This window comes from Cadophora gregata (genome assembly GCF_030347475.1).
Source record: "Cadophora gregata isolate MNR1 chromosome Unknown scaffold_2, whole genome shotgun sequence".
Classification (NCBI taxonomy): Eukaryota; Fungi; Ascomycota; class Leotiomycetes; order Helotiales; family Ploettnerulaceae; genus Cadophora; species Cadophora gregata.
The window spans coordinates 866611-1342040 of NW_026695925.1; the positions used below are offsets into that span (position 1 = coordinate 866611).

A 475430-nucleotide genomic window follows, 5' to 3' on the forward strand; every position below is an offset into this window, starting at 1 on the left:
TTAGTCGAATAATAAGCGGCGACTATTAAGAAAGCTATAGAAGCTATATATAAGCTCTATACTATATAAAAAGTTAATAATATATTAGCTACCTGAAATAGCCCCGGAACTACTTATATTTATAATCTTCGGATTAATAATAAGGTACTTATCTAAAGGGAGAAATCTAAGAAGTAAGAAGGACCTTATAATTTCTTAGAAAGGAATAATAAGGATTATAAGATTAATATAAAGAATAATAGAACGCGGATATTCTATTCTATCTCTATTCGATTATTTACTATAGATAGCTCTAGTATTAAGTAAAGAAAAGAAAAATTATTAGAGGATACTTAACGCCAGGAATAATAAACTTAGAAGATATCTGAATTAGTACTAAAACTTATCTATATTAAGATCCTATTTATAGAGCAGATTAACAGACTACTAATAATTAATAACGATTATAATACTAAGATATATATAGTATATAATACTAAGGTATTCTTAATAGAGAAAGAGATAAGAGATTAAGAGCTTTCTATCTAGCTATAATTAGAGAATAAGATTATAACCCTGGGACTACTATTCTAAAGATCTTATTAAGTAGAATATAAAGCTCTTATTAAAAGAGGTATTTTTATCCTTATCTATAAAGATAACCCTAGGGTAAAAGGCTAATATATCTTTAAGTTTAAAATAGTAGACGAAGTTAAGAGTAAAGAGATAGTAAGCTTATACGAGAAATTTAAGCTTATTATTTAATACTTTAATAATAAGAGTAAACGAGAGATTTTAACTTAATTACTAATAATCTAACAGATTAGTTAAAGACTTATTATATACCTAGCTATAGCACTTAGCTATTCAGAATATATCCGGAATAACCTCGAATTAAAGCTAGTAATACGGGATATTACTTAGGTATATACCTAAGTAGTAATAAAGCTTCTTTATAAGATATTTATATAGCTACTAGAAGAGATTACTAATAAGTTTCTACTTAGAATAATATTTATAGTAGTACTTCTATTATATAGTATACCTAAGTCTGGAAACTACTAGTTTAATATATACTATAAGTATTATATAAGGAGCTTTTAAATAGAAACGTTAACTTATAACTAGTGCCTCTTAGTAAGTACTAAAGGAACTAATAAGTTCAGAATCATAAGGATATAAATAGATAATACTCTTATTCTAAGAGATAAGATATTCCTAGTAAAGGAAATAGAAGCGATTAATTAAGCCGGATTTATAATTAAGTTAATATAAGTCTTAAACCGATCTGAATTACTAATATTTAATAGGTATACTATTTATATAAAAGAGAGTAGCTTTTATATATCTTAGAAGAGTTAAGGTATAAGGCTTAAATAAGTTAATATTACTAAGGGAGATTATAAGAAAGCTTATATAAAGTAATAAGCTCACGGAGCCTACCTTATAACGATTTATTAGCCGGAAGCTATATTTAACCTATTAGTAGTAGTATAGCACTAGAATCTAATACTTAATAATATTAAAGCCCTGAATCTATATCTTAAGTAGTAGATAGAGAACTTAAGAAGAAGTCTATAGTATATTCTTATAGACCTAAGTTCTATAAAGATCTACGCCTTTATTAATAGATCGTTTATAAATAATAAAGACCTTAGCTCTTAGATTAGTTTTATACTAGTAATTAGAACTAAATCGAAGGAGTTTTAGAGGTTCTCTTTTTCTAGTAATCTAATATATATAAGTTTTATAAAATATAAGAGAGTTACTCGAGTAGTACTTACTTCGGAATTATATACTATAGTAGTAGGGATTAATATATTAATATCTCTAGTAACTACAGTTAATATAGTAACTAATAAGCTAGGCCTCCTAAGGCTTCCTACTATAGTTTATACTAATTCTTTATCTCTTTATAAATATATTATTAAACTTAGTACTATAAAAGAGAAACATTTAATAATTAATATTATAGCAATTCGTTAATTATATAAGTGTAAGGAACTAATAGAGATATAATAGATCAATAGAGTAAGTGACCCTGCTAATACTATAATAAAGGCTAGTCTAAATAAAGCTCTCTAAGAGTTTATTAATACTAACTAGTTAATAGTAAAGGTAAAGGAATAAGTAGAGAGATTAGATAGGGTCGATTCGGACCTATAGTAGAGGCGTTCTAATATATTCGCTTATTTTTCTTATATTAATTTCCTTATAACTCTTTTTTATTACTTATTTATTTCTTTATAATTAAGTAAGACATTATAATAGGAATAACTTTTATTTTAAGATAATTACTCTCTGATTTAAAGCGCTAATAAGTAGCTTTATAATAATACTCTAATAGGGACTAATTACTAGTTTCACTATAGAGAGCTACTCTCGTATAAAAGTATAGAGAAGATACTACTATAAAGAACTAACTACGAAACTAATCTAAAATAAGGCTAGAAACTCCTTATCTCTACGCGCTATTCTCTTTAAGACTACTATTAGTAGTTTCTCCCTCTCCTTAAGGAAGAGAAAGCAGAGAGGTTAGGTTAAGTACTAGAATACTATTACTACCCTCTTCTGCCCTAGAGGGCTAATTAACTATAATAAAGCTAAAAGAGTAAGTACTTAAGCTACTTCTATTACTAGAACTACTAGGACTATTAACTAAATTCTCCTCTGAACTACCTTCGGGAGTCCTCTAAGTACTTATCCTTATATAATACTTTAATAGACCCGGATTATCTAGTAGAGTCTTCCGCTTCCCTAATATAGTTCCTAACTTCTATAGTACTATAAGTATCACTTATAATATAGAGTATTAGATTATATCTTATAGAGGGAGATAAGGGGAGTTAGTTAAGGAAAGGGAAATACTTATAGTATTCTATTTTATAATTCCAGCTATCTTATTACGTATAATATAGACCTCTGCTAATACAACTTCTACAGCTAATAGTATATCCTTTAGTATATTAGCCTTAGTAATAGAGATAACGTTCTAAAGGGTAGTGCTAGCTTTAAGAAGGTTAGCTATATCTCTACTAGTAAGGGTATTAGTGAAGGTATAATACTTAATAGCTATATATACTAGGATCTACTTCTATTAGTTATAGAGAATTATTATTAGAGAAGTTATAAAAGGGACTTAGATTAAGAGATACTTATAAGTTCGTATTTATTCTTATTCTTAGTATAATACTAGTATTTTAAGCTTACGGAACTCTAGAATTTATATAGTTTTAGATTACTCTTCTTCTAATAATCGACGTATCTATAGTACTATATATAGAACGTAGCCGGGAAAGTACCGGGAGAGCAGAGAATTAGCACTAATTAGTATTAGTAAAGAGCTCTACTATTATACTAGCTCTTAGAATAAGATATATTTACTTTTAAATTACTTAAATTATTTAATATCTTTTAAAGAAATCTCTAGGTTAATAAGAATCTCTAAGGTAAATACTATTAATTCTAAACTTATAATTATTATTATTATTATTATTTAATAGAGGAAAGAAAAAGTTTTAAAGAGGAGGTTATCTTTATATAAATAGACGTATATGATTCAGGCTTAATTCGGATATAATACGATATTATTTACTATTATCGCTTAGCTATTACTATTGTTTTCTACTTCTATATTATTAACTACTACTAGACGGAATATTAACTCTCTAACTCCCTAGAACCTTATATTAACTTAATAATAATATTATTTAATTCTCTACGAGTTTATACGTGTTCTTTATATTCCGAGATGTAGTTTAGTTATAGATTACGATTTATTTATATCCTTATATAATAGGAGAGGTACTTTCAGATAATAACTAGAGATATTCTAGCTACTAATATATATAGGTCAGATGTTCGTTACTTTATTATATCTTTAGTTCTTATTATTATATTTACGTTCTCTCTTTTATTTCTTTTATAGTTATTAGAAACCTTTTATTTCTAAAAGAAGTTTTACTAGCGTTAGTCCGTAGACTTTTACTATAGAAATATAAGGAGAAATCAAGGGGTATAAGTAATCCTAGTTAGGAGATAGACCCCTTTCGAATACAAACCGAGGGTTATTTAGGAGGTAGTATATATTCTGACTTATAGATACTCTTTATAATATATACTTTTAAATACCTTTAAACTGAACCTTGGATTTTAATATATATCGATATATACTTATTATTTATTTACTAGTACAATACTAATATCTATATAAAGAGATAACTAGAATTACTAAGTAAAACCTTATAAGTATTTCCTTCTTTTTAACTAATTCTCTTTACTTCTCTTTATTAGTTGTAATCTAACAGCTTATATTATAAGATATTCTTATAGCTTTATAACACTAAGAACTATTAATAAAAAGCAGAAGGCTTTACTAGATAGTCTAGCTATTATAAAGTACCTTAAGCTAAGGATAAGTACTTATTATAATAGTATAATAAAGATTTATTAGTAACTATAATATAAAGTAAAAAAGATAGTGAAAAAAAGAGGTTTTTAAAAAGCTTTAAAAACAAGTAGAAGAGATATAGCTACTAGTAAACTAGGCTAGTCTTAGGTTTACTATATAACTCTAGCCTTATAGCCTTATAACGTTAGTCTTATCCTTATAACTAACTTCTTATAATTAATTTATGACATTACCTCTTCTTTAAAAAAAGGCTTATTAATAGCAAGGACTTCTCTGTCACCTTTAGCCTCTCCGATGCTTTCGACGTCGAATACTATATGGCTAGGGAAGACGAGCTCTAGAAAATACACTCACAGATGATGGCTCCCGTCGAGTAGTTGTTCTGCAAGGGCTAGGGGGAATCGGGAAGACACAACTCAGTATTGTATATGCGAAACGGCACAAGGACGATTATTCGGCAATATTTTGGCTGAACATCAAAGACGAGGATTCTGTGAAGCAGAGCTTTGCTAAGCTGGCTAAGCAGATATCAAGAGAACACCCGCTGGCTATCCCCGATAGCAATCAGGAAACGAACCAGAACCTAGACAAACTGGTTGAGTTTGTTAAGGCATAGCTGAGTTTGCCTAACAACACACGATGGCTGATGATTTACGATAACTACGATACTCCTAAATCATCCGGCTGTAAAGTAGAGATATTTAGAGTGTATGATAATTCTATTACTTCGGGGGGATTTCTAGCTTTATATAACTACGCTTTATTTTCTAATTCGGTATAGTATTAAGCTAGCTTTTATTACTTTTAAAACCCGGAAAGTTCTAAAAGTTCTAGCTTATAAAACTAGTAGGTTCTTAAAATAAGAAAAAAACCTTCTAGCTTTTAAAACACCGGAATTTACTTTATAAAGTTTCTTAGCTTTTAAAACACTAGAATTTGTGACGCTTGCCCTATAGAAGGCCGGTATCACGTAGTAATAGCGGTCTTATATATTAATAATATCAAGTGAAGGTAATTAAGATTCTCTTAGAATCTATAACTAAGTAAAAAGAAGGTAAAGAAGATAAAGGGGTAATATATAAAAGGTTAAGAGAGGTAATCTTGCTTAGCTTAGGTTATACTATCCTAATTAGGAATAGTAAACCGAGCTATAGAAATACCTCTGAATCGTTATGGAATTTACCTTATAGCTTTTAAAATACTAACTATTATATATTCCAAAATAAAGCGTAGAACTATACTAAGAATATCTAACTTTAATAGCCCTTTATAAGATATATATATATTTATTATATTTTATCTTAAGGTTTTTTATTTTAAATTTAAAGCTGATATAAATCATAATTGTTTATTATTATTTAATCCTTTTATAAAGCTATCGGCTAATTGGATATTAGTATTTATATATAATAAGCTTAGTTTATTATTAGTTATTTTATTTCTTATAAAGTGATATCTTATATTAATATATTTACTTTTTTTCTAAAATTCAGGGTTATTAGCTAATTTTAAAGCTGATTTACTATCAGTTAATAGTTTAGGTATATTCAAGTCTTTTTTATATATTACTTTATTAAAGTAATCTATTAAGTTATTTAAGTATATTATTTTTTTAATAGCTTTTTTAAAAGCTATATATTTAGCTTTATAACTTAATAAAGCTACTATCTTTTTTAATATACTAGACTAGCTTATAATACAGTTGTTTATAAAGTATATATATCTGCTAGTACTTTTTCGACTATTAATATCACCTTTTTAATCTGCGTCTATATAGCCTAATAGTTCTAGAAAAGTTTTATTATTGTAAATATAGTAAGTTTCTAAATATGGATATTTATTAAGATACTTTTATATTCGGTCTAGTGCTTTAAAATGTAATAAATCAAGATAAGATATATATCTAGTATATTAACTAGTAGCGTAGCTTATATCAGGTCTAGTTTTAGTTAATAAGTGTATTAGAGAACCTATTTGTTATTAATATAATTATAAATCGTCTTTATTAGCTATATTAGTAGCTTTTTGTAATTTTACCTCTAGTTTTACTAGTGTATTTATAAGGTTTAACTGTTTTTTATTAAATCTCTCTAGTAAAGTATTAAGGTATTTATTTTGATTAATATATATAGATTGTTAATTATAGTCTAATTTAATTTCTATACTAAGGAATTAGTGTACTTCGCTTATATATTCTATTTTTATAGTTTTAGTTAATTCTTGTACTATTGTTTTTATCTTATTATTATCTGGGCCTATAAATATTAAGTTGTCTACGTAATAGATTATAAATATCTTTAATATATTATAGATAAATATAGCTTTGTTATATAGTAAAGGTTTAAAACCTAGTTTTATAAGTAAGCTTAATAAGTATTTATACTATAAGCGAGAGGATTACTTTAATCTGTATAGAGCTTTATTTAATTTACAATAGAGTTTATTATTATTATTATTATTATTATTATTATTATTATTATTATTATTATTATTATTATTATTATTATTATTATTATTATTATTATTATTATTATTATTATTATTATTATTATTATTATTATTATTATTATTATTATTATTATTATTATTATTATTATTATTATTATTATTATTATTATTATTATTATTATTATTATTATTATTATTATTATTATTATTATTTATTTTCTAGTTCTTTTATATTTATCTTTATATTATAGTAAGGTAGTGTAGTTCAGGGTTAGAAGATAATTAGCCTGTTTTAAAAGTTATATAAGTAGGCGTAATAGTGCGTAGTAAATATATTATCTTCTCTCTCTTACTTTTACTACTTGTTTAGTTAGTAGTCTTTTATACCTCTGCTTACTATACACTTTAATAGTACTACCCTACTCCTTTATAATATATAACTCGGAAGTATTAGCTTTAGATTCTTTTATAAATTGATTATCTAGTATTTTTTTATCTCTAACTTATAGTGCCTTTTTATCTGTAATATTATATACTTTATATATAAGATAATTAAATCCGATTATATAGCTTTATTTGCTTTTAGTTCTAGTTTTGTAATATAGTTCTTTTTTATCTTATAAAAGTATATAAAGCTAAAGGTTTTAATATAGTCGACATTAGGTTTTTTATTAAATCTTATATTAGTAAAAAGATCTAGCTCTAGGTAGCCGTTAGCTAACTGCTATAGGCGCTATTTTTACTATTTTAGCCTAAGTTACATATTAATTAATTTAACAGCTAGCGACCCTTAAGGCTATATATAGTAATTTAAATTGATAATCTAGGCGCTTAAGGCGACTAAGGCGCTATAGGTGCTTATAAGCCTAATTAAGACTAGTGTATAAAATAAAAGTAGATCCGATTTTTTAATATTATATAAGATATATTAGTAAGCTTAAAAGACTTAATAATATTAAAAATACTAAAGGTACTTATAAGGGTATACCTTATAAGGTAGTATTATTAGGCTTATATCGCTTGATTAGGTAAGGCAGCGACTTACCTCTATATAGAATTTACTCGAATTGAATTATAAGTACACTAGTAAATTTTTAGTGTAGATATTCATAGTATTAGAGGCTTAGCGAGACTAGTTTTAAGGACGTGCGTAGAAAGTATATATCTTTTGTTATATAGTAGTAAAGCAGGCTTTTATTTAGTAGAGGGCTTACTCGATTAAGTAGAAGTTATAGTATTAAAAGATATATTTAAAAGAATATTATCTCTTAGAATTAGAAGCTAAGAGTATATTATATATATATAGTACACTTACTAAGTATATATTAAACTTAGGATAGACTTATATAGCGTTAGTATTTAATATACTCTTATAGTATATTTAAATCTATAAGAGCTTACTATTAAATATACTAAATATAAGGTTAAGTCTAATATAGTAAGTATTCTATATAGTAATTATACTTCTTAGATAAGTATAGTAGTAACTATTCTATATTTAGTCGCTTATATACTTAGTAATAAAAAAATTATAGTTATATATAATAGTAGACGCATTTAGAGGTAAGGTATTACCTAATCGAGTAAGTTTATAAATAAATAAAATCTAAATATTAGGACGCGCTTTAAAGCTATATATAGTATAATTAAACTAAATAAATATATAGAGATCTAATTATAGGATTCTTAAAAGAAATTATTTTAGTATCTAAATCTAAGTAATATATATATATTTTATATATAAAGTATTATTAAATTAGAGTAAAGCTCTATAGCTATTATATAGTATTTGTTATATTATAAGTATACTAGTTAGCTAGATTAAGTAATCTAGTTAGTAATTCACTTATAAGTTAAGTAATCGTAATTATACTATACGCTTATATATATATATAAATATAGTTTTCTTTTTATAACCTTATAATTTTAAGCTTATTATATACTATATACTTACGCTTATATTCTATCTCTACTTTTCTTTTCTTTTCTTTTTTTATTACTTATTTCTAATACTTTTTTAAGTAATTAATCCTTTTATTATATTATTATACCTTATTAACTTACTCTTAAATCTGCTAAGAAGAAGTTTATATTAAAAAACCCTTTTACTAAGTGTTCTCTTACTATTTCCGCTTTAACTAAAAGACCTAGAGAGTATTTAACTTATTAGTAAAAAATTCTAGCGCCGGGTGCACGTGCTACCCGCTATTTTCGCTATTTCCGCCGTTCGACGGCCTCTTACGCTTAAAGCGGCCTTAAAATATAAGAGGCCGCTATACGTCGGCCTAAAAAATAAGAGGCTGCCTTATACGCCTTAGGCGCTCTTTATAAGACCTACTTTTATATATAAACTAGACCTAATTAGGAAAGATATAAAATTTTTAATTAGAATTAAAAATTAAAAGTTAAGTTTATTTTTAGATTTTAAACTAACTAAAAACAGTTAGACTAGCGTAGATTTTAACTAAGAATTTAAAAAGACCTGTACTTTCTATGTATATCCTTAAAACTAGTCTTACTAAGCCTTTAACGCTATAAATATCTACGCTAAAAAATCGCTAATAAGCTTATAATTCGATTCAGGTAAATTCTATATAAGAGTGAGTCGCCGCCTTGCCTAATCAGGTGATATAAGCCTAATAATACCCCCTTATAAGGTATACCTTTATAAGCACCTTTAATATCCTTAGGATTAGTATTATTAAGCTTTCTAAGCTTACTAATATATCTTATATAATAAATAAAAAATCGGACCTACTTTTATTTTATACGCTAGTCCTAATTAGGCTTATAAGCACCTATAGCATCGAAGGCGCCTAGGGCGCTAAGGGCGCCGGCTAAAATTACTATATATAGCCTTAGGGGTTACTAGCTGTTAAATTAATTAATATATAACTTAGGCTAAAAATCGCGAAAATAGTACCTTTAGCGGCCAGCCGGCGGCTACCTGGAGCCAGATCTTTTTACTAATACTAATTAAGTAAGTAATTTATATTTTATCTTTATTCTTTAATATTTATTTCTTTATATAATTATTATTAGTAGAGATATATATTTCTTAAATATATATAGAGTTTACTTTAGCTAACTTATATATAGAAAGCTAATAAAAAGCGTAAGGATTCTATTTCTAATAAAGAGGTTATTATATAATTAGATAAAGAGAATAATAATAAGCTCTTTACTTAGTTCCTATAACTACTAGTGCTATAAAGACAGGACGTTATAGGGAGTATTACCTTATATACTAATTAATAGTATATAAAGATAAAGGTTATCTCTTAAGAATCTAAAGCTATAGAAAGGAAAAAGGCTTAGAAGCTCCTAAAGTTATATACTCTAGAAAAAAGGCTAGCTAAAGCACTTCCTAAAGAGAATAGCTATAGCTAAGCTAGCTAGAGGTAAAAGGAAGGTCTTTATACTCTATATATTATATAATATTATATTATCTCCTTATTTAAAAAAAGCTTATCCTTAAGTATCTATTTAATACCTTATTATTATTTAACTTATTATAATTATTAATACTATCTTCCTAAGCTTTTATCTATTTTAAGAGCGTAACTAAGAAGCTAGCTTACTTAGGATATTATAAGTGGAATTCACAGAGCTTATAAAATATATATTTAAAGTTAAATACTAGGTACTATATAAGGTTAATATATTTGTTTAACTAAGAGACTTTATATAATAAGTTATTATATTATTTCTAATAAGCTAGTATAGTTTTAACTTCTTATTTATTATCACTTATTATGTTAATAGGTAGCGAGAGTTATTAGACTTATCTTAAGAGTAAGTTATTTAAGTACTAGTATAGCTTATTAAAGAGAAAGATATTATAGATTTTTATACTTAATAGGATTTTCAGCTTATATAAGTTCTATACTTTTTCTAAGACTTTAAAAGGGCTATTAATAGAGTTATCTAACTTATAGGAAAGCTGAAGTATCTTATAATACTATATATTAAGCTATATATAATTACTTATATTAAAGTTTATAGCGCGATAGGATTTATTATAAGCTTTAGATATATAGTCTTAGGCTTAAAGTAAATAAGATTTTATTATATCTTACGCCTTTTAATAGTATAAGGTATATTTTATAGCTTAATAAGTATTTAGCTTATCTATTAGTAAAACTAAGTCTAAGAAGTTAATTTTCTAATTCTATATAGTTTAAGAAATATAACTATAGACTACTTTATAAGGGAATAAGCTACTAAGAGAGTTATATAATAATATAAGTTAAGTATAATCTAAATTAATAAGAATTCAGACTAGTTATCTTAATAGTAGCTAATAAAAAGCTAGAGGCGTTACTATAAGTACTAGTTATATATTTTAGTCTAGCTATCTATCTATAAGTAATTAGCTATTAATAGCTTATATTAAGTACTTAAGATTAAGTTAAATTATTTCTAAAAGATAGAAATAAACTAAGGCTCTTTATTCGAAGTTATACTAAGTAGAGCTCTGAAATATCTATAGATATAGTAAATATATAATATAATAAGCTTCTAAGAGTTAATACTTTTCTAATAAAAGATAGAAATAACTTATTTACTAAACTTATTAATAATAATAAATATATTATTATAACTATACTTATCTAAAGAGAATAAGTAAAAGTCTATAGTTATATACTTCTAAGAGTATATAAGTATTAGTAAAAAATAAAGAAAGCTAAGCTTCTTATCTTTAAGAACTTATATTTAATAGTAAATATAATAATTTATATAATAGTATTATATAGTAGTTAATATATTATATTACTAATATTAAGCTAATAGTAGTTATAATATTTTTTAAGTATTAAAGTATATTATCTCGATTCTATTATATACTTTTTAAATAAGAAAAGTCTAAAAGTAGTTTATATTAAGTATAATAAAGTAGCTATTATAAAGAAGAAGGTCTTTTTTTATAATAAGCTTACTTAAAGTATTAAAGAGAGCTTACTTTTATAAAGCTTAAAGGGAAGTAATAGCTCTATTTACTTTAAGGACTTAGTAAACTATAGAAATAAGTAAAAAGAAGCTTATAATATCTAAAGAGAAGATTATAATATTAGTAAGCTATATAAGATATAAGTTTACTATTAAGAGGTTAGAGTTAACTTAGTTATATTAAAAAAGCTATTATAAGCGCTAGCCTCTTTTAATAGTATTTTATATATCTAGTTCCTTACTTTACTATAAGAGAGTATCTATAAGAAAGTTTTATATACTTAAATAGTAAGTAATTATAAAGTTATAGTTAGTAAGTAACTTAGCTTAGTAAGCTTATTTAGTATTTAGCTATTTTAAAGTTATAAAGTATTTAAGAGCTTTATAATCTATTACTATATAAATCTATTAAAGGGAGCTAGCGAGCTTTATATACTAGTAACTAAAGAAGCGAATAATAATAAGTATCTTTTTATTATAAATAGTATAGTTAAGTTTAGCTAAAAGTATAATCTTAGAAAAAAAAGTAATATAAAACTAGTTCTTAATATATTATTAAGAAAGTATACTTATAATTATATTATTACTTATATTTATCTTAAGAAAGTAAAGTAAGTCTTACTTATAGTATTAAAAGAGAAATATACTAATTAAAGTATACTTAAAGTAGTTTAAAGTAGTTTAATAGTTTATAAAAAAGATAAAAAAAATATTATTCTTTATTAATTAAATAAAAGGTTTTATTATAATTCTATAGTCTTAAATAAAGTATCTATAGAAATTATAAAAGTAAAAGAAGGATTATATACCTTTTATAATCTAAAGATATTACTATTAATAAATAATAGTAACTTTCTTTAAGTTTATTTTAAGATTAGAAGTAGAAATAATAAAGCTTAAGTATTTTATATAAATAATATTAAACTTACTTTTCTTTAAGTCTACTTAGAAGCTAGTATTAGTAAGCTTTTTTAAGACTCTCTTTATATAAGAGTAATACTTAATAAGGTTATTTAAATAGATAAGAATATTATCTAAGTATATAATATAAAAGTTATTAAAGTAATTAAAAAGTATATTATTTATATAGCACTAATATATAGTAGAGCTATTTATAAGGCTAAAAAAGAGAACCTTATACTTATATACTTTATATTAAGTATAGAAAGTAATATATTCTTTAAAAGCTAAGTCTATTTAAATATAATAGAAAGCTTATTAAATATCTAGCTTTATAAAGATCTTAGTACTTAAAATATAAGTAAGAGTCTTATTAATAAGAAGTAGAAAGTATTAGTTTTTTTAAGTAAAGGAATTTAGTACTTTAAAGTTAATATATAAGTAAAAAGAGCTATTAGCTTTTTAAATAAAAAGAATAAATATAATAAAAGAAAACTAAGAGAGCTTAATAAAGCTTTTATTTAAATTATCTTTAATATACTTCTTAATAGCCTTAAGCTTATTACTAGATATCTTATATAAAAAGGAATACTTAAAGCCTTTTTTACTTTCTCTTTTAAGCTTAATTTTATAATTATATAAGTAATATAAAAAGAGAAAGTTACTTTCTAACTTAAAGAAAATATATATATATATATTTTATATATTCCGCGGGAATAGAAAGCTCTAAATCTAATTTTAGTAACTATTAAGTAACTTATAGTAATATTTAATAATAAAAAGTAAAGTTAATAGTTAACTTAGAGATAATAGTAATATATTAATCTTATAGAGTTAAGTTCTTAAGTAAGGAGTTTATTTTATATAAAATAGCTATAAAGACTTTATTATTTAATTTATATTTATATATTATATAAAATATAGCTATACTTATAAGATATACTTTTAAATTAACTAATCGTAAGCTATTAGTAATACTATCTTTATATTAACTAGTACTATTATAAAGGAAATATCTTAGTTAAGAGAAGAATAAGGCTTTTATAAATATAGGAATAGTATTAGTTAGCTCTTACTATAACGCTGCGTAGTATATAGAGTATAAAGATTACTTTTTTACCTCTAGCTAGCTTAGCTATAGCTATAACGCTGCGTAGTATATAGAGTATAAAGATTACTTTTTTACCTCTAGCTAGCTTAGCTATAGCTATAGCTATCCTCTTTAGGAAGTGCCTTAGCTAGCTCCTTTTCTAAAGTATATAGCTTTAAGAGCCTTTAAGCCTCTCTTTTTTCTATAACTTTAGATTCTTAAGAGATAACTTTTATCTTTATATTCTATTAATTAATATATAAGGTAGTACTTTATATAATATCTTATCTTTATAATACTAATAGTTATATTATTTAAAGCTCTTTTTTCTATATCTAAGAAGATAATAAATATCTCTCTTTTAAATTCCTTTATAATATATTATTATAAGATATAGTATTATAATATTTAAGTATAAGTTAATATAAAGAAAGCTTATATTAAGCTTAGCTTAAAGAATAATATCCTCTTTACTTATACTAATCTTAACTTCTCTTTATTTAATTCTATTAGCTTTCTTAAACTCTTTTATTATAACTTAAGCTTTAAAAAAGATAATACTCTTTTTAAAAAAGTATAAAAGCGAAAGATAAAGCTTTTTAGTAAAACGCAAAAGAATAAGCTAATAAATATATTACTAAGAGTAGTAATATAGTATACTTAAGACTTCTTAAAGAAGTAATATAGCTCTATATAAAAGCGTAAGTTTATAAGAATAGTATAACTCCTTTCTCTTCTCTTATTATTAAGATTAAATATCTATAAGTTAAAATAGTAAATATATAAGTATAATATAAAGCTAAATTATATTACTTCTATAAGAATAGCTTATATTAAGCTCGCTCTATTACTTTTAAGTCTCTAGACTCTTATATTAATAGCTTTCTTATAAATTAAACTTCTATAGAGATATTACTTACCTTTAGTAGCTTCTCTTAAATATTAGTTATTATATATATTAAAAAGATCTCTAATTTTTAGAATCGATTATCTAATAGAGTTAAATATAACTTAAGGTTATAAGAAGCTTAAATATAAGATACCTTTTAATACTAGGCTTTATACTTTATAGACGCTAATTATAAGAAGAATTAGCTATTAAACTAGACTAAAGGTATAGCTAGAACTTACTTCGAGCTTATATTTCTAGAGCTAACTTTTAATAATAATAATACTCTAATAGAAGCTAAAGATCTTATTAAAGAAGTAATCTCTTTTCTCTTAAACTTTTATAAATAATAGATTATATAAGATAACTATAATCTACTTATTATAAAGCTATCTATAAGCTTTTAGGAATTCTACTACTAATTTTAAATACTAGCTTAAATTACTAGAATATTTAATAAGATTATCTTATAAATAAATCTTTAAGATAAGCTTTTACTTAGATTATATTATTAACTATACTTAGAATATAAGTATTATAGTACTCTTAAAGAGTAAGTAGTAGCTATTTAAGCTAAAGATTAAAGATAGATAACTAAATAAACTATTTATACTATATAATATAAAGCCTTAGCTAGAGCTATTAAATCTTTAAGACTTTTAACTTAATCTACTATAATAGATATTACTTCTTACTAAGTAGACTTAAATTCACTTATTATTCTCTTTTAACCTTATACTTTCCTTATATATACTAAAATACTATATACTTTAACTCTCTTAGCTTCTCTTTAATACTTTATATTATATACTTAATATATAATAACTTTAGCTATAAATACTATTAATATAAAGACCTTAAATTCTAAGAAAAGCTCTAGTAATAATAAGGAAGTATATAAAGATACTATAGCTAAACTACCTCTTAAGCTTATTACTTAAAAAAAAGAATAAGCTTAAGTAAAAGCTTTTTCTTAAGTCTTATATAAGATATATAATATTTAGACTTAATAAAGCTTCTTAGAGGTAAATCTCTTATTATTATAATAACTCTCTCTTAGAATAACTTATTATACTAATTACTAGTACTTCTTAACTCTAAAGCTAATAAATATTATTTTATTAATTCTTCTTTTCTTAAGTTTCTTTCTTTTTTCCTTAAACCTTTACTTTATTATCTACTAACTCTTATCTTAGTTAAGAGATATAATAGTACTTCTAATAAAGTAATTTCCTATTATATTATATTAAATCTAATTATAAATAAGTATCTATAGATTTATACTTCTTTTTTAATTACTTATTTAAGAAACTATAGAGTTATCCTTAGATAAGAATAGCTAGCTTAATATAAAGTTCTTATAGACGCTTTATAAAGACGATTATACTAGCCCTAGGACTACTTACTTATAGTCTCATATAGTTATAATATTTAAATACGAGATTTATAGTATTAGCGAGTTTAATAATAATACTAATAAAATATTAACTATTAGGACTAGAAATTAAATAAGTATTAAAGCACTTAATAATAATAGACTATTATTAGTTCCCTTACTATTATTAATATTCTAGTAGCTTCTTAGTTAAATTCTTATATAGAATAGAAAGAATAGCCTTTAATATTAATAAAGCTTCTATTAAATTCTTTATAAAATAAGAAAAAGATAGATAATATATTCTCTACTTCTATAAAAAATAGTTATAATAAACCTTTCCTTTTATAAGTACTATACTATTACTTTTATAATTTAGCTTTAAGCTTAGGTAAGTTATATAAGTTAAAAAGAAGAAAGATTAAAAAAAGAAAAGATACTTTTATATACCCTTTAAAGAAAGTAATTATTAATTCTCTCTCTCTAGCTTCTTCTAGGAATTATATCTTTTCTAGGAATATATCTATAGATTATATTACTTTACTTATAGCTTTCCTTTTAGATTTAAATATATTAAATATAGCTCTCTTAAAGTTAATATCTATAAATTATATCTCTTCTCTTATAGCTTCCTTTCGCTAAATATAGTAAGAGCTAACTAATACTATTCTTACACCTATATTTATAAAAGCCTTATTCTCCTCTTAAATAAGATATTCCTCTAATAATTATACTAGTTAATACAGAGATAGTATTACTAATATATTATAAGGTATATTATAATCAGTCGGTTTAAAAGTATATATTATAAGCGTAGCTATATTCTATATAATATATAAATATAAATCAGATAATAAAGTCTTTATAGCTACTTTATATAAAATAAACTCCTTACTTAAAAGCTTAACTCTATAAGATTAATATACTACTATTATCTCTAAGTTAACTATTAACCTCACTTCTTATTATTAAATACTACTATAAGTTACTTAATAGTTATTAGAATTAGATTTAAAGCCTTTTATTCCTACAGAATATATAGAATATACTTATATATTTTTAAAGTTAAAAAGTAACTTTCTCTTATTATATTACTTATATAATTATAAAATTAAGCTTAAAGGAGAAAATAAGAAAAGCTTTAAGTATTTCTTTTTATATAAGATATCTAGTAATAAGCTTAAGGCTATTAAGAAATATATTATAAATAATTTAAATAAAGGCTTTATTAAGCTCTCTTAGTCTTCTTTTACTACTTCTATACTCTTTATTTAAAAAGCTAATAGCTTCTTATACTTATATATTAACTTTAAAGTCCTAAATTCCTTTACTTAAAAAGACTAATACTCTTTACCTTTTATTAATAAGACTCTTACTTATATCTTAAGTACTAAGATCTTTATAAAGCTAGATATTTAATAAACTTTCTATTAAATTTAAATAAACTTAGTTTCTAAAGAATATATTATCTTTTATACTTAATATAAAGTATATAAGTATAAAATTCTTCTTTTTAGCCTTATAAATAGCTTTATTATATACTAGCGCTATATAAATAATATACTCTTTAGTTATTTTAATAACTTTTATATTATATACTTAGATAATATTCTTATTTATTTAAATAACCTTACTAAGTATTACTTTTATATAAAAAGAGATCTAAAAAAGCTTATTAATATTAGCTTCTAAGTAAATCTAAAGAAAAGTAAGTTTAATATTACTTATATAAAGTACTTAAGCTTTATTATTTCTACTTCTAATCTTAAAGTAAATCTTAAGAAAGTCGCTATTATTTATTAATAGTAATACTCTTAAACTATAAAAAGTATATAATCTTTCTTTAGCTTTTATAACTTCTACTAATACTTTATTTAAAAATATAGAATTATAATAAAGCCTCTTATTTAACTAATAAAGAATAATATTTCTTTTATCTTTTCTATAGACTATTAAATTACTTTTAACTATCTTAAGTATATTTTAATTAATATAATTCTTCTTTAATACTATAAGTAAGACTTACTTTACTTTATTAAGATAAATATAAGTAATAATATAATTATAAATATACTTTCTTAATAATATAATAAGAACTAGTTCCTTATTACTTTTTTTTTAAAGATTATACTTTTAGCTAAGCTTAATTATACTATTTATAATAAAAAAATACTTACTATTATTCACTTTTTTAGCTACTAGTATATAAAGCTTATTAGCTTCTTTTAATAGATTTATATAGTAATAGATTATAAAGCTCTTAAATACTTTATAATCTTAAAATAGCTAAATACTTAATAAGCTTATTAGACTAAGCTACTTACTAATTATAACTTTATAATTACTTATTATCTAAGTATAAAAAACTCTTTTATAAATACTCTCTCTTAGTAAAGTAAAGAACTAAATATATAAAATACTACTAAAAGAAGTTAGTACTTATAATAGCTTCTTTAATATAATTAAGTTAACTTTTATTTTTTAATAATAAACTTATATCTTATATAGCTTACTAATACTATAGTTTTCTCTTTAGATATTATAAGTTTTTCTTTACTTATCTCTATAGTTTACTAAGTTCTTAAAGTAAATAAAGCTATTACTTCCTTTTAAGCTTTATAAAAGTAAGCTCTCTCTAACGCTTTAAGTAAGCTTACTATAGAAAAAGACTTTCTTCTTTATAATAATCGCTTTATTATACTTAATATAAACTACCTTTAGACTTTTCTTATTTAAAAAGTATATAATAAAATCGAGATAATATACTTTAGCGCTTAAAAGATACTATAACTACTATTAGTCTAATATTAGTAATATAGTATATTAACTATAATATAGTATTATTATATAAATTACTATACTTACTATTAAATATAAGTCCTTAGAGATAAGAAGCTTAGCTTTCTTTATCTCTTACTAGTACTTACACGCTTCTAAGAATATATAACTATAGACTTTTACTTATTCCTTCTAGATAAATATAACTATAATAATATACTTATTATTATTAATAAGTTTAGTAAATAAGCTATTTCTATCTTTTACTAAAAAAGTATTAACTCTTAGAAGCTTACTATATTATATATTTACTATATCTATAAGTATTTTAGAGTCCTACTTAGTATAACCTTAGATAGAGAGCCTTAGTTTATTTCTATCTTTTAGAAGTAATTTAACTTAATCCTAAGCTCTTAATATAAGCTATTAATAGCTAACTACTTATAAATAGATGGCTAGACTAAAATATATAACTAGTACTTATAAAGACGCTTTCGACTTTTTATTAGCTACTACTAAGATAACTAGTCTGAATTCTTACTAATTAAAGACTATACTTAACTTATATTATCTTATAACTCTCTTAGTAAGCTATCCTTCTACGAAGTAATCTATAATTATACTCCTTAAATTATATAGAATTAGAAAATCGACTTTTTAGACTTAGCTTCACTAATAGATAAGCTAAATACCTATTAAGTTATAGAATATACCTTACGCTATTAAAAGATATAAAATATAGTAAAATCTCACTTACTCTAGGCCTAAGACTATATATCTAAAGCTTATAATAAATCTTATTATATTATAGACTTTAATATAAGCGACTTTATATAGCTTAATACGCAGTACTATAATATACTCCGGCCTTCCTATAAGTTAGATAACCCTACTAATAGCCTCTTTAAAGTCTTAGAAAAGTTATATAACTTATATAAGCTAAAAATCCTATTAAGTATAAAAATCTATAATATCTTTCCTTCTAATAAGCTATATTAATATCTAAATAACTTATTCTTAGGATAAGTCTAATAACTCTCGCTGCTTATTAATATAATAAGTGATAATAAATAGGAAGTTAAAACTATACTAGCCTATTAAAAGTAATATAATAACCTATTATATAAAGTCTTATAGTTAAATAAAGATATTAACTTTATATAGTACTTAGTATTTAACTTTAAATATATACCTTATAAGCTCTGCGAATTCCACTTATAGTATCCCGAGTAAGCTAGCTTCTTAGCTGCACTCTTAAAGTAAATAAAAGCTTAGGAAAATAGTATTAATAACTATAATAAGTTAGATAATAATAAGGAATTAAATAGATACTTAAGAATAAGCTTTTTTCAGATAAGGGGATAATATAATACCGTATAGTATATAAAGTATAGAGATTACTCTTTTACTTTTAGCTAGCTTAGCTATAGCTATAGCTATTCTCTTTAGGAAGTACCTTAGTTAGCTCCTTTTCTAAAGTATATAGCTTTAAGAGCTTCTAGGCTTTTTTTCCTTCTATAGCTTTAGATTTTTAAGAGATAATCTTTATTTTTATATTCTATTAATTAGTATATAAGGCAGTACTCTACGTGATATCCTATCTTTATAGCACTAGTAGTTACACTTACTATATTTAGCGAAAAGAAGCTGTAAGAGAAGAGGTATAATTTATAGATATATTTATAGAAAAAATATAATTCTTAGAAAGAGTAAGAGAAGAAGGATTAATTATTACTTCTTTTAAGAAGTATATAAAAGCGTCTTTACTCTTCTTAACTTTCTTTCTTTATTACTTACTCGGGCTTAAAGCTAAACTATAAGAGTAGTAATATAATACTTATAGAAAGGAAAGTTTATTATAGCTATTTTCTATAAAAGTAAAGAATAGATTATTTATCTTTTCCTTATTTTATAGAGAATTTAATAAAAGCTCTCTTAGTATTAAAAGCTATTCTTTCTATTTTATATAAGAATTTAACTAAGAAGCTACTAGAATATTAATAATAATAGAAGAATTAATAGTAGTCTATTATTATTAAGTACTCTAATACTTATCTAATTTCTAATCTTAGTAATTAGTATCTTACTAATATAACTATTAAGCTTATTAGTAGTATAAATCTTATATTCGAATATTATAGCTATAAGAGACTATAGATAAGTAGTCCTAAGGCTAGTATAATCGTCTTTATAAAGCGTCTATAAGAACTTTATATTAAGCTAGCTATTCTTATCTAAGAATAACTCTATAGTTTCTTAAATAAGTAATTAAAAAAGAAGTATAAGTTTATAGATACTTATTTATAATTAAGTTTAATATAGTATAATAAGAAATTACTTTACTTGAAGTACTATTATATTTTTTAATTAAGATAGGAGTTAATAGATAATAAAGTAAAAGTTTAAAGAAAAAAAAAGACTTAAGAAAAAAAGAATTAATAAAATAATATCTATTAGCTCTAGAGTTAAGAAGTATTAGTAATTAGTATAATAAGCTATTTTAAGAAAGAGTTATTATAATAGTAAGAGATTTACTTCTAAGGAGCTTTATTAAGTTTAAATATTATATATCTTCTATAAGATCTGAGAAAGAGCTTTTACTTAAGCTTATTCTTTTCTCTAAGTAGTAAGCTTAAGGAGTAATTTAACTATAATATCTTTATATATTTCCTTATTATTACTAGAGCTTTTATTAGAATATAAGGTCTTTATATTAATAGTATTTATAGCTAAAGTAGCTATATATTAAGTATATAATATAAAGTATTAAGAGAGAGCTAAGAGAGTTGAAGTATATAGTATTTTAATATATATAAAAAAAGTATAAAGTAAAGAGGATATAATAAGTGAATTCGAATTAACTTAGTAAGAGGTAGTATTTACTATAATAAATCGAGTTAAAGGTTTTAAAGTTTTAATAGCTTTAGCTAAGGCTTTATATTATATAGTATAAATAATTTATTTAGCTATCTATCTTTAGTTCTTAGCTTAAATAGCTATTACTTACTCTCTAAGAGTACTATAGTACTTATATTCTAAGTATAGTTAGTAATATAATCTAAGTAAAAGCTTATCTTAAAGATTTATTTATAAGATAATCTTATTAAATATTCTAGTAATTTAAGCTAATATTTAAAATTAGTAGTAGAATTCCTAAAAGCTTATAGATAGCTTTATAATAAGTAGATTATAGTTATCTTATATAATCTATTACTTATAAGAGTTTAAAAGGAAAAAGACTACTTTCTTAATAAGATCTTTAGTTTTTACTAAAGTATTATTATTATTAAAAGTCGACTCTAGAAATATAAACTTAAGGTAAGTTCTTATTATACCTTTAGTTTAGTTTAGTAGCTAATTCTTCTTATAATTAGTATTTATAAAATAAGAGGCTTACTATTAAAAGGTATTTTATATTTAAGCTTCTTATAACCTTAAGCAATATTTAACTTTATTAGTAAGTAGATTCTAGAAGTTAGAGATCTTTTTAATATATATAGTAACTAATATTTAAAAGAAGCTACTAAAAGTAAGTAATATCTTTATAAAAGTTTAGTTTATAAAAGAGCTATTAATATAAGAATCTAAAGGCTCGAAAGTAATAAAGTAAGCTCGATATAAGCTATTCTTATAGAAGTAATATAATTTAGTTTTATATTATACTTATATATTTATTACTTTAACTTATAGATATTTAATCTTAGTAGTAAAGGAAGAGAAGAGAGTTATACTATTCTTATAAGCTTATACTTTTATATAAAGCTATATTATTTCTTTAAGAAGTCTTAAGTATACTATATTACTACTCTTAGTAACTAGTTTATTAGCTTATTTCTTTATATCTTACTAAGGTATCTTACTCTTCGCCTTTAAGCTCTTTAAAAAGAGTATTATCTTTTTTAAAGCTTAAGTTATAATAGAAAAGTTTAAAAGAGCTAAAGGAATTAAAAGGAAAAAAGTTAAAGTTAATATAAGTAAAAAGGATATTATTTTTTAAGTTAAGCTTAATATAAGCTTTCTTTATAGTAACTTATATTTAAATATTATAGTATTATACCTTATAGTAATATATTATAAAGGAATTTAGAAGAAAGATATTTATTATTTTTTTAAATATAAAAAAAAAGCTTTAGATAATATAACTATTAATATTATAAAAATAAGATATTATAAGAAATACTACTTTATATACTAATTAATAGTATATAAAGATAAAAGTTATCTCTTAAGAATCTAAAGCTATAAAAGAGAGAGAGGCTTAAAAGCTTCTAAAGCTATATACTCTAGAAAAGGAGCTAGCTAAGGCACTTTCTAAAGGGGATAGCTATAGCCGAGCTAGCTAAGAGCAAAAAGAAGGTCTCTACACTTTATATACTACGCCGCGTCACAGTTCCCTCTTACTCTTACTTTATCTTTATATTTTAGTTCTCCTTAGAATAAGCTTAGTAAAGCTAATAATAATACTAATAATAAGGATAAGAATAATAATAAGCTTTCGTCTTCTTCTAAGATTATATCTTATACTTATACTTATTTATCTACTCTTTTATTAAATTATTTATATTATCTTTCTTTTATTAATAATCTCTTACTAATTATTATATCTAAGTTTAGTAAGCTAAAGAGAACTACTACTACTTTAGAGTCCTCTTATAAGTCTATAATTACTCTTACTCCTATTAAGCTTCTAATAAAATCTGAGTTATATAAGAAGACTAATCTTATAAAGAGAATTAAAAGTAAGTAATTATTCTAGTTACTTCTTAAATAATTATTTCTTAGAATCTATATTATTAATATATATTAATAATACTTATAAGAAATAAGTTTACTCGCTTATACTTTAAATATATCTAGTCTACACTCTCTAGTAAAGGCGATAAAAGTTACTATTATACTAATACTACTTTAAGTAGTAATCGCTATTATAATTATATATCTAGCTATATATACGCTTCTATAATTAATATAATTACTTCTATTACTATATATCTAATTACTACTATTAATAAAAATAATAAGACTATAAGTTAAACTCTTCTTAGAGTTTAAGATCTTATAACTAATATATAATAAGACTAAGGATAATACTATTAGGCTTTATAAGTTACTTTTAAGACTAAGTATCTTAAGAAGTATAAGAAGAATAATAATCTATTTAGTAAGATCTTAATATATTCTAGATATCTTTTTTATAAGTATAAGAAGGATAATAATAATAATAATAGATTTAGTAGATTTATTAAAATATTTATATTAGATCAGAAGTATATTATAAATACTTTTAATACTCTCGCGTCTTTATTAACTAGTAGATAGCTAAGCTTATATAAGCTAGATTATAGATTTCCTTAGTTTTTACTAGATCTTTTCTTTACTTTATAAGATTTATACTAGATCTTTACTTTAGTTTATATAATTTATAATAGATCTCTATACTAGATTAATAGATTTTTACTAGATTTCTATTAAGCTTTAAGTAGATTTACTTAAGCTTATAATAGAATTAAGTAGATCTTTTAGTATTTTAAAAGAAAAATACTTATTTTATTTAAAGTATAAATAAAAGGTTTATATAACTCCTTTAAACTATAGCTTAAAATAACTATAATTAAAACTCTTCTATTATTAATATATAATCCTTAAAGTTAAGAAGAGCTCTAAAGTACTTAAACTTCTAGTAAGATAAATTCTTTATAAGCTTATTAGTAAGTATATTAGTAGTTAGAATATAAGTTACTTTAAATAATCTATAAGTATACTCTTATTTTAATTATATATTTTAAATATCTATATAATAAAGTTTTATTATAATTCTTTTATCCTTACTTATAACTAGCTTAATTATCTGTTAATTATTATAAAAGATCTCTTATATCTTACTAATTTTAAGTACTAGATCTCTAAAGAACTACTATAAAGCTATTATTTCTTTACTTATATAATCTAATAAAAGTAATTTAGCTTCTATTATTAAAGTAGTTACTAGAGCTTATAGACTTACTTTTTTAAATCACTAGACTACTAAATATTATAATTATATATCTTTATAATAAGTATCGCGTTTTTATATTATTAGTAAAAGATATATTAGACACGTATATAAGAGAGCTTTTATACTTTCTACTATATATAATACCTAGGAAATATATTCTAAAGAGGTAATATATAAGCTAATAAATAGTAGTAAAATACTTAAGTCCTAAGTTTATTATAAACCTTAAGAATATAGTAGTAGTAAAAGCTATATTTAGTCTTATAATAATTATTATATATAAGACTAAGCTTATATACTCTTAAAATACTTTAATCTACTTCTTAGTAGCTTATCTTAAATACTTTTAAAGATTAATAAGTAGAAGTAATATACTTAAGTGTAATAATCTAGTATTTACTTGCTATAAATATAAAAAGCTATAGTTAATCTCTAGTAATTAAGAGATAAGTATATTATATAAATAAGAAGATAGTTACTAAGTATTAAAAATACTATTTAAAGTTAAGTATAAAGCTCTTATCTAATAATAAATATACTAATCTTATATAAAACTTTTATTCTTATAAATCTCTTAGATATTAGATTTATAGATCCTTTGATCTTTTCTTTTATTATAAGATTTAAGGATCTAAAGATCTATTATATAATATTAAGTTACTAGAGCTAATACTCTTAATTATAGTACTTAAATTATATAATATATATAGCTATTATAATACTATAAAATCCTAAGAGAAGAGTTCTCTTAGAAGCTTTTACTTTCTAAAAGACTTCTTCTAAGAGTAAGTATCTTCTTAAGCTTATAATCTCTTAGCCTCTTTTACCTAAGAGCTCTTAAGCACTTAAGGGAATCCCTTTAAAAGCGCTAAGCTCCTAAGTAGTTTATAATATTAAGTACTTTTTATTTACTAACTTAAACTTATAAGTAATCTTCTTAATATATTAGTTATAAATAAAAGTAATTATCTTACGCTTTCTATCTTATATTATCTTAATTCTAAAGAATTACTAAATATCTTTAAGATTGTATATATTATATACCTTCTTTAGCTTATTAATAATCTACTTATTAAGTAAATAATTATTATAGTAGTAAAGTACTTAGATATTATTTATATAAAATAAGATAAGTACTTTATACTTCTTATTTATAAATATATAAAGTTTTTCTAAGTATAGAAAGAGCTTTAGATCTATTAAAGTATTACTAATATATTTATACTAAAAGTATAGTAAGTCTCTTATTTTATAGAGAGCTTAATTAACTTATAATATAAATCTAAGCTTTTAGAATATAAGAGAGAACTAATAGTATATAGTTTTACTATTAATATCTCTAAAAGTATTAATAAAAGTATTAATAAAAGTATTAATTATATTAAAGCACTTGATTTCTAAGTTAAATTTTACTATAAGTGCTATAGCTATATAAAATAGCTTTACTAAGAGTATACTTATATATATTAATATAATTGTATTCTTATTCTAAAGATCTTTATAAATAATAATATAAGATTAATATTTACTTATATATCTATTATTATCTACTTTATACTTAAATACTTATATTAAAAGAATAAGTAAGCTTATTAGCTTAGAGTTATATACTTCTAGCTTTTAATATCTATATTTATTTATATTTCTTATCTTTGAGTATATATTTTAGATAAACTATTCTTTTATTAGATAATCTTTAAGATCTATCTATTACTTTAGCTTTAGTAATAAATTTTAAACTTTAACTTTAGGAAATAGGATCTTCTTATATAATACTAGATAACTTATTTAAATTACTATTATAACTATTAAGTATACTATTTATATTATATATTTAAGCTCTTCTTACTTTTTAATTATCTCATACTTATTAAGTATAAAAGTAATAAGAAGCTAATTTAGCTTATATAATAGATCTATATATATACTTTTAAAAAGATTACTCTTAAGATTTAAGTTACTTTTAATATTTAAGTTACTCTTATATATTTCTTAAAAGATAATATTAAGTATTATAAATATTTCTTCTCTTCTCTCTCTTTTATACTTTTATCTAGCTCTTATATTACTTCTAGTATTTAGACTTAGTAGAATATTATTTAGTAAGCTCTTAATATACTCTTATATATATATATTAGCTCTTAATATTCTTATTATTCTAGCTTATAGTTATTCTCTTAGTACTCTTACTATAGCTAATACTAATATAAGTTCTTCTATTATTATTAGAAGTAGTTTAATTAAGATTTATATCTTAATTCTTATTAAATAAAATAGATTCTTTACTTAATCTTATAATATACTTATTTCTAGATCTATAAGTTACTTATACTTACTTTAGCTTAATTCCTTAAGATTCTATTTTATACTTAAAGTAAGTTCTAAATTAGATATACTTATTAGTAATTACTTATTATCTTTCTAATTACTAGATATATATTTTAATTTAGAAATATCTTTTAGAGTTAGAAGTTTAATTATAGTACTTAGATTTCTAATATAATCTTTTACTTTTAAGTTCTAAATCTTACTACTAATAATTATAAATTAAGCTTACTCTAAGAGCTTATAAAAATTAAGTAGAATCCTTTTATTTAATATAGCTATATGTTTAGTTTATATATTACTATAAATACTCTTTATATTACTTAAGATATATTTTATCTACTTATCTTCTTATAAGAGCTTAGTAAGCGATTAAGCTTCCTAAATAAAGATCTTTACTTTTTTTTAAAAAAAAAGATATAAAAGCTTTTTTTATTAAAGTAAATATTCTATATAATAATAATAATACGATTAAGCTATAATACTTAGATATTATAGATATTAGAGGCGTAGAAACTTATAAGGTAGCTTATATATATATATATATATTAACTTTAAATACTCTTTTTTCTTTTCTAAGTACGTATTCTACTATTAGTAGATATACTTTATATTTATATATATAGATTCTATTCTAGTTAAGTTTAAAATTTATAATTATATAAGCTATAATTATAGGATTATACTACTAGAAGTAGTTATAAAACTATTAGTTACTAACTTTAAGTAATAATCTTTAATTTTACGCTCTATTAAAGTACTTATTATAAAAGTAGATACTTACTAAAGCGTATTCTAATCTAAGTTCTTTAAAGAGATTTATAGATAATCGTATTTTTACTACTTATATAATTACCTCTTAGCTAGCTTATTCTATTATATTATTTAGTTTATATATAGTAGTAAGAAAAAGCTTAAGCTTAATACTAAGCTTATCTACTTATATCTTATACCTTATAAATCCTTAAATTATAATAACTACTTTCTTTTAATTATACTTGAATTTATAGATTAAGAGCTTAAACTAAGTATATATCTAATTCTTAAAGCTTTCGATACTTTTAAATACTTTATTATAAGATTTTAATTAAAGTATATAGCTAATAAGTAATCCGCTATACTTATATTTAAGTACTAAGAGCTAAAAGTAGTTTCTAAAGTATTCTAAGAAGTTAAATAGATCCTAACTAATCTTCTAGAATAGCTTTACTAATCTTTACTTTAATAAATAGTAAGATATAACTTAAGTAGTATATATAAGTATATAATACTTATACTTTAAGTATCTTATAGTATTAGTTATTCTTACTTATCTTAAAGCTCTTACTAGCTTTTAAAAAGTATCTGAACCTAAGTATCTTAATTATAAATACTATACTATTTTTAAATTTATATAGGATTTACTATAATTATAAGATAAGTAGAATACTCGATTCCTTAGATAATTTACACTTATAAATACTATAATACTAGCTTTACTAAATAAGATCTTATAGAAGTTAGAAAAGTAGTTTAAACGCTTATTATATTTAAAGAATATAAGATTAAGTTTATAAATAAGTAATTAGACTACTAGATAATCTCTTATAAGTTAATTATTATCGCGCTATCTAAGTATATAATTTATTCTATAGTATTATAAGCTTATATTCTAAAGATAAGCTTCTGAAATAATATTTATATAGAATCTCTTAATTATAGCTATATTTATAAGCGTAAGATTAAAGGTATTCCTATTTATTCTAATAAGTATATTTCTAAGTATATAAGTACTATATCTAATAATTAATAACTAGAAGCTTCTATACTCTATAGTATTATATAGATCCGCTTTTATAAATAAGCTTAGTTCTAATAAGGAGCTATTATTAATAAGATTAGTAGCTTTATAGTTATCTAGAAAAGTACTTACTAATAAAGAGTAATACTTATAAGCTTCTTAAGTAAAGTAGACTTTAAGCTAAAATACTTAGTTTAAGTCTAGGAGTATAATAATATAATTATTACTAAGCTATCTTTCTCTCTTATTTATTAGATTTCTAAAGAAAAATCTCTTTAGCTTATTTAAAGATTCGCTTAATTCTTATTTATAAAATACTTTTAATTTCTAGTAAAAGTAATAGATTAGTACTTCTTCTAAACTTTACTTTAATTAGCTTCTAGTATTTACTTATAAAGTACTTATAAATCTCCTTTAGCTTCTTCTTACTTAGGTTTAGTTTATATTTACTAGTATTAGTAAAGAGCTTTCTATATACTACTAACTAAAGCTTATTATAATCTTTAAAAGCTTACTTATATATTCTATCTTAAAAGTATAAGTACTTTTTCTTAAATACTTAATCTACTCTATTATTAGATTCTAAAGTAAGAGAACTTTATTTTTTATTACTTTTTTCTTTAAAAGTAGCGAAATAACTATATCTCTTACTTTTATTACTTATAAACTTATAATACTATATATTAACTTCTTTTATATAAAAGAGTTATATAAACTATAAAAGAGTATATAACTACTCTTTTCTAAGATTATTAGCTTCTTTAAATTAGAGGTAATACTTATAAGATTATATATAATTAAAGTTACTTATAACGATTAGGAAATCTATAATCTTAAGCGTTTTATCTATATTTAAAATATAATATAAGATACTCTTATATATAAGCTCTTAGTAAGATATAATCTAAGTCCTAAATTTAAGCTTAACTTCTTTTACTAACTTAAGTAATAATTAGTATTTACTTCTAATTAAGGTTTAGATAGTACTATTTATCTGATTTAAAATAGATTTAAGTAATTAAAAGAGTACTTAGATATTAAAGCTCTTATTAGTAATAATTTTTATACTTATAATCTTAAAGTACTACTTAGCTATTATCTTCTTAATTTATTTATAAAGCTTTTAGTACTAAGTTATTTAAAATTACTAGATCTTAGTATTTATCTTCTATAGCTTCTACTTAGCTTTTACTATTACTTTATAATCTAAAGCTTTTATTAATATAACTTATATTAAAGCTTTTAAAATAACTTAAAGAGAGCTAGAGCTCTTACTTAAAGAGCTCTATAGAGTTCTTAAACTTTACATTACTACTTAACTTATAAGCTCTATTTTATACTTAGTATAAGAGATTTTATATAATTCTATCTTACGAGCTATTATATTAGCTATAATTTACTTTATAATTAAAAGGAGCTTATTAAGGATTTAAGTAAGAGAGAGAGTATTTAAAGCTTCTAAATTAATATAAAGCTAGAGTCTTAGAATATTTATACTTAGTATCAAGTACTTTATCTAAGTAAAGAAATCTTCTAGTTTTAAGTATATAGTATTAGTATTAAGTAATTATCTAGATCTTAAATCTATTAAGAAAGTAGATATAATTATAGAAGAGTTATAAGGATTTAAGAATTAAAGAGTAATCAAGAGGTTCTAGTTAAAAGCTTAATTAAAGTAATAAAACTATATATATACTAAGTACTTAAGAGATAAATATAGCTCTTAACTATTATATAATCGTAAAGTAAGCTTTTATTTAATAGAGAGCTTACTCAATTAAGTAGAAGTTATAATATTAAAAGATATATTTAAAAGAATATTATTCCCTAGAATTAGAGGCTAAAAGTATACTATATATATATAGTATACTTACTAAGTATACACTAAACCTAGGATAGGCTTACACGGCGTTAGTATTCGATATATATATAATTATTATAAAGCTATAATTAAAGTATAAGGTAGCTATCGTGCACCTGGCGCACCTAAGGCACTCTTTAAAGTACTCTAGCTAACTAAAGGCTACTTATATAACTAGAACTCCTAGAGCTTCCCTTTCATAAGAGAGCCTTAGAATACCTTAATAAATCAAGACTTTTATACTACTTAAAGCTTCTCCCTATAGTGCGCGATAGCAAGGGATTCGAGCTAATAAGCCAATCCGCTTTCTTAGTTACCTTCTAATAATAGTAACATATGAGACATTTAGCACAGACAAAAAAGGTTAGATTAACTCCTCTTGTACGAAGTAATAGTAAAAGTGGCTATAGAAGGTTCGAGAGAGTCTCAGAGCCTTACTCGAGGCTAAATAATAGCTGTTTTATTAGATAGACACCTCTAGAAGCTATATACAAAAAGCCTAGTTTTTAGTACTTCAAACGTTTATTTAGAGGGGGGGATAGTACCAAGTAGATTCTCTCACATAATTAGGCTGACCCTAGTCGAACGATTAGGCGTAGACCTTTATTAAAGCTTTATATGATAAAGATAAGGTAGGGGTTGTTTTTACTAAATACTTTGTCGCTAGAGTAATAAGTGTTATTGCCGGGGGGTGCTTCTCTAAGGGCCTGTTTAGCTTAGAAGTAACACTTAGAAAGTAATACTAAAGCTTAAAATAATAAAATTATTACTTCTGTTACTTTAAAAAATAATAAATAAGTAATAATTCTGTTTAGTTTGATTTTATTACTTCTAGAAATATCTGTTATTTCTGTTAACTTTAGTTTTTTATTATAAATAATACTAAAAGCCGAAATCACGTTAAAAATATCACTTTATTATCTTATATTTAAGTTAGCTAAGTCTTAAAGCTTAACTATTAGTATCGTATCGGTAAATAAATAATAAGTATATATCGATATATATTAAAATCCAAGGTTTAGTTTAAAGGTATTTAAAAGTGTATATTATAAAGAGTATCTAAGGGTTAGAATATATACTACCTCCCGAATAACTCTTAGTTCGTATTCGAAAAGAGTCTACTCTTTAACTAGGATTACTTATATCTTCTAATTACCTTTTATATTTCTATAATATAAGTTTATAGATTAATACTAGTAAAACTTCTTTTAGAAATAAAAGGTTTCTAATAATTATAAAAGGAATAAAATAAAGAATATAGATATAGTAAAAGGAACTAAAGATATAATAAAGTAATAAATATCTGACTTATATATATTAGTAATTAGAATATCTCTAGTTATTATCTGAAAGTACTTCTTCTATTAAGTAAGGATATAAACAAATCGTAATTTACTACTAAATAATATCTTAAAATATAAAGAATATATATAAACTTATAAAGAATTAAATAATATTATTATTAAGTTAATATAAGGTTCTAAGAAGTCGGAGAGTTAATATTCTATCTAGTAGTAGTTAATAATATAGAGGTAGAAAATAATAGTAATAGTTAAGTAATAATAATAAATAATATTATATTATATCTGAATTAGGCCCGAATTAGGTATATCTATCTATATAAAGATAACCTCCTTTTAGAAACCTTCTCTTTTCTCTATTAAATAATAATTATAATAATAACTATAAGTTTAGAATTAATAGTATTTACCTTAGAGATTCTTATTAACTAAGAGATTTATTTAAAAGATATTAAATAAATTAAGTAATTTAAGAGTAAATATATCTTATTCTAAGAGCTAGTATAATAGTAAAGCTCTTTACTAATACTAATTAATAATAATTCCCTGCTCTCCCGGTACTCTCTTAGTTATATTTTATATATAGTACTATAGATATATTAATTATTAGAAGAAAGATAACTTAAAGTTATATAAATATCCGAGTTCTATAAGCTTAGAATACTAGTATTATACTAAGAATAAGAATAAATATAAACTTATAAGTATCTCTTCTCTGAATTACTTCTATAACTCCTTTAAAAATAATCCTTTATAATTAATAGAAGTAGATCCTAGTATATATAGCTACTAAATATTATACTTTTACTAATAGAGATAAAGCTATCTTTAAAAAAGCTAGTACTACTCTCTAGAATATTATTACTATTATTAATACTCTTATACTAAAAGATATACTATTAGCTATAGAAATTATATTAATAAAGATATATATTATATTTAAGAAGATAGCTAGAATCGTAGAATAAAATATTATAAGTATTTTCTTTTCTTTAACTAAATCTCTTTACTTTCTTTTATAAGATATAATCTAATAGCTTATATTATAAGAGATACTTATAGTACTATAGTAGTTAGAAATTATAAATAGGAAATAGAAGGCTCTATTAAAGAGTCCGGATCTATTGAAGTATTATAAGGAGATAAGTACTTATAATACTTCTAAAAGTAATTTAAAAGAGAATTTAACTAGTAATCTTAGTAGTTCTAGTTCCGGCTCTAGTTCTAGTAGTAGTTCTAGCTTAAGTAGTAACTTTTCTAGCTTTATAGTAATTAATTAGCCTCTTAAAGTAAAGGAAAGTAGTAATAGTACTATAATACTTAATCCGACTTCTCTGCTTTCTCTTCCTTAAGAGGAAAGAGAAACTACTAATAGTAGTTTTAAAGAGAATAGCGCGTAGAAGTAAGAGGGTTCTAGCTTTATTTTAGATTAGTTTTATAATTAATTCTTTATAATAGCACTTTCTCTATACTTTTATATAGAAGTAGCTCTTTATAGTAAAACTAGTAATTAGTCTCTATTAGAGTATTATTATAAGACTACTTATTAGTACTTTAAATTAAAAGATAATTATCTTAAAATAAAAGTTATTTCTATTACTATATCTTACTTAATTATAAAGAAATAAATAAGTAATAAAAGAGAGTTATAAGGAAATTAATATAGGAAAAATAAGTAAATATATTAAAATATCTCTACTATAAGTCTGAATTAACTCTAATTAACTTTTCTATTTATCTTTCTACTTTTACTATTAACTAGTTAGTATTAATAAACTCTTAAAGAGCTTTATTTAGATTAGCTTTTATTATAGTATTAGTAGGGTTACTTACTTTCTTAATCTATTATATCTCTATTAGTTTTCTACACTTATATAATTAATAAATTACTATAATATTAATTATTAAACGCTTCTTCTTTATAGTACTAAGTTTAATAATATATTTATAAAAAGATAGAGAATTAGTATAAACTATAGTAGGAAGTCTTAGGAAGCTTAGCTTATTAGTTACTATATTAACTATAGTTGCTAGAGATATTAATATATTAATTATTACTACTATAGTATATAATTCTAAAGTAAGTACTACTTAAGTAACTCTTTTATACTTTATAAAACTTATATATATTAAGTTACTAAATAGAGAGAAACCTTAAAACTCCTTTAGTTCAGTTCTAATTACTAGTATAAAACTAATCTAAGAGCTAAAGTCTTTATTATTTATAAAAGATCTATTAATAAAAGCGTAGATCTTTATAGAACTTAAGTTTATAAGAATATACTATAAACCTCTCTCTTAGTTCTTTATTTATTACTTAAGACGTAGATTTAAAGCTTTAATATTATTAAGTATTAGGTTTTAGTATTATACTACTACTAATAAGTTAAATATAGCTTCTAGCTAATAGATTATTATAAGGTAAGCTTTATAAGCTTATTACTTTTTATAAGCTTTCTTATAATCTCTCTTAGTAATATTAATTTAATTCAGCCTTATACCTTAACTCTTCTAAGATATATAGAAGTTACTCTTTTCTATATAGATAGTATACTTATTAAATATTAGTGATTCAGATTAGTTTAGGACTTATATTAGCTTAGTTATAAAGCTAACTTAATTAATTACCTCTTATTCCCTTACTAGGAATATCTTATCTCTTAGAATAAAAGTATTATCTATTTATATTCTTATAATTCCGAACTCGTTAGTTCCTTTAGTATTTACTAAGAAGTATAAGTTATAAGTTAACGTTTCTATTTAAAAGCTCCTTATATAACATTTATAATATATATTAAACTAGTAGTTTCTAGATTTAAGTATATTATATAATAGATATACTATTATAAATATTATTCTAAGTAGAAACTTATTACATTAGCAAATATATTTAGCTTTATATAGTGGCCGTTTAACCGCCGCCGGCGCCTTTTCAGCTATTTCAGCTAAAGTTGTATATCAATTAATTTAATAGCTAGTGACCCCTAAGGCCGTATATAGTAATTTTAGCCGGCGCCCCTAGCGCCCTAGGCGCCTTTGACGCTATAGGTGCTTATAAGCTTAATTAAGACTAGCGTATAAAATAAAAGTGGGTCTGATTTTTTTTATTATATAAGGTATATTAGTAAGCTTAGAAGTCTTAATAATACTAAGAATACTAAGGATATTAGAGATATTAAGAGTACTTATAAGAGTAGATCTTATAAGAGAGTATTATTAGGCTTATATCACCCGATTAGGCAAGGCGGCGACTTACTCTTGTATAGAATTTACCTGAAACGAATTATAAGCTTATTAGCGATTTTTTAGCGTGGATATTCATAGTGTTAAAGGCTTAGCGAGACTAGTTTTAAGGACGTGCGTAGAAAGTATAAGTCTTTTTAAATTCTCAGTTAAAATCCACGCTAGTCTAACTGTTTTTAGTTAGTTTAAAATCTAAAAATAAACTTAACTTTTAATTTTTAATTCTAATTAAAAATATTAGATCTTTCCTAATTAGGTCTAGCTTATATATAAAAGTAGGTCTTATAAAGAGCGCCTAGAGCGTATAAGGCGGCCTTTTATTATTTAAGGCCGATGTATAATAGCCTCTTATATTTTAAGGCGCCTTAAGCGTAAAAAGCGACTATTCGGCGAAAATAGTGAAAATAGCGGGTGGCACGTGCACCCGGCGTCAGAATTTTTTACTGATGTAGCTATATAAATATCTTATAAAGAAGCTTTATTACTACCTAAGTATAAGCTTAAGTGATATCCTATATTACTAGCTTCGATTTAAAGTTATTCTAGATATATTCCGGATAACTAAGTATTATAACTAAGTATATAATAAGTCTTTAACTAATCTATTAGATTATTAGTAATTAAGTTAAGATCTCCTATTAACTCTTATTATTAAAGTATTAAATAATAAGCTTAGATTTCTTATATAAGCTTATTATTTCTTTACTTTTAACTTTGTCTACTATTCTAGACTTAAAGATATATTAGCCTTTTACCCTAGGGTTATCTTTATAGATAAGGATAAAAATATCTCTTTTAATAAGAGCTTTATATTTTACTTAATAGGATCTTTAAAATAGTAATCCTAAGGTTATAATCTTATTCTCTAATTATAGCTTAATAAAAAGCTCTTAATCTCTTATCTCTTTCTTTATTAAGAACACCTTAGTATTATATATTATATATATCTTAGTATTATAATTATTATTAATTATTAATAATCCGTTAATCTATTCTATAAATAGGATCTTAATATAAATAAGTTTTAGTACTAATTCAGATATCTTCTAAGTTAGCTATTCTTAATATTAAGTATCTTTTAGTAACTTTTCTTTCTATAGCTTAATACTAAAGTTTTTTATAGTAGATAGTTAAATAAAAGTAGAATAAAATATATATATTCTATTATTTCTTATATTAATCTTATAATCTTTATTATTTATTTATAAGAAATTATAAGGTCTTTTCTATTTCTTAGATTTCTTCTTTTAAATAAGAACCTTATTATTAATCCGAAGATTATAAATATAAGTAGTTCCGAGGCTATTTTAAGTAGCTAATATATTATTAACTTTATATATAGCGTAGAGCTTATATATAGCTTTTATAGCTTTCTTAATAGTAGCTACCTATTATTCGACTAATAAATTAAGAAGATCTAATTTTATTATCTTAGAGTATACGCTAAAGACTAGTAATATAAGAACTAAGTTATTAGGTCTAGCTATATTATTTATAGCTTTAATAGCTATTTATAAGTATTTCTTAGTATTAAGATCTTTATATTCTTCTATAATAATTTTATAAGTATAATAGAGTAAATAGTAATATCTCTTTACTTTACTAATAAAATAATATACCTCTACTAGAATAAATTTAAAGATAGTTCTAACTAACTTAAGTAAGCTCTAAAACCCTTTAGAGTTAAAGTTCATTCTATAGTTATAAATTATAAAGTTAGGTAGTTTTAAATATATATTAATCTATATAGCTTTAAATATATTAAATATAGATTAAACAGATACTAAACTAAACTCTTTTTAAAGCTATCTTACTATCTTAAATATTATTACCTTATTAACTATATAGAGAGTATACTAATTACTAAATATTATAATATTAATATAGACTATATAATTAAAATTAATATTATTATAGAATCTGAATTAGAACTAATATAAAGCATCTATATGCTTCTAGTAGTATTTATATATCTCCTTTACCTATTATATAATATCGGAATCTAATATATAACTTACTTAGTCTAAAAAATATTATAAATATTATACTAATAAGTACTTAAATCACTTATAGAGTCTACGAATCTTTATTTCCGTAAGGTAGTAAGCTAATATATCTCTATCTAAATACTCTAATAATTAGTAATATTAATCTAAAAGAAGCTATATATACTTACTTTTCTAGATAATTAAGTACTTAATATCCTCTTAAACTAAGGTATTAATAAGATTATTATAGTAGATCCTTAGCTAGTCGAGCTATTAAAAGTATATTAAGAATAATATATTAGTATCTATAATTATAAATTCTATCTATTTAATAAGGGTATTAATTATAATAGTTCTTAATATAACTCTTATACTAGCTCTAAATTAGATCTAATAATATCCTGCCTCTCTTTTATTAAATATAACTTTCCGAATTTATTATAAAGCTTATAACTAGTTAAGACCGCTTATATTTCTCTTTAATACTTTAGTATTAATTAAAAAACCTTAAAAAACTATCTTAGATTATTAAGTAATAAAAGCTTCTATTATTATCTTAAGCTTAAGTTACTTAATTATACTCTAAAGGATATAAATAGCTTTACGCTTCTTAAAGTACTAAAGAACTTACCTTATATTATACTTTATTTCTGATATATAGAATATAGTAATAAAGTATACTACTTTATTTTTATCTTTTATATATTAGTTTTAATATTATTAGAATAGTTATTATTATTTTCTATTAAAGTATTAGAATTATCTCTTTTATTATCTTTACTAAGTCCTCTAAACTAGTTCTAATTAAGCTCTAAATCTAATTCCTCTTCTTTAAAGTATATTATATATACTTTATAAGACTTTTCTATAAGCTTAATACTTTTAGTTTTTTATTCTATAAAATACCTTACTTTTAAAGCTACTTATTCTTAGTCAAAGTAATAGCTACTATAGTAGTTTATTTTCTTATAAATAATATAACTTATATAGCTTAATAAAGCTTTAAATCTATCTTCTTCTTTATTTCTTAAAAAGAACTTTATCTTTTAGTTTAAGTAATAAGTATTATTATCTATAATATATACTTAAGACTAATTCAGATTATTCTTAAAGTATCTCTTAGATCTAGATCCGGAATCTTATATAGTTTTTATACTTATAGCCGCTTAAAAGCTATTTATTAATATAAGGAATATTAGAGGTAACTTAAATAGAGCTATTTTAAATAAGAGATTCCTTAAAAATTTTTATACTAGCTTATTATATAATATCTTATTATTTTATATACTATTATCCTTAAGACTTAATTAGATACTTTATAGCTCTCTTATAAAGCTTTCTAATTATATTAAAGCTAATTTACTTTTCTAAAGTAACTTATTCTAAAATATAGAAAAAGTTATATTAAATTATTAACTTAAGTATTAATTAGCTTTCTTCTTTATCTTATGGTTATTATAAGTAGCTTATACTAGCTTATTAAATAAGTACCTCTTATTCTAGAGGTACTAATAGTAGTATAATAAAGCTCTATCCTAAAGTATAGATAGAAATACCTTATACTATAGTATAAATTCTACTAATATCTATTAATAAAGATTAGTGAAGATATAGAGCTTCTTATTAAGATAATCTCTAGCTCTATTATATTAGAGCTCCTTAATATATATCTTACTAAGGCTTACTAGTAATTTTACTTATTCTAGAGAGATTAGTTTTATAATATACTAACTTAGCTAAATAAGCTCTAAATATAAACTATTTTAGCTAAGTACTTAAAAAAGAAGTAATATCTTATCTCTTAAGTATATTATAAGAGCTAAATTAAGATCTAGTAAACTATTATCCCTTAGTCTCTATACTAGAGGCTAATTAGTATACTATCTCTCTAGTCTTATTAGAAATAATTCCTCTCTTTTAATATTAATAAAAGAAGAGGCTCTATAGAGATTTTCACTTTCTATAGAGAGTTTAATATATAAAAGTCCTTAGGAGCTTAGATACTAAAATAAAACTTAATCTTTTAAGAGATTACTTATTTATATCTTCCCTTAGTTATTCTAATACCTTATTTCTATATTATTAAGAGCTATAATCTCTATAGATAAAGATAATATATTAAGCGAGTTCTAATAAAGTATTTATTATATTTAATTCTTTTCTTAATTATAATTCCGGATCTTTTCTAAAAAAGAGCTAAATAATAAGTCTAGTAATAGCTTAGTTTCTTATCTATCTAGCTAAGTATTCTTTTACACTTAAACTACTATTACTAAAGTATTAGTAATATATAGTCCTTTCTAACGTTAAACATAGACTTAGTTCTTTAAGAAGTAATCTTATAGCTCCTATTATTAATTATTCGTTAACTTCTTAAAATCCTTTATTATCTAATCTAGAAAGTACTTCTAAAAGTCCTAAAATAATATCTTCTCTTAGATACTTTTTCTTATAGAATAATCTATAAATCCTTAAACTAGACTCTTAATATTAGCCTTTATAAGACCTACTAAAAGTACTCTAAGAGCTAGCGTTCTATCTTATATTAAAGCTCCGCTACTTCTAACTTCTACTTTAAGTTATTTCATAACTTAGTCTATTAAAGTTACTATTATATTAAGAGCGATTTATAAGTATTCCGGAGGTATCCTTTATATTTTAGAAATATCTAATTAAATAGCTCTAGAGATATCTTAATAACTATTATAAAGTAGCTATTATTCTTTAATAGTATAGAACTTACTCTACTTATTAATAAGAGTTCATTAGTTACTTTATAAAGCTTACTTTACTTATTAATAAGAGCTTACTAATATATATTTAGCGTTTTATCTTAAGAGTTAACTCTATTATATTTAACTTATCTATTTTATAATATAAAGTAACTACTAATTAGTATTAGTATTATACTAGTAAATAAATAATAAGTATATATTAATATATATTAAAATCTAAGGTTTAGTTTAAAGGTATTTAAAAGTATATATTATAAAAAGTATCTAAGAGTTAAAATATATACTACCTCCCGAATAACCCCCGGTTTATATCTGAAAGGAGTCCACCTCTTAACTAGGATTACTTATACCCTCTAATTACCTCTTATATTTCTATAGTATAAGTCTACGGACTAATATTAACTAAAGGATATTTTTTTCTCAAATTAAATATAACTTATTAACTAAAGTATTTAAAAAATAATCTGTTTAATATAAATAATTTAAAAGGTATTAATTAAAATGTATATCTAAGAAAGTTTTTAATAATACGTAAATTATAAGATTTACGATTATATTAAAAAAAAGTAAGAAAGTATCTTAAAACTTTAGTAGTTACTTTTCTAAAAGTAAGTTTATACTACTTTATTAAGGTACTTACTATAAGGCCCTTAGGAGCCTCTCTAGCGCACTCTTCTAGTATATAGTCGACTAGAACTAGCGCCCTTTAAAATCGGTATTAGTACCTTAATAATACGACTTAATTTCTATTCTTAATCCCTACTAAATTTCAGTAAGATAAAGGAATCTTAGTATTACTTTTATATCTTACTTAAAAATCCGATAAAGCTAGACTATACGTTATCACTTTAGGAAGTGATACGAAGTGTTAGTTCCGAGCTAAACAGGCCCTAACCTGAGTAGGGAGCAATACTCAGAATTTAGAAACGCTATTAGACAATTATCCCTGTTGTTAAAGAACTCTCTAGAAGTCTTGGCACCCTTAATTACCCTGAGTACTATAGTACTAAGTACTCTTTTAGTGCCTAGGCCACCTAAAGGACAGAACCAAGTATGCCCACCTTTCATATTAATCACTACCTGACATCGCTGCCCCATACGATTCAGAAGCTGCCTATAATACTCTCTTATATACTTAGTGTTTAGAGAAAATAAACCCTTACCCTATCTTTATTAGTACGAGCTTTAGTAAGGATAGCTATCTAATTACCTTATTAGAATAAGTCTATTTATAGGGAAGAAACTCCTAGAACTATATATTAGGGTATAGGTTTATTTATCCTAATCATAAGTAAGAATCGATTTGCTCCTAATATGCAAAACGGTAACAGAATGTCTCATCTGAAGCGGGCAAAACATCAACGAGCCAAAGTTTGGATGATAGTCGGGATGACCCGAATAGGAAGCAGGCTTGTTGCATCTATTCTAAGCCGCTGCTGTGGATAGAACCAGGTAGGCGTTGACCAGACAAGAAAGCCAATCACCCAGATGCGAATGAGGCTCCTTCCACTTTTCCGGATTCGTTCTCTTTCGTTCCAACGACACCGGCTGACCAGGGCTTGAAAACCATCTTCTACCGAGATACCGAATGCCTGCAAAGCAAAAAAAACCGGACTGCCTGATTGAGACGGTTCAACACCCATGGCAATATCAGAGATGTAATGAATCAAGCCTGAGATTAGGAACGCCAACCACAGTCGAGTGTACTTTGATAACGCAGTTTTTCGTGGAATTCGGAACACCGAGTCGGCAAGCAGATCTGCATGCCCAGTGAGGACTGCCCGAAGGCATTGATGCCATACTGCACTACAAGATGCGAAATTAGTGATCGGCATTATGATTTTTGGCGCCCGCCGAATACATACCCCCAGAACTGACGGATGCTTGCTACATCGGCAAACGAACCAAACAATGGTGGGCAATCACCTGCAGAGCAACGCAAGCAGATGACACTCAAGAGGGCTCCGCAGTTGTTAATGATGAAGAGAAGCAGGGCAACGCTGACCCAGAACGATGCTGTGGCGATCGTCCGGAACACGTAGTCTTCACAAGTCAAGGTTCGTAGGTCCCATAAGGTTTGTTTCTGGATGCTGAACAGCGCGACATCAGGTACCGGGGCTGACACCATCGCGTCAAGAACCAGATACGCTACGATCGTGGCCGTTGCTCGACGCCATACGAACCCAGCTCGACTCTGCTTCGGTCCGGCGGGTGTGTTCTTGACTATCCACCTCGTGCCAATTCTCCGCAAGTTCCACAGCATCAGAACCACAAGTCGTAATCGGTCTGTTGTCCGAAAGTCAGACTCAGATGCGCGTATACCTAAGATCAGTTCCGACGCGCTAAGGAACTGAATCCAGGTAAGCGGCGCAGCGATTGCCCGCCAGTGGGGGTTCGTGATAAGTTGCAGCCATGAGGAATGCAGCCCTATAGATAGTGCGACCAATACCGTGACGCCGATTACTCGGGCGATTGTCTGTCCTCGTGTTGTGAACAAGATTGTAGCAACGAAGGTAGTTATGATCGCCGATTGCAGCAAAACAAGAACTGCAAATTGGCCATGGAGCCACATTTGGGGGTCCGTAATCTGTGTTGGGCCTGTCTGCTTGCTGGGGACATGAAAGGTTCCGTGGCACTAGGTGGAACGACAAGAGGCGGAATTTATCGTGAGTTTGATGGCGTAGGGAAGGGGATTGGAGACGGGTCTCGTCCAGCACTATATCTATACAGTAAATTGTGGGGCGATTTCGCATACTCAACAATGTTCTTCAAGTATGTCGGCGACTCCAATTGCGAGAGGTTAATACGAGTACGAGCAGCGTGCGGCAAAGTTTAAAGGAAACAATTTATGTGGCCTTTTCGGTTCCTGCTCAGGTTTGACTTTCCAGTCCTACTTTATTCGTACTTCGTCATATTTGACTAACAAACTTGATCTGCAAGGGTGGTACCAGTGTCGTAATGACTTCGATGTGATGATGGACATTGCCCGACAGAGGAGACAATAGACAGGGTATCCCCTTCTTTCCAGTCAGCGCACAAATCAATGACTGTCACTCCACATTTGGTCGACTGATATGGCGATGATGGCATCTTTAGGGACGAGAGTGCCGTCCGAAAGCTGCACGTCGTCTAACACGAGACAATGCATGGAAGCTGGCCGGGAATGTAAGTGGTCTCGATGCATGCAACAAGAAAAGGAGATTCTGTGTTACTTACTGCGGGCTATTGGCTTTCTTTGATGGTGGCGTCAACGAGACGCATTTCGGCGAGTGAAGACTTTGACCAGCCGTGTTGGCATACCGATTCGGCGACTTCCCTTCGTAAAGTATCGGTGATATCCGGATTTAAGGCTATGTCCAACAGCGTCTGTGTGAGGAGATCGGTTGTTGTGTGAATCGCTGCTTGCATAAGGATGAGCTGTCCGATCACTGGGTCGTAATCGCTGCCCTCTTCCTTCTCGTCCTGTGCAAACCACTCAATCACATCGTTCAACACGGGTTCAAGGCGACCTTCAGCTTCCGCGGTCGCCTTTCCCTGTCGTCGTTTATCGATGATGTCGGTGACTATTTGCCGTGCATTGGCGACTTGCTTCCTAAGTGTGCGACACTGTGGCAAAACCCAGTGAACGAAAGGTCGGAGGGTTTCTGGCCACATACGGAGAAGCATTGCTGCAATGTAGGCATTCGTGGTGTAATCCATTGTGATCTTGAGCCAGGCCTTGTTGCGGGCGCCCTCATTCCCGAGGAAGACGTGCGACGACATGCGTGCGATGACCTGGAGTACATGCTCTCTGAGGTGGATCTCATGCCAGTCTGGAAAGGTCTAGGTCAGTTCCACAAATCGTGTAAAGTGGGAATTTTAATTGTCACCTGTCGATTCGGTCAAAACGTCCTGGAGAGCGGCAAGACACTCGCTGGAGACAGAGGCGGTTACCTCATCTGCAAAAGTAGAGTCAGCACTGCCATCGTCTTTTAAATATTCGATGCGTTGACCACGTTGCTTACCTGGGATGTTGGTCAGATGTCTCCTCACAACATCTCTGATGCGATGCGCGTCTGGCGTTCCCTCTCGAAAGCCTTCAAACCCTGAGAATTTCGCGTGAAAGGTCTAACAGGCAATGCATCAGCTTAGTGTCATGTGAATATAGGTAAAAGTGGTGTATTACCCGGTTGATGACTGCTGCAAAGTCCAGTTGAGGATCAGCCCGCAGCTCGCGTGCAAACTTTGCTCGGGAGCACAGTGAGCTCGCCAATAATGTCAGTCATCAGCCGAAAAGGTTTGCCGGTTTCGATTATCTCATAAATCAGACCCTCCTTGGTGATACACTCGCTCACCCCCCCTAACCGAGCTAATTAGAGTGGCTTAAGTAGGGGCGGGCACAAATTCTCACTAGAGGGTCTAAGGGAAAATAGTAGTATTTAAGAGTCCTATAGCAACTTTTAATAAAGGAAATTTATTATCTAATAAGAATATTAAAATAAGTATATTAATACCTTAGAACTATTAGATTTTTATAAATAAAGGCTTATATAAAAGCTTTTATAATTCTTTATCTTTTAAGCTACCTCTTAAGTTATTTAAATTAGTAGTTCCTTTAAACTTTTAAAGTATTCTTAAGAAGTTAATATAAAATATTACTTATTTTTTAAACTTAAAATATATACTTAATAGATTTTTAATCTATAAATATAAGATTATTCTAATTAGGTCTCTTATTAATACCTACTTTATAGCTTATTAATAAGTATTATAATTATAAAGTAATAAAAAGGTTTCTAGTTAAATTAATAAGTTTTCCTTAGAAATATTACTTAATCTTTAATTTTAAAATATATACTTAATAAATTTTTAATTTATAAATATAAGATTATTCTAATTAGGTCTCTTATAGAAGAGTTATAATTATAAAATAATAAAGATATTTCCGGTTAGACTTTTACTAAGTATAAGTAAGAAATTAATACCTTAGTCTTAGTATATATACTTTAATATTAAGGAAATCGATATAAGTAAAAATAAATATGTTAATTAATAGAAAAATAGATTATCTACTATCTATAGTATACTTAAAGTTATATAAATAGTTATATATTAAGTTATTAAAAAGTAACTAAAGAATTAAAGTCGGCTTGAAATTAATCTCTATATAAATCAGTATTATTTTCCTTTAGACGCTTTATAGCTTTTTAAACGTGAATATACTAACTAAGTAGCCTAAAGCAGTTAGATAGGGAGTCCACGTAAAGAAAGCAAGTGAAAGTATTTATCTGAGATAAGGTTTCGATACCTTTGGTTAACTATTTACGCGCGTTGAGCGCAAAGGCAACCTTGACCCTAGTGGATATTAGCTCAAACTATCTGCCTGGGTTAATAAGAGGAATTCTTTGGTCGCGTTTTGTGCGGAGGAATGACTGAATGATGAGAAAACCTAGGAGCGCGACTGCAAGTCCGAATACGCGATGCTGGAGCATCAGATCAAGGAGGCGTTCCATGGTTAATAGTGAGTGCAATTAACGGCGAGAGATAAAGTATAAGAGACATGAGAAGCAGGATAACCGAACATACGGAATATAGACTGAGCTTATAATAGCCGTACTGGGATTTGGCCTTATATAATCCACTCCTTGTTTGAATCCTTTGGGTTTTCATCTTATCTTAGACAAATACCTCGCTTACCTTCTTTATATAAACTCTCTATCTAACTACTTTAGGCTACTTAGTTAGTATATCTACGATTTAAAGGCTATAAAGCGTCTAAGGGAAAATAGTACGGATTTATATAGTAAATAATTTTAAGCTAATAATAATTTCTTAGTTACCTTTTAATAACTTAATATATAATTATTTAAATAACTTTAGGTATATTATAAATAGTAAGTAATCTATTTATTTATTAATTAATATGTTTTTATCTATTTATATTAATTTCCTTAATAATAAAGTATATATACTAAGACTAAAGTATTAATTTCTTACTTATACTTTCTATTTAAACTACTTAGAAACCTTTTTATTAATATATAACTAGAATAAATATTAATAAATATTAATAAGCTATAAACTATTTATCTATAAGAGCTCTAATTAGAATAATTTCATATTTATAAATTAAAAATCTGTTAAGTGCGTATTTTAAAATAAAAGGTTAAGTAATATTTCTAGAAAACCTATTAATTTAATTAGAAATATCTTTACTATTTTATAACTATAATACTTCTTAATAAACTATAAGCTATTTAATAATAATAAGTATATTTTAAGTAATCTTATATTTATAGATTAAAAATCTGTTAAGTATATATTTTAAAATTAAATATTAAGTAATATTTCTTAGGAAAACCTATTAATTTAGCTAGAAACCTTTTTATTATTTAATAACTATAATACTTATTAATAAGCTATAAAGTAAGTATTAGAAAGAGAGCTAATTAGAATAATCTTATATTTATAGATTAAAAATCTATTAGGTATATATTAAATAGTTTAAAAGTAGAGTATATTTCTAAAAAATAAATATAATTACTTTCAAAATACTTTAAAAGTTTAAAAGAACTACTAATCTAAATAACTTAAAAAGTAGCTTAAAAAATAAAGAATTATAAGAGCTTTTAAATAAGCCTTTATTTATATAAATCTGGTATTCTAAAGTATTAATATATCTACTTTAATATTTTTATTAAATAATAACTTTATTTTATTAAAAGTTATTATAAGACTCTTAAATATTATTATTTTTCCTTAGACCTTTTAGTAAGAATTTATACTCGCCTCTACTTAAGCTACTCTAATTAGCTTAATTAAAGGAGGTAAGTGAATATATTACTAAGAAGAGTCTGATTTATAAGATAATTTTTATTATACTTCCTATTTATGATTTAAGCAAGTCTTGATACACTATATTAAGTAAACATATGATTTTACAGAAGCTTATAGTAAAGTAGAGCGTTAGGCTCGGCTTCGCTAGACAGACCTTAATTGTCGGCTTCGCTTATAAGGCCGCTAATCGTTGTCCCTCCTTAGTTAGTAGAAGCGAGAGACTAAAGTAAGCGAAAGGCTAATAAGACTAAATTTTAATTATCTTTGATTTTTTAGCCTTTAAGGTAAAATTCTACTTTTCTAGTTGTAACTTATATTATATAATATTAAAAAACTTAAAAAAGCTTATATAAGAAACTAGCTATATAATACTTATAAATATAATATAAATATAATATAAGTTCTTAGTTATTTTTAAGTAATTAAATTAAATACTACTTAAAATAATAGTTAAAGATTATTTAATAAATAATATAATTAGAACTATAAAAGCTTTTTACTTAAAAACTGTTTTAAACTTTATAAAATATATTAAATAAGTTTTTTTATTAAAAGTGTTTTTATTTCTATTATTAATAATTTATAAATAATATAATAAGTTATTACTCGGCCCTCTGCTTCTGCCGGCCTCCTGCTTCCACTGACTAAGGAGGGACGACGATTAGCGGCCCCGTAAGCGAAGCCGACGATTACTCCTAATATATATTCTACTCTAAACCTTGCCAGTAAACTTCCACCTCCAACAATTAGCACTAGCCTGTCGTGTCACCTGTACCAGCAGATCCGAGCTTGGTTTTTTGACAGAAAGCATATTATTTCGCTCTTGTTGAGGATTCCTCCATACATCCGGCAAAATATCAACCTCAAATGTATACACGAACATAGCAGTGAAAGTCAGCAGCTCGTCCAATGCCAGGTGCCTGCCTGGGCACAGTTCGCTGCCACCCCCGAAGACTCGGTTCGCCGCTGGGTGCACTTTATCCCGTCTAAGGAATCTTTCTGGGTCCAGCTCGTTGGCTGATGGGCCCCATACGGCTGTGTTGGAGTGCATCGCCGTGGCTGGTATCTGTATGATAGCACCCTTCTTGAGCACAAGTCCATCGTCCAGGTGAACGTTGTCGTTTACTAGGGAAGTGCCGATGGAGGAGCTGATATAGCGAAGGACTTCCCGACATGTTGAAACTAGCAGCTGGCACTGCGATCTAAGAGAAGCGGCCTCGACGGTTATCTCTTCTGAGCCAATGGCCGTGACGACCTGCTGGACCTCAAACCTAATCCTGTCCGCCAGGGCTTTATTTGCTGCCAAGAGACTGACGATCCAAAACAGAGCCGGCACTGAGTTGATCACGAACCCAGTGAAGAAGCCAAGAGTGTATCTCGCCTGAAACTCCACGCTCGTATTATGGCGCTGAGTTATTTCATAGAACACTTGGCTCAGCGCAATGGAACCACGGCCAAGACCGACTGGGCCTTTGGGGTCGTGGTCATCGATGAAGGCTTGAACCAATCGCTCAAGAGCCACCACGGCCTTGCGCGCCGTAAGAGATTGGTATGGCAACATCGTGAGCTTTTTGAGGCCGCTCTCCATAGTCCTTGTGGAAAAATTAGCCTCCGGGAACAACGAAGAGGGCCGTTTTCGGGCCAATTACTCACCACAAGCAACTGACCAAGTCTTTAGAGCGGTCGAGTGGATTGCCGCGACCGAAGAGCCCTCTTCCTGTTGCCAGGGTAAACGTCCTCTGCAGCCAGTCTAGAAGGTTCACTTTCTCAGGACATTTTGAAGCAGTGTCGTTCATTATGTCTGCGAGTTCCCGGGAGATACTCCCGTAGATTTCCACCATGGACTCCGTTCCGGCTTCCAAAGCAGCGTGCTCCATCGCTCTGAGATCATGCCGCAGAGAGTCTTTCGCGGTGGCATTTCGCATCAAATCGTCCAAGTCCTCATCATGCATGCCAAAGAACTTGCCGCAGACGACATGGAGAAATGGCAAACTCGCATCAATTTTCTTTCTTTGACGGTTTATCTGGGTGATGAGTTCTGGCGAATTCACTATGTACACCTTTTGCGTGCCGAAAAACGTCGTCAAGATTGGAAGATTGGTCTGTTTCCTATTGTGACTAGTGTCAGCAAGTCATGCAATACAGATTTGGAGAAGTTATCCCCTAAAGTGCGACACGCGCACCTCCCTTAGCTGTGCCGCCTAAAGCGAAGCGCTGGTCAGGGAGAGTTACAAGCGACCTAATAGTCGGTTCCCCTTTTAACCTTCAGAGAGCAAGTGCCTGCAGCTTCACAGAAGGGAACTAACTATTAGTGCTCTGGACAACTGAACTCTGTAGAGTATCGTTTGTTTAATAATAACCTGTAGTGAATGCTATAAAGGTCTTTAGGCTGCGCGGCGAATCGCACTTAAGGGGATATGCACACCTTAAATTCTCGTAGTATGTCACACCTTGAGTAAACAATCTCAACGCTTGGCCCAAGATTGGTATTTTCGATCTCACCACTGGCGGTTCCTGGACGCTGACCCTGCACAGGACAGCCTCAAGACATCGCAGCGCCATCCAGACTAGGAGACTCCATGTGGCAACTCGGGCGAACACTTTGAGGGTGCTCAGAAATTCTTCTGTCGGATTCAGCATCTTCATATAACGCTCGGAGCTGATGCACGCCTTTCGCAAATTACGATGTAGATGGTTCTGGAGGTGCTGCAAGAGTGGCCGTTGTGCGAAGCACCAAACACCATCGAGATCACGGGTCTCTACGAAAATCCGGCCGTCTGGAACCCGCATCGTTTCCACCGGACGAGGCAGGCAGTGGGGGACAAGGACGCAAGCCTCACTCATTCGAGCCCTGAACACTTGGCATGGGGATACTGTATGGTAAGCACGCGTGCCCAGGGCGGTTCTTTGTGGCGCAGGAGGTCAAGGTAGCCCTGGGTCATTTACTGCTAGTAGACTTTCTGCCAGCCCCTGTCGTCTTCGAATATTTCAGAATAGGGTATAGCTGCGACTACAATGCTACAGATCGACGAATATTCGCTATATATAGGTCTAAATCACGATGAAATGTTTGTTTGGACAAATATTTGGATTCGTCCACGATACTCCTTTCGTTTACTATATCTAGCTTAAGCGGCTTCACTTATCCCTTTAATCTTCAAATCTTATATATCTTAGGATAGATCAGATAGGAGCGTGATGTAGTAACCTGACGATCTTTAAACTTGAAAAAACGTGACTAACTGATATACCCTACATGTGGCATTCTTGAGTATTCGAATGTCGTTAGCGCATAAGGTGCGGAAAGTCTCTATTACGAGTGGAAGATTGCGCCGTCGTCCGTAAATACCAAGCCGTTGGAGATTGGGCTTACCCTAGCTGCCGACCCAATGGCCAGGGTCATGGTGCGGAAAGTTCCACAAACTTGCTGAACATCATCGACACGGAGAGTGATAGAATCCATGCATGCTTCTTCGCGAACTATGGATATATTGGAATAGTCTGATGATACTTAGTGTTTGGGGAAAATAAACCCCTACCCTGTCTCTATCAGCACGAGCTTCAGTAAGGACAGCTATCTAATCACCTTATTAGAATAGGTCTATTTATAGGGAAGAAACTCCTAGAACCACACATCAGGGTATGGGTTTATTTATCCCAACCACAAGTACATACTAAAACAGCTCAGCTTGTCAATTCTACCTGGTCCTAGCTCTGTAAGAGTCGTTAAACTAGTATTTGGTAGCCCCACAAAGCCTGGTGTAAACTTTGCATTCTTTAGTACGAATAGACACTCGCTTCTGCTCACTCATATGCATACTCTGCTAGCCACCCTGACAAACAGTCTCGCCAAAGTCTAGGCGCTTGCCACACGACTTCTTTGTTGGAAACAAACCTACAGGGTTTATAGTATTCAGCGTAACCCTGCGCTTACACCAACAATGTATACAAGTAATACCATCCCCCCCTTGAATAAAGGTTAGCGTCTCCAGGTATACTAGGGCTAAATTTTTATATACTTTCTATCTGTGCTAACCTAGAGACGCTAACCTTTATTCAAAGGCGGGGATGGTGGCTGTAGATAACTAGGCTTATAAGTATTGCAAACATGACACCGTTAATTGCGCAGTAATCAACGCCTTAAATCACTTGTGACAACACGTATGCAATTCTTATCGTACCTGTAGCTTTTACGGGCTTGGCTCTAAAGATCACAGTGTTATACGTCCGCCGGACGAGTCGTTCCTCCGAATACAACAGTTCAAGGTTATTATTCGAACGCATTAATCACTACTGCCTCGTTTTCAGCAGCATGGCACTTGGCTTCCCAGACTTCCTTGGATTGTCTCCAACAACATATGCCCTCGGCTCAGGTGTTGCACTCCTACTCGCCATTTTTTCCTGGATACAACAGAAATCACACTTGGTGTTAGATCCTCGCGAGCCACCACTCTTCAATCCGAGGGTTCCAATTATCGGCCATGTACTGCGAATGTGGCGCGATGGAGGCGGCTATTATGTGGACATCCACCGTCGTTTGGGCACAAAAGCCCAGGCCGTGACGCTGAATATCTTGGGCCAGAAGTTCTACGTTCTCTTGTCACCTTCCAATGTCCAAGCAGCTTTTCGAAACAGATACCTCACATCAGAGCGATTCAATATCCAAGCCGCCACCGGTGTGGTTGGTCTCAGTGCCCGGGCGAAGCATGTGCTCGAGCACAGCGATCTGCTTCAGGACTTTTATCGAAATGTGCCACTGGCGCTAGCACCGGAACCGTTGCGGAAAATGACGTCGACGGCACTCAAGACTTTGTCAGCAGATCTCAACGAATTTGCTTGTTGTGGTTATGAGGATGGACAGGAGCCAATAGATCTCTACCGTTTCCTGCGTGACAGGCTCGTGCTGGCTACCACCGATGGGCTTTATGGCATCAAGACGAATCCTGTACGCGCTAAAAGTGAGCTTGTAGAAGACGTCTGGTAAGCCATGTCTTCACTCCTTTCGTCGTCACGATATCAATAAGCTGACCGAACATCATAAAAGGACTTTTGACGAGGCCATGTTCACTCTCTTCTTCAACGTCGCTCCCAAACTCACTGCGCCAGCAGGTCACAAAGCCCGCGGTCGCTTGCAGAAAGTTCTCATCGCATACTTCCGGCAATATCCGGATGAATGGAGCTTCCCAGACGACGCTGCAGAACTCACGCGCATGCGCGCACGTCTTCTGAGGATGTACGGAATGTCTGACATTGACATTGGTAACATGGAAATCGGCATGATTCACGCCGCCGTCTCAAATACCGCGCCGATCCTCTTTTGGATGGTCATCAGCATCTTTGCCAGGCCCAAGGTTCTTGCCAAGCTGCGTGCGGAGGTTGAAAAACTGGTCGAGGTCACTGATGGGACAGCCACCCTACGCGCCTCACAGCTGACAGATCGCAACGTCTGCCCTTACGTGGCGGCTGTGAACCGTGAGGTCATGCGGCTCTGCGACTCTGTGACCGGGACTCGCTTCGTAGATAAGGACGTCACCCTGCCCGACGGTACACTCCTGAAAGCTGGAGCATTAGTCCATATGCCCTCGGCGGTCGGACACAGAATGGCGGACGCCTGGGGACCGCATGATCCCGAAGACTTCATTCCGGAACGGTCGCTCGGCCGCGTTGCCGACAATAGCAACCCGGAAGAAGTCACATTTACAGAACCTTCGTCGCAGAGAAAGGCGTTCTGGCCGTTTGGGGGCGGCAAACATCTCTGCCCAGGTCGGAACTTTGCATTTGCCGAGAACATCACATTTGTTTCGGCGCTGGCTGTCGGCTTCGAAGTGCTAGGTCTTAATGTTGACACGATACCGCGATGTGGCTATGCTAACCTGACCGGGCAGAGCGTGCCGAAACCGAATCAACCTGCCATGGTGACATTTCGACGTAGAAAGAACTGGGATAATGTTACATGGCGGCTGATTGCATGATTCAGAGTTTCTATACGAGTACACATAACACGTAGAGCAGAGTTAATATCACCCGTATCATCACGAGCGAACCTCGGCTTACTGGTAATGTAATTAGTTGAAGTCTTACTTCTTACACATGAAAGTAAATTATGTCTCACCGCCTTGGTTCTGCACATAGTAAATTGCATGTTCTGCCGTGGGCGGTGAGACATAATTTACCTTCGGCACCACCGTAGGTTTCCAGTTACTAATAGTCGGTTTCCCTGTAGAGCGGTGAAGCGAGGCGCTAAGGCTGCCGGGACGACACCAAAGCATTCGAATTTCAGCGTTCTTCGCTTAATTGCAGGGTCTCGCTACAGGTGTTTTTGATACGGCAGTTAAGGGGATATGTTTACTAGGGCCAACTTTTCATACATTTTCTACAGGTTTACTGGGGCTAATTTCTTATACATTTTCTATAGGTTTACTAGGGCCAACTTTTCATACATTTTCTATCTGTGTCAACCTAGAGACGCTAACCTTTATCCAAGTGGGGGATAGTATCATGCAGTAAACCATGTACTCGTAGGCGTTCGACGGGAAAACGGGGTATTGATTACGACCAATATACGCGACCACAATATATATAAAGTCCCTCCGGCGCCTCTACATCGTACCATATTTTCATCAACGACCAAACATCACAAAAGATGAGCATCGAAGAAGGCCCGAAAATCATACAGATGTCGCTTCGGCACACGCCAGCTCAGAAACGGCGCGAGCAAGCTTCTCTTTCCGATCTACCTTCTGACGCCTTGCAACCGAGCAAAGGTACGACCTGGGGGCGATCTGGCAGCAACCGGCCATGGCTGCGATCTTTCCTATCAGCAACGCCACTTTTGCTCGCTCCACTGGCAGCAGTGTCGTTTGAGATTGCTCTTCACCACTTCAATGGGTCGCTGGCGATGGTCCTGACGGCGTACCTAGAGCAAGGGATTCTGCCTGTCTTGTATACATACGGACCACGATGGGATTTGAAAGCTCTAATGGCCTACACCTGCTGGATTGCGCTTCAAGCAGTGCTGTATGTTGGCCTGCCGGGACCGACTCAACAAGGTCAACAGACTCCTGCAGGACATCTTCTCAGCTACCGAGTAAACGGGCTTCGTGCTTGGATTCTCACCTACTCTTTGCTTGCCGTGCTATCGGTAGCAGGAGTAATTGATATAGCGGCTGTGGCGGAAGATTGGACTGGGTGGTTCTTTGCGATGAATCTTTTTGGATTTCTTGCATCAGCGATCGCTTTTGTGAAAGCTTATTTGGCGCCGACTCATCCCGATGATCGCAAGTTTACAGGTAACGTATTCTTTACCAGTGGTTTCAATGGGGTTTGAGAGAGGCAATGCTAATCGATGAAAGCCGTCACTGCCTATGACTTTTACATGGGAATTGAGCTGAACCCAAGGCTCGGCGAGCACTTCGACCTGAAGCTCTTCACCAACGGACGAGCAGGCATGATGACTTGGACTCTGATGTGCGTAGAGCAATATAGGAATGAGTAGAATGAACATTTTGCTGACCAAGTCAAAGAGATATTTCCAACCTTGCTTTACAGTATCGCAATGGGACGCTATCAACAAGCCTGGTCCTGGTCACGATTCTACATAGCATCTATGTTCTTGACTTCTTTGCCAACGAATCTTGGTACCTCCGGACGATAGACATCGCACATGATCATTATGGTTTTTACTTGGCCTGGGGATGTTTTACGTGGCTTCCGACCATGTATACTCTTCAGGCCCAGTATCTTGGGCGGTATCCGACGAGTCCCTCGTCAGCCTACTTGGCCGTCACCTTCTCAATCGGTCTTTTGGGATACTACATTTTCCGGCGCGTCAACGCTCAGAAGGATTTATGTCGAAGAACCAATGGAGACTGTATGATTTGGGGAGAGCCCGCTCGGTTCATCGTGGCGCCGTACAGGACTTCGGATGGGACGCTGCACAAAAGTCTCCTCCTCTGCAGCGGCTGGTGGGGTTTGTCGCGCCACGCGAATTACACTGGAGATCTTTTGCTGAGTTTCTCCATGTGCGCTGTGGTCGGTAAGACCACGCTGCTGGTGTGGTTTTATGCCATCTTCATGACCGGATTGCTGCTCCACAGATGTCTGAGAGACGAGGAACGATGTCAGGCAAAATATGGGTCATCTTGGAAAGAATACTGCCAGAGAGTCCCATGGCGGCTGATTCCGGGTATATGGTAACAATCGACGTTGCAGGTCTCTACTTCCGTGCGCTCAACTTCCACATAATCCTCTGACCTCGTAAGAGCTAGCGGCATTACTCGGCGTACACCTACTACAACACCTTTATTTTTCTCAACCTCCACAACTCTAATTGAGTTCTAGCTTTGAACACTTATAAAAATAGCCTCTCTTGATAGTCCCTCTAATTTTTAGCGTATTGTTACTATTCTATTGTATATAATTATGTCCTTTATCTTACATGTGAGCTGTTTTGTTAAATATCTCTATTTTATCAGATTAACCTTATTTTATAATTGCTATACAACCTCCTTTATATCTTCAATTGAAGTTAGAACTGTTTGAATCTTTGTACTCTCGTTTTTTATCTACTGCTATATATTTTCGATTAGATTAAGGTCAGGAGAAGAAGGTAGCTAATCAAACTATTCCGTGCTCTAATCGCTACACTCGAGCTTTTCCTTTATAAACTTTAGCTCTGTCCTCTATGTATATTATCTCAGCTGAAGGGGGCTATATCTCTCTAGGCTTATAGTTAGCCTTAATTAGTAACGAGAGAATAGGATCGTCTATATTAGAGGTGTTAACGCGTTTTTATAGAGATTTAAATACACGTTGTTGTGTTACGGAATATAGGTTCGCTTAGGTGTACGCCGAGTAATAGCGCGAGCTCTTACCTGGAATTTCTTATAGGGTCGAGTTCACTACCAATGAGTGAATGAATAACTGGACGAGTCCGTTCTACCTTCTATATAAACTGTTAGTACGCAGATGTTATATTATATGCACGGTTTAAGTACCGAAACGGAGGGGTTCCGGTGCTGTTCCGGAGGTGTGTATATATTATATATAGCTATTTTCCTACCTCTATAGTAATATACACTTAATAAAAATTTTGATCTTAATACTTGATTCATTATATCTATCTATAATACCTCAAGAAATTGCAATTGTCCCGGTAATAATGTATACCGACAATTGCTTTAATTCAAAAGCTCTTATTAGAGTACTTAGAACTTAGATTTCAGAAAGGTAATAAAAGGTTATATTCGGTGCGCGAAATGATTTCCCATCGACCTTGAAGGCATGGATGTGGCGTTCTTCATCCATCTGCATCACTGCTTCTGCTAGCCCACATGTCCAAATCTTTGGATGCCTACTGGAATCGAGTTTTAGCGCTTGAAGCAAATTGGACGAGCTATCTCATCCTGGGATCGCTCTGCTTGGTGTGTGGAGCTGCCTATGTAAATGCCCGGATATTTCTAGTTGTCGAAGCGTTTATCAGCATTAGGCAATTGCAAATCGCTGCATATGGTACTCCTGACTGGACACAACTTATACCTCATCTTTGAACTTGGTAAATCCCGGTTCATTGGTGCTGGGGCCAATCAATACACACACTCGTCCATAGGTTTGTCAGGCGAAGCGACCACAGAACAATATTTCCTGATTTTATTGCGGGGGTTAGTAGAAGGATTCATTTTATTCGGAATTGGCAGAGAGTCGAGTACACTGCACATGACTGGTACCGTTTTTATATAGTTGTTTCAGTGGTCTATACTGTCCCAAGAACCTTATCCGAATCTATCTCCAAAGATGATAGTGGCTCATATGATTCCTCCTTGCCTGCGTGAGATCGATCAAATTTTCACTTGGAAGCCAATCTAGGCAATTATTCCGAGTTTATTGGTACAGCAAGATACTTTTCCTTGATTTTAGCGCTAGCGATGACCCTCGTGCCAGCCTGGATTCTCGTGCCATTATGATTCTCATGCTGGTATATGAACTCGCACTAGGAAACATTAGGGACGACCTCGGACAGGGAGGTGGCAGAGGGAGATGTCCAACTTCTTTCCTACGGGTAGGTAGATGACTAGGATAAGATATCCGTGGAATTTGGACTTGACTGCGTGTATTTTAGAAAATTAAGCAGAAGAGTTTGGTCGAAGACGCTGCTGTATGATGGGCGAAGTTAATGGTAAGTAGATGGCCTAATCCCGTTGTTTTAAACAAAGATAATGATAAAAAATGCTGCTAATTTATCTCTCCTCCTACTTTAAAAATATCGAGACATGGAATATTATGGCCTTGGATAGTGAATTGTTCAATGTCCCACGGTGGGTTTGCCGCAAGCCTCATTGATCAGTGGCGGGGTTAACAAAGGGTTGCGGCCCGTGCCGTTCCCATATTTAGAACATAATTCCGCATGTGAGAACAGCAGATATTACTGCTTTCAAGGTCGGAAATCTTGCCGCAATAGACCGGAAGCGGATATGACCTTTGCTGTTCTCTCCTTGCGCTACGTATGTATTTCGTCTTAACACTTACGATCTGTTCCCGTGATGGAGGGAATGACTGTCGGTCAGTTGATCTGTACGTGAACCAACGCCCAGACTAGTAAATAAATAACGCAATATCAGCACCACTCAGCTCTCCGTATTCATAAGCCTTCCTAAGTAGAGTGCATTTCCGTCTTCGAGAGTTCTCTCCCTTGCGATTTCGTCTCAGAGACATGGTTGTTTGAAGAAAGCGAATGTATTTGGGAAGAAGGTGACTTATATAATTAGGGTTAGCTACAGTTCGTATGAGAGGCACATGTCTGTGGCCGAGAGACTCTCAGACTCTGGTTTGGACCTTCTCGGACCCCAAGCATCCTCCATTGTAGGTAGCTGTGCTGCGATCACTCGACTGATCATCCGATTCACCCTCATTATGATGTGACATCCTGGAATGCTTCAGGTATCAGTGCAGGAGAATAGAAGATAATGGAAGCGGCGTGCATATGTTGGGGACGAAATATTAGGTTCAAGCAGACGGATATCGATTTTCTCAAAAGTTTCTTGGCGCTCATAGGAAGAAAGATCAAAGACGGGCGGGCCGGGCGGGCCGGGCGGCCTACAGCAATATTAATAACTAGTATCAATCTTGCAGGGCTAGCCCTTGTAATTTTTCTAGCTTTTACCTAACTCTGGAAAACGCCTCGAATTATTACACTTTAATAATATCTTTATATTATAAGCTATAAGCGCGGACTTAATAATTATATATTTAATTTTATTTATCCTAAAGCTTTTTAAATGCCTTATCTTATTTATAAAGTTATAAGAGGGGACCTAAAAAGTAGGCTTTACAGCTTTACTTTTTAGGCACTACTAAGCCTAAGCTAAGCTAGAGCTAAGGAATCTTAAAAATCTTTAATTTTAGTAGATCGATTATTTCTTAATATATAATATACTATATACTATAGAAAATAATTATAATTATAAGATTAATATCAACCTTTATAGATATCTATTTTTTAAGTAGTTTTAAGTTACTTTAAAAAGGTTAGAAGTAAGTTGAAAAGGCAGATTCTATACTTTTCGTAAAGGTCGCTTAAAATACCGATTAATACTAGTTACTAATATTACTATATAAATATCTCATATAAGTAACTATCATGCACCTGGCGCACCTAAGGCACTTCCTAAGGCGCTCTAGCTAACCAGAGGCTACTTATATAACTAGAACTCCTAGAGCTTCCCTTTATAAGGGAGCTCTAGAATACCTTAATAAATTAAGACTTTTATATTATATAAAGCTCCTTCTTATAGTATATAATAGTTAAGAGCTATATTCGCTTATTTAAGCTATTATATAAGTATATTATATAATATAAGTAGAGTTATAAGTAGTATTAAAAGATACTTATACTACTACTTAAAGAACTCCTTTAAATACTTCTTTAAACTTCCTGAAGTACTCTTAATACTATTAGTTCTATAGAAAGCTTCTCTAATATATTAATATATCTTTAAGATAAGTTAATTAAATATAAGAGCGATACTCTTAATTAAAGAAAGTAATAGCTTTAATAATAGATAACTTTTTAATATTATACTAAACTTAAAGGAATCTAGAGATTTATTAACTTTAATACTAATAATATTAGAAATATTATTAAGTAATAACTGAATTTCCTTAGTATTAATAATTTTATATAAGAAGAGATAAATAGTTGCTTTAGTAAATAAATAGTATTATTAATATAAGCTAACTTAGATTTACTAGTGAAATAGAATACTACTACTACTAAGGAAAGAGAGAGTATAATAGAACTGCTAGTATCTATAAGTAAGCTCTTAAAAGCTAAGTTTAAAGATATTAAAGTACTCTAGGAAGCTTAAATAAGAGAGTACTTAAATAAGCTAGCTAAATAGATAGCGCTTAATAACTATATTCAGAACTTCTTTAATTAAGTAAATAGTACTATTAGCTAATCTATTCTAACTAACGTAATTAATAATAATATAGATAAGGGCGCTATAGGATTATAAGCGCTAATTAAGTCTATTAAGTATAATATAATACCTTTAGATATAGTAATACTAACCTTTATTATTTCGGACTATACTAATATATTTAGCTTACTAATATATTAAGATAAGAAGTCGCGAATTAAACTTTATATATAGTATAAGTTATAGTAAAAGAACTTCTATCTTACGAGAATATATAATATTCCTAATATATAAGGAGTATATAGTAAGCGAGCTTTCTTAAACGTAATATTAGTTTAGTTAGAGACTTAGGCCGCTTAAGTACTTACTAATATTATAAGAGATAATACTTTAAGATATTAATATAGTATAATACTAAAGGAGTATAGTCTAGTGTTTATAGTAAATATAGAAAAGTACTATTAGAATAGAGGTAAAAGAGCTAATAGTTTCTATACTATACTAATACTAAGTAGTCGCTCTAATATAAGAGACTTATAAGACTATTCCGGAAGCTCTTAGAATTACTCTTATTTAAATTAAAGAGATAGAAAGATTAATTACCTCTATAGAATTAAATATTAATACTCTTTAATTAAGTACTAGAAGCTCTAGTTCACTTATAATAGCTTTTAAGCTAATAATATAAGATTCTATTTAAATAATAAGTAAATTAAGAGGATTCGTAAGGTAGCTTAAATACTTAAGTATATAGAACTATACTAAGAGATCTTAAAGAAAGGTTAAGCTATTATCTTAGTTATATAAATTACTAGAAAAAAGTTTAATAAAAATTAAGACTTATTATCTTAGTATACTAAAGGAAAGTACCTTAGAAATATTAATATAGCTACTATTAATTTAAAGCTCTTAGACTTTAAAAAGATATTTAGAATCTATACTATAGACTTTATTAATATCTTTTATATATTATTAGAGAGTACTTTAGTAGATAACTATAGCACTTAATACTTAATAAACTATAAGAGTAAGCTAGTTCTAAGTTCCTTTAAGAGATTAACTAATAATAACTGTATAGAAACTAGAATATAATAAATTCTAATAGTTAGTAAAGAGAAGTAAGTGTTTAAGAACTCCTTAGCTAAGCTAAATAGTTTAAATACTTAAGACTTATTACTTAATAATATTACTATAATCTATAATTTCTATATTAATATTATCTTAAAGGTATTACTAAAAGATATTAGCTTATAGTACTTAAGGAAAGATACTACCTTATAGTATAAGGAAGTTTAAATAAATATAGTTATTAAATAGCTAGTTTAAAAGTTTAACTTAACTTTCTTTAAATATAAGTTTTTCAGATACTCTTATTACTTTTATAACTTAATAACCTTAATATATATACTTATTATAATATACTTAACTCTAAGTTATAACTTAAATAAGTAAAGTTTCTAATTATTATATTAACTACTTAAAGAGTATTTTATAACTCTATAACTATAGTACTTATATACTAGCTATTTAGAAGAAAGTACTTTATAAGCGCTACTTAAAGTAAGGAGAGGCGTATAATTTAATAGAGTATTAAGAATATAGTATAAAGATTACATTATTATATATACTAGAAATATTATATTAAGATAGGAGTTAGAGAATAAAGTAGCTAAGCTATTCTACTAAATTCTCTAAGACTTATTTAATTTTAATATAAGTTATAATAGTACTTACTAGCTACTTATTATTAAGAATAAGTATAATAGAAAGCTTTTTAGTTATATATTACTAAGTAAGTTAGCTAGCTATATTATACTAATCTTAGAGAACTTTAAGCGTTAGATTAAGTATTAATATAAACTATTAGTCTATATTATTTAGTATAATAATAATACCTTAGTTATAGCTATTTAAAGTATATTAAAGTATAAGAAATAGATTATAAGAGAAGAGATAGAAGTAGAGAATCTCTTATTATATACTAAGGAACTTATAAGTAGTACTAAGTATATAAGATAAGAGATTATTAATAAATCTATTAAGATATACGTTTAAGTAAACTTACTAGAGAAGCTTTACTTAGAAGTATATTATATAGTAATTTACCTTTATAATATAAGTCCTTTTATACACTAAGAAATAAGGAGTCCTAACTAAGTACTTTAAAAATAGTTTCAGAACTACTTTTAGTAATATAATTTACTAATAGTAAAGAAACTCTTAATAGACCTAAGACTTAACTAAAGTAGAGTATACGTATATAAGGTATATATATATCTAGTTATAATTAATAAAGAAGCCGGAAAGAGTTATAAAAGCTTTAAAGTCAGCCCTAAGGTATATATTAGATACTTAGTTAGTTATATTACTTTTAACTTATATAGAATCTAAGTACCTTAGCTATACCGTATAGTAATTATATATAATATATAGTTTAATAAGATAACGTTCTATTCCTCTAAGAAAGAGAGGAAAGTTAGCTAACTTACCTTTACTCTAAAGGAGCTTATTAAGAACTTAGAAGAGAATATTATTACTTTAGATATAAAGTATAATATTAGTAATATTACTAATGTAGTTATAATAGAATATATAGCTAAACTAAATAAAGCTATAGTTAAGACTAATATTAGTATTAAGACTACTATACTAGTTACTAAGAAAGTACTAGAACTAATAAATATTACTCTAGTAGAGCTTTTATAAAGCTCAGAGGTAGTACTAGAAGTATAAGAACTAATAGAAGTCAACTCACTAGAGCTTCTTTAGACCTCTAAATTACCCCCTTATAAGAGTCAGACCTTAGGGGTAGAGAGTAATAATATAGTCCTTTATAATAATAATATTACTAATAGTAGTAGAGATCTAATTCTTTATAAGAAGTTAAGTTAAAGCGCCTTAAGAAATACTAAAGCTATAAAGACTAATTATCTCTTACTCTAGTACTAGAGAGATATTATAAGTAGTAATAATACTAGTCTAAGTATTAAGAAGGCGCGCTAACGAATATACTCTTAAGTTATATTACTTAGCTAATAGCTATAAGATTATAAATAATAGGTTACTAAGCTTCTAGAAGCTCCTTCTAAAGTAATAAGAACTAAGTTTCTATAAGTAGCTAGAAATAGCTGCTAATAATAATAAGTAATAAAGCGTAATTAAATCTAAGTAATATAGGAAGCTTAGAAAGAATATAAAAGGCTTACTATATATAGCTATTACTTTATAATAGTAGCTCTAAGATAAGATAGCTACTCGCGTCTCTAAGAGTTTACTACGACCTTCTATAGTAAGACTCTAACGCGAGCTAATAGCTATAATACTATTATACTTTATATAGTAGTTTTAAGTACTATATCAGATATCTGAGTAAAAGTAAGAGCCTCTAACTTATAAAACTAATATTAAAGGAAGCTCTCGAAGCTACTTAAGAACTAAAGAGAGCTAGAGAGTTACTTATATAGCGAGTAGTTTAAAGCTAATATAAAAAGAGAGATATTAAACTTAGAAGCTTAAGATTATTAGAGACTAATTCCTAAGGAAGATATAGCTACCTTACTAATTCCCTTAAAGTAAGTATTTACTTATAAGGTAGATTCTATAAGATAGCTTAAGTATTATAAGTCTTAGATTATAATATAAGGTAATATATAAGATAACTCTATAATATTCTTAACTTATATAACTATACTTATAGTAAGGTTATTCTAAGTTATAATAGTACTAGTAGCTTAATTCGACTTAGAAGTAAAGTAATTTAATATAATTAATACTTTTATTAATATAAAAAGAGATAAGAGAAGCGCTTTAGTCTTATATTTCTCTCTAGAAAGCTAAAAAAGACTAAGAATAATAATAGAAATTAATTAAACGCTTTATAGCTTAAGAGATTTACTTATACTCTAGTATAGCGACTTTACTAAGATACTTAGTAAGCTAGACTTATCTCTACTCGTAAAGGAGCTATATATCTTTATAAACTAGTATAAGATTATTTTTATAGCGTTTTATATTAATAATATTTAAGTCTTATATTATATTAAATATACTAAAGAAGACTAGATAATTATAGATAGACTATATAAAGTATATAAGCTAATAGTCTTAAGAGATATAGAATAGTTCTTAGGAGTATAAGTAGTATAAAATAAGAAAAAGAAAATAATATCTCTCTTATATAATATCTATATTAAGAAAATAGCTTAGAAGTTTAATATAATAGATAAGAAATACCTTAGTATACCTCTCTTATACTACGAGCTAGTTAAGAACTTTAGTATAGTAACTTTTAAGTAAATTAAGGAATATTAAGAGAAAGTTAAGTTAGTATTATATATAGCTATTATACTTTAGCTAGATATTACTTTTATAGCCTCTTAACTATTATATTTCTTAACTAACTTAAGCGCGCTATACTTAGTAGTAATTAATTAAGCTATATAATATTTATTTAGCTTAAGATTCTTAGCTATTATTTATAGTTAGAAAGATAAAGAGATATACTTTCTTATTACTTTAGATATATTATTTACTAATAATACTAAATCGTATTATTCCTCTTAAGGATTTCTTATTATACTATTTAAAGGAGCTATTATTTAAAAAGCCTCTTAATAAGATATTATTACTACCTTAATAACTAAAGCAGAGCTTCTTAGTATAGAATAGATAGCTAAGGAGGTAATAGCGCTTTAAAGGTTCTTTAAAGAGCTAAGGCTTAATATAAGAGCTCTATAAAATATATTCTATAATAATAAATAGATAATTTAGCTAATAGTTAAAAAGAACTAGTGTATCTTAATAAAGCTTTAGTATATTAATATATAGAATATATAGCTATAATAAGAGTATAAAAAGAGGAGTTTTTAAGTGATATATCTCCTAATAAATAATATACTAGCTAATAGCTTAACTAAAAACTTACTAAAGTAGAAGTTTAAAGTATTTATTACTCTCTTAAACTTTTAAGATTTTTAAGCTAATATTAAGAAGCTTACTTAAGCTATATAGTCTATATAAATACTTTCTTTTATTATGTTTCTTTTATTTTATATTTATAGTTCTTAAATACTATTAAAGAGGAGAGAAGAAGTAAAATATAGAACTTAATCTTAAGCTACTACTTTAAGGTTATAAAGCTATATTAAAATAATATAAAGAGTAAAGGACTTAATCCTAAGTTACAACTTCTAGGTTATAAAGCTATATTAATACACTAGCTTAAATTATAATAATAAAGAGGTAATATTCTTAAGCTACTACTTAAAAGTTATAAAGCTTATATTACTTACTAAAGAAGGAGAAGAAAGTTAATTAACTACTAGTTAGTACTAGCTATAATATTAACCTCTACTAAGGTAAAGATATATAAAGCTAAACGCGCTATAAGAGCGATAATAGTAGCTCTTATAGAGCTAGAGCTTATTCTTATAGTACTAAAAATAAGGTAAGAGAGGGGAATAGTAGTCTCTCTACGGAAAGTAAAGGTAGAAGTAGAGATAGTAGCTAATATTAATAGTTAGATAATATCTGAAATCTATAAGATTACTATTATAACTTATAAATAATAGTATAAATTTTATTCTTATTCTTATTCTTATTCTTCTTAGCTTTTAAAGCCTTTTAAATAGTAGCTTAGTAGATTATAAGAGCTTATATATATTATAGAGTTAGCTTCGCTTAATACTTTAATATTAATACCTTAATACTTTATTATTCTAATACTATAATATAAGAAAACACTTATATATATACTCTTTAGGAGGGCCTAGGCTACTAAGTAGCTAGTGAAAAGTTTAGTAGCGCAGATAAGAGTAGTAATATAACTTGATTTATTATTTTTATAATAATAAAAATAGCGCGAAGCTATCTCTTTATTATAATAAGGGTCGCCTAGTGTACCCTATAAATTACTACGAATATAGTAGCTATAAGGTATAGTATAGATAGCTTTTACTATAGTAAAGTAGCAAGTAGGAGTTAATAGTAGTAGTAATAGTAGTAGTAGTAGTAGTAGTAGTAAAGAGGCGGCGGTAAGGGAAGTGTAGTAGCTATAGGCCTATTTTATAAGGTATTAGCGTAGTTCTAACGATTCCTTATAATACTAACTATATTAGAATCTTTAAATAAGTAACTTATAGTCTTCTTCTTTACTATATAAGTAATAGTAAGATTAGAGGCATACGAGGTATAAAAGGTACGAGAGTTTTTAGCTATATTTACTAATATTATATTAAAGTTATTATTTAAGGAAAGAGCGTTTAGAAGAACTTATCTATTTTATATACTTAGAGCTACTAAGCGCTTAAGACCTAACGCTATTAGTTAGTATCAACTCCTATTATAGTTCAAGTAGTATTATTTATACTATTTATATCACTTTACTTACTATTATAAAGCTAAGTAAGAGAGTATATTATACACTTAGCGTACTTAAGGTACTCCCTAAGGCGCTTTAGCTAACTAGAGGCTACTTATATAACTAGAACTCCTAGAGCTTCCCTCTATAAGGGAGCTTTAGAATACCTTAATAAATCAAGACTTTTATACTATATGAAGCTCTACCCTACAGTATATAATAAGAAGGTAAACTTATAAGAGTAGTTAGCTTAGTATTAGGTTAAAGTAGGAGATTACTACGCGAAGTAGCTATAGCTAGGTTAATTGCGTTAAGTTATAAAGCTAGCGAAGAAACTTTAAGTTAAATAATAATAGAGGAGCTTACGAAGTAGCTTTAAATCAAGGAAATATATAAACTTAAAATAATAGTTAGCTTAGTTAAAAAGTAAAGTAAGAGAGTACTTCCCGGAATAGTTATATCTAAGATATTTCTTAGCTTCCTAAGATATTTCTTAGCTTCCTAAGGTATTTCTTATCCTCTCCTTAAGTTATAAAGTTATAAAGCCGGCGAGGTAGCTTTAAATGATAGAGCTAGTAAAGTAGCTTTAAATTAATAGCTTAAGATAGTAGTTAGTTTAATTAATAAGTAGTAAGAGAGAACTTCCTAAGTAAGCTAAGGCTATTAAGTTAGTAGTTTATAGCTTAATAAAGCTAAATAAGAATATTCCTAAGAAGCTTTTACTTTTTCACTTACTTTCTAGTAATATAAAGAGATTATAAGGAAGATAAAGTAGCTTAATATTAATATATAAAGTATAATATCTTTTTATACTACTTTTAGAATATAATAATATAAGGCTTCTAATAGTAGAGTTAACTATTTACTAAAGAGTAGTAAGAGAATTAAGTATTAAAAAAGATCTATTAATACTTTTATCTAATATAAGAGCTTAAGTAGATAAGAAGAAGAACTACTAACTAACTAGCTTAGAAAAGCTAAGTAAAAAAGAGATAAACTAAAAGAAATATAAATTAAAGGAAGAAAGTACTTAGTTTTTTAGAGTTAACTTTATATTAAAGTAAAAGTTAAATCTCTTTAATTATATATAAGGCTAAGGTTTATAATATAAGAGATTATTATAAAGAAAGACTAAGAGCTAGCTTAAAGTTAGCTAAGTTAAAGTACTAAAAGTAAGAGAGCTTACTTATAAATATTCTTAAAGTTAGAGTTAAAATTAGAGTTAAAATTAGAATTAAAGTTAGAGTTAGAGTTAAAGATAATAATAAAGTAAGTACTAAATATATAGGAATACTATTTAGATAATAATAAGAGTAAGAAGGAAAGTAGAATAGAATACTAAAGATTTAAGCTATAGTAGAAAAAAAAGAAAGAAATAGAAGTAGAGATTAACTATAAAGTTAAGGTATTATTAAAAGAAGAAATAAAAGTTAAAGAAAAAGGTAAGGGAGGTTTTTATATAATTATAAAAGTAGTAAAGCTACTACTTTAGCACTAGTAAAGTAGTAAATAACTAAACTTATAACTATAACTTACTAAAGTAAAGATATCTCTAACTTAAAGTAAACTTAGATAAACTACTTATAATACTTAAATCCCTTTATATATAATAATAGAAAACTTATTTATATATACTTATAGTATTTAGCTTTTATTTAATATAAATATTATCTTTTTCTATTATTAGAGTATAGAGTTATTAAATATATAAGATTAGCTTATCTAAGGGAGTTATTTATAAAGTCGCTTTAGCTATAATTATTAAGTTAGCTTTATTTAATAAGTTATTAAATACTTATATACTTTTATGTTATTATAAACTATAAAGTACTACTTATAAAATATCTACTTATATTAAGAAAGCTATATAATACTATTTTCTAGTATATTATACTAGTATAACCTTTAGAATTAATTATTTCAAGTTATTCTATATTTCTTAGTTAAAAAATCATATCTATAGTATATTATATTATAGAGATATTACTATTTTGGCTATTATATATAAACCCTTTACTTCTATCTATACTTTATAACTCTTATATCTACTACCTCTTTTATATTTTCTCTCTTTACTAATTTTCTATATTATTATATTATAAAGAATTCCAGAATTAATTATTTTATATTATTTCGTATCTCTTAGTTAAAAAATTATATCTATAGTATATTATATTATAGAGATATCGCTATTTCAGCTATTATATCTAAAGCTTTTACTTCTATCTATAGCCTTAGCCCTATATTCCTTATATTTACTACTCTTTTAATATTCTCTCTCTACTAAGTTTCTATTATATTATATTATAGAAATTTCTAGAATTAAATATTTCAGTTCTTTTTATATTTTCTAGTTAAAAAGTTATACTTATATTATTCGTTATTATAAAGATATATTATTTTAAAAGTAGTATTTTATATAGCTATTAGCTACGAATTACCTTGTATATTATATCTACTTCTATATTTTAGCTTACTTATACGTAATAGAAATCTACTTAAAAATACTAAAAAAGAATATATATTACTTAGAATTTTAAACTTATTAATAAATCTATCTTATACTTATAAGTAAAGTAAGCTAAGTAAGTAAGCTCGAAATATTAGCTCTTCAACTTTAAGTTTATTTATTATAGTAATATATTAGCTAATTAGTATAGTTACTAAGCTATACTACTAGTTCCTATTATCTTTACTTAAATTATATAACTTTATTTTATATTTAGCTTAAGAAAATTCCTACTACTTTAGCTCTTTACTTCTTATATTATTATATTAATAAAAGATAGTTATATCTTCTATTAGTTTTATACTATCTTATATACTCTTAGTATTCTTTATATATTAAGTTTTTATTCTTTCTTAGATATTATATAGATCTAGCCCTAAGTTCCTACTTACTTACTTAAGTACTATACCTTTATATCTTATCCTTCTCTAAACTTCTTATAACTAATACTATATACGTCTCCTATTATATTACTATATATTAATTACTTCCTATTAGTATTATAACTAATATAGCTTAAGTATAATTTCTAAAGTATAAGTTAAGAAGCGTACTTTAATTATATTTAATTAGACTTACGTACTCCTAGGGTACACTCTAAATCACGTTTAATTAGACTTATATACCCCTAGGGCGCACCTTAAATCACGTTTTACTCCTAGCGCACCCCTTTACGTAAGTGCGTTCTTAATTACACTAAAAATCAATTGCGTATGCGCCTCTGTACTAACGCAGGTATACCTCTGTACCATTCGCCGACTCGCTTCGCCATCGACATCTGATGAGCCACGTGCTGACTGAAGCTAACGGAAATCATCAGCGTGGCGCTGATACAGTACAGCTGTTCCCATAACTAGTTAGAAACCACGGGACCGATTTTCCACCTTTATCCAAATCGTTTCCCCCCCCCTCTCTCTGAGTCGTACCTACTTATATCATAACTACCTTTTAATATAATACCTAGATTTTTAAGAGAATTGAAGATTAATATATTTTAACTTACTTTAATAATTTATTTTACTTTATAGAGTTATATTAATAGACTTAATTTGATTTCCTTAAAACTAGGAGTTTCGGTTTTCTTAGCTTACCTTATACTCAGGCTACCTTAGGCTAACCTTAGGCTACCTCTTAACTTTTAAGCCTTAAATCCTATATAGCTTAATTAATTAATAACTTTATAACTAGATAATTAATTAAAGCTAAGAAACTTATAAGTTAGTTTATTAGTGTTCTAGTGTATTTTTATAAAGTTATAGTATTTTATAATTACGTTTTATAGAGATACAAGTAGCTAGGTTTCTAGAGAGAGGGAGGGAAACGATTTTTAATAAGGGCGGGCGCGCACCCGTGGTTTCTAACTAGTTATAGGAACAGCTGTAATAGGTAGATCGCACCCGAAGATTCCACGTCAGTTTCTATATCCCTGTTATTTACGATGAACCGGGCCAAACATCTACTCACAATGGATAAGACTTACCAGGTGAAGCCACCTTAATTCTGTTTACGATATCTGACTTGGAGCAGAGAGCTATAGCAGTTTTGAATGGAAGACGCCGGGCGTTAAGACCAAGCACCGAGCCTGCAAAGAGCATTCCTGAACTAAGCCGGATGCCCAGTTTGGATGGAGGATCTGACCTGAAGGGAACACCTAGCATAATAGGGATGAAGCACTGGCTAGATGAACTTGGTCACTCGGTATTTAGCAGGCCCATTTCTGGTGCACGCTAATGCTAACAGCAGCAGGCCGCCAGCATTAATAATCTGAATATCATTCACGTCGCTGGGACGAAAGGGAAAGGAAGCACGTGTGCATTCATTGATTCTATTCTGAGAGCCCACGGGAGACGAACTGGGTACCCACAGAAGGTTGGTCTATACACTACACCACATCTCATCTACCCAGAAGAGAGGATTCGCATAAATTTTGAGCCACTCCCCAGAGATCTATTTGCCAAATACATCTTCGAGGTAGACGAACTTTTGTCACGAAGCGGTCCTCATGATTTCGCCAGCAGACCTCGTCATCTTCAATTATTTGCACTCTTGGCCTTCCACACCTTCATAAGTGAAGGTGTTGACGCCGCTATATTTAAGACTCACCATGGGGGTGAGTATGATTCCACGAATGTCATCGAGAAACCTATTATTACCGCCATCACGACACTTGGACTGGATCATGTGAAACAGCTTGGTTCATCGATCGAGAGTATTGCATGGCATAAGGCAGGAATTTTCAAATCTGGAGCTCCTGCCTTTTCGGCGCCCCAAGAAACCACAGCCGCAGAGGTACTGCGCAAACGAGCATCTGATAAAGGCGTCAGTCTCCAATTTGTCGACCCGGATCCTTCTCTCCCTGCCAATATAGTGCAGCTCAAGCCAGATGTTCAACGTACGAATTTCTCAGTGGCTCTTGCTACTGTGCGCTCTTTTCTCGATCAAAAGGTCAATACGAGTCGTTCCCGTTTGAGTTCATCTGATATATTCCAAGGAATAAGCCAATTCTCATGGCAAGGACGGTTTCAACTTGTGATCGACAATCAATTTCAGTGGTTCTTAGATGGCGCGCATAATGAGATGAGTGTTAGCATAGCTGCCGAATGGTTTCTTGAGACATCCAAAATGCAAACGTATGAGACATTTTAGAAACTGTACAACTAGCGCTGATATCTTTAGGATTACCTCTCCTGTTGCTCGAATTCTCATTTTCAGCCTAATCACGGATCAACGAGACGCGGCAGCAGTTTTCGAACGTCTGGCAACGTCACTTGCGGGCAACGGGATACAACACGCTATCTTCACAACGTACGAACGAGGCCAGGAATCTGAATCCACAAATAGTATGCATATTCATCTTGCTTCCTTGGAATTTCCTTTACTGACTCAAACTCAGATCCACAGCCCAAAATCCTGGAGACACCGTCTCAAGACCAACAAGTTTATGCGACAATCTGGAGAAGAGCTCAACCTGATGCGAGCATTGAATTTGAGCCGACTATTCGAGGAGCTCTAGAGCTTGCAAAGAAGATCGGCGAGGACCATGGTAGTATGCAGACTCTAATCACAGGGAGTCAGCACCTGGTTGGCGGTGCTCTTTCTCTTCTCCAAAACACGGAATCCTCGGAAACAGGCAATGAAATAAGGAGAGATGAGTGAAATGCGCAATATTTATTTTTGCTTCTGTTCTACCTTACCTTTTCGGGTAATAGGGCAAAGCACGGGGCAATGTGGAATTGCAACGGTGGCAGGCACTTTTGTGTAAATCACTGAAGGAATCTTGTTATGGCGTATGAAGGGTGGAAGGGTTATATTCTTGGGTTCGTCTACTGGGATGAGGAAAGATATCGACACGATCAGTGTAAAATACAGAGTTGTCCGGTGAAACTAACTTGCAAATTCTAGTTTGGGATAGTTTGAAAGCACGAGGAAATTAATAGTCCGACGTGCATGGCTTAAATCTTGGGAGTTCGTTAGGACTTTTCTAAGAACCGCGCCCTTATGTCCCTCCTTTAAGGCCCAGCAGATCGCCGTCTGGTGGTACATATCCTTTCGTGATATCCAAGTCCTATGGTTCACAAGCAGGTAGATCACCTCTCTGTAGCCTTACTAAGCTGTTTATACTAATAGTATTTTATTTAAAATATCTATAAAGAGTTATATGTACTACTTTTAATTAAGTATCTTACCTTACTAATATCTCTATTTATATCTATATTTTAAATTAGAGGTTTTAGTACTAAAGGAGAATTAAGGTGCTTTTTAAGTTAGGTAATATTATATTAAAAACTAATTTAGTGATATAAATTTATACGTTTTATATATATATTTGTATTAAATTATTACTATCTCTGTTCTAGTACTTATATCTTTAAGATAAATAAGATATAGCTATATAAGTATTTAGTTATTATAACTCTTTTATAGACTAAGCTATTAAAAAGTATAATAAGACAAGCGAAATATATATAAGGTTTACTTCTACTAAGTTAAGAATCTTTAATTACTTATATATATATAGTATTAATTAAAGAGCTACTGCTTCTAATTAATATTATACTAAGATTTATATTATAGTATTATCTTTAATTATAACTTAGAAAGTTATTAAACACTAGCGCTATATAAGCTTGTTTTAGGTTTAATATATACTTTAATAAATATATATATATAATATATTTATAGCTTTTAATTCTAAAGGGAATATTCTTTTAAATATATCTTTTAATACTATAACTTTTATTTAATTAAGTATATTTTTACTAAATAAAAGCTTACTTTACTATTATATAATAGTTAAAAGCTATATCTATCTTTTAACTACTTAGTATATATATAGTTCTATTACTTTAGTTAAGCTTATAATTAGAACCCTTTAATTATTCTTTAACTCTTAAATCCTTATAATTCTTTTATAATTATATTTACTTTTTTAATAAATCTAAAATCTAAATAATTACTTAGTACTAATATTATATACTTAAAACTAAAAGATTTCCTTACTTAAATAAAATACTTAATATTAAATATAAATATTTTAAGATTTTAGTCTTATATTAATTCAAAAGCTTTAAATGCTATCTTTTTTACTTAAATCTTTAATAAGCTCCCTTAAATTATAATATAAATTATAACTAATATAATAACTAATATAATAACTAATATAATAACTAATAAGATAAAATTATATAATATCTCTTATATTAAATATAAATTAGAGCTTATAAGTTAAGTAATAATATAAGATTTAAAAACTCTACTAAGCTCTTTAAATAAGAGCTCTAGCTTCTTTTAATCTATTTTAAGAGCTTTAATATAAGTTATACTAATAAAAGCTTTGAATTATAAAGTAATAGTAAAAGCTAAGTAAAAGCTTTAAAAAATAAATATTAAGATTTAATAACTTTAAATAACTTAATACTAAAAGCTTTATAAGTAGATTTAAAGGATAATAATTAAGTAATACTATAAGATTATAAGTATAAAAGTTATTACTAATAAGAGCTTTAATATTTAATTACTTAACTATATTTTTAATTAAACTTTAATTAAAAGTAAATACTAACTATTACTTAAGTTAATAAAAGAAGCTAAACTTAACTTTAAGACTTAAATTATATTTTACTAAAAGCTTATATATAAAGGTATCTTATATTATATTTTAAATCTTAATAAAATACTTAGTATTATAGATTTCCTAATTATTATAAGTAACTTTAATTATATATAGTCTTATAAGTATTACCTCTAATTTAAAAAAGCTAATAATATTTAAAAAGAGTAACTATATACTTTTTTATAGCTTATATAACTATTCTATATAAAAGAAGTTATAACGCTTATCTTAAAGAAGGCTAATATCATATAATAATAATAGTCTTATATATTAATAATATTAAGTGAAGGTAATTAATATTCTCTTATAATTTATAACTAAAGTAAAAAGAAAGTAAAAAAGATTAAAAGGTAATATATAAAAAGTTAAAAAAGATAATCTTACTAAGCTTAAGTTATATCTTTTTAATTAAAAATAATAAACTAAGCTATTTAAACTATAAAAATACCTCTAAATTGTTATATTACTTCTCTCTTTTAAAAATGCTTATTTTTAAGTATTTATTCATTTCTTTATCTTTATCTAAGTAATTATAATTATTAATACTCTTATTAAAAGCTTTAAGCTAGTAAGCTAAGAGATTCTTTAGTAGGCTAGCTTATATTAAGTTATTAAAGTAGAAGTATAATAGCTTTTATAAGCTATACTTAATATTAGAAGTATTATATTATATTAAATTAATATCTTAGTTTAGCTAAGATACTTAATAAAAGAGGTTTTCTTATAGCTTATAATAAGTAAGTATACCTTTAACTTCTTATTTATTATTTTTAGTAATATTAATAAAAGAAAGTAGTTTAATTACTTAACTAAGTAAAAGGTTATTTAAGTTTATATATAGTTTTACTAAAAGAAATATATTATATATTTTTATATTAATAAGTTACTATATATAATAATATTAGAGGCTTTTTAAGTAACTTAAATTAATTGTTTTTATATTAAAATTATATATAAAAGAAATAAAGGAAGTACTCTTTTAAGTAGTATAAAGCTATAAAACTAAATTAAGTATAAATCGAAAGTAAATAGCTATTCTTATATTATATACCTTTTAGGTATATAATAATAAAAGTGCTACTTCTTATAGTTAGTTACACTAAGCGAGAATAAATAATTAGGCCAACTTATATAAAGTATAAATTAAGTAAATAATCTAAGTAATATAAAGCTACGTATTTTTTCTTTTATAAACTTTAAGCTTATAATAAATTTCTAATTCTCGATCTACTTTTACTAATTAAAATCTTCTAAATAATAATAATAATAATAATAATAATAATAATAATAATAATAATAATAATAATAATAATAATAATAATAATAATAATAATAATAATAATAATAATAATAATAATAATAATAATAATAATAATAATAATAATAATAATAATAATAATAATAATAATAATAATAATAATAATAATAATAATAATAATAATAATAATAATAATAATAATAATAATAATAATAATAATAATAATAATAATAATAATAATAATAATAATAATAATAATAATAATAATAATAATAATAATAATAATAATAATAATAATAATAATAATAATAATACTATTACTACTAAAAGTAATAATAATAGCTTATATTAAGTAACTTATTATTAGTTATATTACTTGTAAGTTTATAAGTAAACCTTTGATCTATATTTAAAGCTTTATAAAACAGTCTTTAATTATAATATAAGCTTTATTAGTCGCTTCTAAAGTTATTTATAAGATTATAGCCTTAGTACTAGCTATTTATACTACTAGAATTACTATTATAATTTCGGCTATAAGTACTTCTAGTTTTACTAAGTTCTTTTTTTAAAGTATTATAAAAGTAACTACTTATTATAGCTATATAAAAAGTACTATATAAAATAGGATTTTAAAAGACTATTCTAATATAGTTAATAACTCTTACTATTTTAAGTACGCTAATAATAACTATAAGTGTGTTATTACTTCTACTAAGATTATTCTAGCTTTTAAAGCCTATTAAGATACTCTTATTAATAGCGCTAGTAAGGTAGTAAGTAAAATTTAGTAATAAACTATAAGCTTTATACTAATAGCTCTTTTAAGACTTAACCTCGCTTTATAGGGCTTTTATTAAAGTAAAAAAGGATTATAATACTATTACTTATAAAAGTAATAAAAGAAAGGATAAGACTAATAAGTAGTTATTTTATAGATTTTTAAAGATATTTACTAATCTAATTACTTTTAGTCGAAGTTAATAAGAATAAAAAAAAGTTAATATATAGTTTTAATACGATTTAAAAGCTTTATTTATAAGTATAAAAGTTAAAAGGAGCTTTAAAAGAACTACTAGTATTAATAGAAGAATAGCTAGCTATAAAGTTAAACGTAAAAAGAAGTTAATAACCGTAAGTACTTATATTAATAAGCTATATATCATTATCAGTAGTACTTTAGCTACTTTAATTAAAAAAGCTACTAGTATCTTATATTAGTAAGCTACTCCTTTTAAGCTTATAAACTTAAAAACCTAAAGTTATTCTTTTAAATTTTAGTTATATTTATAGTTATTAAAAGCTTAAAATTTAAAAGGCTCTAGTTAAATTAATAAATGATTTTTAAATATAAATAAAAATCTAAATACTCTTATAACTTATCTTTTAATTACCTTTTAACTTAAGTACCTTTAAATTAAAAAAAAATTAAACAGTTATATAAGAAACTCGATTTCAAATACTTAATAAAAAAAATAATAAAAAATAAAAAAGAGTATAAATATAAAAGCTGTTTTTAAAATAAACTATTTATTTAAGTTACTTTAGTTAAAAACGTATATCTACTAGATTAATAAAAGTAATAAAAGCCTCGAATTTTTATTAAAAAAGGTTTTTAGTAAGTCTATTTATAAGTATAAAAGTAATAGATAAGTACTTTATATTAAAGCTACTTTATTAGAATTTTTATTATAACTATATATTTTATATATTAACGTAATATAACTTAGTAGAGATACGTTTACTTTCACTAATAATTAGCTAAATTATCTATATATTATTATAAAAAATAATCTAAAGTACTTTTAAATCTAAATATAGCTTTATAAAAAAAACATTAAAAAGCTATTACTTCTTTTATTATTATTTTTACTTTAAGTAACTTAACTTAAGTAGTAAAAATAATAATAATATCTTAATAAGTTTTTTTTTAAAAAATTAAGCCTTTAAATAAGATAATTATATACTTTAAAAAAAGCGTTTTATTTTTAAATTATTGGTAAAAAAACTATCTAAAGCTATAATAAGTTATAAGCTACATAGTTAATAACTATAAACTATAAATAAAAAGCGTATATTAAAAAAATATCGAATCGTCTAATTTATAGCAGCTAAGTACTTTTTAATAGGTTTATTAAAAAGTAGAAAAGCTTAAAAGTTATAAAAGCTATATCTACTTATAGTATAATAATTATATAAAGTACTAATCCGACTTTTTTTAATATTCCTTAATTTCTTTAAAAGTAACTTATTTAAGGTTTTTAAATAGCTTTTTACTATGAAGTAAGATACTTAAGTAACTTTTATTAATTAAGTTAAATTGAAAAGCAACTTTTTAATATTATTATTATATATTAAAGCTACTTTCTTAGCTTTATAGTTTTTAATTATTTAAACCCTTAAAAACTACTTTATCTACTTTCCTTTTATAAGCTTATATATCTTTTTTAAATTATTTATAATTAACTACGCCTCTCGAAGTACTATAATATAATAAAAAACTTAAATATTATTAATATAAAAGACTATAAAAATAGTTCGTTATTTATTAAAGAAAATATAAGGCTTCTTTTTATATAAAAACAACTATAAAGTTTATAAAGTAGTTATAAAATTACTAAATCAAAAAGTAAGTAAATCTCGTAGATTATATAAAGCTTTATTAACTTCTATAAGTATCTTATTTTATTTAAATCTGTTTTAAAAGTAATAGTATACTTAAGTAGTTAAGTTATCTTATTTAGTATTAATAAAAGTATTAACTATATCGAACTAAATCATTTTTAAATCGAATTATATTATAAGCGCTATAGTAGTCTTAAAAAAACAAGCAACTAAGATAGTAGCGTATATTAATAAAATTAATAATTCTAATTATAAATTACTATAAACTACTATTTAAAAGTAATACTTAATTAAGTATCTATTTATATTTACTTTATAAGTAAAAATCTATTTAAAACAAGTTAACTACTTACTTATATATAAGCTTTTAACTACTCTTTAACTATTATATAACTTAAGATTTATAATTTTTATAATAGCTTTAGTTAAAAAGTAACTAGAAAGTCCTTTAAGTACTCGTAGTTACTTTTTACTAACTTTTTAAGTGCTTCTTTTTTTAAGTGACTTACTTTTAAGTATTATAATTAAACGTTATTAAAGCGCGACTTTAAATATTATTAAGTTATTTAAAAACCTTAATAAATACTTTTTTTATTATTAAAAACATTAATAAGCTAGTTTTTATATAATTAAATATAATATAAGTACTTAAAAGAACTAAAAAGTAGTTGAAAAGCTTATATTTAAAAAAAGCTAAGTTAAATTAATACTCTAGCTTTTTAAAAATTAAACTACTTTTTATAAGCTTAAAATGTAATATATAATTAAACTTATTATATTATATACCTTATTTTAAAAGCTACGCCTTTAAGATTATATTAATCTTAAATCCTTTAACTATAGTTACTTCAGTTAATTTAAAATTAACTATATTAAGTTAGCTGCTTTATTAAAAGTCCTTTTAAATAAGTATATACTTTTACTTTTAATTAAGTAACTCGAGGCTCTAGTTTTAATTATATTATCAATAGTTACTTTTATAAAGCTTTTAAAAACTATAAGCTTTATTAACTTAACTAAGTAAATAACTAGTTTATTATTAAATAAAGTACCTATAAAAAGTAAGTAACGTTTAAAATTCTATATTATATATACTTTAAAAGCAGCTATTATATTATTAAATAACTAGAAGTTAATTATTATACTTATAACTTTTATAAAGTAAATAAAATATAATAAAAGATAAGTTAATTATAAAGGTATAAAAATAGAAGAACTTAAAAAAAGGTATATTTAAAAAGCTATTTAAAAATAAGTAGTATTAATTTCGCTTATCTAAAGAAAAGCTAGTAATTTAAAAGACTAAGAGTATCTTTTAACTATATCTATTAGTTTTTATATATAATTAAAAGAAGCTTATATAAAAAGTATTATATATTTCTTTAATATTATTAGTAAAAAGAATAGTTTAGAAGTTACTTTTAATAAAACTATTAAAAGTATAATATAAATAGTAGTAATTAATTAACTTATATTAATAATTTTTGATTTTATATAAGTAAATTCGCTAAGAGCTATTAAAGTTGTTTTCAAAAAAATAAAAGGGAATTTTAAAAGTATCTAATTTACTATTTAAAGTAATATATAAGTTTATATACTTTTTTCTAAAAGAGCTATATTTTACTTAATTAATAAGTATACTAATAATATTATTAATAGTCGGTTCCTCTTTTATAAGGCTATAAGCTCTTACTTATAGTTAGTAAAAGTAAGTATTATATAAAAGTAAGTATTATACTAGAAAAATAAATAGAAACCTTCTAATTTTATAACTACTTAGTAGTTTTTTAAGTTTTAAACTAGTAATATATATTATTTATACTATTAAGTAGTTATTATTAAGTTTTTAGACTTATTATATTAATTATAACTAGAATATTCTACTTTTAAAATCTGATTTTAAGATTTTGATTTTCTTATAAGTATACTAGTAAAATTAAGTAAAAATTAAGAACTTTTCTTAATTTTTACTATTTTACTTATAACTTTTACGCCTTTTAAGATAAACTATTAAAAATATTATAATATTAAAGTTTAAAACTAAGGCTTTTTATAAAACTAATTTTTATTATTATTACTTAAGTATTTATAAATTTATTTAAGTTTTTAGTTCTAGCGTAATACCTACTTTTATATAATACTTACTTTTACTAGCTTTACTTAAGTCTCTAAAGGTTAAAAGAGGAACTAACTATTATAGTTAATTAAAATTAACTACTTTTTCTTTTTTTTAACTATAATGTTTTTTAAAAAACTAATAATTTCTAATTATACTTATTTTAAAGTTATTATTTTTTAAAGTACTTTTAAGAAATTTAAAGTAATTATAAGACTTTTAATTATATTAAGCTTATAAAGCTTAGCTTTAAAATAAGCTACTTTTTATTTTTATATTTATTTTTAAATATTTACTTATTAAAAGTACACTTTTTTTAAAATATTAAAATAAGCTTATTACGCCTTGAAAAGCTTTAAAAGCTTTAATAGTATAAAATCCTGTTTTAATACTTTTATAAGCTTCTAAATAGTTTAATTACTACTATATTTTAGCTTATACTTAGTAGTTATACTTATATAAAAAGAAGTTTCTATATGCTTTTAAACTTACTCTATAGCTGTTTTATATCCTTTTATTTTTTTAGTTTAAACTATATTTAAAACTAAATATTTTATTAAAAGTAACTTAAAGTTATTTAAGATATTCGCTATTAATATTTTAATAGAAATAACTTAAATTAGCTTTACTCTTTTATTTTTTATAAAATTCTTATTTTATTCTACTTATTTTTTAACTAATATAATTACTTCTCTTTTATTATTTTTATTATTAAAAAGCTTTTAAATTATTAGAGGCTTTAGTTAATTATTAAAAAGACTAAAAGTATCTTTTATATTAAAGTTAAGTACTTTTTAAGTTTTATTTGAATAATAAAAGTTTTAAAAAGCTTAAAACTACTTAAACTAAGTGCTTTAGTTATTTTAAAAAACGATTTTAGTTAATATTTAATCTAATATATTAAATTAGTTATTTTCAAGAGCTTAAAGGAAATTAAAAAAATTTTTATTAAAGCTTTTTAAAAAAGATACTTACTTTCAAAGTTAAATTAAAAAAGTAATAGTATAAAAAGTAATAGTAAAAACCTTTTATAATAGGTACTTAAAAGCTTTAACGTCTCACTCTACTATTCCGCTCACTTCCTTATTCCGGCCACCTCACTTAACTCACCGCTAGTTCTTCCTACTTACTTTAATAATTATTAATTCCATTATTCCTTAATAGATTTCTTTAATATTTAGAATATAAATTAATCTTATTATAAAGCCTTAATATACTAAGTATAATATCATATATACACTTAGGGATATAGTAAATAATAAGTTCTTATAGAAGATATCACTTAACTAAAGTATTCTAAGGTCTATACTTTATAACTATAATATAATAACTCTATTATATAAGAAGGCTATAAGTTACTTATAAAGACTCCCTATAATAGTAGAGAATCGTTTAACTAATTAGGTTCTTACTTAAGAGTCTCTTAGCTATAGAGTTATATATATATATAGATTCGGGTTTTTAGAGAGAGACTTCTAGCTTTATAAGGAGACTACTAACTACTTAGGAAACACTAGATAACTTGATTTCTAGTATATAACCCTATTCTAAAGACTAAGAAGTAAATATACGTTAATTCCGTATATATTAATTACGCTTATTCCGAAGTTATATAGCTATAGTTCTAAAAACTAGAGATTCCGGCTATTAAAGCGATTCTAGCTTACTAATAATAGAATATAAACGAAACAGGTATTAGGAAATATATTCGGCTTCGTATAGTAGCCGCCTATCCGCTTACGGCGCGTTTTCAGCTAAAACAGCTAAAGTTATATATTAAAAAATTTAGGGTCTAAAGCCGCGTATATACTAATTTAAAACCGCGACTATAGCGCTAGTAGCGCTTTTAGCGCCTCCCGCGGGTCACGTGATAGAATATTAAAATCCTAGAACTCCCTTAGAGTAGTCTACCTTAATATAAGGTATATACATAGGGTATATTATATATATTTAGAGCTAGGGCTAGAGTAAACTTTACTTAAAAATACTGTATTACTTATAAGTTTTTTATTAGCGTGGAAATTTATAGCGTAAGAGCTTTAGCGAAGCTAGTTTTAAGGCTGTACGTAGAAAAGTATAACTTTTAGTACAGAATTATATTATTCCAGGATCGGAGCTTAGAACCTCTAGCTTAATTCGCTAAATAGTAAACGGCGCACGTACTACCTTACTAAATCCGCTTTTTAGCAGCTTTTAGCGCTAGTGGCTTAGTTAGCTAATCGCCTTAATTCCCGGCGCCTGAATTTTTTACTAATAGGTATTATAAAAGGTTATAGTCTTATTAAGTATATATCTGTAATAGGTAATTCTATATACTTAGCTATAATATATAAGGGAAAATCAGTCTAATAATAGTAGTTTCCGTCTTAATTAGACCTATTCGATTAGTAGTACTTCACTACTACTGAAAATAGGTAGATAACTAATACTATAGCTCTTAAGTAGCTAGAGAAGGTCTTTATCTCTTAAATATAACTACGTGATAATTTAATAAGGCTTCTTATTCTAGACGGCTATAGGAGTTATAAAACTACGAAATTCCTTTAGAAATACCTTAGAAATAATATCTACTTTCTATTTCTACTTATATATATATTATATATTCTATAACTTCTTAATCTAATAGTTTTCTCTATTCTTAAATATTTCTACTAGAAAGAACTTTAAAAGTTAAATTCTCTAATTAATTCTACTCTAATTAATAAGTGTAATTTCCTTATATACTATTATAAGGTATAGTAAGAGAGTTTTACTCTATCTAATATTAAGGCTAAGTAGAGAACTATAAGGTTATAACTGGTATTAGTTATAAAGCTATTAATAAGCTCTTTACTATTAGAAAATAGTAATAAATTAATAGATCTAACTTCTCTAAGGCCTTAAGATATACTAGTATTACTTATAAAGGTTTCTAGTACGTTAATTAAGATATAAACTCTGAAAGCTAGAAAAGAGATCTACTTATAACTATACTTCTTAATAGCTGAGTTATATAACTAACTTTTAATATGTCGTTTACTTTTTAAGAAAGTTTTAAAAGGATTTAATAAGAAAGACTATGAATTAAGGTAAGTAAATATAAGGATTAAAGAGTTAAAGGTATAATTAGAGCGATTAAGACTAAGGAAAAAGAGAAAAGTTTAAATAAGCTTAAATTCTAAGTTTATTATAATATATACTATTAGGGAGGCTTAAATTATAACTAGAGAATACTAAATTATACCTATAGAACCGGAATGATAAGAAGAATTATATTCTATAATATCTAATTAAAAAGATAACGTAATATAGAGTTATTAAGTATTAAATAGGAAATACAGAATATAAGCGAGGTAGCCGGAATAGGGGGGTAGGCGGAATAGTAAGGTGAGACGTTAAGCTTAATTCTAAATAATAAGATATAAATTAAAAAATACTAACTTAATAGTTTTATTATAAGACTTATAACTATTATATATAATAGTATTAAAAGCTTTTTAAATAACTTGAATTAATTATTTTTATATTAAAATTATATATAAGAAATAAAAGAAGTACTTTTTTAAGTAGTATAAAGTTATAAAATCGAATTAAGTATAAAATGAAAATAAATAGCTATTCTTATATTATACAAGTAATTTAAGAATATAAAAGCTTTTAATCTTTTTAATAATATAAAAGAGATTATTAATAAGAAAGTTAAGTTTCTTAAAAAGTCTAAAAGTACTAAAGTAATATATATTAAGCTATACTTAATTATTTAACTTAAAATTTATAAGATAATAAAAGTAATTATAAAAGTAAGCTATATTATATTAGGCTTTAATAAGACTAAATCTTACTATATTTTATATATATATATTATACTATTGTATAATATAATTAATAACTTACTAAGTATTAAGCTTATTAGTTAATATAAAACTATTTAATAAGCTAACTTTCTAGTTCTAATTTATATATAAAGTATAACTATAAACTATTTTAAAAAGTAAGAAGCTTTTAAAAGAGTTATAGAAAAGTATTATCTAAGTATAATTTATTATAAAAAAGAAGTTAGATTAATTATTTTAATAATAAGAAATAAAAGGTTTAAGCTTTTTTTATAGCTACTAGTTATATATCTTTATTTATCTATTTATCTATTTATCTAAAGGTAGTTAATTATAAAGAGTTACTTTTTAGTACTTATAATTTATATAAAAGTATTTTAAAAGTATAATATAAACTATAGTCTTTTATTAAAAGTAATTATAAAAGATACTTTAAAGTATTTATAGATATAATAAAAGTAAAGCTTTATTAGGTCTTAAGTATTTAAAGTCTTCTAATAATAGATAATAATTACTTATCTATTAATTTAGTTAATAAAAATAAGTGTATTATTATAGTTATATTTATCTTTATTAAAGCTATAGTAGTTTATAATAATATATTTTTAAGTTAAAATAAGATAAAAAAAAGCTAGAGAAAGCTAAGTTTTATTCTTAAGAGACTTAAATATATTAAGAAATATAATAGCTATAGTAGTATTACTAAATAGTTAATATTACTTTACACTACTAATACTATAAAAAAGAAAAATTAAAAAGTTTTCTTAATACTAAAGTAAGTAAATTAAATAAAATTATATACTTTTTAAATAAAAAAAGTATAAAAGTAAGAGATATTAAGTATTATAAAGTATCTAGTATAAAATAATAAGTTATATTATAATATAAATTTCTCTAAAGCCTTAGAAATAGCTTACTTTTATAAAACCTAAAAAAAAGAGCTATATAGTTAGTTTTTAGTACTTAATATATTATAAAATATAAAAGAAAGATCTATAATTTTAATATTAAAAACAGAAGCTAAAGACTTATTAAAAATATAAAAGCTATTTCTAATAATTATAAAGTTATAATTAATTAGTAGTTCTACTAATCTAGCTTATTAAGTATTTAATTATTTAGAGATTATAAAGTATTCTAAAGCTTTATAGTCTATAATAACTTATACTTAATATAAAGTGCTTATAAGCTTAACTCTCTGGTTACTAAAGAAGCGTACAATAGTAAGTATCTCTTTATTATAAATAATATAATTAAGCTTTATAAAAAGTATAGTTTTAAAAAAGAAAGTAATAAAAAACTAATCTTTATTATATTATTTAAAAAAAATACTTATAATAATACTATTACTTATATCTATCTCTAGTCTATATAATAAGTTTTATTAGTAGTATTAAAAGAGAGATATAAATATAAAAGTATACTTTAAGTAGTAAAAAGCGTCTTTATATTTATAAGTAAAGCTAAATTATATATTAGTTTTTATAATATAAATAAAAAATCTAGCTTTTATCTTATAATCTTTAATAAAGCGCTATTAGAGGTTATAAACTCTTAAAAAGAATTAAATACTTTTTATAACACTAAAGTAAGTATTATAGGCTTTTATTATTTCAAATAGATATATAGCTTTTAAAGGTTATATAGCTTTTAAGCTTTAGAGCTTTTCTTAAGTTTTAGTTAATATAATATTATCTTTTTACTCTTTATATTTTTAAGTACTTTATAATACTTTAAAACTTCTTTTAAGTAGTATAATAAAAAGAATAACTAAAAAGAGAGATCTACCTAAAGCTTTTTTATTAAGAAACTATAGTATTACTATAGCTAAACCTTAATTAAATACTTACTAATACTACTTGATTAATATAATTAATAAGAAAGGCGATACTTTTTAAAGAAAGGATTAATTTAGATATAAGCTAGCGATTATTTTAATTATAAAAGTAAGAGATTAAGATTTCCTTACTTATTAAACTATTAATAAATACCTTAAAGCTTAATATAACTATAAGCTCTAAAAATAAAAAAAGACTTTAGTTATTAAGTATATAATAATCTAGACTTCTTAGACTTTTTATCTATAAATTTAGAATATATCTATAGTATTAAAAACAAAGATTTAAATCTTATTAATAAAGACTCTCTTTTTCTAATAACTAGCTACTAAGTATAAGTAAAAAGTAAGTAAGGGAATTATAAAACTTACTAATATTATAATACTTTTAAAGCTACTAATACCTCTAAGACTCTTTATAAAAAACTTATAATAACTTATTAATTTATAATAATTCCTTATTATACCTTTACTTTTTATATAATATTTAAGCTATAATTAAAGTATAACTCTAAGAGATTAACTATCTTAAAAAGCTAAACTAAACTATATCTATAAAAATATAAGCTATAAAACGCTAATAAATAGTAGGCTTTTTAAGTTAAAAAGTATATTTTAAAGCTACTCTAATAATAAGTTATACTTTATCTTATACTATAATAGTAGAATAACTAACTAAAAAAGGCCTTTCTTTTAGTTTAAAAAGCTCTTTAGTTTTATTAGAATTAACTAGCCTACCTAGTTATATAGCTAATCTTATTTTAAGATAATTATTAGTATCTTTATACCTAGTAATAATAATTCCTTTTAAATACTTAAGCTACTCTAAAGATTAACTATAAAATAAAACTTCTTTTATATTTATACTACTAAAAGATAACTTACGATTCTAGATCTTTAAAATAAAAGATTATATAATAGTAAAAGAAATAATTAACTCTATTATATAAGCTGCTATAATAAAGGACCATATTTATATAACTATTAAAAAGTATATCTAGTTTATTTGACTTAATAATATACTATAAGTAGTTACTAAGTTTATATACTAACTTTTACTAAAGTAATAGCTATTTTTAAAATATAAGATATAAATATTAGCTATTAAAGTAGATCTTAGAATAATAAATATTTAAATATTTAATAATTAGTTAGTTTAGGATTTTAATAATTTTTTAAAAAGTCTACTTTAAGATGTATTATAATACTATAAACCTTTAATAGTACTATTTCACTACTATAGTAAACTTATATAACTTATCCCCTAATATATTTATAATACTTATAAGAGAATTCTACTAATAACTTACTTTACTATAAAAAAAATAAGTACTTTAAGCTAAAAAGTATTTATATATTATTATAATAGACTAATTATAATAGGTAAGTTATATAAGTAAAGCTAATATTACAAGACTATAAAGCTAGAGTTATATAATAAACCTAGGACTAGCTTAGTTTACTAGTAGCTATATTTCTTCTATTTATTTTTAAGGCTTTTTAAAAACTTTTTCTTTTATTATCTTTTCTACTTTATATTATAGCTACTAATAAATACTTATTATACTATTATATTAAAAAAGACTAACTTTACTTATAAAAGTCCTAATATCTACTTTAGCTAAATTCCTTAAGTATCTTTTTAATATAATTAAGTTATATTTTTAACTCTCTTTTCTTTCTACTTTACTTTTTATACTTTTTTATTTTTTTAAGTATCTTTAAGTATAATTAAGTTATATTTATAACTTAAGTACTACCTTTTACCTTTACTTTTATACTTATACTTTTTTTCAAGTAATTTTAATCTCTTTTAAAAAGTAGATAAAATATAATATAGTATTTTTCTTATAATTAATTTTACTATTTCTTTAATACTAAAAGAAAAAAATCCGCTTTTAACCTTTTCTCCTATTTATATTATATCTTATAAATATAATATAAAAGAAAAGAGTAATACTATTCTTTTAATCTCTTATAATAATATTATATCTCTTACTAAAAATAATCTTTAAAACTAATAAGATTACTTTTAAAAAAAATACTTTACTTTTATACTAATAATTAGAGCTTTAAAAAACTTTAAAAAAACTCTAAAGATAATATAAGTATAAGTTTATTTATAACTAACTAACTTTACTTATTTAAAAAACTAAAACTAATATTTAAAGTCCATATTTAAGTTAAGAGAGAGATATTATACTTATATATATATAAAGTCATACTAGTTAAGATAATAAATAGAACTTTTTATTTTTAAAATAATATACTTTATATTTTTAAGTTAAGTGTAAATTTAGTCTTAGTAAGAAAATTATATAAAAGTAGTTATTATAAAATATTTAATAATAAGAATATTTAGATTACTAAAAGAAATAAAAGAGTTTTAAAAGTAAAGTAATCTTATAGCTTTTATATTATAAAGTATATCTTTAAAGTATTTAATAGTAAGGTAATTAGAACTATTAGAAAAGTTAACTATAGTTAACTTTAAACTTTAAAAGCTTTACTAGCTATCGAACTAGTAAAAGACAACCTAATAAATAATAATATAATAACTAGAAAAAACCTTAAATAATACTTTAAGTACTACTAACAATTTATATACTTTAGACTTAAAAAAAAATCAAAACTTATATAATATAACTATATTAAAAAAAGTAATTAAGATTCTTAAGAATCTAGATATTTATAATATATATACTATTATAAAGATAAAAAACTGAATTTTAAAAGTACTAAGTATATAACTTATTAAAATCTTTAACTTAGTATAATTTAATATCACTAGACTATTTTTAACGTTAATTAAAAGTAATTACTACTTCTTATTAATTATTAATATCTGTTTTTATTAAGATTAAGTAATTATACTAAAAATAAAAAAGATACTTATTAAGCTTTTTATAATTAAAAAGTTAGTATTAAACTATAATTTAATAAGAAAGTTAAATATATAAGATTAAATAATATACTTAAACTACTTAAAGCTACTAATAATTAAAAAACTAAAATTAAAGTACTAGTATAATTAATAACTTTCATATTTTTATATTAAAATAGACTTACTAAATAATTAATTTAGACTATAAAATTTAATATATATATAATACTTAAAAAAGCTTAACTATTACTAAAATTCTAAGATAAAGCTATTAAAGCTAACTTATATATAAAAAACTAAATTACAACTAGACTTATAACTAATAGTATAAAGACTTACCTAATAAAGGCCTTTATAAAAGAAACGCTATTAATTAACTATATTTATAAGTAAGAGAGTAAATACTTTTATTATATAAATAAAAAGGTATTACTTATAAATAAGCGGTATAATAAGTTTATTAATCTTAGTAAGATTAAAGTCTTACTAGAATACTTAGAAAATATAATAAAGTACTTTTAAGTATATTTTTTAAAATATAAATTAATAATTTTATTAAGTTAGATAATTATTAAAAAAAGTAGCTTTAAAAGAATAGTCGACTTAAAGATTTAAAACTCTCTAGTAAAACTATAAAAAACCTTAAATATTACTTTAAATAAAAAAGCTTGTAGTAGACTAGAAGTACTAAAACAAACTAATCTAATAATTAAAGATTAGTAAATAAATCTTATAGTAGTTATTTTTTTATTTACGCTACTAGTAGATATACTAGCTTTTATAAAAACTAATATATTAAACTATAACTTAATACTAAAACTAAAAGTAACCTTAGACTAACTATTAACGACTAAAGTTACTTTAAAAGTTTACTTAAAAGCTGATAATAATATAGACTTAACTTATAATCTTAAACTATAAGTTAAAATAATTACGCCTGACTTTTTAAATAAAATACTAGTAAAACTAAAAGCTATTAATAAAAATTAGTATTATACTAGTAAATAAATAAAAGGTATAGTATAATATATATTAAAATCTAAAGTTTAGTTTAAAGGTATTTAAAAGTATATATTATAAAGAGTATCTAAGAGTTAGAATATATATACTACTTTCTAAATAACTTTCGATTCGTATCTAAAAGTAATCCTTTCTTTAATTAGGATTATTTATTCTTCTTAATTACTTTCTATACTTCTATAGTATAAGTCTATAAATTAATACTAGTAAAACTTCTTTTAGAAATAAAAGGTTTCTAATAATTATAAAAAGAATAAAATAGAGAATATAGATATAATAAAGGGAATTAAAGATATAATAAAGTAATAAATATCTAACTTATATATATTAGTAACTAAAATATCTCTAGTTATTATCTAAAAGTACTTCTCTTATTAAGTAAGGATATAAATAAATTATAATCTATTATTAAATAATATCTTAAAATATAAAGAATATATATAAACTTATAGAGAATTAAATAATAATATTATTAAGTTAATATAAGATTCTAGGAAATTAGAAAGCTAATATTCTATCTAGTAATAATTAATAATATAAAGGTAAAAGATAATAATAATAGTTAAGTAATAATAGTAAATAATATTATATTATATTTAAACTAAGCTTAAATCTAATATACTTATTTATATAAAGATAACTTTTCTCTTAAAAGCTTTCTCTTTTCTTTATTAAATAATAATAATAATAATAACTATAAGTTCAGAATTATTATTATTTACCTTAGAGATTCTTATTAACTATAAGATTTCTTTAAAGAATATTAAATAAATTAAGTAATTTAAAAGTAAATATATCTTATCTTAAGATATAGTATAATAGTAAAGCTCTTTACTAATATAAATCAGTACTAATTCCCTGTTTTTTTAATACTTTTCTAATTACGTTCTATATATAACTATTAAAAGAAGATTAGTAAGAGACTATATAAATTTAAGAGTTCTAGTAGCTCGAAGTACTAGTATTATATTAAGAATAAAAATAAATATAAACTTATAAGTATCTCCTTTCTAAATCTTATCTATAACCTCTTTAATTATAACTCTTAGTTATTAATAAAAGTAAATCCTAGTTTATATAGCTAATAAATATTATACTTTTACTAACGCTCTTACTAGTAAAGACTAGGTTAATATTAAAGAAGCTACTATTACTCTTTAGATTATAATTATTACTAAAGCTCTTATACTAAAGGATATACTATTAGTTATATTAGTTATATTAGTAAAGATATATACTTTATATAAGAAGATAGTTAGAATTATAAAATAAAACACTATAAGTATTTCTCTTTTCTTAATTAGTTCTTCTTACTTCCTTTTATAAGATATAATTTAATAGCTTATATTATAAGAGATTCTTATAATCTTATAATATCTAAGAATTATCAATAAAAAGCGAAAAGTTTTACTAAATAATCTAAGTCTATTAAAGTATTATAAAGAAATAAGTACTTATAAGACTCTTAGAAGTAGTTTAAAGAAGGATCTAGCTAATAGTTATAGCTTAAGTAATAGCTTTATACTAATTAATTAGCTTTTTAAGGAAGAGGAAAGTAATAATAATACTTTAGTACTTAATCTAACCTTTTTACTTTCTTTTCTTTAAGAGAAGAAAGAAGCTATAAGAGTTAATAATCTTAAAGAGAATAATATATAAAAGTAGAGAAGTTCTAGTTTTATTTTAGATTAATTTTACAATTAGTTTTTTATAGTAGCCTTTTCTTTATACTTTTTATATAAGAGTAGCTGTCTATAATAAAACTAGTAATTAGTCTCTATTAAAGTATTATTATAAGGCTAGTTATTAATACTTTAAATTAAAGGGTAGTTATTTTAAAATAAAAGTTATTCTTATTATTATATCTTACTTAATTATAAAGAAATAAATAAGTAATAAAAGAGAGTTATAAGGAAATTAATATAGAAAAAATAAGTGAATATATTAAGATACTTTTATTATAAGTCTAAATTAACCTTAGTAAACTTCTTAACTTACTTTTCTGCTTTTACTATTAATTAATTAGTATTAATAAACTCTTAAAGAGTCTTATTTAAACTAACTTTTATTATAATATTAGTAAAGTTACTTCCTTTATTAATCTATTATATCTCTATTAGTTCTTTATACTTATATAATTAATAGATTACTATAATATTAATTATTAAATACTTCTTTTTTATAATACTAAGCTTTATAATATATTTATAAAGAGATAGAGAATTAATATAAACTATAGTAAGAAGCTTTATAAGACTTAGCTTATTAGTTATTATATTAATTATAGTTACTAGAGATATTAATATATTAATTCTTATTATTATAATATATAATTCTAAAGTAAGTACTACTTAAGTAACTCTTTTATACTTTATAAAACTTATATATATTATATTACATTACTAAATAAAGAAAACCTTTAAAACTCCTTTAATTTAATTCGAATAGCTAGTATAAAACTAATCTAAGAGCTAAGGTCTTTATTCTTTATAAAAGATCTATTAATAAAAGTGTAGATCTTTATAAAATATAAGTTTATAAGAATATACTATAAACCTCTTCTTTAGTTCTTTATTTACTACTTAAGATATAAATTTAAAGCTTTAATATTATTAAGAGTTAAGTTTTAGTATTATACTATTACTAATAAGTTAGATATAGCTTCTAGTTAATAAATTATTATAAAGTAAGCTTTACGAGCTTATTACTTTATATAAATCTTCTTATAGTCTCTTTTAGTAATATTAACTTACTTAAGCTTTACTTCTTAACTCTTCTAAGATATATAAACGCTATCTTCTTTTATACTAATAGTATACTTATTAAATATTAATAATTCAGATTAGTTTAAGACTTATATTAGTTTAGTTATAAATCTAGCTTAATTAATCGCTTCTTATTCTCTTACTAAGAATATCTTATCTCTTAGAATAAAAGTATTATCTATTTATATTCTTACGACTTTAAACTTATTAATTCCTTTAATACTTACTAAGAGATATAAGTTATAAGTTAATATCTTTATCTAAAAGCTCTTTATATAGTACTTATAATATATATTAAACTAATAGTTTCTAGACTTAAGTATATTATATAATAGAAGTATTACTATAAATATTATATTAAGTAGAAACTTATTAGTAATCTCTTCTAATAGCTATATATATATCTTATAAAGAAGCTTTATTATTACTTAAGTATAAGCTTAAGTAATATCTTATATTACTAGCTTTAATTCAGAGCTATTTTAGATATTTTTTAAATAAAAAATATTATATATAGCTAAGTATATAATAAGTCTTTAATTAATTTATTAGATTATTAGTAATTAAATTAAGATCTCTTATTTACTCTTATTATTAAAGTATTAAATAATAAGCTTAGATTTCTTATATAAGCTTACTATCTTTTTACTTTTAATTTTATCTACTATTCTAGACTTAAAGATATACTAGCCTTTTACTTTAAAATTATCTTTATAAATAAGAATAAAAATACTTCTTTTAATAAAGGCTTTATATTCTACTTAATAAGATCTTTAAAATAATAGTCTTAAGGTTATAATCTTACTTTCTAATTATAGCTTAATAAAAAGCTCTTAATATCTTATCTTTTTCTTTATTAAGAATACTTTAGTATTATATATTATATATATCTTAGTATTATAATTATTATTAATTATTAGTAATCTATTAATCTATTTTATAAATAAGATCTTAATATAAATAAGTTTTAATACTAATTCAGATATCTTTTAAATTAGTTATTCTTAATATTAAGTATCCTCTAATAACTTTTCTTTTTATTATTTAATATTAAAGCTATCTATAGTAAATAATTAAATAAAAGTAAAATAAAATATATATATTTTACTATTCCTTATATTAATTTTATAATTCTTATTATTTATTCTTAAGAAACTATAAAATCCTTCTTACTTCTTAGATTTCTTCCTATAGATAAGAACTTTATTATTAATTTAAAAATTATAAATATAAGTAGTTCTAAAGCTATTTTAAGTAGCTAATATATTATAAACTTTATATATAGCTTTTATAGCCTTTTTAATAGTAGCTACTTATTATTTAACTAATAAATTAAAAAGATCTAATTCTATTATCTTAAGGTATATATTAAAAACTAGTAATATAAAGATTAAGCTATTAAGTCTAATTATATTATTTATAGCTTTAGTAGCTATTTATAAGTATTCCTTAATATTAAGGTCTTTATATTCTTTTATAATAATTTTATAAGTATAATAAAGTAAATAGTAATATCTCTTTATCTTATTAATAAAATAATATACTTTTACTAAAATAAGGTTAAGAATAATTCTAATTAACTTAAGTAAAGTTTAAAACTTTTTAGAGTTAAAGTTTATTTTATAGTTATAAATAATAAAGTTAAGTAACTTTAAATATATATTAATTTATATAGCTTTAAATATATTAAATACTAATTAAGTAAATACTAAACTAAAGCTTTTTTAAAGTTATCTTATTACTTTAAATCTTATTACTTTATTAACTATATAAAAAGTACATTAAGTACTAAATATTATAATATTAATATAAACTATATAGTTAAAGTTAATATTATTATAAAATCTAAATCGGAACTAATATAAAGTATTTATATACTTCTAGTAATACTTATATATCTTCTTTACTTATTATATAATATTAAAATCTAGTATATAACTTACTTAGTTTAAAAAATATTATAAATATTATACTAATAAGTATTTTAATTACTTATAAAGTCTATAAATCTCTATTTTTATAAGATAATAAGCTAATATATCTCTATTTAAATACTCTAATAATTAGTAATATTAATCTAAAAGAAGCTATATATACTTACTTTTCCAGATAATTAAGTACTTAATATTCTCTTAGACTAAGGTATTAGTAAAGTTATTATAATAGATCCCTAGCTTATTAAGCTATTAAAAGTATATTAAGAATAGTATATTAGTATCTATAATTATAAATTCTAGCTATTTAATAAGTATATTTAATTATAATAGTTCTTAATATAACTCTTATACTAGCTTTAAATTCGATCTAATAATATCTTATCTCTCTTTTATTAAATATAACTTTCTGAATTTATTATAAAGCTTATAACTAGTTAAGACTACTTATATTTCTCTTTAATACTGTAGTGTTAATTAAAAGACCTTAAAAAACTATCTTAGATTACTAAATTATAAAGGCTTTTATTATTATTTCAAGCTTAAGTTACTTAATTATACTTTAAAAGATATAAATAGCCTTATACTTCTTAAAGTATTAGAAAACTTATCTTATATTATACTTTATTTCTAATATATAAAATATAGTAATAAAGTATATTATTCTATTTTTACTCTTTATATCTACTTTAGTATTATTAGAATAATTATTATTATCATTTATTAAAGTATTAAAATTATCCCCTTTATAATCCTTATTAGTTCCTTTAAATTAGTCTTAATTCAGCTCTAAATCTAATTCCTCTTTTTCAAAGTATACTATATATACTTTATAAGACTTTTTTATAGGCTTAATACTTTTAGCTTTTTATTTTATAAAATACTTTACTTTTAAAGCTACTTATTCTTAGTTAAAATAATAACTATTATAGTAATTTATCTTTTTATAAATAATATGACTTATATAACTTAGAGAAGCTTTAAATCTATTCTCTTATTTATTTCCTAAAGAGAACTTTATCTTTTAATCTAAGTAATAAGTATTACTATTTATAATATATACTTAAGACTAATTTAGATTATTCTTAGAGTATCTCTTAGATCTAGATTCAGAATTTTACATAGTTTTTATACTTATAGTTATATAAAAGCTATTTATTAGCGTAAGGAATATTAAGAGTAGCTTAAATAGAGCTATTTTAAATAAGGGATTCCTTAAAACTCCTTATACTAGCTTATTATATAATATCTTATTATTTTATATACTATTATCCTTAAGACTTAATTAGATACTTTATAGTTCTCTCGCGAAGCTTTCTAACTATATTAAAGCTGATTTACTTCTTTAAAGTAGCTTATTTTAAAATATAAAAAAAGTTATACTAAATTATTAACTTAAGTATTAATTAGCTCTCTTTTTTATTTTATAATTATTATAAGTAGCTTATACTAGCTTATTAAATAAGTACTTCTTATTTTAAAAGTACTAATAGTAATATAATAAGGCTTTATCTTAAAGTATAAATAGAAATACTTTATACTATAATATAAACTCTACTAATACTTATTAATAAAGATTAGTATAAATATAAAGCTTCTTATTAAGATAATCTCTAGTTTCATTATATTAGAGCTCTTTAATATATATCTTACTAAGGCTTATAAGTGATTTTACTTATTCTAAAGAGATTAGTTCTATAATATATTAACTTAGTTAAATAAGCTCTAAATATAACCTATTTTAGCTAAGTACTTAAAAAAGAGGTAATATCTTATCCCTTAGGTATATTATAAGAGCTAAATTAAGATCTAGTAAACTATTATCCCTTAGTCTCTATACTAGAGGCTAATTAATATATTATCTCTCTAGTCCTATTAGAAATAATTCTTCTCTTTTAATATTAATAAAAGAAGAAGCTTTATAAAGATCTTCGCTTTTTATAGAGAGTTTAATATATAAAAGTCCTTAGGAGCTTAGATACTAAAATAAAACTTAGTCTTTTAAGGGATTACTTATTTATATCCTCTCTTAGCTATTATAATACCTTATTTCTATATTGTTAAAAGCTATAATCTCTATAGATAAAAATAATATATTAAGCGAATTTTAATAAAGTATTTATTATACTTAATTTTCTTCTAGATTATAATTCTAAATATTATCTAAAAAAAAGTTTAAATAATAAGTTTAATAATAGCTTAGTTTCTTATCTATTTAGCTAAGTATTCTCTTATACTTAAATTACTACTATATGAGCTTAAGAAACCTATAATCCCTTTTAATATTAAATATAGACTTAATTTCTTAAGAGATAATCTTAAAGCTTTTATTATTACTTACTTATTATCTTCTTAAAATTATCTATTATCTAATTAGGAAAATACTTTTAAAAGTCTTAAAATTATATCTTCTTATAAATACCTTTCCTTATAAAATAATTTATAAATCCTTAAACTAGACTATTAATATTAGCTTTTATAGGACTTACTAAAGATACTCTAAGTACTAGTGTTTTATCTTATATTAAGATCTTACTACTTCTAACTTTTACTTTAAGTTATTTTATAACTTAATTTATTAAAGTTACTATTATATTGAAAGTGATTTATAAGTATTCTAGATATATTTTTAATATTCTAGAAATATCTAACTAAATAGCTCTAGAAATATCTTAATAACTATTAGAGAGTAGCTATTATTCTTTAGTAGTATAGAATTTACTTTACTTAATTTTAATAAGAGTTCTTTAGTTACTTTACGAAGCTTACTCTACTTAGTTTTAATAAGAGCTTACTAATATTAATTTAGTATTATATCTTAAGAGTTAACTCTATTATATTTAACTTATCTATTTCAAGTTTATAATATAAAGTAACTACTAATTAGTATTAGTATTATACTAGTAAATAAATAATAAGTATATATTAATATATATTAAAATTAAAGGTTTAGTTTAAAGGTATTTAAAAGTATATCTTATAAAGAGTATCTAAGGGTTAGAATATATACTACCTCCTAAATAACTCCTAGTTAGTATATAAAAAGAGTCTACCTTCTAACCGGGATTACCTATACCCCCTGATTCCTCTTATATTTCTATAGTAAAGATCTGCGGACTAATATAAATCCTTTTTTAAACCGCTTATAACAGTTATTTAAGTACTTATCTCTACTTTATAACGCTTTTTTATAGTTAGACTATTTAATAAAGCCCTTTATTTTCTATTTACAGTTTTTAGTCGCTATAAAGCTATAAGTATCTCTTATAATATAAGCTATTAGATTATATTTTATAAAAAAAAGTAAAAAAAGTCAGTTAAAAAAGGAAATACTTATAGTATTTTATTTTATAATTCTAGCTATCTTTTTATATATAATATATATATTTTTACTAATATATCTTTTATAGCTAATAATATATTTTTTAGTATAAAAGCTTTAGTAATAAAAATAACATTTATAAAACTAGTACTAGCTTTTTTAAAAAATAGCCTTATTTTTACTAGTAAAAACGTTAGTAGAAGTATAATATTTAATAACCGCGTATATTAAGATCTACTTCTATTAGTAATAAAAAGTTATAATTAAAAAAGTTATAAAAGTAATTTGAATAAAAGATACTTATAAGTTCGTATTTATCTTTATTTTAAATATGATACTGATATTTTAAGCTTTTGAAACTCTAATATTTATATAATTACTTACTACCTTTTTTTTTATAGTTAATATATTTATAATACTATATATAAAACGTAGCTAAAAAAGCACTAGGAAAGTAGGAAATTAATACTAATTTATATTAGTAAAAAGCTTTACTATTATATTATCCTTTAAAATAAGATATATTTACTTTTAAATTACTTAATTTATTTAATATCTTTTAAAAAAATCTCTTAGTTAGTAAGAATCTTTAAAGTAAATAATATCAATTTTAAACTTATAGTTATTATTATTATTATTTAATAAAAAAAAGAAGGTTTTTTAAAAACAGTTATTTTTATATAAATAAATGTATTAGATTTAGGCTTAATTTAAATATAATACGATATTATTTACTATTATTACTTAGCTATTACTATTATCTTTTACTTTTATATTATTAACTACTACTAGGTGAAATATTAACTTTTCGACTTTTTAAAGCTTTATATTAACTTAATAATAATATTATTTGATTTTTTATAAGTTTATATATATTTTTTATATTTTAAGACGTTATTTAATAGTAGATTACGATTTATTTATATCTGTATTTATTAGAAAAAGTACTTTTAAATAATAACTAGATATATTTTAGCTACTAAGTTTTATAAGTTAGATATTTATTACTTAATCATATTTTTAGTTTCTTTTATTATATTTACGTTTTTTATTTTATCTCTTTTATAGTTATTAAAAACCTTTTTATTTTTAAAAAAAAGTTTTACTAGTATTAGTTTATAAACTTATACTATAAAAATATAAAAGGTAATTAAAAAAAGCAGGTAATCTGAGTTAAAAGTAGAACTTTTTTTTAAATATAAACTAGGGTTTATTTAAAAGGTAGTATATATTCTAACTTTTAGACACTTTTTATAATACACACTTTTAAACACCTTTAAATTAAACTTTAGATTTTAACGTATATTAATATACACTTATTATTTGTTTACCGGTACAATACTAATATTTAGTAAGAGCTAGCGTTTAATACTCTATTTAATAGTTAATGCCGCTTCGAGTGACAGTCCCTTGTTAATCTATCTTATATATAATAGGTAGGTACTATAAACGATCACTTACGCTTTAACTTGTCTTCTATCTAAAATTCAACTAGGATATAGAATCCTCTGACATGCATTCTAAGCTCGGGGCACAGGTCCTATTCGCTTGCAAGTTGCAACAGCTCGAAAACCGTTCGCGGAGGGTATCGCTCGTCACCGATGAATGCGGAAGGCAGCGATTATTTATCTACCTCTTTCCTGGTTTTGCCGGGTGGTTCACTTTTACCTTAACTTCAATTGTACAGATAAGTTCTATAATATTCAAATGAAAGCTAGGTAAGTAAGTTCTAAACTACATAATCTTAGAGACATAGCTAATTATTTAATTATTAATAGGTGTATAGACACTATTTAAAAGGGGGAAACTTTTTCAACAAGATAATATCTAGTTCTACTACCTAGGTATACTTATATTATATCACCCAACTTATAGTCTTTCTTATTAAAATTTATATATCTACTTACTAAGTACCGAACTTGAGATGGTGTATATCACGTGGTTCCAATGAGCCGCTAACCAAACCTTACTTTTTTGGCGATACGAGTATCGATGATCCAAACACAAAGCCGCGCCGCCTTGATACAATACTACAACGCAATCAGCAGCCTTTTCCTTGCCAGTTCAATAATAGCCCCGAGGCTTATACACAGACAACAAGCAAGATGAAGCTCGTCAGGTAAGCTTACACCTACCATGGCAACTGGCATAAGCTGAGCTCTTTGCCTCCAAGGCTCTCGCGCAAAGCCTCTGACTGACTGTGCCACTCATGGTAGGTTTCTGATGAAATGTGCCAATGAGACGGTCACAATCGAGCTCAAGAATGGTAGTTCTCGAGTAATTGCATAGTGAGGCCCTGCTAACACATTTGGGAGGCACGATAATCCACGGCACCATTACTTCCGTTTCCCCTCAAATGAATACAGCTCTGCGAACCGTAAAGATGACACAACGTGGTCGTGATCCCATTTCTCTGGACACGATTAACCTGCGAGGCTCGACGATCAGATACTACATCCTCCCCGACTCCTTACCGCTGGATACACTTCTGATCGATGATGCGCCCAAACCCAAGAACAAGGCACGAAAGGAAGTTGCAGACAGAGGGGGCGCCAGAGGCGGAAGAGGTCGTGGAGGTCCAAGAGGCCGGGGAGGATTCAGGGGCGGTCGTGGCAGGGGAGGCGGGAGGGGATTTTAGAATGGGTGCGTTGCTTAGCTGGGTCTGTTGAGGAGATGTTGATGTGGTACACTGGGATGCCGCGATTGCGCCGTATGTCGATTTCCTGGAGGCCATACATGGACGGGAGGGGTTATAGGTTCACTGGCGTTTGTGGATATCAAAACTGAAGGCAATCGACACGCCGAGAATGCTTCTACTGGATTCATTAAAAACCGGTGTCCCTCTCATGTTAATTCTTTGGTACGCCAGATCCTGATAACTTGAAGCTTCTCCCAACCGGCCTTCCTTCCACTGCTTCCAACTGTTTCAGCTGCCCACCCAGGCCCCCACTTTCTGATTCCTTCTTTGACAGTCTCGGGTTTATTTTGAGCACAGAGGAGGATATAAGCGCATCCTCGTGTCCTACATAAGACATCGCCCAAGTTGTCCAGCAGCCGGTGAGTTGTCTCCATACCGTCTAGCCCTCCAGCATAGGATAGAGAAAGTAGCTTCGAGTCGTCGTTATACGTGGCTACCTGGGAAGCACATTCCATTGGCATCTGAGGCAGTTCTGAAGTCGGAACATATGGAGGGTTGAAGATCAAGATGTCAACCTGTTCAGACTTTAAAGCCCGTGTGAGGTCTCCAAGGATATTACCCAAATGGAACCCATGTAACTTTTCCTGCACAACTTTTTCTTTTTGTGCCATCTCTACCGTCTGTCCTGTAGCCTTGCAAGCAAATCGGTTCACGTCTACGCCAAGAGTGATAATATCACTCCGCCCAAATATTGTCTCCGCGTGGGCATTGACAAAAGAGATGACAACCCCAGAACCCGTTCCAATCTCAAGTACCAGTGGCGAGTTAGACGCGCGGATGTTTTCGGTACTTCCGGGCGGAGTTTTGTGGAAACGATCATGTAGGAATGCTTTCTCAGCCTCGCAAGATAACGTGTCGAGCAGCAAGTAAGAATCTTCCGCGGGCTCGTAAATCCTTTCAAATGCCACGTGAGACGTTGATGGAGTTGGAAGCATTGTGACACCCAAAGGTCGATCTTTCACCGAGATTCCGTTGAGATCAGTCCATAGGAGAATCTGAGGGTGCCGATTGTAAGAGGACAATGCACTGTAGTTTCTATGGTTGGAACGAGTTGTTATGTTGGTGCAAAGCTAAGGTGTAGGTGGGCTTACGAAGTTAGTGGAAGCTCATTTCAGGGGTCTCGGGTCCACTGCGTCACGACCAGACCCGGACGACATACAAGCTTGTGGATAGTTATAGCACGTTCCAACTACAACAATTCATATCTACTTTTGAGCCAACAAAAGGAGCATATCCGGCACATGCGTAGACGACAGGATCAAGCCTATTCATGATGAGGTTAGGTCCGCGTTTGTTATTTGCATCGCCTTCAAGTCTGGGTACAACGACAGGTTTCAAGCCTGGGCCTCTGGCTCTGTTACCACCCATTCCGCTGTACAGAAGATTACTACGCACACATCGAAAGCATTTGCCCAGGGACATGCGGCTGCTCGGGGACGAATACGTTAAAAGCGAATTTAGAGCACACAGAAACATTGAAAACCCAGTTCACATTGTATGTTTGAGACGCAGGGTCGTGCTTCCGTCTACGTGGATGACCTGACTCCTACTAGATTGGATTCTTGACGGAATGGCAGATGTATGCGCAAGCGCTGGAGGGTGATGCCTGGATTGGAGAGCGCATGGACCAAGGTAAAATGGACAAAATGAGTGGTATGTGATATTACATGTGCATATATGTCTTTCTGATGTCCTTTTTTCCCAGACCAGCAGCTCGGGCAGATGTATGAACTCATGCAGGCGATACGAAAGAAGGAAATGGAGGATAGTGATTGATTATTTGCAATCCAAGGGTCACATGTCATGCTTAGTACTTCCAACGGAAGTGAGTGTTCGACGGAAGGGAGATGACTTGTATGTTCATGTTACGATTTCGGTCGGAGTTGAAAGAAAACCTCACTGGTGAGTATGGCTATGTTTCGGTACTCGTCAATGTAGAGGAGGGAACGGTTACTCCCTTACTATCGTCGGCTTCTGTGGATGGTATCATCAATCTAGAATGCAACCTAAACAGTCCACGAGTTGTGACATTGAGTCAGTCAGGAATGACTGCATTGGCTAATGAATGGTTCACGAGTTGGGTCATATCCGACAACGGTCACAGGTAGGACTTCTGAGGTTCTCAGACCTAGGTATTGAGTCCAGACGAAAGTGCGAGTAGGGTACTAGCAGTGATGAAATGATCTGAAAGTGCTTGGTATCTTGTGCACCACATGAATGCTTGAAGAACCCAGCGCTAACCTCAAAGGGGGGCGGTGAAGGGCAAACAGGCTGACACGGAACACCGACGGCAGAAGACGGGCCAAATTTGTGAACTATCTGAGTTTCTCCTCATCATCAGAACAGAACAGGACACAACAATACAGCCCAGGTTTCTTGTTCAGACCTTTACAGCATACCGGACGCTATCTTCGCAGTATCTGCTACAACGGCTAGCTCCGGAGGTATCTCTGCCGCAGTAAAATGCCTGAGAAAGTCCATCTCAAATTTGACGACAGTGCAGCGAGCCAGCAAGATACGAGCGTTCCCGTTGACACTCAAAAGACGAAGCAATTGTCTGATATAAATGGAGTGAAGCGCATGAGGGATGGGAGCCCAAAGGTCACAGATTATACCGAGCGAAAAGGAAGACTGAGGCATGCAAAGCCCGACGGAAGCCATATGACCAGCACCGGCACGACACAGGCAGCACATACATCTCTCTCTGGGGCAACCAGGCAAAATGACGACCAAAAATTCTCGGGGAAAGCTACTTTCTCAAATAGCCTGTCTCATGGCTTGAAAATATCTCAACGCCAAAGAAACAGCTCTAGACGCGAGGACATAAATCGCCAAAATGTTCATCGCATCGCTCAGCAGCTCGAAGCTACTCGAAAGCTACTGCCTATATGGCCCAAGAAAGAGGACATTCGAGGGGCTTTACTGAATAACGACGTTTTGCTTCTCAATGGAGAGACGGGTTCTGGAAAGAGTACTCAGGTGCCGCAGTTTCTGTACACGGAGCCTTGGTGTCAGAGGCAAACGGTCCAGATCCAAAAAGACGGAGGAGAGACGGCAGAAGTGTCTGTTGGAGGGGTTATAGCTATCACACAGCCCCGTCGTGTGGCTGCTATGACTCTGGCACGACGCGTTGCGTCTGAGATGGGATCTCCGTTCTCTGGAGGAGTAGGAGAAGTCGGATACGCCGTTCGTTTCGACTCATTTCTACCTAAGGGGATGAAGATAAAGTTCGTGACCGAGGGTATGCTACTGCAAGAGATGCTGCACGACCCTCATCTTCGAAAATATAGCGCGGTCATTGTCGACGAGATACACGAGAGGAGCGTCGATGTGGACCTTATCGCAGGATTTCTCAGGAAGCTTGTTCATGGCGACAAGAAGGGTCGTGGTGGTGTTTCGCTGAAAGTCATTATTATGAGTGCAACTCTTGACCTGGCTCGGATTGAAGCATTTTTTGCAAGACCAACCATCGCACCTCGATACACACCAGGTAACAATCATGATGAAAATTCTTACTCACCATGTGTTAGACGAAGTTAATAGTGATGCAGAGCCAAACCAACCTAAAATATCCGCTGGATCATCCCCATCTTGGGAAGGGCTCAGCAACTCCGACAATGGGATTGGGAACATGGATAGAGTGATCCAAGCTCCCGATAAGGGAATTGCGCTTGGTAAAACCCCGAACTCCAGTATACAGTCAAGTATCAGTGGCACCGTGCCGAAGTCATCTGCTCACCTGTCTCAACCTAAGCACAATGGTGTTGCTGTGGTATATGTTCGTGGAAGACAATATGACGTCGAGATCATATACGAGGGTAAACCAACGCAGGATTATTTGCATACGATTCTGCAGACAGTCCTCCAGCTGCATATGACAGAGCCCCTACCTGGAGATATTCTCGTCTTTCTGACAGGGCAGGACGAAATCGAGTCCCTGCGCACTGCGCTTAGTGATCAAGCAGAGAAAATTGTCAAAACACTCCCTCGGATGAAGATCGTGCCTCTTTATGGCGCCCTACCAGCTGCAGCTCAGCAAGAGGCGTTCGAAAAAGTGAAGGAGAAATTTACGCGTAAAATCGTGCTAGCTACGAACATTGCAGAGACATCTGTTACAGTATCTGGGGTTAGATTTGTCGTTGATTGTGGAAAGTCAAAGGTCAAACAATACCGGCCTCGTCTAGGGATGGAGTCTCTCCTGGCCAAACCAATATCCCGGGTCTCTGCTATCCAGCGAGCTGGCCGTGCTGGTCGTGAGGCGAAAGGGAAATGCTTCAGAATTTACACCGAAGAAGACTACCTTAAACTCGATCAAGACGAGCTCCCAGAAATCCTACGTAGCGATGTAGTAGAGGCCGTGCTGAAGATGAAATCCCGTGGAGTTGGCAATATTTTGGATTTCCCATTAATGGACTCGCCCGATACCATGGCAATTCAAAATGCTCTAAAGCAGCTTCATATAATGGGCGCCGTAGACGACGAAGGCAATATCACAACTGTGGGCAAGAATATAGCAACTTTCCCTCTCCCCGCCACATATGGTCGAGTTCTCATAGCCGCCGCTGAGCCTGGATCTCACATATTACTCGATGTCATTGACATCATATCATGTCTCACCACTGATTCGGAAATATTCAACCAACCCAAGTCTGAGGATGATCAAGAACACATTATCGAAGCACGCAAGGACCTACTGTCACCAGACGGTGATATTATCACCTTCTTGGGGGTCATTGGAAAGTATGCTTCTGTAACTCATACCGACCGACTTGGCTGGTGCAGACAGCGACTTATAGCTCCTCGTGCTATGAAAATGGCACTCCAAATTCGCCAACAGCTCCGTCAGATCTGTCGTCAGCAGAAACTTCTTTCGGAACTCCCACCTACAGATGCAGAACCCTACGAGAAAATTTCTCCCGGAAAGGTTGCTGTTATTCTCAAAACATTCTTGACCGCGTTCGCCCCTAAGACTGCCCTCCTGGCCCCAGATGGAAGCTATATGATGGCCGTTGGAAAAAATCCGATCGCAGTGCATCCATCAAGTGTGCTCTTTGGGCAGAAGAAATCGGAAGCAATTATGTTTCTTGAGCATGTCTTCACTACAAAGAATTACGCCAAAAAAGTAAGCCCAGTCCAAGCTAACTGGATTGAAGAAGCTTTCATGATATAGAGCCTACCGCCTGGCATTTGAGCATCGTCGGCGGAGCGCCGGCTTGTCCCGGTGGCTTTCTCTCCATACTACACCTGTCCGCGGTGGACAAGTTTGTGTTCTCGCTCAGCATAATGAGTCAAGTGTGGTGAGTACACACTCGAGCAGGTTCTGTCTACAAAGGCGTACGACCAAAATCGAAGCTTAAAATTCTAACTCTGATCTCCACGTCTCAATCATCTATCTCCGACGTTCCGCTCCTGTCCAACTCAAGGGTCGTATTAGTACCCTCGGCGTCAAGGGTATCTGTTAGAGGTCTGTTACTATTCGCCCCTCCACACATGTTTTTCCAGCATCTTCTCGATCCTAAAAGTCGCTTTCTCCAATTTTGCCAGCCTTGCCAATGCATCATTGCCCTCCCCATCTTCGTCTTCTTCACTCAACATGTCCATGATGCAATCACCAAACATACCAAATGGCGCCACTGAGTCCCTTCTACTCTTGCCTATCCCGCTTCTACTTTTAGATGTCGCTTCTTGCCCAAACTTTCTTACGAATGCTTCCTCGAAGACATCACTGTCAGGATCGCTTTCATTTGGCGCTTCGCCCTCTATTGACTCGGGGGCCACTACGTCGAAGACCGCCTGTATATCTCCGTGGACAGAGAACCCCCTGGAGAACCCCCGTAAAGTGGGTCGACCTTTCGACTTCGATAATGCTTCATCGTGCCCACCCCCATGCACACTCCAGAGACAACGTCTCTCAACAACGCTGATTACTAATAGCAGAGGTGCATTGATTATTCGAACAGCTGCGACATTGACCTTGTGAAACCATCGAGGGGTAAGAATGTACGTAAGGGGCGTAAGGAGGAATAGCGCCAGAATATTAAACGGTGGTTGATAGGCGAAGATTGCATCTGATTTGACGCCTTCGAGGGTTAGTACTGCTCGTCGAAATTGGATCTCTGCCGTAGCATTAGACACGATTGTCGAAAATGTTGTACTGAGCATGGACACCAGGATCGTAAGGAAAAGTGTATTCCCTAGAAATGCAAAGGCTACCATAAGGACTGGGCCAAGAAGCCAATGGAAATCGACTGATCGCTGTATTCCAGTGCCGTCCAGACCAAACCACACCCACAACATCCATTTCGATATGGTGATTGGCTCGTGTACACCGTTGCTCAGCCCTATGACAGCCGACAAGTCAGTATCTAATTATCTGCAACATTTGGTTGAATTTCATCATCGACTACAAAGGCAGTCATTACGGGGATTGCCTTTGGCAGGGGTAGAGTACATGTCATGGAGAGGAGGAACCCGGCAAAGCACCACTAGAGTCAAGAAATTAAACGATGATGTGTTTCGCAGGATTGGTGTCACCTACGCAGGCTAGAATGGTCAAGACAGTGAAGTTCCTCATCATCGCGCGGAGGGAGACGAAAAGCATGTTTTCGGACATGAGATTGAACGCGAGCCGAGGAATCAATACAGGTGCCCCCAATGCTAAAACATCCATGGCTTGTTGCGCCGGCCCAAACTTCCTTGTTCGCCACTTGTACATTTAGCACCATGAGCTCCGATAACAACTATGGATTCGGGGGTACTTGGAGCGGGGAGATTGCTACTTACACCATGTATACGAAGAACCAAATAAATGCCGAATATTGCCGAGAAAGCTACATCGAGGAAAGACCAAAGATTCTGGGTATATACATTCCAGCCTTTGAAAGGTAAGTCTTGGGCAAGCCCGATTGATGGTGCGACCTACCGTGTTCAAGTATGCTTGCCTGGTTTTTCATTAGCTAGTACGCCTTGGCTACAATGTGCTGCGCTCGCAGACAGGGTTATTAGAGTAGTTTCTATTGTGATGTGAGTCGTGGGTGGAATCGCAATGTTACTCACAATTTGATCAAGGACCCAGCCGAGTGTGTAGATGATGAATGCCAGCTCCACGCCTCGCAATGTACTTGGATCTCTGTTCACCATAACGAACAAGAACAAGAATAAAAGCACAATGAATTGAGCAACTTCTAGGACGTTTCTCGTCCGCGGGACGACGAGACGATATTGATTGAAGACATGTGCTTTACGTGGATTGTACAATTCGATTGGCTTTTGCTTGTAATGGTCTGGTAGTATGTCGATGAAAGATGTTGGCGTATATATCACTCGGCCTTCGTATATCGCGGCCACGACCATTCTTATACGCAATGGGGAGTTAGCAGGTGCCCACTGGGAATGTCCTATAACGTGTCTCAGGCAAGAGTGGTGGAAAATGGAGGAAAGCTTTCGTACTGGCAAGCTGATGACTATGTGGAGAAAATTGGAGTCAGTGCTGTCCTTCAATAATAGACTACGAGAGCCACAGGTGAACAATACGGTCACTTCCGCATATCAGAACAATCTGAGATAGAACCGGACGTGGACTTCACTCACGCTAAGGAATATTTTACTCTCGGAAATAATGGCAATTTCAAGAGCTGGCAGCTTTCGTCTATATCCAGTCCTCGTCTGTATCGCCCATGAAAATTGACTATTCTCGGCCACGATATGGGACGGAGCACCTTGGAACGGGTCAAAGCCTCCAACCAGGATCCGAGAAAGTAGCAACAAGCCTTGTGCACCGTTATTGTCTTCGTGGAAGCGCCTGAGAATCCGATTGGCAAGAAGTTCACAAAGTAAAGCACGAGTGCTGCAAACACTTTGTTGATGTCCCTGTGTCAATTGCTCCCTTTGAAAATGAGTCCTATTTACCAGGAGGCAGTAAACTGTCAATATGATTTTAGCCACGCTCAAAGACCAGGCTGTATGGGCCTGTGGTCATACATGTATGGGGCAGAGAAGTGCATTGGAGTACTGTTGATTTAGAACGGCGCTTTTGGAAAACAGGAACAAACGAAGCTGTTTGGAATAGATCAAGATAATTTTGAACAGTCCAAAGGGTAGCATAACAAAGCGACGCCAATAATGGACTTGGCGATACTGGCATGTGGATATAAAATGTCTGAGGACATACCCATGGAGACATCGTTCAATGCATAGTATCTGTCAACAAGCGGCCGAACAACTGTCAAATTCATTCGTGGATCTCGAAGCTGCTCAATACTGTATGGATCATCTGCCGGACGAGTCAGGATGGTGCCTCGATGAAGTCGAACAGACAGAAAACGCTACCAATCGCTGCAATGACATCTCTTCGTATTCTGGAGAATGATCAGTAGTTGTACCAGCGACGCCAAGCCCATGTCCCGACTAAAACATATATGAGAGGACAGAAATCTTCGAGTACCTATGGATGGTGAAATAAACAGGTAGATCTGCACGCCGGTCTTCTAGACAACTATCCGGAGCACGGTGTAGCGGTAGTAGCCGTTCTGATTCTTGACGACGGAGCTGCTGGCGGGCGAGGCTGAAGGGCCTAGGAAGAGGATCAGGAGAGTCCATAGCGAAAACAATTCGACAATACTAGATTGTCCGTGAAAGAGAAGCTCAAGATAGCATAGACCAGGTCGCTGAAAACAAGAAATGCAAACTGTTTTGCCTAAAGAGCTAAAGTCGCGATAAGCTGGTAAGTTTAGTGGAGGGGTGACTGGTGGCGTCGATAACAGAAGATAAGCCCCCCTAGTAATGTGACGGCTCAGGGTTATTTGTCAAAGCCAGCACTTTACCCAAGGATCATCTTCCCCAGCTTTGACAATTCTACAGAGTAGAGACTGCATGGTCTTGAACGATATCCGACATTCACATACACCAGAAGACCCTCCCCAGGTGACAAAGAGCTCTAAAGCAGTAATTTAATGAAACGGAACCATAGCAGCTTTCCAGATTTGTGTAGAAAAGTCTTTGCCAGTTTCAAAAAACGCAGCCAGTTACTCCATACCAAAGTCTGTAGTACCAAGTCGACCCTGGTAAAGATACCGCGCGGAGAATGGACCCTACTTTGTAGAAGAAATCTATGTGCTCTACTACAATAACACCGGTACATACCATGATGCTGAGCCCATTGGCATCACGCGCCACCCGTGTAGGTTCTAATGGATTCGGTCCAAACGTGCTCTATTCATAGCAATTTGATCGTCGACGCGATCGCTCTGCAGTTATTGGTCAGCTTAGTATCCATTGCAAAGAGGCAGTAGTGACAAAGGCTGCTGACCTTTTGAATGATCACATCGATATGTTTATTCTGCTCATCGACCTCCTTCCCTGTAGCACGGGCCAAGGCATTCAATCTCCCAGCTGCATGGCCGAGCGCATCCAAGTTACTATCAATCTCATTCTCCATTTCATCGTCCTCAGAATCGGCCTCGAATTGATATTTCGACCGTTCTGCAAGGCTGGCTTTGGTTTGAGGAGCACGATAGCCCACATCCCCAGGTTGCAATTCCTTGAAGGCTCTCTCCATACGCTGCTGTGTTCCGAATGCGGCGGCTCGAGTAGCATCCCGCTCTTCGCGTTCCTGGCGATGCTTCTCGATAATCTCCTGATCACGCGTAGCACGACGCGAAGATGCCGTGAATGGGTTTGAGACATGGACAGCGAACATGCTCTTGTTTAGAGTCTTCAACTCCTTTGCCTTCTCCTCCGCTATGCGGTTATGGTTTGCCGCCAGATCCAGGTTTTTCTCGGTGTTATGGATTCGTTCTCCTTGGGCACCAAGTCTGGCCAAAGTTGCCCGACCAGTCTCTTCGGCTTGGGCGGCAATTCTCAGTGCATTGCGGGTAGAAGAAACATCTTCTTGTTTCATAAATTTAATTTGCTGTTTTGTCGCCGCGACGTCTTCCTCCTCCTCCTCCTCCGCCGTCAATTGCCTCTCTTCGCCGTACGCACCATATCCACCCCCTTGACTAGAAGTGCCTGGTTCAGCAGTGTAGCCACCCCCTGGCCGTCCATTACTTGGTGGCGGATTTGTCCTCTGAGCGTATCGGTCTTTGGCCCCCCCGAACAGGGCGTCGCGGTTGTCCTCTGTGGCCGTCGTCTCATTGCTGTTGGTTCGTCCAAGACCCCCATAGCCGCCAGGGCCGTATTTTGATCCGGTATCACCACCAGCTCCATAAATAGGCGCCCCATCATATCGATTGGAGCCATAACCTCTTCCGCTGCCATATTTCTCCGCTGCATATCCACCTGGTGATGGACCATGGTTAACGGCAGGTGTAGGTGCTCCACGAGCAGCCCCAGGGCCACTGGGCAGACCATAATTTTGTCTTGCCTGTTGGTATGGCGATGCTCCCGAAGGCCCTACCGGTCCCATGTTCGCATACTTGTTGTTGTCCTGGGCATAGGGATCAGCGGCTTGTGGTGGTTGAGCATATGGATTTGAGGCTGCAGGGGCAGGAGATGAGTTCTTCGAGGATCGGCTACCGAAGAGAGCAGACCGGCTCGAGTCATCATCTCCATCGCCACCTTTCTTCCCGAAGCCGAACTTCTTCATGATGTGTGATTACTGCCGTTCAGTGGCTGGCTAGGCTGGTGCTGCAGGTTGAATGGCGCTGAGCAAGAAAAGAGTGGGAGGAACGCGAGAAGCAGTTTGACGGTTGGTTTGGCGGTCGCGGTAGATCGATAGTGAGTCAGGGGAAGCGAAGGAAGAGCAAGAAGGCAACCAGAGGGATCGGTAGAAATAGGTTGAATCGCTTTGATGAATTGTTTTGCTTTGCCTCGTGGTAGGTTGTAACAACGTAGACGTCGGAAGCAACAACTGATGTTTCAGCAGGGCACGGCAGGGTGCACGGCAGGGTGCAGCGGCAGGGCTGCGGCTGCACCAATTTTAGAAAATGCAGGCGGACGGGTGGGGCTGCTCGGCTGATCCATGGATGCAGGTGGATTCCTTGAGGTAAGGTACCCATTTACCTTAGAAGTGGCCGATTTTGGCGAGCACACGCCTTGCAATGAAAACCGGTCTCTACGCAGTATCTACCAACTTCTTATGTAGAATTCAAGAAACAAGTTAAAAGAGGAGACAAGCTACTTTTCTAGGATTCTATAAACATCGTGTATTTTAGATACTCATTACCTATAGCTATTAAAATACTGATCTTGCGCGCTAGTTTTGGTGTTTCGCACGTGTGTTACGAACCCCTTGGCGCTACGGTTCAGTTAGCACCTATATGATAATAAAACTATCAGTGGTACTATAGGGGTATTAGTACTAATAAGGGAGCAGTACTATTAATAAGGTAGTACTAGCCAGGGAATAATATAGGACAATCGAGTAGTACTACTATATACTTACGCTTTAGTAGTAATAGTTACCTAGATTATAGTAGATAATAGGTCATATAATAGATCCCTAGATCCCTGGATCCCTTTATAAGAAAACGGATCTAAGGATCTAAGGATCTAGTATTCTAAGGGATCTAAGGCGAATAAAAGTTCTATATAAGATTAGTATATCTACTATTAGATAGAAGCTTTATACTTAACTTTAAATAGTATTCTAATACTTAGTAACTATCTTCTTATCTACGTGATATACCTACCTCTTGATTATTAGAGATTAACTATAGCTTTCTATATTTATAGTAAGTAAATACCGGACTATTACACTTTAAGTACCTTCTTATTAGAGGTACTAACTTATAAAGATAATATATCCTCTATTAAAGGATCATTAAATAACTACTTAGCTTCTACTAAGGTTTTTAACCTAAAGAATATACTTAAGATCACCGCCCTGGATCTCTATAATAGAGACTAATCTAAGCTTAGAGTATATCTTATATAAGTTAAGCTCTATACAGGCTTTAATAGTTACTAGTTCGCTATAGAGACTAATAAAGTTCTTTAAGCTTTATCTTTTCTCTAGGGATCTACTTTTAACTAGATCGAGACTTTCCTCTTAGACTATATTTAGAACTAAACTAAGGATAAGAGAGTCTTTATAGTAATAACTAAGGAATCCTAGAAGATCTTTATAACTTTCGAAAGTTTTAAGTATAGAATTAACCGCGTCTTTAGTGATATTAATTAGAACTATACTACTAAATAGAATATCTAAAACTTAAAGCAAGTCGGGTTAACGACTATATATACTACTACTTTCTAGTAATTCGCGAATTAGATTAGCTAGAATAATAACGCCCTTTAGGTATAGTACTATAAGGGGTTAAAAGACGGAGTAAAAGATAAGATAATAAGATTAGACACGCTTACTAACTTATAAGAACTTATTAAAATAGCTATTAAGATTAATAACTGAAATTATAAGAGGGTACTTAAGAAAAAAAGCTAATACTACTTCGGAATATATATATACTAAGGAAGAGGAAGTAATAATAAGAAACTATTCTACTTTCGGGAAATAGAACTTAATATAATATTCCGGAAGCTAAGTTATTAAGGAAAGCTATATAATAGTAAGCTATCTAAGAAAGTTATAAGCGAGTAATAAGAAAAGAAGCTATACTTTAAGTATAGCCTCCTTAGTTATATAGCTAGCTCTTATCGATAAAAGAAGTTATAGATAGATAAGAAATATGCTAATGTAATAGGACGTGGCTCTTATAATAAACTAATATAATAACTCGCTGTGACATATTAATATATAACTATAGATAAGCTTAAGGAGAATTATATTTATACTTAGTTAGGTGATTCTAATGATAATAAGCGAGATTCCGTGAGTGTTATAGATTCGCTTAAGTAAACTATTATTAGTACGCCCCTTAAGAACTATATATATTAAGATAACAATAGCTCTAAGCTAGATAATAATATAGAGCTAATACTAAGTGATAGCGAGGAGGAGGCCTAGGAACCTGATTAGACTTTAGAACTAGGGCTACCTTAACTTAAACTCTTAGGACTAAGAGTAAGTGAAACTTGGGAAGTTACTTAAAGAGAAGAGAGCTTATACTAGGTTAGCTATAACACTTACTACTAGACTAATATAGCTACCGGGGTTACTTATTAAGAACTAGGCCTTATTAGCTTAAGGGGTCTATTATAAAGGGCAAGGTACGAAGTAGTCTACCGGGACTATAAATATATTAGATAGAGAATAGCCGGCAGCTAGGAAGGACTGACGACTTTTATATAGTACTTACTACTCCAGAATATTATTATTCTTAATACTAGCGCGCTATTAGAGGTAGGCGAGGAATAGGAAATTATAGCTAAGAACCGATATAATAAGATATAGGCCTATATTAATAATAATAGCCGGTACTATTACGAGATATATAACCTAGTAACTTATACTGAACTCGGAATAGGATTTATATATAAAGTCAGCTTAAGCTATAGTAATCGAAAAGTATAGGAGAATATCTTTAACTATAGTATATATTAAGAATATTTCTATATATAGCAACTTACCGCTATTAGAGATAAGTATCTCACGTTAGAAGTAAAAATTAAGGGAGTTAAGCTTTAGGCGATAGTAAACTCTAAGGTATAAAGGAACTTTATATCTCCTATTATTATACTTAAGCACTACCTATTAACTAAAGTAAAGAATAAGGGATACTATCTGGTACTAGCGGATAGTAAGGTTGCCTCTAATAGACTAATTAAGGTCTAGACTACTCTAGTTTATATAAGTATTACCGGATACTCTGAAATAATCTAATTTAATATTATTAGGATTAGAAAGTATAATATTATCTTAGGGTTACTATAGATAGAAAAGTATAATCCTATTATTAATTAGTAGATAGGAAAACTTAAGTTTAGTTATTACTAAGACTACTATTATCTACTGGGAATAGAAGTAGTAAGTATTTAAGAGGTTAGTGCTACTTCTAAGGAAGAACTCGGATACTAAGATAAGAGTCTACTAATAAAGGATATACTATTAGTATATAAGAAGTTTATAGTACTATTTAAGAAGGAATAAGGTATTAAGGCCTTATTAAAACACTAGGACTACGATTATTAGATCGAGTTAGAACTAGGTATTAAACTAATATTCTAATTACTTAGGGAATATTCCGCGATAGACTTAATAATAATTAAATAATATATTAATAAAAACCTAGCGAAAGGATTTATCTAAGAGTTTAAATCTCTATAGGGGAGTAATATCTTATTTATAAAGAAGAAAGATAGAGGATAATAAATATATATTAACTACTATTAATTGAATAATACTATAAAGAAGGATCGTTATATACTACTATTAGCTAAGGAGCTATAAGATAGACTTGTTAGAGCTAAGATTTTCACTTAGCTTAACTTATAAGGAGTGTATAACCTTATTAGGATAGCTAAGGGAGAAGAAGAAAAGATAGTATTTCGTACTTATTTCAGTTATTATAAGTATATAATTATACCCTTTAGCTTAACTAATATACTAGCTATATTTCAGTGTCTAATTAATAATATTTTATAGCCTTACTTAGATATAATATATATATACTATTTAGATAATATACTAGTTTACTCTAAATTAAAGGAGTAATATATAAAAGATATTATAGCTATTCTCTAGAGGCTAGAGAACACTTACTTATTACTTAAACTAGAGAAGTATAACTTCTATATAGATAAGGTTATCTTCTTAGGCTATATAGTTATTACTATAGGATTAGCTATAGATCTTAAAAAGATTAAAGTAATTATTAAGTAGATAAGGCCCCTGAATATTAAGGAAGTATAATTATTCCTTAGGTTTACTAACTTCTATAGGCGATTTATTAAAAACTACTTGAAAATCGCTAAGCTACTCACGGAGTTAACTTATAAGAATAAGGAATTCCACTAGTCTAATAGCGTATAAAAAGCGTTTAAGGTACTTAAAGCGGCTTTTATCGCGGAACTAGTGCTTACTTCCTTTACCCCTGATAAAGAAATATATATAGAGATAGATTCTTCGGATTACACTATTAGAGCTATACTTAGCTAGCTAGGTAAGGACAGAAGATAGTAACTAGTTACTTACTATTCACGGAAACTATTACTAGTAGAACTTAATTATAATATATATAATAAGGAGTTACTAGTAATTATAGATATAATATACGAATAGAAAATCTACTTTAAAGGCGCTACCTACGAGGTATAGATCCTAACGGACTATAAGAATCTTATTTACTTTATAACTACTAAGGAACTAAACTAATAGTAGGTTCGTTAGTACGAAACACTCTTTACTATTAAGCTTCGAATTTCTTATATTAAGAGAATAGAAAATACTTAAGCTAACGCTCTAAGCTAGAAACTAGAGTACCTTATAAATAAAACCTATGAATCCTATACTATACTATAGAAGGATAGCGATTTATTAGTTATTAATAGCTGATAGCTAGCCGCGATAAGATAGCTAGTTGTAAAGAAAATCTAGAAAGGCTACGCTAACGACCTAGTTGTAGCTGAATAGTAATACTAACTAGGTGAAGGGTTCTCTTTTTCCTTAGAAAGAACTCTCTTATTCTAGGGATAAATCTATATACTTACTAAGGATAGGATAAAATTTATTATATACTAGTATAGGCTGCCCGCTTATAAATACCAGGGGGTAGCTAAGATACTATCTAGGCTATCTAGGGAATACTACTTCCTAGGTATAAGGAAGGTAGTTAAAGATATAGTAATATTATATAATATATATATCCGGAATAAGGTTATATACTATACTCTATATAGACTTATAAAGTTACTAATAATACTACCTCGCCTATGGAAATTAATCGCTTTAGATTTTATAGTTAAGCTACTACTCTTGAAAGACCTAATTACAGGAATTATATACGATTTAATCTATATAATAATAGATAAGTTTATAAAGTACGTATATATAGTACTAGTACTTAGGATATAAGACGCGCCTATAATAGCGTAGGTATTTCTTAGGATAATTTTTATAAGCTACGGAATACTAGATAAGATTATCTCAGATAAAGATAAGCTCTTTACCTCGAAGTTCTAGAAAACTCTTATTACGCTCTTAGGGATAAAATAGAAAATATTAACTGTATTCTACTTATAGACTAATATATAGATAGAATAAATTAACTAAATAATAGAGACTTATCTTTAGTGTTATATGAACTATAAATAAGATAACTAGGTACAGTTGCTCCCACTTACTTAGTTTATATATAATAGCGCGGATTAAGAGATTATTAGAGTATTACTATTCTATGTAAATTATAGGTATAATCTCACAGTATATAATCCACTAATAACTAGTTAAGGGACCGCGTAGGAGGCTATATTATAAGCAGATAGGCTTAGGTAGCTCTATAAAGAATTATTAGCTGATATTCTCTTTATTACGTAGAAATCTGCGATCTACTATAATAGAAAGCGTAGTATAGGACTAATACTTAAGGAGAGGGATAAAGTCTACTTACTTAGAAGGAATATTATAACTAAGTAACTAAGTTATAAATTAGATTATAAGAAGCTAGGACTATTTAGGATTACTAAAGTTAAGGGACTAGTTAATTATTAACTAGCTCTACTAAAGATAATAAATATTTACCTAGTATTCTATATATCTCTTCTTAAACTAGTACCGCTAGAAGTACTACCGGCTCCTATTACTAAAATATAACTAATTAATTCGAACGCTGAATATAAGGTAGAGGCTATTCTTAACTATTAGTATTTCTATAGTAAATTAAAATATCTAATTAAATAGAAAGAGTACTTATAATTAGAAAATACTTAGGAACCTAAATCTAACCTCCGCTGCCCTAAGCTTCTATAGGGATTCTATTAAAGAAATCTAAGTTTACTTAGAAAGAAGGGAACCTAAGGTTAGGGGCCGGGCTCTTAAAGAAAGATACTAAGTAGGTATTAAGTTTAAAGGCAGGGAACTAAGAAGTAAGATTATCCTTAATAAGCTTAAGGGGAGGTGTTAGAGGGCGAGTAAGAGTCACGGTTTTTCCTATCTTAAACTAATATATAAGTTATTTAGGAGTGAACTTCTTAATATACCCCGAGGTATTATAATTGTAACGCTTTAAGTGAATATACTCGAAGTATCGTTTCGAAATAGATAAATCTAAGAAGCAGGTATAGGAAAGGCTATAGTAGAAGGAATAAGGCTTTATGAGTTATATAGCACGCTTAATACGAAGCGTGAGCTAGATACTTTATTTTTTCTTTATCTAAGTAATACTCGATTTCTTTATAACACTAGATATAATAAATAAGGAAGATAGTTATTAGTAACTATTGATATTTCTTAAGGTTATACTTAAGCGTGGGGACCACGCTAGGCTAGGAGGGGGATAGTATTATAAACCCCTTAGCGCTATAGTTCAGTTGGTACCTATATAATAATAAAACTATTAGTAGTACTATAGGGGTATTAGTACTAATAAGGGAGTAGTACTATTAATAAGGTAGTACTAGCTAGGGAATAATACAGGATAATCGAGTAGTACTACTATATACTTACACTTTAGTAGTAATAGTTACCTAAATTATAGTAGACGATAAGTTATATAATAGATCCCTAGATCCCTAGATCCCCTTATAAGAAAATAGATCTAAGGATCTAAGGATCTAGTATCCTAAGGGATCTAAGGCGAACGAAGGTTCTATATAAGACTAATATATCTACTATTAGATAAGAGCTTCGTACTTAACTTCAAATAGTATTCTAATACTTAGTAACTATCTTCCTATCTACGTGATACACTTGCCTCTCGATTATCAGAGATCAACTGCAGCCTTCTGTATTTACAGCGAGTAAATACCGGACCGTTACAACGTGCCGCAATCGGCTATCTCCACGCTACCTCCCGTCAGGTAGGTAGGTGAGGTAGGTACCTAGATGGGATTCTCAGTGTACCTACTCGATAGCTTTTATTAAGGACGTCGCTAGGTAATCAAGTTTGGGTGAGACTTTGTTTATTATAGACATTTGTCTCCTAGAAACTTATAATTTACTTTGTGATGATACTTAATTGTTACCTTGCTCCGATATTACTATGTATCTTAGTTTTGAGTCGACGACTTTGGTTATCACGTGAAAAGGGAATCATGAGGTAGGTAGGTAGCTAGTATACTAGCCGGTCCATCTCCTGTTTTACTCGGGGCTCGCGTATAGTCAGGGTAAGTAAGTATTATAAGTAAGTAAAGTATCACGCTTAAAAAATATACCTAAAATCTTAAGATTCTAAGGAGTTTATTCGTAAAAATATACTTAAAAAACTTATAATATAACTAAGAATAACTTAATATATAATATAACTACTAGTGCTATAAAGATAGGACGTTATAAGGAGTACTACCTTATATACTAATTAATAGTATATAAGATAAAGGTTATCTCTTAAGAATCTAAAGCTATAAAAAGAAGAGAGGCTTAGAGGCTCCTAAAGCTATATACTCTAGAAAAGGAACTAGCTAAGGCACTTCCTAAAGGGGATAGCTATAGCTAAGCTAGCTAAGAGTAAAAGGAAAGTCTTTATACTTTATATATTACGTAGTATTATATTACTCCCTTATCTGAAAAAAGCTTATCTTTAAGTATCTATTTAATTCCTTATTATTATCTAACTTATTATAGTTATTAATACTATTTTCCTAAGCTTTTATCTACTTTAAGAGTATAACTAGAGAGCTAGTTTACTTAGGATATTATAAGTAGAATTCACGGAGCTTATAAGGTATATATTTAAAGTTAGATACTAGATACTATATAAAGTTAATATCTTTATTTAACTAAGAGACTCTATATAATAAGTTATTATATTATTTCTAATAAGCTAGTATAGTTTTAACTTCTTATTTATTATTACTTATTATATTAATAAGTAATAAGAGTTATTAGACTTATCCTAAGAGTAAGTTATTTAAGTGCTAGTATAGCTTATTAAAGAGAAAGATATTATAGATTTTTATACTTAATAGGATTTTTAGCTTATATAAGTTATATACTTTTTCTAAGACTTTAAAAGGGCTATTAGTAGAGTTATCTAACTTATAGGAAAGCTAAAGTATCTTATAGTACTATATATTAAGTTATATATAATCGCTTATATTAAAGTCTATAGTATAATAAGATTTATTATAAGCTCTAGATATATAGTCCTAAGCTTAGAGTAAGTAAGATTTTACTATATCTTATACCTTTTAATAATATAAAGTATATTCTATAGCTTAATAAGTATTTAGCTTATCTATTAGTAAAGCTAAGTCTAAGAGGTTAATTTTCTAATTCTATATAATTTAAAAAGTATAACTATAGATTACTTTATAAGGAGATAAACTACTAAGAGAGTTATATAGTAATATAAGTTAAGCGTAGTTTATAATTAATAAGAATTCAGATTAATTATTTTAATAGTAGCTAATAAAAAGCTAGAGATATTATTATAAGTACTAGTTATATATTTTAGTCTAGCTATCTATCTATAAGTAATTAGCTATTAATAGCTTATATTAAGTACTTAAGATTAAGTTAAATTATTTCTAAAAGATAGAAATAAACTAAGGCTCTTTATTCGAAGTTATACTAAGTAGAGCTCTGAAATATCTATAGATATAGTAAATATATAATATAATAAGCTTCTAAGAGTTAATACTTTTCTAATAAAAGATAGAAATAACTTATTTACTAAACTTATTAATAATAATAAATATATTATTATAACTATACTTATCTAAAGAGAATAAGTAAAAGTCTATAGTTATATACTTCTAAGAGTATATAAGTATTAGTAAAAAATAAAGAAAGCTAAGCTTCTTATCTTTAAGAACTTATATTTAATAGTAAATATAATAATTTATATAATAGTATTATATAGTAGTTAATATATTATATTACTAATATTAAGCTAATAGTAGTTATAATATTTTTTAAGTATTAAAGTATATTATCTCGATTCTATTATATACTTTTTAAATAAGAAAAGTCTAAAAGTAGTTTATATTAAGTATAATAAAGTAGCTATTATAAAGAAGAAGGTCTTTTTTTATAATAAGCTTACTTAAAGTATTAAAGAGAGCTTACTTTTATAAAGCTTAAAGGGAAGTAATAGCTCTATTTACTTTAAGGACTTAGTAAACTATAGAAATAAGTAAAAAGAAGCTTATAATATCTAAAGAGAAGATTATAATATTAGTAAGCTATATAAGATATAAGTTTACTATTAAGAGGTTAGAGTTAACTTAGTTATATTAAAAAAGCTATTATAAGCGCTAGCCTCTTTTAATAGTATTTTATATATCTAGTTCCTTACTTTACTATAAGAGAGTATCTATAAGAAAGTTTTATATACTTAAATAGTAAGTAATTATAAAGTTATAGTTAGTAAGTAACTTAGCTTAGTAAGCTTATTTAGTATTTAGCTATTTTAAAGTTATAAAGTATTTAAGAGCTTTATAATCTATTACTATATAAATCTATTAAAGGGAGCTAGCGAGCTTTATATACTAGTAACTAAAGAAGCGAATAATAATAAGTATCTTTTTATTATAAATAGTATAGTTAAGTTTAGCTAAAAGTATAATCTTAGAAAAAAAAGTAATATAAAACTAGTTCTTAATATATTATTAAGAAAGTATACTTATAATTATATTATTACTTATATTTATCTTAAGAAAGTAAAGTAAGTCTTACTTATAGTATTAAAAGAGAAATATACTAATTAAAGTATACTTAAAGTAGTTTAAAGTAGTTTAATAGTTTATAAAAAAGATAAAAAAAATATTATTCTTTATTAATTAAATAAAAGGTTTTATTATAATTCTATAGTCTTAAATAAAGTATCTATAGAAATTATAAAAGTAAAAGAAGGATTATATACCTTTTATAATCTAAAGATATTACTATTAATAAATAATAGTAACTTTCTTTAAGTTTATTTTAAGATTAGAAGTAGAAATAATAAAGCTTAAGTATTTTATATAAATAATATTAAACTTACTTTTCTTTAAGTCTACTTAGAAGCTAGTATTAGTAAGCTTTTTTAAGACTCTCTTTATATAAGAGTAATACTTAATAAGGTTATTTAAATAGATAAGAATATTATCTAAGTATATAATATAAAAGTTATTAAAGTAATTAAAAAGTATATTATTTATATAACACTAATATATAGTAAGACTATTTATAAGGCTAAAGAAAAGAACTTTATATTTATATACTTTATATTAAGTATAGAAAATAGTATATTCTTTAAAGGCTAAGTCTATTTAAATATAATAGAAAGCTTATTAAATATCTAGCTTTATAAAGATCTTAGTACTTAAAATATAAGTAAGAGTCTTATTAATAAGAAATACAAGGTATTAGTCTTTTTAAGTAAAAGAATTCAGTACTTTAAAGTTAATATATAAGTAAAGAAAGCTATTAGCTTTTTAAATAAAAAGAATAAGTATAGTAAAAAAAACTAAGAGAGCTTAATAAAGCCTTTATTTAAATTATCTATAATATACTTCTTAATAGCCTTAAGCTTATTACTAAATATCTTATATAAAAAGAAATACTTAAGGCTTTCTTACTTTCTCCTTTAAGCTTAATTTTATAATTATATAAGTAATATAAAAGAAGAAAATTACTTTTTAACTTAAAGAAGATATATATATATATATTATATATTTCATAAGAATAGAAAGCTCTAAATCTAATTCTAGTAACTATTAAGTAACTTATAGTAATATCTAATAGTAAGAAGTGAAATTAATAATTAACTTCGAGATAATAATAGTATATTAATCTTATAAAGTTAAGTTCTTAAGTAAGAAGTCTATTTTATATAAAATAGCTATAAAGATTTTATTATTCGATTTATATTTATATATTATATAGAATATAGCTATACTTATTATTAGTCCGCAGACCTTTACTATAGAAATATAAGGGGAAATTAAGGGGTATAAGTAATCTCAGTTAGGAGATAGACTCCTTTCAGATATAAACTAGGGGTTATTCAGGAGGTAGTATATATTCTAACTTATAGATACTCTTTATAATATATACTTTTAAACACCTTTGAACTAAACCTTGGATTTTAATATATATTAATATACACTTATTATTTATTTACCGGTACGATACCAACACTTATAGTATATACCTTTAAACCGACTAATTATAAGCTATTAGTAATACTATCTTTATATTAACTAATACTATTATAAAAGAAATATCTTAGTTAAGAGAAAAATAAAGCTTTTATAAATATAGGAATAGTATTAATTAGCTCCTATTATATTTAGTAAAAGAAAGCTATAAGAGAAAAAGCGTGATTTATAGATATATTTATAGAAAAGATATAATTCCTAGAAAGAGTAAGAGAAAGAAGATTAGTTATTACTTTTTTTAAGAGATATATAAAGATATATTTACTTTCTTTAACTTTTCTTCTTTATAACTTACTTAAGCTTAAAGCTAAATTATAAGAGTAGTAGTATAATACTTATAAAAGAGAAAGTCTATTATAACTATCTTTTATAAAAGTAAAGAATAAATTATTTATCTTTTCTTTATTTTATAAAGAATTTAATAAAAGCTCTATTAGTATTAAAAGCTATTTTTTCTATTCTATATAAGAATTAGCTAAGAAACTATTAGAGTGTTAGTAATAATAAGAGAATTAATAGTAGTCTATTATTATTAAGTACTTTAATACTTATTTAATTTCTAGTCTTAATAGTTAGTATCTTATTAGTATTACTATTAAGCTTATTAGTAATATAAATCTTATATTCGAATATTATAGCTATAAGAGATTATAAGTAAGTAGTCTTAAGGCTAGTATAATTATTTTTATAAGGTATTTATAAAAATTCTATATTAAGCTAGCTATTCTTATCTAAAGATAACTCTATAGTGTGGTGGGGTAGTGTGGTTCTGGGTCGGAAGATAGTTGGCCCGTTCCGTAAGGTTATATAGATAGGCGCGACAGCGCGTAACGAATATATTATCTTCTCTCTCCTACTCTTACTACCTGTTTAGTTAGTAGTCCTCTACGTCCCTGCTTACTATACACTTTGACAGCACTACCCCACTTCTTTACAATAGTATCTTAAATAAGTAATTAAAAAAATAGTATAAGTCTATAAATACTTATTTATAATTAAGCTTAATATAATATAATAGGAAATTACTTTATTAAAAGTATTATTATATCTTTTAACTAAGATAAGAGTTAGTAAATAATAAAGTAAAAGTTTAAAGAAAAAGAAAAGAGACTTAAGAAAAGAAGAATTAATAAAATAATATCTATTAGCTCTAAAATTAAGAAGTACTAGTAATTAATATAACAAGCTATTCTAAAAGAGAGTTATTATAATAATAAGAGATTTACCTCTAAGAAACTTTATTAAGTCTAAATATTATATATCTTATATAAGACTTAAGAAAGAGCTTTTACTTAAGCTTATTCTTTTCCTTAAGTAGTAAGCTTAAGAGGTAGTTTAGCTATAATATCTTTATATACTTCCTTATTATTACTAGAGCTTTTATTAGAATATAAGGTTTTTATATTAATAGTATTTATAACTAGAGTAACTATATATTAAGTATATAACATAAAGTATTAAAGAGAAGCTAAAGAAGTCGAAGTATATAGTATTTTAGTACATATAAGGAAGATATAAAGTAAAGAGAGTATAATAAGTGAATTTAAGTTAACTTAATAAGAGGTAGTATCTACTATAATAAATTAAATTAAAAGTCTTAAGGTTCTAATAGCTCTAGCTAAAGCTTTATATTATATAGTATAAATAGTTTATTTAGCTATTTATCTTTAGTTCTTAGCTTAAATAGCTACTACTTACTCTTTAAAAGTACTATAGCACTTATATTCTAAGTATAATTAGTAATATAATCTAAGTAAAAGCTTATCTTAAAAGTTTATTTATAAAATAGTCTTATTAAATATTCTAGTAGTTTAAGCTAGCGTTCGAAATTAGTAGTAGAATTCCTAAAAGCTTATAAATAGCTTTATAATAAGTAAGTTATAATTATCTTATATAGTTTATTACTTATAGGAGTTTAAAAGAAAAGAGACTACTTCCTTAATAAGATCTTTAGCTTCTACTAAAGTACTATTATTATTAAAAGTTAGCTCTAGAAATATAAGCTTAAGGTAAGTTCTTATTATAGTTTTAGTTTAATTTAATAGCTAATCCTTCTTATAGTTAGTATCTATAGAATAAGAGGCCTACTATTAAAAAGTATTCTATATTTAAGCTTCTTATAACCTTAGGTTATATTTAACTTTATTAGAAAGTTAATTCTAAAAATTAAGAATCTTTTTAATATATATAGTAACTAATATTTAAGAGAAGCTACTAAGAGTAAGTAATATCTTTATAGAAGTTTAGTTTATAAGAGAGCTATTAATATAAGAATCTAAAGGCTTAAAAGTAATAAAGTAAGCTTAATATAAACTATTCTTATAAAAGTAATATAAATTAGCTTTATATTATATTTATATATTTACTATTTTAACCTATAGATATTTAATCTTAGTAGTAAGAGAAGAGAAGAGAGTTATATTATTCTTATAAACTTATATTTTCACGCGGAATTATACTATTTCTTTAAAAAGTCTTAAGTATATTATATTACTACTCTTAGCGATTAGCTTATTAGCTTATTCCTCTATATTTTACTAAAGTATCTTACTTTTAGCTTTTAAGCTCTTTAAAAGAAGTATTATCTTTTTTAAAACTTAAGTTATAATAGAAGAGTTTAGAAGAGCTAAAGGAATTAAAAAGAGAGAAGTTAAAGTTAATATAAGTAAAGAGAATACTATTCTTTAAGCTAAGCTTAATATAAGCTTTCTTTATAATAACTTATACTTAAATATTATAATATTATACCTTATAGTAATATATTATAAAGGAATTTAAGAGAAAGATATTTACTATTTTCTTAAATATAAAAAAAAGAGCTTTAAATAATATAACTACTAGTATTATAAAAATAAGATATTATAAGAAGTATTACCTTATATACTAATTAATAGTATATAAAAATAAAAGTTATCTCTTAAGAATCTAAAGCTATAGAAAAGAGAGAGGCTTAGAGGCTCTTAAAGCTATATACTCTAGCTAAGGTACTTCCTAAAGGGGATAGCTATAGCTAAGCTAGCTAGTATAATAGACTAATCACGATAAGCGAGTCACGTAAGTAAGGCTAACGTCGTAAGGCTACGAGGCTAGAGTTATATAGTAAACCTAAGACTAGCCTAGTTTATTAGTAGCTATATCCTCCTTACTTATTCTTAAGGCTCCTTAGGAACCTCTTTCTCTTACTATCTTTTCTACTTTATATTATAGCTATTAATAAACTTTTATTATACTATTATATTAGAAAAGACTAACCTTACTTATAAAAGTCCTAATATCTACTTTTACTAAATTCCTTAAGTACTTTTTAAGTATAATTAAGTTATATCTTTAGCTCTCTTTTTTCTACTTTACCTCTTATACTTTATTATTTACTTAAGTACTTTCTAAGTATAACTAAGTTATATTTATAACCTAAGTACTACTTCTTACTTTTTACTTTTATACTTATACTTTCTTATAAGCGGTCTTAATCCTTTTTAGAAAAGTAATAGAATATAATATAGTATTTCTCTTATTATTAAACTTATTACTTTACTAATACTAAGGGAAAGAAATCCGCTTTTAACCTCTTCTCTTTTATATATTACTCTTTATAAATATAATAATAGAGAGAAGAATAATATTATCTTCTTAACCTCTTATAGTAATACTATATCTCCTAAGGAGAATAATCCCTAGGATTAATAAGATTACTCTTAAGAGAAATATATTACTCTTATACTAATAGTTAAAGTTATAAAGAGCTCTAAGGAACTTTAAAGACTAACTAAGTACTAAGAGAAATAAGATAAAAGCTTCTATAAGATACTAGAGATACTTAAGAACTTAACTTCTAAGTTTAAGAAGTCTAAGTTATTAAGCTCCTAATAATAAGCTCTTAACTTAAGAAATAGTAATAACTCTAATAATAGTAAATTATTTAGAGATAACTAAGATAATACCCCTTAAGTACTAGTAGAGCTTACCTTTACTTACTAAAGATACCATAAGAGATTCTTACTTAAATTATATATTAAAAAGTTCTCTAATACTCTTAATAGCTTAGAATAGTATACTTAGTTCGCCTTTATAATAAGTAAGCTAGATATTAATACTAACTACTACCTAAGTAAGAAAGCCTGATAAGCTATAATATATAACTATACTAAGAGTAATACCTAGAGTTACTTACTTTCTTACTTCGAAGTTAGTATTATAAACCCTTTTATAAATACTAAGGAAATACTTAGCTACTTTAGTAGTATCTATAGTAATGCCTTTAAGTAATAAAATACTAAAATAGCCTTAAATAAGCTTTAAATAGTAGCTAGTAAGTTATTTACTAAGTACTACCTGAAGTTCTTAAAGCTTATTTAGGATACTTATATCTTATTTACTAAGAGCCTTATTACTTACTTTTATAACTCCTTATACCCGGCTCTTAAGGATTAGGTAATCTATAAGTTCACTTTTAATAGAAGTTTCTAGGACTTTATCTCTATAGTAGATTTCTTAGATAAAGAGGTATACTAAACTTAGAAATAATATTAATAGATTATAATAACTACTTAAGCTCTCGCGCTAGTAGTTCGCCTCTTAACTTCTATTTTCTTAAAAAGAGGCTTAGTTACTTTTCTGTCCTCTAATAGTATTTCTATTCTTATTACTTTAACTCTAGTAGTAGCTACTTTAAAGGCGATTCTCTCTTCTTCTAAAGTAGTTATATACTATAACTATAAGAAAATAAGTTATATTACTAAGAATTACCCGGAGCCTTATATAATAATAATTATAAAAGTTAAAGTACTAAAAAAGTACTTTAGTATTAATCTCTTCTCTAATAAGGAGATTAATAACTTAAAGGAAATTCCCTTAGACTCGGAAAACTTAGAACCTTAAGAGAAGACTCTTTCTTAAGGTAGATACTTAATCTTAAGGAGATTAATATATATTAGTTAATAAGTAATAAAAGTTTTATTATCCCTTATATACTATTTTATAATAGTATTAGAATTATATTACTTATACTTTCTAACTCTAGAATAAGTAGTTTCACTTTTATTAATACTCGCTTTACTAAAGACCTTATAAGAAAATTTAATATAAAACTTACTTTTCTACTTAACTTTATATAAGTGAAAAGCTATAATAGATAAGCTAATAATATCGCCTCTCACGCGATTCTTCTAAATATTCTAATTAACTAATATATTCAGAAAGAGATCTTATTTATTCTCTTAGATCTTAGGAATTATAAGATTATTTTAAGATAAACTTAGATAGCTTACTTTAATATTTAATTAAATATAAAGGACTATTATCTTATTTAGCTATATAATAAGGATATCCTTATAGTCTTCCCTTATTTAATTCCTCTCTCTTAAGATACCTTATAACTATAAGACTTATTAAAGATATAAGTAACTAACTAATAAGATATATTCTAATATTAAGTAGCTATAGATATAAAGGATACTCTAAGACTCTCTCTTTACTAAATAATAGTTTAAATAGTAAGGGATATAAGAGAATCCGCTCTTATAAATATATTATCTACTAAATCTTAATACCTATCCCTTTCTTCTTAAAAATATTATATAATAAAGTGAAAGAACTAGAAGAAATACTATTAGTTAGAAAAGAAACAAGACTAATAATACTAGGAAAATTAAAGGATTATCCGAGAGCCTTTTACCCTAACTTATAATAGCTAAGTATAGGACTTAATTAGATAGATAGAAAAAGAACTATATAACTCTACTTTATATAAACCTCCTACTATAGTTCCAAAGGATATAGTATCCTCTTATTAGTACCTTACTAAGAAAGAGAAAACTCCTCTAAAGATAGATATCGCTAAGATTAATACTATAGTATTCTATTATATCCTATAGCTTCTTAGATTGGAATTCTTTATAGTAATACTAAATAAAATTAATAAGGTAATTAACTAAGTAGCTTAGAAAGCTAAGTTATAAAGTTCCTCTGAACCTAAGGAATTATATAAGGATATCTTAGATAAGAAGCTCCCTCGCTAGTATAAAGAGTTCACTAGTACCTTCTTAAAAATAATTACTAACTCTCTACTAGACTTTATCTTAAGCTTAGATTATAAGATTAAACTAGAAAAGGATATTAACTATAAGTATAGTCCCTTATACTAATAGAGTGAAGTAGAGCTCTAGGTAATAAAGAAATACTTAGAGGAGAATCTAGATAAGAGCTTTATTATCTTAAGCTATACTTTATTTACTTATCTAACTCTTTTTATAAAGAAACTTAATAAAAGCTTATGATTTTATATTAACTACTAAAGATTAAATAAGATTACTTAGAAAGATAAGTATCTCTTACTTCTTATTAATAAGGTATTTACTTAATTAGGATAAGCTAAGATCTTCACTAAGATTAATATCTAAAGTATATTCTACCGGATCCGAATAGACCTTATATCTAAGGAATATACTACTTTCTATACTTAATATAAGAGCTATAAGTATAAAGTAATACTATTTAGTTTAATAAATAGCTTAGCTATATTCCAGCGGTATATAAATAATATACTCTTTAACTACTTAGATAATTTCTATACTATATACTTAGATAATATTATTATCTACTTAAATAACCCCTTAGAATATAAGGTATATATTAAGAAAGTCCTATAATACTTATAATAGTATAGGCTCCTTATTAATATTCGGAAGAGCGAATTCTATATTAAGAAGATTAAGTTCCTTAGCTTTTATATTACTACTAAAGGAATTAAGATTAACTCTAAGGCGATAATATATATAAATAATTAGGAACTCTTTATAATAATCCGGAGTATCTAGTTATTCTTAAGGTTCTATAACTTCTACTAGAAATTTATCTTTAACTATAATAAGGTTACTAAACTACTAATAGAACTTACTAAGGCTTTAGTTCTATTCGAGATAATACTTACTTAGCTAGCTATATTCTAAGCTTTAAAAGAGGCTATTCTATCTCCTACTTATCTTAAGTATTATAATATATTATATAAAATACAGATTAAGACTAATACCTTAAATAAAGTAATTTTAGGAATACTATTATAGAAGTATAATAACAGTTAGTACCTAGTTATATTCCTATTAAAAATAATAAACCCTACTAAACTTAACTATAATATTTATAATAAGGAAATACTTACTATTATACGTTCTCTTACCTACTAAAGAGTAGAGCTAATATTATAAATAAGATACTAATATTTCTAAGTGTTCTTAGATTATAAAGCGTTAGAATACTTTATAACTACTAAGAAGCTTATAAGATAATAAGCTTATTAGTTAGAGATCCTAGTAGACTTCTACTTTACTATTATATACCGCCCGGGAAACTAGAATACTATAGTAGATATATTATCGCGAAAAGAATAAGATATTAATAAGTAAATTAAGACAAAAGATAAATTACATACTCAGACCTTAATTTACCTAAGTTAGCTAGACTCACGTATTCTAAAGGAACTAGAGAAGCTCTTAGATATATACTACTTAGCCTTAGTTAGGTTTAAGTTAAATAATAAAACTAATCTAGTTATAGAGCTTATCTATATTAATCGAATATATAAAGCTCTAATAGTTTAATAGGAAGAATTAAAAGAGCCTGATTTATAGTATACTCTCTAAGAAGATAGCTTACTCTTATTTAAAAGTTAATTATAAGTCCCGGATATAGATAATTTATATATATAACTTATCTAGTATATTTATAACTAAATCTCTATAGCTTATCCTAGGAAGTCTAAGATATTTAGCTTATTCTATACTAAGTACTACTAGCTTAGTATACTTAAGGATATAGCTAGGTTTATATTAAACTACCTAGCTTATAATTATATAAACTATTATTAAGATAAGACACTAAGGTACCTTTACCTCTTACTAATCCCTAACTACTTATAGTAATACTTAACTATAGACTTTAAGAGTACACTAAAAGATAAGTTTAAGTATAATTCTATACTTATTATAATAGACTATTTCTCTAAAGAAGTAATATTAATCTCTTATTTCTCTACTTATATAGCTCGCGACTTAGTATAACTATTTATCTCTAATTACTAGAGGTTTAATAAGCTCCTAGAAATAATAGTATTAGATAGAAGCTTATAGTTTATCTCTTCTTTCTAGAATAAGTTCTATTATATCCTTAGTATTAAAGTTAAGCTCTTTACTACTTATTATACTTAGATAGATAATTAGATAGAGATTATAAATTAATACCTAGATTAGTGTCTCCGGCCTTTTATTAACTACTACTAAGATAACTAGTCTAAACTCTTACTAATAATAAACTATATTTAGCTAACTCTCTTATATAAGTCTTTAAGAATATTCTTATACTAGTTAAAGTATAAGTATAAGCTAAGAACTAATTAAGATTAAGATAAGCCCTAGCTAAAGGTTAAATAAATAGTTACTAAGAAGCTAAATATCACTAATATATAAGCGTTTACTTATTATTACAAATAGGTCTAGAAGAAAGCCTAAGAGTTCTTTCGTGACTAATAGGAAAAGAAGTAATATAATATAAATAAGTTATACTAAGAAGTTAATTAGGAGGTAAGCGATTCTATATAAGTAATAATAAGAAACTAGAAGATATACCGCTTAAAGAAAAAGCTAGATAATTAATAAGTAAGCTTATTTAAAGTTCTTAGAAAAAAAAGCTACTTATTTCACTTAGACCTCTTAGCTTTAGTTACAGTCTACCTTATATTTTTTATAAATAAGCTTTAGTAGTATAATAATAACCTATTACTTAGATAAGTACTATAGGAATAAGAACTTATCTAAGTTAATATTAAATAAGAATAGAAAATCTAAGATATCTTAAGAGTATACCTTAAATATGATAAGACTCTATAGTACTAAGCTAAATAGAAGGGACTTAATCCTAACCTTAAATTCTACTTTACTAGAGACTTTATAACTTATCTATATAAACTTCGGGATTTTTATTAGGCTTACTTTATAGAACTAGAACTACTTAAGCTACTTCTTAAATAGCTAACCGCTTAGGAAGTAGAGGATAATAATATATATAATAAACTAGTAGATAATACTATTATATCTAAGGTAAATCGTAGGAAATTTTTTCACGACTTAGGGATAAGCCTTCCTTAGAGAGAGAAGTAATATAATAGACTAATTATAATAAGCGAGTTATATAAGTAAGGCTAACGTTATAAAGCTATAAGGCTAGAGTTATATAGTAAACCTAGGATTAGCCTAGTTCACTAGCAGCTATATTCTCCCTACTTATTCTTAAGGCTCCTTAGGAACCTCTTCCTCTTACTATCTTTTCTACTTTATATTATAGCTACTAATAAACCTTCGTTATACTATCACAGCTAGAGGTAAAAGGAAGGTCTTTATATTCTATATACTACGCGGTGTTATATATAAACTTCTTAATAAAATAAAATATAAATATATTAATAAATAAAGTATATATTTAATACTTTTTTTATTTATATTTAATTAAAGTCTAAGAAATTATAATAAAGTTAATTTTAGATTTTAGAAGTATAAAAGTATTTCTTAAATAATTAATAACTTTATTATTATAAAAGTAAATTAAATATAAATAAAAAATACTATTAGATATACTCTTTATTTATTAATATATTTATCTTTTATTTTATTATAAGTTATAGTTCTAAAATTAAATAAATATTAGTTATAGTTTTTATAATAATTTTATTTAATTTTTATAAGGTACTTTTTTTAAAGTTTAAGTATATTTTCTAATATAATACTTTACTTACTTGTAACACTTACTTACCTTAACTATACGCGAGCCCTGAGTAAAACAGGAGGTGGACCGGCTAGTACCTACTTATACCCTAGGCAGGTACCTACCTCACGGTCTAGCCCCGTCTAGTGAGAAACTACCTAGCTATTCTGTGATAGATTCACTCTGCTTGCGCCTTTAAGAAACCACCGGAGTACCTAGTTTAATCCACCTTGCTCTGCTATGCAGAGATGAAAGGGACGAGATGGACCTGTACCTACCTAGGTAGGTAAACGACGGGAACACCTGGTATGCTCAATAGGTAGCTGGCCAAGTCTAACTCTCCACTGTCCAGTCTCGTCTCAGTCTCGGCAGCTACCCTACCTGGGGAGGAACCTAGGTAGGCACACACAGCGCGCTTATCGCTTACCGCTCGCCACTTACCCGTGAATCAGCCGCTGGAGTCAGGTCTCAAATGATCTCCCCGATGACTCTTGTTACATCCCGGTCATTGAGCTTCTTCTTACTCTCCAAAATTATCGCGAACATCGATATCATCCACACTCCCTCTCCCCTTTCCAAGACTGCTATCCCCATTACAATATCACCCTACCAACGAACAAGCCACAAAATAAGAGATAATCATGATGTGTTCTCAGCAACTAACTTAACTTGGAAACAAGGAAGCCATCCAAACCATTCACAGCACACTTCGTTCGCACTACCAATAGTCCTCAAGATGCTTCTACGAATGTCTCAGCGTTTCCGGAAACACTACGCTCATACGGACACACGGTCATTATCACTGCATGCGCGAGCAACAAAAGAAGAACGGCGGCAATTCATGGGAACATTGTAAGGCTTGTAAGGTGTATAGACAGAGGAGCTATAATTCGAAAACCCATCGAGAGGACGTCTGAATTTGTATCGCATGATATTTCAGCATGGCTAGCATCTTCACTTACGAGACAGAGCCGTCCAGGGTATCGTCCCCATGGCTAACGCCGACGGATACGCCCAAAGCATCCACACCTCAGCCAAAAGGCCCTTCAGTGACCTTCGCGTCCCCGTCTTCCGCGCGATTGGAAGATCATGGTGTTACAAAACTTGAAGCGGAGCCACAAGACGGACCTACCGAGTATAAGCTCCATTTGTTACTGAGACCGCGGCGAAACTGTATGAGTAACTTTTTGCTGCTACTGCCGCCCAGAGACAATGTTACGAGTGCCATGTGTCTCAACTATACACTTCACGATCTTGTGCTGATTTTTCTTAGATAGTAGATCATCCACAGGTTCTAATACCTCGGGGTCCTATCGCAAAAAGCACACTTCCATTCAGGACGCAACAACTGACTCAGGCCCAGTTTTGGCACCTTCAAATCAATCCAGGCAACATCGCTTCGAGCAACTTACTACTCAGCTTCTATGGCGTTTGCAGCAATCATCTCCATACCATGACGTCTCCACCAGCGAACTCGTACTCCCTAAACTTCCTGATGCAAGCGACGGATTGCGAACTCCTGTAAAGCCTGCCAAATTACTTACTGGACTAGAACAGAGTCGTGGAGCACTGTACGAGATTGGCGTTTCTGACGACGGAACCTTCGTAGGATTGACTCAGGATGAGATGAACGAGAGCTTGGTGAATCTACGAGCTATGGCCGCAAGCCTGGGCTGTAACGTGGAAATTGTCAGAATGGTCGTCGTTGGCGAATGCGAATGGCAAGATCCGCTTTCGAATTCTGAATCGCAAAATGCGCTGAGACCAGAACCAGACAAGAGGAAAGCCGAGCGACTGCAGCGACCTGATAAACAGCTTGATATTCTACGTCATGAGGCACAGCTTTGGGTCGCTGAGGCCCTAGTATCTCCGAATCTAGGTCCAGGGGAGATAGACACCACACCGAAGATTGAGCCAAATCCTTGTGCGTTTACTAAACACCAGAGTCATCCCCCCCATCAGCTCGACAGCCAGGCTTGTACAGTACGGGAAGCTGGTGGTGGGGAGACGGAGCAGTTGCGCATCACGCTCACAGGACCTACAACATCTGGAAAATCAAGCCTACTTGGTACTTTATCCACAGCAACCTTGGACAATGGGAGAGGTAAAAGCAGACTCAGTCTCCTTAAACATCGGCACGAGATAGCTTCGGGTGTGACCAGTTCCGTTGCTCAGGAGCTCCTTGGTTATCACGAGGAGAAAGTCATCAATTACGCTTCTGCTAACGTAAATACGTGGACCGATCTACATTTGCTTTCAAGAACTGGCCGTTTGGTATTTGTTTCGGACTCTGCTGGGCATTGGCGATATCGAAGAACTATTGTTCGAGGTCTTATCGGATGGGCACCACATTGGATTGTCCTTTGCATAGCCGCCGACCATCGTGATGGTAGCGTTCCTGTAGGAGATGTGGGACAAGAATCCTCGGCAGCTGGTTTTTGCGTGGACTTTGGTAAAGCGCATCTCGAACTATGCCTGAAGCTCGACCGTCCACTTGCTATTGTGATCACCAAGTATGTTCTTTACACAACCATCCCCATTCTCGACGACCCAAAATTCCTATCATAGAAAGATGTGTGTAATGATGCTAATCTCCTCGAAGGCTTGACCTGGCCTCTAAGACGAGCTTAAGGCAGAGTCTTTCGAAAATACTCTCGATCGTCAAATCAACCGGTCGGGTTCCGTCCATTATACCACCAGACCAGGCCAGAACAGTAGAAGAAGCAGAGCTCAATAAACTCCCTCGAAAAAGTAAGTGCCTGTTAAAAGGATTGCCGTCTGGATTGGCCACACCTCACACAAATTTGACAAGTCTCAATTGAATTTTCGGGACTGTCTGGTACTGACGTAGCCTAGGTGATGAAGACCAAATTCGCGAGCTTGTAGAGAAAATGAATTGCTTGGGGGATTTAACATCCATCGTACCCATTGTTATGACCAGTGCGGCACGAGGAACAGGCATCCAGTCCTTGCATTCACTGCTGCAAAATCTGCCGCTGCCTCCGACTCCTACGGCGTATGATTTCGTCGGACCAGCTCTTAACCCCGAGCAGCCCTCTTGTCTTTTCCACATAGAGGATGTGTTTGGATTCCCAGCTTCTCCGAAGCCGCTAGCTTCGAGAAAAGACAGAACCCCTGATGCTGGAGTGGTAGTTGCAGGTCACCTACGATTTGGTACATTGTCCGTGGGCAATCTAGTGGTAATCGGACCATTTCCAGCAGAGTCGGATGAGTTCGAGACACCGTCGAGGCAGTCAGTTACAACACCATCGCCAAAACTTGGAACGTCCTTTTCTCACCCATCAACAACCGAACTTTCCCGGATAGCTTCTAATATTGCAGTCTCAGGAACTGTATCGAAAGGGGAATGGTTCAACGCCCATGTCGTCAGTCTGAGGAACCTGCGACTCCCAGTCCATACACTACAACCAGGCCAGGTAGGCACTGTCGGTATAGTTTTCGATACTCCTTTAGGAGAAGTCTCCAATGGACCGTTCGAACGGCCTCCGGACACACAACCTCGAGTGAGAAAGGGACTTGTCATAGCCATTCCCAGTCAACACATGTTAGACACTGGTCAATCCTTACAGGCTGCAAGTGGGTTTACCGCATCTTTTGAAGACAGTGACATCAATTCCGTCACTGCTGGGAGCTTAGTCGTCGTGTATATCGCTAGCATCCGGGCCGCTGCGAAAGTTTTAAAAGTAGTGTCCCAGGTAAAAAATGACCTTAGCGGCAGAACTGAGGAGGACAAAGCCGACGATTTGTTTGGCTTGGATGACAGTCTCGAGGTCGAGGAGCAGGAACTAGAGCCACTGGTCTTTGGCTTTGATGGCATCACCGACGTTACATTTGAGCTCCTGACAAGTCGCGAGTGGATAGAGCTGGGGTCTCAGGTTTTAGTTATGCCAGGAGGAGGTCATGGGCTGTACTATGGGTCCGAGAGGGGCGAGAAAGGTGTAGCTGGTCTTGATGGGTTCGCTGGCAGAGTCGTTGAAGTCGTAGACTAGCCAGATGTGTATAGATCATTGAGCGATGTTTTTATAACGTATCCCCAACGTCTCCTTCATTACTATTGGCAGTAATATAGGTCGGTCACAAATGCCAGGCTTCATTTCTAGTTTGTAGTCAGGTCAACACAATCAGAAGTCCAAGTCCAAGTATTGGTAACATTCGTCCCTTCCAACACCTGATGTAGTAAGAGAACCATAACGCCGTTCTGAACGTCACGATCTGGAAATGCTTCCCGTTTTATCCTACACCGCCAGAGTCCATCCCCCAATCTTCTACGCCCGAACAAGCCCATAGAACAAGGTCCACGTCAAAACAAAGCCACTCAGCCCCTCTATCAAGCCTCCTGTCCAAAGCTCCAAGCTTCCCTTAAAATATCTCTCAACCCCTGCTGTGCCTTGAGACTCTGTTTCTTGAACAATCCCCGGGCGAACGCGGAATGCATATACGAGAGCAGAAGTGAGTACTGTGAAGAAGAAGTAGAAGAGAAATCCTGGGTAGGATTCAAGACCCAAAATGCCGGCGCCAATACCGAAGAGTGAGGCTGTGAGATTGCGGAGGGTTGCGAGGGTCTGTGATAACAAAATAGACAAGTTAGTAATTTGATTGGGAGTGAGTAAGTGCTCTGGGAGTTAGTAAGAAGGCTGAGGTTGCGCCAAAGGAAGGTGGGGGTCTGTTGCATTGGCAGATGACCTTGGGATGGGGTGAGAGCCCGAGGCGTAAAGCGAAGACTGGTACATATGGAGGAGAGGTAATGGAGATGGGGAGATGTGGTATGGTATCGTGGAGATAGAGACAGCGATACCGGGTAAAGTTGCCACTGAGCCCAGGATAGACGAACCTTGGTGTTGTGCGCGACCGATTCCTGCACGATGGGGCTTATCTGTAGCTCTCTTTCTGTGAGCATGATGGCGGGCTAGTGCGAACCAGTGAACGTCCCGAAGTGCAGTCGATGATGAAAAGATAGAGGGCGAGGGCGGTTTGGTGGCGAGGTGAGATAAACCAAATGGAACTGACTCTGGGACGGTGACGGTACTGTACTCGTACCTTAACCATTTGCTCAGCTCCGCAGGCATTCGGGTCTGGGGCGCCTCGCGCCTCGCGCCTGACGGCTGACGGCTTTCGGCTAAGCTACATGGACCTTAGGTACGGAAGGGGGTGGAAAGTGGGTCTTATTCACCCCCCTGTTTTCTGCTATTTCTACTGCTATTTATAATAATAATTTACTATCTAGAAGGTCCCTCTCTCCTTAACTTAACCTTCTTAAGTCTCTAAGGTATTATATTAATAAATCTATTAATTATATTAATAGAAATTTTATTTTCTTAGATATTTAGTATTATTACTTTTAAGTTCTTTAATTTCTAATTATTATAAGAGTTCTAATTTTATAGTCTTTACTTTAGAATTCTTTAAATATTTTTAATTAAGTTTAAATTAAGAGAATAAAGAGGCTAATTAATAAAATATATATAATACTTAAATTAAATAGTATTATATAATCTATAATTCTTAATTATATTCTTTTTCTTATAAATATTATTATTATCTTTAATATAAAAGAAATCCCTTAGCTACTTAAATATCTTCTTTAATAGTTCTTAAAGGATTTAATTTATATACTTCTCTTATATAAATCCTTTACCTTTACTCTTATAAAATATAAAATATATCTTTAACTTATAGTTATATCTAATTATTACTTATACTATAACTAATTTATAACTTAAGTAAAAAGTAAACTAAATATAATTTAATTATTAGTATTCTCTCTAAGCTTATAAGAGTTTCTATTATTATAAGAGATTAGTTTAAGTAATTATCTTATCTATAACTTACCTTCCTTTTTACTAGTACTTTTTTAAGTAGTCCTAATTCGTAATAAAAAAGCTCTACCTTTTTATTTTATTCGTATAAAAAAGAAATAGCTTATAGTTAGGAGTATAATAGTAATAGCTATATTAAGTGAAGGTATTTAAAAGAGTTCTATTATAACACTTAAAGTGAAAATACTCGCGGATCTTTTAAAGGCTTAATTATTAATAGTTAAAGTAGCTTAGTTAAAGTAGCTTATAAACTACTTAATAATCTCTTAAACTTAAGTATCTAAGATCTTTAAAGTTATACCTAAAGGCTTTAATAATTAATTAGGTTTATTAAGGAAATATTAAGCTAAAGAATATAGGATTTCAAGTTTATAATTAGCGCTCTATTAAGAATAGCTCTCTTTAAGAAGAGTTTTATAGTATATATAAGTAGGTGTTTTATATATTTAATATATTTTAATAATATTTACTATATATAATTAATTAAGAGTTATTATTAAATTAATAATAGAGGTATAAGTTCTATAACATTTAATAATACTTATTACCTAGTATAAGTAAATAAGACTTACTTTCTACCTCCTTCTGTCCTTAGGTAAATTTACTTTACTAGCGACCTACTCTCGTCGCTTAACTTCGTAAGGTACGAAAAGAGGTTTATAATAGATCTTGTTTACCTTTACTAAGCGGTAAGAGTTATTAAAGCTTGTAGAACTTATACCTCTAATACTGATTTAATAACTCTCCCTTATAGATTTATATAAACTAAATATTATTAAAATACCTTAGATATATGAAACTCTAACTCAAGTACGCTTTAAGACTCTTCTTAAAGAGAGCTATTCTTAATAAGCTATAGTACGTAAACTTAGTATTCTACACTCTTTAGCTTAATATTTCTTTAATAAACTTAATTAATAAGGAAAGCCTTTAGGCTTATCTCTAAAGGTCTTAACTAAAAAGGTTTAAGAGATTATTAAGTAGTTTATAAGCTACTATAATCGACAAATATAATCTCTCTATTAGATTCGTAAGTAATTCGACCTTAATTACTTAGATATTACTTTTCTTTAAGCTTTTAAATAATACAAATACTATTATTATATACCTAATTATAAGCTATTTATATCTAAAGTAAATAAACTTAAGCGTTAGAGCTTTATAATTACTAATTACGATAAATCTAAATAGTACTAGCGATAAGGAAGGTTTATAGATAAAACGATTACTTATATAGATCTTCTTTATAAATGAAAAGTCCTTTAGAAATATAAGGAAAGAAGAAGACTTAATTATATCTAGTTTACTTTCTATTCCAGTTATAAATCAGTTATAGTATAAGCTATAATTAGATATAATTATAAATCGAAGATTTACTTTTACTTATATAATAGAGAAAGTAAAGGATTTATATAGAAAAAGTATACGGATTAAATATTTTATAGGCCTTTAAAAGAGATATTTAAATAACTAAGTGATTTCTTTTATATAAAGAATAATAGTAAAGTCTATAAGAAAATAGATATATAAAAAAACTAAGAAATCTATAATACTATATATTTAGAATACTATATATACTTGATTAATTAGCCTTTTTACTTACTAGACTTAAAACTAATTAAGAATACCTAATATATTCTAAAGTAAAAGCTAAGGAATAGAAATCTTTATAGTAATTAAACTCTAAAAGATTTAAAGGAAATAATACTAAATATTTAAGAAAATAAAATATCTATTAATATAATTAATAAATTTATTAATATAATACCTAAAAGACTAAAAAAGATTAGATTAAGAAAAGAGAGACTTTCTAGATAATAGATTATTATTATAAATAGCTATAGAATATAGTAGAAACAGGGGGGTAGATAAGACCTACTGAAAACCCCTTTTCATACTTCCGTATCTTCCTACCTTACGAGCTTACCTAGCGAGCCTAGGTACGGAAGGAGGAGGATAGTAGGTCTCGTCTACCCTTGCTAGGCGGTAAGGCTATATAGAATTCTATAGAACTTATACTACTTTCACTAATTTAATAAAGATTCTTATATAATCTATATAAAGTAGATATTATTAAAATACCTTAGATATATAATACTTTAACTTAAGTGCGATTTAAAATCCTTCTTAATAAAAGCTATTTTTAATATACTATAGTATAAAAGCTTAGAATTCTATATTCTTTAGTATAATATTTCCTTAATAAACTTAATTAATTAGTAAAACCTCTTAAAGCTTTTTTAAGTATTTTTAAAAAATAGATTTAAGAGATAATTACTTAGTTTATAAGTTACTTTAATTAATATTAACTAAGCCTTATAAAGATTCGTAAAGAATTTAATCTTAGCTATTATAATTAAACGCTACTTTAAGCTTTTATAAGGTATAATTATTATTATTATATCCTTAATTATAAACCTTTTATCTTAAAAGAGAATAAATTAAAATACTAGAGCTTTATAATTAAGAATTAGGATTAATCTAAAGAATATTAAAGAAAAGGATAATTTATAGATAAAATAATTATATAAATAAATCTCTTATACTAAAAGAAAATACTATAGAAATAAGGAGAATATTAATAATTAAATTATATCTAATTTACTTTCTATTTAAGTTATAAATTAGTTATAGTATAAGTAATAATTAAATATAGATTTAAATTAAAGCTAATTTTTATATCTTATAAAAAAAGGAAAAAGCTTTATATAAAAGAAGTATATAAATTAAATCTTAAGAGAACTATTAAAAGAGATATTTAAGTAACTAAGAGATTTCTTTTATATTAAAAATAATAATAATATTTATAAGAAAGTTAATATTTCTTAGAATTATAATTTTTATAATACTATTTAAGTTAAGTATTATATTTATTCGATTTAAAAGCTTTCTTATTCTCTTAATCTTAATCTAATTAAAAATATCTAAAGAATACTAAAGTAAAAGCTTTAAAATAGAAATTTATATAAAAGTTAGAAGCTTAAAGACTTAAAAAAAGTTATATAAGATATCTAAGAGAATAAGATAATAATTAATATAATAAATAGGTTTATTAATATAATACTAGAGTGAATTAGGAAAGTTTAACTATAGAAAGGAGGACCTTTAGGATAGTAGATAGTTTCTAAATTAAGCGTAGAATACTAGTAGAATCAGGGGGGTAGACGAGACCTACTGTCCTCCCTCTTCCGTACCTTAGGTCCCTTAGGCAGGCAGGCAGGTACTTGTCGGGGTCGGGACCCACGTACACAGATCTCCTGCGATCACTTCAGCACATGAACCGAACACCCACAGTCCCTATGGAACACTACCCCTTTGAGCTACCCGACTATTCGGGTTTAAAATGCGTGCTGCATCTTCCACATTCCCACGGCATGGAATACTGATGACCGTCCCCCTTACATAGGGTTGTTCAGCCTCGTGTTATTCGGGGGCGTTTCACGTCTCAGCGTCTTGCTCTACGCAGGACATTTCCAGCGACTGCAGCGAAATAGGTCTGTGCCGCCTATGGGGGCTAGAATCGGGCGGAAATTAGAAGTCGGTGGCCTAGTGAAGCCCTCCCATGCGCCTTCAAAAGGGCCTGGCTACCTGCTGATGCTAGATCATAGTCTCCCGTCATCATGGCGCCTGAGCAGACCACGTGGACTGTCTGGTTTTAGCGGTAGCGGAGTGGATATACGACGCCACCTCTTCTCACATGCGCAGGTACCTGATTAAGGCACCCCAAACGACGTACCTAGATTTACTTATGACCTTACCTAGATCATGGCCCCTGATCACGTATGTATCACTTTGCATTAAGGACGTGGCTCTCATGGTCCTGTTGATTTCCAATACGGAATTTTGCTCACGTAGCTATGTATTGGAGATGCGAGGTTTAAAGTCTAAGCTGAGATCGTTATAGATTGGTTGACATAGCTGATGATGGAAGTGCCAGCATGAGGCTGTAAGGAGCGTCTTGAAGAAATCTCTCATCTCGTGCCTGTATGGAACCCGATAGCTATAATAGTATAGGCCTATACCATCTATATCCTTCCGAATCGCTCCCTCCCGCTATTGCAAATCTGTCTTACGAAACATATCTTCCATAGTCATTCAAATACTGCTCGAGGTAGATCGACAACGTGTACCCAGGAATAGCATCAGCGCGGCGAAGATAACGGATGGCTTGAGTGAAACAACGCTCGTCACCTGGGGATGCAGTTACATTTCCTAGGGACATCTGCGACTCTGCAGCCTTCATTCTGTTATGTCTGGCCTTGTAGAATTTGGGGATGGGAATACTCACCGATGCCAAGATGTCGCCTGAGATTCTGCCGAGGGCATCTGAAGATCTGACGGCTCTAGCATAGAAGTCTACAGCAGGCTGTAGATATCCTCGAGCTTCGACGTAAAGAGGCCCTTGTCTCCTGGGATCGGTGGGTGGAGATGCTACTGCCATCGTTAGCATCTGGTTCCACAATGAGGGTAACGCGAGTGCTTGAAATGGTTACCTGCTTGACCACTACCTTGACTTGAAGAGTCGTTACACTCCTCACGCTGAATTCTGGCAAGTGTTGCCTGAGCTCTCTGGAGCCAATTGCTTCCAAGACCTTGCAAGATATGGATGTTAGCGAGGCCAACATGACGGCCCTTGCGGCTAATTGATATCCATTTGTTTGTGAAGTTAACCCACCTGTCAAGGTTTCCACATTCTCTGGGTAGTTTCTAAGAATTCGTAGCCATGATGTCTGGCAAAAGTCTGCAATCTCGGGGATACATCCGGAATCGGAATCATGAAAAGCATAGTCCTGGAGTCCATGAAGAATCCAGACTTGTTCGGCATAACGCTGAGGATTACGGAAGAAGCGAACATGCTCAAGGGCAGCCAAGGCGGACCGGGCAGATGGGAGGTAGGTTTCCCAATCATGAGGATTCGATGCAACGACATCGTTTAGCTGTGTTACGATGGTTTTGACCTGTTCGATCATTTCCTCTGCATTCGTATCATTGCTCCTAGACTGGTGCGATCGATGTCGGGAAGATCCAGAATGTCGAGAAGACATAGTTCCGGCCGCTACCGAATACCTATAAAGTCCTGTGAAAGCAGGAGCAGTGCGTAACGGAATATGCTATCGGTCAAGAGATGAAGATGTATGCAGAATTTGTGTTCGACGATCTGGATGAAGACTAGCGAGGTTCTGCTTCAACCATGAATTGAAACCGAGGCCCAGGCTCCTCTATATACTTCGGACTTCTTGGAACAGAAAGAGTAAAGACAATATTAACATTCATCGTACCCGGATCGGAAGATAAATGGCGGAATTGAACAGACAATTAGGGGGCGGTAAAATGCGAGATGCGGGAAAGGTGGCAGTGAGAATTATACAGAGTTGACAAGACGAATATGGGCGAAAACAACGTTAGCGACCGTCCATGGCGGCGGTATGGCTGACCTACCTTCCTGCCAGTTACATCGAGCAGCTTCCATGTTGGGGGGCGATGCCCGCTAGGGCTAAGGAGTCAAGTCTAGCAGAGTAGACTTGCTTTCACAACGAGATCTGAGATGTGGATACGTCGCTTGGCAGAAGCAGAAGGTCTTGCCGAAGATGAGCTTTGAGCAACGACCCCAAAGCAAATGTATCAGGGGCTTATGATGGGCACAGCCATGGTGCAGCGGTGATTGCGGTATGGAACTATTCATGTGTAGACTACCGAAGTGTGCAAGAACCCAGATCGGCGAATAACGAGGAAGAGAAACTAGCCCAGAGAGAGACGACGGATAGTAAGAAGCGGCTTTTATATCCTTACAATGTTTAGAGCTCGGGGCGGGCGAGACGGACAGGATACAGGCCGGAGAAATGGGAGCAGCTGTGATTGGATGTATAGGAGTCGCAGGCACACATAAGAAAGAAATGTAAAGCCATCCAGGCTGCCATAGTCTTCCATTAAATCCCTCCGTTCGTGCTATGCAGTTTTCTGGTGCTGGTTGATATAGACATACTCTTTTGGGGTTGGAACCAGTATACTCGCACAGTACAGACAGAACAGGACGTGGAGGCTGGGCGAGGTTGACGATGAGAGTTAGAATGAGAAACATGCCACGGCACAGTGTAAAGACGAAAGTGAGATGAAGACGGAGTTAGCGATGAACCTGCACCTTCATGCACAATGAATATGCACATGCAGGCATGTCTTCTGGGTCGGGATTGCGCCAAAGCAGGGGTAGAGGTACTAGCTGTAGTTGTGGTTGTGGTGGCACAGAACAGGCGAAGATCCACCGCCGATCCGATCAAGACTGACTAATATTGCACCCTGACTGAAAATACTGTAGAGAGCAGGCCCGTACGGAGGTTAATGTACCTCGTTGCAGACCACCCAGGTACTCTATGCCTGTGCATGTTCGTGTTCAAGAAAAGCTCCACACAACCGAACAAGGGAGACAGCACACCGAGAAAGAGTCAACATTGACAGTTGATGCTTTGCAGATGCCCCATCTTTCGCTCTGGGAGAACTAGAGATCAGAGAAGAGAACAGAACTAGGTACTTTCCAATGTTCTCTGTGTCTTTCGGCAGGCCAGACAAAAGCAAAGCAGAAGCAGAAGCAGCAACAACAAATTACTGGCAGTTATCTGTAGCAAATACAGCTGCCTAACTCAACAGAAACCAGGAGACAAGCTACTTGCGGCAACCAGACAAAGACTAGATCCCCCTTCACTCATGGAACAGGTGACCTGCCGGTGGGTGTGGTGGTGATTGTGGTGCTCCTCCGTTGTTCTGTTCTGTGTTATTTGTCAGCTCGGCCGCTGGATGCTGTTGGATACCCAGATACCACACTGCATCATTGTAATCAGCATTAGCAAGCGGGTCATCAGCCGGATCCCAGGAAACTAATCCTCAGCCTTATGTGGGCGGGCGCGGCGCTAGAAGCCTGCACCGAACGACGAAGAAGGCTTGGAAAACAACTGATTCCAAATTTACCCCTCGACCTTGACCTCTTGGTCGAACTGTATCAGTCATCATCGTGCCAAAGCTCCGTCATAACCCCCAAGACTGCACAAAGCTAGCGGCCAAAACAAGAAAGCCTGCTGTAGAGTCTTTGGGGCCACCAGCAAAGTCCAGCCAGGCTCAAGTACGACAAATGCGAGCATAGCCATGAGGACCGAGGACTTGGATCGGAACAAGACGCGACACGGATGACTAAAGGGCTACATGTATGGGAGTCTTTCGCTCCTCCGCATATACCTCTGGGTCCATTGAAAAATCGCATGCATGCAGGCAGCACACTCCTCATCATGGAAATATCATAGCTTCCCAGTTCAGTGCGCATTCCCAATGGACAGTATCTTGTAGCACACCCAACTGCGAAGCATTGTACGGGTTTGGATACTTGGTAAATGTGAGCAATCTGGGCACTTTATACGAGGTCTTCTCCCCGGCGGCCCTCCGCAAGCTACGGGGCCAGGGAACCTCGCTTCGCAACGGTCTAGTTCATAGCTAAATCATCGCATTTATAAGGGAGGCCTACTGCAAAAGGATGTTCTCTTTATGTTATTCTAAGCCTGTTACCTGTGCCCTACTTTATTACAGTCAAATGTATAAGTAAATCATCGCATTTCTAAGGGAAACCTACTGTAAAAGATGTTGTCTTAATGTTATTCTAAGTAGGGCTAAAAACCCTGCTTTTTAACTATATAAGTGAATCATCACGTTTCTAAAGGAAACCTACGGTAAAAGGATGTCCTTTAAATGTTAGTCGAAGTAATTAAGTCGAATCGTCACTCGTAAGCTCGTACCGATCCAACGCGTAAGCGTGCCTTTACTTTTATATCACTTGATTTTTCCTATCCCTTCGAGCTTTATTACTCCTTTTGTTTCGCTCTCAACAGTTGTTACAGGTAAGGAACCTATTATTAAAGTCGGGTAAAGGCTTATTTTGATTACACGAAGAGCATATCTGAGTTGAAGGCACTTCCGGAGGCTCTTGTAAAGGCTCTCCTAGGTCTGTAGAGCTCTCTCGAGTATCCGGATCCTCTTGTGTTTGATCCTCCTGATCCTCCTGTGTATCCTCCCTATCTTTGTAGCCCTCCGGATTCCTGTAACCCTCTTGCGGATCCGTATTCTCTCGAGATTCCGTGTAACCCTCCCACTGCCGGTACGGACTTCTTTGCCACGTCTCGCTCCCGTGGAACCCCTCGAACCAACGTGCCTTCTGTTGTTCTAGCCTGAATCGATTCCGCAGAGCTCTCTCGACTGCTCGCTGCCCACGTCGAAACCAGAATTGTCGAGCAGCTGGAGAATCAGACAATGGCTTGCCTATTCGAGCCTGATAGTCGTCTTGAACACGTAAAACGCACGCGCGACACGTTGCTAAGGGTATCCCGTCAACTGTATCAAAGCTCGTGAGCTGTTGATATCGTTTACACGTCGGACAGCGAGTCGGGCAGGTAATACAGACAGGTTCAGGGTCAGGTAAGCGTCGCCGCAGTTGCGCGCGTAGTCGGAATCGCCTGCAAAGGGCACATCGAGCTCCGTCATCTGCCATATCGAATTGCGTAGCTGTGTAGTTACGTAGAGGAGTTAAGTAAAGAGGTTGTGTGGTTTACCTTGAGGAATTGATGTTCCCCTGATCAGGTGGCGGTGTCTTTTTATTACGGAAGATCGCACAATATAAGATAGATTCTACGAGCTACCCAGAAAGTCTTCACTAATAGTCCTCTATAGAACCATTGTCACTTCGTCATGTTCATTAACCCTCGCTTTTGTGAAGGGAGACCCTAATTATGTCATGCCTGCAGGGGAGAATTCATGTGCGAGGCCGAGACGATTGGAGATGTAAGCTTGAATGCGAGATGCTGTCTCCTGGCTGAACGGCAGGGGTCTTCATTCGGTCTCCCACAAATATGGAGTTCTTGACGAATAGCCACATGTTGGCGCAACAGCCAGCTTGACAAAGAAACCTGTACTTCTAACATAGGAGGGAAACTCAGTCCTTCTGGACGCGTGCAGGCTCTTCTGCCCGCAAACATGGCCCGGTTCGTTTCTTAAGGTAAGGTGCCCATCTGTCACACCGAAAACAAATGACCTACGTAAAATCCGTCACTGATGATATGCCAAGCAATGTTCTCGATACTCTGCTGAGGTCCTTTGAAGCGCAAGTTACACGCTGAGGCGTGTGGGCCAAAGGACTTCGAAAGGCTCCAACACCGCCTAGTCGATAGAAGCTCAGATTGAGCAATAATTATACAGAATTGTGACTGATGAATAAGTAAAGTACGATAGCGCAGTACTCAGAGATTAAGGCATCGTAGAAATGAGAGAAAAGCAAAGCGAGCATATACCGATGCACAGATGCAGCGGCACGTTATCCCTTCGTCCGCTGAGACACTGCCCGAGCTAGCAGGGGTGGTGCGGCCCGGTGTACAAAGCGAGCAAGGTAAGGGGGCTGTATTATTTTATATACTTTTATATATAAATATACTAGTAAACTACATAAGGCTAATAAAATTGTACCTAACACTTGTGATAGACTAATCACGATAAGCGAGTCACGTAGGTAAGGCTAATATCGTAAAGCTATAAGGCTAGAGTTATATAGCGAACCTAGGACTAGCTTAGTTCGCTAGCAGCTATATCCTTCTTACTTATTCTTAAAGCTCCTTAGGAACCTCTTCCTCTCGCTATCTTTTCTATTTTATATTATAGCTATTAATAAACTTTTATTATACTATTATATTAGAAAAGACTAACTTTACTTATAAAGGTCCTAATATTTACTTTTACTAAATTCCTTAAGCACTTTTTAAGTGTAATCGAATTATATCTTTAGCTCTCTCTTTTCTACTTTACCTCTTATACCTTATTATTTCCTTAAGTACCTTCTAAGCGTAACTAAGTTATATTTATAACTTAGGTACTACCTCTTACCTTTTACTTTTATACTTACACTTCCTTATAAGTAGTCTTAATCCTTTCTAGAAAAATAATAAAATATAATATAGTATTCCTCTCGCTATTAAACTTACTACTTTACTAATACTAAGAGAAAGAAATCCGCTTTTAACTTCTTCTCCCTTATATATTACCCCTTATAAACGTAATAGTAGAGAGAAGAATAATATTATCTTTATAACCTCTTATAGTAATACTATATCTCCTAAGAAGAATAATCCCTAGGACTAATAGAACTACTCTTAAGAGGAATATACTACTCTTATATTAATAGTTAGAGTTATAAAAAGCTCTAAGGAACTTCAGAGACTAGCTAAGTACTAAAAGAAGTAAGATAAAAGCCTTTATAAGATACTAAAGATACTTAAGAACTTAACTTCTAAGTCTAAGAAATCTAAGTTATTAAGCTCCTAATAATAAGCTCCTAACCTAAGGGATAGTAATAACTCTAATAATAGTAAATTATCCGGAGATAACTAAGATAATACCCCTTAAGTACTAGTAGAGCTTACCCTTACTTACTAAAGATATTATAAGAGACTCTTACTTAAACTATATATTGAAAAGTTCTCTAGTACTCTTAATAGCTTAGAATAATATACTTAGTCCGCCTTTATAATAAGTAAGCTAGATATTAATACCGACTACTACCTAAGTAAGAAGGCCTAATAAGCTATAATATATAATTATACTAAAAGTAATACCTAGAGTTACTTACTTCCTTACTTCGAAGTTAGTGCTATAGACCTTTTTATAAATACTAAGGAAATACTTAGCTACCTTAATAGTATCTATAGTAATACTTTCAAGTAATAAAACGCTAAGATAGCCTTAAATAAGCTCTAAATAGCGGCTAGTAAGTTATTTACTAAATATTACTTGAAGTTCTTAAAGCTTATTTAGGATACCTATATCCTATTTACTAAGAGCCTTACTACTCGCCTTTATAACTCCTTATACCTAGCTCTTAAGGATTAGGCAGTTTATAAGTTTACTTCTAATAGAAGTTTCTAAGACTTTATCTTTATAATAGATTTCTTAGATAAGAAAGTATACTAAACTTAGGAATAATATCAGTAGATTATAATAACTACTTAAGCCTTTACGCTAGTAGTTCACCTTTTAACCTCTACTTTCCTAAAAAGAGGCTTAGTTACTTTTCCGCTTTCTAATAGTGTTCTTATCTTTACTACTTTAACTCTAATAATAGCTACTCTAAAAGCAATCCTTTTTTCTCCTAAAGTAGTTATATATTATAACTATAAGAAAATAAGCTATATCACTAAGAATTACCCGGAGCCTTATATAATAATAGTTATAGAAGTTAAGGTACTAGAGAAATACTTTAGTACTAGTCTCTTCTCTAATAAGGAAGTTAATAACTTAAAGAAAATTCCCTTAGACTTAGAAAACTTAGAACTTTAAGAGAAGATTCCTTCTTAAAGTAAATACTTAATCTTAAGGAGATTAATATATATTAGTTAATAAGTAGTAAAAGTTTTACTATCTCTTATATACTATTTTATAATAGTATTAGAATTATATTACTTATACTTTCTAACTCTAAAGTAAGCGATTTCGCTTTTATTAATACTCGCTTTACTAAAGATCTTATAAGGAAATTTAATATAAAACTTACTCTTTTACTTAACTTTATATAAGTAAAAAGCTATAATAGATAAGCTAATAATATCGCCTCTCACGTAATCTTTCTAAATATTCTAATTAACTAACATGTTTAGAAGAAGATCCTATTTGTTTTCTTAAATCTTAGGAATCACGAGATTATTTTAGAATAGACTTAGATAGCTTACTTTAACGTTTAGTTAAATATAAAAGATTATTATCTTATCTAGCTATATAATAAGGATATCCCTATAGTCTTCCCTTATTTAATTCCTCTTTCCTAAGATACCTTATAACTATTAGACTTATCGTAGATATAAGTAACTAACTAATAAGATATATTTTAATATTAAGTAGCTATAGATATAAAGAACACTCTAAGACCCTTCCCTTATTAAATAATAATTCAGATAGTAAGGGATATAAGAGAATCCGCTCTTATAAATATATTATTTACTAAATCTTAATACTTATCCCTTTCTTCTTAAAGATATTATATAATAAAGTAAGAGAACTAGAAGAAATACTATTAGTTAGAAAAAGAATAAGACTAATAATACTAGGAAAATTAGAGGATTATCTAAGAGCCCCTTACCCTGACTTATAATAGCTAAGTATAAGACTTAATTAGATAGATAGAAAAGAAACTATATAACTCTACTTTATATAAACCTCTTACTATAGTTCTAAAGGATATAGTATCCTCTTATTAGTACCCTATTAAGAAAAGGAAGACCTCTCTAAAGATAAATATCACTAAGATTAATACTATAGTATTCTATTATATCCTATAGCTCCTTAGATCAGAATTCTTTATAATAACACTAAATGAAATTAATAAGGCAATTAATTAGATAACTTAAAAAGCTAAGTTATAGAGTTCTTTTAAACCTAAGGAATTATATAAGAATATCTTAAATAAGAAGCTCCTTTATTAGTATAAAGAGTTCACTAGCGCTTTCTTAAAAATAACTACTAACTCTCTATTAAACCTTATCCTAGGCTTAGACTATAAGATCGAACTAGAAAAGGATATTAATTATAAGTATAGTCCCTTATACTAGTAGAGCGAAGTAAAGCTCTAAGTAATAAAGAAATACTTAGAGGAGAATCTAGATAAGAGCTTTATTATCCTAAGCTACGCTTTATTTACTTATTCGACTCTCTTTATAAAGAAGCTTAATAAGGGCTTACGATTTTATATTAACTACTAAAGATTAAATAAGATTACCTAGAAAGATAAGTATCCTTTATCCCTTATTAATAAGGTATTTACTTAGTTAAGATAAGCTAAGATTTTTATTAAGATTAATATCTAAAGTATATTCCACCGGATCCGAATAGACTTTATATCTAAAGAATATACTACTTTCTATACTTAATATAGAAGCTATAAGTGTAAGATAATACTATTTAGTCTAATAAATAGCCTAGCTATATTCCAGTAGTATATAAATAATATACTCTTTAACTACTTAGATAATTTCTATACTATATACCTAGATAATATTATTATCTACTCGAATAACCTCCTAGAATATAAGGTATATATTAAGAAGGTCCTATAACACTTATAATAGTATAAGCTCCCTACTAATATTTAGAAGAGTAAATTCTATATTAAGAAGATTAAGTTCCTTAGCTTTTATATTACTACTAAAAGAATTAAGATTAATCCTAAGGTAATAGTATATATAAATAATTAAGAACCTCTTATAATAGTCCGGGGTATTTAGTTATTCCTAAGGTTCTATAACTTCTACTAGAAATTTATCCCTAATTATAGTAAAGTTACTAAACCGCTAGTAGAACTTACTAAGGCCTTAGTCCTATTTAAGATAATACTTACCTAGCTAACTATATTCTAAGCTTTAAAAGAAGCTATTCTATCTCCTACTTATCTTAAGTATTATAATATATCACATGAAACGCGGATTAAGATTAATACCTTAGATAAAGTAATCTTAAGAGTACTATTATAGAAGTATAGTAATAGTTAGTACTTAGTTATATTCCTATTAAAGATAATAAACTCTACTAAACTTAATTATAATATCTATAATAAGGAAATACTTACTATTATACGTTCTCTTACTTACTAGAGAGCAGAGCTAGTATTATAAATAAGATACTAATATTTCTAGGTATTCTTAGATTATAAAGTATTAGAATACTTTATAACTACTAAGAAGCTTATAGAATAATAAGCCTATTAGTCGAAGATCTTAGTAGACTTCTACTTTACTATTATATACCGCCTAGGAAACTAGAATACTATAGTAGATATACTATTATAAAAGGAATAAGATATTAATAAGTAAATTAAGATAAAAGATAAATTACGTACTTAGACCCTAATCTACCTAAGCTAGCTAGACTCACGTATTCTAAAGGAACTAGAGAAGCTCCTAAATATATACTACTTAGCTTTAATCGAGTTTAAGCTAGATAATAAAACTAATCTAATTATAAAGCTTATCTATATTAATTAAATATACAAAGCTCTAATAATTTAATAGGAAGAATTAAAAGAGCCTAATTCATAGTATACCCTCCGGGAAGATAGCCTACTCCTATTTAAAAGTTAACTATAAGTCCTAGATATAGATAATTTATATATATAACTTATCTAGTATATTTATAACTAAATCTCTATAGCTTATCCTAGGAAGTCTAAGACGTTTAGCTTACTCTATACTAAGTACTACTAGCCCGGTATACTTAAGAATATAACTAGGTTTATATTAAACTACTTAGCTTATAATTATATAAACTATTATTAAGATAAGATACTAAGGTACCTCTACCTCTTACTAATCTCTAACTACTTATAATAACACTTAATTATAGACTTTAAAAGTATACTAAAAGATAAGTTTAAGTATAATTCTATACTTATTATAATAGACTATTTCTCTAAAGAAGTAATATTAATCCCTTGTTTCTCTACTTATATAACTCGCGACTTAGTATAATTATTTATCTCTAACTACTAGAAGTTTAATAAGCCCCCGGAATAATAGTATTAGATAAAAGCTTATAGTTTATCTCCTTCTTCTAGAATAAGTTCTATTATATCCTTAGTATTAAGGTTAAGCTCTCTACTACTTACTACGCTTAGATAGATAGTTAGATAGAGATTATAAATTAATACCTAGACTAGTGTCTCCGGCCTTTTATTAACTACTACTAAGATAATTAATCTAAACTCCTATTAATAATAGACTACACTTAGCTAACTCTCTTATATAAGTCTCTAAGAATATCCCTATATTAGTTAAAATATAAGTATAAGCTAAGGACTAGTTAGGATTAGGATAAGCCCTAGTTAGAGGTTAAATAAATAGTTACTAAGAAGCTGAATATCACTAATATATAAGCGTTTACCTATTATTATAAATAAGTTTAGAGGAAAGTCTAAGAGTTCCTTTATAACTAATAGGAAAAGAAGTAATATAATATAAATAAGTTACACCGGGAAATTAACTAAGAGGTAAGCGATTCTATATAAGTAATAATAAGAAACTAGAAGATATACCGCTTAAAGAAGAAGCTAAACGATTAATAAGTAAGCCTATTTAAGGTCCTTAGAAAAGAAAGCTACTTATTTCACTTAGACCTCCTAGCTTTAGTTAAGGTCTACCTTATATTCTCTATAGATAAGCTTTAATAGTATAATAATAACTTATTACCTAGATAAGTACTATAAGAATAAGAACTTATCTAAGTTAATATTAAATAAGAATAAGAGGTCTAAGATATCTTAAAGGTACACTTTAAATAGGATAAGACTCTGTAGTACTAAGCTAAATAGAAGAGACTTAATCCTAACCCTAAATTCTACTCTACTAGAGACTTTATAACTTATCTATATAAACTTCGGGATTTTTATTAGACCTACCCTATAAAACTAGGACCGCCTAAGCTACTTCTTAAATAGCTAACTACTTAGGAGGCAGAGGATAATAATATATATAACAGATTAGTAGATAATACTATTATATCTAAGGTAAATCACAGGAAATTTTTTCATAGCTTAAGGATAAGCCTTCCTTAGAAGAGGAAGTAATATAATAGACTAATTATAATAGGTAAGTCATATAAGTAAAGCTAATATCGTAAGGCTATAAGGCTAGAGTTATATAGTGAACCTAGGACTAGCCTAGTTCACTAGTAGCTATATCCTCCTTACTTATTCTTAAGGCTCCTTAGGAACCTTTTCCTCTCGCTATCTTTTCTACTTTATATTATAGCTACTAATAAACCTTCGTTATGCCGTTATAACACTCCCCCTCTTTATATAGAGAAATATAATAAAAGATATATCTACTATAAGAACACTTTAAGAGATTAAGTTTACTTCTTAGTATATTCTAATGTTTTCTTTAGTATTTATACTAAACGTAAGAGTATTACTTAAAGAACTTAGTTTAAAAGTATAAAGTCAGTAGGTTTAGATTAAAGAGTCTCTTACTTCCTAACTCCTGATATAATTAAGTAAGCTATAGCTTTTAGGAGTAGCTTAGGAGCCTTTAATATAACTCTACTCTAAATTATAGGTAACTTAATAGCCGCGTAACTTTTATATAGAGTAGATATAACTTATAAGCGTTAATATAAGCTATATTAATTAACTAGTAGAATAAAGGCTACTAATTCCGGTGTATAGTATAGTAAGATTCGTATAATTCCCGGAATTAATTAGCTAAATTAACTCTTCCTATATAATAGTTATAATTATTAATAAAGCGCGGAATACGCAGCTCTTTTATATAATCTTCTCTAAATACTTATCTGATAATTCAGCTATTAGTTAATATTTTTACTAGCTTCCTTCGTAATTTAGCTTAAAAGTTATCTACTTCGTAGATAGTATAGATATTACTAAGAGCTAGAACAATATTATTATCTTATTAAGCTAAATATAATATATTTTCTACTACTTTTATAAATAAGGTATTCTATAGTAAAGAAGTAATAAAATAAGCTTTTAGGACAGAAAAATTATTAGGTAAAAGTATATATAGACACGTAGTACTAATAGCTCTATAGCTATAACTTCGGAGTTCCTTAAATAGAGGCACGGAAGTAAAGTAATTATTAAGATAAACTATAAGGCGTTTCTATAGTAGAGAAAGGACTAAAGATCTTATAAGGGAGCCGGTAAGAGTAAGGTCTGAATATTTAATAAGAGCTTATAACCTATGCGTGTAAGAGCTCTAAATCTAATTATATATATACTTATAGTCTATAATTCCGAATATCTTATACTCTTACTTAATCGGTTTAGCTAGTATCTTATAAGTATATAATAATCTAGTATAAATTAGAAGAAGTTAAGTAATCTATAAAAAGAGAGGTACTTACCTTCTAAAATAACGTACTATAAGCTTATTAATACTTACTTCTATAGAAGGAGAGTAATATTATTAATAAGACGCCTAAATCTCTGAAGCTATAGGTTCTAGCTTATACTATTATATCTTATTTGTAAGTAAGTAGTAGCCTTAATATTTATTATCTTTTATACTAGAGATATAATAATACCTCTTAATATCTTTATATTAATTAAGTATAATACTTACTGAAACCGAATATATTAGACCCTTTCTTTTATTAGTATTCTAGTATATATTAATACGAGGCTTATTATAGACTCTTATATATATAATTACCCCTAGAAATATGTATATTTCCTTTAGAACTATATCTCTTTACTTCCGAGCTCTTTCTTATTTAACTTATATTTATTAGAGGTTTATATATCGATTTATATTAGTAGTAATAACTTATAGAAGAGAAAGTATAAAAAATAAAGTAAAGTAGTCGAATAAGTATATAAAAGAAAGAAATTTAAGTAGTAAAGTTACTATAGTAAGTTAGTAGAGTTCATACTTAAAAGGTTCGAAGATAACGCTTATAATTAATCTAAATTCTTTTATTATATCTTTAAGAGTTAACTCCTTTATCTTCTTTTTAAGTAAGGGTTCTTTTAAAGCTTCTAAATCACTAGGATTCTCCTTAAGAGAGCGCTTTATTTTTCTAACGCGTTCTAAGAATATAAATTAATAGAGTTAATATGTTGATTTATTCCCGCGATATCTTTTACTATACAAATTGTATATAGGAATATATAAAATAATACGTTCAGCTGCCCCTATATACCGGGCCGCACTACCCCTGCTAGCTCGGGTAGTATCTCAGCGGACGAAGGGATAGGTTAAGAACACACTTAACAGACCAAGGTATATAATAGAGAACAAGTCAGCTGCGAGCAAAGCAACCCAAATCAAGACGTTAAGAGGTTCTCCTTGTTGGTAATTCATGTTCCTGTCTTGCGCTTCCCGATGCCGTTCTAACATCGAATAACAATGGTTTTCGGCGAAAGCGCACCGGGTCAGCGAGCATGCTTCCTGTCGTTTGTGACTCGATATTGCACGTGACCCATTCTCTGTCTCCATCGCCAACAGACCCGCAGTCTAGCCGACAAATGAATCGTGGCAATAAGAGGTACCAAACGGAATGGAAGGCGATTGCAATGAAGCTGAAAAACCTGTGCTCCATTCCACGCGATCGATTGATGTAGCCATTGACAAGACAAGACGAGGCGTTGAAAAGACAAATCGAAACAGGGGACAATGGACAGGCGAAGACTACTCAGGGGAGAGTTGCCCACCGGAGGAGTCCAAGTCAGGTCAGGTCTCTTCTCGTCTCTTCTCTTCGCATGCGAGTAGCGGGATTCTTCTCAGACTTCAGAGGTCAGCTCACAGATGTATTATTTATTTTGTCTTGTAGATCGACAGAACCGACATACCTACCTAATGTAGGAGGGTAGCAGGGTAGCGAGGGTAGGTAGGTACTGTGATCAATACTTATAATGGCGGGAAAACCGCCTGCACTTTATCGAGTTTACCGCCCAGCCGACCCAGTCTCCTATCGGTTCGACTTTTAAATAGCCGTTTAAGGCCGTGCAGAACACTGAAGTCAACGTTTTGAGGGAACATTTATGTAACGCACAATGATTCAAGATATTATCAGTCTTTGCAATTCTTTGAAAAACAGCTCTTTATTATCCTCTGACCTTTTCATTGATTATTTTATTAGGCTGTTGCGGCTAGAAATACCATTTTCTCCTGATTTAGGTGTCGTGCCTCAAACGGCCACTTAAAAGTCGGATCGATAGAGAGCCAGTCCCCTGTTGTCCTCGCTTCCATTAGGCGCACCTTCCACTCATTCTCTCCTGTGGGTCCACCTCTCCAGGGGTTCATCCTCCGACCCACCCTGAATCCCAATCACGTTCACGTTCCTAGGTACCTATCACGTTTAACTTTGGCCACAGCTAAATCGCCATACGGAAATCGCTATACCGCCAAACGCTAAAATTCTAGTAACTTGGCGAGTGTCATCTATCAACCTTACCCTGCCATACAAATATGCACTGCAGGGCAAGGATCACTCATGTCAAGGACAACTGTGCATACTTCCCAAATTGCCCCCGGAACTGGAAATCGAAGTTATTCCGACTGCCAAAAGGACACTTCAACGCAACTCAGTACTTGCTAAGAGAGAGCCTATATTTTATTAGTATAATAGCCAGATGGCATTTAAAGTTATTGCTTTAGTTGCTGCTGCGACGATACAACAAGAAGTAATTAGTAGAGTTAAGGTATAAACAAGATACAGAGTCAGATGAGTTGGCACAAGTGCCCATTGTGCATTGTACATAGTTGTTCATACAAATTTTGGTATAAATGAATTCTTCATTTTGCGCTCGCTTGATTAGCGTATGGCAGTATAGCGATTTCCGGATGGCGATTTAGCTGTGGCCTTAACTTCCAAGTTTCCATTGGACTCACTCCACCCTGGCCTGGCTCTGCCTCTGCCTCTGCCTCTGCCTCTGCCCCCTTTTGACAGCGACCATATCAGAACTCAGGACCACCTCGCCGCCTGCTCGCTCGCCCGCATCCAACTTGGACGAATGATCGGCATGGGACGGCACCCATTTCACAAAGTGCTCTGCAATTCATGGAGGCCGTAGTTTTCGAGGATTCACCTCTTGCTGAATATCTGGAAGGTTAGCTATAACGCATCATCCCCGTGCCAAACAATACACGTTTGAGCCACATCCGCTGATCTACGATTCAGGTGAAGTCGGCGACGACTCTGATGATATTCCAGAACTGCCCTCGATTGCATCAAGTCCGTCCTTTGCCCCTCGAGGCAGACCGAAAGTCCGCCCCAAGTTTCGACAGAATCTCCCACCTCCTTTACGACTGGCGATACCCCAGAATAATGCAGTCGCGGCTATACATAACACTTGTTCAGTATGCCATGGCTTATTTGTCCTTCGTTGGGCGTCACTAATCATGTCGTGTTGTAGAAGGCAGTGAATTCTAGACTTGGTCGAGCTGACAATGTGAGGTTCTTGGAGCGATTTCGATACATTATAGTAGCATCACAGCTTCTCAACACGCATTCATATCTTGGCCAGGCCACCCAAGGGCAGTCTCGGGATGGTGTCGTACCTGCACCAGATGCACCGCAGATTGGTGCCATCAGCCTTCCAGGAGCTGCTATCACGGCATCAGTTGCGTTTGCTCTGGTATGGCTAATACACTGGACACGAGGTGGTGAGGACTCATCCGCTGATAAGGGACGGACAGCCGTCGTCCTCGTCATAGTAATATCATTTGCTATGGTTTCATACGCATATATGCGAAGACAATGGCTGCAATATCTTCGACAGCAATCGTTGGCAGAAATCTCTGATCTGTCCGTCAAGGCTCAGGAACTTGATTCGGTGATAGCAGGAGCATTGGCACTTGTTCAAGAGGTTGAACTCGTTTCGAGAGGGTATAGAATGCAAGTTGTCGGACTGCACAATGCTGAATGTCTACTGACCGAATAGTAGAAGCGTCCCATTACCACCAATAAGCCGATTAGAGGAAAGAAGTCAAAACAGACGATGTGCCCGGTTGAGAAAGCAGTTGCGACTATGTTTCGCGGGAGTGATCCCACGATATAATCAGGCATGCAGAACTCTCAAGCCATTGGCCGAGGAGATGGACCTCGAGAAGTATCTAGATATTTATGATATCAGTAATGTTGACTTCTCTGAAGCAATGCTAGGATATTCAGATGCAGAATTTGAAGATACCGAGTCAGTCCGCGTATTAAAGATTTTGGCTGCCAGGTTTTATACCACAAGGAAGATATTTCTTTGCTGTTTAATGGCACTTGATGCACATGGAGGGAAACCCGACTTTGTGCGTTGGAGCACGGCAGTCGATGAGATTCATGCGACCAGTGTAGTAACTGGTGACGCTGGGGAACGACTCCATCGAATTTTGAGTGAGCAAGAGAGTAAGATATTTTGGTGAGAGCATTTACGTCCTTCCCTGACCGTGTTTAGATTTTCCTATCCCTCCAACGCCCAAATTACCTACAACACCAAGTCGCGAGCGGTGGCGAGCTCAATTACGCAAACTCAATTCTCTGTCGTCAGGAATCCGTGGGCTTCAGGCAAAATTGCACGTGCTTCGTGAAGAATCAGACAAGAACCTGGACGAAACACAAGACGTGTCGGAGCTAGGAGCCCATCTGATGATTCAGTACGAATCCATAGGGATTGATCTCAAAGCATTGATGCAAGAATGGGAAGATGGGAAAGCGGCTCTTGCATCCAATATCGACAGAAATGAACGCCGGGTATCGTCTATGAGCGGCATGCTATCTCCAACAACGTCTCTAGGGGGGCTCACTGCCGTGGAGGAAGGTAGCGCTTCAGATGCTCTGAAAGCACTCAATGGTGAATCTCAGTCTCGCAATAGCATGGACTTCAGCTGCTCTGATGCCGAGGAAGTGTTCGAAGCTATTGCTCTTCCTCGACAGAGAAGCGCCTTAACTAGAGATGAACGCATTGCGAAGTTGAAAGAGGAAAGAGTGAAGAGGGATTCGACAAGGAATAAAGCGGAGGCAAATACGAATATGTTGAGAGAACTTGAGTCCGTGATCAACATGAGACCGAGGGGCCGCACAGCACCAGGTGGTGGGAGAATTACGTCGATATGATTGATGCACATGTCTAATGATTTCTTTTGTCCGGAACATATGGACCACGACCAGACATAGCAATCGGGGAATTGGCGTTACTTTCAACGCTACTTAATGTCGTTATCTAATACTAGGTACATATCCTCAGGATGTCCCAGCACAGGAGTCCATCGATGAATAAATTTTAATTTGCTGGACATTGAGTCTTTGCTGTTGTATTTTCCGAAGGTTCTCCGTGCGGTGCAAGATGTTGATTGTTGGGTGAGCCGGCTTATTGCTTATGCCCCTACGAAGTACCTAGTACTGCATACCTACACAAAAAACATTTCAGATGTGCCTTTTCCCTCCTGTCTGAAGCAAGAAAGATGCGATGACTCTGGAACCCTCTTCTTCTCCCACGCCTACCCCTACCTACCTGGGTATGTAAGTATTCAGAGACCAGAACATGGAATCCCGTATCACGTGATCGCGAGACTCGATGTTGAGACAGTCGCGGCCTCCAGATCTCCTCACCATTCAACAACAATAGCAGCGTCTCGAAGGGCCATGTAAGCTGCTCTCTTGCCAACCCGTTCTGGAGGTACTTGGTTCAGGATACATAATACGACAGGTCTTGTATCTTCAAGATGCCAGGACGAACCCTCACTCAACGAAAACGACGCGTTTTCGACTCTGTTTTCGGTGGGGCGAATATTTCTCTTCCAACACCAGTTGCGACTCCAGCTACTGGCTTCACAATTTCTGGCCAGGCGTTTGGAGCACTCCCACCTATTCATTACGACAAAGAAACATTTCAATCATCGGATAATAAACGATCACATGCATCCAAAGCACTATCATCAGATCCATCCGATCATATTCAAGACCAGGTTCGCTGGGATCGATCATGGCATCTTGTCACCGAAACCCTGTCTCTTCCTGACTTCCCCGTGAATAGAGCCGTGCTCGAACCTCTTAGACCGGAACGACAATTAATGGACTCGGATTTCTACAGTGCTCTCAAAGATGTTCTTTATCCTCGAATCTACGTCCCTTGTGCTCGTCAAACAGAGGATCTCGTTGACTGGCACACAATTCAAGTACGATACCATTTCCTGCAGCATGTTCTTCCTATGATACTCCATTTGCGAGAGCATGAAGACGCAGCGGCAATACTGCTCAAATCCATCAAATATCTCGAGGCCGCACAACGGCATTATAACCACGGTCTTTCATTCGTTAAGGAACAGCTGGATTTATCTTCACCTGAAACTTCAGGGCCAGTTATGGCAAGATTTCGCCGAGATCTCGACGCGATTGTCAGCAATTCGCTCATGGAGCCATTATCGGTCGCTTTGAAGGTGGTTTTCAAACGACACGTGTTTTCAATTCTCGGTCTTCCACAGAATTATGATGATTGGACTGCGGCGACAATACTTCCCGAAAATTCTGCAACTGAAAAGTCACGCCGAGAAGTTCTTTGTTTAGTTGAGTCTTTCAGAAAGGTTGGATTGGCAGGTGAGAGATTTCAGGTGTACTTTGCTGAGATCATGAACACTGCAATGATGGATTATGTCTACCGAGGCTGCAAAGGTATCTGGACTCTGGAGGATATGTCGGAAGTGCTTCGAGACAAACACGGAGCTTCCTCATCCGTAGATCGAACCTCAATTTTGCCACGGACGGCCCACAACTTATCTCCGTCTACGTGTGTCACAAATTTGTGTGGCTGGATTGAGAATAGATATGCCAAACTTGCTGTCCAGGTTCTTAACATGGTAGGCACCAGATCAGTATCTTGGACTGACAAAGAGAAGTTCAAGGAGATGAGTATTGGTCGTCTAGCAGAACTTCGAACGAAAGAGTTATTCGACATTGTGGGAGACTGGCCGGACAGTAATGGAGCCTTGGACGATCTTCGCACTGCCATTACGACGCCGCAAAGGCGTTTAAAACTGACAGAAGTTTTTGCTGCACGGCTGGGAGGGAGGCTCTTGCACCCGGGCACCTCGACCCTGCAGATTTTGCAGACCTACATCTCTATAATCTGGTCTTTCCATTCCCTGGATCATTCCAAAGTTCTACTGGATCGAGTAGCATATCCACTACAGTTGTACTTGTGCTCGAGAGAGGATACAGTTCGAATCATCATTGCCGGTTTGCTGTCAGACACTGAGGGTGCACAAGGGAATCCAATCACGTCTGCAAGCGATAAGTTGGTGGAGCTGGCACAGCTCTTAAATCATGGCTCGGACCAGGTCGGTAAACGGGCAAACGATGAAGAGCTTGACTGGCATGATATGGATTGGGTACCTGACCCAGTTGATGCTGGTCCTGGTTACAAACGATCAAAGAACGCCGATATCATCGGAACTCTGATTGGAGCACTTGGTTCCCAAGATGTATTTATTAAGGAATTCCAAAGTATGATTAGCGAAAATCTGCTGAAGCATGATGGAAATTTTGAAAAGGAGGTCGGCTTCCTAGCCACATTCTGCTGCATTGGGACTAACAACATATTCCAGATCAAAGTAGTCGAGCTCTTGAAAAATCGGTTTGGAGAAGCGCCTTTACAAGCCTGCGAGGTCATGCTCAAGGACATCCAAGACTCCAGCAGAGTCAATGGCATCATCAGGAGAAACCAGAATTTGGACCCTAGTGAACATGGGATCTTTACAGCTACATCAAAGACGGATCTGACGGATGTCGGCTCAACTCCGGAAGGTCTCTTCAAGCCTTCATTGCACGCAAAGATCTTATCCAGGCTATTTTGGCCTCAGCTACCCGAGGAAAGCTATCTTATCCCGAAGAGTATCACGGAGCTTCAGAATAGATACGAGAAAGGGTTTGAATCTCTCAAAGCCGCCCGCAAACTGACTTGGCTTCATGTTTTAGGCCATGCCACAGTTGAATTGGAACTCGAGGATCGAACGATCGTTGAGGAGGTTCAGACGTGGCAAGCGACCGTTATCTGGGCTTTTCAGAACGCTGAAGTGGAGGAGAAATACCCGCACAGGAGTGTACAGGGGCTGGTAGACAGTCTTGAAATGGATGAGTCGCTTGTTCGAAGCGCGTTGAAATTTTGGGTCAACAAGCTCGTGCTACATGAAATCTCTCCCAATAAATTTGCTGTTCTCGAAACGCTGAACAAAGAAGATCGCGCCCGGTCAAACGCACAAGCAACCGCTTCCGCTATGGCAGGTGGAAACGGAAGCGTTGATGATATTGGGTTTGCGGCAGATGGGGCCATTGGGAAGGAGAAGATGGGTATCTACTGGCAGTTCATCCAGGGCATGCTAAAGAATAGTTCAAGCCAGATGCCGCTGCAGAAGATTGCGATGATGTTGAAAATGCTTATCTCGGATGGATTTCCCTACAGCAATGAGGAACTGCAGGAATTCTTGGGCCTGAAGGTTGCAGATGGGAGTTTGGAGTTTGCTGGCGGGAAATATAGACTTAAGAAATAATGGACTGTCCGTTGGTTTCTGTCGATTCTGGTCATGCTCAACAGGATGCGTGGAAGGAGACGAGCCAGGGATAATAAGTAGCAAGACACTGCATAAGAAGCCTAGGTGCATATTAAATCCAAGTCTTGACGATGTGAAAACGTCAAGCATCAGACACCTCCGAAGTGACAATTCTTCCTTCGTCACGGCACCGTAGGCGATACGATACTGCAGACCCCCTTGACCGGTTCGTGCCTTATTTGGGCACGTCTGTGGCACAGCGACCAGACAATAATTGCAACTTGCAGGCACGTCTGGAGTTACCTGGTTGGCTGTTCGGAAGAGGAGCGGGGCGGATGGAGGACAAGGGCAATGGAAGGCAAGAGTCGTTACCCAGGTACCTTGGGCAAGGGGATGGAATGCGTACAGAAGGGAGGAATTACTTGGTGTTAGGGGTCTGAGACCAAACGGTCTACCAGGGCCGGTCCAGGTTGTTTGTTTGTGCTGTGTCAAGCATATTTCAGTGCTGAACAGTGGACAGAGAGAGTGTGTGGAGACTCTGGAACCACCTGCTCCAGCGAGCCTCTCGCACGGACGGAGACGAGAAAGTGGCCGGCGAGACCGTACCAGATGACTTGAAGTTGGTGGATGTGGATTGGATGGGTGAGTGAATGGAAAAGAATGGGTCAGAGTAGAAATCGGTAAAAGCAAGTACATGTAAGTAAGGGAATTCATGCATTGTTACGACTGCAATAATGCCCGTCTTTCCCTTCTTTCTCCCTTCACCGCCAGAAGATGGACTGGTGAGTTTGGTGTCAGAGCAGGTTGCAGGTAGACATGTCCTAATCAAGATAAGGGTTGAGGGCTGACGGGAGTGGCGGAAGAGCGCAAAAAGGCTGGGACAATGAGAAGAGGATACTCCGAAGGATGCAATAAGGACGAGAACAAGGTGAACAGGGGAGAGGGGAGAAAAAGGGGGTGGGGGGGGGGGGGGGGGGGGGGGGGGGTTTATATTTATATCTATGTTTACTCGTACTCCCATTCATACTCGAATGGCTGGTGAGTACCTAGATAAGTAAGTACTAATAGCTGTTGTACCTAGGTACTGACAGCACTCAAGGACTTTGTTAATGTCAGGCCGTCCTTTTCGTCTCCTCTGCAGGTAAGTAGCTGCTCCATACAGTGCTATTCTTATGCTATCTGCAGCAACGAGTCATGTCATAATGTGTCATGCCTAAATCAGAGTCCCGCTCATCACATTCAGACTCGGCTTCCTTCCTTGCCTCTAGGTTCAGCGCTTCGCTGCTTTTCGGTGAGTTAAAGTTGAGGTTGAAGCCTGGCTTCGCGTGCTGCCGCCTGAGCCTGAACCTGCATTTGTACCCAGACAGAGACCGTGATTCGCCATTTGCGGCTGTTGGCTGGTGATGTGTTTCCATCTTTCCATCCGAGATTCTTGATGTGACAGTGAGTGGGACCTTGTAAAAGGGATATCACATCATCTCTGCGATGTTCTGTTCTTGTCCTGAGGTACATAAATGCCTAGGTAGTTAGGTAGCTGGCCGAGCTGGTCTCTTCTTGTTATTGTCGTCATCCCCTGCCGTGCCGTGCCCCTCCTCTGCTATCGATACCTTATCGATATCCAATGTCCCTACCTACGTACTGGAGATTGGAGAATAACCTCCATCGATAAGGATGGGGTCAGGATAAGGATAAGGATAAGGATAAGGACAAGGATAAGGATAAGGGATAAGGAAGACCCAGCAGAGATGAGAATCAGGTCTCCGAGCCAGCCAGCATGGATCTGGATCTGGAACTGGATCTGGACCCTTGCCGCGGGTGGGTGCGGGTAAGTAAGGTAGGGCAGATAGGTACTGGTACAGTAGTACAGTAGTTTACTGGTTGGTTACCTTTAGGTACCGACTGTAGGCGTAGGAAGGTACTTTCCTCCGTAGTGGTGTGCGTGTGGTGTGGGTGTGGGTGTGGGTGTGTGGGGAATCTGACGACAGCGATGGATACCTTACCTTAGACCTCGACGGTGGACGAGAAGGGACCCGACGAATTTTGATGCGACCGCGTTCGGAGAGTAGAGAAGGCGTGTATCCGTGCATGCATGATGTCTACGAGATAATCTGATCATAGCCTTTAGTTGGTGGAAACCTCTCCGTCTCCCCTCGAACAGCCTCTTATCCCCTTTCTTCCATTCCTTTCGTTTCGCACTCCTCTGAGCTTCCACGTTGGTCGAAGACCAGGCATACCAGGCCAATAGCCCAGGCTGGCTCAGGCCCGTTTATCTCGGCCTAGTCCAGGTCAGAGGGGAATGAACTAGGTACCCTGATTTACCTTACCTTACCTTACCTGACATAAGGCAATCACCTGCTTAACGTCTGTAGCATCTAGGTAGAAAGGCCAAGGTAGATAGTGAGATAAGAAAGGAATTCTCCTTGCCTAGGTAGGGTACCTAGGTAAATTTACCTAGAGAAAAGCAGTGCTGTCATACTGTCAGGCGTTGAGGGGCAGGGTGGCCTGCCCCGCTTACAGTACCCCTAAGGTAATAATCCCTCCCTCCCTACCTAATACTAAGGTACGAGGGTACCTACCTGACGAAGCTACCGGCATGCTCCTGCTCCTACCTGGGTACTCCAACTCGTGCTCGTGCTCGTGCTCGTTCCGCTCTCGCCTGGACACCAACTGCCACGGCCACTGCCACTGCCTCTCCACTGCCTCTCCACTGCCTCCCCACTACTGCCATTACCATTACCATTGCTAAGCCAACAGAACCTACCTACCTACCTTAGGTACACACACCTACCTTAGGTACCTACTTATTCAGTCATTCACTCTGTCGCTTCCTTCCCCTCTTCTTCCTCCCTCTCCCTCACCTCACCTCCCCTCCCCTCACCCCGACCTTCACCTCCACGCTCACCTCACGCTCACGCTCACGCGCACGCTCACCTTCACCTTCACCTTCACCTTCACCTTCACCTCTAACTTAACCTTCACCTTCACCTAGCACAACCGTCGCTGCCGCCTCCCCGCCTACCTCATTCATCTCACCTTTCATGTAGCGAAGCCGTACTTTACTTGCCTAGGTATATTTGCCGCTCAATATAAATAGCACAAAGCAACATAGCATACCATACCTAGGCAATACATCTAGGGAGCAGCCCAACCGACAGCGAGCGACCTTTCCTTTCCCTTCCTCTCCTCTCCCCTCCCCTCCTCTCCTCTCTTACTCCACCCCGCCTTGTTGATATCCATTCCCACGCCACGCCATCGACTCGCGAGACCACCAGCCCAGCCCAAACTCGAACCACGGTCACACATTCACACCTACACCTACTTTCCCAAATCAACAATCAAAGATCGATCCTCGGCCCCAAGGTTCGACGTCTACCCTGCACTGAGCATACAGCCTCTCCAACAGGGTGTGCCCGCCGCCTTCTTAGAAGCGTCGAGGCTCCCCAAAGCGAAAACGAAGAAACACCCCAGTACACGTCTTTTCCTGCGCTGGTTAAACCATGGAGCCTATGGATTACACCATGGACGACGCCGTGAACCACGGGGCTCGTGCGAACAATGCTGCTAGTCGATACCAGTGTCAGCAGTCTTCTCCAGCGGCTCAAAACGGCGTTTCAAATCAGAGCCGCGATGGTTCTCATTTCGACCCTGTGCACGACGCATCGAACTATTACTATGGGTTTCCCGGAAATGCACCAGGTCGCTTCCCGCATACAACCTCATTTATACACCAGATGCAGCATTGGGACGCTAGTCCTTCTATACCCCGTGCAAGTTGGCGGACATATGGCGACATGTCGAGACCCACCCCGTCGCAAGTAGGCCTGGGGAGGACTTATGGGGAAATGTCGTGGGGACCTCGGGCGTTTGGTCGTGCAGAAGACGTGTATGGTCCATTTTCCAATCAGCTGAATGGTCACAATATGCCTTCAGAGAACAGTATGGTGCCCGGAGGACATCTTGTAGGAGGTATTGCTAGCCAACCACCAGCACTACGCCCCAGTCCATTCGCTTTAAATTTCGAACAACAAATACCGGATCTGCCCAGTCCAGCTGATTCTTCTCATCATCGAGTATCTTCCCTTGGAAGCGGCCGTACAAATACACATAGACACCAAACCCCGTCACAATCCTTTCCAGAACCACCACCATACCTTAGTGAGCATTACATCCCAAAATTTGATTCGAGATGACAGGATACACCTGACTTTTTGATATAGGATATCAACGAGCGCCCAGAGCACCCCTTTCTCGACCTACCTTTAGCGAAAGCGCAGTCGCTGACAGGCGATCCTGGGCCGATTCTGATGAAGAATCCATCTCTGACTTGGAAAATGAAGCCGTTCGCCGCGAAATGGCATCATATCGTGAGAGCGACGACGAACATGCTTTGATCATGCAAGGTGCCATGGCAGCTGGTAGGAGAATGATGGCCAAGGAGGCTTTTAATTCATTGGAAAAGATAAAGGTAGAAGACTTGCCAATGCAAAGCAGGGGTATGTTACGACATTTCTCTCAACTTCATCCAGTGTCTTTCATTTGCTTGTTTGTCTTCAAGTCTACCAGGATGGAGTTCTGTCATGTTAAATTACCCATTCAATTTGAATCTGATGTCGATGGTTTTCCTTGTTGCTTGACTCTACCATCCATCTGCCTCGATCGTTCTAACTCGAGGCAATCATCTGCTTCAGACATTTTCCCCACTTCTTTGGCTCTTTTTGGTTGATTGTGTGGCTAATTTAGACAGACTGTACGATATGTTACAACGATTTCGGGGTGGAGAATCCGGATGGGGTCGTCGAACAGCCAGTTCGTTGGCCGAAGTGTAAGCATTTGTTTGGCGATAAATGCATCAGGAGGTGGTTCGACGAAGGAAAGGACACCTGCCCATATTGCCGAGAGAAAATCCCCTCGGAATTGGCCGCTAAAAGACTGGGCATGGAATCACAGATGCGGATGCTCCAACGAAGGCGAATGATGCAGGCAACGTCCGTTGCACAACAAGTGAGGCACGGTGTCCCGCCAACTGTTGGCTTCTTCCCAGACGATCCTACCAGTGGAAGGTCAGTTTTCCTGAGTTTCCTTGGTCTCTCCCATTACGTTCAGCACTTCGTCCATGAACTAGCCGTAAAAAAAGTAGGCCCTGATTGTGTTGATTCTGCCAAACTGTGGAAGTTCGCACGATATTGTCCTTGACTGCACTCTTTTCTTGGCTTCATATTGAGGTGTTCTTGGCTTACAATAAGCAGAACGCCATCCACACCCTTCTCACGGCCACAGGACGAATACGAAGCCATTGTGAGCCACACTGCTGAGAATTGGAGTTACTCCTCACCAAATCGTTATTCGTCTGGAGAATCCCCAGAACGCAGACGCCAGGGTCGTGGGAGGATCGGCATGGGACGTTCTGGGCATCCCATTGGCCGACCTGTCTCCATTGGTTCTGCCAGGTCCGTCAGCCAGCCCTTCAGCTTTCATCACAACGCGCCGCAACGAGGACTTGGTCTACCAGTACCATTGTTGCATACCCCTGCATCGGCTCGAAGGTCGATTACTCCCGCTCAAGCCAGACAAACTCCTCCCCAGCCACAAACTCCTCAAAGTCGACCATATTCCAGTGGGCCTGGATCCACAGCAGCATCTCCAGAAGAGGCCTCGCCACCTGTTGCAGTTGGATCTGGTTTGCCAGCACAACATAGATTCAGCGTAGATAACGCATCAAACTCTCTGAGAGATTCTCGAGCACCGACCGTAACAAGTGGGCAAGAACCACATCAACGCCCCTCGCATGAGAATATTGCTTTCGATCAGCGAGTAAATGCTTTGCAGCGACCATCGGCCCCCTATCCAGACTCTGGCCGCTCATCGGACTCGGTACAGACCTCGTGAAATGGGCACATTGCGACTCAAGGTTGCGAGCCCGCGCACGGTGGATTAAAACTTTCTATTTACTCATCACGAGCGTTTTCAGAAGCACAATGACGAAATTGAGACATAATCCCGCGACAACCTTTCCTCATATTTTTTGACATGGTTCGGCGCAAGAAGGACGGCCTACTACTTATGGCGTTGGTAATGGTTGCGAGGGATCCTGTACGGCGTGGACATTACTTCTGATGAATCAGTGGTTTGTTACTGGGTGATTTGCGAGCGTCCACACTCATTTGTTTCTGCGTGAAATGCCATCCGGTACAGCACGGTTGCTCATGTTATCCACGGCTCTACTAGGTAACGGCAGCCCCTTGGCAATTGAAAATAATTACGAAAATATGTGTGGACTTGTACATCTGATTTGGGAAGAAGTGACACTGTATGTAAAGTCGGATATGTTGAGGTGTATCGGTTGGGGAATGTACCCGACTTGTGATGTAATTTTCTCCACTTCCAGACAATGACATGTTGCATAGCTGCATTGTCCCTCCTCATCTATTCTCTCCCTCGCCAGCCTCAGCGAAGTCCAATACTCTCATTGACTTCAGCACCAGTATGCAGCAAATCCAAGACACCACCTCCACCCTCACACCAACCCCGCCCATACTTGCAACACCGCCTACAGCCGTCGCGATACATTGAGAAACACCGCTGATTCTGGCAATACTCTTGCAGGCCTCATAGGTCCCCCACAGGTACCGAAACAGGGCAATAGCAATAGCCACAAAGATACGTCCTGGCCGGCCATGATTTCAGACGACGAATCGACAGAACGCGGCCCTTATGCTTCTTGATCTGTTTAATTATTCGAAGTAAACTTCACCAAGCGACGGAGAAACAAGGCGGAGAGGGGCTTGCTTGAACGAGTGACGACTCTTCTGTCACCAGGACTCCAGAACATGCAGTCAGTCAGGCAGGCCATTGCCATTTAGCCACGGCCTGGGACCAGAGTCATACTGCTGACATTTCGCTTCGACGAAATGGACCACTGGAAACAATGCGGTGCCTCGCTTTGACATGGAGCTGAGTGAGGACATTTCCGTGTCTATATGTTTCAGACGTGTAAGAGCACAGTTGACTTCTAGCGAGCGCCATGGAAATACTCAAGTTATCCTTAGTCAGCCGTTGAACGCATAAACTTACCTGGTCAATACATCTCAATATAGTACATTTTCCCAATCAATCGCAACAGAGACACAACAAATGCAGATACACGACAAGTAAGGAAATTGACCAATGATTCGGTCATGAGAGCTGAACTCGTCTTACACACCAGGAGGCAGTAGATTGGAGGAAAACCCCCATACCGGATCACCTACTAATGTCTACCGAACACATTCATACATCTAAGTGGCAGCTACAATCCTTACTTCCTTTGCCACGGCATGACAAAGCTCAACTCGAATGCCTGCTCCTGTCAGAACATGGATCCACAATCTCTGAGTGTCGCTTAACCTATCGTTCTCACTCTTGACCTCCGAAAACATTACTTGCTTCTTGTCTATATCCCACAAGAACAAATCCGGCATGCCACCACCACGGACTCTATATTCCTCCGCCATGACTTTACACACCGTGGCTAGAGCTTGTCCATCAAAGCAAGCGACGATCTGGAGCAGATCGTCGAGCTCAAAGTCCCAATTCAGTCCAATGGCACAAGTACGTTTCTCACGCTCTCGACTATCAACAGCGCGGATGATATCTGCTGCCGAGCCATTTTCAATCTCCACTAAGCGGTGATTGATCTCGGAGGCCCTGGAAGGAAAGAAAGCATCAGTGTGCAGATCCAAGGGGCACGTTTGATAGGCTGTTTGGAAGACATTTGGAATATAGACGAATAGAACATCGTAGAACAGGTAGGCAAACAGCGTCCGCACAATACCCCCTTCTGCATGGTAGCCTTTGAATCCCCGGGAGCGATAATCAGATAGACACATCGCTTCTACGCTACATTCACCTCCACCCTCGGCTTCGTCAACCCATAGAGTTTTCGTACTTCGCTGCTTCTCCTCTCCTTGATCACTTTGTCGCCTTTTGCTAAGCGGGTATTCTTTCTTGATCTGTACCCCTTCAACTGTCACCTCAATTGGTTTGGCAAGCAGAACGTGTCCGAAGTCGTGCTGTTCTCGTTTAGGAAGTTTAAGAGTCTTCTCCAATTTTCGGATTCGCTTTTGCAAGTCGTAATGGTAAATTGTATGACAGTCCTTATCCTGGAGTCCAGCTTCACAAGTGCGAAGAGAGAGTCGTTTCCAGTGCTTTTTCTGCTGCTCTACATTGGATATCCCTGGTGGCGGCTGCAGTGCATACATGTAGTGTTCTTCTAGCAGCGCTTTCCGTTGATACCACGAACCCCTTCTTGCTGCATGAAACAAATGCTGATTTAAGAGTTCTGAAGTGACAGCATGCTCCCGCTCGTGCATCTTGAAGCGACCAAGGACATAAGTCCCTTTGTGAATGATCCGTGTATATACCCAAGCTGGCGAAAAGCGTCGCAGGTAGGCTCCTTCGCCGCTTTCGTAAACACGATCTTCTTTGCGTTGCTCTTCTTCCAAGAGAATTTTCCAACGTGGATATACGGCTTCGAAAATTGCGAGCACCGTATCCAGGCCAGCTTTGGAGGGGTTGCCGTTGAGCTCCAAGATATTGTCTACCCGAAATTGAGTTCGCAGTGATGCCTCAAATTCCAACAACTCCGCCCTGCTAGGAAATATGTTTTGGGATCGAGAAACAATGTAATCGGGAAAGTTGCGTCGCGAAATTCGGGCAAGAATAATTGTCGTCAGGGACTTATCCGTCCACTCCGTTGATCGATAGAAGACCAGATGCACCCTTTCAAAAAGCCTGAGGGTAGGAAGCGACAGCCTGATACAAGGTCCTGTGATAGCCTGAATCTTGCGCAGGAAATGGTTATCTCTGGTCATGTCTGACATCGAGTTGTCGATGTTATCCTCGTTTTCTCCTGATTCCGAAGCGACACTGCCTTGACTTTCAGATCTCTTCAAGCCGACCCAGCCAAGTCCGCTTTGGCGCTGGCTCATATTCAGTAGAGCTTTCAGGAGACCATTCTTGTTCTTGCCCTGGACCTTGGCTTCTTTGGCAAGGCCCTTGGCTTCTTCTAAATTCAAAAGAGATGTTGCTTCTTCAAGTGTCGTAATTGTACCATCCGAACAATCAGCGAACCTAAACGTAGCCTGAAGTAAATTATCTTGAGGTGGAGCTAACTCTGCAGGGTTCACCTGAATCGTTGCTGATGATTCTGGCAGGGCACGCTCACTTTGAAGAATACTGGCAGCCTCAGGGAGGTTTGCAATATCGCTGTAGTAGCCGAGACGGTTGATGCGATGCCATGCGGACGTTTTCCTCAGGAAGAGACGGACATATCTGACCGCATTAGGAAAATCCAAATAAAAAAGGTACTTCTCACAAGTATTGTGCCTCATAGTCGAGTAGCCCCCACTGGGTGAATACCTCCAACTCCTTCTCATCAAAAAGATGAGCCTCGTCCTCCAGTACTGTCTCCAGGGCAAGATTGAATGCATCAACGTAAATCGAGCTCTTACCCTTCACCCAAGTTTGTTGAGTGAGGCGGGATTGCAAATCTGGTGGAACAGCTTCAGCAGCTCGCATTGCTTCATATTCCTCAATCGCTTCTTTGTCCGTCTTCACGGGAGGCAAAGCGCTTTCCAGTTCGGTTGTTCGATGTGGTACGGAAAGGTCATCGAGTGCGGATTCATCGTTCCCATCAGAGTCTGGGATCTCGTCTCGGAAGCCCATTGGGCTGCCAGGTTCACGTTCATCTGCATCTCCCGATGCCTCCGACGAGTCGTCTCCATCGCCATTGCCAAAGGTCTTGAGTCTCTTTGCAGGGGGCAGGATTTCGTGGTCGTGGAACTTAGTGGAGACTGGATGAGGAACTCGTTTCCCTACCATTGCATTATGCCTTGCTTCTCCACGGGATTCGAGCACCATTGCACGGTGACGGCCTTACCAGGGGAGCAGAAACAAACAGAACAGGACAGGACAGATGAACGCTGTATTATGCTGGCTTGGATTGGATACAGAGGATAGGCAGGAGGCAGGATACGCCCTCGAGTCGCGTCCATTTAGGAACCTGCCGACGCGCCCAGTCTAGCGGTGTCACGAGACTACGTGCTTGCTGCCTGAGGTATTTTCCATACCTTCGGAAAGGTTGGGACCAAGGAACATGGGAGGAGGTACCTGCAGCCTTGTGAGGAAAAGCGATGACAAACTGGAGAGCATCCAGGTCGTGAATCCCATTTGGAACCTCAATAGACGCAACGCAATACTCTTCTTTCTCCGCCCGCGATAAGGCCATCAGGTACCATGTCGTCGCTGAACTCACAAAAGGCAGGTGCTCAAGAACAAGCCCCTGCACGCATAACTCCACCAGCACAAGCCTTCTCCGTCGCGATGGAACAGCAATCAGCAACTCCAACGCCAGCTGCAACTCTAGCTCCAACCCCAACACCAATTCTATCAGCAGCGCAAGCTACACACCCATACCCGTCAAAAGACATCACCATGACCGATGTCCCTCCTGATCGACCTGCTGCAAGTCAAGTTCATCTGCAACATCCATGTTCGATGCTAATGAACCCCTAGTCCCCAGCAATTTTACCGAGCACGACGAATGTTCCCAGTCCAATACCTGCTAGAGTTGGAACCCCTTCTCGCAATGTCAATGGCAATGACACCAGCTCACGAGCTACGTCCCAGCACCCTGATCCTACCCCTACGATGCCCAAGGAAGCCCCGCCACACGGTGCCCCAACAAGACAATATTTGAATAGTATGGTTACCGGGCCGCTGATGGATGGAATGAAGCTTCTTGCCAAAGAACAGTGAGCATTTCTTTTTTCCTGGACCTCCACGAAGATTGCAAAACTCACTTGCTAATTGTCGCGTAGACCAAAAGACCCGTTGCGTGCCTTGGGCGAATACTTGTTGCAGAGGTCGAAGGAAATTGAGGGGACGTAAGAGAATCCCTAATTGGCTCTACATTGCACCGGGCCGAATGGAGTTGATTCACACGCAAATGCATGTTTACATTTGTGTCACGATACCCGCATTACAGGCAGTGGGAGTTGGTGAGGGAAACTTTTCGACTCTTATTCAGAAATGCGTCGCACATTAGGTTCACGACAATCGAGAGAACGTAAGACGAGAATGACACAAGATATCTGGAGTGTGTTTGAGATCTGATTCTTCATATGAATCTATGCCCTTGAGCCACTGACGATGGATCAGCCCTTGATGCAATTGTCCACACCCCAAACTCCATGCCAAATGTCAAAACCCCGACCATTTTCCACATCTATGAGACCATGGTGCTGGCGGTCGCGCTCTCGTATCTCCAGGTTGGTGGCAGAACACCGACAGTCTTGTAGTAACGGGAGAGACGGTGGATACGGGACTCGATGAGAATGAGACGGAATTTGGAATCCTTGTCCTTGCGATTGCGCTCAAGATGCTTACGGACAGCGACGGCCTTGCGTATATTAGCGTCATGCCTTGTCTCACAGATGTCTGAGCTTCTCACCTTCTTGATCAACATGTACAAGTCCTCTGGAATCTCTGGGGCGAGGCCTAGGTAGATAAATTAGCTAATGATTAGGAAGTGGCGGTATTGTTCATTGGAATTTCTCTCCGTCAGTCAGCGACCAAGCGGAGGCGGTAGATGGTTGCGCTTCATACACTGTGGGACTGAGCCCAGCAATGTTCAGAATTGCGATGCTGTAATCGTACCGTTTGATTTGAGGATTCTGAGGATCTTGTTTCCTGAAAAGAAGAGTTAGCACAACACTCCACGTGTCTACTGCGCTTCTCCTAAACGTACCGGTGACAACCTTGACTTGGGCGATACCGTGGGAGTCACGGAGGACGACACCAATTTGCGATGGAGTGGCACCCTTCTTTGCGAGCTTGCAGATCTGGTCAACAACTTGCTCCGGGGTGGTCTTCAACCAAGAGGGAGGTGTGCGAGAGTATGGAATAGCAGAGGCTGATATGCCCTTTCCATTAGAATGAAGACGGCCCATGATGACAGTGGTTGGAGAGGTTGATTGTCGAGGTGGTGAGGCGTTTGGCGTTGGGAAACTTGTCCTGGTTCAGAAATGAAGTTCTCGTGGAAAGTGCGACTCGCTTGTACTAGCGCAGGCGGACGCTAGCATAAGCAGGGGGCAGACAGCGCTAGCTGGGCTAGGTACCTCCAATAAATATTTTCTCATCCTCGCGGCAGAAGCATCCTCCAACAACATCCGCGATATTCAAGGAAATACCACGAAAGTCCACGGCCTCAAGTCAGATATCGAGATCTTGTATCGGGTGACGAGATGAGCTGTTTGAGCGAGCTCTGTATTGGCCGCCACTCCGAATTGATCCCATTCAGCCATTTCCGTTCCCGATGGACTCCCCATCTGTGAGTGCCTCTCTTTGCTGCCTTCGCTCCGTCCAACAATCGAGTATTCTCACATGATGATAACCATTTGCTATCTGGCACCTCTCATTTTATGTCTTCTGCAGAGGAATAATAATCTTCTGCAGAAGTCGATGAATTCAACGGACTTCTGACATGAATCTTGATCGACTTTCATAGCAAATACAGCGTTCAATTACGTCCACAATAAGAACCTGCTGACACATTGAAGTTTAGTTTTTATCATTCACATCCGTTGGCATTGCAAGCTTGCTTTATGGTGGATGGCTACAGGGTTCCCGAATGGAAGGAAGGCATGCGCAAAAAATATAAATCAATCATGCAAATCTTGAGTGCCATTTCTCTATGAGTTTCAAACAGTCAAAGCCGAGGGTTACAAATGCTGCTGCAAGTGCTTAACCATTTTTTCTTTAATTTTCGAATCTGGCATACTGGCCTTGCCGATCGTGATTGAGGTCTGCAATAGTCTGAAGCACCGAGATATGATTTCAGTCTATCCTTTGCGCCGCTGCATGTACGGAGGTAGAATAATTTGTTTTACGGCTGGATATACGAAGCTTCAAGACGTGTTTTGAGTTGGATTTTCATCCATCACCATGCTTACGTAACCTGTAACTTATACATTGTCAGCATATCAAAATGGCTGCAACGCCAGCGGAAGATCCAAACTTGTAGCATCAGGACATCAGTACGCGGCGTTGGCTGCAAAATATCAGTGCTTTTAGTATTAACGGCTCCTCTTTCCCGTTTATCAAATTGTACTAGTACAGAACGGTGTGATTAGGCCAAATCGCGAAGAAGTCCGACGTTAGACAAGGACTGCAGTTGGGCAAGGCAAGGTATCAACCCTGTTGGTAGATATCCTCGCAAAATATGATTACCAGGCAGAAACCTCGAAGTTTTCCTGCCAGAAGTCAGCAAAGACCGTTGGAGGAGTAGTGAGAGGATGATTACCTCTGAAAAATAAGTCGTGACCACGGTGCGATCGGCAAATTTTCTACCCGCCAAAGTACGGAGAGCATTGCCTGCCGACTCAGCAGTGTCGAATTTGACAAAGATCTTACCGACTCCATTGGACTGTCGACTTCCACCAGTGGGCCTTGGAATCTTCATCTCGAGCACCTTTCCGTACTTCTCGCATTCTTCCTTTACATCCTCGCAGATTTCTAGTGATAGAATTAGCATGATGCTTTGGATTGTCTCATATAATATACCTTCGTAATCCTCGTTATCAATGAGCTCTTCAGAGGTGACCATGTTGAGCAATTGCAGAACTCGGCCTTCATCCAGACCTTGGGATGTAGTACCAGCAAGCATTGACATTGCGTTCACGCTCATCTCGAGTCCTGACACCTGTGTGTGTCCAATGCTGGCTCGTTGCACCTTCAAATGCTTGTCGCCAAGTTCCATCCCATTAAGACCCTCGACAGCAATATCGGTCGCGGCTGGATCCACGTATTCACAGAATGCAATGCCCTTCGATAAAGTCAGCAGTGGCCAATAATGGAGTTGGTTGAAATACTTACTCGAGATTCTTCAGTACCATTGTCCTTCACGAGAACAAATGCCTTTAGTTCTCCAAATGATACAAGAAGCTCAGTGACCTGCTCATCGGTGAGGTATAGTGGTATGCTGGAAATGCTGATTTTGTTCTGAGTGTCTACTACCACATTGGAAACAACACCAGGTTCATATGGGACGTCATCTGTAACAGCCGGGACGATATAGTCCTTTGGTCTACGGATAGAGAGTCCTTTGGTGTCTCCGTTCGATCCAGACCCATTCATGTGCTCGTCTTCCATTGTGATGCCATCCAGAGCGAGAGCGATTGTAGCATCAAGAGTCTGCTTAAACTCCAATAGGGCAAAGGACTTGTCTTTCGAGATCTGGGCTGATATACAAGGATCGGATCCCTCGACAACATTGAGGCCATTGAGCTGCAGGTTGAAAAAGTTAACAATGACTTCCTCGGTGACCGTCGGAGGAAGATTGTGAACAAGAAGACGCTTTGCTTGGCGAGAGTTGGAAGGCTTGAGAGCTGCATTGGTAACAGAGCCACTGGGCTGTGACATGAATGCCTGAAGCTTGCTAGGGTCCATTGGCTGTTGTCTTGGAGCTCCTGGAAGAGGGAACATTCCGGAAAGTTTAGCTTGCTCTGCGGTGACATTTTCATATCCGGGTGGCTTGATATCCCATTGAGTCAATCGCCTCTTACGCTCCAAGATCGATACAACGTCCGTCAAGTCTGGTGTCGGTTCCTTCTTCTTGGGTGGAGGAGATGCGCTCTTCTGTCGGTCCCCTCGATCTGGCCCTCCCCCGAATCCTTCGACTCTACCTCCCCGTCGCCCTCCACCCCCCCTTCTATCCTCGAATAGATCTCTGTCTCTTCTTGGTGGTCTGTCATCACCATCTCGTCTCGCGTCACGTCTCGAGGAGCCTCGGTCTCTATCCCATTCTCTCTCCCCGCCCCTCTCACCACCCCTTTCTCCACCTCCGCGTCGGTCCCGCCCAGAATATCTGTCTTCGCGCTCTCTTTCTCGGTAATTACGATCTGTAGAATATGAATCTACCTCACCATCACGACGAGCAGGTCGTGAGTCTCGATCTCGTTGGCCATGGGGGGAACGGGAACGACGCCTGTCTCTGTTTCCACCGCGATCTCCTCGTCGGTCGTCGCGCGGCTAGCCATAATCAGCAAATCCTGTTCACCTCCTTGTGAATGGATTGGTTGCACTTACTGGATAATCTCTGGACGATCCATGCCGGCCAGAATCTGTTGATGCTTGCTTGTCAGCAGGAGCTCCATCTTGCTTAGGATTCGCTGAAAACGGTGAAGGTGCCATGCCTCTGGATGAATAGCTGTCGCCGTTCATATCGGCGACTAAGGAAGAATCTTCGCAAACGGGGCTAAATCGAAGAATATTCTGTTGAGATGGGAGCTGCAACGAGGCTCTGGATTGATGTGAGCTATTTTTCAGGCAAGGAGTTTCGCAGAGCAGCGCCCAGCCGACCGGTGTTCGACACGCTAACGCCCGAATCCCTGTAGACTGCACTGCACTCCACTGGACTGGGCTGCACCTCCGTACGCAAGGCTTCGAAAGGAAAGGGACGGACTGGGGCTTGGATAGCCAAATTACCTACCTGGGTAGTGACTTTCGGACTTTCAGACTTTCAGAATAATCTCAAATCTACACCTTCGCAACCTCAATGGCGAGCATGCGCGTATCTGAATGGCGTAAGCTGCCTGTGAACCTGGCAGAGCTTTGTATCGAAACAACTTTGCGGTGCGGTCAGTCTTTCAGATGGAAAAAGCTCAGAGACAATGAATGGTAGGTATCGAAGGACCTTGAGCGGCTCTCGTCAGGGGCTAAAGATATACCTACAGGACCTGTGCCCTTCATGGACGAATTCTCTCTCTTAAGCAGGATTCTACGCACCTACATTACCAGACTACATGGCCGTCCAATGTTTCCCATGGAATGACCCCACCCTCATCCGGCCACGCATCTCCTGATGTGCCAATCGAGGACGAGCAGACGGAGGACTTGCTCAAGCATTACCTGAACCTTGCTCCCAATCTGACTGCGTTGTACGAGCAATGGTCTTCGGTGGATTCCAACTTCAAGAAGAGAGCTCCAAAGTTCGCTGGAGTGCGTATCTTGAAGCAGGATGCCTGGGAAGCACTTGTGGGCTTCATATGTAGCAGTAACAATAATATTGTGAGAATTTCGCAGATGGTGAGTCCAGACCTTGACTGACTCAAGGCTGCAATCTGTTGATGGGTATTAGGTGAATAACTTGTGTTTGACTTATGGCCCGCTGATTGCACATATCGATGACCAGCCCATCCACGACTTTCCTTCTCCAGCCGCTCTCGCTGTTCCTGGTGTTGAGGCCCGCTTGAGACAGCTTGGCTTCGGATACCGAGCTGGATATATTGCCCAAACAGCCATGATGGTTGCCAAGGAAAAACCACAAGGTTGGTTAGAGAGCTTGTGCAATACTGAGACCTACGATGGCAGTCCTGATCAAAAACCATTGTCAGAGGGCGGTCGTGAAGGCTATAGGAAAGCCCACGAGGAGTTACTTCAGCTTCAAGGTGTTGGACCAAAAGTTGCCGATTGTGTTTGTTTAATGGGTCTCGGATGGGGGGAGGCCGTCCCTGTGGATACTCACGTGTGGCAAATTGCGCAGCGAGACTACAAGTTCGGGAAGGGAAAGCACAAAAGTCTCACCAAAGCTACGTACGATGCTATTGGAGACCATTTCAGGAAACTCTGGGGCAAAGAAGCAGGATGGGCCCATTCAGTCCTATTTGCCGCGGACCTAAAGACGTTCTCTGAAAGATTAGCCACCAAAATCGAGGTTGATATCCATGAGGTGAAGGTCAAAAGCGAGGAGGGAAGTATGTTGGAGACAAGGGTTGTGGTCAAGCGAGAATGTATTATGGAAGACGCAGACGAGGTTCTGGATGAGAAGGAAGATATCATGGTTGAGACTTCACGATCCAAGAGGGCCAAACGCCGGAAGCTCTGATGGGTGGCGTATACACTTGTATGTCTGGGTGTCGGTGAATGAAAATGGCACTTTAATTAGAGTCTTAGAACGCATCACACCTTGTTCGTGCTTGTAAACTGTCAAAGGAGCATGAAACAGAGTGAGACAAAACGACTTCCCTGCCAAGTGTGTATTGTCCGACAAATGATACTTCCCCCGATGACCAACATGCCGTTCTCTCTTCATGTAAAAGCAACTGGTCTAGCAACGGTTTGTCCTCCAAGTATTTGCGAGGTTGCTGTAGACATATACCCCTGGTCTCCTCTAATCCCTGCCACACTAGAGCTCACTGGGCAGCACTTGGTAACCTTGATCTCCAGAGCTTCTGGAACCAGACAGCTTTCCCACCACCATACCTGCTCGTGCATGTCAACACAATGCGATGGCCCCCATGCCTTCAAATACCGAGAGCGACAGCGATGACAAGAAGCGCCCTGTATCATGGATGGATAATCTCAATTCGACAGACTGGTCTCACTACACTGACCCAAGGACCATCATACCCACTCTCCTCCTGACAACAACGATTCTGGTGTCGGTCAGACTCTATCGCTCATACCTCGCCCGAATTCCAGAAGCTACATACATACGCCCGCGGTTCTTCAGGAATCGGAGCTTGTTTGGGAAGGTTACGCGTGTTGGAGATGCAGACAATTTTCACCTCTTTCACACACCAGGCGGGAGACTGGCTGGCTGGGAATGGGCGCCAGGACGCAAAATCCCAGAGACCAAGGGAGATCTGAAGAATAACACGGTAGGTCTTGATTCCTATGTGTGCCAAACTACAACATGGATTGATAGCGTCTCCAGATACACGTCCGGATTGCAGGAATCGATGCGCCTGAGTGTGCTCACTTCGGCAAGCCTGCCCAGCCCTACTCGGCGGAAGCGCTTGCATGGCTTAAGAATTACATCCTGGATCGTCGTGTACGAGCATACATCTACAAGCGCGACCATTATGAGCGTGTTGTGGCCACTGTATGGGTGCGAAGGTTTTTCTTTCGGAAGGATGTGGGGAAGGAGATGCTTAAGGCGGGATATGCAACGGTGTATGAAGCCAAATCGGGTGCTGAGTTTGGAGATTTCGAGGATAAATACAGAAAGGTTGAGGAGACAGCAAAGCGGAAGAAAAGAGGAATGTGGGCAGGCGTTGCGAGGAAGGACTTTGAGAGTCCACGAGAGTTCAAGACCAGGACAGCTCAATGATTCGAAAACTAAAGTGATACCCGGATATTTTCCACCGAATTTGGAAAGCGAAGACGTTCAGTTTGCGTTTGAGAGTACTGTTGAGTTTGCTGTCTCTTGCTTCAAGGTTACTTTGATACTGTTGACTTCCTCCTATCTGTCAGCAACGACTCAGAGACAAGAACTCATATATATTCGGTGCTTCTACATCGTGATTAGGAGCTAGTATGGGTACTATATGCTGTCAATGTGCAAGGGCTATACCCATTCCCTTTCCACCTTTTTGCTATGTTACTTAGAAAGGTGCCGATGAATCAGAAGATGACTGGGCAAACATACTTGAAGAGTTGCACGAGGGGATGAGGGGATGATGGCCAACCTGCCTCGTCTTACGTGGAGAATCGAATGAGGCTGAGCCGCTCTGCCTTCAGTCCTGGAGAGTGTCCAGAGCACAAATAAGACCATTGGGATAACCCTTGGACTGTGACTTCCACAACTGATACATGAGGTAGCTTAGCGCAAAGCTCCTTCGTCCCCTGCAGACAAGCTTCTGCACGTGATGGGGGCAAGCAAACGTCTCATGCAATCGGGATTCCGTCTAAGTGCGATTGTCGGAAATCCGTAGGATCGTCTCAGGGAGCTTGAGATTTGGCGGTCCTGTGATAGGTGTGATTGGCCAATGGGTCTCGGAATGCAAATCGACAGAACAGGTTGAGCATTGAGATGGGCAAGCAGTGTGTATGGATGAACGTGTTGTGTGGTACTCGAGTAGTCTTCATCTGTTCATCCTGTGTCATCAGAGATCCTGCACATGCAAGCAGCTTTTGTCTGTAATATATCTACCAAGGCAGACATAGCGGTACCGAGCCGGGGTTGGGAGCGCACGCCGAAACGTAAGCAGTGCAGTGTTTATGGCGACTCGAAGGGCATTCCAGCAAAGTGAAACATGCATGAGGCGAACGGTGCAGAGCAGTGCAGCATCTGGACTCCCCATCACACCTAGTGACCTCGAGGGTAGGTAGGGTAGGTAGGTAGGTACCTTACCTAGGTCTAGGTACATTGAGCAGAGCAGAGTAGAGTACTAAGTCGGGCACTGCTGCACGTAAGGTACCTAAATTACCTTAGGGTAGTACTAGCCGGTCCACCTCCTGTTTTACTCAGGGCTCGCGTATAGTTAGGGTAAGTAAGTGTTACGAGTAAGTAAAGTATCACACTAGAAAATATACCTAAACTCTAAAAAAAGTACCTTATAAAAATTAAATAAAATTATTATAAAAACTATAACTAATATTTATTTAACTTTAGAACTATAACTTATAATAAAATAAAAGATAAATATATTAATAGATAAAGAGTATATCTAATAGTATTTTTTATTTATATTTAATTTACTTTTATACTTCTAAAATCTAAAATTAACTTTATTATAATTTCTTAGACTTTAATTAAATATAAATAAAAAAAAGTATTATATATATACTTTATCTATTAATATATTTATATTTTATTTTATCAAGAAGTTTATATATTAAGTTATTCTTAGTTATATTATAAGTTTTTTAGGTATATTTTTACGAATAAACTCCTTAGAATCTTAAGATTTTAAGTGTGTTTTTTAAGCGTGACACTTTACTTGCTCCGTGACACTTACTTACCCCGACTGTACGCGAGCCCCGAGCAAAACAGGAGGTGGACCGGCTAGTACCTACGATACGATACGACACCTACAGTAAGGTACCGAAGGTAGGTACCCAGGCTGCCAGGCACCCCGTCCTCCACTTTCCTGCCTCCACCCGGGACTCCCTTCAGCGCACTCGCTTCACTGTACTACTGTACCTACTACTACTGTCTCCTCTCTGCTTTCCATTCAATTTCCATTTCCATGCCCGCCCGCCCCCCCGCCCCCCTGCCCGCCACTTCCATTGCGCCCGACCTGCCATCACTGCCATCCCCATCCCCATCCCCATTCCCATTCCCATTCCCATTCCCATTCCCATCTCCTGTCATCCATCCCTTCTTCTCTCTTGCATTTCATTTCATTTCACTGACGGTACTGCATCGCATCGCGTCGCGTCGTAAAGACAGACTCCCGACCCCGACCCCGACCCCGACCCCGACCCTCATTTCGAACCAAATACCTGTCTCGTGTTTACGGTAAGTAATGCATGGAACACCCGCCGTAAACCCCCTTCCTTCGACCCCGACGCCATAGTTCCAGGCCACTCCAGGGACCTGGCCAACGTGAGCGTGGGCTTTGACTGACAAGAGAAACCAAAGGTCACCGTCGACCTCACACTCTTTTATAGGACCGCGGACCGACAGACAGCCAGCCAGCCTGCTAGTCGTTAATAGCGCAGATTTCTGGAACCATTACTGCCCTATTTCCATTCAGCTGTCATTCGTCCCGAGAAACCATCAGGCAAACCCACTTCAGACGAACGAAGCATCACTCTCCTGTTGCGCACCACTCCCTCGTCCCTGTGCGGCCGGAACACGCACCACCCAAGATCAAACGGCGCAATCAATGGTTGGAAAACGACAACTCACAACTTCACCGACTCGAATCGACTCGACATCTTTACGAGGGAACATTCTTTATTTCCTTCACCCCACATCCTGCACGAGGTCAATCGTGCACCATCAACACACTATCTATCGCTTCGAGAGCCCGTGGCTTGGTCTAATCTAGCGATCAATATCTGCAGGCCCTGCCATTCGCACCTTACCTTCACCTCCTTTTCTCCGCTTCATAGCAAAACCCAAACCATACAACATTCATTTACGAGGAGGACTGCAGGATTTAATTCACTGGACGACGTGATTCCCCTCAAGCGACTCGCCGACAGATTGACACTCGCTTTGATTCGACTGAAGTTCGGGAAATGGAATAGGGTCGCGTCCGATGCAAACCTCTGGTGAAAAGGTTTAACACCAGCCACCCACCTCCAACCTCTTACACTCGTGGACAACAACAATCACAATACCGCGCCCTTCATGCGCAGCAGTCTCACGATGAAAGTTTCATCCTGGCTGAGTCGATTAGCTGCAGGTCGAGCGCCTGCGATCATATGCGTCATTCTTTTAACATCCCTTGTTCAGGTCTCACAGGGGATCACTTTTACACCTATCCCGTCGGCGAATCTCGATTTCAAGAAACTTGGCCGAGTTGGACTGGCAGGCGATTTCAACGGGATCTCCTTGTATCAGTTTAAGGGCCAGAACGAGAATGGATTCAATACGAATGGAAGCCAATCAGTGCTGTCACGATTCCCTAATGGAGGCTTCGCCGATCTTGCAGCGGCCGATGCTGGGATACAGGCAATGTGCACATTCATGCTGGAGACTGGAGTAATGGCCGGAGTGGTTGTAGGAGGCAATTTTACGAGTCTAGGCGGAATGGAGTCACAAGGAGCAGCTCTGTTCAACCCTAACACCTCTGTTATAACGCCTCTGACTGGACTTTCTGGTCAGGTTTCTGCGTTACTTTGCGATCAGGAGTCAAGTACAGTGTACGTGGGAGGGAGTTTCAAGGGTGCAAACTCGACAAATGCAATTGCTTGGGTAGGCACAGCTGGCTGGACGAATCTTCCTTTCGCTGGTTTCAATGGCCCCGTCACATCCATTAGCAAGGCTTCAAACGGCAACATCATCTTCGGAGGCTCATTCACCGCGCTGGGAAATGCAAACTCGACTGGCCCGAGTCTTCCGGATCAGCAAATAATTAACATATCTGGTGCAAACCTCACCAGCGGCTCTTCAACAACAACTGCTGGACTTAGCGACCCTGCCAACATCGTTTGCAAGACTAGTGGAGTAGATGGGCCTGGAAATACCTGGTTACTTGCGGACAATAGTCCGGGATTCTGGAAGGCAACATTCGGCTTCGGGTTCCAGCCCACGAAGCTGAGATTGTACAACACTCGTTTGGATGGCCGAGGAACCAAGACTTGGCGGTATACCGCATTTCCCATCAATGGGATAATGAACTTTACCTACATCGATCCAACAAGTGGGCGGAATGCGTCCTGCTCTTCAGAGTGTCCGCTGAGCAGCAACAGCAGCGTACCATTTCAAGATTTCCATTTTGTCAATGTGATTGGCATGAATAGCTTCCAGATCGATATATCAGCATTTTATGGCAGCGGAGGTGGATTGAATGGAATCGAGCTCTTCCAAGATGATATTTTCGCCTATGCTATCAACACATTCAATGAGCCTACCTGTGCAAATATCGAGGTCGCCTCAAGTGCTACACAGACAGGACCTTGGGTTGTAACTCCTTCTCAGCAGAGCGTTTCTCAATATTTGGCAGCGTCTGTCTCAAACGCAACCTCGGCGAACGTCGCCTTTCTCCCGGACATTCGACAATCCGGAAATTACTCGGTCAACATGTACACCCCAGGATGTATTCAGGACAACTCATGTGCAAACCGAGGCCGAGTCAATATTACAGGCATCATGTCGAGCGCCGCTTCATTCACCACTGAAATCTTCCAGACAAATAACTTCGACAAATACGATCAGATATACTTTGGGTTCATTGACGCTGGTAGTAACTCTTTCCGTCCTTCCATTACCCTTTCGCCTGTTGACGGGCAAGGGATCGACAATTTGACGATAGTTGCCCAACGTGTTGGCTTCACCCTCATTTCTTCGAGTGCTGGTCTCAACAGCCTGTTTGAATATGATCCAACACAAGCTGTTGTCGATACTGCAGACTTCGCCAATTCAACATTCGACGTGGCTGGAATGAGTCTCCCAACTGGAGCAGGAGTCAACTCACTTCAGACATCTGGCAGTACTACCTTTGTGGGAGGCAACTTTTCGACAGATGACTTCGACAACATCTTCGCTATTACCAGTTCTAGAGCAACCCCACTGGCCGGAAATGGACTAAATGGAGAGGTCGTCTCTCTGCTGCTCAATGGAACCATTCTTTATGTCGGCGGCAAATTTTCAGACACCAAATCTGGAGGGAGCACAGGCCTAAACAATGTTGCTGCTTATGACACAACTAAGAATTCTTGGATTTCACTCGGTGCTGGTCTTAACGGACAGGTGTCGAGTATTGTTCCGTTGGCCATGAATGTCACCACCGACGCACCTGAGGTTGTCATCACTATTACTGGAGACTTTCTGGAGATCATGGCATTTGGGAGCAATACATCTGTCGCCGTCGCGGGCTTCGCGATTTGGGTGCCATCTCGTGGCAACTGGCTTCAGAATCTGGATGTCGCTACACCGTCAATCACGGGACAGCTCACTGCATCGGTCGATCTCCCGGATGGAGGATCCCTCTTTGCTGGTTCTCTGTCGTCTTCCCAGCTCAGCGCGAACGGAGCCGTGGCTCTTGCCGATACCCTCAGCCCTTTGCCTGTTCGTATCCATGCAACAGAGACACAGCCGCTAACTGGCCTCACGAAGCGAGCCAATACCAATCAAAATGTGTCTGGCGTTGTAACGGGCTTGTTCTATGAGAACAATGGACGAAATGTGACCATTCTTGGAGGACACTTTTCTGCAACAGCTTCGAATGGGTCAATCGTCAACAACCTTGTCTTCATCAACGGAGCAGATTCTAACAGCGTTACCGGTGTCGGATCATCACTTTCTAACGATTCCACAATTCTCGCCATGGCCATTGGAGAAGACACGCTGTATGCCGGAGGCTCAATCTCTGGGACTATCAATGGTGGTGATGTGACTGGTCTCGTATCATTCAATCTTGCCACTGCATCATTTGGCACCCAACCACCATCACTTTCTGGTGGAGATGTTAAAGCCATCTCAATAAGACCAGACTCTGGCGATGTCTACGCCGCTGGCAGCTTCTCTGCCGCAGGATCCCTTGACTGCCCTGCAGTGTGTGTTTTCGTCTCTACAGCGTCGCAATGGGATCGACCTGGATCGAACCTTGCCGGAACTGCCAATGCGATGACTTGGGCTAGCTCAACTTCCCTTATTGTCGGTGGTGCTCTAACTGTGGACGGGGAGAATCTCTCGCTCGCTACCTATGACACAAAGTCTCAATCCTGGACAGCCGCAGTAGGAGCGAGCGCAATTCCCGGACCTGTTACCGCATTGACTGCAGCCAACAGCGATGTATCTCAGCTTTGGGTTGCAGGGACTGCCAACAACGGCTCGACCTTCCTCATGAAATTTGATGGCTCAACATGGATTCCCGTTGGTGGCACATTAGGAAATGGAACAAAGATCCACAGTCTCCAAGTCTTACCCTTAAGCGAGGATCACGAATCATCAAACCTGATATCCGCAAGCCAAGCACTCATGATCACTGGATCAGTAAATCTTCCAGGATTTGGCAACGCTTCTGCTGTGCTTTTCAATGGCACAGCCTTCCAGCCGTTTGCCCTCACGTCGAGCTCCTCGAATACTGGCGGGAGTCTGTCCCAGATTTTCTCCCAACGGCAAAACTTCTTTAAAGCTCCAGGTAAGTTAATATGTCGTAGAGCACAGGTTATGAACTAATTCGCCATAGGCGGCAAACTCGCGAAGGGATTTGTTGTTCTCATTGCTCTAGCTATAGCCCTTGGCTTGATCTTTTTCTTAGTCATCGCTGGTGTAGTCGCTGAGCGCATCAGGCGAAAGCGGGAAGGATATGTCCCTGCACCAACGGCCAGCTTCGACCGGAGCCATGGTCTCTCACGAGTTCCACCCGAGCAATTGTTTGGCTCGTTGGCTCAGGGTCGAAGTGGTGTCGAGAAGCAGAGTACGAGGATATAATACCACAGTGATACGAAGGCGTTCGGCTTGGTTAAGAGGCGTTCTGGATAAGGTCAACTGGCAGACCTTTTCCTATTCTTTTTGAAATTTCGCAACATTCCGGCGTTTTACATACAAAGCAGTAAGCTGTTGCTCCTTGGTGGGCACATGACGGCCTCATTTCACGACAACGGCACCACACGTGGCGCCGAATCTACGGCTTTCGTACACTCATTTCCTTCGTCACTTATCAGGAGCCTAATGTTTAGAGCTACTTACCCCCAATGTTTCCCCAACCACTTGATCTTCTCTTTGTACGATAACTTTCACTGCAGCCCCGCCACAAGGCCGCGATGTTGGGCAGGTTGTCCCGATCCAAAAATGTATGTAATGTACAAGTCTTTGCGCAGCTTAGCAAAATAAATAATATTTCAAGATGCCGTGGTTCCATGCAGATGTTGATCATCTGTGGAGTACCTCTGCCAAATGAGCCGTCGGTCTCCTTACTGGCGCTAAGTCCTGTGCTTGACCCCGAGCACTGAGCTGGAGTAAGGATGCAAGACGAGAGCAGTACCCTCCCTGGTGAACAGAGTCGGTAAGTGACCCTATGGATGGGAGATTGGGATCCTCAATGTCCAAGATCGATGGAGGCAGACCTGTCTGGTGATACGTTCCGGTCATTCGAGAACGAGATGGCAAGTTCTGTCTGGGCAAGGTTGAGGTTCACGGTAACGAGATGTCGTGTCTGAGATGTTGTGGAGGAGGAGCATGGCCCTTTGGTGGTAGTTTCCAAGCTGGTCTGAGAGTCTGATGCAGGCTTGCTGGGCTTGTTCTGTCAACCCACATTTCAGAACTCCTCGGGCTGATGCTTAATGACCAGCATTCGAATTGCCTCTTGCAGACTAACAGTCCCCAGATCTCGGTAATTAGGAGATGTTTCTTGACATTTTGGCCGCTCGAGGCGTTCGTGCGGGTGAGTCGGGAGGAGCAATAAAGGTAAATTCTCCTTTGGGCATGCCTGCTCCTCCTCCTCTTCCGCCTTCACAAAATGCCGTGAATCAAATATCATTACCTAGGTCCTCCGGCATCTCGTGACATGAGACATCCTTCGGTGAGATGCTCGGGGAGACTCAGATTTAAGCTCTTGCAATGAGATGCGAAGCAGCAACCAGGAATGTCGATCCTCAACGGTTGTGGGCGAGACGACACTCTCCAGGGGTTGCATTAGGAGGAAATGAGACAGCAGGCCGGATGTGGGGGATCACCGAAACGAGAGAAACAAATGGCAAAGGGGCCAGGGAAAAGCAAGAGCCTAAGCCTCTTTGTTGATGCTGAAACACAATCGGTCGATCTTCTCCCCTGCCCGCAGGGTTGCGCAGGGGTAGTCGACGATGAGATGAGATGAGATGAGATGAGCTGAGCTTCGACATTGGTACTGGCTGCGACAGGCTCCTTGCAAAGTAATTTACTGGGATACCAATGATCTCGACTGCAAATTCACATGTCCTGGGACTGTGTCCGCACAATGCTCGGTAATTGACGTTCGTTCAAATGGGATTGGATTGAAATATGGAGCGCATACATGATTATTGCCAGGTACGAATGGTGACCAAGTGAAGAGTACCAGCTTGCCTCGAGCTTGCTTGGTGGACCAGGTAACGCGCTGTGCATGAGAGATCTTCAGCACCCGCACAGATGCAGAAATGATTTTACATGGATGAGCTTATCAGATGATGTTTGACAGGTGGGAACTGTCCAAACCTGAACAAACAACCAGCCAAGTAGTAGTGCTTGGTATGAGGAGAGAAATGAAGCTATTCCGACTGCCCTTGCTAGATGCGGTTTGAAGGTTGAGGAAGTGAGAATAGCCTCGGAGGTGTGCAAGTAGTAGGAGAAGGTAGGGTTATGCCGGGAGAGGAGCCGAACAGCCTCCTGCACTGTACTCGTACTGTAAATTACTTAAACTGACTTGACCACGGCAGGCATGGAGAATCGCAGCAGCTGTGGCAATTATTCCCTTTTTTGTTGAATCTGTTCTGCTTTGCACGGCTCTGCTCTGCTCTGGCTCTGCTTGCCATGTGCCTTCCGGAAGCCACTGGGCGATGTGATTTGGTAAGTTATACAACAACACCCCCCGGATTGCTCTCGCTTCTCCATCCTTTCATCCAAATTTACGGTTGTTGGCTGCCTGTCTCTGCACTCTTGCGGGCTTCATACTGTACATCCTCCTCATTCCTCTTCTCTTCTCTCCTCTCCTCTCCTCTCTTCGATCTCCAGGGACTTGAACTTGCGTCTGGTGGCGTTTGTGGCTGTTCGGAAACCCTTTCTCCGCAGAAGTCATGGAGACTTGTGGTATCCATCATCCATGCCGTGACGGGTGAAGTCTCTCGGGGCTAAAGTAGCTCGAGATGCTGGGGCTAACTTTACAGTATTTGCCGTGGCATGGCATGAACTATAGAACACTTGAGCTCAGCGAGTCAGAAAAGGGGGGCTCTGAATCCGGCAGCTGACTGTGGTTGAGCACTACAGTACTGTACCATGTCATCGCCAAACTGAATTGTCTCTGGCGTTGGAGCTGCGACCTAACTTAATCCTGACGGAGCACCCAGCTAGTCACGATGAGATCGGAACCGTTGTTGCTGTTTTGTGGTTCCGCTGGATTGCCTCTCATCGTGATCTGTAGCGGGGAGAACTAGGTAGGTAGAGAGGTACTTGCCTCCTCTACTTTCCCACGAACGTGGAAACGCTCATGGTCCATCTGGCTATCTGTCCCAGACGAAGTCGCTGTCTTGCCGCCAAAGAATCTATGAGCTTCTTTCCAATTTCCTTTCCATGGCTTGCGCTTGGCAGACTTTGGAAGAGCCTTGGAGTACAGTAATTTACATGACAAGAACTGGACGAAAGCACCATGGGCGGAAGCAGACATCCTCCTCCTCCTCCTCCTCCTCCTCCTCCTTTGCACTTGACTTTGCTTAGCATTTAGGGTACCTTAGGAAAGGGTAGGGGAGGGTAGGGGTAGGGGTAGGGGTCTTTATCTTGGGGGTGTGATTCGCTGCAACCAGGCTCGGGACGGCAGAGTGACGTTGGCACTGATGCAGCTCATCTCATCTCGGCCACTCAACTCAGCCCAAGTCATCTCTACGAGTACAGTAGAGTACAGTAGAGTACAGTACAGTACTCAATCCAGGTCAACTCAACTAAACTCAAATCAATCGCTGCATCTGTGCGGTGCGGTGCGGTGCGGTGCTGTGCTGGGGCTTGACCGCCTCTTTCCAAGCCTGCCCGCTCGGTGGCCAACGCTCAACATGCCTAAGGTAACTAACTGTTTGGTCTCGCTTCTCAACCTCTTGCTAGGATCGCACAGGACTTCGACCCGGAGAATTCCTCCGTCTCCGCGATGTATTGTATTGTATTAACGCTTGCTAAGTGCCTCTTTTACGAGTCAGTCAGTCAGTCAGGATCGCTCGTTGGGAGCCAAGCAGTCCCTCCTGCGAACTTGCAATCAAATACTACCTACAGTACTACGACTGTATTGTTTTTTTTGGTCGTGGCCTTCGGAATTTACAGTGAAGCTCCCATGCCAAGGTCAAGAGCCCGTGTCCTGTGGAGGCAATTGGGATGGACTTTACATGTGTGCACTAATCTGTCACGTTTATTGGCAGGCTGGATACTTCCGCAGCTGGGTACCTTTTCCCCAGATGGAGATTCAGACTGGCGTTGGAATGGACGCCGGCTGTGAGTCGAGGAGGTGGCGACGGCTCTTGACATAAATTACAAGTGTCCAAGCCAAGCTAAATAGGCCACTGCCATGGAGACTTGTTGCACTGCCGCACGAATCTGCAGCCCCCAATCCATTTTGTCGGTATGTATCCTGCATCCCAGCCCAATCCCAATCCAGTGTACTGTACAGTATCTGCGGGCTGGAGACGAGCGAGACGAGCAACCGAAGGACGAGCGAGACAAGGTCGGCATATGCAAGGCCGAGGATTAGTCCGATGGCTTTCTGCAGGCTCTGCGATTCGATGGTGTGAAGAGCCGCTGATGAAATACGGATATATATGGATGGGATAAGATTACCGCCATTTTCATGACAGCCGCGGTGGTAAAGGGATGGTCTGGAAGGTTACGATGGTTGTACAGACAGCAGTGCAGTGAGTGATGCACTGCAGTGCACTGTAGTTTCGCGCCACGCACAGTCCGCAAAAGCATTTCTTTTCTGTGTCTGGTGGTGAAAATAAGGTACGGCTTTGCGATTGTGGCTGGCCTGCCCTCTGCATGAGGAAGAATGCAGTTAGACACCACTCACGCATGGCCAGCAAAAAGGACCTGTGGGCTAGCTCTTATTTGACAGTATGCTGTGTTTCAAAAGATTGCCACCGGGAAGCACGTCGATCCGGACGGCAATTGGGAACTCAGAACTGAGCAGGCGAGGCGGGCAGGCAGGCAGGCAAGCAGGCAGGCATGGCAGGTTACCATCGACATCAGGTGATGTTAAGGTATCATAGCGGGCGGAACCTCCAATCCAATTGATATTGGCATCTCCAAACCACGAGATATTTCCCAATGGGCCAAGGCACTCGCTGGGCTCGGTTTCAAAATTGCCTCCAGATCAACAAGGAAAATTCCAATCTGACCATACCTAGTTCTGGTCATTGACACATTACACTTGTGGTTCAAATGGCTGGATTCGGACCGGGTTGTTATTATATCGCGGTTGATATTGATTGCATCTGGTCCGATCGCCTACCGCTTTCCTGATGGGTCAGAGCCCCTGCCTTACCCTCAATGGGCATCTCTGAAATGCCATGTCAATTATTCGATGTTCGGGGTGCCCGTGGATTGCTGGACAACATATGTACTGGCTCGCTTTGTGCTCTGACATAACTTTCTTGTCCTTGTCAAGCGCATTCGGGGAAGACACAGTGCCTCGCCTCCCCTTTCAAGGCATACAAACTCGCATTTATTTTGCTATTAACAACACCAGTCTGACGGGATCAATCATGCAATCAATTCGTTGCAAGGCTCTCTCGGGCACACATCCACATCGCACTACTGGGTGTTCTACCAAATCGATATCTAATGTGGTGCGCCCTTGCAGGGAGATCGTCCCCACGGACCCCTACAAATCACGTCCGCCTTGTCCTTTCTTGAATGCATGTTGTTGATATTATTCATGCCCCATCCGCTTCCCCACATCCGCCAATACTCAGTTCAGCTGCCGAGGCTAATTCAGGCTGTGCGTGAGCCTGACTGACTGCAAAGAGGTAGCTTATTATCAATGATACCAAGCAGAAAAGAGATTTCACGCGACCAGCTCGTTGAACCTGCCCAAACAGCGCCAGCAAATATTAACTGGGCGGAGGTCACATCCGAATCCATTTTCAATGACAAGACGCCAAGACTAGAAACAAAAGGTATGCGGATCTTGAAAGGCTTGCTAGCATTTCGAAGTCTGGGACAAGCAAGGGAGGGAGCATTATTGATACGCCACCGAAAAAGAAAGAAAAGTGAGAAGAGTAGAAGGAAGAAGAAAATAGTCAACAGCGGAAGAAGGTTTGACCCGGAATCATTGCGACAATAGATGCAAAAGGCTTGAGGTTGGGTGTGTTCTATCTGGTAATTGATGTTGGGGCCCCTTGATGTTTCCTGTCCAAGTCTTTCACAGATTCAGGGAATTTCCCGCACCAATCGTGCTCGCCCTGGAAGTTGTCCCATACGCAGTAAATACAGTAGAAATACTCTCTGTGCCATCTCACCCCATCCCACCTCCTCCCATCTTCCCCTGCTGCGCCTGCCCTGCCAGTGCCACCTCAGATCACGATTATCGCAAGCCCTCGGTGCGGACGAGCGTCATTCGGAGTCCATCACCAAATAAACAGGGCTCCAGCGTCAGCCAGTCAGGGCTTCTGCCCGAAGCCACTGAATCACCGAGCCAGGCTACCTCTTCCTGACTGGCTGAGAGCCCACTCTTTCAAGCTCGTAGGATTCGGGAGTTTGAAGGTCCCTGTCCTCCGTGTGCTTGGGCATTTGGAGATGGGTGGATGAATGGATGGATGTTCTGTTTCCTACCCTCGCTGCCGTCATGAATCTTCCGTTTCTTCCAATTGACATTGCCATTGGCACCGCCTTGCCTTGGCTCGGGTCGTGTTCTCAGGTGTACAGTACAGTACAGTTTGATCCAACCGGTCGTAGGATACATCCTGACTGGTTTTCAGGACAAGCACTCTCATGCGCTTACATACAGTATCATTGTATCGTACAGTATTACATGGCTGCGATGTTATCGCATCACATTTAGCATCCCATCCCATCCCATCCCATCCCATCCCAGAACAAAAGAGACGAGAGGAGTTGCAGCCAGTCAGCGCCTGCCAGGGCAGGGCAGGGCAGGGCAGGGCAGGGCACACACGGCACGGCACTCATGTCATGGACGTGCGCTTAGCCCGATACGGCGAGTTTCACACCTCTCAGTGCAGTGCCAGTGCCAGTGCCATTGCCACCTGTTAAGTGCACACCCCTCTCTCAGACCAATACCAATATAGGGTAGCAGCTAAGTAATCCTGTGCAACAATAATACAGTAATGTCGTGCTGAGAGAGAAACTGTACAGTACAGTAAATTACAGTAGCTAGTGCACTCGGGGTTCAGCAGCGATCCACAGGTGCTCCTAGGTCCGCTCTTATTTCCAGGTGCAGTGTTCTATTGGCGGATGGCTTACGCGGGTGGCTGTCAGTGGTGCGTGCCTCAAGGTCCCGAGGTCTCCTGCTCTGCCCCCCTCGCCCCCTCCGCTCCCCTAAGTCCCGTCGAAGTCGAATTCGGACTACCTTACCTTACCTTACCTTACGGACACAGATAGCTGGATGCGGTGCCTGACACCCTCAAGAAAGAAACTAAAGCGCTGTACTGTATTGTACTGTATTGTACCGTATTGTACCGTATTGTACCGTATTGTACCGTATTGTACCGTATTGTACCGTATTGTACCGTATTGTACCGTATTGTACCGTATTGTACCGTATTGTACTGTATTGTAGATTACCTACGGTCCTGTGAACTAAAGTCCGTTTCCTACCTACCTAAACTAAACAGCGAGCGCCATCTATGATACGAAGGCGTCAGGGAACTTGAGCACCCGTTGGGGGCGCCCACGCCACGCACGGTACTAACTTAGTAACTCCCAAGCCTGACGCTTTCTCGCGGGAATAAAAAGAAGAGGAAAACAAGATCGGCCTAAGGTTGTCCTTGACCTCATTCATTCATTCCCATTCCATTCCAATTTTGATTCATCTTCCTCAGCGGGTTTAGACCAGCCAGACGAGCAGGCGAGCAGGCGAGCAGGCCAGAGACGAAGAATTCTTGCTTTCGTTCTTTGCATTGCTGCTTTGCTCTGCTCTGCTCTGCTCTGCTCTACTCTGCTCTGCTCTCAACCTCACTCGACATAAGTCTAACCCGCACGCTTTGAGTGCGACCTGAGGTAGCACCACAGTACAGTACAGTACATGTCCTGTACAGCGTACACTACCTCGAGATCTAGCGTCCTTTACATTTAAATTTCACATTCATTATCATTACTACCTGATATTGCCTACCTCACATGCCTACGTGCTTGGTGCGGCTTCCCTTCCCTGTCGTTCTTGGGGCGACGCCTTTTTTCTCCTCCTCCTCCTCTTCAGAGTCCAAACTACCGCCGCCACTGAAGCTAGCCAGGATCTTGAAAAGCCTCTCCCCTCCCCTTCCCCCCCCCCCTCTCCTCCCTCCCTCCCCACCAGTGCCATCCCTGACCTGCCGTCTCCCCTGTCCTACCCTTGCTTCTCCTCCATCATCCATCCACAACTGCATCAGAGCATCAGAGCATCCACAATAAATCATTCAAGAAAACTCCACACCACATCACACCCGCATCCCGGTCCATGTCCATGTCCCGGTCCTGGACGTTGACGTTGTTGCGATCAAAACCCACCTTTAAAACCCCCCGCTCCTCGACTGGCCGTAACAGAACTCAAGAACGAAGATCGTCCATATACTTCCCGCTTCTCACATCTATCGTCCTGTCTTTCTCCATCTTTCCTCACAAGAGCAAAGAACGTCGCCTCCCGTCCCTGCTAGAAACCTACTGTTCTCTTCAAAGCAGAGCTCGAACACTTACTCCACCCTCTGATCCTCTCCATTCTCAGCAAAGGTCAAGTGTCGATCGCAACATCAACATCAATATCAATCCACCAGTCTACCCATCCGAAGTGCAAACTGCTTGGGTATTCTCCTTCCGAACGAAGATCACCGGACTGCCGAACAGCTTGACAGCTTTGCTACCCTGGAAGCGGGATCCAGCTTAGAGCTTAATCTCCAGCACCGCTTTGCTGTCCACGGCGTCGTAGTCGCCAGTCCCGCATTAGAGGCCCGTTAGAGCAGCTTCAGAGTCCTCTCCTGTCTTGTCTGCTGTCGATCCTTCCTGGAGGCATCATAAGCTTGCCTTTGGCCCCACCAAAAACAGCAGAATCCCTCCCCAGCCCAATACGAATCCTAGACATTCAGGCGGGCAGCTTCAGGTTCAGGCAGGGCCTACATCCCCTCGCACTCCGCCTTTCTATCAGACGAATCGTAGTGTCTTTTACACTAAGAACTACCTCTCTTGGCCAGTCGACCAACCACACTTCTGGATCCTCTGACCGTCCCCTCTTCAGCATCAAGCACATAAAGAACGCTGATCCCACCCGTCAAACTTCACTGATCGTCTTTCTCCATCTTTCCTACTCCGACAAAGACAGTTCTCGACCGGACGAAAACCAATCTCCAACGGGATCTTGCATCTGATCCACGCTTCTTTGAAACGTCGAGCCCTTCCTACCGTTGTATTCAATTGAAGGTCGTTACGATTGACCGCTCATCCTTTTAAGTATGACTATGGCCATCGACAATCAACAACGCTTCGGCGGCATGAACTTTGACCACATGTCTTACCCAAATCCTCCTCAGTTTACCAACCCGTGGACGGCGACTTCGTCGCCTTCCCAGAACCACAGCCTCTATGCCTCCTCGCATGGCAATCTTCACCCGAGCTTGGGTCTCGACATTAAGCACGAGCAACAGCAACAAGCTCCCCGTATGAATAGCACCGCGTCTATGGGATCATATGCCAGCGTACCTATCAGCGCGGCATCAGCAGGTAGCCCTCTCTTGGCGGATGTGTATGGCTCACAGGATTTACTCACCATGCCCCAAGATTTGTTGAGTCCTTCTCGTTCTGTGTCAACTGGATACGGTGAGAGTCACCACGCATACTCAAGTGCTCCATCTCCAGCCCACAACGCCTATGCGCCGCCCCCAACCCCCTACGAGACCATGGGTTATGCCCCAGCACCGGTGCGATCGACATACGCCATTCAACAAGACAACTCAAGACGTCTATCACAACCGTCAGTACCCTCAAGTTCTGTTTTCGGTGTCTCGGAAGATGCGCATCGCCATCGTCAGAACTCTCTTATTGACTTCAATGACAGAGGACTCCAAAACGAATCAACGCGAAGCTTCGGCGACGCCATTGATGCCAGCAGAGGCATGATTGCCATGAGCCAAAACACGCAAACACCACGCAATATATACGAAGCACAAGGAGGACGTGTAAGAGGATCAGGTGATGCCTACGGCTTCCCCACTACACATTCTAGCAACTCCTCGATTTCTTCGTCGAGCAATTACCAGGCATATTTTGGCGGATCTGTCGACTCGTCAGTCAGTGATTACTCAAATGCTGGTTCCGACATTGAGTCTGTCTCATCGAGAACATTGCCGCGCCCATCCGGCCTGATCAACGGAGGAATGCCGCCTGCGCCAGCATCAATGATGGGACAATTCAGTTCAAAGGTATCGTCGAGTACACAGAAGAAGCACAAGTGCAAGGTCTGCGACAAACGATTCACACGTCCAAGTTCTCTGCAAACACATATGTATAGCCATACTGGTGAGAAGCGTAAGTTCTGATCATTGCCATCTTCAAAAACATCACTAATATGCAATAGCATTTTGCTGCGAAGTTGAAGGTTGCGGACGCCACTTCTCTGTTGTATCGAACTTGCGCAGACATCGCAAGGTTCACAAGGGCGAGGCTCGATCAGACGCGGGATCAGAAGACCATCACTCCGACGATTAACGGCTTGCGACGACATTCGCTTACTGTTTATATTTGCTTTGGCTTGTCACCCTTTGAACGTTCGAAAAATCGGTCAGATGTTGGATTACGCCTATGCAGTTTTCGATTATGTTTGCGATATCCCTCGGCGCTTGCTTGATATCCAATGCGTGGGAAGTTTGGTCTTTTTCGCCAATACCCGATTGTTTTGTCATTTTTACGCGCACTTGTTCTAGATGAACTTACTCTATTCTAATACTTTCACTGAGAGGACATACGCCTAATGTGGTGGTCCTATGGGATAGGGGAAGACATTCGCAAGAGTGTTGATTTACACGGCGTTGAAGGATATGCGAATACCGTCACGATGTTGTGGCCATGATGGGATGTGCTGTACACTAGTTGCTTTTGTTTTGTTCCACCCTCGTTACATATACCCCTACGGCCTGGTGGTGGGCTATAGTACAAAGACAGTCACTACGACTAGATTAATGTTACAATACTAGAATCAACAAGAAGGCAGTTCTGGATATGTAGAAGTGTTGACATTGCACGAAATTTGCCGTATTTCCTACCGCCTAGCGCGCTCGTGGATTACACTGAGACTGAGTGACTAGAGATGCTGTACTGTCATTCCACAACTCTTTCTCATCCCACCGACATTTTCCTTCTCATTGCTGCAACATCAACCCCTTTCCACATCGCAACCATCTCATGACCAAAGTGCCATATTCAAAACCCACTCTAACGGCCACTAGACGTCTATCTTGGTCTGTTGAAACTCGGCCAAAAATGAAATTACAGTACGAAACCCACCTGTCAACCCCACCATTACCTCGTCTTCTAATGGCAAACCCAGACATCGGGCATTGCAGCATCGCTGATCGTTACCCCAAACCCACACACACGTCGCCGACCACGGACAAGGTGAGAGCCTGCAAAGCCCTAGACGCTAGATCTCGTGACAAGAGGAAAACCCGTGGACGAGGTATGACAAGGGTCCTGGTCGAAATGACGGCAATGTTCTCCGCCCTGGAGACACATGAAACGCAGCCCTGTCGAAAAAAAAAACATTGAGGGAAGTGACGGAGATGTTGACGGAGCAGTAAAGGGGTAGTGAGTGCTTGGCATGATGAATGTTCTGGTCAACGTTGCATTGCAAAAGAGTACCGCTCCTCGCCTCGGGTATTAGGACGTGGAGTGAGTGACTGAGGCGAGACAAGATGATGAAATTGACTGCCAATCAGCTCGAAAAGAGGGGTCCAAACCGAGGTGAGCTCGGTGAGGTAGACCAACGCGAGGCCGTTCATCGAGGCATAGAATTAATCAATCGGATCTGCCGTGTGAAACGGGCAACAATCATGTGAGTACAAAGTATAAAGTGCTTGGAGACGATGAGAGTGTGGAGACGGAGTATATCTCCCTACTCTACTATGCTTTGGTAGGCTTCTTCCATGCCACTATGATTCCAAGCTCAAGTAGGATGTATCGAAGCGTGCATGCAACTTGTTCTCCCCCAGGAGCGCAGCCAGCTGAGTTGGTGTGGGAAAGTCCAACTGTGACGATGGATAACATCATCGTCAAGCACCACGGCCGGGATTAAACTGCTCTTGATACAGAATCGGGCAGGACAAGGCGCAAGCTTCGAAGGCTTCTCTCCAATCCGCTCCTGATGAAATCTCTCCATCCGAGCTTCCTCTCCAATCGCAGCCATCCATCCTTGCACATCGTCCACAGCGACAAGCGTTCAGGGACCTCCGCCGCGAAGCCCTAGTGATGACTTACGGAGGTAAGGTAAGGGAAGGTAAGTAAATTTACTTTAAACTTCATAACACTCGGCTGTAAGTGGTGGCTGATAGTGCTGGACTTCCCATGAAATAAATTTTGCCTGCAGGACTGATTCTGCAAGATGAAGCCACGGCGACAAGCATTACGGCCATCTCTGTCTCCTCACTGGGTGTATTTTCAGGGTCCAAAAGCAGGATGCGCTCAGGGGTGCGGGATGATGCTTTAATGACACCGTTTTATGGCGAGGAGCCAATGAAGGATGGCGAACACATCGAAATGTAATGTGTAATGTGCATCGTCGTCGAGGTGAGCGGCTGTGGTGCACTGGTGGGTGACGCAATGAGGTCGGTGGCGCCTGCAGCCAAGAATTATCGGCAGGGGTGGGCGATCGTGAAGCGAAGTGAGGTGAGGTGAAGTGAGTTTCTGGTGAAAGGCGGACGGCTTGACCCGGTGCTGTTGTGGGTGGAGTTTTGTGGTGCGATGCGCATGGAGCGTGCTCAATTTGCTCAGGTAAAATGGAACTTGAAATAGGTAGGCTCAGGCTCGGTAGGGTAGGATACCCGAGGGCAGAGGCAAAGGCAGAACAAGAACAGAAAATACGGAACACCACTACTACTACTGTACGAGTACCTACAACCTGGGAAGGAAGCGCTACTCGTCTCGATGCGGAAGCCACTTGAAGTTGAAGCACCTTAGAGCCTACCTAGTACCTACCTAGGTAACACTCTGGAAATGACGCACAATACAAGCCAGCCGAACTCAATGATCCCACATCTAATTACATTCTCTAGGTGTCTAGCACTAGTACTAGTGGAGTGGGTAGGTAGATGTGAGTAAAATGCCTAAAGCAGTTTGCCTACCTAGGTAGACTTCCATGAATGCTTCGTTGTTCGCCTGTAACGTGACCATCAGGGGATCAGCATCTGTGTTCGCTAGATACACCCTCATCCAGATACCGTAGCTGTGAAACCGTACATTTCCCATACAACAAGGCGTACCGCAGATATCCCACCCGTCGGAATTCCCAGAACCCTGGGAATGTAGATAGATTGATTGATCTGCGTCAAACGTGCTCCGATAGGACCGTGTCTGCCGTTAGAATTGGGGCTGTTGATTCCTCGAGCGACACATTCCGAAAAATGGGGATTTGTCTGCCCTGGTTCTGCTCACCTGTGTTTCATCAGTATGGAGAATTCCCATTTCGAATATGACAAGTTAATGGGTGCTCCAAAGGCTCGCTTGGGCTTCAACCCTCTCCCGTATTTGCGAGCAACCCATTCGAGACTCCGAGAGAGAAAGAGAAATGAAAGAAAACACCCTGTGGGTGGCCAAGTATTTTCTGAAACGTTCTTTCAGCGAGCTGCCTTTTAGGAGTCAAGATTCGATATCCAAGGTAAGCATTTCGAAGTCTTGGGATCTTGGGCACATGGACTCTGCGGACTTTTATGGGTTCCAAGAAAGGTATGTCCCACTGGACTCGGCTTCGAACTTCCTCCGGGGCAAGCAGAGTAAGCTCAAGCTATTGAAGTTTAGGGAAGGACAACAACGCTCTACTTCGTAGCAGCAGGCTTTGACGTAATGAGGCAGGAATAACCTGACCATAGTTGCGCGCAATGAGTGAACATGAAGGGAACGTGACATAGCGATAGACTTGCCAGATGTGAAATGAGAATGTATACGCACGTTTTTAACAGATTGGTGCATCATGGGAATGCAGAAATCTAGATCATCTCATTCTCGTTTCCATTCCAACAATTTAGATTCAGCAGCAGCATTGCTAGTGAGATGCAACGTACACAAAGGCCACGCAGTGCATCGTTCCTCTGCATTTGGAAATGAGCCAGAAATCTCACCCTCCTTCATCGATACCTCGGCCTTCCGACCTCGATGTCGTAAAATTATGAGCACCCAATGGTTGGTCAGATTGATAGGTGTTGTTTCTATACTATCATGGTGCACAGTCGTGGGGAGGGCGAGGTCGCACGACAGTGTGACCTGTGCCTTGGCAGCATTTGTTGGGACGGGCTGGACCTTCCACTCACTCGTATAGTGATTCGGAGAGATACAAAGAGTTCGCCGACTTTGTGTAGACGCGGAAGGAACCTTTCAACGTTGCCCGAAGCCCTCGAGACAGATTCGGAAGACTTTGTTGACATGCTGTTAGCGAGTGATCGCCCTTGCATTTCTCTGTTGGGACTGGTCGGTAATTTAAGGCTAGCCGGTAGATAGCACAGCAGATGCCAAAGGTGGGTAGGAGATATCTCTGTCGGGTTCAGAAGATGGGAGCTCTGAGGCACCGTGTCACCATATTCTATTCATGAGTTTACCACCTTGCTGCGCGTAACTCGGACCTTCGTTGCGGTTGAAGACATTCAGACCCCAAAGACTTGGGTCTTGTGTTCTCCGTGAACCTTTTAGTAGGGCGAGTTGTACACCACCGAGGACAATGCAACAATCCCGAGCTGAACCCCGCTCTAGAACGCAGGAGAAGGAATATACATCAAGGAGCAGTATGGTACCGAGTGTCCATATCCTTAGTTGCGCTCAACGGGAATGAAGCGGACTCATTCTGCGGAAATCATAGTATTCCTCTAATACACATGACAAAAAGTCCGTTCTGAAGCAAATACATATATTATTCTGTTCGGATAGATCATGGGACATGTTGGTAGCGAAAGATGCGGGATCCACCGCATGAATCCAGTGAGCCTTCATTTTAGGTAAATGCAGGTACCACAGGCTGTATGATGGTTGAACGAGGGATGGCTTTTCCAAGACTGAAATAAAAACCTCTCGTACAACTAGAAGAACAAGGAAAACAAACCTCTCCAATTCTGCATTTATTGATACTGGAGCCAAGATAATCACACTCTACGATGATGTTCTTCGCGTCCAGTTCGACTTGACTGCGGCAGATAGACCATTTCCAAAAGTTGAGTGTACATTGGTATCAAGGTCACGCCGGGGCAGCAAACCACCTGGGGGTGGCGGCTTTTGGTGTTACCTTGATGTAGAAATCAGCGATAGGGATTGTCGCAAAAAATACTTGGGGACAAATTTGCACAATTTGAAATGGCGAGAGTGGACACGGTTGACAACTCACAGCTACTTTAAAATACGTTCACATGAAGTACCTGGGATGCTTCAGTAAATGTCTGCATAGGATACTTTGACTCTGATCACCTCCTCTACCTGCTTTCTGCCCACATTATACACTGGTCCTAACTTACACCCAGGAACGCCATTGCATGCTTAAAATCCCAAACTCAAATAACAATCGCCAACTCTGGTCTATGCATCTTCTCGTCGTCCAGATTTGGATAATATGGTACCATCGCATCGGCAACCTGTACATATGTTGATCGGTAGATCTTCCAGTACGGTTCGCGAACCTTTCGTGCTGGATGCATCAAACCAGCGTAAATGTAATTCATAACGATGCCTGGGCCAACTGCCATTCTAATTGCCTCGATCGCCTCAATTATACGGTCGATAACGTGGGGACTAGTTTCGAAAAGATTGGGCCATAGAAGATTAAGGAGGTGGACCATAGCATCCTCGCATCCAAGACCGACGACTCCTAGGGCGCAGCTCTTGACTACTGCAGCAGCAGTTTGTCGATGGACTTGATCCCGGTCAATAAGGGCATCCTCAAGCAAAGGGGTGACAGCATAAACGTAGTCCTTTGCCATTTCTCCGATATACTCGAAGAGGAAAGAAAGTGACTTCAAGACACCGTTTTGGACGTTTAATTCGGGCACTCGGTATTCGTTCATCAATGCTGGAAGAACAGTGAAAGGTGCGCATGTTTCGGCAACGATACCAATAGCAACGGCCGTGCAGACGCGGGATTGACGTTCTTGAACTCGTAGATTGTTGAGAAGTGTAGCCAGGACATCCTGAGGTCCAATTGCTTTAGCAATGAAGCCGAAAGTGTTGTTAGCTGCTCGACGGATACCCTTCTTATGAGCCTTGAGCATATCAAGCAACTCGAAACAAATTCTCATCCACTCTCTTGCATTAACACTCTCTGGTCCACGGTCTGCAATACGTCCAACCAAGTCCACGCAATTCTCTTGACATTTTTCGTGTCTGTTTCGAAGAATGGGTGTCAAACGGGGAAGGAGGTCCTTGATTGGAGGTTGCATTTGGTTTATCCCAACGGACGAGACAATGGATCGTAATGCACCAAGAATGGATCCGAGGACTTCAGGATATTCTTCACCGAGATATTCGTAAAGGACAACGCCCAGCTTGGCCATCAAAGCGTCCTCGCCACACTGCTTCATGACCATCGCAACCCGGGAAATGAGATCGGCTGCTTGTTGTCTGACAGTCGCAGATTTGTTATTCAGACGCCAGAGAATAGTGCTGACGATTTGTGGAAGGTAAGGCTTGCACCGAGTCCCAAGGGCATTGACCACAGTTCCGAAACCATTCAACATAACAATGTCCTCCACGCTTTGCTCCTGGAACGAGTGTAGTATACCGTCGATAAGCCGTTCCTCCAATCGTTCTCCAATATCTGCCGCCCCCAAGCTTGCGACAACTTTCTCAATTGTTTCCACAGTCATCTTCCGGTAAGCCTCACTTTCATCCTTGAGGTTGTTCACAATCCTCTCAACGATTTCACTAACGCCAACTTTCTGGCCTAAGTCGACGGTAGTTTCCACGACTTGACGGTAATTGCGCTTGTCCATGGCCATTCGACGAACCCAAAAGCACTTGAAAAACTCGTCCAGAAGATTCTCCTTCAAATATCCTGCTGTGACACCATCTGTGCTTGCACACTGAGAGACTACCTTGAGCACAACTTTCTTCATCTCCTCATCAGGAGAGGAGAATTCTCGTAATAGGATCTCCAAAATCTGGCCCGTGTAGTAGTTGGCAAATTCTTCATCCATGAGAGGTATAATGTACCCAACTGCTTTCAAGAAACCGGCTAGGCCTCGGCCTCGTTGTCGCCTGTAAAATAGTTAGTGTCCAGTATTCTGACAGATGATAAAAGATACTTACCGTGCCCCAGTCCATAACGGATGCAAAATGTCCTCAAAGCTTTCAATACCATAAGGGCTGGCTGCTTCAGCAAGTGCTGCAATAGCCAAACTCGTGACGGTTCGCACTTTGGTCTGATCGTCGTTCAAACATCCACCAATGCAATCAACAAGTCCCTTCAGATGAGGGAGAACAGCACAACCCATGAGAATGGGGATTTGCTGAACAATCTTCACTCCCGTATGCCTGGCTTGCCATGATTTCTTGCTTCGACAGACTGCCCGCAGGAACGGGAGAAGGGCTGGGATGCCAAGAGCTGAGGCGACAACCGCAAACGCTCTTGCCGTAGTGTTTCGCACGTACTCATCAACGTGATCAATATCTGGACGCATTGTACTAATCATGTGTGCAAGTCCAGCAGCTTTACTCAGGTTGGAGATGATTTCTCGGCCTTCTACTCTGGCATAATAATCCTGATCGATGAGCAAAGGCTCGATGACGACCAAAATCTTGTGCACATAGGGCCGAACAAGCTCATCGAGCTTGTAGAGCACTCGATCGATAACCTTGACAAGCAAATGTCTTTCTTGATCTTCGAGGGTCTTCTCCATGAGCAAAGGCAGAATTTGGTTGAAGAGTGGACCGGCGCCGAATTGGCGGGCGTTGTCCGTTAGTTGACGGAGAGCTGTTTTTCGCATCGGCGGGGTGCCGTTCTTGACCTTCAGTAGTAATCTCATGATCTTTCTCTCTTTCAACTCTTCTACGCTCATCGTGTTCTCGTCACTTCCGTCCGTGAGTTTCCCAAAATAAGCCATGTCCTCGGCCTTGAAGAATTGCAAGTCACCCACTCCAGGAATTTCATTTGGAAGCTGCTTTCCACTAGTTCTTGCACTGTCTGGATCCTGCATCATGAAGCCTCCAAACCCCCCAGACCCACCGGCTGCAACGGGTGTAGCCATGAGCTTTTGTGCTGCAGTCCTGATAGGGGCATATCCAGGTGGAGGTTCGAGGATCTTGTATCCTTCGCTCGGAAGCATCAAGTCCAATTCCTCGTCTGACAGCCAGGCATTACGCATTGATATGTCAGTTCCGAAAGCACTGGGCATGACAGGGCCTCCCATCTGCGACGGGTGCATTGGAGTCACAAGTCCTTGGTTGCCAATTGGCGTTGCTGCCGGTGCTTGATCCCAGCGGGATCTTCTTCTCGGAGTGTCGTCCACAGCCACACCTCCGATACTTGGGGTTTGATCCCATCTTGAGCGCTTAGCTTTTGTCTCAGTAGGTTGGGCAGCAGGATCCGTAGAATCCGAAGTAACGTCCCATCGTTGTTTTCTCTTTCGACTGACGGCTACCTCTGTCGAGCCTGAATCCTTGTTTTCTTTGTCGCTAAGTGAACTTGTGGCATCTGCCAGCGAAGCCTTGTGATGAACCACGTCCCCGTTGGCCGCCTTCTCTTCGATGGCTCTTTGAACCCGTTCCTCTTCTCTCTCCAGGTCTCTTCGTGCCATAACATCACGGTAACTATCCCCATCGTCTGCTGCTCCTGCTTGGCGATTCGCTGCGAAAGGGTCGGCTCTCGTTGGAGTGAGGACTCGGTTGAAGCGTTTCTTCTGATAATCGGTCTCACGATCAGCGATACGTGCACTCTTCTCTCTTCCCAAGAGAATGTCCTCCTCTTCGACCCCGTTGCCGTGAGCGAACTCATTCATCTGATCCTTCGAAGCTGTGTACTGTCCCACTAGCCGCCTGCTAGTGTCCTCCTCCATCTCCGTATCGTCATCTCCATCTGTAACGGCAATAGATGTGTTGTAGCCTGCAAACTTGTCGCCTCCATCACGTTCGTAAAGGGTGGTATCGAAGCTATCCGTCAGGGAGGCCTTGGTGGAGACATCAGTTCGCTGATTAGAAGGATCAAATGTCTTTGACCCCTTCTTACCAGCAGAAGCGGCATTCCGCTCAGCCTGAAGCTTCCTAATCGTGACGAAGTCGGCGTCAGACATATTGACTTGCGATCAGTTGAAGCTGTATGAGGCGTCGTTGTCCTGACTAGACGCGGTTTGATGGAGGTTAATTTTTGAGGCTGCAGCTAGCCTCATTAGGACTAGCCTGTTCATGTATCACGTGGACTTAGAGGAGAGTGAGAATGTTCATTCTGGCTCGTGTGCTTGGAGATCAATAATAAGTTCAGGGAGATACAATCTTCAGACACGTCTCCATTCCTGATGGGCATGCGAACAACTGTTGGTATGTTGAGTGCTTTCCAGCTTTTGTTACCTACTCCGAATGGTGTTTGGGGCATTAAGGAAGGTAGGTAGTAAGGAGACCAATGGCTTGCTCCAAGCGGAACACCTCTTCTCCAGGGTAAGAAAAGGGGCATAATCAATTAAAACCTCCTTTCATAACCTGTGCCCATGGACAAGCAATTCTCCTGCGGCTCTCTTCCAGTTGCGATAGATTCGATTATGCGAGTGCTGGCCATCATTAGTTGGTGCCAAGTAACTACGCCTCGAGGGATTGCCACTTGCGCCACCCTCTGGTCGAGACAGCCTCGGAAACAGCCTCGACTTTCGTAAAATACCAAGAAACTACTACAAGCCTCTCTCGGCAGGCAGAATCAAGTGGCTTGAGGAGCATTGTTGTATATAACTTCAGATAACTCAGCGTAACGGAGCATTCTCAACGTCCATCCATATCGAGGCAGTAGAACATCTTGAATAATTCCCCTTGCCCTTCGAAGTCGTATCGTTATCGACATACCGCATCACACACTTCCTGCTGCCACATCTCATCCAGAATCAACTACGAAGGGCCCGTTGACAGCGTCGCCCTCGGCAATCTTCTATACTACGCTCTCTTAGATCCACCAAAATCTGCCTGCCATGCCCAATTCGTGGAAGGAGAAACTTGGCTTCAAGCCAGCAGCCGTCGAACCACCTGTAAAGCTCACGCCGGAAGAGGAAAGGGCAGAGAAGAAACGAGAACGAAAAGAGAGAATGGCGAAGGCTCAAAAAGAGCAGGAGAAAAAGGACAAGAAGTTGCAAAAGAGAATCGATCACGCCAAGTAAGTTCCTGATCATATTTTACTGGTGTAGAGTGCAATTTGATTGACATGTCGCAGTTCTTCAGCAGGGGTCTACACCCAATTTTACAAAAGGGAGAACGGAGATGTCAGTTGGTGGAAACTGTTCCTGTATTCCTAGTAGTTTTGTTTGTGCGCATGTTCTTGGAGTTGTACATGGAATGATACCACGGTCTGATAAGCTTGGGATTTGGAGTATGCGTGAAGGATGTAACAAGAGGATTTTTTTAATGGGCTCCCAAATGGATCAATTGGCCAATCATCCCTGCTTGAATGTTCTTCCACTTGCCGTCTTTCTCTCCTTTTCCTCATTCTCTGGGCGTGCTCTACGTAAGACTTTCCCGGTTAGCTGTAATCCTACCTCACAGGGACGAACTTACCTTGCAAGAAATCAGCTGTTCGTCTGCGCATTCGCGAATGGATGTAGGCCTAAAACACGTTAGCATTGGGCTGCTTAGCTTTATACAAGGAGCTAGTACGTACCTTGGAGGCTTTGATGTGATAATGGAAGTAATCTCGGAAGGTTTGAATGTGTGAAATCACTTCATCCCGACGTTGGCGAGTCAGGTGTCTTGGGAAGAGGACTTCAAAGCATCAGCGAATATACACTTCATCCGGTAGCTTTACTCACCAAAAGTAACATAGCCAATCTCTCCATTCCCGGAATCTTTCACACCTGGAACCCCTTGAAGCTCCAATGGAGGATCGGTTCGAAATAGAACTTGAGGAGCATTCTGTATTGCCCTTCTCCGCGCATCAACGAATTCCTGAATGAAGACCTTGCCAAAGACTCTGTCCGTTTCCTCTCTGAATATGGTACTGAAGATCACTGTAACTCGGTCGTGGCTAGCCTTGATGAAGATTGCTTCCTCATCCCGATAGTGGATAGCCATGACATCCCCGCCTTCTCGAACTCCTTGCGGTGCCTCTTCTGAAGTAAACTTGGATGCCTCCTCTGCTAGCTTGTGATGCTCATCAAAAGCATGCTCGAACGGTGCTGCCATTGCGTTTCGTTTCATTAAAGACACTCTTCGAATCAAATCGTCTCTGGCTTCTATAGGGGGCACTATTGTTAGCCAAATACCTAGAACAGTAACGCACTGCCTCACCTTTCTCTTCTGGAAGATTGTCCAAGTCTACTTGCACAGAGAAATTGTAGCCACTTTCCGGTGCAATCACATACGGGCCATATTCGCGTTCCAGCACCTGCTGTGCGCCGTACTTCAACAGTTCACCATAGCACCTGACCTGTATAGACACAACGATTTTGGACTTTGCCTCCGGCGTAGAGATGTGGAAAGTGACACCGTCGAAATCCGAGACTGTCTGGTCAATGTTGACTGGGGCAGCACTATAAATGAATCAGTTGGAGGGGTTGGAATGAAGCTCAACCAAGCTGGCTTACCCTGAGAATCGTTCTGTAAGCACTGATTGAATCAGGACGTTCTGGTAGTCGAGGAGAAGCATTGTGGGCACCTTTCGAGGAGCTGTTGTCCTTGGATCTAACGCTTCTACTTTGAGGCTGCGTCGAAGTGCTTCGTCGAGCGCTGGCGCTGGGTTGGGGTGGGCTGGGCAGGCTGACGTGGGGCAGAATTCCAGCTAGCCACTTAGAGCCGTTCCACGATCTACGTATCTCTGCTTATCTGCAGCACTAACAGAGCCCTGCAAGAAAATCGAAAAGCTTCGAAAAAAGTTCTGGACATCAACAGACAAGCAGCTTTTGTGCCAGGTACAAGTAAGCCCTGCCAGTTGTGGTTAACTTTTACCTGCGAACGCAGTCTTATTCCAGTCTCACTCCTGTATCTGCAGAATGTAAAGATGGTCAAATCATACCTGTAGGATATCTCTATTAACCTGCTTGGAAACCTCTGTTAACATATTAAGGAAATATGAGCATACCAGAACCTTCGGGCTTGTCAACTCGAGTACATCAAACATTGTCTGGTCCGAGTCATCGCGGAGTACTGGAATAGCAATCGCTGCTGCGAATGAGGAGGTTCTGTGCTGGGACATCAAGAAGGGCGAGCTATTAAGTAGATGGGCGGACAAGGACTGCAGGTCGCAAGTCACTGCCATTGCTCAAAGCCAGGTTGACAAGGATATCTTTGCTGTGGGACATGAGAATGGCAGTATAAGACTCTGGGATTCGAAAATTGCCGCACTTATAGTCAGCTTCAATGGGCACCGATCAGCAATCACACGTCTGGCATTCGACAAGTCCGGAACGAGGCTAGCAAGTGGCTCCAAGGATACAGATGTGGTACTATGGGACTTGGTAGCGGAGGTAGGACTTTTTAAATTGAGAGGCCATAAGGATCAGATTACAGGACTTCAATTTCTCCATCCCGAAGCACGAGAGGCTGTTGATGAGAATGGAGAATTAGCTGTAACTGGTCTCGGAGAGTTGGAAGGCTTCCTCCTGACCACTGGAAAAGATGCTCTCATAAAGCTCTGGGATATTACCTCTCGCCATTGCATCGAGACGCATACGGCGCAGTCAAATGGAGAATGTTGGGCCTTGGGGGTATCTCCAGACGGGGCAGGATGTATCACTGCTGGCAATGATGGGGAACTGACTGTTTGGTCCATCGATACTCATGGCCTGTCTGAACTTTCAAGAGGCACCAACGAAGTTGCAGACAAACATTTTCTGAAGAGCAGAGGCGTGCTTCATGGCCAGGGCAAAGACAAGGCGCTAGAAGTCAGCTTCCACCCTAGACATGACTATTTTGCTGTACACGGGCCAGAAAGGGCTGTGGAGGTGTGGAGGATGCGATCAGAGGACGAAGTTAAGAAAGTTCTGACACGGAAGCGAAAGAGAAGGCGTGAAAAGCTGGCCTCGATGGGAGACAAGCCGGACATGGACGAGACCACGGACGAGATTAGGGATATCTCAAGTGCTGAAATCACGGACATATTCGTTTCATACGTTGTTGTCAGAACCGGAGGTAAAGTACGATCCATCGACTGGATCAAAACGAAGGGTTCAAAACCTGTGCAGTTTTTGGCAGCAACAACAAATAATCAGCTGGAAGTCTACTCAATTCCCATGAAAGAGAAAATCAAGAAGTCGAAGACCGATGAGATGCCAGACTATACCAGGTCATTGGCAGTGGAACTACCAGGCCACCGAGCAGATATCCGATCCTTGTCCCTCAGCTCGGATGACAGAATGCTTGCATCCGCCTCCAATGGCGGCCTGAAGATATGGAACGTACGTACAAGGACATGTATCCGGACTTTCGAGTGTGGCTATGCTCTATGTTGTGCTTTTTTGCCAGGAGATAAGATTGTGGTTATCGGCACCAAGTCTGGGGAGTTGGAATTATTTGATATTGCATCTGCCTCCAAGCTCGACAAGGTAGACGCACATGAAGGCGCTGTATGGTCATTACATGTACATCCAGATGGCAGATCACTTGTTTCTGGAAGCGCGGACAAGACAGCAAAATTCTGGAGTTTTGAAGTTATCCAAGAGGAAATCCCTGGGACGAAACGGACAACGCCTCGGCTCAAGCTTTCCCACACACGAACACTAAAAGTCTCCGATGATATCCTCAGCATACGTTTCTCCCCAGATGCTCGGCTGCTTGCAGTCGCTCTATTAGATAACACCGTTAAGGTCTTCTTCGTGGACTCTTTGAAGCTGTTCTTGAACCTATATGGTCACAAGCTACCAGTTCTTAGCATGGATATCTCCTTCGATAGCAAACTCATTGTTACATGTTCTGCCGATAAGAATGTTCGACTATGGGGACTCGAGTTTGGAGATTGCCACAAGGCATTCTTTGCCCATCAAGACAGTATTCTCCAAGTTGCCTTCGTGCCACATAACCAGGATGGCAACGGACACCACTTTTTCAGCAGTAGCAAGGATAAGATGATCAGGTATTGGGATGGTGACAAGTTTGAGCAGATTCAGAGGCTTGATGGTCACCACGGCGAGATATGGGCACTGGCTGTTAGCAAAACTGGGAACTTCCTTGTTAGCGCAAGTCATGACAAAAGTATTCGAGTTTGGGAACAGACTGATGAGCAAATATTCTTGGAGGAGGAGAAGGAGAAGGAGCTGGAAGAGCTCTACGAGAACACCCTCTTGACATCACTTGAGCCAGAAAAAGACAACGAAGACGATGCGGAGTTTGGAGACGTGGAGAAACAAACAAGTGAAACTCTCACGGCAGGTGAGAAGATCGCTGAAGCCTTAGAACTTGGAATGGTCGATCTGGCTGTGATCAAGGAATGGGAAGAAGCCAAAATCTTACAACCCAGCATTGCGCCGCCGTCCCGAAATATTCTGTATACTGCACTTGGAGGAATTAGCGCCGAACAGCATGTACTGCAAGTCCTACAGAGCATCAAAGCAGCAGCTCTCCACGATGCATTGCTGGTATTACCATTTTCCAAACTGCCCAGTCTGTTTACCTTCATCCACATTTTCTCCACGAGGTCGATGAACATACACTTGACCTGCCGCATACACCTATTCATGCTGAGGACGCATCATCGACAGATAGTTGCGAGCAAGACAATGCGGCCGGTTTTGGAGGAGATCAGGGTGAATTTACGACGGGCATTAAAGAGGCAGAAGGATGAAATGGGATTCAACCTTGCTGCTTTGCGAGTGATTGGATCTCAGATGGAGCAAAAGGGAGTTAAGAGTTATGTTGATGAAGATACCTGGGAAAACGAGACAGAGGGAAAGAAAAAGCGTGGGTTTGTACAAATAGCATAGACAGTCAGAACTGGAGCATCTTAGGAAGTCGGGCGAGTCAATGAGATTGTATCTATTCATAATGACCGGAGTTGGAGTTGCTTCCAAGCATCTACCTTTAGTGGTGATTTATTACTGATTGGGTGACATATGTCCTCAGAGCGCTTTTGTGTGTGCAGGTTCTGCTGCTGTGCTCATAATCCCGAAGATGTTGAGGTTAGATCAATCAACAGTGCTTTTAGCGCCTGCTTGGGTTTTATAGGTTTGTACGTACTCCCCAGATCTAACCCTGGGACTTACTCCGATGCTGAGGGTATCATATGCACGTCTCTTAATGCCCTGTCTCTGCGTCTGTCGTGTTGTGTTTACTTGCAGAAGCTTGGTGAGCACATGCAATTGCTCTCCCTAGCAGCGAACAGTGAGACAACAACCTCCGAGGTCTTTTGACTAGATATCAAGCCTTTCCATCAGCTCAGACCGAGGAGCTCAAAACATGCATCTGCCTAGGCAGGCCATTATTGAACCAATTATTCCCTTGCTAAACCCCTGGGAATGCAGGAGAGAGAAAACGGTGTGGGTGGAGTATCCCCGTGGCCGCGTCGCATTTTGCTGTCATTTCTTTCATAATCAAATTCGGAATATCCCATGTTCCTTGTGCAAGTCCGCTGAAGTAGTCGATATGGAAGGATCCAGTCTCAAAGGAGTACAAGATGTTGAATAATGTTCGGATGTAAGCTTTGTTATTTACCAAAGGCATATATTGTTCCGCACTCAGCAGGTTTAACCAGGATCTTCATTCTACAACACTTCGGGCAATGTTTTGGGAGTACTTACTGCCTCATAAGTTTAAATCGGAGAAAATCTGTAGGCACAAACCTTGGTGCCAAGGTTCAATTTGGGTATGCTAAATAGGATGGAAGTCCCAGAAATGAGCTATGCCAAGAAACCTATCATGACACAACATAGATGAAGACCAGTCTGTCTGGCCCAAGGACCCATCATTCATACCAAGTTTACAGATGCAGTTCTCCTGAGAACTTGTGGGTTTCACTAGCCCCCAACCCTCATGCAATGTCCAACCGACCATACAAATGCAACGAAAGGTACTCTGATTGTACCGTGCTTTGCCTCAAAAGGAACATTCAATTTGAGTCTCCCATCTGGGACATCTGGGATGAGCAATTTTTCTCTTGCAGCTCCATATGTTTTGGTCGCGGCGATGTACAGGAAGCTTGCCAATTTGATCACAGGGTTCATAGAACAACCTGAACATATCAAGCGCGAGAAGGAGTGTGATACTGAACCGCGATTGGTGAATGTAAAGCCAGGCTAAAAGAAAGAAGCTACTCTCAGAGACGGAAACAATACTTCAACGATTGGCAGATGCGATTACCAGTAACAACTCACGGTAATGGCCCATTAGTGTGGATGCTTTCACCTTCATTCAAATCGAGGTCCTGCCAGCATCCATCTTCCCCTCCTAAACTGGTCAAATGATTAATCCCAGCGACGACGTTGTGCCGAAGTTCTGTCCCACGCCTGTGATAGCACGGCACTGCACTGCATTGCATCGCATTGCAGCCAGCAGGAGTGGCCTGTGTAGCAAACAGACTATTACAGGGTCGACGTGAATTTCTCTCCTTGCTCCTTAGGTACGGTACGGCCGTGATCCGAGTCCCGCCGAACAACCCAGCACCTCCTCGTCTCTCCTATCCAAAAGTGAAAATCCAACAGAAGGGTCTGCTTGATGCTGGGGTCAGATTCACATGGTGATTGACACAAGGGTTGCTTTTTGGGAAGAATCCTGATGGCTTGATGTTGGACATGGCACGTTCCGCTTCGGCTCGTTGCCTCGGGCCGGATTCCAACCCCAGAAAGTTTCTGTACAGTACCCCGCGGTTGGAGGTTAGCGTTGTGCTAAATTGCGAATGGGTGAGTGACGAGGGCTTCTGTGGAATAATAGCAAGAATTTCTCTGAAGTTGCTTTTTGCGGTGCAGTTCAATGTTAGACAGCATGCAGCCTTGGTGTGGTCGGATCAGCGACAAGGAAGAATGTCTAGATGCAGATGCAGTTTTTGGTCCCGATGTGCGAATTTTCAAGCTCGTTTATGAGCAATGCCCCGAATTACACCACCCCCCTTTCATAGATACAATGACCCTCGCAGTCCATCGCAAGGCGGCTGCCCTCTGTCCGCCTTGGTTTTCTCGTCCATATACATGCACATGTCACCATATGTTGGATACCACAAGCCTTTCCCAGGCTCGGCTCGGCAACCACTCTCCAACCCAGTTCGATCTATCCCAACCTTTTTCATCATGACCGAGTTGCTTGCTAAAACATGCCGCTTCATTATGCCCAACCCCTCCTATCCAGCCATGCACCAGGCGCCCATCCCCAAGATATCGTACGGGAAGTAAGAAACTGTGATATAAACAATGTGAAAACGCTGAAACGCAGGAAATTTAAATATCAGATTGTTGCACGTGGGTGCTTCTTAGATCTTATTCATCGATAACGGGTCCATGCCGGGATACTGGTAGGGTCTAGGACTTGTAGTGGGAGATCTGTCCAAACCGTCCTTTGCTGTAGGCGGTTTTGGGTTTGAGAAAGAGCGGGTGTCAGGTTTGTAGCGGGCTTCTCGTCCGAAGTAGTCTGGTGTCTCTCGCCCACTCTTTGCCGCTGGAGGCGATAAAGGTGTAATAGGATACGAGACCAAAGCTTCAGGCGTCTTGCCAGTATCTCGGTCTCGACTAAGCATCTCGTAGGAGCTCGGGTCTTTGAAAGCGCGAACATCTGCGCTGACGAACTCGTGATTGGGCTTCACTTTACCCATCACCATCTCATACCATCCAGTAAACATTGAGAAGCGACCGAGGAAAAGCAGAGACCAGATCCCGTTCAGCGATAGCAATACAAGAACCGCCATCACTGTCGGCTCGTTGATCACCAGATTGCTGGCGAGGTTGAGACATGCGTTCTTGTCGCCCCCAGTCTGAACCAAACATCCCAACCACCCGATAGCCTTGGTTGGGTTCTTGAGTGTGCTCGCCTCGAGATCGTCCATGAAGACAAACACGACAGCGAAGAAGACAACGTCCGCGATGATAAGCAGTACGATTGCAATTCCTCTCCACTGAAGTTCGAGGACCCGACGGACTCGACGGAGAGCCTGTCGGGGCGATATGGTTCCCCGAACACTGTTGTTGAATGACCTGATGCCGGAGCTGTTCGTTGTCGTTGAGTCATCTCTAAGAGAAGCGAGGTAGACTTTGATGCAGTATCCGAATGTCCCAAATTGAATGATGACGGTGACAGCTGCGAAAACCAGTAAAGGAATCCAGAATGCCGCCAGACTGTTCTTGTGATTGATATGGCAGGTATCTCCAAATCGGAACGATACTCCACTGAAAATCAATGCTAATGTCAAACCGATGGCTGGAATACCCCAACCTGCAGCAAGTGCTCCCCACATGAAAGACTTTCCAATTACTATCTGCCAACAGATCTGAAGATGGAGTGCCAGAGCTCTGAGGAAAATCCACATGACAGCACACCACCCTCCAGCAAGCAACATTGCACCCGAAACTGCGCACGTTGCACTACTATCCATGTCGTGTGGAGTAATGGCGTCAAAGCATTGTTCTGGCTTTGCTCCTAATGGGATAATGAACCCCAACTATAGTGCATTGGTCAGCAATATCAAGCAGGAGTATCGAGCTTCGCTTACCTGCATGATGATAATTGCTACCGCTAAGCAAACAGAGAGGTAATGGCGATGGGTTTTCTCGACTAAGATGAGGTCAGCAGTGCCTAATTTGAGATATCTAAGAACCAGAGCAAGGCAAGAAAAATCTCGAGACGAAAGGGGTAAGAGATGGGCTCTCGCAGTACCCACCTGGAAGAAAAGCAAAGGAGAGAATCAGGAACATAGAGCAAACCATTCCCGCAACGTTTAACCAACTTGCCGAATGAGTGATGGCGTCGAAATTGTCTGCGTATAGCCATTGTGTCTGCGGACAAGGCAAACAGCATGAAGGTCCTAAGATCGCTGAACAGAATCTTCCCTCGACAACTGGTAAGTGTTAGCCCTCAAGCCATGAAAGTGAGAAAGCAACTCACAAGCACCCGCTCCAGGGAAGAGATCTTCTTGTAGGAACGGTGCTGGGCAAAGACCCTGCCCTGGGAGTCTCGTCGTATTCAATGCCATTATCAATCCAGGTGCACAGAATGGCACAACCCCGTCTTCCTTTCCTTTCCAAAATAGGAAGAACCGCCTTCCAAGTTATACAGCGACTCCGAATTCCGGTACGCGTGGGATTGGCAGTGTTCGCCAGATAGAAGACGATGGATCCAAGCAATCAATCCAAGCCAAGTCAAGCAATACACTTTGGGACAGGAATGCTCTGGGCTTGTTCCGAAGGTCTCGTCCAGATAGTCTGGTAGGAAGGGTTCGGGAAGTTGAGTTTATGCAGCCATTGGTACCGTACCTCGTCACTGAGAGAAGGGAGTGTGTACTTGAGTAAGGTACTAAGTCCGTCGTGTATACGTATGATGGCCGCAAGTACAGTGGGAAAGCCAGAAAAGAATCACGAGGAAGGAAGGCGATCTATAGGACGGGGAGAGTGAGATAATAAATGACAGTTGCAGCACCACAGACATGCATAGGGTAAGAAATAATGCTGGGGAAGAGGAGAGACTGGACTGGGAAGACCGGGCAGGGAGGGGCGGAACGGGATCTTTTGTTTTGCGGTGGGTCGACCAGGACGAGGAGGAGGCAGAGCAGGAGAAGGTGAAGAAGAAGGAGAAGGGCAGCGGCAGAAGGGCAAGGGGATAGTGCATGGGCATGGGCATGGGCATGGGCATGAAGAGCAGGGATGGAGACGATGGCAAAACCCCCAGGAGGCCCTCATCCACGAAAGAAGAGGGGACCCGGGATCCCTTCTCAAGTTCTCCTTGATGGCTGGCATCTTGGGATGAATATTATTGGGAGAGCGACGGCGAGGTTTGGGCCAGTAGTAGTGGGCTTCGGAGTTGGGGCAGAATCGAGGATACTGTGAGTAACTAACTACCTTAATCAGCTAAGGCCCGGGCTGGGTTAGCGGAGGGGAAGATGCCATTTAGCGTGGAATCGCATCAATCCACCACTGATGGGAGTCCACTTAGGTTCACTCCAGTGGCCGGGAGTGGAGTGAGAACTGTCTGCCCTGCCCTGCCATACCCTGCCATGCCATACCATGCCATGCCATGCCTCCCGGTTAGGTCCCAATCCAATTGTGCCTGTGCCTGTGCCTGTGCCTGTGCCTGTGCCTGTGCCTGTGCCTGTGCCTGTGCCTGTGCCTTTCTGGGGTGGGTGCAGGTGTGTGGGCCCGGTGGGGTCAAGGTTAGCCTTCAGGGCAGCGATCGGGATCCATGTCCACTGTCCACTGTCCACTACTACTGTCCAGTGCGTGGAGCGGAGTGGATGGGATGTGGTGGGGCAGTGTCAGGTCTGGGTCTGGGTCGGGGAGTCCAGGGCCAGGGCAAGGAACCCCCAGGCCAGGACCCAGGACCCAGGACCCGTCAGGCACACGCGTGTGTTGTGTGAAGGGGACGCAGGGAGCCGAGGGGAGATGGAGATGGAGATGGAGATGGACTTGCAGGCCCAGGGCATACAAGAAAGTAAATTTACTTTGCAGTACTGTGTGATATATATATATATATATATATATATATCAATATATATATATACTTCTAGCTTCATCCAGCATCTGAAAAGACGGCACATAAGGAAGAGAAGGCAGCGGACTTCTTGGCGGGAGTTGCTCATGCGCGCTTTATGGGACCACGATGGGGCTGCCGTTGGCTGCAGCCTTGTGCAAAGTGCTTACCGATAGTACTCAAGACCAAAGAACATTAACGAGCCGGGTTGCTGCTGAGAGTAAGGATAGGTAAAGTGTCTCCTGGTTCGAGACGGACAATCGGTCTCCTCATCACTACGTGCGGAGTTATGAGCTGTTACCTAGCCTAACAAGACTGGGCGAGAAAAGAAGAAAAGTGGAGGTATCTCGTCCAACAGAGTATTCAAAGTTACTGTACCAGAAGGCAGAAGCTATCAAAACCTTAACCTTGACCTGTGGAGAAGCTGAGTCCAGACTGTGTGTATCAGTGGATCCGGTGGTTATCTCGCGGTGAAGCTACCTATTGTTTTGGCGATCTACCCCTGAAATCAAGCAGGAGGGGATAGGCATGATAGTTAGAAGAACCTTCGTAAGTCCGAGTAGGGAGAGCGAGTGCTGAGTTGTTGTTCACAAAGCAGGGCTCCTTGGAGGCCAGAGGATTTTGTTATACTGAATACTGACGAGGCGAAACATATGCGCCGAACTTCAGTAGGCCATGCCTTAACTTCGCCTATTGGGAGATTTGGTGTCTCTATTCCGTTTCTCCTTGCGACTCGTACTGTACCTCTTTTGCCACTCAGGCTCGGAGAATATTCCGAGGAGTCGGTACACAGACTCGGCCATCTTCGACACCGTTATGAGCTTAGCAGCCTGTGTCTATGCAACTACGGGATGGCTGAAACTCTATGCAGTTGTGATGCAGGAGGTGATTGTCGGATACCATTGGCGTCAGGTTTGGTCTGGTTTTGCATCTCTTCGTCGTTGTTCTCTCTTCCCCTTCCCCTCTCCAACGTAGATAGGTAGTCGCGTGCTCCGGCAAATCGACATGCATCATGCTTTCATTCATGCGAGCACAACGTTGGAGTTAGCGCACCACAGCTGAGCCAAAAGCTAAGCTCAATTGACTTTAACCACTCGGTAGGTTGACCTGAAATGTGAAATGCGAAATGTGAAATGTGAAATGCTCGGCAAAGGCTTCGTCACCATCGTGGTGGGTGAGTGGGTTGTGAGTTGGTCACAACAAGAGCGCGTGCAGCGCAGCGCAGTGCAGTGCAGTGCAGTGCTGTGCTGACACGGCAAGGAGCGCAAGAAAGAGCGAAGAGGGGCCGACAAAAGCCTTCGTCCTGCGTCTCTTCAATCTTGGCTCAAACGCGCCTAGAATCACGACTTCGCCCTGCCTGAATCGCATAGCTCTGATACCTACTACTGTACCAATTGACAACCTTATCCGCTTTGATGCTTCCATCGTTCGTTCGTTCGTTCGTTCGTTCGTTCGTTCGTTCGTCCATCAGGTCCCGAAAGAAGGTCGTGCAGCGTGCCGCAAGGTCAGGCTGCTCTGGGCTTCTAGCCGCTTCGACGCATGGAAGATGTCACAGAACGATTCAAGACAGCCGGCTAGCACATCCGCTATCCACGAGACTCCACGACCACCTGGAGTACCTACCTAGGTAGTTGAGGGAGGAACTGAGGTCTGGAGATGTGCGAGTACTCCTACCAGTTGCTGGCATGTTACCGAATAAGATTCGCGTTCTAAGCGCAGAAATCCACCCACGTGTGAGTATGCAGGAACAACAGAAAGTCTTGCTGTTGCGAATCTTATTAGCCAGCAGGCCAGCAAGCAGCCTTTCGGGTATTTCACGGCCTCATTGTCACACAGAACTGTTGATTATTGGCGAGGCTGACCCAGAGCCAAGAGCCTGTCATTTGTTGACCCGCACGAAGCAAGCAATTTGGATAATAAGAAAAAGCACACCTTTTGCTGCATGTACGCTGTTTGGGATGCTCAGACGATGTGCCATTGTCTGCAGCCTCAATGAGAATGTTCACTCTGGAGTGCATCACAAAATCAAAACCTTCATCAGGAGGCAACAAATATGCACTTGTATTGCGATACTTCCGGTTATAAACTTTGATGCATTGGTCGCGCTTCAAAGTTTTAGAGAAAACTCTCATACGGAGGTATGTTGTCGTTTTGAGTTTTCTGGTCATCTCTCTTGATTTCTCGACCTGCCGCGGCAGGCAGGCGTCGCAGGTTACAGGCCAATCTGAAGAAAGTCTCATCCCAAAGGTACGCTGATCCTGCTCAGCTGTTGGACACTTCAATAAACCAGAAGACCTATCAGACATCAGGATGAACAATGATAGTGATACAGCATAGGAGCACGTGCAGACGCTGGACTTAATTACCTACCTAGGTAGACTTCACAGAGCTGGTGTCACATTTTGAGATCGTTGTCGATCAAACGTTGAAGTGATCGCTGGCGATCACTTTGGATTCGGCTATATGTGCCCATACAGTACTGTAAAATCAATTCTCCGAGACCATGTATAGGCGAAAGTCTAAATCGTCGCTGAGTACCTACATACAGAATTCTGATTAACTAGAGTTGCCTTAAGTCGCAGAGCTAAACAGTTCTGTTCAGGCAAGGCTGGTTCATTATCATCTTCCTCCTCTCTTCGAAAGGAGACGAGGATTATTTTACTTTTGCGATCCATAACTAGTATTGGATATGTTATGTTCGCAAAACTGCACCAACCAGCGTTCTGGAGCAAGTCATTCACTGCCTTCCGTACGATTTTGATTTTAGCTGTGGATGTCTTCTAACCCTCGGAGGTTAAAAGAGAATATATCCAGCTTTCGGCTTGGTCACAGAGGTTGCCCTATGGTCGGGCCTGGAAATCCTGAAGGACTGAGACGGCTATGGCCAGCAGTTCGCACTTCGCAATGCAAAGGAGAACCTGGGATGCCGTTCTCCCAAGGGGGTGTTGTCACAGAACTGCATCCATGTTTCATCGTGAGGAACCGAATTGTTCTTCTTGAGTGGTCTAATAGTTTAAGAACTTTCGACGACTATTGGGCGAGGTTGAAACAGACACATATCTTGACTGTTGCGAGCTGCACCACTACTACCGACAAAATAATAATTCGCCCGCCCAAAGACAGTTTGGGTTGCCGGAAGCTGCAACAACATTGATATCTTCGGGAAAGATCCTCCTGTTGGGGACTCTGAGGCACGGCCGAAAACCCACGCACAGACATGGTCCCACCCGCCTCGTGAATGACGATGACGATGACGATGTCCGGAGCATGTCCCCGAAGGGGAATTACCCGATATGGCCATTATCAAGTCCTCCCCCTCCCTACCCTACCGTGTCTCAGCTCCCCAGATGAATAATATCCTCAAACCTCCGGGCCAGGGCAGAGGCAGGTGTGGAAACACTTTTGTTTCTTTCGGACTCTCAGGCGTCCCTCCTGCGGTCGCCCATCGTAATGATCCTACGAACAGAACTTCGCGGAGATCGAGAGCGTTGCAACGATCCAGGAGACTGCAGTGTTCTACTGTAGCTGGACTGCCGAAGTGGAGGCGGCCTGTGCAAGTGCTCCGCTACAGACCATCACGGCCATCAGGACCATCACCTCACTCCCACTCCGCAGCAAACCTCTCCTCTGTAGGGGAAGGGCGAGGTGCATCCGGCCCCTCTTGCACTCTCGTCTCCAATTCTTCAACGCAGCAAATCCACATTATTGTTGCCGATTGAAAGATGTCTTGGCAGGGCTGCAGCTAATTTTCGAAATAAATTGGCACTGTAAGTAAGCTGTAAGCTGACCCTCACCCGTAGCCCAGGGTGGGATGGGCCATTCTGAGCTCACGTCTAGATCGCGTGGCAAGTTTGGCTTGCAGGGACCGAGTATCAGGATCCCGAGTAGTACTGTACTGTACTGTAGTGAGGTGAGGCAAGGTCCGTTCCCTCTGATGTGCAATAATACGTTTCCACGGCAGCGTCACACCCTACCAAGAAAGTAAAGTAAAGTAAAATAATATAGTCAAAAAATCGTTGGGAGACTTTGCGCAAAGACGCGATGGCACGTTTTGACCGAAGCTGACTGACACCTGCACCTGTCGTGCTTTTACCCAAGCGAACGATGTGTTTACTCAGGCTTTGCTTTATTTGCGGCAGCACTCTGCATACCCGCGCCGTCCACCCATGGATTCTTTCGCGGAGTCGTACCTGTCAAAGAGACTTGGCCGAACCGTGTGTGTGATGGTGATGGCGCCGTCAAGCTGCACGAACACCTAACCTAATAAAGAATATCAGCTCCAGAAATGCACAAGACCCAAGCCGTCCTCGTTTATCGAAGCCACGTTCCCATCCTGGTTTGACGTTTCAAGCGTCACTCAGTGCCTGAAGGCGGCACATCTTCTAGAAGCTCAAGCTCCAATATATGGAGGTAGTCGACCAGATTCGCAATTGTCTAGGAGCGTCCGATGCAGAATCTCGACGTGCGTGCGAAAGCCAAGGTAATTAATTGCATGAAGATCGAGTGCATCAAGGTTATCACCGGTATCTCTATGCTAATTTGCTAAAGCTCTCCTAGATTGGGTTCGGTTGCCATCGAGGATATTGCTGCAGCATTATTCCGGTGCGTCCACCACACTTCACAATACCGTTCCTCCATATAGTCTGCAACCTCCCAAGGAAATTATCAGCAGGGACGGGGAAACACTGCACACAGCCTCGCACGTAGAGCGACCGAGACGGCGGGCTTTCAATCAACCTCTCCACGCTCATAATGCTTTCCCCAGCATTTAATATTCCTCGATGGAGAGAACTCACACAGTACGTTCATCACGGCTTTCCCCGGGATCGTCGGCGAGCATAAGCCAAGATGCGGTCCGATATCCCCAGCGAGTCCTTCTGCAAATTTCTGCAGCATAACATGGTCTTCGAAGGCCCCGCAAACACCCTCTCGACGCTGACCTTATGGGCCTCATCTTGTGATATTATGGCTGTTATTACGTTTCCAGGCGAGTGTGCATGCATCTCTGCAGCGCTTCTCAGAGGAGATCGTCTGATCTTGCCTTGTATTGGCTTGCACTTGATGACCACCCTTGAATCCATCTGGCCGGTTCATACACGTGCCGATTTCTGACCAGGACATCCCTCAGTTAGAAGCAGTTTGAAGATCTTTCTTCGCATTAGTACTCTAGCTTCTCCTCCGGTAAGCTTTTGGAGACGTTGCAGCTGATCAAAGTGCTGGTTTTGTTACCCCCCAAGTGTGATCGTCGTTCGCTTTGGATGCTTCAGGCATGGAAGCCGATAAGGAAGATGCTGACGATGCAACGTGCAAATTGCACCAGGAGACCCTGGGAGAAGTCGACCCAGAAAAACTGTCAATGCTCTGATGAACCACATCGATTCAGGCCATATCCGAACTGAGACACGGGGTCGATCTGGGAGATCGCCTTTCGAGTGCTGTTCTGCTTTTGTGGAGAATCACAGATCCAAATCTACACCTCCTTCTTACCTGCGTTGCTTCCCCTTCCCGCTCTTTTAATCCTCTCTTCAGTAATGGGATCCACTGTGCGTCGCCACGGGATATGATGTGCTCGTGCAGGTGCCCCCCATTCTTGGAGAATACAGTCGATGTTGGGATAAACTTTGCGCAAATGGAACATTCGCGGCCTTCTTGAAGATTTGAACACTCCCCTCAACTTCCTCTCTCGGCCAGGTCCAGAAGTGCCCTGCTTCATCAGTCCAATCACCGCAATCAAAAGACTATTCCAAATGTGGAGGTTTGTTCAGCCTATTGGAAGCACAGTAGCTGGGTGGACTTCAGAAGATGGCCTACAGTCCGTGGTTTGATGATCTTGCTTCACACCGTGGGCTTCACAGCAAATGAAGTACTTCAAACTACGGCCATATGGAAGCTGTGTGAGCCTCCCAGGAATGCCTCGGCATTAATCGCATATACCGTGCTCAGACAACTGAGGTTCTTGCTGGCAACCTGTCTCCTCAACACACTTCTCCCAACTTGAGAGATCTTTACAAAAGTTGATGACCAGGATGCAACCTAGATTTTCACATTCTAAGCAGTAGCGTGAATCACAAACTGCAACAATGATGAGCAGGATCTCTACATTGAAAAGGCTTTGGTCAGCAAAGTTTGATATACACCTCGAGCAATGCACTGCGCTTAACACATGTTCTATTGCAAGTGTGTTTGACTTCTGCCGAGATACGTTTCTGACCTTATGACACCCTAAATGAGATGATTCGCGAGATGGCAGGCCACTCGTTACATTTGCATAACGCAGAACTGAGTGCTTCATTCTTCTGCTGAACTCTATTCATTCTTGGGATTACCCCAACCAGGCCAGTGCAGCTCTCAGTCTTCCCAGTGTTCGGCACTGGAGAGCTTGTGTCGTGCTACAGAGAATAATCTGCCTTTCCTAGTGAGGGCCCCGACTCTCTTGAACACACCTCGGGCCAATGTTCAGTCGCGACTCCAGGACACTGTGAAAACTGGAGATTGACGTGATGGAAAAGTTGAAACGATAGATCATGGTCTGATTTGTCTGGCTCATCGATGTCACTGGGCTAGCCGAACATGTACCTTCACTAGCACAACAGAACAGATCGATACCTTTTCTCCTTGATCATCTGAGTTAGGTGGGTTCATATAACATATTTCTAGTAGAGAGACGAGGGAGAAGTAGCAAGAGGCAGTAAGGAGACGAAAATGGATTGCCGGGCGACAATAAAAATATCTAGGCACAGAGCAATTCCCAAGCAGGCTGTAAACTGGATATTGCAATTTGATGAGAAGGTCGGAGAGCAACCTACCATTTCCTACCCTTTTAGAGGAGTGTACATAATCGAATTGACTGGATCCAAACCATAAGAGCACCAGTCACCCACCAAGGAGCGGCCTTTAATCCTATATGTCACCAAGTGATGTTTAATCAAACATATGATTGATATTCAAACACAGGAACAGCGGGATACCTCCACATGGCATTACAAACCACGGTAAATCTAGTCTATCTTTATTCTTAGTGCTCAATCACTCGCTGCCGGCCATTTTATACACTCCAGCGTTGCAATGCTTGCTTTCTTGTACATTCTAAATCTCATGATTCTAGGTTCGCTTAGCAGGGCCAGTGTTGACTACCTATCGATACTTCGGGGACGACCTCACTGAGCCCGCGAGTTATGCTGGTGACAAGTTTCCAGTGAATTGAACTGCATTTGGATACCAAGTAGCACAAGAACAAGCTGTTCCCACTCGCGTACAAATGCATTATAGTAATTGGGCCAAGAAATCCTATGTTCTGAGGGGCATCCTGACCAAGTTCGACCTATGATGGTCTGTAACTGAGCTCCTGCCAACGAGCACCAGACATAATTACACAAGGATTGGAATATGTAAGTCAAGTAGAATATAGCTCATGCCGCAACCTGGGGACGGTTGCTTCTCGCGCATTTTGGGCAAATCGCACTTGAAGTCCCACGTTGGTCGCATATCAGTCGAATCTGTCACGACAATAAATCGTAACAAATAGTCTCTTGAACATTACAAGAAGCTCCAAGACGTACCTTTAACTGCCTCGTACCACCGACACATCCAAAGATTGCGGTAAATAATTTGACTGCTCAAAGAACTCAAGGTGAGCAAGTTATAAATGAAACATGAGCAAGATCTGCCATAGATCACAGTATAGATGGTCCGGCGAGTCTTGTCAACCTACTTTTAGGTTCTCTGATCAAGCCCAAAGCCATGATTCTGAGCGTAATAAATCTGCAATGATAATGATGCACAACTAGATGATTTACGTGTCACTAGGTTATTTGTCGGATGATAATCAGAAATGTGATCCTAGCAGGAGTTAGTCGCCAGAGTTCAAGATAGAGGGTGTAATGGCTTATGATCTGAGAAAAACGGGTATCATTGCTATCCACGAAAGCGAAAAATTGCCTCAATCATGATCTTCCTCCGTAAGACCAGGGCAACCTTCCATTTTCTTGTCGGGATAAGTAAACTTGCACCAGAAACAGTAATTGTACTCCTCTCTGAGGTGAAGGACCAATTTGTAGAGTCGATCGGCAGGATCTAATTCATTGAAAGCATCCAGATCAAGGTCTTCTTCCTCGAGATCCTCGACAAGAGTATGTTGAATTCGATCCTTACCAAGGGCTCTTTTGTCCTCGTTGTCTTCCTCGGCATCATCGTAGTTTGGTAGTCTGGAAAGGCTCTGTTGAAGGTCGTATCGCATTCTTCGGTCTCTCTCCTTCTCTTCTCGCTTTCGAACTAGACCGCGCCACAGGATATTGATTTGCTTGAGTGGCCTGGTGGAGATTGTGCGATTCTTGACAGCGTTGGGATCCTTTAGCGTTGATGCTCGGCCCTCTTCTCTTTCGTCATTCATACGTTCTGCAATTCTCATGGCTGCTCCAACCAAGCCCTCTAGTCTTGACTCTTCTCTCTCCCGCCTAACTCGTTCCCTGTAGTCCCCTTCCTCCGCCTTGACTCTCTTGCCCTCCCTCTCGACCTCCTCCCTGAACTTCCTCTTCTTCTCCGCATCTAGGCCAACTCCTCCTCGATCTTCTTTCATAGAGACGCCAATTGGCTCTATTCTCGCGTTGACATTATCCTTGCTTCCTAGAGCGGTTCCTGGCTTGAATCCCATCTTAGCCATCATTGCAAGCCCTTTGTTCTTGGATGATGAGGTGTCAGCGAGCATAGATTTTGATAGCGCGGCTTCCCTGGCTGCTTTCTCCTCCTCTGCTAGTTCGGCTTTTGATTTGACTCGCCCTCGTATCTCTGCCTCGCGTTTTTGGCGTTGTCTTCGTTGTATTGAAGTCTCCTTTTGGAGAACTGTAGGCTCTGCAATGACCATATTCATGTAATCATCTTCCTCGTCCTCATCAGGGGGGGTTTCGGGCACATTATCTTGCGTAAGCATTGTGTCGGCAGCGATTCCAGAAGGATTGAGTGTGCGCGATAACTTTGCGGCGACTCGCAACACAGTTGGAGGTTAAAGACTAGGTACGGTACGGGTTCACATAGAATTGGCACTAGTCGGTTTTGGTAAACATCGAAAAGTGAACCTTGGCAAAATCTTAATTCTCGTATGTATTGAGATAAGGAAATTTTTAATTCAAACATGCCAAACTCCAGTGACGCGTAAGTTTTCGTTACTGCCCTTGATTACAATCAAGAGCTAATTTTGTGCATAGAGTGGTTAGCGTGTCGTTCTTATATTCTTCAGGAAACTGATTAATATGATCTTGTCATCATAAGAGATGCGAAAGTCGTGGGTTCGACACCCACCTGGAGTAATAGTCTCTGGAAGCAATTTTTTGTCATTTTTGACGGGTTCAGAAGTACAGCCATGTTGCGGAAGTCATCCGCTGCGTTGTTCGCTTCAGAACCTCGGCTGTTAGACGGCTTTGGCATGCCAAGCAACCATGGATGTCACAGAAGTTATTCGCTTAAATATGATTGTGCAAGTGCTGCAGATAAAAACACCTCAGTCATGCCTATCTAGGGATCGTAGGTACCTACTACCTAGGTAGTAGGTAAGGTAGACTCGATTGTCAAGTGACCAGACTGTTCTCTCGACATATTGGTGATTGTGATACCTCAGTCATGCTTTGAGGGAATAACCGCTCGGCCCGCTTCTCTCTGTGCTCGAGATATGCAATACCCTTGAAGGACACTGCGACTCTAATTGCTTTTCCATGTATGGATGGTTCCACCCTCTTCTACTCTTTTTTCATAGTGAATAAACAACTATTTGTAAATACGCCTGTACACACTCAGTCTGTTTGTGGGTGTAACTACGTGAATAAGAGTCGACATTTGTGCGGTGGGATATTGGGTTCATTGTTAACACAGGCTCTGAAAAATTCAATGGTGTTAAACGTTGTGTATGACTGTATCAGGGACAGGTGAGGAAGGCATGAAGAGCGAAACTTTGTTGCGCTAATATTTTTCAATGCTAAAGACAAAAAGTTATATATATATACGAGGTGCGCGTGAAACCAGAAAGCTTTTCGACTAAATTGTCTCGTGTGTTAATACTTGTATCATCCAGGAACCAAAGGTAGATAGATACCTTAGACTTGGCTAGGCTAGCTGCCAGACTCTGGGTACATGCTCTTCTTGTCGCCGAACTCTCAATACTCTCAAAAGTGCCTCAGGAACCATCCCACCACGAAACACCACTACCCATGTAGCGCCAAACCAACGAATACAACATCAAGTACTGTTACCATTGAATTGCAGAAAATCTCCTTCATGAGGAATCATACTAGAGTCTGTGATACTCAGTCATGTTCCTCATCATCTCTCTCTGTCTCTCAGACTGCTGTGTGATACTTCCAATCCTCACTTCCCAAATGCTTCATGCCTTGCACTCGGCCCGCACTTGTCCAACTCAGATCGCTGGAGGGATGACAAATCCTCAATCCCCTTCGCGACAGTGCGAGCGCTTCTGAGTGCGGTCGCGGTCTGATTCGCAAGGTAGTTGAATCTAGACCAATACGCGTGTCCTTCCCGTATCAGCATAGACATGAGTCCGACCACGAGAGCAACTGCACTGTCTATTGCTGTACACTGCTGTAAAAGCATAGAGTACCATTTGACAGTAGTAATCAATAAGATCTAGCCAAACATTTCCAAGCATTCTCAAATTGCCACCAAAACACACCTCCAAAGTAGAAACTAATGAGATCTAGACGAACGTTCTCCAAGCATTCTCAAGTAGCCGCAAAAACACACTTGCAAAGTAGAAACCAAGGATCTTTCCAAGCATTCTTCAAGCATACTCAAATATTCGCAAGAAACGCCCTCCATTTGTAGCATCCAAACATCTTCCATCAATACCCAGAATATCCGCAGGGATACTCTCTGAATGTAACAACCAATGAGATACATCCAGAATTTCTAATACTCGGCTACTTGGAGAGGCAGGCTTTGATGGCAATAATGAGATCTGTCCAAGCTTTACCCAAAGCACACCTTGGGGTTATCACTACTTTGATCCTTGGATTCCATGTATGCCTTTTTCAAAAGCTGTTAGCTTCCACGATAGACAAAGTCAACACCCGATAACACTCTTCCCAATCAAAGGTAATGCCGTGACCACCGCGGAAAGATCGAGCTTTTTGGGCGCAATACTCCCCGGCTTTCTTCCAACAATCTCCACTATCAGAGCTCCTTGCACGCAGCTTCCGATGGGCCATTTCCAATGCATCGACGATAGGCCATAATGTCTCCAACTCAGCTTGCAGTTCGTCCCATGGTTGCCAGTTTTGCCACGCTCCTTGCCATCCTTGGTCTGCCGAGGCCTCAAAGGTTTTCAAGCTTCTGTATATGCCTTGAATTATCGAGCTCCAGTTATAGAGGACGCTCTTAGAGCCTTCGAATAAGTGGAAGGCAAAGTCCTGAAGCTCCATTGTTCTTGTGGGGTCATTGTGAACAACTTGCAGGGAAGCTTGTTTTTCATACATACCAGTCGAGTTCCGTAGCCACTCTAACCAAGAGCTCAAATGCCACTTTTGCTTCTCCATGACCTTCAATTGCGTCTTGATCGATCTATCGTCCTCATGATTATAGCTAGCAATATTTTGTAAGTTACGCTCAACCATTTCGCACAAATCCTTGCCTTTTCTCGACATGTCTAATAACGACCTCACGTGGGAATGTAACCTTTCGAGAAAATGTCCGAGTTTTCGTACCGCCTTAACCCGGTCGTCTGCGACTTCGTCCAGATACTGCTCTATTCCAGGTAGGTTGCGAATCCAAGGAGCACAGAAAGATTCCGAAAACCGTGGAGCGGGCTGCCGAAGGCAACCGTGGACTATGAAGGTAGCCATGATCGTTGTGCCACACGCTGTACACGGCCCAAGATTGTGACGATGAAAATTAGAATCCGGCAGCCAAGGGATGCGAGCGCCCAACCACAAAGCACATGCTGTTGAGACTTTGACATGAACAGAGTTCCCAAAGTCTGCCCGGGGTCTCATGTCTTTGAATTGGGAGAGCGTAGACGAGAGCTGTATTTTGAAATCTCTACTGAGATCTGCCACATCGAGATTGAAATCGCGCGTGATATATCCTAAGTCGTCCATATTTTGAATGAGCATCTCGTATTCTTCATTGACCTCCGCTCTGTGTCCGTGTTCCGACTTCCGGCTGAAGGCAGCGGCAGTAATGATCTTCAGCCTCGAAACATGTAGAAGTGCAGGTATAAGGGAGAGGTTTGAGGCGACTGCTGCCATGTAAATCGTGTTTTGTGCCGCCTGCTGGACTCCTTCGTGGATAGGAATAGACGGCAGATCGACACCAGAAGGAGGAGTTGGGTCGTGAAAGACGGACTGGACCCAACTCACCCACCACGGGAAAGAGGGCTGCGCCTGGCATCGCCCGAAGATGGCTCATGACAATTGCTTCTATCTGTCCCAGAACGCCTCCATCCAGCCACGACAGTAGCTTCAGAAGTAGCAAGACAGCGACGGGTACACCGATAATACATACAAGAGCTTTGCAGAACCACCGCACGGCGCGATGATCTTGACACAGTCTATACAGGTGGGCTAGGATCTGCTGTGATGGCGAAAGTGCGCGCTTCCCGAGTAGGCGGCATTGCTGGGTAAGGGTAACTGGAAAGACCTTCCACGCTTCACCTGGACGCAGGACAGATTCCAAGAAAGAATCATCATTGGATTCCCATTCGACCTCAGCGATGTCATCCAAGAGGCCTGACACAGCATGCTCAACGTCGAAGCCCGCTCTGGAGTACTCGCACAGCTTGGCAAGGCAGAATTCGACCAGCTCCCGTTCTTCCTGCGCTGATACCGACACTCTAGTCTTAGTCTTTGATTTCCTCTGGAGCTCGGCTTCCACCTTTTCATAAGCCGCCATAAGACGCTCTCGATCCTGGCCAAAGGCCAAACAAAGACTAGTGAATTTTTCAGGAGCAGAACATGCTTCGCGGAAGTACCGCATTTTCAGCCATGGATTCGTCACCCCTCACGCAGTGGGAGAACCGAGCGTTTGGTGAGGTATCCGTGATTCGGTGAGCGTAATATCATGCGCAGATGCCACCAGAGGTGCTAAGAGTTACTGTGCAAAACAATGCAAGACAACTACAAAGGACAGGGTGATCAACTCATTGATCCTACCCGCACTATACCAAATGCATCACATGCACCATGCCGCAACTCAACGCTGTTGGTGCCAAACATGAACAGAAATTTGGGACTAGATTATTTTCTGCAGATGCATAAACAGTGATCTTGTCGTAGAGGGTGAGATCATGGCTGTGCATTCCGATAGCTTAGCTCCCCATCCCGTCCTGTCTCTATCCTTGTGCCCACATGCGCTGCCTCGCTGACATCACATCTGTCTGGCACTGGCGACGAGCATTCAAACCCCTATCAACACGAGTAAGCTCAACCTCAGCATCTGAACATGCAGCTTCCTCGTCATCTGAGGCAGAGCCGGACGCTTCCCAAGCCTGTTGTTGTCCTTTCTCACGTAGCAAGCTGTTACGGCGGAACCGGGGCGAGGGCAAGCTACTCGTCGAGTTCAGCAAGTTGGCGCCTCATTCGTGCGTCCTCGGTGCTGAATAGAGGAGAAGCAGGGCTTGTGAGAGTGACCAGTTCGAAGCTAAATCATAACAGTTAATATGGCTCTGTATGTAGGACGTGGGCGATACTTACTTGTGTGCAGGTCTTGTAGACCAAGGGACTAAGGCGCTCAATCGATCCTCCTTTGAAAACTCATGCCAAACACTGGCCATCTTGCGTCTGATCTTGACGTCGAGAATCGGTAAGATAAGGTCGCCATCGACATTGAGCATCCCTTCCAGGCCCACTGAACTAATTAAAAGTCGAACACGGTGGACACCAAAGTCTCGGAGGGTCATCTCGGCGACCTTGTAGTTCTGGCGCCTCTTCCAACGAACAATTCACCATCCGATTTCATGAAGCGTTGCAGCGCCGTTTGGTCACTGTAATTCCACTTGGCAGATTGTCCCCCAGCAGAGATGAGAGAGAATTTGATGCCAAGCACTCGCTAGAGAGCTCTTAGAACCAAACGATAAAGGGTTGACAAATCTATGTACCTGGTCTGGGGAAGGGGCGTCCATGCTGGTGCGAGCATTGGCAAAATGCGGCGATGGTGCAACTTCGATAAAGATACCACGAAACTAAGTAGAAGCAACGGACAAGGCATTCAACGCTGAAGCTTCAATGTTTGCAGCTACACATGAATTCCCGCGAAAGAGCACGACTTGAGACATGCCTGGAATCATGATAAGGTGACAGCTGGTTGACACTGAAGACTGTCACGATAACGAAATGCTGTCTGGCTGTCCCAAGTAGTGTGCCCAGGACCGGGCCGCTCCCGCGCTGATCGACATTGCTGACAAATTACCCTTGACCTGGCTGGTAGGTACTGTAATACTCCCAGACTCCCTCCAGTACGACCTCTCGAGGACCTTACCTACCGAGGCTCTAGTCTAGGTAGGTAGGTAGTGATGAATGATAGAGATCGTGATGACTAAGCATAAGCTTGCCAGCGCCGAGTCCCATACGGTACAGTGTTATTAGTCTTAGAAAAGAGATTGGACGAACGTGACTCGTGAAATTCTGAGATAATCCCATTTCAGTTGTCCTTACTTCGTTACTCCCGCCCTAGACTTTAGGGTACCGTGTTGCATCGATATGAAGTTGATGATGTGGCTGGCCGGACGATGTCACAGGATCACTGCATCGTCATGCCATGCCAAATACATTTTGCTCGCAGGCGAGATAGAATCTATTACCGCAATAAATGCATTTATTCCTCATTTCCAGCCCTGTAGGTTGGCAGCATTGAGGGCAGTCAGTCTGACAAAATTAGCTTGCTCATGTGATTCCCAAAAGCTACCTGCTTTCTCTGCTTCGAATTTAGCTGCCTGGTGTTTTTGCTATGCGTGAATGCAGTAACAAATGCCTTGAAGGAAACTAGTGGAGTAGAGGACTACCCTAAGGTGGCGATGTAAATGGACGTCTAGCACGTGTACACTTCAATCTTTAGCAATTTCAAGCGTGCTTTTCTTTACGTTATTGTTGCAAGGCACCTCTATTATCATTCCTCTGGTCAAAGTCGTTACCGGGCCACTTTCCCACACTGGATTGATATTATTTAGGCTTTTCAAGGCGAAGTGCTGCTGGAGGTTGTTGTTGAGGCTCGGAAAGCAGACAACATCCACAAAACCTGCTAGCACTAGGTAGGTGGCCGGAACACATCATGTTTCAAAGTTGCCCACATCTTCCTGACTAAAGATTTAATCTATCCGAGCAACGTGTTGTGAGTCCAAATTTCTGTGGCAGTTTGGCGTGAGTATGCTTAATGAATCAACTAGTCAAATGTTCCGTGTGCGTTTTCAGAGGCAGGCTGCATACGGCAGAAGCACTGACAGACGTCATCTCATTTCTGAGCTTCCACGATAGCAATATACTGGATCAGGCCGCCTGGTAGCATGCATATAGTCAGAGAAGGCTTGGCCGCTGAAATGTTCTGACTGCACTGTGAAGTCGATCATCTTGATCATGCTGCATTGTTCGAGGAGGACCGTGATATTTGTGCACCAAAACCTAGAAAGAAGGTGATTGATGTGCCATCTCATGCGTCGTCTAAATATAATTTACACTATATTTTTACACTATGTTACATGTATCTTACGTGTTCTTTGTATGACTTTCCCAGACAGAACAGCCAGGTACATTCATGGATTTCGCGGCAATCAAGGACCTCTCAGCAGAACCTTTGCTTCCATCTTGAGCAACTTGGCGATCCGCGAAGCGCAATAAGTCGGATAGCAGAATCAACGGCTCTTCCTTCAGATCATCACCCTTGAGTTCGCTGAACTTAATTCCCTGTTGCTGCAACACCTCAACACGCTGGTCTTTGAATTGTTGTAAGATACTCGTCACTGATGCTATTCTTTCACGTGTAATTGACAAGCCAGTGTTCAGTCGAGCCGGCTCGACTCCAAGCTCCTCACTCAGACCCAACCGGGCAAGTTGAAGTACAATGATTCGAGCGCTCTCTGGATCGGGGTATGCACCGAAGTGATGCTGTAAAGCTCGCAAGGCTACTGCCGTTCCCGTCAGGTCCTGAGCAAAACTGAATGTTTGTATGACCAATCTGTACAGGTCCTGGGGAAATGCTTCTTTGGTTGACTTCTGTAACTTAGAAATCATATCTGCGAACAGCTTCCGGCACCCCCGGTGGCGATCGGATTCTTCGGGCCTGTTTGGCCCTCGTAATGGATCAACGTCCTTTTTCAAGAGGGCCCAGAGAACTTTGTATGTGTCGAAATCAGGAGTGACACCCTGTTCTTCTGTCGCAGTCTGATAAGTTTCCAGAGCAGACTTCTTCTCATGTGCTCTCTTGTTGGTCAGGAGAAGCTCATTCATGAAGTGCGTATTGGGTGGTATTCCCGACTTTTGGAAAGCTTCGAAGAGCTCCGTCAAGCGGTGTGCTTTTTGTCGACGCCGATATTGCGATATAAGAATGCAGAACGTTTCTATCGTTGCTGGTGGGGTAAGTTTGATCATTCGAGAAGATGGGAGGTCAGGTGTCTTAACGAAACGAAGGGCGGGGTTGAGAGTACTGCGAGACTGAACGAAGTCGTTCCTGGTCTTGATCATTCTCCAAGCCATGTCTTCGGCCAAGGCTCTGCACTTCTCGGATCCCTCTCGGAACCAAGCACCAATGAGCCCATTGACTTGAATCGCGCTGGGCTGGACTCGACGCTCGTCCATCAGATCCAGGACTTTCTTTGCCGCCTCTAGATTACCATCGCCAATGAGTTTTTTCAGCCATTTCCCGAAAAAGAACTTATTGTTCAGGTGAGCTGGGAGCTTGCTCAAGGCCCTTGGGCTTGGCCAGTCAAGCTCGTGGATTGTGATTTGGAGTGATGTCAAGTCATCTGTGGTGCCTGTTACTTCTCTGTACTGTGATGTTGAGTCTTCAACTGGTGAAGAAGGTTGGCCTGTAAGCATCATATCTCTGAAAACACCCAGTGCTAAGTCAGGCTGACTGGCAGCCAAGAACGAAGATATAAGCACGTCGTAGTCTTCCATGTTCAGGTATTGACTATAGGACACTCTTAATCGGATGTAGAGAGCCCAGGCGCGTTTAATTGATGATGTGGTGTTCAACCCCAAATTTGCTCTGATGATCGGGAGCAGTAGTCGATATGAATTGGAGGCATCGCTGCATTCCAAGCAAGACTCAGCTGCCTCCAACGCTCTATCAGGCTGTGCATTCTGAGCAAGCATACGAGCTCCCAGCTCCCAGTATTCACTTCCTCGGAGGTCAGAGGAGTACTCCTCCCACATGTCTATGCCATCATTCTGATCTCCCTCAATGAAGGTTGCTTCAATGTGTAATAGATACTGACTCGGCGCGAGTCTGACACCGGCCCGCTGGATATCATCACCCAATGTCTTCAGGCGTGTCCAGCGATCCCTGTTGTGAGTCCCTTCCACCTGGAAGATATTCCAGAGTCGCAGCCAGATGTCCCTCGGCACCTTGTTTTTGGAGCCTATGAGTGCATTTCTACATAGCGAATACGCCTTCCAGACCCGAAGCAAATGGCTCTTATCTGTCGCTGTATTTGCATCCAGAATTGATCGCTTCCCCCTTCTTTTCCGGCCAACTGGTGCTGGTCGTTTGAGGGCTTCGGCCAACTGCCAAACGCGAGCTTGCTGTGCAACCGGGAACTCATTGATTGGGATCAAAACATCATCGGCGGATTCTGTATGCAAATCTGCCTGAGGATTTTTTTCGTATGCTTCGGTCGCAGGTTGGAGAGACGGGGATTCCTGCGTAGTGGATGAGGTAGCTATAGACATGATCAATAGGGAGTCAGAAGGATATATTTTTGGAGTAGCTACCAGGTTCTGAGCCTTTCAGAATGATTGACCTGAGTCGCAGACGATCTGCCTCGGACAGATTCTTTAAATCGAGTCTTTCCATTTCCATTATCTGAGCTCTGAGCTCATCAGCCAGCGGGCTCCTTCCTGGCTGTGACGGATCACCCCCAACCAATTTTTCCATGAGACCTCCAGTGTCAGTCTTCAGTCCTTCTATTTCCTTCTCCAATGCGTCCAACGTATTCTCTTCGTCAAGACCATCTTGTATCTCTTCTCGGCTTCCGTCCGGCGTTTCTTCGAAAAATCTGACTGTGGACTTCGGAACACTATGTTCAACAGCATCCTTCCGCCTTAGTCGTACCTCTTGTGAGAGCGCCTCTATGATCGAGCCTTCGTTGAATTCCGATTCAAGTTCGTCTTGCGTCTCTCCAAAACTTGTTGAAGCAGGATGTGTCGCCTCTTTAGTGCCTGAGTGTACGGTATCTGTTGTAAGACTGCGCGATGCCCATTGCATACGTCGTCGGTGGTACCCTTGTAGTTTCGAAAGACATGATCGGCACACGAAACCTCGTAGTTTGGAAGCCAGAAGACTTTGTGGAGGCGGCATGTGAGCGTTGTTGAGTGTGCAGACGACGAGGCTGTGACTTTTTTCGAGCAGGCTTGAAGGCGCACGCATGTCAGCCGAGCAGTTCCTTCAGCGCGTCAGGTCGCGTCTCCCTGGACCATCAAATCCAACCCCAAATGTCAGAACCCCACGAACATAACAGCCATACAGGCTTCGATAGTACAGATCACCAGGTAAGGACTGTATATCCCGTCTCCATACCTGAACTAACGTTACCTTAGACAGCCTACGTTTATACCCCAGCCCGTGATGCCAACGAATCCCCGGCACGGCCAGCGAAGAGAAGGAAGGTAGCCAAAACCAAAGGCCCTATTGCCAACGCTGGAGAGGCTAAGCCGGTGAGCTTCGAGGCTCTTCTCGATGGCCTTGAAGCCCCGGAATGCGTGGATCTTCGCAAGCGCCTTTTTGAACAGTCATGGTCAGCAACTGATGCTAGGATTCAGGCATGTCAATCATTCTCAATTCAGACTACCTATAATGACAGGATACGTGCTGATGGTTTGAAGTCGATATTAAATGAGGCAAACGAAGATACCTTAGCAGATGTCACTACATTCATCCGTGACTCCGGTCTTCTACGGTACGCAAATCCCGGCCAGTGGCGAGATCCAACTGACAAAAAATCAAACAGAAAAGATTTAGATAGACTCCCGACCGGCTTTGTGGTGACTGGTCCAAATATCACATCTCAGGGCCTCCTTTTCAACCAACTCTGCACCCATCTGAAATCCGAGATCGATGGACCAGTGGTCATTTTACGTTCAGGAGATGCCTCAAATTTGAAAGCAGTGCTAAAGCAATTCATCCGAGACGCTACCAACCAAGGACCAGGCGAAGAGGAAGAGGAAAGTCACTCATCTCATAGAGATGTAGGTTCATCAGCGGGGTATCACATGAATATGAGCTGACCGAGTCAATGACAGGGACGCAAGCTTCTGAACTATGACCTGGAGAATCTACATAATTACGTGGACTTTCATCAAAGCCAGGCCGTAGTTGTTGCGTTTCAAGACAGTGAAGCCTTTGATACCAGTCTTGTGGCGGACCTGGTCAGCCTTTTTGGGTGAGACTTCATCGCCGACTTTCAAGACCGTAGGCTGAAAATTTTAGCTCATGGAAGGACCGTATTCCATTCGTCCTGCTTTTCGGTGTTGCGACTTCTGTGGAGCTTTTTCATGAAAGACTATCGCGGACAGCGAGTCGTTCTTTAGTCGGCCGCCAATTTGATGTCGAGCAGACGAGCTCTCTACTTGAAAGGATATTTGAGAAAGCAGTCTCTGGAGGCAAAGCTCCTCTGCGGCTGGGATCTAAGCTGGTGGCCGAGTTGATTGAAAGACAGGAAGATCATGTCCAGAGTGTTCAGTCGTTCGTAGTAGCACTGAAGGTGTGTTTAACCACTGCATGCTGGAATCTTTCACTAACGAGACAGTACTTCTACATGTGCCATTTCTACGGAAATCCGTTAAGCATTCTCAAGGACCTCTCAAACGGCCCGTTACTTTCCAGTTTTCTGCAGCCTCAGCATCTCGAGTTGATTCGCATGCTTCCGTCATTCAAGAAACTGACGGAAGATTTGATCGAAGCTGGAGATTTTATTCAAGCTCGAAAGATCCTCGGGGACGACAAAGTTCTTCTCAGCAAGGTTGGAGAATGTCTTGAATCTATAGACGCTGATATTGCCCGGATTCTGAGAGCTATGCACCTTGCTACGGCATGTGCACCAGAGCCCGTTGCCAATATTGCATTGTATACAACTACCTTTCAAGGAGACCTCGGCACATCGGAGCTTGTAAACTCCATACTTGACTCCATCAAGCGGATGACGCCTGAAGAGTTAATCGACTTTATTCAAGGAGCCAGTAAGACTGTTGATGGAGGTGCGCCCGCTATGGACCTTAACGGATGGACCGATGAAGATGTCGAATTTCTGGAGCAACTCTCCGACATACAGTCGCAAGTCAATTTGCTGCATCAAGTCTCTAAGAAGAACGGGAAGCCACTTCGGACCAGTTATGCTATCCACAGCAAGGGCGTGAGGACAACGGTCATCGCACAGCGAGTCCAGCTCAGTTACGAAAAGTCTACATTGTCCGAACAGGACAAAGAATTCACAGCTCTGGTAGACCGCACATCCCAATTACTTGCCGATTACTTTACTGTTGACAACCCACAAGATATGTTTTTGAACGAGATTTGGCTCTTCGATTCAACAACACCATACCGTGATTACTTCACACCTCGCCCCCGGACAATTATTGAACGGGCTCTCTCTGCGCCTTACGACTACTTGAATTGCGAATGCTGTGAGCCGGTGGAAGGTTTGTCTTCGACGCAGCCTGCTACAGCCATCCTATACCAGATGTACCTGGAAACAGGATCCCTGATCAATATCTTCGATCTCTGGTCAGCGTTTTTTGAGATGATTGGTGGTGGCGATGAACAGAGGGTTGACGAGAGGGATGCACTGGCACTATTCTACAAAGCTCTAGCAGACTTGAAGTCACTGGGTATGGTGAAGCAAAGTAAAAAAAAGGCCGACCATCTGGCGAAGGTGGCATGGAAGGGACTGTAGGAAGTGTCTAGGAGCATCAATGCAACTCGTTTCCGCATTAACAACACGTATGAAAGTCCGAGTGAAACAGAACCCAGCAGTACTATAGAAAACAGACAGGTATCGTAATGCAGGCTCAAAGCAGACAGACTTCCTCTTTCGGTTTCTCGGTCGTTTAATACCACCTCGTCTTTCCTCTCATTCTCTCCTCTTCCACAGTCCTCTCTCTCTCTTGTTGCAGATGTCTCCGGATCTCTTCTTCGCTGAGAATCCTGACCGGACTCTCACAACCTCTGAGCCCAATAAAGCGGCCGATTCTCCTGCGCTTCTCCTCCAGCGTGGCATCGGTTTTCCACTGGACAGGACAAGGATACTGCATCGTGAAAACGCTTGGCGTTCTCTGGTGGTAAAAGTGTGCTAGCTCATCGCATTGTTCCGAAGTCAAAAGCCAGAAGTTCAGGACCGTGGATGGAAAGACGGGGTGTACTTGTCCAGTTGTAAGACGGACGAGAGGAGCCAAAGGGAGAGCCAGCTGCTTGACCTTGGCCTCGAAAGCCGGATTGTATTGCCGTGTGGACTGCATTTCGCTGTTGGCTTTGAGGAGATGTGCTTGGCGTTTTGAGAGACGGTGGGTAGGTTTTGTATAAAATTCAGAGCTGGAAGTGAGCGCTTGCTGAATGGTGTATGTAGTCAAAGTAGGTAAGTGTTCAATGAGAGTTTTTTGTTTCAACAGCTGCCAGCAGCCTAGGATTGTCTGGAACAGTATGAAGTGCTGGAGAATGAGAAAACAAAATGACTTGGAGACGCAAGATGGAGGATGACATTGGGCGTACAACAGCATTCTTGTATAGAGTCGCAGCTGCTTTGTGACTTTTAGATTCTTTCTTCGCTTATTCCGGTGCATGTCTCTGGCAGCATTTAGAACATATTCTATTTTGGGCGTGAGAGATCTTTGTTCCAGAAGCACGTATTATAGAGCTCCTTTGTGATAATTGTTTAGGGAAGGACTTCAGACAAAGAAAGGTGGCTTTGGAGTCGTAGTGAGTCTTTGGGAGTAGGTGCAGCACAGCCGCATGCTTGCGGACGAGGAAAATGATGAGGTAAGACTTAGCAAAAGTCCAGTGCCGATCAAAAACGAAGTTGTATTTCGGAATCTTGAATATCCTCGCCACTGGAATGCTCTCAATGATCTTACATCCGCGGTATTCCCAAGCTCCAGAACGCCATATGTGGAATGCACCTTTATACACCCGGCCCAAGAAATGACAAAGTGACATCCTAATTCTTTCCCTTCTTCTTTCGAATGCTTCCTTTGTCACTAACAGCAGGACCTCCACCTTCCACCAGAATTGCTTCTTCATCACTGCCGGCTTTGTTTACAACATTCTTGGTGGCAATGGAAGAAGGTGAATCCAGCTCCTTCATGAATTCTGCTTGGATAGATGCTCGTCGTTTCTCCCACCACTGCTTCTCAGATTCTGCCTGTGCCTGGATATCGTCTAATCGATTCCGGAAAAGAGTGTTTGCGGCGATCTCGTTAGCAGATTGGAAGATAGATTGGCCCCAGTTTGGAGAGAGACCATTTGCCTGGGCATGTTAGTCTGCTTCCGGCCATGTTTTTTGTGTGTGAGAGAATGACGAACCTCCATGACCACATCTCGGAGTTCTTCTTCCATTTCCTTTTCAGCCCTCAAAAACCTTTGCCACAGATCATCTCCAACACTGCCACGTTGCAAAAGGGTACTGCACGCCTGCTTTGCGGTTCTGATTTGTATAATTCGATGGATGTCCTCGACAGCTCGCTCTAACAGGGCAGCGCGCAGCACGCTTTCTGGAACCTTGGGTGCCTTCTCGTTGCCATCCTCTGGCTCGAGATGTAGGAGTGACAAGTAAATATTCCGTTGCAAGTGAGGGGGAAACCATGGCGCCAGAGTTGCTGATGCAGCTATTCATGGTGAGTCCTGAGGTTTTCATGGACGGTGGATGGACCAACCTGCTTTCCGCTTCCTATACACACTCGAGAATGTTGTCAAAGAGCCCGCGAGCACTGCAAGATATGCGAACGGTACGGCGAGGCCAACCCAGTCAATGTCGAACATGGCGGCAAAGGTCTCCTTCCTTGAGTGCCCCTTGAGAGGAGGAATGCAGTCAAGAAGATAGGTTTAATTTAGATCCAGCAGAAGGCTGCAGCTAGAGAGATAATTGCTGAGGATCGTCTTGCGTTGGGGCAGGTTTCTATCGAAGTGCTGTCTCGTGTCTCGTGTCTTGTGGTGTCGTGTCAAACCATCAAACCAAATATGCATCGATCGCGAAAGGACAAGTTGCCGGCCCAGAATAACCTTGAGCCTTCCCTTGCGCTTATCCGCGCGCGCGAGGCGGCCGCATGCACCCCCTGTGCGCTGGGCTGGTGCAGGCTCGGCTGGGTCCCCGGTACTGTGCGAAAGCGTACTGTACGAGTACTGTAATTTACCTACCGAGCCAGCGAGCCTACCTCTACCTCCACTGCTCTAGTACCTCAGTAAATTTACCAGAGTACTTCAGTACAGTACCAGAGAATTTACCTACCTACTTAGGTACCAGGGTCCTACCTAAACCCACGCTCACGCTCACCTACCTCCGTATGTCGCTCCCTTACATACGAGTAAGCATGCTCGCATGGTAGGTACCTACTCGTAGCGCAACAGAGCGTGCTACTACCTGGGCCGTACTGTAGCCTGTTGGCCTAGGACTAGGACGGCTTAGTCCTGGTCCAGGCGGCATTATGACGCGCGGGAGCGAGCCGAGAGCTCTCGCTGCGCTGCGTTGCGCTGCTCACCGATCTTCAACTTCCTCCAACTCCATCTCGCAGCTCGATCTCCTGTTCTCGCCCGTACTTTCTTGCCCGCCCACAAAGGAAAGATGCTTCTCAGATTCCGAGGTCCTGATGGGATGTACAGGGTGACAGTTGAGCCTGCAGATACGTTCGCAAAGCTTGGAGAGAAGGTTGGGACTTTCCCATGTTAAAGTGGAATTCTGTGTTGACGCCGTTTAGTTAACTGCCATACTGCCATCGACGGTAGACTTTGCCACACTGGCGCTTTCGAACCAGCCTGCAGGAGGAGACAGCAAACTACTGAAAGAAATTTCAAGACATAAAGTTTCTCAGATCGGGTTGAGGTTTGTTGTGTTATCTCCGTCTATGTACTCAATCTGACGTTTACCCCGCCAGTCATGGCGATGTTGTTTTCATAAGCTATAAAATAATGGGCGAACTGTCAAATGGAAATGCAAACGGCAACGTATCGTCCCACTCGACCTCCAGCATCATCTCATCAACAAACCGCCTCAACGGACATGCTATCCTCCCAACAGAAGACATTCCTATCGACCCACTACCAGTCACCTCACCATCCGAGAAGGTCAAAAATCCATGGGAAACAGTGGTACAGCTGGCGGTGGATGATAGACTGGACAAGCAGAACGGAAAGATTCCTCGGAAACGAGATGTGAAGATGTGCAGACACGGAGAGAAGGGCATGTGCGACTACTGCATGCCATTGGAGCCATTCAACGCGGAATACCTAGCGGAGAAGAAGATCAAAAACCTATCCTTTCACTCTTACTTACGAAAGATTAATTCTGCCACCAACAAACCAGAATCCGGTACATCGTTCATGCCACCGCTGACCGAACCCTACTATCGAGTCAAGCGTGACTGTCCTTCTGGACATCCCCAATGGCCGGAAGGAATCTGTACAAAATGCCAACCAAGTGCTATCACCCTCCAACCACAGCCTTTCCGAATGGTTGATCACGTCGAATTTGCGAACCCTGGCCTGATCGAGAATCTCTTGAACTTCTGGCGACAATCTGGGTCACAGCGTGTTGGTTATCTTTATGGCAGATACACGGAATATACAGAGGTACCTTTAGGCGTCAAAGCTGTTGTTGAAGCCATCTATGAGCCTCCTCAAATCAATGAGATTGATGGAGTTACTTTGTCAGAGTGGACCGACGAAGAGAAGGTTGATGAGATGGCCAGACTATGTGGACTACAGAAAGTCGGAATCATCTGGACGGATCTTTTGGATGCTGGTGCAGGAGACGGGTCCGTCATCTGCAAGAGACATATCGACTCATACTACCTGTCATCTCTAGAAATTGCTTTTGCAGGTCGTCTCCAAGCACAGCACCCAAAGCCCACGAAATGGAGCGACACAGGAAGATTCGGGTCTAATTTTGTCACATGTGTAGTATCCGGGGACGAGAAGGGACAGATTGCTATTTCGGCGTACCAAGTGTCGAACTCAGCTGTGGAAATGGTTCGGGCGGATATTGTCGAGCCATCAGCCGATCCTACGGTCATGCTTGTACGAAGCGAAGAGGAAGACGATGGATCTACGAGCCGCACTCGTTATATCCCCGAAGTTTTCTACCGTCGAATCAATGAGTACGGAGCTAGTGTGCAAGAAAACGCTAAGCCATCCTTCCCAGTTGAATATCTCCTTGTCACCTTGACGCATGGATTCCCAGATCAACCCAAACCGTCCTTCATTGCAAGTCCTGGTTTCACAATCGAGAACCGCCTTGCTTTGGGACAAGAACAAGAGCACAAGACAGTTGCTCAGCGCCTTGGAGTGGACAGAAATGGCGAAGTGCGGCCTGAACAAGCACTCCAAGCTTTGTCAGATTTCCACCTACTGTGCTACCTCAATTTCTCCCTGTCCACGATGGAAAAGGTGAGTCGTGCCCTGTAATGTAATTTCATCTGGTTTACTAAGACTTTCTAGGACGAGCAGGCACTGATGTGCCGTGTTGCCACTCAGCACGATCCGGCCGAGGGATACCAGCTCTTATCTACACCTGGATGGGCAACTTTGATTGCAATTTTGGCATCGATTGGTGAGAGACCCCCTAAAAGACCATCTCCCGATGACGGTGATCACTTCAGTGAGCGTCTTGCTAAGAGGGTTGGCGGGGTAAGGCTAGAATAAGTGTGATGCTACACTAGCTGGTTCCTCCGTGGATATAGGATTTTGAGCACTTATGGGAGGACTTTCGAATGGGTTTGGATGTTTAGAGGTTGCAGGTTCGGATCCGCGAGATACCTGGGCAGGTTGTTATGGATTGCATTTCATGGCGCAAAAAAGGCTACCTTCAACGAGCATTACAAGGTGCATGCATGATAAGCCCAGATGATACTGGCCACGATAAATGAATGGAAATGGATTTCTTATCTAGTTCCGCAAGCATGGGAGGCTCTTTCGTGTGAATAGCTTGTAATGTGAGAAGCCTCCCCAATAGCCAAATTCCAAGCAATGGGGCGAGCGAGACCACTCTCAATATCTCTAATTGTCACTTGCACTGTAGTCTGTCACGACATGCATTAAGGACTTCACTTGCAAACAAATTAGGCGAGCCACTCATTCAGTGTCGACACGGGCATTGAAATGCTGCTGCCATAGTGAGTGCTGATGACAAATCCGTACCTTGACACATCTTCAGCTGAGATGTAATAGTCTCCTTATCAGTTCGAGATCTTCTTACAAGGAATCGTCCAATATTTGGACGGCTTTCGCACACTACAGTGAACAAGTATGCTTGGCCCAAATTACGCGGTTCATGTGATAACCGAATCAGAGAACATCAACACAAAGATCTTGAATGAACAATATTTAGAACCTAGCGGAGACAGTTACTGGATATAAATATTACCGAGCCTACAAACCACAAGATCGGATCAAAGTGTTGGCTGGAGGCGATGGCTGTGGGAAGATAAAGGGAGAACGACCTGTATGGTGGGGGTTGAGGTATTGTGCATACTGACGGATGTTTTATTTGAATTAAGAAGTGGAAAGATCTGTTCAGCTATGTGGGGTTATGAACGCTATCCAACATGCACTTACTTGAGTGTGAATGATTCGAAAGTGAACTTTGGTATTGCATCATCCTCAGGAGTCACATGTCTTAACCTCACAATAGTTGAGGACTTGAATAGAGAAGAGGACGCCATGGCTCTACCTCACTCGTCATCGGCTACCGTGGGTTTGAAAGGCCATTTAATGCTACAGATGCATAAAAAAGTATTCAATCAGTAGGAAAAAGCACTTTTGAGTTCGCACTATTTATCAACTATCACCATGCATCTTCCCCGTGCTCCACCCACCATATTGTTTATCTATCCCAGTATTTTGCGTAACGCTTATCGTATAGAAAACGCTTGTCGTATAGAAACCCGAGTTAAAAACGCCCCGAAAGCAAGGATAGTAAGATCCGTCGCCATAGCATGTTCTTTACAAAGGCTTGCCACCGATGAAGTCAGACCATCTGCGGACTTCACCAGGGATGCCTTCCTTGCGGGGAAGCTTCTCGCTCATGCAGCGGGCGAAAAGCTCGGCGGTCTGGAACAAACAGTCAGTAAATTCATTAGAAGTATGGGAGACCATTGCAGCTTACCTTTGGTTCCATGAAAAGGGGCACGCCAAAGTCGACGGCATTGCGGCGCATCACATAGTCGACATCGAGAACCGTCTTCCCTCGGGCCTGAGCCAGATTGAAGACACCGCGGATATCATACTTCTGGAAGACTTCTCGGAGAGCTCTCTTATCCTCAGTAGGGAATTCGATGATCTCGACCTTGACGTTGTTCTTGGCAGTTGACTCGAGGAATTCCTTGACCTCCTTCTCAGCAGCATAAAGCTTGTAGCCGAGAGGGGAGAGGTAGTCAACAATGTTGGAAAGATAAGCTTTGGAGACGTCACCACCGAAGAGGAGACCCTCTCCTGGCTCTGGCATGCGGAAGTTCATGGTAGATTGGAGGGAGGCCCAGTAGGCTTCGACAAGATCTTTTCCGAAACATGCGATTTCACCAGTACTGGACATTTCGACCCCCAAGAAGGGATCGGCACCAGCGAGACGAGTCCATGAGAACTGAGGTACCTTGGTTGCGAGATAGTCACGCTTGACTGCCATGAGATCAACAGGTGCAGGGACGTCTGCGCCAACTAAGGCCTTTGTCGCCACGCTGATGAAGTTGAGACCAAGAACCTATTCGGAGGTTAGCATCATTGTATCCCCTATCTTTGGTATTTGATCTGTGATGGTGACGAGCATACCTTGCTCACGAACGGGAACGAGCGAGAGGCCCGAAGGTTGCACTCAATGACTTTCAACTGGGGTAAGCCGCCGTTGGGATCTTCAGCTTTGATGATCTGCATGTTGAAGGGCCCTGTGATCTTAAAAGCTGCTGCAATCTTCACAGCAATATCCTTAACCCTATCAATGGTCGTGTTATCCAGGTTTGCAGGCGGAAGGACGAGAGTGGCGTCACCAGAGTGAACACCAGCTTGTTCGACATGCTCGGACACGGCACTGGAAGGAATTAGCAATATTGGTTTCAATGGGTCGAGAGAACCTTACTGGACAATTAAGCTTCCTTGATGGGAAACGCCATCGCAATCAATCTCTTCAGCACCTTCGATGAACTTGGTGATGACGACGGGATGATCAGGAGAGACATTGCTGGCAGCTTCTAGCTTCTCCTTGAGATCGTCCTTGCTGCGAATGACTGTCATGGCGGCACCAGAAAGAACATAGCTAGGTCGAACGAGGACAGGATATCCCACAGACGAGGCGAAACTCTCAGCATCAGCAACAGAAGTAAGCTCCTTCCAAGCAGGCTGATCAACGCCGATGCTGTCAAGTATCTCGGAGAATTTCTGTCTGTCTTCTGCCTTGTCGATGTCCTTAGGATCAGTTCCGAGGATTTTGGCTTGAGGAATCGAAAAGTCAGCAACGAGCTCAATTCATTGACACGAGCACAAGACGAATAGGTGAGGGCCTGGGTCTGGGCATCTTTGACTTGCGAATAGTAGGGAGGAGATGGGTTGCACTTACCGCCACCCGCTTCTTGAAGTCGAAGGGCAATGTTCTGAGGAAGTTGGCCACCGACTGAGACAACCACACCATTGGCATTCTCAAGCTCATAGATGTCCATCACTCTAGAAAGGACCAGATTAGATGAGTGATTAAAGAATCTTGTCTGGGATGAGACTTACCGTTCGTAACTAAGCTCTTCAAAGTAAAGCTTGTCCGCGGTATCGAAATCAGTAGAGTAAGTCTGGCACATTTAGCATATGAGTCTGATCCATGCACAAAACTATGTGTACCTCTGGGTTATAATTGATCATAACGGTCTTCTTGCCCATCTCGCGCAAGGCAAGGACACAAGACGTGCTACACCAATCAAACTCCACACTGCTACCGATTCTGTAAACGCCTGATCCGAGGACAATGGCTTATTGCTGTGTTAGTATATGATTTATTAAAAACCCATCTTTGTTTCTCATGATGAGGTTGCGAAAGCCGCGCTAGGTACATGGGCTTGGTGGAGAGAAACTTACTTCCACGGTCTTCAAACGTAACATCATGGGTAGTAGCATTGTAAGTAGTATAAAGGTACTGGGCACGTCAGCGTTTCTTGTCAGACCCTGGGGACTCCATCGAATTACATTCGTATCTGCTGGGAACTCCGCAGCAAGTGTATCGATCTTTTTAACGAATGGGGTGATGCCAAAATTCTTTCGGCGAGCGCGAACCTCATCCTCTGTGCTACCAACGGCCTTTGCGATTTGACGGTCACTGAAACCCATCTTCTTAGCCTTCATCATAAGCTCTTTGTTGACGCCAAGGAGGCTTCCGATATCTTCAAGCTCATGAGTGCAGTCAACGATGTTCTGGAGTTTGTACAAAAACCACTTGTCGATCTTGCTCAAATCGTGGATTCGTTCAACAGTATAGCCCTCATGAAGCATAGCCTGTCCCACTGCCAGCCATCGACGATCAGTAGGGTTAGCCAGCTCGTAATCCAAATCATCGAACTTATCGCCTTGGAAACCGATGAATCGAGGATCTACCTGACGAATAGCCTTCTGGATCGATTCTTCAAAGGTTCGTCCAATAGCCATTACCTCACCAACAGACTTCATGGCACTTCCAATGTCGCGCTTCACGTGCTGGAACTTGGCCAGATCCCAGCGGGGAATTTTGGTAACAACATAGTCCAAGGAAGGCTCGAAGTTTGCAGTAGTAGTCTTGGTAACAGCATTTGGAAGTTCTGGTAGGGTGTGTCCGAGACCAATCTTAGCGGCGGTATAGGCAAGAGGATATCCAGTCGCTTTAGAAGCAAGGGCAGAAGAACGGGAAAGACGGGCGTTAACTTCGATGACACGGTAATCGAGTCCATCTGGTTGTAAAGCGTATTGGACGTTACACTCGCCTACGACACCCAAGTGACGAACAATCTTGATGGCAGCCGAACGAAGCATGTGGTACTCCTCGTCACTCAAAGTTTGACTGGGAGCTACAACAATGGAGTCACCAGTATGGATGCCGAGAGGATCAAAGTTTTCCATGTTGCAGACGGTGATGCAGTTGTTGCTGGCATCACGGACGACTTCGTACTCAACTTCTTTCCATCCCTTGAGAGACTTCTCAACCAGAATTTGTGGCGACAGAGTCAGAGATCTCGCAGACATGTTGCGAAGTTCCTCCTCATTGTTGGCAAAACCGGAACCGAGTCCTCCAAGAGCATAGGCAGCTCGGACAATAATTGGGTACCCGATTCCTCGAGCAGCTTCCAAAGCTTCATCGACCGTACCCACAGCAATTGACTGAGCAATTGGAATGTTGATCTCTCCGAGAGCCTTTGCGAAAAGATCTCTGTCTTCGCTGGTCTCCAGGGTCTTAATGCTTGTACCCAAAACCTTCACACCGTAACGTTCGAAGATGCCCATACGCTCCATTTGCACACCCAAGTTGAGAGCGGTTTGACCGCCGAAAGTGAGGAAGATTCCATCTGGTCTCTCTCGCTCAATAACGTATGTAACATATTCCGGGGTTACTGGCAGGTAGTAAACTTCGTCGGTGAGGACGTGGGCGGTCTGAATGGTTGCGATGTTAGGGTTGATGAGTACCGAGGCCACGCCAGCCTCTTTCAAGGCCTTCAAAGCCTGGGAACCTGGAGCAAACTGTTAGCCAAGTAAAGAATATCTCTTCTTCACCCAAAACAACATCGTGGGCCGAAAAATCTGGGTATATGCATAGCGGAAAAGTGACTCATTCTTGGGCAAGGGAGAACTTTTTGGACAACCAACCTGAATAATCAAATTCTCCTGCTTGTCCAATACTGAGACCTCCACTTCCGATGACCAAAACTTTCTTGACGTTCACAGGGTTGGCAGCTCCCTTTATAACTCCGCTCTCCAAGTATGCTTTGGCGTTTGGGGCGGTTTGGGTCTGATTTGGGCGGATGCAAGAGCTCGAGAAAAGTCGGACATAACCAGTACTTTTACGAGCTGGTGCTGGGCTTCTAGCATAGAGGCATCGTGACGAGGCACGAGTTGTAAAAGTCCTACCAGGACTGGATGAAGCAGCCCCTACTTGGCGGAAAAGAGAGCTTGTTCGGCCCGCAAAGCGGATCGAGAGAGCCATTGTGCAGGATAGAGTCTTCAATTGGGGGCTATTATGCTCGATTGAGCTCCGGCCGCTGTATCAGACTTTGGAGTCTTTCCAAGAAGTGTCGCAGAGTCGTGGTTGTTGAGAAAATGGGGCAGTTGAAATTCTTGCTGGGATCTTCGAAAATGCTCTCAGGCGGTCTGATAGCAGTTGCGATAACGGAAAGTGAGTTTGTCAAAGGCAGCGGTAACACCAGAGATGTTAAGTTTGGAGTTTCGAGGGCTCGAAATCTCTCAGCATGGTCAATGAGGAAGAAGTCGAGGTGATGGATTGGTGGTGTGTGCGAGTGTACGAGTGTGCGTGTGTTGTAGAAGAGAGATCAGTAGGTGAGGTAGGTAAGGTAGGCAGTCAGTCACAGGTGAAGATTTGAAGTTTGTCTCTGAGTGGCTGAGTGGGTCCTGATAATCCCTGTCTTGTTTTCCCCTCCTCATGACAACTAAAACTCCCGACTAGGTAAGGTAAGGCAAGAAAGAAAATCTGCACAAAGCATGAAGGCGTGCGCAGGCCGCAGAACGGCGCCTTAACTTCATTTAGCAGTGCTACCTATCAATCCATGCCTGGGTATAAGTACCCGGGCCTACGTGGAAGAAATACCTGGCGAAAGCTGCTGCTTGTTTGCTCTCACCAACCCCTCCCTTCTGGGGCCCAGATGGCACAGATAGTGAGAAGGGCTTGAGCCTTGGGGGCTAGGGGATCGGAGGGGAGGGGCGGGAGGGGAGCTTCGCATTTTTTCTGCTGCCTGCATTTGCATACAGTCTGCATAAGGTGTGTACTGCGGGGGGCTTCAGCCCAATCACTACAGTACAGGGAAGTGAATGATTTCGACCGTCCAATGATATCATAAGTGCATGGGCTCATGGGCTCATCGGAGGCGCCATGATGCATTGGCAGGCCTACAAATCTCAGGCACAATTCCGAAAAGGACATACGCGATTGCTCTGTTTACTTGCTCATCGCTTGAGCTCACTTCAATTGTTGGGACAAGGACAACAGCCAGTGTTCCCTGATGTTTCAAACAACGACCATCTCATCTCAAAATGGATACTACTAGATCAGCACTCAAGACAAATGGATGCCATTGTAGCAATCTCTTTTGCCTCCTTGAGCTGCAGAGTCAGTATCCACTTTTCCAGATCCACAGTAACATCAGCTCTAGCATTGAGGAAGCGGAAATACTCTTCACATGCCCACTTGGTAATACTCTCCGCACGTCAAGTTACGGAGTACGGAAAAAGCAGATACTAGACACAACGTGTGGCACCAATCGGAACGTGGGACCGTGGGGTATTTTTGTGGGATTCTGCAACGCTTCATATGGTGACCTCCCATAATCTATGTCTTCTCTAGCCTGACGGCAGGATTGCGCTCGATGAAGGACAAATCTACTTTGTGTCCAAGCAATTCTCGAATGTTGTTCACCTGCTGCGAATTAATACGATGGAGCCCTAGACCGGGGGGAACTTCTTACCTTGTACTTGATCATAGTTGGCCGCTCCAGGGAGAGTCCCCAGCCGAAAACCCGCATATCTTTCGGCAGCCCCATCGCCTCCAACATTTCTGGTCTGAACATACCACTGTTGCCAATTTCTACCAATTTGTTCAGCCCCTTGTGGAAGCTAAAGATTTCCATACTTGGCTCGGTGTATGGGTTGTACGCTGGCTTGAAACGAAGATCTTCGATTCCCATTTTGTTGAAGAAGATCTCCATGAATTCCATGAGTCCCCCAAGAGAGAGGCCGTAATCAGCAATGACACCTTCGACTTGATGGAACTCCGCAAGATGGGTGGCATCAACTGTCTCATTGCGGAAGACGCGATCAATTGAAAAGTATCGAGCTGGGGGTGGTCTTCCATCAGGGCCCTTCTGTGAAGCTAATTTGTGAAGCATCGCAGTTGAGATAGCCGTCGTGTGAGTTCTTAGAACCAAGCGGAGAGACTCGTCTTCGGCCCATGGATATCTATAACCAATGGAACCGTATTTGCCATCCTGGTGAACCTCTTGAACGTTCTTCCAGTATGCTTCATAGTCAGCCTTGTCATATTCCGTCTCCGCATGTGGCTTGTTTGCGACCTTTGGATCTGAAATGTAGAAGGTATCTTGCAGATCGCGCGCAGGATGTTGCTGTGGGACAAATAGGGCGTCAAAGTTCCAGAACCCGGTCTCAACATAGCGATTGGTTGGCATCTCTTCGAAACCCATCTCAAAGAATATCTGACGGAACTCGTGCCGGACTTTGTTCAAGGGATGAAGTGCTCCAGCATTTTGATCTGCCCCGAGAGACTTGAAGTTGTATGGCTTGAAAGCGGCGGTTTTCCATGCACCACTGTCGATCATCAGACTTCCGTCTTGTGAATGAATCAGAGCACTTACGACGCAAGCATATCAGCAGTCAGATCGGTCTCCTCTTTGAGGATCTCAAGCGCAAACTTGGGACCCTTGTGAATCTTATACGCAATGACCTTTTGCATCTTGATGAGCTTCCGCTTCTTCAAGTCTGTGATAACCTTCGGTTCAGGATGTGTGCGCGTCTGTTGTATAATTTGAAGCTGCTCGCGGGTTGTGTCTTGTATTGAGTCGGTCTAGAGAAATTAAATTTCGAACATCAAGTATATTAAGGCTTAACTCACAGATGTAACGAAACGTCCGCCCTCGCCCTTCGTAATCCACTTTGACTTGAAAGCCTTGCCTTGTCCAACCTTCACAACATTCCGGTCTCCAACAGCGGCCTCAAGTTCCGAAACAGTGAGACCTGCAACAGCCTGTCGCACTGCCTCGAAAACTCGAGCTTCATGACTTCCATTGGCCTCAATCTCGACTGCTTCCGGCTCTAAAATAGCTTCTTCTCTATCAATTGTCTCGTATGTCACCATAGAACGCGATGCCAGCCTGTCTAATGCACTCTTGACATCCGCCGATTTTTGTGAAGGAAAGGCGTCGGAGGACAGGAGGGGTTCATTTTTGGATAGTGCTTGGAGTACCTCGGAAGGCAAATCGCCCTGCTGGGTATGTTGACCGCTCGCCATTGCTTGGAGATTGTGCGCACTCTGGAGGAAGTACCGCGGGGTCGTGGTGGTGTTTATTGTGGAGTGACTCAGGAGGGTCTGATCTTCAAATAATTTGAGGTTGCCGTTGTCCGATTCAAGCTCGCCTAATGTACTGCCGTTTAAGCTGACCGCCCTACCACATCGACCATAACATCAACAGAGGACATTCAAGGATGAAATTTGAATATTTACCAACAGTTGTAGGGCATTCTTCCACTACTTTCGCCTGTCAGATCCTTCATATGTCTACAATAAACAAAGGTGAACCACGATGGTAAAAATTGGCCACATTCAGAGATTCTTGCACGTTTTCCTACTCTAGCCCGTCCCCTTTGATGACACCCAAGTTTCCATCCAAGACTGCCCAGATATCTCGGGACTTTTTTGCACTATCCTTATTTCCTGCTCTTAAGTCGAGTCCAAGAAGACTGTCAAGCTCCGACAGTGTGCGCTGGGCATCGGCAAGAGCCGTATTGCCCTCCACCAGCTTTTCGGACACAGCTTCTTTTGTAACGTGGCTGGCACAATGAGCTGCATATACCCAGGATCGAGCACGAAGAGCAGAGTCTGGCTTCTCGTGATTGGATATCTCATCTCCAAATGATATAGGCCCTTCTAACCCATTGCGACGAGTCTTGGCTGCCGGCATAGGGTGAGCTGGTAGCATATGGCTTTCATCTGCAAGGCGGTCAAGTCCTTGGTTGGCTTCTTTCAGCTGTTTAGAGAGACTGATAGTGAGGTGAGACTTTTGCTGTATCATGGCCTTCTGCTCACATGAAATTGAGACCATCTCTTCTAGGTAAGGATGGACAATCTCCATGCCGTTCGAGCTGTATGGTGGCTTGCTCTCTGGTAAGTCTGTTTGTTCATCCGTTGGTGACACGTCTGGAAGTTCCAGATCTCCTATTGTTATATTGACAAGAGCCTGACGCGCTTTCGTATACCGAACATATTGTCTGTGAATAGACAAAAGCTCTGACTCGATAAAATGATTTCCTCTCTTGTTAGAAATAGCAGGGTCTTGAGATGCCGAGTCGGAACTGCTTTCACCAGCTCGAGACAATTCCGCCTCGATCCAATTTATCAGAGTTGATCGTGTAAATCCAATTGCCTCCAGACGACCTCCATGGCCTCCAGTTGCTGTAGCGTTATCGGTCTTGATCTTAGCGAGAAGATTTTGCTCTCTCTTAAGTAGCATTCTGGCACGAAGAACCGATTTCTCAAGTCGGTCAATGAGCTCTTTTAAATCATCCATAGCTGACACTTGAGCAGAGATAGAGCCATTCAAAACCTCCGATGGCATTCGGGGTAGAGTTTCAACGTCTCTCAGCACTGTCTGGGGATCCAGATGCTCGAGCGCAGCAGCAGGCTTCTGCGCCAGAACATCCAGGTAATCTTGAATAATTCGTAGAGTCTCGTGTTTCTGTCGCTGAATGACTAAATCAATGAAGGATTCCAAGGGCAAACTAGGCCCATTGGCGGAAGCTACATCGAACGCCATGCCTTGCTCTTCAAATACAGGTCGATGTGCTCTGCTGACCTCAGCGTACTGTGCCTGTGCCTTGACATTGGCCCGGACGCATCTCAGGTACTCCTTCTGGAGTCCTGTAACACCATGAGACACTCCATCTACTCTGCAAGCAGCATCCACAAGCGATAGTGGACGAGGAAGAGAATTGTCGACGTTTCCGTTCACGTGAGAGCTCAGATGAGATGCTAATACTCGACGTATTTGCACAACCTCTTGCCTCTGCTTGACATAAGGGGCAAGTGACTGCTGAGCATTCTGGATGGCCTCAGGAAGTGCTTGGTGCTCGTCCATATTGAGAGATGAGATCCGTGCCACAAGCTTGTGTTTACTTCCGGTGTTGTTGACTTGACGCGATGCTTCTGAAAGAAGGATTTGATTGTGGGAAACTGGGATTCGACATGCGACTGCGAGTATACAAAGCTGTGATTCTCCGAGTCACAAGTGGATCGATAGCTGCGGCTAGACACATTCCCTTGAAATGGGGTGCAAGTTATTGAGGCTCAAGCATGAGATGCCTGGAGCTTGCGCTAGCATCAGGCACTAAAGACTCGCCAAAAGTTTATTCCGATTTTCTGCATCTAAACCTCCAGGCTGTTGACGACGAGGAGGGGCATTTTCTTTTTCAACTCCAGCCATTTTGTCATGATTTGTTGGGGTACTTCTCCTGGCTGACGTTTTTACGCTCACTATTCGCAATCTGTGCCATACTTTACCAACACCTTCAGATTTGAGGTCACCTAGCAGAGCTCTCGACGATTTCCCACAACTCTTCGCCATCATGTCCGACCAACAGCGAGATGTGTCGCAATATAAGTACTCGGCAATGTCTAACCTGGTCCTCCAGGCGGACCGTCGATTCGTCACGCGCCGCAATGATGAGGTTACTGGGGATCCAGAATCGCTAGCTGGGCGGTTGAGCATCCGGGATATGGGCTCTCGAAATGCCAGAGATGACGCGCCAAAGCAGAAGAAGAAGGCTTCAGGGCTGCCAGATGTCGAACGGGGAGGTCTACAAGAAGGCCAAGACGTCTTGGAGCGCGAACAGCGAAAACGGAAACGTGGTGAGCCAGCGCAGCTTCGTGGCACTGGCATTCTCTCTGCGGCAGATGCTTTGGTTGAAGGTATTGTTTATAGGCCTCGAACATCAGCTACCCGCGCAACGTATGACTTAATCCTGACGACTGTGGCAAATAATTTGGGAGATGTTTCGCATGAAATCGTACGGAGTGCAGCAGACGCCGTGCTGGAATACCTTAAGGACGATGACATGAAGGACTTCGATAAGAAGAAAGAGATTGACGACCTTCTTGGCGCTACACTTACCCCGAAACAGTTCAATGAGCTTGTAAATCTCGGGAAGAAGATCACAGACTACGAGGCACAAGACGAGGACGAAGTCATGGGCGACGGAGATACAGGAGCGGACGATGGCGCAGAAATTGATGATCGTCAAGGTGTCGCAGTCGTTTTCGACGATAACTCAGAAGACGAGGATGGCCAAGAGATGGTAAACGAGATCCGCGACGAGTCTTCGGAGGACGAAGAAGACGAGGATATCGAGGATAGACCTGGCAAGGAAGAAAGTGCAACTGCAGGTGGCGCTGCCCAGGATAGGGATGAAGATTCCCGCGAACTCCCAGAGGAGGAGGCGATTATAATCGATTCCAGAATAGCCAACGGTAGTAGCGGCAAGGACAAAGGCAAGAACATCATCCCAGCTCGCGACATCGATGCATATTGGCTGCAGCGGCAGATTGGTGCCATATACTCCGATGCCCACATACAACAAGTTAAGACTCAGGAGGCTCTGACCATCCTGTCAGGTGCTCCGGACGAAGAAGGTGGAGAAGAAAAACAGTTGCGAGAGATTGAGAATGACCTTGCAGAACTATTTGACTGGGAGCATCATGAATTGGTTCATAAGCTCATTGCCAATCGCGACAAGGTTGTCTGGCTCACTCGCTTAGCTCGCGCTGAGGACGAGGAAGCCAGAGGAGTTATTGAGCGAGAAATCGCCTCAGAAGGACTGAGATGGATCCTGGATGAACTTCGAGGAATCGCGCAATCTGGTGATGTCAAGAAGCGCAAGTTGGAAATCAAGATGGATATTGATGTCCCCGCCTCCTTTATCAATGGATCCGAAAAGCCGGAGCAGAATGGCGAAGGCGACCTTATTGGTGGTTTACAGCCGCGGAAGTTGATCAACCTCGAGAATCTCATATTTGATCAAGGAAACCATCTTATGACCAATCCAAAAGTCAAGCTTCCTGACGGATCAACGAAGCGAACCTTTAAAGGTTACGAGGAGATCCATGTCCCGGCACCAAAAAAGCGAAATGAGCCAGGTGATCGAGATATTCCAGTTACCGAGATGCCAGAATGGTCTCGAGTTCCTTTCAGCTCAGCAACCAAGTTGAATAAAATCCAGTCCAAATGTTTCCCACAGGCCTTCAATGATGACGGCAATATGCTGATCTGCGCGCCCACCGGTAGTGGGAAGACAAATGTTGGCATGCTGACTATTCTCCGCGAAATTGGCAAAAATCGGAATCCCGAGACTGGGGAAATAAATCTAGATGCTTTCAAAATTGTTTACATCGCACCGCTCAAAGCTCTTGTGCAGGAGCAGGTTGGTAATTTCGGCGGTCGACTCAAGGAGTACGGCATTACAGTTTCGGAATTGACAGGTGATCGACAACTCACCAAACAACAGATTGCTGATACCCAGATCATTGTGACGACGCCGGAGAAATGGGATGTCATTACAAGAAAAGCTACCGATTTGAGTTATACCAACCTGGTTAGACTTATTATCATTGACGAGATCCATCTCTTGCACGATGATCGAGGACCAGTTCTGGAAAGTATCGTCAGCCGAACTATTCGAAAGATGGAGCAAACTGGGGATCCCGTGCGTCTAGTTGGCCTCTCAGCAACTCTACCCAATTATCGTGATGTTGCCAGTTTCCTCCGCGTGGATCCTATGAAGGGTATGTTCCATTTCGACGGTTCGTACCGCCCTTGCCCTCTGCGCCAAGAGTTCATTGGCATCACCGAGAAGAAGGCCATCAAGCAACTGAAGACGATGAACGACATTACCTATACCAAAGTCCTCGAGCATGTGGGCACTAATCGCAATCAAATGATCATTTTCGTTCACTCCCGAAAGGAGACATCAAAGACTGCAAGATACATTCGAGACAAAGCCCTAGAAATGGAAACCATTGGACAAATTCTTCGAAGCGATGCTGGGAGCAGAGAAGCCCTGAACACTGAGGCAGAGGCAGTCAACGACAGGGAGTTGAAAGACCTTCTTCCTTATGGCTTTGGTATCCATCATGCTGGGATGAGCAGACCAGATCGCACTTCCGTAGAGGATCTTTTCAATGACGGACTGATTCAAGTACTGGTTTGTACAGCTACTCTTGCGTGGGGTGTCAATTTACCGGCGCACACCGTCATCATCAAAGGCACGCAGGTTTACTCCCCAGAAAAAGGCAGTTGGGTTGAATTGAGTCCACAGGATGTCTTGCAAATGCTTGGCAGAGCTGGTCGACCGCAGTACGACACATACGGAGAAGGTATCATCATCACCACGCAGACTGAAATGCAGTACTACCTTTCGCTTTTGAATCAACAGCTTCCCATTGAGAGTCAATTCGTCAGCAAGCTGGCAGACAACCTCAACGCCGAAATTGTTCTTGGCAACGTACGAAGCCGAGATGAAGGTGTTGAGTGGCTCGGATACACTTATCTTTTCGTCCGCATGCTACGTTCTCCAGGCCTCTACAGCGTTGGGGCCGACTACGAAGAAGACAATGCTCTCGAACAGAAGCGTGTTGACCTCATCCACTCGGCTGCCGCTGTGCTTGAGAAGTCTAACCTTGTTAAATATGACAAGAAGACTGGCAAGCTACAACCCACCGAGCTTGGACGTATTGCTTCTCATTACTACATTACCCACAGCTCGATGTTGACTTACAATCACCACATCCAGCCGTCGATCACGCCAATCGAATTATTTAGGGTTTTCGCTCTGAGCGACGAGTTCAAATACATTCCAGTTCGCCAGGACGAAAAGTTGGAGTTAGCAAAGCTGCTAGGGCGTGTTCCTATTCCTGTCAAGGAGAGTATTGAAGAGCCTCATGCAAAGATCAATGTTCTATTACAGGCCTACATATCGCGTCTCAAGCTAGAAGGGCTGGCGCTGATGGCAGACTTGGTTTATGTTACCCAGTCAGCTGGACGTATTCTCAGGGCTATCTTTGAAATTACTCTCAAAAAAGGCTGGTCATCTGTAGCCAAGACAGCATTGGAGCTTTGCAAGATGGCAGAGAAGCGAATGTGGCCTACCATGACACCTTTACGTCAATTTCCAAACTGCTCGAGAGACATTATTACAAAGGCAGAGAGAATCGACGTGCCATGGGCCAGCTACTTCGATCTCGATCCACCTCGGATGGGAGAGCTTCTCGGATTGCCAAAAGCAGGCAGGACTGTTTGCAATCTGGTCTCGAAATTCCCCAGAGTAGAACTTCAAGCTCAAGTGCAACCCGTGACACGATCAATGCTTCGAGTTGAATTGACGATCACCCCGAACTTTGAGTGGGATGACGAGGTACATGGCACTGCAGAAAGCTTCTGGATCATTGCAGAAGATTGTGATGGCGAAGATATCCTGTTCCACGACCAGTTCATTCTCAGAAAAGACTTTGCCCAGGCTGAGATGAATGAGCACATCGTCGAGTTCACAGTTCCAATCACCGAGCCCATGCCACCTAATTACTTCGTCACTGTCATTTCGGATAGATGGATGCACTCAGAGACTAAGCTTGCGGTATCATTTCAGAAGCTGATTTTGCCGGAGAAATTCCCACCCCATACCCAACTGCTTGATCTGCAGCCCCTTCCTGTTGCCGCTCTGAAGACCGACGACTTCTGCGCTTTGTATCCCAGCTGGGAGCGCTTCAACAAGATACAGACACAGACTTTCAATTCTCTATATTCCACGGATGACAATGTTTTCGTTGGGGCCCCTACAGGTAGTGGCAAGACTGTGTGCGCAGAGTTTGCCTTGCTTCGTCACTGGTCGAAATCAGACGCTAGCCGAGCTGTCTACATTGCTCCTTTCCAAGAGCTGGTTGACCTACGTCAGCAAGACTGGCAACGACGATTTTCGAAGCTGCGTGGCGGCAAGGATATTGTAAAATTAACAGGAGAAACTACAGCCGATCTGAAGCTGCTTGAACGGGGAGATCTGATTCTGGCTACACCTGCACAGTGGGATATATTGTCACGACAATGGCAACGTCGAAAGAACATCCAAAATATCCAGCTTTTCATTGCCGATGAGCTCCACATGCTTGGTGGGCAGTTCGGATTTGTGTATGAGATTATCGTATCTCGTATGCACTACATTCGGTCTCAAACCCAGCTTCCTCTTCGCATCATAGGATTGAGCGTATCTCTGTCCAATGCCAGAGACATTGGGGAATGGATCGATGCAAAGAAGCACAACATCTATAATTTCAGCCCTCATGTTCGATCAGTCCCTCTAGAGCTACATATCCAGTCTTTTACTGTCCCTCACTTTCCATCTCTCATGCTTGCCATGGCCAAGCCGACTTACCTCTCGATCCTTCAGATGTCTCCCGACAAGCCCGCGATCATATTTGTCCCCAGCAGGAAGCAAGCCCGGTCCACTACCAGAGATTTGCTTCTGGCTTGCGTTGCTAGCGATGACGAGGATCGTTTCTTACACGTAGACGTCGATCAAATGAAGCCATTGCTCGACCGCATAAGTGAGGAAGCACTCGCCGAGGCGCTCTCTCACGGAGTCGGATACTATCATGAAGCCCTCAGTACGAGCGACAAGCGAATTGTGAAGCACCTGTACGACAACGGTGCTATTCAAGTAATGGTAGCATCTCGCGATGTGTGCTGGGAGCTTGATTGCACCGCACACCTGGTAATCGTGATGGGAACCCAATACTACGAAGGACGCGAGCACCGCTACGTGGATTACCCACTGAGTGAAGTGCTTCAGATGTTTGGGAAGGCGTCACGACCAATGGAAGACAAGATCAGCAAAGGTGTGCTTATGGTGCCAGCGGTCAAACGCGAGTACTACAAGAAATTCCTCAACGAGGCTCTTCCAATCGAGAGCCACCTCCAAGTGTACTTACATGATGCTTTCGTTTCCGAAATCAGCACGAAGATGATCGAGTCTGCTGATGATGCTATCAACTGGACCACCTTCACATATTTCTATCGTCGCCTGCTGGCAAATCCAAGTTATTACAGTTTGGCAGATACGTCCCATGAAGGCCTCAGTGCGCACTTGTCAGAGCTTGTCGAGACCACATTGAAGGATCTTGCCGAGACAAAGATTATTGATTTGGATGACGAGGACGATTCAGTGACACCATTGAATGCGGCTATGATTGCTGCTTATTACAATATTTCATATATTACAATGCAAACATTCCTGTTGTCATTGAGTGGCCGGACAAAGTTGAAGGGCATCCTCGAAATTGTAACCTCAGCAACCGAATTTGAATCTATTCAGATCAGAAGACACGAGGATAGCCTACTTCGACGTATCTACGACCGGATCCCTGTCAAGATGGCACAACCTGCGTACGACTCGCCACACTTCAAGGCATTTGTCCTACTCCAAGCACATTTTTCCCGGATGCAATTACCAATCGATCTGGTCAAAGACCAGGAGATGATCTTGACCAAGGTTTTGGGTCTACTCAGTGCTACAGTTGATGTATTGTCATCAGATGGTCATCTCAATGCAATGAATGCAATGGAGATGTCACAGATGGTTGTTCAGGGCATGTGGGATCGTGATAGCCCACTGAAACAAATTCCACACTTCGCACCTGAAGTTATCAAGGCTGCGAACGAGTCTGGGTACGTGTTTGACTTTCAATCTTGCGATCTGACTGCTAACCTCTTCCCCGATAGTGTCAAGGACATATTCGAGTTCATGGAAGCCATGGACCCCTCGGAGAACCCCAACTATGAGGCCCTGGTCAAACGTCTCGGCCTGTCCCAGAACCAACTGGCTCAAGCAGCTAATTTCACCAACTCCAAATACCCTAATATCGATCTCGAGTTTGAGTTGGAAGATCCCGAAGACATCACAGCAGGAGATCCAGCCTACATCAAGATCAAGATAACAAGAGATGTAGATGACGAAGACTCTGCTGATGTGGACACCACTGTGCATGCGCCGTTCTATCCTGGCAAGAAGATGGAGAATTGGTGGTTGGTTGTCGGCGAGGAGAGTTCAAAGACACTACTCGCTATCAAGCGCATCACGATTGGACGGTCTTTGAATCTGAGACTTGAATACACCGTGCCGACACCTGGAGCGCATGACCTGAAGCTGTTCTTGATGAGTGATAGCTACATGGGAGTCGACCAAGAACCAAGCTTCTCCGTGACTGTTGCCGAAGGTATGGACGAGGACGACGACGATGAAGAAGAAGGCGAGCAATAAGCTCCGGCCAACCCCAACCCAGGACCTTTGTTGTATAGTAGATCGGAATGAAGGCCAAGTTTAGATGGCAAAAAGCAACTGTCTTAAAGACGACAGCATGCGCAGGGAGTACAAGCATTTTTTTTTTTCAGTGGGTTTCCTTTGCATTTCTTAGTGATATTGTTGCCAGTGTTGCCTATACGAGTGGGAGCTCGCAGGTTGTCTTGATTGGTCTACGGCAGAAGGGGTGGGCAAGTCTCATTGCCCTTGGCTTTGCTGGCGGTGATGTTGGCGTTTTTGTGAGAACGGTGAGCTGATCCTATCACAACGGTTTCATTCTGTTAGCTGTTTTTGAGTCATGATTTGCAAGTTTGCCGCTCTGTGAATTTACGCTTTGCTGTCTTCCATTTCGACTGAAGCAAATATTCGAGGAAGTGGCCTTGGGTTCCTTGACAATGCATTTCACCGTTTTAGTTTTCTGTTTTTTATTGATGTTCTGCCAAGGGGCCATTTGGTCTTCGTATTGTTCGGTGGCTGGCTGTTGGCCGAACTTGGACGCCATCCAGCACCACGTGATCTGTCTCCACCTAAGCCTGCTAAACTTTCGCGATCATCTCTCCAGAGCGGAACATGCTCGAATCCTTCCCCATCCTCTTTCGAACCCCATCACAACATTGCCATCAAGGCATCCCCAGCATACTGCCTACTAAGAGTATCGGCATTGTTTGCATCCATTGCACTTGACTACGACGCGTCAGAGCTATCAACGTTGTGTCAACAAGCTATCTACCCCCGCGGTTTAATCTCGCGACAAGATGTCGGACGAGGCAAGCCTACCAGCTCCAGTAGCTGCCACCGTTCCTACGACTGCAGAAGCAGCACCTGCGCGACCTGAATTTGTTCCGGACTCTGAAATGAAGGAGGATGCTGCCATGAAGGAGGCCAATGGTGATGCTGAGATCAGCGCACCAAAGGAAGTCGCGACTGAAGACGCGCCAGCAGAGAGTGAGAACATTCGCGCGCTCCTCCAATTTCACATCCAATGATGTTCTTTCGTACTGATCCTCATCTTCGCGTTCAGGTACCATAGAGGAGCCCAAAACGACCGAACAACAAACAAACGCTGAGGACGTTGCACAAGACAAGCCTGCCACCAGCCCACACGACGTCGAAATGAAGGATGACACAAAGACAGATGATGCGGCTCCTGTTGCTGCCGACTCGTCAGAAATCGCTATTGAGACTCCAGTTTCTGCTGCAAAAGCGAAGGGCGGAAAGAGAAAGTCAACTGGTGTGCCAGAGCACAAGGGCAAAAAGTTGAACAAGAAGGCTTCAACTGCTAAGATGACACACACGGATGCTAAGCCAGGCGACTACTTCTATGTCCGTTTGAAGGGTTTCCCATTGTGGCCTGCAATAGTTTGTGACGAGACTATGCTCCCAGAGACACTCCTCAAATCGAGACCAAATGGAGCTGCAAGACCGGATGGTACATATCGAGAGGGCTATGAGGATGGAGGAGCCAAAGTAAAGGATCGCCAATTTCCAGTTATGTATATGCACACCAACGAATTGTAAGTTCAACTTGCCCCATTGTTGATTTCAAGCCCAAGCTTTGTCCAGCTTGCCCAAGCAATCATCAGCTAATAGTCAATCGTAGCGGCTGGATTCCCAATACCGACTTGTGTGATCTTGATCCTGAAGAAGTCGGCACCGTACCACCCAAGATGCGAAAGGATCTGGCCGCCGCTCGTACCCTTGCAGCCGAGCAACATGATCTTGAGTACTTCAAAGAAATTCTCAAAGCTTTCATGGAAGCTCGCGAAGCAGACAAGCGTGCCAAGGAGGTGATCAAGGCCGAGAAGCAAGCGAAGAAGGCTGCTGGCAAGAAGGAGAAAAAATCTGCTGCGAAGGCGGTTGTGGAAGATGAGGACGCCGATCTTGAGATGGCTGACGCAATTGGAGAACCTGAATCCGACGGAGCTGATGTCACCGAGCCAGTGAAGACAAACAAGCGTAAAGCTGAGGATGTAAGTTGTCTTCCACTACCGCTATAAAATTAGATGCTGATCGAAATTGAGACACCACAGGGCTCGGATTCTGTCAAAAAACCTCGCACCACTATCAAGTTGAATACCAAGAAGGATTTGAACGGTGCTTCGACTCCTAAGACCCCAAAGGAAGCCACTCCAAAGACAACGAAGTCAAAGAAGACGAAGGCTACTCCCAAAGCTGCCGAGAATCCCAAAGCTGTGGTTCCCAAGGAGCCTGAGATGACCGCTGAGGAGAAGCGTGCCAAGAAGGAGGTGCGTAGTGAATTCGACCGCCTGCAACCGCAAGCTAACAGATTTTGTAGAAGGAGATTCTGTTTTTGCGCCACAAGCTTCAGAAGGGTTTATTGACTCGCGACCAAGAGCCGAAGGAAATGGAGATGAGACAGATGTCGGAGTTTATTGCAAAGCTCCAAGGCTATGCGGATCTCGAAGTCAGCATCATCCGAGCCACGAAGATCAACAAAGTTCTCAAGGCTATCTTGAAGCTGCCGTTCATCCCGAGAGAAGAGGAGTACCAGTTTAAAGAGCGATCCCAAGAACTTCTTGACAAATGGAACAAGCTTCTTGCTACTGATGCCCCAGCCATCCCTGCTGCGTCAACTACCACGAATGGGAATGGCGGAGCTAAGGCTGAAGTTGACAGCGCCAAAGCCTCTCCAACTGAAATCACCAATGGAACCAAAGAATCATCTACCGAGGAAAAGCTCGAGGAGAAGGCCGAGGAGAAGGTCGAGGATAACCCTGAAGCCGCGAAGACGGCCACTACAGAGGTCAAGGACGCTTCGGCTGTTGCCGACATCCCCCGAGTTGAGCCATCTGAGGAGCCAAAGGTGAGCATAATATAATATTTTATCCTTTCCAGATGTACCGGAGAACGTGCTGATATTTGGACTAGGAAACTGCTCCAGAGTCTACTATTGTTGAATTCACTACCTAAAATAAGGCACCGATTCTCTGATAGCACGCGATGGCAGCAATCATGGTCTCATTATCTACGACATGTCGTGGTGCTTCGTGACGACGAAATCCGATTGATGAATTTTTGCGGTCCTTTTCACCTGCACTGCTTTTACTGGTCTCTACTAGTACTTTTCGGCATTTTACCTCAACAGCAGTTTCTCGGGCATCTCATTGCGACCTTGATTTGCGATTCCCGCATGTAACATTACTATGCAATGCTGGAGTCTTTCTACCTCCTCGCCTGGACTGCTTTGGCATGAGACAGCCAGCCATTGTACAAATTCTGATTTTTTTTTTTTTTTTTTTGGAAAAAATTGCACTGATGAACGGAGAACTATGGGATGGAGGTGGCGGATGGAGGAGTGATGGAGTTTGCTTGCCCATGAATATTCGCTGTCTTGATAAGATTGGCAGTTCTTCCAATCCAGCTAGGAATAAAAGGTCTACATTGATGAAATCCGGCAGCCCAATGAAACAGAATTGAGTGTAACAAACACAAAGAGACGGGGCAAAATACTTGTGCTATTTAAGGCTATGCCTCGATGTATGGATGCAAGTCCGGATATTTTCACACCTCAGATTAATGTCCAGGTCATTTACTGCAACTTTCATGTCATTGTTCTTGAAGCATTGGAACTTCGTGAGGCGGTGTGCTGAAGCAGCCACGGCTAGTAAAATTCTGCCAACCTCCCGATAAATTTATCCAAACTCCTCAGCCCGTTAGATCTCGCTGAGCAACAATAATGGCAGCCCCTGCCCCCGAATACCTGCGCTTTACATCTCACAAATCCTTAACTCACCGCCTTGTCCTCTCGACATTGACTGGCCGGCCTGTAGCCATCTCCAACATCCGGTCTTCTTCACCAACCAACCCAGGTCTCGCGCCACATGAGATTTCCTTTCTCCGGCTCCTAGACAGCATCACCAATGGCACAACAATGCAGATCTCGTACACGGGTACAAAACTCATATACAATCCCGGATTGATAACGGGCAGCATATCAACTGGGGGCTCAGATGTGGTGAAGTGCGTCTTGCCAGATACCTGCCGGCGCGGCGTGAGCTGGTTCCTTCTGCCTCTTTGCATGCTGGCACCGTTCTCGAAAGCACCGATAAACGTACGATTTGAAGGGGAGGGTGTCATAACCAGTGCCACTGAGACCGGCGACGTGAGCGTCGATACACTACGAACCGCTATCCTGCCTCTATACGAGACCTTCGGCGTCATGGCCAGCAAACTCGAGCTCCGGGTCCTACAGCGATCATGTACAGGCGCAGGAGGCAAAGGTGGTGGAGGCATAGTCGAGCTACGATTTGGAAGCCAGATCAGATTACCCAAGACGCTGCATATGAACCGAAGTCCAGGGCGTGTAAAGAGGGTACGGGGAGTCGCATACTGCACTGGTGTTTCTGCGAGTAATAACGCAAGAATGATTCATGCCGCAAGAGGTGTGCTAAATCCGCTGGTCAGTGACATACATGTGGCTGCTCAGTATGACCAGGCGCCGTTAGTGTCGAGTGGTGATCGCTCGAATCCTGGCGGAAAGAAGAGGACGGGAATTGGATTTGGATTAAGCCTGATTGCGGAGACGAGCGCACAGGGTGTCATATATTCGGCGGATGTTCCTGCGCCCAGCGAGGGAGGTGTTACGCCAGAGGACGTGGGTAAGCAATGTGCCTACCAGTTGCTGGAGGTTATTTCACAAGGAGGCTGCTTCACGAGAGTCGGAGCGCCGACAATACTGACGCTGATGGCTATGGGTTCTGAAGACGTGGGTAGAGTCAGGCTGGGGAGGGACGTCGTGGGAACTGAAGACTTTGTAGGACTGGGAAGGGACTTGAAGAAGTTTGGTGCGAGTAGTTGGGGCTTGAGGGATGCTGAAGAGGATGAGACTGGGGATATAATTGTAAGTATCAAAGGAGCTGGCGTAGGGAATGTAGGCAGGAAGATAACATAATGCTACAATTTCGAAAGCCAACAAAACCCCGGTCGAAATGTTGTGTGCACTTTTGCATTGGACGACTACTATACAAATTTGGGTATCTCAATTCCCAAGGGACTCTACGTCTCGTTGAAAACGGGCACTGGCTACATTCATGCGATGACTTGCTGTAACAGCTGCAAACTCAGCCGAGAATCCTACAGTCTGTATCGCGCTCTCGGTGGCATTTCCGTAATCAGCCCATTGTCTTCTCAGATTGTGTATAACATGGAAGTCAGCCACAATGGTTGACCCAGACCAAAGAATGTCCAAAGTAGTATCATCGTCATCCTCTTGTGGAGCAGGCGGTTCAGCAAGTAGCCGTTCTCGTTCTTCGTTTCTTTCTTCGTCAACCTCGTTTCTCGACGATGATTGCTCGTCGGTTTGTGGTATCATAGGTTGCATTTCCATATCTCCTTCAGTTGTAACAATACCTTCTCCCATCTCGCCCCTCTCTTCCGCATCAAGATTCTGTGCTGAGACAACCGCTTCCCTTGGAACATCCGTAGCAGCCGTAGGAACAGTCGATGTAAGCGCGTCATTCACTGCCGATAGTCTCTCCCTCTCCACATGCACAGCCAGCATAAAACATTGCAGACCCAATACTAGCAGATCCAGTAATACCAAGTGGAATTTGGAGGTCGGCCCCTTCTGCCCAATGAGATCTATGATTACCCCTCCATGGAGGTAGCCTCGCATAGCTTCTCCTGCTTCCGAACGAGCAGTAAACACGTGTAGAAGGATACAGAGGATGTTAGGCCCGAAGATTGCTCCGATATACGGGCGGTGTTGAGGAGCTGCTGGGATGAATTTCGGTTTGGGAGACAGGAACATCATTTGATTGACAGCCCGGAGGAGGAGACGGAAGAGTGAGCAGCTTCATAAACCCATTAGTAAATATTCCAATGCAAGAGTACTGTGGGTAGATGACTCACTCCATGTAGTATAATATACAAAGCTCGGCATAGATCAGGATGTCGAGGTGTAAGGTAAGATTATTGATAAACTCGAACTTCTTCTTCGTCTGCGCCAGAGCTCTCTTCTTCGTGGGCGATTCTGGCTGTACATCTTGGCTTCTCACAGCAGTATCGTCGACAGCGCCGGCAGTGACACTCTCACTTGCGCCTGCGGCGGGTTCTGTTGACGTCGCTGGCGCAGAGCTGGGCAGGTCGTTTGGTGTAGAGTCATTGTTCATAGCTTGGAGGTGGACTCATTGGCAGGGCGGGGAGTTTTGAGCCTATTCGGGAGGAGCTTCACATTGTTCAGTGAAAGATTGGATGTTTGCGAAGCTCCAAGAAATGCTTCCTGTAAGCTGTAAGGCTACAGAGATGGCGTCGAAGTGTTGAAATCGAGGGTGGCCAAGCGAGCCTTGGACCGGGAGCCGGGTCACATGTGCTGGGTCGACTTCAAACACTGAATGTCAGCCTTCCGTCTCCAAGGGCGGGGCCCCTCTACCGACACGCACTAAGAGAGATTACAGGCCACTGCCAAAGCGACTGTTTACTTATCATCGCCCAATCTCTACAAACCTCAAGCGATTGCCATCTTCTAGGCTGATGAATTTGTGGCAGGTCACTGACCTTTTTCATACATCTGAGCCATTTCAGCCTGTCTGGCCGATCTCAGCCTTCCCGGAATCATACTACAGCAATTCTCCAGTATTTTCATATTCATATCCTTTTAAAGGGTCTCATAAAACCCATATAACTTATCATGCCTCCCCGTCGTCGTACCACAGCAGCAGCCCCGCCCAAGACCCTCACAGCCTTCACACTCTTCCCTAAACTGCCCGTCGAGCTCCGCGTCAAGATTTTTGAGGACTATCTCAGCACTGCAACCCGGCTCGTACACATCTACTGGCACGCCCGGCAGCGCGTCTTCAAGTCTTCCCAGGCAATCCCACCTCTACTTCACGTGTGTCAAGAATCCCGCTACGAGGCTCTGAAAAATTACCAACTGAGCTTCGCTCCGTCTCCGGAATTTGCACGTGTGTATTTCTGTTTTGAGAAAGATGTGCTTATGGTGTGCTGGCGTACGCTAGGAGCTTATCCAGGCCGCATAGGCAAGAAGATGCGCGAGGATGAAGCGGCCAAAGTTAAGCACCTCATTATGAATGAGGAGGCGTTGCTGTTCCATGCCGAGAATGATGGGAGGGAGTTGGAGAGGTTCACAGGTCTGAACACGCTCGGCGTTTCTTGCGATCCTGCTAATGTTGAGAGTGGGGAGCAATATGGGCGGCTTGCGATGGAGAGATTGGCTTTTGGGCTGAATGGAGGTTTCGATGATCTCAACGAGCTTGATGATGAAGATGGCCAGGCGGCGGAGAAGAGACCCAAGCCAGTCAAGGAGGAGAGATGGCCGGAGGTCGTATGCTTGAGGTCTGATGCTGAAGGTCAGCAGAGATGTAGTCGGCATTGGTGAGTCTCATTTCTTAGGAAATAATACACTCGCAGTTATTTTATGTTTAACTACAGAGCTCCTGCCCCAATGCATGAAAGTATATTAAGACTGAAAAACTAATATTTTGGAAGGTGGTTCGACGGCTGGAACCAACGAGCAGGAGAACTGCAGCGAGAAAAATGGCCCAAGGTTCTGGCAAGGAGCTTGCTGGTCACGCAGTTCGACTCGCAGGAGGACGACGCCATGTTTCTTATGCACATGCTGTTCTTTCACCCTGGGCAAGTCATATAATCAGGCTAGACATTAGAGCCTTGAACGGGAAGCAGATTGCTATTAGCTGTGGAGTTTTGGCGCACAATTTGAAGATCACGGGCATGGTCTTGGCTATATGTCTGTAAGATACTAAGCTGCTGTTTCGATGAAAGATACTGCTACTTCACTCACTACCAAGCCATGTTATTGCAACCGAGGTAAATTACTAAGTCACTCCAACTTGAAGCGCTTCTCATATGATACTTTGGGTTTGCTAATACCAGTAAGAAATTTCTTGTTATTATACTATCTACACGCAAGATTGTTTGTTCAAATTATCGTAATTGCATAACAGAAAAGCGCAACACAAACACAGATGACATTTCCCCAGCACCATGCTTGAAAATGCAGGAAAGATACATATGCGGCAGTGTACCCGCGGAGCTGCAACTCCTCTGCTTCTTTCCTGGTAACATCCGGTCCTATCCTGTCCCATCTCGTTCCAATTTCCCGATCTCCTTTCCTTATCGATCAAATTATGCGTTTACCAACTCCTTCAGCCTCTTCTCGATGACATGGCGTCCATCATATGTCTTCCAGACCTCGGATGGTGCTTTGCTAACAATATCCCAGCTGATGAGTTTCTTAGTCAAGTGGCTCAAATCCTCCTGCTTCTTGCCCCATTGTCTATCCCTCTTCATCTCAATGCCAGAGCTGACGAGAGCCAATGGGGTTTTCTCAAGCTGGATATGTCTGGCGCTGCTGACTTCATTCTTGGTCAAGGAGTCGGCAACAAGAGCTTCTTGAAGCTTTGCCTTGATGTATTTTCCATTCTGATATGCTGAACGTCCGTAGACACGGTCTTCGCGAGAACGTCCTTTGAATATTGCTGCTGGGGTGCGGTCCAGCCCAAGTGGGGAGATGATGCCCCAAGCCCAGAGAAGGAAACCTCGGTGAGGGGAACCAAGGCGATAAAGTAAATCTTCGTGGAGAGGATCAACCATCAGAAGTCCTTTGATCGCGGTGCCGTGCCGGGAAGAGAAAATTCGACTATATATACTTCCAACTCCTGCACTGGCCAGAACCCATGGTCCGTCTTCGCCAGCACGAGCGAGAGCCTCAGATAGGACATCAGCTGCCATGCCAGCAGAGAATGGAGATGGTGCATTGTCAGACCACCCGAATCCTGGTCTATCGGAGTAGCAGTATCGGGAGATGCTCCCATTAGCGAGCGCATTCTCAGCAATAACCATCATGCCACTCTCAAATGGTCCGTCGCCAGCTTCGAAAAGAACAGTTGGAACCTTCTTTCCAGAAGCATTGGTACTGTTCGTGCTACCCTCGCAGAAGACGTGGATTTGGTATTTGTCTCCGTCAACATAGTATCTATTCCCTGGAGCGGCTAGAGAAGCGTCACGAGCGCGGAGGATGAGCGTTGCAGTCAAAAGGACCGCTACCACAGCCATAATAACAAGGAAGACTGTAGATACAAAGACCGAGGTCCATTCTCCCAGCGTACGTCGAGACTCCGCGCGACCAGTGAGACGTTCTTCCTCCTCTCGTTTGCCCCATGCGACTATACGGTCTGTGGTGACGGTCCAAACAGCGATCAGGAGAGCCCACAGGACGCTTGCAATTCCAACCCAGCCTTCCTCAACTCGAAGTCTTGGAACAGAGACAATCAAAATAGAGTCGAGCAACAAAACTACTGCAACAATCAAGCAAGAGACTTGTGCAGCCTTTGAAGGAGACGAGAAGAACAGGAGGCTGAGAATCAGAAGTCCAAGTGTCAATGTCGTGTATGAGAAGTCGAAGAACCCAGATCCACGAGAGTGCATGCCTGGTGGACTGACGAAGATGGATACCAACAACAGAACCCACCAGAGGAAGGTTATGACTGCGAAGAAGACAGTGAAGTAGCGCAGGAATCGTACGCTCCATAAATTGTAAGGTGACACCTAAAAGCGCAATATCAGTAAATGATATTCAGTCATATGCAGGTGTAGCATATCTTGAAGTGTAGTACGCGGAGTACTTACAGCAGGGTCATCAGGACTGAGGTATCCTTGGGATGGAGGTGGAAGCAAGCGCGTTCGCTCGTCGGCCTCAGAGACACGGGGCTGCACAACATGACTGCTAGAGTCTCCATTCTGCGAGACTGGTCTGTCAGGATCGTCATCGTTTTTGTTGCCCCAGAGCGCCATGTTGACTGTAATTCCAATTCTCAACAGGTAACGCTGGAGATGTTGAAGGAGATATCTGGCTTTGTGTCGTCGTGTGAAGGAGGAGAGAGGAAAGAGAGAATAGAGAAAATCAAGGACTGCATCCACGAAGATCGGAGGGCAGGCAGTAGCAGACTACTCGTAGTCGTAGGAGCTTGGGAAAGCAGGGTGCAAAGGCAGAGGGAAGGGCAAGGGCAGGGCAAGGCAATGGAGTGTAGGTAAAGAAGAGCTGAGCTAGGGGAGCTACTAGAGGTAGTGCAGCAATTAACCAATGATGTGGCTGTCTTCGACACCTCTAGCTCTAAAACAGCTAGATGTTGGGCTGTGTTTGTGCCAAAGCTCGGTAGAGGCGAGTAGGTGGCTTGCCTTCCTTGTCTCGTGGGATAAGTAGAAATCATTCCCAATGTGAATGAAAGCTTTTGGAGGTGGCCGAGGGTGGGAGGGGGAGGGGGAGGAGGAGGGGGGGGGGGCTGGTGCATGTCGGTAAGGTCCGTACTCGTAGGTTACGAGTACAAGTACTTTACTGCAATTGAGACAAGCTACGCCCATGACATCATTCGATGGAAATTTATGCCTGCCTCGCCTCCCCTCGCCTCCCCTCGCCTCCCCTCCCAACACCCACGGAGAATTCCCATTGTCGCGGGATTTGGCATTGCCATTGGCATTGGCATTGGCATTGGCATTGTCTTTGACATGTGCGAGGATAAGGAAGGGAAGGGGAAAAGCGAGTACTGAGGTGAAGTGAAGTGAAGTGACTGTGCGGATCAGCAAGGGCCTTCCCCGCCTCGATATCCCTGCTCCTTGATTGACCTGGCCCTTGCCCTGGCCCTGGCCCTGGCCCTGGCCCTGGCCCTGGCCCTGGCCCTGGCCTGGTATCTCTTATCTTTATCGCAGCGAGCAGCTTATTACAGTATAAGCGAGCCAAGACATGAAATGGAATCGAACGAGATGGGACAAAGTGCTTGAAGTTGACTACAAAGCGCTGCATTCAATCGTGCCACGAATACTCCACGCTCACCACGAATCATAACATACAGGCCTTGCGCTTCGATGAGCCTGGCAATGAGTGCCTTTTGAAACTTCCATGGCCACAAGAACGACACAATCGACCACTTCAGATGACATGCCCCTCACTTTCATTTGCCCACCATGAGTGACCTCCAACGATCCTTCGCAAAGGCAAAGCTCTCAAGCTATCCTGCTACCATGCCTCCAGTAGCATTTCAAGAAGCTGGTGAAGACGAAGAAACCGATCACTTCAGTACCGAGCTGCCCGCAGATGATGATTCCTCCTCCGCCTCATCAGCTTCCTCTGCCTCATCCACTGGGACCATTATCCCTTCGCAGAATCAGAACCTATTTGCTCGACCTCAAGGGTTGGTATGCCCCTGGAATCTCCTGCAAGAACCAGCTAATAATTTACTCCAGCTCTCCGAATAAGAGAACAATGGACCAAATTCCTTGGACGACCTATTTTGAACGAGAGCTTTTCCTCCATTCCACTACTGAATCATCTACAATAGTACACCACGCCTACCTAACCTCGCCCGTTGGCAATGCACCTCTTTTCGTTACACATCATGGGGCTGGATCGTCTGGACTCTCGTTTGCTGTCATGACCGCAGAGATTCGAAAGCGTTTGCCATCTGCTGGTATTTTGTCCCTCGACGCCCGCGGGCATGGCGGCACAGTTGTCACTCCCACGCCAGAGATCACAGATCTCAGTCTGGAAACGCTGAGTCAAGATTTGATACATGTTATAACAAAGACAAAGGCTCAAATGGGCTGGGAGCAAATGCCACCTCTGGTCCTCGTTGGCCACTCTCTTGGCGGTGCAGTGGTTACAGACGTTGCAAAGAGTGGAATGTTGGGAAATTCAGTACTGGGATATGCAGTACTTGACGTTGTGGAAGGTTCCGCCATGGATGCTTTGCAAAGTATGCAAACCTATTTGTCTACCAGGCCAGCGGGATTTCCATCCCTAGAGTCTGGTATAGAATGGCACATCCGATCCAGAACGATTCGGAACTCCATTTCCGCACGGACCAGCGTGCCTGCGCTTCTCAAGCACGACCCAGCCCTGAGAAGCTCAAGATCCTGGACGTGGCAGACAGATTTAGCTGCAACTCAACCATTTTGGCAAGGATGGTTCGTAGGACTCAGTAAAAAGTTCTTGGAAGCCAGAGGAGGAAAGCTTCTTTTGCTTGCTGGCACAGATCGTTTAGACAAGGAGCTAATAATCGGTCAAATGCAAGGTATGTCTGCGAAATATGGATGAAAGATGGCGTTTTGACTCCTGAACAGGTAAATATGCCTTGCAAGTCTTCCCTGAAGCTGGGCACTTTGTCCATGAAGACTTGCCGGAGAAAACAGCCATGGTAATCGTCGATTTCTATAAGCGGAATGACAGAAGTGCTCTTGTCCTACCGCCCAAGGTCTCTGACTTACTACGGGCTGGAAAGAAAGTATGAATTTGTCATGCCGAGTCATGATCAACCGTCGAGGTCCTTTGTGTCCAGGAAAGGAAATTTTCGAACAAGCAATTATAGCTGCCAAAACCGTGAGTATTGGCTTTTGACTGCTACGAAGAAAGACAAGTTATTTTTATATGTCTTGGCGAACATGACATGAAGCGGCCAATCGCTGGACGAGAGGAATCTTTGGCGTCCAGGAGCCGATGGCAGTGGCATCTTCGAAAACCGCTGGCCTGGGTATGAATACTAAGAGGAATGGGAGTGCATGCAGTGCCGTGCGAAACAGACCATTTTTGCTTTACCTTATTGATGCAAGAAGACGGAGAAAAGCTACCCGGGCATGTCTTCAAATTACGAACGTAAGTAGCTTTTCGCGATTTTCAGTTCCACTTCATCTCAGATTTGGCAACCGCTGGAAGTGTGGTGTCTTTCTCCTGCAGCCTTTTGCAGTTGCCATAGTACTGCTGCTTAGTGTGCTACTCGAGCTGTGATCAAGACCGCATAGATTCAACAACTTCCTAGACCATTGGTCGTATTAGTGGTGGTTGATTTCCTTCTAGATATCGGCGATGTCCCAGGATCTTTCCAGGCGTCAAGAGCAGCGGTGGGCCTCGATCGATGCCCTGGGATAATGCTCGGAACCTTCTCAGGGACCGAAGCTTGTTTTCTCGCCTGCCGTGGGACAGGGTTTCAGGCAATCTGCCGAACTTTCAATAATTGTTCACGTTTGCTGTCAGAGAATGCTTGAAAAACACAGACAGGAGCAAACAATGCCGGTGTGCAACCGTCAGCCGCCCAGAAATAGGCACTTGAGCTCCGCAAGTGGCGTATCGTTAGTCGCTAAAGCCAGTCTGCTGCCAGAATCTCACTTAATATTTTCATAGGCTCGCGTAGCTCTAACCTTGTTGATTTCATCTTGTGAGCTTTGCTCCTTCCGTGTTTGATGCTGAGAAGGACAGAGCCAGCGCCTCTGACGGTGATTGCCCCTTCTTTCCTTGCATGATCGAGAATTGGTTTCTGTGTCCAAGGACTTCCATTATGACAGGGGGAGCAGGAGTACAAGTGGAGCAGGGTTAAAGCTTGGCGAGATTAAGATGGTGTTTGGTATTTAACTTTCCAAGGGCCCCCTCGACAAATGGGAAAGTGCTGTGCCATCTTCAGTTCATCTCACCTTTCTCTCCTGTCTTTCGGACGTCAGAGCCTCAGCCATTCCAACTCTGCGTGTATGCGAGAGAGAAACGTCCTTCGCTATGCAATTAAACACTGTCTTCGTCCTTACCGGACTCCTGGCCCTCACAAGAGCCACTCCGCAATCCCCAGAGTACGTGCTGTCTCAACCCGGTCACATGCCCACAAATCACCCCAGCAAAACTTTGGATTAGGCACGATGAAAGATGAAAAGTCAACAAATCACTAACTCCACCTCCCCTCACGAAACAGACAATCCACTGCCGCAGCCAACGCCCTCATCTCCTACTTCGAAGACCTCTCCACCAACACTGCCTTCCTCTCCGCCATCGAAGCTCTCGAAACCGACAGTGCAGCTGTCTCATCGCTCTCCGCATTCGAAGCCTCCGTCTCATCCGTCTTCGAGAACCAGGAAACACTCGCAACAGATTACTTGAATGGCGTTCCAGAGACCATCCGTCTGTTCTTCAGCAGCGTTTATCAAGCTGAAGCGAGCATCTTGACTGCGAATGGGTTTAGCAACGCCTTGAAGAGTGCGACGGCTACGGCAACTGGTGCGGGTGCGCAGGCAACAAGGTCGAGTACTGCTGGTGCGGCAAGGGAAACGGGGTTGGGGAGAGTCGGACAGGTTGCTGTTGCTGGGGTGGTGGGGTTCGTGGGTGTGGTAATGGCATTGTAAATGGACGACTTCAGTTGACCAGATGAACGTGATAGAAACAGAAAGGGGTGGAAACTGTGGAATGAGTATGATAACGAAGTGCGGGTTTGGGATGACACCAATGGCCATGTTGCATGCCATAATGATAGAACGCTCGCTATTAAGCCCTTGTAATCAAGATTACTAGATTTTGGTGAAGCGAATATTCCAGCGCCATGGTAGAGAAAGGGACCAAGTCTGGTAACGAGATTATCTCATGAATCTCGAACTCAAACCAAACCAATGGAAGATTCCAGGTTCCTACCATGCATGGTATTCATCTTTTTCACAAATCATACTGGACTATAACGACAGACCTTTGTTCATATCGCGCATCATATCCCAATCATTGGCCACCTTTCCCACCCATAAACGCCTGTCAGACCAACCAGTGCCATGCGAATACATTATATCATTGCCTTCTCAAGGGCCAGAAAGTACATTGGATATGCGTAATGCCAAATCGAGAATCGTGAGGTGTTCATCTGAGCCATCAACAAGGCGCTTATCAGTTTCCGAGAAGATGAGCGTAATTTTGTTTTTCTGTATATCTGGAATCTCTTCCGTGTAGATGATTGTTTGGAAGAGCTTGTATGTCGTTAGTGAGATGCTGAGCTAGAAATCGGGAGATGGGGATGAAATGTACCTGAGTGACGACTTGAGTAGCACTCCAACCGTCAGCTACCATATCCGTAACTACTTTCGAAACAGCTTCATATACAGCTCCCTTTGATCGCGGCTGCATAGCTTTGACCAACTTGTTAATTGTCGCATCAGGAATCACACCTGCAATATCTTCCACACTCTTCACGGTAACCTTCTTCTTCTCCTTGTCCACATCCATGGGATCGTCCTCTTGCTCGACTTCATCATCCTCGTCCTTGGCTCCCACCGCACCGACCAACCTCGCAGCACTCTGTAAGAACGTAATGGCTTTTCTCAGATCCCCCTCACTACACCTAATCAACGTATCCACCGCACCGTCCTCAAGTGCAACCCCCTCCTTCTCAGCAATTTCCTCCACCCTCCTCTTCGCATTCCCGACATCCAGACTTTTAAACCGGAACTTACTACACCTACTAGCCAACGGATCAATAATCCTCGTGACGTAATTGCAGATCAAGCAAAACCGCGTAATCTTCGAATACGTCTCCATCGTCCTGCGCAACGCACTTTGCGCATCCTGCGTCATGCTGTCCGCCTCATCCAGGATGATGATCTTGTATGGCGGGCAGGGATACTGTGCGCGGTAGGCGGCGGATGGATTCGAGAGCTGCATGCGTGCGAAGTCTTTGACTTTCTCCCGGACGATGGATATACCACGCTCGTCGGAGGCGTTGAGTTCGAGGACGCGGGATTTGATCATTTCGGGGCCGTAAAGTTCTTTGGCGAGAGCGAGGACAGTGGAGGTCTTTCCTGTGCCTGGGGGGCCGTAGAACAACATGTGTGGAAGCTGGGTGGGTTGGTTAGCTTGCCTGGTGGCGGTCGAGAGAGGTAGGGCAAATGTACGTTGGAGGATTGCAGCGTCCGTTGTAGGACGGTGATGGTGTGGTCTTGGGCCGTTACATCGTTGAGGTTCTTTGGGCGGCTGTGCTTCTTTTAGAATCGGATTGAGGTTTGATTAGGACATTGAACATACTATTTCTCAACCCATGGTTGTAATCTTGTATTTTCTTTCGCAGCTGGAGCTTTTGTAGACGCGCCGTTTGTCGCAGCAGCCTCCTTGCGAGCTTTGATATCGAAGAATCCTGCCATAACTATTGTTCGTATCGAGCGTGACGATCTGGGTGTTGAAAGGTGGACGAATGGAATTCGAGGAGGGTTGATTGAAGCTCGGTATATTTTTGATAGTGAACGCGGGTGGACGCGTTTTGGTCATGGTTCCACTTTACGCGAAGGGTGCTGGACCGCCCAAGCAATTTAGCCTGCTTCACTAGGATTGTCGAGGCTCTTTGAATTCTTCAGATCCAACGACACCGCTGATCGTTCTCGAGATAATTTTTCTAAATGTCTTTCTACAGCTTTTTTCGAGCTTCGTTCCTTCCTGGCCCTGACATGTGAAGGATTCTGGCCACCAAAAAACTCACCCTCAAATCATTTGGACAGCATTTTACTCCTCTATCCAGATTCTGGGCCATGGGTTCTGGCATGTCAAAGTCCTGAATTGCGGAAACAACGTTGAACAGATTTCTGTGTTCGAACCAGGATTCTTGATCATCTTCATCATTACACACGCTGAGAGGGGCTAGAGCAGGTATGAGATCTGGAACATCGGACTCTCTTGTCTGGGACACGTCCAGTGGTTTTCTTTTCTCTTGCTGGATGCTCAGAGTCACGTTTATTCCAGCATAGTGTTGCTCGGGATGGTTGAATGGTTTTGATACAGCTTTTCATTTGTGCTTTGTGCTTTCTTGTTCTTCAACATCGAAACAGCTTTGCGGCAATGCCGTTCAATTCCGCTCTTCGTCTGCTTCTGTCCTCCAGTCCGCTGGCCACAACGTACTGCCCTTCAGTTGTTCTGCAAGTTTCCTGCTCAGAAGGATGCATGACGACTGCTTCAGAGTACAACACATCTTTTCTTAGATGAACAGATTGTTATTACTATTTCCAGAAAAGGAGTATGTTCGTGTGTCAGAACCTCAATGCTGCTTGCTCATCTCTTCGTCAGCTTTATCATACGCCATCTGTGCCTTTCACGATTTGGATCTTGTTGAAATCGTGAGCATTTATTGTTGCCCAGAAAGATATGACCTGTCATCGAACACATTTTCATTTGAAGAGTATAAATTCAGCCTTGGCCGGACCGCCCCCAACTTTCGCAAAGCTTTCAACGTTTGCTACTCGTTTAATATGTCCGACAAGACCAAAGGAGGACACAACGGAGCAATAAATGGCCCGCACGAGAAACAATGGTCCAATCACTCCGTCGTTTTGAATTTGTATTGGAGAACGATTGGGGTCGTTGAGAGGCTCTCTCGTGAGGCGGGATGCTAGCCAAGGCCTTTGGCGGGCAACAAACTTGCTCAATCTGTCGCAACATCGTGAGGATTGCAGCACGGAATGCGTCAAAATGTGGAAGTGTCACCGCACTGACTGTGCGGTTACTAATTGTAAGATTGACAGGTGCTAAGAATCGGTCTACCTGAGTGGATTGTAGCCCATCCTGCCCGCTTTACCTGTTTCTTAAAAACACTCAAACGGGCTCTTCCTACGCCACAACCTCGCCGACGGCCACAGGTGCCCAGAGTACAAAATCAACAGCTTCCCCGCTGTTTGCCGAAGAATCATTCTGTTTCCTGCCACGCTGCCGGTCTATGATCTTCCATATTCAATTGTTTTTGAAACATCCGTCGAAATAGAGATGTCAAGTACAACAATGAGCATGGCTGCCTCTACCACCATGGCTATGGATATGTCTTCGACTGCTACTGGTGCCGCGGCTTCTGCGAGTACAACTGCCGCCATGGCTATGGATATGGGTGGTTCTTGCAAGATCTCTGTAGGAGCTCGCCTTCATTCTCACATGTCGAGAAGCTGACCAAGTTTTTAGATGTTGTGGAACTGGAACACCGTCGACTCCTGTACTTCTTAAGAAAAATTTCCTGCCATACCTATCATAGCTAATAACCACAGGCTTCATCGCCAGATCATGGCACATCACCTCGGAAGGCATGTTTGCCGGCTGCTGTGTCGGTGTCATCCTCCTCGTCATGTCCTTTGAGTTCTTGCGCCGCCTAGGGAAAGAGTACGACCGCTTCATCCTCCGCCAACAAACTTCTATCATCAGCACCAATTCCGAGACAGGCTCTTCAGCTGTTGCCGGCAAGGTCGCCACCGTAGCATGCGCTCCTCAATCGAGCAGGAGCATGCCACCGTTCAGACCGAATATCTTCCAGCAGATGATCCGCGCCACGCTGCACATGGTTTCATTCACGGTTGCATACTTTATCATGCTGCTTGCTATGTATTACAATGGATACATCATCATTTGCATTATCATTGGAGCGTGGCTTGGGGCGTTTGTATTCAGCTGGGAGACGGTTGACCTCGGGTAAGTTTTTACTTTGTCAACAAACCGAGCACTCAATTGACGTTCTGCTAGTGGACCTAAGGAGGAGGTTACTGTTTGTTGTGGTTAAAAGGACTGTTAATGAAAGAAGGACAGCAGACCGTTGAGCATAGCCATGGAAATTTCTTCTGCATAGTTTGTGTGCATGCACTGTAGGGCGAGAGCATCGTGTCGCCAGCCTCCATGAGAGAAGTGAGTGATGATTCTGAGCGAATATGCGTCTATGTGGCATCTTCAGACGCCATATTTTACCTGGATAAATGACCCGCAACGCCTTCAAATGCTCCTGTATACTCCTGCTGTATCATGCCAAAAACAAATCCAGCCAGTGTTCCACTCCTTACTCAAAGTCGACTTATGCGCTTAAAGCCACCGAAGGTTGATTCTCAACTCCTCTCTCGGACAAATTCTTCTTCCCAGACTCCTCAGTGGCTCGAATCTTGCCCTGATTACCACCAGCCGCCATAGCACTCTTATTTTTTCTTCCTCGTCGGCCCTGAGCCTCTGTCTCAGGTGTGATGCCGATTTTCTCATCAACCTCCTTGGCTATTGTCTCCAGTTGTTCTAGTCCCAAGATCTTGCAAACTTGTGAATAGCTCTTGCTAGCCGTGACTTCTCTGTACACAGCCTGCTTCCCAGGAATAAGATGGTTGAGCAGATATTTCGTGTTTCCCCATCGATTCTCCACTTCGAGTGCTGTTTTGATATATTGCTCCACAACTTCTTTCCAAGCAGCAATTCCTCCCTCAGCTTCGCTTCTGAATACGCTGGAGTTCGTCTCAGCAGCCGTAGCAATCATAGCGCCATCGACACCGAATTCAGTGATGAGTTGCTCTGCCTGCGCGCGAGTCTCCACATCCCCATTCATAAGACACGCAACACCATTCTCTCTGCAGATATCTGCAATCATCTTCAACTGCTCCCTGATAGCCCGCTCTCTAGGCCGCATTGGAGTCGTACGGCAGTGGACAGTCAAGCCCGTGATACCAGTTGCGCACAGCTTCCGCACCAGCGTCTCTGTCCGCTCAGGCGTTTCCAACAACCTGATCTTAACACTAATTCCGATCTCGAATTCCGGCACGATTTCCTTGACCAATGCCTCTAGGATCGAGCAGAGTTTATCAGGTGTCTGTAAAAGGGCAGCGCCCATGCCACCGCTGGTACTGAATGGCTTTGGACATCCTGCATTGACGTCTATTCCTGCTACGTCTCCGGCTACTATTCTCGCAGCTGCAACCGCTCTCTCGGGATCTGCGGTGCCGATCTGGAAGATTAGGCGTTTGCCTTCGCGCGAAGGGTGGATGCGGAATATGAGGCTTTCTCTTTGGTCTTTACGGGGGTCTTTATTGCCGTGCGAAGGAAGGCGCGTGAAGTCTATCGTGGAGAGGGATTCGTTTACTTTACGAGTTGTGCCTATCATGGATCGATCGACTGTTTCTGGGCCTGCAGGAGAGAGCTTGTCAGTGTCGGTCCTGGAAATTGTGTTACTGGTGGGCAATTGGGGATGCAACTGTACAACATACCCCAGACAAGATCTGCTCCATAGTGCAATGCTAGCAGACGAGAAGGCAGTTCACCGCTTCTGACCATGGGCGCGAGGACAAGCTTGCCTCTGTAGTCGACTCCCTTGGGAGGAATGGGGACTCGTTTTGTGACGGATGTCATGACTGCTGATGCGAATCGTTGCATACCATTGCAGTTCTGGGTGTAGACGGTGTATGAGCTCTCTAAGCAGAGGCTCAGAATAAGAAGGGAAGCTGAATATTGTTTTTCCCGTAATGCGAATGTGCTGAAATGACTGTCTGGAATATAAGAAATATTTTGAAGGTTGGTGAAAGATGGTGAAAGACGGAGTTCTCGAATTCTAAATTGGGCTGGTCGTTATCGCACGTGCGAGCTTATCGGCGAGATGCGATTTCGGACAACGTTGATTTACCTTCAATGACTGTCCCAAAGACTGGAATATCATTACAGCGAAACTATAATATTTGTTTGTTGCTTTACTTTAGCCGAGATTCGCGTCAGATAAAAGCCATGTTCCCTTGATGGACATTTCAGACTCTATCATAATTCGCCTATCCAGGACAAGTATGTTTGCAGAAAATTGTGATGGTGCCTCCAGTCTTCAGAGCTGTTCCTGTTCCGCAATCATTACCGAAGATACGCTTTATGGAAACAATCATGATGAAATAAGAGTGAAGGATTCATGGACTGAAGGAATACTTGTTGAAAGCCAGCGATAGCTTCATGGGACAATTTCTACATGCAAGAAAGTGTCAATGCTCACCTGGGCACTCCCGCCCGCAGGGCATACTGTAAAGATCCACCACCTGCACGGTCGTCTCGCCTCGGCTGAGCGGCGCTGGTGTTGCCTCAGGAGAGGAGCGGAGAGGAGACAGGAGAGAGGAGAGGGCAGAGAAGCCCGAGAAGCTCGGCATCAGGAGTCAGGAGTCAGGACAACATTACCAGCCCACCCGCAGCCAATCTGACAGCCGGAGAGAAGAGCCAGCCTTAGAGGTAGAGACGGCTCCAATTGCTGCTGTATTTATTGAGGTCATCTGTCTTCCAGGGGACTGACTGTATGTTCGCTCCAGCGCATTTAGGTCGGGCATCAAGACGTGCAGTTGCGAGTTCGCCCAGGCCCAGCATTATTCACTGCGCCAACTCAGCACTCCCACTCCCACTCCCACTCACTCGCCCTGGCCTTCTCCCTCTCCCCTCAGCCTCTCAAAGCCTGTTCCCGATTCTGCAGGCGCGGGCACTTTCGCCCGCGACCTTCATGCCCACACTGGCGCAATCCACCAAAATTTGCTCCTCGTCGTCCCGCACTCAACAGATAGCTCGACATCTTTCGAGCTCATCTTCCTCTTCCTCTTCCTCTTCCTCTTCCTCTCCTTCTTCCCCTCCAAACAACAACAACTCTGCTCCGCCACCAAACGCAAACATGGCCTCTCAATACACCACCCGCAAGGTCGCTGCCCCAAACACCTTGGAGCACCGCATCTACATCGAGAAGGACGGCGTTCCAGTCTCCCCTTTCCACGATATCCCTCTCTACGCCAATGAGCATCAGACGATCTTGAACATGATAGTTGAGATCCCAAGATGGACCAATGCAAAGATGGAGGTGCGTTCATTGTCTAGTGACCTGTTTCTGGATGTTGTTTTCTGCTGTTATTTACCCCGCAGTCGCCCTTGTCAACACCGCAATTTGACCCCTCCATCCACCACGATCCGCTCCCGCAGCTTCACAATATCTGCTAACGTGTATTTCTCTTGCTCAGATTAGCAAGGCAGACTTGCTTAATCCTATTAAGCAAGATATCAAGAAAGGCAAGCTTCGCTTCGTCCGCAACTGCTTCCCCCACAAGGGTTACCTATGGAACTATGGTGCTTTCCCTCAAGTATGTGCATCTGCCGCCTGCTCAATGATCTTTCTAATTACGCTTTAGACATGGGAGGATCCCAACGTCATCCACCCCGAGACCAAGGCCAAGGGTGACAACGACCCATTGGATGTCTGCGAAATTGGTGAGCTGGTCGGATACCCTGGTCAGGTCAAGCAAGTCAAGGTTCTCGGTGTCATGGCTCTTCTTGACGAGGAGGAGACCGACTGGAAAGTCATTGTCATTGATGTCAACGACCCACTGGCTCCTAAGCTCAATGACGTTGAGGATGTCGAGAGACACTTGCCAGGTCTGTTGAGAGCCACCAATGAGTGGTTCAGAATCTACAAAATCCCAGATGGAAAGCCAGAGAATCAATTCGCTTTCACTGGTGAGTGCAAGAACAAGAAGTAAGTTAAAGCCATGAGTCCATACGATTTCAAGACTGATTGGTATAGGTACGCTACCGACGTCGTTCGTGAGTGTGCTGAGGCTTGGGAGAAGCTCATCACTGGAAAGACCACTCCTGGTGAAATCTCCACGTAAGTAGCTGCATTTTCACCCAAAAAGTAATCGACTAACATCCTGAAGAACCAACCTCACTGTCAAGCAATCTCCAAGCCGTGTCACTCCTGATCAGCTTCCTCCTATTCCTCAAAATGAGAACCTTACTGCAGCACCAATCGACCCAAGTATTGACAAGTGGTTCTTCATCTCTGGAGCCGCTGCTTAAATGCGGATTTTTGGACTGGACCAAGATCATAACAGCATTTTCATGATTGGTGGAATAGTACAAAAAGTTATTAAATGGCCTTTAGACGATGTTTTTCGGTGGGTAACACAAAGAATACCTTGAGAAATGAATCTCGATTGCACTTGAACTGAGGTTCGGCCCTATATAGTTGATCGTGCTCGTACTTCATTCTGTTTGCCGTCCCATTGGGGATTGAAAACGGTGATACGCCACCAAGCTACTATGTCCTGTCTTCATACGAAGAGTAATATGTGTACAATCTCCTAACGCCACCCATGCAATGATATACACCTCATAACCAGCATCCTTCAGTTCCCATTCAACTCCTCCTGCCTTGCCAATATCCTTGAATGTCTATCCACCTCCTCCACAACACCCTTGATTCCCAGCTTCTCGGCGTCCAGCTTCATCTCTTTTCCATCTTCTGCGATGAAAGTCAGAAACACTGCTGTAATGTACGGGACGAGGTTCCTTACTGAATTTCACCGCCACGAAGCTCTTGTCCCTCGACGTCCGTGGGAATAACTTTGTATCAATCTTCATAGACTGCCGCGCGTTCGGCGGGAGGAAAGAGAGGAAAAGTCGGGCGGTCTTTGCTTTTGGAGAGAATGGGTTGAAGGCAGTCGACACATCGGTGAGAAATCTGGTAATCATTTTGGTAGTGGACTGAAGAGTATTCGTGCAGCCTACAGTAGTAGACGATTAGCATTTCACATACTTGAATTTGTTTCGAGATTAGGATACATACGCAAGCAACTGCAACAAGTCTTCTGAATGAAACTGGGTGAAGTATTGATGCCGTTGTCGCGACTGTCAAAAAGTTCCGAACGAGCTCGGCAAATCCCGAGCCGCTCCAACTTTCAAGACCAACTTCTTGCCAGCTTTCCCCAGAGAGCACAACTTTCTGCAACACAGGGCTTACAACTCCCGAAACAGCAAAATGTCCTTCGAACTAATATCCGAGCGTTTGAAAGCTCTGCAGGAGTCAAATACACAATTAAAGGAGCTCATCAATCGGCTTGCGACGATCAATTTCCAGCCTGGATCCGTACCTCTCGGAGGCGATGACGATGACAATGTTATCCAGGAACTTGCGGCGGAGATACACCAGCTGATACGAGAGGAAGATGAGGATTTCGAACTTTTGAATGAGGAGGTTGAGGAGCTGGATGAAGGCAAGAGAGGAAGTGAGATGGAGCAGCAGAAGGTGGAGCTTAAGGGAGCGGTTATGAGGGGAATGAGGGAGCTTAAATTGTATGTATATTTCGCTTCTGCCGTACCTATAGTTATAAATAGGGCTGATTAGTAAATCAGATGTCAGACTTCCTTCCGCAAAGCTCAAATATCAGCAAAGCGCAGTCTGGAAGCTGCACAGCGCGCCGAACGAGACCTTCTGCTTCAATCATACCTCGAACCACGGAGCGATACCTCGTCTCCTGTACCTGGACAACATCGTCGACCCCGAGAAAATGTAGAGCTTTCGAAAGACGAGAAGACCGTGAACGCTAGCAGTGATGTGACGATAGCTCTTAGACGGACACATGACATGATGGCTTCTGAACTCGCACGCTCAAAGTTTGCTCATGAGACGTTACAGGAATCAACCGCTGCATTGGCCCAACTTTCCGAGACATATTCTACACTAGATACTTTACTCTCGAGCTCGAAGAACTTGCTGGGAACGCTACTGCGCAGTCAGAAGAGCGATACATGGTACCTCGAGACGGCATTTTATATCCTACTTATGACGATCGTATGGCTGGTTTGGAGGAGGCTGCTTTATGGACCTACATGGTGGCTGGTGTGGTTTCCTATGAAGATGTTTATCAAAGGATGGATGGGTGTATTCACGATCATGGGGTTGCTGGATGGGGATCCGACGAGTATTAGTGTAAGTGTTAGTCCCATTATGAGCTCTATAGTGAGCCATGCAACGGTCGTGCATAGCAGTGGAACGAGAGGTCCCAGACCAACTGGCGGACCGCCTGGAGCGCAACATGTTCAGGTTGGTGGTGGTGGGAGGGGAGCACCGCTGAGACAAGGCCAGGAGAGTGTACCTGGAAGTTCTGGGGACAGTATGTCTGAACAAGTTGGGAGGATTATTGATGAGAGTCGAAATCAGGACGATACGGATGAGAAGCCTGGTGAGGGATCTGAGGAAGGAGAACTGGCAGCTGAAGAAGCTGAGCCGAGGAATCCTAAGAAGAGGATGTGGGAAGAGCCAGTGGAGGCTGAGAAGCAAGCTGCAAAGGAGGCTGAAAAGAAACATGATGAGCTGTAATCTCGACCCTGCCGCCAAATCAATACAGGCTACATCCGAACTGCTTTAGCATCATTCTCAATCATCGTTTTCGATATCTTAAAGTCGTCTAGAGCATCCATTCTAACCATTGCGGCACACATGCTTTGTCTCTCCATTCGCTCAACTTTCAACGGCAAGAATAAGCGAAGAGGAAAATAAAGATCCAAAAAAACATACAACAGTGGGTATTCGCTGGTGGTCACCCACCCAACTACTAATCCACCGATTTGGAGCTTATTTACGGCAGAGCGGACGGGATGCCAAGTTCTCTCCAATCTATGGTCGTATGTGGCAGTTTTCTCTGTATCTTACAACATAGATGTTGAATATTTCTGGGGCTACGACTTCCAGGCTCCTGATAATTAGGAGTCCGTCCTGGCGAGGTCACAGGTCCAGAAAGTACAGGCCATGAGAAAAATATACACCACCGGGGTTCGGCTTGCGACTTATGATCGCGAGAGTGAAGGAAAAGTGTCTCAGTTGAAAGAGTCGTCGATGAGATTGGACGTCAATGAGCAAATCGCACCGAAAAAAGGTTCTTACATCCGGCTACAAATTACACGATGAAACAGAGAGATATGGAGCAACATGGCCATGATATTCTACAGAATATGAAAGGGGCACATGTAGGTAGTACTCAAAGTCTAGCCTTCGCCTGATCATCCTCCTCTTTCGCCATTTCTCTCAGCACCCTCTTCAAGATCTTCCCACTCGCGTTCTTCGGAATAGCATCAACGAACTTCACACCTCCAGTCAACTCCTTGTATTTGGCAAGCCTCTCGCCGCAATGCTTCTTCACAGCGGCCTCGTCCAGTGCCTTACCCTCTGGCGTATCTCGTCTAATCACATATGCCCTCGGCAACTCCACATCTGCTTCACTGGGATGCTTTACACCAATGACAGCCGCGTCGATGATGTGCGGGTGAGATAGCAGAACAGTTTCGAGCTCAGGAGGAGCAACTTGGAAGCCTCGTACTTTGATCAGTTCCTTCTTTCGATCGACGATATACCACTTCTTGGTTTTGCTATCGCAGTAGACGATGTCGCCTGTCTTGAAGAAGCCTTCTGAGTCGAAGGACTCACTGTTGGCTTTTGGATTCTCAAAGTAGCCTGCTACAACTGTCGGTCCGCGCACGCAAAGTTCGCCACGGACATCGTAACCTGTGATGTCTTTGTCATTGTCATCGACAATCCTGGATAACTTGTTAGAACCACCTTTTCAGAGAATCTAGTATCTATTTAACTGTCCCGAGTGAGAGTAGAGACATGTGGGGCACGTTGCGAGGGGGTTCAAACAAGGGAGTTCCGCTAGGAGGAGATACAACGTACTTGGCGTCGAGACCAGGAAGCATTCTTCCAACACTTCCAGTCACATCATCTTCGGGATAATAGAACATTGAAGCAATACAGGATGTCTCCGTCATGCCCCAAACCTGATTGACAAGAGCCCCCGGTGCCAACAAGTCCCTCATACGATCCTGAGAATCCTTCCCCAGCGGCGCGGCTCCAGATGTTAACGATTTAATGCCTTTGAGGGAGTACTTGCTCGCCAAACCGGACATGATAATGGCGATTATGATGGGAGGGACAAGTCCTATTTCGTTGATTTCAAACTTCTCGATATTAGAAAGTAGAGGTTCGAGCTCGAAGCGTCTCATTATGACGGATGGTTGACCTGCTCGAAGCGGCGTTGTATGTGCAACTAAATCACGTTCAACCTATACTCTTCCTATTCGGGTTTCAAAATCAACTCACCTGGTACGCAAGCTGCATGAAACATAGGAAGACACAGCAGCCTAATTGGACGCCAAGCTTTTCGGTTGATCTCGTGAACGAGAGTGTGTTGAGCAATGAAATTATAGTGGGAAAGAACTGCAGCTTTAGGAAGGCCTGTAGTTCCACTACTGAACAATCTCGCAGCCGTGGTCTCTTTAGAAGTCTTCTCATCATCAAACCTCACCCAGTCTTTTTGGCCGTGACGTAGGAGCTCTTTCCATGATCTGTACTCCTTGGGAACTGGCTGTTCAAGAACATCAAAAATCCAGACCTTAGATTCGGGAATACCGCACTTCTTGGCTGCTGCTACTGCATTTTCGAGCATTTCGGGCTCAGTGATGAAAAAGGCTGTTTTGGCTGTCTTGATGTGATGCTCTAGCTCGAATTGTGTGTATGAGGGATTGGTACCTGCAAAGATACCTCCAGCTGCGATGATTCCTAGGAATAAGATTGGGTAGTAGATCTAAATCGTTGCAAATACATAAGCACCGTAGAGGTTGAAGGATTTTCAGATTTTAGCAAGGATATCATACGTCGTTGAAAGAGTGAAGACAGACACAATCTCCTTTTTTCAAGCCAGCAGCGTGAAATCCAGCTGCAAGTTGCCGAATCAAAACACGAGCCTGGTTCAAGGAGATGGATCTCGAGGAGTCTTTTGCATCGATGTAGATCTGTGCTATGAGTTAGCATTCAACGTCCAAAAAGTTGGTCTCAAACTGGGATGAAACTTACTGGCTCATCTTGGTCAAATCTAGGGTCGTCAAAAGTCCAAGAGAGGAGGTCCTTAGTTGGAATCGGGATTCGCCTCTCAGCAGGAAACATTGTGGACAATCTATCGTCTACGATAACTTTGAAACAGCGCTTGAATTGTGAGAAAAATTTCTGGAATACACGGAAATGGCTCGACTTATATAACACAGTAATCTTTGTAGAAATAAGAATACAATTTAAAAGCCTTTGAGGGGAGTGTTCCGACCTTAAGGTAGGCTAAGAAATGCGGGGTTCTAGTGGCCGTCTCTAAACACGACAGCTGCCCTCGGATAACTTATTGGCCGAGGCCGTTGTGAAAATCAGCAAATCGAAGAGACGCAGTCGTATTCAGTTCTGAAGAGATGACAAGAAAGCTTAGTCCACAGGTTGGGTACCTATCGGACCGCTGCATTGTTCTCGATAACCCTAGCCATACTTCTCAGTCGAACTTAGTCTCGAATTGGATTATCTATTTCGATTTACCCATGATCTTTGCTCATTGCGGTAAGAGCAATTTCGTCTGACATGATACTGGCATACCAGAGTCCTTTTGGGCTCTCAATCCGTGCTGAGAATACCTCAACCAATCGCGAATTGTACGAATCCTAGGCGAGCGAGTACCAAGGTGACTCCAAATAAGAAATTAGTTCAAGCCAGAAAAGGCACAAGGAGCTTCGAGATCTTCATCATCTACCTGGATCACCAAACACCTAGTCTCCGCTTTGCTTCGGGTTCAAAGTGGTATACAGTCGCGGTCCGAAGACATCTGTAACACTGCCAAGTGGTCTACCGACAAGCCACTAGAGAATTGTAGAAGAGGCTACATGGACGCCTTCTGGAGTCCTCGATCATCAAAGTGCAGGATAACTACTTCATGGTTTGCGTTTTCGCCAATCAAGAATCGTTCATCTCCGCAAAGCTTGCCTTTAGCGAGCAATTGAGGCCAAATGTCGTCACGCAATGATACCGCATACTCTGGTTCCCTCATATGGACTTTGGGTGTAATCTCAAGAGAGATGGCCTCAAGCATGAAGCAATGTCGAGCAGAAAAAACCACGCCAGCACCAGAATCTACCATTTCGGTTACAGTAAGATATGGAAATTCCTGGACTCTCCTTAGTTCTGCTACTTGGGCAATTATATGTTAGATTACTCACTTCGTGCCTCCAACACGGAGCGATGTGTGGAGACCTGATGTCCGACGCCTTTTCACAAAAAGAGAAATTCGTGTCGCCGTTCGCTCCACACTCGTCCTCCCATGCAGGTCCAATGCCGAAAGGAATTCCGGTCGTTTTGACATGGTGCAATTGTGGAAGGTTGCTAGCAGCTTGCTGGCCCACAAGCCACCGGTGACTTTCTACAATAACATAAACATTCTGCTCGTCTAGCTCCAAGCAACGAAGAATTGGGTCTGAACGCTGTCTGATTTGGTAAAAATCCAAGTTTGCGAATGAGAATCGTCTAATGACGCGAGCACCCTCGGAATCATCTTGGGGGTTGGCCTTGCCGGTAGGATCCTCACTTGGTCTGTACGGAGATGGAGATGAGATATCCCAAATGGCTAGTGCCTCAATAGGCTCATCTTCACCCCAGGCACTGCGGTTTCTTTGCCATGTGTAGATAGCATAGTGGGTACATGTGCGTGCACTGAAGAAGCGATCTTGAGAATCCAGTGGAAATCCTAGGAAATGTATCTTCCATTCGGTCCTACGGATGTCGTTAGATAGAATAAGTATGTTGACTGTAATGGAGAGGCTGACCTTAAAACAATAGTCCACTGGCTACTATCGATTCTCCTCAAATCATAAGCAGTAGCAAAATGCCTGCAAACCATTTCGTTCTCATTCAGTTGGTGGTAAGGCTCGTTTTCACACCATTCAACGACAAGCACCCCATATTTTAGTCGAATTCTTCTGACAACTTTCTTGTCAGTCTCAAGATCAATAAGTGACTTTCTACCGGTACTCAAATCATATAGCACGTAGTTCTGAGATTTCACAGAAGGTAATATCAAGATCCCATCATCGTAGGTCCAGAGCGTATCTGGATAATGGAAAGGTGATGTCTTATCCTCAAACTGCAAGTGCTGTTGCCACTTCACAACAGTTAGCGGATATTCTGGGATGCAATTGATTCCTGTCGTGCTATCTTCCGACCGAACGAATATATCTTCAAGGTACATACAGAGGCGACGGGGAAATGCCTGGACCACGCAGGCACGACGAATGATTTTGCAAGTGCCAGCTTCTCGACACTTGTCGCTTCGCCACATCTCAGGTGATGATATCTCGAAGCTACCCGCAGAAACTCATGTCCCCAATCTTGCAAAGGACACAAGCTGATGGACCTCGCCTCTCGTGACCGAGGGAAGTGTTCAATCAGAAGATGGCGACATAAATCGACCTCTGTCAGTGCTGCCTTGAACTGCTTGGAGACGCGTCGACTGCGAATCAGGTCCTCGGGAGACAAGTATTCAAGAACAAGCCTAAATAAATCGTTGGATAGCGTGGTGATATCCATAATGCTCGGTTGGAGAAGGTGGTACATTGTCGGAGTTCGAGGTTTTGCTCGGTTACAGTATGTAGGTGGTACCTAGGCTGGGAGGTCACGCTAGAATGCCGACACCTTTCATCATTTCATCATATGCTGGTGGTTTTTGATTGAGCAAGCAGACGATCTTCTACTTATATTCTCTATAGTTCTACTGTATTCTTTGCAATATCTGAAATCATTTGACCGAACTTTGTAATTGATACCACTTCTGTCTCCACTGGCTTCGACCCTTCATACAATCAAAGATCTACCACAACGACGCCTACGCCTTGCTCTTTCCCTTCAATAGTTCTGCAATGACGGCTAAGCCTTCTTCTTCTGAACTACACAATTTCTCCATCCCGCAACTGATCATCAGATTATCTACGAGCCCTCCACCTTCTTTGACCCCGAATTCCTCCACGGACATGTTCCTCTCATCTCTCACGTGGCCATCCTCTGCCCTCTTCACAGTGTGTGCTTTGGAAACTTTCTCAACGTACGGCTTCCCTCCATCAGTCGTGTATCCAACCACAACTTTTCCTAGTGCAGAACCAGCGCCCATCTCATAAGCTGTTCCGACATCCATCGAAGGCCCCCGGAAAGGAGTCAGATTTGCGAGGATGGCATCACATGAGGAGATGAGCGTCATGTTGGCTGTTCGAATTGCGGCTGCGTGAGCTACGCTACCTGGTTCGGCGGTCTCGATTATATTATCCAGAGGAAAAAGACCCGTGAGTCCATGTTTTGTGCAGAGAGCCTTAAGTTGTTCGCCTCTTTCGACAGCGTTGGGCTCAAAGACATCCGGGCCAGCAAGGTATACTTTCGGTGCGGCCAACATCTTGGGTTTGGAGTGAGAGATGATGGGTGAACTGAAGACTGTTTCGATATCTCAAATGGTCAGCGAATCTGAAAAGAATCTTCTAGGAAGGGTGGGCTTGGCTTGGCTTGTGAGGATATATAGTCACATGATGTCCCGATTAGGTAGGTATCTAGGAAGGTGGAACTCCAAAGAATATCCAAAGGACATCGAGAGACCATGGAAGGTAAAACAGCCTGTTAACAGAAATTGTTCTGGTCGTTTGCTCCACTATACTCCACAGACAAAGAGATGCTTGGCGTTTCTCATTGTTGGAGTCAACAACATCCTGAGCCACGAAATCTGAGTAGCAATAACACGCCGCTTCGATTTAAGTTACATAATGTGTCAGAGATAGCAAGGCTGCATCCATTGAGCAATGAGAAGTTGCCTCAAGTGATCTTAAGCATAGTATTCTCCACTTGATACCCAAAGTATGTCTACTACCAGAGTATCTTGGCTGTTCTTCTATTCCTGTTATAATTGTACTTATCAAGGTTGGGAAATCCTATGCAGACTTTGGTGAAACCGAGCACTCATAAGAGTATATGCCGGATCTTTAAAATCCCTATACAGGTAAAATCAGCGTCTGACAGTTCCTCCTCGGGGCGAGATTTGTGGGTTTTGAGAAATTCGACTTCGATGCCTAGGTAGGTATGTTTCGGTTCTGAAAAGCATGGTGAAAGATATTTCGACCCAGAAGGATCGTTGCCTTTCATCCAAAGCTGAGCTAAAATTCTCAATTTATACTTTCCTCGACTAGTTAGATGGTATTAAAATCCGATTAAAGCTCGTCTCGCAGAGCCATAGGTACATATTGGAGGAACTATCGTGTCACACTGCTACTGAACACTATGTAGGTCCTGACATTCAGCACCTTGTTCTCAAACACAGCATCAAGTGATCAAACATTGTGTGGGTTCCTCCTAAATTGGTCTAATCAAATACATTTCATTATCAGCCCGACTTGAAGTTCCCCGTCATTTTCAGTCTCCTATCCCCTAAACTGCCGAATCAAACACACCTGTAGCGAGACCCTGTAATTAAGCGAAGAGCGCTAAACTTCGTTGTCGTCCAGGCAGCCTTAGCGCCTTGCTTCAGCGCCGTGCCCTGGAAAAGTGTGTTTTCGGCAATTGAGGGGATATCTAACAACACTGTTTGTGCGGACGGTATAGCGAATAGTTTTAAACCTATATAGATCTACTATGCATTCGTGCTAGACGTCAAGCTCGCAAGTATCAATGGTAGCACTCGATCTGCATCACTCAATTGTGCATCGGACGCGGGGTTTGGAGACGTCATGGCAGCAATTAGTACCAAAGACTTTGCACATCGAACAACGCTGTCGGACGTGACCGTGATCAAGTAGGACGGCATTGCTGGACAGTTGACACCCGTACTTGCTCAGATTTAAAGGTGTCATTGGAACTTGATCCATGTATGTATAACTTAGCGGTTAATGATGTCAATGCTTGCTGTTAGAGCCTTGAAAGAAGTCCTATTTATAAGGGTGAAGTTTGGAGGTAAACAATGTCGCTTTGGCAGCCTCGCTTGTTGTGAACCATAGCCCATCATAGGCAAGGTAGGCTCAAGCTCCGGATCAGGAGGCAGTCTACCTTATAGCTTATTTCCTGGAATCCGCATTTCTTTCTACGAATACAATAGAGGATGTGCTGCATTATGGCTCCTGGTATTTAGCAGCGCTTTATACGTCTGCGCCAGTGTGCTAAGTGCATTCAACTGCAGATTTCATACCAACTGATACTTCGCTTTAGGTAGCCGAGACTTGGCCGGCCTGGCAAGCGGATTTAGTTCGGTACTTGGCCCAGTGGATTTAAGATGTTGCCTCTGATAATGAGGTAAAAAATACCTACCTATAGATACCTTAAGTATGGCCACGCGCCTTCTACAAACATCTAGAGCCATGAGCAGATTTTTAGGCTGGGGATTTCCACAGGTCCCGTCTAATTCGGTGATTCCTCTCCGGGACCTCAAGTTCAGGTTCCAGGTTCCCTTGTGCAACCCCATACCCCACCCCACCTCCCACTCTCAGGGCACCAAAGGCTCCTCCTTCTCAGCCCGGTCTCGCTCCACTATGCCGAACCGCTCGGCTCAAGGCCAGCCAACCGCCAGCCAGCTAGGATGTTTATGTGCGAGGAAGAGGAGGAGCATCTTCAACTCCGATGCCGACCCCATTTCCAAAATCCTTTCCAAAGTATGTTTGCATTCCCTTGCATCACATTCCAATTCTTCTGATCACTTGAAAATGCGTCGCGCTCTTACACGGGGTATCTCTGCTGCAGCAGTACGAACGTCTGGGTCAACAGCAGCTCTCAGAATGCCTTCTGCGGCCCAAAACTCGAAGATAGCAGCTCGCAGACTCCACGCCACGGCGCAACAGCTCAAGCCAGCTGCTGCTTCTGCCTTCACCGCCGAAAACTATCCTACTACACACGAAAAGATTCAAGATGTGCAAGACACGCCCTACTTCATCGACAATAAGTTCGTCAAGTCGCAAGCTACACAATTCATCGAGCTACACGACCCCGCAACAAATAACCTCGTTACGAGAGTTCCACAAAATACAGATGCCGAGCTCAAAGCGGCCGTAGAGAGTGCGAAGAAGGCATTCCCGGAATGGAAGGCCACGAGTATTATGGCTAGGCAGCAGATTATGTTCAAGTTCACCCAATTGGTTAGGGATAACTGGGACAGGTTGGCTGCTAGTATTACCTTGGAGCAGGGCAAGACTTTTGCTGGTATGTTCAAAAGAACATAGGGTTTTAGCACAGAGCTAATTAGGTCATAGACGCCAAAGGAGATGTTCTTCGAGGATTACAAGTTGCAGAAGGCGCATGCAATATCCCTCAACAAATGATGGGAGAGGTGCTGGAGGTAGCAAAGGACATGGAAACTAGAAGCTACAGAGAGCCATTAGGTATCGTGGCTGCTATTTGCCCATTCAGTAAGTAGTCGAGATTGTTTTCCCCCTCAACGAATGCTAAGTAGGTTTAGACTTCCCCGCTATGATACCTCTTTGGTCCATTCCAATTGCCACTGCCACCGGAAACTGCCTTATCCTGAAGCCCTCAGAACGTGATCCTGGAGCAGCAATGATTCTCGCCGAGCTTGCAGAGAAGGCTGGTATGCCACCTGGAGTTTTGAATGTCATCCATGGATCTGCAAAGACTGTTGACTTTATTATCGACGAGCCAGCTATTAAGGCTATCAGTTTCGTCGGAAGTAACAGAGCTGGAGAGTATATTTTCAGCCGTGGATCGGCGAATGGAAAGCGTGTCCAAGCCAATTTGGGAGCAAAGAACCACGCCGCTATCCTCCCAGATGCCAACAAGCAGCATGCTCTTAATTCGATTGTTGGTGCTGCTTTCGGTGCTGCCGGTCAGCGCTGCATGGCTCTCAGCACGCTAGTTATGGTTGGAGAGACTAAGGAATGGCTCAACGAGCTCGCTGAGAGCGCCAAGTCTCTGAAGGTTAATGGTGGCTTTGAGGCTGGCGCCGATCTGGGACCAGTCATCTCGCCACAAAGCAAGGAGAGAATCGAGCATTTGATTGACAGTGCCGAGAAGGAAGGTGCCACTATCTTGTTGGATGGCCGTGGCTACAAGCCAGACAAGTATCCAAATGGCAACTGGGTCGGCCCAACCATTATCACAAATGTTAAGACGCACATGAAGTGCTACACTGAGGAAATCTTTGGCCCAGTTCTGGTCTGCTTGAACGTCGATTCTCTTGATGAGGCAGTTGATCTGATCAACGCAAACGAGTACGGCAATGGCGTTGCAATCTTCACAAAATCCGGAGCAACCGCCACAGCATTCCAGAAGAACATTGAGGCAGGGCAAGTGGGAATCAATGTGCCGATTCCAGTTCCTCTTCCTCTCTGGTCGTTTACAGGAAACAAGAAGAGCATTGCAGGTGGTGGTGCGAATACTTTCTATGGCAAACCGGGGTTGAACTTCTATACCCAACTCAAGACTGTTACCAGTTTGTGGAGAAGCGAGGATGCCATCTCTAAATCAGCGGATGTGGCGATGCCTACTCATAGCTAAGAAAAGTTTAAATTGAGGTTGATTGTACATAATCTGGTTGCACTTCAATGCTTTTTGTGCTACTGAGTTTTGGGGAGGATATTCATGATAAATGATTAGCGACGGTACATGCACGTGGGTACAAATTGCCATGAACATAGTATTGGTGTTAATCTCAAGAATCCATTCACCTGTTGCTTTACTGCGCAGCAAGTCACTGTCTCCTTTCCTCGTCAGTATCTGCTCGGTCACTAGTACAAGTCCAACCGCCATGTTGAGAGAACTGGAGGCGAGATGACAACCAAGCTCCAACAACTGCAAATTTGATGACCACTTGCACTTCCGACATGTCCGGTTATTCGGTATCAAAGGTCAACCATTGTGAACTAAATTCTATTTGTCTTATGCCACCTGTCCGAATCCCGAGATTTAGAATCTGACAAGAATCCCGAATCTGGATGAGTAATCGGCGCTGGGTCGTGCTGCAGGACTGTTTAACGGCATCGACAACAGCGGTCTGTTGTTTTCGAAATCGTCATCTAGTTGTCCTTCACTTCTAGCAAGATGTCATACATTTACAAGATACACCACTTGCCAGCCTCGGATCCAGTCCTTCTCCCTTTTCTGGCTGGCAAATTCGCTTCACTCCGACTCTCGGCTCTCACCGTCTCAGCCCCAGCTTTCAGTTCAACATTTGAAATTGAATCTGTTTTCACGGCCTCTCAGTGGATATCTCGTCTTCAGAGACCACTACTACACACATTTGTAGCAGTTGCCTACGCAGCTGATACTCCGCCTGAGCTCCAGACCATAGATGCAGGAGACTGGATCGGGAGCGCTACCTTATTGGGACCATTCACAAAAGCCAGCTTCGCAATTCCTGAGAGTGGAGGTCCAGAAGTCGGTGACGATGATGTGGAGAGCAAATGGCAGATGACGGCTGTTTACAACAGTCCCGCCCACCGAGGGAAGGGGATTGCAAAAATGTTGATCCAAGGAGCGATGGACTTTGCGAGTGAGGAGGGAAAGAGGAGGGAGACTCGAGTAAGGATCATGATACACCCGAGGAATGTTGTTGTGAAGAAGCTCTATGAGGGCTTGGGGTTTGTGGATGCTGGGAACTGTACGCTTGCTGAAGCTTACTTGAGCAATGGTGATGCGGAAATGCTTCCGGCCGATGGGGGATTGAGTGATCCGGGAAAGTATCACGTACGGCAGGGAATTATTATGATGCGGGTAACATCTGCTGGTTCATGAGACTAGATTCGATGACAGAGGCACTCTTTATATTGCAAGCATAAACGAAGCTAATTCGCTGAAAGGAGGACTGGTAAATCGATCAAACGATAGAGACAAGTAGACTGAATTCAAGAATCATCATCCGAAAAGCTGTCCTTGCTAGGGAAGCTCAAATGCAGCTAAGATTGTCCAACTCGTGATATCCACACACATACAGAATACAGAATTCCATGTCTGAGCAAAGATCGCTAAGCTGCAACTCCGTTCAAATCTTCCGTGCCTCTGCCTACGATATCATTGGGACTGAGAAATCGGCCCCCTTCTCCTAGAAGACCTAAGCCGATGCTTTATATCGACCTCGGCCTGTTGACAAGAACATCCAGGAGGAGTAAGGGTGCCATCAGGAGAACCATATACACAGAATTTTTTCAAAATAAGCAATATTATACAGCTCCTCCAAACTAGCAATATACAATGAGGAACCACCACATACAGCCCTAATTTTGTTGTGTGAAAGCACGTTCCTCACAGCTCAGCCCTATGGAAGAGCCACCAGTCGTCAAGTATAACCAGGGCAAGCAAAACGGCAGAGACATGCCCCGAACCTAGCAAATTGTATAATATATATAGTTGCAACAAGACACTGAAGGTCGAAAGTCCACCTAAGACAAGTCCATGTCTTGAGCAGCAGCTTCGCCGTTAGTCTTTTGTGGTGGAGATTCTGCTCTTGGTAGACTGCCATTGCCGTCCTCACGACTGCCTTGCTCAGCATAGGTACCATCCTCAGCTGTCTCTATAGTAGCCCTCTCGGCTTCTTCAATGACAGCTTGGGCTCGATTTGCAATCACTCTGGCAACTTCCGATCTCATCTGGCGCTCCCACTTCGGCATGGCTTGACCAGGAAGTTGTGTACCAGATATAACCTCAAGGTAGTCACGCTCAATTCTAATGAAGACGCCATCCGTATGCTCTGACATCTGAGCTGATACTTGCTTGCACATCTTCAATAGGAGACCCTTCACTTCTTCGCAGCTCTCGGTGAACATGCTGCCTCGGACATTATCCACATGCTGGCTCATGTAGGCTTTCATTCTATTGAACTGGCCAGGCCCAGATTCACTAGTACAGTAGTCGTATGCAGTCGAAAGATTCCGAGCAATAACGGGCGTGAACTCTCGGTTGGCTTCTCGTTGAAGTGAATTGATGATTTCGATCATCTGTGTGGCTAGAGTGGCGAATATTTGCTCGTAGTTCTTCAGTTGCTGGCCCAACATTGCAACTCCAGCTGAGCCAGTTCCTGTCTTCATACTTCGCGACTCAATGTCGTGGTGAAAAGCAGTTAGTAAACCTTTTGCCTGTCGGGAGAAGGACGAAAGGACACGAGGAAGTCTTTGAGCAAATACCTTCTCCCAGTGAGAAGCTAGATGCTTGATAATTGGTTCGGTACTAGAATAATCAGGATAATTCCAAAATGTGGTGAAGTATTGGGAGTACTTACAGCTGAGCATTGAAATCGTGCGGACCCTGGGCATTTGAAAATACACCTTCCCGTCGAACGATTGCTTTGTAGGTGGCCCAGTAATAACCTCCAAGCTCACGATGATCCTAGTGGCTATTAGCTTGCGAATGGTAGATGATAGACGTCGACTTCTACATACTCGGTTCACTTTGCGATGCCAATTACCAACAGTTTGGTTTGCTTCGGCAACAGCAAGCTCAACCAGATTTTCATACTGCTCAAAGATGTTCTCCGCAAGGGTATCATTCGTGTCTTTTAGGCATTCCTTCACGAACTTCTCGAGGCTTTCCTCAAGCTTCTGGAGTCTCAGCTTCAAGAATCTCGTTTCCGCCGCCAATTGTGCGTCGGTTAAATTGAGCCCAGTACCATCATTTGATGCCCACAAACCCAATGAGTTCAAGAGTTGGGAGAGATTGGTAAGAAAATTGCGGCAGTTGGATGCTCTACCTGCTTCCGTGAGTTTCTTACAATGGACTTGAAGTTGAGGAATCTCAGTCTCCTCTGCTGTGCGGAAGCCTGGAACCGCCTTGTCACGTTGAAGTCGACCCTTAATCTTTTGATAGGCCCGAGAACTAACACAGAAGACTGGGAGAGACCGTGCCACCTCATCGTAGTCTCTAAGGTCGTTCTCTGGGTTGAATCGGTCAGGATCTTCTTCTTGCGCTGACTCCATGTCTAGCTCTCGGATACCATCTGCAAAATCGCGCTAGGTGTATTTTAGTACTCTTGATTCTGCAACGGTCAAACTTTGCGAGATTGGCTTGTAGGCTGGCTCTTAAACCAGTATACAAATCTGCAAATGATTTGGCAAGTGGAATGAAAGAATGGATCGTACCTGAATAGCGCCTTTCGAGTAATCGTTGCGACCTGCAATACAGATTGCACTCATGGCAATATCGATTTTCTCTTGAGTCTTGTCCAGAGCCTTTATTTCTTCGTTGGCAATCTTGATCTTGTCATCTGTCTCTATTCGTTCACATCGTGCCCGCTTTTTGTCCTCCTTCAACTGAGCGATCTTTGCATCGATTTCTTCCGCGGTCAATGGGTCACCCTTGTCGGACACAGACTCGGAATCGCTTTCAGCGTGAGATTTGGCATCGTCTTCCTCATCTTCTTCTCCACGTTCATCTTCATCATCAACAACAAAATCATCCTCGTCTTCATTATCGGAGCTGCGCCTAGTTAGCAAAAAGGATAAATGCAAAGTTCGTCTCAAATAGCATTGACGATATGGACTAAGAATAAGATTAGGGGATCAAGAAGTTTACGAACCTAGATCTAGACTTCTTCGCCTTCTTGCGAGGCTTCTTCGGCTCAACAGAGCGTTTGCGCTTTTTCGATGGATCGTAGACAGTCTCACCATCTTCCAATTCTTCCTTCAATTTCTCCCAAACATCCATGGCCTCTTCAGCATCGTTGATGAGCTCGGCAAATACGCCTTTCGACTCTTTCAAGTCCTTCACATTTTGTCTGTGTTGTCTCAGCTCCTTCTCAATGGCATCTAATTTGTCCCAGTCTTCGGCCATCTCATCCTCTAGCCCTAAGCTGTCCGAAGCCTCGGTGATCGAAATATCATCGGTCTTGGAGCAGATGAAGGTAATTCTTGAATAAGTGCCATCAAACTTGAGTTGCCGCTTGAAAGATTCACCTAACAAGGATTTCGCTGCTTTATCATCTACAGCACGATTTATCGGTGCAACAATGAAGAGACCTAAGACTTCGGTGAGCCGGTTGTACATCAATGAAAATTGCATTACGTACCGGTGCACTGCTTCAAGTAGCCTTGAGCGACGGCAGCTCGAGCGGCGTTCGAGTCGTGAACTCCAGGTAAATCGACAATAACAGCACCTGTACTTAGAGCCTCTGCCTTGGTGTAAATGCGAACGACTTTGATCAAGGGCCAGAATTCCATCTGTTTCTTTTCACCCTTCTCCTTTTTATCTTTTTTCTTGCTCTTGTCCTCAGTGGACTAGCCGACGTTAGCTTCTCCAGCCCATGTCAGAGCAAGAGGGAAAGGGACCAGAGACTAACCTTCTCCTTGGAATCAACATAGCTTTGAAGAGCACGATAGAAGTATGCGGGCTGGGACTTTTCAATCTTTTTGATAGTCCCGAGTACATTTTTAACACATTCTTCTTTCATAAGATCGGCAACCGAGCTGCGAGCAAGTTCCTCCTTCGTCCACGAAGGATAGACAGCTTTGATCTTTGCATAAGCAACACCAGCCTCGCTCTCGGGGTTCGTACATTCACGGCTGATTTGCCCACTACCATCGATCAATTCGTCCAAGGAGATCTTCAGATCTTTCTCCCAATCGGATGCTTGAATAAACTCAATATCAGCTCGATATAGAGCTCTTGGATCCTCGGAGTGATTATATGACATCTCCGTCACGACAGCGGTACAAGCTCGCATGCAGTTTGTGGGAACCAAGCGCTCCTCTTCAAGCATGGCATTGATAACACTGCTTTCACCAGCTCCGGTATTACCGACAACGCCGATGATCGTTGGTGTATCTACCTTTTGGTTTTGCAATTGTTCTGCTGTAAATTAGGATACATTAATGTCCCCAAGAACGACTACCGCTTACCGATCTGGGCAACCCAATGCTGGGCATCCTTGTTCTCTTGCGTAAACCCGTCCAACGGCTTTCTCAGTTCGCCCAGGAATGCCTGGCACATCTTCACCTCGGCCTCTAGCTCCTCTGGGCTTCCATTGGATATAAGTTTTGGACTCGATCGTTTATAGATGGCTGCTTTGGTGCAGGAGTAGCCAAGGACGGGGCGGCTTCGGCCACAGGATTGTCTGTGGTTACTATCTCCTGCTTCACAGGAGAACTGCTTGCTAAAGTACAGGCATTGACAGGTGGTTGGAAGCCGTTAGGTCCGACGGCTGTAAATAAGTCAGCGCGAACGGACATATAAAATAACTTGCCATGCCCTCCATAGTGCAATGACATACGCTGTTGTGAAAATCCTGCGTCCTCCCCTCGAGTCTCACTGCTAATAGGTCCATTCGAATGCGGCGAACGTTCTCTCTTCACTTCCGCAACAAATGGGAACTGTGGGATATTTTCTGATACCTCAAAGGGTGCGAGATAGCCATTCTCTGTCTTTAGTAGTCTGTCCTGAGGCTTGACTTCTACTAGGGCTGGGTTCGCAGGGAGCTGGGTATTAGTAGGACGAAGAGGAGCTCTTGATGGAGAAGAAACGTTCGGATTTGGGGCGTCTTGCACCATCTCTGCTTCATGTGCTGTAAAGACAATAATGTTATTATTCATGATATCCAGCTGCCGCATCTGCTGCGAGTCAGATACGAAGTTGCTGTCCAGTCTGAAAGTGGCAGGAACTTCCAACCCGGCTCGATTCTGGTATGCGCCTTGTAGCTTCTTGACTGAATGTTTGCCTTTGACCTCTTCGGTGATAGAGGAGTTAGCAGTTGCATTGTGAAAATTGTTATAAGAAGAGGCTAAGACATGTCTCGAGAACATCTTGGGATCTAGAAGAAAATCGAAGTGCCCCTCAAACACTTACTGAACCTGGAATTAATCGTTAGTAGGGTCTCGAATAGATAGCTGCAAATAGTCGTAAATTAAGATTTCTATCATCATATCTTCAAGACACGGAAATAGAATATGGCCAGGAAATTTATGCGAGCGAACAATTGCGACTTACCAATAGAAGTTCTCAGGCCCTACTTCATGGAGTTTGTCGTGCTGCAGTACAGCTACGGCATATGTCCCATCGCCTGGTACAAAGTCGAGAGCAACTTGTCTCGCAATGGAGTGGATATGAGCGTAGCTTTCAGTAACTCCCAGTAGCTCCCCGGTAGGAGGCGTGTCCATGAGTACCGGCGCGGAAACAGTGCTTTAGCGAGGAGATTCAACACAAAGGGCTGAAGGAACAGATCACTGATTGGCCTGGCACGCTGACACAATTGAGGCTCAACTATATGGCACTGCAGAACAGCAAGACAACGACTTGTTGGGTAGGAGGGAGTTTGGGATAGAGCTTGAGAGCTTGTCGACGCGTTGTTTGCTCTTTCCGCGTCGCGTCACGCCAGCTGCCGACTGTCACGTGAAAAGTTTAAACAGGAGGAACAACAAGGGCTCGGGAGCTCCTTTAAGTCCAAGGAGTTTATTCTGTCCAATAAAGGGAACCTTATACTTGCATTTCTTGAATGCCATGCGTATACGTATGTTACATTTGTTTCAGACTCCAGGTCTAGGTCTGTGATCGGAACTGGGAACTGGCATGTCACTCTCTTTCTACCTAGCTTGGCTTGCGTGCATCACATTCTAACCTCCTTTGACTCAACTTGCGAATTACCTAAGTAAATTATCATGAATCTTCCTTGGCTGTTGTTTGAGCAAGTCGGGGAAAGAGCTTCATCCAAGCACAGAAGTCTCTAAAAGGCAAAGCAGGAAGTCGTCTTGAACTCAATCACTATTCCATGGGAAAGACTGATATTCCATGGTTGAAACACAGTTCGCATTATGCATCTACGGTTGACTGGCAGTGTGTTACCATTATATCTGGCCTATCATCTGGAGGTCAGACGAGATCGCGGAATCGAATAGGATATTATGTAAATGCTATCAGTATGTATATAAACTATCGAAAGAAACAAGAAAACGATGTGGAAGTCTGTATCAACGATATATCATACGCGAGTGGCCCTCTCTCAAGCCGGACCGAGTTCCTATATTACAAGATCATTATACACATAAAGCCCGGTCTGTCGCTCTTTCTTCGCAATGCACGACCAGGGAACCCAAAATATGTTGTACCAGAAGAGGAGTGAAAGAAAGAAGAACAAAACAAAGGAGATTGTGGTATCTGTATCAATTTGATGTTGTTCTCGCACGTCCGTTGGCTCGTTCGTCATCGTTAATCGTTCCGCACTATTAAAACTTTTGTTGTAGCTGATTTTCGTTCTTCGTAGTTGTCCTCACTCGTCCTATCATTGAATCATCCGTCCCAGAAAGTAAAGGTGTCCATGGATACAAATGGCTCTTATTTTGCGACTGGCCACCAGCCGATTCTTACGTAGCTGTCGATTACGTTTTGTACCAGCTCCTTGGTGATCTTCGGCTTCTCGTAGGCGAAACCAACAACTCTCTCCAGTCGGCTTCCGTCCATACTCAGATCGGTATCTTTCAGCAGCTCCTTCTCCATGAATGGAGTCAGTGGTCCTGGTCGAGTGATCCCAGCATCTTCCAGGAGGTCTGCCCATGGACCAAGAACTTCATCGTTCACATCATCCACTACACTGTCCATGTTCAATCTTGCAAAAGTGCTGATGAGCTGACCCTGAAAGCCAGTTTCGATTCCGAACAGCTCCCCAATGATCTCGGCCATCGTCCCTTGACATGTTTGTCCTTTGTCGACCATGTTGAATGTTGGTACTTTGCCCATAGACTTAGTGTCCCAGCCACTTTGTTTTTGTGTGGCATACCACTTTGCAATCGACCAAAGGCCCCGAGTAACATCGTCGATGTGAACCGTATTCACACGAAGATCCTTAGTCCAAAGCCACTTCATCTCTCCGTGAAGGTGTTGGTACACTCTGGCCAAGGAGAGAGCGGTTGCGACAAACTGAGAGGCATAATCGCCGTAGACATGAGCAAGGCGGACAACGATCAGGTTGAGTCTAGAGCATGTTAGCTTGTGTTCTCTTCGTCTCGTCTAGATGCCCCTTTGCTATTTCCAAATCTGAGATAACATGGGATATTGGACAATAATCGTCGCCCGCAAGAGTTACATACCCCTCAATATTTGCAAGTTGTTCTTCTGCCTGCAGCTTGAACACCGCAATCTTGCTCCATGGCTTCAGTTTATCACCCTCCTTACTCGGTTGCGAGTCGGGCTTGTATACCATACCAGTGCTCAATTCTACGAAGGCCTTGACGCCGCGCTTTGCAGCCTCCTTCCCTGCAGCCACGCTCAGTGCCAAAGAGCGCACCTTGTAGACCTCATCTTCTTGAGAATATCTTGTTTCTCCACCGCAGTTGAAAACATAGTCCCATTGCTTGCCATTGGATCGGTCGAATATGCGAGGAAGAGACTCTGCAGAGAGAAGTGGGAGTCAGCTTCTGATTTCAGTCGGCGCACATCGCATTTGAAATTAGATAGGAGACGAATTTGCGGAAATACATACGCTCTTTGCTAGCATCTGCCTGCATAAACTTGTCGTTCGCACAAGCTTCCTCGAACTCTGGAGCCAGCCAGGCCAGCTGTGGTAACACTTTGTCAACAATTCGTACTTCTGATGCAAGATTGTTCTTGTGGATGTGGAGCGCAAGGAACCGTCCAATATATCCCAGGCCTCCAATTATGAGAACTGCTGGCTTCTCGGCCATGGCGTTGGTGAGGTGAGGGGAATTGGCAGTTCGAAGTCGCTTTCTATCGGTATTACTTCGTATCTCGTACGGACTGTCAAGGCGGGCAGATCTCTCTCTTTGCTGGGAGGAACACACACAGGAGGTGACTTAGAGGGGACGATGAATGGGGCGAAATTAAGGTATTGCGGACGGAGGCACTTGAGAGAAAGGGAATGCGCGCGGAGAATGGAACAGAGCAGAGCAGAGCAGAGCAGAGCAGAGCAGGCTCGTGGGATGGAAATATAATAAGTTCTCGGACCCTGCACTTATTAGGGCGACGCCAGGGGAAAAGTGATGGAGGGGGTTTTGAACATCGACCCAGACGAAAAGGGGCAGCCAGCCACTTCTTCTCCACCCACACCCACACCCACCCTCATCGTACCGAACGTCGCGAACCTACCTGACCTCACCTTACCTAAGGTACAATACCTTTCGTACCTTACCCTCGCTACCTTACCTTACCTATCCAACCCAAGCCAAGCTAAGCTCATGATCGCGGGTGGGCGGCCCCAGTTCTTTCGATGGAACGGGAGGCTGCCGCATCTAGGACCAGGGCGGCGCGGGCGGGCGGGCAGGTAGGCGGGCGTTGTAGCAGTCTTGGGCATGGGTTTGGGCTCGGGGTGACTGGCCTTTTCATGTATTATTGTAGAGAAGGTAGATTATTGTTTTCGTAGATTTACTGTACTTACCTTATTTGCCTGTGGAGTGCTGTCTTCTTGAGCAATTTAGAACGGCGGGATGCTGTGCAGCCAGCTTCTCGCCGTGCGCCATACTTCAAGTCGATTCGAGTCAACTTCTCGGCCGTATGCGCGAGCAAGAAAAAGTCTACAGTAGGTAGGCAGGTAGGTAGGTAGGTAGGAAACATACTGGTTGTGCCGAACTCAAGCCATAAAGACACCGTGGAACCGAGAGCCTGCGTGAGGGAAGAAAAGGGGAAAGGCGCACTGCAACATTTGTAGCTATCGATGTTAGTCTTGCAATGCGAAACTCTGGCTGGCTGGCTGCAGCGTAAAATTGTGGCATGCTCCCCTTCATCCCGGAATATGTTTGTTCGTCCTGTCCTCTTCCTCTTCCTCTTCCTCTTCCTCTTCCTCTTCCTCTTCCTCTTCCTCTTCCTCTTCCTCTTCCTCTTCCTCTTCCTCTTCCTCTTCCTCTTCCTCTTCCTCTTCCTCTTCCTCTTCCTCTTCCTCTTCCTCTTCCTCTTCCTCGCCATCTCATCCCACCTCATTTTCACCTCATCTACCTTACCTTACCTTACCTTACCTAGTTGCTGCAGTTTACGAAGTTAGTCTGATCTTCTGGATGCTCCTCTCAGGGGTCCTGCAGTAGCAGACTCCAGAGTTCCTAGGTACGGAGATGCCAAGCTTCTAGAAGGCTTCTGTGCTTGCCCTGGCCCCAGGCCCTGGTGGGCCCCTTCCCACGACCATCCACGGGCATATCCCGTCAACATCCATGGATCCTGTCCCTGTCCTGTCTCTGTCTCTGTCTGTGGCCATCTGCACTCACGCAACGCAGGTAATTGCATTCCAATTCTCTGGCCTGCCTCGAGAGTGCCACAACATTGGTGCCAAACAATGCTTCGGTGAATCACTCTCCACGTATGAGATGGCTGAGTCCAAGAAGAGGAGTGGTGTGAGGCACTTTGATCTCCTGAAATGGATGTCGTTTCTTTGCCATGCCCAAGACCTGTGTTGCTGATATTCCGGAGGCCTGGCCGTGTCCTCCGAAAGTTGACCACAGTTAATGGGTTCATGAAGGCGGCGACAGTCGGGTCGTCGGACCAATGCAGGAACCATTACTGAAATTGCTCTCCCAGCACATCCAAAAGCATGTTCCCGGTGTGCATTATTGCAGCCGGGTTGGAAGCATCATCTCCGCTCGTTTGCGCCTGCAGGTCGCCTGCAAGACATATGCAGTCATCGTCTGCAGGATGACCCAATTTTCATTTATCCTGAGATTGTTCCGAACTTCTCCAGCTTCTGAAACAGCTCTCCTGCATCGCCTCGCTGTCCATCTATTCAGCCTGTTTCCATCGCACTAGATTTGAGACGAAAACCCCTGCTTTGTAGTGAGGATAGATGGGAATGGCCTCATTCTTACAGTATACTTCGTATCCCCGAAACAGTTGTCTAGCGTGCTTCTGCAATTTACTGCACTCCGTTTCGAATTCTGTTGTTCATGTTTTTGTCCAATCAAGGCTGTAGTTCGCCTTGTAGCTCTGCAGATGGTGCTGCTCTGTTGGTTCATTATTCTCGTTAAGTTTAACTAGCGGTGTACCAGCTTCATGCTTTCAAAAAGTCAAATTAGGGATTCAATATGTTTCATCATGTCAACTCGAGGGCTCCCCTAGGATTGAAATATATATTGCTGCGTGTTTTGCCAAAACATGAATATCGAAAGGGGTGTTGGGGGAGGTGTGGCATAGTTTCCCAGATGAGTTTTTAATAGCGAAGCCAAGATACCTTGAATTAGGAAGCTCAAATCCCAGCCGCAATGGTCTCATTAACAGACGATATGAAGTTAGCCGAGTGCCATACTGTCGATTTAGTGTAGCCTGGATTCCTGATGGCTGACCTATGCGATTTGTTGATTACTAGAGAAGCCACGGGAAGCTCACGTCTACGAGCTGACCAAACTCAAAGGTTAAGCGAGACCAAGTTCAGAAATTATCAAAGACCAGCAGCGTTCAGTTAGGTATAATGATTCTGGACTTGTGACTGAGGATTGGTTTCTGATGCCGAAATATCATTCTAGCATTCTCTATCTCCTAGTTGGACTTTTTATCCCCAACGCAGGTGCCGGACGTCTCTAGAAATGAAAGAACAGATATCGTTTCCAGTACTATCGCTTTTTTCAGCCAATGAAGAGCTCAAAAGCAGTATGGTGAGTCCTCTACGCAGAAAAAGGCTCGTAAATCTGTCTTGGTTGCCTTCTTGTCACTCAGGCCAATACTACTTACGCATATCCTTTCGCCATCATCCGACAAAACCAGTCTCAATTACCACAGACAGGAAAACATACTATGAGGCTCAAAGCCACAAGGAAGAGTCTCTATTCAACAACTGACACTGACATAGAGGTCGGAGACCTTGCTAGTCACAAGTTGCAAGGAGACATCTCCAGTCGTTCCTTCCTGAAACGGAACAGAGCTATGGATTGCTTCGTAGTTCTGTAGGCAGTCCTTTTGATGCCATGATTTTCGAGATGTATCCGCAGATTCATTCGATCCTTTCACTTTCGGTAGTCACTCTTATCAGTGGAAGATTTGTTGAACTGCGCCTGCTTCTTTGGCGTAAACGACAATGGTAATTCACTGCTTAGAAACGACTGGATGTGACGCCAGCCCTTTCACTGGACAATTCGAAGCGAATGGTTCATCCACTCCTTGTTTATATAGACAGAGTACTTCTTCGACTATTTGACATTCCGACTTCAACAATTTGTTGAACCTCAACCTCGACTCTTATCCTAGAGCCATCTCTTCTACCCACCTGGTCGCAAGCGCTAGCACCGAACACCCGCCTTCAACTCTCAACCTTTCTGGCTTCTCACTTTGAATCAGTCTCAGAAATAATCAAAAGACCCCACGCGTAAATTGAACTTGGACAGATCACTTTTGGTTGCTGGCTGGTACTAAGATTCAATTTCATTTTTGACTGACTTACGAAATTCACCCTACCAAGTATGGTTCCACCACAACACCCTAGAGCGCACAGCAAGTCATCGTCCATCACTGCCCAAGCCACGTACTAACAGAAATATCCCAGAAACGCTCGCCGATCGCCAGGCAATGCTCGTGCTCATCAGTCGATACATTCAAGACACCCCAAACATGAATTTCGAAACTCTTGTCCCTGTCAACAAACGCAAAATCCCTAATCGCTGGACACTCGGCGGAATGACAAACTGCACTTACTACAGGCATGGAGAGCGATGCAAGCACATGTAGGTTCGTCCCCACGATCCACTCGTTAGCTGCCATGATTCGGCATATATCGCTGCTAGTATGCCAACTTGGGCTGATGCAAAGAATCTTTCTCGCTTCTTCACTCTCGCGACTTTCTACCTTGGCGGAATTGATGAGGAGTACATCTGGAATTCATTGCCGGGCATTCACCAAGGCTGCCGAGATAATGAGCATATCCAGAAGATGGTCAAAACCATTACCAGAGTCAATGCGACGATGTACACCAGCATGATTACCAAATCGATCAAGCCGCTTGTCCTGTAAGTCGAAAACCGGCACCAAAAGTGCCAGGTGCGCTGCATGACATTCACTGACAAACCCAATGACACTTTCTCAAAAATTTCCACTGGACAATACCAAATAGAAGCGGTCATCTTCCACCATTTTTCGACCAGAAAGACCGAATTGACTACTTCCGAGAGTGTTTGAGGCAACGACCTTGGGTTGTAGCTTGGTGGCTATCGAGATGTGTCCCTTTCATGCTGAGACTGTCCTTTCTCTACCAGTCCTCCCCAATTGAAGACACGTTCCAGAACAGTCTGCGAAGTAATCTCCTGACTCTCTTCGAAGAACGTTTCCTGCTCCTCACTGATGCTGCTTACCTCTATCTCATTGACCAGGATCTGACTCGCAGCGAGCCGAAGTGGGATGAATACAAGAAGGAGGTATGTATTAATTCCCCTGATTGATTTCATATCCATCTGAGACTGACTTTGACAGGTGTTACGGGTCTTTAAGAGCCTGCCTACGCGGCCAACCCTTGTTGACATTACTCCCGATCTGGCCGATCTTCCAATTCATGTTGATATCTCCAATCGGTCTCGAGACATTTGGCTTCGTTGAACTTACTTTACTGCAAAGAGCAAGCGTTTTTGAAATTTTTCGGACTGGTTCCACAGAGGAAGAAGATTGCATGTTCCAGAGCTTGCTGATTTCCGAATAGCTGCCCTTCACCTGCGCCATGAGCTCAGGGATTTGTGGCTTCATACAGATGATAGACACACCAATTTGGACCATGTCAGAGAAATCGCTTGGACTTGCAAATAGATTCAAAGCGAATCAGAAAGCAATTGCAAGATCCAATTAAAAATTTGTTCCTGACTTTCCAACGTGACGCTGAACTTAACAGAAACGATTTATGGATCCAAATTCACCGTCAATCAACTACATGGTATCTGTATCGATCAAAAGTTCAGATGCTGTAGCATAAAATCAATCATTCAAGACCCAATACGAAACTTGACAGGTGCAAAACATCATGGCATAGATCGGATCTCCGTTTCGAAGGCCTGTTCTCTCTGACAAGCGAGGCTATGCCATGCAAGTGGTTCCGAATAACACAAATCATTCGCTTCGTGCTGTAGTAGGAGAGCAGGCCGGGACGAACGAAAAGTAGGAACGAAGAGAAGCATTCAAGAAGACAAATCGAGGACACAGAAAATGGGTGTGTACTGTAGTACAAGATGTATGTGTCACAAGCCTTTGAGATGTCATGCCAAATCAAAGCTGAAGACTTGATCGCCACATTGGCAGCTCATTGGCTCCCTCGAGCGAAATGAGCAATCCCCAGATCGTCCAACGACATCTCGTAGCTATGGCCAAATTAGCACCCCCATCACACGTGCTACACGAATGGGTAGTCGAAGACGGACATCCTGGAAGTATCCAGAATAATGAAGGAAAGAAAAAGGAAAAGGAAAACACGAGCTCATGACGGGTGACAGGAGTTCTGGACCAGGGGGATGAGGATCTGTTGTATCCAAGTTCGGTAGGCTACCTGGAAAGAAGGGTCTTTTGTCGTCGTGCATCGGCAGCCCGATGGCTCGTACAGTATCGAAATGCAATCTAATCTAAAGCCGGTTCCGCGTGCGGACAGCCAATGGCAGGGCTAGGGCCTAGGTATGGTGGGTGCCCAGGATATCAGGGGGCATCGAGACGAGATCTGTGGGCCATCTCAGACCTCGGACGAAGTTCACACTGCAGGAGAGGATCAGACAAGATTAAGATGCGGCCCCGGATCTCAGTCTTACTTTACTCTATTCACATGTGGTTTCCAGATTAACAAAACCCGATTTGGGAGAGCCACTACTGTACTGCTGCTTATTTATATGAGTGAGGTGAGGTTATGCTTATCTGGGAGGTATGATGAGATATGTTCCGGTTCTGTTCCAGCGCCTCCTCCTCCGCAGCTTCTCACTCCTGACTACTACTGACGTCTGCTCATCAATCCAGCATTCCTCGAGGTCCGCTTCCAGTGGGTGGCCATTGACCATTGTGCTTCCCCCCTCATGCAAAAAGGGACGCAGCTGTACTGTACTGTATTGCAAGGAAGGATAGTATTGCTATGTCCAAGCAAGGTATACCTACCTTACCTAGGTATGCAAGTACAGGGGCGAGGCGTGCAACCCAACCCATACTGTACGGTAATATAATTCCAGGTACCGCCAATTAGCGACGCGTGCAGCCGTGTATTTTTAACTCCGAAGCCCCTCTGGCCTCTGCCTCAGTGCCCTGGCGGTACAGTAGTGCCTTTGTGCCCCCTGACGCCCCTGACGCCCCTGTCCTGTCTCTATCTGTCTGAGTGTCTCTGTCCCGTCCCCACAACGATCTGGTCGCCCGAGCCAACGAGCGTAAGTGTTTCGCCTCGGGCTCTGGAGGTGCTTGCCAGTCAGAGAGGAGAGATCAGAGCCACGGGTCACGGGAGAGAGAGGAGAGGGGAGCCAGAGCCAGAGCCAGAGCCAGAGCCAGAGCCAGACCCAGAGCCAGAGCTCGTCTGGAATTCTCGTGATGGTTTGCTTGGCATAGTGGTGCGAGAAAGGGGATACAGTCCCTTAGTGGTACCTACCCAGGTAACTTAGGTAGAGGGAGGGGATGGATGGTTGCATCCCCAATTTTCCATGTTTTCTTTCTTGTCTCTACACGAACATACTTTTTCGCCGTCTCCCACTCTTCTCCGTTCTGTTGTTGACGTCGCCGTCGCCGTCGCGCGCATCTGTACAGTTGCGGTACCTGCAGTAATACCACCCGTCACCTATAATACCTATCGCATGCACTCCAGCTTTGCCTCGCTCTTTTGAAACATCCACTCAATCAACGCTCCTTCGCTGCACTCGTCGCGCGCTCGCTCGCTCACTCACTCACTACTCATACATTCGCAACTCCTACCATCCCAGCCCAGCCCAATCCAACAACACACCACCACCACACTCCTTGTCTCCATTAATCTCTTAATTAAGACGTCGTCACTGCGACCTCAAGGCCATCGCCACACTGCACTGCACTACACAACACTACACTACCCGTGTCGCCACTCATTCCACTTCTTCGACCTCGGTGAGGACCTTAATACGATCCTCCTTTCGACACAGCCTCCTAGATTGACCTTCTAGGCCTTCGAACCTTTGCGCATTCATACCACGCTCATCATATGCCGCCAGCTCAGCGCCGAACATATCCCAGGGACCGCCCGCAATACATCCTCTCAACAGCGAACTTCTGACGACGCTTTAAGTCCACGAAATAACACTATCCATACCCCATTGACCCTCTCCAGAGCAATAATCACAAACAAGACGAGAGACCGTAGGCGGTCAACCATCACACGATGGCGAACAGACCCAACTTCATCGACCTCCGATCGCAATCACATGGACCACTTGGAAGTGGCCTCCCATCTCCGAGGACACTTGGGGGACTTCCATCGCCGAGGTTACATGTAGCAGGAGAGGTACCACCCGAACTGTCACCTCTCGATGCATTCGCAGCACAAAGTCGATTGCTGGCAAGGCAGCTGGAGCAGGAAAGCGTTGGAGGGAGGAGGGTGAGCCGGCTACCACCTCTCACAATTGCGAATTCGTTGAGTCAAGGACGACCTGGATATCTCCGTTCTGTGTCCGCAGAGGAAGCCACCCCAATCACACCTACGAGTCCTGGTTCTGGAATCACTGGATCAGGCTTGAAAATGGAGGTAGAGAACCCCGGATTTCGACCCATGTCTGTCCACCCTACATTAGGAGGACATATCCAAGATCTTGTTGCACCTCCCATGCCCGACTCGCCTCGACGGCTGAGCGCACTTGATGAGGAGGAATTCAGAGGAAGGAGACCGCCGAGTACTGTAGATGGAGAGGGCGAATTTGGAGCAAGGAGAGAACAGTCGCCGCCTCAATTGGAGAAAGAACCCATATTGAGGAGAGGATCGCCTTCGCATATGAGACCTCGGCCAAGTGCTGAGTCTATGCGCCAACGAGTAAACCAAAACAGGAGACCACAGGATGGATCACTAGGAATAAGCGGTTACGATTCGAGGGCTTTGGCACCACCGAGATCGCCTTTTCCACAGAGGACGCCGAGCCCAAGATCAATGTCGGATAGCTCAGATGAAGACTACAACAATGTGAATGCTGCAACAGGTATGTCACCAAGCCGAAAGGCTTCGAATGGCAGCGGGTTCTCAGCTTCTCCAATATCGCCTAATACACATACGACAAGGTCACCGTCGATTAGTTCTGAAATGTCTATCGGCGGAACAAGATTGCCCAGACCTGCGTTCAACTTCTCTCGACCACTTCGTCGAGCAAGTATGAATGGCTTGCCAGTTGAAATTCCTTCACGACAGGCGTCTTCGGACAGCCAACCATCCTTCATTCTTGCGGATGACACGGCACATACACCAGTTAGTATGCATAGCGAAGGCTTCCCAGATAACAACGATAACTCACCGGCACCTTCGTATGTATATTCAAAATTCTCTCTGCCGAGAGGGAAAATGCTGCAGAGGAATTCGTTGATTTTCCAGGAGAATCTACCACAAACACAGATTTCTTGGGAGCAGCCAGTTCCGTTCAGTAATGTACAGGCTCATGGCCAAGCGCCACCATCACCACCCTCCAGACCTTCTACCTCCTCTCTTAGGCCTGACAACCTAAATTCTCGTCCATCACTTGACCCAGGTAGACCTACTTATGACCGAAGCCAAACGTTTGATTTTGCCAGGCCATCTACAGAGGCAGGCCACAAGCCATCTGGCAATGGACGACTATCTGCGGATCACCCTCCAACACTACGACCTCGTCCACAATCTTCGTCTGATACTTCGACACTCAAGGCTCGATCGCAGCATTCGTTAGCAACGACAGCGGACTGCTCCGCGGAGGAGCATGTCACGAAAGCAATTGATTATCACGAAGCTGGAGCTTTGAATAAGTCAACGTACCATCTTCGTCTGGCAGCCAAGCAAAATCATCCTACAGGTATGCTGTTGTATGCTCTTGCATGCAGACATGGATGGGGTATGCGTCCCAACCAGCGAGAAGGAGTTGCCTGGCTTCGACGAGCAGCAGATTTCGCCAGCTTGGAAGTAGCAGACGATGACAAAATTCTGAAGGAGGGTAAATCAGTTGATATCCTAGAGCAGCGGACTAGAAAGGCCCAATTTGCGCTGAGCATCTACGAACTAGGAGTGAGCCATATGAACGGATGGGGAATCGACCAGGACAAGGTTCTTGCGCTAAGATGCTTTGAGATTGCCGGTTCTTGGGGTGATGCAGATGCTCTTGCGGAAGCAGGATTTTGTTATGCTCAGGGTCTCGGCTGTAAGAAGGATCTGAAGAAGAGCGCACAATTTTATCGTCAAGCTGAGGCAAAGGGTATCAGTATGATTGGCAATAGCTGGTAAGTCATTGAGATCCATATTCAAGTAAACACTTCGGTATCCTAACAGCACATTAGGATCTATAAACCCAAGTACAGCAGCGACGGCGATGACAAGAAGAAAAACTCTTCTGAACGACAAGGCCGCTCACCAAACCCATCAAAGGATGAGAAGAAAGCGCGCGACAAATCACGCACACGCACTTTCTTCGGCAGAAAAACAACTTCCTGATCCAACCCGAATGAAATTTCTCAGCTACCTGCTCATCTACTAATTTCCATGAACTTTCGAATCTCCAAAAGCTTCCCTTTTTCGTCTGTCCATACTTTACCGGCGTACACAAGGCGTTACATATCCATCTCATCAAAACGTACATCCACCCGACTGACAATACAACCTTCATGTAATGATTGCTAGCTGCTATATTTTTTTTGTTGCATTTTCGACGGTGCCTATGGGTTGGGATAGGCAGGCGGGCATAATTGCGGGGGGGCGCGCAGGAAACCACTTGCATTTCCGGCTCAGCTCTTGCGCGATCTTTGCTAATTTCTTGTTTGCTTTGTTGTTCCGGCCCGAGATGGAGGCGCAGAGTTGAGTCGGGTTCATGTTGATATTGACGTTGATTTTGCCGAGGCGAAGCGGAGGATGGTTCTACTCTTTTTGATGCATGCGAGGAGGCACTTTGTTACTTGCGTAGTTCTTAAATACCCAGCGCAAGCCGTTGATAGTCGGAATGCGAGTTGTACTTGAAACGATATTTAACCTCTCCTCTGCTTGCGTTGAATTAGCATGAGGTGATAAACGATTTGGTGATCTGATTGTTGAAAGGGCCGCTGGCAGGCAATGGAGCTGAAGGCCGCCATATCAACAATCGGCAAGTGAGTCAGGACTGAGACGAGCAGTTCACTTCGACCACTTCCATGATAAATGACGAAGCTAAGACAGCCTTTTCATTGACATAACGTAGGATAGCCATCGCCCCTGTTGCTACGGTCTTGGGCTGGCTTCGTTATGTCTGTTGTATGTAAACTCATTTACTCTAGCTTTTCATACTAGTAATTTCATACTAGTAATCAAGTCAAGAAAATCACCTCATCTCATTGAGCCGATTATAGAGAACTTTTACTTGCCACCACGTACTTGGCACCACGAACGGGCTTGAAGCACGCTCACTTAGCAATGAAACATCCGAGAGACGTCAAAGACAGAGGAAGAGTCCAGAACATGGGACGAAATAACGGACATAAATGCTTGAATTTCTAGATGCTCCAAGCACGAGAGGAAGCCAGCTTCGAAGATAACAGAGCCACAATTATAGCTTTGGTATGAACTCGTTATACTTAGTCCTTCCTATCGACTCCCCCGTTCAACCGCTCTTCCCAAGTCACTCACCTAACCCTACCTCTTCATCGAATCAATCACCTCCCTATGCGCACTCTTCTCCTTATTCGCTTCCGTTAACGGCGCCAAACTCCTCAAATCACCAACCACATCCTTCGCTTTCCCGAAATACACCTCCTGCAACAGATTCCTCATCTTCAGTTCCATATCCTCGACCAGCTTGCCGATATTGGCAATGTGGCTGGTATCGTCGTCGACTGCGAGGTCGGATTCGATTTGCCGCGTCATGTTACCAGAGAGGTCCATCGCGCCGAGAGAGTCGCTTGACGTCGAGAGGTGCAGGATTACGGTGGAGGTGAGCTTGTAGTGTGCGGTGCGGGCGCGGTCGACGGCTTCGAAGACGTGGATGCTGTCCCATGTACCTTCGGATTTGGTGTTTGGTGTTGCAACTGGACCGTATTAGCCCCATGATTGTACTCTGAATGCAATCCTAGAATATGCACTCCGATCCTCCTTAACCCGTCTCCTTCATCCGTCTTCCCTCAAAGTATAGCAGCCTAACCAGCCACATGTAGATGAAACTTGGAATACCTGAAGACGGAATTGTCAAAACGTACCTTTCTTCAGCAGAACTACCCCCGCAAACCCATCATCCAAATTCCAAAAGTAGACACTGCTCACGCCCCCCTCATAATACAGCTCCCTATAGACATCAAACGCCTCATTCGCCCTAATCTCCATCTTCCTCACTCGCTCACTTGGCACAGCTCCCTCCCCCGCCCCATCATTATTCCCCTGCTCATCCACACCACCCACACCAGATCCTCCAAGTGGTGTCTCGAACTCGCCAGACCAGGGCGAGCGATAGCTGTCGCCGTCGCGGTTGTAGTCGCAGAGGAGGTAGTCGCGGCCGGTTTTGCGGCACCGTGCGATGGTGAGAGGCTGGTCGACGGAGGAGAGGAGGTCTTCGGTTAGGGAGGGGACGAGCGTTATGAGCGAGTTGAGGTGTGAGGTGGTGTGTTTGGGATCGAGCCGCCGGAGGAGGTCCCTGGGCGAGGTTAGCATGAGTACATTCCGTGTGCTAAGCTTTCGCCTTCTCGGAGATGAGCGGTACATGGTGAAAATGGAGAAGGCAACTTACAGCGCACTGTCAAATTGGTCGATTTCAGCCATGGTGGTTGTGTTGTGTAAAGGAATATGTGGTTTCTGAGGAGAGGAGTTCAAGCTTGAGGTTCATTCATGGAGGGGTTGATGTTGGAGACAGAAGCGAAACGGCGGGGGCTTCGATTGGCGATTCTCAGCCTTGTGGGAAGGCAACGTCACAAACCAACATCCATGGGCAATTTTTTACAAAAATGATATCCTGGGGTTCCGATCGAACGAACATTAGCTGTACTCTCCTGTATGATCGTATGATTAGTTCAAGTAGCTATCTTGGAGAGTATTTGCATAATCCCTTTCTTACAGTCAGGAACACGAGGCACAGTGGACTGTGATCTAATAGCTCTGTATTACAGCTAACCCAGATGTAATAGCTGCAGTTGTCTCAATCCCTATGCTCAATTAAGTAGCTATATGCAATCCCAGAATCTTAACCCCCAGTCAAGCGCCAGTGCTTAGTTTCCTGCCAATGCTTAGCCAAAAGCCAAAGCTAAAGCCAAAGCCACTCACTCCTATGCTCCGTATGATTTACAATAGAATGCAAGTAACCAGAAAAAGAACCCCGAGCTTAAACATCAACCTCATCGTCCGAATCCTCTGCATACCCATTCACGCCTCGCTTAGCTCGCCTGTCTCTCGAAGGGCTGGCGAATTCTTCTGGTGCCGGGACGCTGGGGTGCTCCTTTTCATACACCTCACGGTACGCCAGGGCGTCTTTATCCCACTGGCTAGCTTTTGAATTGTATTCTGCCATAGCGTCTGTGTAGGCCTTCTTTTGCACATCCGCTCTTTCGTTGTAAGGCTTCTTTTCTTCCTCAGAAGCCTCTTTCCACATCTTGGTGACCATCTTCTTCACCTCGTTAGGTATGGGCTTGCCCTTTCCTGGTCTTCGGCCGGTCTCGCATTTCTTCTTGGCTTCTTCCCATTTGTCCTTACTGTACATCCGATACGGATTTGCGTAGTTGTTTGCAGGTTTCCAAGGTCGGTCACCAAGCTTAGCATATATGGCATCCCAAACCTGTCTCTCGTACGCCTCAAGGCGTGCCTGTTTTGGATCCTTGGGACTATGGATTGCATCCGATTTCCTTTTCATGGACGAGTTATTGGGCAAGACCAAAGGCTCAGGAATCTCGATTGGGCCAATCATACTTTCCAGCACCTCCGAAGCTGCTCTGAGGCCCGAAATGTAGGCACCGTGAACAGTAGCTGGGTGCGTACCACAAGTGTGTTCGCCAGCAAAGAAAAGGTTGCCAATAGGCTTAGCCATGACATCGTAGTCATCTGGCTTGAAATTGGGGCCAGTGTATGAATAGCTTCCATACGAGAACTCATCGTGACCCCATCTTGTAACTATTGCTTCAACAGGCGAGGGTACACTTGCCCCAAAAACACTTCTCAGAACCTTGGTAGCCTCGGCAATAAGCAGCTCATTGGGAGTGCTTTCTGTTGAGAATGCGGCATCGCCGGCCATAAGAGCAAGCAGTGTTGGTAGGCCAGTCGTGTTGGTAACGTTAAACCACTGGAAGAATCGACCTCGCTGCGTAAAATACTCGGACTGCTCAAGAGAAAAGCGGTTTGCTGGGTTTCGCAATGTCCCGAAAATGTCTCGACTCTCGTCCCAGAAAGCATTCTCGTACAAAAGCACAACCTTGTTGAGGACTCCATACCCAATTCTTTGAATAGGACCCATCTTCCAGTCTGGAAGAGCTGGTTCAAATTTGATGTTCTGCTGTTTCAAGACACCTAATGGTATACTTGAGACTATGTAGTCCGCTTCGATCGTTTCGCCATCTTCGCACTCGATGACAGATGGAGAGTCGTTGACATCGGATTTGTACGAGACGCGCTTGACTTTGCTCTTTCTACGAACATTAAGAGGCTCCGGACAGTTGAGCAGACCTCGAGGGACCTGCTGGTAGCCGCCGGTTACCATGGTGTGTTTACCTTCCCATTCATTTCCTGCGTCCAGATCCCAACCACCAAGACTGAGCTTGTTGCAAGTAACAGCGTTGCTGTATTCTAGATTAGCAACATGCCAATTGATCAACTGCAGGTCAAGCGGGGCAAAGTCGATGATTCGGGTGTATTGTCGAATAGCTTCGTCAAAGACCAGCCCTAGTGTAGCATATCTTGAGTTGACGACATTTTCGAGATCCAAATCTTGCTCAATACCAACACCAGGACGAAGACGCCAGCCAATTTCTTGAGCTTTGAAGGCAGCCGTGTGCACCGCAGGAATCCCAGGCTCCAAGTGAGCTCTACCTGTGAGCCGATCAGATGACACAGGAATCAACTGCTCCGAAGGCGCGCGAGATCCATTTTTGCTTGAACTTGCCGACGATTGTGTGGTGTCTTCAACCTCGCTGATCGTTCTAGTGCCTTCTGAGCTCACATCTCGACCGGCGTCAAGCAGATCCTTGTCTCCGTCGACGACTGGGTGCGTTGGAAGCTTGAATTTGTACTCGCTTACACGATCCAAAATGTAATTGAATAATTTCTCCGCGAACTGATCCCGGTTGATATCAACAGGTCTTCCGATAGCATCGTAGATCGTAGTGTCTGGCTTCAAGGCGTGATATGGTAATGCTAGTTGACCTCTGACAATGATGTTCAGCGGATTGCCACGATCGAAGCCTGTGATGATCATGCCTCCCATCTCCGCAGTGTGTCTACTGCCATAGCTGAGAGTTGGATACTTGGGTTTTGATTTCATAGCTCGAGAATATACGCGTCCGCCAATTCTGTCTCTGCCCTCTAGGACTACAACTCGCGGTGGATCCTCGCCCATAGCTCGAAAGCGCTCTTCGAACTGGGAAAAGAGACCTTCTAATTGTCTTGCACATCCTAAGCCAGACATGCCGGCACCTAGAACGGCAACTGTCTTGCGTTTACGTTTGGGACCTTTTGATTTCTTGTTGTCTCGCTTGCTTTCGACATGCTCCAAACAACCATAATTGATGTAGCCACGTCGAACCAGCCATTCGTAGCAAACACAGGCTGTATCAAACCACCGGACATCTCTGGCGCATCCGACGGCTTCATCTCTCATAACCCCGATCATAGGATTCCTCGTCCACAATCTCAGAATGCCATTCCGGATATTGAGATATGTTGTAACCTGTTGATGGCTGATGTGTTTACGCAGCATAGCATGCTCCTCAGGATGCAAACTGTACGGGTTTAGACGCGACGATTCTGCGGCCGCAATACATTGTCTCGCATACTCGCTCGGGGTCAGATCAGTCGGAATCGAGACTCTCGGACGGACATCGAATTTGTCGCGACGCTTCGCCAATTGTGAAGTCAATTTGCTTGTCTCCTTCGAAATTGCATCAAATCCTGTAGGTGAGGTCGCTTTGCTCGATATCGAAGAAAGAGCCGATGAGCCGTCGTCAATATCTGTGCCCATTGATGATGCCATTGAATCTCGAGCACTCTCTGGTTTAAGATGCAGGCTGCCATTCAAAGCGGACTTAGTGTGGTGCTCAGCTCTAGGGTAAGAATATTAAAAGCTGTCTTGAAGGCATCCTAGAACTGCTTGTCCACGGATGAAACTCAAATCAAGCTAGGAAAGTGCGAGTACATACTGAAGGGCATTAAGCTTCGGATCCGTTGCCCTGGCACGGGATCCATACTGAGCACTTGGCGAATAAACTTCATCTGGCGATTCAACAACAATGGTTGTTACTTGATCGGACGCGTTGATAGCATCGGCATAATTTGAGGTTGATTCTGGTGTGCCAGTTGATGACTCCATGTCCATGTTTGACGATTCGAATATTGACAAATGCGAGTCCAATTCTTGTAAACCCATCAAATGAAGATCATCATGTTGTTGAGGCATATGAGTATCCATTGTTGCTGCCATATCTAGATTCCTGAGCCCTATGACCTGTTGACTGCTTGGTCATATATGAAGGGTGGTCGGTAACGGCTGGGCCTGGTCAGCTACTCGAAAGCTCCCCTGCCACTTGATATCACTCCTCCACAAGTCCCCTCACTCGGGTATCATCGATATTATTGATTGATCGTTCTTCAGAAATCTAATGACATGTATTAGCATTATTTTAACAGACTTGACATTGATATATGTATCACCACGTGGAACTCGTCTCACCTGTCGCATCCGATATTATGCCCATTCATATGTTCTTCCTCAACAGCGCCTTATGCAATCTACTTTCGTCGAGTCGTCGTCGCTTGCAAAGGAGAGAGATGCTCTTTAAGCACTCGAGGCAGTTCGTTGGTGGTCGGGTGATTCGATAGAGGGATATCAACCTTCTAAGATCTTCTGTCGAGATGAGGGACGACTCGCGAAATGGAAGCCAAAGCGGAGAATCACGTGTGAGACTTAAATTGACGATATCCTTCCCTTCCCGACGTTGCAAGTTGGGCAATGCTTCTTTTATGTGGAGGTTATTGGTTTGTCGATTAGAATTCATGTCAGGCATTAATGTTCTTGTCATTTGATGATTACATTATATTATTTGACGAAACGTTCGAAGTCGTGGTCTCTCCCATGATATTCTTGAATGCACTCTACGCGTCTGGTACGGCACTTTTCCCCAGTGAAGCTTTTTCAACAGCCGTGTCCATGATCTTGCTTCCACTTATGATCGAGGTTGTACAGATGATGATTTGTTTTCGTGCTGCAAAGTAAAGTCAGTAAGGTTGAGTTGAGTGGAGAGCCTTCAGCATGTACCTTCTTCTTTCTTCGCAATGAACCTCAACGCAGCAATTTCGGTGAATGTTATCCCACCTAAGAACACAACGAAGACGGTTTTCTTGTCTCCACTTCCAGAGAGTAGTGAACGGGCCTTTACGGCTTTGTCCTCTCCTTTCTGTACTTCATCGAAGGTCTGTCCTCTTACATGCTTCACTGCATCGTCAAATCCTCGCCAGCCCTGGGAAGGACCACCTGTAGCAACACCAGCAGAATTATTCGCATTTCCTCCCCGAGTGATGGATGTGAGGTACTGCTTCTGCAGAATGCATTGAACTAGGCGTACTGAAAGAGGGGCGTATCCGCTGTAAACGTAGGCGATGTCGTTCGGATCATGTTCATTGACTTCATCCACGATAAGTCGAAGGGCTTTCCGCAGATATGTGTAATTCGTCTTCGTTCCGGTGTTCGCAGGCCCACCAGCCATTGGGATCATGGATGCCATTGGCGAGCTTCGTGAGAGAAGAAGCTGGAGCTTCTCAAGGGCATCGAGTGTGAGAATGTGTTGATAGCCATAGGCTTGAAGGATCATCCTCTTAAAGGCTTCCAGCTCACGAGGTTTGATTCCGCCAGATATGCATGACTCAAGACACAAGATTCGCAGCACCTCTGCAAGAGGAGCATCTCGCGCGATCAATTCCTCTATAGCATCATGCTGCGAAGAAGGGTCTGCACCAGCTGCCAAGTTTTGCTGCACTTCGAGTAAACGACTGAATTGATCAGTTCGAGTATGCTTCATGATCTCCTCAGCAAGTCCTGTATGAATCTTCAAGCTCTGTTGCTCGGCTTGGTAGCCTGGCAATTTGTTCACGAATTCTCTCAACTCTGCTGTTGTCCTGGTATCATGTCTACCGTCATAATCAGTCTTGAGGCGTCTTGCTACCTTGTTCAACAGACTCCCAACGATAGCAAAATTTGTATCTCGTAGTTGTTCGTAGAGTTTGTCCGAAGAATCCAGCACAATTTTGCGTTTTTTCGCCTGCACTGCTCGACCAGCCGCATTCGAGGTTCCAGGTGCAGGCTGAGGAGCAGCGCCAACAATAGACGAATCCACGTCAGCTTGATTATTTTGGATCCCTACAACTTCATCAATCAATCCTTCATATGTCAATTGCGTAAGAAGAGGTGTAGCGTAGTCGACTTCGCGATCGATCACAATAAGGCTCTCGATGGTCGTACTTGGAGTCAGCCCTAGCCTATTGCTCTCGTTTGTATTTTCACCCGCTACCAGCTCTTGTCGCATGCGCGCAAGAAGGTCAGCAAGTTTCTTTGCATTATCCCCCTTACCCGTGATGCGAGGGAAAAGTCCATGTTTTTGCTGTATTAGCATCAAAGCACGTGCCAGTAGGTATGTCGGTGTAGGATCTCTCTTCAAATATAGGTCGGCGAATGAATCGTCCAGCTCGAGTGATAAAAGGTCTTTTTCGAGAGGAAGAAAATAGAGTGGAAACTCTGCGATGCTTGTGTCCCCCAAAACGCCAGCTTCTTCGAGTATCTTCTCAGATACAAGAGTCCTTCGTGGAACCCAGAATATTGAGAATTCATGTCCTGTCTGGCTTTCCCGTTGCATGCGCTTGATGTGATCTGTATGATTGTCAGCACGGAATGGCAGTGTACAGATGCATAATTAAACTCGGAAATGTCACTATTAGTCGTGCCGTATATGCTTGAGTTAACTCATGTAGGGCTCAAGACTGACTAGGTAGAGTGGAAGCAGTCGTCTACGAAGTCTACTTTTAGAGCCCATGAATGGAAGAGGATCGGTGTGTATAAAATTGGTATCAAGGAAACGTACCGGCTATTGATTGTGCGTGCTTAGCACTCTCACCACGGGCAATGAATACCACATTCCGCTGGCTGACATCTGCATTGCCATTCTCTAAGAAGAAGACCTTGTCCACGCCATAATCTTGGAGGGTCGAGAATTTGACGAATATGCCGATTGGACCAGCCAAAGACTTCTCAAGTACTAGGTTCTTCTTTCCTCGCACCTAAAACAAAGCGGGTCAATTGACGATTGACACGAGGACCTTGGCCTCCAGCTGGCAGTGGGTGGGAGTCCTTACTTACACCCTCGAGCAAGTACAGAATGTCCTTGCGCGCCTTGTCTTTGATCTGGTCAGTGTCGAAGCCGGCATGAGGAGCCATCTTGAGCTTCTACATGGAGGCGGCGATGAGTGAAGGGTGGAAGAGGAGAGGAAACGCGGGCAGACAAGGCAGCGGCACAATTGGCAGTGAGTGAGGTGAGGGCTCGAGCTCGGTTTTGCGTGGGGGGCCTCAAAGTCAAGGTCAAGGTCCCCGCACGCAAGCGAGCGAACCTCGACGGGGAATGACCAGCGTGGGCACCAAAGATTCCATTTCCATGTTCCTCAGCCTCGTCCGAGTCAACGTCCCTCCCACCAATGACTCAGAACTTTGATATTTCCCCCACCAACAGCCTTCTTAGACCGAATCTTTTGGCGACGGGTGAATGACGACTTTCCAAACACAACTGCTGCGATCTGCCAGATCAATACCACTGACGCCGGGTCCAAGAGCATTCAATTTAATTACAGCAACAAGAATAGCAACATTTGGAAACACCCGCAATTTCTCGATAACTGCTCGGCGCAGAACAGAAGAAGACGACGAGATGGCTCCCAAAGGACAAAAGTTTGAGTTAAAAACTCCGAAGGGCACGAAGGATTGTGAGTCGAGTTCCATACCACGTGTGGCTGGTGGCAACACTTACAATTGTTAGGGGAGGGAAAGGATATGGTAATTCGAGACAAGATCTTCTCGACCATCACGGACGTTTTCAAGCGTCACGGAGCAGTGACAATCGACACGCCAGTATTTGAACTGAAAGAAATTCTGTCTGGGAAATATGGTGAGGACAGTAAACTCATCTACGACCTCGCGGACCAGGGTGGAGAGATCTGCTCACTGAGATACGACTTGACCGTACCATTTGCAAGATGGCTGGCCATGAACAGAGACGTCCAAAATATCAAGAGATACCACATCGCAAAAGTTTACAGACGAGATCAACCGGCCATGACCAAGGGACGCATGCGAGAATTCTACCAATGCGACTTTGACATTGCGGGCACTTACGATCCTATGCTACCAGACGCAGAGGTTATTCGGATTACGACTGAAGTCTTTGAGGGATTAGGTTGGAAGGGAGCATACACAATCAAGCTGAATCACCGCAAAATCCTCGATGGTATCTTTGAGGTATGTGGAGTACCAACAGATAAAATACGGACCATTTCATCTGCGGTCGACAAGCTGGATAAGTTACCGTGGCTGGAAGTACGCAAAGAAATGACCGAAGAGAAAGGCCTCGCACCAGACATCGCTGACAAGATTGGCGAATATGTGGTCCTGAAGGGCCAAAAGGATCTGCTCGCGAGACTCAAGGCAGATGAGAAGCTTGCGGCAAATGAGTCTATGAAGGCAGGAATTGCGGATCTGGAACTGCTCTTTGAGTATCTGGAAGCTTTTAGAGCTCTGGACAATGTCTCCTTTGACTTAAGTCTAGCACGTGGGTTGGACTACTACACTGGTCTCATCTACGAGGTTGTTACAGAAGGATCAGCCGGCTCCGTACCAGTCGCAACTACATCAACTGCTCCAGCAGCACCACCCAAATCCTCGAAGAAGCCGTCCAAAGAAGGAGCCGATGCTGACGAGGATCGGTCGTCGGATCCTAGCGTTGGTGTAGGCAGTGTAGCAGCAGGCGGACGGTATGACAAGCTGGTGGGCATGTTCTCTGGCAAAAACCAGATTCCTTGCGTGGGTATCTCCTTCGGTGTTGACAGAATCTTCTCGATCACCAAGGCTCGGATGGCCGCAGAGAAGAATGCGGTGCAGGTACGAAACAACGAAGTCGATGTTTTCGTGATGGCTTTTGGAGGGAAGGGATTTACTGGGCTGTTGAAGGAGAGAATGGATATCTGCTCTAGATTATGGGAGGCCGGAATCAAGGTATGCCATATTCCCACAAACAAGAAGACAGATGCTAACTCGCGCTAGGCCGAGTTCCTCTACAAAGTCAAGCCAAAACTACCCAACCAGTTCAGGGCCGCGGAGGTCAACGGCGTACCCTTCACAATCGTCATCGGCGAAGACGAAGTTGCGCAAGGAAAAGTCAAGGTCAAGGAGATGGGCCTACGGGATGGCCACCCCGAGAAAGAAGGCATTTTGGTCGACCTGGTTGATGTTGTAGCGGAGGTCAAGCAGAGACTGAGACGGAAAGCAGATCTTGAGGGTTTATTCCGAGAGGCAGAGGGACTGAGAGTAGTTGATGGCATTAAGGGCGATGCAGAGAAACTTCTGCCTCCAGAACCTACCGCATCAGTAGCAGAGCTTGAGAAGCAAGCCGAGACTACTGCTGTACCGGATCCAGAGAAGCCAGCTGAAGAGACTCCTGCGTCACAAGAAGCGATTGGAGCAGTTCCAGCATCTTAATCAGAACATTGTAACTGAATAAGAAGATCAATACTTTCGAAATGTAAAAGTAGATGAGATTAGCATATGAGAGCAGTGCATGGACTCGAGGCGTTGAGGATAGCTAGATGGGCGGAAGCGATATGGTGAGTGTGTCGCAAGGAAATGATACCTAGAGGAAAGCTTGAGCCAAGCGGAGATAGAGCAAAGCGGTGAAAATTCTTCATGATTTTCTAAATGACGTGTGGCATCGGACTCCGAATCGTCAGCTTACCATCCAAGCTATTTCATTGTCCTAGATCAGAGACCAAACGATCTCAAATTCTCAAATTCCTTAACGTCCAAGCTGTAATTAGACAACAACAACAACACAAGTCACTGAATCGAAAGGAAAAATCCCAGAGTGCGGATCCTTAATTCATCTATATATCATTCCAAATTATCGCTATGATGGCCTAAGAAGAGAGACAACCAGACGCCGTGCTAGAATGCCAATCTGCAAATCAAAGTTAAGACTCTCAAGTCCAACCAAAATGACGTCTCTAATCCACCACAAGTTATGCTGTCGCTTCGATGAAGTCAATACCCCCATGTAGTCCATCCGTATGCCATTGAAACGCCAATAACGCCATGTACCAGCAAAGCATGTCTGAATCAAGGTTTTCCGTTCTAAGCACCAATATGCCTCCCTCAGATACATCCTCACTCCTCCATGTAGTAAGTCACCAAAATCCACGAGCAGGGCTATGCTTTCATGCCCGTTCCTGAGTCTTCTAGGAAGTCCCAATCCATTCCATACCTCAAGAACTCATCAAACAGTATTATCATGGTAATAGAAATCAATATCTCTCGGTCTCCTTCTGTTATTTGCAACAAAAGACTGGTCGCCCTCAGGTCTCTCGTTCTTCGTATTACCCGTCAGCATGCTCTGTAGGGACATGCATATGCTCTCTACGTTCTGAACGGGACTCCAGCCTTGCTGCCCGAGGAGGTCGAGGCAGATGATACCGTTGGAGTAGATGTGTGGGTGCATGGGAATAGGTCGGTCGGGTGTTTGCATGAATGTTACTTCTGGTGGCTCTGTAAGACAGTAAAATGTGTTAGCTAGGCCCAAGTGGTGATCTGAACTCGATTGCTGTGGGGAAAAGTGCGATGGAGGGGTCTGATGCGGGGATCGCTTGACGCATTTGCTCAAGCAGATGCCTCCCTCCCTCCCGAGAACGTGGGATGGAACATACCAATTGGGTATTGAGGACTGAACTTGAATTTTAGGCGGAAGACCTTGTTCATGTAAAGTGGGTTTGCGTCGAGGACTTTAATGTCAAGTTGCCATTCCTGGAAGCCTTCCGCCGTCACCAGCTCGATTCCTGGAGGTAGCGTGCCGTGAATCTGAATATAGCAGTTACTATGCGGTACTGATGTAATCTCGTGGAGAAATTTCTACCTTTGACAGTTCCTTCGACAGGCGTTTCGTTGCGAAGCTCATTCTCGCTCGTTGCTCAGATCTTTGGATTTGGCCTTGGGTCGTTGCTCGAGGCTGTGGGTCTGTTTTTCCCACACCGAAAGTACCGTAGCTTCTTTATCTCTTGCAAAGAGGTCAGGGAATCTCGAGAAGGAATCTAGTTAGAAAGTGGCAGATTTAATGGAGTTGAGATGCCGGCTCTTTATGGTAGAGGCAGTGGAAATATTTCACAAGTGGTCCCGTAGTGTAGTGTAGGCAGGTAAGGTAAAGAAAGGTTGCGGAGGGGCGAGGCAGGCCAGGCAAGAGCTTAACCTTATCGATAGGCGGCGGGCACTTAAGCAAGGAGGGATGGATTCTTATAATAGAACTTCAAATCAAGCTGTTGCACAAGTGCCATGTATTTGGTCAGTAACCTTGATGGCACCAATACCCTAGACTGTGAATAGCCTCAATGATGCAATGTATTTTACATGTAGTTCCACAGACCAAAATCAAGCGCTGAATGGAGAGATGGAAATGTCAAAGAAACGCATTCCACGTGATGATCAACAAGCCCCTGAGCGCTCAGCCACTGCCCCTCCCCTCATAAGGTGGGTAGGTAGGTAACGAAGTGCCTGAAGCCGAAGGTAATAGTGTACAGTAGTGGACTGTCGTTATGTCGTTCTCACAGCGGCTGAGAAGCGAGCCCTTCGCGCAGCAGGCAAAGCTGGCCCCCGTCCGCTGGCAAGGCAGACTGCAGGAGTCTCAGACCAGCGCAATATCAAAGGTTTTTCTAAAGTCTTACTTGCGACCTACTTCATTCTTCTCTTGCCTCTCTTCCTTTGGATACAGAGTCCTTCATCTCCAACACATTTCCGCCTTGAAGACTCCCTTTTCTTCTTCTATTTTAACCCCTCATCAGGAGCCCGGCCAGCTCAGCCCGGCCCCACCAAGAAGCTTCAACTGAATCTTCGAAGTCAACAACAACCTTGAACCCTCCGTACCTTTTGCGCGCTACCGGACACCAAACAGTCCAGTGCTCTGAGCATCCGACGTCAAGCAGCCGGAAGGTGCGAAAGGACACAGCAATTGAGGGCGAGATAGACAATCGGCAGCCACGATGAGTTGTGAGTTGCACCCCGCACTTGACCCGCTGCTGGAAGCAGCAGACATGAAGGCAATCGGCATCCTCTGTATTAGCAGATGGCTAGATTGTGCAAACGAGCGCTGGCTCTCCTTCTTACCTTTACTTATCTCAAATTCCCTATAAAACGCTGGCTAACCGTTTCTTGTCGCTCTGCTCCAGTCTCCAATATGCTCAATAAGCTGCATGGTCAGCCTGAGAGCTACGATAAGAAGTATACATGCCACTTTCGACCACAGGGTGAATGTGTTAACAAGTCAGCAGAGCGAAGTATCGATTTGGTCGAACTCTTGGTGCTGGAACATATGGCATTGTCCGCGAGGCAGATGGGCCGACAGGCAAGGTCGCCGTGAAGATCATCCTGAAGAAGAATGTCAAGGGAAACGAGCAGATGGTCTACGATGAACTCGAGATGTTGCAGCGGATGAAGCACCCACACATTGTCAAGTTTGTGGATTGGTTCGAGTCGAGAGTAAGATATGGAAGTGCTGCTAGATTTTGCATGCGCTTACAACGGCCAGGATAAATATTACATTGTCACTCAGCTTGCGACTGGAGGAGAGTTGTTCGACCGTATCTGCGAGCAGGGGAGATTCACAGAGAAGGATGCCTCGCAGACTATTCGACAGGTGCTTGAAGCTGTCGATTACCTACACGACAACAATGTCGTTCACAGAGGTATAGCCTTGTCGTTTGGACTCAATGACCATATCTAATCGAACTAGATCTCAAACCTGAAAATTTACTCTACCTCACGCCTAACCCCGGATCCGACCTTGTCCTCGCAGATTTCGGCATCGCAAAGATGCTCGATTCCAAGGATGAAGTGCTGACGACGATGGCTGGTTCTTTTGGATATGCTGCTCCTGAAGTAATGCTGAAGAAGGGACATGGCAAGCCGGTCGATATGTGGTCTCTTGGCGTAATCACCTATACTCTTCTCTGCGGATACTCTCCTTTCCGAAGTGAGAACCTCCAGGAACTCATCGAGGAATGTAGCAGTGCCAGAGTTATTTTCCATGAAAGATACTGGAAAGATGTCAGCGATGATGCCAAGGACTTCATTGGACATCTTTTGCAACCAGACGCGGATGACAGATCTACCAGCAAGGTATGTCCATCTACTTACTGATTTCAAAGATCGTTTCTAACATTGCATACAGCAAGCTCTTCGTCATTCATGGCTAAGCGGCGAGAACGCTACCGACCACAATTTATTACCCGAGATCAAGGCATATATGGCCAAGGCTCGTCTACGCCGTGGTATCGAAATTGTTAAACTCGCCAACCGCATCGAAATGCTCAAGATGCAAGAAGACGAGGAGGATGTTGTACCAGGCGAGGCCGACGTGCCAGCCGATGCTAAAGCCGCGGCAGGAGCAGCTCTAGCCGGCCATGATGCAGGCTCGGGACTTCCAAGCAGCACGGTAGCCGGCACCGCACCCGGCGGCAAGAGATCCTTGAGTAAGATTGCGAAAGGGGCCATCTTCAGGGAGATCGTATTGGCAAAGGTGCGAGAAATGAAGGAGAGCGAGAAGCAGTTGCAGGTCGAGAAGGAGGCACAAGAAAACGCTTCAAAACGGAAGAGTTTCTCTGGATGAATGAGAAATACAGGCTTGCTTGCGGTGTTTTTGGGCTTTCAGCCAGCTAGCTAGGCTTCTATCTGGGTTTGACGGTCTCGTTTGTGGTCCATCTGTGCGTTTTGTTGCGAGACCTGCAGTGCCTCTCTTCGTCCTGTTTCTCGGGTTCTCCTTCCTTCTCTATGCGAAAGCCGATACCCGAAATAGGGAGAGCGTTACACTTTTCATTCGTTTGTCTCTCATTTGCGTCATGGATATTAGCCAGTGACTTTTACCTCCTCCAAAAGAATTCCTCTTGGTCATGTCTCAAGCGCCTCTTGTGGCGATCGAACAATTTCAACTTCTTATTACTGTGGCATTGTTCTGAGTGAAATCTGCATAAGAGCTTTGAGGTTACACGAAGTCATAATCAAGGTGATGGCATTTGAAATTTCATTTCTGCTTCATCAATTGCTACTTCACAGTTATTACTGATATCCATTTTTATCTACCATTGAATACCCAAAAATGCTATGCCTACCTTAAGTAGTATTCTGATATCGACATTGGCAATACAGCTAGAACAGGTGTTGGGTTGGGGCTGTCCTGTTTACTTGTACTTCCGACTTTCATCATACTAAGCGTTGACTTGATGTCAACGCCGGATCAATTCCGCCCCTAGTGAATCTCAAAGTCAAGGAGATTTTCAGTATGTACAAAAATCTTAGAATAGGACATGATATGCAGAGACTTCACAGACATAAAAGCAAGCAATTGTGATGTGACAAAGATGTTTAAGATTCTTAATATTGTCAGAGAAAAGCAATGGTAGTTGCTATAAACTAATCAGGTGGTATCATATATACGACAAAAAAATCAAAACACCCCGTAGGATCAATCCCAATGTACACCAGTGCATGATCAACGAAGAAGAGAACGCTAAGTCCAAACCCCAAACCCCCTCCATCCAGGCATCATCGTCAGAAGGTAAGAAAAGAAAAGAAAATTTGCGTGTGTCCGCGGTTGCATTAGTGGAAAGTTCGTAATCCCATCGCTCATTCCTCGTTCCCACTCTCATGTCGTGAATTGAAGTCAATCCTCTGAGGGTCATCAAGGCCGCTCATTGACTTCACCAAGAGCCTTCTCGCATAACAAGCGATACCTCTCACCATCAAATCTCTTCCTCCTCCAACCCAGCTCCTTCAACCTCTCGATCCTCTCTCTCAACTCCGGTCTCCTGTGCGCCTCTGCACTGGCATCAGCACCTGTACTCTTCTCCTCGGTCCTATCGAATGAGTACTGAGTTGGCGTATTCGACCGTCGGGGCTTGCGTGCCTCGGCTAAGAGACCTATTTGTGAGTGGATGGACGAGATGTGAAAGTCAAGTTGTGATTTCAAGGAGGTGAGATGTGTGCGGTAGCGAGCGACGGATTGGCCGTGGTAGTAATTTGAGAGGCTCTCGCGTCGTAGTTTCGTTGGTGATGAGGAGCGAGAAGGGGATGTCTCTTTCGAAGGAGGTGCCGGGAAGGCATCTAGGATTTGAGAAGCATTCGCTACATTTACTGACTTTGGAGACAGATCGAGTGGGCTTTCGGAATCAAGAGTAGGAAGTTGTAGGGAGAATGAGACTTTCTTCTTGCGGTTCTGGAAACGGCCGGAGCAGCGTCGAGAGTCTTCACTATCTTCGGAAGAAGATGAACTTGAGGCGCTACGTCTGAGGCAATGCTCTTCGAAGGTGGGCGAGTCGCCGTAGGAAGAAGATGCACAGTAGACTGACGAGGCAGAGGCTTGTGAGAACACCGAGTCAACTGAGGATCGGATGCTGGACGACAACGAGGAGTGCGATGCTTGTCCGTACATAGCGATCTGGCGGGTTGCAAAGGCGATATTGGGATCTGTGGAGAAAGATGCATATTCAACGAATGACTCGGCTTTCTGGTAGAAGGCGAGCGATTCCTGGAAAAGTGGAAGCTTGGTGCTTGAGTGGCTGTGTAGGGTACTTGCGGTCATTTCTAAAGAACTGGCAGCGAAAAAAGACAAGTAGATCGAATACAGAGGATGTACTCTATACTGAGAGTGGAGTTAGTTCTTGAAATCATGTTTGAGTCGTAGATCGAACTTACAGGATCTTTGATACCATCAAGAATCTGCTTGCATCTCATGGCACAATGCTTATATTGGCCTTTAGAATACAATAGTCTGACTTCTTCCATGACTGTACCCCACTCTTTCTGAGTGTAGGGTAAAATAGTCAGATCGGTGACGGGACCAGGGCGAGCTCTTTTGCTGGGTTTTGAAGGGTTGAGCGGTGCTGGAATGGGGACTGAGGCGAGTTCTGTAAGAGGTAGTGATGGGGGTGCTTTTTGCGAACTTGACGAAGACTTCGTGTCAGACATGTTCGCCTCGAGTTTGAGAGGAATGAGCCGGCCCATATTGTTGGATTTTTTGGGTTGCTGGGTATTGATACCAAGCTCGGAGTTATTGCTCGGGAAGATGTTCAGGTTCCAGCTTGATAAGGAGGCCCGAAGCGATATTTTTGTGGCTCTCTCCCGAACCGAGCCTTCGCTGTGGCGCTTGCGTAGCGAAGGGGATGTATTGCCTCCAGCAGTTCCGTGTGGAGCAATTGCAGTACCAGGAGCAGTAGCAGTAGCAATAGCAAGAGCGGAAGTCTGCTGTGGCGTTGGAGAACAACTTGGGAACAGTGAATATTGGGAAGACCTGCGGCGGACGGCAGACATGGCTGGTTATTAAGTGCGTAGGACGCAGGAGACAAAAACGAATGAATAGGAGGCGGCACCAACGACAGCGACGAAAAGGGACTTCAGACTTCGACTGGGGGAGCGGCCGTCCGTTCTGCAGGAGCGCGATCTGATCAGATGAAATCGCAAACGAAACGGAAACATGAAGCAGCTGGATCAGGATGTGCCAACAGCTATATGAGCGAAAGAAGGAAAATGGCTCGCCCCTGCATCACGAATCACTGACTCTCGAGCCCTTTGAAGGTTCCCTGCTTGCATCGCCGTCAGGGATTTGACGTTATCGCAAGCCAATATGGTCTCTGGACAGCATGAAATGCTCATCTCACGCAAAATTCTCCCTGAGCGATCGGCCGAGTGTGGAGGCGTGGTGGGCGTGCAGCAGGGGCACGAGTAAACAAAACAATCAAAGCGACCAGTTGCGAGCGGCATTCGACCTTGCTGGGCCGGGCACGTCCCGCGAACGAGGGGATGGCCCATGCAATATCCCAACTCTCGGACGTTAGGGGGCATCTGTGCTCATGCAGCTCACAAGTCTCCGAGCATCGTCTGAACTTCTGACTGGGCGGCGGGGAGATGCTGCTGTTGGTGCGCACTGCGCAGTCGACGTCGCTGTTTGATCCTCTGGAGATCACCAAACGACGACCGGGAGTGGTGATACCGATGGTGTATCGCAGCCCCGACTTACTCGTACCCTTCTTGAATTTACACCATGAATTACTTGGGACGGCGCCGGATGGACAACGCCCGGATCAATAGTTCGACCTGAGCTGAACGTCACCTTCACTCTTGAGAGCTTTTAGACCGCGACTGACAGGCTGACAGCTGCAGCTCCTTCGGGATGCCTGGTGAGACTTGCCGCAAAGCAGAATGCTGTTCCGGTGGTCAGACGCAGCCCACTCATAGCCGTCCGAGACACGATTCCTCTCTCGCAAAACGGCAACATGAACGTCCAGGAGAGCCTGGCTGGCCGAAGGACGAGGAAAAGTAAGAGGAAAAGGAGACTGCATGAGGCAGGTGGGACAGATGTGCTCGTCCCTTAGGCACCTGCTGCTCTCCCTGCGATACTCGACTGTACGGGTGGTACGGACAGCAAAACGTCGAGCGGACGACGGGGTCTCGAGGAGAGGGGCAGCAAAACTCGCCTGATCCTGCCAGTGCACTTGCGATGACTTCGAATTCCTGCATCTTTGCTGTCAAAGACCAGCCCGAGAACCTTCCACATATACCCGTCATGCTTTCTTATGCTGGACTTATACGTATCATCTTAACATCCTTCCGCTGACGATCGCTGTAAAGGCTTTGAACATTGCGCCATAGTCTCAGATAACCGATGGCACAATTGCTCGTTGCATTAACGATGACTATGCTTCATCTCCAGATCGCCAGCCAGAGCACCATGATGTTGCAATGCTTTGCCGCAATTCTAAATTCTCCGCGCGAACTGCTATATGTCTCATGCGTAGCTGAGCCCTCCATTCCATTATAATAATACAGTCTGATATCGCTCTACCCCCCCTTAGTATTACAGAATTTTTGCACCAGTTCCTGCTGCTTGACTCATGACGAAGTGCTTCACGGGCCCAAGAGCATTCACAGCTTTGAGACCCAGACTCCTCAGGGGCACTAACGGACCACTCTCAATAGCATATAGCTTGTGCAGTTTATCACATATACCCAACAGTACATGGTTGGCCGCATATCGCTCTGCATTGTACGTCTCCAAAGACATCTGGACTCCGATATCCTGCCCATGGGTGACAGCAAATTCGATCGTCTTTGCAAGGCTCTCAACGTCTCCCTGTCCTTGATTGAGACCCTGTCCAGCCAGAGGGTGAATAGTATGCGCGGCATCTCCAACCAACGCAACTCTTTCTCCGATATATGTATCAGCGTGGCGAAGCTTCAACGGAAATGATGCCACACTTCCTTCTTGAACCCCTACTGCAAGCTGTGGTATGCGCTGAGAATCGAACTTTGTATGCTGTGAACGCCATTGGAATTCTTCTGTATGTCCCTCATCTTGTGTATGCATATATGCTAGGTCTACCGGAGATAGCCTGAACGCTGAATTAACCATGGCAATGAAATCCTTTGGGCTTAAAGATTTTAAATGGGCTGCCAATGCAGGAGTCGTCGACCAGACCAATGTTGAATAGTTGCCTGGCAAAGGGAGCATCGCGACTGGTCCCGTAGGCAAGAATCTCTGATACGCCGTCTTGATATCATCTCCTCCCCATCCATTGCCATCCAGCTGGATTGTGGCGACGACTCCATTCCTGTCGTAATCCCATCCTTTGCTGCCAATCCCCGCGAAAGCCCTCACCGGACTATTCGCTCCATCTGCGCCCACCAGCAGTCTCGCAGCGAGCTTCCTGCCACCACTGAGTTGCACCACAGGCCAGCTGCTTAGATCAGCATCTTCCGTCGCCTCCCCTAGCACGATATCTTCCACCTTTTGCCCGTCCATCACTTCTACGCCCCCCGTCTCCCCAATTCGTTTCAGTAATCCAGATGTAAGATTAAGATTCTCATTCATGTAAGCAATCGTGTCACTCTGCTTTTCTCCAGGCCAGTCGAATTCAATTCTCGCGCCTGTAAGGCCGTCCCAGACTTGCATCTCCTGATACGCCTGCACTCGGTCTCTCTGTATATGCTTCCATGCTCCTATCCTATCCAGAAAGCGGACTGAAGATGGCGTGAGCGAACTGCATCTATTCGAGAATTGCGTCGGTGGGAGAGAGAACTCCTTTGTTTTGCTGAGGTCTTGAGACTCAATCAAGGCTACTTTGAGATTGGCTGTTATTAGGGAAGAACCTGTGGATTTCGTAAGAGCGAAGTTTCTTCTTGGGGGTTTGAGATGGGAGAGAGGTACGCAGAGCTGCTAGCAGACTCAGTCCTGCTGGTCCGCCTCCCACACATACAACATCGTACACGTCTGTTGTTGATGATGGCGTGGAGGCATAACCCCTCCTTTGGCGACCCAATTGACGGGTACAGCTATTGCAAACGTACCCAGTTAACTGACGGGATGCCAGCCTTCGCGGCAGAGGAATCATCTTGCTATTGAGGAGTGAGAATGTAAGAAGAATAAGGTAGGTGGATGAGGAGTTCTGGCTGTAGTTTCGAGCCGATGGGTTCTTATCGCCACGTGCAAGGGACGCCAAGATATCATTCCCTTCAACGTTAATTGTGTCAGTGACTTCACATGGAGCAAATGCTCCACAATGCTCACGGAGTATTCATACACAATTTGATTTCGTTTTGATTCAATTCATTCCTCTACTTATGTCCATTTATCGTTCTCAAATGTACTGCTCTGTTTTTAAAAAGCTGGGCAAGTCGATGATGTGGGCGGCTCAAAGAGAACCTTGCTATGAAGAAAAAGCAGCAGCAACCAAGTGATCCTGGGAGATCTTAATCTTGGTGTCCAAGTCTTCCATCAATCAAACTGCGATCATCCTAGATGCTCCGCCGACCCAATGCCCCTGCTCGCAATGTTTATGCAATATAAAAATCCAAAAAAAAGAATGGCATGGGATATCCCATAGCAAAATACAATGTTCACTGGCGCATGATTGTATGGTCGCGAATGGATAAGGGAAGTTTCCAGCGTCAAAGTTATGAGTTTAGAACTCCCATGCGTCATCGTCTCCGATGGATTCGATAGCCCAGGTGAACTTCTCTCGAAGAGTCTTGGAGAAAAACTTCTCAATGGGAACGTCAAACTTGTTGGCGAATACAACAGTGAGGCGAGGGTCAATGTAGTTCTGAATTGGTCAGAATACCTGTAGAGGATTCAAGGAGGCGAAACTTACGATCTTACTTGTACCGAGTGCAACCTCCTTGTTGCCCTCTCGGTCCTCGGCCTGAAGTCTCATTGTCGCAATACGAGCGTCCAGCTTCTCGATGGATGACTCAAACTTCTCGACCGATGCCCCTTTACCTTCAGGCTCAATTTTCTTCGTCTTGTTTTCCTTCTTGAACTTTTTCTTTAGGTCGTCGGCGACCTCAAGTCTTTCGGCAAGTTCCTTGGCCTTCATTTCCTTTGAGCCCTCGGCTGCGAGCTTTTCATTGTCCTTTTGGAACTTCTTCTCGATCTTGGTGCGCATCTCCTGGACTAGGAAAGCTTGGTGTTCGAGGATCCATTCTTGATCAAGGTCGCTGTCCAGTTGGAACCATTCAGATCCACGCTTCTTCTTTTGCTTCGGATCAACGTCCAGGATCATTTGCTTGAAACGCCATTGTTGGTACTGAAGGCCCTTGATGCGATCGGTCATCTTCTCCATTTGTGCCTCGTGGCTGGCGCCGACAGTTCGCTTGTGATTACACAAAAGAGCGACCTTCCGATTGCAGTCATTGTAGAGCTTGACCTTCTCCTGCATAGTGATGTTGGTGTCCTTGAGTTTCGTCAAGAGATTGGACATGGTGTATGAGGCATTGTAAGTACGGAAGACCTTTGCACTCAGGCCAGGCATGTAGCTATTTAAGTGCTTGTTGAGTTGGGTGGTCTATATCGGTTAGCCTGTATCTCTGCCTGCGTGAAAGACGACTTACGGTCAGGCGATCAAAGATATCGTCACCCTCCTTCTTTGGTGCTCGCTTGAACATTTTCAGGTTTTTGAATACCTTGTCATCGACCACGACTTCATCGTAATATCTAATACTGTCCTTTCCAAGGAAATCGAAGATGACGGTATTGGGGGGCTTGAGAGTAATGTGTTCGTACTTCAAAGAGCAGCACCCAACAGTCTCAGCCTCGTTCTCGCCATCTTTTTCATTGCCAGCACGCAAGGCGAGCTTGTCAATCAAGTAAACGGCGGTAGCTCGTTGCCGATCTGCCATAAGCTCAGCACGCAGGTCTCGGGTGTAGTCCTTTCGAATCTGGTCGATATGTGACTTCAAGCCACGAGCTTTCTCGAACTTCTTATAATCACTCTGTCCTTTGACACTGCTCTTAGCAGCCAGCATGACATACTTGTAGGCACCATTGATATTCTCTTGCCACATAGCAAGCCAAGTAGCCTTGTTGTCGTGTTGTACCTTGCCCCATTTGTAACCTTCAGGGGGAGTTGGGACGGTAGCATCTTTTCCAATGTTGATAGTGATTTGGTTTGGTAAAACTCTGCGCTTGACCTTGCCAGTCTTGGGATGTGCACCACGACCTCGGAAGAGTCCAGGAGGTTCGACACGGAAGTTGCCGACCTGTTCCTTACGACCATCCCATATGCATTGAGTGTATGGAGCCTCGGCAAGATCTCTTTCGGCCTTCTCAGCCTTCTTTTCGGCAGTTGAACGAGCCTTCCTGGCTTGACTTTTACCATCGTAGTAGCTGAAAATTTGCTTGAAGTCAAGTTTGGAGAAGTGCTTGATATCGATTTTCTTTCCATCAGGGCCTTGCGCACCACCCGTCTTCTTGACTTCCTCCGTAAAGTCATCGAAAAAGTTCTTTTGAAAAGTTGGATTCTCAACATTGAGAGTCGAATTCAACATGGCGCCAAAGAAACCAGCAATCTCCTCCGCCTCAATCGACAACGTGACAGGAACACCGTCGTAAAGAAGCTTGACATTCTTAGGGAGTGGCTCGTAAGCAGGGGGGAAAATGACACCATTATGCTGCAATGTCTCCCACTTGATGCTATCGTCCTCTTTTTTCGGAGCGTCCCACCATCGGTATATCTCCTCAGCTTCCTCGCTGTCCTCTTTCTTGCCTTTGCCCTTCTTCGGAGAAACTTCCTCGGGTTTGACCTTCCCATTTATTTTCTTGACAGGCTTCTTCATCAGTGGCACATCAGAATCGGACTCGGGCTCGACTTTTTTGACGCCATTTGTCTTCTTTGCAGATGCTGTTCCATTGGTCTTCCGTTTGTTCTTTGGCTTGACATCTTCATTGTCAGAATCTTCCTTCTTGACCTTCTTGGTTGCTTTTGCTTTGCTTTCCTTAGCGCGGATCGCCTTGGCTTCTTTCTCGGCTTTCTTCTCAATTGCTGCTTTCTCTTTCGCAAGCTTGGTGGTTAAGGGCTCATCATCGGAGGATTCGTCGTCACCAATATCGGCAGCGGTAGCTTTAGGCGGAAGCTTGCCGCCTCGCTTTTTCGCAGCTGCGAGTGGAGTTTCATCATCAGAGTCGGACTGGATAGCTTTTGAGGTCTTTTGACGTTTGGACTGAGACAATTATTAGTATGTGTGATCAAACTTCGAGGTGAAATGTTCGAGTCGGATAAGGTGAAGTCATGGGCGTACCATTGGAGCATCATCATCGTCGCTGTCTTCTTCGTCCTTGTACACTGGTTTTGAGATGCTGCTACGCGACTTGCGCTTTCCATTTGTCGCAGGCTCGTCCACGTCCATCCTGTCTTCAAGAACAGGCCCATTTCGGATCGACACTCCCGCAGGGGCGGATGTTGACGGGCCAGCCTGATCCATAGCTTTGTCTTCACTTTTCGAAATATGCGCCTTGGAGACTGTGAAGAAGGTATGTCAGTTGAAATCCCAGGAGAGTGAACGTGATAGAAGGCCAACGGGCAGGAAGATAAGGAGTGCCTGTAATGCAATGCGCCAGGTTGTGTAGGTTTTGCCGGCGAAGCATTTCCGAAGACAAACAAGGGACTTACGCTTGCCATTCGCCCTGGCCAGGGGCATATCGTCGTCCGAGTCCGAGGACATCTTGAATGGGAAGGGAAGCGGTCGTTGAAATGGAATTGAAGAAGGTTTGTTCTGGGTGAAACGATGGAAGGAGCTGAAGAATGGTCAGTATAGGACGCGAAGTAGACTGCTTGAGGAGGTTTGCCTTGCCTCTGAGCGCGTCGAAAAGCCTGAAAATCTAAGCTTTGCAGACGAAGTCGTTGCAGATGTTTGGTAAGAAAGGGTGGTTGTAGAAAAAGGCGCGTTGACATAGAATGGAAGAAGAAGACTTGACGTCCTCGGGAAAGCGAAATGGAACACAATCGGAGGCATTTACTGCGTCGGGGAAAAATCCATTCCTACCAAGGTGGCATCTCGTTGTGATTGGCCAAGAGGCTCATAAAAGCGGGGCAGACGACTCAGGTGCTGCCTTCCATTCAACAGAGGTGAATTGGTTGCTGTAGTAGTAGTAGTAGTAGTAGTAATAGTCTGCCCTTCTGAACGGCCTTTTTCACCTTACCCAGACATACAATAATCAGTCTCACAAGCACTAATTAGACTCGTATAGTGTGTGTGCTCGAATGCTCAAAAGAAAATGTTTTCGTTGAAAATCCCGAGTGCAGTTAAAGTGTCGTGGTTCTTGCCCAGAGCTTCGACGAAGGGGAACGACAACGACCAAGGACTAGTCACTTCTGCCTGAGGATTCGTGAGGCTCCTACTTGCTACCGACGACCCGACCGAACGAAAAACCCCATCAACACCACGCCTTTGTTATCAATTGAGCCTCCACACCAAAGGCTCGATCCAGCTCCTTTTGTCGATCAAGATGCTTTCCAGAGCTGCTCGTCCTGCTTTGAGAGCTGGCGCTGCGGCGTCCGTTCGGTAAGTTCCCCTCGACTGAATTAAACACGGCCGGCCAGAAGCTATTTCGGAGCTTCAGAGGATGGGATTGCAGTGTCCAATGGATCAAGAAGATGAACGCGATGAGAATTCTACTGACTGTTGTCATTGGATAGACCTGTCCCCCAAAATGCGGCCAACTTCGCAACCCTTCGTGAAATCGAGGATAGATTGAAGTCCATCAGGTATTCCCGACCCCAGTTCAACAAGCTACTTCTCTACGAATTTCTGACCAGGACTCAAGGAACATTGAGAAGATTACGAAGACGATGAAAATTGTTGCTTCCACCAAGCTCAATCGTGCCCAACGTGCCATGACCGACTCCCGATCCTACGGACAAACTTCCAACACCGTTTTCGAGCAAGCCGAGACCAAGGCAGTGGAGGGAGAGAACAAGAAGACTTTGATCGTCGTTGCCAGCTCGGACAAGGGACTGTGCGGTGGTATTCACTCTGGATTGTCGAAGAGGGTCCGTAAGATTCTCGCGGAGAAGCCAGACGCCGATATTGTTGTGTTGGGGGAGAAGTGCAAGGCTCAATTGAGTCGTTCAAGCTCCAAAAATATTGTTATGAGCTTCTCTGCTGTTGGAAAGAATATCCCTACCTTCGCAGAGTCCCAAGCCATTGCCGACCAGATCTCTCTCCTCCCAACCGACTACGCATCGGTCCTGATTGTCTACAACAAGTTCATCAACGCCACAAGCTACGAGGCTACCCCTGTTGAGGCTTATTCCGAAGAGGCAATCATCAACTCTCGTGAGTAGCCTGTGGGACTCTGACTTACAAGGACTAATGTGTGAACAGCCAATTTCTCCGCCTTCGAGATTGACGACCAAGTCCTCGGTAATCTCCGAGAATACGCCTTGTCAAACGCTCTCTTCTGGGCTCTTACTGAAGGTCATGCTTGTGAAATCTCCGCTCGTCGTAATGCTATGGATGTATGTGATCCCATTTTCGTACAAGAGATTGAGATGCTAATAACTCACAGAACGCTTCCAAGAACGCCGGAGACATGATCAACAAGTACCAAATTCTTTTCAACCGAACACGTCAAGCCGTCATTACTGGCGAATTGGTCGAGATTATCACTGGTGCGGCCGCCTCCGAGGAGTAGAAGAGGATTGTCAATATGTAGTCTAGTCAAGCAGCTTCTGGTCTTCCCAGGCCCGATAGATCCAATTTCTTTCTGTACCAATGCACACTAAATCTTACCTGAGTGTTTTAGACCGATCTCTATTCTTTCTATTTTCCTCGCGATAGACAGGGCTTGTCGCTTGATTCATCATCTTTGCTACTTCTACCAGAAATGCCATGCTGTTTCCAAGTGGAGCGAAGAAACAGACCCATTACATTTTCATCAATTATATACCTTCTCATTCAGCAACAATCTCATTCTCTTTCTCTCTGTCCAGCACCGCCTTGTGCAAGCTCGATAGCAATCCAGCAAACCTTCCGTGTCTGGACAAGTCAGCACCCTTCCCTCATAGCGTCCGATGAGGACAAGGATGAAATTGGGTAAAGATTTGGGGAGAGGCGAATATGCAGCACCTACCCGATCTGAGCCACGCATCCGGTATACCTCCAAAAAGTCCCAACCTTCATCGTCTCCTGTGCCTCATCTAGCCCTTCAAATCTTACTTCGCCACACGGCCTTGGAATCCACGCCATCTGCCTATACCGCCCGTCAAGCGTCATACCCTCAAAGGCCAAATCCCAGTCGCTTGGCTCCAGCTCCTCGAATCGGCAAGCTTTCAAAATCGCCCAACCTGGAGCAAACAGCGAGTCAGGCGTACTGTTTAGAACAGTGAGGAGGCCGGAGCCTGGTGGTGTTAGTGAGAGGTGATTTGACGCTGAGGACATGCAGAAGGGACAGCTGAACTCCAGGTTTAGGGGTAGGGTTGTTGTATTGGCATAGGGTGCTGGCTGTGAGCATATTAGTGGAAGCCGTGTTGTGCCACTATGCGCGTTGACAATGGGACCAAATCCTGTGTGCCCACAAGTATGGGTGAAGCGGTATTGAAAGCTCATGGCCATCTTTGGCAAGCTTTTATTCGAACGTGAGCATATGTGGTGCTGTCTCCGTAATGGGAGGGAGCAGAGGATGCAACGCTGAGATATTCTTGGGAAGCTTTGGGTAGGATGGTCCTTCGAAACTTGGGTTCAACTTGAGGTCAGTAATATCTTCCTCAAGTGAATAATCTTGCCATTGACACATCCGAAGCTGCTTGAATCACAAGTGGCATGCTTGTACTGCTATTCGCGAAGCATTGACAGACGTGAATCAAGAGTCTAAAATGGGTATTCTACTTATTTAGTGCTATCCTTTGCTTACGTCCAAACTGATCCCGCCTCGATCAAGATATTCAGCGAATTTTGAAATCACTTCTCACAGTAGCCTCTTGTACGTCTTGCAACATACTTGGTGCGTCGTCCTTAAGCACATGCTTTCCAAAAAAGGAAATGAAAGTATGTCTCAACAGCCTCTTTCCCAGTCACATAGCACATTCACTTGAATGTTCCTCGCTTCTGAATTTTTCTGTTTATCAAGAAGGCTTCCATCTCAGCTTCGGTACTCACAGCATGCATGCCATTATTGATATCCCTTGCACGCAGAACCATTGGGATGTCCTTACTTCTATACCCCGATATCGTTGTATTCAGCTTCCATTCCATGAATGAAGAACTAAATAATGTATCTTTCAGTCTCAATCAAGAGGATGGTGATGCGAAGCTTATGTCGAATCAGAGTGCAGACCTCGCCCAGCTTTGCCTGTAACGCAAGTCAGTGGTGACTTATGTTACCATCTGCGCCGCCTGACTTGATTTCGGCTGCGTAACTAGGAGTCTAGACTAATGATAACATTTCGAAATTAGGAAATGTAGCGGTCATTCAAATGTCGCTTGGGACAGGCAACGCAACTACGCTATCTTCCGACATGTTAAGAGAACTTGTTGCAGGTACATTGACTGATGTTTTCTTCACACTAGCATAACCGAGAACAGGTAGTGTTTCACCGGCGCACCTGCGCATGTTACAGCAGCGCATGCGCAATCGATTTTTGGTGGGGGAGCCTGGCGCATGCGTCTAGACTAAGAATCTTGGTAGCGTATAGCACGGATAATTATTTAATCCGTGTGTTCTACTCGCCTTATTAGTAGAGAGGGCCCCGCTACGCTAAAGGACCTTAAGAGCTCCTACTGGATAAGAGCTCTATACAAACAAACACAGCCCTTACTACACTAAAAGACCTTAGAAGCTCTATAGTAAAACTAATAATACGAAATATATATATATATATATATATATAAGAATCTTAGTTAAGCTTTTCTCTTCTTTTATTATTATAGTTATTTATATAAAGCTTTTAAGGTCCTTTAAGCATAATATGTTTATTTATATAGAGCGTGTCTTTAGATTTTTTATAGGCTACCTCTTGTAGATATTTCAGCGTCCTTTAGTGTAGTAAAGGTAGTATGCGCTGCTAAGATTGTAGCCTAGGCGCATACGCCAGGCTCCCCCACCAAAAATCGATTGCGCATGCGCTGCTGTAACATGCGCAGGTGCGCCGGTGAAACACTACCTACCGAGAACATGGCCAACCGAGAATTCGAATTGGGAAATGTATTGACCTTCCTCACCCTAAGGGACGCGCCCGCCACAGAGTCTCAGCCGAGAAAACTCAGTCTAAAGCCTATGAATTCCTCACACGCTTTTACCGTATTCTCGGTCCAGGATATAAGTACTTGTCATCTTTGTACTATCACGTGATATCAACATGCGCGGGGGGGCTGTATGTTAGATTAGCAAGACAATGGTAACGTTCTCAATGTCTTTTGAAGCACTAGGAGATTGCATACTTTTCTTTATTTGAATGAGTGTGGCACCTGTACTTGAGTATCAAGTCTCGAGTCATGTCCAATCCCTCAAGCCTCAGGCATACGCTGAGACACTCCACTTTTCAATGCTTTCACCCTCCACAATGGATTATCTCCAGCTTTACAGATAATCGCATCCTCTAAATGGAGACATCAGGCCAACGACCTGCTCGGAAACCAGGAGCGCGCGCTCCACTGGCTTGTGTCAGTTGTCGGTATTGGCCCTCTTACTCGCCGTGTTCTGGCCTCGCGGATATCCCGTTGACTCGGCAGTACAGGAAACGTAAGACCAAATGCTCTGGCGATTGGCCTTCTTGTAGAGCATGCAGACAGAGGTCACAAATATGCCATTATGCGGGCAACAATCCCCAGGCTGTTATGCAGCGGCAGCTCCTTTCGAGGCCAGACACGCCAAAAGCCGGAAATGATGATGACCTCTTGCTCCAGTAAGTGTTTCATGTCACATCAACGTGTAAGACTGGAGGATTAAGGTTATTCTAGACTTCCAAGTCGAGAAATTGTGTTTGACGCGTTCAAATTGTACTTCGAATACTATGGAGATTCAATTTTTTGCTTCCTCAAGGAACATGTACTGATGAACGATCTCGAACATGGGAAAGTCGCTTTGAAACTTCAATTCTGTATTCTTGCTCTCATGGCAAGGTTCATCGAACCCTGCTTTACTATCTATAACGGCACGATCGAAGCTAGCGAGCACTTTGCAGCTCTTGCCCGGGCTTCCATGATTAACACTTTTGACGAGATCAGTTTGCTTAATATGCAATGCAACTTGATCCTGTGTGTACACTGGACAGGTCACGGCGATGAGCACCGAGCATGGTTCCAACTCGGAGTTGCAACTAGGATCGCACAGTCCATGAGGTTACCTTTCGAAGATTCATTCGCTCAGGATGATCTAGCAACGACCGAGATCAAGCGACGAACTTTTTGGACATGTTTTACTCTGGATCGTCTCATGGCCAATGGTGGGGACAGAAGATTAACTTTTGATATCTCATCAATAACAACCAGACTTCCGAGTACAAGATCTGACTTCCTTCTTGGGCGGAAAACATCTGCCAGTGCCATAAATGACAGAATTGGAACCGATGAACCTCTTCTGGCATATACAATTCGAATTATTGATATTTTAGGAAAAGTAGTGGATTGGTCCGGTGCCGGTGGGAGACATAATGAGAATCGTGTCCCATGGAATCCAGAAATGCCCATCTCTCAATTCGCAAAAGCTCTGGATACATGGGAAAAGGCACTCCCAAGCCACATGTGCTTTAACGAAGCAAATCAGGAAGCACATATTGCAGTTGGTGAAGGCAAGTCGTTTTGCACAATGCATATGCTTTTCTACAATGCACGGGGCCATCTCTACAGGGAATACATCCCGGTCGTCATAGTATGTATCTCGGGTTGCCCCTTCTTCCCTTTTCGAATGTCCCAACTTTCAGAGCCATGCCTGTCCTCTTGTGAACAAAGAGCCGCAAATATAGCAGTATCCTAACTCAAGCTTCACCTATAGCCTCCTGGATGGGATCCGGGAACGGGACCTTGTGACGGTCCAGATTTAGAATTGCATAGCCCAAATCCGAACTGGTGGGTTTGTGCTATAAGAAATGGAGTCTCGTCCGCAGTGGCGATTTCAACTATTTACAAATCCATGGCTACAGCAGACCTCATGCCTTTGGTCAACCCATTTTTAGGCTATTGTTTGATGACATCCAGCACTTTTCACATTTGGTGTTGTCTCAACGACTGGAAGAGCTGCGAGGGTTTGCTGATGGGGGAGCCTGTCAAGAAGATCTTGATCGACGACCTTCGACATCTTATTCAATGTCAAGAAAGCTGGCCAGTGGCAGCTTACTGGGTAAATTTGGCAAGCCTCGAAATAGTATCGGATACTGTTTGACATTCTATAGGTCAAAGCGCTTCGCATCGATTTTGAACAGAATAGTCTAGTCAGCGGAAATAATACACTCCCAAACCCCGGGGCCAAAGCACTGGTCGACATCCGCTCGAAACTCTTACATTTTGGGCAGTCGGTTGAAGAGCCAGAAGCATGGAAAGGCTATTCACCCACCCATGGCCACGACATGTTTGATGTATTCGCGGGAAAAGTCTCAACTCAAGAAGTCGAGGTACAAGAGACGAATATCATGGAGCAATTCCTCACCTCTGACGACGTCTTACTAAACGAGCTCTTGGGAATGGGGTACACCTATTCCGATTCTACTGGAAATTACATGGAATGATCGCTCGAAAAATGAGAAAGAGCCAAAAAGAACCATCTTACAGTTTCGCTGCTGGCTTCAACACTTGTTCAACAAGTTCCTTTGCACCTGCAGAACAGCCATAGGACGACTGATATCCCCAACCACCATGACCATAGTTATGCACAACCCACGTATCACCAATTTTCTCCTGCTCGATCCTCACTCCTGAGATCCTGGTTGGTCTCAAGCCAACACCGTGCCGAATGATGTCCAGAGCCTCGATTCCTCTTCCCCCAGTCAAGGCAGGGCATAGCTCGACAGCTCTCTTCATAATCCTAGTTGCAGTCGAAGGATCAGGCTGAGATTCCCAATTCCCGAGCTGATACGTTCCTCCAAGGACAGTTCCGCCTCCTGCAGCCCGTGTCATCATGTATGAGAGCTCATCGTCTGCGTCATCCGTTCCTGAAATTCCCATCATGAACCCTGGATCATTTCTCACCACAACAACTTGTCCACGAGCTGGCACAATGCTTTTGTCCATGACACCGCCCAATTTTGAAGCGAGAAGCCCTGTACAGTTGACAACGACATCTGCTTTCTTCCCCGAATGATGAAGCTTGGCAGCATCTGAGATGTGCTTCAAATTTGCGCGCTTTAACGTGCTGCCATTCTTTACACACTGGCCGACCAGATAAGGCAGATAAATCATAGTGTTGATACACACAGACGTAAAAGCGGTTCCGGAGTCCACTGTTTTCGGGAGCTCAGATGTTGAGAGTACTCTGAAATTAGGAGCAACAGTGTTGAACCACGAGTCCACCTTGGCAAGCTCTTTGGACCATTTTCCACTTGCGGTGTCATCGTCCTTCTTTCTGTGGTAATTTATACACTCTGGGCTAGTCAACTTCTTCCCATCGAGCTTATGAGGATCAAGGCATACCTTGAAAATGAATGCCGGCTTCTGGCACCTCTGTTGCAAGTCTTTTCAGTTCTGGCCAAGAGTCACGTTCCCACTGGACTTCTGCTTCATTGGCTACCTTATGGGCGTGGCTAGAATATCATCAATAGTTGTTGATGAAATGAGAGCTTTGGATATACAAACGGCATATAGTTTGCACCAGCCCACGGAGAAGTGTATTCGATATCGTAGTCACCAGGCATGTGTTTGGCAGCGATGGTTACACTGTGGCCATCCTTGGAAAGTAGTAGTGCAGTAGTCAAGCCAGAAACTCCAGCCCTTGGTCTTGTCAGCTGTATGGTATCCAATAATAATCGAGCGAACTTACCCGACAACCACAATGTTCGCCATCGTGAGACTTACGAAAGTATGGGATGGTTGGAAAACCCTTTAAGCAAGAAGCCGCCTATCCTGGGAATGACGACGACTGGACAGTGAATGCTTTTGAATTAGCCTAGAAAGATAATGGATGAAGTAAAAATCCCCATAACCAGTTGTGTGGACCTAGTAAAGTAAAGAGGATTGTCGAGCCCAGGATCGAAGAACTTGGCTACGAGATCATTCCTAAATTAGGCTTGGGGACACATCCGTCAAGTTTAGTCAATATTTCGCCGTGCCGGATAAGCCGTGGATAGAATGCGAATACCGAATTGACAGCAAGAGAGGAATCATGGAGCATCGATTCGTGGTGGACAACTGGCATGTTTTGAGCTGGTGGGAGAACATTGGCGGGGTCATACAACTGTTAGCACATCGATGGTCGGCTTGCCATTTCGGGATATCCGAGCAGTTTGACAAACCTGTTACGGTACCAGACTGAGCCTCTAAACGTTGCAAACATTCAAATGGAAATTATTTGCTGTCAGCCCTAAAGCACTTTGCGGGTTTCCTCGGTCCAATAAGTCAGGCGAAAATTCTCCAGTTGTCCTGAACCATCTCACGTGAGTGTCACGTGGATCCCCTGAAGAGTGTCAACAAAGACCGGCTGCTCGCTTAGAGCTTGGTTTTACGCTTTTCTTGTAGTTGAGGCGAGACGTTCAACAAATGGAATAATGTGATAACCAAATGAGATCATAATATGAGAGATCTGGTGTTCATACTGTGACTTTGAAAGGATCAAGGCGACATAATGTAGAAAGAAACTGTCTGTCGACCAAGGAGATCAAACACGTCCAAATTATCTCCCAAAGAGCAACCTAGGTTGGCAAGAGAACACTTTGAAGTTGGGATGGAAAGTTAAGTCTCTCTTGGAGGGCTAGAATGGAGTAAACTCAAAGATGTACTCGAAGGCAAGACACGTCCGTGAGACAGAATGCCCGAGGCCCCGATGTAAAAGTGACCATTCGGGAAAGAGATCATATGCCTACCACTGTAGCTATATAGACGCTAATTTGCAGAGCATTGATCGCAAGTTGGTTCGCCAGGGCGGGAATCTCTAAATTAAGTTGGAGCATCGATTTACCAAGCTCGTTTACCGCGAGCTGCCCTTGATGCCCTGTTGGTGCTGCCCGTTCAGTATAATCTGCTGTCAAATGAATGTTACGGATCATCGTCGAGGTGGAAAGAACGATGATAGATACAGAGACCGTCGAAAGGGCCTATGCCGGCTATAATTTGGAAGTCTTACCAATTCAGTACAAGGTATTTCCTTAAGCCAACTCCTGTCCTTTCAGCTCTTACAACGCACATGCAACATTCATAGACATCCTTCACGGGGCACAACTTTCAGAATCAAGAATTGACGAATATTTGTTAGTCGCAAACTATTATTCAGGCTTGATTTTGATGCCTGCAGCTGCCTCTTTTCCTGAGAGAAGCATTTATCCAGGATTCAGAGATGACTCCGTCACATGTTTTTGATACTTTCTGTCAGTCGATACTATCAATTAATTTGGATTCGTTTGCTCCGTTAGAACTAAGTGACAAATCGCCAGCCTGGAAGCTAAGGCAGTATGCAATTTTCACCAGGATCAGTCTTGTCACTTATAGACTTTAAACTCTGCTCACGAATTCGCAGTATATCTAGCTTTCCTTAGATCACAAGTTGGTACTGATATTTACACGTAGCTGGAAGAGATAGTTCAAAGTTACATGATCATGACTTCTTTCCAGTAGCTCCTAATCCTCTTCTCTAACTGCACCGTCATCCATAGCTACTAGAGTACAACACGGCTAAACATGATGGCGGTTATTCTTCGTTCAAAGTATGCCTAAATATGTCCAGTAGCGTTTTGTTTGGGCCTCATGGGCCAGTCCAACAACATTCAAAGAATTATTGAATCCTACTTTGCTCTTCACTCTTATCCTCCTTCCAAATTCACTTGTCCCACAATAACTTTCTTTATTGCGTTATTTGCAGCAGCGTGCAGTATTTGCAGCCTTGTGCTATGGAGTTACTTGCAACACCAGGTCCACAGCATTATATAAACTCGCCCTCTTCCCTTTCGTATTCTTTCTTCTTCTTTTTCTTCAACAACAACAACGACAACGACAACCTCTTCTACAACTACTTGACTGCAAAGCAACCCCAACTTTCAAGTAATCTTCTCCCTCTTCCCCTGAATCAGCTCGGCATACTTAAAGTGAGCTAGCTTTTAGTGTTAACCTGAGTTCTTCGACGTCAATCTCCCATCTCTGCATCATCGTTATCAAACCTCTTGTCTCCATCAAGTACCTCTTACTCATCAACAGTCATCACCAACACCTCTATCAGACACACCTTTAAGATCACTGTTCGTCATAAAGAAGGTAAGCAAAGCACGACAACTCAAGCCAGAGTCAAGACAACACACACGTCTCTTTGTGCGACGCAGGCAAAGCAAACGGCTACCTTCACTCACATTGGCAAGGCAGACTCAAATTAAACCACATGTATTGGCGGCGTACTTCTACAGTCATCTTCTAGCAGCCAGGGACTCCTTATCAAAAACATATCCTAGGCTTCTGGACCCAACGACAACCTCGACTCTACCTTCACTATCCAACTCGTCCAACATCAAAGTGATTCCTCGAGAGCTGATTGTTGAATACGCGTTCGCCTTTGCATCTGCTCTGGCAGTTCGTTCTTCGTAATAACCAGCACACCAGACCAGACGCAGGCTCTATCTGTGTGCCCTTTGATAATCTCACAGAGTCAACTTTCAGGTAACGCGACATATTTTATCTTCGTTGCCTGCAGCCTTTGAAAGAATGAAAGTGCTTCATTGGAGAGCTGATTGCCTCACAAAAGTAAAGATCTCAACTTGGCTAACTCATGCGCCTCTCAGACCATTCCTTCCCTCTGCTCTTAGACAACTTCAAATCTAATTTTTCAAACAACCATCTCTCAAATAACAACAAAGCAACACATACCGTCTTAGCCACACAAATCAGTTATGTGTGTCAAAGAGTTTCTTGGATACAACTGCGGCCACTGTGCCATTCCCTACTTGCGCCAATGTCCTGTCAGCGCCTCAAACCCAACCTTTCCGCCTTGCAAATACCCCGCGGAGCGCCCCATCTTCACAAATGAGAATTGCCATCCTTGCTCTAGAGTTCTCTGGAACGCAAAGGTTCTGGCAGAGGAGGAAGCGCATCGCAAGAGACATCAATTAGGGGAATGCGACTGCTCGGTCATCTTCGATGCTGCTGACCGAGAGCGAAGATTGAGACCTCGAAGCACCAGAGGCAAAGGAAATGCCAACGAACGTGCACAGGGCGAGCCTGTGGAGGCCGGGAGAATTGAAGGTATGGGCTCCTACTTCTCAGGGTTGTGTTAAACACTTTCTCCTATGGTTGAATCCGAAATAACCTGCCCAGCCTTGTCTTAAATATTGGTAAGGAAGCACAGCTAATTTCTTCCAGGCAAGCGTTTCCGTGACGGAGAGCGTGGGTCCAGCAATTTTGGATATGACGCACATCGCAATAACGATGGGCCAGCTGGACCACGTCCGTATGAATATGGAGGTGGTGGCGCCAGAGAGTCTCAGCAAGAGTGGGCTCCACAACAATCAAAGAGCGGCATCACGTACGAGTACGCGGGTTACCATTTTGAAGGTCCTGGCCCAGTACGTTCTGACATGGAACATCTTGCTCGTGGCTTGGGCATCCCACAAGGCGGCTACGTGCCCCCTCAATACCTCCACTCCAATACTCTCATGATGGACCAACCAGGTGCGGGTATGAAATGGTACCCGGAGAAACAGGGCCAACTGCCAGTTCTTCCACCATTTCCAATATTCCCAACAGTTCCGAGTGCCCCAGCTCTTCCAAACATTGCCGCTATCATGGATGCGCCCCCTCTAGCCCATCCAGATCAATTTTTCGGTCCAGCCGAGCTCTCTTCGTTCCAAGCTTATCAAGAGGACTATCCGCGCTTCATCAAGAAAAAGGCGGCCTCAGAGCCAGCCGAGACTCGGAACCCATCATTCTCTCCAGCCAGTGATTCGACCCAAGTCCATGAAGATGATGTAGGAATGAATGATGAAGAATCTCCTTTGGTTGTCAGCAGCAGCGGTGTGGTCAATATCATGCCAATGTAGGAAATTTTACCCAGTAAGTGAGACGGCCCAATGGTCTTTTGAAAGAGTGTGCTGGCATTTGCTAACTCAGCGATGAAGACTTGTACAAACATAGGGCACGCTTCAACTGTATCACCACTATGTACAACGAACCACCGGTATACCCATTGCCTGTGGATTCCAATTCTCAATCTCGACCTTCCATTCCTCGCCATTCAGCGATCTACTTCTCCAAAGACTGCATAGAATGTTAGCGATCATTTCCCAAAATACAGAGACGCAAACAAATTTTTTAATCTTACCCAAATCCATTGTCCCGATGATAGCCACTGCGTCCGCCAACAGATGTCCCCTGGAAATTTGGTCGAAGGCACCTAGATGAGCAAACCCGGGAGCTCGAATCCTGCATCGGTATGGTCTCTCACTTCCATCACTCACAACATATACCCCCATCTCTCCCTTTGGAGCTTCAATTGCTGAGTATGTTTCTCCAGGTGGCACAGTGTATCCTTTGGTGAACAACAAGAAGTGATGAATCAAGGCCTCCATATTCTCCTTCATGGCCGCTCTGGGAGGAGGAGAGACCTTGTAGTCCTCAACTCGGATTGGTCCTGCAGGCATCTTGTTCAAGCATTGATGGATGATGCGTAACGACTGTCTGAACTCCTCCATTCTGCACAGATAGCGATCATAACAATCACCATTCACGCCCACCGGAACGTCGAACTCAACCTCGCCGTACGCATCGTAAGGCTGACTCTTGCGAATATCCCACGGTACGCCCGATCCCCGAAGCATCACACCTGACAATGAGTAATTCAAAGCATCTGCTGCGGAAACAACTCCAATTCCCTTTGTTCGACCAATCCAGATACGATTGTCCGTAAGAAGTTCTTCAGTTTCATCGATCCGGTCTCCAAACTGGGTGGCCCACTGATAGATGTCGTCAAGAAGTCCAACTGGAATGTCTTGATGAACGCCACCAGGTCTGACATACGCGGCATGCATGCGGGCTCCGGAAACTCTCTCATAGAATTCCTGCGCAGATTTAGCATATATTATTAGAAAACCAATAAAGCATATTTACCATAATCTTCTCACGTTCCTCGAAACCCCACAAGAAAGGCGTAAGAGCACCGACATCCATTGCATGAGACAGGACAGACATCAAATGGTTTGAGACTCTAGTGAGCTCGCCATATAACGTCCTGATCCATTTGGCACGCTCTGGGATTTCAATGTTCAGTAGCTTCTCTACGGCTAATGAAAAGCACTGCTCATTCGTCATCATAGAGCAGTAGTCCAACCGATCGAAATATGGTAGGGCCTGGAGATATGTCTTGTATTCAATCAACTTCTCGGTACCACGGTGCAGCAAGCCCACATGAGGATCCGATCGCACAATTTCCTCTCCATTAAGCTCCAAAATCAATCGCAACACACCATGAGCAGCAGGATGTTGTGGCCCGAAGTTTACAGTGTAATGTCTGATCTTGCGGTTCTCAACGGCTTCTCCATCGGGGAGGTTCGAGTCGGGGGTGATATTCATGTGCTGAGGGTCATCTGGATTGGTGGGATGTCCGAATTTCTCATCGACCGGGATCAATCTCGTGCCTTCATATGGTTCTGCATATCTCCTGGCGGGAGCTGCAGAGAAGCAGCGTATTGAAGCTCGAGGAGAGGAGGTCGAGGGTAGTGCGGGTCGCAGAACGAGGCGTTTGGCCTGGCGGCCGGCCAGCCGGGTGAGGGAGGACGCCATGGAGGTCAAGGAAAGAGAAAGACGGCGTTTGCTTGATGATTGTGACCAGACTTCCCAGGCGTCTGCGATTGAGGTAGAGGGGAGAATTGACCTTGAGCGTTGAGGTGTCGCCCCAATTGATGTATTGATGATGAGGTACACTCAAAATAGGCTCGGGTCTAAAATGCTCCTAGCTTCCATTCTAATCGCGCTAATCGTACCTTCCTATGTACCCTGTCTTCAAAATTTATTTCATCGGCATGCGACAGGACGCCCCGCCGTGACTTGCAACATCGCAAACCCATTCAGCAAATATGGCACCTTACCAGCCGTCGCAGGCAGAGCTGGATCGCAGAAGAGTATGGTGCTTTTTCGAGAATCTACAGAGTCGTTCTAATGTGTTTCCAGACCGTAGGGATTAACGCCGAAACCGTCACAGATATCACCTCGACCGATTTCCCAGGCCATGTACGTTCATATTGCTTCTTGATCTTGTCACAACACAGACGCAAATCCTCTACATTCTACTGCATTCTAAAGAAGAGCCACCAATTTACCTCCAAGGGTCTGTTGATAGCGTACAAAATGCTAATTCACCTGTTCAGTACCCCGGTGAGGACCATGCATGGGATGCCCTGAAATTTCGTGAAGCCTTCAAAGTCGAATTTCACCACAATGAACCCACCGAATCCTCCTTCTCCCTAATAGGAATCGATGCTTCAGTTGCCAATGCCTTCCGGCGCATCATGATCGCCGAGATCCCCTCCCTCGCTATCGAAACCGTCTTCGTGAACAACAACACTTCCATAATTCAGGACGAGGTTCTTGCTGGACGCCTAGGTCTTGTTCCGTTCAAAGGCGGCAAGTCAGGACTTCTAGATTATTTGAAATGGTACAAGAAGCCAGAAGAAGGATCTGGGGATGATAACGGGAATTACGACTACAACACTATTTGCTTGGACCTCAAAATCGAATGCACGCGGAACCCACAGGCGGAGAGAGGAGAAACAGATCCATTAAAGCTGTACCATAATGCTCATGTCTACGCCAAAGATATCGTGTTCAAGCCGTTCGGACAGCAGCATAGGTATTTCAGCGGTGACAATGCCATTCGGCCTACGAATCCCGATATTCTGATTGCGAAATTAAGGCCAGGACAGTGTATTGATGTGGAAATGCATGCGATCAAGGGTGTGGGAAGCGATCATGCCAAGTACTCGCCAGTAGCTACGGCTTCATACCGCCTCCTACCTACGATCAACATTCTGAAGCCAATCTTAGGGAAGAATGCTGAGAAGTTTGCAAGATGCTTCCCTGAGGGTGTGATTGGCTTTGAAAAAGTCACCAAGAAGGAGGCTGCGAAGAAGGGAAGTGGATACGAGGGGCATGAAGGCGAGAAGAAGGCCGTGGTCTTGGATACGATGAAGGATACCGTGAGCAGGGAATGCTTGCGGCATGCGGAGTTTGAGGGCAAGGTTAAGCTGGGCAGGATACGAGATCACTTCATATTCTCCATTGAGAGTTTGGGACAGTGGGACAGTGATGAGCTCTTTTTGGAGTCTATCAAGGTTCTCAGACTGAAGTGTGATAGTATGAAGAGAAACTTGGCGAATATGGCACGATAGGGCAGAAAAATCATGATTTACGGGCATTGCAGGAGTTTATGGTTCTGGCGTTTGAAAGGATTTTCGATAGCTAATAGAGCAGACGCTCCTGTTTAGATAAAAAGCCAATTTCTCATGGTTTCGTAACCTCGTAACTGCATCCACGCCCACACATCTAAGCACTACCGTGGTCGTGCATGTTGTCGTAATATTCTTCCCTTTGCAATTTTTCCGGTCACACCGCAGCGCCATTTGCCTTTCTTTGGCCTAGAATCTCGCGAGAGAACCTGACCTTAAATTTAAAGCTCACAGCACCAAGCGAGGGATCCGTAACTCCAATTTCTTCACCATCTACAATGAGGTCATACATTTTCTTCTCCAGATTCGGCATTGTTTGCAGTCTTAAGCTCTCCGGATTTTGGAAGTAAAGAGTCTTGCTCTCGGTACGAATGGATGGCTTTTTCAGCTGTGCTTCCGGTCTTGCCGCCAAAGAGTCAATGAATCCTTGCAAGGTTGAATTAGGGTCCACCTCGAGACCACGAGCGAGGTTTCCGCAGACTGGGCAGTCATCCTTCTTCTCGTGCTTAAACGTATAAGTGTAAATGCCTTCATTGCCACTGTACATCATGTAGTTCTCTTCCAAACCTAACGATGGATTTGTCTGTGTGGCAATTTTGAAGGCCTCGTTGCAACAGCTTGCTGCAATGACTGCATTGGTAGATGCAATAGCGGGGATGATATTCTTGACAACTCCTTGAGTCAGAGAGTAGGTGACACCAGATATGTTAAAATCTTTAGCTCGAGCCAAAGCCTTTTGGAATAACCATGTGATTTGTTCTGGGTCATCGTTGTCCAGCTTTGGAAACGGCTTCTCTTGCTCCCAAGCGATGATATGTGCCCACTCAATGCAATGTTCCGGCTGGCGGGGAATAGTAGCGAGTGTGCATAGTGGAACTGCGGCTCTTGGGGCGTGCATATCAAGCTGGCATTCGATACAAGAGGTCATGGTTGGAAAAATGACACGGGATTGACCCTTGAATCCTGTAAAGCATTCAGTCTTAGAACTACATGACTTCCACAGAAGAACATCCTACCTTCGGTGCCTCCATCAATCAAAGGCTTGAGACTCTCTGGATTTTCCTCATCCACCAAGTTCACAAGTGTTGAGTTGATCCATCGGCGAGCTTCAATGCTGTCCAAGCCACAGATGACAAGATTAAACATCATGTAGAACTCGTCATCTTTGTCCTGAATCCTGCAGTTATGTGGTGTGATTGTGACGCCCGTGACTCTCTTCTCAACAAATCTTGCTGCAACTTCGGCTTTCGAGCTTCCAACATCGCTTTGCCGGAAAAGGAACTGGCGGTTGAGGTTCGAGACGTCGATGGTGTCTTCCCATGATCAGTAAGATGTCCCTAGAAGGGCGACGGGAGAGGAGTTGAAGACCTACCCATATCAATGACATGGATGTTCTTGAAACCTGACAGAGCTAGATTCTTCAAAATCTCACATCCAAGTCCTCCTGCACCTCTGTACAGCAATTAGCAGCTGTTACACCTCAAAATGTGCCCAGGCAACCAACATGACCCTATTGCGAGGCATTAGCATATATTTGAAGAGCTGGAGTCTGCCATAACAGACAGTATATTCATTCTCTCAATATTTGACGCCGCCTCCTCACTCGTCTCGAAGTCTTCATCGCTGAAAGGGCCGGCATGGCGGAGGAAATTGTCCAAGTACAACCTGAGGAGGGGAAGTCAGAGTCAGCTCTGTAAAGACTTCAGCGGGTTAGGGCTCACCATCGTGATCTGACATTCGATTCAGGCGCAGGTATGGTACCGGAGACCATAAGTGGCTGCGACATTGTGGTCTGCAGACTGTCGAGGTTGAGTGTGCGCGTAGGAAGACAATTGAAGGTGGGACTTTGTTGACTTGGGGATGCTGAAGGTGGCGTTCTTATCGCTTATCCGACTACAGTAGCGCCACTAGCCACCTCGCTCGCTTCATCAATCCTCCTTTCATCTGCTTCTTCACTTACTCTATGACCATCCAAAAGGTCGCCGGCGAACATTTTCGAAAGAGAAATACGTTACAGGATTCCTCATGTCGATATGGAAGGCTTGCTCACTCCCGTGAGTACTTCTTACAAAGATGAAAATAAACCAAACGAAGATGCTCTCGTCGAAGTTGTCAAGGCACCAGAACCCAGATCGAAATCCTGGTTCCAGACTGCATTAACACCTGCAGAAGCCCTGGAGATACTGCGGAATGAACCAGATTATGGCACTCTGATTTTTGTTCTAAAATTCATCGGGAAGAATAGCCAAGATTTCGATATCACTTTACCTAGCCCTCTTGCAGCGCAATTAGTCCATACCTTAGTGTCAGACACAGTTCCCAACTACTGGCCTGTACTGCAAGAATCCTCAAATGGCAAGAAAGGGAAGGCTGGAAAGCACTGGCATATCTCATCAGACCTCGAAATTCTACTTTCGTGTCTTCGAAGTGTCACGGCTTTGAATGCAATCCTGCTGAGTCTCAAGCAGCATATCCAAAAGTCAAAAGAACTCAAGAAAAGCATAGGCGGGCCAAAGATTCGAGATATCTTGGCCATCAATTTGCAACTTTTAGAAGCAATCCTAGGAGGAGTCAAGACAGTAAGTGTAATATGGAAGACTATCTGCGCCACGCCAGATCAGCCAAAGCAGAAGGGTGTCTGGAATGAGTTCTTGGGGCTGGCAGCTGGCGGCAAGATATTAGGGACTGCTGCAGAATCAGAAGATGTAATCAATGATCTTAGCGAGAAGATTGGAGAGAAACATTGGGTAGCCCATGGAACTCTGTATAGCCGCTGGCTGTCCCAGAACATTACGTACTGGGCGAAGAATCTCCCGATCGATTCTGAAGATGCTTGGCAAAGTTGTGCTGAGCTTCTCAGCAAGTCATTTCGTCTTGGACATACAGGTAACATGTGTTCTGCATGCGCTACAAAGCTACACTAATCAGATCACAGACAGCATCATGAAGGAACTTCTGTCCTCTTTACTTCTTCAAGAGAAAGAGTACAAGCCTCAGTTTCTAAAGCTTGTTGGATGTTTGCCAAACTTTGAGCAACGAAACTTCCTTTACTCCCTTCTCAAAATAGTCTCTAGAGACTTCTTGTCTTCTCCAGTAACGACCGAAGCGGATCCTCAATGGTGGAAGTCGGATGCATCAGTTGTCGCTGCAGCTGCGCGCCTCATAAGTCTCGTGGTTGCCGAGAATGAGTCTCGCAAAAACTTGCTCATATCCTGGTTGACCAACTCATCCGGAGCTGGCGTTGGGGATGGTATTGCAATCCGAAGAGCTGTAATTATGTCACTTTCTGTGGGAAAATCCGATATTGAGGCTATTCTGGAAAAAAGCCTGGCGCAATTTGGGGACCAGTTGTACATCAGGCACACTCCCACGTTACAGCAAGAAGGTAAGTCTTCCAAAATCACCATGACTACGTCTGCAAGCTTACCTTCTACAAAGTACATGCACAAGTCCTACTCCTTGCGGCGGGCTATGTCCACCGGAAAGCCCCACTTCGTCTTACGATGATGATGAGATCTGGAAGTCACCTGGGTGTGGTTTCAAACCGACTTGCCGCTTCATCTCCCAGAGCGCGTTTCCTCGGTATGTGTGTCGGAGAGGCTCTTTCCGGTTTAGTTGACAAAGGAGACAAGAAAATGGACTTCAAAGTCGATGAGATGAGCACAGATGAAGCAAACTGGTACAAAAGCCTAGTCAATATATTCGACAGCGTTGGATCTCTTGACCCATTCAAGACTGGAGCAGTAGCGAAGGTATTCAAGAGACAGCCACAAAGATTCACTCAACAAGTAAAGAGGGTCCCGGTACCGACGGGCTCAAAAATCATAGCCATCGAAGAAATTGACGACTCTGAGGAGGAAGGATCAGATGATGATGATCTCACTCCATACGCGAAACCTGACTCCGACGCTGAAGACTCCGATGAAGACGCAACGTTGATCACCCGCAATAAACCCACAGCTCCGGTCTATATTCGCGATCTCATCACCTACCTGCGAGATACGGAAAACTACGACCGTCAAAAGCTCGCCTTGACAACAGCTGCACCACTAATCCGACGAAAAGCTAACTTTGGTACCGAAGTCAGCGCTCACGCTGAGGAACTTGCAGCGCTGCTAGTTGGCCTTCAAGACAAATACGAGATCGACAATTTCCAAGATATGCGAATCCAAGGCATGATCGCTGTTCTGATCGCTCTACCCTTGAAAATGGGACAGTGGTTCTCGAAAACCTTCTTCGACGGCGACTACTCCATCTCTCAACGAGCGTCAGTCCTTACGACTTTGGGACTGGGTGCGAGAGAATTGGGCGGCTTTGGCAGCGAAGACGAGTCTCTCACAAAGATGAAGAACCTCCCATCAACAGCCAATCCTTCGTTCCCCAGCAAAACTCTCCCACCACACATCCACACGCACTACACCCCTCGAACGGCAGAGCCCAAGAAATCACTGAAGTCAACACCCATCTCCGCCCTCGACACCCTCACTACAAACCTCTCCAACACCATGATCGCCCCAATTGCCACCTCCCTCGCGGATAAGCTAACCGGTCCCTCCATCCTCAAAATCCGCACCTTCTCCAGCCGCATGGCCGTCGAAGCCTCTCGTAAGAAACCCACCACCAACGCACTCGCCCAGATCGTCTCGACTGGATTCTTCTTCCCGCTCACAGGTCGCTTCTCCTTACACCTCAAAACGTTTGGAGCTTCCTCAACAGCAAATATAACGTTCCATCCTTACCTATTGTCGCTATTCCTCAAGACTCTTTCTTTACTTCTCCATGCTTCAGGGCCAAACACGCTGTCACTCCCGCAAATGACAAGTGAGTTCTGGGATTTATGTCTGGGGCTGCGAGCACAAGCGGTAGGAGACGTGATGGTGCTTGAAGCGCTACTGTTCAGTTTCCTGTCGATACTGGAGGTCAATGGAGATAAAAGGGGATTAGTGGAGGGGTTTGGGCGGCAGATGTTGGAGACGCAGGAGTGGGTTGAGGGTGTGTTTGGGAGACTAGGGGCTGGTGGGAGTGAGGAGGACGAGAGGGCTAGGATGCTGGCTGCAGGGGTGTTGGTGAGGATTAGGGAGAATGTGGAGAAGTATCAGGCACTACTTCTAGGCGACATGGCTAGCTTTCGAGGTTGATCAATTGTGTTTGGGATTCGAGGTCTTGAATACAAATCCTTTTGTCAGTGTAAAAGTGCAGAAAGGCCTCAACAATGTGTGGTCGAGAAAGGAGACGGGTTGAGCCGCGCACATAAAGTGTCAAACTTCTTCCCTTCATACTTATAAATTACACGCTGCAAGTAGAATGAACATTAATGATCTAGAAAAGCACAATCAAAACACTCCATTCTCCCATGGCACAGTCACATAGCAAGCATATCAATTTCAAATGGTGTATTTCGCTCACTGTCAGTATCATCAAAGTCATTTAACTCCTCCCATGCCTCCCATTTCATCCCATGTCATCCCATTTCATTTCTTCCATTTCCGATGTAATGCATTAAAAAACAAATTTACTCTTGCAAAACTGCAACGGCATCCTTGTTATCCTCCCTGTAAAAGATCAAAGCATTAAAACCCATCGCTATGAACCCTTGCAAAATGTCCATAAAGACGCCTCTTTCTTAATTCAGAGAGTGCAATGCCGCAGCAGTGCAGTATCGTATCGTGTCGTATTATAACATATTATACTTAAACTTAGACATATAGAAGGGAAGTTTCCTGCCGTTCTTGCTGTATGTTCATGCCATCAATTCAATGACCTCATGGTAGGCTGGAACAGACATAGCACCATGGTTCCATAATTGCTGTCCCCGCCATCAACTGAATGACCTCGTGGTAGCTAACACGAAAAATCGCCTCCATTCACTCCCCAATCATCAATCACTTGACCGCTCTGCGTCATTGAGAAGCTTCGCGACGGTCAAGTTTCCGGTTTGAATTGTGTCGTTGAATGACATCGTTCGAATCATAGACGTCCTTGAAAGTCTCCAATTGCGAATTCATAGCGGCTACAATTCTAGTAATCTCCATTGTCATCTCACTCTGAGAAGCAGTGCCAGTCAGTGATGACCGCGACGGATGTGGTGGTAGATCGGGAAATCTCGGTATAGGGAATGAGTCAGACCCTGGAAGCGGAAGTTCTTCTGTTGGGGGAACTGGGGGCGGTGGGATCGATAGATAGTCTCTGTCATCTGCTCCATCGTATTGCGGAATCCGGTTACGGTTCTCTCGTGTTTCACTTGGCCCTGGATTAACGACGTAATAGCTGTCATCAGAATCTTCATACGACAGATTTCTGTCGTGGCGACTGCGACCATTTGGACCTTCGGCATCAGATGCAGAAAAGTCTGACATTTCGGCAAGCTCTTGAAACGCGTTTCCATTACGTAGACGTGGGGGCATCGCGGTCTCGTCCGAGACGTAGATCGAAGGCTCCCTACCCACTTCAACTGGGACCGGCTGATACAGTGATGCATGCTTCTCGAGCTCGAAAGGATTTCCAGATGTCATCTGCTCGCTTGTAGCAGAACCAACATCTGAATTTGCAGTCGATGGGCGACGGAACTCTGGTACCGAATCCGGCATACTCATGTCTAGATCAATGAGAGACTCCCGCATAGATAATCTCTCCAATGTGGGCTGTACTGGGCCAAGGCCGCCACCAAAAGCTCCAAGGGGTTCAGTTGGATGGTGAATCAGCGCGGGACGTCCACCGGATCCGGGTGTCATTAAGGGCCTGGGAACTTCGTACGTAGTGGGAAATCGAGATACCTCGGGCTCTGCGGATGCTGGAGCAGCCATGGAAGGGAACTTCCAATCTTGTGTTCGCCGATTGTTGTTTGTTTCTGCAGGGTCGCTTAGCGCTGGCCTACTAAAATCATGCAGAGTCTGGTTGTATTCGTCCTCGATCTCCTCGCGTCCACGTCGCCCAGCCCTAATCGTATCCATATCAGGGAAGCTCGAAAGGCCGGTTTCTGGATCGTGACCTCCAAGATCTATCATGGTATCACGGATTGAGATTTGCGCTGAATCATCACGCAAGGGCAGATCTGAGCGGTCAGATGAGCCCGACTCTCTCGGCTCCATCATCATATTTCGGCCATAATGTGCCTTACTGTTGTCATCATAATTAGACAGCGTGTTTGGATCGAAGATCTTCTCCAAAGGTGCGACCGGAAGGCGTGACAGGGCCTGTGGTGGTGGTCTTCGCCGTGAAACCTTTGGGGGAGGACGAGTGGTCTCATCCACGTAACCAACAACCTGAGGTCCGTATGCTTCAATGACATCTTTGACCCCGTATTGGCCCCAAACATTGTCTGCGAAGTATTCAGTCCCATTGAAATTCCACTCGTCATCCTGTGAAGCAGAAGCTGGAGTAGATCCTTGTGCACCATGTGCCATGAACAAAGACTTCCGGCTGCCACCTCGCGATTCCCAAACTTTGAAAGACCCAACGAGTGCCTTTAGTGTTGACGTCGGATGCGAGGAGCTTGTGTTTGCGATGTATGGGTGTTTTTGGACCTGATCGATGGTAGGACGCGCCTTTGGGTCTTCTTCAAGGCAGTATGCAACAAGGCTTCTTAGCTTGTCTGAGAATTCGCCACCTTCAAGTCTGGGTGTATAGGTCTGTAGGTGACTGCCAAGCCGCTCATAAGTTACTCCATTTGCAACGTTGGGAGGATAGCCAGTTGCGACTTCGAATACCATGGATCCAAATGCCCATATGTCAATCTCACTTCCATAGCTTGGAGAAGATCCAAAGAGTTCGGGAGCCATCCAATGAGGAGTTCCAATAATAGTAGATCTCTTGTCGAGCTTGCTCTCAATGACTCCTGCAACACCAAAATCACAGAGTTGCACATCGCCTTGCTCGGTGATCAACACATTCGCACCTGTTTACATTGGTCATCTACCGAACAAGCAAGGAGATCATGAGATATGACTTACACTTGATATCACGATGGATGATGCCGGCTTGATGTACCCACGATATTGCTACCGCGACTTCACGAAGGATGGGGATGATCCATTTCTCGTGAAGCCCACCGGGCGAGGTAGGCTTCATCTTTTGTGATATTAGTAGTGTGTGCCATGACGCAGTAATCGTACTCACGAGTGTTGCCACGCTTCCACCACCACAATACTCGGTGATCATCCACATCGCCTGTAGGACAGGTAGCGCATCGATGACTAAGTTTATGTTCTTCGCATTGGCCTCGCTCAAGAGCTTCAAAGCGGCAACTTCTTTGAGAAACTCGCTATAGGAGTCTGCGTTCCGCGGATTAATAGTGTCACTCTCATCAATATCAATGATCTTGACTGCAACGACAGCTGCGGATGCCATGTTTTTCCTAGAAACGAGGATATGAGTAAATGTGTGCATCTACAGATCGAGGTAGTTGAGAGTTGACTTACGCCTTGTAAACACGGCCAAAGCTTCCCTTTCCAATCAATTCCTCAAGCACGTAAGGAGGTGGCTCTTTCTTCAACCTGTTGCATTCCTCGACCACCTTCGCCTGCATTTGACGAGCATCTTCGATGGCCTTGAGACGAACGGCGCTGACCTCTGGAGACCGGACTGTGAGTCTGTTTTCCATGATTGGTGATTTGCCGATAATCACCGCACGGGGTCGTGGAGGGAATGTTTCAACAGGCCCGCTAGGAGTGATTGTAGTTGTCGTGTCGGCTGGTTCGAATGGGACAACACAATTGAGGTCTTTGTACTCTTCAAAGAGTGCAGACGAAGGTAATGGCGCTCTAGGAGAACCTGCCCTCTCAAACGGATCCGGGGCAGGAGAAGGAACGTAGTGTTTATCGGTTGGGACAAGTGGATAAACTCCCAAGAGCGTGCTTACTGTTACAGCCCGAACGGTCAAGTCCAAGGCGGGAGAAGAAATAAACTCTGACTCGTCTTGGAGCAGTGGATGCAGACCCAGCGGGAGGCTTGGAGCGCTTTTTCGATCAGAACAGTCCGCGACGTAAGAGTTCACGGGCTCTCTGATATCCTGAGACAATTGACGTGGAGAAGGCGGAGGAGATGGCGGTAGGGGTGAGGCTGCCAATGAGGAGAATAGAGATGAGGGCCGGACGCGAATTGGAACCGGAGTCGTGGGGGGCGAGAACGGAAGAGGTGGTAGAGGCCGAGAGGGAACACAGCGGAAGGCGATGGGGACACGAGCAGGAACAGGAGGCAGCGGGCGGGGTCCAAGTAGAGGTGGTCGCGACACCGACAACAACGGTCTACCGACGAATCTGGGACCACGAGCGCGAGCGCGAGTGCGGGTGCGAGCGTGAGCACGTGGATGTGGACTGACGGTGCTGGTCTCCTTGGGTTGAACGTGAACGTGAACGTGAACGTGAATGCGGTCCTGAGTGTGATCTTGGTCACCTCTGATACTCCCCTCCTTCTCGTTCTCGTTCTCGTTCTCGTTCTTCTTCTGCTTCTGCTTCTTCTTCTGCTTCTTCTTGTGGTTGTCCTCCCTCGGTCTCTGGATGTTGTTGCTGCTGCTGCTGCTGCTGCTGCTGCTGCTGCTTTTGCTGTTGGTGTCTCCAGCCTCGTCTCTCGAGGCACGTGGATGTGGGGTCTTGGCCCCCTTCACGCCCGCGGCTACCTCTGCTCTTGCTCTTGCCCCTGCATGACCAAGCGCCGGAAGGGACCCTGAGGCTGGCCGCCCGAGCCGCCCTGGCATTGGTCCCTCTCCCTCTCCCTGTCCCTCGCCCGATCTAGGCTCAGTCAGGGTCTTTAACCGAAGTGGCTGCAGAGTAGCGCCCATGCCAAAGCGAGTCCGACGACATCGAGATCGCGGTTGACCACCTACACCTACACCTGCACCTACACTTGCACCCTCGTCAACAACACTTGTACGTGCATCGCCAGACGACTGCTCTTGCTCCTGATCCTGCGACAAAAGTTGCTTTTCAATCTCTTTCTTCTCATCGTGATAAAGTCCCAGCTCAAGCCGCTCTGCGCGAGCGCGACCAAGCAGAAGCTCTCGTGTTGGCAACACTGGCAGCACCGGAGGTCGATATTGCAGTCTGGATACACGTGGACAGTACTTCTTGCCGCGCAGGAGATGCTCATCAAGCTTGTCCGGAGCTCGATTGTCAGCAACCAGCCCGAGGCCGTGTCCATATTGTGCTTGATCATCTGATCCATTATTGCCAGCAACAGGAGGCACCGAGAACGAGCGGTGGTCTCGATTTGGTGAACAAACCCGCTGGCTCAGAAGTCGAAGTTCCTTGAGTCCTTTAGTCTTGGCTTTGGGATCCGGATCATTCGGTTCACCACACTGCACGACAGACACGTCAGTATGTGCAAGTCCTTTTCCCACACTGACCTGGACACAACTTACCAACGCTGGATAACGAGTATTGGCCTGAAGATTTCCATGAAACTAGCGCCAACTGTCAGTTTTGGCTATTTTGATCCAGCTCCAGACGTCGCCCGGGAACCAATAGGACTCACAGGCATCTGAACGGCATCCTGCTTGCTTACATTTTGGCGCTGCTCGGAAATTGTAGCAGCACGTCCTTGCATACCGCCGATTGTATTGGTCTTAAATCTCCTCCTCCTAGGCGGACCTATAGTGAAATCTGGATTATTATTGAGGTCGAATGCCATGAACACTGGACGAAATTGAATCAGTTTAACTTCGCAACGTAATCCGAGTAAGAAATACCTTGCTTGGACATAGCAATACTATCCTTCCTTGCAAACGCTTCGTAACCCTGTATGGCCCTTTTATTGAGGCGCTGTAGATCTTTTCGTACCAGCATCTCCTCCTCTGAGGTCCCAAGGAATTCAGGTCGGCGAAGAGCCGTGATGGGTTCAACAAGATGGCTAATGGCTGCTTCTGGATGATGATGAGAGTTGGTTCCATGAACATCGTCTTGGTCATGGAGTTTTTCGCTAGCCACCCGTCCTTTGTCGAAAATCCTATGATCAGCGCCAGTCTCTTCAATTTCTGGATCTTTTATGGCTTCCGTAATTACTGTATCTCGAGGAGTCTCTTGGCTGTGTCTCTCAGAGTTGCTCTCAGAAGTGCTTGAAGAATGAGTCGCCTGAAACTCATCTTGCGCAAGGACGCCAGATCCAATCACTGCAATCTCCTCGCGTAACTCAACTTTATGTTTGTCTTCGAGCTCATGGAGCTCACGGAGCTTACTTTCAACCGAGAGATGTTGTAACAGGAGTTCGGATATTGTTGTTTGGTGCTGACTGCCGCTGGCTGTTGAGCTTGACTTGATGTGGTGGTCACCCCAATCTTCTACTCTCGGAGCTTTGGACCGTGGAGACTCCTCACCAGAGCTATATCCATTGTCCTCTTTCCAAGCGTTGAGGTCTGCTTGATCGCAGCGTCTAAGTGTTCCTACAGGACCCGAGGAAGGATGTTCTGCCGGATCAATCTGATTTGAGACTTCGATTGGCTCCGCAAACGGGGGACAAGTGTCTGCTATAGCATTATGGACTCTCTCGGAATGATTCCAGAGGTAGCCAGCTTTTCGTCGCACATCAAGATCAAGTGTGTTGGTCCCTCTCACCCGAGCTTCAAGGTTCTGTCGCTCCAATTCTTTATACCACGGGCCGATCTGCGACTCATGTGCGAGATCCGGCATAGGGGCGGGATCGTTTCCAATCACTCCTTGTAGCCTAGCAAAGGCGTACTTCCGACCCTGGATTTCCTCCGGAAAGCTCCTGTCGTGACAAAACACCTGAACTCCCAGGTCGAACTCGTGTTGGAAGTACTGAGTAACACGGTGGCGAACATGCTGCTGTACGATTGTAGAATTCGCCTTGTGAAGGAGTTTTAACTTGCATCTCCTTAAAACGGCTCGGGCATCTCGCCATGTTGAATCTGGAAGATGCATAGCAGTTTTGGCAAGCGAAACCAGTTTCTTACCAAAACGACGATAATTCAACGCGTTGGAAAGTTTGCACGATCTTCTATTGGGTCTGCCTTTCGCTCCGTTCTTTGGTACTGGAGCAAAATTTCCAAACAAAGGCTTTTCGGAACTGTCGAAAACGCTGTCAATAGGTTGGACATCTACTTGATCCCAACCTCTCGATAAGTGGGGAAGAAAACCGCTGAACATCTCCTTGGACAAGGAGAATATTTTACGCGGTCTCCTCTTCAAAACGTTTCGAGGAGTTGTCCGAGGTAGGCGAATACTTTTTCCGCGACTGTCGAACTGTACCGTGCTGAGGTTCTGCAATAACGGTTGTAATTCATACCTGCTATTGCATGGTCTCAGAAGTTCTCGAAAATATCTCAATCGTGGGGTTCTTTCGAAACTAGCTATTCTCTCAAGAAACCGCTCTTTTCTGATTACAGCGCGAGCTATTGTTTGTTGTTAGTCAGAAGATCCTTTGACCTCATGTCGCAGACTTACACTTGATAGTTATGTTCTGTTCTACTTTGTGCTCACCTCTCTGCCAGCGCAGTCGTTCGTCTGCAAGAGGAATACTGCTCTCACAGGGTGGTTTAGCTGTAGCTGTTAGACAAATTCGCTCCACAGCTCAACAAGTGAGGATGTAATTACTTACTTTCACGGTCTCTTGTCTTCGAAAGCTCAAACTCCCGTCGAAGTCGATTTAGATAAGCTGCTTTGCGGAGACGGACTCGAATCCGATGGCCAGCCCGCCAGGACTCAATATTTCTGTCGCGGGTGCAACAATGATCCCTCCCCCAGGCAGTATTTGAGAGAGGCCGAAAGAGGCGGCCATCTTCACACCTCATCGAAGGTAGAGGTCTGACAAACCCCATTGTCTAGATGGCGACTGGCGTACGGGTTTAGGAGTGGACCATCACCGGTCGCGACGTGTTATCAATGATTGAGAAAGAAGAGAGTAAGATCGCAAGCAGGCAGATCTGAAGGTGTGGAGTTGCGCGAAGCAATGCTTGCGCAACTTTGGAGGTGAATACAAATGTGAGCTTTACAAAGTCAATACGCGTTAATAGCAATTGTTTTGAATATCCGAGTGGGCCTAGTGGTTCAGGTTGTTGATGTTGATGAAGCTCGTCAACATCGCTTAAAGCACTCTACTCCTTCGCCTGACCTGGCATCGCACAACAGCCACGCCATAATTTTGCTTCATGTTTGCACCGTTTGAATGACTGCATTCTAACGAGTAATACTTCCCAGCAAAAGTTCTTTTCTACGTTGTGGCTCCAACCTTGAAAATGCCTCCCAGGTTGTATTGTAGCAGCATCAATGATGTTGTAGGGCTGATTCAAAAGCGGGCGCTAGCTTGCCAGTCACGCTAAATCGTTAGCTCAAAGTGTTAGCGATCCCATATCTTATCTTGAGGAACACCAAAAATCAGAAGCAACCCTAAAAAACGATGGCAAACAGCTTCTGATTCGACGCCCCTCTGACTAGATATGAGGTAGTCGGATCCTAGTGCTTGCCTGTGTGTGAGGAGCGGAAAGACCAAGAAAATCATGTACTGGTTGATCTCAACACAAACTCGAATGGTTGGACACAAACACTGCTAACACAGCACAGTAATTGTCTTCTTCAGTGCGAATCTGTCCGATTTGGTATGGACTTCAGATGTCACTCAGCTGAACTCAGATGGCCATCTTCAGCCATGCCGCTCCTCGTATCCACTCCTCGTATCTACTGCTTGACGACCGCCAAATAATGAATATCGTCTTTCACAGCCCCGTCCCAAATGGCACAAGGGAGAAGAAGTGGCCGTGAACCTCAAGTGCCCAGGAGGTAGAGGTAAAACCATGGAACTCTAAGTAACGTGTAATCGAAGTTGATTGAGTCGGAGTCTTGAGTGGAAAAAGTGGTAAGTAGCCATGCAGAACCAAGATCTTCTGTGGCAGAGCACAGCTTGCTGCTGTGAATGTTCGCACAAGGGCAGAAAGAGGATTCAAATAGAATCAAAGCATAGCTATTTGAACAGTACGACGCTCTTGCCGCGCCGTCATAGCCTTTTGGTCGCTGACGTCTTCGACGGATCAAGTACACTCCATTGACAGAGACAAAGCAGAGTCTGTCTCTCATTGTTAAGACGTCAAAACTGTGGACGCCTTCTTGTCTCAAGGTTTAATCTTATTCGAAAAATAATTTACAAAAAGAGGGTAGATCCTTCGACCGTCGAGCGTCGAGCGTTTGGGTGTAAGAAGTAACTCTGTTGGACGGGACATTTTCGCAGCGAGACTATGCTCTGTTTAGCTGCCCAAACCCTGGACTCTTCATTGTAGAGATATTGTAGAGGGCAGGTAGATTATTTACAAATACATTTCGTATCCCAGTGGATTATTCCTTTAGTGGTGCCGCTCGCTAGCCAGTCGAGATGATTTCGCATACAAATGACGAAGAAGCGTGATTTTTCCTTCAGCGGGTGCCAGCCTCCTATTGCTCATATCCTCTGGAGCCCTTCGGACTTTGCCGTAAGACATGTTGATGGGTGGAAAAGACTTGCTGGTTCCATCAGGATGTCGCAAAATTGCTAAAGCACATGACAAACCCAGACCTTTGGTGTAAGAATTCAGACATGGTATGCCGTTTGGTTTCAAAGTACTTTGTTGTAGGTCCAATGCCTCGAGAGTGGGTAGAGGGCTCTTTGAAAATGGGAATTCCATGCATGCTTGTTGCGTTTGGTTGCCAATAAGGAAAGAGATGTGGGCTCGTTACGTTTGTATAGTTGACATACTGTCAGCTCAGCTTGATTTCATTGCTGGACCAGATATGACAAAGGAGGCCCGATTGTTACTGTTCTCTGTTTGCAAGATGCAGATTTCATACCAAGATGAGGGCTTCTTGAATGGCACTCAACCACTTGCGCTGAATGCGCTTCGCAAGATGCCTCAAAGGCACCATTTGCTATGTATGTATTGCTTGTGACTTGGACAAAGCTCTACTTTCCAAGAGAGTAGACAATTCTTGAAGTCGTTATTGCTGTGTACTTGAGGTTCTATTTGAGCACAAGATGAGAATATTCATGAGTGCTCCCTGATTTTTGCGAGTGCATAGGTGGGAGGAGAAGATACTCTCCTCCCTGTTGCTGGTACTTCATGCCCAGGATTGTTAAGCTCGAGATTCTCGTGAAGAGAGGGCAAACCAGACCTGACTTGCTGTGGATGATTGTTGTATTCAAGAAGTGGAGATGATGTTGAGGGGTTCTTTGACAAAAGTTTGTTCGACAGTGCTGTTATTGCTTGTGAATGAGGAAGGTGGTCGCATTTTTCAGGAGAGGTGTCAATCTTCAAAGGAGGAACGTGTATCTCAAGCAAGGTTGAGAGCAAAGAGGCACCGCCAACTGAGTAATGACTGAAGAAAAAGGATAGGACGGAACGATTTGCAACATTGGAGCGAATTTGACTTGATTTGTAGAGTCAGGCAGCTCAGATTCAAGTCGACCGTGAAAACCCAGAAAAACCCAGGAAATCCGAAAATAAAAAGGTCACTTCCCTCACACTGTGTTTCACTGGCATTCTCCCTCCCTTTTTGGACTTCTACCTACTCAGTAAATGAAAGTTTTGAACTCCGGGTCCAGATTCAACGTCCCCAACAAAATATAGCATAGCGCACCTGCCCTTTGAAAACAGACCTCTTTCAAGGCATTGGTTGAAGCTCTCCTCTTAATCTAAATGCATTCCATTGCTTCCCCATGCCAGAGTCACAATCAGAAACCAATGAAATTTCATTTACATATCAAGATCAACAAGTTGGTCTGGTATTAAGCAACAAAAAGCGTCCGGAATAGATACATAAGACCACAAGTAAATTAAAAGAGTGTACTGGCCCCATGATAAATACAGCGCATAAGCATTTTGGGTATTGACGTATGATTGTCCGAATCTCTCACTCCTTAAAAGGGAACCTCCCATCATATTCGATCTTTTGATCATCACCCAGGCAGCCTGGTCATACCTTGGTTCCTCTTGGCTTGATCCGATACCCACTGACTTGGCGTGCGGTAATGCGGCATGGATCTCTCTGTGTCAGCTCGAGAGTACCTTGCCACCGTCACGGAATCGTCCCATTGACCTCCGGCTTCTATATCTAATCTCTGGTTCGGGGGCATGCTACTTTCATCTACCCTTCCTGCGGGCCAAGCAGTGTTCCCACTGTTCGAAGGAAATACTCCAGAGCTTGCTGTTGCATTGCTATCGATGTTGTTCCCACTTGCATTTCTAATATGGCCTCGGTTGGCCTCTGGCATGTTGGGATCCCGTTGTGTTGTAGAACGCATGAGACCACCTGTCAACTCTCGTGGGGCGAGTAGATCAGCCCGAACTCGCCCAAGACGTTCCTGCCGGTCTACGGCATTGTTAGTAAGTGCTGAGCGCCTTGGATCTGGGTCAGGGTCGGCGAATGGGTTCTCTTCTGGTGGTGGGGCCTGTTGCCTGGCTGCTGGTGGGATATAGGTAGGCAGAGGACCATTCGACGGCATTGAGGCCATTTGAGGGGCTTGAGGGGCACCACCTGACGAGGAGCTGTGGTCACTGCCTCCCCAGATTGATCGGGTACCATTGGTGAAACCGGTTTTGTTTTCAAGCTTTCGTTGGCGAGCTTTTCGATATAGCATTAGCCCTACATATACGAGGACAGCAAAGACGGCTAGAATAGTAGTCAGTATGTCTCGGAACGTTGCACTGTGAACTTAGGTGCGTACCTCCAACAGAGATAACTATAATCACAGTTTCAACGCCTTTTGAGAGTCCCTTGTCCCTTGAAGGCGTCCCGGTTGTTGGTACATCACTGGTCTCCCCCAAAGCGTTTGCTGGAGTTGGAGCCTTGGTTGTCGCTGATGCAGATACAGATGATGAGATGAAGGTTGTTGCAGTTGTCGACACCATCAATGTTGATGTTAAGCCAGCATTTGGTTGAGGATTCACGGTTGACGTTGCGATAACTGTGTTGGGAGTTTCTATTGCCGAAGAAGATACCAGAACGGAAGATGGAGATGGAGGCTGATTTCTGTTGCCCTGGATCGAGGTATTTAGATCCACTGGTGGTTGAGATACTGATGTTGATGTAGTAATGCTTTTGCTCGTTAAAAGTGTGGCCTGCGCTGGTGGAAGGATTGCTGTCTGTTTAGAATTAGCACAAAACAGGTGAAATTGAAGTTCGTCTGACTTACAAGTGTTGTAATAGCACGGCCAGATGATGAGGTTGTCAACAATGTCGCTTGCGCGGGTGGCAGAATGGCTGTCTACGAATGGGTGAGTGCGGAGCACGAAACAGGGGAGACTCTGAACTGACCAGCGTAGGGATAGCAGGAGGTGAAGAAATTGATGAAGCTGGAGGTGGAGGTGGTTCAGTCTGTGCCTGGCTTGGAGTATTGGTTGAAGATTCGTCGTCACTACTCTCTGACTCGATTCCATCTGATACTCCATCCGATATGCTGTCCGACTCTGGTGAAGTGGGTGCCGGTGCTTGACGACGAAGAGCCTGTCGCCTTCTCCTCCTCATAATCCTCTCAGGGTCCCTCACTGGGAACGTAAACCTATCTGTAGACATCTTGTTGATTATATTAAAAGAGGAATCCAGCTCCTGTGGTAGGCTGAAATAAATTGAACAGTTGAAAAGAACGGATGAAATTGGCACTGCCAGTGACAAAGAAAGATAATCGCGAAGACCAGCTTGGTTAGAAAGCAATCATTCTCGAAAGCTGTAAAGAGAACAGAAAAGGGTCAAGAAAGACAAGAAAGTACGAGACAGGATAGGTTACGGGCGAAATGTACTTGAGAACAAAGTAGCTAGCCGCCGGGGAGGCGAGAATAGCTAAGTTTGGCCAAGCAACTAGATGGAACTGTCAAGTGGATGTCACAGCGATTGACGCATGAAACTGCACAGATGGTAAACAGAGTTCCGTATGCTATCACGAACGCGCTGGGTTGATGGAGTGGAGAGATCCACCATCGTCGGTGTGTAGCATGGGGATGGGACAATGCCAATATTCTGGGCGGTTTTGTGTTCAGGATGAGACAGCCGAGAGTCTTGGTATTCGGGGATTTTAACACGACAGGGCCCAAGGGACAGGATCTCAGTCCCTGCCAATCGTTAATATTTGTTTACACCAGCAAGTGCAGTCGAAGAGTGCAGCCAGGCAGGGTCAGCAGCACGCTGCGAGCGACTCGTCTCTGGCCCTGGGATCGACAGGGGGTGTTTATGGAAGCAGGTATTCGCGCGGCCAAGCGAGAACAAGCAACTGAGCACACGACCAAGCACCTTTCTATGCATTGCACTCGTGCCAGCCAGGAGCCATGCCTTACAAGAGATCTGATATGCCGAGAGCAATTCCTAATTTTGGGTCGAGAAGACTTCTGATGACGTTCATATAACACGGCTTGTTCGACAGCCGACGATCTCACCCCGACCTCCTCCCCCCTTTCCTCCTTTTGGTCTCGAAGAGGTTCGATGCAAAATCATCGCCGTGAATCAGTCTTTTTTTCAGATTGATACCGTCTACCGTCGTATCAGCAATGCCATTGGCAATGTCACAAATATCTACGGGGATATGCATCCTCCGAAAGGAAGTCTCGCCTCACTAAGGTCTGTTCTCTGTTGTCAAACAGGACTCTGGTTGGCCATAGACTGACTGAAACATTCTCAGCAGCTCGACCACAGAGCGCCCTCGGCAACCGGCCAAGCAGGCCAGAAGTCTTGTCTAGATTTTGTTAATTCACTGGTGAAGGTTATCCCAACTTTCGGATGACGTATTTTCGCTCACGCGCAGGTGCATTGCAAGGATCACCAGAAGCCGCTGCATTGGTACAAAAATATCTTGTGGTTACTTGAAACATAGAAATGGGTATAAACCAGCACTATTGTAAGACCAATTCGCTTGATTGGACATGATAGAAAGGGTGGATCGGCGGGAGGATGTATCCGTACAGTGGAGCGTGGAGAGGAGGGGGCTTCACGTCCAACCAAGAGTCAAGTATTCCGTCTTGCTGAACGTAAATCGTGTTAATAGTATTTTGGGACAGCTCTGTAGCAAGTTTGGCTGGTTTAGTGTGATCTGAAGAGGTTGACAACCACGGTGGAGCATTCTTGTGATTCATTACTGCTTCAATTTCTGCCGAAGTATTGCATTTTCAAACTCTGATAAATCCACCAATTTGATCCTGTCAAGACATCAGTAGAAAGGAGAAAATTGAAAGCCTAGGAAGGAGACAAAAAGAGACAAGCTGCCTCTTGCGATCCCTCAGCTCTTGGTGTCTTGCAGGTGCTAGCTTCGAGGCTTTTCTCCTTCAGCTGGAGACATAGCAGTAGCTTTTGCCAATTAGACCAGCAGTCTTGGCTGGATGTAGGAATGAATCTTGCCACAATACTCCTGGTATATGGCAAATGCTCCTTGAATGCCGAGACCTCTAGTCTCCACGAACATAATGCAAGCATCGGGATGTTACTGCTTGGCGTCTGGTTTCCACAAAATCTTTTGTCCGCGTCAATCCTGTTTTGTCTCCCAATGGTCTCGATGCTCAACACTCCGCTCGAATGATGCATCCTTTTACGTCAATAGGGTTCATGAGTACTGTATCTAGGCAGGAAGACACTCGCTTCAAGCCATGGGCGGGTCGATCCAGGATAGCAAAGGGAATTAACTCTTTAGGTTGGTCGCTGATGCAGAAGTTGGAATCACCAGTGATCAGCGAAGTAATGTCGGATAAGCAAGCTGCAGCTAGATCTTTTCTTGTCTCAAATTCTTTGAAATGGATAATTGATAAGTCGGGAACGCTAAATAAAGTCCACTTTCAACAAACATACAATATGGTGGAATGTTGGTTGAAGATCAAGGAAGACTTTGCTATATTGACATTACTCTACACACAAACAACATGATGAATTAATCTCAGTACATGTATCATTATACCAATAAAATCAAGTGTTCTCTTTATGCTCCTTAGCTAGCCGTTCATATCGATCGTAGTCCGCTACGTATAACTGGTTCCGAAAACACTCACTGAAAGCCAACGCCCATCATGGCTGCGCTCACATACAAATCGCCGAAGACTTCTTTGTCTGCTACGATATCGAATTCCATAGCTTTTCTAACAGCATAGAGCTCTTTCAAGAATCTACGCTACCCTAGGGTAATGTTATCCGCTTGCGTCGAATATTGGTGGCTGTTCTTCGGTCATCGTGCAGCCCCAGCGTAACACATTTAGGACGGTTTTCGGGGACAGCTACATATATTGGGACTCAAGTAATTCAAGTGGAAGAGTTCAGATCACAGAGACAGCAACACGGACAAATATTGAAGGGAGGTGGTGAAGACAACCGAAGTTTTACTTTGCTGACTCGATCAATCCAACAGGCTAAGCTCGAAGCGGTACAAGTAACAACATCGTTTACCCATACCACCCACCATCAAACTGTCATGGCTCAGTCCCCACCTTCCATGTCCTATTTCGACTCAAGATTACAAAACCTATACCCTAGCAATCTGAAGCTACATCAAGTTCAAGTTTTCTTACGCCATGGCGAGCGTACCCCTACCTCGGCTCGCTTTGAGAACACAGGTTTGCCTGCTTTTTGGCCGTATTGCTCCGCTGTGAAGCACCTAGTCAGCGCCGTGACGACTTCCAAAACTCCCAGCTGGAGCACTTCACATTGGAGGCGACATCTTGAGACATTTGGCTCTGACGATGATCCTGTGCTCGCATCAGATTCTCAAGGAGCGATCGAAGGAATCTGTGATTTGGGAGAGCTGACAGATCCGGGGAGGAGGAGCATCAGAGCACTAGGTGCGCATCTTCGAAGATTGTACGTGGATCAATTGCAATTTCTGCCTCCTACAGTCAACGATCCAGATACGATATATCTGCGAGCAACTCGCATACCTCGGGCTATCGAGTCCTTACAAGAAGCATTTGGGGCTTTGTATCCTCCGGATTTTCGATCGGAACGCTTTCCGACTCCTGCAATAATTCTCCGTGCACCATCCGAAGAAACGCTTAACCAGAACAATGGCTATTGTAAGAGGTTCGCGCAACTAGCTCAGGCATTTTCTCGCAGAAGTGCCGAGAAGTGGAATACATCGACAGAGATGGAATACATCCATCGTTTGATCGGCAAATTCATGGCAGAAAATCAGAGAGTTGCTTTGGACTCGCAACCACGTTTGTCTGGGATTTTGGACACCATAAATGCGACTAATGCTCATGGATCTGGAACAAGACTGCCTGATGAGTTTTATGACAGCAGAGGCATGGCTATAATGAATCGAGCGGTGCTAGAAGAATGGTTTAGTGGTTATGGTGAATCTCAGGAATACCGAGCTCTTGGGATCGGTGCTCTCTTAGGGGACTTTGTTTCGCGAAGATCTTGAGCGTCGAGGGAGCTGGCAAAGAAAGGGAGTCCCAAGAAAGCTATTTGGTAGGAACTACTTCAAGCATCAACCGTTCGAAAGCAACCACCATGCTGGCTTTGAGCGGCTGCCACGATTCTACGCTCGCGGCCATTCTAACAAGTCTTGGTGCTCTCAAACTTGAAACTTGGCCGCAATTCACGAGTTATGTTACTCTCGAATTATTCAGAGAGTCCGAAGAATATGTCGAGGAAAAGTGGGTGGTGAACGACGGAGCACTCCCAGCTGCATCAGCACAACGTCTCAAAATCGATGACAGACATCACCAGGCTAGTCAACAAGACAGAGTCCTGGACCAGAAACCAGCCGATAGAGAATCCCCTCCAAAGATAGGCCGAAGGAGAGTGGATTCATTATACCCGTCAGAGCGCACACAGCTAGATGGCTACTACGTACGCGTATTGTACAACGGAAAGCCTCTTACTGTCCCTGGCTGCAATACTTCTAATAAGCACCTTGATGGAGATCAGACCTTCTGCACCCTTGAAGCATTCAAAGGCATTGTAGATAAGTTCACCCCGCTAAATTGGAAGAAAGATTGCAGGAGAAACTTGGACAAGCCTGCAATTCCAAGCAGACCTGAGCCAGCTGGATATTGAATCCAGCCTCCCGCCTGGAGTGACCTTCAATCAAAAGATACAGAAATGTAGCTGATTAGCTGACCTCATGGGGAACTCTGTGGTGCGCACAAAAGTCAACTCTTGTTCCGGGACACGGGCAGTATCCGTAACAATTATATTTGATTTGGCACAATTTCTTTGTTCGTTCTGCGTCTTGTGCATCATTCTGATCAAGTTTCCTCGACGGCAATTTCATGCAAATCGATGTTCCAGATAGTCGCTATTTCTGGGGTTGCACGAGAAATGCTCCAACGAGGAGCCTCCCCACGACAAGCGTATACAGGCGTCCAACTCGGCTTGGTCCAACATATATCTATTTAGAGTGTCCAATCACATACATTCTCGTGAACAGTATGTCTAGCAACCTCGTAATACCATATTCTTGTCTCTCGCTCCTGCCTGCATTGTTCTATGCTTCATCGTGAAGCATTAAGGGCCCATTTGGCATTCTTTCCTTGCTTAGCAGAATAGAACGATGCTCCGGTTGATAATCAGTCATTCAAAAGATGGTACACACTGATGCCGAGTGGCTGACTGCCCAAGATATTGTTGAAAGTGCTCTCCGCGAGCGGGCTATGCCTGCCAGAGCCTCGAACGACTGCCTGGGGGTTTTATCGATTTCTCATTCCGCAACAAACTTGCGACGCCAATTAATGGTCACAGAAAAGCTGTTGTGGTGAAGATGACGGAAGAAAAATTGAAGATAGAAAAGACTACGGGAGATGGATTCACCCTACAAAAAGCCCCTAGTGTGAGCACCCTCCTTCCAAAGTGCCATAATTGCATACCAGTGCATCAAGGAGCAGTGAAGGCGTCGCTGATATTGGAGCTCTATACTTAGTACTACGAGCACCAATTACTTTCTCATGAAATAACTTCTTACAACAATAACGACCAAGACGAGCCAGCTGTCCTAATCCGGGTCCCGACACTTTTGGAGTACCTACCTAGCAACTACATCCAGATTATCGAGGATCTTCCGAACACTTCAACACTGAAAGCACATCTATTAGTCAGGTCTTTCGAGCCTGCGTTTGCAAAAGCATGCGAAAGAGCTGTGGGTGCGTGAGGCCGTGGGCTGCGGGCTTCCACAACTGGGGCCCCCATCCGACCCAAGAAAGTCTTCGAGAGGAACTGGCGGTTACAAAGAAGCCGGTATTTTCAAGTTTCGGCTGTCCTGTGGACGACTCGATGCGACTATGGAGAAATTACAACAGGTACTCGGCAGCAAGAAGGCCCTGTTCAGGGACGTAAGCCAACGCATCATCACCAACACCCATTGACAGAATGTCGGAATAATCCATGGAGACTTTTGGCCTGGAAAGTATGTATATCCTATAAAAGCTTTATTGTTGTTCGAGTCTAATACCAGGTTAATCTGGTGTTTGCGAGCTTATCAGATGGCGATGAACCCAAATCCGAGGTCGACTCGAGTCACAAACGGCTGTTCTTTGTGCTGGACCAGGAACTTTGCCATCTTTCGTCGATTGCGATCGACCTGGGTATCCTCTACTTTTTCAAAGATTTCGTGTCGGTCACACTCATCCTCGAATCATTCCTAAATGCCTACGAATCAATCGATGTCCAGGATGCGTACGATACCATGATTTACTGCGGCGTGAATCTTATCATTTGGCCATGCCGTACTGAGTGGTCGAAAAGTCCAAGACTTATGGAATGCATTCATTACGGGTGCGATATGCTTGAGAATGCTCGTGGAGGGAACGCTTAATGGTTCAAGCGAGGCTTTTTTGGCAAGCTCTTCTGAGAAGGTGGGTGAAACTTGAGAAGACGTGCTGTCGTCGAGGTTTCCGGAACATACATAGCTTGTGGTCACTTGAGCTCTTTCTGTATCAATTAGACCACTTCACCGAGATTCTACACAGTAATTCTCCTTGTAACGGATTTATTAGCGCATATTTATTCCTTCTGCATCGAAAAACAACGCAGAAATGGACCATCTATATCCTCTCATTGTTTGCTAACCTTAGTGACTATCTTTATTTGCCAAGATAAGGGTAGACGATCGATAATAGGTCATTGGGTTATCTTCATCCTCGTTACCTCAGTCCATGTTGGACACCTGGGCGTGGTATCGCCCAAATGTCATCCATTGTACCACTAGTCGTTCTCGTCACGGAGATTTCCCAATCGAGGACACGGTTAGGTACGGGATGGAAGCTAAATCTTTGCTTGAGCGGCTCGAACTAATGTTCGGCAAGGTCATTCAATCTCCCCCCCCCCCCCCCCCCCCCCCCCACCCCAAATTTCGAAAATATAACAGACGCAGCCCATGGGACCATCCTGAAGCAAAAGTCGCAAGATTAAAATTATCATCTACCTTATTGTCCAGCATCCGGAAAGGAGTCTATGTTGACTCCAACCTGCAGTGGCACGCGAACTCACTCTATCTGTTCATACTCTATGGCAAAGGCCAAAGAAATTTGCTTCTTGCCGTCCTCGTAAGAGGGCGCTGGCGCGGAACACACATCGCCAGCATAGCAAGTCGGCTTGTCGTCCGTTACAGCACGGTAATCAGTCAAAAGGCGAACAATTTTGACCCAACCATACTCCACAACTTTTTGAGAGAGGTTGAAGTATCACAAGACACATTGTCTCATGCAAGCTCTTTGGATGTTGGTCATAGCTCGTTGGCATGAAGGCGGAGTAGATATTGTCCTGGGCGGAAGCTAGGCTGTGAACGTCTAAGCGAAAAAGTGTGGCGAGAAGTAAACAATTGGAGTAAAAAGCTTGAACAGTGATCAGCAGAACAGCAAAGCAAAATAACTGGCAAGACTCACTTTGAGATATCATAGAGGGAACGAAGATACCCGAAACACCTTGGTCCATGAATTCGATAGCTTCAAGAAGGAAATGTGCTAAAAAACGACTACTTGGGTATTCTAAATAAACCTGTAAGTGAAACGCATTTTTCAATAACAAAAGCTCAATGCTCGTAGCACTCGCTCCGACGAGTTCGGCCTAGCTCAACACTATGTACTGATGTTGTCCGAGGATGTGTGAGAGGAGCCAGACCTCGAAGGTTGAGGTCAGTGAGCTTGGACCAGCAAGGCTACACTAGTCCTTATTTGGTGGGACCAGATCATTGGAATTCAACCTCGAGCTTCAAGCTGTACAGTCCTGCTCAAATAAAATACATGATATTCGAACCCTAGTTTCCAACATGTTCAACGCACTAAACCGTTTCATATCTCGTCTGGATTCCGACGCTCCTCAGCAAAGATCAGACCATGGCGCATTTGGATTCCAGGTCCTCAGGAACAAGACGTTGGAGCTTGCGATCGAGCCATGGTTTGACTTCATCGTTGGAATCAATGGCCGTTTAATTGATGATTCTGACCCTACACTCTTTTCTCAAGAGATCAGGAATTGTGCAGGAAGTACGGTTACTCTTGGACTGTGGAGTGCAAAGGTTAAATCCCATATAGCAATACAATACAGCCAACAAACATTCTGACACTCCGCAGGGCCAAAGAACAAGAACGATTCACATCCCGGTGCCAGCAGAGAATCCAAACCTGGGGCTCACTCTACAATGGACATCTATCTCCACCGTCTCGAATATCTGGCATATCCTCGACGTACCAGCGAATTCGCCAGCCGATGTAGCCGGTCTACTACCATACAGTGATTATATCCTCGGCACCCCAGAAGGTGTCTTGCATGGAGAGAGTGGCTTGGGCGAGCTGGTAGAAGATCATATCGGTCGTCCTCTACGATTATACGTCTACAACAACGAGTATGATGTCACCCGCGAGATCACCATTCATCCGACCCGCGATTGGGGTGGAGAGGGAGCTTTGGGCTGCGTGTTAGGATACGGTGCATTGCACAGATTGCCGGCACCCCTGAGTGAGCCAGTTGCTGGACCGGGAGAGACGTTATTCGAGACTGAGAACGCAAGATTTTCTAATGAAGAGCCTCGCCCGCTGTCTGGCTCTGGAGATTTTTTTGTGCCAGGAGAGTCTTCTGCGCCTGGAGAATTTCTGGTTCCGGCTCAGATTGTTGGACCGCCGCCTACGTCTGGTCCTCCAGTTGGTGGTAGAAAGAAGGATAAGAAACATGGGCGTGCTGGACATAGTCCAAACAAGGTCATGGTAAGCTACTCCTCACCTCTGGGTAAACGTGGTACCTCGTGAAGTTAGCTGCTTCATGATTGCTATAGAGGTTTTGGCGTCATCTGATAGATTCATACTAATTCCGGCATAGGATGACTATTTCATGGAGGGAGAAAAGAAGAGTAGAGAATTAGACCATGCTCCCAATGCGAAGGTAGCACCACCTCCGCCTCCACCCAAAGCAGGAGGTCAACCGAAGGCTACAGAGACAGAAGGGAAGAAGGATGAAGCAGAAAGCAGTGGTGCCGATTAGATTCATGAGTTCTCGGTTCTCATAGAGCAAATAGACGATCATAGCTTCCATGTGCAATCTATTCATCGCTATATGCGTGTTTGCAACCAACTCGCGTTCCATGATGGACTTTTGCTATTCCTACATCCCTTCTTTCCATTTTGTGCTTTCCGTGCTTCCAGTGGGTATGATACAGTTCAATTGATGAAGTTGACACAGAAGAAATGTAGGATCAGGCTTCCAAATACGTAGTCCGCGAATGCCCTATGTCCTTGTTAGAAATGGAGCTAAATGACGAGGGTGTGATTCGGTACCTCTCTGGAGATACCTCACTGAATTCCGCCTTGTTCTCAACGTTTGTCTGTATCCGTAAGGAAGCTACGGAGTCGTGAGGCCCTCTTCAAGTTCTGCCAACCAAGAGGAAGACTTACCAGTCAAAACGAATTGTCCAACAGTAGCTGAGAAGCCCGACAAGAAAGCATTGAAAGGCTACCAATATTAGGACTTGTTCCATATCAAATACCATGCCAACCACAGTTCCACATATTCAGCAGAGAACAACTCACATAGTTGCCCGCAATAACACAGTACACAAACTGCAATACTCCAACAACAACCAAGAAGCTCATGAAAACATCAATCAGCTTCGTACGCTGCGGCGTCTTGTCCAAATAGTTCTGCCATATACCCAGGGCAATCTCTTGTGGCGATTGATTGTTACTGGATTTGGGAGAGGCTTTGGAAGGTGTAGGTACTGGGACGGAGCCCGCAGAGGTTACGGAGGTTTGAGTAGTGCTGGTTGATGATGGAGTGGGTTCGCGGGCGGAGCGTTTTGGCGCCATGTTGGAGTCAAGAAGTAGATGTTGGTAATTGGCAATTGTCAGGAGAATCGAAGTTGTTGGCTCGGTGCTGTGTTGACTGAGTTGGAGCTTCGGATATACCTTCTTGGAGCTCTCTGTAATGTATCCGCAGTAAGGACACGATGGCGAAGCCGCGTGTGCCAAGCGATCGGCCAGCGGGTGCGGGTGGAAAGAGCGAGCGGAGCAACCAGAACAGCTTGTGCGGGGCAATGAGGCTACCTACCTCCGAGCACTAGGTAGGTATTGACTTCACCAGTGGCATCATAAGTCATGTAAACACTGCCACATTCCCAGTTCTGAAGAAATCAGACAACTCAAATATCAATCAAATTACAAGAGAGTTACTCAAGTCCTCACCAAAATCACTTTTGCAAGAATGGTAAGTAGTACTGTATCATTTACAATCACCGCATAGCTTTACGTACGAGAAGTGCTCCAGCTCACATCACTTAGGGAATCGAAACTCCAGCATTCATCCTCGGTGCTCTCACTGCAGGCGGTGGAACTTTCGGATACATTAAGACTGGTTCAATCCCATCCGTTGCAGCAGGAGTTACAGTCGGCGCACTCGTAAATCACCTCCTCTCCTTCGTAGAACTCCTTGCTGATAAACAACGCAGTACCTCTTGGGAGGATATCGAATTCAGAGCAAAGAAAGCTATGGAGTTGAACTTGCCCTTCTAGCTTCCATTGTCCTTGCTGGTTCATCAATTCCGAGAGCTTTGAGAAGCCAGAAGCCATTGCCGACTGGTTTGAGTCTGTTGGCCATTTATGGATTGTACACGTATGGGAGCGCATACAGAGCGAAGCTTTGAAGGGTGACGCATTGCAGATGATGAGGGATTGAATGGCCCGCTGATAAGAGAATCGGATGGTGTTCTGAATTAGCTTGATTGCAATGAAATGCTTTGTTTACCTCTTGATGTTCGCGCCTTTCCTGTGCTGGTCGGTCCTTACCAAGTCGCACAACCTCCCGCGGACATGGGTTCGCTCAGTCAAATGTATCATTCGAATGAAACATTTGGATTCCCCAAGTTGTTCAGTTGGAGAGATAACACTCGATTCTGATATTGTACAACCATCAATTCCCGAACGCCAAATGTGCCTCCAGATATCAAACTCCATTCCAAATGCCGCTTTTCCATCCGATTCCCAATTCCATTCATCTTCCCCCTCCCCGAAACTCCTATGCCATTATGAATTCGCGTCAATTTCTGCCCACTTCGCCCTGATCTCCTCATTCTTCGCCTTCGCCTTCTCGCGATTGATCTTCGTCCTCTCCAGCCGCTGCGCTCGCAGACACTTGTTGACCTGCGTCTTCGCGCTATTGCACATTCCCATCGATTTCCAGAGGAAACCCCGTGCGTGGCACTCGTCCAGGGCCATCATGACCTCTTCGCATGCTGTGGCGTGGATTGTTAGTCTAGCTTAACATCACTTCTCGGGAATGGCAACTGGGCCGTGAGAGGGAAGAAATACCGGTATTGTCTTTAGTGTGTAGATGAGGATGCATCTTGGGTGTTTGGAGACGGAGACTGCAGACAGGATATTGTATTGTGGTGGATTGTTCAAAGGTGTTGGAAGATAGGTTATGGTTTCGGGATCTAATCAATTCGTCCGATCAGATCATTGGCAAGGCTGCAAAATCACACGACCCGCTTTGCCTGCCTCGTCAAACTTCTGAACCCAAGGACGGGAGCATCATCCTCTTTCATAACAATATCACTGACAAACATGGCGCAACAAATTACCCAACGGAAGCAGCAAGGTATGTCTCTGAATAATATCTGGAAGTGTATCTGGACTAACTTTCGGCATCTAGAGCTGCAGCAGCAATACACAAACTACAAGAATGGGCTGCAACAAATCGCCTCGAAGATCGGTGACGTTGAATCTGAAGCTGAAGAACACAAGTTCGTCCCATCTTTTTCCCTTGATCTTTTCTCACTACTGCACTACCTAATTCTTCACTCCCGCGATCCGGGACGAGGGTGGAAACTCGCTTCCAAGGTTTCGTGGTGTTGCCATCTATTACATATCTGGCAAGCTCGTACCTCACCGCTGCTCGCTGGGAGGGGTTGAAAAACAAGTTCTGATTTCTCACCGCTTTTACTGACCACCACTTTACAGACTTGTTCTTGAGACCCTCGAGCCGTTACCGGGAGATAGGAAGTGCTTCCGCATGATCAACGGCGTGTTGGTGGAGCGGACGGTGAAGGATGTCGTTCCAGCCTTGAAGACGAATTCCGAGGGCTTGAAGAAGGTCTTGGAGGATTTAGTCAAGCAGTACAATAGCAAGCAGATGGAGATGGAGAAGTGGAAGGTATGTTCACTGAGTGAAATTACTTTTTTGACAGCTGTCACCTGACACAGTATGCTTTTCAGAAGAAGAACAATATCCAGGTTGTCCAGCAATGAACATCGGTCACTCGTTGGTATGGAATGGGCATCTAGTGTTTCACTTGCCCACAACGCAGAGGATGCGTCAAGGCTTCGGAGTCTGGGAGTTACGTCAGTTTGCATGGAAGGGTTGGAGACTTCTGGAGTTCTGGGTCATAAGGCGGTCAATCATAAGATGATGATGAGGGAACGCATCGTAGCCTCCGGGGAAGTCGATGGGTGACACCCGCAGCGAGTATTCATACCCAAGTTTTCTCCAAACAGAATGCCCAAGAGCGGGAATTCAAGTTATCCAAAGTTGGTTCCCAATATCACGAGATGGCCGTACAACGTCACTCCATTCCTCATATTGAGTTCCCAGATTGTTGGGTCGTTGCTTGTTATGATGCGTTGTACAGCTTATTCCTCTAGTGAGGCTCAGTACTGTTCGATGAGGCGGCAAGGCGCGTCTCTCAGCCCAACGAGAAAGCCTCTGAGGGATGTTTTGATGCCCAATTAAAAGAAGGCGAAATGGTGAGTGGCCGACAATATCCAAAAGGAGCAGCTAGGTTCGAAGAAGCGCGGATGTAGGAGTGATGTGCTGGCCTCCACACCAACAACGCCTTCAGGCTGACAGTCAACCCTGCTCTTGCAGCATGCAAGTGGTGGGGGGCAACAGTGCACCTCATGTAGGTGGAATGTCGTATTCTTGGTGATGAGAACAGCAAAGACGGAATAAAATCCATTAATACGACTTCTATCCACCGGCATGGTTGCCTCCCCGTGATGACATGATTTTCAGAACTCCGCAAAGCTGACCCCTCCTTGGGTCTCCATATCTCGACCTGGAATAACAACGAATGGGATCTGTCATGATAGCCAGCGCCGCACTAACTCAGCCCACGTTCGGCTTGAAGAACGGGATCTTAGCTCTTTAACAGAAGGAAAAAGAAAAGCTATGAAGCCGGTAGGTGCGGCATATGACAGAATGTGATGCCATGCAACCATCAGAAGTTCCATCGAAGGGACTGGACCTAGAAGCCATCGGCGAACCCGGACACGTAAAAGCAAGCAGAAGAACTAGCAAGAAGCACATGAAGATATGATTGTTATCTATGACCAAAAAGCTCTAGGGAGTGCCTGAATAGATAGAATTGAGGTCGCAGCAGAGTCAAACTAAGTGTCAAGAGGATTGAGCTTGCTGCTGCCCAGAAGAGGGAGCGGAAGTCTTGCTTCCTCGCTAACTTTGAAGGAAGGATGGTAATTTACCAAACACCTCGTCCCAAGGTCAGCACAAGCCTGGCTGGCGCTCGACTCGACTCGACTCGATGCAGGCGCAGTGCAGTGCAGGTGTCCAGCTGATAGGCTGCTGGCAATGGCAATACCGTTCCATTTGCTCCATTTGCTACATTTGGCAGGAGGGGAGGAGGGGAGGAGGGGAGGAGGGGAGGAGGGGAGGAGGGGAGGAGGGGAGGAGCTGTCCAGCCGCCCTTCGGCTCAATGATTGGAGCTTCTTGGCCCATGCCTTGGGGGAATTCCTCCCTTGACCGCCAGTCAGCGTCTTTGGTTGAGCTTCATTTCTTCGATTGGAACAGAAGACAGAATTACAGTTTGGCCAATATCGTCACGCGCAAGAGAAGGCTGAACTACCTAGGTAGGTAGGTAGGGCAGGGAAGTCGCAGTGACAAGGACAAGGCGGCGGAGACAAGGCGAAACAGAATAGCCCGGGACCTGAGCTGGGGCTGGCTGGGCTGGGCTGGTTGCTGTGCCTGGCCTCGGGGCAACGCTAGCACGTCGTTTCAAGCTCTCTACCTTTCCTGTACGAAAGTATTGTACCTTGCCTACTGTACCTACTCACTCTGTTCTGCTGCTGCTGCTGCTGCTGCTGCTGACCTAGCGACGGGCAGTCAACATCGTCAAGTCGCATCAGAGCTGCACTAGTACTGAACCACCCCTCTGCGTCAACTCCACTCCACTACTAGTACGCGTAACTCGAGGATACCTTAACCCGCTGCACAACAATTGTTCCTTGTCGTTACACCTACCTACACTACACTACACTACACTACACTACACTACACTACACTACTCACTGCGCTGCGCGGCACACTCCCACCCCGTAAATTCCTCCCGGACAATTCGAGCGCACCCAGGCGAGGCGAGGCGAGGCGAGGCAGGGCAAAGCATCGCAAATCACGAATCCAACACGCGCATTGCCGTTCTCTCACCGACTCTCCTCCATTGACCCGCCGTCACTCACCTGCGCGCATCGGAAACATCAGACCAGGGCAACAGGAAAAGAAAGGGAAAAGCTGGGATCGCAGGAAGAGCAGTGCAAGCTCTCCACGTTAGCTCGCGGCAACAACAAGCATACAATCGTAATCAGCCGGCCATATCCAAACCCAAACCCAACCACATACCCCCAACCCCACGTTTATCTGCAGAGAACCACGATTGCATGCGACCTATTGCTCGACCCGACCCTACATTACATCGTCAAGCACAACCCAGACTGAACACAAGGCGCATTGTGCATTTGCAGCAGCTTCGAAACTCTCCGAACAGCTCCCAGCCAGCTGTGTAAGCCCTGCTGTTGTACCCCCCAGCCGCTATTTTCATCTCTGACGCGACTCCGCGCATCCAGGATACCTGCAGCCAATTTGTCCCAAAACACACACGCTCTCTGGATATACCCCCATAAAGAAGTGCATTAGTGTACCTGCCGGCCTCGTCCTGATTTGGGTAGCGTAACAAAGCCACTTCTCGAGGGATCTGATCTGCGCCTGCGATCTCGCTCGCTCGCTCGCAAGCCTTGCTACAACCTGACTTGACAGTTGTCCCACTCGGCCACCTGGCAGAACCAAGCAATTTCGAGGACGCCGCTATCCGAGAAACTGCAGCTTGCCATTCTTCATAAGGATGTCTGCATCACCGAAAGAAACGGACCACGAAGCTGGTGTCCAAAGCCCAGATGACCCAGATGCAGTGATGAATGATCCACACAACGCCGGCCTCCAATGTAAGTACCCCCTCTCTGTGCCACTTCGAGACCGAGTTACATGTAGATACTGACTCTTTCAAGTCGAGTTTGAGGTATGAAAGCCCCTCCATGTGTAACTTATAGCTCCTAAGCTTGCTTCAGGTGAAAGAACAAGATCGATGGTTACCTATAGCAAATGGTTAGTTCTCTTTCCTCTGATTTGTGCTCAAGAAATCCCCGCATCTCGAACCCCGCCGTGACTGGCATCGCTTGGAACAACGTAGGTATTAGACGCAGAGAGTCTACAGACTGGCCAGTCATTGAGCTTGAAGGACAAACGCTTCCCATATGTTGGATGGTGTCACTGTTGTCATACATCCTATCATGTCCCACGATTCCTCGTCTCAATCTCCAGAGACGCCTCATCCATCCAAGGCATCCAAACATGATTATTCCGATTCTAACATTCGTAACTTCGCTCCAGTCGCGCGGATTATGAAAACCGCCCTCCCAGAGAATGCAAAGATCGCAAAAGAAGCAAAGGAGTGTATGCAAGAATGTGTGAGCGAGTTCATCTCGTTCATCACCAGTGAAGGTTTGCTTGTCCCATCCCGTTGACATGTGGAAATTAACGCAATGGATAGCTTCCGAGAAATGTCACCAAGAAAAGCGGAAGACTGTCAACGGCGAGGACATCCTGTTCGCAATGACTTCATTGGGCTTCGAGAATTACGCAGAAGCACTCAAAATCTACTTATCAAAGTATAGAGAAGTAAGTTGCTACAATAAGACGATGAACACAAGAAACCCCCAAGTGACTTCGAGGATGGTGCTGATCGTTCCTACAGACACAATCAACCAGGGGTGAACAACGTCCAGGAAGTCAAGGAGGTTTCGGCTCCGCCGCACCAGGTGGAGCAGGAGCCGCAAACGCAGCATCAGCTAACTTCCAGGGTGGAGCCGAAGGGTCGAACAACATTCTTGGTCAACAAGGAGATGCAGGCGACCATGATGCCGGATCGTATGGAAACCTCTACGGCGGCCAAGTCTCAAGTGGGCACAATGGCGCTACTGGCGACGGATACTAAAGTCGCAGGAGCTCTCACCAAAGCACATAGGCGTATGGGAGTTGCACTGAATGGCTGGACGGAATTGGGATTCTAAGTTCTGCGTGTGTATTGACTAGGGTATTGGGATTGATGATTGGCATGGCTGGTTGGCTGGCTGGACGAGGTCTGGCTCTTGAGATACCTTTGATCTGTACATGAAGGAAGGGCAAAAAGTATGTGGTGTTTTGTTAGATTTCTTCGCTTTTATAAGCAACAGTCACAGTCAGCAACAGGTAGCTCAAGATCCATGGAGCATGGTAAGAGCAACAAGAACAGACCGGGATAGGTGTAGGATAAACAGTCCTCGAGTGTCAATAATATCCTTTTGCCTTGTTTGGTCTGATCCAGGTCGGATTCTATCTTTTCCTAGGGAGCTTGGTTGTGTCACGGGAAGGGTCAATCATAAAATTCTTGAAATTTCCAGAGCATTCAACTGTTCTGAGTTGCCATCAATTATTATAGTAACAGATTGAATCATTTCTCTAGATGCATGAGCAATGGAATACCGCTCTTCTTCAAGTTTGGTGAATCATAGAGGGAGGGACTGAGAGGTGCTGAGAACTTTGATGACCGTTGCAAATGAAACCACCGAGCTGGCTTGCGTACAGGAAAAGATGTTTGACACGAAAGATGCGCAAGTGCATGTCGCTGCATTATACGAAGCTTTGCGAATAAGTTACTGCACAGTTAAATAATGGAAATTACAGTTCAATTCTGTACTGAGGCCCCAGCACTCTGCAGATCGCTCGCGTGAGCTAGGTTCTTACTTCGTTAGCTAGCGGGGAAATAGCGGAACCAAAATAATTTTGGGAGGCAACCATCCATTTCTTCATTGCTACAGCACAACCCGCCCCTCGTCTCGACCAGCAATTCATACTTACACAACATAATTATTTACTTCCATGATAGCAGCCGACCTTCTTTAACTGAACGAGGAGTCGTGGTCTCGCCATGGTGTCCCTCGTCTCTGGCGCCAGGCCTTCAGCTTCAGCTTCTGCGCCTATCTCCAAACCAAGCAAACCACTTCTTCGACGAGCCACACTCTCTGGCACTGTCCGCAAATCCGAGGATGCTGAACTCGATATCGACTTGATGTCAGTACCACCGAGTCCGAATAAGAGAGCCCGAGTCACCTTTAATCCGACAGTCGAGGAGAAAGTCATGGAGGTATATCAGGCGAAAGGCAGAAGTTTAGACTCTATACGAGCGGAAGTCAAACGCTCAATCGAGGCGCATGTCAAGAATCAGGGTGCTAGCGAAGGATATGATAACATGAAAGAGATGTTCGCGCCGAGGAGAGATGAGGACGATGGGGGAGAGGGGTCGAATGTGGATCTGCGAACCTACTTAGTTGCGCTCACCAGCTACACATCGCTGCTGAACAAGAACTGTAATGGCCTGGTCAAGGCCATGCTCGCATGCGAATGGATGGGCAGAGATGAGGCATTTGTGAAAGCATATGTCCATTTCTTAGGAAGTTTGGCCAGTGCCCAAGGCGCATACGTCGGTTCGGTGCTGGGAATGCTAGTGGGGTACTTTTACGGAAGTAAGACATCCTTTGTCCTAGACTCCTGGCAGGATTTCAAAGGCTAATCTCTTTTTCAGTTCGATTATCCAGTGGACGACTTCCAGGCTACCCTGACGTAAATCGAGACCAGCTTACCACCCGAATTCACGTAGCCTTGAAGTACCTACTACGTCTCATTCCCTCCGCCAGCGGGATTTTATCCCCAATTCTCGCTGCGAAGTTCCCCTTCTCGGACGAAACGAAGAAGGTCCACGTTACATATATTGACAACCTGATCCGACTGATTGATTATGCGCCAGAGCTCAAGTCAGATACTTTTGCGCTGATCACGGATCGCCTGGTCAAGATTGACGTTCAAATGCAGGTGGATCTGGACGACTTGGATGATGAGGTTGCAGCAGCAATTGTTCAGGCTATCTCGTTAAATCCTTCTCGCGATGATGACGACGTTGGAGAGGATTCGGATAGCGATGCAGACTCAGTCACAAGCGACGAAGACATCCAAGGCGATGCTAAACGAATAAAGGAGGTCCAGGGAAATGTGGAGAAAATGGATGCCATACTCGACTTACTGTTCACCATATACAGCCCATACTTCTCGGATCCGAACAGCGTTGAAGCCGCCTCGATGTTCGAGACTTTACTTGGCCATTTTTCGAACATCATACTTCCAACATATCGTTCTCGACATACACAATTTCTCTTGTTTCACTTCGCGCAAACAGCAGAACATCTCGTTGACCAATTCGCTGGCACGTGCGTTCACTTAGCTTTTCAGTCCAGCCGACCGGCAGTATTAAGACAATCCTCGGCAGCTTATCTGGCAAGTTTCGTGGCGAGAGGTGCTCATGTTCCATCTCATGTCATCCGTACAGTCTTCGAACTCATTGGCAACAATCTCGATGTCATCCGATCCGATAACGAGCTCACATGTCGCGGCCCGGATCTGAAACGCTACAGCACATTCTACGCCATGACACAGGCGCTGCTGTACATCTTCTGCTTCAGATGGAGAGATCTCATCACATTTACAGATATTTCAGAAGAAGACGATCCCGCAGCTTTCATCGGACAAGATCTCACATGGACGCCTGGAATCAAAGACACTCTCACTCGCACAATCTACTCAAAACTCAACCCTCTCAAGATCTGCTCTCCTCCAATCGTTGCCGAGTTCGCGAAGATCGCTCACCATCTTCGATTCATGTACGTGTACCCGCTGCTTGAAACGAACAAGCGGATACGCCTGAGCCAGTACTCCTCTGGGCAAGGTAACGGAGCTCTGAGAGATGCGGGTAATGGCGGAAACAACGAGAGCTGGCATCAATTAGATGCGTATTTTCCGTTCGATCCTTATCAACTCCCAGTCAGCAAACGATGGATCGAGGGGGACTACGTTCAATGGAAGGGCATCCCAGGATTGAACCAGGAAGATGATTCCGACGACGAATCTGGCGAGGAGGATGACGAGGATGACGTCGATGTGGATGACGATGATACCGCGACAGATGGTGATGATGAGGATTGAGTTTTGAAGAAACCAGATTGGTTTCTGAATTTTTGCGCGGAGTTCTGGCTTTGATATTTGGACAATTCTGCGCGAAAATTGCACGGCGTTATGTGTTACTTTGTCTTTCGAATTTTGGGCATAGCGGGCGCGAAAAATACGGCAAAGCACACATGCGGCGGAGAGATGGACATATGGGAATAATTTCTACGCTGATGATTATGCGGGTCTGCATGGAGGCGTTTGCGATCTAGTGCGATATAGTACTAGGTTCCTTTTCTGGTGTCTCTACCTTGAGTAACAGAACTTGGTGGCTATGGTTTGGAATTAGAAACGGGTGGATGCACCAGCGGTTGGTCTCGATTCTCTAGAGTTTCTGGCAAATTACTTTACACTACATTTGTAGGTGGAGTTTTCCGAGAGATTAAGATGGTATGGCTGTAGATAGCAGTGTTTGAGAAGTAAACAAATACTCGTTCATACTCGCGTAATACTGGTGAATATGAGTCTTTGAATGGCCTCACCACAGACAGAAAGCTGTCCTTGTAGGCTGCATCTCACGCTAATTCATCACTTATTGCCTGATCTTATTATTCAAATTAGATCATTGTCCGGTACTTTGACATCAGGCAAAATCCACTTGGTATCTCCCCTATTTCCATCCAACGCAAGATGACGCAGAAGGCGCCTATTCCAAGCCTCTGGACATCAAAACAATATTTACTGTAGATCGAAGTACTGCTCTTCCCTTTCGGCAGAGGTAAGCATTACCATGGCCCCGCCGTCCATAAGTCTATGCACATAACACTTTCCAACAAGTCTGTATTTTTGTCGTTCGTGTCGCATAATGAAAAGAAGTTCTCCACCAGACAAAAGAACAATCAGATTTCCCAATTGCATTTTCCATGAGCCAATACTCATGTGTCCATTTGCTGTAGTGAAGAATTTATCCCACGCCAAAGGTTAGTCACGAAGCGAAACCCTTCCCTAGTTGACGTTCCGTGTGTAAGGTACTCATTCGGAAGCTCGTTTCACACCTTTTCTTCCTGCGGTCAACGTCCTGGTACAATCAGCTTTCGTGGTGTTGTCCGATGAATTTGCGGATGGCCTTCTCATAGCTTCGTCGGGTGTATTCGCGAATAAGTTTCCATCGGCTGTAGTGTCAGGAGAAGGGCGTTCGAAGACTTGCTCAAGAAAGTCAATTGAAGAGATTACGAATCCTTCAAGTGAGAGGATGTTCGGATTTTCGATGTCACCAATGGCGATGGAAACTTTTCAACTTGGAGTCCAGTTAATCATATGGTTGCGACGTATTAAGCCTCCCCGCGCTGCAAGACAATGATCCCATCGTGGGACCCAAGGTGGGAAATGAGAATCATCTTAATCATCCTCCTCTCTCATGGTGGACCACTGTACAGCGAGATTCTCCTTTCTTTGCATAATACTTTATGAGGCCTTCCCAGGAGAGAGATCTCTCTCCGAGGTCAGAAAGTCTCTGACCAAGTCCATATTAATTTCGAGGAGCGGTTCTTGTAGTCAGGTATGAATGAAACAACTGGACCTGGTCCCCGACAAACCCACCTGACATCGAGCCCGAATAATGCAAAGATCTTGTCTCTCGGATCAATTGCCTCCAGTTGAGATGATAAAAAACATATGGCGGAACAGGTGCGCCATTCCTCAGGATGTACAATGTAGGCGAGGCGCTGATAGGCAGCGATCTTCTCAAAGTCACATCGTAGTCTTTGTTGAAGAGCCACTCGGAGCAAAGATGAACATTGACCCAGTAAACTTCACAGGAGTCAAGAATAACACAAGCATTTTCTCTAACAGCCTCCTGAACCACCCAGACTCGCTGAGACGAAGTATATTCATAGACTATGTCGATTACATCCCAAACATCGTCACTTGGCGCTGGAATATCATCCCTAGGTAGATACTCTTGGTTAATCTGGACTCTGGTACTTCCTTGTCAATCAAAACTTGGTTTTACTTGGGCTATTTCTGCTACAGGTTGAACAGGGATATGGTAGTCGGCGTTGCCTCTGTATATTCTCCTAACTTCTTTGGCATTTTCACAAATTTCTTTCATAAATGACACTTGCTTCGAGCGCTCCTCCACGTTCTCTGGGTCAATACACAGAGCGTCCATCTATAGTCGTCTGGACCGATGTTCCTTCTCGTATCTGCTAGGGCAGGAGGTCCTGCCAAGTGTCGTGCCAGCCTTCGAGTATCTGAGTCGTTGACGAGCAGCCCCAAGAATTGGCGTGACATTGACAGCTTGATTGTTTCATATGACTGTAACTGGAGGATTATAGGTCCCTGTACGTAAGAGAGAGCCACATATTCCAGTTTCTCAACTGCATCTAAGTTGACAACTTCCAATTGCACTCAACGATGCCTCCAAATTTTCCGGGCAAGATATTGAGAAATTCTGATGGATTTAGGATCTGGCAATGGAAGCTCTACGTAGATCGAAGCTTGATGCCTCAAATAAAAGCTGCGAAGAGCAATATCCATGTTCCGTGCGGGCCCGCTTCCAGAGTCCTTTGAGGTTCGTTGTGAAGTTCGGATGCATAGGACTAGGCGAGGACGTGAAGGAAGCCGCGCGGAGAAGTCCATACAGACACGCAATCCCAGAACGTGAAGGGTTCACCCGATATCTTTATTTGTCCCATGATAGATAATAAAAGAGAATTACCTAGTCTTCATAATCTGTGTGAGGGAACGCTGGACCCGAAGAGCGTAGAAGGTTGTTCTAGAGCTAGTCTAGAAATGGTTAGCTTACCAACTTGGTCCGAGCTCGAATTGTAGCCTCCCTGCCTCCAAAGGCTTTTGGTTCCAGGTCTTCAACTTAATTGAAGAGTTGGTGAAGAAGAAACATATCAGCAGGAGCTGCGAGAAATGTGAATAGAATCTCTGCGGTGTCATCAGAAGTAAAGGGGAGATGCTGACTTGTGATAGACGAGGCTTGAAACTTCCGTGTAAAGCCTTTGCATGGGCAGTTTGAGGCTTCAGTTTCAACGATATATCGGTCACTTTCAACTCATGGCCAGCTGAAAAGTATCAGACATCTCAAATACGACAACCTTGACCTGGTTTCTTCAATGAGAACGAGACCCGGTATTGCTAAAGTCATTTTCTAAGACCGAGAAGCGTCATTCGAAACGCAAGGAAAAGGAAATTGAGGAGGTATTGCGGGCAGCAGGCGATCACAGACCGAGAATTGAGTTGTTTGACAACAGTCCTGTCAGACGCGCCCGCCACAGTACAAATAGAGAGGCTTCGACGTTGAATACGGTTCAAGTTGTGATCGAATTACAGCCACGTGAGCAGGATCCTGGCCCACCAACGATCAACCACCACCAAAAGAAAAGCTTCTTTGCAGAATCGGCAGGACCTGAACTCTCAGGATCCTAAAAAAATTATCCTGGCGCATTTGTACCTGGATCAGAAACTCTGTTTGGGAATTCATCCTCGAAAAGCCCAGCAAAATCATCTAAAGCCGTCCCTTTGCTACCTACATCTCTGGACATAAATCTGAGAAATTCAGGGAAACCGAAGAAATAACTTATTAAGCTAAGGTCCACATCGAGAAAGCAACTTCGCATTATTCGACACGCCATCAAACAGACGCTTCGAAATCCCTGCAAGACAATTTTGGGAATCTTGAAGGGACTGAAAAAGGCCAAACAAAGGCTGTGGTTAAAAGCGAGCCATCTGTCTAGAGCCAACACAAAGTCGCAAGATTGCAAGGGACGCACTTCTATATCGGTGCTTCCGCCCATGTTACTCCTCCTCGGTCCTCTCCAGATCGTTGTCAATCCACTTGCATGTCAACAATCGCCAGCGGACACCAACGAAGCCTTGGACTCGAGCAGATTGTCTCCGGCGAAACGGTATTCCGCAGCGGAAGTTCCAACCCAGGCCATTCCAACTCTCACCAGCTCGAAGAACTTCTCGCAGACAGGGGTTAGCATAATCAGCCCTAAAATGATGGCTGTCCAGGAGTCTGATCGAGACCAGGAATCTCAAAGCTTCGAGTTGACTGATCAGTGCCATCACTACACGCACATAGGGGAAGTTGAGTATGACATTCAGAAGTAAGTGCGAGCACCCTCTGATGGAGACCATTTACTAATTCGAAAGGTACTGGCAGCAACGATACAGCATCTGGTCCCTGTACGACGAAGGAGTCTACATGACGGATGATGCTTGGTTTGGAGTCACTCCAGAACCTGTTGCAAAGTGATGATCTCCCTTTTCCTTTCAAAACTCAACTAACAACTCTCAGCAAAGTAGCAGAGGATTTCGCAGCCCTCGTACCGGAATCAAAAACAATCCTAATCGATATGTTCGCTGGTGCTGGCGGGAACGTGATCGCATTCGCCCTGTCAGAACGCTGGTCAAAAATAATCGCAATCGAGAAAGACATCTCGGTAATAGCGTGCGCGCAACACAATGCATCTATCTACGGCGTCGCCAACCAGATAACATGGATCAACGACGATTCATTCGCCTACCTCGCAAAGCACTCATCGTCAATTGATTCGTCTCAAACTGTCATCTTCGCCTCGCCTCCGTGGGGTGGACCTCGCTATGAGGAAGGTGAGATTTACAACTTGAGTAAGATGCAGCCGTACGGCATCAAGCAGATCTACGAGGTGGTCAAAACGATGGATTCAGCGCTCTATTTACCACGTGGTAGTGACCTGCGGCAGATAGCTCGTTTGGCTCCTGGTGAAAAAAAGATCGAAGTCGTGCAGTATTGCATGCAAGGCGCAAGCAAAGCGATGGTTGCATACATTCCGGCAGCTTCTTCGGCAACATAGATCAACCCAGTTGACGACTCACTATAAAGTTGCTATTGAAAACCGAGCTAGCAGATTGAAACTGGCAAGGAATGTAGCTAGTTTGTCACAGTTTGTGGGGGGAAGCAAAATCATGCCTTGAAGCCTCAGGGTCAATTATTCCCACCTTTGCGCTGAAGCAAACCTTTTGTTGCACTTCGCAGATATTCAGACCTGAGGTTGTAAGGCAGGCTCACATTAGCTCCAGGATCACTTCTTCAGTGCTCTGCAACGAACAATGTCAGAAGATAAGATAGACGCAAGAAGAAACGAAAACTCACTTCGACAAACGGGTATATAATTTGTGAGGTTTGCGACGACGACTTGGTATGATCTGACTTAGGCAAGCTTCCTCCCCGTGGCTGCCTGTTTCGAGGTTGTGACTCGTAATCCTGCTGGGCAGTGTGCCTGTAACCTCAGGCTCTGGAATAGGTACCTGAAAGACCAGGATCGACGAATGACATCTTCTCAATTGGCAGGACGTAGTTGGACAATAGAACCAACACTTCACACATTTGGCTGCGGAGAAAAGTAAAGTAGGAAGTATGATGCAACCCCTTCTACAACATCTACACGATCTACAACGCCTTGACTATGCTTTTCTCATCAAACAGATCCCTCAAGAGTCCCATTCTACAAACCTCCCAATCAGGCACACTCATCGAGTATGTGCTCTCGAAAGCGAAAATGCTCAGTTGGCTGAAAAAAGGTCTCAGTACCTTGCCCACCAGCTCATCTTTCCTCTCCCACGTCCCTTCGTCGTTGATGCCGCCTGGGCCCAGTAGTGGCCTGCGACTTGTCCCGTTCGCAGCCTGCACGGCAGCAGACTCCATGTGCACTGCCGATGAGAGAGCGGTAGAGCCAAGTTCTTCGGAGAGTTCGTCGATGAGAGCGACGGGGTGGAAATGAGAAGGCCGATAAACAGCGTCGATTGTATCAGTGATGAAGAGCCACTCGTGCAGCTGGAAGTCATCCGGTGCGATGCACAACAATGTGTCCAGTAGCTTGCAAGCTTGCAGAACTGAACTGTTATTGAATGTCTCTGAAGCAGCGCTGTGATCTGGCGAGACGACGGAGGAAATGGCTGCGTGCAGCTCTGCGTTCACAATCGGCCATAGCGTGGATAGGTGTACAGCTGACGTTTTGAGGGCAAGTGCACGAATGAGCAAATAGATATCTGCTCGAGTTGTGGACGATGGTGACGAAGTCGTCGAGGCTGCGAGTAATTCCACAATCTTCTCTAGCATGAGAGGCAGATCACTAACGAAGTTGTCATTCATCGTAGCTAGGATGAGAGTCGCAATTCGGCGGAGGTTGAGCTGTGTTTTACGATCAGCTTCCAGCCTGGCCGATGTAGCTCCAACTCCAAAGACAATTCCAGCCGTGGATGGCGGGAGCAGGCGAGAAAGTAGCTCCGGCATCCTCTCCTTGTCGCTCAAAGTCCATTGCTTCAAGAGAGGAAGCCAGTCACTTTCAATAAGCGGGACGGAATTTGCAAAAAATCTTGCATCATTGAACGCATCGCTTAGGTCCTTCTTCCAGGTCTTTTGTGTGTTCGGTAATCTCGCTAATTGATATAAAAGTACCAATGTACTCTTGGATATATTTTCGGGGAACGATTTCGATTTGAAAGTAGGCCCAATGACACTGGCGGAAATTGTGTTCGCTGCTGCAAGAATACGATCAGGTTCAACCAGGATTTTGGGAAGGTTTGGGGCAATGGATGCAAGTATTCCCACGATGTCGTCCGGCCTCGATGAATTGCGGTCGTCGCTTTCTGTAGAACCGTCTGCGAACCCTATGGGGCGGGTCGTGAAAATCGCGGCGAGTAGACGAAGGAATAGATCCTAGACAGTTAGCTGACGGTCAAAATAGAGACAACAATTCATCGCTCACTCCTAACTCTCTCCTCATTCGCCTTTGCTCTCCGAAGTTCGTATTGTCCACTTTCTCGCCTAATATTGCAGCAAATTCAAGCAGACTTGGCAGAGTCTGTCGATGTGGGAAAGGGTTCCCCAGTATATCCTTCAAGAAGGTCATGCAATCCGTCCATATTTCATCCATAGCATCATCTTCTAAGGACCGAGCGTACTCCACCAAGAATACAACGAGGTCCGTGTCGCTCAAAGAGGCAGTCAATGTTGATTTCCGGGCTGGATCTAAAGCAGAAGGATTCGTGCGACTATAAATAGCATTAAAAATAGCTGGTATGGTGTGCTTTGGCCTGGACCCATCAAGCACGTGGAGAAGATTGAAGACAACTGGCGATTTCGGGTCGTTGGGTCCGTTGGCAGATTTTTGCCAAATCTCCACAACAGTTTCCAAGCACTCGAGAGCTTCTGCTGCGAACAGATGCTCGAGGAGTCTCCTGGCTCTATTTCTCATTCGTAAGGAAGTATAGTTGAACGAAGCTGCTGAATCTGCATCTTGCATAGACCCACTCTTCCCGCCCCAAGACCAGATCAGGAAACAAATTCGGACTGCATCTTGGAAAGAGAGCAAAACGGTCAGCCGGTTATTTGCCGTGGCACTCCTTGCCTGCGGTGTCTCCGATGCAAATACTCCAGATACCATATTGCCAAAGAACCCCTGTGGTTGTTCTGGACTTTTGGCTTGAGGTGTCTTCATCTCATCCTGCAACAGTCGGTCATGGCCTCGGGCCAGGACATGTTCGAGGCCGTTGAGTAGTGAAATGAGTGTTGATTCCGGGGCAATAGAGTCGTCACAATCTCCAGAATATCCCTTGAAGGTTTCCTGTAAATCATTGAAAGTGCTCCCAACTTGTGCACACAGCGTCTCCACGAGTGGGATCAGTATTTGAAAGATTGTATCAGAATACAAGGGTAAACATTCGGTAAGAAAGCTGACCCAGCTATCCAAAACTGGCCGGCTACTCTGTGCAGCAAATCCTGATTGAAGACACTGCACTAGTGACGGGGGCGGAGGGGGTACGCTTGGTGAGATCTGATGCTCGCCCCGTTCCATCGTAAGCGAGAGTCTTGAGTTCTGAGAAGTGTCGACCAGAGCTCGTTTGCTTTCTATTCTCGGTGACGTTGGAGGCGCAAGTGCTGGCCTGGACATGTTGCGAAGCTTGAGTGCATCAAACACAACATCCAATAATAACACTTGGATGAAGGGATCGGGCCCATTAAGCGATTGAATCAATCGGATAATTAGTACATTCTCCAGTTGCAGCTCGGCAAGAGGGAGTGAATAAGGGCTTAAGAGAATCTGGTGAAGGATAGTCAAAGCAGAGCGGTGGAATTGACTGATGCGGGACTCTTCGAGCTTTTCTGAATCATGGCTTCCTGAGATTGCGCGCAGACAGACATGGAGGAAGAACTCGAGAAGTGTGATCTCCCCATCACGACCGGCTAAACATGTCAGAGAGCGTAGTACTAGAGGCAGAATAAAACTTACTAATGTAGAACAGCGAAGGGCGGCTGGCATCCGTCGAAATGCTACTCTCTGCAAGAGCAGCCCACATATGGTCAGATGACCAGCGTAACATGTTTGACACGGTTCGTAGGTAGTAGAGACATTGATCCAGGTCATCTTCGCTGCTGTACTGCTGGATTGTGCTGTCTTGATAGCTGGAGCCTAGGTCGCGCAGGGTTTGTAGGAATGCAAAGCTCGAGAATTTTGACACAAGTAGATGGAAGAGCCTGCAAGATCTTAGCTGGGTGTACTAGAAAATGATGCTGTACTTACCTATCGATCCCTACAAGACTCTGCAGCCAAGTTCTCATAGTCATGAAGAGTTGCGTCCGTTCGTCTAGGAGCGAGTCGAGTAATAAAAACAGTGGTCTGGATAGCATTACCTCATAATTTACGACACCGAGTAGACGGGATGGGCCCCTTGAACCTGTAGTCGATGTCTTCGAAGACCTTCGATCCAGATGAGCTGCAGTATCTTGCATAGTATGTGTCCACAATACAGTGAAGCTTCTTCCAGGATCTGCATTTCGAACAGCAAAAGTGCCGCTCGTATCCTGCTCGACCATCAAGGCACATATCGCAGCTTCGATTTCGTGATTAGAAATCGTCAATGCCGTTTGAAGTTGCCAAAGGCATCGAACAGTCTCAACGTGGTACTTGGGATGAGATGCTGATAGATACGACCAAGCGTGGCGCACTAACGGATTGACCAGGCCCGACAATTCTGTAGCGGAAATATATGCTGTCGAGTATAGATTTGTGGCAAGAGAGATTATCGAATTGAATGTAACGAACGGCAGCTGTGACGACGCACTTAACCTTCCTTCTATAGATGAGATGAGCTTCGATACATTCAGACATTCAGCTTTAGGAACCTTGTTGATCATCATCACCAACAACTTGCTCTTAATACCAGCATCAGCACTTGACACTGAATCAGACAGGCTTTGGCATGTGATGCTCCCAACCTCACGCATGAGAAGTTCACTGAGATCATGCGATGAGTATGGTGGCGGAAACGCGTCTAAATTTCCCAGGTCTTGGACGTAGAATCTTTTGATCTTGCTTAGTATTTCCGTGTTCTTCAATTTTCGTAACGAGTACCCATCTATGGACGTGGCTGTTGATTGGCTCGTTGAGGACTTAGTTTGAAATGCTCTCTCTGGGATAAGATCGACCAAATCTATGGCGATTTGTAGTGCTAAGGTTGAGACCTTTTCGGGAGTTCCAGCTTGACCATCCTGCTGCTCAGTTCTTTCCTTTGCATCTTCCAGTAGCGTGAGGACGGCCAAGGTTGTCAATGGCGCATGTATCATTAGCATCTCTTCTTCTCGTACATTGAAATGTGCGATAATAAAGGTTACTAAAGAGAGCCTGTCAAGTCTCTCAGTCGTGGATAACTCGCCAGCACCAATGGCTTGAGCTATTAACCCAAGAATTTCGCCCCATATCAGACCGCTCTCGACGCCGTCGAAGAAGACACTAGCACTGCGAAGCACTTCAGAGAAGTCTTCTTTGGTGGCTGCAAGGCCCTTGAATTTGCGAACGCTGTCAACGACAGATAGAAATATGTCTGGAACCACAAGACCTCCAATTTCCCATCTATCCATTAATGATAGACATATTCGAAACGGACGAGCTCTTTCGACAGCATTGGTAGAGTCTCGAGCAATGAGTTTCAACAGTGCTTGGACTAGAGGCTGCAGACCATACTCTTCAAAGTACCGCGTTCTCGAAGATGGCGACGAACCAGTAGGATCTCCAACCACAGATGTTGGAGACTCTGGCCCTCCCTCACCATCGTTGCTCACGGGCTCGGGCCCGAGCAACCAAGTCCACAAACGTCGATTGAGACTCATCTCTCTCCGTGAGACTACACCGGCAGCAGCTGTGATCAGAAGCTCCAAGTCTTCACTTTTCACCCTTCTCTGCAGAACATGCGAGTGAAGAGGTAAATGAGTGACAAGTAGATCAAGAAACCCTCGTTGTATCAAAAGCTGCTCATCACCCAAACCAGCGGCAAAGCACCGCAGTAATAAACCTGGCTCAGGAGATGTTACAAAATCTCCGAGCCGTCTTGCTCCCGCTTCATCTTTTTGCGATCCATTGGCAGTCGTAATCACTGATTCCGAGTGGAGAGGTTGACCTAGCTTTGGAAGGTTCCGAACCAAGTACGAGAGAGCACCCTGTCGCCGGCCATTGCTCGTTATAGCTGCAAGAAAAAAGCACTGCCAGAAATAATCATCTCCACTGCTGTGGTGTTCTCCAAGGTCCTCAGTGCTCGCTGGTCTCAGAGCCTGCTTGAATCCATCCAAAAGTTTGAGTGTCCGCTCAAATTCCTCACTTGTCTCCTCTTCAAGACCAGGAAGTAGCGCAAGTATGATAGCCTTCAGGGCTGGTCGGAGTGATCGAGCATCCAAGTTGAGAAGGTACCTTTCGAGCAGCTCTAAGAAAGGTGTTCGTACAGACAGGGATGCGAACGAGAGGGTTGACGAGAGGCCAGGCAGATATAGAGGAAGGTCGTTTGAAAGCGCGTCTCTTCCTATCATGGAGAATATGAAGGAGTAGACTTCAAGGGCCTTTTGGTGGACGCCGGAAGGGAGGGCAGGGTTCAGACACTGTGCAAGTCGCTTTGCGACAATTGCTTTCGAAGGAACAGCTTTGATGTCCTTGGGATGGGCTTGGAGAGACTGGCATTGTCAGTGTTCCATCTGCTTGAGCGAGATATCAGGGCCATACCTTTAATAGTCGTCCCAAAAAGGAAATGTAGTCTGCCCATTCCTGCAACGCTGTATCGAACAACGAGAGTGATCTCTCAACACCAGAGGCATATCTGCGAAACGCTTTGTCTTTGCTTGGAGGCTCATCTAGGACAGTATCAGTTCATGTGCCTTCGGAGCTGACTGGAGTTCTGTACCGGAGCCTAACTGGTTCCTCCACTTCCTCGGAATTGGTGAAGCTCTCCCAGAGCTTGTAGGAGAGACCGACTGCATGTCAGCCTCAAGGGCCATAGTTAATGCAGTTTGCTGGAGTTTTGAAGATCATTGGCATTGTCCAAGCGTCTCGTAGGAAGAGCGCAAAGCTCTAAAGAGTGCGAATGTATTGTGCTGTTCGTCAAGAATTAACTCTCTGGCTCTGGCTCTGGCTCTGGCTCTGGCTCTTGCTCTTGCTCTTGCTCTGTCCTGCCTCAAGGCTGAAAGTCAGGATCTCCAGGGCGGTTCCGTGGCCTCTTTCGTCCCCAAGGCTGTGCTCGCGGCACGGCAAGCCACTCACTCACTCACTCACCCCACGTCCACACTCAGCAGCATCCCTGCCCTGCATCACCATCACCCGCCACATCTAAACTCTAAGCAGACCGAGAAACTGATCGATGACGACCTGCGAATAGCTACAACTTCATCCTGAATGGGACCCTCGAGCCCTACTGAGGCCTCTTCAGTTCAAGTCAATGTGCCAATCGAATCAAGGTCAACGGTGCAGGCAGCCCCGAATAATGCCACCGATCCGATGACCACGGCAGAGCAGAACGAGGATTCAGGAGGGACAAGAAGCGGAAGCTCAAAGGGGGAGGCCAGTACCTCTCAGATTGCCACAGCGGATCCTAGTGGTGGAGGACAAGAAGCAGAAGAACCGCGGCCTCCTCTCCCCCCTAGGCCTTCTCTCCTAAAGCCTTCAGCTCGGCCAGGCTCAGCGTATGCGAGCAAACCTACAACTGGCCTATCCTCGATCGATATCCAGACGCTATCATTTCCGGATGGCTCACGAGGGACGTTCTCAACACCAACAAGTCGATCGGTCTCCGAGTCCGTATCCATACCAGGCACAGCTGGAGGACAGAGTACACCAAGTAGGAAGTTTAGTCGCAATGGAAGTGATTTGGACGACAGTGCGAGTCTCAGGAGCCATGCCCCGACACTAAGGGCGAATGGAGATCTCGCAAGTCTGCTGGACGACGGACTGAACTCCCAAAGTGCTGCATGGAAGTTGCTCAGTACACAAACCGAGTCTGTGAATGCTTTTGAAGTTGTGGATTTTGAGGATGCCTCAATAGCCAATTTCGAGAACGAGTTTGATGAGATCGAAGAAGTGGACAACAAAGGTGCCAATGGAGGTAGGTCTAAGCAAAGCCAAATATATGACAGGCTTCCATGCTGATTCTGTGCCGTTACAGAGGAAGTCCTCCTGCAATGGAAGTCCAAACTCAAACATTATCTCATCCTGTCCTCCGCTGGGAAACCTATATACAGTCGACATGGTGACCAAAACCTAATAAATGGCTATATCGGGATTATTCAGACCATCATATCCTTCTTCCAAGGACCAAAAGACCCGTTGATGGGGTTCACAGCTGGAAGCACCCGGTTCGTGGTATCCATTGCTGGCCCGCTGTACTTCGTAGCTATTAGCAAGCTGGGAGAGAGCGATGCTCAGCTGAGAGCCCAATTGGAGGCACTATACATGCAAATTCTTTCCACGCTGACGCTACCGACCCTGACTCAGCTGTTTACGAATCGGCCAAATACAGATCTGCGGCGACCTCTTGAGGGTACCGAGATCCTCTTGTCGTCGTTGGCGGACACTTTCACGAAAGGCTCTCCTACTGCATTGCTTTCGGCACTGGAATGTCTAAAAATCCGAAAGTCACAACGCAATGTCATTAATAATACATTTTTGAAAGCGCGGACAGATAAGCTTCTCTATGGACTTGTCGTTGCCGGTGGGAGGCTTGTCAGTGTCGTCAGACCCAAGCGACACTCGTTGCATCCTAGTGATCTCCAATTGATTTTTAACATGCTCTTTGAAGCCGGAAGTGTGAAGGCTGGCGGCGGAGAGAACTGGATACCCGTTTGCCTACCAGGATTCAACAACAGAGGATACCTTTACATGTATGTCAGCTTTCTGAGTGCTTTGGATGACGAAAAGGAATCAGAGCAACGGCCTTCTACTGCGAATAGCAGCAGTCGAGAAGATGAAATTGCGGTCTTGCTCATCAGTGCGGACAAAGAAAGCTTCTACGACTTGAAGCAAATGCGGGATGATGTTGTAGCCCAGCTATACAATAATGGCAGCATGCAAATAATTAAGACAGCTGTCCGCCAGGGCCGCCCTAGCACAACAGACATTGTGCCTGGAACACCGTTACGACACTTCCTCTACAAATCACGGTCGAATGTCCAGTTCACGATGCCATCGTTCTCTCCCCACTTCAGCACCCCAGTAGCCAGAAGAAAGTAAGGACATTTCGTCGTATTTCTACTCCTTGTAACTGTCCTCTTGAACCCAATTAACCACGGATATTGACAGACTCATGACGCTCTACCACAATCTACATGCCTCCACCCATGCCAAGCATGCCCATCTCAAGGTCCTGCACTGTGTGAGCCGAGATAGTATCTCGCTAGCGTGGACAACGCCGTTGTTCGAGTTCTACTGCGTCGCAGGACCGAATGCATCTCGGGCTGGCCTCGCCCAAGGTGCGAACAAGGTCATTCAGTGGGTGAAGAGGGAGGAAGAACGAGTCTTCATCATTGGTGGTGCTGTATTCTAGGACGTCCAGGATCTCAAGAAATCAAGATCCATTCAGTACTAGTAAACTGTCTCACATTTCAACGATGAGGTAAAAGAAGCTTCAAGGTCTTACGTCCAATAGGAGATACACTCTTGCTGTGGTATACACCTTAATCATGGAAACTCATACGCTCTCCTTGGACCTGCGCTCGACAATATGAAATACGCGCAATCAACTATGATTTTCAAGAGAATCTCAGTTCAAAAATCACACCATATAATTTCCGCTTACAAACCCTCAACGCCCAGAGAGCCATCGCAACGGCAGCAGAAGCAAGCCCAAGCTCAATCGTCCCCAACTCCCTCCCACCACTACCTCCTGAAAGCCGCAAAGCAACTCCCCGCCGACTCCCTCATACCTCTCTCCCCTAAACTTACATCACAGATCGTGGGACTTATCTGCTCCGTCTCACCCTCCCTCACCTCAACCTCACCCACCTTAGCAAACGCCAACGGATCCTCCTCAGGAGCTTCATTAGCCGTAGCATCATAGCTGAAAGTAGAACTTGGGTGTGGAAATTCAATAGATGGTAAAGGTTCTGATGAACAAGAAGAGGAAAAGGAAGCCCAGGAAATTGTTTGTAACATGGCTTGGATACGAGCGTACACACTCCCACGTCTCAGGGATGGACATTGGCTTTGCTCCTTAACTTGCCGAGCTTCTTGGTCCTCCTGGATTTGAGCGCGCCTCCATTGTCTGGAATCGACACGCGTGACGTACTGGGGTTGCATGTGACGGATGTTCTTGTACTCGACTACAGCTTCTTTGTTGTTGGTGGTACCTTCGTCACTTTCGAAATTGGGATGGTAGGAAGTGTGGTTATATATCGAAGCTTGTGCTGTGAGGCGAGGGTCGAGGTGGGGATCGATGGGGACGGTGCTGTATTGGAGCAGGTCTGTATTTGAGTTGAAAGGAGTTGGCTTGAAAGCATTGATCCATCGGAATGGGAGCGAGGATGGCATATTTTCCTGGTTGTGGTTTCTTTGAGTGGTTAGTATCATATCTGTGGTGAAACTGGATGCTGAGTCGCTTTCCTTACTCTCTACCTGGCGTTGCTGTTGGTCGTAGAAGAGCTGTGCTTAGCTGGAAAGCGAGGTACTGTCAAGGGGAGCACGTTATATTTCAGGTACTGGGAGATTTTCCGAAGGTCTTGTATGTCTATCAAGTAGTAGCTCCCTCCCCGGTGGGCATCCATCATGGTGAAGCTGTCAAAATGGGGGATGGGGGCTTTTGCTGTAAACCAGTACATCACGAAGTGGAGAGGGTGGTCATTCGAGCCTTTCGGTCCCTTGGCTTCACCAAAACTCATAGCATTGTAGACATTTCATTGGTACTTATTTGAGAGCTGGTCTTTGAGTGAAACTCTAGGCCCGATTTTGTATGATGTGACCACCATTTGGCCCCTTCTTGTTACTAAGTTGTTTAAGCGACAGCAAAGACAGACAACATTCCCAGACTGACAGACTAAGTCATTCCAGTGCGAAGTCTGCGGCTTGTTCCTTGGCTCCACAAGTTGGTTTAACGATACTATTGTACTGAGCGAACACCAAGGATGCCAGTGCAGCCACCAAAATTGGGTTCACCTCCTCCAAACTATTCATTGCTCAGGCAACATTATCTTTGCCTGTCAAGCCAAACGCAAAGAGAACATCGTTTCAGGGAGACAACTGAGCTCAAGCTGTGCCTTATGATAGACAATCAATCTCTCATGGACTCCACTCCATCTCCTGTAGTGCTGCGTGTTCTGACTCGAATCACCGCCGATTTTGCCTCCTTCAGCCAGCTTTGAAGATGAACTTTGGCTTTCAGCTTGTGTTGCCGTGCTCTCGCGACCCATCGACGCATCGGCCTTGCTGTTTCGGTACTTTTCCTGTTACCATGAAGGTCAGGGCTTGACCTAGCAGCGGGAGGTACACGGGCGGCGTTCGTGCCATTCCTGTCTCTCCAAGTAATATCGTCGTGTGACTGAGAGCCAGTTCTCATTGCATAGGGGACTGCAATCCTAGCCCTTAAATTAGAAAGTCTTCCTCGCAGACGAAGACTATGGTTTCCCTGAACATTCGAGCTATCATCCGAGAAAACGCTCCGTGCTTCTGATGAATTGAGTGGGTTTGCTGTGGACGAAAGAAGTTGCGGGATAGTTGAGTCTACAGTCAGAGGGTTATTTGTAGATTTGGGACTTGAAATTGAGCTTGCTGGTAAGTTCGCATCATTCTGACTGGCGTGACTGCTGGCCATACTGGCCTTCCTTGAATGTAGATGTCTACTAACTTGGCGAAAGATGTTGTCGATTCCTGTAGAGGGAGTGAAGAAGTCTTTCGGATTTCGCAGATGCATCAGAGGTTTTGAGTCACCTACGTTACGGTTCACACGAACCGTTCCATGAGTAGAGTTCGATGCTCTCGTAACTTTCAATCTGAATTTTGGTGGATTCGGAACTGAGACCTGGTGGTCTGGAACGACTAGTGGTAGGCGAACAATCGAAATTTGCGACGACCAAGGATAGTTCTCAGCTAAGTTCCATGGGCGGGAGTCGGGGGGCAATGTAGGGCGTTGAGAGGAGCCAGATGACTTGACCTTGAGCTTCATTCGGGGCGGAGGCAGTGAACTTTCAGAGCTTCCATGTCGTGATCCGATCTCTTCTATGGCACAAGTAGTGAGGACCTCCAGAACCTCGGACTGCTCTTCTTTATCTTTGTCACTTCCTAAGATTGGGTTTGGTGATTGGATATTTGCAGGTATCTGCTGTTTTCCTTCGTCCGAGTTGTTGCCCACGCCCCGTCCAATACGGGAGAAGTTGCAAGGAAGCCCGACTTCCTCGGCTCCCAGTTGAGCTTTCGGCGACCCAGGCCGATTTAATGGCTCTGGAGGAAGAGGTGGAAGAGCCTTCATAAGTTGTGGGACACTATTCTTCAACTTCAGTTGTCTTGCAGGAGATATTGGCTTTGGTGCCAGCATAGGAGATTCTGAACGAGGCATATCCCTTTTTGGATTTCGGTGACTGAAGTTTGGAATGTTGACCACTCCTTGGTCTGATATAGCAGACAGGTCCAATTGGCGGCTTCCATAGTATTGGCTACATTTGAGGGGCTGAATTTGCGGATCATCCGCACCCCTACGTCGACTGTGAAGAGGCATAGGGAGAATATGACACTGGTCAAAGTCTGTCTTGCGCAATTTGAACCCCTCGGGAACGGTTGGGGACGTCATAGGAGTTCTTCTCAAGGCATCTGGCGCCGTCGAAGATATTTGCTGCTGGCTTGGTTGTCTGTCAATTCCGATGTCTGCTTCAGTTGCATTGATGGTCATGGCTGTTGCAGAAACGACTGATTCGCTGCCAGTGGATTCGCTTGATGTTTTTCCACTGTTTGATCCAGTATCGCGTGCGTTTACAGAAATGCCTTGATGCTGCCTGCTGACAGATGGTTGATGAGGCTGGTCTAACTCTGATGGATCTTGAGATCCAATTGCCTTCGAGAGAGGTCCTTCAGTGGTCCGATGAGCTATGGAGTGTGTCGAATGCTCAGATTGTGAAAAATCTCGTGTAGGGGGTGGTGACGGAAAGTGAGGAATACTGGTCATAATGCTGTATGAGCTCCTAGTAGATGGCAAATCCATCTCCTTTTCAATGTTTTCGCCTGGTGTAAGAGACTTTTGGAGTTCCGATTTCTCGGCACTTTCTGTCTTGTTGGGATCCGTAAAGTCCAGCGCAGACGATGGGAAATTTCCAAATGCTTCATCAACATGACTTCGCAATAACAGGGCTCCATAACCGAGTCCTGACAGACGCACCGAATTTCTGTCTCTAGACATGCAGCCATGCTCATCTTGGGAAGGTGTGTCAGTCTTGGCCAGTCCTGACTGGATAGTGAGATTCTCCTTCAACACCTCCAATGGATTCTGGCTGGCTGCTTCCTGCTGGTCGAAGGTGAAAGGAACTGGTGACTCGGGGGGCAAGCTCTGTAAGGTGCTGATATCATTGCTCGAGCTATGTCCTTTGGACACCGGTCTCTCTGAACTCATAGGACGATCTTCTGGAATGGTTTTTTCAACTCGAAATGGAGGTGGTGGGTCGACGGTCACCGGCTCGTTGTAAGTCTCCACTTCGAAATCTTCGGTATAGTCATAGTAAAGTGGCGATGGTGGAGGAACCTTTCCAGGGGTTGTTGTTGTTGATGATGGTTGCGCACATGCGTAGAAATTGACCGTGGACGCGAGACTGAAAGTGCTACGAGCAGGCGACGTGTTAACAGACGTTAGACCAGGTCTGCGAGCCCAGTCATGGCTCGAGATTCCGTTACTACGGGACACCAGTGGACTTGAGCACCGCCGAGGAGGAGAAGGCTGGCTGAGAAGAGAAGGTGTCGATCTATTTGCATCCGGCCGGAGCGATTGGTGAGGTCGACGCCTATGCGCATACAAAGATGACGGAGAGGAGGTGTTCTGTACGGGTCCCTAGTTGCGAGTGTTAACTTTGTTCATACATGCTGCATGAGTTCCTCTCTCCCTCTCTCTCTCTCTCTCTCTCTCACTCGGAGTAAAGACACAAAGGGAATGGTTAGGTGTATCACTCACTGGAGGTATTCTTTCAATTTCAGCCCGACGGCTATAGTCCACGACGCCTCCATCGGTCAGTGCAGGAGAAGATGGCCGGAATCCAGGGCGCTTCAATCGAGCTGGATACGCAAACGGGGAGCGTGGGCGCTGAACCCGAGGATTTGCCTCCGCTTGACTTCGAAGACTGTTGTAAGATCGATGATTTGAGAGAGTATAAGATGAGTAGGATGTTTGAGTCATGGAATATGATCGATAGTCGGGTTCGTCGAAAACTCGGCTGGCGGACTTCTGGCTGGCACTCTCGTACATGGATATGACTTCGGACGCGGCATCTCGAGCATAGGAAGGCAGGCGCCTCCTATCATCGACCACTGGTACACCGTATGGCTGGAAGTTCTGTCTTGGCCTTTGGTGTCCATTTTCGCGATGGAAGCTTGTACCACGCTTTCGAGGCGTGCCGAGCGATTGAGGCACTCGGGATGGTTTGATTGAGAACATGCCAATATCTCCTGTTTCGGTGGTGGTCTTAAGCATACCCTCACAGGCTCTGGGGAAGTTTGCTGGAGACCGATTTTCTTTGGGCCTGTGGATGCTCATGCTGCTCCGTATCAAATCTCTTTCACTGTTCGCTCGAGGACGCGTTGATATCGAATCTCCATGGCCGGTATCTTGACCCGTCGGGCGGGAGGGAGGTCGAATGGAATCCATCGTTTGGAGATGTCGGGGAACTGCTGCCGCAAGCTGTGGTATGAGGTATTGTTGGGAGTGGAAAAAGTCACCCTCAGACTCAGACGCCAGCATCCACCATTCAAGCCGGTCCACGATATCACATGGAGGGTGGTCAAGAGGCGATTTATACAAGTATCACAAGCATCATTGCTGCGTTGCGGATTTGATACGTACCTAGTATGCGTGGACGAGGCTGGAAATGGAAGTGGATGTAGATGGGAGAGACGACAGTGCCCAGGAGCAGGAGCAGCAGCAGCAGCAGCAGCAGTAATAGGAGCATGATGAAATGGCGTGGGAGGAAGCACGCGTTCTGGCTCCCCAGAAATGGCAGGAACGTCGGGTCTCGAACTGCTCTGACCCGACAGGAAGTCACGAAACATTGTCGCGCGTTGATCAACTTTTCCAGCTCCAGGCGAAGCATTCTAAAGAGGCGGGATTGGTAACTACGTAGACGATCATTCTCTCTTTGCCATGCAACCTTTTCTAGAGCAGCAGCGTTATGTGCTGTGTTCCGCCATGAAGGAGAATGTATTTCTTGGCACAGTTGAAATAGGCGAGAAGTAGCGAAGACCCTCTCTTTCGCTGCTGTCTGTCACGTCCGAAGAGAAGCAGACATCTCTCTTCCTAGAGAATCTTGACATGTTTAAGCAATTGAGTATCCTCGCAATAGAGCAGTTGAACGTCCAAATCTTTTCCAAAACGTATAGACAGCAGGAATAGGCAATGAATCCGGTCCAGGTGACCAATTTATGGCTCAGTGTGGGCATCGAATTCAATACCTTCAAGGACTTTCACAGCCTCAGGATCTTTCAAAGCAAGGTTCAAAATTTCCGAGCCTCTGCACTCGACCTCATGTTGATAGGTGGTTCGCTAGAAGCAGGAACAAGAAAGTGCACCAAGCAAGGGCCTTGACTAAAAGATAAACCCCCACAGGACAAAATCTTGATGAAATCAGAAGCTAGCGTTGTGTGCCTAAACGAAAGACCAAATGAGCTTGTAGCGACGAGATCTGCAAAACTAAAGAAGATGTAACTTCAAATGTATGATTATGAAAGCAGACATGAATTTGCTTTTGATGCAAGCTGGAAATCAACAAAGCCGATTGTTTCTAGATTACAGCCTCGTATGAAGATATTGACAACTCTAGATGAGGTAGAAGTCTTCAATAATGAATTGATATGCCTGAGTGAGTTCAAGATGACAGAATGTACACAAAGACCTGTGAACCAAAGTTTTTTTTGGGCAGCAATTATACCAATTCATAAAGTCTTCATAAAGTTTTCACAGCTTGAAAGTCCAGTGTGGCCCGCAAAGTGTTAGGAACAGGCCGCTTAAGCTAGTTGTACATGCACAAGTAAATCCAGACAATGTGATCGAGTCGGGTATATAACCAGATGTTGCCTCAAAGAGAAATCGCTCCAAAGGAATGATGGATGAAGGGTAGCAGGCTTGTCCATCTAGCATGGAGGCAAAAGACACGCGAGAATATAAAGTCAGGAAAGTTGCTAAATGCATGAGTGTAAAATATGTACTGCAGATAAAGGGCATATGCACAGATAGTGTTCGGATGAAATGGCAAGCTAGAAACAGCCGCATGCTTGTCCCGAGGCCACTTAACCGCAGACAATAGCTCCTGGAAAAGGAAAATTCATCTTAAGTTGAAGAGAGTACATGTGCGCTTATGTGATACAAAAGAGACATTGCCAAGGTGTTTTGTCACTCGCATAGAAGAACAGGTGTTATCCGTCTCGCGTTATCCTTGATTATGTGAACAGGAGGTAAGAACACGGTTGCTTGTACCATGGCGGCGGCAAAGAGGCCCGAATTATTGCTTCGTAAAGGCTTTACTTCCGCTTTCTGTGGATAATGTCATGTTTAGAAATGCAGTGCTGAGGTTGGAAGGATCATACATGTGGCCTCAGCCTTTAAAGTTTCTATTGTGGCAGTCGCATAACAGGATTCAGGAGGCGCAATTGGTGGACGTGCCAATGGAATATAAATAAATTCTCGGAGTCACTAGTAGCATTGTGGCAACATTGATTACCCGTCTCTGCGCAATCCTGGCGAGTGTGATCAGCAGTTACCTTTTTCGTTTCTAGTGAATGCCACTTCAGAGGGAAGTAACCTGGTCAAGTGGAATTCCTCGGTCACAGAGGAGAGGAGAGGACACATAATCGGAAGCTCACCCCCGCAAGCGCTAGCGCCCGCTCTCAGCTGCTTCAGCCTTCCTCCCTTCTTGATTCTATTCATAAGTCTCCCCCGTCGCCACTTTCCTGCCCTCCCTTCAACCCCAATCCTTCGTCTCGACAATCGCAGAGGTATGTCGAAGCCCCCGTTGATATTTCAACGTTTGGCAATTCCCATCTGCTGTTATTATAGTCCCAAAGTCCTGTCTTCGTCTCGGACATTCAACTAACCCGAGGCTGTAACAGGACACCTAAACCTCCACGAAATTCGAAATTTCAGAATGCGCTCCTTTCAAGCATTGGCCCTCGGCCTTGTCTCCGCCGCTGTCGCATCGGCATCAGATGTTGCATCTTTGACCAAAGACACTTTCCCAGACTTTATCAAGGAAAACGATTTAGTCCTTGCTGAGTGTAAATGCCCCAATGCCCCCAACTTTGCCAACTCCAGCTAACAATCTTCCTTCTCTTAGTCTTTGCAGTATGTTTCTTCCGATCCCACAGAGTTCTTTGAGCCCTTACTAACGCGTGCTCTTCCAAATTAGCCATGGTGGTGAGTTTCCTAAGAATTGCCACCTGTCCAGAGCCAATTACTAATTGCATCCCAGTGGACACTGCAAGGCGCTCGCACCAGAGTATGAGGAGGCTGCCACAACATTGAAGGAGAAGAACATCAAGCTCGCCAAGGTCGACTGCACAGAAGAGGCCGATCTCTGCCAAAGTTTTGGCGTCGAGGGATACCCAACTATGAAGCTTTTCCGCGGTCCTGATAATGTCTCGCCTTACTCCGGCGCGAGAAAGGCACCTGCGTACGTTACTTGGTGCTCGCAGACGTGATTCGAATTTTGCTAATGATTCTTACAGAATTGTGTCCTACATGACCAAGCAGTCCCTCCCTGCCGTCTCAATTCTTTCTAAGGATACCCTGGAGGACTTCAAGACTGCCGATAAGGTCGTTTTGGTTGCCTACTTGGCCGCTGATGACAAGACCTCCAACACCACATTCACAACCGTTGCTGAGAAGCTCCGGGACAATTTTCTTTTTGGAGCTGTCAATGACGCCGATGTAGCTAAGGCTGAGGGTGTTACTTTCCCAGCTGTCGTTCTCTACAAGTCATTCGATGAGGGCAAGACTGTTTTCACCGAGACTTTCGACGCTGAGACCATTGAGAAATTTGCCAATACCGCATCCATTCCATTGATTGGCGAAGTTGGCCCAGAGACATATGCCGGCTACATGGCCACAGGTATTCCTTTGGCATATATCTTCGCTGAGACCGAAGAGGAGCGAACCACCATCTCCAAGGCCCTTAAGGATGTTGCCGAGCTTCACAGAGGCAAGGTTAGCTTTGCTACTATTGATGCCAAGGCATTCGGTGCTCACGCTGGCAACTTGAACCTCAAGGCAGACAAGTTCCCCGCTTTCGCCATCCAGGACACCGTCAACAACAAGAAGTACCCATATGACCAAGAATTGGAGATCACCGCCGAGACCATTGGCAAGTTTGTCGCCGAATTCGCTGATGGCAAGGTTGAGCCTAGCATCAAGTCGGAGCCAATCCCAGAGACTCAGGAAGGCCCAGTTCAAATCGTTGTTGCCAAGAACTACGACGATATTGTCTTGGATGACAAGAAGGATGTCTTGATCGAGTTTTACGCCCCATGGTGCGGTCACTGCAAGGCTCTTGCCCCCAAGTATGACATCCTCGCCCAACTTTACGTCGATGGTGGATTCACCGAGAAGGTCACAATCGCCAAGGTCGATGCAACCCTCAACGATGTCCCCGATGAGATCCAAGGATTCCCTACCATTAAGCTTTACAAGGCTGGCGACAAGAAGAACCCAGTTACATACAGCGGCAGCCGTAGCATCGAGGATCTTATCAAGTTCGTCAAGGAGAACGGCAAGCATGCTGTTGAGGTCACTTATGAGGAAGAGGCTGCTGAGGCTGAGAAGCCAGTCGTTGAGTCCATGGCCGAGCAAGCCGCTGCTGCAACTGAGGCAGCTAAGGAGGCAGTTGAGGATGCCACTGAGGCAGTCAAGAGCAAGGCCTCCGAGGCAGCCGAGGAGCATGATGAGTTGTAGAGGTTTCAGCAACTAGTTGGAGCGAATTTTTCATTACATGTATTTTACCTCAGGAAATGCAGAGAGGAGATGCAAAGGGCCTTTTAAGGATTGGAAAAGCCTAAATAGTGAAATTGCCGGCGAGATTTTGTTCCGAATACCTACTACCTTGTTACCTTTCCTGACTTGTGAAACTCCACTCAGACTCGAAAATCTCATCTTCCATATCAGCAGACCATATCCCCCAGTGAAAGAAACGCGCCAATTTGGCCATGTTGAATGTGCGCTGTATTGTGAATGTTAGTACTATCCGCGCTTTTATTGCATTGCAGACTTTGAGCCTGAGGCTAAAAGTATTTAGTTAGGTGGAGAATCCGGGGGAGCTCTTGACTGACAACAACACGAGACCATTTCAAAGCAATCCAACTACTGAACCAGGCAAAGGGTCAGGATCCCTCTCGAACCCCGATACGGACTTAACCTCTTCCAAACGCTCAAGCAAAACAACACAAAAGATGGCATCACGCATCCTCCGACCGGCAATGCGCCTGTCCTCATCCTCAGCTGCTCTTACATCGCGAAGCTTCCAAACTTCCACTCGAAGATCCGCAGAAATCGCCGCTCCTTTGCCAGTACGGAAGCCAGTTGGTGCATTTAGAGGAGGGTCAGTTTCCTAGGCTCTGCTACGCTGTGTGCGTGCTGAATAGCAGATTATCCTTGCTCTTCTTTTGTAGTCATCACTATCTATGGATGAATGGCGTGGAGATTACCACAAAGACTCAATTAGCTAACAGACTTCTCTACCAGACTTTTCGGATTTCTTCTAGGAAGCACACTAGCAGGAGCAGGTGTTTACTATTATGTTCTTGACGAGTACAAGGTTTCGAATGGGTTGCTCTCTGAGGATATCTATGTGCGTCTCTGCATCTAGTTCTTCGTCTCAATAAACCGTAGAAGACCTTCCGGAAGAGGCGGACCTTGTTTGGGTTGCTGGTATTAAATCGAGCTTGTGCTGACTTCTATTTTAGAGCTTGCAAGCATCGGTACAACGCGTCCATAGCTATGTTCAGACCCTGGAGGAGAAGCTTTCTGAGTTGGAAAAGAAGAAAAAGTGAATGAAGGGCGTTTAATGGATTGGTGAGAGATTAATGAAGGGATATAATCTTTGAACCTGGGTTGGGAAGGCTTGTGGCAAGGAAAGGGAAGGACATCATGGTAAAATCCCGAATGAGGTGTACAACAGTTCTCGATTTCTATGCGATTGTCACTACAAGTACATGAGATACCAAGCAGGACATTTTCTGCAAATGATACGATACAATGTCTCAGCTCTTGAGAGTCGCTTTGATACCTGCTCAGCAAGTTGTGGCGAATAGCTTGCCCCTCCCGGCTTCCATGCCCATGATTTTCTAGCCTCGCCTCCAAGCTCATGTATTCGTCAACACGCGACATCGAAATTTCTCATCTACCACCCAACACACTTGACATGATTTTATGACAAAATGATCAACTTCGGCGTCAGAGAGGTCGCAAACTCGAAAGCAGCTCCAGCTCCAGGCTGGGCCTACGTTCCAGACACAGGGGTCAATGCTTCTGTCACAGCCTTACAGCCTGCTTCACGAAAACGCGCTCGCAACCAGACAGTCGCCAGCAGTCACGAAAACACAGCGCGGCAAGATGCTAAGATACTGCGAGAACTAGCCTCTCTAGATCGAGAAAATGCGAAGGATGTATCGATTCCAGTGCCTATACGGCACCGTGACAATGCTGGGCGAGGTAGGTCCTTTTGATATACTCTTAGAAGGCCCCGCTGAACAAATGAGTTGCTAATGGTATGATCAAACAGTGAGCCATGGCAAAGTCACGTCCAATGTTCGAAAGATCCTCCAATCTCAAAAAACGTTCGCAAATTATCTGTCAGACTTCGAAGCGCTCGCCCAAAACCCATCCGCAGCTCCCACACCTCAACCGGTCTTGACTCCTGTAAGACCAACTCCACGAGCAGCAACCGGTACAGTAGTACCGCACCTCACAAGTAAAGGGACACGATCACACAAGAAGAAAGATCCCAATTCCGTCGCAGCCCCCACACCACTCCGCAAAGTCGCTACAGCCTCAACACCAGTACCCATCAAGTCTGAATTAAGCACGAAGGACACACCGATGCCAGACGCTCCAGTCCTTTCACAGGGAAACTCAACATTGCCAATTCCACACCCAGGAGACAAGGATGCACTTCTCATATCGAGGATCCCAGGAATGCCTTCAGCGGTAGAAATAGAGAAGCTTCTGTCTGCTCCGCCGCTGACATATAATGAGGCAAGGGGGTCTTGGATTGAGGAGGACATGAGGAAGCCGGTTAAGCAATTTTGTGAGATATGTGGGTATTGGGGAAGGGTCAAGTGTATGAGATGTGGTGGAAAAGTTTGTGCTTTGGAGTGCTTGACCACTCATCAGCAGGAGTGCTTCCAGAGATATGGAGCTTAATGATGGATTGCATGGCGTTTGGGAGGGATGGCTGCTACTGGCGTAGGGGTTTTTACCCCGGTAACCGTACAACTTCAAAGTCGACAAATATCTTTACATCAGAAGTCAGAGAAATTGTCCATTTACCGTACTGGCAGATGTACGAGCACGGTAGATGGTTACGTTAAAATGCGTGTGAGAAAGTCTTGTTGCCGCATTTCAATGACTGAGGATCCAGGAATGCTATCTAACTCTTAACTCGGTATTGACATCTTGGTTCATTAATTGTCTCATATCAAAATCGGATATTGGACTTCAGAGGCTGTAATAAGTTTCGAACCAGCTTTTACTTCTCATGTGACCTCGTGGTACGCGCCAAATTTCGTCGCGTCTCTTCAGTGGCGAGGCTATTATTCTCAACCCCACCTCACCACCATTCCTGTTCACCTCAAACAACAGCACTTCAAAATGCCTCTTGGCTGGGAAAGAATCAACGTCAAGCAGTCTCAACCAAACAAGAATGTCGTCTTCATCAAACCTCTTCCTGGCCCAGACGAGAAGACGTCCAAAGACTTTCTCGAGAGGATAGCTGCGCAATGCGTTCCTATTATGAACAAGCATCACCTGGCCGTGGTGTCTCTCGAGGAATACGAACCAAATCTAGAATTCTGGGGTACATTGACCTGCCCCGGGATTTGAGGAAGCCGACTAACAGACTCTACAGGACGTAATTTCAACAACGGGGAGGTCATCCAACTCGTTCTCAAGTCGCCGTCCACTGGCCACTGGCTTCCCTTCAATTTCGTCCAGATGGTCATGATGCACGAGTTAGCACACAACAAGCAGATGAACCATTCGAAAGCTTTCTGGGCTGTTAGAAACGACTTCGCAGCCGAGATGAAGGGCCTATGGTTGAAAACCTACACCGGAGAAGGTTTATGGGGGAGAGGAGTGCTTCTGGAAAATGGAGCTTTCGCTCGAGACACACTTGAAGATGGAGAAGTCCTTCCCGAACATATGTGTGGAGGTACATTCCGTTCGCGAGGTGGCAAAAAGCGGAAGGTTAAGCCTAAGATCACGTATAAGGAGGCGAAGGAGAGGAGAATCAGGAAGAAGTTTGGCGCCAATGGTATTGCACTAGGTGCTGACGAAGATATCAAGACGAAGCTGGAGCAGGGCAAGAAACCTGCCGGCAAGCCGCGAGTTGCCGGTAGTGCGAGAGGAAGGGAGTTACGTGCCGCTGCTGCTTTGGCTAGATTTGAGGTCAAAGAGGAGCCGCAAATCAAAGATGAAGATCTTGTCACCGACAGTGAAGCGGAAAGCGACAACGAGGATAATGTGTACATCAAGCCTGAGCCTGACGATGCAATTGATATCAACGGGAAGAGGCTCACTGATACACATGGTCGTGGAATGGTCAAAGTCTGTGAGGACGATGATAAGAATGACGTCGATGCGAAGAGAGAGCTGCTCGAGTTGCAAAGTATACCAGGTCACTTGCAGCAATACTTCTCGAAGAATGGTATCAATAAAGAATCTCTTCCTACAACCTCCGATACGTCTTCGTCAAACTCCAACCATCAGCCAGATCAGACACTGAAGCCGCAAAAGTCTTCTCAAGTCCCAGCAGCCAAACACAGAAAGGAGCCATCTAATGGAAAAGGACCTTCTCCAACTCCGAGAGCACCTCGCGGAGATGATTCTGTGTACCAAAGCCAACCAGTCGCCAAAGTATCTTGCCCTGTCTGTTCAATCGACAACGGACCCAATGCGTTGACCTGTCTTGTCTGCGCGAATGTTCTCAGGCCGGAATTCGTGGCAAATTCCTGGCATTGCAAAAGCCAAACTTGCCAGGAGAGTAAGTATGTCAACGCGGGAGACGTTGGCCTATGTGGAGTCTGTGGTATCAGAAAGTGAAAGCCACTTTTTAAGAATGGCATCTTGTTTGCAGTGCTGGCGTTTGGAAGATACCAGGAACTTGTTTTTGCACTTCACTGGCTCATATTTGGTCGTGTTCATCCGAAATACATTCCTTGAGGGATCCGTGGACTCCATATGTAGCATAACTAGCCTATCTAGTCCACATCAGATCAGAGCTAACTTGGTAAGGGAGATTACCTTCGTTATTTCCAATGAGAATTTTCTGAGACTGGATGATCGAAACACAGACAGCCACCAAATACAGGATGGACTGTTTTGAAAGTGGTTTCACAGCCCTTAACAAGCGAATTGTCCTCACGAAAAAAACGATCCAATGTTTCCAAACACGCTAACGACATTGGATGGCTCCGGCAGAGATTTGGAGACGAGATCAAGACCAAGTATGATGGCCTCGTGAGAAATGTCTTGTTTGAAGATTCGATTTGGTGGGATTTTGTCATCCTCGCCTCGATGAGGGCGATCAATGGCCGCGGGCTGACTGAAAATCAAGTGGTATATATACGACTGTATTTTTCCATCTGAACTTTGATCAGTTGTCCTTATTTTCCTTCTTTTCAATACCCTACGATCCGTGATCGTGCCATTCTCTGCTTCGAACCCTCGCTTCTCTTGGTCAGTAGTCCAGACTTATATATGACGAGACTCGACGTATTTTCTCAGCACATCGCCATCATTTTGTCCCTCCACATCTTAGCTCTCGTCCAAGCCATCTTTGCTACTTGTATATCCGCAGTTCCTTTCGCCTCCGTCGGTATCAGTCATAACATCTTGAAGTTCTACAGACGCGAGCTTCAAAAGCTGTCAGTCCAGACGCTGTACTTGATACTAAATGTATCGATGCCTCTGCGTGACTTGTCTCTAGAAACCCTTTCTCGGTTTAGTCTAATAATGATTCAGCAATATTTTATTCATATCACGAGTAGGTCATTCTCCGGCAGCTCGCTTACTGATGGCTAATTCCCCTATCGAAATTTACATGCTGGCGTGCGATCATCTTCTATACATCTTGCAAATACATGTCAGTGCGAATGTTGCCCAGCTTGGTATTTGTGTTGGAATTGCAGGAGCTATCACGAAATGTGAAGGTGCTCCGACTTCAACAACAGGATCGTCAGGAACGGCGCTGTTTGAGCTTAATGCTGTTGATTCGAGCGCTACCATTGACGTCAGCAAAGGTCGATGGGAAGGTTGTGTCCGTGCAGCTATAGCTGTTTGCCCGTCTGGGAAGCTTAGATCTACTTGCGTTGGTGGGGCTTCCATGGCTCATGGGAAACAATGATTTTACTCTGTCGGCGCAATAATCACCGTCAAATCACAGATTTTAATGCCTCATATTGCTTGGTCCGTTCCTATACCAAAGTAAGGTCGGCACATAAAACAATACATGGTAGATGTGGATCCCTTGCCCTCCGTGGGTCGTTCGTCCCACTCCAAGTCGAATATTCTTTCTCCAACCGTGGCCGAAATGATATCTTTAGTGATAGATTAGCGCCTCAGAAGCTCAAGTGTGTAGAAGCTTGTGACAAACAAGGGTCTCGGTTGGAGGCAAGCTTTCCTAGCTTTTTTGTATGGAGAATGTGGCGTCGCGGGAAAGAAATGCCTCACTATGGAAGAAATCTCCGCCATTACGAGGCACTACCATTGGACGCCTCGGTCTCAACTCCAGTTTTTTGTGGGATATTCCCCATGAGTTCTCATTGTTTGGCCGGTTTTGAGAACAAGCATCTGTCAGGCACTGCCCCCTTTCCAGGATTTGGGAAACGCTGCATATGTCACTTCAGTGACTATCAAAGCAAGCTGGCGTTTGATTCGAGGATGCACCCTTATCTTGCAATATCCAGCAAAACAAAAATCCCGCATACATTTTCTTCTCTGAAAAATGCTGTGACACGGCCAAGTACACTCGTGGGGATGGGTTCTAGGTGTGAAATGTCTCCTTTGACAGTTGGTTGGGTAGGTTGGGAGTTATGATTGTCTGTTATGCGCTTATCCACGGGCAAGCCTTTTCGAAGCTGAGAGTCTTAGGAATGTAGGCCGGTTTAATATCCTTCCCTGCCTCCCTTTCAATCTTCTTATTCATCCATTCTCACCAAAAGTCCAACTTGCATTATTCGCAGTTCTAGCTTTCTGCATCCTCGGCAGCTTAATTGCCTCATTCTTGTCACATTCCAGCCCATCCCAGGTTATATCATTGTCTCGTCACTTTCCATTACTAAATCCCTCACTGGGTATGGCTACGATTCGAATTGCAGATGAAATTCATCCAATAAGAACGAATGATGGGACGAGCAGTGCTTTAGCTGGTGGTGTTTACCCCATCAGAAACCCTTCTCTGGTCGACCTTCGGGCCACCAGAAGTCGCTCCGTGGAGCGACGAGGTGTTAGACTCAATGACAATGTACATGATGACGGGGGGTTGCGTCAAGAGGGAGATTTCAAGAAGAAACAGGTATGGTTCTGCGCTTCATTGTCGACAGTGTATCTACTCACACCCTCATAGGTCTTCAAGGGCAAATACCTCTTGTGGCTAGCTTACCAGAGCATTGGAGTATGAATATCTTCTCCAACAAAGATTAAACGAGGTGCTAACATTGTGATTTAGGTGATATATGGTGACATCGGAACCAGGTACGCTGCCCCGGGTTATGGAGAAGAGCGTCGAGTCATCCTAGCTGTGCTCTGTTTCAGAGGCACTCCGAACACCGTGATGCTGACCAGCTTGAAGTCCTCTTTATGTGTACTCTTCTACTTTCACCTCCGAACCGTCCTATCAGGACCTCGTTGGTGTGCTTTCGGGTGCGTATATATTGAGATGAAGGACTGTGGTCAGAGAGGCATGATATTGATACAAATACAGTGATAATATGGTCTCTCACTATGATGGTGACGGTAAGTACTGTATTCTACTTCATGAAATCATTGACTGAAAATTGAAGGTCAAATATGTCCTCATCATATTATACGCCGATAACGAGGGCGAAGGAGGGACATTCAGCACCTATTCGCTACTCTCGAGATTCGTAAGTACCAGCTGCTCTTGGCACAGCATTCTCGGTTAACAAATGCTAGGCAAACATCACGAAACGAGATCCGCGCGAAGCCTCCCTCATAAAGATGGAACGATATCTTACTGGCGATATTGAAGGTGCCAATCTCAGGGTCCGTTCGCGTATCGAGAAGAGTAAGCTGGCGCGAGGTCTGTTGAAGACAATCGGTGTTCTGGCTGTGTACGTTGTATTTCTTGGAATTGTTTCTCGTCCAGTCTGATTGTTAAACTGAGATTCGGGACATTCAAGACTGACAAATCTCAGATCTATGGTCATGTCCGATGGGGTCTTGACTCCCGCCCAGTCTGTACTGGGTGCAGTCCAAGGTCTCAGCGTCGTGAAACCCGATATCGAGAAGTCGACAATCGTTGGGACTACCTGCGGCATCCTAATCCTCCTCTTCCTCATACAACCTTTTGGTACAACAAAGCTTGCATCATCGTTCGCACCAATCGTCATTGTCTGGCTAGGTTTCAACGCTGGCTTTGGAATCTACAATCTTGTCAATTTCGATCACTCTGTTCTGAAAGCTTTCTCCCCAGGTTATGCCTTTGACTTCTTAGTGAGGAATGGCCATGGTGGTTGGAGAATGCTGGGAGGTATCTTACTAGCTTTTACTGGAGTCGAGGCTCTATTTGCCGATCTGGGAGCTTTCAGCAGAAGGGCCATACAAATCTCTTGGCTCGCATATGCGTTCCCTTGTCTTCTCCTGGGGTATGTTGGCCAGGCAGCATACATCAGTAAAAATGAAGGAGCGTACACGAACCCGTTCTTCAATGCTGCTCCTCCTGGTATGCTCTATCCGAGTTTGGTCATCGCCATTTTGGCTGCCATTGTTGCAAGCCAGGCAATCATCACCGCGACTTTCCAGGTATATCTGTCAGTCAAATGATATCGTTTGGTGCTGACAGATGATAGCTTCTTGCCCAAGTGATGAAACTCAGTTACTTCCCCCAAATCAAAGTCGTGCACACTTCAAAGATTTTTCACGGTCAAGGTATTTCCCACGTCCGCCATTGTCTGGAGTCAAAATCTGACATAAAAACTAGTCTACATCCCTTTGATTAACTGGCTCCTCATGATCGGAACTGTCCTTGCTGCAGGAATTTACAACAACGTAAGTCCTCGCTTATTGATTAAGCGAAGGTTGCCCCGGATTGGAAGCTGACTTTTCACCCCAGACCACATCTCTTGGTAATGCTTACGGGTAATTGTCCGGCGCTGACACCCACAAATTTCACACTGATTTGTTTCTCTAGGGTCTGTGTCATGTTTGTCACCTTCTTCGACTCTTGTATGGTTTCCCTCGCCGCACTAATCGTCTGGCGTCTACCATACTATGTTGTCTTTCTACCATGGCTCGTGTTCGCCTGTTTAGATGGCGTCTACCTATCTGCATCTCTCGTAAAAGTTCCAGACGGAGCCTGGTTCACATTGCTACTCTCTGGAGTCATTACCTGCTTTCTGATTCTCTGGCGATTTGGGGTACGTTATTCTGGCAGTGCCTTTTCCCACCAGCTGAGCGTTCAGTGTTTGTGCTACCAAATGCTCCCGACACATGAGTAGATGAACACTAGCTAATATCTCGCAGAAGGAACAGCAGTGGTGCTCCGAGGCTGAAGATCGCGTCGCGACTACACATCTTGTCGAGAAGGGAGACGATGGAGCAATTAAACTTACGCAGTTGTACGGCGGTGATGACTTGAGCTCCATCAAAGGCTTTGGTATTTTCTTCGACAAAGCTGGAGAGACTACCCCAGCGGTATTTACCCAGTTCTTGAGCAAGCTCGTTGCTGCCCCTGAGGTAAGTCTCGAAGTCTTTGATCGCTAGAATATTCAGTTGCGCAAAGAGCGTAAAGGTATGTCAGATGCTCACTCAAACCTAGATCATGGTATTCTTCCATCTTCGTCCTCTCGAAACACCCTCCATAGCTCCAGAAGATCGTTACACCGTAACCCGCGTCGCCATCCCGAACTGCTACCGCCTCGTCGTCCGCCACGGCTACATGGATGAAGTGATCACCCCCGACCTTGCCTCCCTTGTCTGCGAACAAGTCCGCAACTTTATTGTCTGCCAAGGTGACTCTCTCAAATCGACTCCCTCGACGTCTATCCAGACACAAGATGTAGCTTTCACACCTCTTCCGAGAAATGATGAGAAGCGACATGAGATGAAGTCTCTTGCAACCGATGAGACGATCGCAAAAGACTTGGCGAAATTGCAACATGCTTTCGATAGACAGGTTTTGTACATCATTGGAAAGGAGCAGATGAGAGTTAAGAGTGGTACGGGCTGGTGGAGGAAGGCTATGTTACATGCATTTTTGTGGCTCAGGGATAATACTCGTACGAAGATCGCGAACTTGAGGGTTCAGCCTGATCGGGTTATTGAGGTGGGCTTTGTTAAGGAGGTCTAGCTAGCTAGACCTTACAGAAGTATAAGCGAACTTTTTGTTGACATCTGGGTTTGAGGCGGACAGATTCCCAATTATGGAAGAAGCAAAACTCTCAATGTCACAAAGTTTAGCGGGAACATCCGAACTGAACCTTTTAGTGATGAACCAAGCTTTACGTATCTGCCTAGCGGAGGGGCTCACAACAATCCTTATCGTCGTCTCCCTGCACCGCCACTGGCTTCAGTTCGATCTGCCAAGGTAACTACCTCACCAATACCAGCAGCCTCTTGCTCGTCCTCCAAGGCAGTAATCTCCTCACGGCAATCCCACCATTTCTCTTCACTCATCTCGAACGCCTTTGTCTTAATTTCCTTAACCGATAGAGATTCCGGCTGAATACTTTTCCATCTCAAACTAGTCATCAGTGCCTCCTGCCACTCGTTACCGCTTCTTTGGAAGAAATCTCTTCGAGACTCAAATGGCCGAGGGTGCGGTAAGCTGTCATCAGCAGACGTCGCATTTGTAGCATTATCTGGCGTGTCATCGAAGGTAGTGGATGGCGCTGACGAGGTCTCACTACCTTCATCGAAGGCTGCTGAAAGTTTCTCCTTACGCTTCGACTTGCGGGTACTTTCCGTATGCAGAGGCTTTTCATCAGTCATCTTGACATCTCTCTCCTCGTCTTCCTCGTCGTCCTCATCATCACTCTCCTCATCGTCACTACCCAGCCAGTTCTCAGGTTCACGGCGGAAGATCTGCTTGACGCCGTCAAGTTTGCCGAGATCAATGGCGTACATCTCGTCGAATATAAACTCTCGATCGCCCTTGTCAAATGTACCACCATAGATATACAGAACATCGTCTTGGACTGCTAACTGGGCGTTAAATCTCGGATGTGGGAACTCCATCAATATTTCTTTGCTTGGCAATGGCGACTCATCAGACACATCTTTCGGCTTTTCAATGTCCATCTCATCGGTAAAATCTAGAGACTTTCCCGTCTCAAGCGCCGCCAGGTTCCGAAGGAGCTCATCTTCATTCGCTTGCCCTCTCCCACGACGACCCCCTCGTACCTCTTGAGGTTTGCGTTGGTTGACACGTGATTTTCTCAAAGCAAGAGGAAAGTATCGATTTCGTTCAATGTTCCAAGCGAACAAAGTATTGAAGAACTCGCTGTCAATACCCTCCTCGCTCTCTTCAACATCATGCACACCTCCAAAAGCTATGCCTCGGCCCTTATGATGTGCCATAGTAGATCCTGCGCGTGGAGGATTTGGTGCGTTTGCTGGCTTCTTTCTTCGCTCCCATCTTACAGTCGGCAGGGTATTGAGAGGTGCATCTGTAGCAGGCTGGATGATGCGGAGGAAAAAGCAATCTTCGTGGACTGATGGCTTGAGGACGTTTCTCTGAGCTTGGCCCCCACCTTTGGTTTGTTTACCGGTAACAGTAGCCTTGACTCGTGAGTAGCCTCCGTAAAGCACGGCTCCAGACTCATGAGGCAGGAAGGAGAATGACGACCGAGCATCCGGCTTCTGAGTCGCCAGAGGCAAAACAGGGTTATGCCACACATAGCTATTCGTATCATAGATCCAGAGATCGCTTAGATATTTCGTCTGTTGAGAAGTGTCTTGGAAGCCGCCGAACAGAATGATGTAGTTCTTGAAGAAGGTCATACGATGCCCACTTCTCGCTGGTGGTGACTTGCCCTTGGTCTCAATCCTTGTCCACTCTCGGTTGGATGGTTCGAAACGCCAGAACTATAATTAGAAGTCAGTATCTGATTACAGTACATATGAATGGTATTTGCTTACATCGTTATAATGATAGAATGTTCCCTGCTTCGGAGAGCTAAATTCTCCACCAAACATGTAAACTCCTCCGGAATTTCCTCCGCGACACCATGCATGCCCAGATCTTGGAAGTGGTGTATTCGGTGATGTAACCAAATGCCACTCGTCTTTATTGATCTGATAAACATAGAGATCGTTGAAAAATGTTGCCAGAGCACCATTGAAGTATTCTCCGCCGAAAAGAAATAGCTCATTATCATTCGCAGGCGAAGCTATGAAAGTAGCGTAGGCACGAGCTCTTGGAGGATCACACGGAGACTCGGTGACCTTGAGAAATTGCTCTTGCTTCTTTGCATACTCAGCAAGAACGGCATCGAGGTCCACGTCCTCAGCATCGCTGTCTTCTGCCTTTGACTTCTTGACTTTCTCTTTCTTTTCTCCTTTCTTCTCTTGCTTCAGCTTCTTTTCTGCTTTCTTGGCTTTCTTGCCCTCGCTGACTCCTTTCTTGTCTTTCGCCATCGCAAGTCGTGGGTGCTCGGGAAGCTTCCCTTGATACCTAGAGGTAGTACCTTAGGTACCTAGGTACCGAGCAGATATAGTAGTCACGTGGGGATACCAGACTCAAAGGAATGCTTCCTGGCCTTAAATGTGACTTTATGAAGGTCTTAAAGGTATTAGCCAATGTCTGAAGTAAATACAATCCTCCCAGTCCCCCAAAAGTTGCCAGGAAGTCGACATGAGAGGGATCGACGATGCATGAAGTCTCTGCACAGCTTGAAAGAGAGCCGATCTCTCTGAGTAGGTAGGAGGTCACTATCTTCATAGATGGGAGAAGCTCTTTAAGAAATCGTACATGCCTTAGGTACCTGAAGTCCTGCGAAATCACGAGTACATTACACGACTGGCGGAGAGCTGTGCGACCGGATGTTGATGCTCCCTGGGTCCTGGGGTGTGAAATCGTTGTGCAGTCAGCGCAGTACAGTAAAGGCAAGGTTTGCCAAGGCTTTCGCTTCTGAACATCCCATCCATGATCCATCACCTTCTCTTCTCCCCACTCACATCACACCCAGTCTCGGCTTATCCTCAGCCCACTCTCAAAACATAACAAATATCTACAGATCTTTCGTTATTCCCTTGCATTCCCCACCAACGAAATGACCGCCGCCAGACTTCTCGACTCGAAGACTCATCTCATTCCAGGTAAGCTTAAATCGTCATGTGATCAGGCTCTTTGTGCTCTCCCTGGAAGCCTCATACGTATCTCCTTCCTTTGCTACAATTTAGAAGCCGGATATAATGCTCATTTGTCAAACAGGAAAGCTCGCCGTGAATGAGTTGTTCTTCGAAGTCCCTAAAGACTATTCAAACCCAGATCGGGGTACCATTCAACTGTTCGCCCGGTCAGTCTCGAGATATGAGAAACCAGCAGCAATCGTATCCGAGGAAGAGCGGCGGAAGAAGGCCATGGTATGTGGAATTAGACAAAACTATAAAAATATACTGAATAATGTTTGGATCTAGAAACCATGGTTTGTATTTCTTCAAGGAGGACCTGGCTTTCAATGTTCTCCCCCTCAGAATACGCCTATGACCAATACCGTTCTCGACAAAGGATATCAGATGCTTTATCTTGATCAGAGAGGGACCGGCTTAAGCACTCCAATATCAGCGGCGACGCTTGCTCTCCAGGGCGATCCCCACAGGCAAGCTGACTATTTGAAGCTCTTCCGTGCCGACAATATTGTGAAAGATTGTGAGGCTATACGAAAAACACTTACCGAAGACTATCCCACCGACCTGAAGAAATGGTAAGCTTTCTGTGTACTCTCAGTGTCGCATTGATTCTACGACACTTTGATTTGACAAAACGCAGGTCTGTCTTTGGACAATCGTTTGGTGGTTTCTGCGTTCTCACGTAAGTGAAACACTGATTCATTTCAAATCATGTCAGATCCCAAGAATTTTGGCATGTGTATTGATGGCAATACACCAAATAAATTCAACTCTGAGAATTATCACCGAGAGGCTAATTCGTGGAAAGATACCTATCCAAATACCCCAATGGTCTCCGAGAAGCCTTTACTTCAGGAGGTCTAGCGCCAATTGGCCAGTCACCCGAAGCAGTCTACAGGGCCACGTTCAAGAAAGTGGCCGAAAGGAATAAAGTAAACACGAACTCAATATGCTTGACCTCAACTGCTGATGATATATAGGCGTATTACAAGAAGTTTCCCGAAGATGTCGACGCGGTCCACGGTCTAGCGTTTCATATTAAAAGTAAAGGAGGCGTGAAACTTCCGTCTGGCGGCATTCTCACTGTACGGGGCTTTTTGACACTAGGTAGAGGTTTTGGAGCTCATGGAGGACTAGACTCCGTGCATGACTTGGTGCTCAGGATGAAGACCGATTTGGAGCAATTCCAATTCATCACTAGGCCGTACGTAACAAAACGTCACTGTCGAGGTCCCACATTAAGCGCGAAGAAACGCTGACATGTCACAGTACACTCTCAGCACTTGAAAGTGCACTTAGCTTCGACGATAACGTTCTATATGCCATTATCCACGAAGCAGTCTATTGTGAAAATGAGGCGAGCAACTGGGCTGCCGATAAGGTGGGAAAGACTCTCAGAGAGTTCCAATGGCTTTCTCAGTCGCCACAATCCCCATCATCCGTTCGTGAGGCACCCCTGTTTTTCTCTGGAGAGATGATCTACCCGTTCCTATTCGACATATTCCCTGAATTGGAGAGGATGGCACCAGTGGCAGATATCATTGCCAGATATTCTGGCTGGGGACAACTGTACGACACATGGCAGGTATGTGAATGTAGAATCTTGTGAAATTATTTCAGCACATATGCTGGCTGGACACTGATGAATGCCGCAGTTGGCTCGTAACGAAGTCCCGTTGTACTCAGCAACGTTCATCGATGACATGTATGTTGACTTTGGTTTCGCGCAAGAGACAGCCAGACTGGTAAAAAACTGCAAACAGTACGTTTCTTCGGAATGAGTTTGACAATATCTACATGTTGACATTTAATGCCTCGTTACTCGGCAAGAAAGCTTGCTAACTGTGACTGATAGACACATCACCAACTCCATGTACCACGATGCAATCCGCAGCAAAACCGACGGTGTGATGAAGGAACTTTTCGCTCTTCGAGATGACTCAATAGACTAGCCTTTCTTCCATTCCTACAGATTCGCCTTCATATCCATCACATCCTGCGCCTTCTTCAATTGCTGTGGCAAATCCTCATCCCAAATCCACTCAAACCGCTCTTGCAGTCTCTTCTTAATCTTCGACAAATCCGTTCCGAGAGTCTCATCCTCAAATTCATAGATAGCTGCCGCTTCCCTGCTAGTTCTCACTACCTGCTGACTTCGCGGTCGACGCACGGCGTCGTATGCGTGGAAAGCTTTTTCGATATCGTTGACTGTCTTTACCTGGCCGAGAAGGTTGGAAAGGATGAATGCATCTTCAATTGCTTGTCCGGCTCCGGCACCTTGGTGAGGTGTTGATGCGTGTGCGGCATCTCCTAGGATAGCGAGGCGACCTTTGTAATATGTTGGCGCTGGAGGGTGGTCGAATAGTGCCCATACATCAGGCTTCTCCATCAACTGTTATTTCGTGTCAATTACTGATCACCCCCCAATTTTGGAAGAAGATGAAACTGACCGAGAGAATCTGCTGCACGCTTGTCCCCCAACCCTGGAAATCATTGAACATATCCTCCTTCTTCATAGGTAAAACCCATCTTTCATCCTCCCACTTCCCATCTGGCTTTGATTGGAATGCCACAACATTCATCGTCTTTCCGTTCTCAATCGGAAATGTGAGTACGTGCCCGTGTCGACCCATATACATCTGACTATTCCTCGCCAAATCATCTCCAAGAGCATCTGCCGCCTTCTCCATCGGTATCAGACCTCTGTACGCATATTTCCCTGTAAAAGTAGGACTCGTGCTCTCGTGATCTTTTCCTAGGATTATCTGTCTCGTCCGTGACTTCACGCCGTCACATCCAATGACAGCATCGGCTTCAGCGGTACTTCCATCATGGAAAGTTATTTGCATCTTATCGCCGACTTTCTCTACGTTTTCGACTCTCTTTCCAAACTTGGCTACACCATCTGGGACGAGTTTGACCAGTACGTCTAAGAAGTGTGCTCTGTGTACTGAGCTGTGGCCTACGTCACCAGCCATGACCTGTATGGTGTATCAGCATATTTTCATAGTAAAGCTTACAAAACGTGAGGCATTGACAGAACTCTCTTGCGTGGAGTTCAAAATCCTAAGGAACCCATGTGATACGGCGAGAGAATACACATACCGGAGCAACCTGCACGCCCTCTTTCCCCGGAGCTTTCAAATCCTTCCAACCATCATCCTTCATTCCCAACGTGAAGTTAAACCAGCACTTCTTCCACGCCGACGAAGCATTACTGGTAGCAATTTTATCGTAGCCATTCTTGATCTCAGGATCTATAAGGCTCATTGCTCTAACGGCATTGTCGCCGAATGAGACACCGGCGCCAATCTCAGCGAATGCTGGTGCAGCTTCGTAAAGCGTACATGAGATGTTTTGGTGCAGGAGGCCGATGAGGGTGCAGAGGCCGCCGATGCCGCCGCCTGGAGAGTTCGTCAGTATGTTTTTCAGACTCGGTACAACTTATATCGTTATTAAATCTCATTCGATTTACACAAGTGCTGTAAATATGTAAAGTCTATATGAAAAATTCAGGCCTAGCAATGGTAAGTACAACGTACCGCACACTGCAACGTGGAAGTTGCTCTTCGGTGTATCGGTTACAGCCATGTTGTACAAATAATTGAGTTAGGGAGGCTTGAGAAGTGAGTGTGAGAGAGTTTTGAGAAAGTTGAAGTATGCTGATGATGATGGCGATATTTATTGGACAGACGCGGAGTCTCGAGTCATTGGCACAGGGAGTGGACATCGGGTATGGCCCCGGATCGTGTTAAAATCAGGGCTGAGGCATCGGGTACTAGCCGAAGTTGGTACACGGATGGGCCTGAAGGCTCTTGATGACAGTGGGCTCATCGCTGTGGAGTACTGCCTTTTTACGGGTTGGCGCGGTACTTGGGGTCGCCTATGCGGGGTGTATCTGTGGGTTATCCAATCGCTCGATTTCAATTACACCGAACCGACCAAAATCCTTTCATTTTCAATTAGCCCTCATAAAGCATTACGGAGTAGAGATTAAAGCGACGAGCTGGGGATTACAAGGGATGGGTTTTGTTGGAGACGACAGCTACTGTTGATCTCCTTCAGCTCGGCTGTCTTGAATAACAGACATGTTCAGTCATTCAGACATTGATTTCTTGGAATATCCTTCATTGAGTCCGGTTCATGGATCACTACTAATCTCTACCTTGTACAATATTATTCATTGCCCTTTTCATGCTCCAAAGCGCTCAAGACCACAACGCCATAAATGCCAGGTGCTTTCCAAACACTGCCTAGTCGTCGTCAACCATAGGACGGACTTTCGTGCCGTTCTTCTTCAATGCTGTCTTCAGTCTCTCGGTTACTGCCTGCTTCTTCGCCAACTGTGCCCTCAACTGTGTCTTCTCCTGTATGCTGTAGCCACTCATCTTCTTTCGGGGAGGAGAGCTACGACCGAGCGAGCCAACCGAGGACATCAAAGAATTCTGGAACCTTTGAGGGGTTTCCTTGATGCTGTCCGGGGTATAGAACAATCCGAATGTGCTGGACGCAGCTGGGTTGCGCAAAGACGCTCTGTTGTTTTTTGGTGTAGCGAAAGGGGATCCTTCCCGACTGTCTACAGAGTTGAAGCGAAGTTTTCGCATCTGTTCTTCGAGAAGAACGACGTCTCCACTTCTCTTCTCTGCCATGGTTGTCATTTTCTTTATGGTCCGCAGAACTGCTTCAACAGTTGGGCCACCAGATCCACTGCCGCGATTCTTTGATGCTTCGTGAGATACCATTGTCGCCTTCAGAATCGTTAGAGCCTCCTCTGTCTCTGATAGCAGCTTTTGAAACTTGATGAAGTCTTTCCGCAGATCTGTTTGTTGCGCGGCTTGCTCGGCACTCAGCGGCTGTGCACGAGCTATCGCGAGAGAAGTCGGATCCTGGCGAGCGTCAATCATCTTCTTGAGATCCTCGTGTTTGGCTCGAAGTTTGATAAGTTCCCTTAGTAAAGTATCGCAGCTCTGAAGCTTAGAGTCAACATCCTTGACACGACCATTGGCAAGATCCTGTGCAAGATCCCTCTCGACAACCGATGACAGATTATCGATTTCGACGAGACACCAGTCATCGTCCCTCTCGAGATCTTCTCGCGTTCGCCCTTCATCCTTGTACTGCTCTGTGTGGAACTTGATGAAGCACTCCATCGCCCGTGCGTTGACACCCAAGCAATCAATCATGGAATTAATGTCCCGATACACAGCCTCAACCTGGGCTGGAATACTGTCCAAAGATGACTGGCCTTGGTAATCTGCATGGACCTCAAAATCAGGTAGATTTCTTAGAGGCTCAAGTTCCGATTTCATAAATGCATGGAATCTGTCATCTTCTTCATCAACCAAGGCTTGCTTTTCCTCTGCCTCCTTCCTCGCTCTTACTTCCTGCCGACGTCTTTCTTCATTAAGAAGATCAGCCTCCGTCTGTGCGAGGGTAGGCTGCGCCGGGATAGTTGTGCGACCGCCTCGCTGAGATCCTAAAAGCTGGGATGCGAAGCCAGGGGCACTCGATGATCGAGAAGTTTCGGGACGAAGTCTTCCGGGTATGGAATTGCGAACTGGACTCGGGGACCGGGGACTTAATTGAACCTTGGGGGGCAGGAGAACTGGTGCAGACCCGTTGAGCTCGCCGAATAAAGCAGGCCTTGGTTGGCCAGCCTTCGAGATCTTGGTAAAGACACTGCTCTCCAGACTACCGTTTTTCAAGCCACCAAAAGAGCTCTCTGGCGAGATGGCTGGGGTTTGGTTGTTCTCTGAAGTAGGACTAAGGTCTTTCGCGACATCTTCACCGCTGCCCTCCTCGCTTAGTTCTTCACTGACATCGTCGCTACCATTGTCGCTTTCATCGTCGCCCTCTTCTGTCAGAAAACCCGAATCATCTCCATCATCGTCTGGACCACCAGGCACATCGCTTGGTGGAATCAATTCCGCAGGAATAGGCTTGGCCACATTAGGAAGTGGAGCAGGACTTGAAATAGGTTGAGTGGGCTTAGGCGGAGACTTTGTCATGAAATCTGGGGGTAGAGGAGCATCGGCACCAACAGACGATCCCGATGACTCTCCAGCAGCAAAGCTCACTTTACTTGTAGTGTCAGGTGGAAGAGGCGCTTCCGGGATCTTGTTAATGTCATTCGGGGTATACGTGACCGCCTCTTGCTTGATCTTGGGGGATAAAGGCGTCTTCGGTATCGTAGGTGAAGGTTGGGGTTCGGAAGGCAATGGTGTCTTCGGCCCAGGCGACTTGTTCACGGCTACATTTGCAAAGCTGAAAGCTGCAGGCTTTGGCTTATCATCTGATGGCTTACCGAAACCGAAACCGGCTGAGGCAGATTTCGACGATAAATTGGAGGTAGCAGGTGAGTTTCCAAATAGTCCACCAGTTGCCGGGGGAGCCGATCCGAAAATAGATGGTTTTGGTGCCGCCGGTGTAGATGCTGGAGTCGTCGAAGAAATGTTGCTGACCTGCGCTTTATTCGACATGTCATCTGAGTCCATATCAGTTTCTTTGGACACAGGAGTTTCAGCAGCTAGAGGCTTTGTTGCCTCCCCGAGGGCGCTACCAAAGTTTCCACCAAAGAAGCTGCCTTGAGGTGCAGCGGAGGTCTCCGGGGGTTCATCCTTTGCAGATGGACCTGCCTTGAACGACGTGCTAAGTTTAAAACCACCAGAGGCTAAAGGGTTTGCGCCAGAAGCTTCACTCGATGCTCCCCATGTCTGACCAGTCGCTGGCGTAGAAAATGCATTTGGATTCGAGGCGGGCTGCGACCCAAATATGCTCGTTGTACCCGCTGGCTGACTTGTTGCAGATGACGAAAAGGGATTCGGAGTCGGAGTTAATTGTGAGCCAAATACGCTTGGAGTTCCAGCTGGCTTTGCAGCAGCGGCAGCAAAGCCGCCTTTATTTGAGGCAAAGGAAGCGAATCCAGAAGGCGTTGCGAGCGTGCTTCCAGCGTTTATTGAACTACCGAAGACTGAAGCTGGCTTACCCAAACCTCCGGCTTGACCAAAGGTAGCAGTAGTGCCTGTGGCTACAGCTGACCCCCAAGGAGACGCTCGATTGCCTAAAGAAGGCTTGCTAGTGGCGCCAAAGCTTGGTGTTCCAAATGCTGGATTAGAAGCAGCCGTTGCAGAGCCAAAAGTAGAAGATCCAAATGCTGGGGCATTCGAAGCGGTGCTGGACGATGGGGAAGCGCCCCAAGGAGACTGGCTTTTCCCAAGGCCGGATGGAGCACCGAATGCACCTGTGGACGGTCCGGAGGAAGATGGCGTGCCGAATGAGGTGGTAGGTCTGGCAGTTCCAAAAGCGGAACTGGTGTTGGCTGTGCCAAAGGCAGACGAGCCAAAAGTTGGTTGTGAAGGAGTACCAAAAGCAGGCGCTGGAGCTACAGCAGGCGCTGTGGCAGGCTGGGCCGTCTGGGATCCACCAACGACTACAAGGCCAGGATATGCTGTGCCCTGTCTAATCGAATCCATATAAATGACCCACCAAGCAGCTAAGACACCTTCATTATTGAGAACCATGAGAGCAGGTACCGGAAATGGCGATTCATCCATTTCATCACCTGCGATCGGCTTTTCCACCTTCTGGTTGCTTGAAAAGTCCATAGCAAGTCCAATAGGAGAAGTATCGGAAAAGTTTGCACTCATCGGAAGTGCGGCACGACGAGAATCGTCAGACATCTCGGTCATAGTAAATACGCCTGTCACGCTGTCGGCTGGCTTGTCGGACGTTAATGGAACCTTTGACCTGCTAAACAATCCAATGTCGGCAGAGGCACTCGAAGCGACGATGATCAGATCTTGAAGATTTGGAGGGAAGTCTCTCAGGCGTAGCATAAAGTGGTGAGGTGGAGACCGATTCAATCCAAACGGTCCCGCAGGATCTGATATCTTCTGAAAAGTATAGTTCGATGACTGTTTGGTGACCAAATGAAACGTGGAGTTTGGAGCTTGACCAGAATCAAACTGGGATGGCGTGTGAACCATTAAGAATACCAGGTTCTCCAACCATGTTATAGAAGAAACTGAGAATGTTAGAGCAACGCAATAGCAGTAATTCATGTTGAGGAACCTTACCATGGTCACCACTATCCACGTTTGGAGCCCGAGGAATCTCTGCTTTACCTACACCTTCTGGAGTCATTTGAGATGCAGTACCATCGCCTAGACCAGCCACCAGCTGCTTGCCCCTTGCACTCCAAGAAACACAGCTCACTCCAGTTTTCAAAACAGGTCCGTTTGCTGTAGAAACAAAAGTTCTCTCTTTCAAATTTGCCATCATGAGTTTCCCATCCGTTGTCACCAGAGCAAAAAGCTCGGCCTTTTCTGGGGTTGGGTTAGGTATCAAAGCTCTTAATGCCAAATTCTCGGTAGATAGTTGATATGCTGGTTCCGTCGAGCCATTCTGTAGTGACTGAACCTCGTAGACCGCTAGCCCTCCACCAGTTTCCGCAGAGAGGACTAAGTATGTCTCGTCCGCCGAAAACGCAACTTGAGATACTCGCATGGGCATAGGTATTCTCAATTGAGGGTGAAATTGCTTTATGTTGCCACTTTCACTTTTCGCTTCGAAAGCCCTCCGGACTGACTCTGTGGATGCGACAATAATTGCATCTGGTCCGGCGGCAGCAACAAGGCCTTTTTGCGAAGCTATACTCAGAAGAGACGAAGTGGGAGGTGGCAGTTGATCCGCAGGCCATGGCGTAGGCAGCAATTGGACTTTGGATTCTCCACAGAGTGCTCTGAAGCCAAGAGCCTACAGATTGTTAGACTCTCTCCAGAAGCTGTAAACGCTTTGTATTTCGACGAACCTCTGTTTGAATGTCCTCGAGGTCAGGACCATTTTGCACGGTGGCACCAGCTGGCGTAGCTGTTGCAGCTGGTGCAGGGCTCCCAAAGCTAAATGCCATGACTGTCGCAAAGTATCCGGCCTTGGGAGGTGTTTGTTATGGGGAGCTTCTGCGCATTTAGCTGTGTTGTTGAAGTCGAAGTTCCACAATGGGCAACAAAGCGCGTGGGTTGTAAGGAATGAATATCTCTCGAGCTTTGGCAGGAACAAAATGCGAAGCTGCAGTGCCGAAATGCGGTGGATGTTAATAGTATCCGGAGATCTCAGTTCGAGGTAGAATGGTGAGCGCAGAAGTTAGAGCATTGTCCGAGGCATCAGATGAAGCTCCCTACCACCAGGTACTGGTACCATACTTCGAATCAATCACCAACGAACTTCGCGCCAAAAACTGAAGGTCCGTGCACCACGAAGCTTCGCGACCAGGCGGCGCCAGGCACCGCGACCTCGTCAGCCAGCTACCTACCTGGGAAGAGACACTGAAAGACATCCACCACGCCTCCACAACCTCCACATCAAACAAACATATCTCCTTCATCCAGAATCTCAGCGGTCGCCTGCTCAACACAACCTCCAAAGAGCGATCAATAAGAAGCTCCTCGAGCTTCACCTGCCACCATGCCGGGTTTCGACTTCTCAAACCACACCCGCAATGCGGCCCTACACTCAAGAGGTGTGCCACTCCCGAAGGCTACAAGTACTGGAACGACAATCGTGGGATGTATATTTGATGGTGGTGTTGTGGTACGTTCAGCACTTGCAACTCCATTAGATCTCCAAGACTCTTCCGGCCTTGTTATGCCAGCAGACTGGACATGTTTTGGAGCTTCAGATCGACGAACCACAAGCTAATTGCATACTATTACAGATCGCTGCAGATACCAGAGCAACCAGTGGACCGATCGTAGCTGATAAGGTAAGCTGGGATACAGCTGAAACATTGATATTGGACTGACACTCCTCCCAAACAGAACTGCGAGAAGCTTCATTACATCGCTCCTCAAATCTGGTGTGCCGGAGCTGGTACTGCAGCAGACACCGAATTCACAACTGCCCTCATCTCTTCACAACTCGAGCTCCACTCCCTCTCTACCGGCCGCAAGCCACGAGTCGTTACCTGCATGACAATGCTGAAGCAACACCTTTTCCGATACCAAGGACATATTGGCGCATATCTGGTTGTAGCTGGTGTTGACCCCACTGGTGTGGGATTGTTCACTGTCCACGCGCACGGTAGTACGGACAAGCTTCCATACGTCACCATGGGAAGTGGTTCAATGGCAGCTATGTCCGTCTTCGAGACCCAATGGAAGTCATCTTTGACAGAACAGGAGGCCATCGACGTAGCTTCCAACGCGATTCAAGCTGGTATTTTCAACGATTTGGGTTCCGGATCGAATGTCGATGTCGCGGTTATTACGAAGGAGAAGACGACGCTAAAGAGAGGTTATATCAAGCCGAACGAGCGGAGCAAGAAGCAGAAGAGTTATGTCTTCAAGAGAGGTACTACAGCTGTCTTGAACGAGAAAATTATCACGAGGGAAGAGATCAGCAAATACGTTACAGTACACGAACTGAAGGGAGATGAGGCTGCATTGGGAGAGAAAATGGATCTTGATGTGTAGAGGATAGGGAGTTTGCTGGAAAGCACCACAAATGTAACAACATTCTGGCTTGGAGACCATGGCGCAGAAGACTGGGCGTGTATTATGAGCAGCCAACGAAGAATGCACTATTTTCGAAGGAAATGCTGGTTTCTTTGCCTTATTTGGGTGGAGTTGAAAGTGGTACCTGTTGCTTCTTACCAAGGGGGCAGCTCCACCAGGCTCTCCTCGCTCAAGGACAACTCCCTTGCCGACGAGCAGAAATTCTGTGAGCGGTAGTGATGCTGTTTATGCATCGAGACCAATGCAGTACTCGCAAGCTTGTAACCCATGCGCAGCTTAGGTTCGCTGATCCTCTAAGTCTGACATCCTAGCCCTTGACCCAAGTTTTTTGAACATACAAGGATAAGTGACACTATCTAATCACAAGACTGCAGCTTTTAAAGTCTACTGTACCTGCACTACACAGATGACTCGGAGTTCCCATCTCTATCTTCCTTTAGGAAGCATTTTATGTCCTGCCCCATTGGTTAGTGTTGACCTGCTGCCTGAGGCATGACAATCTTGCGACTGGACGGCTTGTGGAGGGTTGACGTGCATCTATTCCCACCTTTCTTTCGGCCGTAATAGCCACTACCTTCAACTTCAACTTGTATCTATCCGAAACCGACGGTATATGCCGCCTTGAATTTCCATCCACGGGTACACCAATCCCTGTAATAGTTCTGTTTGGCTCGGGTTTGCGACTCTGTAGTCGTGCCACCACTATACCCGCATCCCGGGCAACGGTTTCCGTGTACAAGAAAGGCATTAGTCTGCAAGATGGATTACTTTAACGCCATCAACGTTCAAGGACCAAACTCTCCTGATACTAATCAAGGAAACTCTACGACTTCTCCAGCCTCGTCAACTGGAAACGCTCAAGCGAGGACATCGACTTCACCACCAGCACCCCAATCAGGCTCCCAACCCGCAACAGCCTCATCTGGAACAGCAACTCGAATCAGAAGACGGAATCGCATGATCACGAGTTGTTTGGAATGCCGACGCCGAAAACTCAAATGCAACAAGTCTCACCCATGCACAAACTGCGTGAAATTCCAGCGTGATTGTGTATTTTTGGCCCCAGCGTTGGATCAAGCGAGTCAGCTCAAACTCACAGAGATTAAAGAGAAAGTTGGATCCTTGGAAAGACTACTGGAACGAGATGTTGCCAAGAATGCTGCACAGCAGTCAACAAGCTCTCCTAGTCAAGACAACGCTCTTCCAGAAGATGAAGACTTGCCAGCCAACGAGGACGAGAAAGACTTGGAACCAACCCCTCTTGCTGTTGTGGATGCTGCCTATGAAGTTGATGGAGAGGACGATGATCTTCTGGATCTGGGAATCCAGCTGGGCAAAATGAGGATCACAGAGCGTATTGGCGGCTTCTTCAGGCCAAAGATATCCGAGGAGGTTTGTCTCTATCCCTTCAACGTCAGATCTCGTTTTTGCGTCACTAAATAGGAATCCCCGTACTTTTCAAACCTCTCTTCCATATCATCTCTTTGAATTTTCTCGTTTATACCTCCAGTACCTTCGCAAATTTCGTCTAGGAAAGCGAGGGATCATAAGGAACTCCTAACATTGCATGCGCAAAATATTGCAGATTGCGACGTACTGTTGGTATCTTGCACCAGACTGGCTCTGATGATTTTAACGTATTCTCAGATCTGCAGCTGTTATGGCATGAAATATGGACCATGTTAGTGCATGGTGACTTTGAGCTTGAGGTTCAATAGGATTACTATTCACAGACTGGGTCAGTTGATCGGCTCAGCTTCATGGGATGTACTCGTGTCTCTCATTAAGACTTTGATATGGTTATGGAAGTAATCTACAAGTCGACCTTACTGACCGGTTACCTTAGCTCGAATACACGATGCAAGATACATATATGACAGGCGACAAAAATATAGACGACAATAAAACCGTTGCACCGCCCGACATCGCCATCCCACTTCCGCCAGCATCAGAATGGCTCAAAGCTGGACCTCAATACATTTTGCCGACATCTGGATTCTTCTTTGGTGGGACTGGATCCCAGGCTTCTCTCATTGACTTTCTCCCATCTCGCTTAGCTGCCGACCGATTAATCAAGCAGTACTTTGCGTGTGTTCATCCAATCTGCCAGATAGTTCATCGTCCTACATTTGAGAAGGAGTGGGAAACCTTCTGGGACGAGGTTACTCTTGGTATCGAGCCTCCAAACTCCGTACAGACTATCGTTTTCGCGGCAATGTTCTCGGGTGTAGTTAGTATGGATGATTCTGTTATCCTGCAAGAGTTTGGTGTATCAAAGGTTTGTTAATTATGGTCATCGATGAGACAAGTACTCCAGCATGATGTCAAGTTTTGCCTCGCTAACTTAATGCTATAACACTAGGCCAGCCTGGTGGATAACTTCAAGCTGGGTACAGAAACAGCTCTGGCCAGAGCCAATTTTCTGCGAACAACCAAGATTGAAGTTCTCCAGGCATTCGTCATGTACCTGGTATGTATTTTCTGTCCCTCGCTTTGCTTCGCTTGAGTTGATGCCAGTTTTAGATACCCCTCTGTAGGGCAGAAATGTCAAGAGCCCACTCGGTGCTGCTGGGCGCGGCGATCAGGATGGCTGAATGTATGGGTCTCCACCGTGATGGTCAGACATATGGCATGAACCCTCTAGAGACTCACATCCGACGCCTCGTATGGCACCAATTATGTTTCCTCGATATTCGGACCTGTGAAGCACAAGGACCTCGCCCGACTATACGACGCGACGAATTTGATACGAAGCTTCCTCTCAACGTCAATGATGTTGACTTGCGTCCTACTGGAAAAGCACCTGTGGGTGCAGATAAGTGGACCGATACAACATTCTCGCTTATCCGCTTCGAAATCAATGAGATGATGAGGACAATATGGATCGATCGACCACGTATTGAGAGAAGGAAGATCAGCTTGACTGCTGTTCTTAGCAAGATTGAGACATTCCGCGCCAACATGGCTGCTAAATATGACCATCTCATAGATGACAAGATTCCGTTGCAAAAGTGTGCAAAGCTAGTCAAGGTAAACTACAGTCTACTGTCTCATGCCTGGGAAGCGGCTATTGACTTACCCCTAGGCACTTCTCATGTCTCGACTTCATATCATGGTATTGCATCGCTATCACAACTCTGTTGTGGCACCTATGCCTGATCGACTTCGACAGATAATGTTAGCAGCAGGCACCACGACAATCGAGATGGCCGTAGCTCTGGAGACGATACCTGACATAAGGCCTTGGTCTTGGTACGGAGGTGCTTACCAACAGTATCACACAGCATTTCTTCTCCTCATGGAGATATACGTGTATCCTCAACGGAAGGAGGCAGATCGGATTGTAAGCACCGTCTCTTCTCTAAAGTCACGACTTTCTCGCCACTTATTGTTTTTCGTCTTTTTGCCTGGTTCCACTGTCCCACAAGAGTCGCATTAACACCCAAGCCAGTGGACTTGCCTAGATTACATATTTGAAACCGATCCCTCCCTCCCTCGCCGCGTAAAGGGCAAGAAGATCCTCATGGAACTCCAGCAGAAAACCGCCGTTTACCAAAGCATGCGCGGCATGCGCGCTCCGGTCGTAATGCAAAAGCACGTTGGAGTCCGTGAACCCCGCGTCTCGGACAAAAACGACGGCAAAAATATCATGAAAGAGCTGAAGTTCATCGTACCCGAACAAGGGAAAAAGCCCGGGCAAGATTTCGACCAACAGCAGCAGCAAGAGGCGGAGCAGACATCGCCGCTGGCTGGATTCCAGCCGCTGCAGTACGGGCCGAGTGTGGCGCAGGGGAACCTGGGGATGGGACCTACTCTGGGTCTTGTGCCTGGTCCTGCTTATGACTCGTCGATTGGGAGGGTGCCACTTGGTCAGGATATGCAGTTTGCGGGTGTGTCCAATGGAGAGAGTTTGTGGGCTTTCCCGAATAGTCAGAGTCCTGAGGCGAGTTCTGATACGACGAGTTTGTCAGGACAGCAGGTAGCTGTTGGAAGTGGTGGTGGGACAGGGTTAGGAGGAGTGGCCGAGAATGTGGTGGGTAATGATAGTTTGATGGCTGACATTGATTGGGTGGGTACCCTTTCTTCTCATCTCCCTGCTTTTGCTCTACACTTGTATGGCAGATGTGCTGATACTGCTCAATCTAGGACGCTTTCGACGCACTTTTCCCTCCGGGGCGTGCACAGTCAGAGCCGGAGATACCAGGGTTTCCGTTCACAAGCGGGCTGGGGCAGTATTGATGCAAAGGGCGGTAGAGTTGAATGGAGTTTGGATTTCCATTAATCATTAATGGGAGCAAGAGATAGGAGAGCTCACGCTGGATCTGGAATTTCGCTATGATGATAACTTTCTCATCTACATAATTATGAGCTTTAGGTAATAGCTCTGACGCTCGTAAATTTCTTTGAAGCACTACCCACTTCCATTTAATGGCATACTGGCACGGCAAACGAATCCAGACAAGAAATACACGAAATAGGCATTATAGCATTCGCATGTCTGGGTATACGCTCGTTACTTCTAACCTACTGCCCACCTTAAAATACTTTCAGAGCCTTGTCTCGCTTCGAGACCCTCTCCGAGATATGTTGATTCCACACTTCGACAATCTCGTCAACAGTAGCAGCCACATCTGTTCCCTCCACCTTCTCAACCGATTCCAGTAGCCACTGTGCCTTCGCCTTTGCAATCCAACCGTTACTTAAGATTTTCCTTGAGATACCCGCCTGAACCATTGCTCGAGTCAGTTCCGGTGTTATCGGAGCGTTGTGCCTACGGAGATGGAAGAGACATTGCATGACGTTACGGAATGCCACTCGATGGGATCGTGTTTTACAGTGTGCGAAGAGCGTTGCCATTTTCGTTAGGTGGCCAGCGACGGCTGCCGTCAGGCTCGATTCTGTAGGAGGAGTATGTCTTGCGAGTAAGAGAGAGGGCATCGTCGATTCGTACAATGGTATCCCTAAGGATTTCCAGATGATGCTGGATCTTGCACCGTTGCTAATCATTGAGAAAATGAAATGAGGGCATTTCTCCAATCGCAAGGGTGTATTGTTGTATCGGATGAACCGGTAAAGTTTAAAAGTTTTCTGAGCAAGCAGATTTTCATTTCCAATGGTCATGCTCTCCAAGGCCTCATCAATGATATCCGATGGAACTTTCATTTGGTGCCTTTTGAGAGAACAGAGAGTCTTGTAAATAGTTTGATGGTCTCCAAGCTTGTCCAGAAAAGTGAACAGCAGCCTCATCTTGTTCCAGTACTTCTCCCGTTCCTCGTTTATGACATATAACAAAGTACTGGGGTCCTTTCGATTGAATTGGGAAACTCTAGCGTCGAAGATAATGGTCGCTAGAGCTGGGCGCTCGAACAGGTCGCGACCGATCCAGTATTTGAGCAGTATGTCGGTAGCCGTATCTTGCCCTATATACGAGCCAAATTGTCTCCATGTTTCGAGTAGTAATGTCTCGTCCAAGTTGGGCAGCTGGGCAATCAAGGACAGCCACCTGCCTGGAAGTGAATGGGCAATGGTTTCATCATCGCACGTTTTTAGGATCCTGCTCGAGCATTGCTGGATAATTGTCTTAAGAGACCCAGCAGGAAGGTGACTCAGGGCTGCCGTGAGAGTCCTGAGACTGCGATGATGAGATGAGATGATGCATTCCGCCTCCACAAGAATACCTGCGCTAGATATAATGGCATCCCTTGCCATTTTCAGAATCTCGCGAGATTGTGGTAAATCTTGGTTAAAACTAGGGCTTCTTCCCAACGATTCTGTCAAAGCCTTTACAGAAGTGACAGCACTTGTAGCTTCGGACACACTCTGAAAAGCCAATGCTAGAGGTGATTCGCTCTTTCGGAGAGCTTCTTCGCCTTCGCAGCTCAGCAACCATGAGTGCACCAAGCGAAGTATGCTTCCATGCATCACTTGCAGCTGGGCCTTCGACACCGAACACAATATTTCCATGGCCAGAGCTTGCAAGCCCTCTGACATCCGGATATGGCTCAAAATGGCCATAAATCGTCCTGCAATTGTCATTCCAAGGTCTGAAAATTGTACTACTTTGCAGCTCGAAATCCCATTCCACATCGCTTGACACATGGCGAGGCATTGCGCGTTTGCTTCCTCTGAGTTCAGTGATCCTGCATGAATGTCCTTTATGACAAGGTTCGTGATAAAGAAAGCCAACTTCTCGGTGTGGAGGCCGAGCGAAAGCGTTTGCGCTAACTTTCGATTGAAATCGTCACACAAAACCCGGATCTCTTCAGGGCGACACGTTTTGAGGGCCTTCCGAAGAGACAGAAATTCGAATCTCAAGGGCACAGACCTTTTAGGCTTGGCCTTTAGGAAAGATTCTGCACTCGTCCGTTTGGTAGGATCCAGAACAGAGTCCGAGGCTGTTGCCCATTCCACGAACCATTTTGGAAGAACCGATGAACATTCTTCAGATGTTATGTGCCGTGTTGTAGGAGCTTCCCATTGCCATCGAGTCCTATCCACTTCTCCGACAAAGAAGCTCCATAGAGAAGCAAGGCCAGGTGAGGGCGTAGGAGTAGCGTTGGATTGAAGTGTCATTCGTCTCTTGCCCAGCCTCCTTCTACTTTCCAACGGTCCCGGTACAAAGCTTCCATAGCGTTTCCTGGTCTTCGAGACCGCGCAAAAACGTTGAAAAGCATGGCTCAAAGCTTCATCAGATATCCAGATCGAATCTGGAGATGTAGATAGCTGTCGCTGCAGTGCTCGGAGGCAGCTAGAAGCTGGAGGAAGCATGGGCTATTGGAATTCGATAGTTCGCGGCATTCGTTGGGCGGCGGTCGCCAGATCGATCGTTTGATCAGTGGGGATCATCAATTGGTACAAGATGGCATGAAGGATAACGCGCGAATTTAAATTGCTTGACTGGCTCAATTGAGCGTTGTTGGTCATACAAAGGCGCAGCGGTTGAATGTTGCCAATTGGAACCCACAGCTGGTTCAGACCTGGAGGAAATGTAAATGAGGGCCTTATGGCCTGAGGGGGTGCAGAGCGCCGAGTGCCAAGATTAGGTACAGTAGTAGGTACGGTGAGGCTGCTGTGGCTTGACACCCTGTCCCGAGGTCAACATTGGATGGAATGGAAGCCACAGCGAAGTGGGGAGTCGCCCTGTCGCCGAGCTCAGGAACCATCGCGGGGATGTGATGGTGATGTCTCGTCAGCTTGCAAGTGGACAGGGAGATACCTACGCGGCAGGAACTTCTTGTCTTACCATTCTTCTTCACGACAACACCCAAATATTTGGGATCCTGTCACAATGGCCCACCAATTCGAGCCATTGAAGAATGATCTTCTCCTGAGAACAGCATGGGGTACGATTTTGACCTTCTATCCAACATTCCAGGAATGACGCTGACAAGAATGAACAGGTCAAAAAGTAGAAAGACCTCCCATGTGGGTTATGCGTCAAGGTACGATTCATTGTGTGCTCGCAGGCACTGGATTGGGTTCAGTTCTCTAACTTAGCGAAGCTGGAAGATATCTCCCCGAATATCATGAAGCCAAAGGAAACCACGATTTCTTCGAATGCTGTCGCTCCCCAGAAATCGCCTCGACCCTGACACTCCAGCCCATCGACCGATTTGCAGGTCTCGTGGATGCTGCGATCATCTTCTCCGACATTCTGGTTATACCGCAGGCGTTGGGAATGACAGTCGAGATGGTTGACAAGAAGGGCCCGCATTTCCCAGAGCCATTGAAGTCCCCGGATGATGGACAGTACGCCACAGTACTCAGCAAGGATGTAGATGTGGCTGCGGAGCTGGACTACGTCTATAAGGCCATTACTATGACGAGGCACAAGTTGAAGGGGCGTGTTCCATTGTTCGGGTTCTGTGGTGCTCCATGGACGCTGTTCTGTTACATGGTTGAAGGAGGTGGCAGCAAACTGTTCATTCAGACGAAGACCTGGATCTACAAGTATCCCAAGGAGACCAAAGCTATGCTACAGAAGATTGCAGAGGTCTGTGTGGAGTACTTGGCACTGCAAGTTCAGGCTGGAGCTCAGGTGAGTTGTCTACGCTCGGTTGAGATTGGCATTACTAAAGTCCTTCTCTAGATCATTCAAGTCTTTGATTCTTGGGCGGCAGAGTTATCACCTACAGCCTTCAAAGAATTCGCTCAACCATACCTCGCCTATATATCCGAGAACCTTCCCAAGAGACTAAAGGAGAAGAATCTGGAGATTGTCCCCATGGTTGTTTTCGCTAAGGGAGCATGGTATGCTCTAGATGCACTGTGCGACCTTGGTTATCAAGTTGTCGGACTAGATTGGCTGCAAGATCCAGCAGATGCTGTCAAGGTTAGAGGAAATAGACCTGTAGTTCTTCAAGGAAACGCGGATCCAGGTATATTGTACGGGACTCGAGAGAACATTACTGCTACTTTGGAGAAGATGATTGAAGGATTTGGAGGCGGAAAGCAGGGCTGGATCTCCAACCTTGGCCATGGTAAGTTTCCCAATTTTCTGGCTTCCTTGGAAGTATTGACAAAGTCCTAGGTATCACACCTGGTGTAAACCCTGATGATCTGAAATTCTATTTCAAGGAAATTCACAGAATCACTAGCAAATAGAAGTCGACTGTGACTCAAAATGTATTAGATTGCTCCAAAACAAATTCTATTTCATTTTGCCTCTTTTGAGTAAACTCTCTCCTCCTCACCAATGTCCTCATTCCTATTCTAGTCAGCCCTGGTTACTGGCTTCAACAACACCGCCCCGAAGTGCATTCAACTTACCAAACCTCGGGCTTCTCCTTGATGAACAGATCCATCAAATCTTGGCACTCCTTATTCTCCAATACTACAACCTCCACACCCCTCTGCTTCAAATACGCCTCACCCCCAAGGAAGGTTTTATTCTCACCAATGACCACCCTACCGATGCCATAGAGAAGGCAAGCTCCTGTGCACATGTCACATGGTGAGAGTGTGGTGTACATGGTGGCGCCTTTGTAGGCTGAGGCAGGGAGACGACCGGAGTTGTAGAGGGCTGATGTCTCGCCCTGAGGAGGTTAATGAGTTTAAGGAATTGGTGAGGACGTTCTTACGTGGTGGATTGCACTTCCGCTTTGGACGCGCATGTTATGTCCTCGGCCGAGGAGTTTGCCATCTCTTGATACCAAAGCGGCCCCGATCTATGGAATCATACTCAGTATTCTCAGCGCATGGTTACTATAGCAATGCGAGCACAATCCAGCATGTTTCAAATCTGACGGAAATGGAGACACGACTCTTGACAAAGCATCGCCTGGATTAGGTAGGTCTCCTGATCGTGCTTCCGAGAGGAAAAGAAGGGCAATTCAAGGGACCGCACACACCGCCGTCAGTTCCATAGTCAGATTCAAAGTAGACTTAGGCAGTCACTCCTGGCATGTAGAGAAGAAGATAGAAGAGTGGGGGATCTCACCGGCACGCCACCCTCTTTGTAAGAAGTTTTTGCCTCTTCGATGGCAATAGCCAGGCCTTCTTGGTCATTCATCTTGGAGAGGATCTAGTGGTATGGTGGACAATGGAATGAGTACGAAGAAGAGATTGTGGGCGAGTAAAGATTTGTGAGAAAGGAGGAGGCGTTATCTCGTCAAGGATACAAGTGAAGAGATGTGGGATCTATTACTCGAGGCTATGACATTGCCGGAAGACAATGGAATTGTGGACTCTTGTACTGAAATAAAATTTTCATAGTTCAGATGGCCAGAGAATGAATCTCCAGATTTGATGCCATTAGAACTATTTACAATAATCTTGAGAGTGCAATGCAATCACTTGTTTGTTACTGCCGCCACAGGTACCCGTCTGGCCCCTCTACCCCTCCACAAGAATAGGTGTCCCCCTAAAGCCAATAGAGGTTGCATTAGATCTATACAGACTTACAGCTCTTTGATGGGAGTGATCAGTAACGAATGCCACAACCTCATCAAAGCACCGAGACGTTCTGTTCTGTTTTGGTGAACATGGCTGCAGCTGTGGACAAATTCGCGTCCTTAGTCCTTTGTCCTTCCTCCACTTCACTTCTGGATACCTTATTATCGATAAGAAAATAACTAACTGTGTGATTGGCCGTGTTGCCGAAAACAGGGATTTATCCCGCAGGGCCGTGCTAAGCCGTATCAGGAACAGAACATGGAATCGTTTTGACAACATCTGCGACTTTACGACGAGATAAAAGTCAAAAGTGAATTCAGAAAATTCGAATCATATACTCGGGCTACTCATAGTGCAGATTCCAAACCACTTCACTTTTCCATTTGTTGTTGGCGTGTTTCGCCGTTCTCAGCCGCCACAGCTCCGAATTCGATAGATGGTGCTAGAATCGCACGCAAACCCTTGGATCCCTGTCAAAGCCGACATTTTATCAATCACGGCCTTGAGAAAGGCCCGCCTTGCGTTGCCTTGCCTGCACTTGCCTGCTTCCACTGTTTGCAATATTACTTGGTTGCTTCAGCAGCAGAACAGAACTGGACCGAACTGAACAGAGCCTGGACTGAGATTGAAGAACATCACCTTCAAAATTTCGCCCTGGACTCGCCCGTAACAATACAACACTCCTGCACACCACACGTCCCCAAGCATAATCTCGAACTTCTTACACGGTCGAGCAAAATCGGATCCCGCTACTCAGCTTAGTTTGCGATTCCCCCAGACAAAAGGATCCTCCCTTGTGCGCGCAGCAAGGCCTCAGCCTCAGCAATCAAGTCTGTAAGTATTCTCAACCACTCCATCTGTTGCCTGGACTCTCCTGCGACCATCACTTTGCTCAAAGTGAATTCCATCTTCGTATTCTGTGGCATGCCATTGCGTCTTCCTGTATTGAACTATCACTGACCTTGTACACTGCAGACTTCACCCGCCACCCCGACAAGGCACAAGTCATAAGGCTCGGTCGTATATCGCAAATAGATCTTGGTCGATCGTCGAGTACCGTCTCTAAACACCCTCTCGACAAATCCGTAGCCCGCCAAAATGGCAAAGGACACAAAGTTTTACGACATCCTTGGTGTAAGCATACACCCATCTTCATACATACAAGATACGCTGCTGACGGTCGTGACAGGTCTCTCCAAACTGCACAGAGGCAGAGTTGAAGAAGGCATACAAGATCGGGGCTCTAAAGCATCACCCTGGTAGGTTTCACTATGACATACTTGCTTAAAAGCAGACCTAATAGAATTCACAGACAAGAACGCACACAACCCCGATGCGGAAAACAAGTTCAAGGATCTCTCCCATGCGTACGAAGTTCTTTCCGATCCTCAAAAACGTTCTATCTATGATCAGTATGGCGAAGAAGGACTCGAAGGTGGCGGAGCTGCAGGTGGCATGAACGCCGAGGACCTTTTCTCACAATTCTTTGGTGGAGGAGGAGCTTTCGGCGGCGGCGGTGGACTTGGAGGTATGTTCGGCGGAGGCATGCAACAGCGTGGACCACCAAAGGCCCGGACAATCCACCACGTACACAAGGTCTCACTCGAGGACATCTACCGGGGCAAGGTTTCCAAGCTTGCGCTCCAAAAGTCGGTCATCTGCTCGAAGTGCGACGGCCGTGGTGGCAAGGAGGGTGCCGTTAAGAAGTGCGCCGGCTGTGATGGCCATGGTATGAAGACTATGATGCGCCAGATGGGACCCATGATCCAGCGTTTCCAAACAGTTTGCCCGGATTGTAATGGCGAGGGAGAGATCATCCGCGAGAAGGATAAGTGCAAGGGCTGCAACGGAAAGAAGACCGTTGTTGAGAGAAAGGTCCTCCACGTCCATGTGGACAGAGGTGTCAAGACTGGACACAAGATCGACTTCCGCGGCGAGGGTGACCAAACTCCAGGTGTGCAGCCGGGAGATGTTATTTTTGAGATCGAGCAGAAGCCACACGCCAGATTCCAACGCAAGGACGACGACCTTTTCTACCAAGCCGAGATCGACCTTGTGACTGCGCTTGCCGGAGGAACTATATTCGTAGAGCACTTGGACGACCGGTGGTTGAGCGTCGACATTCTTCCAGGAGAGGTTATCTCACCAGGTAATTATCCAGTTCCCGTACTACTTTTATCATCTGCTAACAGACCTCAGGTACCGTCAAGTTAATTAGAGGCCAAGGTATGCCATCATATCGTCATCACGACTTTGGAAACATGTACGTCCAATTTGATGTCAAGTTTCCCGAGAAGAACTTTACAGCCGACCCTGCTGCATTCGAGGCTCTCAAGGCCATTATCCCTCCTTCGCACACCATTGCTGCGCCGCCAGCTGATACCATGACGGAAACGGTTGACTTCGAAGACGTTGATCCTGCCCAGCAAGCACGAGCCCAAGGCGCAACGGCAATGGACGAGGACGATGAGGATGGACACCCAGGTGGCGAACGTGTTCAGTGCGCTTCCCAGTAACGAGCCAATACACGAACTAGACACGGGATCAAGACCGGGGTTAACTCAGTTGCATCTTTGCATGGGTTGGGCCTTTCTCTGGCTGGCTAGCAGATAGTCGAGCAACGAAATTAGTACACCGATCATCGGGGAATCATACTTCGGAAGTAAGATACGCTAGATCGCAAATGGCATCTGACGAGTGATGAAGATGAGCCAGCACCACGGGTCTATGTGCGGGAAAACGCCGATATTTTACTTCGACCATGCCTTCATTCTTCTTTTATTTTCTTCGGCATTGCTTGCGGTTTTCTAGTTGTTGAGCATTTGGTTTGCTTGATATTGCTTTTACTTCTTCTTCCGTGGGTTTGTGAACTGCGGGGGAGGATGCTGGCTAGCTGACTATGTGTGTTTCGATTGACGTCGGGGGCGTTTAGACGGATAGATAGCATGGCAAAAATGAATGATAAAAAAACACCTTGTCTCGGTTGATGTGAGGTCATGATTGTTTGGTGCAAGTACCAGATAGAGTACTTCCTTGTCTCCTAGCTGCTTACTCGGTATTCGACAAAATTAAGAGCTGTCACATGCTAGCCTATAAAGGGATCTGAAATAGCTCTTTGACTAGAGCTGAAATCTTGTCTCCCATATCTTACTGTTGAGCTGGGAGCCATAGATATTCATTCCTTATGTTTACACAGTCGAACTCAGTGAGTTCAAGAGGCAAAATAAAAGAGCACACCAAGCGGTATCAACATAAGCACACGCTTGTGGCCAACTACGCTTGCTTGATTTATTCTCTGAAAGATTGGGACGCCCAAAACATGAGGGAGAAACTCGGACAACCTAGAAGCGAAGATCGGTATTAGACCTCGCGCTGAGCTAGAAACCTTTCGGCACAGGAAGATTTGGGGTATATTTGCTTCGACAAGCAAGATGATTCCATCTAAGTCTGTGTTCACTCCACTGTTTACTCCTCCCCGCCATCTCCCTCCCTTTTCCTTAGATTTTCCAAGCCGTACAATAGATTGCCCAATCTTCCCACCGCATCAAGCTTCCAATCCTCCTCAATCTTCGCGAATGCCAACGCACCTTCCACCAGCATCAACTCTTGCGTTGAGAACTCAAAAGTTTGTAAAACATTCAAGTTCTCTGTGGTCTCGGTTCTAAGCTCGTTAGTTGAGCCAGGCTTGTGGATTGTGTCGATTGATACGATGAGTCTGGACGAGGTTAAGGACAGGGCGAGGACGTTTCCTGGCAAAGCCAGGGTTTGGAGATATTCGAGCCGATTGGAAGGTGTGAGAAGGAATAGGAAGAGTGCTGGGACGCTAGGGTATGTTAGCTCTTATTCTCGGATTTGGTTGATTGGGGCAGATGTACTTACCCTTCACAAGCAACAACGATAACCTCCCTGATCTTAGATCCAACCATTGTCTGAACACTGAGGAGACCTGACACGACAAATTTTACAGCCTCAACACCGCCATCAATCCCCTTGAATACATCCAGCTCCCTTCTCACTCCATGAACATGGCTCTTCAAATCCACCTTGCTCACAAGCTTGCCAGGCAAGAACTCCCACACATACAACTCCTCCTCCCCACCACCGGAGATCAACACCTCTGGTCTCGAGCCCGGAAAGCATAGTCGAGTAATGAACTCTGTATGGCCTAGACAGAACCCCTCAATAATATGCGCTTGAGGTATTCCTCTCGAGATGCGAATGTGCTCATCGCGATCAGCCGTTACGATGTAGTTTCGTCCTTCGACAGTGACCAAAGCTATATCCGTAAGCATGGATACATGTCCGAGTAAGAGCTTGTGCTCGAATGTTGGTTCTGACTTCTCGGTGGGCCGATTGGTTTGCCGTTTTTGGTTCTCGAGGGCTTTGCGGTTGCGTTGGGAGTGGATGGTCAGTTCATTGGCAGCAGGGATGAATGGTTTGGCTGCTGCTGATGGTTCCGGGGTTTGAGGGGCTGGGTTTGCGGATTCCAAGGAGGGAATCAGTGGGAGAGAGTAGACGTCGCCGAATTTGTCGGCGCTGATTATAGTTTGGTCATCTGCTGTGATGGTTATGGAACATGGTCTTTTGGGCATGGCTCTGTTTGATGTCAGGACGAGTTATAGTCTTTGAAGTGCATTTATGAGCTTACCTCTGACTAAGTTGCTGAAGTCTTTGCGATCCTCCCTCCTCAAGACTTTCAAACACCCTGATACTCTTGTCCTCCCCAGTAACAGCAATCACGTGCTTCCCATCTTTCGTAGCAGCCAGAGCAATCACAGCTGGGGCTTGTAGACCACTAGCTATAGCCTCTGAGCGATTATTATGTTTTGGTTTCTTTTTCTTGCCATCTTGCTGCTCCTGCTTGGTGTCTGGTGTTAAGCTTGAGTCGTCTTCATTCGTCTCCTCGATGATCCCAGACGATAGCTTTCTCTTCTTTGCTGGTGGGCCATCTTCCCCAGCATCTACTTCTCCTGTTGGTACAACTGGTTCCAGGCTCGCTGCTTTCTTCTGGATTTCAGAAGCGGACGCCTTCTCTGTCTGCGTAGTGTCTGAAGAGGCCGGGCATGTCCATGTTGAGAGTAAGGAGCCATTTTCCAGGCTAAAGGAGTCAATACTCGATCCTCGAGCTGCAACTAAGATGTTACCACATGTTTCCATACACTGGTATGGCATTTGGCGATGAGACATGTTGAGAATCAAGCTCATATAGCCTTCTCAGACTAAGTGAAGCTATGTGCAATTCGTGTACTTGGCTCACACTGTGTTATTAAGTGTTGTGGGCTCCAACTTATTAAATCAGATTCGGCAAATTCTGGGACTTGTGAGAAGCTTACCTTGGAACACGAAATATAACACGAACTCGTCTTTTCAAAAATATGAAAGATCCAAATCATCCTCGCAGCATTTATGAAAGTGAGGTTGAAAAAAGTTCACGGGAACTTGGCAGGGGTGTTGAGATCCAGCCAATCAGACGAGATTCTGCGCGGCCGCTAGCGTATCGAACTCCCACAAACCAAATCTTGACTTTCGGGATGGTGCAACTTCTTCCTCTTCCCATCAACAACTACACGTCTCAAGCTCTCGAGACACTTTTTCAAATACACCCTTCATCTGACCCTTAAAACATCCCTGCCTTCAATAAGAAGATATGGGGGGCAGATCCGAGAACAAGGCCGGCTACTTCGATAAGCTCAAGGGCCTCCTCGAGGAGTACAAGAGTATCTTCATCGTTGGTGTCGACAATGTCAGCTCCCAGCAGATGCACGAGATCAGACAGGCCCTCCGTGGTGAGGGTGTCGTCTTGATGGGAAAGAACACCATGGTATGCTCTTCTTGTTCCCGCGCAATGCTCTCAATTTTGCAGAAGCTCATCGTCATCTTCCACAGGTCCGTCGTGCCATCAAGGGCTTCGTCGCCGATTCCCCCGAGTACGAGCGCCTTTTGCCATTCGTCAAGGGCAACGTCGGTTTCGTCTTCACCAACTCCGACCTCAAGTCTATCCGTGACAAGATTCTCGCCAACAAGGTCGCTGCTCCCGCCAGAGCTGGTGCCGTCGCCCCTGGTGATGTCTACGTCCCAGCTGGTAACACTGGTATGGAACCCGGAAAGACCTCTTTCTTCCAGGCTCTCGGTGTCCCAACCAAGATTGCCCGTGGTACCATTGAAATCACTGCCGACTTGAAGCTCGTCGAGGCTGGCACCAAGGTCGGAGCCTCCGAGGCTACCCTGCTCAACATGTTGAACATCTCTCCCTTCACATATGGTATGAGCATCTCGCAGGTTTACGACCAAGGCAACGCTTTCCCACCCAGCGTTCTCGACATCGAGGAGTCTCAATTGCTCAAGACCTTCTCGAGCGCAATCACCACCATCGCCGCTATCTCCTTAGCCGCCAACTTCCCAACCCTTCCATCTGTTATGCACTCCGTCGTCAACAGCTACAAGAAGGTCTTGGCCGTCGCAATCAGCACCGAGTACAGCTGGTCTGAGATTGAGGAGTTGAAGGACCGTATCGCCAACCCAGAGGCTTACGCATCCGCCGGTCCTGCTGCCACCACCGATGCCGCCCCAGCTGCTGAGGCCGCCAAGGAGGAGGAGGAAGAAGAGGAGGCCGAGGATTCCGCTGATGAGGGTTTCGGAGGCATGTTCGACTAAACGGGTCGCTATCTCGCATACATTGATGAATTTCATGGGAGGGTTTACGACACGAATCATGAAATGCACATAGAGGATATGCAGATACACTAATGTAGCTTCGGCACATTTGGGACACGACTGGGTGAACAATACGAATATGTGTGACTTCCATGGAAGTGATAGGCTAACCCAGACTATGGGCGTAGCAAAAAAATTGCAAAGGTTTGTCAGAACTCTCTTTTCCTCACTACACATTTCCTCCACACAAGCATAATGATGAACAATCAAAGCTTTTTAACCCTTAATGGAATTCACACCTCCTTGAAGACTCATTAATCTCTAATTTTTTACTGAATTCGATGCTGTTCTGTTCAATCTCTTGATGCACAAGAAATCTTTGTGGATTTATGATGCTGACGAGATATCCCAGATTTCTACAAAACAAAGCTTTGTTGCCTTCCAAAATGCTAGGCCAATGATAAATGCCTCCAAACGATCCCTGGTATCTTTAACACTGCACTATTAAACGTTATAAGCGCCATGGTGCATGTCTTTGTTAGCTGAGCTTGCCTTTCTGTCACAATCTCTAGACATCCTCGAGGAGAAGCACCAATACACGACCAGTCACGTGATAGTATTTACCGAACCTGCTGTCTTCTGCATTTCCTACCTACCTAAGCCTGCTCCCAACTACACTTTTTTATACCGTGACATTCTACGTGTGCTTCATAGTCTTCACACTCCCTTACATGCCTCTCAATACGGTCAACCATATCCCATCCTGACATCAGCATCGCTGTTATCTTGACACCTGTTTGTTGATCTATGTCGATGCGGCTGCAAGTCTTCAGGAATTTCTGTTACTTTACATTCTTTGAGGATCTTCAAGAATCGGATCCTGTCTCGATGACTCCTCGAGTGTCATCTCCCCAACTAGGCTATACACAGTTGACTTTCTCACTATCCAAGCCTCCAGTTTCCCGAACATCGAAAGTCGCAAAACCTCCTCAGGACTTACCACTCCTTTAGGACCCAACATGTTCCCAATATCCAAATGCTTCCTTTATACCATCCGCCAGTCTCAAATACAGTTCTTCCCCAGAATCAGAAGAGTCTCTGGAATTTCTCATGCTTCACCCATTGAAAGTTGGAAGTTGTAAGTTCAATGTTCAGAAAGGTTTTCACGACTTTCAACCGTCCAAAAGCACTGCCTCTACCACTTTCCCATTCTGTCACTTTCTTCACCAAGACAACTTTAAGTACAGCCCAATGTCGATTCTCGAATTCCCACGGTTGTTCACCCCTTCATGTCTTCGTGAGTCTCCTATGCCTGCCTGCCGTACGTGGGCGAGTGATAGAAATTTACGGCGATGAGTGGTTATCGAGGAGAATACTCATGGTCATGGCTTTGTCATAGTGCCTGGTCATATCAGTTCATCCTATTCTTATTCCATACCGCCCGTGGGTCATAATAGGGTCATGATGTCATTCTCAAATGGACACATGTTGCAACCGCAGACTCGCAATGTAATGGCTTGAAGAATAGCAATATACTCGGCAGTGAAAGAGGAAGTCAATCGCTGAAAATGGGGATTCAATGTCGTTGGAAAGATTTGGTTGCATTGAAGAGATCTTGATGTCTGTCAATCCTATTGTTGTTTACTTAAAAATGAATACAAGTGAGCAGATCTTGGTCAGTCAAAGTACATTTAAGGATGGTTGTTTACATAGATAGGGAAGAGAAATACAGGATGTTAAGTGATCTACTTCATAGAGAATCTTTGAAGGAAATTTAACTGCGTATGGGGTGGTATCCTAAATCAAAGAGTTGTTGTCTTCAATTCTTCCAATTTCCTACTTGAGCCATCCGTCTCGTGGAGATTTTGTACATTAGTATCTTACATCTGTCCATAAATTTACACTCTTTGACTCCCAGCATTGCTATATTACACATCCTTACTCTCAAGTACCCTCCTCGCGGCAGAAATAGCCTCCTCGGGCAATCCCGCCAGCCTCGCAACCTTCAAAGCATGACTCCGTCGATTAACACCCTCCCTCAACCGGTGCACATACCTAAACCCCTCACCACTCTCATCCTCAAGCACATCTGTACAATAGAAACCCACGCCACTCTCCATCCGCTCACCCTCAATCAACTCCACCAAGCCATGAAAATGCGTCGCAAAGAGCGTCCTACACTTATTGATCTTGTATAAATGTGCCAAGCACGCAAACGCCACTGCTTCCCCATCGCTAGGCGTCGTGCCTCGTCCAATCTCATCCATGATCACGAAGCTCTTAGGCGTAGCATGCTTGAGAATGGCTGCCGTTTCCAACATCTCAACCATGAATGTCGATTGGTCGCGATACAGATTATCGGCGCTGCCTACACGACTGAACATCTGATCTACTATACCCAATTCCGCATATTCAGCAGGCACGTACGAGCCTACTTGCGCGAGAATAGTGATCAGAGCGTTCTGGCGCAGGAATGTGCTCTTGCCAGCCATATTCGGGCCAGTGATCAGCCAGATTTTCTTCTCTGGCGCAGAGCCAACGAAACAGTCGTTCGTGACAAAACTTCGACCTTCTTCCTCCAATCCACCTTCAACAGTAGGATGCCGCCCGCCAACGATCTTGTGCGAAGTGCTCGTATTAAGGATAGGTCTCGTCCAGCGCTTTTCGTAGGCGAGGAGTGCGAAGGAGCAGGCATTGTCGAGCTCGTCAAGGACGGCGGCATTGCGGCGTAGTTTGATGATGTTGTGGATTGTTTGGGAGCGGAGAGCGTGGAAGACACGTTGTTCCTCGGAACGAATATGTGTTTTGCAAGTATCGATTCGTTGGCCTAGAGATGTCCACTCCGGGTGGTGGAATGAGCGGGTGCTTTTGCTGGAGCTGACGGACCGAAGGGGGTCGCCTGAGGCTGACGAGAGTGCGAGGCGAGTGTCTTTGCCTTTGATGTGGCAGATGTGGCCGAGGCCGGGACGGAATTGGAGGGTGAGGGTTGTTGCGCCGAGACGTTGGGACAGAGATTCGACTAGTTCTGATTTCTCGCTATATAGAGAGAGTATATCTTGATGGAGGCGGGTGAGTGTCTCGCTTGCGGCGGGCTTCATAATCCAGGGCTCGTTGTCGTCTGAGTAGTGTTCTCTGATACTGGTAGGTTTCTTCTTGCGTGGGCCCTTGGGAAGGATTGCCGAATCTTCCCTGGATCCTTCTGATGTGACGACTGCCTCGGCCAGAGCCTGAATTTCTCCTGCTTCGCTGTCTTGGAGTCGTTGTTGCTGCATGATGCCTTCTTCATCGATGGCTTCTCGGATGCGTTTAGCGAGTTCGTTCGGGCCCTCGAGATCAATGCGGCCTATCATCCTTTGGATACAAGCATCTCCAGAACTATCGTGCGAGAGGGTTGTGATTATTTCCTGAGTCGCGTAAATAGTACTTGCGAGAGCCAAAAGATCATCTGGGTCGCCTCGACCGAAAGCAAATTTCTGCAGTAAGCGATGGGAATCATGGCTACGTTTCAAAAGGATACTGATCCGCTCTCGGAGAAGATCATCATTCAGCATGTTCGTCACCAGGTCTAGTCTGGAATTGATGACTTCTAGTGAAGTTGAAGGCGAGCCTGTTGTGCATTAGCTTCGACATATGGCTCTGATGTAGACACGCACTCAGCCAGTTATCCAACAATCTCGCACCACCCTTAGTGACAGTTCGCCTAACAGTATGCAAAAGACTACCTGTCACCAAATCATCTTTCATGGTCTTCTTAATCTCGAGAGCCCGCATGGTGTTCTTGTCGATGCCCATCATATCAAGCTGTCTTGATGGTGGTTGAAGCTTAATATTTGAACCCCGGAGTCGAGTCTCGACATACTTAAGTAAAGAGCTTCCGGCTGCTACCTCTTCAGCCGTGAATTCACCGATCAGTCGCGCTGGAACAGGAGATTCTAGCATTGGCTCCCATTCAGATATCTCCTTGATTTTGGATGGGTCGGTGTATGTGATGAGATGGTGGTGGTCATCAGCAAGAACTTCAAAGATACCATGGTCTTTTGAGGCTTGGAGGTCTTCGTCTAGGACTATTTCGCGAGGGCTTATGCGGGCCAAGAAAGAAGGTAAGTTTGCGAGTGTGGTTGACTGCGTGAAGAAGTGGCCAGTAGAAAGATCAAGCCAAGCAAGACCAATAGGCATATTATCTCGAACTGCTGATATTGATTCTGGAAGCAGATCCTGAGCAGGTACATCGACGGGGTCTTCAGCTATGTGTATAGCTAGAACATAGTTATTGGAGAATGGATCCATGAAATTTTCGTCAATAAGCGTTCCCGGGGTAATGATACGAGTAACCCTCCGATCATGCATCAGGCCCCCAGCTTTGACTTTGCCAGAAGCATCATTTGGGAACTCCTCTGCAATAGCCACGTAGCGATTCAGATCTTGGACAAGAATCTTGAGGTAGCGATCAAGTTGGAAGAAAGGGAAGCCAGCCTATTTCTCACAATCAATATCAAGTAACCAAATGGATTAAGATAATATACCATAGGAACAACCGGCGCACCCGGTCTCGTCGGCCTCCTCGCCTCCTTCAAGTTCAACAGCGAAGCAAGTTCCTCTGCATGCTCAAAGTACAGCTCATAAAAGCCGCCAACACGGGTAAGGAGGACGCAATTCTCGAACTTCCGCATATTGATCCGTGCCTGTTGGACAACAGCCGAGTAGGTTGGAGGTGCATCTTGTTCGAGTGGGAGAGGATCTAGAGGAATGACGCCTTGAGGGAGGTCGTCGAGGTTAATGGAGGCTTTGGTTTTCTTGCCCCTATTCTGGGCTCGGTAAGCTGGATGGGCGGGCCTGGTGCGAAAGGACGTGGTGGTGTTGACAGAGTGCAAACAACGAATCCGGGACACTAGAATCCGACGAGGCCTTATGGCTCGAAGGTGTGAGTAAGGGATGAGCATTCGGCATGCTTTTTCACAGTACGTGTTGGGATGAAGTCGCGACTTTCGCGTTTGCATGGAGAAAGAGAAGTTCCCCAAAAACGTGACATGTGCGAAAGAAATGCGGTATCACGTGGGTACAAACAAAATACGGGTCTCTGCGTAAGCACAGCTGGTGGCATAGGTAATCCTTGGGATATCGAGCGAGACACACCTTTGCAGGCGAGGCAGGTTGCTCTTACGGACACTCCCGTCAAACTGGGTACGATTAAACCGTCATGAGGCCATAAGGCACACATATATACCACACCAGAAATCATCTATGCCGCTTTTATCGGTCACTGATTTGACTTAGTGAAAATCAGTAGTTGCGTGCACGAGTATCGTATAACTTCACGAAATAACAATATATAAAAATTTCGAAAAGTATATTTAAATCGCTTTAATATATTTATTAAGATCGTATATTTAAACAGTTATTATGAATACGTTATAATTAATAAGGATATATATAATTATAGAGGTTTAGGAGAGGATTCTCGCTTATTAAAATAGCAGACGTGCCTGATATAAAGTTTAATTCAGGTGTATATGTGCCTTATAGCCTTATAACGGTTTAATCGATTCCGTTAAACTTTATCAAACTGCTCTTATACCTAAGGGAGCTACTTTACTATTACCTCAGTCTTTAGGCACCTCTACTAAGTTCCGAGTTTTATAGATCAAGGCTAGGCAGGCGTTTTTTAGTAGGGAATAGCGTACCTACAGTAGATCCAGGGGCATTTAGACTAATTAAGACTTAAGGAGAGTAAAACTCCGTAGAGGGCCTAAGGTTATTCAGGCGTGTTTTAGTGTATTCGTTAAGTAATTTAGCTAAGAATCTTATCAACTTTAACACGATAAACCTATAGTTAAATAAACTCAGAATAAAAAAACAAAAATACTATTAGAAAGCTCTGATTTAGGAGATTATTTTATATCTAAGAAGTAAATTAGTATAAGTTATATTTCGTAAGTTATTTTAAGTGCAGCTAAAAGAGTAGCTTTTCCTTCTACTTTTTAAAAATAGACTTTAAAAAATATCACCCTCTCTTAAAAATAAATATTAATATAATATATAAGGTATTATTTAAATTAATAAGCTTATTTAAATAAGTACTCTTATCTTTAGAGAGCTTATAGATTTTTATTTACTCTAATATTTATAAAGTTCTAAAAGGGTTTCTAGCTAGATTCTTCAAAATCATCTGTAATAGCACGGTTTAGCGTTAGCTAGCACGTGAGCGAAATAACCACGGATCAGGTGATAACCTCTCTATTAGCGCGAATATCAAGCTGAGGAGCCCTCGATTCCGTGGAGGGCGCTCGAGCCTATATAGATAAATTCCCCGGGCTATTCCCGATTAGGCCTAATTACACTTGACGTAAAACTTGACGTAAACTCCTATAGTAGCGTAGAGCTATTTCCCTTTGCGTATAACTAAGTAGGTAACTATCGGTAAACCCCTTCAGAGTTAACCGAGCTCTACTAAGTCTTACTAAGCTTTACTGAGCTCTAGACTCTTCTTAATCGGGTATAGTAAAGAAGTAGTTACTACTACCTTTATATCACCCCCCCCTTTGAAAAAATCGAGTTATAAGCCTAAAAGCGTAATAAAACAATTAAAAAAACAAAGTAGAAGTGATTATTATATATTAGAGATTAAAAGTAAGTAAAAAGAGGTATAAAACTAAACTAATAAGCAGATAAAACAAAGTACTTTTTTAACGCTAGCAGTGTTATAACTATAAATAGTGCATATTCACCAGATATTCCTAGACCGCTTATTCCTTATTAGGGTTAGCTTTTCGCTAAGCCTTTTCTATTTGTATTATAATACAGGCGATTTCGACGAGTTTTCGGTTCCAGGCTCGTACGTAGGTTATAATACGCTCTCTATTAGGTTTTAAGCCTTGTAGCTTATAATTCGACTTATAAGCGTCTAGCGTTAAGAGCTTTTCGTTAAATACCTGATAAAAGGGGTTTACTACGCCGTCTGGTTTAGTGAAGAATCGAGCTATAGGCTTAGTAAGGTGAAGTAAATACGCCGGTAATAAGGAAGCTAATTCGCTAGCTTCTAAAGCTTATTGCGGCGTAAGCTGTAGAGCAGGGAATCTAGGCTCTAGTTCGTTGATATTAGTTAAATCGTCGACTGGGGTTATAGCTATAATAGGCTGTTCTAGCTAATCTTTGGCCTCTGATTCGCTTATAAGATTATTACTTATAAAAGTAAAATTGTTGTTTTATAATAGAGCGTTAAAGGCGAGCTTTGATTAGCTAAGAGGTTTTCCGCCGTTGATTTTATAATAGTCGTATATAGCTTTAGCTGAATTACCGAAGCTGTTTACGTCGTACTACGTGTTATTAGGGGGGTAGTCTCTCTACTCTACTTGATATTATATCGTATTATTATAATAACAATAAGCTAGTATACGAACTAGCTCGTATTCGTCTTTATTATATTCTACGTTATCTATAGCGTCGGTGATATTTGATTCGTTATCAGCTCGCTTATACGCTTTCTGTAATCGAGAGAGGTTAATAATAGGGTGGATTTTCATCGAAGGAGGTAATTCTAACTCGTAGGCGTAGCCTACTTATTATATAACCTTATAAGGACCTCGCTTAATAAAGTCTAGCTTTTTTAAAGGCCGTATCGACTTAAGGTTTTCCGTATATAACCACACGTGATCTCCTACGGTAAAATCAACGTCTCGTCTCGAACGATTCGTATACTCTCTTTAAGAGGCCTGCGCTTTACTTATATACACCTTCGCACGCTCTATTACGTCATATATACGCCGTGAGGTATTTATTACGTCACTTCTTTAAGTACGTTCATATTACGTAACTGTGTTATTATCTCTAGTACGCTACGTATTAGCGTTGAACGGTAGTAGAGCTAAGCGAGGTTCGTCGTTAGATCCGGGTCCTAGAATTAACACGGGAATTGCCGTGTTTTAGTGTGGAATTAACGCCTGTGTAGAATCCGGTAACCTAATATCGCTCCTGTCGTATAGTGTAGAGCTATTTCCCCCCACACTTTAGTTACCCTTTTATACGGTAAAGCTACCCTTTAGCTCCCGCACCGGCGTATAACTAGTACTACTTAGCGTAGGATCTAGTCTAGATATTTGTTTACCTTGATATTCCTCGCTTAAGTGTTAAGTAGTCGACCTTAACACTTAACGATTATTCGAGCTAGCGTTATTACTAGCGCCTGAATTTAAGGACTTTAATAGAGTTTTAGATCTAGTTATAGCGGCTATATTGTTTTTTCCGATATTATTAGCGGCTTCGCTAGATAATTACTCCTAATCAAAGGACGTCTTAGGCTTATAGCCGTTAAGTACTTCATAAGGACTTAGCTACCCTAAGCTAGCGTGCGGTAATATTAACTACGTGTAATCTAATAAGGGTAGTATTTTAGACTAGTTATCTTAATAGTGATTTAAGAACACTTGTAGTCGCTGTTTTAAGTAGCGATTATAGTTCTCTGTTTAACTGTCGGTTTACAGGTGATACGCTATAGAAAGCTTTAATTTAGTTCCTAATAAGTGATATAGCTCTTACTAATATTTAGAAACGAATTAAGAGCCTCTATCGCTTATAATCGTATCCGGGGCGCCGTAGTATCAATAGATGTATTTTATAAATAACGCAGCTATTTACTTAGCGTTTATTCGTCTATTATAAGTAATAGAAATCGATTGCTTTGTAAAACGGTCTATAACTACTATTACGTAGTTATAGCCGTGTCGATCCTTTGGTAGCTCTGTAAAATCTATGCTAATATCGCGCTAAGGCTTCTTAGGAATCGGTAAAGGTTATAATAACCCCGGTGTTTTATCTGTCGATTTTTTAGTCCTTTAATAATCGTAGTACCTATTAACGTAGTTAGCGATATCAACTAGTATATTAGACTAATAATATCGAGCCTTTATAAGCTGATAGGTCTTATCTCTACCGGGGTGAGCTATAGAGATCTGATTATAAGCCTCCTTAATCAGCTGATATCGTAAATTAGTGATATTAGGGACTAATAGTCTTCCTTTATATAATAACAGCTCGTTTTTAAGCGAGAAGTTACTATTAGGCTTTTCTTTTGCTTCTATCCTTAGAGGCTCGTAGGACTTTTCTTGTCTATTAGCTCTTAAAAGCCTATTAACGAAGTAGGAGTCGTCTATAATAGTACTTATAGAAGCTAGCTATAAATCCTCTTTTATAGCCTCTTCCACTTAATCAGGTTATAATAACAATTTCAGATAATACTTTACTTTTATAGCGTCTTGATTTTTAGTATCGCTTTCGTCCCTTATAAGAATATCAGCTTTAGTATTTTCGGAACCTCTACGATAGCTAATAATAAAGTAATAATTAGCTAGCGCTTCGGCCTAACGCGCTTATCTACTAGTTAGAGCTTTAGTTATTATAAAATACTCTAGCGCCTTATAATTAGTGTAGATCTTTATACGCTAGTAAGTACGCTCTAGGTCAGATCTCCAGTTTTTAAGCGATTTTATAATCGCTAATAACTCTTTATCGTATATCTCGTAATTACACTTAGCGGGGGCTATAGTCTTAGAGTAGAACGCTACAAGGTAAAATTCGCTGTCTAGGTGTTTTTAAGATAATATCCCTACTATTACGCTATCGCTAGCGTCAGTTTCGATTATAGTCTCTAATTCCGGGTTGTAGTAACATAGTATAGGTGCTATAATTAAGCTCTTTTTAAGCTTTTCGAACGTATTTTTATAGCTATTATCGAACTTAAACTATACTTCCTTTTTTATAAGATTAATAAGCGACTTAGCGATTTTACCGTAGTCCGCTATAAATCGTTAATAGAAGTTACAGAAGCCTAAAAAGCTTTGTATTCCGCGTACTGAGCTAGGGTCTTTCTAATCTCTTATTACAGAGATTTTATCTTAATCGACTTCTATTCCTTTAGTTGTAATTATAAAGCCTAAGTATTTAGTTTATATAACTAAAAACTCGCTCTTTTTAACGTTGATTTATAAGCCGGCGTCTCTTAGCCTTTTAATAACCTTTCACACGTAATCTTCGTACTCGTTAATATCTTCGGAATATATAAGAATATCATTAAGGTAGGCAGTATAAAAATCGTCTAAATAGTCTAATAAGATATTATTTATATGCCTTTGAAAAGTAGCGGGTCTGTTTATAAGACTAAAAGGTAGCACTTTATACTTATATACTCCGTAACATATTCTAAATATAGTTAGCTCCTCGCTATTAGGGTTTATTCTAATTCGATAGAAAGCTTATCGAATATCTAGCTTTGTAAATATCTTAGCTTTACTAATACGAGCTAGTATCTCGTCGATTAAAGGAATCGAGTAGCGATCTTTTCGCGTAATCTCGTTTAGCTTCCTAAAATCGATATAAAAGCGTAGGCCACCCCCTGGTTTTTTAACGAATAAGACTAGCGAAGCGAAGGGAGCGTTCGAAGGCTCTATAAAGCCTTTATATAAATTATCCTCTAAGTACTCCTTAGTTAGGACTAGCTCCTCCCGTGATATATTATATAAAGGACTATATTTTAAGTTATAAGGTTTATTAAGAACTATCTTATGATCGTAGTCTCTATACAGAGGTAGCTTATTAGACTCTTATTTACTAAAAGTGTCGTATAAGTCCTTTAAAAACTTAGGTACTTTCGCTATTATTTCACTTCGATCCTCAGGGGAAAGCTCGGCTATTAGCTGATCGATTTCGTATAAGCTAGTTATAAATAGCTTAGTTCCCTGCTCTTTATCTCTATTTATTATTCGACTAAAAGCAGTAGCGCTAATAGTAAAAATATCTAGAGAAGAGCTAGTAGGATTTCTCGATTTTAGTAGAGTAGGTGGATTATGACATAGAGTAACTGGTTTATAACGTAGAGTAACTGATTTATGAGAGCTAGAACTAGAAAATCCTAATAACTCTTTTTCTATAGTTTTAAGCTATTCGTATAGCTCGCTTTTAAACGAATTTTTAGCTACTAATTTAGGGCGATTCGCTTTTCGCTTCCTTTTCTCGCTTATAGCGATAGGTGCTAGCTTAAGCTCTTTAGCCTCTTAAGCCTCTAGATATCGATTAATATTATCTTAATAATTTTTATTAATTAGCTTCTTTTTAAGTTACTCTTATCTAATCGATATTTCCTTGTGAAAAGGTCTAATACTCTTAGGAAGCTCGCTAGGCTAAATCAAGGCTTTTCCTGCTATATCTAGTAATACTTTAAAGTACTCTAGCTAAATACGGCCTAGAATAAGGTTATAATTACCTAATTCTAGTAAAAAGAAAGGTATATTAACCATTCTACGCTTATTAATTGTAAAAGAGAGAGAGAGATAAGATATAATCTAATTATTAGCGATTCCGTCGTAGCCTTTTATCGTAATAAGCTGTAATAACCGTTGAGGTATAAGGCCAAAGAGATATTGTAATTTCTTAGTAAAAGGCTTATTTAGGAAGGCGAAGCCATTAGCGCCTATATCGATTAAAGAGCGTAATTAGATAGAATATCCGTTTTTACTAAGGCGATAAGGGTAGGTAAAGTGTGGACCGCCTATTAGCGTCGATAGGTCTAAGTTAGTTAGATCTATTACGTCGCTATATTCGCCTAAAAGAGGGTCTTGTTTTAGGCCTCTTCTTTTAAATCAGCTTCGCTCTCTGATTGGCTGATTTCGTCGATTTCCTCTTGATCTAGCTCTTTAAGATCACCTGATTTAGGCTCAGGGCATTGAGGTAATAAATGCCCTACCTTATTACACCTATAATAGCGTACTTCCTGATTAGGCTTTGTAGCTGTAATAGCTGTAGTTTTTTCGGTAGTCTTTTTTACGTAATTATTATTATAACGATTTTGCGTCCTTTGCTCTCTATAAGCTGATCCAGAGGTTTTAGAGCCGCTAGTTGTAATAACAGACTCTTTTCTTCTTTGATAGGCTATTAGCTTCTCTTGTTCGTGCGATTTTAGCGTAGCTTAGTAAAACTCGTTGAATCCGTTGATAAAGTTTACTATAGGTTTTATAGTAGCTCTAAGATTAGGATATAACTTTATATAGAAGTAGTCTTTTAAGCGATCCCTAGGCTTTCTAGCCTTATTAGTAAGGCGTAGGAATTTAGCTTTAAAATTACTAAAATCGTCGGTAGATGATATACGTAAGCTATTATATTCGGCTTCGTACGTCGATATTTACTTTATAATAAAGATCTTACGTAAATCAGCTATTAGCTCCGTATGATACATATAAGGATCCCTGCTATATGTATCGTGCCTTATAAATAAGGCTTCTTATACTTTACCCTCTGTTATATTATATACGTAGGTTATATAAGCAAACTCGTTGTCGAAGTAGTCCTAATTTACTTTTAGCTTGGAAATAATTGATAATTCCTATCACTTAAACGTAGGGTCTACGCCGTCTATAAGCGGCTTCGGATTATGTATTTTTCCGGTTTTACGCTACTCGTCGTTATATCTAGGAAACCTGTCAGGGGCCCCTACGATAGTAGCTCTAATTATATCTCTAATAAAAGAGGAATTTACAGGGGAAATTGGAGGTAGAGACGCTCTAGGAAGCTCTCTTTGAATTTGAGTTGTAAAGCGAGTCGTAGCGTTCGCTTCTCTGATTGGTCGATTAGTGTAATAGTCCGGTATTTACTTACTATAAATACAGAAGGCTATTATTAATCCCTAATAATCGAGAGGTAAGTGTATCACGTAGATAGAAGATAGTTACTAAGTATTAGAATACTATTTAAAGTTAAGCATGAAGCTCTTATCTAATAGCAGATATACTAGTCTTATATAGAACTTTCGTTTACCTTAGATCCCTTAGGATATTAGATCCTTAGATCCTTAGATCTGTTTTCTTATAAGGGGATCTAGGGATCTAGGGATCTATTATATAACTTATTATCTATTATAATCTAGGTAACTATTACTACTAAAGCGTAAGTGTATAGTAGTACTACTTACTTATCCTGTATTATTCCCTAGCTAGTACTACCCTATTAGTAGTACTGCTCCCTTATTAGTACTAATGCCTCTATAGTACTACTAATAGTTTTATTATTATATAGGTGCTAACTGAACTATAGCGCTAAGGGGTCTGTAATACTATCCCTCTCTTAGCCTAGCGTAGTCCCTACGCTTAAATATAACTTTAAGAAACGTTAATAGTTACTAATAACTATCTTCCTTATTTATTATATCTAGTATTATAAAGAAATCGAGTATTACTTAGATAAAGAAAAAACAAAGTATCTAGCTCGCGCTCTATATTAAGTGTACTACGTAACTCATAAAACCTTATTCCTTCTACTATAGCTTTTCCTATACTTACTTCTTAGATTTATTTATTTCGAAATAATACTCTAAGTATATTCGCTTAAAGTATTATAATTATAATACCTCAGGGTATATTAAGAGGTTTACTCCTAAATAACCTATATATTAGTTTAAGATAAGAAAAACTATAACTCTTACTCGCCTTCTAACGCTTCCTTTTAAGCTTATCAAGGATAATCCTACTTCTTAGTTCTCTGCTTTTAAACCTAATACTTACTTAGTGTCTTTCTTCAAGGGCCTAGCTCTTAACCTTAGGTCTCTTTCCTTCTAAGTAAACCTAGATTTCTTTAATAGAATCCCTATAGAAGCTTAAGGTAGTAGAGGTTAGATTTAGGTTCCTAAGTGTTTTCTAATTATAAGTACTCTTTCTATTTAATCAGATATTTTAGTTTACTATAGAAATACTAATAGTTAAGAATAGCTTTTACCTTATATTTAGCGTTCGGATTAATCGGTTATATTTCAGTGATAGGAGCTAGTGATACTCTTAGCGGTGCTAGTTCAAGGAGAGATATATAGAATACTAAGTAGATATTTATTATCTTTAGTAGAGCTAGTTGATAATTAATTAGTCCCTTAACTTTAGTAATCCTAAATAGTCCTAGCTTCTTATAATCTAATTTATGACTTAGTCGCTTAGTTATAATATTCCTTCTGAGTAAGTAGACTTTATCCCCCTTCTTAAGCGTTAATCTTATACTACGCTTTCTGTTATAGTAGATCGCAGATCTCTATATAATAAAGAGAATATCAGCTGATAATTCTTTATAGAGCTACTTAAGCCTATTTACCTATAGTATAGCCTCTTACGCGGTCCCTTAACCGGTTATTAGTGGATTATATACCGTGGGATTATACCTATAATTCATATAGAATAGCGATACTCTAATAGTCTCTTGATCCGCGCTATTATATATAAACTAGGTAAGTAAGAGCAGTTATACCTAGTTATCTTACTTATAGTTTATATAATACTAAAGATAAGTCTCTATTATGTAGTTAATTTGTTCTATCTATATATTAGTTTAAGGATAGAATATAGTTAATATTTTCTATTTTATTCCTAAGAGCGTAATAAGAGTTTTCTAGAACTTTAAAGTAAAGAGCTTATCTCTATCTAAGATAATCTTATTTAGTATTCTGTAGCTTATAAAGATTATTCTAAGGAATATCTGCGCTATTATAGGCGCGTCCTATATCCTTAGTACTAGTATTATATATATATACTTTATAAACTTATCTATTATTATATAGATTAAGTCGTATATAATTCCTATGATTAGGTCTTTTAAGAGTAGTAGCTCGATTACGAAATTCAAAGCGATTAATTTCTATAGGCGAGGTAGTGTTATTAGTGACTTCATAAGTTTATACGGAGTATAGTATATAGCTTTATTCCGGATATATGTATCATATGATATTACTACGTTTTTAATTACTTTTCTTATACCTAAGAAGTAGTATTCCTTGGATAGCTTAGATAGTATCTTAGCTACTCCTTAGTATCTATAAGTAGGCAGCTTATATTAATACGTAACAAATTTAATCCTATCTCTAGTAAGTATATAGATTTGTCCTTAGAATAAGAGAGTTCCTTCTAAGGAGAAAGAGAACTTTTCGCTTAGTTAGTATCGCTATTTAGCTATAACCGGGTTATTAGTGTAGCTTTTCTAGATTTTCTCTATAACTAGTTATCCTATTATAGCTAGCTATTAGCTATTAATAACTAATAAATCGCTATTCTTCTGTAGTATAGTGTAGGATTTATAGGTTTTATTTATAAGGTACTCTAGTTTCCGGCTTAGAGCGTCGGCTTAAGTATTTTCTATTCTCTTAATATAAGAAATTCGAAGCTTAATAGTAGAGAGTATTTCGTACTAATGAACCTATTATTAGTTTAGTTCCTTAGTAGTTATAAAGTAAATAAGATTCTTATAGTCTGTTAGGATCTATACCTTGTAGGCGGCGCCTTTAAGGTAGACCTTTTATTCGCGTACTATATTTATAATTACTAATAACTCCTTATCGTATATATTATAATTAAGTTCTACTAGTAATAGTTTCTGTGAATAGTAAGTAACTAGTTACTACTTTCTGTCCTCACCTAGCTGGCTAAGTACAGCTCTAATAGCGTAATCTGAAGAGTCTATCTTTATACGTATTTCTTTATTAGGAGTAAAGGAAGTAAGTATTAGTTCTATGATAAAAGCTACTTTAAGTGCCTTAAACACTTTTCGTATACTATTAGACTAGTAGAATTCCTTATCCTTATAAGTTAACTCCGTGAGTAGCCCGGCGATTTTTAAGTAATCTTTAATAAATCGCCTATAGAAGTTAGTAAACCTGAGGAATAATTGTATTTCCTTAATATTCGTAGGCCTTATCTACTTAATAATTGCTTTAATCTTTTTAGGATCTATAGCTAATCCTATAGTAGTAACTATATAGCCTAGGAAGATAACCTTATCTATATAGAAGTTATACTTTTCTAATTTAAGTAATAAGTAAGTGTTTTCTAGCCTCTAGAGGATAGCTATAATATCCTTTATATATTACTCTTCTGATTTAGAGTAGACTAGGATATTATCTAAATAGTATATATATATTATATCTAAGTAAAACTATAAAATATTATTAATTAGATACTGAAATATAGCTAGTGCGTTAGTTAAGCTAAAGGGTATAACCGTGTACTTATAGTAACTGAAATAAGTGCGAAATACTATTTTTTCTTCTTTACTCTTAGCTATCCTAATAAGGTTATACGCTTCTTATAAGTTAAGCTAAGTGAAAATCTTAGCTCTAACAAGTCTATCCTATAGCTCCTTAGCTAATAGTAGTGTATAATGATCCTTCTTTATAGTATTATTTAATTAATAGTAGTTAATATATATTCGTCGCTCCTTATCTTTCTTCTCTATGAATAAGATATTACTCCCCTATAGAGATTTAGACTCTTAGATAAATCCCTTTACTAGGTTTTTATCGATATATTACTTAATTATTATTAAGTCTATTACCGAATATTCCCTAAGTAGTTAGAATATTAGTTTAATACTTAGTTCTAACTTGATCCGATAATTATAGTCCTAGTGTTTTAGTAAGGCCTCAATACCTCGTTCCTTCTTAAATAATACTATAAACTTCTTATATACTAATAGTATATCCTTTATTAGTAGACCCTTATCTTAGTATCTAAGCTCTTCCTTAGAAGTAGCGCTAACCTCTCGAATACTTATTACTTCTATTCCTAGTAGATAATAGTAGTCTTAGTATTAACTAAACTTAAGTTTTCCTATCTAATAATTAATAATAAGGTTATATTTTTCTATCTATAGTAACCTTAGGATAATATTATACCTTCTAATCCTAATAACGTTGAACTAGATTATTTCAGAGTACCTAGTAATACTTATATAGACTAGAGTAGTCTGGACCTTAATTAGTCTCTTAGAGGTAATCTTACTATCCGCTAATACTAAGTGATATCCCTTATCTTTTACTTTAGTTAATAGGTAGTATTTAAGTATAATAGTAGGAGATATAAAGTTCCCTTATACTTTAGAGTTTATTATTACCTGAAGCTTAACTCCCTTAATTTTAACTTCTAATATAAGATACTTATCCCTAATAGCGGTAAGTTACTATATATAGAAGTACTCTTAGTATATACTATAGTCGAGGACACTCTCCTATATCCTTTGATTACTATAGCTTAGGCTAACTTTATATATAAGCCCTATCCTGAGTTCAGTGTATATTACTAGGTTATATATCTTATAATAGTATTAACTGTTATTATTAATATGGACCTATGTTCTATTATAACAGTTTTCTGCTATAATTTCCTATTCCTCGCTTACCTCTAGTAGCGTACTAGTGTTAAGAATAGCGGTATTCTAGAGTAGTAAGTACTATATAAAGGTCGTTAGTCCTTCCTAGCTACCGGCTATCCTTTATCTAATACGCTTATAGTCCCGGTAGACTACTTTATACTTTACCTCCTATAGTAGACTCCCTAAGCTAATAAGGCCCGGTTCTTAATAAGTAACCCCGGTAGCTATATTAGTCTAGTAGCGGGTATTATAGCTGACCTGATATAAGCTTTCTTCTCTTTAGGTAACTTCCTAAATTTTACTTACTTTTAGTCTTAAGAGTTCAGGTTAAAGTAGCCTTAGTTCCGGAGTCTACTCTAGCTCTTAGGCTTCTTCCTTGCTATTACTTAGTATTAGCTTTATATTATTATCTAGCTTAGAGCTATTATTATCTTAATATATATAGTCCTTAGGAGGCGTACTAACGATATCCTCCTTAAGCGGACCTATAACGCTCACGGAATCCTACTTACTATCGCTAGAGTTACTTAACTAAGTGTAGATATGATTTTCCTCGAGCTTATCTGTAGTTATATATTAATATATCGCGGCGAGTTATTATATTAGTTTATTATAAGAGCCACGTCCTATTACATTAGTATATTTCTTATCTATCTACGACTTCTTTTATTAATAAGAGCTAGCTATATAACTAAGAAAGCTACACTTAAAGTATAGCTTCTTTTCTTATTACTCGCTTATAACTTTCTTAGATAGCCCGCTGCTATATAGCTTTTCTTAATAACTTAGCTTCCGGAACATCGTATTAAGTTCTATTTCCTAAAGGTAGAATAGTTTCTTATTATTACTCTCCTTTCCTTAGTATATATATATTCCGGAGCAGTATTAGCCTTTCTTTTTAAGTGCCCTCTTATAATTTTAATTATTAATCTTAATAGCTATCTTAATAAGTTCTTATAAGTTAGTAGGCGTATCTAATCTTACTATCTTATTTTTTACTCTATCTTTTAACCTTTTATAATACTATACTCGAAGGGCGTTATTATTCTAGCTAGTCTAATTCGTGAATTACTAGAAGGCGGTAGTATATATAGTTACTAACCTAACTTACTTTAGGTTCTAGATATTCTATTTAGTAGTATAGTTCTAATTAATATCGCTAAAGATATAGTTAATCTTATACTTAAAACCTTCAAAGGTTATAAAGATCTTCTAGGATTCCTTAGTTATTACTATAGAGACTCTCTTATCTTTAGTTTAGTTCTAAATATAATATAAGAGAAAGGTCTTAATCTAGTTAAAAGCAGATCCTTAGAGAAAGGATAAAGCCTAAAGGACTTTATTAGTCTCTATAGTGAACTAGTAACTATTAAAGCCTATATAGAGCTTAACTTACATGAGATATACTCTAAGCTTAGATTAGTCTCTACTATAGAGATCCGGGGCGGCGATCTTAGGTATATTTTTGTTACGGACCCTTGGCGCTACGGTTCAGTTAGTACCCATATGATGATAAAACTATTAGTGGTACTATAGGGGCATTAGTACTAATAAAGGAGCAGTACTATCGATAAGGTAGTACTAGCCAGGGAATAATATAAGATAGCAAGTGGTACTACTATACACTTACGCTTTAGTAGTAATAGTTACCTAGATTATAGTAGACGATAAGTCACGTAATAAATCCCTAGATCCCTGGATCCCCTTATAGGAAAACAGATCTAAGGATTCAAGGATCTAGTATCCTAAGAGATCTAAGGCAAACGAAGGTTCTATATAAGACTAGCACGTCTACTATTAGATAGGAGCTTCGTGCTTAACTTTAAATAGTATTCTAATACTTAGTAATTATCTTCTAGTTTATATAATATACTTACCTCTCGATTATTAGAGATCAACTATAGCTTTCTATATTTATAGTAAGTAAATACTAGACTATTACACTTTAAGTACCTTCTTATTAGAGGTACTGACTCACGAAGATAATATATCCTCCGTTAAAGGATTATCGAATAACTACTTGGCTCCTGCTAAGGTTTTCAACCTAAAAAATATACTTAAGATCGCCGCCCTGGACCTCTACTACGGAGACTAATCTAAGCTTAGAGTATACCTCACGTAGGTTAAGCTCTATACGGGCTTTAATAGTTACTAGTTCGCTATAGAGACTAATAAAGTCCTTTAAGCTTTATCTTTCCTCCGGGGATCTGCTTTTAACTAGATTAAGACCTTTCTCTTAGACTATATTTAGAACCGGACTAAGGATAGGAGAGTCTTTATAGTAATAACTAAGGAATCCTAGAAGATCTTTATAACTTTTAAAGGTTTCGAGTATAAGATTAACTACGTCTTTAGCGATATTAATTAGAACTATACTATTAAACGGAATATCTAGAACTTAAAGTAAGTCAGGTTAGTAATTACGTATACTACTGCCTTCTAGTAATTCGCGAATTAGACTAGCTGGAATAACAACGCCCTTCAGGTATAGTACTATAAAGGATTAAAAGATAGAGTAAAAGATAAGATA

The 475430-nt window shown here is 41.8% G+C and overlaps 126 protein-coding genes across 130 annotated transcripts; 63 read left to right on the top strand and 63 right to left on the bottom strand.

The window, feature by feature from the left end:
• Window positions 1-41406: 41406 nt before the first annotated feature.
• On the bottom strand, window positions 41407-42620 carry ONS95_007626 (uncharacterized protein; the record flags this gene model as incomplete). The annotated part of the gene is made up of 2 exons (XM_058501141.1): window positions 41407-41854; window positions 41914-42620. 2 exons carry the CDS (start codon window positions 42618-42620, stop codon window positions 41407-41409), a joined length of 1155 nt encoding a protein of 384 aa, XP_058362458.1.
• A 650-nt stretch (window positions 42621-43270) lies between these two features.
• Window positions 43271-43810, bottom strand: ONS95_007627 (uncharacterized protein; the record flags this gene model as incomplete). Its single annotated transcript, XM_058501142.1, has 1 exon — window positions 43271-43810. One exon carries the CDS (start codon window positions 43808-43810, stop codon window positions 43271-43273), a length of 540 nt encoding a protein of 179 aa, XP_058362459.1.
• A 3616-nt stretch (window positions 43811-47426) lies between these two features.
• On the bottom strand, window positions 47427-49965 carry ONS95_007628 (uncharacterized protein). The gene is made up of 3 exons (XM_058501143.1): window positions 49290-49965; window positions 48518-49165; window positions 47427-48456 (listed from the first exon to the last, which is right to left on the bottom strand). The coding sequence occupies exons 2-3, from the start codon at window positions 48814-48816 to the stop codon at window positions 47577-47579; spliced, it is 1179 nt and encodes a 392-aa protein (XP_058362460.1). The 5' UTR covers window positions 48817-49165; window positions 49290-49965; the 3' UTR covers window positions 47427-47576.
• Window positions 49966-51924: 1959 nt separating this feature from the next.
• On the top strand, window positions 51925-52836 carry ONS95_007629 (uncharacterized protein; the record flags this gene model as incomplete). Its single annotated transcript, XM_058501144.1, has 1 exon — window positions 51925-52836. One exon carries the CDS (start codon window positions 51925-51927, stop codon window positions 52834-52836), a length of 912 nt encoding a protein of 303 aa, XP_058362461.1.
• A 671-nt stretch (window positions 52837-53507) lies between these two features.
• ONS95_007630 (uncharacterized protein) lies at window positions 53508-55060 on the top strand (the record flags this gene model as incomplete). Its single annotated transcript, XM_058501145.1, has 3 exons — window positions 53508-54153; window positions 54217-54331; window positions 54388-55060. The coding sequence occupies 3 exons, from the start codon at window positions 53508-53510 to the stop codon at window positions 55058-55060; spliced, it is 1434 nt and encodes a 477-aa protein (XP_058362462.1).
• Window positions 55061-69472: 14412 nt separating this feature from the next.
• Window positions 69473-71761, top strand: ONS95_007631 (uncharacterized protein). The gene is made up of 5 exons (XM_058501146.1): window positions 69473-69845; window positions 69894-70777; window positions 70824-70987; window positions 71041-71464; window positions 71550-71761. Exons 1-4 carry the CDS (start codon window positions 69759-69761, stop codon window positions 71301-71303), a joined length of 1398 nt encoding a protein of 465 aa, XP_058362463.1. The 5' UTR covers window positions 69473-69758; the 3' UTR covers window positions 71304-71464; window positions 71550-71761.
• A 26636-nt stretch (window positions 71762-98397) lies between these two features.
• SMD1 (mRNA splicing protein smd1) lies at window positions 98398-100571 on the top strand. Of its 2 annotated transcripts, none has more exons than XM_058501148.1 (4): window positions 98398-98551; window positions 98612-98952; window positions 99007-99099; window positions 99149-100571. In XM_058501148.1, exons 3-4 carry the CDS (start codon window positions 99057-99059, stop codon window positions 99469-99471), a joined length of 366 nt encoding a protein of 121 aa, XP_058362465.1. In that variant the 5' UTR covers window positions 98398-98551; window positions 98612-98952; window positions 99007-99056; the 3' UTR covers window positions 99472-100571. The 2 variants fall into 2 exon arrangements, with proteins under 2 accessions (XP_058362465.1, XP_058362464.1); XM_058501147.1 differs by having other exon boundaries at window positions 99050-99099.
• MTQ2 (S-adenosylmethionine-dependent methyltransferase) lies at window positions 99678-100466 on the bottom strand (the record flags this gene model as incomplete). The annotated part of the gene is made up of 1 exon (XM_058501149.1): window positions 99678-100466. One exon carries the CDS (start codon window positions 100464-100466, stop codon window positions 99678-99680), a length of 789 nt encoding a protein of 262 aa, XP_058362466.1.
• Window positions 100572-100801: 230 nt separating the features above from the next.
• ACN9 (acetate non-utilizing protein 9) lies at window positions 100802-101307 on the top strand (the record flags this gene model as incomplete). Its single annotated transcript, XM_058501150.1, has 3 exons — window positions 100802-101026; window positions 101085-101184; window positions 101237-101307. The coding sequence occupies 3 exons, from the start codon at window positions 100802-100804 to the stop codon at window positions 101305-101307; spliced, it is 396 nt and encodes a 131-aa protein (XP_058362467.1).
• A 687-nt stretch (window positions 101308-101994) lies between these two features.
• DHR2 (putative ATP-dependent RNA helicase dhr2) lies at window positions 101995-104701 on the top strand (the record flags this gene model as incomplete). Its single annotated transcript, XM_058501151.1, has 2 exons — window positions 101995-103021; window positions 103083-104701. 2 exons carry the CDS (start codon window positions 101995-101997, stop codon window positions 104699-104701), a joined length of 2646 nt encoding a protein of 881 aa, XP_058362468.1.
• A 302-nt stretch (window positions 104702-105003) lies between these two features.
• Window positions 105004-108129, bottom strand: ONS95_007636 (uncharacterized protein; the record flags this gene model as incomplete). The annotated part of the gene is made up of 11 exons (XM_058501152.1): window positions 105004-105872; window positions 105983-106016; window positions 106070-106237; window positions 106315-106406; window positions 106454-106472; window positions 106588-106885; window positions 106981-106994; window positions 107122-107453; window positions 107702-107803; window positions 107860-107888; window positions 107975-108129. 11 exons carry the CDS (start codon window positions 108127-108129, stop codon window positions 105004-105006), a joined length of 2112 nt encoding a protein of 703 aa, XP_058362469.1.
• Window positions 108130-108716: 587 nt separating this feature from the next.
• Window positions 108717-110116, bottom strand: SEC9 (Protein transport protein S9 plasma membrane t-SNARE; the record flags this gene model as incomplete). Its single annotated transcript, XM_058501153.1, has 2 exons — window positions 108717-108776; window positions 108839-110116. The coding sequence occupies 2 exons, from the start codon at window positions 110114-110116 to the stop codon at window positions 108717-108719; spliced, it is 1338 nt and encodes a 445-aa protein (XP_058362470.1).
• Window positions 110117-131465: 21349 nt separating this feature from the next.
• ONS95_007638 (uncharacterized protein) lies at window positions 131466-136453 on the top strand. 2 transcript variants are annotated; one of them, XM_058501154.1, is made up of 5 exons: window positions 131466-131700; window positions 131771-132591; window positions 132692-133931; window positions 134021-134169; window positions 134275-136453. In XM_058501154.1, exons 2-5 carry the CDS (start codon window positions 132360-132362, stop codon window positions 135426-135428), a joined length of 2775 nt encoding a protein of 924 aa, XP_058362471.1. In that variant the 5' UTR covers window positions 131466-131700; window positions 131771-132359; the 3' UTR covers window positions 135429-136453. The 2 variants fall into 2 exon arrangements, with proteins under 2 accessions (XP_058362471.1, XP_058362472.1); XM_058501155.1 differs by lacking the exon at window positions 131466-131700 and having other exon boundaries at window positions 131903-133931.
• Window positions 135541-136593, bottom strand: ONS95_007639 (uncharacterized protein). Its single transcript, XM_058501156.1, has 2 exons — window positions 136271-136593; window positions 135541-136001 (listed from the first exon to the last, which is right to left on the bottom strand). The coding sequence occupies exons 1-2, from the start codon at window positions 136334-136336 to the stop codon at window positions 135705-135707; spliced, it is 363 nt and encodes a 120-aa protein (XP_058362473.1). The 5' UTR covers window positions 136337-136593; the 3' UTR covers window positions 135541-135704.
• A 4731-nt stretch (window positions 136594-141324) lies between these two features.
• Window positions 141325-142300, bottom strand: ONS95_007640 (uncharacterized protein; the record flags this gene model as incomplete). The annotated part of the gene is made up of 4 exons (XM_058501157.1): window positions 141325-141492; window positions 141544-141686; window positions 141749-141847; window positions 141931-142300. The coding sequence occupies 4 exons, from the start codon at window positions 142298-142300 to the stop codon at window positions 141325-141327; spliced, it is 780 nt and encodes a 259-aa protein (XP_058362474.1).
• Window positions 142301-156657: 14357 nt separating this feature from the next.
• On the top strand, window positions 156658-159388 carry ONS95_007641 (uncharacterized protein). The gene is made up of 4 exons (XM_058501158.1): window positions 156658-156885; window positions 156957-157673; window positions 157723-158174; window positions 158224-159388. Exons 2-4 carry the CDS (start codon window positions 157507-157509, stop codon window positions 158880-158882), a joined length of 1278 nt encoding a protein of 425 aa, XP_058362475.1. The 5' UTR covers window positions 156658-156885; window positions 156957-157506; the 3' UTR covers window positions 158883-159388.
• Window positions 159389-163248, top strand: ONS95_007642 (uncharacterized protein). The gene has a single exon (XM_058501159.1). It carries the CDS (start codon window positions 159491-159493, stop codon window positions 162308-162310), a length of 2820 nt encoding a protein of 939 aa, XP_058362476.1. The 5' UTR covers window positions 159389-159490; the 3' UTR covers window positions 162311-163248.
• Window positions 163249-165807: 2559 nt separating this feature from the next.
• Window positions 165808-168196, top strand: ONS95_007643 (uncharacterized protein; the record flags this gene model as incomplete). Its single annotated transcript, XM_058501160.1, has 4 exons — window positions 165808-166465; window positions 166528-166803; window positions 167055-167370; window positions 167557-168196. 4 exons carry the CDS (start codon window positions 165808-165810, stop codon window positions 168194-168196), a joined length of 1890 nt encoding a protein of 629 aa, XP_058362477.1.
• Window positions 168197-169584: 1388 nt separating this feature from the next.
• On the bottom strand, window positions 169585-172207 carry ONS95_007644 (uncharacterized protein; the record flags this gene model as incomplete). The annotated part of the gene is made up of 2 exons (XM_058501161.1): window positions 169585-171619; window positions 171663-172207. The coding sequence occupies 2 exons, from the start codon at window positions 172205-172207 to the stop codon at window positions 169585-169587; spliced, it is 2580 nt and encodes an 859-aa protein (XP_058362478.1).
• Window positions 172208-172582: 375 nt separating this feature from the next.
• On the top strand, window positions 172583-173236 carry ONS95_007645 (uncharacterized protein; the record flags this gene model as incomplete). The annotated part of the gene is made up of 3 exons (XM_058501162.1): window positions 172583-172810; window positions 172862-173100; window positions 173167-173236. The coding sequence occupies 3 exons, from the start codon at window positions 172583-172585 to the stop codon at window positions 173234-173236; spliced, it is 537 nt and encodes a 178-aa protein (XP_058362479.1).
• Window positions 173237-173444: 208 nt separating this feature from the next.
• Window positions 173445-174351, bottom strand: RPS13 (ribosomal 40S subunit protein S13). Its single transcript, XM_058501163.1, has 4 exons — window positions 174096-174351; window positions 174005-174037; window positions 173799-173845; window positions 173445-173747 (listed from the first exon to the last, which is right to left on the bottom strand). The coding sequence occupies exons 1-4, from the start codon at window positions 174295-174297 to the stop codon at window positions 173574-173576; spliced, it is 456 nt and encodes a 151-aa protein (XP_058362480.1). The 5' UTR covers window positions 174298-174351; the 3' UTR covers window positions 173445-173573.
• A 1221-nt stretch (window positions 174352-175572) lies between these two features.
• ONS95_007647 (uncharacterized protein) lies at window positions 175573-177568 on the bottom strand (the record flags this gene model as incomplete). The annotated part of the gene is made up of 5 exons (XM_058501164.1): window positions 175573-175599; window positions 175650-175861; window positions 175910-176171; window positions 176222-177376; window positions 177434-177568. 5 exons carry the CDS (start codon window positions 177566-177568, stop codon window positions 175573-175575), a joined length of 1791 nt encoding a protein of 596 aa, XP_058362481.1.
• Window positions 177569-178174: 606 nt separating this feature from the next.
• On the top strand, window positions 178175-179231 carry OGG1 (8-oxoguanine glycosylase ogg1; the record flags this gene model as incomplete). Its single annotated transcript, XM_058501165.1, has 2 exons — window positions 178175-178432; window positions 178485-179231. The coding sequence occupies 2 exons, from the start codon at window positions 178175-178177 to the stop codon at window positions 179229-179231; spliced, it is 1005 nt and encodes a 334-aa protein (XP_058362482.1).
• A 403-nt stretch (window positions 179232-179634) lies between these two features.
• LCL3 (putative endonuclease lcl3) lies at window positions 179635-181680 on the top strand (the record flags this gene model as incomplete). Its single annotated transcript, XM_058501166.1, has 2 exons — window positions 179635-180006; window positions 180063-181680. 2 exons carry the CDS (start codon window positions 179635-179637, stop codon window positions 180456-180458), a joined length of 768 nt encoding a protein of 255 aa, XP_058362483.1. The 3' UTR covers window positions 180459-181680.
• Window positions 181681-182399: 719 nt separating this feature from the next.
• ONS95_007650 (uncharacterized protein) lies at window positions 182400-189131 on the top strand. Its single transcript, XM_058501167.1, has one exon. The coding sequence runs from the start codon at window positions 183432-183434 to the stop codon at window positions 186924-186926; it is 3495 nt and encodes a 1164-aa protein (XP_058362484.1). The 5' UTR covers window positions 182400-183431; the 3' UTR covers window positions 186927-189131.
• Window positions 189132-196054: 6923 nt separating this feature from the next.
• On the top strand, window positions 196055-197306 carry ONS95_007651 (uncharacterized protein; the record flags this gene model as incomplete). Its single annotated transcript, XM_058501168.1, has 4 exons — window positions 196055-196322; window positions 196380-196572; window positions 196657-197126; window positions 197176-197306. 4 exons carry the CDS (start codon window positions 196055-196057, stop codon window positions 197304-197306), a joined length of 1062 nt encoding a protein of 353 aa, XP_058362485.1.
• Window positions 197307-199857: 2551 nt separating this feature from the next.
• Window positions 199858-206099, bottom strand: ONS95_007652 (uncharacterized protein). Its single transcript, XM_058501169.1, has 3 exons — window positions 204090-206099; window positions 200757-204038; window positions 199858-200243 (listed from the first exon to the last, which is right to left on the bottom strand). Exons 1-2 carry the CDS (start codon window positions 206066-206068, stop codon window positions 202340-202342), a joined length of 3678 nt encoding a protein of 1225 aa, XP_058362486.1. The 5' UTR covers window positions 206069-206099; the 3' UTR covers window positions 199858-200243; window positions 200757-202339.
• Window positions 206100-206241: 142 nt separating this feature from the next.
• On the top strand, window positions 206242-207268 carry ONS95_007653 (uncharacterized protein; the record flags this gene model as incomplete). The annotated part of the gene is made up of 2 exons (XM_058501170.1): window positions 206242-207129; window positions 207187-207268. The coding sequence occupies exons 1-2, from the start codon at window positions 206948-206950 to the stop codon at window positions 207266-207268; spliced, it is 264 nt and encodes an 87-aa protein (XP_058362487.1). The 5' UTR covers window positions 206242-206947.
• On the bottom strand, window positions 206242-208697 carry ONS95_007654 (uncharacterized protein). Its single transcript, XM_058501171.1, has 6 exons — window positions 208553-208697; window positions 208257-208498; window positions 207779-208201; window positions 207631-207731; window positions 207528-207576; window positions 206242-207483 (listed from the first exon to the last, which is right to left on the bottom strand). Exons 1-6 carry the CDS (start codon window positions 208612-208614, stop codon window positions 207407-207409), a joined length of 954 nt encoding a protein of 317 aa, XP_058362488.1. The 5' UTR covers window positions 208615-208697; the 3' UTR covers window positions 206242-207406.
• Window positions 208698-208765: 68 nt separating this feature from the next.
• ONS95_007655 (uncharacterized protein) lies at window positions 208766-212007 on the top strand. The gene is made up of 2 exons (XM_058501172.1): window positions 208766-208982; window positions 209032-212007. Exons 1-2 carry the CDS (start codon window positions 208966-208968, stop codon window positions 211880-211882), a joined length of 2868 nt encoding a protein of 955 aa, XP_058362489.1. The 5' UTR covers window positions 208766-208965; the 3' UTR covers window positions 211883-212007.
• A 2349-nt stretch (window positions 212008-214356) lies between these two features.
• On the bottom strand, window positions 214357-216069 carry ONS95_007656 (uncharacterized protein; the record flags this gene model as incomplete). The annotated part of the gene is made up of 4 exons (XM_058501173.1): window positions 214357-215538; window positions 215590-215651; window positions 215758-215934; window positions 215982-216069. 4 exons carry the CDS (start codon window positions 216067-216069, stop codon window positions 214357-214359), a joined length of 1509 nt encoding a protein of 502 aa, XP_058362490.1.
• Window positions 216070-219373: 3304 nt separating this feature from the next.
• On the bottom strand, window positions 219374-219865 carry ONS95_007657 (uncharacterized protein; the record flags this gene model as incomplete). Its single annotated transcript, XM_058501174.1, has 1 exon — window positions 219374-219865. One exon carries the CDS (start codon window positions 219863-219865, stop codon window positions 219374-219376), a length of 492 nt encoding a protein of 163 aa, XP_058362491.1.
• Window positions 219866-221963: 2098 nt separating this feature from the next.
• ONS95_007658 (uncharacterized protein) lies at window positions 221964-222331 on the top strand (the record flags this gene model as incomplete). Its single annotated transcript, XM_058501175.1, has 2 exons — window positions 221964-222039; window positions 222108-222331. 2 exons carry the CDS (start codon window positions 221964-221966, stop codon window positions 222329-222331), a joined length of 300 nt encoding a protein of 99 aa, XP_058362492.1.
• Window positions 222332-224519: 2188 nt separating this feature from the next.
• On the bottom strand, window positions 224520-226545 carry ONS95_007659 (uncharacterized protein). Its single transcript, XM_058501176.1, has one exon. The coding sequence runs from the start codon at window positions 226483-226485 to the stop codon at window positions 225499-225501; it is 987 nt and encodes a 328-aa protein (XP_058362493.1). The 5' UTR covers window positions 226486-226545; the 3' UTR covers window positions 224520-225498.
• A 2047-nt stretch (window positions 226546-228592) lies between these two features.
• Window positions 228593-229807, bottom strand: ONS95_007660 (uncharacterized protein; the record flags this gene model as incomplete). Its single annotated transcript, XM_058501177.1, has 1 exon — window positions 228593-229807. The coding sequence occupies one exon, from the start codon at window positions 229805-229807 to the stop codon at window positions 228593-228595; it is 1215 nt and encodes a 404-aa protein (XP_058362494.1).
• Window positions 229808-231103: 1296 nt separating this feature from the next.
• ONS95_007661 (uncharacterized protein) lies at window positions 231104-231456 on the bottom strand (the record flags this gene model as incomplete). Its single annotated transcript, XM_058501178.1, has 2 exons — window positions 231104-231197; window positions 231251-231456. The coding sequence occupies 2 exons, from the start codon at window positions 231454-231456 to the stop codon at window positions 231104-231106; spliced, it is 300 nt and encodes a 99-aa protein (XP_058362495.1).
• Window positions 231457-233254: 1798 nt separating this feature from the next.
• ONS95_007662 (uncharacterized protein) lies at window positions 233255-236066 on the bottom strand (the record flags this gene model as incomplete). Its single annotated transcript, XM_058501179.1, has 2 exons — window positions 233255-235428; window positions 235481-236066. 2 exons carry the CDS (start codon window positions 236064-236066, stop codon window positions 233255-233257), a joined length of 2760 nt encoding a protein of 919 aa, XP_058362496.1.
• Window positions 236067-236200: 134 nt separating this feature from the next.
• Window positions 236201-238656, top strand: ONS95_007663 (uncharacterized protein; the record flags this gene model as incomplete). Its single annotated transcript, XM_058501180.1, has 6 exons — window positions 236201-236257; window positions 236306-236664; window positions 236716-236953; window positions 237008-237147; window positions 237195-237468; window positions 237514-238656. The coding sequence occupies 6 exons, from the start codon at window positions 236201-236203 to the stop codon at window positions 238654-238656; spliced, it is 2211 nt and encodes a 736-aa protein (XP_058362497.1).
• Window positions 238657-238810: 154 nt separating this feature from the next.
• Window positions 238811-239218, bottom strand: ONS95_007664 (uncharacterized protein; the record flags this gene model as incomplete). The annotated part of the gene is made up of 1 exon (XM_058501181.1): window positions 238811-239218. The coding sequence occupies one exon, from the start codon at window positions 239216-239218 to the stop codon at window positions 238811-238813; it is 408 nt and encodes a 135-aa protein (XP_058362498.1).
• Window positions 239219-239913: 695 nt separating this feature from the next.
• Window positions 239914-240734, bottom strand: SEC66 (translocation protein S66; the record flags this gene model as incomplete). Its single annotated transcript, XM_058501182.1, has 3 exons — window positions 239914-240222; window positions 240279-240580; window positions 240629-240734. 3 exons carry the CDS (start codon window positions 240732-240734, stop codon window positions 239914-239916), a joined length of 717 nt encoding a protein of 238 aa, XP_058362499.1.
• Window positions 240735-241533: 799 nt separating this feature from the next.
• NPL4 (nuclear protein localization protein 4) lies at window positions 241534-243608 on the top strand (the record flags this gene model as incomplete). Its single annotated transcript, XM_058501183.1, has 4 exons — window positions 241534-241617; window positions 241667-241791; window positions 241844-243353; window positions 243405-243608. 4 exons carry the CDS (start codon window positions 241534-241536, stop codon window positions 243606-243608), a joined length of 1923 nt encoding a protein of 640 aa, XP_058362500.1.
• A 1299-nt stretch (window positions 243609-244907) lies between these two features.
• Window positions 244908-249105, bottom strand: CPA2 (carbamoyl-phosphate synthase (glutamine-hydrolyzing) cpa2; the record flags this gene model as incomplete). The annotated part of the gene is made up of 10 exons (XM_058501184.1): window positions 244908-245015; window positions 245071-245661; window positions 245730-245985; window positions 246034-246385; window positions 246511-246614; window positions 246672-246733; window positions 246783-246910; window positions 247017-247074; window positions 247125-248632; window positions 248769-249105. The coding sequence occupies 10 exons, from the start codon at window positions 249103-249105 to the stop codon at window positions 244908-244910; spliced, it is 3504 nt and encodes a 1167-aa protein (XP_058362501.1).
• Window positions 249106-249843: 738 nt separating this feature from the next.
• Window positions 249844-252153, bottom strand: FRS2 (Phenylalanyl-tRNA synthetase, beta subunit, cytoplasmic; the record flags this gene model as incomplete). Its single annotated transcript, XM_058501185.1, has 4 exons — window positions 249844-250548; window positions 250598-251453; window positions 251501-251709; window positions 251758-252153. The coding sequence occupies 4 exons, from the start codon at window positions 252151-252153 to the stop codon at window positions 250462-250464; spliced, it is 1548 nt and encodes a 515-aa protein (XP_058362502.1). The 3' UTR covers window positions 249844-250461.
• A 334-nt stretch (window positions 252154-252487) lies between these two features.
• ONS95_007669 (uncharacterized protein) lies at window positions 252488-253996 on the bottom strand (the record flags this gene model as incomplete). The annotated part of the gene is made up of 1 exon (XM_058501186.1): window positions 252488-253996. One exon carries the CDS (start codon window positions 253994-253996, stop codon window positions 252488-252490), a length of 1509 nt encoding a protein of 502 aa, XP_058362503.1.
• Window positions 253997-254483: 487 nt separating this feature from the next.
• On the top strand, window positions 254484-261218 carry BRR2 (DEIH-box ATPase; the record flags this gene model as incomplete). The annotated part of the gene is made up of 2 exons (XM_058501187.1): window positions 254484-260626; window positions 260681-261218. The coding sequence occupies 2 exons, from the start codon at window positions 254484-254486 to the stop codon at window positions 261216-261218; spliced, it is 6681 nt and encodes a 2226-aa protein (XP_058362504.1).
• Window positions 261219-262012: 794 nt separating this feature from the next.
• ONS95_007671 (uncharacterized protein) lies at window positions 262013-264188 on the top strand (the record flags this gene model as incomplete). The annotated part of the gene is made up of 6 exons (XM_058501188.1): window positions 262013-262202; window positions 262279-262771; window positions 262858-263227; window positions 263279-263503; window positions 263554-264081; window positions 264147-264188. The coding sequence occupies 6 exons, from the start codon at window positions 262013-262015 to the stop codon at window positions 264186-264188; spliced, it is 1848 nt and encodes a 615-aa protein (XP_058362505.1).
• A 641-nt stretch (window positions 264189-264829) lies between these two features.
• Window positions 264830-267546, bottom strand: ONS95_007673 (uncharacterized protein). Its single transcript, XM_058501190.1, has 2 exons — window positions 267129-267546; window positions 264830-267070 (listed from the first exon to the last, which is right to left on the bottom strand). The coding sequence occupies exons 1-2, from the start codon at window positions 267386-267388 to the stop codon at window positions 266257-266259; spliced, it is 1074 nt and encodes a 357-aa protein (XP_058362506.1). The 5' UTR covers window positions 267389-267546; the 3' UTR covers window positions 264830-266256.
• ONS95_007672 (uncharacterized protein) lies at window positions 264955-266169 on the top strand (the record flags this gene model as incomplete). The annotated part of the gene is made up of 1 exon (XM_058501189.1): window positions 264955-266169. One exon carries the CDS (start codon window positions 264955-264957, stop codon window positions 266167-266169), a length of 1215 nt encoding a protein of 404 aa, XP_058362507.1.
• Window positions 267547-267661: 115 nt separating the features above from the next.
• ONS95_007674 (uncharacterized protein) lies at window positions 267662-269129 on the top strand. Its single transcript, XM_058501191.1, has one exon. It carries the CDS (start codon window positions 267907-267909, stop codon window positions 268612-268614), a length of 708 nt encoding a protein of 235 aa, XP_058362508.1. The 5' UTR covers window positions 267662-267906; the 3' UTR covers window positions 268615-269129.
• Window positions 269118-271516, bottom strand: ONS95_007675 (uncharacterized protein). The gene is made up of 2 exons (XM_058501192.1): window positions 270885-271516; window positions 269118-270803 (listed from the first exon to the last, which is right to left on the bottom strand). The coding sequence occupies exons 1-2, from the start codon at window positions 271047-271049 to the stop codon at window positions 269382-269384; spliced, it is 1587 nt and encodes a 528-aa protein (XP_058362509.1). The 5' UTR covers window positions 271050-271516; the 3' UTR covers window positions 269118-269381.
• Window positions 271517-271613: 97 nt separating this feature from the next.
• Window positions 271614-274402, top strand: PPE1 (Protein phosphatase methylesterase 1). 2 transcript variants are annotated; one of them, XM_058501194.1, is made up of 4 exons: window positions 271614-272447; window positions 272496-273322; window positions 273372-273900; window positions 274102-274402. In XM_058501194.1, the coding sequence occupies exons 1-3, from the start codon at window positions 272347-272349 to the stop codon at window positions 273536-273538; spliced, it is 1095 nt and encodes a 364-aa protein (XP_058362511.1). In that variant the 5' UTR covers window positions 271614-272346; the 3' UTR covers window positions 273539-273900; window positions 274102-274402. The 2 variants fall into 2 exon arrangements, with proteins under 2 accessions (XP_058362511.1, XP_058362510.1); XM_058501193.1 differs by having other exon boundaries at window positions 271614-272443.
• A 389-nt stretch (window positions 274403-274791) lies between these two features.
• ONS95_007677 (uncharacterized protein) lies at window positions 274792-275408 on the top strand (the record flags this gene model as incomplete). Its single annotated transcript, XM_058501195.1, has 2 exons — window positions 274792-274862; window positions 274982-275408. The coding sequence occupies 2 exons, from the start codon at window positions 274792-274794 to the stop codon at window positions 275406-275408; spliced, it is 498 nt and encodes a 165-aa protein (XP_058362512.1).
• Window positions 275409-275713: 305 nt separating this feature from the next.
• Window positions 275714-277219, bottom strand: RFC2 (Subunit of heteropentameric Replication factor C (RF-C)). The gene is made up of 4 exons (XM_058501196.1): window positions 277066-277219; window positions 276936-277014; window positions 276073-276879; window positions 275714-276014 (listed from the first exon to the last, which is right to left on the bottom strand). The coding sequence occupies exons 1-4, from the start codon at window positions 277179-277181 to the stop codon at window positions 275850-275852; spliced, it is 1167 nt and encodes a 388-aa protein (XP_058362513.1). The 5' UTR covers window positions 277182-277219; the 3' UTR covers window positions 275714-275849.
• A 1583-nt stretch (window positions 277220-278802) lies between these two features.
• On the top strand, window positions 278803-279565 carry CTR3_2 (Copper Transporter integral membrane protein that functions in high affinity copper transport; the record flags this gene model as incomplete). The annotated part of the gene is made up of 4 exons (XM_058501197.1): window positions 278803-278925; window positions 278977-279007; window positions 279060-279477; window positions 279529-279565. The coding sequence occupies 4 exons, from the start codon at window positions 278803-278805 to the stop codon at window positions 279563-279565; spliced, it is 609 nt and encodes a 202-aa protein (XP_058362514.1).
• A 285-nt stretch (window positions 279566-279850) lies between these two features.
• ONS95_007680 (uncharacterized protein) lies at window positions 279851-281184 on the bottom strand (the record flags this gene model as incomplete). The annotated part of the gene is made up of 2 exons (XM_058501198.1): window positions 279851-280938; window positions 281019-281184. 2 exons carry the CDS (start codon window positions 281182-281184, stop codon window positions 279851-279853), a joined length of 1254 nt encoding a protein of 417 aa, XP_058362515.1.
• Window positions 281185-282139: 955 nt separating this feature from the next.
• On the top strand, window positions 282140-283853 carry IPP1 (Inorganic pyrophosphatase). The gene is made up of 6 exons (XM_058501199.1): window positions 282140-282622; window positions 282780-282899; window positions 282948-283291; window positions 283340-283423; window positions 283473-283712; window positions 283784-283853. The coding sequence occupies exons 1-5, from the start codon at window positions 282275-282277 to the stop codon at window positions 283612-283614; spliced, it is 1038 nt and encodes a 345-aa protein (XP_058362516.1). The 5' UTR covers window positions 282140-282274; the 3' UTR covers window positions 283615-283712; window positions 283784-283853.
• A 90-nt stretch (window positions 283854-283943) lies between these two features.
• Window positions 283944-284833, bottom strand: MRPL44 (39S ribosomal protein L44, mitochondrial; the record flags this gene model as incomplete). The annotated part of the gene is made up of 3 exons (XM_058501200.1): window positions 284384-284833; window positions 284112-284321; window positions 283944-284059 (listed from the first exon to the last, which is right to left on the bottom strand). Exons 2-3 carry the CDS (start codon window positions 284287-284289, stop codon window positions 283944-283946), a joined length of 294 nt encoding a protein of 97 aa, XP_058362517.1. The 5' UTR covers window positions 284290-284321; window positions 284384-284833.
• Window positions 284576-285916, top strand: ONS95_007683 (uncharacterized protein; the record flags this gene model as incomplete). The annotated part of the gene is made up of 2 exons (XM_058501201.1): window positions 284576-284889; window positions 284950-285916. The coding sequence occupies 2 exons, from the start codon at window positions 284576-284578 to the stop codon at window positions 285914-285916; spliced, it is 1281 nt and encodes a 426-aa protein (XP_058362518.1).
• Window positions 285917-286574: 658 nt separating this feature from the next.
• Window positions 286575-288535, bottom strand: ONS95_007684 (uncharacterized protein; the record flags this gene model as incomplete). Its single annotated transcript, XM_058501202.1, has 5 exons — window positions 286575-287130; window positions 287267-287639; window positions 287693-288176; window positions 288247-288384; window positions 288446-288535. The coding sequence occupies 5 exons, from the start codon at window positions 288533-288535 to the stop codon at window positions 286575-286577; spliced, it is 1641 nt and encodes a 546-aa protein (XP_058362519.1).
• Window positions 288536-289283: 748 nt separating this feature from the next.
• On the bottom strand, window positions 289284-291010 carry ONS95_007685 (uncharacterized protein; the record flags this gene model as incomplete). Its single annotated transcript, XM_058501203.1, has 4 exons — window positions 289284-289568; window positions 289621-290170; window positions 290224-290558; window positions 290648-291010. The coding sequence occupies 4 exons, from the start codon at window positions 291008-291010 to the stop codon at window positions 289284-289286; spliced, it is 1533 nt and encodes a 510-aa protein (XP_058362520.1).
• A 268-nt stretch (window positions 291011-291278) lies between these two features.
• Window positions 291279-291836, bottom strand: ONS95_007686 (uncharacterized protein; the record flags this gene model as incomplete). The annotated part of the gene is made up of 1 exon (XM_058501204.1): window positions 291279-291836. The coding sequence occupies one exon, from the start codon at window positions 291834-291836 to the stop codon at window positions 291279-291281; it is 558 nt and encodes a 185-aa protein (XP_058362521.1).
• A 1913-nt stretch (window positions 291837-293749) lies between these two features.
• Window positions 293750-296173, top strand: ONS95_007687 (uncharacterized protein). The gene is made up of 3 exons (XM_058501205.1): window positions 293750-294613; window positions 294664-294819; window positions 294870-296173. The coding sequence occupies exons 1-3, from the start codon at window positions 293779-293781 to the stop codon at window positions 295922-295924; spliced, it is 2046 nt and encodes a 681-aa protein (XP_058362522.1). The 5' UTR covers window positions 293750-293778; the 3' UTR covers window positions 295925-296173.
• A 294-nt stretch (window positions 296174-296467) lies between these two features.
• Window positions 296468-297160, top strand: ONS95_007688 (uncharacterized protein; the record flags this gene model as incomplete). The annotated part of the gene is made up of 1 exon (XM_058501206.1): window positions 296468-297160. The coding sequence occupies one exon, from the start codon at window positions 296468-296470 to the stop codon at window positions 297158-297160; it is 693 nt and encodes a 230-aa protein (XP_058362523.1).
• A 644-nt stretch (window positions 297161-297804) lies between these two features.
• Window positions 297805-301342, bottom strand: ONS95_007689 (uncharacterized protein; the record flags this gene model as incomplete). The annotated part of the gene is made up of 8 exons (XM_058501207.1): window positions 297805-298588; window positions 298641-298747; window positions 298801-299367; window positions 299497-299833; window positions 299934-300372; window positions 300423-300630; window positions 300693-301201; window positions 301252-301342. The coding sequence occupies 8 exons, from the start codon at window positions 301340-301342 to the stop codon at window positions 297805-297807; spliced, it is 3042 nt and encodes a 1013-aa protein (XP_058362524.1).
• A 14-nt stretch (window positions 301343-301356) lies between these two features.
• On the bottom strand, window positions 301357-302151 carry ONS95_007690 (uncharacterized protein; the record flags this gene model as incomplete). Its single annotated transcript, XM_058501208.1, has 2 exons — window positions 301357-301553; window positions 301623-302151. 2 exons carry the CDS (start codon window positions 302149-302151, stop codon window positions 301357-301359), a joined length of 726 nt encoding a protein of 241 aa, XP_058362525.1.
• Window positions 302152-302182: 31 nt separating this feature from the next.
• Window positions 302183-302505, bottom strand: ONS95_007691 (uncharacterized protein; the record flags this gene model as incomplete). The annotated part of the gene is made up of 2 exons (XM_058501209.1): window positions 302183-302189; window positions 302336-302505. 2 exons carry the CDS (start codon window positions 302503-302505, stop codon window positions 302183-302185), a joined length of 177 nt encoding a protein of 58 aa, XP_058362526.1.
• Window positions 302506-303676: 1171 nt separating this feature from the next.
• On the bottom strand, window positions 303677-305022 carry ONS95_007692 (uncharacterized protein; the record flags this gene model as incomplete). Its single annotated transcript, XM_058501210.1, has 3 exons — window positions 303677-304313; window positions 304429-304729; window positions 304821-305022. The coding sequence occupies 3 exons, from the start codon at window positions 305020-305022 to the stop codon at window positions 303677-303679; spliced, it is 1140 nt and encodes a 379-aa protein (XP_058362527.1).
• A 222-nt stretch (window positions 305023-305244) lies between these two features.
• ONS95_007693 (uncharacterized protein) lies at window positions 305245-305908 on the bottom strand (the record flags this gene model as incomplete). The annotated part of the gene is made up of 2 exons (XM_058501211.1): window positions 305245-305667; window positions 305733-305908. The coding sequence occupies 2 exons, from the start codon at window positions 305906-305908 to the stop codon at window positions 305502-305504; spliced, it is 342 nt and encodes a 113-aa protein (XP_058362528.1). The 3' UTR covers window positions 305245-305501.
• A 178-nt stretch (window positions 305909-306086) lies between these two features.
• On the top strand, window positions 306087-306332 carry ONS95_007694 (uncharacterized protein; the record flags this gene model as incomplete). Its single annotated transcript, XM_058501212.1, has 1 exon — window positions 306087-306332. The coding sequence occupies one exon, from the start codon at window positions 306087-306089 to the stop codon at window positions 306330-306332; it is 246 nt and encodes an 81-aa protein (XP_058362529.1).
• A 2717-nt stretch (window positions 306333-309049) lies between these two features.
• ONS95_007695 (uncharacterized protein) lies at window positions 309050-309274 on the top strand (the record flags this gene model as incomplete). Its single annotated transcript, XM_058501213.1, has 1 exon — window positions 309050-309274. The coding sequence occupies one exon, from the start codon at window positions 309050-309052 to the stop codon at window positions 309272-309274; it is 225 nt and encodes a 74-aa protein (XP_058362530.1).
• Window positions 309275-309489: 215 nt separating this feature from the next.
• ONS95_007696 (uncharacterized protein) lies at window positions 309490-309853 on the top strand (the record flags this gene model as incomplete). The annotated part of the gene is made up of 2 exons (XM_058501214.1): window positions 309490-309675; window positions 309731-309853. 2 exons carry the CDS (start codon window positions 309490-309492, stop codon window positions 309851-309853), a joined length of 309 nt encoding a protein of 102 aa, XP_058362531.1.
• Window positions 309854-311727: 1874 nt separating this feature from the next.
• Window positions 311728-315893, top strand: ONS95_007697 (uncharacterized protein). The gene is made up of 2 exons (XM_058501215.1): window positions 311728-314683; window positions 314741-315893. The coding sequence occupies exons 1-2, from the start codon at window positions 312615-312617 to the stop codon at window positions 314892-314894; spliced, it is 2223 nt and encodes a 740-aa protein (XP_058362532.1). The 5' UTR covers window positions 311728-312614; the 3' UTR covers window positions 314895-315893.
• Window positions 315894-316061: 168 nt separating this feature from the next.
• On the bottom strand, window positions 316062-317177 carry CAP2_2 (F-actin-capping protein subunit beta; the record flags this gene model as incomplete). Its single annotated transcript, XM_058501216.1, has 3 exons — window positions 316062-316453; window positions 316622-317052; window positions 317146-317177. 3 exons carry the CDS (start codon window positions 317175-317177, stop codon window positions 316062-316064), a joined length of 855 nt encoding a protein of 284 aa, XP_058362533.1.
• A 556-nt stretch (window positions 317178-317733) lies between these two features.
• On the bottom strand, window positions 317734-321033 carry ONS95_007699 (uncharacterized protein; the record flags this gene model as incomplete). The annotated part of the gene is made up of 2 exons (XM_058501217.1): window positions 317734-320656; window positions 320753-321033. 2 exons carry the CDS (start codon window positions 321031-321033, stop codon window positions 317734-317736), a joined length of 3204 nt encoding a protein of 1067 aa, XP_058362534.1.
• A 671-nt stretch (window positions 321034-321704) lies between these two features.
• Window positions 321705-324036, bottom strand: ONS95_007700 (uncharacterized protein; the record flags this gene model as incomplete). Its single annotated transcript, XM_058501218.1, has 4 exons — window positions 321705-321814; window positions 321868-323472; window positions 323684-323879; window positions 323959-324036. The coding sequence occupies 4 exons, from the start codon at window positions 324034-324036 to the stop codon at window positions 321705-321707; spliced, it is 1989 nt and encodes a 662-aa protein (XP_058362535.1).
• Window positions 324037-324132: 96 nt separating this feature from the next.
• Window positions 324133-328405, top strand: HTS1_1 (Cytoplasmic and mitochondrial histidine tRNA synthetase). The gene is made up of 3 exons (XM_058501219.1): window positions 324133-324575; window positions 324629-325860; window positions 325909-328405. Exons 1-3 carry the CDS (start codon window positions 324359-324361, stop codon window positions 326341-326343), a joined length of 1884 nt encoding a protein of 627 aa, XP_058362536.1. The 5' UTR covers window positions 324133-324358; the 3' UTR covers window positions 326344-328405.
• ONS95_007702 (uncharacterized protein) lies at window positions 327134-327808 on the bottom strand (the record flags this gene model as incomplete). The annotated part of the gene is made up of 3 exons (XM_058501220.1): window positions 327134-327402; window positions 327561-327711; window positions 327767-327808. The coding sequence occupies 3 exons, from the start codon at window positions 327806-327808 to the stop codon at window positions 327134-327136; spliced, it is 462 nt and encodes a 153-aa protein (XP_058362537.1).
• A 672-nt stretch (window positions 328406-329077) lies between the features above and the next one.
• On the top strand, window positions 329078-330508 carry ONS95_007703 (uncharacterized protein; the record flags this gene model as incomplete). The annotated part of the gene is made up of 5 exons (XM_058501221.1): window positions 329078-329121; window positions 329172-329379; window positions 329429-329585; window positions 329633-330018; window positions 330071-330508. The coding sequence occupies 5 exons, from the start codon at window positions 329078-329080 to the stop codon at window positions 330506-330508; spliced, it is 1233 nt and encodes a 410-aa protein (XP_058362538.1).
• A 1068-nt stretch (window positions 330509-331576) lies between these two features.
• On the bottom strand, window positions 331577-333204 carry ONS95_007704 (uncharacterized protein; the record flags this gene model as incomplete). Its single annotated transcript, XM_058501222.1, has 2 exons — window positions 331577-332536; window positions 332590-333204. The coding sequence occupies 2 exons, from the start codon at window positions 333202-333204 to the stop codon at window positions 331577-331579; spliced, it is 1575 nt and encodes a 524-aa protein (XP_058362539.1).
• Window positions 333205-334747: 1543 nt separating this feature from the next.
• Window positions 334748-336281, bottom strand: COQ6 (putative ubiquinone biosynthesis monooxygenase; the record flags this gene model as incomplete). The annotated part of the gene is made up of 2 exons (XM_058501223.1): window positions 334748-336039; window positions 336098-336281. The coding sequence occupies 2 exons, from the start codon at window positions 336279-336281 to the stop codon at window positions 334748-334750; spliced, it is 1476 nt and encodes a 491-aa protein (XP_058362540.1).
• A 198-nt stretch (window positions 336282-336479) lies between these two features.
• TOP1 (DNA topoisomerase 1) lies at window positions 336480-340086 on the bottom strand. The gene is made up of 6 exons (XM_058501224.1): window positions 340018-340086; window positions 339837-339961; window positions 339466-339686; window positions 337780-339387; window positions 337041-337733; window positions 336480-336992 (listed from the first exon to the last, which is right to left on the bottom strand). The coding sequence occupies exons 2-6, from the start codon at window positions 339886-339888 to the stop codon at window positions 336852-336854; spliced, it is 2715 nt and encodes a 904-aa protein (XP_058362541.1). The 5' UTR covers window positions 339889-339961; window positions 340018-340086; the 3' UTR covers window positions 336480-336851.
• Window positions 340087-340624: 538 nt separating this feature from the next.
• ATP3 (atp3 gamma subunit of the F1 sector of mitochondrial F1F0 ATP synthase) lies at window positions 340625-343380 on the top strand. The gene is made up of 7 exons (XM_058501225.1): window positions 340625-340728; window positions 340863-340931; window positions 340991-341502; window positions 341551-341684; window positions 341735-342916; window positions 342968-343212; window positions 343360-343380. Exons 1-5 carry the CDS (start codon window positions 340673-340675, stop codon window positions 341858-341860), a joined length of 897 nt encoding a protein of 298 aa, XP_058362542.1. The 5' UTR covers window positions 340625-340672; the 3' UTR covers window positions 341861-342916; window positions 342968-343212; window positions 343360-343380.
• On the bottom strand, window positions 342120-342780 carry ONS95_007708 (uncharacterized protein; the record flags this gene model as incomplete). The annotated part of the gene is made up of 2 exons (XM_058501226.1): window positions 342120-342204; window positions 342299-342780. The coding sequence occupies 2 exons, from the start codon at window positions 342778-342780 to the stop codon at window positions 342120-342122; spliced, it is 567 nt and encodes a 188-aa protein (XP_058362543.1).
• Window positions 343381-344194: 814 nt separating the features above from the next.
• On the top strand, window positions 344195-346886 carry ONS95_007709 (uncharacterized protein; the record flags this gene model as incomplete). 2 transcript variants are annotated; one of them, XM_058501228.1, is made up of 4 exons in its annotated part: window positions 344195-345068; window positions 345124-346033; window positions 346157-346501; window positions 346554-346886. In XM_058501228.1, exons 1-4 carry the CDS (start codon window positions 344767-344769, stop codon window positions 346884-346886), a joined length of 1890 nt encoding a protein of 629 aa, XP_058362545.1. In that variant the 5' UTR covers window positions 344195-344766. The 2 variants fall into 2 exon arrangements, with proteins under 2 accessions (XP_058362545.1, XP_058362544.1); XM_058501227.1 differs by having other exon boundaries at window positions 344195-344837; window positions 344901-346033.
• A 37-nt stretch (window positions 346887-346923) lies between these two features.
• ONS95_007710 (uncharacterized protein) lies at window positions 346924-349190 on the bottom strand (the record flags this gene model as incomplete). Its single annotated transcript, XM_058501229.1, has 7 exons — window positions 348906-349190; window positions 348747-348766; window positions 348606-348694; window positions 348134-348547; window positions 347950-348084; window positions 347788-347897; window positions 346924-347738 (listed from the first exon to the last, which is right to left on the bottom strand). Exons 4-7 carry the CDS (start codon window positions 348154-348156, stop codon window positions 346924-346926), a joined length of 1083 nt encoding a protein of 360 aa, XP_058362546.1. The 5' UTR covers window positions 348157-348547; window positions 348606-348694; window positions 348747-348766; window positions 348906-349190.
• A 1989-nt stretch (window positions 349191-351179) lies between these two features.
• ONS95_007711 (uncharacterized protein) lies at window positions 351180-352325 on the top strand (the record flags this gene model as incomplete). The annotated part of the gene is made up of 2 exons (XM_058501230.1): window positions 351180-351531; window positions 351649-352325. 2 exons carry the CDS (start codon window positions 351180-351182, stop codon window positions 352323-352325), a joined length of 1029 nt encoding a protein of 342 aa, XP_058362547.1.
• A 194-nt stretch (window positions 352326-352519) lies between these two features.
• Window positions 352520-354063, bottom strand: NUO49 (NADH:ubiquinone oxidoreductase 49kD subunit; the record flags this gene model as incomplete). Its single annotated transcript, XM_058501231.1, has 3 exons — window positions 352520-352542; window positions 352607-353342; window positions 353392-354063. 3 exons carry the CDS (start codon window positions 354061-354063, stop codon window positions 352520-352522), a joined length of 1431 nt encoding a protein of 476 aa, XP_058362548.1.
• A 120-nt stretch (window positions 354064-354183) lies between these two features.
• Window positions 354184-355703, top strand: RPC40 (DNA-directed RNA polymerase core subunit rpc40). Its single transcript, XM_058501232.1, has one exon. The coding sequence runs from the start codon at window positions 354789-354791 to the stop codon at window positions 355665-355667; it is 879 nt and encodes a 292-aa protein (XP_058362549.1). The 5' UTR covers window positions 354184-354788; the 3' UTR covers window positions 355668-355703.
• Window positions 355704-355881: 178 nt separating this feature from the next.
• ONS95_007714 (uncharacterized protein) lies at window positions 355882-357100 on the bottom strand (the record flags this gene model as incomplete). Its single annotated transcript, XM_058501233.1, has 3 exons — window positions 355882-356687; window positions 356741-357037; window positions 357097-357100. The coding sequence occupies 3 exons, from the start codon at window positions 357098-357100 to the stop codon at window positions 355882-355884; spliced, it is 1107 nt and encodes a 368-aa protein (XP_058362550.1).
• Window positions 357101-357197: 97 nt separating this feature from the next.
• On the bottom strand, window positions 357198-357510 carry ONS95_007715 (uncharacterized protein; the record flags this gene model as incomplete). The annotated part of the gene is made up of 3 exons (XM_058501234.1): window positions 357198-357234; window positions 357288-357389; window positions 357446-357510. 3 exons carry the CDS (start codon window positions 357508-357510, stop codon window positions 357198-357200), a joined length of 204 nt encoding a protein of 67 aa, XP_058362551.1.
• A 247-nt stretch (window positions 357511-357757) lies between these two features.
• Window positions 357758-360862, top strand: TEL2 (telomere binding protein; the record flags this gene model as incomplete). The annotated part of the gene is made up of 3 exons (XM_058501235.1): window positions 357758-358610; window positions 358660-359109; window positions 359163-360862. 3 exons carry the CDS (start codon window positions 357758-357760, stop codon window positions 360860-360862), a joined length of 3003 nt encoding a protein of 1000 aa, XP_058362552.1.
• Window positions 360863-361624: 762 nt separating this feature from the next.
• ONS95_007717 (uncharacterized protein) lies at window positions 361625-368490 on the bottom strand (the record flags this gene model as incomplete). The annotated part of the gene is made up of 9 exons (XM_058501236.1): window positions 361625-363618; window positions 363674-363791; window positions 363840-364077; window positions 364142-366015; window positions 366079-366120; window positions 366192-366352; window positions 366406-368064; window positions 368117-368212; window positions 368271-368490. 9 exons carry the CDS (start codon window positions 368488-368490, stop codon window positions 361625-361627), a joined length of 6402 nt encoding a protein of 2133 aa, XP_058362553.1.
• A 2594-nt stretch (window positions 368491-371084) lies between these two features.
• On the bottom strand, window positions 371085-373740 carry ONS95_007718 (uncharacterized protein). The gene is made up of 4 exons (XM_058501237.1): window positions 372950-373740; window positions 372828-372899; window positions 372360-372777; window positions 371085-372304 (listed from the first exon to the last, which is right to left on the bottom strand). Exons 1-4 carry the CDS (start codon window positions 373205-373207, stop codon window positions 371592-371594), a joined length of 1461 nt encoding a protein of 486 aa, XP_058362554.1. The 5' UTR covers window positions 373208-373740; the 3' UTR covers window positions 371085-371591.
• A 2333-nt stretch (window positions 373741-376073) lies between these two features.
• ONS95_007719 (uncharacterized protein) lies at window positions 376074-377024 on the top strand (the record flags this gene model as incomplete). Its single annotated transcript, XM_058501238.1, has 1 exon — window positions 376074-377024. One exon carries the CDS (start codon window positions 376074-376076, stop codon window positions 377022-377024), a length of 951 nt encoding a protein of 316 aa, XP_058362555.1.
• An 89-nt stretch (window positions 377025-377113) lies between these two features.
• ONS95_007720 (uncharacterized protein) lies at window positions 377114-377662 on the top strand (the record flags this gene model as incomplete). The annotated part of the gene is made up of 1 exon (XM_058501239.1): window positions 377114-377662. The coding sequence occupies one exon, from the start codon at window positions 377114-377116 to the stop codon at window positions 377660-377662; it is 549 nt and encodes a 182-aa protein (XP_058362556.1).
• A 1220-nt stretch (window positions 377663-378882) lies between these two features.
• On the top strand, window positions 378883-379422 carry ONS95_007721 (uncharacterized protein; the record flags this gene model as incomplete). The annotated part of the gene is made up of 2 exons (XM_058501240.1): window positions 378883-378933; window positions 379056-379422. The coding sequence occupies 2 exons, from the start codon at window positions 378883-378885 to the stop codon at window positions 379413-379415; spliced, it is 411 nt and encodes a 136-aa protein (XP_058362557.1). The 3' UTR covers window positions 379416-379422.
• A 1445-nt stretch (window positions 379423-380867) lies between these two features.
• Window positions 380868-382075, top strand: ONS95_007722 (uncharacterized protein; the record flags this gene model as incomplete). The annotated part of the gene is made up of 3 exons (XM_058501241.1): window positions 380868-381116; window positions 381172-381801; window positions 381914-382075. The coding sequence occupies 3 exons, from the start codon at window positions 380868-380870 to the stop codon at window positions 382073-382075; spliced, it is 1041 nt and encodes a 346-aa protein (XP_058362558.1).
• A 176-nt stretch (window positions 382076-382251) lies between these two features.
• OST2 (oligosaccharyltransferase complex subunit epsilon) lies at window positions 382252-382896 on the bottom strand (the record flags this gene model as incomplete). The annotated part of the gene is made up of 4 exons (XM_058501242.1): window positions 382252-382318; window positions 382369-382432; window positions 382486-382543; window positions 382621-382896. 4 exons carry the CDS (start codon window positions 382894-382896, stop codon window positions 382252-382254), a joined length of 465 nt encoding a protein of 154 aa, XP_058362559.1.
• Window positions 382897-383290: 394 nt separating this feature from the next.
• ONS95_007724 (uncharacterized protein) lies at window positions 383291-383729 on the top strand (the record flags this gene model as incomplete). The annotated part of the gene is made up of 3 exons (XM_058501243.1): window positions 383291-383293; window positions 383368-383484; window positions 383535-383729. 3 exons carry the CDS (start codon window positions 383291-383293, stop codon window positions 383727-383729), a joined length of 315 nt encoding a protein of 104 aa, XP_058362560.1.
• Window positions 383730-383789: 60 nt separating this feature from the next.
• On the bottom strand, window positions 383790-384528 carry ONS95_007725 (uncharacterized protein). Its single transcript, XM_058501244.1, has 2 exons — window positions 384394-384528; window positions 383790-384317 (listed from the first exon to the last, which is right to left on the bottom strand). The coding sequence occupies exons 1-2, from the start codon at window positions 384425-384427 to the stop codon at window positions 384109-384111; spliced, it is 243 nt and encodes an 80-aa protein (XP_058362561.1). The 5' UTR covers window positions 384428-384528; the 3' UTR covers window positions 383790-384108.
• A 120-nt stretch (window positions 384529-384648) lies between these two features.
• On the top strand, window positions 384649-385332 carry ONS95_007726 (uncharacterized protein; the record flags this gene model as incomplete). The annotated part of the gene is made up of 4 exons (XM_058501245.1): window positions 384649-384682; window positions 384737-384827; window positions 385045-385237; window positions 385300-385332. 4 exons carry the CDS (start codon window positions 384649-384651, stop codon window positions 385330-385332), a joined length of 351 nt encoding a protein of 116 aa, XP_058362562.1.
• A 2880-nt stretch (window positions 385333-388212) lies between these two features.
• Window positions 388213-389361, top strand: ONS95_007727 (uncharacterized protein; the record flags this gene model as incomplete). Its single annotated transcript, XM_058501246.1, has 6 exons — window positions 388213-388312; window positions 388376-388386; window positions 388436-388472; window positions 388758-388868; window positions 388918-389045; window positions 389122-389361. The coding sequence occupies 6 exons, from the start codon at window positions 388213-388215 to the stop codon at window positions 389359-389361; spliced, it is 627 nt and encodes a 208-aa protein (XP_058362563.1).
• An 844-nt stretch (window positions 389362-390205) lies between these two features.
• ONS95_007728 (uncharacterized protein) lies at window positions 390206-393323 on the top strand. The gene is made up of 2 exons (XM_058501247.1): window positions 390206-390928; window positions 390988-393323. The coding sequence occupies exons 1-2, from the start codon at window positions 390334-390336 to the stop codon at window positions 392436-392438; spliced, it is 2046 nt and encodes a 681-aa protein (XP_058362564.1). The 5' UTR covers window positions 390206-390333; the 3' UTR covers window positions 392439-393323.
• Window positions 393324-395291: 1968 nt separating this feature from the next.
• On the top strand, window positions 395292-397828 carry ONS95_007729 (uncharacterized protein). The gene is made up of 6 exons (XM_058501248.1): window positions 395292-395323; window positions 395382-396389; window positions 396444-396520; window positions 396567-396665; window positions 396712-397610; window positions 397671-397828. Exons 2-5 carry the CDS (start codon window positions 396204-396206, stop codon window positions 397247-397249), a joined length of 900 nt encoding a protein of 299 aa, XP_058362565.1. The 5' UTR covers window positions 395292-395323; window positions 395382-396203; the 3' UTR covers window positions 397250-397610; window positions 397671-397828.
• Window positions 397829-397845: 17 nt separating this feature from the next.
• On the bottom strand, window positions 397846-403716 carry ONS95_007730 (uncharacterized protein; the record flags this gene model as incomplete). The annotated part of the gene is made up of 6 exons (XM_058501249.1): window positions 397846-399114; window positions 399164-400641; window positions 400688-400932; window positions 400979-403395; window positions 403445-403572; window positions 403623-403716. The coding sequence occupies 6 exons, from the start codon at window positions 403714-403716 to the stop codon at window positions 397846-397848; spliced, it is 5631 nt and encodes a 1876-aa protein (XP_058362566.1).
• Window positions 403717-404110: 394 nt separating this feature from the next.
• MON1 (Vacuolar fusion protein mon1) lies at window positions 404111-406253 on the top strand (the record flags this gene model as incomplete). The annotated part of the gene is made up of 3 exons (XM_058501250.1): window positions 404111-404816; window positions 404877-405936; window positions 406010-406253. The coding sequence occupies 3 exons, from the start codon at window positions 404111-404113 to the stop codon at window positions 406251-406253; spliced, it is 2010 nt and encodes a 669-aa protein (XP_058362567.1).
• A 332-nt stretch (window positions 406254-406585) lies between these two features.
• ONS95_007732 (uncharacterized protein) lies at window positions 406586-407236 on the bottom strand (the record flags this gene model as incomplete). The annotated part of the gene is made up of 1 exon (XM_058501251.1): window positions 406586-407236. The coding sequence occupies one exon, from the start codon at window positions 407234-407236 to the stop codon at window positions 406586-406588; it is 651 nt and encodes a 216-aa protein (XP_058362568.1).
• Window positions 407237-407972: 736 nt separating this feature from the next.
• On the bottom strand, window positions 407973-411539 carry ONS95_007733 (uncharacterized protein; the record flags this gene model as incomplete). The annotated part of the gene is made up of 2 exons (XM_058501252.1): window positions 407973-410729; window positions 410850-411539. 2 exons carry the CDS (start codon window positions 411537-411539, stop codon window positions 407973-407975), a joined length of 3447 nt encoding a protein of 1148 aa, XP_058362569.1.
• A 2488-nt stretch (window positions 411540-414027) lies between these two features.
• On the top strand, window positions 414028-415829 carry PDI1 (protein disulfide-isomerase precursor; the record flags this gene model as incomplete). The annotated part of the gene is made up of 5 exons (XM_058501253.1): window positions 414028-414157; window positions 414217-414224; window positions 414289-414296; window positions 414352-414552; window positions 414608-415829. The coding sequence occupies 5 exons, from the start codon at window positions 414028-414030 to the stop codon at window positions 415827-415829; spliced, it is 1569 nt and encodes a 522-aa protein (XP_058362570.1).
• Window positions 415830-416323: 494 nt separating this feature from the next.
• On the top strand, window positions 416324-416923 carry ONS95_007735 (uncharacterized protein; the record flags this gene model as incomplete). The annotated part of the gene is made up of 3 exons (XM_058501254.1): window positions 416324-416472; window positions 416616-416721; window positions 416837-416923. 3 exons carry the CDS (start codon window positions 416324-416326, stop codon window positions 416921-416923), a joined length of 342 nt encoding a protein of 113 aa, XP_058362571.1.
• A 387-nt stretch (window positions 416924-417310) lies between these two features.
• On the top strand, window positions 417311-418295 carry ONS95_007736 (uncharacterized protein; the record flags this gene model as incomplete). Its single annotated transcript, XM_058501255.1, has 2 exons — window positions 417311-417584; window positions 417655-418295. 2 exons carry the CDS (start codon window positions 417311-417313, stop codon window positions 418293-418295), a joined length of 915 nt encoding a protein of 304 aa, XP_058362572.1.
• Window positions 418296-418742: 447 nt separating this feature from the next.
• On the top strand, window positions 418743-420191 carry ONS95_007737 (uncharacterized protein; the record flags this gene model as incomplete). The annotated part of the gene is made up of 2 exons (XM_058501256.1): window positions 418743-418947; window positions 418999-420191. 2 exons carry the CDS (start codon window positions 418743-418745, stop codon window positions 420189-420191), a joined length of 1398 nt encoding a protein of 465 aa, XP_058362573.1.
• Window positions 420192-422445: 2254 nt separating this feature from the next.
• Window positions 422446-425679, top strand: ONS95_007738 (uncharacterized protein; the record flags this gene model as incomplete). Its single annotated transcript, XM_058501257.1, has 14 exons — window positions 422446-422664; window positions 422716-422763; window positions 422818-422843; window positions 422941-423011; window positions 423073-423104; window positions 423152-423235; window positions 423285-423442; window positions 423527-424133; window positions 424181-424259; window positions 424312-424379; window positions 424444-424469; window positions 424522-424747; window positions 424854-425066; window positions 425149-425679. The coding sequence occupies 14 exons, from the start codon at window positions 422446-422448 to the stop codon at window positions 425677-425679; spliced, it is 2388 nt and encodes a 795-aa protein (XP_058362574.1).
• ONS95_007739 (uncharacterized protein) lies at window positions 424854-428442 on the bottom strand. Its single transcript, XM_058501258.1, has 2 exons — window positions 428306-428442; window positions 424854-428112 (listed from the first exon to the last, which is right to left on the bottom strand). Exon 2 carries the CDS (start codon window positions 427329-427331, stop codon window positions 425868-425870), a length of 1464 nt encoding a protein of 487 aa, XP_058362575.1. The 5' UTR covers window positions 427332-428112; window positions 428306-428442; the 3' UTR covers window positions 424854-425867.
• Window positions 428443-428602: 160 nt separating this feature from the next.
• On the top strand, window positions 428603-430633 carry ONS95_007740 (uncharacterized protein; the record flags this gene model as incomplete). The annotated part of the gene is made up of 9 exons (XM_058501259.1): window positions 428603-428648; window positions 428764-428915; window positions 428970-429256; window positions 429322-429363; window positions 429490-429613; window positions 429662-429885; window positions 429951-430266; window positions 430337-430443; window positions 430537-430633. The coding sequence occupies 9 exons, from the start codon at window positions 428603-428605 to the stop codon at window positions 430631-430633; spliced, it is 1395 nt and encodes a 464-aa protein (XP_058362576.1).
• Window positions 430634-430647: 14 nt separating this feature from the next.
• On the bottom strand, window positions 430648-432272 carry ONS95_007741 (uncharacterized protein; the record flags this gene model as incomplete). The annotated part of the gene is made up of 4 exons (XM_058501260.1): window positions 430648-431073; window positions 431132-431662; window positions 431787-432085; window positions 432224-432272. The coding sequence occupies 4 exons, from the start codon at window positions 432270-432272 to the stop codon at window positions 430648-430650; spliced, it is 1305 nt and encodes a 434-aa protein (XP_058362577.1).
• A 381-nt stretch (window positions 432273-432653) lies between these two features.
• Window positions 432654-437984, bottom strand: ONS95_007742 (uncharacterized protein). Its single transcript, XM_058501261.1, has 3 exons — window positions 437491-437984; window positions 436757-437435; window positions 432654-436704 (listed from the first exon to the last, which is right to left on the bottom strand). Exons 1-3 carry the CDS (start codon window positions 437587-437589, stop codon window positions 432935-432937), a joined length of 4548 nt encoding a protein of 1515 aa, XP_058362578.1. The 5' UTR covers window positions 437590-437984; the 3' UTR covers window positions 432654-432934.
• A 159-nt stretch (window positions 437985-438143) lies between these two features.
• Window positions 438144-439150, top strand: PUP1 (proteasome core particle subunit beta 2; the record flags this gene model as incomplete). Its single annotated transcript, XM_058501262.1, has 3 exons — window positions 438144-438269; window positions 438394-438441; window positions 438497-439150. The coding sequence occupies 3 exons, from the start codon at window positions 438144-438146 to the stop codon at window positions 439148-439150; spliced, it is 828 nt and encodes a 275-aa protein (XP_058362579.1).
• An 801-nt stretch (window positions 439151-439951) lies between these two features.
• ONS95_007744 (uncharacterized protein) lies at window positions 439952-443431 on the top strand (the record flags this gene model as incomplete). The annotated part of the gene is made up of 7 exons (XM_058501263.1): window positions 439952-440584; window positions 441039-441470; window positions 441555-441662; window positions 441716-442222; window positions 442278-442535; window positions 442644-443261; window positions 443339-443431. 7 exons carry the CDS (start codon window positions 439952-439954, stop codon window positions 443429-443431), a joined length of 2649 nt encoding a protein of 882 aa, XP_058362580.1.
• Window positions 443432-443728: 297 nt separating this feature from the next.
• Window positions 443729-446150, bottom strand: ONS95_007745 (uncharacterized protein; the record flags this gene model as incomplete). The annotated part of the gene is made up of 1 exon (XM_058501264.1): window positions 443729-446150. The coding sequence occupies exon 1, from the start codon at window positions 445958-445960 to the stop codon at window positions 443729-443731; it is 2232 nt and encodes a 743-aa protein (XP_058362581.1). The 5' UTR covers window positions 445961-446150.
• Window positions 446151-446480: 330 nt separating this feature from the next.
• HEM12 (Uroporphyrinogen decarboxylase in heme biosynthesis) lies at window positions 446481-447796 on the top strand (the record flags this gene model as incomplete). Its single annotated transcript, XM_058501265.1, has 5 exons — window positions 446481-446535; window positions 446593-446634; window positions 446695-447230; window positions 447282-447672; window positions 447723-447796. The coding sequence occupies 5 exons, from the start codon at window positions 446481-446483 to the stop codon at window positions 447794-447796; spliced, it is 1098 nt and encodes a 365-aa protein (XP_058362582.1).
• Window positions 447797-447847: 51 nt separating this feature from the next.
• FCY1 (cytosine deaminase) lies at window positions 447848-449404 on the bottom strand (the record flags this gene model as incomplete). Its single annotated transcript, XM_058501266.1, has 3 exons — window positions 448273-449404; window positions 447962-448227; window positions 447848-447899 (listed from the first exon to the last, which is right to left on the bottom strand). The coding sequence occupies exons 1-3, from the start codon at window positions 448303-448305 to the stop codon at window positions 447848-447850; spliced, it is 351 nt and encodes a 116-aa protein (XP_058362583.1). The 5' UTR covers window positions 448306-449404.
• Window positions 449405-450184: 780 nt separating this feature from the next.
• On the top strand, window positions 450185-451602 carry YDJ1 (Type I HSP40 co-chaperone; the record flags this gene model as incomplete). Its single annotated transcript, XM_058501267.1, has 4 exons — window positions 450185-450220; window positions 450276-450345; window positions 450399-451235; window positions 451286-451602. 4 exons carry the CDS (start codon window positions 450185-450187, stop codon window positions 451600-451602), a joined length of 1260 nt encoding a protein of 419 aa, XP_058362584.1.
• A 544-nt stretch (window positions 451603-452146) lies between these two features.
• On the bottom strand, window positions 452147-454476 carry TRM82 (tRNA (guanine-N(7)-)-methyltransferase non-catalytic subunit trm82). The gene is made up of 3 exons (XM_058501268.1): window positions 453735-454476; window positions 452966-453682; window positions 452147-452909 (listed from the first exon to the last, which is right to left on the bottom strand). The coding sequence occupies exons 1-3, from the start codon at window positions 454289-454291 to the stop codon at window positions 452552-452554; spliced, it is 1632 nt and encodes a 543-aa protein (XP_058362585.1). The 5' UTR covers window positions 454292-454476; the 3' UTR covers window positions 452147-452551.
• Window positions 454477-454733: 257 nt separating this feature from the next.
• RPP0 (ribosomal protein P0 (A0) (L10E)) lies at window positions 454734-455740 on the top strand (the record flags this gene model as incomplete). Its single annotated transcript, XM_058501269.1, has 2 exons — window positions 454734-454907; window positions 454973-455740. The coding sequence occupies 2 exons, from the start codon at window positions 454734-454736 to the stop codon at window positions 455738-455740; spliced, it is 942 nt and encodes a 313-aa protein (XP_058362586.1).
• Window positions 455741-457668: 1928 nt separating this feature from the next.
• On the bottom strand, window positions 457669-460737 carry MSH1 (DNA mismatch repair ATPase msh1; the record flags this gene model as incomplete). Its single annotated transcript, XM_058501270.1, has 3 exons — window positions 457669-459347; window positions 459394-460213; window positions 460264-460737. The coding sequence occupies 3 exons, from the start codon at window positions 460735-460737 to the stop codon at window positions 457669-457671; spliced, it is 2973 nt and encodes a 990-aa protein (XP_058362587.1).
• Window positions 460738-475430: the final 14693 nt, after the last annotated feature.

Coding starts and splice junctions, on each gene's coding strand:
- ONS95_007742 (XM_058501261.1), bottom strand. CDS start 437,589: ATGGCATTTAGCTTTGGGAGCCCTGCACCAGCTGCAACAGCTACGCCA. Junction 437,436..437,490: donor TCGAGGACATTCAAACAGAG/GTTCGTCGAAAT, acceptor AACAATCTGTAG/GCTCTTGGCTTCAGAGCACT. Junction 436,705..436,756: donor CGTGGATAGTGGTGACCATG/GTAAGGTTCCTC, acceptor TAACATTCTCAG/TTTCTTCTATAACATGGTTG.
- ATP3 (XM_058501225.1), top strand. CDS start 340,673: ATGCTTTCCAGAGCTGCTCGTCCTGCTTTGAGAGCTGGCGCTGCGGCG. Junction 340,729..340,862: donor GGCGCTGCGGCGTCCGTTCG/GTAAGTTCCCCT, acceptor GTCATTGGATAG/ACCTGTCCCCCAAAATGCGG. Junction 341,685..341,734: donor CTCGTCGTAATGCTATGGAT/GTATGTGATCCC, acceptor AATAACTCACAG/AACGCTTCCAAGAACGCCGG.
- ONS95_007650 (XM_058501167.1), top strand. CDS start 183,432: ATGCGCAGCAGTCTCACGATGAAAGTTTCATCCTGGCTGAGTCGATTA.
- ONS95_007641 (XM_058501158.1), top strand. CDS start 157,507: ATGGTTTCATACGCATATATGCGAAGACAATGGCTGCAATATCTTCGA. Junction 157,674..157,722: donor GTTTCGAGAGGGTATAGAAT/GCAAGTTGTCGG, acceptor ACCGAATAGTAG/AAGCGTCCCATTACCACCAA. Junction 158,175..158,223: donor AATTTTGAGTGAGCAAGAGA/GTAAGATATTTT, acceptor GACCGTGTTTAG/ATTTTCCTATCCCTCCAACG.
- RFC2 (XM_058501196.1), bottom strand. CDS start 277,181: ATGGCAGGATTCTTCGATATCAAAGCTCGCAAGGAGGCTGCTGCGACA. Junction 277,015..277,065: donor CAACCATGGGTTGAGAAATA/GTATGTTCAATG, acceptor AAAGAAGCACAG/CCGCCCAAAGAACCTCAACG. Junction 276,015..276,072: donor CTACTCAAGTCGTCACTCAG/GTACATTTCATC, acceptor ACGACATACAAG/CTCTTCCAAACAATCATCTA.
- ONS95_007718 (XM_058501237.1), bottom strand. CDS start 373,207: ATGTCTACAGATAGGTTTACGTTCCCAGTGAGGGACCCTGAGAGGATT. Junction 372,900..372,949: donor CTCCTGCTATCCCTACGCTG/GTCAGTTCAGAG, acceptor ACCCATTCGTAG/ACAGCCATTCTGCCACCCGC. Junction 372,305..372,359: donor TATAGTTATCTCTGTTGGAG/GTACGCACCTAA, acceptor CTACTATTCTAG/CCGTCTTTGCTGTCCTCGTA.
- ONS95_007652 (XM_058501169.1), bottom strand. CDS start 206,068: ATGTCTGACGCCGACTTCGTCACGATTAGGAAGCTTCAGGCTGAGCGG. Junction 204,039..204,089: donor CCGTTATGGACTGGGGCACG/GTAAGTATCTTT, acceptor ACTATTTTACAG/GCGACAACGAGGCCGAGGCC.
- PPE1 (XM_058501193.1), top strand. CDS start 272,217: ATGAGTGACCTCCAACGATCCTTCGCAAAGGCAAAGCTCTCAAGCTAT. Junction 272,444..272,495: donor CTATTTGCTCGACCTCAAGG/GTTGGTATGCCC, acceptor AATTTACTCCAG/CTCTCCGAATAAGAGAACAA. Junction 273,323..273,371: donor AATAATCGGTCAAATGCAAG/GTATGTCTGCGA, acceptor ACTCCTGAACAG/GTAAATATGCCTTGCAAGTC.
- ONS95_007739 (XM_058501258.1), bottom strand. CDS start 427,331: ATGACCTTCTTCAAGAACTACATCATTCTGTTCGGCGGCTTCCAAGAC.
- SMD1 (XM_058501147.1), top strand. Junction 99,100..99,148: donor CACAATCGAGCTCAAGAATG/GTAGTTCTCGAG, acceptor CACATTTGGGAG/GCACGATAATCCACGGCACC.
- ONS95_007639 (XM_058501156.1), bottom strand. CDS start 136,336: ATGCTCACAGAAAGAGAGCTACAGATAAGCCCCATCGTGCAGGAATCG. Junction 136,002..136,270: donor CGGTCGCGCACAACACCAAG/GTTCGTCTATCC, acceptor TTGTTATCACAG/ACCCTCGCAACCCTCCGCAA.
- ONS95_007642 (XM_058501159.1), top strand. CDS start 159,491: ATGCCAGGACGAACCCTCACTCAACGAAAACGACGCGTTTTCGACTCT.
- ONS95_007725 (XM_058501244.1), bottom strand. CDS start 384,427: ATGCATCCTCATCTACACACTAAAGACAATACCG. Junction 384,318..384,393: donor ACACACTAAAGACAATACCG/GTATTTCTTCCC, acceptor TCCACGCCACAG/CATGCGAAGAGGTCATGATG.
- RPC40 (XM_058501232.1), top strand. CDS start 354,789: ATGATCGCCGAGATCCCCTCCCTCGCTATCGAAACCGTCTTCGTGAAC.
- ONS95_007728 (XM_058501247.1), top strand. CDS start 390,334: ATGGTGTCCCTCGTCTCTGGCGCCAGGCCTTCAGCTTCAGCTTCTGCG. Junction 390,929..390,987: donor AGTGGGGTACTTTTACGGAA/GTAAGACATCCT, acceptor TCTCTTTTTCAG/TTCGATTATCCAGTGGACGA.
- ONS95_007654 (XM_058501171.1), bottom strand. CDS start 208,614: ATGCTTCTCCTCGACTACCAGAACGTCCTGATTCAATCAGTGCTTACA. Junction 207,577..207,630: donor ATCACATCAAAGCCTCCAAG/GTACGTACTAGC, acceptor AACGTGTTTTAG/GCCTACATCCATTCGCGAAT. Junction 207,484..207,527: donor AACAGCTGATTTCTTGCAAG/GTAAGTTCGTCC, acceptor TAACCGGGAAAG/TCTTACGTAGAGCACGCCCA.
- TRM82 (XM_058501268.1), bottom strand. CDS start 454,291: ATGAGCTTGATTCTCAACATGTCTCATCGCCAAATGCCATACCAGTGT. Junction 453,683..453,734: donor CTTCAGCAACTTAGTCAGAG/GTAAGCTCATAA, acceptor GACATCAAACAG/AGCCATGCCCAAAAGACCAT. Junction 452,910..452,965: donor ATCGTTGTTGCTTGTGAAGG/GTAAGTACATCT, acceptor AACATACCCTAG/CGTCCCAGCACTCTTCCTAT.
- HTS1_1 (XM_058501219.1), top strand. CDS start 324,359: ATGACGACTTTCCAAACACAACTGCTGCGATCTGCCAGATCAATACCA. Junction 324,576..324,628: donor TCCGAAGGGCACGAAGGATT/GTGAGTCGAGTT, acceptor TACAATTGTTAG/GGGAGGGAAAGGATATGGTA. Junction 325,861..325,908: donor TATGGGAGGCCGGAATCAAG/GTATGCCATATT, acceptor AACTCGCGCTAG/GCCGAGTTCCTCTACAAAGT.
- ONS95_007674 (XM_058501191.1), top strand. CDS start 267,907: ATGCCTCCCCGTCGTCGTACCACAGCAGCAGCCCCGCCCAAGACCCTC.
- ONS95_007659 (XM_058501176.1), bottom strand. CDS start 226,485: ATGCTTACGCAAGATAATGTGCCCGAAACCCCCCCTGATGAGGACGAG.
- RPS13 (XM_058501163.1), bottom strand. CDS start 174,297: ATGGGCCGTCTTCATTCTAATGGAAAGGGCATATCAGCCTCTGCTATT. Junction 174,038..174,095: donor CCAAGTCAAGGTTGTCACCG/GTACGTTTAGGA, acceptor TCTTCTTTTCAG/GAAACAAGATCCTCAGAATC. Junction 173,748..173,798: donor TGTACATGTTGATCAAGAAG/GTGAGAAGCTCA, acceptor AATATACGCAAG/GCCGTCGCTGTCCGTAAGCA.
- ONS95_007673 (XM_058501190.1), bottom strand. CDS start 267,388: ATGAACAATGACTCTACACCAAACGACCTGCCCAGCTCTGCGCCAGCG. Junction 267,071..267,128: donor TGTATATTATACTACATGGA/GTGAGTCATCTA, acceptor GGGTTTATGAAG/CTGCTCACTCTTCCGTCTCC.
- ONS95_007675 (XM_058501192.1), bottom strand. CDS start 271,049: ATGGCGCTCTGGGGCAACAAAAACGATGACGATCCTGACAGACCAGTC. Junction 270,804..270,884: donor TCAGTCCTGATGACCCTGCT/GTAAGTACTCCG, acceptor TTGCGCTTTTAG/GTGTCACCTTACAATTTATG.
- ONS95_007729 (XM_058501248.1), top strand. CDS start 396,204: ATGTTACTCCTCCTCGGTCCTCTCCAGATCGTTGTCAATCCACTTGCA. Junction 396,521..396,566: donor GTTGAGTATGACATTCAGAA/GTAAGTGCGAGC, acceptor CTAATTCGAAAG/GTACTGGCAGCAACGATACA. Junction 396,666..396,711: donor ACTCCAGAACCTGTTGCAAA/GTGATGATCTCC, acceptor AACAACTCTCAG/CAAAGTAGCAGAGGATTTCG.
- TOP1 (XM_058501224.1), bottom strand. CDS start 339,888: ATGTCCTCGGACTCGGACGACGATATGCCCCTGGCCAGGGCGAATGGC. Junction 337,734..337,779: donor ATATCTTTGATCGCCTGACC/GTAAGTCGTCTT, acceptor TAACCGATATAG/ACCACCCAACTCAACAAGCA. Junction 336,993..337,040: donor CACTCGGTACAAGTAAGATC/GTAAGTTTCGCC, acceptor TGACCAATTCAG/AACTACATTGACCCTCGCCT.
- ONS95_007628 (XM_058501143.1), bottom strand. CDS start 48,816: ATGCATGATGAGGACTTGGACGATTTGATGCGAAATGCCACCGCGAAA. Junction 48,457..48,517: donor GACTTGGTCAGTTGCTTGTG/GTGAGTAATTGG, acceptor TTTTTCCACAAG/GACTATGGAGAGCGGCCTCA.
- ONS95_007631 (XM_058501146.1), top strand. CDS start 69,759: ATGCCCAGTTTGGATGGAGGATCTGACCTGAAGGGAACACCTAGCATA. Junction 70,778..70,823: donor GAGACATCCAAAATGCAAAC/GTATGAGACATT, acceptor TGATATCTTTAG/GATTACCTCTCCTGTTGCTC. Junction 70,988..71,040: donor GGAATCTGAATCCACAAATA/GTATGCATATTC, acceptor ACTCAAACTCAG/ATCCACAGCCCAAAATCCTG.
- ONS95_007697 (XM_058501215.1), top strand. CDS start 312,615: ATGGCGAACAGACCCAACTTCATCGACCTCCGATCGCAATCACATGGA. Junction 314,684..314,740: donor AGTATGATTGGCAATAGCTG/GTAAGTCATTGA, acceptor ACAGCACATTAG/GATCTATAAACCCAAGTACA.
- IPP1 (XM_058501199.1), top strand. CDS start 282,275: ATGCCCACACTGGCGCAATCCACCAAAATTTGCTCCTCGTCGTCCCGC. Junction 283,292..283,339: donor GGTGAGTGCAAGAACAAGAA/GTAAGTTAAAGC, acceptor TGATTGGTATAG/GTACGCTACCGACGTCGTTC. Junction 283,424..283,472: donor ACTCCTGGTGAAATCTCCAC/GTAAGTAGCTGC, acceptor AACATCCTGAAG/AACCAACCTCACTGTCAAGC.
- ONS95_007638 (XM_058501154.1), top strand. CDS start 132,360: ATGGCTAGCATCTTCACTTACGAGACAGAGCCGTCCAGGGTATCGTCC. Junction 133,932..134,020: donor CTTGCTATTGTGATCACCAA/GTATGTTCTTTA, acceptor ATCTCCTCGAAG/GCTTGACCTGGCCTCTAAGA. Junction 134,170..134,274: donor CAATAAACTCCCTCGAAAAA/GTAAGTGCCTGT, acceptor GACGTAGCCTAG/GTGATGAAGACCAAATTCGC.
- ONS95_007687 (XM_058501205.1), top strand. CDS start 293,779: ATGAGCAGATTTTTAGGCTGGGGATTTCCACAGGTCCCGTCTAATTCG. Junction 294,614..294,663: donor GCAGGGCAAGACTTTTGCTG/GTATGTTCAAAA, acceptor ATTAGGTCATAG/ACGCCAAAGGAGATGTTCTT. Junction 294,820..294,869: donor GGCTGCTATTTGCCCATTCA/GTAAGTAGTCGA, acceptor AAGTAGGTTTAG/ACTTCCCCGCTATGATACCT.